Raw genomic sequence first — 576,716 nt, forward strand, 5'->3', positions numbered from 1 at the left:
TTGAAATAATAAAAGTTAACCCAGAAAAACGTAAATGAATTTAGTGTGAACCAACAAACAACACAGAAATGTTACACAATTAACAATTGTATCGTAAAATTAATTACGTTTACAAATCAATACAAATTACTGCAAAGTAATTACAATGGCAGTACACAAGAGAGTGGCAGTACAAAATCCATTGGCAGTACGATTACAACAGCAGTATTAATACAAAAGCAGTGGTGATGGCAAAATGTCAGTGTTAATAAACGTGGTCAAGCTTCCAAAATAGGCCTAGGGTGAATATCCAGGGTGGAAACGTGACCTTTACACAACCGCTGGTCTTGATGTAATGTGAGATGAAAGGGTCACCTTTTGAAATTGCAAACCTCGTCCAAACACAACAATGTTGTTGTTTTTTTGCAGGAAATGCGAAAAGGTTTCAGCAAACATTTTCTTGCGGAGATAAAGTATTAAGCTGCACTTTTTCTATATATTTGCTTTCGAGTGCATGCAAACTGTTGTTGGTATTGGCTAAACAAGGACGAACAGTAGTTTGAAATGAAACATCATAGTTTTCCTCATGAGAAACACTCCTGAATAAGTGCATAGTTAACACTGAATACATGCACCCGTCAGACACAGTTTTGAATATAAACTTGGGTAGTGACAAGCACGACCCTTGTCTGGATGGTAAAATAACAACGCCCCCTAATCGGTCTTTTCTTTCAGGAGCCATGGAAGGTTCAAACACGACTTGACCTCGTCTCGCCCATACAGACATTGCATTAATCGTGTCACGTATTTGCCCTGTATTGATAGTACGTTACATACTCGAACCGCTCTGATTTCGATAGTTCCTCGTTGACCCATTTAGTCGCCTTTATCGACAACCATAGTCGCCTTTTACGACAACCATCGTCGCCTTTTACGACAACCATAGTCGCCTCTTACGACAAGCATAGTCGCCTTTTACGACAAGCATAGTCGCCTTTTACGACAACCATCGTCGCCTCTTACGACAACCACAGTCGCCTTTTTCGACAAGCATAGTCCCCTCATACGACAACCATAGTCGCCTCTTACGACAACCATAGTCGCCTTTTATCCATTACACGTGTCCAGACACCTTCAGGGAATAGGGAGGGCACCCAAAATTAGGTAGTGTGAGATGATTACATCAAATCCATCACCTGTACTTCCTGGCTCACATACCATCAATACGTACGCATGCTGCATGGACATGAAGAGTGCGCGCGTGTGTGTGTGTGTGTGTGTGTGTGTGTGTGAATATTATCAGGTGAAACACATTACAATACAGTAAACTACGGTTATAACGAATTCAAAGGGACCACTGATATTAGTTAGTTCGATATAACCGTAGTTCGTTTTATGTATATATACAGCAACTAGCCGGGACCAAAAAATATGTTCGTTACATCCGTCGTGTTCGTTTTAAACGTAGTTTACTGTAGTCTTACCTGTTCCAACCTGACGGACAGAGTGTTTAGGAATCCTCATCGCAGGGAAACAATGAAACGATGGATGGAAATCTGTGGAATGACATCCCAGACCCGAACAAGTCATAGAGTTCAGCAAGACTTTCTATAGCTTGTGGCAGATGTCGGCCCATTTCACCCCTCATTGGGGAAGGATCGGGAGATCGAGCAGAGCAGGATAACAAATCCACTGCGTTTTCTGGAGTTGTGTTGAAAAGTCAAAACATGAGGTTCAGATTGTTTTATTTAGAAACCGGGTGACAAACTGGCTGAATGATATCGTCATGGTAACTGTGAATGTTCTGTTTTTCTTATGTATCACAATCAAATAAATCATCCGTGTACCTGTTACCCCTACCATACCATAACTCTACCTCCACCAAAGCTATCCACTTCAAGCAACGCTACCCGTGACGTCGGTAAACGTGAATACGTCCATCACGACGTTAAAAGCGTGGCTCGAATCCAGCGGTCCTGTCGAATGGCGGTGAATGCTCGGGTGTTACCGCTCCAATAGGTCGATTTCTGCTATGGTTTGTTTGTTGCCAGATTGTGTTTCTGTGCACGTTGGACCGCCTACGTGGTCTAGTGGTAGAGCATCTATGTTTTACACTACCCTGAACACTCAATGATCCTGAAACGAACCGAAAAAAAACCGTAAAGAGCGACCAACACCAGAGAATGTGTACAAGTTCGAAGGTAAATGATAAATTAAGAGAAAGTGTTACTGAGAACAGTAAGCATTTTTAGCATTTTGACCTCATTTCCTTCAACGCTGCTACGTTCAACGTTCGAAGTAACATGCAAACATCGTCAACGACAACTGAAGTTAAATGGCTGCCATGATACTCTGAACAGACTTTAATGTCATCTTGTAATCATTACCATTCGCATAAGGTTTAAGCTTTCGGGGGCATGTTGATTTTGAGAAGCAGATATTTTTAAACAAAAACTAAAAGACTCACAAAAAAATCAGAACCATGTGACCCAGACGTTGATGCCATTCTTGAAAGAAACATAGATGCCAGTTAATCTCCCTGTAGGTTGATGATTCAACGATCGCTTCCGGTGGGTCAGATTTCTCACTTGGTCGGTTGTGGTTGAACATGCATAAGTGAGTTTACGGCGCTTTCAACAGTATTTGCGACGTGCATGCACGCGTGAGTGTATGTGTGGCTGCTTGAACTAGTCCGCTCGAATGTCGGTTTTTTTAGTGCTAGCCCACTGAGATACCATGACACACTTTAACATTAATAGCCCACTCAGACACAGTATACACAGCGCCAGGCGGGGCAACAATTTTACCATCTTTTAACGCCTTTTGCTTCGCGGCGGCCGAGAATCGTACCCCGACCTTCCGCTCTCCGGGCAGACGGATTTTGTTTGTTTGTTGTTTTTTTGTTTTTTTTTCATAAGGCGTGTCAGTAACCCCAAGTAATGCAGGTTGTATACGTTTAACCACTTTGAAGAAACTCACGAGCACGATCAATCTGCTTATAAATAGATCTTAGTTCTAAGGATTTTTGTTTAGCGGTAGCGAGAACTATAGGATCTGATATCAATGAGATTCAAACACGGTATGGTGATGATTGACCAAGAATCATAAAAGGGGCGATCATGGGATTCGAACCCACGATCATGAGGGACGAATGAAGTAGTTAGTTAATATGTAGTGAGGCAATAATCAGTAGACACTAATTGATAACGCAAGTTTAAGCACGCATAACCTTCTTATTTACCTCGCCAGTGAACTGAGTTTAATCGCTGACCTCAAAGACAACAACAGAAAGGCGACAACTTTGAACATAGCTTCCAAATGTCTAACACCTGGTCAAATGCTGTTTTCATCTTGTTTGGGCTAACACATGTGGACAACAAGCAACTGTGTATGTGATATTATTAATGGGATTTATCATGTTTATTTCTCTAATTCCTTATTTTTTTACTTCGTGTACATAACGTACCTTCGTAAAGATACGGGTTATTATAGGTGTAGATACGGGTTACAGTGCATGTCTTGAGAGGCGACTGATGGGATCGGAGGGTCAGATTCGCCGACTTTGTTGATGCATGTCATCGTATGACAACTGTCTTTCGTGTTGAGCCACATGACCATGGGCACTGTGTATACTGTTGTTATATTTTCACACGATGATGGGGAGCAACAAGAAGAAAGAATTGGCGACGTAATTATCCAACATAGGTGGAAAATAAAATAACTTTGTCACTCGTGAGCTGTAAGCAACTTCGTGGTGTTGCATCGCTATTTATCATCCAAAACTGGCTCCCACAGGAGATATCGCTTGGATGAGATCAAGCGTTATCTACACTGTAGATATCGCTGCAATGAAATTACATCACAATGCTTTGCAGACCATTGTGACGTCACTGTTACCATGACGTCACAATCAAATGACATCACTAATGGCTCTGCTACTGAAGCTGTTAGCAGTACTTTTTTCACTAAAGACACTGCTAATTACTGTCTACAAATTGAAAAAGTTGGAAGAATGATGTTGGATGATAAATAAAATCTCGCCCTCGTGTCTTTTGATATCAAATATATCAACACTCGTTGATAAAAGTGGCAGAAATCCTCGGCAAGCCTCGGAATTTTTCCACTTTTATCAACTCGTGTTGATATATTTGATATCAAAAGACACTTGGGTGAGATTCTCTATATGTTGACGCTATAAGTTTGATTTGCTAGGCATTCTGTCACTTTCGTTTTCACTGACGCTATAAGTTTGATTTGCTAGGCATTCTGTCGCTTTCGTTTTCACTGACGCTATAAGTTTGATTTGTTAGGCATTCTGTCACTTTCGTTTTCACTGACGCTATAAGTTTGATTTGTTAGGCATTCTGTCACTTTCGTTTTCACTGACGCTATAAGTTTGATTTGCTAGGCATTCTGTCACTTTCGTTTTCACTGACGCTATAAGTTTGATTTGTTAGGCATTCTGTCACTTTCGTTTTCACTGACGCTATAAGTTTGATTTGCTAGGCATTCTGTCACTTTCGTTTTCACTGACGCTATAAGTTTGATTTGTTAGGCATTCTGTCACTTTCGTTTTCACTGACGCTATAGGTTTGATTTGCTAGGCATTCTGTCACTTTCGTTTTCACTGACGCTATAAGTTTGATTTGCTAGGCATTCTGTCACTTTCGTTTTCACTGACGCTATAAGTTTGATTTGCTAGGCATTCTGTCACTTTCGTTTTCACTGACGCTATAAGTTTGATTTGCTAGGCATTCTGTCACTTTCGTTTTCACTGACGCTATAGGTTTGATTTGTTAGGCATTCTGTCACTTTCGTTTTCACTGACGCTATAAGTTTGATTTGTTAGGCATTCTGTCACTTTCGTTTTCACTGACGCTATAGGTTTGATTTGTTAGGCATTCTGTCACTTTCGTTTTCACTGACGCTATAAGTTTGATTTGTTAGGCATTCTGTCACTTTCGTTTTCACTGTTTTGACTTGTAACACAAACTAATGATTTCACCTGGACATTGCTTATCATTAGGTGTCTATTAACGAAATATATACGGTACATGGTATCGGAATTGGCCTTCTCAAACTTATTACTGCAGCAGGCGCTTTGAATTATTTGAATTATAACAATTAATTTGAATTAAACTTCCAATTTAGTTCCAAACTCCGACTTTCTATTTTTTATGTAGATTGAATAAGCCAAATCGAAATTCAGAAACATGTATTCATTTCCTCAAATATTTGATTGTTTGTTTGTTTGTTTGTTGTTTTACGCCGCACTCAGCACTATTCCAGCTATATGACGGCGGTCTGTAAATAATCGAGTCTGGACCAGACAATCCAGTGATTGACATCATGAGCATCGCCCACGCATTTGGGGCCGATGACATGCATCAACAAGTCAGCGAGCCTGACCACCCGATCCCTTTTACGACAAGTATAGTCGCCTTTTACGGCAAGCATGGGTTGGTGAAGACCTATTCTTTTTTTTTTTTTGTAATACTTTTTTTATTCAGGGTTCAGGATACATTGTACATGATATAGTGCATATTGATACATTGGCTGTTTGCACATCATTTGTAATGTGAGATTGATATTACTAGCGATAATAAATGATTTAATACATAATAGTGAAGACCTATTCTATCCCGGATCTTCACGGGTCTCAAAAAAATGAAGCCAGTATGGCATTCTAAGCTGTGATGCGGTTTAAATTTGCTCACATCGGACTCACACATTAATAAGAATAATTATAACGCGAATCTGTATCGGAATTGGGGCGTAGCTAGGTGGTTCAGTCGTCAAAGACGCCGCAATTTACTGAGCAGAGTTGCGTCCCTTATGCGTGCCAGAAAATCATGATCGTCGATTCTAATACCGGCTGACCCGCTAATTTTGTCTTCTGGTTTGTCAGCCCCATATGAAGTTGACTTCACCAATGTACGTAGTAGGCGTCTTAATTACAACTGAATAACTAAAGGCTATCCTCCCACATCAAGCTGACACGCCATTATATGAGCGGCATGGTGTTCAAAGCTAAGTTAAACCCACCTCAATCACTCACTCAATGGAAAATATCATTTGGTCGGTTCATCCACCCCAGCAGTAGACCATATTCCTGCCTAACTTGCGATGTCTCTGAAAACAGTAACCCATTTAAATTAACCATTTCCGACACATTTTATCCTTAGGTCCATACCATGTACATTAAGTATCGATATGAGTCCAGCACACAGAGGTCTATTTCTAATTCATATGAACGCAATTTTCACAATGACTTCTAGACATTTTCCTAATTAATCAATTATGCATAATCAATTATGCATAATCAATCTGGAAATATTTTATTATTATTTTTTGAATGCTCATTGCACATTTACGATGAAGAATCATATTCTGGACCTTTTTAACAGAAACTTATGTGAATTTTTAAAAATTTGCGATAATTACATCGGATAAACAGGAAAGGCGGCAATAATATATTCGGTTACATAACATCATTTGGCGTTTCTGGGACTGAAGAAGAAATACGAATGGTCCGGATTTTAAGTTTCATAGGAGACTAGTTTCTAAGTAACTAATAACAAAATGAATGGCGAGACGAATGCGTCTGTTAACATACGCTCCGTGAGCAGCATACAAACTCAATAAGATGTCAAGTGTATGAAACAGTCGACTGATATCTACAACTGGGGTCATAATATTTTTTTAACGTTTGTTTATTTTACTTTTTTACGGAACATTTTAAAATTGTCTATAACAGTTCCACCCTTGGAACTTGGGAAACAGATCGCTTTTGAAAGTATACACAATACGCATTTAAATACGCAGAATATCATTGTATTATCTCCGAAATAAAAAGTTACACAATCAAGTACCAGTTTGTTACATATTCAGAACGGCAACAGTACTATCAATATGTTGCCTTACATATAGTATAAAACTCAAAGACCCGCCTTTTCACGAAATATCTCGTGGCCTATCACGTGACAATACGCGCCACACATCAAAGGTTTTTGTGTACATTGACATGGACAAAGAGTGCTATTTACATGCAAATTGACATCAACGGAGCCTCTGGCGATAATTGCATATATATCCAGAAGGTGGACTAAGCATGCTATCGATATTGAGGTGAGAGTTGCATATCAAGTAAGATTTGTTGTCATGTTACGGCTTTTTGTAACGTGGTCGTTTTTTGAATAGTTACGTCATCGGTGTCAAGCATAATGTAAACAAATACACGTGGTTTTTGATATCGCTATTCGATGTACGGACCGAATGTCAGTCTTCTGTAGAAAGTCTTTGAGATTTGTTGTGTCATTTTTGTGATCTTGGATCAGTTTTTAAACGTCGATTTCATTATGTATACCATGATTTATAGTTATTAGATTTCAATTCAATATTTTAAGAAAAAGTGAGTCGCGAGAGATTTGTTTTTCATAAAAAATAATTTCGACAAACTGTTCAAAGCATCGGCATAAACTAAACGTCGATAGGTGTGATTCACATAAACCTTAGTGACCACAGGAATTCAAAGCTGTACACAAATAAACATATTTTTTATTTGACTTTGTTTATTTATGTACATATGTATAATTCGTTTTTGGAGTGGATGTATATATATTGTATATAAGGAGTATTAGTATACCGGTATTTAATCATGAAGGATAAATGGGTACACATACAGTACAAATTTTCCTTCGCCTGTATATAGGGGCGGTCGGGTAGCCTAGTGGTTAAAGCGTTCGCCCGTCACGCCGAAGACCCGGGTTCGATTCCCGACATGGGTACAATGTGTGAAGCCCATTTCTGGTGTCCCGCGCCATGATATTGCTGGAATATTGCTAAAAGCGGCGTAAAACCACACTCACTCACTCACTCGCCTGTATATAGGAACTTGCATTGGGACAATAAATTTAAATCATAAGACGATATGTGTGGTGGTGAGGCCATCACTGTTGAAAATCTAACAATGAATTTATTTTCACTTTACATTTGTGTCTATCAGGAAGAATAACTTTAAAGACATCAGAAATACTTAAGATAATATCAAGTGTTGATGCAAGATCTTATGTCAGTCTCGACCTTGTGAGGATGGATATTTGTTCCTTTTCAGTCTTGTGAACTTATCCAGTCACTTTAAAAACAATATTTCAAAGTTTCCTTGGGCAATCACTTGAATATTTGCTATCACCAGTGGGCTGAGAAGGGAAATTATGATGCCATATCCTTTGTCTAAGTGATTTAATATTCATGTTAAGTTTATAATATCAATTTTAGTTCAGAATAATTATTTTTTACTGTACAGATTATCCTAGAAACACAGACACACACAATAATTAAGAGTTAAATATACGTAACTAAAACGTGACAATAGAATTACCAATATGGTCTACCTTGGTTATAATGCCAAACTGCTTATAACGCCACCACCAACCTTTCTCAGAACAGATGTACTTGTGTTTCTTTATATAGTCTACAGTAAAAAAGATTTGAGTTTCTCTAGCTCAGTTCAGAGCAGGTTATTATGATGAAAGGATATGTAAAGGCATATTTCTAAAGATGAACAAAATTTGTTCATCTTGTATCATTAATGTTGTTGAAAATGAGTATCATTTTATGCTTGTGTGTAAAATCGATCTTCAGATAAGAACAAATATATGAGAAAAAAGTTTACATCTTGTCCAAATATCAATTTCATGTCTTTGAATGGCATTTAGAAGTGATACACCTAAGAAATAGAATTTATGGATGTCAGCTTGTTTATTCTGAAGAACACAACGTTCACAAAGAGGAACACAAATATCAATTTGTTTAGCATACTCAAGTCTATGTGCGGCCATTCAGTAAAAAATTACAAAAATGAAATAAAGGACAATTGTATGCAATAATAGTCAAATGTTACTAATAAAGGTAAAAGTACAAAACAAACAGACGCCGGTTAAAAAATACAAAGTTGAAATAAAGGTAAAAAATACTCAATATAATAGTCGTAACATTTGACCATTATTGTGTACTTTTGTCCTTTATTTCAACTTTGTATTTTCTGACTGAATGGCCAATCTTACAAGTCAGCCTCAACATCATTACCAACTACTGCATTGTACATACATCATGCATTGTTAGGAGAAACCCTGTAAATATGTTAAACTGTGGTCCTGAGGCCTTGGAGTTTGCCACGAATAAACAAGTTGTAGTCTTCTCATGACTTTTGTAAACCATAATGATAAAGCATACCGATTTATACTGATATACAAGTAAAAACTATATATTGCATCACATTGCATATACATGATCAGTTTTAGCAGCCATGCTTATGGTCTATCTTCTAACAACTAATACTGGGGAACTAGACTTGCACAAGTCCCCAAGGCAATGATTATTAGTTTAAATCATAATTTCTATTTTATATAATTAATAAGAACAAGTTGTGCCCATAAGAAAGTGGAAACTACTGTCCGCTTTTCTTGATTTGTCAACCTCAGAGCCTGAATGACAAGTTACTTAAGTTTTTTTTGTGTGTGTTTTTTTTGTTAAACGCCTCACTCAGCAATATTCCAGCTATATGACGGTGGTCTGTAAATAATTGTATCTGGACCAGACAATCCAGTGATTGATGTCATTAGCATCGATCCACGCATTTGGGACCGATGACATTATCAACCAAGTCAGCGAGCCTGACCACCCGATCCCATTAGTCGCCTCTTACGACAAGCACAGTCACCTTTTATGGCAAGCATGGGTTGCTGAAGACCTATTCTTCCCCGGATCTTCACGGGTAAAGTTACCTAAGTGAGGTTATGACAAGTAAACTATTGTTTTGGGAACAAAATGAGGACAATTTTTCAATGTGTAGTGTTACATTGTCATGCCTGTTCTACAGAACATGTGGAATATAAGGTTTAAAAAATGATTTTGACTAAAACAATTTTCTCCAATATGCCTGTCATAGGAATATACCGGTAGTTTGAAATCTGAGATAGTTGTTTTCCTGTTACCATGGTTACCCTAATGGGTAATTTATTTAATACAGATAGGGTTAAAAATTCTATATTTAAAAAAAGGTTACCCCGGTATGTGTGCACAGGTCAAGCATAAGCTTTGATTATCGATGAAACTCTATTATTCTAAGCACAAGGTTTTAAATTTTTATTTTAAAAAGTTGACTTGACACAGAGCAAGTGTAAGCTGCCAGTTTCGATGCCAAATATCAATGAAACTATATCTATGCAACCAGGGTATTAACATTCTTGTGAAGTGTGCAATATATTACATGGCAACCACCATTATAGACTAACATTTAGTCTCTGAAATCTTATATTACACAATATCCTTCTTGACTCTAAAAATAAAAAAAAATCCCTATGCATGCTGATTTCAGAATAGAGCTAGCTTGAGCTGGCTAGACTTGCTTTTGTATGCATATCTAGATTATTATTTTTTCATAAAATAAATATATTCCACGGTCATGGTGCATGACTACCACCATTATGGTACCCTGTGAAGATCTGGGATTGGGTGGTCAGGCTCCGTGACTTGGTGATGCATGTCTTCGTATACCAATTGCCTTGATCTATGCTCATGATGTCAGTCACTGGATTGTCTGATCCAGAATCGATTATTTACAAACCGCCGCCATGTAACTGGAATATTGCTGAGAGTGGCGTTAGACAAGCAAAACAATTACAGTGGCTTGATGAAAGTCATTATTCTAAACTATTTGGGCACAGTACAAACAATTGGTACCAATTGAAAGACCCATGAAGATCCGGGGTAGAATAGGCCTTCAGCAACCCATGCTTGCGATAAAAGGCGACTATGCTTGTCGTAAAAGGTGACTAACAGGATCAGGTGGTCAGGTTCGCTGACTTGGTTGATGCATGTCATCGATCCCAATTGCGTGGATCGATGCTCATGATATTAATGACTGGATTGTCTGGTCCAGACTCGATTATTTACAGGAATATTGCTGAGTGTGGCGTTAAACAACAAACCAACCAACCAACCAATTGAAATGATTGAAAAAACTCTGTTATGCTAATTGACTGGCCGCAGACATTTTGGTGATCCAATACAGTTGAATTTCCATAATGTTGAAAATTTACCGTGCACAAGGAAAGTATGAAACACAGTTTTGGAGGCCTGATGTTTTAGCTCGCTGCATGTACCGCTTTGTCATTAAGCGCTTGCAACAAGATCTACTTTAGACATGATAGTGCTGAGCATGCTAAGATGTTGGCTGTGGCATTTGGTGTTATTTTTTGTTGTGGAAGGAATTGGTTTACACCCATGAGTAATTCGGCCTGCCTGCACATTGTGACAGCAGCCATATGGGTCTGTTTTGATTGTTACAGTTTTCACATACACTAGGATATATGGTTTGTATCTTAAAGGCACAATCTCAATGTTGTATTGGGAATTTATTATTTTGAAAGTCTATGATGCTGTTCCGACATTCTGATGTAGAAATGTTTTTTAAGTAGATTTTCTTTTGGGACTGCAACACATCCTACACGATATGGAGCAAGAACACACATGTGTCTCTCAAACTCATGGAGCCTCATAAATTAACTTGTTAAAGTCTAAAGATATGTAAATTGGTTGTTTAACCTATTCTGACTAATTTATTGTTGTTTTCTATGTGTTTTGAGTGCCCTTTTCGTTGACTCAGCACAGCTTTCACGGTAAATGGTAAAAACATTGATATATTAGATTGCTCTCACCACATATATGGAAATTACCAAACTCCTCGACTAACAGATCCTTAAGATCTGGGATAGAATAGGTCTTCAGCCACTGGTTGGGATCGTGTGGTCAGGCTTTCTGACTTGGTTGATGCATGTCATCGTATCCCAATTGCATGGATCGATGCTCATGATATTAATCACTGGATTATCTGGTCAAGATTCAAATATTTACAGACCGCCGTCATATAGCTGGAATATTGCTGAGTGCTGCGTTAAACAACAAAACAACAAACCAACCTCAACTAACATTAGTCTCTGAAATTAAAATATTTTAAAAATCTATGTTGGCTAAATTTTCTTCTCATATATGATATAAGGGAGCCCAGAGAATCTATTCATTTACTGACTAAAACTGAAGAAATCTAGTAAATAGTACTGTAGGCTTTTGTTTCTCAACAGGAGTATTGTGAAAGTGCTTGAGAATCTCAGGCGTTTTGGTTTCAGGGTCTGTGCAGATTATTCAACTCGCTTTTTCTCTTCATCATTTAAAATGTAGTTTTCCATTACAGAAAATGTTCATAAATTTTCTTTGGACAATAATCACTGATAATGATAGGTAAGCTTGATCCTTTGCAAGGATATATATTGTAGTATGTAATTTCTGTCCGGAGACGTGCATACTTTGCTGGTTCCTGCCCTTGATAAATACCGTTTCAGTGTTCCTGTTTACCCGTAATTACCAGTCTTTTACCGGTAATTACCAGTCTTTTACCGGTAATTACCAGTCTCTTACCAGTAATTACCAGTCTTTTATCTGTAATTACCAGTCTTTTACCGGTAATTACCAGTCTTTTATCTGTAATTACCAGTCTTTTATCTGTAAAATTAAGCTTGGACTGGTGATTCATGTGACTGCCAGTCCCCCGTGGACCGGCAAAGAAAGTACCTTATAAATCTTTGTTTTTGAACAAACCATTGGCTATATTCATACACATGTACAAGTATATGTTTCGAATGAAGTCAACTTGTCTGTTACCATCAGGGTTCCGCTTGTCTATTTTTAGTGTATGCAATTCACATTTCGCTTTGCTGCGAGGTGAGCTATATATTTGTAGCAACTTTGGCTTGAAATATTAACAAAAAAAGGAGAATAATGTGACTGAACTTTCTGTTAATGACATGTCGATTTAACAAAGTTACTTCAGAGATGACGCCATTGCATTGAACATGTTGTTAAAAGAATTAAAACCAGGTAATTTTCATACTTTTTTTATTTGCTAAAAGTTGGGGAGGACAATAATTAGGAGGGACTGGTAATGTTTAGAGTTGCCAGTCCTGGTGGACTGGTAGTTTCAAAAGTAAATGGGAACACTGCCTATTGTATCCAGCATTATAACGAAGAAGGGAACTCCCTTGACCCCCTTCCCAACTAAAATGCATCACTGATGTTAAATAATTTATCAGTGGCAAAGGATTATATAATTTCTGCAAATATGGAAAGATGGGGACCAACAAAGTTCATTCGGTCCCAACTTTTCATGTTTGATATCAGTGGTTATAGGTGTGCGATATAACTGGTATACCTTTATATTGCAATAAGGTCATCAGCCATACACATATCACAATACAACCTTTTCGTATCGATATATTTGGTAAAGTCACAGAAGAATGAATATATAATTATATAAATTATATCTTGAGGCATTTGGATGGCCTGGGTTCCTATCGAAGCCATGTAAACAGCACAAGCTTCACGCTGTTTACAGTTGCATTCCATATTGATGACGTGATAGGTAGTTTCGTTTATCCATACTGCCCATCTGGCAATCTGAAGTCTGGATTATCGAATGGAAAAGTACCATCGAACAGAACAAATATATATAATTTGGGCCCCAATACGTATTGCAATATGTTTGGCAATACAGCTTTCCGTATTGCGATATATTTGAATAAGATATATGTGCCAAAACGCCACCCCTATCGGTGGTGTCCGATGCAGTAACCAGTACAGTTCACATGGATAATAGTCCCACAATCCCCTTATCGAAATTCAGAGTAGCATTGTTTTCGTTAACTTACTTTGAACAAGGATTGATATAGACCTCAGATCCAATATGAAAAGGGCAAATGTTTTTGACATTAGAGTTCAAATTTTCTCGCATGTTCAATAGTTTCAGTAGCCAATTTTCTACGGGACAAGTGATTTGGTATCAACAAAATTATTATACTTGCGGAATCCTGGGCCAACTTGCACAAAGCGATCTTAGCGTTAAGACTATTGTAAGCCTATGTTATAGTATGGTAGTTACGATCATCTTAGCGCTAAGATCGCTTTGTGCAAGTGGGACCAGATGTTATGCATGAACTTACTTTAATAACAAATTTATGAAACAAGTAATTGCTCTCCAACAAGTCTGCTTTCGAATTGCTTTTGAAAACCACAAGATTAATGTTTTATACCAGAGCAGCTATTTATTGACATCCTTTTGATTCAGTCTCTTTATATTAGGACCAGTATTAAGGATTGGAAAAAAAATAATATGAAATTCAAATTCAACAATCTAGCACACTCTGTGTTACTTTACGCGTAATTTGAGCTTGTTGCCCAGTATATTTTAAAGGTTTAAGTGTTCCTCTTTCAAGTGAGATTCCGCTGTCAGACCTCGTTTGTTTCAACTATTTCCAGCAAGCTGTAAAGTTCAGTCTCATTATCTGATGTAAACTGCTGTTTGGCTCTTCAAACCAGACCCTGTCCCTGTTATACAGGCTGGTCCAGACCCCCACATCACCCAGCCGATCCCCCCCAGCTCCAAGGCGGCCCCTCCCCCTCCAGCTGCACGGCCGCTCCCCCCTTCTTCCCCAGCCACCAAATATTCTTGGCCTGGGAGATGAAAGGTTTATAGCAAAATTAAACTGTCTCACTTTCTTGGATGACTTCTGGGTTGGGATGTCCTCTGAGCATGTTGAGGCAAGGTTTGACATTATTCAGGAATATGTTGGGACGTTGATGGTAAGTTTCTTCACGAGCTTATTGTAAAGTTAGCAATGTATTTATATGCAAATGACTGTGTTATGATACATGGATGGATTGTAACATTTTTTGAGAGAGTTGAATTGATTGATGAAGAGGAAGAATTGATTATCTTTAGAATGTGGCTTGAATATGATTATGAAGTTTAATGAAATCCTGAAATGTTTTCGTGTAAATGGTCTTTCGTAGGCCTGAGACGACATGTTCCAGATTATGTGTAAGAGTTGTTTTTCAAGGACGTTTTGTGAGTCATCGTGATGAAGTTAGAATATGTCTTTCCAGTCTTGTTAAAAAAGTGTTGCTCTATTTGCATGCATGGAACTGTGGGTTTGTTGTGCTACTTGGAGTTTCTATTCAGTCCGGATTTGTCTTCTCTTAGGCAGGTCATAAATTTATTGTATTCTTCTTGTTTGTCATGGTTGTCCAAACATTAACGTTTTGGTGCTGCATAATGCAATTGTTGTTCATTAGCAATGATTTTTGCAGTAAAGGGTTGTAGTGTAAGAAGGCTCCATGTGGTAATCCGTGATCTCTTTGCTCATTTTCTCTCCCGTGGAGATTCCAGGTTAGAAAGAATAGTTCCCCGGGAACCTATGTAGGTCGTAATAGGGGTCTTAATCAATGTGTGAAATAAGTGACTGCCCGAGGCGGGTAACTCTTCTGTCGGGCTGCATTAAATTTTCCTCCACCTGATCGACTGTCTGGCAGATAATTTTAAGACTACTTATGTATTCAGTTTTCTCAAGTAACTGTTTGCGTTATTTCAACTGAATCAAGATGCACTTTGTCTCTTATTTTTCCGCGATTTTTCAATGTTTATAATGTCTGAATGTGGGCAGGTAACTTTGAAGAGAGGCAGGCAACATTTAGGGGTCACCTGCCCGACTGTCTTATTGGGTTTTAAAATTATCTCAGACACTGTGGTCTTAATGGATTGGGACTTGATGACTTGGTGACTTGCATGTCATTGTACCCAGATGGCGTGGCTCGTTACTCATATCAATCATCGTATTGTCTAGTCCAGACTTTGTTATTTACAGGGGCGGTCAGGTAGCCTAGTGGTTAAAGCATTCGCTCATCACACCGAAGACCTGGGTTTGATTCCCCACATTGGTACAAGCCCATTTCTGGTGTCCCTCGCCGTGATATTGCTGGAATATTGCTAAAAGCGGCATGAAACCACACTAACTCACTCACTCACTATTATCTACAGGTTGCTGTCATATAGCTGGAATATGAATGTGGCGATAAACAAGAAACAAAAAACAAACTTTTTTTTCTGTATTGTTTTTTACATCATTGAAAAAGAATCACAAATAGTCAGGCTGCCATTGTTGCAATGATTAGTCAAAGTCAGACTAGACACCACGTCGCTATATAAGTGCAATAATCTTGGACGCGACGTTAAACCCAATTTCACCTCACCTCAGATTAGACACTCATGCTGTCAAAGTTTGACATACTAACATGCTCAGTTATGAATGCAGTATTTGACTCATCAACACTTTGAAGGACAGTGATCCGTCGCTACAACGCTACCTTCGGAGTCCAAATAATTAATGAGAGTTATAGATGATCGGCGGTTTAACGAAGGTCGAGTTGTAGGTGGTAGATGACCAACAAAACAGTACATGCTCTGCCTACCTAACACGATCTGTACGTTTCAGGGTTTAAAAAAAGATTAGAATAGAAGTTATTTATGATTCATAGTGTAAAAAAAGATGTATCGAGTATTGATATACGCTTTAAAAAAAACACCACATCGTATGCCTTCAGGTGAATAAGCAGGTAGATCTATAACAAACTTGGTCAATAAAAGTATGAAATTTGATATAAAACATCACTAGACATGATGATTTACCATTTAAAATGTATTTCCTGCTCTCATAGGTATTCTTTTATATGCAGAGATTAAGATTACCATGTGTATTTTCTTGTAAACTTAGCCGGAAATAGCAATCAGCTGTTCACACGTTTCCTCCCAATCTACCGGTGATTCAGTTAAAACGTACCCAGTGATACCACTTTAAAGAAATTTGATGCAATGGTCAGAAGAAACTCTATCTGAAATTATTATTTTATCAGGATTAATATATTCCAATATCGTGTTATTTTAGTTGCAGCTTCCACCATATATACTTAAAATTATAAGAACCACAAGCGTAGCACTTTGGTACAGATTGTATGCAGGATATTTTTTGACGTATGGAATGATTTTGACCAGTCACCATAGGGACTTCCCTATGTATACATGTATTTCAATTGCGAAAACGTTATGTTGACATTTAATAGTCAAACTGCCTCAAATATGACTTTTAGTGAGTCATGGTAAGGCATTTATGATATGTGTATCCATTCTCTTGCAACTAAAGTTCGTTTCAAGGCATCAATAGTGATAATCTCACACTAATCTGACTGTAGTTGCTGTTAATAACGGTGAGTTGAGCGATCTACCGATCACTTCGCCATATGATTTCACCGAAATTATTGTAAACATTATTATAATTATTGAATGAAATTTTAATATAATTAAAAAAATATATTGCAACATTAGCATGATTAGTCCAGATAAATAATGAACATTTTTTTTTATTACCAGATATTATAATATTAGGATTAAATTGCATACGTGTTACGTGATCGCAGTGATCAGCTGATAATGTTTTCTGAGATGGGGGAAAACATTGTGTCATTGGAAAACTTGAGTTTATTGAAAATGTTAGTAAATTTTGGGAGCCATGCTTTACCGCGTGCTTTAACCGAGTTAGCGCTATATTGAAGGGCGCAATAACGAGGGAACACTGTACTGTAAGTAGATATATGATTCTCAAAAACTGTCACTGCATCTCTCTGAGGTTGGTCCTCGTTTGTTCATTTAAAAAGACAAAAAAAACCCTTTGTTATGTTTTCTACCTTTTCATTATTATCAGTATGGCTGATATTATTTGGAGTGATTAGGACTGGTAAGATATTCTCAAGACATGCAAGAGTGGACACAGATTTTTTTTTAAAACAGGGATGCATTTTGTAACGAAGTTAGCATAAAAGTGAGTTTGTTTGGCATATAATATATTTTTTAAACATAAAAAATTACCAGTATTCTGACATGTTCAGCTTCTATACAAATTTTAAATGTATAAATGTGCTGCAAAAACTGTGTGTGACCAACCCTGCACTTGCCCCAGATCTGCATATGATGTTCAGCCGTCTCTTGTATGTGCATCCAGTTGCTACATGAGAGTTGTCTCCCTTCCACTGCAACAGAGGAAAAGGCATCACAGGCAATTATGAAATGAAGAGTCCCTGGCTCTCCATGTAATTTAGAGGCCACAGGTGGCCCAGTCGTCTAAGGCACAGCGATTTGCTGTGCAGAGTTGCGTCCCTTGGGCACACCAGAAACCTATGATTGTGGGTTCGAATCCCGGTTCGATCCGATTATGTTTCTAGGTTTGTCAGCACCATACCTGTGCTCGTGGGTTTTACCGAAGTGGTAAACGTCTGACACCTGCATCACTTTGCTTTCTGATATTGGGGCGGTCGGGTAGCCTAGTGGTTAAAGCGTTCGCTCGTCACGCTGAAGACCCGGGTTCGATTCCCGACATGGGTACAATGTGTGAAGCCCATTTCCTGTGTCCCCTGCCGTGATATTGCTGGAATATTGCTAAAAGCGGCGTAAAACCACACTCACTCACTCACTTTCTGATGTGTTATGGCAGGACTACTGCTGGCTGCATGCTTTTCCTCACTTTCTGAAACAACCTTCTGTCCCAGTGTTGGTATATAGAGAACCTTATTTGAGTGCCTTTTGATAATAAATGTATCAACACGTGTCATAAAAAATTTTAAGACTCCAATGCTTCTGAGGAGTTTAAACTTTTATGTATGATTGTTTATATGTTTTATATCAAAACACACAAGGTTGAGATTCTATTTATCATCCAAACTCATTGTTCCAGCTTTTTCAGGTTGTAAGCAGTAATAACCAGTGTCGAGAGTGTAAAAGTGTGACAGCAAACCAGCTTCATGAATGATGATGTCATTTGATTGTGATGTCATGATAAGCCATGACGTCACAATGGTCTGCAAAGCATTGTGATGCAAATTCATTGTTGATACTGCTTGATCCCACCCAAGCGATATCTCCTGTGGGAGCCAGTTTTGGATGATAAGTATAACTGTCATCAGCGGCTTGGATGACATGGCGTAATCTGACCATGTTGACCTTGACTTATATCGGCCGACATGGTGCTTGTTGTTCGCTGATCATGTACATCCATGTGGTTTTGAATTTGCTTAACCTGGTACTATGTTGAATGACATAAAGAATCTCACCCGAGTGTCTTTTAATATCAAAGATATCAACATCATTCTTCCAACTTTTTCAATTTGTAGACAGTAGTCACGCCGAAGACCTGGGTTCGATTCCCGACATGGGTACAATGTGTGAAGCCCATTTCTGGTATCCCCCGCCGTGATATTGCTGGAATATTGCTAAAAGCGGCATAAACCAAACTCACTCACACTTGTAGACAGTAATTAGCAGTGTCTTCAGTGTAAAAAGTACTGCTAACAGCTTCAGTAGCAGAGCCATTAGTGATGTCATTTGATTGTGACGTCATGGTAACCAGCGACGTCACAATGGTCTGCAAAGCATTGTGATGTAAGTTCATTGCAGCGATATCTACAGTGTAGATATCGCTTGATCTCATCCTAGGGATATCTCCTGTGGGAGCCAGTTTTGGATGATAAACCTCTTTCAATGACCACATGACAGATGCACCTTTCACTGCATATATTTAGTTGGGTTTTCTTCTCCAACTTTAATTGCATAAAGGGTAACAACACTCCATCTCTGTCGTCTTGTCAGTGTCGTTTTGATTAGCCTGTGCAATTACCAGATGCCAATTAGGGTCAGAGACCCAACAAACCTGGCTTTGGAGCAACGAGGGAGGGCCTCGTTGACAGCGAGGGGGAATCCCCTTGAATCCTCAAATTTGAATGGATTGTGCTTACTATAACCTTTCACCTTGCAAAATCTGTCAGCATGTGATAATGTGTATGTACAATTATGTAGTTTAGTATACGGCAAATATGTGTACATATTATGTTTGCAACAATGAAGTTCAGTTCTTCTACCCTGAATTGCAATGACCCTTATTTTTCAGGCAAATTACATACAATGCAACAATTACTACTGCCTTCTTGTCGTGCATATTTCGTGGCATAAACCCTACACCTCTGTATTTGTCATCATTCACTTGATGCTCAGTTAAAGACTTTATTACAGGTATTATAAGTGCTAGAACCACTCAGATTACCTGACAAAGAGACCCATGAGGATGCGGGGTAGAAAAGGTCTTTAGCAACCCATGCTTGCCGTAAAAGGTGACTATGTTTGTCGTAAGAGGCAACTAATGGGCTCGGGTGGTCAGGCTCGCTGACTTGGTTGATGCATAAATCGATGCTCATGATGTCTATCACTGGATTGTCTGGTCCAGACACAATTATTTACAGACCGCCTTCATATAGCTGGAATATTGCTGAGTGCATCCTAAAACAACAAACAAACAAACAAAACAAACAAACCTGTCAAAGACTGCAAAATAAGGGTGTCAAAAGAGATATAGCAGTCAGACAAGACCTATATGTAGGTTTACTAGAGCAGACAGAATCCACCCATATCTGGGCGTGAAGTGCCGATGTAAAAACAACATACTTTGTTCAAAGGATTAGTTGATAATATGTTGACTGATTGCTGATTGTTATCTAATTCAAAGGGTTTTTTTTAAAGAACCGTGGTCATTATGAATATAGTTGTCACGTGTGCTGTCTCAGCTGACCAATGAGACGACACCTATGTGAAACATGTACCTGATACAAAGTTGAGAGAGGAACTTAGGTTATGATATCCCGAAACGCTTTATAGTTTAGAATATTAGAACATGGGTTCTGGCTAAACCAGTCGGCTGCCGGCTGACCGGGTGCCCATCCGTTCAGACATCGAGGTGAAGATAGCTCCATCATTAGACACCTTTACTGTGAACGTCTCGTCACTATATGGCTGAGATACTGCCGATGTGAAGTAAAACTTTAACTCACTCACTAGAGTGAATGTCATGTGACTTCATACAACACTGTGCCACCTGTGGTCATACCACTAGTGCTATGATTGTGGGTTCGAATCCTGGTTCGCCCCGACTATGTTTCTAGGTTTTCCAGCACCATACCCGTGCTAGTCACAGACAGACAGACAGACAGACAGACAGACAGACAGACAGGTTTATTCAGTATTATGGCCATAGGGCCTAAAATACAATTGATACTAACTCATAATATGATGTCACGTGCATATACAGAAATTACTTCTTCTTGAATCTGATAGAAAAAACATGCTTTATATAAGTAGCCACTGACCCACTAGTGGGTTTCACCGAAGTGGTAAACATTTGAGACCTGCAACACTTCAGGCTTTCTTCCCACATTAAGCTGACACGGCATGATATAACAGGAATACTGTTAAAAGAGGCGTTAAACCGAACTCACTCACTCACTCGTACTGCTAGTGTTAAGTTATGTTATGCCATACCTGTGGAATTAAAGGTTTCACAAACTTTATCAAATACATGGAGGAATAATAGAAAAATAAAAATCACTTTTTATCTTTTAAATAATCAAGAACTTCATTTATTACACCATGTACATTGTATTGTGCAATTGCCCTGTTTACTCAAGTACAAGACACAGTTATTTCCTGTTATCACATTATTGCATTCTGTTTGAAATTGGTGTAACAGTGACATTTGGAACTGAAAACAAGTTCCTTGTCTGTCTCCAAGAAAACATTAAGAAGGGAATCCAACTCAAGTCTTAAGATTTGGCAAGTCTAGATTGCCTCAGCTCCTGCTGAAATTAAGCATAGTTCTTGGCTTCATTTGGATTTTATTATATATTTTGTAGATATATATTTTTGAATAAGATAACTTTATTTCTTGGATGAAATGTTAGTCTAACAGGTACCGTATTTGCAATAATAAGTGCCCTGGGTGCTTATAGAATTGAAAGAGGGTTAATTTTGTCTTGAGAAGTGTGAATGGTAGTGAACAAATTTAGTTCAAATGTCGACAAAACTAAAACATTTTTGATAATACTTGGCAATTATAAAAAAAACTCTTTCATATACACAAGAAAAGATGGACTGTGATGTTAGTTTTCAGTTTCAGTGAGGGCGCTTATGAAGATAACTTTAAGATTGGTCTAGGAGTTTGTCATGGAGCGCATCTTGGAACAGGGTGCTTAATACGGAGAATGCATTATTCAGTTTGTCTGGCCACAGCAAGAAATGTCACTTTATAGCCACAAGTTGACCACAATACACTATCCCATAGAAGTGTGCCCTGTGCTGTATCAATAATGTACTTGTGTCTATCTATTCTACTAACTCTATTTAGGGTCCAGATCTGGTGGCAACATATGGCATCTCTTCACTTGATTTCCAGGTGTTTAATTGCTGTTACATCGTTCCAAATGCACCGAAACCTATCACAGATGGGGACTTCAATGTGAGACTGACGAAAATCATCCAGTGAGTGTATTTCTTACGAGAATAGAAATCTCACTTATATTTAACATGCAATCTACAGTTTTGATCAATTAATGATTGAAACAGACTCCCCTATTCATTTAACAGGACTCACAAAATAAGATGTGTTCCTTCATAATTGGTATGCATACAGGAGTCAGTGTTATACGAGTGTACAGCTGTGTCCTATAGCTGGCCCCAGTCACTGCAAGACCTTGCAGGCTTTACCCTCCCACCTGATCCACCTGTCTGAATACACGATTCACCTGACTAACTGTCTACCAATAGTACAGGTAACACAGGTATTTCGCAGGTATGCACAGCAGTTTCTGCAAATACGCTTCTAAGGTTACTGTTGACTATGAAATGATGCTTAGGACTTAAACCTTTCAGGAGTGGGGTGTTGTCAGTTAGATTAGATTCTCAGTCAGGCCGGCTAATTGGCCGCTGTGGTCAAATGGATGGACAGGTGGTCTGTCCCTGCTGGTGTTATGTGATAGTGGACATTCTAATAGGTAGTCACTGAGTTGGGAAGAACTAGTTTGCTCATAGGGACACAGTGCTGAGTGGTCAGTGTCTGTCCGAGATCTCTCTCAGATTTTTGTGGGAGAGTTTCATTTTGGTGATTAATGTGTTTTTGATTCCGTGGATTTACTTGTAGCTGTTTGGTGAGTTTCTGTGTTTGTGAGATGGCCTTTGGGCTGTTGTAAGTATGCATGTGTTTGTGTCATTCTCAGCCACGGACTTGTAGCAGCAGGAGGTGAATGGTAGCTTCCATTGATATGCCTCTACAGTCTAGGAATTGAATTCTAAATACATGTAGTTGTCAACATTGACAAAGTGTAGACCTAGGGCTGTAAGCATGGTGAGGATTGAATACATTGTCAGTGCATTGTGGTATAGTGTATGTATATCGTATTATGAGGACATATATCGATGACTATAAAAACAAGGACATGTTTCCTTCATTTGAAAAGAAATTGTAAATACAGTTTGGATTGTTTTTTTTGGGTTGGGACCATTCAGTTTTGCTGAATATTTTGGTCTTAATAACTTAATGTCACTAACAATCAAGCTGTGTGTACCCATGTTTTTTATTACAGGTCTGCCTATAGATCTTGAAAGAAATGTGCTGTATGTTTTAGCATTTTTACTTGAAACTGGGATATTATGAAGCGTATTGGATTTTATTAGCTTTGACTAACTTAGTTTCTCATTTTTGAAAAAGTGAAAGCAAAAAATTAAGTAAATAAATTAAAATATGCTTTTGTTTAATTTCTTTTGTTTGTACTTTGTATGGATACTTATATTTTCAAGACATATGACTTTTTTAATCATTATTAAATCAGAATGGGTGAATGTGTGTTTGTTGTTTAACGCTGCTCTCAGCATCGTTAACCTTGTTAACCAGACAATTCAGTGATTGACATCACAAGCCTTGATCCACACAATTGGGATCCGATGACATGCAACAACCAAATCAGCGAGCCTGACCACCCGATGGTGAAGGGGTAAATGATATTTTAAGTATTCAAGTTACCGTGGCGACATGTAAATGGTTGAGCCTGGACAAGGCAGATCAGTGGTTGATAGTATGACCAACAATCCATGCCACTGTTAATTGTCACAGACTATAACCACCCAATCCTCAGTTCAGACTCTGTGGATAGAGTGTCTGCCAAGGGACCGCCTTCGTGGTCTAGTGGATAGAGTATCTTTCTAGGGACCGCCTTCATGGTCCAGTGGATAGAGTATCTGTCTAGGGACCGCCTTCGTGGTCTAGTGGATAGAGTGTCTGTCTTGGGACCGCCTTCATGGTCTAGTGGATAGAGTATCTGTCTAGGGACCGCCTTTGTTGTTGAGTGGATAGAGTATCTGTCTAGGGACCGCCTTCATGGTCTAGTGGATAGAGTATCTGTCTAGGGACCGCTTTAGTGGTCTAGTGGATAGAGTATTTGTCTAGGGACCGCCTTCGTGGTCTAGTGGATAGAGTATCTGTCTAGGGACCGCCTTCGTGGTCTAGTGGATAGAGTATCTGTCTAGGGACCGCCTTCGTGGTCTAGTGGATAGAGTGTCTGCCAGGGGACCGCCTTCGTGGTCTAGTGCATAGAGTATCTGTTTAGGGACCGCCTTCGTGGTCTAGTGGATAGAGTATCTGTCTAGGGACCGCCTTTGTTGTTGAGTGGATAGAGCGTCTGCCAGGGGACCGCCTTCGTGGTCTAGTGGATAGAGTATCTGTCTAGGGACCGCTTTAGTGGTCTAGTGGATAGAGTATCTGTCTAGGGACCGCCTTCGTGGTGTAGTGGATAGAGTATCTGTCTAGGGACCGCCTTCGTGGTCTAGTGGATAGAGTATCTGTCTAGGGACCGCCTTCGTGGTCTAGTGGATAGAGTGTCTGCCAGGGGACCGCCTTCGTGGTCTAGTGGATAGAGTATCTGTCCAGGGACCGCCTTCGTGGTCTAGTGGATAGAGTGTCTGCCAGGGGACCGCCTTCGTGGTCTAGTTCATAGAGTATCTGTTTAAGGACTGCCTTCGTGGTCTAGTGGATAGAGTATCTGTCTAGGGACCGCCTTTGTTGTTGAGTGGATAGAGCGTCTGCCAGGGGACCGCCTTCGTGGTCTAGTGGATAGAGTATCTGTCTTGGGACTGCCTTCGTGGTCTAGTGGATAGAGTATCTGTCTAGGGATCGCCTTTGTGGTTGAGTGGACAGAGAATCAGCCTGGGGACTGACTTTGTTTTGCAGGGAAAGAACATCTGCCTGGAGAACAAATGGTTGGTGGCCGTGTCTTACCAAAAGACGTCAAGAGATAGTACTTGTTGTTACCCAGCCTGGCATTTGGCATTAAGGGGCTAAAACAAGGGCTGGTCTGCTGGGAGTCAGTTTACCTAGTCTGAGTGGGGTATCCATGTTAAACTGTGGCATGGTATCTCAGTTGGCTAGCACTATAAAGCTGACATTAGTCCATATTAGTACAAGCAGCCACAAACACATACATGCTATCGCCATATCAGCACAATAATCTTGGAAGCAAAGTTAAACCCATTGCAGTTCTGACATGACATGTAATCACGCGGGATGGTGTGAAACTGTATGAACAGTTCGTAAACACATCAACACCACACACAAAACTCAAATCTCCTAAGGGCAAAAGGGGCGGTCGAGTGGTTAAAGCGTTCGCTCGACATGCCAAAGACCCAGGTCCGATTCCTGACATGGGTACAATGTGCAAAGCCCATTTCTGGTGTCCTCCGCCATGATATTGCTGGAATATTGCTAAAAGCGGCATAAAACCATACTCACTCACCACCTAAGGGCAAAACTAGATGAAATGAATGATACTTAAGTGATGTTGAATTTTCTGAATAATTGTTGAATGAAAATGTATGACAAAAATCCACACATTCTACACATGTCTGTCCTTGTGATATCACACGTGATAGTCTCATTGGGCAGCCATTGTTTTCATGGGGAGACAGTTGATCAGGAATGCCTCCAAGCAAGCACCTGCGTGAAGGAAATATAATGTATTGCCTAGACATGCTCTGGTTACAAAGATAACGCCAGCCATTCATACAGCCCTAGCCTTGCTCCAAGGCTGTACTGAAAGAAAAGTCCATGGATGTGTAGTAATTCTCTCCTAATTGGCAAGTCTAGATATGTGGCAGGACTCCAGTCTCTTATTGGGACAACTTTTTCTTATTATTTACATTATCTAGAACTTATGATTTGAACTAATAATTATTACCTTAGAGACTTGTGCAAGTCTAATACAGCCCCATTTTTATCACGGTATGTCGTGTGTTCATTGTCATGAAAATTGATAGGTATTTTCATATGGAGGCTTTGTGGGGAGGTTCTCACAGTGTAATAACTGATGCGATTCTTAATGGGGCAGCACTCAAGCATGACCGATGATTATGATAACACGAGAGCTGAATAATAGGATGGGTTGTGTTTATGCTTCTTGCGAAGAGATCTCACCGATTTTGTTGCCACGATAGTGACTTTGCAAATCTGTGCAATGTAATTGAAAGTGATGCTCAAATGAAAACGTATCTTTTTGTCAACCCCTTGACATCTGACATCTTGTTCTCTGTGAGAGTAACTGTAATATACTTTCTCATCTTTGTGTAACTCGCGGAGAATGGAAAGATGTTCGTGCGGGTCGTGTGAACATATTTGTTTTTTAATGTCAGCCTAGACCAATTATTTTTTTACAGAATTTGTTGGCAAAGTTTCAGGAAAATAATTAAAAAGAAATCAAAGTGCTATTTGGGTTAATAAAAGGTACATTTCATTTCAGTTTATTATGACATAAGCTGAGTGTATACTATCATGGTTAAAGAAATCAAAATGCAATGTGAGTTGATGTGAGGTTAACTTCAAGTTAATTCAAAATTCAAGATGTGATATTATATTTCCTGAACTTTTAAGATGAAGGTCATAACAAACACCAATATGAGCATATTTTCAGCCAAACTCAGAATTTGAATAATTAATATTTGCTCTGCGAAATTGACATCTTTTTTTAGTTAATCTGTAAGATGTGTCAATATCAATTGTTATGTAGCCATGGTAATGCAATATATCGTAGGATGTGTCGAGTGTTTTGTTTCATGTTTGGAGCAGCCAATTTCTGATGAAATCGATCCATGTTATTGAGCCTGTGGTGTTCAAAATGTTGATATAGGTATGTCCACTCTGTGCATGAAATGTATACCGTCATGCCGTCATGTAGCTGGAATATTGCTGAGTGCGGCGTAAAACAACAAACCAAACCAAAACAAGGGCTGGCTATCGATATAGATTATAGAGATTGATAATCGCTAACTAAATATCGATCAATTATCCATAACTATTGGAGAAGTAACTTAAAGCAAATAAGTCCTGAGAGAAATCAACACAGTTCAAACCACTGGTGAGCAGTGACACATTTATGCATAGATTACTTTGATTACTTTGTGGACATTGAGATATAACAAAAACTGTTGCTTTCTGTCTTTGACAATTGGCATTATTGACAATAACAAGTCTGTTTTGGTAAATCTGAACTTTATTTCATCATAATAGTTATGTAAGTTATTATTGATGACAACAATTTGATATTGAGAATTGTTAATATTACTTCCTATCAACGATAATTCTGATCTTTTTAGCCAGATCTGGTACTGACCTGTTTCGTTGAAGCAGAGGACAGCTGTCTAGACTGAGTTGTCTCCCCTACATCTTAGTCTTTCCTCGGGTACTCCACCTTCTGCAGCTTACATACCTGGGGGGACTTACCTAGGGGGACATACCTGGGGGAACTTACCTGGGGGAACTTACCTGGTGGGATATCCTGGTGGGACTTACCTGGTGGGACTTACCTGGGAGGACTTACCTGGGAGGACTTACCTGGTGGGACTTACCTGGTGGGACTTACCTGGAGGGATTTACCTGGGGGAACTTACCTGGGGGGATTTACCTGGGGGACTTACCTGGGAGGACTTACCTGGGGGGATTTACCTGGGGAAACTTACCTGGGGGAACTTACCTGGGGGGATTTACCTGGGGGGAACTTACCTGGGGGGAACTTACCTGGGGGAACTTACCTGGGGGGACTTACCTGGGGGAACTTACCTGGGGGAACTTACCTGGGGGGATTTACCTGGGGAAACTTACCTGGGGAAACTTACCTGGGGGAACTTACCTGGGGGGATTTACCTGGGGGGAACTTACCTGGGGGGAACTTACCTGGGGGGATTTACCTGGGGGACTTACCTGGGGGGACTTACCTGGGGGACTTACCTGGGGGGACTTACCTGGGGTGACTGACGCACATGGCCTGCAAGGGATCAGGTGGCCACAATGGTAGCCCGTGATGAATTATGTTGAATAGGAAAGACCAGTGTCTGTGCTGTGACTGCCTGAAGTAACAGCCATACTTGAACATTATAAGTGCTACAATAATATAATATAAGTTCTAATACAACTTCTAGAAAAGGGACACAGTTCATTGAATGTGACCTCTAATTGTGCCGCTGTAAACTGATGAAGTTCTGTCAATCACTGGTTTGTCTGGTCCAAGATTTATGACTTACAAGCAATATGGCCACAACATAAAATTTTGTTCTCTCCCTCCCTCCATAAGTTAGTCCTGGTGACCTTAGCTATGATTGGGGTTATCTTGTGAGATCGGTAATTACTAACATCCTTAAGTATTGTCTCAGGTTCATTTAGAAGAGTAGCCAAGTATGTTCACAGACTGTCACAGACTGTCAAACACTACAAGATAGTTTACGATTTCCCAACTTCAAATCTTCACTGTTAACTCCTTATTTTCTATTTAAAGAAATGGGTTGATTCTTTATTTTTAAGACGACATGTATGTATTTCAGGTAACCACGGTGACAGTGTAATGGATACCTCGTCGCAGTGTTAGTGTGGATAGTGTAGTGTGGAGCATTGTGGGATACCGTGATGGATGCCGGTCATGGCAGCACCTCCAGCAGCCCGGAGGATGGAGAGGAGGAAGTTGCTGGCTTCATGCAGAAGATCAGGGAGGCAGCAGGTAGGTCCACCCGTCCTCACATGACCAACACCAAAACGGAATAAAAAAATGTTTGTGTACATATGGAAATACCGTGCCCAAATATGAGGTCTTATATTCCTCATGGGGTCCTCATAGATATCATATTCTGTTTTTGACATAATTCTTTACAGATGTTTATATTGAGGCAACAAGGATTATTTCCTAAAAAATATTGTTTATGGTTTGTTTATGAGCCGGTTTAAAAAATAAATTCTTGTCAATCATAAACCCTCCAAGCAGCAAATGCATATCATGAGATGGAATGTCTCAAATGCTGGTAGTGTTTGCTAGTTTGATTGCCGCAACAATATTAAACAGCTCAAGTTTAACTAATAAAGGAAAGAATGCACAAAAAATGGAATTATTTGATAAATTTATGAATGAAAAAGGTTGCTGCGAAGTTAATTTCAACTTGCATTTTTCTTTCTTGAAATGTGGAAAACAAGTATTTTGGAATCCAAGGTTTCAAATAAGCTAATATGTGCAAGGAACATGCAGTGTCTGTTAGAACAAATGACTGTCAATATATGTGTAGAATAATACTGTGAGAGAGAGCTCATCCCAGCTCGGTGTAGGGTTCGCACCGTCAGTTGATACGGTGGCAGTGATAGTGGAGACACATGTGGCTCTCATTACCAGGTCTAATTAGTGGAACAAAGGGAGAGTTAACGAGATATATTATCTCTGTTTCATAACCTGCAGAGGATGCCATGTACTAGACCTGCAGAGGATGCCATGTACTAGACTAACACTTAGTCTGTGAAAAGATTTCTTCATAGAAATTGTAATAGTATTGTTTTATAAGAGCCTTTCCTACTCTGCTGTTATTCAAGGAAACTAGACTTGGTTAAGTTTGATCTAGACTTGCCAAGGCTTTTAGAATTATTTTTTTTAAATTCCACTGTCATGGATCAGGACTAGCCATATACTTACAAAGTGGTATATAATGAGTGGCATAAAATGCTCTCTGTTTTCAAAATTAACTGGCAAGGGAGCTAGTCAACAAAACAAGTTACAATGAACATGGTGGCAGTGAAGTTAAGCAGCTTAGGTGGAGGAGAGTAGATGGATGGGTGCTCGTGTTCGGCAGCTTGACTCCTGAGAGTTTCTAGGGATTCGGTCTGCTCTTCACTGAGGAACATGTCACATGTGGTGTCTCCTTTGGCAAGTGAAATATGCCTCTGTGAACGCAGCTATGAATGGGTACTTGGTAGGATGAGATGATAATGTAACTTTTAACCTTTTTGCACCTCACAGGAAACTTGGGTTGTATTCTCCCAAGGGAGCTGAGAATGAAATGAGCGTGTAAACTGATTTGTTGACTGGGCTTTTGGTGGCGTAACACTTTCAGCATACCTTGATGGAGTGTGGAAATGCAATAATTATTGTTGTTATTGTTATTATTATGATGCTGCATAATACCTACATCACAAAGGACCTGTGAAGATCTGGGAAAGAATAGGTCTTCAGCAAATCCATGTTTGATGTAAAAGGCGACTATCCTTGTCTTAAGAGGTGACTAACGGGATCAGGTGGTCAGGTTCACTGACTTGTTGATATTGACGCATGTCATCATTTCCCAATTGCGTGGATCGATGCTCATGATGACAATCACTGGATTGTCTGGTCCAGACTCAATTATTTACAGACCACCGTCATATATCTGGAATATTGCTGAGTGGAGCTTTAAACAACAAATAAACAAACAATATATCACAAAGTGTTGACAGTGGGATCTGTAATTGGAATAATTGTTCCAATCGCCAGTTTTTGTCATCAATAATGAGGTGACTCTAATCTTGGATGCTAAGTGTTCCAAATGTAGTCACATTGGCAACCAGACTGATCGTCTGGGCTCATCTGTCTGTCTCCGTGTTTTACAGTTGGAGTGCTTGCTGAATCATACGATACGATCACTCTTGTACTTGTACACATTACCCCGAAACAGGCGTGATGTCTACATCAAGAGCTCCATGGGGTTGAATTGAAGACATGATCTACTTTACACATCATTAATCCCTGTTCCCAACTGACTCTGCACATACAGACTTAATCACCGCCTCTTCAACACACCCACGGTCCCTGTCAACTGGTCGCCACCTCAATTAAAGTGTCCATTGCTGCCCTGGCTCTCCAGTTGATTGCAGGTTGCTGCAATAAACTGATACTTCGTCCAGAGATGTGATGATACAGCTGATGCTGTAGCAGCAGGAGGGGGATAATACGATCATATCAGTCCCCAGGCCCATTGTTGGCCTTGGTGTATAACTCCCGATAACACCTCACAGTCGTTGTTTATGTAGTGCAATATTGCTCTGTTAACTTGAAGTCCACGATTCGTCTGTCTCTCACATTGTACTGATATTTGGATGACCTTGTGTTATCTATGTTCAAGACAAACAGTGCCATAATACAGATACCAGTTGGCCTGGAATGAAAAACTACATTTACATTTTCTTAAACAATACTTCATGCATTGTCAGAACACACTCCCTCATTTTGTACAGAGTTTAAGGTCCTTGCTCAATGCTTTTCAACTTAGTGCATAAATGTTTTGTCAGAAGCTACTGAAGTTACATGAATGAAAGTTTGCATGCTTAGCTATGATACTTATCAAGACTGAGATCTAAAATTGGTGCAAGAATTTATTTTTTTTTCAGGTTCAGCCCTTGATCCATCTTATTTTACTTACTGTCTGCAATGGAGACAGGTTTTCTGAGAAAATACTGAAGTTGCATGAATGAAAGTTTGCATGCTTAGCTAAGAGATACTTTTTCCAGACTGTTAAAAAATTGGTGCCAGAAATAATTGTTTACCAGAGTTTCGTTCCTTGCTACATGTTTTTAGATTATAGCCTGTACGATGGCACTATAACGTTACATCAGTTCAAACAATATATATCTGTGCTAGAGAGTATCACTGTAAGCCTCGAGGCAGATGAAAGCACAGTTTTGTCCTTGTACCTGTCTCTGTGTAAACAGTCTTACAGACCCTGATACAAATATATATCAAATACAGCCCACGCAAATCTATAATGTTTGGCAAGTCTAAATCACTGCAGTATCTGAAAATGAAGAGAGTTACTGGGCTTCTTTTTATTATATTTTTATTAAGATAACTGAACAACGTTTTTTTCTGTACGATATGTTCATTTCAGAGACTAGATGTTAGTCTACTGTCTCTATGTAAACAGTCTTGACTATAACAAAACCTCCTGGAGCCATACTGTTTATTGTTCAATGTGTTTGTTCACATGGATGACTTTTCATATTGATATCTCTTCCAAAATTCTGATAGCTCCTCTATCACATGACAAACCTGTTCACTGCTCGAGATAGTTTGTCTCTAGCCTTGCTCCAAGGCTGTACTAAATGAAAAATCCATGGATGTATTGTAATTCTATCCTCATAATGGATAAGTCTAGATAGGCATTCAGTTGATGATGTCATAGTTATAGGGACAACATGTTCTTGTTATTTATTCAATCTAGAAGTTATTATTGAAACTAATGATTATTGCCTTAGGGACTTGTGCAAGTCTAGCTGGTACCCATTGGCGCGGTCCACAGATCCTATGGGTGGTTACTGGGGCAGTAAAGCACCGACAATCTGTGTTTGTATGCTACTATCTTGGGAACTACTCAAGTAGGAGCAATTGCTGGCTTCAGCTTACTCCAGGACAATTAGAATATACCCCAGTTATTCTGTCAGCCAAGCTCGTAATGGCTCCTCATTGACATATGGGTGGGCAGCTTTAGGAATTTCTGACCAGGAATGACTGGTGTTTGTAAACACTGTGGCCGGCTGTTGGTGTCAGGGTTCAGGGAGTACATGTGGCCCTGAAAATGGAATAACTGAACGGCAAGCAGTAAATCTTGATTAAGAAAAATCCTTTTTACATTTTGCAGGCTATTAAAATGTGTGTTGTTTAGGAATTTTAGGCTCCATGATCGGGTGTAAAGTTTTATCTATGTATGGACGTTCTCCATAGAGACTTGTGTTGAACTGAGACATTTCATGTGTTATCAGGTTAACCATCAACTACTTGATTGGCCATCATAAAATTTGAGTTTGCAGACAAACAATTTATTTGTTTTGGCTGCAGATTGTGAGAAGCTTAGTGTCCCTTTCATGGAATATTTGCAATGCAGATCTTGAAGAAGATGTGTGTCACTGACGTTGAAGCTTTAATCGAGTACAATGACCACAAACCGCAAACTGACGTATAAAGATAAGGAATTTGTGTTAAGCACGAAAATGATCTTATAAGCACAAAATAGCTGTATGCCAGGGTTGAAAATGGAGGTTTAGAGCCATCATTTGTAATAAATCCACCTACTGCCACTTATCCAGATTTTTACTGCACCTCTGCACCAAATGTTCCTGGTACATTATTGTAGAATAATGAGCCTGTGTTTGTAATTTGTGGAATTTTATGAGTTTTGTCGAATGCTGCAAGTTTATTTTGAGAACTGAACTTCAAAGTTATAACCCTTTCTAATTGAAGGTAAAAGTCACCGACTGTATGGCGCCATACAGTCATATTCTGAAGATTTACGGAAATGAGATAAATGGGTTTGTATTGAGAAACAGTTGTTTTATTTCAAAATGGTTAGGAGGGTGGTCCTTGTTTCACAAAGTGGTCCTTTCGTTATTGTTGTTACATCTGTTTTAAGTCTGTGTTTGATTATGAGAGTAACCATAGTGCCTCCTTCAGTAGCTTGTCAGTAACCCAGTGTGGACAAGGCAAACCAGTGGTTGATAGCATGAGCCCTTTGTGTATAATGACACTCTATCGACAAGGTCACACAACATTATAGCCACCTGGTCCAGTTATAGTCAGCATGGGGTTCTGTGATTCTCCTCTGATCCGTGGAGTAGTGATTTTGTGTCATAATGGTGAGGGGAAACGGGGTTCGACCTGTCATTATTGATAATGACTTATAATGTGAATGTTGGCCCGGGTGGCCCAGTCGTCTAAGGTGCCACAACTTGCTGTGCAGAGTTGAGTCCCTTGGGCACGCCAGAAACCTATTATTGTTGGTTCGAATCCTGGTTCGCCCCGATTATGTTTCTAGGTTTGTCAGCACCATATTCGTGCGCGTGGGTTTCACCTAAGTGGTAAACATCTGAAACCTGCATCACTTTGGGCTTTCCTCCAACATTAAGCTGACAAGCCACGATAGAACTGGAATACTGTTAAAAGGGGCGTTAAACGCAACTCACTCACTCACTCACTCACTCACTCACTATGATGTAATCCATTGTTATACCTGTCCGAGTGTTGATAACCTCCGTGGTCTAGTGGATAGTGTCTCCCCCGGAGAGCTGAAGGTCGGTGGTTGAATCCCCAGCACATGTCAAACCACAAGACTTCAAAAGATGGTACTTGTTGTTACCCTACCTGGTGCTCGGCAGAAGGACTTGCCTTCTCGGAATGGGTTTCCGTGTTAACACTATGGTATGGTATTTCAGCCTACGAAAGTCATAACTAGTACAAGCAGACACATACAGACATGCATGTACATTGCTATGTTATAAGTGAATAATCTTGAATGCAGCATTAAAGCCCATTTCACCTCACCTCACCTCACCTCACCTCACCTCACCTCACCTCACCTCACCTCACCTCACCTCACCTCACCTATACACAGAGTAAGTGATACAAGAATATCTCAAGTCACCATCTCCAGTTCCTTGGCAGAGGTGGACAAATGATGCCTACATTATCAAATGAAGTGTTGAAAGTGCAAGTTAGCTGAACATTGTATTGATATTACAGTAATCATTGCTACATTCACAAAGTAGCAAAAACAAGGAAATGGAGCAAAACCAACAGTTTGGCAGCAGGCTTGTTATGCATGAGATGAAATACTTGACAGGTTTCGCAGGCGATGAGGTATGGTTTCAGCAGTCAATTGGCTTAGTGTGAGAATAGTTTGATGGACCTGACAGATTTTCTGATTTTGGAGTACTTCGTCCATTCTTCCCTGGAGGTATTGGGGCCCTGTATGGGTGTAAGCAGCTTGGAGGTTGTGGGACCCTGTATGGGTGTAAACATCATGGAGGCTGTGGCGCCCTGTATGGGTGTAAACAACTTGGAGGTATTGGGGCCCTGTATGGGTGTAAACATCATGGAGGTAGTGGGGCCCTGTATGGATGTAAACAACATGGAGGTGTGGGACCCTGTATGGGTGTAAACATCATGGAGGTAGTGGGGCCCTGTATGGGTGTAAACATCATGGATGTAGTGGGGCCCTGTATGGGTGTAAACAGCATGGAGGTAGTGGGGCCCTGTATGGATGTAAACAACATGGAAATGTGGGACCCTGTATGGGTGTAAACAACATGGAGGTAGTGGGGCCCTGTATGGATGTAAACAACATGGAGGTGTGGGACCCTGTATGGGTGTAAACAACATGGAGGTAGTGGGGCCCTGTATGGGTGTAATTAATATATCAATAAGCAGTCAGGTCCAGATCAGACAAACCAGTGCTTGATATTTATTGTACAGTGTCCCACGCCACCAGAGTACGATGATAAACAAATAACCAAGTCATCATCCATTAAGATGCCCTGTACGTGTTATAAGAAACTTGTACCCACGGTACTATCCGGACCCCTGGTTAGTCACGTGATACATCGTTAAATGACAAAAACTCACTATAGCTCAGTGGTTACACTACAAGTCACTAATGTTTGCATTTCTTTCTGACAGTGCACACATTCCTTTTGATCTGTATATATTTGAATAAAGATAAAGCTTCAGTCCCCGTCGACTTCAGTGCATGCCTGATCTGATCGTTTGATACGTTTGGCCAGGGCTGCTGTAAAACAATTTCCAATCAGATATTTTATTCCATCTCTTGAGACCTAGAGTGGGTCCGGGTAGGGTCGGGTGACAGGCAGCAATAGAAACTAACAGTTTTAGTCCACTAGTCCTTATAATGATAACATACAGCAAAACCCTTAAAAAGGGCAAATTTTTACCAGTCCTTATGATACCTTTACTATTGGGCAGTTTGGCAAGGACTATAGGACGAGTGCTAGTTTCTAAGAAGGTAATAGGAGTTGTAAATTTGGACGCGTCCCAGCCCTAGTCACTTTGTCCAATAGTCCCAAGACATGCTGAAATCTAGAAGGACAAATCCTTTACTCTCAAATCCAGTAACTCAATTTCCTCCATTAAGAGTACAGACGTAATGCCACTGGCTGGGTTGGACCAGAAGGAGACTGACTAATTCATCAATACATCTAATCAAGTTGTGATGTCAGTTTGGTCACGCTACAACACCACAGTATCACTGTGTAGGTAGCTGTGGGTGAGGCAAGTGCTTAAACTGTGCTTGTCGCTGCAAAGACCGAGTCTTGATTTCCCAAATGGGTTACAATGTGTTAGGCCAATCTTGATTTCCCTTGCTGTGGTATTGCCATTCTTGAGACTGGCATAAAACCTAACTCATGGTGGAGTGATTGAGTGAGTGAGTTGGTTTTACGCCGCTTTTAGCAATATTCCAGCAATATAATGGTAGGGGGACACCAGAAATGGGCTTCACACATTGCACCCATGTTAGGAATCGAACCCGGATCTTTGGAGCACCGAGCTAATGCTTTAACCACTAGGCTACCCGTCTGCCCCCACTCACAGTAGAAATATTTCACCCTGCTGCCAGGCCATCAACTTTTTACTTGTTATTTAGGAAAGGATTTGAGAGATGTATTTTTGTTTTTACAAGGATTGTTTGCTTGAAGAAAAAGGTTCTTGTTCCAGGAACATTTTTTTCCTTCAAATTTAAGTCTGTTTTAAAGGTTTAAACTAGACATTGTTCTTCAGTGAAAAAGCAAACATGGAATGAATGTTTTTGTTGTATTCTTGACTTGGTTTGGAAAATCAATAAAACAAAAATACAAGGATGACACAGAAAAAATCAAGTTGGTTGTGTAATTGAAAACTCAGAAGTTTTGGTTGCTTTTATAAGAACATACAAGGGGCCCTGTGGGGGTGCTATTATTCCTACCCTCAACAAGGAAGCCATTGATTTATGAGATGTAGACTGAAGGTGATAATTGACTGCAGATATGGAAGACATGTTACATCCGAGCTTGATCCAAGAAACAGATGAATCTGAGGAAATGATGATTGCTTATCCAGAGCATCTATAGTTTCCTCTACTTATGCTGTAGGTGCTACTCTTCATCCTGTGAACAATTGACGTCTGCTTCTTGTGACTATAGCCACTAGTCCAGAGTCCGAGTCTGGTCACATTTCTTCTGGTCTAGTATGATCAGCCTATACTAGACCCAAGTTTTCTAGTTTTGCTAGTGTTGATTTGTTTACCAAAAAGCTTATCCACTCTCTACACAGTCCCCATAGGGATTCTGGGATAGATGTGTTTTTTAACGCCACACTCAGCAATATACCAGCTATATGACGGCAGTCTGTAAATAATCCAGTCTAGAGCACTTAATCCAGTGATTGACATCATGAGCATCGATCCACGCAATTGGAATATGATGACATGCAACAACCAAGTCAACAATCCTGACCACCCGATCCCATTAGTTGCCTCTAACGACAAGCATAGTTGCCTCTAACGACAAGCATAGTCGCCTTTTACGGCAAGAATGGGTTGCTGAAGACCTATTCTACCCCAGATCTTCACAGTTCTTCTGGTGTAGAAATAGGGCCCAAACACCATGCTAGCTGCACTAATCAGTGTATCTTATTCACCCAATAAGTGCCCCCGGGCCAACTGTTTGTCGAATGTGTAAGTAGTTTTTATGACCACCCCTTACTTTGACCAAAAGTTAACATGAGAGACTTGAGTATTGTTACAGTTTTATACAGAAAACATCAGCACTGAAAGGGAATATAATCTGCTAGGAACTATATTAGTTTCATCGACATTTGAACTAAGTTTGTTTGCTAGTCACTGAAAACAAATGTAACTCACTGTGTATGTTTTGATAAGAACCCCACTTGGTGAATATTTGCCGCTCATTGTGGTGAATACGGCAAATAAGATCAGTGTAAAATAGGTTACACTCTATGACAAAACCCACCCTCTCACATGAAGCCACATTACACGTATCTGTTTTCAAGTATTGTTGTTTCTTTTGAGTTAAATAAACGAAGTGTTGAATTAACTGAAACAGGCTCCCAGCGACAGTTTTAGCACACCACATCTTCATCTTCACTAGACCCACCTGGATCTAGTCTCATTACTTGGTAAGCTTTGGAATTGGCATCTCTGCAGATGGCAGCTGGAATATTTGAGGGGGGGTGGGGGTAGGGGGACGGTATTCATTCACTCGCACCCTCACTCACTCACTCACACCTACCTTGCTGCTGTCTACACAGGGACGTGGTAAAGTGCAGGATGGTTTATGATGGTACTAATTGGCGAGCGTTACAGACAGCATGTGGTGAAGACAGCACTCACATATGGTAGTTTCTCAACATGGTTGATAATGAGTGTGTTTGGAAACACTGGTCTGACTTTCATCATAATTTAGTTCCATTTTTACACACACCTAAATATATCTGCTAAGCACATTATTTGGTCTGAATTATGACATGTTAAAGCAGACCTACCTATAAATGAACAGAAGGATTTACATGGTCGATCATGGGGTTTGCGTCTTTAGTTTCTAAATGCAGGTATTCAAAGAAATCAGAAAGAAGTAGTGATTGGAAAACAATTGTTGTCAGTTGTCGGTGAAATGATTGAGAATATGTCTGATATGAGAATGAACAGGATATTGGTGAGGAATGAGACTTCCGGAATATGAACTCCAATCTCATTAAAATCAGATCTTAGTTCTCGCTACCGCAAAACAAAGATCTGATGATATCCCATTACGGGTCACGTCAGACCAACCTTGCGCGAACTCTGACCGACCAATGAAATGACCAATCAGAAGGCAGCTTTCTCGTGCTTTACGGCACTAATTTCAAATTGGCGACTACGCTTCGAAACATATCTTGACAAATTCTCGATTACAAATTTGAAACCTAAACAAAAGAACATTCTGGAATGGCTAACAGATGGTCTAGATTGTATGGATTCAGTCGTTAAACCCGTAACTATTGTTCGGAATACCCAATGTTAAAGTTTTCGAGGTTGTATGATTAGAAATCACATTCCGATTGTCACTTTCATGATCTGGTAAGCGATTGGTCGGATGAAAGGTCGTTCTTACATGACCCCTAATGGGATGTCCTCAGATCTTTGTTTAGGGGTAGCGAGGACTAAGGTCTGATTTTAATGAGATTGTATAAACTCTGTCCAATTGCTAACTTTGTTGTTCAAAGCAGCACTCTGCTATATTCCAGCTGTATGATCTCAGCCTCTTAATGATCAAGTCTGGACCAGACAAAACAATGCTTGATATAATAAGCAACATTCTACACTGTCAGGGTTTGACACATTTCAAGCTTTGTTCATTTGTTGTTTAACACTGCACTCAGCAATATTCCAGCTATATGACGGTGGTTTGTAAAAAATCGAGTTTGGACCAGACAATCCAGTAATTGACTTCATGAGCATTGATCTAATTGGGTTGCGATGACATGCATCAACCAAGTCAGCGAGCCTGACCACCCGATCCCGTTTGTTGCCTCTTATAACAAGCATAGTTGCCTTTACAGCCAGCATGAGTTGCTGAAGACCTATTCTAACCCGGATCTTCATGGGTAACATTTCAAGCAAGTCGCAAGTTGCAAGTCTGACCACCCACACCACTTAGTTGCCTCATAGGTGTAATAAATAAAAAACACAGAACTTGAAATCAAGACACACACAGCTTTATGGTATTCCATCAGTTTATAACATATGACTTGTGCCAAGAAAACAGATAAGAATTGTTCAGTCTTGGCAGTATTTTGTCATTTAGAGATTCCCCTCCAGCACAGCCCTCACTTTGGGAAGAGAGATTTGAAAGACTTGTGCTTAGGCCAGGCATTTTATATTTTTTGGATTACGGACCCGGCGACTCTAATTGAAATCAGATTTCCATTTTTCCCTGCCGATAACCGCGTAGTCAGTTATTTCATTTGTTGTCATCACCTTTTAATAAAAACATATGAATTTACTGTTGTAAACTAGTAAAAAAATACATAATCGATCTTTGTTGATCTCGAAGCCGAACATGAATAGCCTCCCTTGACAATTGTCCGTGTTGTAAGTGGTAGAATTGTTATTGTTACAAGGGGCTTTATTGTCACAAATGGCGGTCTTTTGAGCACAGAATATGTTCATAAAGTATGCCAGAGGCATTCTGCATTAAAAAAATGCATCTGGCTTTTTTTGGCTCTTTTTCCCCCTCCTCCAACCCTGGACTTTGGCCTGAAAAATCCGTAATCCTAAAAATAAAAAAAGTCTGTGTCTAAAAAAAGGTATGGTCACAAGCAGTGTTTGAAATAATGTCTGTCCATAGGCCAGTGCCAGTTTCCAACACTGGTCACTTGTCCAATAGTCCCCAGACCTGCAGAAAGGACTTGTTCTTTACTCCCCCAATCTGTGTGAAGCCCATTTCTGGTGTCCCCCGCCGTGATATTGCTGGAATATTTCTAAAAGTGGCGTAAAACCATACTCACTCACTACTCCCCCAATCTTGTTACTCTATTTCCTCCATAAAGAGCCTGGTCGTTATTAATTTAAATGTACTTTTGGACATAAATGCTCAATGGAGTTGACCTGTGAACCAGCTTCATTACAGATGTGTCCTCTGTATCCTAGACTGAAATAAATAGTCCAAGAAATAAAGCTATTTATTCACAAATTTGTAGTTTGTAAAATATTACCACTGTTTCTCGCTGAAATCTTATTTCATCTACAAACTAAAAAGTGAAATCTAAATGGAGCCCAGGACAATGCTTAATTGAGCAAAGGCTATCTAGACTTGCCAAATCATTCTTGACTGGAGATGGATTCCGTTTTAACTTATTCCCAAGGGTCTGGGACACAGACTGTGTGAAGTTAAGGAAATCCTTAACATCAAGGAAATATGGTGTGTACTCTGGAACAAAGTTTTGTTTTACACAAGTCTATTACATTTTACAATCAGAGCTATTTCTCTTTAAAGGAAGTGTACCAATTGGCAATGTTTCCATCCCACCTGACCACGTGCACTGTGTGTCCCTCTCACCCATTCATCAATCCTCTATCAGGGTAAACTTTCCTCCTCCGCTTCAGGAGAGTTTGGAGCATCCCCCTGTATCTCTCTAGCAGATGTTGTTGGTAGTCTCGGGTTGCAGCAGCAGGCAAGATACCCTTCTCATCCTCTCCGCTGATACTACACCCAGTCAGAATGAGGGGAAGGCAGCAGCAACGTCTCAAACACCAACACTCTCATACACCAACACCGTGCACCGTAGGAGTAGCCAGAAGGGCCTCAGAGCATTGAATCAGGTCCATGTGTGAACCTGGTGTCTTAGACAGTGCTTGTGTTCCACTCAGCCTTGTGCTCTGGGGGTTGTTATCATAGATTACACAGTTCTCTCTCTCTCGGAGTGTACTTTTTGGCACCTGACGAGCAAGGTGCTTGCTGTGCCATGTTGGCCCAGATCTGAACGGGGTGGCCATAAGTTTTTGGATTCGCGTAAAATTCGTTGGAAATTGGTGTAACCTTTGGATATGGATACGGAAGAGGGTCCAGGTGGTGGTGATCTTCCGCTGGATAAACAGGAAGATGGGGAAGAATCGTTGAAAACATGGAGGGAAGGATCGCCATTACCCGTGGCCGACTTTGAAGAGATGGAGTTTGTTGAGGAAGGTGAGGTTGATGGAAGTTGACCAGGGGTTGTGATGATCGTGAGTGTGGCACTGACAGATTTAGTTGTCACATTACATGCTCACACCTGAATTTCATGGATGACAGTTATTTTTCCCTTTGTAACCTCTTCTTTATTTCTTGTTGTTTAAGATGTAATGTTCCCCAGACACATGTACATGTAACGTAAGACCAATGCCATGTTATCAAAGGGCATGGGAAATTCCTTTTTAGATATTTCTGTGTTGTCACCTTGAGGCTATTGGTGTATTCCAGTTGCATCTGTGAGTCGTAAACATGGGCATCAGGACTATGTGGTGGGAGTTGAAGTATTCCTTCTATTCATGTTGATTGTCTTAGGGATGATTTGAAGGGCTTTCAGCATGTTCAAGAAGATAAAGTGTCAGAACATTCCTGTATGAATTCGGTTAATTTTTCAGAACACGTATCTGTCCTGAGTCATAAAAAAGTACGTAGATCTTCTATTTGTGGAAATAAAATGATAAACATGTGTTTACATGCTGCCGTGGCATGGAAGGGGCACTGCTGTGAGATGTCGGGCAACAAACAAACACATATTTCTTTAAGCAAATTGGGTGAGTGACGGGTGCTGGAGGTGAGCAGGACAGGCTTACCCTTTGAGAGAACACCTGGTGTCATCACTGACATTCAGTGATCCTTCCTATAATTTTCACCACCACTTTGCCTTTGGAACGGAATCTGTTTCATTGGATAATCGAGACTGGTTATTCTCTGGCGTTGACGTTTTATGTTTATATTTATATTTACACATATATCTCAGATTTATGTTGAAAGGTCAGCATATGGATCTTGTACTTGATGAGAAATCATAACAAGTGCTATCTCTTTCATTGATATGATGGATGTTTTAGATTGAAGGAGGTTCATAGTTTGGGTCAGTGTTGCATCATCTCTTTGTATTGCATTATCACATCTGATGGATAATAGTTTCAGTGAAAAGATTTGGTTGCCTTGGCTACACATGAAAATGAGGATTTTTATATTACGTAGGACATCAGCAGGTGTGTATATGATATGGTACTCCTGCAATATGGTTGTACAGGTTTTATTACATAGGACATCAGCAGGTGTGTATATGATATGGTACTCCTGCAATATGGTTGTACAGGTTTTATTACATAGGACATCAGCAGGTGTCTATATGATATGGTACTCCTGCAATATGGTTGTACAGGTTTTATTACATAGGATATCAGCAGGTGTGTATATGATATGGTACTCGGCTATATGGTTGCACAGGCTATATTGCACAGGACATCAGCAGGTGTGTATATGATATCTTACTCTGCTATATGGTTGTACAGGTTCTATTGCATAGGACATCAGCAGGTGAGGTGAGGTGAAATGGGGTTGAACGTCACGTCCAAGATCATTGCACTTATATAGCGATGTGCATGCACGTGTATGTATGTGTGTGTGTGGCTGCATGTACTAGTCCGGACTGATGCCGATTTATAGTGCTAGCTCACTGAGATACCATGCCGCAGTTTAACATGAATACCCCACTCAGACACAGTATACTGACTCCGAGCCGACCAGTCCTTGTTTTAGCCCCTTAATGCCGAGCACCAGACAGGGTAACAACAAGTACCATCTTTTAACGTCTTTTGGTATGACTCGGCCGGGGATTGAACCCCGGACCTTCCGCTCTCCGGGCAGAGGCTCTACCATTAGACCACAGAGGCGGTCCAGGATATCAACTGAGGTGTATATGATATGGTACTCTGCTATATGGTTAACAGGCTATATTGCTCAGGACATCAGCAGGTGTGTATATGATAATATGGTATTCCCGCTTTACTACACAATGTAAACACCCGTTAAGACTGGAGATGCTGAGAAGTTGTGCTGCTTGAGCACAGGAATGTTGATTGCATTCTCACAGATAACCTAGCCTCACGACTGTTTCTGAGAACCTGCCAACTTAGAGGTAGAAAGAAATGTTCTTCCCATCATCTCAACTACAGGATTCTCTGGTGTGGGCCCTTAAAACATTTTGGACTGCATACGATAACATTTTTGAAAAGTGTTTCTCTTTGGCTGTGATAAATTATCTTTGGGAATACAAACCCTGCTTGCCTCTCTTCAGCATCTCGCCCTCATTTGGTCTTATTAGCCTTCATGGCCATGCTTCATCACTCTCTTTCTCAATAACCAACAAGATGGCTTGTCCTGGAAGGGCAATTTCCGTCTCTGAAATGACAATATTTTAAGATTTTTTTATTGAATTTAATACATGATAGAAGGTAGCCCAGGGAATCTCTAAAAGCTGAAGATGTGATAGAGTATTATCGTCTTGATTGGCATTTTTGGATGTTTTTGTTCTATTGGCTTCTGCTGTTCTGTCAAAATATGTCTGAAATCAACACCCTTATCATTTCAAGTGGCTGTTAGCTACATTTCAGATTGTAAAGAATTTGTGAGAAATACTTTTCTCTACTTTACATTATACACATAATGTAAAACTTGTATAATATTCTTGATCATATATTTAATATCTAAATATTATCCCTGCCAGTTGGGATGCTTTCAGCGACTATTCTGTGCTTTACTTTGTTGATTACTGAAATCAGTTCATTTAAGTCAGTAGTCCTCATAATCCTGTGGGGATTCCACTGAGTGAGTTGGGTTTAACGCCGCTTCTAACAGTATACCAGTTATATCGTGGCATGTCAGCTTAATGTGAGAGGAAAGCTCGAAGTGATGCAGGTCTCAGACGTTTACCACTTTGGTGAAACCCACAAGCACGGGTATGGTGCTGACAAACCTAGAAACATAATTCGGCGAACCGGAATTCGAACCCACAATCATAGGTTTCTGGCATGCCCAAGGGACGCAACTCTTCACAGCGAATCATGGCACCTTAGACGACTAGGCCACTATGCCCTCGTGGGGAGTCCAGGTTAGAACTGGTCCCAACCAAACTGTGCTGGTAGTAATAGGCGACTTACTCATCATGTGGTCAGGTTTGGTGACTTATTGTTTGATTGGCATCACTAAGAAATTGATGGATGACAAAGTAGACACAATTTGTGGATAACTTCCTCTTTAATTTCTGTAAAGGCGACCTTTCGGTATAGATCCTTATATCGTTGTCAATCAATAATATCACTCATAATAATATTAAGAAATAGTATCAATCATGGGATCATCTGGTCCAGATTCAGCTGGAATATTGCTGAATGCAGCAACAAAACAACAAAGAATGCTGCCAGAGGCGATTTGTGACTTACATTTATTTAGTTTGAAGACATCAGAGACTAACTTAATTAAGTCAGTTGTCCTCAGAAAGATTTATGTAGGAAAACCTTTCAAATTCTTGTAAAAGTTACTCACCAATGGTCTTGATAGAGGCCTAGTGACATTTTGTAATGCTGTTTCTAGTTCAAGGCTATTGATCAGTTTGATGGCATGATCATATTTATGTTTTGAGGAGAGTATATGACTGAAATCAACAAAATTTATGTTATGTCTGTTTTATTGTTTGCATTGATAATCGGTCACAAATAAAAATACCTCAGAAACAGGCAACATTCCACACATACCAGAGACACTATCAAAGCTTGAACTGACATCAACTTCCCATTTTCTTTGTCAATAATACGCATAGAGTCTTTACTAAGCATCCAGGACTAAGCAAACATCATCACATGAGATCCTGACAGATAAACATCTTTTTACCTTTTGTCCGCTTGACTTTGCCCAGGACCCAGCCCTGCCCCGCCCCGCCCATAATGATAAACATGTACAGCCTGAGCACACCCTGGGGTAAGGGGATCCAGGTACTGTTATCTGACCCTTGACTCCCTATCCTCTTCAGGGTCTGTCTGATTAGGGGCTTCCCTGACACTGTTATCAGGGTAAGGATTTGTGAAAGAAGGGCTAGACATAGTCCCTAAGACCTGTAATCAGTGTGGTCAATCCTTTAATTCTGGGGCTGTTATTTCAGTGATAAATGGGGTCACCTACTGACCTTTGTAAATCTTTAGTTTGGGTGGCTTAGTTGCAGTTTCGGCCCAGTTTAACAAAGTGATCTTAGCGCTAGGATTGTCATTACTCCCATGTTTCAAAGAGGCTAGGAGTTTTGTAGTAATGTAAAGATCTGTCTGTGAGAAGGGGACCTGGGAGATCTGAGAGCTACCCTGATCTAACCGAGCTCACATAGTAAACTAAGACCTACGTCAGTTGTAGAGCTGAGGTTCTTAATGTGCAAATACAGAGCTATAGATAAGCTTTTGGTTATTTGTGTATTTTGTCCCAGGGGGTTGTTTTTGATTGGGTATCCACAAGTTTAAGAAGGTATTCAATACTTTTTAACCCACCTGTTTCTTGACATTTGGGTATTCAACTTAAAAACTGTTTGGTAACAATGCCTGCAAATCATTTAAAACTAAGTGAACAGTAGTATACCCATCTGCAACTGTGTGCTGCTCCCACTCCCGGAAGCCATTCTTTGTTAATTTGTTTACTTCTTTAATCACCTATCAACAGCTAAGATACAACATGCACACTGACTCAGACACGATGTGCTTTTCAATTGGCATCTGACAGTATGTTTGTCGCAGAAGCTTTTCCGAATGTAGCTGTCAGTAAGTGAATTTGGCGATAGGCAGATACACAATCATTTTATCAAACAGTTGTAATATACGCAACTGTTTTATCTAATAGTTATAATATATGCATTATTTTTTTGTTAAATGGCGTATTTATAGATTTTGTTGCGTATTTGATTTGTCTGTGTATTTCAGTTTATTTTATGGGTGTTTTATACACAAATATGCAGCTCTGTAAATGTTTGCAGGTTTCAATAACTTTTTCATTTCAATGTATGAGTGAAGTCTTACAAACTCCTATAGCAATATCTGTAGTATGCAATATATCGTGGCCCAGAGCTACTCTGAAGAGTTGTGTCCCTTGGGCATGCCAGAAACGTATGATTTGGTGCGAATCCTGGTTCGCCCCAGTTATATTTCGAGGTTTGTCAGCTCCATATCTGTACTCCTGGATTTCACCAAAGTGGTAAACGTCTGAAACCTGCATCACTTTGAGCTTTCCTCCCACATTATGTTTACACGATGTGATATGACTGGAATAATGTTCAAACAGCGTTAAACAAGACTTACTCACTCAACAGCAGTAGCATCTAATAAGACAGAGACCACAGGAGTGAGATTCACAAATCTTGAACACATTTACCCTTCAAAGTACAAGAAAATCCTTGCAGCAGTTAAAGTTACGTGACAGCCATTAATCAGCTGACACACCCAATACCACACTCATGAAATGTTTTAATGCAGGTATATATCAGATCTGCAGAATATATTTACGAATTATGATCTAATGTAACGTATTTACCAAGATTAGTTGTGATAGGTAACCAGTATATGTAATTTCGACCCCTGAACCTATCAGCTTCAACCGGTTAGCCCACACAGATCCCTAAGGATTAGCTTCCCCTTATCATACACAATGAATTGGCTCTGTGTCCATTCTGATCTCCGTAATTTCCTCAGTTACCTAAAATCAATAGACCAGTATTGTCCCAGTCTGACCACTGTCATGGCTGTTAGCTACAGCATTGGTGATACTACCCTCACAACTTATCTATCATGTGGGTGGTTGGGTTACTAGCCTAGCGATTAAAGGGTTAGCTTGTCATTCTGAAGACCCAGGTTCAATTCCCAACGTCGTTAAAAATGTGTGAAGCCCATTTCTGGTATCCCCTGCCGTGATATTGCTGGAATATGGCTAAAAGCAACGTAACTCACTCACTCACTCACTCACTCACTTTCCATCATGTATGTTGATACAGAGCTCCAGATAAGCTGCGTATCTGCGTAAAATACGCATCAGAAATGCAGAAATATGCAGTAAAATCTAATCCAAGCGTATCAAATACGCAACGAACATTACAGATACGCTATAAAAATAAAACTTATGTGTATCATCAAAATATTGTGAAGTAACCCTGCATATTCGATTAGAAAATCAGCAGCTTATTTTGAAATTATAAACGGGCATTCCGTCAATCTTGCCAAACTCCATGATGACAGTTACATCATGATCATTTGCCATCACACTTTCTTGTGGAAGTATCGTGGTATTTTTGAGTCCTATAAAGCTCTCGAACCCACACGACACCAGTTTGCAGGGACTAGATGAATAGTGTTTTTAAATATTTAACTTAAATACCCACATGTGTAAAAACTAGTGGGTAACAGAAATTTGAATACCCAGATAGAATTACTGATACCCAATGATTTTAAAATGTATGGGTAAAATACCCACAGCACCAAAAGCTTATCTTGAGCTCTGTGATATATGCAGAAAATGTAGTCATTAGAATTGAATGGTTACACTTATTCATGATACTTCCCTCACAACTTATTATGTATGTTGAAATTTACTGAAACTGTATTTTTAGAATTTAATGTTTACAATTTGTGGTGACATTACATTCCTGGTTGAACTAATGACCGACATCTTTTAACACAATTTTGCGGAATATAAACACCCAAGACAGGCCCTGTTGGTATTTCCTGAGCAATCAGTAGTAGGGACTCTAAATATTTACTGTAGTGCTGTAATTGTTATTCTTCATGCTGAGCCAGCGTTTTTGTTTTGTGGATAAGATTCACCTGAAGGAGAATGAGACACGAAGAATATCAATGTTTGGGGAGAAAACAGCCTTATGTTGTGTTATCCTTTACGGACAAGACCAGGAATGATTTGGTAACAGGATTAGGAAAGGTAAATCAGCACTCTGTAGATGTGGCGGAGATGTGTTTATTCTGAATTGCTGGTTCTGAAATTTGTCTCTCTGATATTGCGTTATAAATCAATTTGCAAATGTAAGAGATCGTTTAACGGTTGTTTCTGCTAGTCACAACAGAAGCAGCTGTGATTATTCCTGAAGTGGGTGGAAATTGTTTTATGCTGATATTAGCAATATTCCAGCAGTATTGGGCAGACCACATTTGGGCTGTATGCTGTACCCATGCGGGGAATCAAACCTAAGCCTTCTGCATGACGAATGAATGCTTTGACTACAGGGCTCCCACAACATGATTTGATTTAATGATTTTTGTAAGTTTTTAGCAGTTTGTGATTTCTGAAAAAATGGTGGTTATAGTGTTTTTATGGTGGTTATAGTGAAGTATGCTGACAAGCTGAAAAGCAAATCAGTGTTAAGACATATCAGGTTATAATGTTATACTGGGATTACATTTTCTTAGTAAATTCCAGTAATTGTTTTGGTTGAATCCAATCCGGGATTCGAATCCCGACACCTAATCTCACACAAAGTCAGCGCTCTTTCCCACTTAGCCTGGTGACCGAGGCTGAATGAAAGTCCAACAACTAGTTACTTTGTCTACACCACATACTTTGTTTCTGCTGTCATGGTCAATTTATCCCTCTAAGAGGACAAGCAACTCGACACAAGATGACATCGATTAATGCAATACCGCTACACTGATTCTGTCTCACATGGAATGTACTATCCAGATACCAATATTCTTAGCCAGGACTGAAAGTCAAGGAGCTACTTCAGCCAAGAATGTAAAAACTTCATAGTCAACATTCGTCTTTCTGTAAACATTGTCTTCACTCTCAGTGATATGACATGTATGATAGATCGTGAAATGTTCTGTTTGATGATGAAATCCAGCTACATGCTGTTAGACAAGAATGTTAATCCGGTCACTCTGTGTCTTTCTGACTGACATGTTGTGGAACCTGTTTGGCAGACATGCTGACTGTCCATTGAGATAAGGCCTCCTTGGACTACCTGTGTTTCTGGTAACCTGACCGACTTAAACATCTCATTGGCGACCCTGTATTTTGTGTCACATCTGCAACTAGTCATCAAGTAAAACTTAAAAATTGTCAAAGTTACATCAAAGTTTTTTAACAGAGGCTGCCAGGGGCATGGGTTGCCAAGTCATCTGTGCAGAGTTTAAAATGTTGAGGGCTGCCAGGTGGTCGTGGATTGAAATCCCTGATTGTGTTTATCTGCATCTCCCTCCATTTCATCCCACATCCAGCTGACATGCTGTTGTATAACAGAAATACTGTTCAAAGCGGTGTTAAACCTCGTCTGTCTCCCTGACCTGAGATAATACGTTGAAAAAGAGTCCACTCAAGTCTAGAATTGTTCTGCGCTCCATTTGGATTTTGTGTGTGTTTATTTTGTGGATATAAATACAACTTAATTTCTGGGACTAACTGTCAGTCTGTTATCACAACTCTTCCACTTGCTATCTTATATAATCTTATATTACACAATATCCTTCTTGACTCTAAAAAACCAACAAATTCCCTATGCTGAATAGAGCTAGCTTGAACTGGCTAGACTTACTTTTGTATGCATTTCTAGATTATTTTTTTTTCATAAAATAAATATATTCCACGGTCATGGTGCAGGACTAACTTGCTAAGTCCAGCCCTGTATCTGTCCAGGGTAGGTTACCTGAAACAAGTATTAATTGTTTTGGCCTCAGACGACCATCAGGTGTGTACCCACTGGCAAGTAGAGCAGGATCTCTATGTTGTCATGGAGTCGTGGCCTGCAGTCGGGAAGATGCAAACAAGTGGTTGATACTGCGAACCTCCATACAGGTTACATCGGTGGCCACCAGGGGAGACCACCCCTCTGGCGGGACCTTTCTTATAGCCTGTGTAGCAGAGCCACAGCTGCCCTGGGGCCGTCCATCAGCGATTATCTGTGTCAGTTACCTAAAGTACAATAGAGACCCGTGAAGATCCGGTTTGGAATTGGTCTTCAGCAAACCATGCTTGTTGTAAGAGGCAGCTCATTGGATCAGGTGGTCGGGCTTACTGACTTGGTTGATGCATGTCATCGTATCCCGATAGATTGATGCTCATGATGTCAGTCACTGAAATGTCTGGTCCAGACTTTATTATTTTCGGACCACCGTCATATTGCTGGAATATTGCTGAGTGCGAAATTAAGCAACAAACAATCAAACAATAGAATAGCTCTTTCTGAATGGATCACAGCAACTGTTTCTAGATCCTGGATCTTGTCTATAAGTGGAGTGATCGAGTGAGTGAATATTCATTCATGTTCAGGTCAGCAGTATCCCTGTAGATAATTAGTTGGGTCATGTGACAAACTTTGTTTGTTTGTTTGTTGTTTTACCCCACACTCAGCAACATTCCAGCTATATGACGGCAGTCTGTAAATAATCAAGTCTGGATCAGACAATCCAGTCACTGACATCATGAGCATCGGTCTACGCAATTGGGATACGATGACAAGCATCAACCAAGTCAGCGAGTGTGACCACCCAGCTCCATTACTCTTATGACAAGCATGGGTTGCTGATGACCAATTCTAACCTGGATATTCACGGGGGGGGGGGGGGGGGGGGGGGCAATGACAAGCATGGGTTGCTGATGACCAATTCTAACCTGGATCTTCACGGGGGGGCAATGACAAGCATGGATAATACACTGGAATATTGCTGACTGACTCACAATGTTCACTCACTCACTCACTCACTCACTCACTCACTATGGGTCAACCGCTTCTTCAGGACACCTGGACAGATATATATATATATATCCCTCAGCCATGTTTGTCTTGTGGCAGACACGAGGAGGTCAGAGCCCACAAAGGGTGTAACTGTTCCAGCACCTCATAAAGATGTCATCTTCAATGCTATTAATTCTGTTCTACACTGAAATCACTTCTCATGAATAATCTTGCATGTTAGAGATGTACACTTCAAAGTTCTGAAGTAATGTTTACAGGGCTGTCGTGATATACTTGCAATATTGCCGACTGCCACATGGCTCCGCTTTTAAAATGGAAGTGGTGATGGCAGACAATGTATCACCTAGCCTAAGGAACAGACAGCCCTCTCCACCCCTCCACCTCCCCTCACCTCCTTCACAAAGTGTGGTAACTCTTATCATTCAACATGCTTATCAACTCATGGCCTACAATCGCTTTGTGTAAAGGGTCTCTGACCGTTTAGTTCTGTAAGTGTGAGTGAGTGAGTTGGTTTAACGCCGCTTTTAACAGCTGTCAAGTTATATCACAGCGAGTCAGCTTAATGGGGGAGGAAAGCCCGAGGTAATGCAGGTGTCAGACGTTTACCACTTCGGTGAAACCCACGAGCACGGGTATGGTATTGACAAACCTTGAAACATTATTGGGGCGAACCGGGATACGAACCCACAATCATATGTTTCTGGCATGCCCAAGGGACGCCACTCTGCACAGCGAATTGCGACACGTTGGATGACTGGAACTTCTGTGGAACCTTCGACTTTATAAGATGAACTGAAAATTAGTCATCATGACTAAAATGTTCAGATTAGTTTATATTACAAAATGTACCTTTTATGTGTTCCCTTATTTTTGCCCATCAGTATATTTGCATGCTACATTTCCAGTACATATTCAGCTATGCCAGGTAGGAAACCCGAGCATGGACTTCACCCACGCTACTGTCAAGTTCTCTACCATAGCACTTACTAACTGCTAACTTGCTTCATGGAGGCATGGCGCTATGTTATTCCTTCTCATTGTACCGATGAGGCCTGTTTCAGCCCTGTCAGTGCAGTTACATCACGATGCACGCCTCGGCCAATCTAACTTGAACTGTTTGTGAAAGAATTTCCCTCAAATTAAATGTTATTGTTTGAAAAAATGAACGGCGTATTGATTTTGTTTGGGACATGTTTTCATGGCAATAAATCGCAATGCCAATGCAGCCACCAACTCCGAACTCTGATTTGAATCAGGATACTGGAGGGAGTAGTATTCGATGATATGCTGCGAATGAGGCTGGTATTTTCTGAAGAAGCTTCAAGCATTTTGAGAGGTTTTTGCAGTGTGGATGTATCAAAATAGAAGTAAGCACCAATGAAAGCCTTGACGATTCTATCACGGTTTTGAACAGGAGAATATCATCAAATCAGTCATTTTCAAAAGCAACAACAGCTTATTGCCTTTATTATGTTGTTTATGCTTAGCCCATGCTTGCCGTAAAAGGTGACTATGCTTGTCGTAAAAGGCGACTATGCTTGTCGTAAAAGGCGACTATGCTTGTCATAAGAGGCGACTATGCTTGCCGTAAGAGGCGACTATGCTTGCCGTAAAAGGCGACTATGCTTGTCGTAAGAGGCGACTATGCTTGCCGTAAGAGGCGACTATGCTTGCCGTAAAAGGCGACTATGCTTGTCGTAAGAGGCGACTAAAGGGATTGGGTGGTCAGGCTTGCTGACTTGTTTGATGCATGTCTTCGATCCCAATTGCGTGGATCGATGCTCATGATGTCAATCACTGGACTGCCTGGTCTAGACTTGATTATTTACAGACCGCTGTCATATAGCTGGAATATTGCTGAGTGCGGCGCTAAACAACCAACAACCATCATGTTCAATTACTGTGATTATGAGCATTTCACAAGATCATATAAAGGAAATTTGTAGTGTTTTTCTTTTTTCCTTTTATCTTTATCCGTTTCTCAGCAATAGAGGAACAGTGCATTTAATGTAGTGTTTTCCTAAACTGAAATATTAATGTGGTCAATGTTATTCTTCTCTTCATCTGTCTGCCTTGTGGAGATCCCGAGTCCCCAGTAACCTGTACTGGTTATAAGAGGCGACTTAGATCGGGTTGTCAGACTCAGTGATTTTGTTGCATGTGCGTCATCACACCCTGACAATGGGGATCAGTAGCTGGATTGTCTGGTCCAGACTCCATTATTCACAGGCGACATCGTGCCACGTGAATATTGCTGAGTGTGTTAAACGACAAACAAGCATATGGTGACGTAGCTATAGTATCCGTATCACTGCTGGCCCCTATAAATGATTGTGATATTGACTTGTTGAGCCATGAGCTACGGGCTGTCCCGTAGTGTTTTCCTAATAGATCCCCGATTCGAGAAACTACTGCACTAACAACCAACCCTAATGTCCATGAATCATGATGCTATGAAAACTGCAACACTATACCATGGTGACAAACATGTTGGATATTCAATGCTTTTGATTATGATAAGTATTATATTATATGAATAAATGGCTTGTTGCCTTGTTCCCAATAATTATTACACTTACAAATAAAGCTGTTGTCAGTAAAAAACACAGGTGATGTACCCAACTTAAAACGAAGGAGTTGGGGTCACAAGCTCTGACATGAAATGGATATTTTTTGTGGAGGACGTACTTAATCTGGAACCAGATGATTACAAAATACATTCAATTGCATCACTTACAACCTGAAAACCCTGTTCAATGTTACCTTGAAGTGACTGACTTTGTTGTCCCGCCTTATTGAAGCTGACAGTGGCCCTGTTGAAGGCGTCCCCCTGGGATCTGGTCAATAAGAGATCAGTTGGTGGAAAATTACACTTTGTGTGGCTAACAGCCTCACTGTAGGGCATCATTTAGGAATCCTGCTTGGCAGTTTTTATAAAAAAAAGATCTGGAAACTATAAAGTAGGGGTGCTCTCAAAAGCTGTGAGGACATTTAAATGGACAGTTTTTGTCTAATTGAAATTTGAAGTTTGAATTAGAAAAGGAAACGGAAAAAGATAATAGATTGAAAATTAACTCTTGAATTAAAAAAGAATTAAGCCCAAAGTTGGAGTAATGTGATCTCTGTACTTTTTTATATTGATTCAACAAGGATGTTTTTTCTTTTACATCAGATTGTGCTTCTGAAACAGAAAGATTTCTAAGGCCTGTTGTGTCTGATGTTTTTAAACCTTCCAGGTTAAAAATCATATTTTCTGTATGTTACTTAAAATGGATGGTAAAGTGTAGGCTAGTGGTTCAAGTGTTGCTATGTCTTGCTGAAAACTTGGTTTGATTCCCCACATGGATGTGAACGAAGCTCATGGTCGTAAGAGGCAACTACTGAGAGTATATATTGGGTGGTTGGACAGGGACATGGTTGGTGTCATGTCATTGTAGCCCGACTGAATAGATTGTGGCTCATGATATCAATCACTGGTTTGCAGGCCCTGATGCTTTTACTCATATGGTTGGAACATTGCAGAAAATGGTGTTAAACAATGAAAAAAGCTTACTTCAGTTGAAATGGAATTTCCATAAAAATTATGAATTTCTAAACTTTAAGTTGTTGATCATCAGACAGACTTCGCAACCAAAAATAGTCTGACATTAAAAGTGACCAATTTTAGCCCAATGAATCATCTAATATTAGAGTATGAATATTCTTTGATTATCCCATGTGATATCTTAATTGAGAATCATCAATCATTCTTAAGTTGGGCTCTTATCTTAAACTGGGCTTATCATAAATGTATTCAATCTTCAACAAATTATTGAGGTCATTACGGACAGGTCGACCTTAGTGTAGCATTAATCGCAGGGACTAGGGTAAAGAGCCTTTGAAGAAAGTCCTTGATGTAATTAGTGATAAGAGAGTGGGTACTTGGTGGTTAGTGGCGGGAAATCCTTTGTTCTTCTGGCTTAACAAGGTTACAGTGTGAGTGAGTGAGTTGGGTTTACGCCTTTTTAAACTTTTCTTTGAACAGTGTTTCAGTTACATCACTGCGTGTCAGTGATAGTTCAAGGAAGAACCTCTGTTCATCTATCTTAACAAGGATACAGCAGAGAAGCTGTGAGTGAGTGAGTGAGTGAGTGAGTGAGCTGGGTTTCAGTTACTGAAAGTCACTGATGGTGTAAGACAAGGGCACTGGTGCGGTGCTGACACACCAATGATCATATCAGGCGAATAAAACATTTGATCTATCATCAGAGGATCCTTGCATGTGAGGGGACACAACTCTGTATTACGAAGAGTTTGGTTCCTCTGATAACACTTGTGCCCCAACAACAGGGCAGTAAAGACACTGTAACATGTCAGTGTAGGTGTGGTGCCACTTGTAGATAGTTGTGTCCTGTTTCAGCAGTGAGAAGATGTTCATTATATTATTATTGCATTATTAAAAATTCTTCAGGGATTGTTTAACACTAAAACTGAAAAAAAAGCTTGCTCCAGTTGTACCATAGCTTTTATCACCATCCAAGCACTGTCCATACTTTATGCCACTCATGTAAATTTCCTGCATTTTATGATTTAAAATCTGTCACCGAAAGAAATGAGGTTTCAGAAACAACGGAAGTAAAAAACAACCTGTCTTCCCTATTTTTGGATGGACTGAATGAATGAGTCCAGAAACTGTCAATAAATTAGGTAACAAAGGAAATAACATTGTCAAAAACTGTCAATGAACAGTGCCGACACAGAAGAAATCATGTCCTAATTGTCAATGAGGTCTCATATTCGCAGCTGCCCTTATGAATAGACTATTTCCGACCATATAGCCTCATTTCCCAGCTTGCACTGCTTGTATCCATATGTCAATCAGCCAGGCAGCCCACGTGGGCGAGGAATACCTGCAGGCGCTGACCTTGACACTCTACTTCACACTAGGTAGTAGAAACATCTCTTTAGGCCACACAATCTTTTTACTTGCTTAACGGATCGGCTGATGGAAAATTTTGTTGAAATGAAAAAAAATAAATTCAGATATATGCTCTTTTATATATCATGCTGATAAGCTGATTGCATTCTGCTCCAAAAAAATATTATTTTTAAACAAGGACCTACTGAATTTGACATATATTAAACATGGATATTAAAATAAAGTTAGTTGTTTTGCCTGAAATTGATAGGCTGTATAGATGCACAACACAGTGTTTCCACATGATTCGTCGACCGCCTCCGTGGTCAAGTGGTAGAGTGTCCACCCGGAGAGCGGAAGGTCCAGGGTTCGATCCCCGGCCGCGTCATACCATAAGACGTTAAAAGATGGTACTTGTTGTTACCCTGTCTGGCGCTCGGCATTAAGGGGCTAAAACAAGGACTGGTCGACTCGGAGTCAGTATACTGTGTCTGAGTGGGGTATTCATGTTAAATAGCGGCATGGTATCTCAGTGAGCTAGCACTATAAATCGGCATCAGTCCGGACTAGTACAAGCAGCCACACAAACACCTACATGTACATGCACGTCGCTATATAAGTGCAATAATCTTGGACGCGACGTTAAACCCAATTTCACCTCACCTCAACACATGATTCGTCAGGTGTGCGTGCATTGCTTAGAGCAACAGCTGTGTTGCATTCTCCCCTCCCACATTAAACCATTTATATTTTTTTAAAGTAGCCGACCTGTAGTGGAGCAGATAACAAAAATAGATTTCTTTTTTTCTTTTTTTTTCCTCACCTACCGACTGCATAAAATCTGTATGGCAAGAAAGCAAAAGTGTGGCCTTAGCCATGAATTGACATGCCGGGCTCTATAGCACTGGTAGTGACCGCCACTTCACACAGCTGTGCTGATATTCTGTGATCATGGCGTTACTGTAAAGAAAGACATTTCTGAACTTGAATTGTATCTGATGGTCAAGGAATGAGGAATGTACCGAAACATCCAAGCTGTTGTGATGTAGATTAAGTTGCTGAATGTGGGTGGGACTGTTTTTGATGACAGGTGCTATCAGCCATTGATCAACGCATCTTGGTTTGGCTGTATGTGATCAGGTCTTTCATTGTTCATGACTTAGTGGTCAGTTTCGGCTAGTGCTTTGGGACACTTGTGTAGCTCAGTGGTTAGAGTGTTTGCCTGTCGTGCCTTGGACACGAGTTCTGGTTTTAATGACTGAATGCTATCATCCATTGATCTATGTTTTAATCCAGCTACACCTTGTTCATGGTTTGGTATTCTTTTTGGTAAGGATTTTGTTGTGGTGAGGTAGCCTAGTGGTAAAGTGTTTACTTGTCTTGTCTTGGACCAGGGTTCGAATTTTGATGAGTGGTTGCTCTCAGCTTATGGTGTGCACATCCCAGATTATTAATTACATGGTTTTTCTGCATTTTATTTAATGCTGAACTAATTGTTCTCTGTTCACTGTAACATAATTGCAATATTTTTGTCACTTTGCCATACTTACGGTAAGCAAGATTTCTTTTAGCCTATTAAACTTAGCTTTTGGTAGCTCATATATATTCGGAGTAAAATGTGTGGAAAAAGTTTGGAGGTTTCAGCTGGTTAAAATGATTTTGGCACAGGCTGCATGAGGATATTAATAGACTCTTATGGTTTAAAGATTTAAGTGTAAATGTGTTAAACAGGGCTGACGATATCCTTCCTAAAGATTTAAGAACGGCAACAAGCTACACTGGTCTTTCTTGACGAGTGTTATTTGGTGCACACAGTTAAATGATTGCAAATGATTCCATGGTATTTGATTGGCTAACACAGCAAATTTCTTTTTCACTTGTTTCCATAAACCAAAAAGACAAAGTCCTACTGATTTCTGATAATATGAGGAGTAGGGTTTATGTTAAATTGTTGTGTTGAACGTTGTCACTGAATTCATATTGTCGTTTATAGTTGTTTTTGTGGTAATGAATAAGTAAGCAATATGTGAAGTTATTGTACTTGACATATTTATTGATAAGAATTGACTTCAATATTTTTTGCATAGTATGCACAGCAGATTATACATTAATACCTTCATAGGGGCGGTCGGGTAGCTCAGTGGTTAAAGCGTTCGCTTGTCACGCCGAAGACCCGGGTTTGATTCCCGACATGGGTACAATGTGTGAAGCCAATTTCTGTTGTCCCCCGCCGTGATATTGCTGGAATATTGCTAAAAGCGGCGTAAACCCACTCTCTCACTCACTCACTCACTCACTCACTCACTCACTCATACCTCCCAAAGCACAAAAATATTGAAGTCAATTTTTGAATAGTCTATATCATAATTATCCAGTTATCCACAAATATATATGGTAACAGGTTGTCTTTATCTTTATTTTTTTAAAATGGAGTGATATAGCGATAAGCATGTCCGTCCGTCCATCGGTCAGCCATTGGTTTTCTGTTTCTGGAGCAGAACTCCTAAACCATTGAATGTTTCTTGATGAAACTTGCTATAAGATAACAGTTTGTTCTTGTGTTCGTATATATGTGGCTGATGATACGGTCCCATGGTTACTATTGTCTTGTTGATCATTTACAACTCACGGCATGGTTTTTAGATTCTGTTACTGCAGGCTGTGAAATTCTGACAGTCAGGCTTTAACCAAAATGAAAGAACAAATTAGTTAACTGTATAGTTCAAACCTTTCTGAATCAATTTATGAAAATATTATGAGTTTAGCCATCCGATAATGACTGAATTTACTAACCTAATATAAATAATTGAATCAGCAGATTATTACTGGACTGAGAAGTCATACAGTCATTGAGTTATTAAACTGGACAATAATTGCTAGTGCTTCAGTATAATGTTGCTAATTCCATCCTGCTGGGTCACCTCTTTTGGTTATTTAAATCCAGAGCAAGCCTCTCTCAATGATTTGGGGGAACAGGTGCCCCAGTCAAAGTTTTGAATGTCTGAACTGCAACACTCCCATTGTGACATTGTGATATGACTTGAATACTGTTCTAAGCGACACACAACTCACTCACTCCTTACACGAGCTGTACTATGACACTCAGAGCTACAGATAAGCTGCATATTTGCATAAAATACCCCCCAAAATATTCAAAACTCAATTACTTTCAATTAACTTGCGTACAGAAATGCATGCATTCAATGAAAAACTCAAATTATAAAAACAGCATGCGTAAATACCCAATGAAGATTTTTCAGCATGCGTACAATGGAGCTAATTTCTGAAACACAATTACGAGCTAATTGACTATCCGAGTCAAGCCTTTAGTTAGAACCCTTATATACATCTAAAACATGATTTTTTAATTTTTTTTAAATCTCGAAATGTTACAAGATAGACACAATTTTATGGATAACAACTTCTTTAATACTGTGAAAAGTGATGTTTCAGTAAAGATCCAAGCAGGACTGAAAGAGGGACATAGTACAGAATATATCAATGTTAGCTCATTTTGGGGAAAAACCCAATAAAGTGATACATAGATGAGTGAAAAAATATTGGTTACCCAATGAAAAATGTAATACTGGTAACCCAATTGCAATAGAATCCTTCAAGTCAAAACTCAATTGCTCAAAAAGTTATCTGGAGCTCTTCAGTTCCTGGACTTTGAACCCCATCTGTATATCAGTCAAGAAGATAAATTCAAGTTGAAATTTAAATTCTAATGCAGATGCTTAAGGTCTGAAGCATAAACATGATAAAAGATAAATAGGGCATGTTACAAGTCAGTTATAAGTCAAATTTGGGGCTTTAGTCAGAAGTAATTATGTTTTTTGCTTAGTCAGTGCAAAATAACAGGGGGAATAGTGGACAAGCTGTCAAGGTCAATCTAACATGCTTACCGTATTCGAAGTAATAAGCGGCCAGGGAGCTCTCAAAATTAGAAATAGGTTGCTCTTATTAGAATATTATTTTGGTGAAAAAAAAACAGTTGGAAAGAGAATTTTGAGTTGAAAGATAAATTTCGTGGTTTATGCTGACAGCCTGAAATGTTTATATTCGACCGATGTATTTTTCCAGAATTAAATTGCCCATAATTAAAGGTAAAAAAATAAGTCTTGTGAACATTGATCAATCGGAAGGGGTGCTAAATGGGATTGTTCACTAGCCAATATATAAGCAAATATCGCTGTGGGCGCTTATTAGAGAGGCGCGCTTATTACGTCAAATACGGTAATCATCTCCATGTGAAGGTCGACCTTCAGTCTGCTCATAGGTAGACATGGGGATAGCTGATCTTGCTTTCATTTCCATTACTGTATTTCATTTTTTGCAAATTCCAAACACTGACCGGTTTTGTTGTGTTAGATCTAGTTATATGTAACGTTTATGAAACTTTAGTACAATTACAATGAACAGTACAGTTTTAATTTATGCTAAGCAATTTTTTATGGATACTTTACATTAAACTTTTACTTTAAAAATATGACTGTTTTTATGTGTACAATAGTTTCTTTTTAGTTGTTTTTCGATAAAAGTATACCACATCAAGGCCATAATAAGTTTAATCAACATCTGATTTTTGAACTGCTGTTTTAAGAATCTAAACAAATGGTAATTTCAGAGCTACAGATAAGCTGCGTATTTGCGTAAAATACCCCCCCAAAATATTCAAAACCCAATTACTTTCAATTAACTTGCATACAGAAACACATGCTTTAAATGAAAAACTCAAATTACAAAAACAGCATGCGTAAATACCCAATGAAGCTTTTTAAGCATGCGTACAATGGAGTTAATTTCTGAAACACAATTACGAGCTAACTCACTTTCCGAGTCAAGCCTTTAGTTAGAACCCTTATATACATCTAGAACATCATTTTATTTTTCTTGAAATCTCGAAATGTTAGCTCATTTAGGGAAAAACCCAATAGAGTGATGAATAGATGAGTGAAAAAATATTGGTTACCCAATGAAAAATGTAATAACCCAATTAAAATAGAAACCTTCGAGTAAAAACTCAATTGCTCAAATAGTTATCTGGAGCTCTGTTATTTTCGTGATGGAAGACAAACCAACCCTCCATTTGCCCTCAAGGTGTTGACTACGGTACAGCTAATCCACCTGTTATTGTATGCCCACTATTCCAAACTAACAATATAATCTGCCGTTGTTGAAAGATTAATCCCCGATAGCCTCTCAACCACTGCTTATCCCATATAGTCTGATGGTAACACAACCATGACATATCTTGTCAGATCTTGGGCATTAATCTGTTGGAGCGCTGTGTGAGGCTCTGAGACCTTGGTGTCGTACTGTTGGTTTACTATGCTCGCTGTCAATATTGTGATCCGATCTGGGAACAACCAACGGTCACCCGTGGCCTGCTGATGTGAATTCCCAAAGGCAAGATAGTGCAGGACCCTAGTCCCATGAAGTGATTGTAGCACTAGGACTATCCTAAGTCTGTGTTAAGGCAAAGATATGCCAGTCCTAGATCACTCTTTTGAATGAGGACCGTGTAAAGTGTGATCCGACCTGTGAATGACCGACGGTCATCTATGGCCAGCTTATGTGATTTCCCAAAAGGAAGATAGAGCAGGACCCTAGTCCCATGAAGTGATTGTAGCACTACGATTATCATAAATCTGGGTCAAAGCAAAATAGTGCCAATCGTAGGTCACTTTGTGGGATACGACCTGTAAAAAGTGACCTGCTCGTCTGAATTCTAAAATTGAAGATAGAGCAGAACCTGTCTCACAAAGTGAATGTAGAACTAAGACTAGTGTAAGTCCGGTTAATGCAAACTTACGCCAATTGTAGATCCCTTTGTGGGATGAGGGCCATGTTCACCTTCAGACACCCTGGCATCTGTAATCTACAGGCACTCCAAGGCCTTTTCATATGAATCCCTTTGTGGGAACATAGAGTCAAGTCCTGTCCTAAAGTGAAAGTAGGACTCCGTAACGGCTGGCTGTCTTCGTTGAAGCAAAGTTGAATAACTTTGTGGGATGAAGACCATGTCCACCTGTTTAAAGGCATTCCTGTGAAGATCTGGGGTAGAATAGGTCTTCAACAACCCATGCTTGCGGTAAAAGGTGATGCTGTTTGTCGTAAAAGGCGACTAACAGGATCAGGTGGTCAGAATCGCTGACTTGGTTGATGCATGCCATCGTATCCCAATTGCGTAGGTCAGTCACTGGATTGTCTGGTCCAGACTTGATTATTTGCAGGCCGCCGTCATATAGCTGGAATACTGCTGAGTGCGGAGTTAAAAACACAAAAACATTCCTGATTGGGGAAGACAAGACATGGATGATGTGGGCCCTTTCCACAATGCGATCTTAGCGTTTAGACAATCATAACTCCCATACTTTAACATAGACTTACGAGAATCACAGGTCTTAGATCATTCCCATACTTTAACATAGACTTACGAGAATCACAGGTCTTAGATCACTCCCATACTTTAACATAGACTTACGAGAATCACAGGTCTTAGATCACTTTGTGGAACAGGTCCTGTTCCATAAAGTAAATGAAGCACGGTCACTGTTACGGCTAAGTTACGACAGGCACAGATTGTTACGTGGAATGAGTACTTGGATCTAGTCAATAATGAGCTCAAGGCTGCTTGGATTGGAATCATCGCATCTACCTCTTTTGTCAGTCATATTTAAGACATGACACTAACAATTGATGTCAGGAAACATGTTCAAAGTAGCTGTAAAAGATGTTAAATTTGAATAACCATGATATCATACATGCAGAGGTTCATTTTAAATTGTTTATTGTAGTTGATAAATCATGTTAAACTTCATAATGCCTGTTTCTTGCATTCAGAGACCTGTGAATCCAGAAAATTTAACAACAAAACAAAAATGGATAAAGAAACGTAAACACAAGATTAAAAGTAATATATCACAAAAGCTTATGTATAAATTGCAACATCAAAGTGACGCTTGAAAAGACCTGTCGAAATATTATCAAAACGAAAATAGGCTGGGAAACTGTCAAAATTCAAACCCTTTATACATGTAAGAAAGCAGTTTAAACAAATCCCCTCGACCATAACCACTTAATTCATGCAGCTTTACTCAATAATCGCGACTTGTTTCGGTAGAGAGTAACCCGCTAACAAAATAACCCATGAAATCACTGGGAACCTAATCACAAGAGATCAGCACTTGAAGTACCACCTTTTACTGGTTGTATGTAAACGTTGACAATTTTGACTGTATATTGGCATTGCTGTTTGGATTGTCTAATTTGGCAAGTAATTCTTGTGGAAATATTGTGTTTGTTGTAATGTGTACAGTAGGTAAATGACTGGGCGGGCTTGACATGTTCACCCATGTGCGACTATATACCCCCACGAGACGCTGCCTTGAGCGCTTATATGCAAAACATTTAAGCATATTTCGAGGGAAAATCTGATAAGTTATTGAGGACTTATGTAGAGGCTGATGTTTGGCTCAATAATGTTTCTGTCAATAAAAATCTCTCTTTCCCTCCCCCTACCCTAAAAAAATAATTAAAATTGTTCAGTTCATGTTACTGCGGTAATTACTATGATGTTAACTGAGGCCATGAGTTACCTAATAAAGTGATAGAGGCTGAAATGTTTACTCTTCGTTATTTGCAGTGAATGCAATGTTAAAAATACTCTGAATTTTAGAAAATAATACCTAAAAAAAATCCTAATTTTGAACAAAATTGCAATTTCTTCCCCAATTCCTGGCCAAGGGCACTTAGTTTTGTAATCCTAGATAATCCCCTATACATATATTAATTTAAAATTCAAACCAAATCACAAGGCAGAATGCTTTCTCCAATAAAACCTATTTTCTGTCCTGCTTTGTTTAATTTGTTAATTATATAGTTTGGGATTATTTATTAGGAAGTTCAGAATTTTCAGTTATGTGGCCGGTTTTTAGAATCATTGAATTTTAAAATTAAATATTGACAGGTATTTGACATATCTGTATAATCTGTATTTAGTCCTAGGTGTCTTTACTATTTGTTCATTGGTGTATAGGTTCTAATGGTATCTACACATATATATGTATGTAATATATTTTAATTAAGTTTACCAATAAATAGATGGTGTTAAGTCTGAGAAGTCTCCAGCAGCAGGAGGGATGTCACAGCCTTCTGATGACTACCACAGCAAAATCTATCACACCATGATAAAGACTGCCTTTGTGGAAATAATGAAATTACACGGCACCAGATTGTCAATTGGCTGTTATGTCATTATACGTAACCAGTTACGTGGGTCAACACCAGGTTATTGCAAGGCTGCAGAAAATGTTTTGTTTCCGGGGAACCCTACTTCAGTTAGCTCTATGTCTCGTTACCTCGTTTAATTATGTTCAATTGGAATAGGAAGTGTGGCTGAGATGTGTTATTGACTTTTGAGATGGCCCCCACAAGCGACCTCGCTCAGTGGCTGAATGGTTTGTCAACAGCAAACAAGGGCTACTGGTCTGTCCGATAGTGTGACGGCCCACACTACGCTGGACACTGCAGTGGACAGGGGTGGACGATAACCTGACTGTACACCCTCGCTACTGACCACCTCAACCTACAGCATTGTCGCAACATCACCGTTGTAGGACGTTGTCAGTTGTACCCATTGTGGGCCGACTCTCATAGCATTGTTGTAGTGTTGTCATTGTACTGTTGTGAGAATTGGACTTGTGTTAGCGTACTTCTGTTTGGCTCCTTTTCCACGGGGTCTCGGTCCACGTTTTGGGTCGTCCCAAAGGAATGGATACACAAACCATAGAGCTGTAAGACAGCCCTGTCAACTGCAGGATTACCGTTTGATTGCTTTGTGTTTGGCAAAGAGTCTGTCCTATAGTTTTCCACGTTCAGCAGGAAGAGAGAGGAACATACCTGTGTCATGCTTCGAGGGGATATTTGTGTTTCACTGGAATACTTGTGAGAGAAAAAATGGATAAAACTACGCTTAAATTTCAGAAAGGAAAGGGTAAGTGTTGAAAGCGAATGGGTTAATTTCGGATGATGCGAAATCTCACCATGTTGATTTCAGCGTTTACGACTGGCATTGAAATTGATGACTGCATTGGTAGGGAGGCTAGAGTCTTTGATGTATTTTTTTTATATTCGCGAATGAGTTTTGCTGATAAAAGCAAACAGACTCAATTTGCAACAATTCATCGTCTTGTTCCGCGATGGCTCCCTTCCCTATTGTCTCCATACGTTCAGTGAATTTCAGTGCAACATTTAAACACGAAAGCCGCTCCGTTTCAGTATTGATTTTTACAGCAGTTAAACACCGCAATCAGCAGAAATTTAAATTACATCATTACAAGGGATTTTATTGATATTTACCAGGTGTTATGGACTGCAAGGCTAATCATGTCAAGTTTGTTGTATTATTGTATGAAGTGTACTGTCACGGATGTCAATTTCAGGGGTAGTGATTTCAACTCTTGCTCTGCAGGTGTGTTCTTGAACAAGGGCTTGTCTATTCTGGATCACTATTCCACTTCCTATAATACCTGTTCGTCTTTCACAGGAAATAATGTCCTCAGTAACATTGAAATCAAGCTTTAAGTCACCCACCCCCCAAAGTATGGTTTGAGGGCTGTTATGGTGCAGTCGATCTGAAACTCTTATGTTATGCTGTGTTTCAATGGTTGAACTAGAACGCTTTAAAATAGTTGTTTAAATTTGTTAGAAAGTTAAGATTGTATTACTTTTGTAACTTGGTTTTCCTGTTAAAGGTTTGCCGGAATCTTCTATTGGGAGATCTATAAATGTAATATTCTATTGTTTAAAAAATGAAATAATTTGAATGTTTTTTAAGTTTGATACTTTTTATGTTAATAGAAATCGGTTAATGCAGAATGAATCCTAAAATTTCCTTTGACTGTCTCCTCAAAATTATGATTTCAACAACAATAATTTGGAATGATCCTGTTTGTTGTAGATTTCTAACCTATTTGTTTGACTGTGCAATAGACAATGTAGAAGGGTGGAATATAACACAATAACGCCTGTAAGGGGTCATATGAGCTGCTTAACACAGTTGTGACGTTGTACATGTCAATGTCGGCAAGCTGCCTCCAGCTTCGATCAGTTAGTTTGTCTATTGTAATGCCACTGATTAATACATTGTTTTCGGAGTCTTGTCTTGCCGTGGATTTGGCAGAGATCTTGGTGATTTCATTACCAATGGAAATATAACAGCTGTGATAGACATTTACCTGAAACATTTACTAGGATGAATAACACATACGGAAGCCTGTCCAAAAGCCTATATTGCTGCTAGCCTTCGGGAAACATTTAACATTAGATGAACTGACTCAGCTTGCAAGCTGGTGTCAGTATTGTCTCTGTAACAGTTTGAAGAAATAAGAGCATTATTGCTACTTTAAATATCTGACACACATTACAGAAAAACAGACCTTTTACGAAGTGTGGATGATAGAAAAGAAAGATTTGTATGTTGTTTAACGCCACACTGAGCATATTCCAGGTACATGACAGTAAATAATGGAATCTGGACCAGACAGTCCAGTGTGGTTACAATGACATGCAATCAACCAAGTCACTGAGCCTGACCACACGATCCATCAGGTTGCTTCTTACAACTGTCACGGGTTCCTGGGGACCAATTCTAACACAGAATACCCAGGGAGAGAACAGAGAGCATACATTGAAAACAGACCTTCGGATACCTCAAGTGTTCAGATCATTCAGCTCACTGATTGGTTTGAATAGTTCTGCGTCATGACTGGGGAATGTGTATTTATTTATTTATTTATTTATTTATTTATTTATTTATTTATTTATTTATTTATTTATTTATTTATTTATTTATTTATTTATTTAAATCAAACTAAACCAAGTTTATTTATTTATTTATTTATTTATTTATTTAGATCAAACTAAACCAAGTTTATTCCACATCTGAAAAAAGCAGAAGAAAGGTTCTTTTGAAAATAAAAAAAATTACAATTATTTAATTTTTAAAGAAATGTTTTCCTAGACTGTTTTAGTCTAAGGTTGGGACAACAGTGTCTGTAGAAGAATTGAAACTACGGTGGGCAGCCCGAACTTGCACAATGTCTGTTGTACATCTGTGTTCAAGTAGGCGTTATGACAGTCGAAGGGCCACAATTGTTTGAACCAGGGCTCAGGGCAATAAGCGTCCCCTGGCTCTACATTCCCCTAACTGACCCAACGTTTGTACTGATAATTGGTCCCCCTAAGCACACCCATCAGGCGGAAGTTCTGAGACTGATAGTGTGTCAGTGTTGTAACATAGACTATGATGGACTGTATCATTAATAGTCAATCCCCATGGATTAGGACTTGTTTTGTTAAACCAACTATTTGCTGTACTGATTTGTTGAACCAGATTGACTGTATTTGTGTCCATCTCGAGTGGGTTGAGTTCCATTAGGAGCTATGAAGGTACTATGGGTAAATCTCCTGCCAAAGGACCCATGTTGTTACCATTGTTAGAGTGCGTTCCCAGCACATTGTTCAGAGGCGACTAAATTGGATCTACTTGTCAGACTCTGAGACATGTCAGCCGGAGAGATTACTCAGAATATTGGCCACTGTTATATTTGCCTGTTTTTTGTTTAAGGCCACAATCAGAAATATTTCAGCTGTTTGACGGAAGTCTACAAATAATCGAGTTTGTGCCAAACAATCCAGTGATTGACATCATGAACATTGATCTAAGCAGCTGGGATACAATGACATGCATCTCACTTCGGGGCACTGGTGGCCCAGTCGTCTAAGGCGCCGCGATTCGCTGTGCAGAGTTGCGTCCCTTGGGCACGCCAGAAACCTATGATTGTGGTTTCGAATCCCGGTTCTGCCTTGATTATGTTTCTAGGTTTGTCAGCACCATACCCGTGCTCGTGGGTTTCACCGAAGTGGTGAACGTCTGAGACCTGCATCACTTCGGGCTTTCTTCCCACATTAAGCTGACACGCCGAGATATAACTGGAATACTGTTAAAAGCGGCGTTAAACCCAACTTACTCACTCACTCACTGCATCTCACTTCACTTTATTCAGTACTTGTAGTCCACAGGCCTTTTTGTACAGACGAAATACAATTTGGGTGCAAACAGTGTAAGATATAATACATTTCTTTGCTTTTTTTATCATGACATGCATCAACCAAGCATGGGTTGCTGAAGACCAATTCTAACCCTGATCTTCAAGGGCTTGTCTGGCCCAGTCTCAATTATCATATTGTTTGAATATTGCTGCAGTCGAATACAGCAAACATGCTATCAGTAGAGACCAGTGCGACAGCTTTCTGCATTCAGTAGACTGACCGTCAACCAAGACCCAGCACTAGGTGAGGGACAACAGCTGCCAGTGGGATACTAACATACTCTCAACATGTCTCCCCTGAAGTCAAGTACAGGTATACATGCTCAGCGATTCATCAATCAGGGCCTCGTAAGTCTGTCAGGTGTCAGCGTCATCGAAGGCAAACTACTAATGTCTATCATTTGCTGCAGTTAGCCATTTGAAGTCAGGGCCAGACAATGCCTGCCCTCCTACATAAGACCAAGTAGCGATTCCCATTGTCCACTCCTGTTGTAAACTGGTGTTTACTGGGCCTGGCGGACTGTGACGTCCCTGGGGTGTACTTGACACTGCCCCTACTGGACATTACTGGACATTAACATGCAATCCAGGCATCCAACATCCAGGGGCTGCTACAGTTGCTGATAGATGCTGGGGATTCAGTTACAGTGCAGGGGATGTTAGACTTGCTTAAGTCTCTAAAGACATTATTTCATTAAACATTATCAGTGGAATTAAAAGAAAAATTAATATTTGAATCTAAAAAAAGATATATATTTTCTTCTATAAAAGGACTCAGACGTATTGTCGGACTGTTTAGACAATGTAGACCAGTTAGTGTTTTTCTTCTAAAAGTTTAATCGAAAGAATGGAAAAGAAAAGTTCAGACGGTGGCAACAGACCATGTTTTGGACAATTCAGACAGTGGCAACAGACCATGTTTTGGTCAGTTCAGACAGTGGCAACAGACCATGTTTTGGACAGTTCATATGGTGGCAACAGACCATGTTTTGGTCAGTTCAGACACTGACAACAGACCATGATTTGGTCAGTTCAGACAGTGGCAACAGACCATGATTTGGTCAGTTCAGACAGTGGCAACAGACCATGATTTGGTCAGTTCAGACAGTGGCAACAGACCATGTTTTGGACAGTTCAGACAGGGACAACAGACCATGTTTTGGACAGTTCAGACAGGGACAACAGACCATGTTTTGGGTACAAGTATCTTGGCACTAGACGACACAAGAGTTGGAAGGTGGTCCAAGTATTTCTTGGTTCGCTGAATTTTTTTATGAAAATTCATGGTCAGTAGATGTGGAAAGAAAGTAAAATCTAAAAAGATTTTTCAGGTAATTTTTGTGTTTTTCAGAAAATAATCTTACTGGAGTTATGATTGTCTTAGCGCTATCATGGCTTTGAGGAATATGCACTGGGCCTCGTTTCACAAAGTGATCGTAGCGCTAGGACAGTCGTAAGTATATGTTAAAGGATTGGAGTTATGATCACCTTTGGGCTACAACAGGTGTAATGTCTGTGTTAAGGTATGGGAGTTGCGATGACCTTACAACAGTCGCAAGTCTATGTTAAAGTAAGGGAGTTATGATCACCTTGATATGACAATTGTAAGTCTATTTTAAAGTATGGGAGTTACGATCACCTCAGGGCTACCATCACTTTGTAGAATTGATCGCTGGTCCTTGAGGTCTGCTGCTATATCATTTGACCATTAGGGTTATCACATGGCCCCTTGATAGCCGTGCTCAATTTCAACCACTGCCATATATCATTGGCTTGTCTTGAAACAGCAGTAATTGAGAAAATTGCATGTTGCTGAAGTTGCTGATATGCATCTTGCTGACCATGGAGATGCAATGGTGGCATGTTTATGGTGAAAATGACATGGTGTCACGATGAATGCCAGGCACACAATGTCAGATCACTTAAGTAAATTGCAGGTTGTCAGTTCCACTGTCAGGCACACAGTCACAGTCACAGTCACAGTCAGTCATTGCCTTATTCCAGCCTTGTATTCTTCAACTGTTTTCAGGAGATTTTGCAAATGGTTTCATCATGTAAAGATCATAGATTAGCTTACTAAATTAATACTCAGTCGCATAATCTGGAGATTGAAAGAGGCAGATACACTAACAGGTCTGTCAACCAGAGAATATTAAAAATATATAACTTCAACAAGGTAGAAGATGAAAAACACTTCCCTTTGTACTGTCCGAATTATAGTTACGACAGACAGTTACTTTTACAAACACTGGATTTATTAAACTGCCAAAATATTTTAGCAAGTATCTCGAACCCCTGTTCTGAAAAAGCATAATATGTCAAAGAATTATCGCATAACAAATTTGAAAAAGGTTGATGTACTCTTACCATTATTATGAAAATTGCTATTACTCTTAAGCAGGTTTAGATATTTCTATTAAAGAATTATTGTTTAAGAGCAAAAGAACTTCTTTTCATAAATTATGGTAAATAATGTGGGAAAAGACTTTTGCCATGTTTTTTAAATATTTATGTTCAAATAATGACATTAAAATATCTAGTTAAATATGTTGTTTTCAATGTGATGTTTAGGGAGACATATGTTTTAAATGTCAAGCCAATTATGTTCATGACAGCATGGACCATTAAAGGCCGGTCTGAAGCCAAAATACCAGAAACATTACAACATTACCCTTGACTTTTAGACATTATTACATTCAACAAGAAAACAAGGCAGGTTGTTAATATGCAACTGGCCAATTTCTTCCCTGGTTTTTGTTGTAACAAAACCTTGAATACGAAGGGTCAGATATTCAATGACTGTAATTTGTCAAACTGGTCGGTATTAAATCATGGAGCAAGTTTTATGAGTGGGGAAGGTTTTGTGTGATATGAATTATTTATAATGAGACCATGCCAGAGGCAAGCCATGAAGTAGAAGCCATAGAGGTCAAAGGTTGAAGGTCAGTGATTGTTGCTGGACATTGACCCAAGGGCATGTTCTTTCAACTTTGACCCCTCGTTTTCCTCTAAACATGAATATTCCCCTATAATTATAGTGTGGTTTGAGTTGTAATTCAGTGTCCTTGGTGCACTATTTATGGTTTCCTAAACCATAGCCAATCTTGGATCAACTGAAAGGCATTTGTTTGAGAACTTGTATAATTAAGAGCCTTCTAGACTAACAACTAGTCTCTGAAATGAACATATCGTACAGAAAAAACAGTTGTTCAGTTATCTTAATAAAAATATGATAAAAGGGAGCCCAGTGACTCTCTTAAAGTCTGTCTTACAGACCCTGATACAAATATATATCAAATACAGCCCATGCAAGTCTATAATGTTTGGCAAGTCTAGATTACTGCAGATGAAGAGAGTCACTGGGTCTCTTTTATCATTTTTTTTTAAAGATAACTGAACAACTGTTTTTTCTGTACAATATGTTCATTTCAGAGACTAGATGTTAGTCTAAAAACCTTATAGACTTGCATGGCCTGTATTTGATATATATTTGTATCAGGGTCTGTAAGACAGACTAAGAGCCTTCAAGAAAGTGACTTTGTGTGCCTCCCTTCTACATAGATATGTTTTTCATTTTTTAAACTTTTTATTATAACAAACTGTTACTTAATCTTATTTGCTTGTGAAGTGTCATTCTTTAAGGAATATCATTCTTTACAGTTTTCAAAAACATTTAAGGAGTCCTTGTCATACCATAATGTTAAAAATATTAAAGATTTAAGGGGTCTCTCAATTCAAATAGGGGCGGTCAGGTAGCCTAGTGGTTATAGCGTTCGCTCGTCAGCCGAAGACCCGGGTTCGATTCCCAACATGGGTACAATGTGTGAAGCCCATTTCTGGTGTCCCCCGCCGTGATATTGCTGGAATATTGCTAAAAGCGGCGTAAAACCAAACTCACTCACTCACTCACTCAATTCAAATATCATAGAAGACCTCAGGCCCCCCAGAACCCCCGAAAACCCCGTTAATTCTGAACACTGATGCAACAGATCCAGTGCCATGGCTCACCTTACGTACACTACTCAACATAAGTTAAGGACACCAGATTGTTTCATATCACTACAGTTACCTGTCATCTGTTCCTTAACTTCTTTTGAGTAGTATATTTGCTCAAGTTGTCACTGTTATCTCTACCAAAAGCTTTATAATTTTCATATCATTATCAATGACATTGACATTTTATGGCATGACAGTTATCATTAAGATTGTATCTTAGATTTCCAGACATGACAGTGTCCATGGTCTATTGATCTCTGATCTGTTGCACCAGAATGAACCTGCCGATTATTAGATTTTGGTTGTCATGGTTTTTGCTCTTTTTGAAATGACACATCATCACAGATAGGATCAGTTCAAGTCGGCTTTCAATGGATCTGTATCTTTGATCTGTATTTTTATCAGGAGTTATTTTCATTCATTATCTATTTGATGGAAGGTGATTAAGCAGTATTTTCATTGCTCTGATTGCCAGATGGATTGTATTTGTCCAGGATAACATTATTAAGCATGGATTTTCTATTAGGGATCATTAGGCCAGATCAGTTTTATATTTTGTTTAAGAAATTATCCTTGTCAATATGCATAAAAAACCCATATATAGTCAGGGTTGTATTTGAAGTTACTTAACAACAACAATGTCTTAAGTTAATTTCAATTCAACAGCATTTCATTTTATTATTTTCCCCAGCAAAATTAAGAGTAAAATTTTTAAAGTAATAAAATCAATGAAAGAAATAATTCAGACCTGAAAGTTGGAGAAACCCCAAGTGTATGACCATGTGCATATGCAAGTTAAACACTAAGTAGGACGGCAGTGCCACTATTTCCAATCATTCATTTCCAACAAGACATGGTTGTCCTAAACCCTATATCACTCCTAGATTCTCTCCCAGCTTAAAGGAACAAAACATCATCTCTCTCCCTCCCTAACACTCTGTCTGATTCACTGACCAGTGCACACTGACCAGCAGTTCCTGCAAGTCAGACCACTCCAAGCCCATAGACTTCTCACCATGGAAATAAGTCAATTAAGCTTCTCTTTTAGCTTGTCAGTCGGGCAGGGTCTTAGTGTCTTGTCCAATACCCTGGGGACTCTCGCTGCACTTCCAGCACCACTGGGCAGCCATTTATTACTTGTTCTGTTTGTAAATTCTTTGAGATTGGACTCCAAGTGTTTTGATGTTTTCATTTGCAAAATTCCAAGAACTGTGTTGATGGTGTCCATAGCTGGAGAGAATCTGATTTAATTAAGAACTGCCAAGCTTGGTTTTATTTGCTTTGTGTGGCCCATCCTTAGCTTGAAAATGACATGCCAGCCTAGAGACTAGAAGAATGTAATAACCTTGTCTAACATTCTGCCATGATGGATTGCAGTGATTTGTTGAAATTTGCAAATGCGATTAATGATTGAATATTTTGGAATGTTATTTGTCACAAAATTACATTCCTCGGTTTCATGGTTGGACTTCCATTGACGTAGTGGAATGGGCACCAGAATTAGAAATGTACTGTGCCAGACTAAATGACATTTAAGAAATTGTACAAAACATATTGAAGTTTCATGACACATTTATGCATGGAATATTCATGTTGATTTTAGACTAGTTGTTGAAGTAGAATGGTTTAAGTTTCTTTAATTTGTTCTTTTGGAAATACGATTATGATGATGGAATTTATTTAATTTAGCTTAATACTGTCCCTAACTCTGCTTGAAGCAAATTCAAATACTAAATAAGGAATAAATCATGACTTGACTGAGTATTTTTAGATGTAAATCTCTTACATTATATTGCTATTGAAGGAAATGGTGTGGGATAATCAGAGTGTTTAGCATGTTTGTTTGTTTGTTGTTTAACGCCGCGCCCAGCAATATTCCAGCTATGTGACGGCGGTCTGTAATTAATAGAGTCTGGACCAGCCGATCCAGTGATTGACATCATGAGCATCGATCCACGAAATCAACCAAGTCAGCAAGCCTGACCATCAGATCCCGTTAGTTGCCTCTTAAGTCAAGCATTGTCGCATTTTATGGCAAGCATGGGTTGCTGAAAACCTATTCTACCCTGGATCTTCACAGGTTGTTAGCATAATGACAAATAGTTTAGCATAATGACAAATATCGCACACTCTACTTGTGTTGATATATTTCATTTCAAAAGATATGAGGGAAAGATTATATGTTTTCTATCCATTATCATTCCCTAACTTTTTCAGTTTTTGAACTATAATAAGCAGTGTCTCATAGGTAAAGCTAACCATCTATAGTGGCAGAGAGATGAGGCATATCATTTGATTGTGATGTCATGGAAACGGTGATGTCACAATGGCCTGCAAATCATTGTGATGCAATTTCATTGCTGCATTATCTCCTACTAGGTGATATTGCTGGATCTCACCCAAGCGTTATCACTGGTGGAAGTTTGTTTAGGAAGATAAGACGTGATATGATGGATTGAGATGGCTACGTGAGCAGGACTCTCAACACGAGAAAACTGTAATGGGCTACATTCAATTGGGAGTCAAACATGTTAGAGACATGATAAGATAACTCTACTGTATTACAAATAGAGTAGTGCCATGGCTGTTTCACTTGTCCGAGGCATTGCAATACATTTGCCAGAGTTGCATCCCTTAGGCTTACCAGAATCCTGTGATAGTTTGTTTGAATCCTAGATTTGTCCTGATTATTATTCTTGCTCTGTACTATCCAGATGCTTGTGGTTTTCACCATAGACTTGAATGTCTACCATCTGCGTGACTTGCAGCTTTCTGCCAACATGAAGCTGACATGCTGTGGAGTAACTGAAAAAGTATTAAGGCTTATTGGAAAATGAGTGGGATTGTGTGCTGCAATATGACAGCTTGCAAAACAGGATTAAATGGCATTCAGAAATCTCCTTGACTATTCATTGCACATGAATATTTCTCTTGATAAGAATATTGTTTTTCTAAATTGGAACATCATGCCATCCGGCTTGGCAAAATGGATACTATATACAATAAGTCGGATCAAATATTTATCAGAGCAACTTTGATGTAGTTTTTTCCACATTCTTCTTACTTGGGGAGTTCAGTTATCACAGAAGCATGTGACTTCATCCTTCGGTAAGCACATGTTTATCTTCATCCTTATCACTCACTCACCCAGAACCACTCACGGGACCCCATCCACCCACTCTCTGACTCTGACATTCCCCATGCTTCATCAATCACCTCTGTCTGCAGCTGGAGCTTTTGTCCTCAAATACATTAACGAAAAAGATCAATGTTCAAACAAAACAAAAATCATTTCATCGAACAATCTCACCAAGTTCTATTCCCTTAACCCACGTTTTTGCTCCATTCTCGAATAAAATTTCTGATAATAAAACAAAGGCAGACTTGAGTTGCCATTAGAGATTAGACTCTCCGATCCGTTCAGTTAATTTACTGCTCTTTTTCTGATGGCCTTGGAACTGACAGTATTCCAAAGGGATCAGTAAGGAGTTTGGTGCCCTTCTGTGATCTTTAAAAAAAAGACTTCCAGGAATGTTAGCGGCAGTGGTTGGGCTCCTGAGACCTTTGAGAAGCTGTGTTGTTACCCAAGGGCTATAAAGACTAATAATATAAGTTGTAATTAAGTTAGGTAAGAACTTTGTTCTGCTTGAGTTATCGGTGTCTTTGGTTGATTCTATTAAGCTGTTTGTGTTGGGAAATGAAAGGCGCGCACAAATGACTTGAACGTATTCCTTGTACAATAGACAGCAAGGGGAAGGCTGTTGTATGTTTCTGTTGTGTCATGTTGATGGTAAGTGTTGGAGTTGTGTATCCAGTTAATGATTTTTGTCAATTCACGACAAGGGAAAGGTCATTGAAGATCATCCTCGTGTTGATGGTATGTATGTTATTTTTGTATTGAGTTCATTGTTTTTTGCCTTTAGCTCACCTGACAGGGAACAAAATTAACATAAGTCTGTTGTGTGTAATTTGTAAAATTCTGTGGACTGCTGCTTTTACCATTGGTAGATGGCAGCTTTGTAGCAGATTTCTCATTTCTAGCCCTGTCTTACTGCTGGTGACCTGTGAAGGTCCGGGGTAGAATAGGTCTTCAACAACCCATGCTTGCTGTAAAAGGCGACTATGCTTGTTGTAAGAGGCAACAAATGGGATCAGGTGGTCAGCCTCACTGACTTGGTTGATGCATGTCATCGTATCCCAATTGCGTGGATCGATGCTCATGATATCAATCACTGGATTGTCTGGCCCAGACTTGATAATTTACAGACCAGCGTCATATAGCTGGAATAATTCTGAGAGCGGTGCTAAACAACAAACCAACTTACTGCTGGTTTGATTTTTTTTGCATATTTGAAGAAAACAACATGTTTGATATGCTTTCCAGTGCCTACGGGATTTTATGATAGTGACAGCTTTTTAGCTTTGACAAAAGGGCTTAGTGTCTCCTACTTTGATGAAACAATGACATTTTATGATATCATGATGATGCGTTGAATGTGGCACATGGTACACGAGGGCATGTGTACTCAATCTGAGGAAATAAGTCATGAATTGTTGATAATGAAGTCAATATGTAATATTTTCCTTTTGTAGAATTATCAGCGATATTTTATATTTGATGTAGCACAATACATCAAAACAGAAAATTTTACATTATTTCAGTGATACACAACACAACATAATGCAAACAATTCCAGCATGACAATACCGTGAAAATCCTATTAAATTTATTCCAAGGTACCTTGTAACGGCCCTGATGTTTAGAAATATATAAATAGTGAATCCCTTGATTAAAACACCAACTCTGTGGACCCTCGTTAATTTTAACAAATGATGCATGGAAAAGGATGCTGACATAGAGTTGTAGACTTACATTTAGTCTCATAATTTTTTTATCCTTCTTGACTCTAAAAAAAAATAAAAATTCCCTATGCTGATTTCATATGGAGCTATCTAGAGCTGGCATTTCTAGATTTATTTATTTTTCTCATAAAATAAATATATTCCACGGTCATGGTGCAGGACTAATGGGGTTGCTGCCACCAGCTTGGAAAATAATTTCTGGAGAAACAATTATTTTCTTTTTCAAACCTTAACTACTACAATCTATGTCAACTCTCTGAAACATTGGTAGATCATGTTTTGCCGTGGTTGCCTGTTTCATCAGCCATCCCCAAAGCTGTCCTCGTTTAAGCAGGGAAGTGATTGTTCTGTTGTGTGCTAGAAGTGATAATGAATACAGAAGGTGAACGACATAATTAATGACTTTGATTTAGGTATGGGTTTTATGCAAGTGTGGGGCTGGCCTACTGTAGTGGCCATAACATGGCTATCAGTGAGGCACTGGCAGATTGAAGACCTTCAGAAACTGGGGGGAGTGTGTGTGCCATCTGATTAGGGGAAAGGCCCTGAGTTAGATGGTATTCTAAGCCAGGAAATTTCCTGGACTTTCTACTGGGTATTTTTATACCCCCGACCAAGGTTCCGTCCATCCAAAAAAATTGTCCGCACGATTTCTCTTAAACAATTCAGTGGATTCATCTCAAACCTAGTACATATAATCTGTGTCATATGGAGGCGTGCAGTCAAAAGAAAAAAAAATGTTTTTATTAATTTTCCTTTTTTTTAATGAATTTTTCAAACCCTAATCCTATCCATTATTTAATTTGAAACTACTGACACACTAGGCGGGTCGTGGTATTAGTGAGCCACGCTCTCTTTTGCCCTTGTTTATTGTAATCTTTCTCTCAGTCCTAAATTTGATCATTTTTGCTTTTGGACTTGATTGTTGGTTTAATTAATATATTGAGATAAGTTGATATTAATCAGAGCAATTATATACTGTAAATCTTGAAATTTATGTGTCTTCAAATTAATGAGACTGCTGACCCCTAGCCAAAATGCGACTCAATATCAATGCTCCTCCCCCACCCAACCCCACCCCACCCCATCCCAAGTCGAATGATACATATCCTTACCTTAATCCAAGAACTCTTAATCCCAGCAGTGATAACTTACCGGATGCCCATTGTGTAATATTTATTCTTTGAATGACATTGTTATATACTTGTTACAACTGCTGCTCAATAAACCGTGTTTGTGTTGATATATTAAGTTGGTATTTCCACTATCCAAAGTATGCAGTTAGGCCCTCTTATTGATGATAGTCATTTTGGAGACATAATTGCAAAGTTTCATTAATGCGAACAAAGACCACTCACTTTTTTTCACATTTAATTCACGCTCACGTTAATTTCAAGATTTACAGTATTTAGTAAGGCAAGTCATTTGGGTTTCATTAAAGTGGTAGACATCAGAAGCCTCCTTCACGTTTGACTTTCCTCCCACATCAAGCTGACATGCAGAGACACAAATAAAATATTTTTCAAACCAATTCACTCAATCACTGGAGAAGCGATATTGGTCAGTTCAGAAAGCACAGTGGTGGACCTTCCTAACCTGTGATGGATTTTGTTGTATAAATTCCTTGTAGTCTGTGAAGGGGCAGGCTCTATGTGTTGTTAAATCTATGTGAAATTGACATATCTATTCTCAGCATACACATCAATACTTATGCCATGAAGTGTGTTCGTGTCGAGTCTCACCTGCTGTCAGTGTCCCCAAATGCTGGTGACCAGGAGACTGTGACACACAGGGGATAGATAGCATACTGGGGATAGCATACTGGGGATAGGAGATGGGGATAGGCGACGGGGATAGGTGACAGGGATAGGATATGGAGCTATTAATAGGTTGTTGGTATTGGAGGTGAACAAGATAGAAAAGGCATGAGAGACTGACATTCTGTGAAATCTTTTATAACAATAAATTTCTGTTTTTGAAAGTGATTTCAAACTTCTAGTCCGATTTAACCTGTGGCTAAGCTTGGCTGTTTGTTCAATTGATAAGTTGAATGCCCACATTCCACAATCACATTGCAGAATTAAGGTGTGGGTCACAGGTTAGATTGTCTATGGTGCGACAGTTTACTGTGGCAAGTGACATCCCTTTGACATACAGTGTCTCAGGTTTTCACTTTTCATATATATATATATATATATATATATATATATATATATATATAAGTCATAGCAGGATCATGAGGAGTACATGGGGTTTTATTGGTCCCGGAGGCGAGTGGTAAAAAAACTAACGAGGGATGCATCCTCCTGCTCCTGATATAAAACCTAATGTGGGACCAATAAGACCCCATGTACCCAAAGTGACCCTGCTGCAACATTTATCTTACCAACACCTTTTAATATGACATTGTATAAAGAATTAAAACAGTTTCAAAGTTTATAGGAAACAGCTGTGCAATTGAGCCGAGGTTAGCTGACAAGTGCAATGTCACGTGACTGTCATTGACTTGTAAAAAGCAGGCAGTTTTTTTTACTTCGAAGCAGGGCATAAGGGATTTATTCTGCCTCTCAGAAACACATGTGCAGCCTGTCTTGCTCATGGTGGGGTATAAGGGATTTATTCTCCCGCTGACAAATTTATTTCCATCCAAGGTGGGATACATAGTATTTTATCAAGATCACATGGACCAATCAGATCTCATCATTCTGACATTGAGGTGTGATAATGGCCCTTGGTCTGCCCAATTACTGAACATCAGTGAGATTTGCCACCTACCTCTATCACAAAGCCCACCAAGAACAACATGTACTTACTTGATGTACACAATCTTGACCTTGTTGTACACATTAATTGCCTGATGTACACAGTATATGTACACTGTCGTCACCTTGTTATCTTCCATTTGGAAAAGGTGAACAACATTAATGTACTTTAACCAGCCATGAGATGCTATGTACATGCAGTTCCTGTGTTTGACCCAACAGACACTCAGGGCACTGAGAAGGTTGTGCTGATTGTGGGGGACAGATGCGTGAATAACATGTAGCATTATTTATCTGTAATGGGAAATGGGGTGTTTGATAGGTCAGTATGGTGGATGCCATTTATGTACTGTTTAGGCCTTGTTATCTTCCCTAGGACATGGCGTGTGCTCACTTTGAATACTACTTTGGCCATTAACAACCCATTCTATCTTTGACATATGCATGCTGTATACAACACCTGAGTCTGCCTTTTTGTAGCCCACTCTTAACTTATGATGACATATACATGCTATATATGCCTCCTTTCTCTTGATGTGGCGTACCCTATCTATGACATGTACATGTTGTATACACCACCTGTCCCTTGTTATGCCTCACTCTTACTGTGACATATACATGCTATATACAACACCTCTGCCTTGTTATGCCTCACTCGAACTGTGATATATACATGCTATGTACACCACCTGTCTTGTTATGCCTCACTCTAACTATGACATACACATGCTATATACACCACCTCTGCCTTGTCATGCCTCACTCTAACTGTGATATATACATGCTATGTACACCACCTCTGTCTTGTTATGCCTCACTCTAACTATGACATATACATGCTATATACACCACCTCTGCCTTGTTATGCCTCACTCTAACTGTGATATATACATACTATAATGCCACCTTTCTCTTGATGTGGCATACCCTATTTATGACATATACATGCTATGTACACCACCTCTCCCTTGTGCCTCAATCTAGCTATGACATATACATGCTAAATACACCACTCAGAGTGGTGAGGAGTTGACAAGGACATTATGGATAGTCCCCAGCAGTGACCACAGATGGTGCAGTATTGATCCCAATGGCTGTGTTTAATGAACGATGCATTATCAATATTAATTTTGACAGCCCAAATTGCGGAAGCTGTTGATTATGCAGCAGAGACACGGAGCTGATTGTCAATGATGTGTGTTTACATTAGATGACTATGTGATTTAATGGTGTGTTAAACGTGGTGGCTCTAAGGGCATTTCAACTATGGCAAAATTATACCAATAGTGAAACATGATTGTCATGCTATTATAAGTGAATTAGGAGATAAGCCTAGAAGCGTTCTTTCAATTTAGAGGTTTCAAACATAGATTTGATACCTGTAAATGTTCAAAACTGTTTGCATCATCAAATATGTTTTGTGATTATTAAAAATTGAAATTTTCTGCCAGTCAAGTATGTTTTTAATATTTTTTTCTTTTTGTGATCAGTAAAATCCTGCTTTAATGTAACTTTGTTACAGCTGGTGGAGCAATCAGAATAAAGGATTCTATATTGCAAGGATACAATGACAGGGGGATGAGTACCTTTTAATCTTCATCTTCCGAGAAATCAGTAAAACTGTTAGTACCTTAAGAGAGGTATGATGATTACGTACGGTCTTATATTAAGTATGAACATGTTCAGAGAGGATATACGTGTATGTTTCTTTAAATAAGGTACATTTTATAGAAAAGTAATAGCTGTATACAAAGCATGTTGACTGGAATTGCTAATTATCGTGTTCTGTTTTATTTTGTCTATCAAGACAATATACGGTTCATATCAGTACTGATGTTACTATTGAAGAACCTTTCATGGGACCTGTGAAAATCTGGGTAGAATAGGTCTTCAGCAACCCATGCTTGTCGTAAGAGGAATCGAATGGGATTGGGTGGTCAGGCTTGCTGACCTGGTTGATGCATGTCATTGTATCCCGATTGCGTGGATTGATGCACATGATGTCAATCACTGGATTGTCTGGGCCAGACTTGATTATTTACAGACCACCGTCATATAGCTGATTATTGCTGAATGCTGCGTTAAATAACAAACATACAAACAAACAAACCTTTCATGAATGTACTGTCACTGGATAAAGGACACATTGCCATGTTTTTTACATTTGGAGCTGTTGTTGCAGTTGTTAAAGGGAGACAAAACTCAGTCCAGTTGGCAGGCCGAAAAAGTTTGATTCAAGTCGTTAATTGATAAAACACGCTTGTAAGCAGCCGACCTGTGAAGATCCGGGGTAGAAATAGGTCTTCAACCACCCATGCTTGCCGTAAAAGGTGACTATGCTTGCCGTAAAAGTTGACTATGCTTGTCGTAAAAGGTGACAAATTGGATCAGGTGGTCAGGCTCACTGACATGGTTGTTGCATGTCATTGTATCCCAATTGTGTGGATCGATGCTTATGATGTTAATCACTGGATTGTCTGGTCCAGACTTGATTTTTTGCAGACCACCGTCATATAGCTGGAATATTGCTGAGTGCAGCGTTAAACAACAAACAAACAAACAAAAGTTGTTAAAGGGAGACTAAACTCAGTCCAGTTGGCAGTCCCACCCAGTTTGATTCAAGTCTTTCTAAACTATGTTGTGTAAACTCAGATTTTATGATGTAAATCAATCAATGAGCTAATGTTTAAGTACACTGGGACAGTATCTCAGTTTGTTACAAATCACTGATTACAATATCTAAACCAACACTGGAAATTGTCACTTTTGGAGTAGAGTCCCCTTTATCTAGGCTGCTGAAGTGGGACAGTGGGATACCCCCAGTTTAGCACATGGATTAGCATGGATGGTGCAAGACTTGAGTGGACTGGCACCAGACTGGTACATGCTGTCCACTAAAGAATCGATCTTCATGTTACTAAGGGGGCTGCCTAGTGGTCGTGATGTGTAGATGATTGATTGTTGTAATTATTGAGAATAATACTATTTGATGCAATGAAGTTTGATTGAGACGATCATCAACCATCAAATCTTAACCAATTCCTAATACGGGGTCTTGGAACTTGCTGTTCTTTGATCACAGTATTCACAGCAAAATCGTGATTTAATGTAGATTTGATACGTCAAACTGACCAATCATAATGTTTGTTTGTTGTTTAACACCCCTTCAACAATATTCCAGCTATATGAAAGGGGCCTGTGCATGATGAAATCTTGTCCTGACAAACCAGTGATTGACATCATGAACATCAACCATATCAGCGAGCCTGACCACCTGATTCCGTTATTCGCCTCTTATGACAAGCATGGGTTGCTAAAGACCAATTCCGACCCGGATCTTCATGGGGCACCAATCATTATGCAGACGTCTAAAATATCATGGTATTGCAGGGTTATAAAAATGACTCTGTATTTGCTCAAGTTGGTGGAGCTGTGAACTGCCTTGGGGTAAAAGTGGTTGTCTACAAGGAAGTGTTACTCATACTTCCTGAATTTTGTGATTTATATTATTTTCTTGGATTATGTTTGATTTGAACTCTGACTATTTTTTTCTTTATGCTGAATTTGCTTATCAGTCAACATGTTTGGGGAAACAATAATCAACTAGCCTCTTTCATATACCTGCCAGTAGTACCTAGCTATGGGAATCTAGAATATGGAAAGGGTATTGTCGCTTTTATTCATGTTCGACTTGGCAAACAAACTATATGCATTCTAGAAAAAACGCAAGGATGGTCTATATCCTGTTGTACAAACTCTTGGAAAAAACAGTCTCTCTATGAAAATTTTCTTAGTGCTAACATTCAACTGACAACTGAATAGCATGGCTGAAATGAAAAACAGACCAACTTGATTACCTCAGCACCTTGGCAGCACAGTTGGGAGAATCTCCGGATCTGACTCCTACTGAGGAACACAAGCTCTTGGAAAGGTTCCAGCACTCCTGGAGAATGTCTCAGGAGAGAAGATTTAAGATGGATGGTTGTTTGTTTAGAGTAACTGTGTCAAGAAATAAAGCTCCAATTAAAGGTACATGCAAGCAACACCAGATGAGGCCCCAACAAAATTACTTGTATTTACAGTAAAATGACTGGCCCATCATTGCACATGTAACTCTGAAATTAAACCCCGTCTGTAGCAAGTTATCAAAATAGTCGTTAGCACTAACAATGCTAACAATGATGATGATGATAGCTCGGTATCACAGTCATAAGAGCTTATGCTTACAATAATAAAGATGATGATGATGATAATGATGATGATGATGATGACTGCTCATCATCAACACTGTCATAAGAACTACTACTACTTAAGCTACTACTACTACTACTGCTACTAATACTACTACTGATGGTGATGATGATGATAATGACTGCTCATCATCAACACTGTCGTAAGAACTACAACTACTACTACTACTACTACTACTACTACTACTACTACTACTACTTCCAAGCATCTTTGTTTCTATGTGGTTCCTGGAATTTGTGGAATAGTTTGCTGTCCATGGTGTATAATACTTCCAAGGAATGGGTAACAACAGGATCGGGGTGAGTGACCTGTGTGTGTGTCAGTCCAATCACAAAGTCAGTAGGACATCAAGTGATGAGGCTTGCAAATGAAGACGATGGTTCTGATTACTGTGAATTCTTGGGTCAGCAAGCTGAGATATTTCTAAGAGGCCAGGTATCCATCTCAAATCTTCATGTATTTGTGGAAAAACAAACATAACATCTAGGTAAAGTTTTGGTTTGTTTGTATTTTTGGTTGTTTGTTGTTAAACAAATGCATTCAGCAATATATAAATAAAATCTGGACCAGACAATCCAGTGATTGACATCATGATCACCAATCTACACAATGAGTGTGTGAGTGAGTGAGTTGGGTTTTACGCTACTTTTTGTAATATTCATGCAATATCACAGCTGGGGACTCCAGAAATAGACTTCACACATTGTGCTCGTGTGGGGAATCGAAGCTGGGTCTTCGGAGTGACGAATGAACACTTTAACCACTAGGCTACCCCACTGTCCCTCTGTACAATTAGAATACGGTGACATGCTTCAAGCAAGTCAGTGAACCTTAGACCATCTGATCTCATTAGTCACCTCCTACAAGAAGCACTGGTTTCTGAAAACCCAAACCTAGATATTCACAATGTGATAGTGGTTATAGAAGACTTCAGAAAACTTAAGTGTTTTCAAGATTGACCACTTTTATTGTTTGAAACTTCTGTTACACTACTTGAACTGAATTCCTTACCCAGGAGAAGAAATGGGACTAGAAATATACATCTGCATTGATCGTTTTTGGTTACTTCGACAGTAACACACATGGTTTTGTCTGAAACGACTTTGATGATATGTTCTGTACCATTTGAAGAAATAGTTTTATAGCTTAAGGAGAATAAGAAGACATATACACGCTCATTCACTTCCATACAGAATTCACTCCTCTACTTTGAAAACGTAGTATAGTAAAGATAAAAAACTAAACCCTTAAACAAGTGTTCAGATGATGATTACACAGATTAGAAACTAGGTCCTGAAGATATAACCTGAAGCTATCTGTGTCATCTTGGCATGTATTTCAATGTTGACAATAGTTTGATTGTTTCTCAGGTGAGGTTTAGAGCTAGTATATACACTTGAGCTGATATTGTGTTTCTTGTGCCTGGGAGGGAATTAGTATGTACACACTTGTTGATTGAAGTTCTGTATGTGACATTTTGTGTCGCATTTCAATCCTGCAATTCAGTATTATCCACTTGCTGAACTTAACTTTGAGTAGTTTTTTTACATACATTTTGTTGATGTAACTACTTATTTTTTTAAGCACAACTGTTTACTAAATCCTCCAGTGGTCAGAAAGTGCTTAGATCTGAGAAGAGATTGTTGAGTTTCAAGTTACAAAATGACATCCATTAACAGGCTCAGTGCTGGTCCTTGTGAAGAGAGGGCTGGGGATTGCTTATTTTGAAGACATTTAACGGAGATCATATTACCAAACAAAAAACACTGTGTAACAAAGTATGTTTGGAAAATCTGTATGTTTATGGATTGCCCATGATCCATGAATGCGAGAGGCACCACAATTCACTTTGCAGAGTTCTGTCCCTTTGTTGTTTCTGGATCTTCTATTTATGTGTTGGAATCTCTGATGTGCCAGCATTAAACCCAACATGCAGTGGAAGTTGATACACATCCTGTAATTACTAGAATGTTTTCACCAATGTACACTGAAGAATGGAGTACAACAAGGATCTCTCCTTCCTCCCTCTCCATTAATGTTGCAACCATATAATATGTGTACATCTACACAAGTGAAAGGCTTTGTTGAATGATAATAATATTAATGATATAAATAATATTAATAATATTAATAATATTAATAATATTCCATTTGTATGATGCTGAACTCCATGCATAAGCATGTTCTAAGCACTTACACATTATTACCCTGTTCCGTGGTTCAGTGTGCACTCAACATTCATTCTCAGCTCCCTGGGTAGTATACAACCAAAGCTGCCTGTGAGGCACTAGAAGGTTAACAGCCACATTACCATCTCATCCTACCAGGTACCCATTCACTGCTGGGTGAACAGAGGCACATTTTGAACTTGCCCAAGGAGACACCACATGTGTTACATGTGCTTCAGTGTGGGGCAGGACTAAAGCCCTAGAAACTCTCAGGAGCCAAGCTGTTGAACGCAGTCACCCATCCAACAACTCTCCAAGACCGATGTTCTTAACTTCACCATAGTCAAATATCACAAAGGTGTCTTAATGAAAACCCTTAGGGAGCCCTTCATCTTTCAACATGATGATCCACATATTCATATATGTTCAGTGATAGTAAAAGCTATATTGACATGTCACAAGGACCAGGCGTATTTGCCTTTATCCAGACTACAGCATAACTTACTTTTAGCTTCAGCTTTGACTACTGAGGCCATTTACACATTTCATTTACTGCTTGATAATAAATTTGTATTTGCTTCCAACTTTCGCCACAACAAACAGAGGTTGGTATTATCCTATCATTGAGTTTTCGCTTACAATAAAGCCAGGTGCGTCTTAGATTAACTTGGTATCTGGGTCACCTGTGCACACTTACAAGGGGAATAGAATAATCTAAGACAGAATTTTGTGTCCGAACAGGAAGTTAGTTTCACATTTTGACACATTAAGGGCAGGCTAGTCGTGAAGGTATTCGCATACAGATGGAGGCTGTTTGGGTATTGCATTATGTGGGTTGTGGTTGGCTGTTATTGTGTAAGACAACCTTTGGGTGCATATGGCTTAGCTCAGTGCGACTTCCCCGAGCAGTATTGTTGCATTATGTTCTTGTAATCTACGTCCATTTTATTGTGTTGAATGAGTACATGACTAGGAGTTGTGCCTGTTGTTTAAAAAAACTCAATAAAGAGGTGCTGGATTATAGGTTTTTTTGTTGTTGTTGAAAGTAACGAAAAAATATGATTGATTTTTGTGAGGTTGTAGGTCATTGAAAGAGATTTATTTTTATTTGTTGACTTTTCAGATTTTTATAAGTTTATTTTGTGCATGGAATTCATTGATCTCTTTAGATTGTTCTTTCTGCTGCAATGGACAATGGGATCTGATCAGAAACCTTTTTTAAATTGCTGCCGTGTTAATCAGTAAAAAATGGTCACATATTTTCAACACTATTTACCACACCTCACATGCATTAATGATATGAAACGTCACTTCATTTAAAGTTTAAATTTTGAAATGAAGTTCTTCCAGGGAACAAGAATTCACGTTCTTAGAAGTTGAGTGAGTGAGTGAAAATGGTTTCACTCACCTTTAGCATTTTTTCAGCAAAATCCAAAGGGACACCTGAAATTTGCTTCACACATTGTACCCCTGTTTGGAATTAAACCTGGCCTGGGGACACCTTAACCACTGGGCCAGCCCACTGCCCATTATAGTTGAGCCTTTCCTTTGCAGAATTTAGAAACAATGAAAGTAAATATTGTGATTGACATACAACATCTTAAATTTTAATATTTTTGTTTGTATTTTTCTTAAATTCTTGTATTATGAAAGTTTATTTTCTTATAAACCTCAAATCAACACGACATGTATTATTGTCCTTTGAAAATTGACCCATGAAGATCCGGGGTAGAATAGGTCTTCAGCAACCCTTGCTTGCCGTAAAAGGCGACTATGCTTGTCGTAAAAGGCGACTAACAGGGTCGGCTGGTCAGACTCGCTGACTTGGTTGATGCAGGTCATCGATCCCAATTGTGTGCTCATGATCGAGGCTCATGATGTCAATCACTGGATTGTCTGGTCCAGACTCGATTATGTACAGACCACCGTCATATAGCTGGAATCTTGCTGAGTGCGGCGTTACACAACAAACCAACCAACCAACCAACCAACCAACCTTTGAAAATTGGCAAAATCCAAAAACTAGATCATGTCTACTCTGACCCTGACATCAAAGTCTCTGTTTATTTCCATCTGTTTACCACTATTTGTATTGCTATGACTATAGTATGAAGTTGTTTGTGTGAAGGACTTATGACATGCATATATAGTGAATGATTGCTTTGAGGAACAGGTTCTTTTGTGTGTAGCTGTAACTTTGACCTTGGATTCAAATTTGATTAATATAGAAATAATAACCATCATGGGCGCCATTGCTGGTTTCATACGTCCCCCTGGCTAGATTCAATGACCATGACCTGTTTGTAGATTACCTACGGGCATTTCTCATTGCCAGCTGTCTGTCAGTAGTTGACTGAAGGCAGTCAGGCATTTAAATACTTGATTGATCCCCTGTGTGAGTTGCTTGGGTGCAGTCAACCACGTTGTCCAGTGATGGCTGGTTAGATATCCAGCCATGGACACAGAAGCTGATCCACCAGTGTGTGAGACTTATTTGCAGATCTTTCAGTCAAAGCAAAATGCCTGTTGGGTATTTTGGGTTCAGTGTTTGATCTGAATGAAGTATGAACAATATTGTCACACTAAAGTGATACTTTCATATACACATGAACAGTACCCCGTGGGGATCCCTTATACTTAAGCTTGTCGTACAAGGAAACTTAATGCATTGGGTGGCTGGACTCAATGACTAGGTCTATCGCGCATCCTTGTCACCACGGCGTGGATCGTTGCTCATATTGTCAGTTACAGGTTTGTCTGGTTGGTTTTGGTTGGTTGGTTGGTTTGTTGTTTAACGCCGCACTCAGCAATATTCCAGCTGTATGACAGTGGTCTGTAAATAATCGAGCCTGGACCAGACAATCCAGTGATAAATATCATGAGAATCGATCCATGCAATTGGGATCGATGACATACATCAACCAAGTCAGCGAGCCTGACCGCCCAATCCTGTTAGTCGCCTTTAACAACAAGCATAGTCACCTTTTACGGCAAGCACGGGTTGCTGAAGACCTATTCTACCCCGGAACCTTCATGGGTCAGGTTTGTCTGGGCCTGATTTGATTATTTACAGGCCTGTAGCTGGAATCTTGCCAAGTGAGGCTTGAAACAAATAAATAAGTTAATACAAACAGTCTACATCATCCTTATCTGTAGGTTTTTTGTGCATATTTTAGCTTCGAATACGAAAAGAGTTGGTGTTATAAAATATGTGATCTGTTAGTGAAGGTTCTATCAGATGCAGACACCAAGTTTCACGAAGCAGTCTCAGCATTATGACTGTTGTAATGCTAACTTGGCTTTGTGAAAGCATCCCGAAAACTTGATATTTCTTGATATTCAAATGTAGATTCAATCTATAGAGCATCCATTTACAGTGTTCCCTCGCTGTTGTGCCCTTCAATATAGTGCTAATTCGGTTTTCACGGGGAAATGCATGGCACCAAATTTTATGAACATTTTTATTAAACTAAAGTTTTAGTAGTCGCTACTGGAAAATACTTTGTATCTGTGGGTGGGGTCTTCGGTTGTCACACACAGGACCATGTGATTCTGAACTGGCTACTACATGAGGTGGATCTGGTTCAAATCTCTTTTTATGGCAGAAGTTTTGCTTCAATTTGGAACCTTAATATTCATGACATCATTGCATGAATTTGCTGGGATGTGGACAAGCATAGTGGTCAATCCTATATTCTTCATGGTCCAGAGCATCCTGTGTGAAATGGAGATATATCTTGTATGGTGATCCTCATCTTTCCCAGGCAAGGGAGTTAACTCACTATAAAAGTCCAGTTTCCATCCTTTCCGAACTAGGATGGAATTATGGAGTTTTATTTTGGCTGAACTAATGAGTCTATGCATAGTCCAATCAAAATATATAGAACTAGAAAACCGGTTCATAAACTGCAGTGCAGAATACGGTCAATGCGGTGACAGTAAGCTTGGCGTTGACAGTTGTTTCCAAAGCTTTTCATGTTTTTATTCAAGGTGCTCACATGATTTGATGAACTTCGCAATGTAAGACTGGTTTCATTACAATAAAGATCTTGATTCTCAATCAGCGGTAGAAACTAGCTGTTTTAGTCCACTAGTCCTTACAATGATAACCTATAGCAAAACCTTTAATAATGGAAAATGTCTACTCGTCCTATTGGTACCTTAACTATTGGGCAGCTCTACTGACTGTGAGCTGACCAGTCCTTGTTTTATCCTCTTACCGCCCAGCACAAGGCAGGGTAACAACAAGTACCATCTGTTAACCCAAGGCTCGTTTTAAGGAATTTGATTTAACTTGCACCAGGCGCATGCTGACATGAAAATCAGGATGCACCAAACAAGACCAGCCTGCACCCTAGTTCCATAAATTTATCAAAGTTAAAACATAGGTCAGTCTGCTGCCAATGTCACATAGATCAATGATGAATGGCTTAAACCTTTTAGGAACATGTGCACATAAGTACCCACAATTTGATGACATCAATTAAAGCCTAAGAAAGCATGACAAATGACATGTAACACTAGGATTGGTCACATAGTATGGTAAAAAATCTTTACCGGTATCGGGCAGTTTCGGTCAGATCGATTATTTGTCGACAACGAAGTAAGGGTCAGTCTGACACAAATTTTATTATATTTACATGCACTTGGTGCATTTAGACATAAATATTAGTTTATATTTTTCAATAATAGGTTGCACTTGTGCATGTTTAATATAGCTCGAGCCCTGTAACATCTTGTGATAAGATTGACCCAAGGAACGAACTACTGACCATCTGGTATCTGAGTGGATGCTCTATTGACTACACGACGAAGTGGTCCAATTGGTATGGAACACAATTATTGAGGACTAGATGTCCTCGACAGTCACATCCCGCTGATACCTTACAAATGTAGTGCAGCAGTACTTACACACAATACCAGGCAATCTTTTAGTTATTTGTATCGTCTGGGAAAGTTGATATACCGTTGTCCATTTTTAAACTCTTGGGGTAATCTCCATGTAATCATTGTAATGGCCACCTTATAGCTTCATCTGCTGGTGGGTGTAATATGTTCAAGGTAAAGACACTTCTTATCAAGGCAGACCAGCACAACAGGTACTACCAACGTCTGTGTTTGTTTGAAATATAATGATCACAGATCAGGTTATTGTAGGAGGCAGTTATCGCTTGAAATATTGCCAGTCATTTTTAAAAATGCTCTGCCAATGGCTATACTAGAATTAGGTTAATGCTTCGTGATGATTTTATCAATGACAAAAACAACAGTTGGAATCTCGTCTTTGATAGCTCTTACAAAGCATGTGATCATAAAAGTTTCTTTAGCGAATTGTCTGAACCCCAAATCTAGCTTAATTTTTGGTAACAAAATATGTTTACTATTGAAAAATAATATCCTGGATACCAACACGAAAATCTCACTATATCTTCACTATTTTGAAAAGTGAACTGTAAAGTTTTGGCACAGGGAGCACATGAACTGAATTTAGTACTACAGTCATACTCTGTTTACTTGAGACTTGACCCGTGAAGATCCGGGGTAGAATAGGTCTTCAGCAACCCATGCTTGCCGTAAAAGGCGACTATGCTTGTCGTAACATGCAACTAACGGGATCGGGTTGTCAGGCTCACTGACTTGGTTGATGCATGTCATTGTAGCCCAATAGCGTTGATTGATGATCATGATGTCAATCACTGGATTGTCTGGTCCAGACTTGATTATTCACAAAGCACTGTCAAAAAGCTGGAATATTGCTGAAACACTTGAGACGCCAAAGACTTGATATATTGCTATAAGGATAAAGCTTTAGGTCTGGACAGAATCATCAGTGACACTGGTCTAATATTGTCAATTCTCTTGTCTCAATTCATGGATAACTTGATATTGTTTCATTGGTCCCCAGGATCTTGAGCTAACAAAGTTTCAAAGAATTTTTTTCTCCCTCATTTGGTTTGCGGTCAATGTTTCAATCTTCGAGGTGGAAGTCTTCTAAAGCGTGGTTGTGATTTCATGTGAAACGACACCGCCTTTTGACAATAGGACCGCAGAGCAGAGAAACCTCCGCTGTTATCTTCGAGGACATTCTTCCTTCAACAAAAGGTGCAAATCAGCAGAGATCACCTGACACTGGCGAGCACCCTGCTCTGATTATCAGATATGGTTGATCTTGGCCATGGGCTGTTACGCATGACATCTCCGGGCTGTCATTTCCTCGTAAATTTAATTCCCTTCAGATAGAATTTGAATGTTGAGGAAGGACCTGTTTGAGGTTGTGAGATGATGTGGAGGCAGGTGGAGAAGGTAGCCAGATGAAATAGATGCTTGAAATTGACAGTGATTAAATGATTGGATGCCTGATCACACAGGTGTCTTGCTTTTGGGAAAATGGGATATGGTTTCACAAGGAAATGTGTAATTGTGTAATTGGTGACAGATGTTGTAGTTTCACCTTTTGACATGGCCTTCATCTGTTTGATTGATTGATGGAATTGTGTCGGATCATATCGTGATGTTAATGATTCAGGTGGATCCAGATTTTAATGAAGATGGGCCACAATTAATGGCTGATTACATAGTTTAAGCATGGACCTATATAGGTCTGTGGTGTAGAAACAGGACTACTGTATTCAATGCAATAAGCGCCCAGGGCGCTGTCAAAATTAGAAATAGGGGGCTCTTATTAGAATAAAATTTTGGTGAAAAAAAGTCAGAGTTGAAAGATCGTAAATTTTGTGGTTTATGCTGACAGCCTGAAATGTTTATATACGACAGATATATTTCCAGTTTTTAATTGCCAATTATTAAGGGTGCATATAACACATGAGTGCGTATTATACACGAATAAATAAGTCTTGTGTACATTGATCAATTGCAAGGGGTACTAATTGGGATTGTTCACTAGCCAATATATTAGCTAATATTGCCGTGGGCGCTTATTAAGTTTAATACGGTATCTAAGTTTTTAGTTGTATTTGAGGCTGTTATGTGTCTAAAGGAATTTATACTGGTATCTGCACCGAGACATTAGGTGGTGAGGTAAAATGGGGTTTAACGTCGCGTCCAAGATTATTGGACTTATATAGCGTTGTGCATGCTTGTGTGTGTGTTTGTGTGTCTGCTTGTACTAGTCCGGACTGATGCTGATTTATAGTGCTAGCTCACTGAGATACCATGCCGCAGTTTAACATGAATACCCCACTCAGACACAGTATACTGACTCCGAGCCGACCAGTCCTTGTTTTAGCCCCTTAATGCCGAGCGCCAGGCAGGGTAACAACAAGTACCATCTTTTAACGTCTTTTGGTATGACGCGGGGAGGGATCGAACCCCAGACCTTCCGCTCTCCGGGCGGACGCTCTACCACTAGACCATGGAGGTAAGGTGACGGGAACAGCTACAACAATTTGTACACCTAAGCCTGTTACTGGACACGTATTTATTGTGTGTCTTACATTGAGAGTTTTATGGTGGCTGTTGGAGGAGGAGAATTATCTGTTCACATTCTTACAATACCTCCATCAGACAAACCAGATAAGACCACCTCGTGCCTCCTTCACCTACAGCCAGAGCTTGTTAACACACCTGTCTCAGTGCAGGTAGATCTGTTGTCTTATCATTACACAGGATATGGGTGCAGGTGTACTGCAAAGATACAATAACTGTGATAAATTGAGGGACGGTATTCACATATTTACCTAAACCTGCTCAGGGGTCGATAATTGGGGTCAATAATTGGGCTCAAAATCGGGCTGTGCATAAAATTTCTGGAAATTCTCAAATTGGAATAAAGAATGACTTTGTTCATGTTATTATTGTTAACTAATGTTATAACATCGCAGAGTAGTCCTGTATAACATTTGTAATAGGACCACTATAGTTGAAGAAGTAATAGTGCTTAGTTTTATGTTATTGATTGAATGCATACCTGTCAACTCTCACGCATCTCGCGTGTCTCATGCTTTTGTCACGCTCACACGCAAGGTTGAGAAATTCTCACGCATTCATATAAAATGAAGATAAAAATATTTTGAAATGCTTTTCTCTTTCGATTTATCACGGTTGAAAATCATTCAAAACCAGTTTTCACCAATTTTTTTTTGGGGGGTGGGGCTTTTCCTCCATGTGCCTGCCCCCCCAGGACTTAGACCTGGACCCAGCGAAGCTTACAGCCCTTGCACCCTGGCTTCTCACTTATTTAGACATCCAGGGGTTGACAGCTATGTGAATGCAATGTTCAGATTGATGATTCCAACAAATAAGATGATTTTTTTCCAAAAGTTATGTTTCAAGGGCACTTACTTTTGAATCATGGATTAAGTCCCAGGTATTGTGCCCAATCAGTCCGCCATTCTGTTCATTATCAACCTCACGCCTGTTGTTTATATCAGCACGCTAGTAACATGCTAAGGTTGCAGCAGGCCATTTGGTTTGCATATCTTGATTGGCATTTTACGATACAATAAAGACATGATTAGTTACAGGACATCGTTATCACGGAGTTGCTTATCTAAAATTCCAAACTCATTGCTCTTGGCAGGGAAATTAGGAATTAATTGAGAATTTGTTTAAAATTGGGTATTTTTTAAGTTCTTATCCTCTTGATTTCAGAGGTATTCCAACGCTGTATAATAACATTGCATTCAATGCAGTAACAACGTCAGGGCAAAGTCACTTGAACCATGTCATTGTCAAGTAGTTGTAACTTTAGTAATATGAATTAGGAAAACAACATTCAGTCACTTCAACCTGACCAAACCAATCAATAACTACTCGAGGAAAGCCAATGTTTAATGTTCTAACAAAAACTATCCTTTTACAGTATATTTAACATGACTTTTGTCCCTGTTATTTGTTCATTCAAACCCCTGTAGGCCAAACACTTAATTATTGTCAGTGTACTGTATATTGTGAACAGGCAGTATATCTGTCAGTCGTGACATAAATGTTGTCACTCCGGCAGGGTTTCAAAGTGTAGATCAAGTTCTTGTACAATTCATTGTTTGAGGTCAGAGCACATTTGTGTACATTTGTATTTTGGTCTGGGGATTTGGGATAGCCTTGCCCCGTTCTGCTTTACTGAAGGAAAATACCAATGTGATTCTGTTTAAGGTATATCTTGGTAATTAGCAAGCCAATATAGGCTGACTGTAAATGCACGCCAGGAACATTGACTGTCATTTATTGGTCCAAAGTATAAGTTGAGATTTTCAGAAAGGTCATTGCCAATTTTTTTTTCAATTTAGATAAGTTCATTTTTTTGAAAAAGTTTTCTTTGGAGACTTGTGCAAGTCAAGGTGTGGGTCAGATGATAAGGTTTCTAAGCACAGTTGGGGAGATATGGCGCAGGTTTCTGCTGTACATGTTGTTGATCAAGTGATTGAGAAAGCAGTACCATGATGTGATAATGAAGGTATTTTAACCGAAACAAGGTGTTAAAATATAAGTCGAACTGGGACAAGTCTCATTTTAAATCATTTGGTTTGTCAAAAGCGGTTTGATGAAAACATTATCGTTATGAATGTAATTACATTGTAAGTAAATATTACATTTCTTCCAAATTTCTTCCAAATTTCAAAACAATATTTTCCAATATATTCTTGAAACTATTACAAGTTACTTGTCTCCATGGTGACTGCTTCCATTGATTGTTTATGATAGAACTATTGTGGTCCTGGATTGTACATTTGACACAGATGGGCCTGACACTCATGGGCATAGACAGATCAGTGCCCCCATGGACGTGATGCTTCGAGTCTTATACACCTCAATAGTCGTGTGTTGGCACTGCTTTGGCGCTGATATCAAGTACCGACGACTATTTCCGCCCAAGAAGTTAAAAGTGACAGACTTTATGGCAATCTTCATCATGATGCTCAGTGTAAGGCAAATGTTCATACTGCCAGCGAGGACCTGAATTACTGCTGACATATGCTGTGATGCCATACTTACATTTTGGTCAGAATCTATAGAATCCTGTCCTGGATATGTGGGTGATTTGTGGAATTGAACTGCTGCATTGAACGTTAAAAGATAGCGAAGGTCTCCCAGTTCCTGACTGTAATCAATGAGGCTCAACTGGTGGTTGCAAGCGTAAATATCACATAAATTTGAGTGACTTTTTCAACCTAATTTTGTGTGTTTTCTTGTCCAAAATGGGATTAATCTAATGGAAGTTGTGTCGCTGACATTTGATGTTGACAAGAAAGGATGTGATACCCATGTAACCAGCTGTCACTTGAATGTGGGATGCAAACATTTTCCGGGCGATCATTTGTGTTGTAGGAAATGAGCTAAAACTTACAACTTGTGTAGTCCGTTGCTTGTGGGTCTTGTGGTTAGGGAAGAGAAATGGCCATGAAATCCCACCCTCAGTGGACATCAGTTGTTGTTACCTTGCATGCGATAGACTTTGTGCAGAACAACCTTTCTGGAACCGTTTCTGGAGTAGTGCATTGTGATGACCTCTGGGTAACTCAATGGATACCGTGACCTGCTTTGTGATTTCATGCAATGTTTACACTGTCTTTCTTCGTTGTGGAACTGTGGAAGTACTTCCGAGGGTGGAGAGCTCACGAAGGTGGGTGAAATGTGGTGTGATCAGGGGAGGGAAGGAGTGGGTAGAGGCGGGGTAGGGAATGTACACTATAGTCTGGTGTTGAATTATTCATATACAGTAAAACTATGGTTATAACAAACTCAATGGGACCACTAATTTTAGTTTGTTATACCCGCTGTTCGTTATAAGCACATAATCAGTATATACACACATCGAATGGCTGAGACAAAAAAAACCAGTTTGTTATAGCTGTCATTTCGCTATAAGCGTGTTCATTATAAACGTAGTTTGCTGTAGTTATGGTTTGGAGATTGGTAAACTCTTGATGTGTGCGTTGTTGAAGGAAGTGGATTGAGGTGGGACAGGGATTGGTTGTCTTCTTCTGGGTCTGGTGTTGAAGGAAGTGGATTGCAATGGGACAGATTGGTTGTCTTCTTCTGGGTCGTGTTGAAGGAAGAGGATTGAGGTGGGACAGATTGGTTGTCTTCTTCTGGGCTTGGTGTTGAAAGATGTGGGTTGCAATGGGACAGATTGGTTGTCTTCTTCTGGATGTGGTGTTGAAGGAAGTGGATTGAGGTGGGCAGATTGGTTGTCTTCTTCTAGGCTTGGTGTTGAAAGATGTGGGTTGCAATGGGACAGATTGGTTGTCTTCTTCTGGATGTGGTGTTGAAGGAAGTGGTTTGAGGTGGGCAGATTGGTTGTCTTCTTCTGGGCTTGGTGTTGAAAGATGTGGGTTGCAATGGGACAGATTGGTTGTCTTCTTCTGGATGTGGTGTTGAAGGAAGTGGTTTGAGGTGGGCAGATTGGTTGTCTTCTTCTAGGCTTGGTGTTGAAAGATGTGGGTTGCAATGGGACAGATTGGTTGTCTTCTTCTGGATGTGGTGTTGAAGGAAGTGGATTGAGGTGGGACAGATTGGTTGTCTTCTTCTGGGCTTGGTGTTGAAGGAAATGGTTTGCGTTGGGACAGGGATTGGTTGTCTTCTTCTGGGTCTGGTGTTGAAGGAAGTGGATTGAGGTGGGACAGATTGGTTGTCTTCTTCTGGGCTTGGTGTTGAAAGATGTGGGTTGCAATGGGACAGATTGGTTGTCTTCTTCTGGATGTGGTGTTGAAGGAAGTGGATTGAGGTGGGACAGATTGGTTGTCTTCTTCTGGGTCTGGTGTTGAAGGAAGTTGATGGAGGAGGGTAGAAATATGCATGATACAAAAGGTAGACACAGAAAGGATCTTGGAGAGAGCATTATTACAATCTGCTAGCCACAAGGTCTGGATATACATTGGTAGATGGTGGACAGTGATGGCTGCTCACACAGTGCTGACAGTGAGACCCCCGCCAACTCCATGCATGACCTGGCTGCATTGGAGTATACACATCACACCCCGATGAACTAGGCTTCTTGTAAGAGTCTCCCAAATGGATCAGATGCTCAGGTGACTTTAGCCATTGTGTTGACTGTGTGTCATCATACCCCATACTTTGTATCACAGGTTTAGCTGATCCAGACTCGGATGATACATACATGCCCCCATTACATTGCTCAAGTACTGCTGACTTGCAAAGAAACTGATTGATGTTCATGCAATCTCCATGGTTGATTGTTCTTGGGTTGGGAGGAATTCCAGTCTGAAATACTGATTACATCTAGTAAAACACTATTGAGATTCAAACCAGACGTGTCCATGAAAAGCTAACACTTGGCCCACTGAGCTTTCACTTCATTTCAGTTAAGTTCTGGTTATTTCCTCTTCAAACACAATCTTACACCGAGTTTACTTTGTGAATTGAACTGATCCCTGTGACTGAGTTAATAAAGATTTTTTCCACTGGAAATAAAGTAAGATGCATGAACATAGCCAATATAATAAACACTATCAACATCTCAACAATGGTGGTAAAACGCTTAAGGATCAATATATTTCCAAGATTCCATCAAATAAGATGAAATCTTCAACACATAAATGCTATCGATCCATATATTGCCCTCATGCAAGTTAGCCCAGATTCTATCCTCTGTTGACCTGTGCAGGGCCTTACCCTAATTGGCAGCCCTCGTTGCTATTACTCCATCGCTGTAGGCAGCATTGATTGAGTGCAGTGAGCAATCCTTTAAAGTACTTCCTACAGAAACTCTGATCTCTTTCTTCCGTAATGTCCCAGTTACCATGCGTATTTCCTACATGCAGTACCTGTGTACGGGAGGTTAATCATGTTTGTGTTTTGTCTGTTGTTGAACTAATGGTGGTTGAGGCAGATTGGTTACTGTTGGTTGTGTTTATCTATCCCTCGCATGCTATTTGGAAATAGACTCATTGTTGATATCCATGGCAGCCGTGGTGGAAAGTTTGTAAACAGGAACAGAGACGTGTTCCTAGTTTGCTGAAAGACTTTTCAGTGAAACTTTGTCAACCCGGATTGGACGGCACCTTCACAGAGAAGTAATCCAGATTAACATCTTTCTGGATTAGCAAATCATGAGAACATGTTGATGTCCCTTAAATTGAATGTAAACGTCCCCAAATGGAATATGTCCAGATTACAGGATTTCCAGACAAGTGAGGTATTTGTGGACAGGTTGAAGTCTGATCTATACTAGCACTTTGTGCCCGGTTTTCAGAAGTGTGACATATTTCTGTGTGTGGTAGATCTTTCCTGTACCCTGGAATGTCAACAATTGTGGCAGTCAGGTAGATTATTATGACCTCTACTTGTACATACCCAGGCCTCTGAAAATGGGTTACATCTTACCTTGACATGTTTACATTGTAATTAAGGCTGAAATGTCACTGTAGAGGTGCGTCTCTTGGACAAGCCTGAATCCTAGCTGTGGTCAGTTCGAATCCCAATTCGCCTTGGTTTGTCAGCACCAAACCCATGCTAGTGGGTTTCACCAAAAAGATAAACAGCTGAGACCTGCATCCATTCAGGCTTTCCTCTCACATTAAGCTGACATGTTATTCAAAATAGTGTTCTCTCACTCACTCACTCACTCACTCACTCACTCACTCACTCACTCACTCACTCACTCACTCACTCATGCTGAAATATATGAGGATGAGGTTATATTTGTGTAAAACATAAGCAACAAAACAAACACAATTCTAAGTCTAATGATAAGAGTGGTTGGGCTGACATCTTCGGTAGTCCAGTGCATTACATCTTCACTCAATTATGACCCTTCACCAACTTTTGCCCTGGTAAACAGGAAACCACATGAAATTAATAACCACAAGATTACAACAGGCACCATTTATTGAAAAAGTTGCATCTACGTAATATAATTGCTTACTTGATGGGATTCTCATTTTCTGCCATAGCTGTGGGCGGCTGACATATATCTGCTGGAAAACTCAGAAACAACATCCTGTTATCTTTCATATTTCACAGTGCATATTTTGTTGCACGACATGTTGGCAGAATCATACTGACAAGGATCCATATCGTAGATGATTGCTGGCATTAGGTTTTGATGGTCAGAGTGTGTTAGCCCAGGCCCTGTCATGATGTGTCATTGACAAGTCAAATGAAGACCGAATTACACCATTAGTGCCCAGTGTGAGATATAGGCATGTCATTTTACATATGTTGGTAGGGGCAGAAGGTTGGAGAAGGAGGAGAGGAATTAAATGAGTTTGGTTTAAGGATGCTTTTTCAGTTACATGACGGCATGGCAGCTTAATGATGGAGGAAATCCTAAAGTGATGCAGGTCTTAGGGCTGGAAATAGACTTCAGCAGTCAAACTGGCAATGCTGTTTCATTCCTTATGCTTCTTACTAGGACATAAAGGGGGGTCGGGTAGCCTAGTGGTTATGTGATGATGTGGTGGTCAGTTTTCCTCCAACACCTGATGATGTGGTGGTCAGTTTTCCTCCAACATCTGATGATGTGGTGGTCAGTTTTCCTCCAACACCTGATGATGTGGTGGTCAGTTTTCCTCCAGCATCTGATGATGTGGTGGTCAGTTTTCCTCCAACATCTGATGATGTGGTGGTCAGTTTTCCTCCAACACCTGATGATGTGGTGGTCAGTTTTCCTCCAACATCTGATGATGTGGTGGTCAGTTTTCCTCCAACACCTGATGATGTGGTGGTCAGTTTTCCTCCAACACCTGATGATGTGGTGGTCAGTTTTCCTCCAACACCTGATGATGTTGTGTGAGGGTGGTGTACATTCCTGTCTTCTCCAGCACTTGATGATGTGGTATTACCGGGATCTCTCCCAACCACTGATTGTGGTGTTGGGGATGTGTGTAGTCCGTTCTCTAGCATCTCATGATGTAGTGTAACTGATCTTGGACCGACAGTAATTGCTCACGTGCCACCTCTCATCACCTTTGTACATTCCACAAGGAACATAAACTCACACTCATACCATAAAGCCTCACCTCAGACCGTTGGTCGGTCCACTTGTCAGATCCTGAAAACACAGGACGCAGTTGCTTAATCTGCTCAACATTGTTCTTTAATTTCTTTTACTTTGTTGCTTATGTTGATAGTCTAGAATGGTATTGATGTTAACTGGAACTTGCCATCACTAGAATGGTATTGATGTTAACTGGAACTTGCCATCACTAGAATGGTATTGATGTTAACTGGAACTTGCCATCACTAAAATGGTATTGATGTTAACTGGAACTTGCCATCACTAGAATGGTATTGATATTAACTGGAGCTTGCCATCACTAAAATGGTATTGATGTTAACTGGAGCTTGCCATCACTAGAATGGTATTGATGTTAACTGGAAATTGCCATCACTAGAATGGTATTGATGTTAACTGGAAATTGCCATCACTAGAATGGTATTGCTGTTAACTGGAAATTGCCATCACTAGAATGGTATTGATGTTAACTGGAGCTTGCCATCACTAGAATGGTATTAATGTTAACTGGAACTTGCCATCAATGCATTATGGTCAGGTTGCGATACATCAATAATTTCAACACCTTTATTAACTATGACCTTGCTGCCTGTGACCTTCAACTCCGGAATAACCAGATTGTCCAGGTCCTGAATCCTTGGCAAGTGGGTAACTTGTTTGTTGTGTGACACCACACTCAGCAATATTCCAGCTATGTGATGATGGCCTGTAAATAATCTTGCCTGACCAGACAAACATGTGATTAATGTAAAGAGAAACGATCCACCACAGGGTTTGTGACAGCATGCAAGTCACCAAGCCTAATCCATTTAGTCACCTTGTAGACAAGCATAGGTTACTGGGGACCTGTCCCTATAGGTATATGACCTATGTACTGGAGGTGTAAACTCTCCAACATTCCGACAAGCCAGTCCGCCATGTTTGACTGACAGGCTAATCTGTTTGACTCCTGCTATCTGACTTCTAATGGGTAGAAACTAAACACTTAGTTGCTATTTAAAGGGATGCCAGAGAAAGTGTGCTATATATATGTTGATGGTGGTGTCTTTGAAGGGGTGTTCAGACATTAGGCTTTGACAAGTGCTCAAGTCAAATGTTCTACATTGAAGGCGTCAGCAAATATTGTTTTACTTGGATGTTGTTGATAAACAAATACAGTTGGTATTGCTTTAGTTGAGTCAGCAGTATGTGGACAATGTACAGAGTAAATAAGAGGCGCTGGAATTAACATTGTAGCCAGACACACAGCACTAACAGTCCACTGCAGTGATGACATTCGATACAGTTTTTGATGTCTGTGTCATGATATTTTTTGACACATTTGATATCGTGATAATCTAGTATGCTGTGAAACTGACTATCATTCTATTCAGACTGTTATTAAAATAATAATGAATGTATTTGAATCATGCTAAATTCCATACACTATGTATGGTCAAGGTGCTACACAAGTCATAGATATGTACAAATATACAGATGACGTTACCCAATATATTTTGTTTGTGATTTACCGTATTCAACGTAATAAGCGCCCAGGGTGCTCTCAAAATTATAAATAGGGGGTGCTTATAAGAATATTATTTTGAGTTAAAAGATCATAAATTTCGTGGTTTATGCTAACAGCCTGAAATGTTTACATACAAGAGATATATTTTTCAAGAATTTAACTGCCCATAATTAAGGGTGATATAACACACGAGTGCGTATTATACACGAACAAATAAGTCTAGTGTACATTGATCAATCGGAAGGGGCGCTGATCGGGATTGTTCACTTGCCAATATTTTAGCAAATATCGCCGTGGGCGCTTATTAGAGTGGGGTGCTTATTACGTCGAATATGGTAGTTATAGTGAGCAAATATTGCTAAACATCTTGTTTGCCTTTTGCTGATGAAAATATTTTGAAAATAAATTTTGTTTGTTGAGTAAATCTTTGACATGGGACTACATTGTCTGTGACATTCTTCCCAATGCATGATAAAGCATATGCGTTAGCACTTATATTTGAAGGAGATAAGGACATTACCTGTTTGCTTTGTTCAACAGAGTGTTTATCCTAGAGATATGACTCCTCTAATGTATTCAACATCAAAGCATTTCCAAATTTGTGGTGCCCTACTTTGAAGATTTTAGATATGAAGTTATGAGTGTCGGTTTTCTCATTGGAGAAGGGATAAAGATTTTATATACCATGCACTTGCCAATCAGAGTTACCATTCACCAATCAGAGGTTTCAAATTGGAATAAATTGCCTTTGACAAATCAAAATAATTCACTTGATATCCATATGTTTTTTTTTTGTTTTTTTTTGTTTAATGCTGCACTCAGCAGTGTTCCAGCTATTCTCAGTGATAACCAAGTCTAGACAAGACAAACCAGTGATTGATATTATGAGCAATGATCCATGCTGTTGGGGTTCTGATACGCTGCCAACCAAGTCACCTGACTTCATCAATTAAGGCACATTTTACAACTAGGGGACTTAGGTTGTTGGGGACCTATTTTGACCGGGATCAGCAATAGGCCATATTATGTTTAGATAACCACAAAGGTCCACAGCTAAGGACATTATTTCATTCTTGCCAATCTGCCAAGTTTAATTTGCACCAAATGTGCATGGCGTCATTATGGATATTCTCTCCTACAGATCCCAGAGCATATAAAAACATATTAATAGGCACCTCTGATTTTTTTCTGAATTTAAACAGAAGTTGAAATGCATACATGGGAGCATCTTCCCAATGCAAGGGAATTAACTGACTGTAAAAGTACAGTTTCTACCATTAGCGAACTAGGCTGGAATTACAGTGTTACAGTTTGGCAGGACTACCTACTCTATGCATAGTCCAATCAAAATTGTGCAACGAACTAGACATCCAGTTCATAAACAACATGGATTTCATCGTGCAGATTTCCGTTCAATGCAGCATTTTCAAAGCATGTGTACTGTCTATTGGGTGTCGACAGATATTTTCCAAATTTTTTCATGCCTTTGATCAAGGTGCTCAAATTATTGATGCACTTCACGAGGTAAAACCCATTTTATTACAACATAGATCTTGATTATCGATCAGATTGTCTTAACTGGGCGCCGCCATTTTGTTGGAAGCAAATGCAAGTGACATGAGAGGTGGAATCTGATTGGTCCATAGGAGAGACATAGAAGGGACATAAATCATAATAGCCACTGGTGGTGCTATGATTGAGCCCAGAAATTCCAGCCTAGTTCGGCAAGGGTGGAAACTGGACTCTTGTGATAAGTTAACACCCTTGCCTCAGGAAGATGGTGAGGAAGTGAACCTTGAATACCACCACAGTCAGCAATGTGCCAGCTAAATCAAGGTGTCTGTCAGTACACAGGGCAAACCAGTGACCGAAAGTAGCTAGTTTCAGCTGTGATGTGAGGCTAGATGGCTAGATTTGACTGCCTGTGTTATGATTTCCTGTCAGCTGGCTTCCCTTGTGTATGTTCAGGTGACAGATTTGGGGACAGAACCAGTGTATAAAGTTCCCCAAACTTTCAGTCAGACAACTGGACTGGCAATAACATTGCAAAGTTACGAGACCAGATAAAATGTTGCCATGTCAGAATTTTCTAGACAAACGAACAAAAGTAATAAGGGTAAACAAAGGGTAAACATAAGAATAGTACTGTTTATAGTTAGGCCCCAGAAAACAACAGGGGCAGTCGGGTAGCCTAGTGGTTAAAGCGTTGGCTCGTCACGCTGAAGACTCGGGTTCGATTTCCGACATGGGTACAATGTGTGAAGCCCATTTTTGGTGTCCCCCGCCGTGACATGGCTGGAATATTGCTAAAAGCGGCGTAAAACCATACTCACTCACTCAGAAAACAACAATAAATTGGTGGATTGTAAACTTTATAAAACTCCCGTCCATCTGTCAGCTAATAGACCATCTTGGACTGTCGCTCAGGTATTTTAAAAACTGATAGAACAGGTCATTTTTTCAAGACCACATGCTGATTATAATTCTGGCGGGATTAATGTGAGGTTATTTGAAATGAAATAATCTGAACATTTCTTGAAATATATTTTGATAAGTGATTCACCATTGATATGAATTGATCATTGTAAGAATTTAAATATTGAAAACCATAATTTCAAGATTTATGGTGTATTTTGATTTTCAGCTTGCAAAAGCATTGATTATTGGAGCGTTGAGTTAATGTGGTTTCTAAAGTTAAGGCTGATATGGAAAGTCCACAAGGAGATTGTCAGGTGCTGATTAGATTAGTGAGGGAAAAAAGTAATCAAGGGACAGACAGAGGTATTAAAGTCTCTGCAGGAGTCACCCTGATGTAATTGTCGGGATTGACACTTAATCCTCGCGTGTCATCAAGGTCATCAAGGTCACGCTGGTAGCTGGGTCTCCCCGCCCCTTCCCCATCATGGCTCCTCTTATTCTTGAGTTTTGAGCGTGTAGATTTCTATTTCCATTCATTATGAAACATTATCCAGGTGATATTTTTTGTGAAATTGCCTTGAAGCCTTAGCCTTGCTCCAAGGCTGTACTGAAATAAAAGTCCATGGATGTGTGGTAATTCTAGCCTCCCAGAAGGCAAGTCTAGATATGCAGACAGTTATAACTCCAGTGTCTTCTAGGGACAACATGTTGTTATCATTTATATAATCTAGAAATTATTATTTAAACTAATAATTATTGCCCCATAGACTTGTGCTGGATAATAGCTGACTGACCAGTTAAACAATATACGGTCGCTGGCACAGTTAAAATATTTTGTAGATATTGTAATTTCTCAGATGTTTCCAGCCATCTAAAGCTGTTGAGGTCGTTGTCGGCACAGGTACTACAGAAATGTATCCAGGTTACTTCCCTACAGAACAGGACTATATGAAGGCACATGCGACAAAATGTCTTGACTGCCACACTAAAACATGTTTCAAGCATTTAGTAAAAATAGAAATAGAATCGTCGTCCCGTACATATTGCTGTAGTATATGAGGTATTCTGTAGCACCTGAGCCAACAATGACCTAACAGCCCGACTCAGCCTGAGTATAGTTCCCTCGGCTGATTGTTGCTCAGGCTTGAGACGGGGTGGTCAGGTAGCCTTGTGGTTAAAGCATTTGCTTGTCACACCAAAGACCCGGGTTCGATTCCCAACATGGGTACAATGTGTGAAGCCCATTTCTGGTGTCCCCCGCCGTGATATTGCTGGAATATTGCTAAAAGCGGCATAAAACCATACTTACTCACTCACTCACTCAGGCTTGAGACAGTTCAGAAGCTATGTATGCCACACTTACAAGACCATCTTCCCAAGGCAAGACAGTTAACTGACTTTAAAAGTCCAGTTTCCACCATTTGCCCAACTAGGCTGGAATTCCTGGGCTCGATCATAGCGCCACCTGTGGCTATAACAAGTTATGTCCCTTCCATGCCTCTCCTATGGACCAATCAGATTCCACCTCTCGTATCACTTGTATTTGCTTCAAACAAAACGGCGGCATCCAGTCAAGATGATCTGATTGATAATCAAGATCTGTATTGTGAGAAAATGAGTCTTACATCAGGACATGCATCAAATCACATGAGCACCTTGATTAAAAACATGAAAAGATTTAGAAAATATCTGTTGACAATGAGTTGGCGGTCGACATGTTTTGCAAATCCTTCAATCGACCGAAATCTGCATGACAGTTTATGAACCGGATTACGATTTCATTGCACGATTTTGATTGAATTATGCACCGACTCGTTAGTCCAGCCAAATTGTAACTCCATAATACCAGCCTAGTTCGGCAAGGGTGGAAACTGGACTTTTATAGTCAGTTAACTCCCCTGCCTCGGGAAGATGTTACAAGACATGTCCCTGATGAATGTGAAGGTAGTTGAAAATTCTCAGTGACAGAAATAATACAAGTAGTCTGATGCTTCTGGGAACGTCATTACCACAAGTGGAGCCTTGCACACATGAGGACCTGCGGATTCTGCTCCCATTTCAGCGACAGAAACTAACTGTTTTAGTCCACTAGTCCTTACAATGATAACATACAGCAAAAAAATCATATCTTAGAAGTATACCTCAAAATAGACCTGCTCATGATGTTGTTATGAATGGCTAATGTCACTTAACATTTCAAGGCAGCCAGACTCTAATTTACATGCCCTGTGAAGTATTCCCAGATGTAGTCCTGCTCTTACATGTTGATGTAAGATGTACATGGGAGGGGGGCAGGGCAGCGGCGCACGGGTGGCCCAGTCGTCTAAGGCACCGTGATTTGCAATTCGCTGTGCAGAGTTGCGTCCCTTGGACACGCCAGAAACCTATGATTGTGGGTTTGATTATGTTTCAAGGTTTGTCAGCACCATACCCTTGCTTGTGGGTTTTACCGAAGTGATAAGCGTCTGAGACCTGCATCACTTCGGGCTTTCCTCCCACATTAAGCTGACACGCCGCGATATAACTGGAATACTGTTAAAAGCAGCGTTAAACACAACTCACTCACTCACTCACTCACTCACTAAAGTCACGATGCAGGGTGTTCCCACCACAGCAACTTCTATACAGATGTAGTGCTGAGTGTTTGCAGGGAATCAAGGGTGAAGGAGTGGTGACTGAAATAAGTGAAATAGCTTAAGATATCCTTACCTTACATCCAGCACTGACAGCTGTAAGGAGAGAACGTGCTGTTCCCTGCCGATCTGTCATCAACACTATTCTCATCTTATGGTAGCACTCCAGTACATGTGTGCGCTGTATTGACTTTTTAACAGTGTGTGACCTGGTTTGATCTTTTTGTGTCATTGGATCCTGAGTGCATGGATTGTTGATCATGCTATCGACCACTGGTTTGCATGGAACAAAGTCAATGATTTACAAGCTGTCTTGGTGTATCCTCATTTTAGTTAGGTCTTATGATAGGGCTAGGGTAGTGTGGACCTATTCTGCCCCTTAATTGCTACAGGGAGACAATCTTGGAGTACTGGGGACCTATTTTGTCCCTTAATTGCTACAGGGAGACAAACTTGGAGTACTGGGGACCTACCCGTCCCCTAAATTCTCACATGGCCTTCAGATTAAAGATGTCTCTGCCATGAAATAGATGCTCACTTACAAATCATCAGTTATGGTGGCAGTGTCGCCAATATTGTCAACAACTGGTCTGGATGGAGGCAGGGGAAGGTGGAGGGGATTTGGGCTTATCTTAAACTGGCAGAAATTGTTTCCAGTGTAGTTTATGGTGTTTGTCTATGTATAGATAGCATAAGAACCGTCACCGTATTTCAATTTATTCAGTTCTAATTGACACATGATGTTGGGGTTATTCAGAAGTGGGAGGTGCGAATGCTATTCTTGTAATCTGTACAGAGTTATCGAGGCTTGTAGCTGCCCATTCAGACTGGAATGCCATGATCTGTAACCTGGACTTTGATTTCAAGTTACGAGAGTATTTTCATTGTGTATCTTGTATTTTGCCTAGGTGTTTTGGATTTGACTAAGAAAGTTGATTTGTAATGTTGAAGTCTGAATGCCAGTATAGAATAGGTGCCCTATACCTAAGTTCATCACTGCTCTCTTGTGTAGAATAGGTCCCCACTACACAAGTTCATCACTGCTCTCCTGTGTAGAATAGGTCCCCTGTCCCAAAGTTCATATCACGATACTTGCATGTGCACTTATCTGTGGTCCGTAAGCCATCTTCTTCATAGACAGGATGGCCAAATACCTGGCACACAGACGATTTACAGTTGACAGTGTCAAGTATGGCGCAGTGGAGGAAAATATTTACGTTTTCCCAATTAACTTTCACTACTAATTAGTGTTTAGTATAAACATTTAAGGCAAGAATCAAAATCTTTTACTTTTAAAAAACCGCACTGATGCATCGGTGTAGCGTCCCACCACTAGTCATAACTGTAAAAAAGAAGATAGCAATGTTGAAACCTGCATAAAGGGTGCATCATATTCTCTCATCCAGACCCTCAGACAAAGATGTCCCAAAACATCAATGCAAACCTTTGATAGTTTAGCATGCCCAGGTTACTCCAGTGTTATCTGAACTGAAGCGATAATCTCTTATATATTACAGGACAGTTTTATGAATTAAGAATTTTAAAGTATTTTAATTTCCGAGGCTAAATGTTAGTCTATGTTGACTCCATACCTCTGACAATGGTGGACTTGACAACATGTTCCCTGTTAAAAGCCTGAAACATATACTGCTCGACACCTGATTGGGACATTCCCAGAATGCAACGATGCACCTGTGATATTGACAAGCCTTCATTTTAAACCATGTCCTGTTTGTTTCAGATGAGAGGGAGGATGTCCAAAGGAAAACCTTCACAAAATGGATAAACTCGCAGCTATCAAAAGTAAGTTGACACTTACTCATTAGACACAGTTTCTGTTTTTCAAGACAATTTGACATGTTGTCCAAAACATTTCGGAAATAATCTGGTAGAAATTACAATGTACTGTTAATGGTAGATGCAAAATTTGAACTATACATTAATTGGTGTACATGGAGTCACTAGGTATGGTATGTCAAGTTACATGTGGACTTACTTGTTTCAGGCCCATCGATCTGTGATAAGTGATCTGTTCGAGGATCTGAAAGATGGCACCATCCTCCTGTCTCTCCTGGAGGTGCTCAGCGGCAGGACACTGGTGAGATTTGGTTCTTGGGGGAATCAGTGAGCTGAGGGCGATGGTTGACTGTGTGATTAGGACGCAAGACACTGGTTCTTGGGGGGATTGGTTCAGTAGCTAAGGGCAATGGTTGACTGTGTGATTAGGAGGCAAGACACTGGTAAGACCTGGTTCCTGGGGGGGATCAGTTCAGTAGCTCAGGGCAATGGTTGACTGTGTGATTAGGATGCAAGACACTGGTAAGACCTGGTTCTTGTGGGATCAGTTCAGTAGCTTAGGGCAATGGTTGACTGTGTGATTAAGATGCAAGACACTGGTTCTTGGGGGGATTGGTTCAGTAGCTAAGGGCAATGGTTGACTGTGTGATTAGGATGCAAGACTCTGGTAAGACCTGGTTCTTGGGGGGGATCAGTTCAGTAGCTCAGGGCAATGGTTGACTGTGTGAATAGGATGCAAGACACTGGTAAGACCTGGTTCTTGTGGGATCAGTTCAGTAGCTCAGGGCAATGGTTGATTGTGTGATTAGGATGCAAGACTCTGGTAAGACATGGGCCCCGTTGCACAAAGTGATCTTAGCGCTATGTCGATCTTAACTCCCATTCTTTAACACTGACTTACGACAATCGTAGCGCTAAGATCACTTTGTGGAACGGGGCCCAGGTTCTTGGGGAGGGGGATCAGTAAGCCAGGGCAATGGTTGACTGTGTGATTAAGAGACAAGGATTAACTGCATGATTAGGGCACAAGGATTGTCTGCATTATTAGGGCACAAGGACAGACAAGGAGCTAGGAATGAGAAGATAGATGTGTTACCACTAATTGTGATGTACCTTATCCTCTGCTTTGTTTTGTACAGTTAGTATTTTTTTTGAATCAGTCAGTTACCAATACCTAGATTGAATACATGTGTTCCAAGATGCTTTCAGCGTTGTGACTGCGGATGTTGGGTGTGTTACAGAAGCGGGAGAAGGGTCGTCTGAGGGTTCACCACATCAACAATGTAAACCGGGCCTTGGAAGTGCTGGAGCATAATTATAATGTGAGTACTGCTTGGCAGATGATGTAAATATCGGGGTAACCGTGGGGAGGGGCAGATGCTTGTTCCACTCGGCTAAAAGGCTGGAGTTGTTTTCATCAAACCTGTTTCATGTGAGAACAGGTCACTTACTTACTTAACACAGTCAGAACTTCAACATCAATTTGAGAGGTGGGATGGTCTGGTCATCTAAGGTGCTGTTATCCACTGTGAAAAGCTACACCCTATAGATGTGCCAGAAATTTATAATTGTGGGTTTGATTCCCATAATTGTCCTTTCCTATTTTTGTTTGTCAGCAATATGCCTGTGTTCGTAGGTTTCACCTCTGTTGTAAAAGTCTAATTAGGAGTCCTGCATCACTTTGGACTCTCCCTCTATTTTGACATGAAAGAGTGAGTGAGTTAGTGAGTTGGGTTTAACGCCGCTTTCAACAGTATTCCAGTTATATCATGGCGTGTCAGCTTAATGTGGGAGGAAAGCCCGAAGTGATGCAGATCTCAGATGTTTACCACTTCGGTGAAACCCACGAGCACGGGTATGGTGCTGACAAACCTAGAAACATAATTGGGGCGAACCGGGATTCGACCCCACAATCATAGGTTTCTGGCGTGCCCAAAGGACGCAACTCTGCACAGCGAATCGCAGCGCCTTAGACGACTGGGCCACCCGTGCCCCCATGAAAGAGTAAATGAATTTGAAAGTAGTGAGTGAGAAAGGAAGGGAGGGACTAAAGAAATGGGCTATACATATTTCACTAAAGCGGAGATTCAAACCCAGATCTTCAGTGTGAGAAGCTGACACTTTGTCCACTAGGCTACTCAGCTGACATGTTCGCATTATAATAACTACTCTGTACTCTGTCCATCAACATCTAGAAGACACATGAACCCAAAGACACTGGTTACTTTATCTACGGGATCGTTTCTCCTCTAACAACAATCTAGCAAGAATGTAGATCTCCTGCCTTAAGTACTCTGCCTGGAGGCTCCGCTCCCTCCAGAGGTGTGGGCTTATGGCTTTGAAGGAGGAGCAGGGGGGTCCCTGGAGGAAGGGGGGTGGGCAGAGGAGATGAAGGGGAAGAGAATTATCTCCTGACCTTTGTTATTGAGCATGGAAAGGTCACAAGGTGCTAAGTAGCAGGATCTCTGGTGGAGGTTGTTCAAGGTGTGGAGGTTCTGGGTAGTGGCTGTTATAACAGCAGAAACCAACCAGTTTAAGTTACTGGTTCTATGGGGGGGGCAGGAGTGGCCCGGTCCTCTAAGGGGCCACAATTTGCGGTGCAGAGTTGCGTCCCTTTGGCATGCCAGAAGCCTATGATTGAGGGTTGGTATCGCGCTTCCCCCTATTATGTTTCTTGGTTTGCCAGCACCATACCTGCGATCGTGGGTTTCACGAAAGTGGTAAATGTCTGATACCTGCATTACTTCGGTCTTTTCTCACACATCAAGCTGACATGCTGGGATATGAATGGAATACTGTTCAAAGCAGCATAAACCCAATTCAATCACTGACTCACTCACCCACTCACTCACTCACTCACTCACCCACTCACCCACTCGCTCACTCACTCACTCACTCACTCACTCACTGACTCACTGACTGATCTACAATGTAGATATCGCTTGATCTCACCGAAACAATATCTCCTGTTGGAGCCAGTTTTGGATGATAAAGTATCAGGATACACTAAGTATCACTGCTCATCATGGAAGTCTGCTAGCCCGCTACTACATTGTCGTGAGGATAATCCACTGATGGTCCTACTCACTGACCTGTAGCATTTGACGGCTATAATTGTGAATCAGATCTCAATGCTTCAATTTGGCTACAAATTGTAACTGAATAAAAGTGATAGGAAAAATGACGTTCTGAGGCTGTTCATGCCATCACCCCCTGACCAGACTGGATGAATGACAGGCAGCTGGGATATGCAGTGATTGAAATAGTTTTAAAACCCAAATAGACAGTTGGGCAGGTGACCCATAAGTGTTGCCTGCCCATCTTCAAAGTTACCTGCCCACATTCAGACACTATAGATATTGAAAAATTGCAAATCATAAGAGACAAATTGTGTCTTGATTCAGTAGAAATAATGCAAACAATTACTTGAGAATCTACGAGGAGTTATGATTAAACTGAATGAGTAAGTGGTCTTAAATATATCTGCCAGACAGTCATTTCATGCAGCCCGAGGGGCGGTCGGGTAGCCTAGTGGTTAAAGCGTTCGCTCGTCACGCCAAGGACCCGGGTTCGATTCCCGACATGGGTACAATGTGTGAAGCCCATTTCTGGTGTCCCCTGCCGTGATATTGCTGGAATATTGCTAAAGGCAGCGTAAAACCATACTCACTCACTCACTCATGCAGCCCGACAGAAAAGTTACCAGGCACAGGCAGGCAGGCAAGCAGTTATTTCGGACACTGGTGATATGCCACTGGAAGATTGCTGGTTGTGGTGTAAAAATATTTCTAACTCACTCCCTTGCACAATCGAGCTGCACAGACCATCAATACACAGGATTATTCAGTAATAAGGAATAGGGATGTAAAGATCAGAACTCATCAGTTGCTGGAATTTCTTTTTAGTTTTTCATTAAAAGAGAATAAAAATGCGGAATTGGAGATTTCTGCAGCTCTACAGAAACGTGTCTTGTAGGAACTGTTATTTGTACCAACAGTCCTGCCACTCATCGATCAGACAGCCAGACTTTGTGACTACAAGTGCAGATTGTGAGATGCACCATATCAATTTGGTGTTATCAAAGTTTCTGGTCAAGGACAGATTTTTTCATTTATACGATTCACAGATTTTTGGCCCAAAAATTCAGATCTGTAGGTAAAAAATATATGTATAGAAAAAAATAATTTTCAAATATATTTTCCTTGCAATTTATCATTATGGTGTTTTCAAGTTTTTACAATAACTTTTCAACAAGTTTTAATGATGGTATTTTAAATAATCTATTTATTTTGGAGTTCTTGGTAAGAAAAAAGGTACGTGGATGAACAACCTTATTACTTGCTTGATAGCGTTCGGGTAGCCTAGTGGTTAAAGCGTTCGCTCGTCACGCTGAAGACCCGGGTTCGATTTCCGACTTGGGTACAATTTGTGAAGCCAATTTCTGGTGTCCCCTGCTGTGATATTGCTGAAATATTGCTAAAAGTGGCCTAAAACCATACTCACTCACTCACTCAGATGATAGCGATGTTAGAACCTACACCGAAACGTCTCTCCTAATGGTAATAAAGAAGTTGTTCATCCATTTATCTGGTCCTTACTTAGTTCTGGTCGCTTGAATTAAAAAAAAAATGTATATGATTTTTTAATATTTCAATTGAGTCAACAGATTTGAAAACCAATTTTAAAAAGGGTCTGGACCAAATATTGTGTAAAAGTATCAAGTCTATAACTGCAGGGAAAACAGAAAATGGATGTCTTTGTTTAGAGTTAAAACATTTGAGGACGGCCAGGTAGCCTAGTGGTTAAAGCGTTCGCTCGTCACGCCGAAGCCCTGGGTTCGATTCCTGACATGGGTACAATATGTGAAGCCCATTTCTGGTGTCCCTCATCATGATATTGCTGGAATCATGATAGCTAAAAGCGGCGTAAAACCATACTCACTTAGAGTAACATTCATGTTTTATGTTTGTCAGAAACTAGATGTTAGTGTAGGATTGCCTCTCAGCTTGCATCTCCTCTATATAGCTCTCTCAAAGCATGTCATAACGATCTGCTGTACCGTGGCATTGAGATGGTAATTAGACATGGCGGTGCTACAGGAAGCTCTTCAACATGGCGCTTATGGTCTGAACAGGGTTTTCTTTGATCTCTTTGCTTCAGAACGGACTTTTGACATTCAATTAGATGTTTTGGTATATTTCTGTAAATTCATACTTAGTTTTAAGTCCATCCTTTTTTGAAGCAATTAGTTTATATGCAAGCACAAACTAAGTACTGGCTACCTTATAATTGCTGCTGTTCAAGAAAAAAGCCTACCCCATGGTGACTTTAGTGTAGGGCCCCGTTTCACAAAGTGATCTTAGCGCTAAGTCGATCGTAACTCCCATTCTTTAACACTGACTTACGACAATCGTAGCGCTAAGATCGCTTTGTGGAACGGGGCCCAGGATATCTCCCCAGTACCCAATGGGTTGCCTTGCTGACTGGATTTCTTTGTCAGACCCGTGAAGATCCGGGGTAGAATAAGTCTTCAGCAACCCATGCTTGCCGTACCAGGCGACTATGCTTGTCATAAAAGGCGACTAACAGGATCAGGTGGTCGGGCTTGCTGACTTGGTTGATGCATGTCATCATATCCCATTTGCGTAGATCGATGCTCATGATGTCTATCACTGGATTGTCTGGTCCAGACTCAATTATATACAGAACGCCTTCATATAGCTGGAATATTGCCAAGTGTGGCGTTAAACATAGGCATGTCACTGTTCCCCATTTGTTTTGGTTGCCGCTCATGCATGGCCCAGGCTTATATTTTCAGAGCATTATTGTATTGCCTGTGTGATATAACAACATTTACTTTCTTAATGACAGAGAGTGAGTGAGTGAGTTGGTTTTACGCTGCTTTTAGCAATATTCTGGCGATATCATGGCAGGGGAACCAGAAATTGAATTCAAAACATTTTTTAATGAAGGGACCTTAATCCAACATCTGTTGGTCCCAAGGGCAGTGTTTTGTCTGTTGTTTAAGACCGCACTATCCAGTGATTGACAAGAGCAGTGGGGAAGCCTAGTGGTTAATGCTGTTTCGTCACATTCAGAAGTTCTGTTCTGTAAGGAGGTACAAATATCTGTAGCCTCAACTCTCAACTCCATGGAGATTCCATGACAGAACAAATCCCCAATACCTTTACCTTATCAACTGTCAGTGGGAATCAGTTGTTTTCAGTGTGTAACCTACTGATTGAGTGTCATTGTACTGGGGCTGGGACAGGTAACTCGGGTACTCGGGTCGGGAGGGTACTGAGTAGGACCGTGGGACCCTCAGCACTACTTGGTACTAAGGCTGGGACGGGTAACTCGGGTACTCGGGTCGTGTGGGTACTGAGTAGGACCGGGGTACCCACAGGACTAGGCGGACCCGTGGTTGGTCACGTGATTATATTGTTTAATGTCAAAAATGACCTAAAACTCTTTGGCTACACTATACGTGACAAATGTTCACATTTCTTTCCAACAATGCACACATTCCTTCTGACTTCTGATGTTTGCATGAAGATAAAACTTCAATCAACTTCAGTTTATGCATGACCAGATCATTTTATATCTGTATCTAAATACATTTTGACAGGAGTACGGTCAAACGTTTCCCAATCGGACATTTTGCATCCATCTCTTGAGACCTACAGTGGGTACCCGGGTAGGGTCGGGTAATAGTACCCGGGTAGTAAATTTGGACTAGTCCCAGCCCTACATGTACCCTAGTGGTGTAGATTATGGATGAATTGTTTGTCTTGTCCAAACCTGATCACAGACTGTGTGAGGCTGCCATAGTATATTTCAACAAGATGGCTGAGCAGCATGCAAACACTGACAGTCTCGCTCATTTCAAGGGGTTTCTGCAGTGTTGGTAAAATAACCTAAAACTGACTCATGTATTTTTATAACCACCGAATGGTTACAGAGTTCACATTAGTGTAAACCATTAGCAGTCATAAATCATGATATAGTAAGTATTATACATAAAATTCTGACTGGATTATGATATGTAGCTAAAGAAGTTAAGATCTTTAAGCTACCAATAAATTACTGTAGTGTCCTGTCAACATTTACTATTTATCCGTTAATCATGACAAATGTCAAAAACAAGTTGTGTGAAATTAAGTTTCCTCTGTGATAGCTACAGGAAGCAGCTCCTCATTATGATGGAAGCCCTCAATACAGTCTACCATTCTGGAGCAAGTTCAACAAAATAACATCCTCGTCTCCCCCAGTTCTTAGTCAGACCCTTACTACACACACTGCAGCAGGTTCGACAAAATAACATCATCTCCTCCAGGTCTTATAAGTTAAACCCTGACGACACATTCTGCAGCAGGTTTGACAAAATAATGTCCTAGCTCGTCTCCCCCAGTTCTTCAGTTAAACCCTGACGACACATTCTGCAGAAGGTTTGACAAAATATCATCCTCATCTCCCCCAGTCTTCAGTTAAACCCTGACGACACATTCTGCAGAAGGTTTGACAAAATATCATCCTCATCTCCCCCAGTTCTTCAGTTAAACCCTGACGACACATTCTGCAGAAGGTTTGACAAAATATCATCCTCATCTCCCCCAGTTCTTCAGTTAAAAGGGGGGGTCGGGTAGCCTAGTGGTTAAAGCGTTCGCTCGACACGCCGAAGACCCGGGTTCGATTCCCGACATGGGTACAATGTGTGAAGCCCATTTGTGGTGTCCCCCGCCGTGATATTGCTTGAATATTGCTAAAAGCGGCGTAAAACCAAACTCACTCACTCACTCACTCTTCAGTTAAACCCTGACGAAACATTCTGCAGCAGGTTTGACAAAATAACGTCCTCGTCTCCCCCAGTTCTTCAGTTTAACCCTGACTACACATTCTGCAGCAGGTTCAAAACAATAACATCCTCGTCTTCCCCAGGTCTTCAGTAAGACCCTGACTACATACGCTGCAGGTTTTCTCACCGAGAGGTGTGACAGCAGCATGTTTATGCAGGTTCTGACAGGCTAATGAAGTCATCTCCCTTGCCGAGACGTGGCTTGCCTTATCTCGCTACCTGTGGCTACAACTGTGATGGATTTTAGTGGGGATTTTGTTGGTAATTGCTCAGCACCTGTGTGATGACAACTGGTTCTGTGGAAACCGATGAGGAAGATGTAAACAGTGTTAATTTAGCCGTTATCCAGGCATCACATGCTTGTGGAATTATTTTAGTTTAGTAAAAAGGTTTTTGCGTCATCATGACGTCAGACTTTAAGGGACACAGTTTATGCTTGTGGATTAAGATACTGACATTATCTGCATTTTCAAGAAAGTAGCTGTCAATAGAAAAGGTAGTAAGGGTGATCTTGAGTCAATGTGATTATGTGAGTTTATTATGTTAGAGTGATCTCCCTTAATTGTTTACTATCTCCCATTGGCACTTGTTGGCACAGAACACCTATTTTGAGTGGCAATAATATGGCAATATATGAATTTAGAACATTTATCTTCAGGTAAGTCTTCTGAAGCTTTCAGCATACTTCTTTTGCACTTTGTAAATCTGAGTTATCTCTCTTGACTGTTGATTGACTGTTGACATACATACACAACACACTGCACAAGCCTTACATAAACAAAAGTTATTTATTGTCTTTAATGAATGAAATAACACTTTAATTTTTAGAAAGTTACCCAAAAAATTAAAAAATTAAGTCACTGTTTTTCTCCTATTGACCCACTTTGAAGTTTTCATTACAAGTGTTACAGTTTGTTTCAGAAACATTTTCATTTCAAAAAGTAATTAGAAGTCTTGAACCCAGGGATGAAAGGAGACTCTGTTTTTAATTTTTTATATATTTTAAACCAAACTATAACACTCAACTTTTGATAGGGACAGGTAGTATACAGGCGAAGTCTGGATGTGACGGATTGCTTGGATATGTTGTCAAACAAATAGTATTCAAATTTTACATGGAACTGAAGCAGTTTCATTTCGAGTTGATAAAATATAGATACACAGTTCAATAAGTTCTGTCACAGTATAAAATATCTCAGAATCCCTGTCAAATGTTGAATAGTATATAAAAAATATTACCTTTGTACACGGTTAGGTTCTGCAAGGTTGAGGGTAGTGTGTCATTTTAGGTTTGTTTTGATGTTGAAAAGTGCCATTTTAAATACATGGTACTGATATAAATTTACAATTCTGTAATGAAAATGTCTGATTGTAGGCATCAATTTCATTTAATTTCTAACACAATTATTTCTTCCTGTGTGTAGAGTTGGAGGTCTTTTTTCAGAAAAAGGAAGCAATTATTTTTTTACATTCTTCATAGCAGTGGAGAGTATAATGCCTGCTGCATGTAAGTGCTAATTATCAGAGTTTCATGCAACAGGATGTCAGTGGTATTCTGTTACCATGGAAGTAGTTGTGTGACCAATAGTGTTTTTGTAACTGCCTCTTCGATCACTGTCATTTGAGAAAGAAATGTGGCCATAAAATTGTGGCCATCAGCTTAAGATAGAGAACTGTTTTAAAGAAAGGGTTATCAGGCAACCTATGCTAGTTACCATCGCTACCGGTATCTATAAGCGCCATTGTTAGACACTTGAGACACATTCTGCTCTGAGATGCCCACTCGGTGGTTATGACCTTGTGAGATTCCTGGAAATACTCCAGTCAAGCTGACATCAATTGCATTGAACCGATGATCAGAAGCCATTTCCCGGCAAAAACGGCCATTTTCACTTCAACTAACCGAAGAAGCTCATTGCTTGAAATTCAAAACACACTTTAAGCCAATCAGACCTTAAATTGTTTGATTGGCCTGATAGTTGGAGCTTCTGAAGATAGCTGATTTATCGGTCCCTGATTCATTCGTTATGAATTCAGAACATGTGGGCCGGATATGTAGTTAGTTTCTTCAATTTTTGGTGAAAATATGTGTGCGTTATTACTAATGGATTGTTTGTGTTTAATTATTGTTTGTTGGTTGTTGTCACACTGTCAGGGCAGGGAAACGTCGCTCAAGTACACTTATTGAAAAAGAGTACCGTATTCATTGCAGGGGAAAGGGCCCCCTTAAACTATCGGGGTCAGAATTGGTCCCCCGTGTTGGGACTGAATGGCTCAGGTGGTCAGACATGGATTGATGGCTTTGATCATTGCTCATAATATCAATCACTGGATTGTCTGGTCCAGGCTTGATTACATACAGCCGTCTTCCTATTGATGTAATATTGTTGAGTGTGGTGTTTGTTAATGTTTGTTAGTTGTTTAACGCCACACTCAATATTCCAGCTATATGATGGTGGTCTGTAAATAATCGAGTCTACAATCCAATGACTGACATCATGAGCATTGATCTACACAATTGTGTACTTGTTTCTTTCTTTTTTTCTTGAAATTTCAAGATATATGCTTAGTTAAAATTTCAAGATATATGTTAAGTTGAAATTTCAAGGTAATGATCCTGAAATTTGAACGTAATAAGTTGAAATTTTAAGATTATGATTTGAAATTTATAGTATGATGGAATTTCAAGATGCTAATTTGAAATTTCAAGGAGCTGTGTTGAAATGTCAAGACACAAAGTTGAAATTTCAAGATATATGCTTCAAAGATAGTAGGTTCAAATTTTGAAATTATGACTTGAAATTTATACTATGCAGTTGCTAACTTGAAATTTCAAGAAGCTATGTTGAAATTTTAAAGATATACTAAGTTGAAATTTCAAGATAATGATCATGAAATTTCAAGATATTAAGTTGAAATTTCACTTATGTATCTTGAAATTTCAACTAAGTATCTTGAAGTTTCAGCTTAGTATCTTGAAGTTTCAAGAAAAAAAGAAAAAAACCATGTGGCCCTAACAGGCTTCCATATATTTGTTTTTCTACTCTACATGTTAGAGGCTCTGATTACAAGTGTTTTATTCAAAAGTACTTGCATCCTATGAATGTGCTTACAGCATCCCAACTCTATGTTTCATAATATACAGGTACTGGCATCAGTAGAGTGGGCTTGACATTTCTTTCGTCATCTGTTATCAGTCAATCAGGTAACAGTGGTCTGTTCGTGGGCATGGCCTAATTGCTGTCCAGGTTGCAAAAACATGAACGCAAAATAAGTTGTTTGGTTAGCATATCAAATGCCATGTAATCACTTGCAGTTTATTTGTGGAGCTGTAGTCGTTATGAAGGCGGGATTGTTAAAATAATATAAAAAAAAATTATTATGTTTCAGTGTGATGTTTTGGTACCTATACCAATACTTAATTCAGTCAAAATGTACTAATATATGTACTGATAACCGAAATGATATGTTGAAAGTATTAGAAAAAAGTTGAAATCCAAATGTGTTTCCCATTCTGTGAGACGAAACTGTGTCTGGGTACTGGAGGTCATTACAGAAGCTAACAAAAGCATGTTGCAACTCTCTGAACAGTGCCACCTGGTGGACTTGTAGGTCTGATGGTCGCTATTGATGCAGGAGTTTCATCAGCTGGTGACCATTGGCCAGCATCTGTCAATCTATATGGGCTGTTATATGGCTTCAGCGACCTTACTGAGTTCTTGACCCATATACGAAACCAGATGTAAATCTATATGAGGTGTTATATGGCTGCAGCGACCTTACTGAGTTCTTGACCCATATACGAAACCAGATGTAAATCTATATGAGGTGTTATATGGCTGCAGCGACCATACCAGTCCTGACCCATGTGTTGGTACCTTTAGTCAGATCATATGTATAGTAATGTTGTTCATGATACCCATTGACCGCCTCCGTGGTCTACTTGTAGAGCGTCCACCCGGAGAGCGGAAGGTCCGGGGTTCGATCCCCGACCACATCATACCAAAAGACGTTAAAAGATGGTACTTATTGTTACCCTGTCTGGCGCTCGGCATTTAGGGGCTAAAACAAGGACTGTTTGGCTCGGAGTCAGTATACTGTGTCTGAGTGGGGTATTCATGTTAAACTGCGGCATGGTATCTCAGTGAGCTAGCACTATAAATCGGCACCAGTCCGAGCTAGTACAAGCAGCCACATACACACATACATGTGTATGCACGTCGCTATTTTAGCGCAATAATCTTGGACGCGACGTTAAACCCAATTTCACCTCACCTCACGTCAAGCTGACTAGTGATATGACAGGAAAACTGTTCAAAGTGGAATTAAACCTGACACTCACTCACTCGCTCGCTCACTCACTCACTCTGCTGGTATGGGGATGAGTCTGTGAGGGTGTATCGCAGACAGGTGTGCTCCAGTGGGTCTCCAGTCTTGGGAAAGTGAACTATGTGATCTGTACTACAGCAGAAGTAGACTTGCACAAGTCTCTAAGGCAATAATCATCTGTTTAAATCATAAGTTCCAGATGATGTAAATAATAAGAACAAGTTGTCCCTATAAGAGACTGGAGTCCTTAGACTGTCACATATCTAGACTTGCCTATTAGGAGGATAGAATTACAACACATCCATGGACTTTTCTTTCAGTACAGCCTTGGAGCAAGGCTACAGCAGAGGGTGCAAGACTCTTGAATTATTGAGAGGAGAAAAAGGGGCAGAGCTGTCATTGTGTGTTCTTTATCAAATCTCCGTAGCCTCAACTTGCTTGAGAGGATGAATGGCTTGTGAATACTTCATCAAATGTATTGTGAAAGTTACACATTCAGAATTAGTGTGCTTGTTTGGTTGGTGTTGCACAAGCTTTGCGACAGTTTAGGGGCACATGTATGTTGTATTTTAATCTGATTCTTTCAAGTACTCAGTATGTCAATGGAACTGTTGTATTTATGAAAGGTTATAATGTTCTGTTGTGAATTCATATTGCTGTTGCTGTCAAGATTTAATAGCAGAAGTACTTTAAATTGATGGTAGTTTATGTTGTAGGCATGGCAACGGTAGCACAAATAAGTATAACATTTAATTAAAAAAAACAAAAACCTTAATATTCCAAGTAAAATGGTAGTCAAATACTGTATTCCAGTATTTTACTCATCAAGGTATGCATTTATGTAGGGAGGCACTTTCTCAGGTTGATTGTACACAATTGCTTATTTGGTTACATAATACATACTAGTTTGAACAACAACAAAAAGGAAAAAAGACACCTCCAACCTACACTATATTTTCAAAAACCATTGCATGTGAAGCCCATTTCTTGTATCCCCAACCGTGATATTGCTGGAATATTGCTAGAAATGGCGTAAAACCATACTCACTCACTCACTCACTCACTCACTCACTCACTCACTCACTCAAAAACCTTTTCTTGAGGATCAATTCTTATATATTGTTAAACCTAATAATTTTGTTTTTTAAAGTACAATATTATGATTGCTGGAATCAGTTTTAGCATGTGAGCAGTTAGTACACTACTTGTGAATTTTTTTGCCAATAGAATTTTTCTTTTGAGTAAACACTGTGCAACAGATGTGCCACAATGATTGAATGAATCGGAATATTGATAATGTTATCCATCCTCGAGCACGAAGGCAGGTGTATTTTCGGACAGGATATATATTCCGAGCTTTCCGCAGACGTTCATTTATCAGATTGTTGCCCACCTCCGAACAAAACACGCTTTCCCAAGATAGGAAGTGACAGAGTAGCACATCCCAAGACTCAGATATACCATATTCGATGTAATAAGCACCCGGGGCGCTCTCAAAATTAGAAATAGTGGGCTCTTATTAGAATATTATTTTGGTGGAAAAATAGTTGAAAGATAAATTTTGTAGTTTATGCTGACAGCCTGAAATGTTTATATACGAGAGATATATTGTTCCAGAATTTAATTGCCTATAATTATGGATGCATATAACACACGAGTGCGTATTATATGAGATAAATAAGTGTTGTGTACATTGATCAATCGGAAGGGGTGCTAATTGGGATTGTTCACTAGCTAATATATTAGCAAATATCGCAGTGGGCGCTTATTAGAGCGGGGCGCTTATTACGTCGAATACGTCAGAATATACTGTAAACACATGGCACAATTCCAGCCATGGCTGTAGGCACCTGATGCACTATATACATTACTTCACAGTACAGTGAGGCCCATGCATAAGTCAAACAGACGGCCATTTCCGACGAATGATTGAGTGGACTGAGATGTCTTTGCACATCAGAAATATATTTGTCACATTTTCACGATGATGATGGCCAGACAACTAGTTTCAACAGTGCTCGAGCTCCCTGGGGACGTTTTAATTTTGAAAAGTCTCCACATTTTGATAAACATGTCATAAAATGGTCAACTATTAATGAGAAAATATCTTAAACTTATTTGCATTTGTGTATTTATCCTTTGTTTACCATGGTTGTACACAGGAATTTATCTGGACATCTTGTATGCCCAAAGCAGATGACAATAAACAAAATTAATTTGAATTTTAAAATTCCCAATTCTTCTGAATTTACAAAAATATGAACACTATAAATGTCCTATTTTGAACAATGTCACAATTTTTTACGATTTTGCCTGTCATGGGCTCTTAGTATGGAATCCTGGACAAGTCCCTGGTATGGCTGCAAGTGCTGTCGATCATCAAAGCCCTATGGAGAACTAGTTGTGAGGTCACATTGATGTATATTGGTCCTGATACTCACTGATGCAGGTGCATTAGCATATCTATATTATTATGTAAAACAATATGTAAAGTGCATGCACTGAAAGACTCCCATTAGGCCAGTCTGCTCTGATTTTAGTATAATTATATGTAAAACAAAATTAATCTCTGAACTTGAAATCTATTACAGTATATGTATGGGAATGGGGATCTGTATGCAGCCAGGTCTGTTTCTTACTGTAAAGTTAAACTCTGATTAACTTTACATGATGGAGTGCTTCTTGAACATTAGAGGAGTAATTTGCATGGTGGTTGTCAGGGTAACACATAATTTAATGGTTTCACCCTTGCGCTGGGCTTTTTATGCGTGTTTTCAATTTTGTGATTCCTTCAGGTTTCGAGTGTTTATCTTTAGAAATATCGTTTGTGAATATTAATTTTGATAGTTTATGCTCCTTTTTGGGTGCTTTGTGTCTGAAAACTGGGGAATAAATACTTTTGAAAGTTTTGCAAAACAAGAAGTGATGAGCATCACACCAGATGCTGGTCCCCTTCCTGTGTTTTTGTGTTGTTTATTTCCAGATGGGCCTTCAGTTGTCTTGCCAGGCATGTGTATTTGGCCTGCTGTCTGGGGGGAGTTTTTCTTCAGCAACACACTGCCACATGTCACTTTCAAACCTTCAGTGTTTGCCTGTCTCCGAATTCCGGAGATATTACGTGAAGTTAAAAATTTGAAATGTGCCTCATCGTTTGAGTTGTTTTTTGTACAGATTCTTCACATATGTGTTAGTTTTTTATTAAATTGAGCAGAGGAACGAGATGTTTGAGGTATTTGGAATATTTTTTGTTTGAACTGTCAATGTTTATTTGTTGTCTGTTTCAGATAAAACTTGTAAATATCAGCAGCAATGACATAGTAGATGGCAATGCCAAGCTGACCCTGGGCCTGGTGTGGAGCATCATCCTCCATTGGCAGGTGAGTAGGCTTAGGACAGGTCTTAGCAACCCATGCTTGTCTCCCCCGTGAAGATCTGGGGTAGAATAGGTCTTCAACAACCCGTGCTTGTCTCCCCCGTCAAGATCTGGGTTAGGACAGGTCTTCAGCAACCCGTGCTTGTCTCCCCCTCGAAGATCTGGGGTAGAATAGGTCTTCAACAACCTGTGCTTGTCTCCCCCAACAAGATCTGGGTTAGGACAGGTCTTCAGCAACCCGTGCTTGTCTCCGCCGTGAAGATCTGGGGTAGAATAGGTCTTCAACAACCCGTGCTTGTCTCCCCCGTCAAGATCTGGGTTAGGACAGGTCTTCAGCAACCCGTGCTTGTCTCCCCCGTGAAGATCTGGGGTAGAATAGGTCTTCAGCAACCCGTGCCTATCTCCCCCGTGAAGATCTGGGTTAGGACAGGTCTTAGCAACCCATGCTTGTCTCCCCCGTGAAGATCTGGGGTAGAACAGGTCTTCAGCAACCTATGCTTGTCTCCCCCGTGAAGATCTGGGGTAGAATAGGTCTTCAGCAACCCATGCTTGTCTCCCCCGTGAATATCTGGGGTAGAATAGGTCTTCAACAACCCATGCTTGTCTCCCCTGTGAAGATCCAGGTTAGGACAGGTCTTCAGCAACCCATGCTTGTCTCCCCTGTGAAGATCCGGGTTAGGACAGGTCTTAGCAACCTATGCTTGTCTCCCCCGTGAAGATCCGGGTTAGGACAGGTCTTAGCAACCCATGCTTGTCTCCCCCGTGGAGATCTGGGGTAGAATAGGTCTTCAGCAACCCGTGCTTGTCTCCCCCTGTGAAGATCCGGGTTAGGACAGGTCTTAGCAACCCATGCTTGTCTCCCCCGTGGAGATCTGGGGTAGAATAGGTCTTCAACAACACATGCTTGTCTCCCCCGTGAAGACCTGGGGTAGAATAGGTCTTCAACAACCAATGCTTGTCTCCCCGTGAAGATCTGGGGTTAAATATGTTTATAAATATTTTTGAGGCCTGTATTAAAATGTTAACGATGGAAATTTGATTTTTTCAACAGAAGTTCTCCACATCAGCTCTTTTCTTTAGGACAAGAAGAGTTACTCCCCTTTGAACAGTGCTGACAAGTCTCACTTTAACCCCTCAGTGCATGTGTATGAATGAGATGTTTCCTTAACGTCTCGTTAATGGAGATTGTATTTTTGACTATAGAAGCTCTAGAATTACTGAATGTTTGATGGTATTGGACTCTGCAGAACACTTAATGTATGACTCTTAGCCACAGACCACTTTGATAAAAAGTTATGTTGTTACTTTTTCCAAATAGTACTGTCATTCAATGACTGCAACTACATTTAAAACTAACAACCTTGGGCAGTTATACTAGGAAAATGAATGAATTATATTTATATCAGCAAATGTATGTATTTTTTAACAGCATGTTTATCGATTAATGCTGTTAGCTCCTAGTATTCATGAAATGAGTGTTTTTTCTCCTAATTTAAACATAGACTTGATAGAGGCGTCAATCATCATTAAACATTTGCTGTCTTTCAGGAGTTCTTTCAGTATGGCATCATCCGTGTCAAAACTGAAAACGTCCTTAAAGTTTCCCAAATTCAGCTGGGGAAAATGATCTTCTGACATTTTGACTTGTCTTGAAAAATAGTGCTGTTTATTTATTCATACGCAGTGAAGGGGCTTATGTGAACTTGAGGGAATCAGATGATAATCAACAAGAAAGGCTGTCTAATCGGATTGAGGCTAACACTGAATGTTTGACAGTTTGACTCTATCATCAACACTGACTGTTTGACGCTATCAGCCACACTGAATGTTTGACCGTTTGATGTATCATTGACACTGAATGTTTGACCGTTTGATGTGTCATTGACACTGAATGTTTGACCGTTTGATGTATCATTGACACAGAATGTTTGACCGTTTGATGTATCATTGACACTGAATGTTTGAATCTATCATCAATATTGACTGTTTGACGCTATCAGCGACACTGAATGTTTGACCGTTTGATGTATCAACAACACTTTCTTTTAGACTCTATCATCAACACTGACTGTTTGACTCTTGATGGTCTTCAGGTGAAGGACGTCATGAAACACGTGATGGAGGACCTGCGTCAGACCAACCTGGAGAAGACTCTGCTGGCCTGGTGCAGACAGTGTACCAGTGGGTGCGTCACCCCACTCGTCTTTCTTATGTCATTCAGTGGGACAATCTTGAAAATCCTTATCTATCCCTATGATGAAAGCAACAATGTTTTTATTTATATGCACCACAGTGATGTTGATGTCCTGAAAATCCTAATCTGTCCCTGAAAAAAAGCCAGTATTTTTTCATATATATGCACCACAGAGATGTTGATGTCCTGAAAATCCTAATCTGTCCCTGAAAAAAACCCAGTATCTTTTCATATATATGCACCACAGAGATGTTGATGTCCTGAAAATCCTAATCTGTCCCTGAAAAAACCCCAGTATTTTTTCATTTATATGCACCACAGAGATGTTGATGTCCTGAAAATCCTAATCTGTCCCTGAAAAAAAAAAACCTGTATTTTTTCATATATATGCACCACAGAGATATTGATGTCCTGAAAATCCTAATCTGTCCCTGAAAAAAACCCAGTATCTTTGCACATATATGCACCACAGAGATATTCATGTCCTGAAAATCCTAATCTGTCCCTGAAAAAAAAACCCAGTATTTTTTCACATATATGCACCACAGAGATATTGATGTCCTGAAAATCCTAATCTGTCCCTGAAAAACCCCCAGTATCTTTGCACATATATGCACCACAGAGATATTGATGTCCTGAAAATCCTAATCTGTCCCTGAAAAAAAACCCCAGTATTTTTTCACATATATGCACCACAGAGATATTGATGTCCTGAAAATCCTAATCTGTCCCTGAAAAAAAAACCCATTATTTTTTCACATATATGCACTACAGAGATGTTGATGTTTTGTACAGGATGTGGATGTGTTGTGTTTCAGCTACAAGAACGTCAGCATCAACAACTTCACCTCCAGTTGGAGGACCGGCCTCGCCTTCAATGCCCTCATACACAGATTCAGGTAGGATAAATCAAGAAAGTGAAAGAACGGTTCCATTTTTAAAATGGAGTGGTCGAAAATAACGAAATCCTCCTTCAGACAATTAACCTACAACATACTGCATTTGGTTTTCAAAAGGGGTCAGGGTGGGGTGGGATCTAAACCCCTCTGGATCCGTGGTATCATGTGGTTTTCAAAAGGGCGGGGTCCGGAACCCCTGGACCTCCCTCTGGATCCACCCATGAAGTGTCCACTGAACACAGTTGTTTTAATGTTTCATGTCACTGTTAGTGTATTTTTGGAGCGGTCCACGGTGTGGTGTGTTACATGGTATTATCATTTGGTTTTCAAAAGGGCGGGATCCAGATCCCCTGGACCTCCCTCTGGATCCGCCCATGAATTGTCCATTGAACTCAGTTGTTCACTAGATTTGTGTCTGCGTTTGTTTCAGGCCTGAGTTGTTTAAGTACGATGACCTGCTGACCAATGGTAACCAAGCTAACTTGGAGCATGCATTTCGCACTGCTCAGGACCATCTCGCCATCGACAGCTTGTTGGACCCAGAAGGTGAGTTGGGCTACAGGGGAGAAATACACTCGTTTTAGAGAAAACACTAATTTTCATAAAAAATAATTTATTAACTCTGTAAGGATTCTGAGTAGGATAGGTCACCAGACACCTGATTATTGTAACAGCCGGCCAGACTCAGTTAGTTACCAGATGCTCTCATGTTGCTGAAATATTGCTGACTGCACCTTAAAACAACATTCACTCATTTACTGAGGACGACTGCGAGTCAGGTGTAGTATCATGTCAACTTTTGATGTGTAATGGTATCTGTCCTCAATCAATGTATAGTTAGCTCCAATAGAACAACCCTGCCAGTACACCCCATCAGTACACTCCATCAGTACACCCCATCAGTACACTCCATCAATACACCCTACCAGTACACCCCATCAGTTCACCCCATCAGTACACCCTGCCAGTACACCCCATCAATACACCCTACAAGTACACCATATCAGTACACCCAATCAGTGCACCCCATCAATACACCCCACCAGTGCACCCCATCAATACATCCTATAAGTACACCCTATCAGTACACCCCACCAGTACACCCCATCAGTACACCCTACAAGAAGACCCCATCAGTACATCCCACCAGTACACCCCATCAGTACACCCCACCAGTACACCCCACGAGTAGACCCCATCAGTACACCCCATCAATACACCCCATCAATACACCCCACCAGTACACCCCATCAATACACCCTACAAGTACACCCTATCATTACACCCCACCAGTACACCCCACCAGTACACCCCATCAGTACACCCCATCAGTACACCCCATCAGTACACCCCATCAGAACACCCCATCAATACACCCTATCAGTACACTCCATCAGTATACGCCACCAGTACACCCAACTGGTACATCCCATTAATACACCCTCCCAGTACACCCCATCAATACACCTCACCAGTAATACCCCCATCAGTTCGCTTCATCCATACACCTAAACAGTACACCCCACGAACCTGCAGTCACGACCTGATGTTTCAGATGTGGATGTGAGCCACCCTGACAAGAAGTCCATCATGACCTACCTGATGTGCTTCTTCCAAGTCCTCCCCCACTCCAACATCACCGTGGAGGAAGTTGTGTCACCATCCTCCTCCGTCGTCGTGGATGAGTTCGAGGCCACCCCGACCACGCCAGACATCGGGGACATGGTCACGGCAGAACCCATCCAACCCACCGCCGTCAAACAGTCCGAGGTAGGACACCCTGCCAGGGGGACTCTGGCTACTGAAACCTTCACACCGCTTCTGGGTGCCGTTGTTCAAAACAACCTTAGCGCTACGACTGTCGCAAGTCTATGTTAAGGCATGGGAGTTGCGATCACCTTAGCGCTAAGATCGCTTTGTGCAATGGCACGCTTTATTTTACATAGATTTACAGGAATCACAACACTCAGATAGCCTTTGGAAAGGGAACGTTATCATCAGTATCACTGGGACTGTCACTGGGATTTAGTTGCAGTTTTACCATTAATATGGATGGTAGTGTCCTGGTCGTTCGTTTCGATCAACACATATCAGGATTATTATTGATGGCTCTTCAATTATCATAGAGTTGTTCGGAACAGAATTCACCAGGATACAAGGTGTCACTTTAGATTAGACAGGGCTACAAGGTGTGGACACGAAACACGACAGGTTGCCACAAAATGAAGTGCTACCCTTATACTGCATGCATTGAAACAGAATTGAACCTGGGAAATCCCCTCAGAGAGGACAAACAAGTATCGGCATCAACCTCGTCATGTGACCTCGTCATGTGACCAAGCCTCTCCTGTTTTGTGACCTGCATGCTTTTTACTTACTTGCCCATCCGCCTTCATCACAACGTTCACGATTGTCTGTTTGTGTCGTGTCATATAGACAACTGTTATGTCACATGCAGCAACAATTTCACATTTTAGACCTGATTAGGTAAGTTACGCAAAGTGTCTATGCAATAATCACGACTATGGGCAACCAATTTTTGATCCAGCATTCAAAGTATGGGTTGCCCTTCCTTTCCTGCCAAACCAGCCTTGTGTTGAAGCAGTCGTAAAATCTGGCTATAGCCATGCTCAGTGCTCAGTCACAAAGGGCATCTTATGTGTTTAATGTGGTTTGTCACTCAGGTTGAAAGTGAAAACAATATTTGTGTTTCTGGTAATCTGACTTGCAACTGTGACATTTTATCACATCTGTAGCAATTTAAGTCCATTGTTTTTTTATTTAACATAGGCCTAGATTCTAAGGGAGCAGTCTTGTCAGATAAAGAAACTTGTGTTTTGTTGTGGTGCATACCCCTATAAATCTTACTTGTGCCAATGTTTGACATCCTCAAGGGTATTGTTAGAAAAAAACACTACAAAAATCTAGACTAGGGACTAGATTGTGGTTAGCTTGCACTTGTGATTTTAATAACTTGTTTGGTAAAATAGTGATTTTGCCAATCAAGGCCAGCATGAATTGATAGTTACAATGGATCTATATAAAATCTTAGCATTAAGTTTTACATCTTATTCAGTTGAGATGCGCTGGACATATCCTACACAAACAACATTTTGGTCTGCCCAATTCTTACATGTTACTGTAGTAAATTTGTCATTTGTCACAGATTATTATGGGTATATGAAAGAGCCGTGTGGTCCTTAAATGTTTTTTTAGAAGTACAGAAAAATATGTTCATAACCAATACGTTTATAACGAACTGACGGATATATCAAACTACGATTATAACGAACTACCATTTGTGGTCCCTTTGAGTTTGTTATAACTATAGTTTACTGTATTTTTTGGCCAGGCGTGATAACGTATGTTGATCAGGGAGTGAGATTTTGGGCCAGGACTGTTTTGGGTAAACAGTTACCATTGAATAAGCATTGTGACAGATCTTGGCAGTGTGATAGCATGATGGCCGGAGTGTGTGCTCGTCACGCTGATAACCTGGGTCAGATTCCTCAATGGTTACAACGTGTGAAGCCAATTTCTGGTGTCCCACACTGTCATATTGCTGGAATATTGCTAAAAGTGGCGTAAAACCATACTCACTCACTCATGACGATTCACAGGCTGCACATGGAGAAGCCAGGATGTAGGCAGTGTTACCCAGCAGTGTTACCCGGCAGTGTTACCCGGCAGTGTTACCCGGCAGTGTTACCCGGCAGTGTTATCTGGCAGTGTTATCTGGCAGTGTTACCCGGCAGTGTTACCCGGCAGTGTTACCCGGCAGTGTTACCCGGCAGTGTTACCCGGTAGTGTTACCCGGTAGTGTTATCCACCAGTGTTACCCGGCAGTGTTACCCGGCAGTGTTACCCGGTAGTGTTATCCGGAAGTGTTACCCGGCAGTGTTACCCGGCAGTGTTATCTGGCAGTGTTATCTTGTTAGGCCAAACAAATAATCCTTTATTTCCAGTAACCTTTATCCAAAGATTTTCCTCCCTTTGAATGTAAGATCAATTGTAAGCATCTAAAATGATGAGAAATGACACTGCTGTGCATATTTCAACTATCATGAACAATATGTACTTGTAAAAAAAAAAAATTGTTTTTGAATATATTCAGTTTATATTTTCAAAACTTCAGTGTGATTGAAACCAATAAAACAATTTGAGTATGATTTGTATTAGTTGGGGGACACCATTTGACTTTATGATACAGAATGACCCAGACATCCTATGGACTGTTGATGTGATATGGATATCGACACCATGACCAGTCACTAGGCTGTGTCAATCTATTTTGATGGCAGTATGGGACTGAAATCAGGTTAGGACATCCAGGTTCCATTGGTCTGCTAGACCTCTGCGGCCTGTTGGAGGTCACTCTGCCCTGTGCGTGTATCGCAGCTTGCAGATATGTCCACACACAGGAATAGCTGTGTTGTCGGCTTGGAGTCGGGATGACATGGCTAGAACATGTAATGATATCATTGACTGTCTCCTCCTCTCTGTCTTCAAGGTCACACTGGGATGGACCCACTCTGTGGTTTGGTGGACAGAGCGTCTATTGGAGAGCAGAGAGTCGGTGGTTTCATCACTGGCCGTGTCATACCCAAAAGTGTTGTTATCCTGCCTGGTTCTCGGCATTAAGGGGCTGAAACAAGGACTGGTTTGCTCGGAGTCAGTATACTGTGTCTGAGTGGGGTATTCATGTTAAACTGTGGCATGGTATCTCAGTGGGCTAGCACTATATGACCGGCATTAGTCTTTACAGCTGTGTTTATGAATGATAGTGTGTTAGTGTTAGCGTGTGCGTGTGTGTTAGTGTGTTAGATAATACTTTTCCAAATCCTTGCGATTCAAAGTATATGCATAGTAAATCACTCCTCTTTTATCCCTCTCTACAATGTTCTCAGCTGTGTGAAAGAGTCCAGGCTGCACCTGCCCTCAACCCTGTGTCATGCCACTCCTTGTGTCTCCAGGTCAGACTGTCCCACCCCCATCTACCCCACCCACCCTGCCTCACTCCCCATGTCCACAGATCAGACTGCCCCACCTACCCTGCCTCCCTCCCCCACATCCCCAGATCAGACTGCCCCACCCGCCCTGCCTCCCTCCACTTCCCCAGATCAGATGACTCACCCACCCTACCTCCCTCCCCAGGGTCCCCAGATCAGACTGCCCCACCCACCCTACCTCCCTCCCCAGCGTCCCCAGATCAGACTGCCGCACCCACCCTGCCTCCCTCCCCAGCGTCCTCAGATCAGACTGCCCCACCTACCCTGCCTCCTCCCCATGTCCCCAGATCAGACTGCCCCACCCCCAGTGCGCCTCACCTCTCCATTGTACCTTTATCCCCCACGTCCCCATATCCAACTGCCTTACCCACCCTGCTTCCATCCCCACGTCCCCAAATCAGACTGCCCCACCCAACCTGCCTCACTCCCCCACATCCCCAGATCAGACTGACCCACCCACCCTGCCTCCCTCCCCACGTCCCCAGATCAGACTGACCCACCCACCCTGCCTCCCTCCCCCACATCCCCAGATCAGACTGCCCCACCCACCCTGCCTCCCTCCCCAGCGTCCCCAGATTCGACTGCCTTACCCAACCTGCCTCCCTCCCCACGTCCCCAGATCAGACTGCCCCACCTACCTTGCCTCCCTCCCCATGTCCCCAGATCAGACTGCCCCACCCACCCTGCCTCCCTCCCCATGTCCCCAGATCAGACTGCCCTACCCACCCTGCCTCCCTCCCCACGTCCCCAGATCAGACTGCCCCACCCACCCTGCCTCCCTCCCCAGCGTCCCCAGATCAGAATGCCCCAACCACCCTGCCTCACTCCCCCACGTCCCCAGATCAGAATGCCCCACCCCCAGTGCGCCTCACCTCTCCATTGTACCTTTATCCCCCACGTCCCCAGATCAGAATGCCCCACCCCCAGTGCGCCTCACCTCTCCCTTGTACCTTCATCCCCCACGTCCCTAGATCAGGCAGCCCCACCCACACTGTGCCAGTCCCCCCCATGTCCCCAGGTCAGTGTGCCCCAGCACAGACATCCCCCTCCAGCAGCTGCAGTCTGGATGCCCCAAGAGGAATGATGTACTTCACAGCACTCCCCATCCATACAGTCATCAGAGTGGGCGGCTCCATATTATTGTCATCAATTCCTCTCTCAGAGGAATTTTAATTTCTCAATATCACAAAGAGCACTTTAGAAGCTCATAAGGGTGATCCTGCTTGTGGCTAGCAGGATGTTTGGATAAGTTAAGTGACATGGAAGTCAGGTATGCAGGAAATTGGAAATGCAGAATCATGCAGTGTGGTGAACATGTCATGTTGACCTTATCAGGTTTTTTTCAGGTTTTGACATAACTTGAACAGTATCCCTTACTGCCTCCGAAGCCATTATTGAACATGAAGGGATGCTAACAAAAAATTCAAAAAATAAAACATGTTTATTCACGGCAAACTTGTATTAAATATGACCACAGTAAACCACATGCTTGACATTTGATAGAGTGGGACAAATTGTATTGTTTCACCATCACTGGTCTCATGATAAGTCTCACAGTTGAGCTTTTATCAATGCGGATGAGAGCTCATGCAGGACTGCCCAGCCAAACACAACCAGTGAACACCTACAGGACCTGTGAAGATGGGGGTAGAATAGGTCTTCAGCAACCCATGCTTGTCGTAAGAGGAATCTAATGGGATTGGGTGGTCAGGCTTGCTGACCTGGTTGATGCATGTCATTGTATCCCGATTGCGTGGATCGATGCACATGATGTCAATCACTGGATTGTCTGGTCCAGACTTGATTATTTACAGACCACTGTCATATAGCGGATTATTGCTGAGTGCTGCGTTAAATAACAAACATACAAACAAACAAACCTTTCATGAATGTACTGTCACTGGATAAAGGACACATTGCCATGTTTTAACATTTGGAGCTGTTGTTGCAGTTGTTAAAGGGAGACAAAACTCACTCCAGTTGGCAGGCCGAAAAAGTTTGATTCAAGTCGTTAATTGATAAAACACGCTTGTAAGCAGCCGACCTGTGAAGATCCGGGGTAGAATGGGTCTTCAGCAACCCATGCTTGCTGTAACAGGTGACTATGCTTGTCATAAGAGGCGACTACAGGACTGGATGGTCAGGCTTGTGACTTGGTCGATGCATGTCATCGTATCCCAATTGTGTGGGTCGATGCTGCTGATGTAAATCACTGGATTGTCTGGTCCAAACTTGATTATTTACAGACTGCTGTCATACTGCTGGAATATTGCTGAGTGCGGCGTTAAACAGTAAACAAACAAACAAACAAACAAACACCTACAGACCAACAGGACTGCAGTGTTTCACTGTAGGATAATTCTTTCAAAAGACTTACTTCGTTCAACAGGGTTTTGACTGACACTTGTTTTATTAAGAGAAATATATCTGTTAGATTGACATGCATAATAACAGTCTTGCAGACAAAGCTGATGTGAAATGATTGACATTTGGTTTTAACTTAATATATCTTTAATAACCTTTTGCTCGATGTCCTAGCTATATCTTTCTGGAGGACATTTCTGTTACGATAGAACTTGCAGGAGTTAGATTTCCCCCAGCATAGACAAATAGGCCGGCGGAGGGATGTAATACGAGATATATCAGCCTGGGGAGTCCCAGGGCTAAAACATACTGATGTATATGTTGCTGATATTTGATTAGCTGTTTGTGAACTCTGACTTTTGTTGGATAACTCTTGCTTCATTCATCTTATGATCCTCACAGCTCCTGGTCGTCCCAGGAAACAGGTGTTGGGCAGTGTTTGCTGTTTTGTGATTATAAATAGAAAGATACTATCACCTAAAAAATAGCTTCATTCTTTTCTCATGAATAGATTACAGCTAGGCTACATGGAACAAACATTTGACAGTTCACGATGAATCTTAGATGAAGACACAGAGTCACCTTCAACAGACATGATGCTTTTTACAAAGAAAAAATGCAATCAGGGTAGTTTTTCAATTAATTTCTGAAGAGTGCAGCACAAAGCAGAGACTTGAGACCTGTAGGGATTAGAATAAGTCCCTGGAAAACCAGGCTATATTACATTAGACTTGCACAGGTCTCTGAGGCAATAATTATATGTTTTAATTATAATTTCTAGACTATGTAAATAATATGAACAAGTTGTCCCCTTTAGAGACTGGGGTCTTTGTACCGTCCACAACATCTCGACTTGCTCTTAGGAAGATAGAATTACTACACATCCATGGACTTATCTTTCAGTCCAGCCTTGGAGCAAGGCTAGTAGTACATATTGGAGGCAACTTAATGGGCAGGGATGGAAATTAGCACTAGCCCACTAGCCTGGACCAGTTTTGTTTTAAAGGTTGTGTTAAAGCTAATATACTGAATAGACTGAGTGGTCTGGCTCTGTGACTTTTTGATGCATGTCATCACGTCTGGGTGATTTTTATTGATGCTCATCATGTGGTCCAGACTGGATTATTCACATACCCCCATCGTATGGCTTTAGTTGTTTACCTTTAATTGTGAGACAGTAAAACAGGAACTACCGTATTCGACGTAATAAGTGCCCCGCTCTAATAAGCGCCCACGGCGATATTTGCTAATATATTGGCAAGTGAACTATTCCCATTAGCACCCCTTCCGATTGACCAATGTACACAAGACTTATTTATTCGCGTATAAAACGCACTCGTGTGTTACATGCACCCTTAATTATGGGCAATTAAATTCTGGAAAATATATCTGTCGTATATAAACAGTTCAGGCTCTGAGCATAATCCACAAAATTTATCTTTCAATTCTGTTTTTTTCTCCCAAAATAATATTCTAATAAGAGCCCCCTATTTCTAATTTTGAGAGCGCCCTGGGCCCTTATTACGTTGAATACGGTATGTAGAAAGCCCAAGGCATGGACTGATGTGTGTTGTTAGGTAAAAATATGTTGTAACATTGACTGTTCTCTCAATTTGCTGTGAGGAATACTAAATCGGATTAGGTTTGTAGATTCCTATCTAAATTACATCAGTGGCTATTATTGGAATATTGCGCTTATTTCAGTTGGATATCAAATGTCCCTTGTGAAATCATGTTTACGTCCATGATCTTAAATGAGGCTGAATTCAAATTGGTTTCACAAAGGACATACATTTGAAACTGATTGGAGTCCAATGTGGACTATCCATAATATGAGTAGGTGTCGTATTGTGAAGGTGAACCAAATTGAATTTTGATTACTCACATGATGTATAGACACAGATCATTTAAATTTTTAAATCTCACTGTGAGATGACAAGTCTTCAAAAAATGCAAGTTACCCCTAATTTTTCCTTTAAACATGGATGTGTTTAAAACTCACAATTGATTAGGATACTGAATTATATAATCCCTAATGAGATTTAGTCAAAAGAATTGTTCAGGCAAATTATTATTGTTATTATTATCATTATTATTATTGAATTTTACTTGTGTCTGTGGAATCAAATATCTATATTTTGACAAACTGTTTTAGTGTCAGGTAGTGTGAGATGACCAAGTCCGCATTAAATCATTTACATACAATCCTGCCTGTGTAAGTTTCAGATGTAAACAAATATCAATTAAAAGCTGTATTTATAATATACCTGGGAATAATCTGAAAATTAATATTTATGAAGGTAAGGAAATTGAACAGAGAGCAGATGAATACTGACATTAAGCTATGATTACAAGACAACTACGGGAAATCCAGTCTTTATATTACTGTTGCAGCTCTCTATTATGTTCATTGTCCTCCCAGACATTTTATAGTAATCCTGTCAATAGGTTGTTGTTGGTATCGCAAATTGACGGTGTACACACGCTGCCTCGAGTCAGCACATTATCTCCCAGCCAGCTCAGCGTCTATGCTCCACTGCAAACTCGTGTAATCTGTTCATCCCACCTCCCTGCCTACAGTCGTGTATGTGGAAAAACCTACCTGTTAACAACTCCCATTGTAAATTATATAACAGCATGATTAATGATCTAACCATGCTCACCCAGAAGATCTGATGGAAGTCAGTGTTCTGGAAACAGACAGTGAGTGGAGTTTGGAAGGCGGACGTGAGAGGGGTTGAACAGGCACGCGAGTCCGCTAGCCTTTGGAGTGAGTACGGCAGACTATTCAGGGTGGGCCAAGTGAGGGATCAGTACTCTACAGCCTGTCTTGACCCATATTAACTTGGTCAGATTGCACATGTTTCTATCTCCGAGTTAGCAGTGAAAGGTGCTATAATGACTGTGATGATATGGATTACACTGAAATAGGGGATTCGTATTGGATTGTATATTTCCCAGGTGGGTGATATGGACGTTGTTTGTTTACATATTTTCATGTGTGGTGTTTATTGCTTGTTATACTGTGGTGTTCGGTGATATGGTAATTAGCATGGAGTCATTCTAGCGAAGGGGAATACTCCAGAGGATTATAAAGAAAGAGAAAGTTATGCTAATGGTAGTTAAAGTAAGAGGGGCTGTTATGGGAAAAAGTCATACTGAAATTCACAACTTTCTTTAGTCCATGTCGTTACATAACATCTATTCTGATGCAATTATTGAGCTCTGTTTTCTGAAGCTTGTATCTTTGTCCAAATACTTAAAATTTGACCTGCTGCTCATTTATCACTGTGAGAAAGTATGAAAACGCTGACCTAAATGTTGGCAGGTGTTATTGATTATGCAGAAAGGTGCTGATAAAAAAGAGATAGAATAGAAGATCATTTAACGGGTAGCCAACTGTTCCCATGAAAGACGCAGCAAGGAGCTTCATGGGTGTGTAAACATCTATTATGGCCAGTAAATCATATTTGCTATCACATATTACAAATCTAAGGTATGCTTTTGGCAAGTTTTTTTTCACAAAGGTATATATGGTGGATAGATACGTGTTGTATTTCATCATATAACCATTTCCTTGGTTATAAAAATCATAACGATGTAAAGGACGATTAAGGAAATATTTCATGAAGAGCAACAGATATTTATGTTTATCAATATTAACAATGTCCTATTTTCTGTGCAAATAGTACACCAAGTGTGCAACTTATCATATTTGGACAGTGTGTAGTGTTAAGTGCTACTTCCCTCACAACTCATGGTGTTTGTTCATTTGTTTGAATGACAAGGTGGATATATTTGAACAACACTGTGCCATTGATAGTCCTTAATTCAGTGTTCAGTCCAAATGGCTGGCAGCTACAGTAGGTTGGTGTACAGTGTACTGTCCAATGTCGCTCCAAGCTCCTCGCAGCTATACGTCTGGGGAGAGTTCACGATAGTGTGCTCAGTGATGCACAGTTCTCATTAACTTCACCGACTTGATTGATGCCGTTAAGACAGTTATAACCCGGTTGCTCTGTGTGAACAGACCTTCAAGGTGTTTGTGACACATGTACCACTGAAAAGAATTTTAAAAACTCCCAGGTTATTTTTATGCTTTTTTTTCATTTAGAAATAGACCGACGTCTAGTCTCTGAAATGAACATATCTTACAGAAAACAACAGTTGTTAAATTATCTTTATAATAATATAATAAAAAGGAGCCCAGAGACCTTCATTTTCAGATACTGCAGTAATCTAGACTTGCCAAACATTATAGACTTGCATGGGCTGTATTGGATATATTTGTTTCAGGGTCTGTATGACAGACTAATGTTGAAAGGACTATGAAAGAATTGTGTGTTCTTTTACTTCTTTTGAGTAGAATACAAGTAGCACGGCTTATTTGTTAATCATTAGACTATATTACATATATGGCAGACCAAAATTGCGGAAAAAATATAACGATTAGAGGAGTCTTTTTATCATATCGCAGCATTAGTCTTGTCATTGATTTCAACAATGAATCTATTTTTAAGTTGGCCAATAAGTGAAGGTTAGTTACACTTATTCTGGAAAGCATCTTATTTTCTATGTTTCCCCAACCAAAAATACTTTGTGAACAAATTACAGAAAATCTATATGTTTTTGTAAAACAATCTGTAAACTGAAGTAAGTTTTAAGAATAAACATAACTGCTATAATTCTACTCGGGATCACTGCAGATAATGTAATCTGAATTAGATCAAATTTAGAATGAAACTTACAGTCCTCTCTGTACAGTCCACGTGTGTGTGTGGCTGTTTGTACTAGTCCGGACTTATGCTGGGTTTATAGTGCTTGCCTACTGAGAGACCATGCCGCAGTTTAACATGGATACCCACTCAGAGACATCATTCTGACTCCGAACCGACCAGGTTTTTTTTCATCTTTTGGTATGACTGGGGATCAAACCACCAGCCTTCTGCTCTCCTGGTAGATGCTCATTCACTTGACCACGTAGGGTGTTTAAGGCATATAGTGAATAGTATTTGTGACAGATCCAATATCCGAGGGATCACCATGAATAACAGACTACTGGTGTGACAATCTATTTGTGTGTGTTTTATCTGAAGTTAACTATACATACTCTGGTTAATGCATGCCAGTATGCCATGTTAGCCACTAGTCCAAAGCCCTAATCTAGTCAAATTTCTAGTCAAGTAGAATAAGCTGATACCAGTTCATAAATGCTTAGAGTAAAATCTACTGAAAATAATATCAAGATACAAGTTACAGGTTTAGAGTCCAGCTATATGAAGGCGGTCTGTAAATCGTGACTGGACCAGACAATCCAGTGATTGATGTGACGAGCATCTTTTTGCACAATTGAGATACGATGACATGCATCATCCAAGTCAGCGAACTTACAACAAACCACCCGATCCCGTTAGTTGCCTTTACGGCCAGTACAGATTCCTTGGGGCCAGTACAGATTCATGGGGGCCAGCACAGATTCCTGGAGGCCAGCACAGATTCCTGGGGGCCAGCACAGATTCATGGGGGCCAGTACAGATTCCTGGGGGCCAGCACAGATTCCTGGGGGCCAGCACAGATTCCCGGGGCCCAGCACAGATTCATGGGGTCCAGTACAGATTCATGGGGGCCAGCACAGATTCATGGGGGCCAGCACAGATTCCCGGGGGCCAGTACAGATTCATGGGGGCCAGCACAGATTCATGGGGGCTGGTACAAATTTCCTAGATTCTCCATTGTTTTAACATTACAAGGGTAGTACATCTCAATCCTTGCTAGTAAGGCTGTTGAGGTTAGTTGTAACCCTTCTTCAAGTTAGGAGTGGTAGATTCAAGAGTTTGTACAGGGTTTGTGTCAGTCTGACTAAATGATGATCGTCTTGATAGTTTTACTACAGCAGAAAGACCTCATTCACTATTAACTGTGCGTTCAGCTGCATTAAACACAAACAGATGAAAAAGAGCCCATATTGTTTGGTTGCTGTTTGAATGAATTGTTTGCGTTCAACACGTGACGTTTCGGAGAACGCCGGCAATGAAAAGAACATGAATGTGAGCTGGTTTACTACTTTTATTGATGCCGTATTTAAGTGGTTTGTAAAGAAATAGATTGAATTGACAGGTATTTGATGGAATAGACGTGTGGGTGGAAACATGGCCCTGTTGTGCTGACACTGATGAATGAAGCTGCTGTTTAGGGAGTGCTCGTCATGTGCAGCAACATGGCTGCACTCACGTCACCACTGCTGCTGTAATGTTCATGTCTCTCAATTGCTGGAGCATATTTTGGATATTTTTGTAACCTCACATATTAACTATTGTCATGAATGAAAAAATATGAATTCATTAAAAATTCAATCACATCATTCATTCATTCATTCATTCATTCATTCATTCATTCATTCATTCATTCATCCACCACATCCATCATTCATTCATTCACCTTTAATTATTCAATCACCTATCATTCATTCATTCATTCATTCATTCATTCACCCATTCTTTCATCCACCTTTAATTATTCAATCACCTACCATTCATTCATCCACCACATCCATCCTTCACTCATTCACCCATTCTTTCATTCCTTTCTTAATTGATTCACCCCTGACACTATCCGTTCTTCAGTTGCCCAGAAATGCAGAAGTAATCCCCCATCAGATAACAGTAAGCTAGCAGAAAATCCCCTTACACAGGTGCCACATGACGAGAAAAAACAGCTCATTGCATAATTACTTCTACCTGAGAAGACGTAATCCGTCCTGGAATGTGTAGGATGTTTGCCCTTAGGGAGCCCGAGTTTGTAGATGAGATTTCATGTCACTTCTCTGGTTAAACACCAATAAGTCTTCAGGTTGTGTTTTTACCTTGGGCACATTTTCTTGATTAAAAGTCAACAAGGTTTATGCTGCATTAGATGCAAAAACCTGTTGAGATATTTTCAGAAATGCGGAATGTTAGGCCCAGTGACAAATACATCAAGATATGCCTGGTGATAAGCGTGTAAGTGATTTCTCAAAATGTTTTGGTTTATTGCAAGATAAAAGATAAGGATGTAGAGGTATTTCAAGAGGTGGAGCATGGAGATGATTTGTTGATGATTGAGAGAAAGTATGGGGTTAGCGAGTGGGGGAGAAATGTTATATATTAAGATCGGAAGGAAGGAGGAAAAAGAATGAAAGAATAAAAAGATGTAACAAGGAATGGAGAATGCAAAATGCAGGGCCTGGGTTCGTTGGTTGGTTGGTTGTTTAACGCTTCACTCAGCAATATTCCAGCTATATGACGGCGGTTTGTAAATAATCAAGTCCGGACCAGACAATCCAGTGATTGGTATCATGAGCAGAAGAGGGGAGAGACTTGAGGAAAGAAGTCTGTTAACTGGAGATGTGAGATGTAAAGAAGAAGGAAGAATCAATTCATGGTTTTAATAAATGTCCAGAAGCTTTATATTTATTTAAGTTTCTTCTTGGGGATTTATGGATATGACTGAACAACTGTATGACATATATGCTGGTATAACACTTAGAACTATAGAGATGTATGATTTATGGAATATGTTGCACATAGAGACAATCAACTGTATGATATATGGAATATGTTGCACATAGAGATAATCTACGGTATGATATATGGAATGTGTTGCACATAGAGATAATCAACTGTATGATATATGGAATGTGTTGCACATAGAGATAATCAACTGTATGATATATGGAATATGTTGCACATAGAGATAATCTACTGTATGATATATGGAATGTGTTGCACATAGAGATAATCAACTGTATGATATATGGAATATGTTGCACATACAGATAATCTACTGTATGATATATGGAATATGTTGCACATAGAGATAATCTACTGTATGATATATGGAATGTGTTGCACATAGAGATAATCAACTGTATGATATATGGAATATGTTGCACATACAGATAATCTACTGTATGATATATGGAATATGTTGCACATAGAGATAATCTACTGTATGATATATGGTACACAGACATGACAGATATATGTGGGTACAACACAGCTATGATGCTATCAGTGCTGCACTGTGCTACACTGCGCTACTCCTGAGATACACTTTGTCCAGCTTGTACAGAGAGTGTCATCAGATTGGCCTGCGGTTCATACCTATTTGGGAAGGCTATTTCTGATTGCACACTTGGGGATAAAACCCATCCCCCTCACTCACTCTGTGGATGTGCAGGTACACTGGTGGCTATCTGACACCCAGAACACAGTCAGGGCATGAAACCCATCCCCCTCACTCACTCTGTGGATGTGCAGGTACACAGGTGTCTATCTGACACCCAGAACACAGTCAGGGCATGAAACCCATCCCCCTCACTCACTCTGTGGATGTGCAGGTACAGAGGTGTCTATCTGACACCCAGAACACAGTCCGGGCATGAAATCCATCCCCCTCACTCATTCTAGTGTGTAGATATGCAGGTACACAGGTAGCTATCTGACAGGTGTGTAGGCCGTCCACCCAGAACACAGTCGGACGACGCCAGCACAGATATCCGAAGTGTGTCAGATTACATGGGGGCAGATAAGACCTGTCAGAGTATCATATTAGGATTGTCTTGAGAGTGAGAGGTTCAGATTGATATGTGATGACTTTTTCTGATGGGTATCATGGGCGGATACAGCTTTTTTGAAAAGGGGGGTTGCACAATTAAGATCTATTTATTGTCTTTGGTTGTAATATATACAGAAATAAAGATTTTTTTTCGAAATAAAAAGGGGGGGTGCGCACCCCTGCACCCCCCCTCTGTATCCGCCCCTGGGTATGTTGTCAGGACATTTGAATAAAGTTTCTGTTTCCTTCATGGCTCATGTGACCTGAAGCCTATGATGACTTGACCTTAGTGTGTATGTAATTGGGTTATTTTTTGGCAGGAGGTGAATTATGATTTTGTATTTGTACATTGATAGAGATTGGTTGGTTGGTTGGTTGGTTTGTTGTTTAACGCCACGCTCAGCAATATTCCAGTTATATGACTGCGGTCTGTAAATAATCGAGTCTGGACCAGACAATCCAGTGATTGATATCATGAGCATCGATCCACGCAATTGGGATCGATGACATGCATCAACCAAGTCAGCGAGCCTGACCACCCGATCCCGTTAGTTGCCTTTTACGACAAGCATAGTCACCTTTTATGGCAAGCATGGGTTGCTGAAGACCTATTCTACCCCAGAATCTTCACGGGTCCATTCCAGAGAAGATGGAGAGCAGACAGGGTTTTCAGACCAGTATATTCTGTGACTGTCACATCATTCACTCGGCAAAGTTTACAAAATAGGAGTAGGTTTTTTTTATTCACTTTAAACCTGTGATGCCCCAATTAGAGGTCTCATTGGTTGGAAAGTTTAGTATCAATTATCAACTCAAAAGTATCACGATATGTCAATTAATAACAAAATTAGGGGTCCAGGCGGTCCGCTGTGCAGAGTTGTGTCTTTTGGGCACGCCAGAAACCTATCATCGTGAGTTCGTATCTCGGTTCGTCATGTTTGTGTTTTTAGGTTTGTAAGCACCATACCCATGCTCGTGGTTTTCACAAAAGTGGTAAACGTCTTGGACCTGCAACCCTTCTGGCTTTCCACCAACATTAAGGTGACACGCCCAGATACAACTGGAATACTGTTCAAAGTGGCGTTAAACTCAACTCACTCACTCACTCACTCACTCACTCACTGTTGAGAATTGATTTTTTTTCTGACTTCGTATTGTCATGAACACACAGTGCCATTTAGAAAGTGGTCAAATGTAACAAATGTTATATTTCATCAGCAGTGAATTTTTAATTTAGTATCGATATTCATCAATTTGTATCGATACAGTATCGACATAAAAAATGTTTCAGTGTGTCAGTATCCCAACCTACATGCCATCCCTGCCTCATTGTGTGTGAGGGTTTCCTGTGTTGGTTTCACTGACCCCCGTAATTCTTCCTCATCACCTAGTGCCAGTGGCTCCCACTGATGAATGTTCGGGTCAGGTAGTGGTGATGGCTACACTGGGTAGGTCCAGGCGATGACCAGGTGGTGGATACAAGCCATAATTACCTAGCTCCGTAACATATTAACCTACTGAACTTCCTATGTAGACATATATGGCTGATGTGAGGTACTGCCATGTTGAAGGTATGTCCCGTGAGGATGCCGTTCTTCTGACAGTTAACCTACTTGCTCACAGATTGTTGACTGTAGGAGACTATGGAGGAGAAACATTATGTCAGTCTCCGTGAGAGAGTAAATATTTAGGCAGGTAAGAAATTAGTGGCAGGATGGCAGGAGCTGGGTTGATGAAGCTGAAGCTTGTATCGAAACTGAGGAAATGTTTGTGAGCAGCCTAATCTGTGATGGAATGTAGTTCACATTCCTCGTCAAATGACTGATTCGAACAGTGTGAATAGTTTATATCAAGATAACAGCTGTAGGTAATTGTTTAGTTGTTGTTCGTGAAATATATTCATAGTGACAAATATCTGCAAGATTTTTGATAATCCTTGAAGATTATTTACTGAGGATGTATGCATTATCATCATCAAGCAGGTTAGAAGAACTAGTCATCTGTATCTCTGAACTCATCAACCAATAAGATTATAGCTTGGTTGAGAGGATATTTAATTAACATGTGTAAATAGCTTAACATTTTATGATATCTTTACATATTTTATGTAAAGTTAAGAGGATATATAATTACTAGTATGCACAGTATAAAATATCTTTTTTTTTTTGAAGAAAAACCTACAAAGTGTAACATTCTTGAATAATCAAAGGCTGTAGGAATAAATCACACTTTATCCAAAAGCAGTAAAGTGAAGTATATATTGTGTGAATATTGCTCAAACTTTCTGCATCGACACATCCCAACATCAGTTTTAGGTCAATTTGTCAAGGTCAGGGAACCGAAACCATTTTTCACTATCATTCTCTGAACAAGGTAGATGGTATGGATGTCACAGTATCGCCCCTTACACTGTACTGCTTTGTCTGTTTTTCAGATCCTGATACAAATATATCCGATACAGCCCATGCAAGTCTATAATGTTTGGCAAGTCTAGATTGTTGCAGTATCTGAAAGTAAAGGTCTCTGGGCTCCTTTTTATATTTTTATTAAGACAGTTTAACAACTGTTTCTTTTCTGTACGATATGTTCATTTCAGAGACTAGATGTTAGTCTACATACCGCCATTAATTGCCTCTCTATACTTTCACGACTCTGGGGATCTCTCTCCCTCTCCGTCTTGCTGTGGGAGAGTTCCACTGCACATGGAAGTGCTATACTGTAACCTGATACCTCGCACTGATAACTGCAGTGTTTTTTATCCTCCCCGACAGTTATTTTTGAATGTTGAGTTGTTGGAGCCTCGTCCCCCATCCAACTCATCGGCTGTCCCCATGTCCAATTCCTGTTTTCATGGACATGGGGTTTTCCCATCCTGCTGACGCAACACTCACTTGTATTGGATGTCTTTGAGAGTTGAAAACCGTCAATTGTTTTTGTTCTGGCGCCGCCTCCCTGAAGGAGAATTACATCGGAAGTGAGAGCTATATCGGATAGCTGGATGTGCCGGGAAGCTATTTTGGTGTGTGTGTTAATTTCTTCGTCAACCGAGGAGCCATGAGGGTGGAGTTTAATTGTGCTGTGTTTAAATTACCTTTCACAAATTTAGCAAACTCAGCGAATCTGTGATAAAGGTGAGAAGTATCCGAGAACTGGCAATGTTTACAAGTTTACCTAATTTCAGTAAGTCTATTTTTGTGTCAGATTCACAATTGTGTTTTGTTGGGGAATGTACAATTAATATGGTTTTGTATATTTGGTATTGATGTCTTGGTCATGTGTTTTGTTTACATGTGGAGTGAGTCGGAAAGCAAGTCTAGGTTGGATCTCAGAGTATGTTCAAGATATAAACATATGTTATGATAAATTGCAATGACATTTTGGTGGCATTCTTTTTTGTTTGGAATTAGTAGACTGACAACACACCATTGCTTCTACTGTCATCACTCAGGTTGAATATTTCGATTTACCTCAGTATGAACTGTAGGGCTGAGTGTGTTAGAGACGTTGAGATGTTGTTGTTGTTGGATGGTGTATATGCTGGTTATCACATGGCAATAGTCACCCACCACTTGTGTAGTAAGGTCATTGATTTGTCTGACTGTGTTGGAGCCAAAAGGGGACATTGCAATAACAGTGTCCCAAAGCTTGCGGACTGGGAACCTACTGCACATTTTACATCATAATCAATCATTGTGATTTGCTAGAATCTAGTTTCTGTGAGTTTAATTTCATTATTTTGCCGTAAGCTTTGTTCTGTGGTGCCTTTTGTCTCGATTTAAGGGAGTTTAGTATCACTTTGATGGATTGGGGGCGGGGGACTTTGGATATGGTGTGTGAAGGATAGTTGATGGTGTTAAGGGGTAAGGGGTTGGGGATATCAGATGGGGCTGGGGGGTACTGGATAGGGGTGAAGGATAGTAGATGGTGTTAAGGGGTAGGGGGTTGGGGATATCAGATGGGGTGGGGGGTATCAGATGGGGGTGGGGGTACTGGATAGGGGTGAAGGATATGGGTGAAGGATAGTAGATGGTGTTAAGGGGTAGGGGGCTGGGGGTATCAGATGGGGGTGGGGGGTACTGGATATGGATGAAGGATAGTAGATGGTGTTAAGGGGTAGGGGGATGGGGGTATCGGACTTTGGATACGGGTGGAGGACAAGGGTGAAGTATAGTGGGTGGTGCTAGGGGGTGGGGGATATTGGCTGGGGGAGGTTTCAGATAGGGGTGGGGAGTAGTGGTGAGGGATAGGGGGTGGGGGATATTGGCTGGGGGAGATGGCACAATGTCCTGAGATATATTTACATCTGTATCAAACACCTATCTAATAATCTAATCTATTTAAATAGTGTCAAGTTCCAGTTAGGCTGCTCACAATCTATTTTACATAATTACTCTGCCAGGTGTTGAGTTATTATAAGCTCTACATATATCATCATAGTCAATCAATGCCAAAACCAAAATAAATATTCTTTTCAAAACAATTGATCCCTTCCAAATATTATATTGTAAATGTTACGGGTGTTCAAAGCCTTAAGCACTGCAGACATCAGTTGAAAGGAGCCTAGTGGTTAAAGTGTTGATCACACTGGTCACGCAGGTTCGAATCTCCACATTGGTACCATGTGTCAAGCCGGTTCTTGGTACTGCATGACATGGCTGGAATCGTGGTAAAATTAGCTCAAATGGAATCGGAATATCATGAACTTTCGTTGTAGTTGTATTATGGAAAAGCTTTTAGTTATGATGTTCCTTTTTGAACAATGCAGTTTGAATTATCAACATTTGATTGTCAGAGAAACGAGTTCAATTCTAACAATGTCAGAATGGTTGATCTGAATCTCTCTATTGTGTTCGCCCTGACCTCTTTCACAGAGTCGTAATTTAACAGGATCATTCTTTGCCTCTTGCATCTTCTTAATTTCCTCGTTGACAAATTAAATGACAGTGTTTAGCAAAAGAAATCCGAACAATTGTGTACTTCAGATATAAAACACACACTTGGCTCACTTATCGCAGCCTAATAGCATCAGATTCTTTCTGACACGATACTGACCTTCACCTTTGGGACGACTAAATGAGTAAGGGTGAAAAGATTTTAGAATTACCGCGTAAGTATTTCTATCTGGCTTGAGGATGTGCAGTGCTGTCGAGGGAAGTTTCTGCGATGGCTCAATCTCACGAGGCCAATGTTCTCACTGTCTATAATTACTGATTTACACTTCCCTAATGATTTTTAATCACAGAGGCCATGAATGTGTAAACATTGATTTGTTTCTCTGTATTTATGTCAGCAAGTCCGGTAATTAGATTCTGATGAGACTATGTGTTGCCTGGGGTACTGGATTGCATTGCAAAATATACACGTGGTCGGTTCCAAATTCAATTTAGGACAGTTAATCTAAAGGTAACCTCGCTCTTCATTGAAAACATAGTAAGTTTATGTCCCAAATGAATCAAGTTTTATTCTGTTTGTTTTTTGTTTCATGACGGAATCAGCAATATTCCAACTATGTGACAGCGGTCTATAAATAACCAAGTCTCGACCAGACAATCCAGTGGTTTACGTCATGAGCACCCATCTGCAGAATTGTAAATTTTAAATATCAAGTTAGAAGCAGTCGTGAAATAAAACTCTACTGAACCAGTAATGAAACTACAAGGACCATATTGAATAAGGAAGTTTCGATAAGTGTACCCATGGGGCAGGTAAGAGGCGACTAACGGGATCGGCTCGCTGACTTGGTTGATGCATGTCATCGATCCCAATTGCGTGGATCGATGCTCATTTCAATCACTGGATTTTCTGGTCCAGACTTGATTATTTACAGACCGCCGTCATATAGCCATCGCTATATAAGTGCAATAATCTTGGACGTGACGTTAAACCCCATTTCACCTCACCTAACCTTATGAGGGTGTGCTGTGAGTGAGTGGGTGAGTGATTTGGGTTTAACGCCACTTTGAACAGTATTCCAGTTGTATCGTGGCATGTCAGCTTAATGTGGGAGGAAAGCCCAGAGTGATGCAGGTCTCAGACATTTACCACTTTGGGGAAACCCACGAGCATGGGTATGGTGCTGACAAACCTAGAAACATAATCGGGGCGAACCAGGATTCGAACCCACAATCATAGGTATTTGGCATGCCCAAGGGACGCAACTCTGCACAGCAAATCGCGGCGCCTTAAACGACTGGGCCACCCGTGCCCCCGGGTGCATTGTGGTGAAGCTACAAGCATGAATGGAATATTGTGAGACTATAAACCAATGTGATGCTGTCTGCAGGAGCTTTGATGGAACATGACCAGTCTGTCTTACAGACCCTGATACAAATATATCAAATACATCCCATGCAAGTCTATAATGTTTGGCAAGTCTAGATTTTTTCAGTATCTGAAAATGAAGAGTCTCTGGGCTCATTTTTATTAAATTTTTCTGAAGATAATTTAACGACTGTTTTTTTTCTCTGTACAATATGTTCATTTCAGAGACTAGATGTTAGTCTAGAACATGACATGGAACCCGGTGTGATGATCTTGCCTCCGGGCAAAGCAAGCTCTCCCTGTTAAAGTAGTTTTCCTTATTGCAAGCATGTGGCATCACTTGGAACCTGTGAATGGTGGGCTAAATTTGACTCAACTATCATAAAAATCTGCTATCTTTCCCTCACAGAGATTTCTCCATTCATTCATCAACACAGCTGTGCATATTCCAATCTTATTCCGCCGTCTGATGTCCTGACATTTGTTGGGGAACAGTTTCCAAACAGGATACCATCACTTAATGTTTAATAAAGGAAAATTTCATTGAACAACCGACATATATCATGTTGTGCTGTGAGGTTAGAAAATGAATTCCTATTTATGGTCGTATGTAACAATTACTATGAGTGAAGAAACATGTATACTGTACAAAAAAAGGTAGGGATCATGAATATTTTGGGGGGATTTTTTTGTGTAGTGAGGACTGATCGTCTTTAAGGTGTACAGTATATAAAAAATATTTCATGATCCCTGACTTTTTTGTGCAGTATATATTTGTAGGACATTAACAGATCTAGTTAATTAACTAATGTCAAAAAGAAATGGCAAACTACTACAAAATATTGTTGTGTGTTCACTACGGCTGATACGATTCACTCGCATATTCGGTGGATCAAACCGTATCCATTCATGAATTGAGTTCATTATTCGTTGCCACTAGAATCGAATATTTATGAACATTAAAATACCCATAAGTACGTATTATATGCATAGATTTCTTCAAAAGACAACACCCTTATGCTATTTAATTTGACAGAATTGTGGTCACTGGTCATTGTCGCATTTGAGCAGATACTAGAACCTGGATAAGTGCAGTATATAAATGTATAATATATTAATAATTGACAAACCATGTCAAATAATTTATGTTGTTATTGCTTTACTGAATATAAAAATACATCAGCTGCTGATTTGTTATTGTATTCGTGAATTAATATTCGTATTCGTTATCCTATATTCGTGATATGAATCGTATTCACCTCATAGTGTATTCGTTGCAGCCCTAGAGTTCACCATGCTTGGTTAGAAAAGCAATATATCCATGCCTTGTGATAAAATGTGCTGTGGGCAGTGTTTGAAATAATTTTAAAACCCAACAAGACAGTAGGGTAGGTAACCCATAAACGTTGCCTTCCCATCTTCAAAGCAACCTGTCAGCATTCAGTCATAAACATTGAAAAAAAGAGAGACAAATTGCGTCTTGATTCAGTTGAAATAACACGAACAATTACTTGAGAATTTATAAAGAGTTATGAGAAAATGTAGGTACATGTAGTCAAAATTATCTGCCAGACAGTCGGGCAGCTGGAGGAAAATTTCATGCGGCCCGACAGAAAAGTTACCACGGGCAGGGGGGCTGGCAGTTATTTTGAACATTGAGCTATATATACCGTATTTGACGTAATAAGTGCCCTGCTCTAATAAGCGCCCACGGCGATATTTGCTGATATATTGGCTAGTGAACAATCCCAATTAGCAACCCTTCTGATTGATGAATGTACACAAGACTTATTTATTCATATATAATACGCACTCGTGTGTTATATGCACCCTTAATTATGGGCATTTAAATTCTGGAAAAATATATCTGTCGTATATAAACATTTCAGGCTGTCGGCATAAACCAGGAAATTTATCTTTCAACTTTTTTTCACCAAAATAATATTCTAATAAGAGCCCTATATTTCTAGTTTTGAGAGCGCCCTGGGCGCTTATTACATCGAATACGGTAGTTGAAGTTGTTATATAGGTGTTGTGTCCTCAGTAAGTGTGTGATAGATATAAACATTGCCAGGTCTTGACAGATTGAGTAGTGTGTTGTACGGTAAATAGTTGACTTTACTATTGAACTCGTGGATTGAACAAGGACGGTGTGCCTAGTGGTTAAAGCGTTGGCTTGTCATGCCGAAGCTTGGACATTGTTACCATTTGAGGAATCAACACCAGGATCTTAATACGACAAGCCAACACTTTAACTATTATGCCACTCTGTTATCCCTTACTGAAGCTGACCCAGTGAAGATCCAAGCCTTTGGAAACCCATTCTTGTCAAAAGAGGAAAATTGGGTGGTCAGACTCGCTGATAATTGGTTGATGCATGTCATCGATCCCAATTGTGTGGATTGATGCTCATTATGTTAATCACTCCATTGCCTTGTCCAGACTCTATTATATACAGACTGGCATCATATAGCTGAAAAATTGCTGAGTGCGGCATTAAACAAAAAACACAAATAGAGCTGAAACAATGTGCCTTTAGACAAACGCTGTCTTCTCTGTTTTCTCTACCTCCACAAGCACGACCTCCTTAGACAAGGGCATTAATTCTGTCACTTTCACTACCATTGGTCTCACCGAAAAGGCATTCTCATTGTTACATGCGTTATTGTACAATAACATGATTGTGCTGTGACATTGCACTTGCCATGTCTCGGAATGTAAACGTGTGGAGGTTATGTTTGCCTGTACCCCCTCTGTTGATGCCTGTATAAAATCATTTAATGTTGCTGCAATGTATCTTAACTTTGTAGCAGCTCATTTACACAAGAATTTATTCTGTTTTGTTTCTGCATGACTAGAATAACAATTACAATTGTGTCATGTCCTTGAAACTATTTTCTCAACGGAATACAGCATTGAAAATATTATTGAAATTTAGGGAACCTGTCAAAACCCAATTGTGAGAAATTCAAGTATCAGAGGTCCCTAGCTTCAAATGCTGTAACAGAAAAATTCAATGAGCCCCTGACACACTCAAAAACATCAGAATAAGGCTTTGTTTTTGAAACAGATATCGTTCATAACATTTAGCATTAATATCCATGTCACCTAGTGCAGTACAAGGCTATTCAATCTGCAGTCTGTCCTGAATACAAAACCAGGTCAGTGCGACCTGACTGATAACTTGTGTTAAAGACCCACCAACCTTCTGATCACATCGACCCCTTGATCCCAGTGAGAGGATTGTAACAAGAAATGGAAAGTCAGTGCAAGAGCTCCTTTGTTTTTCCAACTCTTCAGTTAACGAGCTATGTTTTGTCATTGATGATCCAGCTCAAATTTGTCTTTAGTATCTCTACACGTTTGAAGGCATTTTCTGCTCAGATGTAAACTTGTGCCTTGTTAATGAGTTGCGGTCGTACGGAGAGTTATGGCGGAGGGATGTGGTAGAGGACAACGTAAGATGCTAATGATGATATATGGAGGCTGTTGATGCAAGGTTGCCATAGGACTGGGAGTCTGTTATTTCTGGGATTCCTTTGTGTTGCATCTTCACATTCTCGAAGGTAGAGCTGTATGGTATTGCCACATTTTGAAATACTGAGGAATGCATATCCCCCTAAAAATACCAGAATATTGCGTTTTTCAAAATCATGCATATTTTCATCTTGTTGGCAATGTTTAGTAAGTGACCAGTCAAAGTGAAATTTTGAAATTCAGAAATTAGCAACTGATTCCTGTGATTGGAAGAGCAAAACTATTCGCAACCAGGTTCCTGTACATTATGTGTCTTGTAGGTATGCATTATGAGAAAAGCAACATCCAACGAAATGGCGTAAGAGGCGACTAACGGGATCGGTTGGTCAGGCTTGCTGACATGGTTGATGCATGTCATCGATCCCAATTGCGTGGATTGATGCTCATGATGTCAATCACTGGATTGTCTGGTCCAGACTTAATTATTTACAGACCACTGTCATATAGCTTGAATATTGCTGAGTGCGGCGTTAAACAAGAAACAAACCAATCCTTATAGGCACTTTGTTTCATTATCGGTTGCAGAGTTTAGTATTTCATAACTATATTTCTAATTTAGTATTTATAATTAACAAATGATGTCTTGATTCCAGCAATTTCGTTCTGGTATTCTGATCATTGATGTTATTAATCAGTTGGATATATATTCTGTATTCTCAGAATTTCGCAGAAGGTTGTATATGAGGGAAGTGTAAACTGCCCCCGAGAATATGGAACGAATCGAAATATGTCAGGCAGCACACAATGCACCATTGATTGGCAGTTAAATCTTTGTTTGCTTCAAGTTTGCATTCCAAAAGTTCCATAATAGACATTAAGTGCTGGGAAATCAAATATGGCTAATCAGGAAATTTTAGTTTAATACGTCCCCTTGTTCGTTGTATGAGCAATTGGTGTGACAGGGACAGTCATCAATATCTGTCAATATAGCCTGTAGGGTATCTGATTAGATTAGACTTGATGCCAGTCAATGCGCAGTACAAGATCCTTGTAGACTTGCTGACTACACTCTCTGTTGTCTGATGTAGACTTGGAGATTTGATTGGATTGGATGCTGCCAGTTTGAATTCTTTTCAGGAAATTGATATCATTTAAAATTCTCAAAACTAATTTGAAACAAAGGCCACTTCTCTATCTGATGCAGACTTGCATCCCATCTGGATTATAATTAGGAAACTTTGTATCATTTACAATTCTTCAGGCAAAAAATCTTAGTTTTTTAATTACCGTCATTTTCTGTATGATCATCCTCTATGTCTCCAGGGTTATTCTTGTGTTTACCAAAATTTGAGCTTGAGGTTATAAAGGATGTGCATTGCTTAGACTTGCACAAGTCTCTAAGGCAATAATTATTTGTTTAAATTATAATTTCTAGATTATGTAAATAACAAGAACAAGTAGTCCCTGTAAGAGACTTGAGTGATGTAATGTCCGCATTTCTAGATTTGCCTTTTGGAGGATAGAATTACTACACATCAATGGTCTTTTCATTCAGTACAGCCTTGGAGCAAGGCTATGTATTGCTATGCAGTAGGTGTGTATGTACCAGCCTTTATATCATCAGACTTACTTTAAACACTAAAATGTAAATAAACAGCCTTGAAACAAAACATTTGTTACATTATTTAAAGGAAGACAACTTTTTCTATTTTGAAGCAAAATTAGTTCTCAAATCATTTCCAGGTTTTGAAGGATAAAATCATGAAACCTCTGTTACCTGTTAGAAGGGTTCTCAAGTAAGTCGAGTGGGTCCAGCTGTTTAACATGCTGTATTTTCCTGAGTTGCATTCCTTAGCTGTGCCAGGATTTGCTGTTCATTATTTTGAATTCAACCTGATTATTATCCATGTTCTGTCAACACCATACTCAGGGATTTGCCAAAGTGTTCAACCTTTGCTCTGGGATTTTCTCATGCTTTAAAGGGGTGCTATCCTCAGGCCAATAGCCTGCCCCAGCCAGTTTGACACAAGTCACTCAAACTCCACAGCTGCTGACCATGAGACCATATTATTTAGGCATTTAATATAAACTCAGATCAGTGGTTCCTTACTCTTAAAGTCTAAATTATTTACTTCATCTCATCTCATGTCTTTTTGGATTTTTGGCAGACATGTTGCCATTCATGTGGCTTCACATGTAGTAATTTCAGTTTTGCACAAGCTGCTACAGACAGTATATCCAATATGAGTGTCAGGAAACTCAATCCAGTCTATGCATCAGATGAGAGTCACCAGACCACTTTGTTTCTTTTTGACCCTGAATTATTCAGGCGTAGTTATCAATTATTGCAATTGTCAAAATTGAAATTTATTACATGTGACTTTCAGCAATTGGGTTTGCATGTGAGGTTCAAAGGGAGTATTGAGTTGTCCCGTGATGGGAGAAGAACGTCATGTGATAGGAACAGTTGAGTGAGTGGAACGCCACAGCACCACTTGGAGGATGACTTGATCTCTCAGAAGAGTTGCTTCTTCTTCTTTTTGATCTCTTGACCAGTTAACTAAAACAGTTTGTGTCTATTTTTAGCTTCATGAAAACTTAACTTTGTTAAAAAATGAAATTGCAATTTAAAATATATTTTTTTTATATTAATGGAATAACAGGGAAAAAATGTCAGCTATTGTATAAAGAGCATGACGTGTGTTATTAGATAACGATTTGCCGATGGCTTGATTGTTTTTGTTATTAATCATCTGAACGGTGTGAGACCATGAATTATGATATTGTGCTACATGTTTTGTTCTGTGTTCTGTCTGTGACAATGAGCACTGACAGGTGGCCAAGTTGAAGAGAGAGCCATCTTAATTCCTGTAATTCAGTTCGTAAACAATGAAGATGGTACTCCTCTGGCGCCATATCATTGAGGCATGTAATATGAACTCTGCTCAGTAAGTAGTTTCTATTCTTAAAATCTAATTTATTTGGTCAGTCTCATCTGGTGTCTTTTGGGATTTATTGTTGATATGTTCACTGTCATTTAGTTTGAAATGTCACATGAGAGTTTGGTTGTTCTTCTGCAGTAGGGTGGTCGGGTAGCCTAGTGGTTAAAGCGTTCGCTCGTCACGCCGAAATCCCGGCTTCGATTCCCGACATGGGTACAATGTGTAAAGCCAATTTCTGGTGTACCCCAGCATTATATTGCTGAGGTATTGCTAAAAGCGGTGTAAAATCAAACTCACTAAATCACTCTTCTGCTTTTAGCAATATTTTGTTGAGAAGTTCCAATATGAAATATCGCAAGAGGCCTCGTTCAGAGTGATATTTCAACCATTGAATATTGCTAAAAGCAGTGTAAAACTATACTCACTCACTCACTCACTACAAGGGAGATAACTCTTTACCTGTGATTATTAATCCATAGACATGTTGGTCTAGCAGATGTACAATCCAGATTAATATTGTTTTCCTGGATATTAAACTTTGTATTATTTCTATTATGCTTTTGAATTTGGAGGATGATGTAAGATTGCTATTTGTATTGCAGTCGGCGATGTCCATGAGCAGCTCTGAGAGTCGACACAGCACGATGAGTACCACGTCCTCTGACCTCCTGTCCTACCAGGACGCCCTGGAGAACGTCCTCACCTGGCTGCTGGAGGCTGAGGAGGTCATCGAGAAACAAGCCTCCATTGGACACCTCGTCTACAGTGTCAAGAAACAGTTCAATGAACATGAGGTACGTCCGCTTGCACATCTGACAGCAAGGGACAACTTGTCATGAATACGTGCTGTTGATGCAGTTATTTATCTTGACAATCTGATTGAGCAAAATGTTAAATTAAGCTAAATTAAGTCTCTTTTGTATTTATTTTTGTTGGTTTACAGATTATTCACAAATAAATTGAGTTTGGGAAAGGAGGGAATTTCTGGCAAATTGTGTTTAACTGGCACTTTGTGGGGAAATAATCCGATTTGCAGCTGGAAGTACAAACGAGAGTAAACTGCCTTGTGGCTTCAGAGCACATGGCAAGGAACATGGATCTGGCTGGAGCTTTTTCCCTTTACTCTCAATACTGCTTTGTCACTTAATCAGTAGTGAGTTTTGATACCAATGTCATATCCTTACTGCGTTGCAAGACTCTAAAATATTTTTAGTTGGTGGTGTTATAAATATTTTTTAAAATGATAATTTGATTTTGATTTTTTTCCATTTTCTCAGTAATTTGGGGTGGCGTATCTGTAAACCAAATACAAAAAACTCATTGACACAACCATCTCAAAGACCCTTGTGAAAACAGGGTACTGCCTGATAATAATGTGCAGCCCCACTCACAAACTCACAGCCAAATACCAGTAACCTTAATACCACCAATACAAATATTATATGCCATCCATATACCACCCAGCCATGTACCACCCACCTGTATACCATCCACCCATATACCACCCACCCATATATCATCCATCCATATACCACCCATCCATAAACCACCCACCCATATACCACCCACCCATATACCACCCATCCATATACCACCCATCCATAAACCACCCACCCATATAACACCCACCCATATACCACCCATCCATATACCACCCACCCATATACCACCCACCCATATACCACCTACCCATATACCACCGACCCATATATCATCCATCCATATACCACCCATCCATAAACCACCCACCCATATACCACCCATCTATATACCACCCACCCATATACCACCCACCCATATACCATCCATCCATATACCACCCACCCATATACCATCCACCCATATACCACTCACCATATACCACCCATACATATACCATCCATCCATATACCACCCATCCATAAACCACCCACCCATATACCACCCACCCATATACCACCCATCCATATACCACCCACCCATATACCATCCATCCATATACCACCCACCCATATACCATCCACCCATATACCACTCACCCATATACCACCCACCCATATACCATCCATCCACATACCACCCATCCATAAACCACCCACCCATATACCACCCACCCATATACCACCCACACATATACCACCCACCCATATACCATCCACCCATATACCACTCACCCATATTCCACACATACATATACCATCCATCCATATACCACCAACCCATATACCACCCACCCATATACCACCCATCTATATACCACCCATCCATATACCATCCATCCATATACCATCCATCCATATACCATCCATCCATATACCACCCACCTAAATTCCACTCATCCATATACCACTCACCCATATTCCACCCACCCATATATCACCCACCCATATGCCACCCATCCATATACCACCTACCCATATATCACCCACCTAAATATCACTCATCCATTTACCACCTACCCATATACCACCCACCCATATACCACCCACCCATATACCACCCACCCATATACCACTCCCCCAAATACAACCATCCAGATATCAGCCATCCGCCTCCAGGGGTCAGTGGACCGGGTGGCTCGGAGTCAGTACACTGTGTCTGAGTGGGGTATTCATGTTAAACTGCGGCATGGTATCTCAGTGGGCTAGCTCTATAAAATCGACATTAGCTGGACTTTATCAAGCAGACACGCAAATATCACACACACAAAATTCACCCATGCAAATATCAAGCACCCAAGTGCCACCCATGTATCCGAACCCAGGCGACCCGTGAAGATTCTGGGGTAGAGTAGGTCTTCAGCAACCCATGCTTGCCGTAAAAGGCCACTTTGCGTGTCATAAAAAGGAAACTAACGGGATCGGGTGGTCAGGCTCACTGACTTGGTTGATGCATGTCATCAATCCCAATTTGCGTGGATCGATGCTCATGATGTTAATCACTGGATTGTCTGGTCCAGACTCGATTATTAACAGACCACCATCATATAGGTGGAATATTTCTGGGTACCTCGTTTAACAACCAACCAACCAACGAACCCAGGCCCTGCTGTGATGCCAACTTGTCTGCTTGCAGGAGTTCATGCTGGAACTGACCAAGCACCAGGACAGTATTGGGAACGTCCTGAAGGAGGGAAATGACCTCATTGCAGAGGGCAAGGTCACTGAAGAGGAGGAGAATGAGATCCGTGTCCAGATGGGGCTGCTGAACAATCGGTGGGAAGACCTCCGCCTCAAGGCCCTTGACAGACAAAGCAGGTATGTATATCATATATTGCCCCTCGGGGAGCCCAATATAGAATAAGGCCGCATAGCAGCACCTATGCTTGTTTCAGCATCCCACTAACTAGGATTGGGTGTTTGACTTGGCAGAGTTTGATCATTCTTGTCTTGATCGTTGCTTGAGCTATCAACCACTGGTTTGACAGACTTGGGTTTTCTCATTACAGCATGCTGTGAATTTGCTGATCGGCATCTGACAATTTCGAAACTCAAACTCTTGATACAGACTAAGTTCAGTCTGAAGATGATTTGATGGCCACAACTGCTACTTTGTGTATGTCTTGTTTCCCTGGTGGCATGAACTGTGTACATCGACCTGTGAAGATTCCGGGGTAGGAAAGGTCTTCAGCAACCCATGCTTGCCGTAAAAGGTGACTATGCTTGTCGAAAAAGGCGACTAACGGGATCGGGTGGTCAGGCTCGCTGACTTGGTTGATGCATGTCATCGATCCCAATTGCGTGGGTTGATGCTCATGATATCAATCACTGGATTGTCTGGTCCAGACTCGATTATTTGAAGACCGCCGTCATATAGCTGGAATATTGCTGAGTGTGGCATTAAACAACCAACCAACCAGCCAACAACCACCTGTTTACATCACACAGTCACAATGGAAAATGACACTTGGTTTTGTGACCCTCTCACCCTGCTAAATAGGTCTGACTGAAAAACACTTTTCAAAAGCATTTTGTTATTATTTTTTTATGTATATGCACCTCAAATCATCGTCTGTCTGTCCATTGTAAAGATTTAATGGTGTGGATTAAAAAATAGAAACTCCTTGCCTACCCACCTTTGTTTATCTTGCTTGCACTGCACGAAACAAATACTTTCAATGCTGGACGAGTCTACTATGCTATAGCTTTGACATTGGGAGTGGTGAAGCCCCTTTTACTTATGTCTGATAGTTCATAGAAAGCAGATTATCAGCACCGAGTTCTTATTATAATCAGATTAGCCTTAGTCTGCAGGTGTGAAGATTAGGAAATAGATTACAGCATGTCAAAGTGTGAACTCAGGGATAATCTCTAGACTGGTTGCCGATACTGTCACGGAAGTGGTTGTGTCATCGTCAGAGTCTGTTCTCCGTGTTAGTGACAGTGACATATTGATCGGAAGGTATTTATTTATTTGCTTTTTATTGAAAAAGTGAGCTTAAAACATTATTTGATTCTCATTTTTGCACACAGAACATGAGCTTGACCTAAAATCATATTCTCAAAGATTAAACCTGCTGACACTCGGGACCAACACTATTATCCTGCAATCCAAATGTCAGTATATTCTCCAGCTCATAGTCTGAGATGTCTCTATAATTCAGCCATCTGCTTCCTAATTTCATGGTATATATAGTCTGAGATTGACAGTCACCCACCTGTTCCCATAGAACATTGGCATAAACTGCAGTCTGTTGAATAATCAGGGCCACCATCTTCAATAACAAAGTCATCAGTTTCTTGACAGCCTGCAGTATAGGGCTAGGTTTATCAGTTGATGGAGTTGCTATGTACATGCTTGGCCAGCCAGGTAACTACAAGGTCTGGGGGGCATCTGATGTAGCTGATAACACCCTCTCAGACGAGGAAGTTGGCGCAGGAAATGTACCACTGGACATTGTATTGTTATGCGTCAGATTGATCTGTCAGTTTGATATCAGTACGTTGTGCAGTGCCAGTACCCTAAAGATTTGAGAAATTATCACAGGTTAAATTTGTTTGTACATTGATATTATGAGCGATAAGATATGGGGGTTTAGGGGGGTTCTCTCCAGGTTACAGCATGCAACTTAATTTGTCTTGGCATCCAAGAACTCTTGAGTCCTATCAGTGTGCACAGCTGGTACAAGTAAACTAGACTGGGATTTTGACATAGAATGCATGACCATGCATGCTTATAAGCTTTGGGCTCAATGTTTTATTGATTTTCAGTGTAAAACTACAAAAAATGAAGAAAAATTGAATTTCAACCCTGAAATATTGGCATCCGTGTGCCAGATTAACATTTCATGGCATCCAGTGTACAACACTGCGGCATACAGAATACCACTTTACAGGGATCCGCATCCGGCTACCAAAAGGGGGGTGGCGCCCTCATAAAGGAAATGTGCCTGAAATATTGTTTTGGCAAAAAATGTAAATTAAAAACTAGACGATTTTAATGAAATACTGTTTTATTTGAAAGCTGGAGTAGAGCTGGGACAAGATGGGGAGGGTGCATGTGTTTGTAGATATCAAGACAGTCTCTGGATCACATCTATCTTCACAAACTACTTATCAAAACTGTGCAATGAGGTGGCCTAGTGGTTAAAGTGTCAGCTCGTCACATCAAACACCTGGGTTTGATTCCAGTATGGGTATAATTTGTGAAACATTTTTAGAGTACCCTTTTACGGGTATTTTGCTGGAATATTGCTAAAAGTGAAATATGATCCCACTCACTCACTCACTCACTCACTCACACACTCACACTCACACTCATTTAATTCAAAGACCCACAAAGTGTTCAAAGTTAAGCAGGAATGTCAGGGTGCTCTGTCATAACTTTTTAACACTTAAGATTTATGTGGTCCCTACATTCAAATTCTCCCAAAGAAAACCTCAGAGAACTCGGTGCCTCCCTTAAGTTCGGACATTGAAATATCCTCCCAATAGAAAATAACAAGTACGAAGCACTCTATTGAAATCAGGAACATCCTTCCTCCAAATTCATTTCCCCAATTTACTTTGGAGCCTTAGATGCTATTAATGATAGATAAATGTGTCAGAATATTTATATCATTTCTTATAATAGTCCTCTTCAAAACTCTTTAAAATATGATTTGTAATTTCAACAGATACACAGCTGTTAAAAGTGCTAAGGGCTGCATGGTATACGGGCCATATTTCCCTGCATGACGTGATGTACTTGGGTTGTATTCTCTCTGTAGCATCAGCAGGGGAAGAGCTCCTTCATCACTTACAAGCTTTAGGCATCTCCCCAATCTGTAAACTATTTCACTGCATGTAAAGATAAGGTTGATTTCTTGCACTTAACATGACATAAGAGTCAAGATTAGAGAACAGCTATCACCCCACCACTATATCATTGCTGATGCACCATTTGATATACTACTCAAAACAATTTAAGGAACACCCACAATTGGAAGGCTTAGAGTTGCAATACCCACCAGCCAAGATGGATTAACTGTAGTCATCTGAAAATATTGGGTGCTCTTTAACTATATTTGAGTAGTATATATGAGTTAATGCCATTTACGCCATGGTCAGCAATATTAACTTGATATATACGCAAGAAGTTAAGTTACACTAAGTTAATTTCATTTGACTGTAGTTAATTTGACATATTAGCTATAGTAATATGAAAAATCCATGTTTACTTAACCTTGAGTAGTGTATCATGATGGTTTGCAAATAATCAGTCGTGGGCCAGGTAGTGGTTGATAGAGGAAGCAATGATCTACCCTGTTGTGGTTCAACACGGTCACTCAGCTTACACATTGTGACCACCAAATCCACATTGTCTGGCTCTAATGACACAGATGATGTACTGGGGACATATTCCGTCCAGGATGCTGACATGGATGTGGGGGGCACGGGTGGCCCAGTCGTCTCAGGCGCCGCGATTCGCTGTGCAGAGTTGCGTCCCTTGGGCACGCCAGAAACCTATGATTGTGGGTTCGAATCCTAGTTCCCCCCGATTATGTTTTTAGGTTTGTCAACACCATACCCGTGCTCTTGGGTTTCATCGAAGTGGTAAACGTCTGAGACCTGCATCATTCCTCCCACATTAAGCTGACACACTATGATATAACAGTAACCCAGAAGGGGGGGACCCAGGTTAGAGTTCATCTCTAGCAACCTATGCTTTCTGAAGACAGCTGATAAACTGCATCAAGTCATCCAGATTGGTGACTTGGTTTTTAGGATGTCTTCATATCCAAATTGTGTGGATTGTTGCCCACAATAACAATCACTGGTTTGTCTGGTCCTGACTTAATTATTCATCGACCATGGTCATAATGCTCGAATATTGAGACAAAATAAGAAACTAAAACATTATGTGATCCTGTGAATTTTGTGATTTTTTTGTGTGATGATACCCTGATGACGTAGGATGTTGCTCATAATATCAACCATTGGTTTGCTTTGTCCTTACTCTATTATGTAAAAGCTTCATGATACAGATACATATTGCTGACTGTTGCAATCAGGCTGCTTCAAAGTAAGTTCCCATTTTGCTCATTAGAAGCTACTCCTATCTAGAATATACATGGAGAGGATTAAAGCAGGAATTTTATTATTGATAAGGTTGCACTCCTAAAAGGCATCGTAATGAGACATGCTGAGTATGTCCTTTAGGCACAACAGCTACTTATGATTGTCGGTTTCGGATTCCAGTTTGCCCTGGTTATGTTTCTAGATTTGTCAGCGCCAAACCCGTGCTGTGGGTGAAAATCTGCATCACTTCAAATTTTACTAATTCTACAAGTTGACACACCATGATGGAACTGACATACAGTTCAAGGCAGTGTTAAAACAAACTTACCGTATTCGACGTAATAAGCGCCCAGGGCGCTCTCAAAATTAGAAATAGGGAGCTCTTATGAGAATATTATTTTGGTGAAAAAACAGAGTTAAAGGATAAATTTCGTGGTTTATGCTGACAGCCTGAAATGTTTATATACGACAGATATATTTTTCCAGAATTTAATTGCCCATAATTAAGGGTGCATATAACACACGAGTGCGTACTATACGCGAATAAATATGTTTTGTGTACATTGATTAATCGGAAGGGGTGCTAATTGGGATTGTTTACTAGCCAATATGTTAGCAAATATCGCCGTGGGCGCTTATTACGTCGAATACGGTACTCATTATTTGATTGATAAATCCTGCCAGTACAGGATATGTTGTCCCTATAAATTGAATACTCCTTTCTTGTCTTTATTTGTAATTAGCTGGTTAGAAATAACAAATCACAGGAAGATAGTGTAGTTTTAATCCTTGTCTTTGTTTATGCCAAGTACTCTGTCAATATGCAGCACACTCAAACCCATCAGACTTCAAAGGATCAGTGGTGTTGCAGGGCCATTGATTTGTGATAAAAGTGTCTGTAATGCTCTGAATATTTGATGAAATCACACAAAAAACCCTTGTTTTTATTGCTGATAGTCATTAAATAATCATTGAAAATAATTCACTACAAGGACATCGCATTTGGGAAAGTGTGTCGTACGGGGTTTGATTAGTGGATTAGATCTGATGGTAGCCATAAAGATTTAAGTGTCAACATTTACAAATTTGAAGACGGTATGGTGGCCTCGTGTTAGCTCATTGAACTAAAGATCTTTGTACAAAATATTTGACACCTACTATAATGTATGACTACAGAATTAGTCGACCATCATGAAGCGTTTCTTGCTCCCTCAGGAGGAGGTCGGGTAGCCTCGTGGTTAAAGTGTTCGCTCGTTATGCCCGAAGACCCAGGTTTAATTCCCCACATGGACACAATGTGTGAAGCCCATTTCTGGTGTCCCCCTGCCACGATATTGCTGGAATATTGCTAAAAGCGGCGTAAAACCTCACTCACTCACTCACTTGCTCCCTCAAAGGGCACCCAAATAACCTATGATTGTCATCAGATCTAACTGACGTTGCACTCTGTGACCTGGCTGCTGACTGCATGTCATGTATTCCTGACTATGTACATGCCACCGGTATTTGACGACAGAGATATTTGACGGCAGATTCCAACATGCAGACATGCACTCACTCCAGTGAACATTAACTGTCGAGTTTGCTATTTCAACAACTGAATTTGTTTCTTACTGTATGTGACAGTGTCACAGTCATGTCAACCCAACAAACTGTTGCTTGCCACTCCATGAGGACACACATTAGAATAGGTCGCCAACAAACTGTTGGTTGTCACTCCATGAGGACACACATTAGAATAGGTTGCCAACAAACTGTTGGTTGTCACTCCATGAGGACACACATTAGAATAGGTCGCCAACAAACTGTTGCTTGCCACTCCATGAGGACACACATTAGAATAGGTCGCCAACAAACTGTTGGTTGCCACTCCATGAGGACACACATTAGAATAGGTCGCCAACAAACTGTTGCTTGCCACTCCATGAGGACACACATTAGAATAGGTCGCCAACAAACTGTTGGTTGCCACTCCATGAGGACACACATTAGAATAGGTCGCCAACAAACTGTTGGTTGTCACTCCATGAGGACACACATTAGAATGATTAGATATTTGACGGCAGATTCCAACATGCAGACATGCACTCACTCCAGTGAACATTAAATGTCGAGTTTGCTATTTCAACAACTGAATTTGTTTCTTACTGTATGTGACAGTGTCACAGTCATGTCAACCCAACAAACTGTTGCTTGTCATTCCATGAGGACACACATTAGAATAGGTCGCCAACAAACTGTTGGTTGTCACTCCATGAGGACACACATTGGTCGCCAACAAACTGTTGCTTGTCACTCCATGAGGACACACATTAGAATAGGTTGCCAACACCCATGAGGACGCGCATTAGAATAGGTCGCCAACAAACTGTTGGTTGCCACTCCATGAGGACACACATTAGAATAGGTTGCCGACAAACTGTTGGTTGTCACTCCATGAGGACACACATTGGTCGCCAACAAACTGTTCTTGTCACTCCATGAGGACCCACATAGGTCGCCAACAAACAGTTGCTTGTCACTCCATGAGGACACACATTGGTCGCCAACAAACTGTTGCTTGTCACTCCATGAGGACACACATTGGTCGCCAACAAACTGTTGCTTGCCGCTCCATGAGGACACTCATTAGAATAGGTTGCCAACACCCATGAGGACGCACATTAGAATAGGTTCGACAACAAACTGTTGCTTGCCACTCCATGAGGACACACATTAGAATAGGTTGCCGACAAACTGTTGGTTGTCACTCCATGAGGACACACATTGGTCGCCAACAAACTGTTGCTTGCCACTCCATGAGGACACACATAGGTCGCCAATAAGCTGTTGCTTGTCACTCCATGAGGACACACATTGGTCGCCAATAAGCTGTTGCTTGCCACTCCATGAGGACACTCATTAGAATAGGTTGCCAACACCCATGAGGACGCACATTAGAATAGGTCGACAACAAACTGTTGCTTGCCACTCCATGAGGACACACATTAGAATAGGTTGCCGACAAACTGTTGGTTGTCACTCCATGAGGACACACATTGGTCGCCAACAAACTGTTGCTTGCCACTCCATGAGGACACTCATTAGAATAGGTTGCCAACACCCATGAGGACGCACATTAGAATAGGTCGCCAACAAACTGTTGCTTGTCACTCCATGAGGACACACATTAGAATAGGTTGCCAACACTCATGAGGACGCGCAGTAGAATAGGTCGCCAACAAACTGTTGCTTGCCACTCCATGAGGACACACATTAGAATAGGTTGCCAACACCCATGAGGACGCACATTAGAATAGGTCGCCAACAAACTGTTGCTTGCCACTCCATGAGGACACACATTAGAATAGGTTGCCAACACCCATGAGGATGCACATTAGAATAGGTCGCCAACAAACTGTTGGTTGTCACTCCATGAGGACACACATTAGAATAGGTTGCCAACACCCATGAGGATGCACATTAGAATAGGTTGCCAACAAACTGTATTTGCCACTCCATGAGGATGCACATTAGATTAGGTCGCCAACAAACTGTTGTTGCCACTCCATGAGGACCCACACAGGTCAGATTGCTTTGTGTGGGAGGTGACCATATACCTGATCATCATTCTTCCGGTGTGGATTGTTACTCATGTTACCAGTTACAGTCTTGATTATTTACAGTCCAGTGTGATATAGATGGACTATTGCTGACCACAGCATTAAACACCATTCACTCTTCCATAGTTACTTCACTACGGTCTGATGATAAGAACAAAGTGTCCCTTACAATTCGTTTGAAAACTACTACCTGTCAGTGTCAGAAACTTAATGCACTCTCGTCTGTCAGGACAGGAGTTGAGAAAAGCATTAGATGTATTCTTCTCTGACATCTTCGATCCAAACGCTTTTATTCCTACAGCTCCAAAGAAAATTAGGTCTTTCGGTAAATGCTGCCAAAAAAATAACTTCTCCCAAGTATTAATGGGGACATTGAACTGGCAGCTGCTGGGTTGGCAATGCAACATTTATACCCTGCTGACAGATCAGTATTAGAAGTGGTTCTTGTCAGAGATCTGAGTGAACCAACAGGCATCCTACCCTGTACTGTGTTGTGGGACCCTCACCTGCTGGCGTGGCGGCATGGCGCCAACACCTTGCTGCCAGTATTTATAAGTGCTGCTAATGTTTGATATTTAGTGCATAAAATCTTATCAAGGCGTTGATGGTCTTGCACTCCTTTGAACAAGACAGAAGTTTATTTTTTGAATGATGATGAACTTCATGGTTGTCGTAAATGTGATAAGTGTTCTTTAGAACGAAAACGGATTATATTTTTTTATTTTTGATGAATTTGGTTTATGCTTTGAATTGAAATATTACATTCTTGTGTGCAAAAGACTTGAGTGAAATATATGTTGAATTATGGAATTCTTTGTTTCCATTGATGGGAGAGTTTTTGAATTTCGGATCATGGCATACAGTATATAACATCATTTAAGACATTTTGGCTATGTAAGGTAACAACCATTTGATATTCTTGGGAGGCCTGGGATTTTGTTGGTTTGTTGTTTAACGCCGGACTCAGCAATATTCCAGCTATATGAGGGCGGGCTGTAAATAAGTGAGTCTGGACCAGACAGTCCAGTGATTGATATCATGAGCATCAATTCACGCATTTGGGTTCGATGACATGCATCAACCAAGTCAGCAAGCCCTTTGGTGCGATTTTGTATGGAGATTAGATTTTTTTTCAGCTTCAACAGCTAAACCGGATATTTAATTTATTAAAACTATGAACTGGAATATATTTTTAGAAAAGGCCTTGCAACAATGTAATTTTTGTCGAAGGCAATTTCTTTTTATTGGCTCCGATCTCCGATTAAGTGTATTTGTTTACAATCAAGAGAAAAATCTAGTCAAGCAAATTAGCTTGTGGCAGTGATATAATGCTAAGTCGTCACAGCGCTTGAGTGTGGCATGGAAACACTTCAACACCAGATAGGGTGTACTCAGACAGAATCCATTCGCTGAAGGATCTTGTCTGACTATGCCTGTGTGGTGATGTGAAACATGGAGAGATCTCGGTGGCAGACGTCAATGAGATAGGGGGTTCAGATGTGTTTTGGATGTAGGTAAACATTCATCTTTGAAGTTACAATGTCTGTAATTACATCCTTGAGTTCCATCTCGGAATGATTGAAAATGATTGAAGAATAAACTGTCTGTTTCACATGTGGGTGGATACTAAATGATATATTTTATGGATGATTTTTCTTGTTGGAAGAAAATATATTTTGTTTGATGTATCTATAACACTGACGTTCCATTTTGCGGAGATACCGGGTATTTGTTTCTGCGCTGAACAGAAACCTGGTTATTTGCCTTGGGTAATATGAAACAGCAACATGTTTCTGATCAGATTGTGTAGAACAAGTAACATCATTGTTTCCTAGCTGACTTTTGGATGAGTGGACATTATAATTTCATAAAACTGTAATATACCCATCAGTATTCCACTTTCAACAAATATCAAAACCCAATGAAATTGTGTTGTCTCTGTTTATTTATGCTCCAAGTATCAATTATCAATACTACTCCATGTTACAGACTCCATATGTTACATTTGTCAGTACTAGTACTGTTGATGTTGTTTATTCTACCAGTACTAGTACTGTCCTCTGTAAGACTCCAGATGCTGTGTGTGCTCCCAGTACTAGTACTGTCCTCTGTAAGACTCCAGATGCTGTCTCTGCTCCCAGTACTAGTACTGTCCTCTGTAAGACTCCAGATGCTGTATGCTCCCAGTACTAGTACTGTCCTCTGTAAGACTCCAGATGCTGTGTGTGCTCCCAGTACTAGTACTGCCCTCTGTTAGACTCCAGGTGCTGTATGCTCCCAGTACTAGTACTGTCCTCTGTAAGACCCCAGATGCTGTATGCTCCCAGTACTAGTACTGCCCTCTGTAAGACTCCAGATGCTGTGTATGCTCCCAGTACTAGTACTGCCCTCTGTAAGACTCCAGATGCTATGTGTGCTCCTAGTACTAGTACTGCCCTCTGTAATACTCCAGATGCTGTATGCTCCCAGTACTAGTACTGTCCTCTGTAAGACTCCTTGTGCTGTGTGTGCTCACAGTATTAGTACTGCCCTCTGTAAGACTCCAGATGATGTATGCTCCCAGTACTAGTACTGTCCTCTGTAAGACTCCACATGCTGTGTGTGCTCCAAGTACTAGTACTGCCCTCTGTTAGACTCCAGGTGCTGTATGCTCCCAGTACTAGTACTGTCCTCTGTGTTACAGATTGCAGCAGGTGCTGATGGACCTGCAGCAGCAGCAGCTGGATGAGCTGGCCAGTTGGCTGGCCCAGATGGAGGAGCGCATCAACCAGCAGGAGCCGCTCGGCTCCGATCTCGACTCCATAAAGCGACAAGTCAGTGAACACAAAGTAAGACATCCATGATTGTTTATTCCAGCAATAAAGTTATATGAATTTTTATTGAGGATCCAGGAATCTCTGTCGAAGTTTGAGAGCTATGATAGCCTTAATATTAAGATCATTTTGTGAACGTGGCCCCTGTATGATGTGGATATCCTGTTGTAGGGGATCCAGGAATCTCTGTAGAAGTATGAGAGCTATGCTAGTCTCAGCATTAAGATCACTTTGTGCACATGGTCCCTGTATGATGTGGTTGTCCTGTTGTAGCAGATTCAGGAATCTCTGTAGAAGTTTGAGAGATATGCTAGTCTCAGCATTAAGATCACTTTGTGCACGTGGTCCCTGTATGTGGATGTCCTGCTGTAGTAGATCCAGGAATCTATGTAGAAGTTTGTGAGATATGCTAGTCTCAGCATTAAGATCACTTTGTGCACGTGGTCCCTGTATGTGGATGTCCTGCTGTAGTAGATCCAGGAATCTATGTAGAAGTTTGTGAGATATGCTAGTCTCAGCATTAAGATCACTTTATGCATGTGGTCCCTGTATGTTGTAGCGGATCCAGGAATCCCTGGAGAAGCAGCAGAAGAGGGTGGACAGTCTGCAGAACATGGTGGTGGTAGTGGATGACACAAACACAGAGAGTGGTGAGTAATTCCTTCTGGCAGACACACTGCCATTACTCTGGGACTGCCTTGCTCAGTTAGCACAGTGAAGACTGTCTCACTCAAGGTACTAAACACACAGTCTGCCTGGCACTTGTAGGGGGACTGTTCCTCTTGGTAATTGTGAAGGCTGACCATGGGCTTCTAGACTGGAATACGTACATCATAAAAAACTTTGCAGAGTTTGCAGACAAAGTACCGTATATTTAGGGTTGTATGCTGAGTTTTTAAGATCAAAATCTTAAGTGATGGAAGACGTCAGCCAATAACCTCTACCAGCATTCTTTGAAAATATTTTGGTCACCTGGCTACTTGTAGAAATCTGCCACTGAATATTTCAACTGTTTATTACATGTTTATATGTATTTTTGTCAAGTTCAGACTTGCTATCAGTGCTTGCCCTGGTTCTTCTTTTAATGTGCTTTAAGTGAGTTGTGTTTAACGCCATTGTGAACTGTATCACAGCATATGACAGCTTCGTGTGGGAGGAAAGCCCGAAGTGATGCAGGCCTTAGACCTTTACCATGTAGGTGAAACCCACGAGCATGGGTATGGGGCTGATAAATGTAGAAACAATCGGGGTGAACCTGGATTCAAGGCCATGACCAAAGGGGCTTAACTCTGCACAGCCAATTGAGGTGCATACATCGTTAGAAATTGGCAGTATAGTCCTGTAGCCCTTACCAAACTGCCCAATAGTTAATGTATCATAAGGACTAGTAGAAATTTGCCATTTTTAAGGGTTTTGCTACATGTTATCATTTATAAGGACCAGTGGACTAAATATGTTAGTTTCTACCTCTGCCATAGACAACAGGGCCTCCCATGCCTCCTTATAATTTCATTGAATTTATATCTTCTTGATGAGATCTGGGTCAGATCTATCTTCATTCAATTTTTGCAAATATTTCCATCTGCTGGAACAAGGTTAATTGACATAACAAGCATCAGATTGTTTCTGTTGAATATTTCAGTGTGTGAAGCCATGGAGAAACAGCTGGAGTCACTGGGAAAGAGATGGGCGACAATCGGACGATGGACAGAAAAGAAGTGGATGATATTGCAGGAGCTGCTCCTCAAGTGGCAGCACTTCAATGAGGAACAAAACCAATTTGCTGATTGGCTAGCAGACAAGGAACAAGTGTTAGGGAGGATGCGATTGGCTGATCTGAATGTTGCAGAAGAAGTGATAGCTCAAGTCAGACAGTTGAAGGTAGTTCTCTTAAATATGTGAAGTGGTTTATGTTTTGTAGTGTATGGATAGTTGCAAAATTACCAGGGGCCCATTCCACAAAGCCATCTTAGCACTACGACTGACGTAAGTCTATGTTAAAGTATGGGAGTTACGATCATCTTAGCGCTACGATCGCTTTGTGGAACGGGCCCCTGCACCTCAGTGTTGTTGGGATGTAATACAATATTCGCTCATTCACTATATCTACTACTCGATCAAGAGAAGTTAAAGAACACACAATTCTTTAATATTACTTTATTTAATCTGTCATGGCATTTTGAGTGGTATATATAATAAAGAAATAAACGATGAGTGGGAGTGTTGTTAATCGTACAATAAAACTCTGCAGGGAGAATGAACCATGAGGGGTGCAATCACACTTTGTTCTTCATTGTTCTTTGCGATTTATAGCATAGCTATCGTATGTTTGTACTTATAGTATTGGTATTCAAGGAGACATTAGGAAAAAAATGTCACTGTGTTATTACTGTATATTAGCATTAATGATATACATCAGAAACTTTCAGTCAGCAGACATAAAATGGTGGTGTCTGATATCTAAACGACTCGAATTTACTGCCAATTTGCCTGAGCTTTTATTGCATGCACTGGTGACACCCTCGTCTAAGGTGCAGTTCAAGTGCAGAGTTACCTCCCTTAGGCATGCCAGTAGCCTATGATGAATCCAAAATTCATCCTGGTTATGTTTTCTGGTTTCTCAGCACCATGGGTTCACCAGAGTATGGGGAGACTGCCTGTCTGCATCACCACATTAAGCTGACACACTCTGATATAACTGAAGTAAAATTCAAAGCAGCTTTAAACCAAGCTAGCTCACTCACTCACTCACTCACTCACTCACTCACTCACTCACTCACTCACTCATTCTTCATATTCCCAACAGTTCTGCAGCTGCAAATTGCTGACATGGGAGATTTTGTTTTGTAAACACCTGACTCTGTATTTTCCAGGCGATTGAGAAAGACATGGTGGAACAAGTCCAGAGGTTTGACGAGCTGAACGACTGTGGTCAGCAGATCGTCCAGCATGTAGACAATCAGGTGGCTGTGGATCGCATCAGCTCCCAGCTGGAGCAGTTCCAGGAACGGTGGGAGCGACTTGTCCAGCAGATGGAGTACCAGAGTAAAGAGGTGAGGAAGAGAGCAGACGCACATGGCAGCCATTTTGAATTAACGCTGAAATGAATTAGAATCATCATTGTCAGTTCTATGGTGATAAGTGAAGACTGCTATTCACATGTATTCATTGGTATGATGCTATGTAATCTTCAGAAAGTTTGTGCATTATGTTTGGAGTTTTTCAATGAAGGCCTTTCTGTAAGAGGAAAACTGCACCATATTAGATCTATATAGGTCTGAATGGATGAACCGAGACAAGCAAACTCTAAACACAGTAAAGGATAAAAGAAAAAAATTGTAGCAGTTTTGCTTGAAAATGCTTTTTTTGGCTCACATTTTTATCTTTGTATTGTTGTTTATTTGCAAATTTCCACAGTGTGTTTTTAACTCTCAAATTATTTTCAATTATTTCTGAGATACAATTGTCATTTATTAATTAATTTACCTGCATCCTGGAATATTGACCAAGAGAATCTATTAGACCAGAAACCCTTTAGGATACAGGGTAAAATAAGCCCCCAGCAACCTATAGTGGTCGTTAGAGGCAACTAAATGGATCAGGTGCTAAGGCAGGGTGGTTTAGTTGATGCATGTCATCGTGTCCCAATTGCACAGACCCATGCTCATGATGTCAATCACTGGATTGTCTGGGCCAGATTTCATTACTTACAGACTGACATCATATTGCTGGAATTTTGCTGTATGTGGTGTTTTACAACAAACAAACAAATATTAATCAAGAAATCAATTTGGCCTAATCTTTGTATTCCGAGAAGTTGTCAAAGATCAGATAGGAAACAGGCTAGTGACATTGTGTGCTGAGTTTGTTTATTTCTTGCCCAGATTGCAAACTCAGGGATAGAACTGGGAAAGATATCGGAGGAGATGATTTCGGAAGTTTCGGAAGAAGCAAGACTTCGATCCCCTTCAGCCTCGTCAGCTAAGAAGCGTCGAGTTGAGTCAGCCAATCAGGTGCAATTTGACCAGGATCTAATCACACTATATGATTGGTTTGACAAGACAGAAACAACGCTAGAGCTTCTCGTGTCAGAATCCAACAGTCCCCAAGAACAGTTCACCGAAGAGGAACAGTTGGTGCTCACACAGGTTGGTTGGAATGGCTCAGTAGATAGTACCACCCCCAACCCTGGTTTGATCCAAATTTGGCGCTGGAGGTAGGGCTGGGATGAGTCCAAATTTACTACCCGGGTATTCACCTCCCTATTACCCGACCCTACCTGGGTACCTACTGTAGATATCTAGAGATAGGTACAAACTGTCCGATTTGGAACAGTTTGACCGTAGCCCTGGCAAAATGTATTAAGATATATGTGTAAAACAATCTGGTCATGTATACACTGAAGTTTATTGATGAAGTTTTATCTTTATTCAGACATATAAAAGTCAGAAGTTATGGGTGCAGTGTCAGAAAGAAACGGGAACATTAGTGGCTTATAGTGTAACCACAGCATTCCAGATGATCTGTGTTGTTAAACAAGATATTACAGGTCCGGGTAATTCTGCTGGGACCCGGGTCCTACTCAGGACCCACTCGACCTGAGTACCCGAGTTACCCGTCCCAGCCCTAGCAGGAGGTTGATGTCGTTTACATCTGGATATGAGAGATTGATCCCATCTGTATTACACATGTATTAATATATGGGTGAGCAGCCAGGCTTAGTTTTTGCGGGTATGATTCTGTGGTGGCATTTATTGCAGGACATGGAGAGTGAAGTGAAAGCTCACACGGAGGACGTGTTCAACCTGCTGAGGTTGGGAAAAACAGTCACGACCGAACTTAAAATTGGTGAGTTAAGGAGAACAGTATAGAAATGACAGCATTTGGTGCCTGCTGGTGGACTAAACCGTGTTATGTTATTATATAGGTGTTTTTCTATTGGCCTTGTTATAGGTCCAAGGTCAGTCATACTGGCCCGAGGCAATGCCTTTAGGAGAATAATATAGAAATGACAGCATTTGTTGCCTGTTGGTGGACTAAACTGTGTTATGTTATTATATAGATGTTTTGTTGGCCTTGTTAAAGGTCCAAGGTCAGTCAAAGTGGCCCGAGGCAATGCCTTAAGTCCAAAATAGAAATTATAGCATTTGTTGGTGGACTAAATGACAGCATCTATTGACTGTAGGAGAAATAGTTGACAGCCGTTTGTAATTTGTAGAAAGAGCCAGAAATGTTTTCCCCCTTGAGTTGTCTCCCTTTAGCCAGTGACATTAACAATGTTAGTACTGAGTCATTGCAGGGTTCAGACATGGACCTGACTCTTACTCTCTAAGCTGTCCTGTTCCTAACAATGATCTTCCAGCCATGACGATTTTAAGTCTTTGTTGTAAAGAATGAGAGATAGGATAGTGTGGCGATGGCTTTGCGGAACAGGACACTGAATATCACATGACTGGCTTGTGTTTCAGCTGACGAGCCCAACGAGCATATCGTGAAGGCCACACAGCAAGTGGAGGAGAGATGGGACCACATCAACAGGAAGTTGTCGGAGACCCAGAACCGCGTGGATCTCAACATGGAGACCAAGAAGTTCTACAGCGAGCTGGCCACCCTACAGGACCTGATGGCCAGCTACGAGAAGTGGGTGACTACCGCGGAGAGGATCGCTGACGAGGCCATGGACATCAGTCAGCAGCTGGACCAGTGCAAGGTGAGCAGGCAGACCGACACTGTCACACTGAGCAGGCAGACCGACACTGTCACACTGAGCAGGCAGGCCAACACTGTCTTCAGCACTCCTGACCGAGGTCTCGACCCGGTCAGGCCACGTGCACATCAGGGGTTTGGTCTGTGGCTCCTTGTTGTCGCATACTGACCATGTCAGTACTTTTTTGTATATTAATAACAAATGTCACCCATTTAAGCAGACCTGTTAAATATTTTCTTTGGAAGTCAAGTTGATTGGTAGTGGCTGTATAGAAAACATTCTGGTTGTTCCAACCCTGATTGGAATGTCGCTCAAAGCACTGTAAACCAATTCTCACGTGCATAAATGCTTGTACCCAGTTGAGAAATCAAGCCCGGGTCGTAAGCATGACAAGCCAACACTAATCACTATACAACCACAGCAAAGCTGATCCTTGTGATTTTCCCGTGTTAGAAATGGTCTTCAGCAACCCATGCTTGTCGTAAGAGGTGACTAACATCGATGCTCATGGTTTCAATCACTGGATTGTCTGTCCCAGACTTTATTATTTACATACAGCTGTCATATAGCTTGAAAATAGATGAGTGTGGCATTAAAAAAACAAACAAATGAACTTTGAACTATTGAACTTTGTGTGTGTCCAGTTGAAGCTCAAGTCCATCAAATCCCACGAGGATCGAGTCAGCAGGTTGAGGAAACATGGCGAGAGTCTCATGCAACTCAAAACCAACAAGCAGATACAGGAAGACCTCAACGTCTTCAATTCAAAGTGGCAGACAACTTTCGATAAAATCGGTGAGACTTACGATTGTTACAAGCGTGTTTTTTCGTGACTTTCGCTGCAAGTGTGACAATGTGTGATATGTGGCGGCTTCCTGGTTACCATGTCCATCCTGCAATGTGCGTCACGTCACCACGTCACGTCACCATGTCACGTCACCACTGTCATGTATTTCACTAATGATGCTGATGCAACTGCTGGACACACATCTCATATTTCACATCACCAAATTTCCGCATCTCGACGAAACCAAATAAACTAGAGACCACAAAATGAATTACAATTTGAAAAACAACTGTAAATTTGTATGAAACTTGGGCGTATTAATTGCTCAAAGATGTTAGAGGCATTTGATTGTTTTGTTTGACTGACTTGTATAAGACGTGTTGCTGAGACAATCAAAGGCAAACATATCAATGAACTTGAGGTATGACATGAGTTTTTTATAACAAGAGCGGGCCGCACTGAATGTTATTGCTATGGTTTTCTGCATCAATTCAATGATGATCATCATTACCATCAGTAAGCATGAGTTTCGACATCAGGTCCTTGTCTGACATAGTCATTAATATTATTGCACGAGTTTTCTACATCAAGTTATTGGCTAATATATTAACAGACATAAAATTACATGTTTCGTCATTAAGGCATGACTTTTCAACTCCAAATCATAACCTCACATATCAACAGACATGAATGCATGATTTAAAAAAAATAATTCCCCGAATTGTTGACTGAAATATTATATGACAAAAGGGCGTGACTCATAATTACACATAGTGATGGACATAAATGCCTTTTCCAAGTGCTGACTAAAATATTTTATGATATTAGTATTTGATATAATAGTTGTAGTTTAATATTTAAGTCATCATTTATGCACAAGTTTTCAGCACCAAATCATTAGCTCACATAATGATCGATATGAATGCATGCTTTTTTAAAGTCTTGAACTAAAATATTAAATGGTGTTACCGCGAGTTTCCCACCAAGTGGGCAGTAAGATACAATTGTCTGCATCGAGTGCTATGTTCCAGATCCTGAGGAGTGTGAGTACTATGATAAATAATACATAAAAGTGTTGTAAACTCTCTTTTGATTTAAGTTATGTTACTTCCCAGTCAAATTTATTTGGACAATTTAATAATAAATATAGAAAATTATTTTGATACCCATTGCTTCTCAGTTGGAGCTGTTTTTGAGTTACGAAACACTTGTTCGTTGTTTTAAATGTCCCAAGCATGATAAGGCTTTGACCTCATGAATTGTGTAGATTGTGCATGATACTTGCATGGTTGTGTACTAAATAAATAATAATTCTTTAATAATTGATAATTATGACTGTTAGGATCATTAGCATGTATGTGTCATCCTGTGTTTCTTTCATCATCATCTGTGTCGTGGCGATGTTGTGTGTCAGTGTGTGCTCAGTGTACCATTATCCCCCTTGCTTGAGGTCCATCAGCAGATGGAGAGGGACTGGTAGAGCTCCATTATCAAGTTTCTTGTTGCAATGGCAATTACCCCTATGGGACTCTGGGGCATAAATGGGGAGATGGGATACCCTACCTGTCTTAGGTGCCACAATTCACTGTCCAGTTGCGTTCCTTGGGCACGCCAGAAACCTATGATTGTGGGTTCGAATCCCGGTTCGCCCCGATTATGTTTCTAGGTTTGTCAGCACCATACCCGTGCTCATAGGTTTCTCCAAAGTGGTTAACGTCTGAGACCTGCATCACTTCGGGCTTTCCTCCCACATTAAGCTGACACGCCATGATATGACTTGAATACTGTTCAAAGTGGTGTGAAACCCAACTCACTCACTCACTCTGGGACAGAGTGGGTCCTTAGACCCTTGTGTGCATGTCAGGAGTGTTTGGTCTCACTGAAGATGAGGTCTCAGTGTGGCCGAGGTGAGTGCATGTCATAGTACCCCAAAGACATTTGCCGATGCTCATGCTCTCAACCACTTGTTTGGAGGAGACAGACTTGGTTTCTAGGAGGGTAGGATATCTATATATTTATACAGAATAATGTAAGACAAGTATTTTCACTTCTTAAAGGATTACAGTCTTCATGAAATTATTCTTAATCTGATGTCAATGGGGACAATCTTGCATGAAAGTATACCGTGTGTTACGCTAACCATGACTTGTGCATTCTGTGTGATGACACAGTGACTTTAAGCCCTGGTATGTTAATGATATACAGGGCTGGGTGGTCACATTACTGCAGCTAATCCCTCCACACACACCATTGCTTATTAGGGGAGCGGCAGAGGTTGTTAGCGGAGGCAATGGAGCGAGCTCCGTCCAAGTCCTACATGGCAGCCATCGGTGCCCTCTCCAAGTGGGTGAGTGATATGGAGGCCATACTGCAGACTGAGAAGATCTCACTGGCAAGCCTGGAGACTATGGAGGAACAACAGCTGCAGTACCGGGTGTGTTTTTCACTTGAAGCTTCTCTGTTGATCCTGTTTTGTGATGTACAGTAGTTTTTTATCTGTTGGGAAGAATAAATTTAAACTATTGTTTAATATTTTTGGTCATTATTTTCTGATCATATTCCTTATTTTCAAACAACATAATGAATGTTAGCACATCAAGGGAGATAATTTATCGAGTTTTGGGGGAGTAGTCTCCCTTCATATTGAAAAGTTGTTTTTGACGAGATAAATTTTCTCCCACAATAGAAAACATTGTTTTGTGGAATATGGAAATGTAGAAAGATTATACATGGTTATTTCTTGAATGTGATGATTTATATAAAAGGTTTATTTTGATAATGTCAAGTCCTGAATTTAGTGTTGATGTGTTTAGGAGCTGCAAGATGACCTCCAAGACCACCAGTCCAGCCTGGACTATGTCAACAGGACTGGGCAGGAACTCATCGACAAGAAGTCCTCTGATGAGGATGTTGGGGATCTCCAGAATGACCTCAAGAACCTGAATGGCCGCTGGTCAGACGTGTCAGCCGCCATTACAGACAGACTGGCCAAACTGGACAGGACTATTGGCCAGATGAAACAGTATCAGGTACGCTGTCCTCAGTCTAGTCTTGTTCATTCTAGACTCTTTAAGATGTGGTCTCGGGCACACTTGGCTAACACAAAATGTGCCCTTCAGAGACATTGATGTCTTTGGGTATATGTAAACTTGCAGCTGTTTATTTCACTCAGTCTTTGAAATGGGATCCAACTTGCTGACAGCATGTCCATGTCAGTTGGTGGGAACATCTGTGTAATCCACTTGTGTATGATGACATGAGTAAATTGCAATTGATTCAAGTCCATAAACTGAAAATATTAGGCCACGCCTACTGCCAAACTACTGTTCCTTATTGGCTGATGATAGTGCACTGGCTTGTGTGAAAAGCGGTGTGCCAATCTCATTAAAATCAGATCTTAGTTCTCTCTGCCGCTTAACGACTCACCTTTCGCAAACTCTGACCAACCAATGGAATTACTGACAAGAAGTCGACATTAGCCAATCAGAAGGCAGCTTTCTCATGCTTTACGGCACTACGCTTCGAAACATATTTTGACAAATTCTCGATTACAAATTTGAGACCTGAAAAAAAGAACATTCTGGAATGGCCAACAGATGGTCTAGATGGTTTAGATTCAGTCGTTAAGCCCGTAACTATCGTTCGGAATACCCCGTTTTAAAGTTTTCGAGGCTGCATGATTAGAAATCACATTCCGACTGTCACTTTCATGATCTGGTAAGCGACGCTCTGATTGGTCGAATGAAAGGTCGTTCTGATGTGACCCCTAATGGGATGTCCTCAGATCTTTGTTTAGGGATAGCGAGAACTAAGGTCTGATTTTAATGAGATTGAGCAGTGTGCACTTTATGCATGAATCCTCTACATATCCACAAAGGAGAAAAATATTGAAGTCAATTCTTAAAACAAGAAGTCAGGCAAGGCACAGCTGGCAGTTGGCTTCCCAATGTCAGCCCAACCCACCGGCCCACCCCACTGGCCCACCCCACCGGCCCACCCACTTCATCAATATGTGGGTTGAATGTTGAGGACAGTTGAGGAAGTGGTGAATTACATTGCCTGCAAAAACATTGTGCTGTGACAAGCTTCAAATCATAACAAGAAGATATGTTAGGACAAATAGATGATTAAGTTTTAGTTTTATCCAAATTAGTTATTATTCATTGGGTCATTGTGCAAAGTTGCATCCCTTTGGCATGCCAGGATGCTATGATTCCAGATTCAACCTTAATTGATTCTTGGTTTGTCAGGACCACAACAGTGATTTTCAGCTTAACAAAAGTAGTATTAACCCTGCATGGACTTCCTGGACACATTTGGCTAACTGTTCAAAGCAGCATAACAACCAACTCAATTACTCGCTTGTTTACTGTTATGCATTATACAGCCACATCTTCATCTGTGTCTTCATGTTTCAGAATCAGCTGGTTGGGCTGACACGATGGATGGATGAGATGGATGTGTTTCTCCATGCCGAGGACCCAGTCAGTGGCGACATCCCCACCCTTGAGGCACAGCTCCACGAGAGTAACGTAAGTGGTATTCCTGTGTCGTAAAGGCTTCTAGCCAACTCTGGATAGCATGGTCAGATACACAGGATCAGCTACAGACCAGTATAGGTCAATGGGATCAATTCTAACCCAGAATCGCCAATAGGTAGTCTCAGGAATGAATTTCGGAGCAAGATGATACAGATAAGCCTGGAATTACCATACCATCCTCTGTACCATTCTCTGTATCATCCTCTGTACCATCCTCTGTACCATACCATCTTCTGTACCATCCTCTGTATCATCATCTGTACCCTACCATCTGTACCATCCTCTGTACCATACCATCCTCTGTACCATACCATCCTCTGTACCATACCATCTGTACCATACCATCCTCTGTATCATCGTCTGTACTATCCTCTGTACCATACCATCTGTACCCATGCTTACCGTAAAAGGCGACATGCTTGTCGTAAAAGGCGACTAACGGGATCAGATGGTCAGGCTCGCTGACTTTGTTGATGTATGTCATTGATCCCAATTGCGTGGATCGATGCTCATGATATCAATCACTGGATTGTCTGGTCCAGACTTGATTATTTACAGACCGCCGTCATATAGCTGGAATATTGCTGATTGCAGCGTTAATCAACAAACCAACTAACAACCAACCAACCATACCATCTGTACCATACCATCCTCTGTACCATCCTTTGTACCATGCCATCCTCTGTACCATACCATCCTCTGTACCATACCATCCTCTGTTCAATACCATTCTCCGTACCACACCATCCTACGTACCATACCATCCTCCGTACCACATACCATCCTCTGTACCATACCATCCTCTGTACCATACCATCCTCCGTACCATACCATCACCCCCTGCAACTAGGGACTGAAATAGCGACATGTCATTTACACAAATACCTAAAATTAAAAGTTGGACCAAAGAAATATGATGACGGATGATTCAAACATCAGGCAAAGTTTGAAATCTTGTGAACTTGTTTTCAGGGAGTCCTGGAGGACATTAAGACCCTGCGGCAGAACATCACCAACATCAGCAACTTGAGCAAGTCCCTGTCCACGGAGGGCGATGACACGTTCCAGGAGAGTCTCGGCAATGAGGTAGTGAGTCTGAACAGTAAGTGGGACCGGGTGGTTCAAATGGCCGAGGAACAAAACGAGCGCCTGAAGAAACTTCTGTGTGACAGTCAATGTGTGTACGACAAGATCGAGAACATCACCAAGTGGCTGGAGCCACTCAAGGTCGACCTGGCCAATAAGGATTACTCCGTGGAGAATGCAAATGATCTGCTTGTAAAGAACAAAAAATTCAAGGTTTGTTGAATTTCTGTCTTCTACATACGTTTTGTGTTGCAACATATTTCTTGCTAAGGAAATGTTTCATTCTAATTCGCGAAGGGTGGCCCAGGTTTATATTTTCTTGACATGCCAAATGGTTCTCAACATTGAAATAGTTGAAATGATGCCCAAAATATTGTGAAACAATACTCGCTTGCTCATATTTTTGTAAAACAATACTCATATTTTGAAAGTATAGAATGCTAATTATATTAGAAATTTCATTTCGAAAATCTGATAATTCACTGTGAAAGGAGACCGCCTCCGTGGTCTAGTGGTAGAGCATCCGCCCGGAGAGCGGAAGGTCTGGGGTTCGATCCCCGACAACGTCATACCAAAAGACCTTAAAAGAGGGTACTTGTTGTTACCCTGTCTTGCGCTCGGCATTAAGGGGCTAAAACAAGGACTGGTCGGCTCGGAGTCAGTATACTGTGTCTGCATGGGGTATTCATGTTAAACTGCGGAATGGTATCTCAGTGAGCTAGCACTATAAATTGGCATCAGTCCGGACTAGCACAAGCAGCCACACAAACACACACACGTACATGCACGTCGCTATATAAGTGCAATAATCTTGGGCGCGACGTTAAACCCCATTTCACCTCACCTCACTGTGAAAGATGATGAGAGTCATGTGCCGTGTCTAGATCTGTGTATTGTTTAGATTAATGAACATGAAATCAGTTGAGATTGTAAAAACACATCCTTCCAGAGCTTGAAGAAAGAAGTGAGTGGGAGAGAGTCTGATGTAGATGCACTTAACGAAGGAGCTAACGAGATGTTGAACAAAGCTCCGTCCGGCACGCTGCAGGAGCTGGCACGGTCATTGATGAAGATGAATGCGTTGTGGACAGACGTGTTCCAGAGGGTGGACAGATACTATTCTCTGTACGACAGCTCTGATGCTGAGTGGAAGGAGCTAAAAGGTAAATGTCGGGTTTAAAATTAACGTTCCACTTGTTCAAGACTTGTAAAATGGTGGAAAGACTTGTGATATTTCTTTGTAGGTCTTTCTTTGCAGATCATTTTTGTGGATTAGTGAAATAAAAATTAATTTCTAACCCTGAAATGTTGAGATAAAGTCAGAGCTAGAAGTTATTGGATGTACCCACCACGAATGGGGGGACCTGCCCAATGGTCTACCCTGCACTGCAGATCAAGTTGTGACCATTATTTGCAAGCATGTGAAGGTCATGAGTTTCAAGGGCACATATTGACCTTTATTCTCAAAGAGCTTCCATTTAGCATACTAAGGGCTGAATTACCATGATTGTTTGGCTTACTTTGAATGGCCTTGCTGTTTCAGACCTACTTGATTTGGAGAGGCGGTTTCTGCAGAACCTTGAAAGGAAAGTCCGTCGAACATCAGCAACCAGTTCAGATGCTGAAGAGATTTCAGAAGAACTAGATGTGAGTCATTTTGAAAAAGAATTTCCAAACAGCCTTTGTTTAATAGACATATTTCCTGGGTGTACAATGCATGTTAGCTTTGTTCTGAAGGGGAGGGAAAATACTGTCTCCAATTTTGTGAGAAAATGCTCAAGTTCATTATGTCACTTAAATTGAGAAAGTCGTAACAGAGACTAACTTTTACTCAGTCGTAGATGGTAACAGGAAAGACAAGATGCCAGACATGATATGGACTGTTTCGGGAGAAGGTGAATGAGAGTGTGTACAAGTGTGACTCTGATATTGTATTGCAGGATGTGGAGAACCTTCTCCGGGAACACAACGACAGTAACAGGAAGCGGGTGAATGAGTTGGCGGGAGAGTTGATCACCAACTCCATCATGGTGGACATTGTCAAGAAGGAGCTGGATGAGTACAACAGGAAGTACGACTCCCTGGAAGCAGAGGTGAGCGGATCACAGATGTCACATGCTGCCCGTAATCATTTCATTTCTGGAACTGTTGCTGTTGGTGCTTTCAGATGATCCCATTTTGCCATTTTCATGGAATCGAGTCTTTGATTCTGTTGATGGTTACGGTTGGTTCTTGGGGCTGAACTAAACAACTTATGGTGAACATGTTTAGGGATGATATATGTAAATTTTTTAGGCAAATTTATTGTTGAGTTGTATGGATCTTGAGCTAATATCTCTGTACACAGGCCAAAGAAAAGGTGAACCGTCTAGAGCGGTCAATCCACCAGGCACAGAATATCGAGCGTCAAATGCTGGAAATGTCACAATGGATGTCGGACATCACCCAGTATCTGCAGTCTCGTCTGGATGCCGACATGGTGGCTGGAGACGTTCCTCAGGAACATGAGGTCAGTATATTCAGATGAGGTCAACTGATACAGATGAGATCATGGTTCAGTTGGTACATAACAGAGCAGGGTCTCGTTCTACAAAGCATTTTAGTGATACGAATATCGTAAGCCTATGTTGAAATATGGGAGATACGATCATCTTAACGCTAAGAATACTAAGAAGAAGAGGGTCCAGGTCCTTATTCAGGGCTCCGGATGATTGTTTCAGCTGTTGATTATTTACTTCCAAGTTATCATTCATATTGAGTTTTGATAGCTGTCTTTGGGTAATCAACATAATTTGGGTAATTTTTAAGCCAACAATTAGACCATTTTTGAAAATGTTCCTGCTAACAAATTTGTTCAGATGACTTCTAATCTGCATTTGTTTGTGAACTGCCTTAATGTATTACATGCTGCATAAGCTCAAGACTGAGATACATATATATGTTACAATACATGAGATGCAGGACATAAAGATCTTTAAAACAAAATGAAGTATGCAAGTGGAAAAACTACATAGAGTAATTACTCACCGTGTTGTTGTATTATTGGGTTTGTTCATTTTTTCATGTGTAGTTGTAACCAAACGACCCAAAAGTACTTTTGCGTATCTGGAGAGCTGTTACACATATGTTATGCTGTATTCCAACAGTCTCTGAAGGAGGAGTTTCAGCAGCAGGAGGATCTCCTGCGTGAGCTGGAGAAGCATGTCCTAGAGTACCGCCAGCAGGGCAAGATGGAGGCCAGTGCCAGGCTGGAGCAGCAGACGCAGCTTCTCAAGGTCAGATTGGACATAGCTTCTGAAATCCAGATTTGACATAGCTACTGAAATTCAGATTTGACATAGCTACTCAAAGTCAGATTTACATGGCTACTCAAAGTCAGATTTAGACAGCTACTCAAAGTCGGATTTACACAGCTGCTCAAAGTCGGATTTACACAGCTTCTCAAAGTCAGATTTACATAGCTACTCAAAGTCAGATTTAGACAGCTACTCCAAATGAGATTTACATAGCTACTCAAAGTCAGATTTAGACAGCTACTCAAAGTCAGATTTACATAGCTACTCAAAGTCAGATTTACACAGCTGCTCAAAGTCAGATTTACTTAAATGCTCAAAGTCAGATTTACATAGCTACTCAAAGTCAGATTTACATAACTGCTCAAAGTCAGATTTACATAGCTACTCAAAGTCAGATTTACTTTATTTGTTTATTTATTTACATTATTTGTTCCTCACAGAAACACTTTGCTGAGGTGATGGTGAAGTTCCGCAAGTTCCAGCGCCCGGCAGACTTTGAGCCGAAGCTGAGTCACGTGAAGAGAGAATTGGACAACATCCAGGACAGAGCTCACCTCCTTGAAGTCCCGGGGGAGGACATCGAGATGCTGCAGTCCAGGCATGACACCTGCATGGTGAGATGGGCGGAGAGATTAATGTTTGGAGAGATTGATGGATTGAGAGATGGATGGTTGAAAGTGGAAATCAATGGAGATGGATAGAGGGATGGATTGAGAGATTGATGGATGGAGGGATGGATGGAGAGATTGATGGATTGAGAGATTGACAGGTGGATGGAAAGATTGAGAGGTTGAGGGAAAGATGGATGAGAGAGATAATAGAGATGGATAGAGGGAGAGGTGGATGGGTGGAGAGATTGATGGATGGATGGATGGATTAAGAGGTTGATGGATGGATGGAGAGATGGACAGATGGAGTGACGGACAGGTGGAGAGATTGAAGGATGGAAGGATGGATGGAGAGAGAGATGGATTGCGAGGTGGAGGGATGAGAGAGATAATCTATAGAGATGGATAGAGGGAGAGGTGAATGGGGGGAGAGAGGGATGGGTGGAGAGACGGACAGGTTGAGAGATTAAAGGATGGATGAGAGATTGATGGATGAATGGATTGAGAGATCGATGGATGGATGGGTGGAGAGATGGATGGGTGGAGAGATTGATGGATGGAGAGATTGATGGATGCATGGAGAGATGGGTGGATGGAGAGATATATGGGTAGAGATTGATGGATGGAGGGATGGATGGAGAGATTGATGATTAATGGAGAGACGGATGGGTGGAGGGAGAGATGGATAGGTGAAGATGGTGGACTTATCTGGCGAAATAGGCCAAATGAGAAATATAATGTTTCACACTGATTCATTTCCAGAAATTTTACAAGACAATGAGTGAGCTAAAGCCTGAGGTGGAGTATGTGATCAAGGCAGGTCGGCATGTGGTGGAGAAGAAACAGGTAGACTTCCCCGACAAGCTCAATAAGCAGCTGGATGCCATTAAACAACAATATAATGACCTGGGGGCACAGGTACTAGCTCAGTCACATAACACCTGCAGCAGCAGCAGCAACTTGCTGTAGCCTGGCTTTCCTCTAGCTTTCCCCCTGTCTCTGGCAGGATGGTAGCGTAGGCGTCCAGTTACTCCTGCATACAGTGGCGAAAGGAGATCAGAAGAATGATGCCTTCAAAATTACTTCAAATTTGAATTTTTATTTAAGGGAATTTGAGTTAATTGAATACTTTATTTCAAGATTTGTTGTTTTACTTTAAAGAAATATGCACTCAGTTGGTGATATTTATTTTGGTCTATTTTATGAAATATGTACATTGATCTTCGAGTACCAAACTTTTTCTTTAAAAAATCAATTTGTTGGTTCTGATACTGGTACTGTTTGCTCATTATTTCAAATTTAAATCATTCTTCTGTCAAAACTGACTTTCCTTGCTCTGTTGTGAAAAGAATGAGTTAATTAATCATTAGGCTATTTTCAGTTCAGTTTTTATTTACCTTAACTTTGTCATTTTTGTGTGATTTCATTGCATGAAATGTTTTCAAAATGCCATTTGTGTGAGATAACCAAGTGATTTACATTGCACTAGACACTGACAGATATCTAATACTGAAAACCAAATACAGACTATATTATTACGTGTATTAAACAGCTTCTCTGATATGCATCATGAGATATTATTGGTGACATGACTGACAAATATTTCATTACAGAGGTTCGGGTCGCCATGGTTACTTATGTTTAATTGAATATTAAATAGTGTTAATGCTGATATACCTATATACAGGCAGTAAGCCAGGCTACTCAAGACTACTAACCACATCGGCCTTGATACTTTATTGACTGACATTAACATGCACTAACAACTGCATGTCGATAACACTTGTCATTTTCGCCGTTACAAATGTAAGATAATCTAAAAAATATTCCAGCTCCAATCTTCATGCGACTGATCTGTAAAGTTAGGTGAAGGATCTTGTCAAAATGTCTGTGAAGTAAAATAAATGTGATTTGGTTAAGTGATGCTCCGAAAAATTGGAATAATCAGAGATTGATCCGAAGGTCCAAATGACCAAGCAATTGCAGACAATTTTCCATAATCAGACACACATGATTTTGCCCCCTCCCTCAACCCTGAGTTTCCTGAGCAGGTTAATTCACGACTTGCTACTTAGTGTAACAGTGAGTGAGTATGGTTTTACGCGCTTTTAGCAATATTCCAGCAATAGCACGGTGGGGGACACCGGAAATGGGCTTCACACATTGTACCCATGTCGGGAATCGAACCAGGGTCTTCGGCGTGATGAGCGAACGCTTTAACAACTAGGCTACCCAACCGCCCCAGTGAAACAGTGAGATAGAGTGAGACAGAGCGAGACCATTGTCATTTTTGAGAAATAAGGTGCTGAAGTAGGTATCTGTATAATTGTATAAGGTGTGATTTAGTTTTACTGAACTTAAACATTGAAAAACAGCAAAATGATGCTAACCGATTATTTTCGATCACTTGGATGATCCAATCTTCGGTCATGATTGTAATTAATGCCAGTTGGAAGCAGCTTTTCCGAAATGTTAAACTTCAATCCCTTAGAATCAAGATTATGGTGGCCCTGGCCAGCCTTTCAATCCACACTTCTCCAAAAAGAAATGCCTTATTTGACGTAATAAGTGCCCAGGGCGCTCTCAAAATTAGAAATAGGGGGCTATTATTAGAATATTATTTTGGTGGGAAAAAAACAAGAGTTGAAAGACCCTTAATTTCATGGTTTATGCTGATAGCCTGAAATGTTTATATATGACAGATATATTTTTCCAGAATTAAATTGCTAATTATTAAGAGACATATAACACATGAGTGCGTATTATACACGAATAAAAAAAGTCGTGTGCACATTGATCAATCGGAAGGGGTGCTAATTGGGATTGTTCACTAGCCAGTATATTGGCAAATATCTCCGTGGGTGCTTATTAGAGCGGGGCGCTTATTGCGTCAAATACGGTATATATGTTAATTGAGAAAATTAATTGGCTTGTAAAGATTCCCACCCGACCCTCCACACCCCACTAAATAAAGTTGGTGTTTTTAGTTTCATCAATAATTTGACAAGACCTTGACCTTGTTTTCATGCAGGACTCTTTTCACATAAAATCAGACTGTTGTGCTTGGATTCTGAACTGTCGTTTTTTAAATTCTGGATTTATATACTACCCAAAAGAAGTTAAGGAATGCCTGATTCTTTCATTTGACTTTAATCTGTCATGGTAAAGAACACCCAGTTCTGTCATATTCTGGCATGACAGATTATCTTTAGTAATATGAAAAAAACAGGTGTTCCTGAACTTCTTTTGAGTAGTATATATTGAACTTGAAATGTCATATGACATATTTCGATATTTTGACAATTATTTATATTGTATGACAATTATGGTTTATTTTTTATTATAACCAGTTTTCTTTTCCTGTCACCTCACAGCATGACTTTCTGAGTAGATTTGTTTTGATTCGAGCTGTATGTTTGCTGTTTAGTCATAATTGTAATTAGTCACTGAACAAACAATCAACACTGACACAGGCATGGAGAATAACATTTGATGTTACATTATATTTTTAAACAAGGTAATGATTGTTTTTGTAACTCTGTGCTTGCTTATTTCATCCTATGTGTTGAGCCAGTTTCGTCTTTTTATTCTACTTGCATGCTTTCAAAACATAAAATTTTATGTCCTGCTTTGGGGAATTTTTCAATGTTTCTAATAAGGATATATGTTTTTTAAACATTAAAACATATTTCTCTAATATTAATCTTTGAATATCTCAGTTCCTTTAACTTTTATCAGTCCTTGTAAATATTCATTAATATTCATACTCAATAATAAATTAAGTAATTTATAATAAATAATTCAATACTTACTAGTTCCTGTTTAAAAGCTTTCATGAATAGGAATAATTTGTATTGTGCTGACTTTTAAGAAAATTTCATCCATCAATACAATATTAACATTATGTTACTTTTTTTAATGACCCACAATTATGTTATGCCCATATTAGGTCACACAGGGAAAGACCAATCTTGAAAAAGCTCTGAAAGTGTCGAAGAAGCTACGAAAAGAAATGAGTGCAGTTAGCGAGTTTGTGTCAACGACGAATAATGACCTTGACCGAAGGGACTTAAACACAACCGTCTATAATGTGGAAGAGGAGGTCAACCATGTCAGGGTGAGTCAAAATCATGTGACGGTAACAAGATGGCCCCTGATCAAATCATCTCGCTCCGCGTGGCTTTATCACTGAAATTAATAAGACGTCATTTGACCATGTGTGAACAAAAATAAATTTTCTCCAAGGTAAAATTCATTTTAGTGTATTCTGAAGTCGAATTATCAGAAATACTTCTTAGGGTTTGAAAACCCATAACAAGAGGATACGTATCATAGTTTTAATTTGGACCCCCATAGCAAAAAAATATCTGCATTCACTCTTGTCTGTGTAGACTGTTAGACTGTTCTTCAGCACTGGTTTGTCTGGTCCAGACTCAATGACTACTGTTGTGTAAGATTGCAGTGTAATGATATCTACCCGTGCTTGTGTAAACAGTATGTTATCTTCACCAATCCCCAGCTGGCTGAAGACGACCTGTCCAAGAGACAGGCGCTGGTGCCCTCTATCAGGGAACTCATTCTCCAGCTCCAGGACCTGGCTGAAGAAGGGGAGGTAATCGAGGCAGCCGAGACTGTGTCTAAGATGGAGCTGTCGGTAGAGGAACTGTCCGCCAGGTTGTCAACACGGAAACAGAAGATGCAAGTGAGTTGATTGTCACAGTGTATATGACTCGTAACAATATGGATTTATACACATTAAGACCTCTGTAATAATGTAGCAATAAGAATAATACATTATAAATTATGTGGAAGCCTTGTCGTGTTGAGGGGCAATTTTCCAGCATTGTAATGACTCAGAATGACTCACAAAACACTGTTGTCAAATCTAGGGCTGGGACGAGTCCAAATTGACTACCCGGTTACCCACACCCCTATTACCCAACCCTACCCGGGTACCCGCTATTGGTGTCAAGAGATAGGTACAAAATGTCTGATTGGGAATAGTTTGAAAGTAGCCCTGGCAAAATGTATTTAGGTACACATTTATAGCGATGTGGTCATGCATACACTGAAGTTGACTGAAGTTTTAGCTTTGTTCAAACATATATAAGTCAGAAGGAACGTGTTCATAGTCTTGAAGAAATGTGAACATTAGAGACTTAAAATTGTGGTGTAACCACTATATTAAATATAGTGATTTTTGTTGTCATGGAACAATATATCACGTGACTAACCACAGGTCTGGGTAGTCCCGGGTCCTACTCAGTACCCACCCAACCCAAGTACCCGAGTTATCCATCCTAGCCCTAAATCTAAATCTAATCTTGAAGAGGGGATATCATCCAATGTGGTATTATTCAATTATGTTTCTCACATTGTTACATTCTCATCTCTTCATCATATATCGTTTATGATGTGGCTCGGGTGGTAATCTGATGAGTCATTTAGTTTACTGAGCACTGTTGTTCAAGTGTTCACTGTACAGAGTTGCTTCCCTTAGCAGTGCAAGGAGCCACTGATTGTAGGCTCCATCCCAGATTTTTCAGACAATAATCCTTGGTTTGTCGCCACCATACCCATGGTTGTGAGTTCCACCAGTGTGGTAAACATCCACAACCCACATTGTGTGCTTCCTCACACATGAACATGCCATGCCATAATATGACTGATATTCTATTCAAACCCAACTCACTAAATCCATCTTTCCCCCTTCCTGCTCCCAGGAAGAGAGCAGCAAGCTGGATGGTCAGTTCATCGACTTCCAGACGCAGATCCTCAAGGTCAAGGACTGGCTTGGTAGAGGGGAGGTTGTCCTGGCATCACACGACAAGCTGCCGGACCAGCAGAAGTCAACACTCACCCAGAGAGAGGCCATCAAGGTAAACATCCCATCTTTTTGTGACATTTTGGAAACTGTAGTACCATATTTTCTTGAGTATAATGCACACCCAAGTACAATTAATGCGCACCCCCATCTAGCAGATACAGTATTTTGAAAAAAAATAATTCGAATATTATGCGCAGAAAAAAATTACACTGCACCCCTACAGTGACCTCCGGTGAACAATCGGGGGATAAGAAACTTGATCAGTACAAATTTGAAATTTGAGATACAAAATCACCAGACTTTTTGTTCTGCTAGGCATTGTTTTATGTCCAGGGATTAAGATAACCTTGTGTATTTTCTTGTAAACTAAGCTAGAAACAGCTGTACACCTGTTTTCTTGGAATCTACTTCGGTTAAAACTTACCCAATGATATAACTTTAAAGGATCGGGAAAAATTATACTAAAAAAACTATAGTACTGGTTAGGGATGTTTATCGGGATCAGTCAGTCTCACTCCTTGGGGTCTTTGCTTCACTTGACTTCCAAAGTTATACAGATGTCACATCATAACACATGTTCTGAAAATTGAGACTATTATTGATGGGGATTTAATTGAAGAAAATCTGCCACTTTGAGTGCATTTCTTACCAAAATAAGAAGGCCTCTTCTTGCTGTCTACAATTTTATGTAGTGTATAATGATTTAAGCACCAATACTTTTTGCGTCCCTTCTCAATGTGTAGTCAGCACCATACCCGTGCTTGTGGGTTTCACCGAAGTGGTAAACGTCTGAGACCTGCATCACTTCGGGCTTTCCTCCCACATTAAGCTGACACGCCGTGATGTAACTGGAATACTATTAAAAGCGGCGTTAAATCCAACTCACTCACTCACTCACTCTCAATGTGTATGCATGCAGGATTTAATGTTCTGCATCCAGTGAAACTGAGTGAAGACAGAGTTGAGTTATGGAGTTGAGTTATGGAGTTGAGTTATGGAGTTGAAATCACTGACAGCCCAGGAGCTTCTACTGGGAGCCGTGTGAGAGATATTGTCTGCTTGGTGTTTGGTTAACAGTATGACTTAATGATGCTGACATTAAAACTGGCGTGAGTCGGCAGACTCTCGTTAATATGATGTATGTGATACCTGTGTCAGCGGAACCAGTAATTACCTGTCAGCAAGAATGTTTTACTGATGTTGGCAGTGCCTGACAATGTTTTACTGATGTTGGCAGTGCCTGACAATGTTTTACTGATGTTGGCAGTGCCTGACAATGTTTTACTGATGTTGGCAGTGCCTGACAATGTTTTACCGATGTTGACAGTGCCTGACAATGTTTTACCGATGTTGGCAGTGCCTGACAATGTTTTACTGATGTTGGCAGTGCCTGACAATGTTTTACTGATGTTGACAGTGCCTGACAATGTTTTACCAATGTTGACAGTGCTTGACAATGTTTTACCAATGTTGACAGTGCCTGACAATGTTTTACTGATGTTGGCAGTGCCTGACAATGTTTTACTGATGTTGGCAGTGCCTGACAATGTTTTACCAATGTTGACAGTGCCTGACAATGTTTTACCGATGTTGGCAGTGCCTGACAATGTTTTACTGATGTTGACAGTGCCTGACAATGTTTTACCGATGTTGACAGTGCTTGACAATGTTTTACCAATGTTGGCAGTGCCTGACAATGTTTTACTGATGTTGGCAGTGCCTGACAATGTTTTACTGATGTTGACAATGCCTGACAATCTTTTACTGATGTTGGCAGTGCCTGACAACCAAGATTAGATTGTAAAGCCTTGTAAATGACATACATTGTAAAAGATGACAGACGCCAGCCAGCCAGCAGAAATAGCACTGGGTCTGCTGTTATTTAGGGCTGGGAGTAGCCTGGTGCTTAACATGTACGCTTGTCATGCTGAAGGCCTGGGTTTGATTCCCCACTTGGGTGTGATAAGAGACATTGTCATGAAGATATAAAGCTCCAGCAGTCAGCATTCCTCACCAATTTTCTTTGACAGAATCTCTCAGGCAATGAAGCGAATCAGCAGAGTAGGCACCTGTAATTGTCTTTGACATTCCAAGTAATCAACAAGGATCACACCCTTTGCATCCCTGAATACAGTGGCTATAACTTTCTTCTCTTATCTTGAAGGCTTGAATTTCTTTGGTGCCGGAGAAGTGGAATGGTACCATTCCATGGATTGACGTTTTGACTCTGGATCATAGTGGTAGACCCATGTTTCATTACCTGTGACTAACCCTTTTTGAATTTGACGAAATCCTCCTCAATTAGCTCTAATAGTAATAGTTTCAATGGATCCATGGTTAAGACCTGTGTCTTCCTCAAGGTCAGCAATGGTAATATGTCTATCTGATAGCATAAGTTTTTCTTTCTATTTGAATGAATGGAAGTTGAGGGACATCCAGACCAAGGTTCATCATCAAGGCTTGTTCTCCCTGCCTTAAACATAGCTGCCCAGCGTTTAACAGTGAAATAGCTAGGGTACTTACCCCCATACACTTGTGACATGCGGTCATGAATTTCTTGTGGAGTACTTTTCTCTAAAAGTCCAAAACTCTTTGGGCTTTCCTCCCACATTAAGGTGACACGCCGTGATATAACTGGAATACTGTTAAAAGCGGCGTTAAACCCTACTTACTCACTGAAAGATAGTCAGACTTAGAACTTTTTGACCAGCTCTCATAACGCTGATTGTAGCATAAAACATCATTCATTTACTAGCTTTAAATAAAAAAATGGTAATCAGCTGACGTCAAATGAACTCAGACAACAAAAACGGTTAAGTTAAGAATGCTGGTTATTTCAAGAAACATGAATAATTTTTTTATAATATAATGTTGACATATTCTTGTCACTAGTTAAACACAGTATGCAAGGGAGTCTCCAGAGTTCTCCACCTTCAAGTAAATATTTCTTTGTTAACATCAAATACAAACACAGTTTAAGATTATTCCATCTGGTATGGACGTGTCAATTTCAAAAAGCCAGCAGTCAGTATTGATTCTTGTGGCCGGCCAGTCCACTGCAGCGCTGCACACACGCACACATGGGCTGCTGACATCGGCCACAGACGCTGCCCCTGGCATTGCGTCACTACAACCAAGGTGGACACTCGACAGGCGGGGCCATGGGCATTGTCTTGATTACTTTGTCGCAATCAGTTATCCATGTAGAAACTGTTTCCATGGCAACATCATTTTTGATTTTCAATAAAATTATACAGATATTGTATAAATGGTAAAGGCGCTTGATTTTGTCTTACGTTGATGGATGGTTCGATTAATCTGCGAATATTTGATGTGTTACTGTGGATCTTTTAAGGGTAGGTTGGGCTGTATTTTATTAATATTGAATTGATATTGCATATTTAGTTTAAATAGTTAAATATTTAATTCTGTATTGATTTGTTGGTTTTTCTGTATCCTAAACTTTGATTTTTCTTCGTAATTTGCTTTCTTGAAAAGAAAAAACAACTAAGATCTTGTCTTGTGAAATACAAACTTTTGCAAAGCAATTGTTTCATGGATAGATTACTTTTGTTTTTTGTGTTATCCTTTTTGTAAAATCTCTTCCTGATTTGATGATCAAAGGATAAAATGAAGATGTAGAAGTTTTATCTGACATATGAAGTATTGTAATTGTGAAGTTCAAACTTTGGCCATAGATTTGTATCATTCAAAGAATCGTTGTTATATCACATAATTTTCCAGCAGGTATCTTTGAATTCCATTTTACGGTAAATTGTCTTTTGATAACCTAAAAAACTATCCACCACAGAAAATCATTTAAGCCAGCACTGAAAAGTTTTCTTATTCCCAATTTTGAGCATCTTGAGCTGGTAATTTAGTTTCCCAACAAGCGGTCACATCTGTAATTAGCCCTTAAGTCTCGCATCATGTTCAACACCCATCCCCCCCATCTCGCCCCATCCTCCCCATATCGCCCCATCCTCCCCCATCTCACCCCATCCCCCCATCTCACCCCATCCTCCCCCATCTCGCCCCATCCTCCCCATATCGCCCCATCCTCCCCCATCTCACCCCATCCTCCCCATATCGCCCCATCCTCCCCATCTCGCCCCCTCCTCCCCATCCTCCCCCATCTCACCCCATCCTCCCCTTTTCGCCCCATCTTACTCCATTCTCCCCCCATCCCCCCCCATCCTCCCCCTCCTCCCCATCCTCCCCCATCTCACCCCATCCTCCCCCATCTCGCCCCCTCCTCCCCATCTTGTCCAATCCTCCCCCCCATCTCACCCCCTCCTCCCCATCCTTGCCCCCTCGTCCCCATCTTGCCCAATCCTCCCCCCATGTTGCCCCCCCCCCCCCTTCTCTTCCCCCCTCCTCCCCATCTTGCCCCTTCCTCCCCATTTCGCCCCCTCCTCCCCCATGTTGCCCCATCCTCCCCCATCCTCCCCATCCTCCCCTTCCTCCCCATCTCGCCCCCTCCTCCCCATCTCACCCCATCATACCACTGTGACAGTTCCACATTACCCAGTGTCAAGGCATTCCGTCTAAGGCAGCTGGCCACGGACATCGCAGCGCAAATCAATGGGTTGGCATCGGAGTGTACAAGGCGATTGAATTGTAGTTGCACGTACATGGCACAGCGATGTAAGTCCTGCGACAAGCCATTGACATGGAGGAGGGTTGTCTGGCAGTAATGACTAAAACCTGCTTCACTGGTGTCACACTTCATCAGGTCTGGTGTTAAATGGTCAGGGACTGAAATACAATACAACCGTATACAATAGGTTGAATTTCAAGGCAACGCTGGTGTCATTGGGCTCTGTGATGACAGTTTTGTTGTCACCATCGTAGATTCCCATAGGAAATACACAGGTAGGGTGAATATCTCGACTTTCAGCGGTGTTGACACTAATGTGGGGTTTTTATGAAATTATTTTTTGTTTATGTAGATTTTGTTGAGTTTGATGAATTGATGGTGGCATTTATTGGTTTGTATGTTATTTATCAGGTGTTATTATGTTGCTACGTTGTACAAAAATAGTTTTTATGATGACTTTGTGTTTAGATGTTTTATTATCAAAGAAATATTTGAGCATATTTTTCTGATTTTGTGCCAGCACAGCAAATTGGTTGTCATATTTACATTTTTTTCGGTCATTGAATGAATTTTGAGTGATTGGAGACTTCACAGAGACATACTGTTATAAAGAGAACTACAGTCATAGTATCATATACAGTATGCCAGTGATTTGTATCAGCAATGGGGACGGTTGGGTAGCCTTGTGATTAAGGCGTTTGCTCATGAGGCTGAAGACCCGGGTTCGATTCCCCACATGGGTACAATGTGTGAAGCCTATGTCTGGTGTCCCCCCCTGCCTGTGATCCAATTCACTCACTCACTGAATCAGCAATGTACAGCTTTATACTGTTAGGGGAATATTTCACTAACATTACTGATAGTCAATTTATATTGCGCTAGGAAAGCCCAAAGAGTCTACGGCCACCTTTTGTTGAGATTTGAGGAACTTGGCCCACTGGGCTACCCATGTCCATGCAGCATTTTGAGAAATATGTGAAATATATATCGAGAATTCCCCTGTTTATTGAACATTTGAGTGATAAATACCTTCCCCCCGACACCACTGTATAGTATAACACAATCCAGAATATACATTCATAAGATGTGACCAAACTCACTCACCCAGACAGCCACTCACTCACCCAGACAGCCACTCACTCACTCACCCAGCCACTCACTCACTCACTAACTCACTCACTCACCCAGACGGCCACTCACTCACCCAGACAGCCACTCACTCACTCACTCAGCCACTCACTCACTCACTCACTCACTCACTCACTCACTCACTCACTCACTCACTCACTCACTCACCCAGCCACTCACTCACTCACTCACTCACTCACTCACCCAGCCACTCACTCACTCACTCACTCACTCACCCAGCCACTCACTCACTAACTCACTCACTCACTCACTCACTCACTCACTCACTCACTCACTCACTCACTCACTCACTCACTCTACCATGAAATGTAATTGATCACAAATCAGGCCTTGATTGTCCACGATGGAATCGGAACACAGATATTGACAACTCTGGCTAATGTCAAGGATGAGTCAGTGGTGCTGTAGTAATACACCGAGGAGGTTGAATCATAGATGTCGGAGTGCTGTGGAGGTGTGTCACGTTGAGTTGTTGTTGATGGGGATGTGTCCCGCATGGTGTGGTGAGGGGACAGACCTACACCTGGCGGGACGAGGCAGGTAAAGCTCACACAGCAGAGACCATAAATATTGTTATTTTTGTTGTTTTATGCTGCATTCCATCTATATGATGGCTTCCTGTAAATATTCAAGACTGGATCAGTCAAACCAGTGATTGATATGAGGATCGTTCCGCGTTGACAGACCAGATCCATTGAGTCACTGTGTTATACCTCTAATAAGATTCTTGCAATTACATTGGTTAATCCGTACCACGTAACGAAAAGCTACATTTCAATGTAGACCCCCAAATCACATGACTGACTCTCTCGAAAATTGACTCATCACGTGATCAGTACAGACGTGTTGAATATTGACTCGTATGCTAGAATACAAGATGGCATCTGGTACAAACAGCTAAGTTTCTATAATGAAACAGAAGACAGTGTAAAGGCTTCATAAACTGAAAAAGGGATTTCGGTTTAACAAAAACGATTACCATTGATGATATATATGCGAAAACAAAGATCCAACTCCTGAGGTGGTCTGACCACCTCAGAGGTCAGGTCCCAGGGTCCTCAGGTGCTTGATTTCACATTTGACCTCGTCAAAAGGACTTCTTTGTATATTGTATGACAAGTGTAGGCTGCTTGGGTACTATTCTCTACTGGACTCCCCATTGTGTCGGCCCTGTGTTAAGGTACAGCTTGCATTGATAGTGACTGATGGGTGTCGGAACGATGATCATGTCTCACATGAAATCAACTGTATGCATGGGGGCACGGGTGGCCCAGTCGTCTAAGGCGCCGCGATTCCCTTTGGCACGCCAGAAACCTATGATTGTGGGTTCGAATCCAGGTTCGCCTCGATTATGTTTCTAGGTTTGTCAGCACCATACCCGTGCTCGTGGGTTTCACCAAAGTGGTAAACGTCTGAGACCTGCATCACTTCGGGCTTTCCTCCAACATTAAGCTGACACGCCGAGATATAACTGGAATACTGTTAAAAGCGGCTTTAAACCCAACTCACTCACTCAACTGTATGCATGCTCTGAAACCAAGGTATCGTTCCCCTAACGGCTACAACATGTGAAGTCTGTGCCTCGTGACCTCCCGTTCGAATCCCGGTTCGCCGTGATTATGTTTCTAGGTTCGTCAGCACAATACCCGTGGGTTTCATCGAAGTGGTAACAGTCTGAGACCTGCATCACTTCGGGCTTTCCTCCCACATAAAACTGACACGCTGTGATATAACTGGAATACTGTTAAAAGTGATGTTAAACCCAACTCACTCACTCACTTGGTGACCTCCCCTAAAGGATCTTGAAAGTGTTGAATGTGTCGTGACATGATATTCACTTGTTCTCGATTTCAAGTGCAGGATGGGTAGAAGTTGAGAGATCATTGAAAAGACCTCCAGTCTACGTATCTTTTCCGAATGAATTTATTTCATAAATTTTGAACCTTTGTGGACAGATAACTTGGAATCCCAAGTTGCGAGTAGGTATTCTTTATATTACCGTATTCGACGTAATAAGCGCCCTGCTCTAATAAGCGCCCACGGCAAGATTTGCTAATATATTGGCAAGTGAACAATCCCAATTAGCACCCCTTCCGACCCCTATTCGCATATAATACGCACTCGTGTGTTATATGCACCCTTTATTATTGGCAATTAAATTCTGGAAAAATATATCTGTCGAATATAAACTTTTAAGGCTGTCTATGCTAGCATAAACCACAAAATTTATCTTTCAACTCTGTTTTTTTCACCAAAATAATATTCTAATAAGAGCCCCTATTTCTAGTTTTGAAAGGGCCCTGGGCACTTATTACGTCGAATTTGGTAATTTTAGCCAGGACTACTCATGCTGCAAGATGTTCCCAGTTGTATTGGAACCAGGTCTGGCAAGCCAAGTACTGATGCCACTTCTGCTTTGAAAGTCAAATGTAATTTGATTGAATAGCTATTTTTAACATGGTGTCATTCAGCCTTGACTCAAAACAAAATTATGGTGGTCCAGGGTGTTTATTTCAATAGAATAAAATTTAAAACGCTGGATACCCAGTGATGTGAGGAAACTTGTAGACTCATTATGAAATATTTTATAATATCTTAGAATCATTACTGTCAATGAAATATGTATACTGACTTGATCTGTTTTCAAAGGGGGTCTTAATATTTGCTCAGCAGAAATCTTTTAGATTAAAACCTGCCACGAAAAGGTGATTCATAATATTTACAGCAATAATTGCAGCACATGCAGATGTGCCAAGTTTCTTGAAAGGATTCATAAAGATAAATAAACAAATAAATTCTGTTCCAGTTGTTAAAGCATAATTGTTTTGCAAAATGCTGATCAATTTTCCTCGTATTGGCAGCGGGAATGAACCGACTCACCTGTGTGTTACCTGGCAGACAGTCCAGGTGTTAACGAGACAGGTGGGATGTGGTAGATACATGATGGGCCTGCCACAGCATCAGGGATGATACACTAGATATGTCAGAGTGAAGGCTATGTTTAGATTGGGAGAGATTGGTGGGAAAAGATGTATATACGTGATGTGTTTGCGTCACTGCTTTATTTCGACTCCCCGCTGTTTGTGATGGGTTTCTATCAAGAAATAAAATGGGATTAAGTGTGGTGCTGTAGAATGTGCATGTAAGGGGAGAAAAAACATTCTTGGCTGTCGAAAGAATAGTATAAAGAAATAACAAGCTTTAAAGAAATGTTATCGTTTCTGAATAAGGTAATTTGATATATGCAAATTTGATATCTGAAGTCATTTTTTTGTTCAATTTGGAGATACAGCATAGTCCAAGTATTGTGTTTTCAATGTGTTTGTAAAGAATGTTTGCTGAGTTTGCACAAAAACAATGCCACCCAAGTTACAGGGATCAGGGGGTTTGATCTTTAAGCTGTGAGATAAATGAGGGCCAATTTTAAATTAGGATCAGACTTGGCTTGATTCACTGAACTTTGAAGGGGACCTTTGATTTTATTTCTGGTATCATTATCCCCCGTCCAACAAAGTTTTGGGGGGGGGAGGGATACAGAAACCATCGTCAAGTACATGCTGAACTGGTGCCTTTTGCTATTTAGAAATTTTAGAATTTTTTATTTTTTTACATTTCCATGGCAGCAAGATAGACTTTGGTTCCAAATTCTTCTTTTTTTTTTCACAATTTCCTGGACAAGTTCCACCTCGGTTAAAAAAAGGTTAGGGTTTATTTAGATTTAATTATGTCATAAATTCTGCAACAGGGCCGGGGGATATAGCCACATTAGTGGCAAACTCTTGTTTTCTCTTCAATCATTGGTTTGATGTTTGCTCACGATATATCTGGAGACCCAGAAGTTGGAACTTTGGAGAATCGAACCCGTGTCTTTGGCATGACGAGCGAACACTTAAACCACAAGGCTACCCCACCGCCTATAACTTTCTTATTAAGGTTTCTTGAGGTATCTGGGACGCACGGGTGGCCCAGTTGGTTAAGGTGCCACAAGTCGCTGTGCAGAGTTACATCCCTTGGGCACACCAGAAACCTATGATAATGGATTTAAATCCCATTTCACCCCGTCTGTAAGAATCGACTAACGGGATTGGATGGTAAGGCTAGCTGACTTGCTTGATGCCCGCTTCCTATCCCAATTGTGTGGATTGATGTTCAAGATGTCAATCACTGGATTGTCTGGTCCAGTCTCGATTACTTACAGACTGCCGCTAATAGCTGGAATATGTCTGAGTGCAGCGTTAAACAACAAACAAACACACAGATAAGACGTAACAGACTAACAAACAAACTAGTTCGTTGCACAAAAAGTCATCAATGTCTAGGACCTGCATGAGGTCGGGATGATGGGTTCAGTAGTTCAGTGTGCCACGTTTCCCTTCAGGCCCAGTGTATTGATCAGCTCGTTAATGATGTAAGGGAAAATATTAACCTTCCATCAACAACATAAATTGATTGACAATTGATCACTTGTTCAGACAGATTGACTAAGATATTTATTATCATTAGGCTTGTGTTAGGTTTGTTTTCACAATACCGAGCAAGCAGAAAAATACTCTACCTTGTAAAACCAATCACCCAGGAGTATGGATTAAATTTGTGTCGACTATGCTGTGTTATATCCAGAGATTTATCTTGGATCCCGAACTAAGTGCCTTGTTAGGCAAATCAGGGGGGGGGGGGGGGGGGGGGGGGGGATCACTATTTTCTTCAAAAAAGGGGGGGGGGGGGATCACTATTTTCTTCAAAAAAGGGAGATTTTTCCTGGTTATTTTCTTCTCAAATTCAGAGGTATTTCAACAAAGTAATTTAACGTTGCATTCAATGCAGTTATGCATTAGAGACTTTTCGTCTTTACTGTTCCTGTTACCACTGAAATACAAGACACCTCTACAAATCCAAGACAGATGCCATTTGTCGTAACTATAATAACAGGAATTGGGAATGTTTTTAGTTCCAATTTGGGAATTTTTACTGACATTTGTTTCAGACTAAGGGCTGAATATTGACCTTTGAGCATGTCTAGATCAATCCTTGATGTCTGTAAAAAGAAAGAAAATCACTGAAATCTAAATTAGCCTTCGACAAATAAGTTTGTCCACGACACAAATACCAGAGAAAACTAATCATGACTGTGACAAATATAAAATGTCAGTCTCCTTGTTTTGTTAGCTGTATTGATAGAAACATGTGAAAACTTGATAACTGATGTTCTGAAGTGGTCCTGCAAACTTTTTATGTGAACAGTGAGTATTTGGTAGCACTGGTCCTGTTCAAAAGTTTATGACACTATTTTTGTGAATCCTGTAAATTTATTACAGACCTTGTGTATTGTTGAAATTATTTGTGAGTGAGTGAGTGAGGTTCTACGCTGCTTTTAGCAATATTCGAGCAATATCACGGCGGGGGACACCACAAATGGGCTTCACACATTGTACCCATGTTGGGAATCGAACCCGGGTCTTCGACATGACGAGTGAACGCTTTAGCCACTAGGCTACCCAACTGCCCCTGTTGAAATAATTAAGCTTCTGTGCAGAGTTGCGTCCCTTGGGCACGCTAGAAACCTATGATTGTGGGTTCGAATCCCGGTTCGCCCCGATTATGTTTCTAGGTTTGTCATCACCATACCCGTGCTTGTGGGTTTCACCAAAGTGGTAAACCTCTGAGACCTGCATCACTTCGGGCTTTCCTCCCACATTAACTGGAATAATGTTAAAAGCGGCGTCAAATCCAACTCACTCACTCACCCCATTTAAATGCCTGTGACCTCAACAAATGTATCACTGAGAGTCCCCAAGGATCTCAAAAATAAATAAACACTGAACAAACGGATCATGACTATTTGTGGTGATATTTTATTGTATTGAAAACTGAGCCCACAATTTAATAAAAATATTCACCAAAATATTCATGGCAACTTTTTGGTTCAGTATAGATGAGAGTAAAATCCCTGTTCAGGGCTCCTCAATCAGGTCGAGCTGGGAGGGAATTAGGATATTATTCTAAGTATATCATATAATAGGTTATTACCCCAGATTTCCTCATTCACCTTCCTGGATGTGTCTGTTTGGTGATGTGGAATGTCATGTTGTGTCATTCAGGGCTTGCAGCTGGAGATGAATGATCAGCGGAGCCAGGTGGACGAGGTCCGAGACTCGGCCATCAGCCTGATGACCAAGAGTGACCGCTACAACAAGATGGTGGAACCGGAACTCACTCACCTCAATCAGCGATGGGAGGAGGTCTCGAACAAACTCAAGGTCAGCAGTGCATGGGGCTAGTTGGTGGGAGACTAGTATGCGTGGCGCTCAGGTCAGCACTGGGATTACTTTTAGGGAGACTAGTATATATGGTGCTCAGGTCAGCAGTTGGGCAAGTTTAGTTGTTGGGAGACTAGTATATGTGGTGCTCAGGTCAGCACCAGGGCTAGTTAGTGGGAGACTAGTATATATGGTGCTCAGGTTGGTGGGAGACTAGTCTAGGTGGTGCTCAGGTTGGTGGGAGACTAGTCTTGGTGGTACTCAGGTTGGTGGGAGACTAGTCTTGGTGATGCTCAGGTTGGTGGGAGACTAGTCTAGGTGGTGCTCAGATTGGTGGGAGACTAGTCTAGGTGGTACTTCTAGGTTGGTGGGAGACTAGTCTAGGTTGTACTCAGGTTGGTGGGAGACTAGTCTAGGTGGTACTCAGGTTGGTGGGAGACTAGTCTTGGTGGTGCTCAGGTTGGTCGGAGACTAGTCTAGGTGGTGCTCAGGTTGTTGGGAGACTAGTCTAGGTGGTGCTCAGATTGGTGGGAGACTAGTCTAGGTGGTACTTCTAGGTTGTTGGGAGACTAGTCTAGGTTGTACTCAGGTTGGTGGGAGACTAGTCTAGGTGGTACTTCTAGGTTGGTGGGAGACTAGTCTAGGTGGTACTCAGGTTGGTGGGAGACTAGTCGAGGTGGTGCTCAGGTTGGTGGGAGACTAGTCTAGGTGGTGCTCAGGTTGTTGGGAGACTAGTCTAGGTGGTGCTTAGGTTGGTGGCAGACTAGTTTAGGTGGTACTCATGTGGTGGGAGACTAGTCTAGGTGGTGCTCAGGTTGGTGGGAGACTAGTCTAGGTGGTACTCAGGTGGTGGGAGACTAGTCTAGGTGGTGCTCAGGTTGGTGGCAGACTAGTCTAGTTGGTGCTCAGGTTGGTGGGAGACTAGTCTAGGTGGTACTCAGGTCGGTGGGAGACTAGTCTAGGTGGTGCTCAGGTTGGTGGGAGACTAGTCTAGGTGGTGCTCAGGTTGGTGGGAGACTAGTCCAGGTGGTGCTCAGGTTGGTGGGAGACTAGTCTAGGTGGTACTCAGGTGGTGGGAGACTAGTCTAGGTGGTGCTCAGGTTGGTGGGAGACTAGTCCAGGTGGTGCTCAGGTTGGTGGGAGACTAGTCCAGGTGGTGCTCAGGTTGGTGGGAGACTAGTCTAGGTGGTACTCAGGTTGGTGGGAGACTAGTCTAGGTGGTGCTCAGGTTGGTGGGAGACTAGTCTAGGTGGTGCTCAGGTTGGTGGGAGACTAGTCTAGGTGGTGCTCAGGTTGGTGGGAGACTAGTCTAGGTGGTGCTCAGGTTGGTGGGAGACTAGTCTAGGTGGTGCTCGGGTTGGTGGGAGACTAGTCTAGGTGGTACTCGGGTTGGTGGGAGACTAGTCTAGGTGGTGCTCAGGTTGGTGGGAGACTAGTCCAGGTGGTGCTCAGGTTGGTGGGAGACTAGTCTAGGTGGTACTCAGGTTGTTGGGAGACTAGTCTAGGTGGTACTCAGGTTGGTGGGAGACTAGTCTAGGTGGTGCTCAGGTTGGTGGGAGACTAGTCTAGGTGGTACTCAGGTTGGTGGGAGACTAGTCTAGGTGGTGTTCAGGTTGGTGGGAGACTAGTCTAGGTGGTGCTCAGGTTGGTGGCAGACTAGTCTAGGTGGTGCTTAGGTTGGTGGGAGACTAGTCTAGGTGGTGCTCAGGTGGTGGGAGACTAGTCTAGGTTGTACTCAGGTTGGTGGGAGACTAGTCTAGGTGGTACTCAGGTTGGTGGGAGACTAGTCTACGTGGTACTCAGGTTGGTGAGAGACTAGTCTAGGTGGTACTCAGGTTGGTGGGAGACTAGTCTAGGTGGTACTCAGGTTGGTGGGAGACTAGTCTAGGTGGTGCTCAGGTTGGTGGGAGTCTAGTCTAGGTGTTGCTCAGGTTAGCAGTAGAGCTAGTTTATTTCTTTGGAGACTAGTACAGGGGATACTCACAGTGGGATTTGTAACCACTGCATGTGACATGTATTGGAGTTGTATTGTGAAAACCCAGAGTTGTATTGTCCTGTGTAACATGCAACATGTTGCAAGAAGTCAAATGGATTAGAACTCCTCCTCCTCCAGGTGACAAATCTCTTGCAATAATTAAGCCAATCAAAAATAGTTATTGCTGGTAACAGCGAAGTTACCTTTGTAGTTTGTGTTGGTAATCATGTTGGACAAGAAGAAAGTAGATCTTACAAGTGAGGAGACAACCAAAAATACAATCACCTTCTACAAATTGCTAGTACAGATTGCCTCATCCCAGCACCCAATGCTTTTCTCAAGACCCGACTAAAGTGAAGATTTGGTGGTTACAGTGTGTGACCTTGTTCACAGTGAGTTGATGTGACAACTATACGTGCATCACATTGATGTAAGGATACTGCTAAAAGTAGTTCCTGCTCGGTGACTTCATTTGCATATTTGTCAAATCATGATACCAAGTTTATCAGAATGGTTTATTACATTGGCAATACTTTCCATTTTAAGAGTGATGGTGTGTTGCTACTGGTGTTGTTCTATAGTTGCTTCCACTCAGAAGTATGTTGGAGCGGTCGGGTAGCCTAGTGGTTATTACATTTTCTAGTCACACCGAAGACCCAGGTTTGATTCCCGACATGGGTACAATGTGTGAAGCTCATTTCTGGTGTCTCTCACCCCTTGATATTGCTGGAATATTTCTAAAAACGGTGTAAAACACTCACCTCACCTCACCTCACCTCACCTCACCTCACCTCACCTCACCTCACCTCACCTCACCTCACCTCACCTCACCTCTCCTCTCCTCTCCTCTCCTCTCCTCTCCTCTCCTCACCTCACCTCACCTCACCTCACCTCACCTCACCTCACCTCACCTCACCTCACCTCGTAACCCATATCTCTGTCGTTGTCCAGGAGAAACAATCTACCAGCCATGTTGAGATCATCGAGATGGCCAAGACCTCCCCATTGATGTCCTCTAGAGGTCACAGTCTGGAGCGACAGATGTCGAAGGTGGAAGGAGAGGAGGCCTTCAACGCGCAGTGTGATCGTGTGGTGGCCACTCTGGCAGTGTTCGAGAGCAACATTTCCACCCACGGCGACCTACAGCAGAACGACATCTCTGACAACTTGGAGGCCAATGTTCAGGTAAGCTGTTGCTGATGAGACGTAGCGGTGGAACCTTACTGATCAAGGTCCCATTCCACAACATGGTCTTGGCACTATGACTGTCATAAACCTGTGCAGAAGTGTGTGAGATATGATTGTCTTTGAGCTCTGACTGTCTTAAATCTTTGCTGAAGTGTGTGAGATATGATCGTCTTTGAGCTCTGACTCTCTTAAATCTGTGCTGAAGTGTGCGAGATATGATCGTCTTTGAGCTCTGACTGTCTTAAACCTTTGCAGAATTGTGTGACATATATGGTTGTCTTTGAGCTCTGACTGTCTTAAATCTTTGCTGAAGTGTGTGAGATATGATCGTCTTTGAGCTCTGACTGTCTTAAATCTGTGCTGAAGTGTTCGAGATATGATCGTCTTTGAGCTCTGACTGTCTTAAACCTGTGCTGAAGTGTGAGAGATACGATCATCTTTGCGCTACGGCTGTCTTAAATCTGTGCAAAAGCTGGTTTGCCTGATCCAGACCCAAACTTGCAGATTAACTGCTGTAACTGTAACTCATGGTTTACCCAACAACCTAGGGATCATGGCATTGCTTGGTGAAGTGACACTGTACGCCAGTGTTCTTTGTACTGGGTCTGTATTTAGCCCTGTGTTCCCACTAGGATAAGCATCAGTACTCATGGTGTAGGTAATGATTTAAACATTTCATTGATGTCTTCTTCAGCTTGTTGATGAGGAGCTTCACAGCCTTGTTCGACCAGTGGAAGAGGTGATCGGTCAAGGGGAACAACTCTTGCAGGCTGCCGAGGCATGTCGAGACCAAGGCACACACAGTCGAGTTCACAAGAGACTGCAGGAATTGAAGGTAAATGGAGGAAAGATGCCAAATAATAAAGAATATAAATTTTATGGGGCCTTATGATTTTGACCAAAATATTATAATTGTTGTTATCAAAGACATTTTCATTGTGTGTCTGTCTGTCTGTATGTCTGTCTGCATTAGGAGTAGAATGACCATTTAGGTTTCCTGGATGCACTGATGTGAATTTGTACACAAACAATGTTTTTTTTTGTTTTTTTTATTACAACAAGACTAAATAATAGTATGCTTTAAAACATTAAACTCCAATATGCAACCATGATTGATGCCAAGTCCACTGCATCAATGTCTAGTAACAAGGGTTCTATGTCCTGTATTGTTTGTTCTGAAAAAGAACATTTATGAAATGTGCCCTGATTATAAGTTTCTTTTTCAAAAGTGTAAGTGGAACACAGTTCGCGAGGACAGCGAAACAAAGAAACGCCGTCTTGTCGTGATTGCCCCAGCATGGTATCAGTTCTCTCGGCAGAAGAAGGACCTGGAACTATGGCTGGACAACGCAGAACGAAGACTTTCCATGTCCAAGAGGGACGTCGACCTCAAGGTAGGGATCTTGTACCTCCTCTGCAGTGCATGTCCAAGTGGAGGTCAACCTCAAAGTGGGGATCTTGTACCTCTTCTGCAGTGCATGTCCAAGTGGAGGTCGACCTCAAAGTGGGCATATTATACCTCTTCTGCAGTACATGTCAAAGTGGAGGTCAACCTCAAAGTGGGGATCTTGTACCTCCTCTACAGTGCATGTCCAAGTGGAGGTCGACCTCAAAGTGGGGATCTTGTACCTCCTCTGCAGTTAATGTCCAAGTGGAGGTCGACCTCAAAGTGGGGATATTATACCTGTTCTGCAGTGCATGTCCAAGTGGAGGTCGACCTCAAAGTGGGGATATTATACCTGTTCTGCAGTGCATGTCCAGGTGGAGGTCGACCTCAAAGTGGGGATATTATACTTCTTCTGCAGTGCATGTCCAGGTGGAGGTCGACCTCAAAGTGGGGATAAAATACTTCTTCTGCAGTGCATGTCCAGGTGGAGGTCGACCTCAATGTGAGGATATTGTACCTCCAGCATCGTCCATGTGAAAGAGGACATCAACATCAAGATGAGGATCTTGTACCTCTTTATAGCTTGTCCCTTGGCATAATCTTCATGAAGACATCAGCCTCGATGTGGGGATCTGGTACCTCCCATATAGACTAAGAGGGTGTCGATCTGAATGTGGGGATGTGGTACCTTTTATATAGTCAAAGAGGATGTCAGCCTAAATGTTGGGATCTGGTACCTCCTATGTAGTCTAAGAGGATGTTGACCTCAAGGTGGAAATCTTGTTCCTTTTTCCTGTGTAGTCCATGTCTAAGATGGAATTTGATCACAAGGTCCCTGATACCTTGGAATTATATATGCCCCAGTATTTAGTGTGCAGAGTTGCATCCCTTACATGTGCCAGGATTCACTAATCACAAGTTCGAAACTAAGATTTGCACCAATCATCAGTGCTTGTGGGTTTGACCAAAGTGGTAAACAGCTATAATCTCTGGGTTTCCTCCCACACTGAGCTGACAGTTCTCGGGAGACAGATGTGGACTGCAGCGGCCGTCCCCCTGTGGCTGATCTTACTGTGTCCCAGTGCACATTGGTCATGAGATGCTGGAGCAGAAAGATCTTTCGTCTGTTTTTGATAATTTAATGCTAATTCAAAGAAAACTGAAGCAGAATATTCATGGCTTTGATCTTGGAGAAAAGAGGAGGAATATTTCCTGTAATTTATGGTACAAATATGTGCCCTCAATGAAATAATAGAAAGGCATGGGTGACTCAGCTAAGGCACAAGTCGCTGTGAATAAATGCTGTTGTTGTTGCAATTGATTCTGAGCAAGGAATTCGCTGGCCATTATGATTTGCATTTTAACAAGTAAAATTGATGGAGGGGGCACGGGTGGCCCAGTCATATAAGGCGCCGCAATTCGCTGTGCAGAGTTGCGTCCCTTGGGCACACCAGAAACCTTTGATTGTGGGTTGGAATCCTGGTTCGCCCTGATTATGTTTCTAGGTTTGTCAGCACCATACCCGTACTTGTTGGTTTCACCGAAGTAGTAAATGTCCGAGACCTGCATCACTTCGGGCTTTACTCCCACATTAAGCTGACACGCCCTGATATAACTGGAATGATAGTTCACATAAAACCAACATGCGTTGATACAACTGAAATTCTGCTCTAAGAGTTGTTAAACCCAAAGTTTAATCACTCAGTGTGATAATAGGATAATATCATGTGGCAGCCTTCATTTATTGTTGCCCATGGCTGGCTGTCCGAGATGTTTATGTGATCATGGGAATTTTGACAGTTATGTCATGGCCTCCAGAAACATGCAATGTAGTTTGTAAAATTACCCCCAAAATGTGTGAATTACTTCCACTGTAGCGATGTAACGGAGTCATCACACGAAAGGTTGGCAAATAAAATCATTACATGCTCTCTGCCACTCCCCATGCTTTGAGCTCAATAAAAACTTCCAGCAGATTTCGACTTCAAAGAACCATGGAGAAAATGAAGCATTTTATCCCGAAAGACATTTAGCCATCGGATGTGTCAGTTTCCCTGCTCCTGGCTTGAAAGGATGCAGGTACTCTCCAGTTCAACATCTCCCTCTACAGTGTCTATAACGAGATTTCAATCAGCACTTTGTTTAGGATAAAAAACATTTCCCCATTGATGACAACATCGTCCCTAAGTGGATTGCTTTATTTTGTTTAGGATTTGAGTACATGAAATAGAAAATGATCTTAGTTTAACCGTCAGTGGGGCAGGTGTGAAACTGAGTGTGTAGATCGTAAACGAGGTTGTGATGATTATAGCTTTCGGCCGAGGTACGAGTCTATGGTCGCGGGATTGGCTTACAACAGTGGAAGCTATATGCAGTCTGCCAAGGTAGAAATAGCAGATTTGTATGTAGAGGCGTATCTATATACAGTGAGAATGTCTTGACGCTCTTGTCAACAGAGGGAGACTGGCGGCATGTTACCACAACCTCCTGTGGAACTCTGTTTCTATATTCAGTTGTTATCCACCATTTTGGTTTTTGCTCAGTGTTTTTATCCCTTGGTAATCAGTGTTTGGAAGAAAATTACAAAAGTAAATTTGGGTTTTCCACTTCTTTTGTTTCAAGCAGGGAAATGTACTTTGTGAGATAGTTGAATTATTTACCTTTTTCAACTTTTCTTTTTGTTGTATGTAAATAATTGAACTGAAAATGTTTTTGATAATCATTCATTTTTTCAAGGATGGTGAATTTAACACCAAAATTTGTTTAGCACATGAAACATGCTCATCAAATATTTTTTCATTAAGAACTTGTTTATAAGATACTTCAAAATACATTATTCAGTAGCTATTAAGATTAACAACTATCTGACACAAAACACAATGACAGTTTAGAGTCTAAAATAGAATTCTCAATTATTTCCGGCGTATGTGATTTTCCCTTATGACTAAAGAGGTCATGGGTGGGCGAGTGGTCCAGGTCATGCTGCCGCCCCAGACGGAGTTGCAGGATTGGCAGATCATTAGCAGATCTATATTTTCTCAGCACCATGCCCTTGCTTTTTGTAAGCATCTAAACTCTGGATCACTTTCAGCCGACTGATATGAACTGAAATACTTTTCAAAGAAGTGTTAATCGATACTCACTCTTTCACTGAAAAACGTTTGAATAATCTGTAAGTCTTTTTAAAAAAAAATTACATCCAAGTTATAGATTATATCTTTGATCTCCATAACATATATAAAATGGCTAAGGAAACAAGTTACCGTATTCAACGTAATAAGCGCCCAGGGCGCTCCCAAAATTAGAAGTAGTGGTCTCTTATTAGAATATAATTTTGGAGAGAGAAAAACAGAGTTGAAAGATTGTAAATTTCTTGTTTTATGCTGACAGCCTGAAATGATTCAAAAGAAAAGTCTGTTGCGTATTATACACGACAGATATATTTTCCAGAAGTTAATTGCCCATAATTAAGGGTGCATATTACACACGAGTGCGTATTATATGCAAATAGATAAGTGTACATTGATCAATCGGAAGGGGTGCTAGTTGGGATTTTTCACTGGCCAATATATTAGAGCGGGGCGCTTATTACGTCGAATACGGTACTTATTTGTCTAGCATATTTTCATGATAAAACAAGCATGGCAGCTGGTGATTGGGGGTCCTGCTCATGGAATGGAACAACCTTTTCTCATTAGCAGGACCCATCAGTTTCATTTCTTTCAAAGGCAAGCAGTCAATGCATTAAGGAGTAATGCAGGATTAGTATATAAAATGTTTAGATTTTACTAGTTTTTACATAAATACAACTGTCCCTGATTCGCCATCAACCCTGCCGTCCCTGTGGGTTGTGTTTCCTGGCAATGTTTCAGACAGGAATTGTTTACTGTTGGGAGAAATAGGTGGGACAACTGTAATGATTTCCACGGTCAATATATTCCGTCTCGGGTTGTATTCCAGCACACCTGTGAGCAAGGGAAGTTATCAGCATGCCCCATTTGTCAATCAGCAAGATGGGAATACCCAGACTGACATCCACCAAGATCGGCCTGTGTTGGAGAACTCTCTCATAGTCTTTGTGTCAGTGTATAGCATTTTGGTAAAGTGTCAATCTCACACGCCTAGAACCAAGTTTGTGTCTCATCATGTAGTGTGTAAAGCATATTCTAGGTGTATCTTCCATGCATCGGGGAGCTCTCTTGTAGTCTGTGGGTTTTGTAAGGAGCTGTTTTTGTCCCAGTGGTTAAAGCGTTGATTCCACACACCTAGCACCAAGTTTGTGTCTCATCATGTAGTGTGTAAAGCATATTCTAGGTGTCTCTTCCATGCATCGGGGAGCTCTCTTGTAGTCTGTGGGTTTTGTAAGGAGCTGTTTTTGTCCCAGTGGTTAAAGCGTTGATTCAAAACGCCTAGCACCAAGTTTGTGTCTCATCATGGGTAGTCTGGAGAGCTGCATACTCTAGGTGTCTCTTCCATGTTATCACTTGAATGATGGTAAAACCATCCTCACTCCTCATCTCATAGTCAGTATGTTCTTGTAGGATGTTCGGGCGTTAGTTTTTGGTTAATGCTTTGATTTGTTAGGCTGAGGACCAGGTTCAATTCTCAACATTAGTACAATGTTGGAAGTCCATTCTACCACATTTGACGTAATAAGCGCCCAGGGCGCTCTCAAAATTAGAAATAGGGGGCTCTTATTAGAATATTATTTTGGTGGAAAAAAACAGTGTTGAAAGATAAATTTTGTGGTTTATGCTGACAGCCTGAAATGTTTATATACGACAGATGTATTTTTCCTAAATTTAATTGCCCATAATTAAGGGTGCATATTGCACACGAGTGCGTATCATACACGAATAAATAAGTCTTGTGTACATTGATCAATCGGAAGGGTGCTAATTGGGATTGTTCACTAGCCAATATATTAGCAAATATCGCCATGGGCGCTTATTAAAGTGGGGCGCTTATTAAATCGAATACAGTATTTGTTTTTCTGGCTGGAATAGAGCTAAAATTGGAGTAAATTCTACAGCTGATACACTGGAAATCATTGAATAAATATAAATAAGTGCCCCCTTACATACACATGCCTGTCCATACCTATGAACTATGGACTTAAATTTATTTACTTAATAAAAACTTAACATTTACTTAGAAAATAAAAAAGTCCAATCTGAAAATAAGGGCAAATATGTTGAAATTCAGTCGCAGAGCCAACATTCAGTCGGTAATAAGAGGGCTGGATCTTAGCATAAAGATGTCCATAACTCCCATACCATGGTATTAAGATCTCAATGTGGAGGGAGCACGTGTGGCCCAATCGTCTAAGGTGCGGCGATTCGCTGTGCAGAGTTGCCTGCCTTGGGCACACCAGAAAACCTATGATTGTGGGTTCAAATCCCAGTTCGCCCCGATTATGTTTCTAGGTTTGCTAGCACCATACCTGTGCTCGTTGGTTTCACCGAAGTGGTAAACGTCTTAGACCTGCATCACTTCGGGCTTTCCCCCCACATTAAGCTAACATGCCGCGATACAACTGGAATGCTGTTAAAATCGGCGTTAAACCCAACTCACTCACTCTCAATGTGGAATGGGCCGTGTACCAATATTCAAAATGTGTCATTCTAACAGATGTTATAATGAAATTAGAATAGGAGAAGCTCAATATTAGACCTGAACTTTTACAAAGACAAAGTTATTCTGATTATTCTTATTCTTAATTATCATTCATTCTAATCAGAAGACCTTGTGGAGATGTCATCATGCTTGTCAGATGTTGTATTTCTTCATGCTTACGTCTTCACACGCCAAGGATTGGTGCCAGTTCCTGTTCCCCTGTTTCAATCACCATGACACCCCCAGCCAGGTAGGGGCGTGTGTAATGAAGATATACTGCACATACTCCCACCATTGTTCGCCAAACCCATTTGTTAGGCACCGTTTCCACGGTAATCGGTAAAACATGAAATACTAAGAGGAATATTACAGTGGAGCTGGCTTGGTATGAGAATACTCCAAGTAGACTGACATTAATTGAGCACAAGCATCTGACGTTTGTGAACACATGTTGCGGAAAGTCAAAGAAGTCGATTAAAACGGAAGGAATGCTTTAAATGTTGGGAGGTTAGGATTTTCGGCATAGGATGTGGCATTTTCATGGTTGGGCTGACTTTTGGGTTTGCCACTCTCCAGGCTGGCCATACTGCAGGTAGACATTTGTCTCTGCAGGTGCGGACAGCTGGGCCAAGTGTTTGTCTATTCCTCCACTGCAGATACCGTTTCCCTTATGATATATTTTACATTAACATAGAGAGCCCCTTGGAGAATTTATTGTGGGAGTGCTTTGGACATGTGTGCTTCGACTTGTATTTAATTCAGTGTTTATTCAGATACATATTGCTTTAGTCTGTTAAATTATTTGCATTTGCAGATGTTTCGGAAAACTGAAATAGAATAATTGGGGAATAAAGATAAGAGGTCTGTTATGTTATTTGTAATGATTTGAGCACAGGAGTCACCATACTTGTGCTTTATGCCTGGTTTATAGTTGGCAGGCTTTCACGAAGGAGCACCATCAATAATGAACATGAAGGAGTAGGACTATTATTAATCATTTTTAAAGAGAAATCTTTTTAATACTTCATCTTGATGTATTTATCTATAACTAGCTTTTGAAGATTGTTAATTGATATGGAAAAGCTCAGATAAGAAAATATTTTTGTATATTTTAGAATCAGAATTTAAGGAGCCTGTCTTTAAGTGTCTATATTTTCGTAATTTTATGGATTATTTTTGACAACCAGAGATATTTTCTCCCCTCCCTCCGGAAGAAAGAAATGATAATCTCATCTAATATCTGCCGTTGTAGGAAACTTGTCTGCATAACTTTTAAGATAAATGGTAATTGGTTGTGATAAGCTTGATAAACAACTGTCAGTACTTGGCCAGGAATCCACCATTGATGGTAAACCTGGCTGACAGAAGCCTGTTAGCTCAATCTGCACGACCAATATTAGTTGTGAGGAAAACAGTGTTACATGCTATACTGTTGTCATTATTTAAAACAAACTGTCAGTTCCAGATTCTATTACTACTTGACACTACCTTCTTATCAGTTTAGTTGACAGAAGACTGTTTGTCATCTGTATATAGTGTTGCATAGTTGTGAGGAACACATTATGTGATGAGTTAGATGCTGTCTTGATGAATTTCAATTATATAGGCGTGCAGTAATTTTGACCAAAACACGCTGGAAGGCAACTAAATACATAATAAAGTTTTGAGTCAAAATATTAACAACTAACTTCATGTCATTGTTCATGTTCTGACAGTTAAATCCATTTTAACTGATTAGATGTATGTGGCGTTGCATAGTAGACATTGCTGACAGAACAATGCGTTATCAGAGCTCACCATCTGTGCTGACAATGATTATTTGTGTGGAAGATGCTATTGTCTTGATGGCATATAACACTCTCATTTGTTTGTGCTGAGGTTTTTAGATAACTGACATTTTATACCTTTTCTTGATATAAACAGCTTGAGGTTTCCATTTCTGGTGTATCAGCTAATAGTAGTTGACAAGAAGTATTATCTTGCACACCTTGGTTAATGTTCAGTAATGTCGGTAAGATTGGTTTCAATGGTGCCATGGTCTCATGTCTGAATTATGTTACCTGAAACTTGACATTTCAAAAGCAGAATAATTTCCATTTCCTGACACTGTTTCCAAAATCAGGATTGATTATTACTTGTGGATACTACTGTCTTGACGACAAGTCTTTTTTATGGCTACAAACAATACGAGTTGGGAGCAAGTGTGTTTTCGTTATATTTTACAAATGATCAATTATTAGTTATACCGTATTCGACGTAATAAGCGCCCTGGGCGCTCTCTAAATTAGAAATAGGGGGCTCTTATTAGAATATTATTTTGGTGAAAAAACAGAGTTAAAAGATAAATTTCGTGGTTTATGCTGACAGCCTGAAATGTTTATGTACAGATATATTTTTCCAGAATTCAATTCCCCATAATTAACGGTGCATATAACACACGAGTGCGTATTATACGCGAATAAATACGTCTTCTGTACATTGATCAATCGGAAGGGGTGCTATTTGGGATTGTTCAGTAGCCAGTATATTAGCAAATATCGCCGTGGGCGCTTATTAGAGCGAGGGGCTTATTACGTCGAATACGGTATTTATAAATATTTAATAGTAATATTTAATTTATATAAATAAATAATTAATTAATATTAAGTGGTATCACTTGCAGTTATGTTGTGAGATGAAGATAACATTAACCACAGCATTATAGATCTTTGTACTGTATAGATCTACCGTAAAGTGTCAAATGTTAGCAATTGTCTGCTGGGATTAAGGTTTAGAATATATAAAACAACAATAAACACTGGCTTTGCCGAAATTTGAAACAGAGTTCAACTTGTTTCTGTTACTGTCATGAAGACTGTTTCAAAATGATAACTTGAATTCATAAATCATTCACTTTCCTTCCTTCTTTTGACAACCTGTCCACTTGACACAATTTCTAATATCACCCAAGAACATATGTTAACTGCTGTAAACTTGGACAAGCTTCTTTAGAAAACAATATTTTCAAATATAAAAATCAAATAAATTCATCCATATTTCTCATGTCAAAACATCATACAATTTATTGTTTGATAGGCATTACTTAACCATGCTTGACAACAATATAAGGATCTACGTCGCTTTTCACAGTATTAAAGAAATTGTTATCCATAAAATTGTGTCTATCTTGTCATCATACAATTTATACAACAGCTTTGGCCAATGATGCTATTTTCGTAACAATTGTATATCAGTATCAGTGTTTATCTCCTTAATAACTTCTATGCCTGGCAATGAATTTAATCCATCGTGTATGGCTCCATTGTCTTGATAAGAAAACTCTCTATGTATAGCCCCGATAGTACTTATTTAGCAGTGCCAGTGGTGTTTTTCCCAGGTACCTGACTGACGAGGGAAAGGGCATGATGCCAGATGCTGGGATTCTGTGTCTGTGGATGTTCTTCTCCCCGATCTCCCAAACTGATTTCCGTCATGATTGTGTTTACGTCAATGGTGTAGGAAGTTCAAGCTCGCAGCAGGGGGCAGATTTAAACTTTAAAACAAACGGATGAGATAAAAACAAAGTGGCAGATGATCACTTGGGGCCTTCAAACTTGGTGATAACAAAGTCGAAGTTGGCAATGATAATGTCTCATCTTGTATGGATGGGAAAATTGGTGTTGAAGAATGTATAAATTCTGGACAATTTTCGCGTTTTGTTTTCAGAGGGAAGTTTCGATCCTTTCGATCACTTGCAGCTATTTTCTTACAGACAGCCAGACACTTGCAGCTGTTTTCTTACTTTAGACAGACAGGCATACACTTGCAGCTGTTTTCTTACAGACAGACAGACACTTGCAGCTGTTTACTTACAGACAGACACTTGCAGCTGTTTTCTTACAGATAGACACAGACACTTGCAGCTGTTTTCTTACAGATAGACAGACACTTGCAGCTGTTTTCTCACAGACAGACAGACAGACACTTGCAGCTGTTTACTTACAGACAGACACTTGCAGCTGTTTTCTTACAGATAGACAGAGACACTTACAGCTGTTTTCTTACAGACAGACAGACAGACACTTTATTCAGTGTGTAAGGCCATATGGCCCATAGTACAGTTCAGTTTTAACAAATATATTTACATTCTCTTATCAAAATGTTCTGTTACGTGTCAGCACGTACAAATTCTACTTAAGATATCTAACAAAGGATGCTCTTTAGTCATAAACAAAGTATTCGTGTTTTGGGAAACTTACCCTGCAATAGATCTTGGTAGGCAGGTGGGTGGGTGGGTGGATGAGCAGGCAAGCGGGGTGGGGCGGGGAGGGGCGGGGCAGGGAACTTATAGTTCTATGAAGAATTTTCTTCAAACACCATATAGCAACAGATGTGATATAAATTTATTGTGAGAAAAGTGGTTGGCTGGTTGGGGTAGCGGAATCCCAAGCAACAGCCTACCTACTTATTGAACTTCATGTAACCATGTCGCACAGCGTGAAACAGATATTTGTAATCATGGTGAGGGTAGCTACGCTGCTGGTTTGCCTGGTGGAGGCAACATGTATTGATGTCAGAGATAGCTGTGATACTGTGTGTGGTGGGAGCTCCGTTTCCTCACTCACATTATCAGAGGTCGACTAAAATACTGGCCCTTTAGCCTTGGGCCAGCACAAATAGCAGAGGGGCAGAGGGTGTGCTGTCATTGAAAGTCAGTGGCCAGATGAGCCCCGCCCCCCCCCCCACCCCCACCCCCACAGGAATCATCTGATAGTTGTTTTTTCTGTTTTGAGTAGTGAATGGCTAGGGAAACTTTTGGTGTGACAATGTTTGGTGTGACAGTTGCTTCAACCCTATAGATGCCCCTGCTTGATCAGGCTCTGTTAATAGTCGTAGAACAAGAGGACGCCGTCATCAGGGTTAGATGAACATAGGGTTTGTGAAATAAACTTATGTACAAGGTTAAACAAAAATAATTCTAAAATGTACTGTCATGTATTAAGTCTCTCAGTTTCCAAGCTGAGAAAGTTTGTAGTTTGTTGTTTAGCGCCGCACTCAGTAATATTCCAGCTATATGACGGCGGTCTGTAAATAATCGAGTCTGGACCAGACAATCCGGTGATTAATATCATGAGCATCGATCCACGCAATTGGGATCAATGACATGCATCAACCAAGTCAGCGGGCCTGACCCCCCGATCCCGTTAGTCGCCTTTTACGACAAGCATAGTCACCTTTTACGGCAAGCATGGGTTGCTGAAGACCGATTCTACCCGGGAATCTCACGGGTTGAGTATAGGCTGATAGAACTGAGAGGGGTGAACTGCTGTGTGTGGAGGTTGTCTATTGGAGAGATTGGTCCAACATTACGCCAGATTTTAAAAATATTTATTTTGGTTTATGGATTTTGACAGTGAAAACATTTGGTAAGTAGGTACATGATTTTTTTTAGCGTGTTAAAGCTGGATTTGGAATTGTTGATGCATGTCATTGATCCCAATTGCGTGGATCGATGATCATGATATCAATCACTGATTATTTACAGACCGCCGTCATATAGCTGGAATATTGCTGAGTGCAGCGTTAAGCAACAAAACAACCAAGCTCCATCAGTTGATGGGTGATCCCTAGAGGTGGCTGCTGTTTGCATGTGGCGCCGTGACATATGGCAACACGCAGCCAGTTGCTATCACTGGATGATCAGGCTCATTCCTCAACATAACACGCAGTCAGCCTGCTCTGACCATTACCCTGAATATTGTGACTGGCCAGCCTAGCTGTGATAAACAATAATATACATGGAGTCTGACAGGAGGGTGTGTATATTGATGTACCTGTTACTGGGTTGCTGGGGACTGTGGAAGCTTGGATGTACAGGCAGTGGATGGAGATAATCATATGTGGGACGGACTCACCTGATGACGATGGACGTGGTGGGGGTGGGGGGTGGGATAGGTGATGAGTGGGAGGAGAGGAGTATTATGCCCCCCTGATCAGAGGGAGAAGAGGTAGAATAGGACATGGTGCATGGGGGTAAGGGGACATGAGTGGTAGTTGTGTGGGGGGTTGGGGGAGAGAGAATCCTCAGGTTGAGGTTAGGGACTGGAGGGATAGGGTGGTAGTGAATGGTGGGGGCAAGAGGCGAAGTGGTAGTTGGCAGTACCACAGGGTAGGGGTGTCAGAGGAGGAAGTGGTAGTACCACAGGGTTGGAGGGATGGGGGGAGGTGGTAGTACCACAGGGTTGGGGGGATGGGGGGAGGTGGTAGTACCACAGGGTAGGGGGTCAGGGGGAGGTGGTAGTACCACAGGTTTGGGGAGTGGTAGTACCACAGAGTAGGGGGGTCGGGAGAGGTGGTAGTACCACAGGGTAGGGGTGTCAGAGGGGGAGGTGGTAGTACCACAGGATAGGGGGTTCAGAGGAGGAGGTGGTAGTACCACAGGGTAGGGGGGATGGGGGGAGGTGGTAGTACCACTGGGTAGGGGGGTCAGAGGGGGAGGTGGTAGTACCACAGGGCTGGGAGAATTAGGGGAGATGGGGTATGGTAGCACAACAGGGTTAGGGAGTCAGATGGGTAGAAACAGATGGCAGAGGGGGAGTGGTGTAGTAGATGGTGTGGTTGTAATGGGGGTTGGGTAGGAATGAAACAGGGTGAGGTTAACTTAGTTGAAGGGAATCAGAAGGCTACTTATGTATAGTGGAGTGGGATGCAGTAAACAACGTATGGGGCAGGCGTTGACAAACTGCCATGGTTCTGGGGTTTTGTTCCTCACTGCTGAGGTATGGGGTATGTTTTGTGTAGTTCCAGAACCTGCTGTTGGTGTTACATGCATGCGTTGGATGATACTGATGAATGTCATGTTACCCTGCATTTCGCACACAAAGTAAACACATTCAATACCCAAGAACTATAACAGGAGTTTATATTTCTCTCAAGCCATTTTCAAATTTTGTAGGAATAGTCAACATGTTGTCATGTTCATTTTAATGCATTGAAATCATTTTGATTAAGAGACTTTACAGAAAGTTTTGATTGATGTAAAGATAACAACAATGATGTTAATAATAATATAATAAGAAGAAGAAGAAGAAAAAGAAGAATTTTGATTGATGTAAGGATAACAGCAATGATAATAATAATAATAATAATAATAATAATAATAATAATAATAATATTGAAACAAGGATAATAATAAGAATATTGAAACTAGGATAATAAGAAGAATATTGAAAATACTAATTATGATGATAAAATATAATGTTTCGTAATAATGATAACTGAAAGAAGATAACTGATGATGATGACAATACAACAATGATAAGGATGATGATGGCAATGATGCTGCTGATACCGATGATGATGATGATGATGATGATGGTGATGATGATGATAGTTGTCATCATCATTACAGGGGAAAAAATGATACATTCCTAATTATTTCCGCTTTGTGACCTGCCTGTGCCCAAGTAGCTTGTCTGGAGAGTATTGCTCAGTATCATACATAAACATTTATCCCATGTACGTCCCAAATTGATATCTATTCCAGTACACTACACCCCAGAGCTAGCACTAAGTAGATCACAAACAAGGAACTGTTTGCTGCCGCTGCAACCAGTGTGATCAGATCTAGGAGTGTTTACATTATCCCGCCAGGGGCTTGTACATTGCTTGCCATCTCACAGAAACAATGGAGCATCAGAAACACTCGTCAAGGTTTTTCCCATTTTCTCTGCAGTTAATTTTGTTGAAGTGTTATCGTTTGGATCTGGAAAATGCTCTTACGGGGTACCGCAATAATCCCAATAGTATGAACATGCTGCATGCAACAAATATTTGTTATTATGAACGTATGACAGCTCCACGACACCAGAGACACCACCAGCAATAATGGATGATAATCAGGATATGTGATGGGTGCACGAGTCGCCAAGTTGTCTCAGGTGCTGCAACTCGCTGTGCAGAGTTGCTTACCTTGGGCATACAGGAAACCTATGATTGTGGGTTTGAACCCTGGTTCGATTCAAATTTGTTTCTCGGACTATAAATATAATGGAAAATGTTTATGTGAATTCCTGTTGGTATCAGCAAAATGATTACGCATGGTCAAGTATAGTCCAAGTTCTCTGAGCAGAATGATTATGGTAAGGTCAAGTATAGTTAAAATTCGCTAAGCAGAATGAATATGGTATAGTCAAGTATAGTCCAAGTTTTCTAAGCAGAATGATTATGGTAAGGTCAAGTATAGTTAAAGTTCGCTAAGCAGAATGAATATGGTATAGTCAAGTATAGTCCAAGTTCTCTGAGCAGAATGATTATGGTAAAGTCAAGTATAGTTAAAGTTCGCTAAGCAGAATGATTATGGTAAGGTCAAGTACAGTCCAAGTTCTCTAAGCAGAATGATTATGTTATGGTCAAGTATAGTCCAAGTTCTCTGAGCAGAATGATTATGGTAAGGTCAAGTATAGTCCAAGTTCTCTGAGCAGAATGATTATGGTAAGGTCAAGTATAGTCCAAGTTTTCTGAGCAGAATGATTATGGTAAGGTCAAGTACAGTCCAAGTTCTCTAAGCAGAATGATTATGGTAAGGTCAAGTATAGTCCAAGTTCTCTAAGCAGAATGATTATGGTAAGGTCAAGTATAGTCTAAGTTCTCTGAGCAGAATGATTATGGTAAGGTCAAGTACAGTCCAAGTTCTCTAAGCAGAATGATTATGGTAAGGTCAAGTATAGTCCAAGTTCTCTAAGCAGAATGATTATGGTAAGGTCAAGTACAGTGAAACTGGCTGTTAGGAAAGCCAGGAAACATGTGTTACGTCATGCTGGAGGTAAGTGGGTAATCTCACGTATGTTTGCTGTGTACTGTTCGATTCACATGGTGAAGTTCATTGCTACAAAATTGCCTGATGCTGTTTTATGGGTAAAGTTTGCAAATTGCAGAACAGAAATGGTTTATTTTGGGAGTTTGACAAAGTTTGCTGATAAGTTTCTGTGAGTTGGCTACATCTGCCGATGCATGATTGCAGGTAGTGTACAAACACTGACTTGGGTGTTGAATCACCGTGGTAATGACAGCGTGTCGACTCTTGTTTCTTGTAGGGAATTGTATCGTCAGCATTTGTTTGTGCTTGCCTTGTTCTCAGATGTTCTGATGGGTAATAGGGGTGGTCGGGTAGCCTAGTGGTTAAAGTGTTCGCTCGTCTCGCCGAAGACCCGGGTTCAATTCCTGACATGGGTACAATGTGTCAAGCCCATTTCTTGTGTCCCCCGCCGTGATATTGCTGGAATATTGCTAAAAAAGCGGCGTAAAACCATACTCACTCATTCTGATGGGTAATAACAGATGGCCAGTAGGCCATGCATGTCTCCCTGTGTCAACACCAGGCCTGGACTAATCTCCCAGGATCCCATGTTTGATGTATATGAATGATGATGATATGAATACTTACTGTAACAATGTGTAACCTGGCTGTAACCTGAATCGCTGCTTGTCAATCATTACGGAGACCCATGAAGATTCTGGGGTAGAATAGGTCTTTAGCAACCCATGCGTGCCGTTAAAGGCAACTATGCTTGTCGTAACAGGCGAGAAACTGGCTTGGCTGGTCAGGCTCACTGCCTTGGTTGATGCATTTCATCGATCCCAATTGCTTGGATTGATTCTTATGATATTAATCACTGGATTGTCTGGTCCAGACTCGATTATTTACAGACCACCGTCGTATAGCTGGAATATTGCTGAGTGCGGCGTTAAACAACAAACCAACCAACAACAAACCAACCATGCCTGACAGCTTCCTCCTGGCAATCCGAAGCAATGATTTCAACAAAGTAATGACCGCCTTCGTGGTCTAATGGTAGAGTGTCCGCATGGAGAGCGGAAGGTCCGGGGCTCGATCCCCAACCGCGTCATACCAAAAGACGTTAAAAGATGGTACTTGTTGTTACCCTGTCTGGCGCTCGGCATTAAGGGGCTAAAACAAAGACTGGTCGGCTCAGAGTCAGTATACTGTGTCTGAGTGGGGTATTCATGTTAAACTGCAGCATGGTATCTCAGTGAGCTAGCACTATAAATCGGCATCACTCCGGACTAGTACAAGAAGCCACACACACACATACACGTGTATGCACATCGCTATATAAGTGCAATAATCTTGGACGCGACGTTAAACCCCATTTCACCTCACTCAACAAAGTAACAAAAATACAGACCCCCTAGTCTGACACACTAGAACTATTAAACCTAGTTGATCAACTTGGAGATCTATTGTTTGGACAAGACCACAAAATTTGTAGTTATATTGATTATGAGTTTTTTCTCACTAATACAAGAACTCGACTCATGAATGTCAAGGAAGAAGTTTTATGTGTGGTTAATGGCACTGTTTTCCTTCAACTTCTCATAAATAAACTCTTACGAACTCTTCTCATAAATAAGGTGTCAGCATGGTAAAGTGCTGCTAATATAACAGTGTGTTCATAGGGCTTTGGACCTGCTCCACTTTGAAGCACATGTAGCGCTTGTGGGGTCTCCTTAGGCAAGTGGCTTTGTTGGAAATGTGCCTCTGTTTACCCAGCAGTGAATGGGTACCCAGTAGGATGAGATGGCAATGTGGCTGCTAATATAACCTTCTAGTGCCTAAACAGTCAGCTTGGGTTGTATACTCCCCAGGGAGCTGAGGACGAAACTCGAATGCACACTGATCCATTGACTGGGGTAATAATGTGGTGCTTTGAGGATGCCTTAGGGCTTGGATTGACGCATTATTAATGAGCACATTATTACGTTATTACCATCTGGAACTGACCCATGAAGATTCCTGGGTAGAATAGGTCTTCAGCAACCCATGCTTGCCATAAAAGGCGACTAACGGGATCGGGTGGTCAGGCTCGCTGACTTGGTTGATACATGTCATCGATCCCAATTGCGTGGATCGATGCTCATGATATTGTTCACTGGATTGTCTGGTCCAGACTCGATTATTTACAGACCGCCGTCATATAGCTGGAATATTGCTGAGTGCGGCGTTAACCAACCAACCAACCAAAACCATCTGGAACTTGATTGTTATATTTTTACACAAGCTTTGTCATGTGACACTGTTCTAATTTTTTGTAGAATGCAGCATCCATGTGAACCTTTTAGAAAACTTGTATATTTTTGGATCCTCGAGTGTTCCTGGTGCCCCTGCTGTTTTAGTGCTGAAATATTGCTCAAAGTGCCACAGGACCGACCCTATTTACTCAGTGTAAATCACTGTCAAACGTTCAGCTTTTATCGTAATCAGAAAACAAATTGAACAACCAAAAAACGCTTCCCTGAACTATGTGAGGTGAGGTGAAATGGGGTAAAATGATGCATGCAAGGTCATTGCACTTTTAACCAATGTGCATGCACGTGTGTTTGGCTGCTTGTACTAGTCCGGACTGATGCTGAGTAGTTTATAGTGCTAGCCCACCGAGATACCATGCTGCAGTTTAACATGGATACCCCACTCAGACACAGTATACTGAGTCCGGGTTGACCAGTCCTTGTTTTAGTCCCTTAATTGGGAGCACCGGGCAAGGAAACAACAAGTACCATTTTAAAATGTTTTTTAGTATAACATGGCTGGGGATTGTTTCAGTTTGTATTCTTGGCTTGGACTTCGTAACCATCAGTAATAAGTATCGTTTGGAGAAAGCATTATTCCAGCATACCGACACCTTGTACTCTTGTTTAGGGCTGAGTTCTTCAAGATAACATCATCTTGTCGTGGAATCAGGTCACAAGCCAGGCATCCCCTCAATGTGTCAGTGCTGTTGTCTCTGGCTGTTTGATAGTATCGGTGTTGATGGCGCTGCCACTGATGGTGTTGCCAGTGATGGTGTTACCACTGATGGTGCTGCCACTGACGGATAGGCTACCTCCACACAACAAATGAGGCAGCAGGTGAAGGTTTTCTACAATCAGATATGACTCCCACCTGCAGTTGGCCCCGTCACAGGTTGGTAGGTTCTAGGCAACAGGTGAAGGTGTTCTACAGTCAGATATGACTCTGCTTGCAGTCGGCCCCTGTCACAGGTTGGTGGGTTCTAGGCAACAGCTGAAGGTGTTCTGCAGTCAGATATGACTCCACTTGTAGTCAGCCCCTGTCACACAGGTAGTTGGGTTCTAGGCAACAGGTGAAGGTGTTCTACAGTCAGATATGACTCCCACCTCAAGTTAGCCCCTGTCACAGGTAGTTGGGTTCTAGGCAACAGGTGAAGGTGTTCTACAGTCAGATATGACTCCACCTGTAGTCGGCCCCTGTCACACAGGTAGTTGGGTTCTAGGCAACAGGTGAAGGTGTTCTACAGTCAGATATGACTCCCACCTCAAGTTAGCCCCTGTCACAGGTAGTTGGGTTCTAGGCAACAGGTGAAGGTGTTCTACAGTCAGATATGACTCCACCTGTAGTCGGCCCCTGTCACACAGGTAGTTGGGTTCTAGGCAACAGGTGAAGGTGTTCTACAGTCAGATATGACTCCCACCTCAAGTTAGCCCCTGTCACAGGTAGTTGGGTTCCAGGCAACAGGTGAAGGTGTTCTACAGTCAGATATGACTCCCATCTTTAGTCGGCCCCTGTCACAGGTAGTTGATTAAAAGAGGGAAGATGCTCCACACCCTGCTATCAAGGTCTAGACATTTTTTTAGCCTTGTGTGAAAGTGAGAAATTCATTGTGTAATTCTGATAACTATTTGCTGCTAGATTTGAAACAATCCTCAACATTGCAGTGTTAGTTTGCCAGTTTGCCTGAGCCAACATCCCTGCTGTTACTGCCAGCGTGTGCACGCTACTCGTTCACTGTCATATATCATACAGACTGTTTGTCGTAGGAATTTATTTCTTCTTAACAGATTTTTCAGTTGGGTTGTCACAAATTGGAGGTGAAGGGGAAACAGTTAGACTGCTTTCATCGAAAACCGAAAAATAAACATTCACAAGAGTGCTAGTCCTCAGTCAAAATATTTAACTGATTATTTTGCCAGAAGAGAATTATTTCTCTTTAAGGATCTTGAATCGCATACTGTTAAGAGGCAGTACAGGAAAACTTTTTTTTTAAATTAAAAAATAAGCATTTATTGCAAACATAAGAATGAAGTAGGGGTCTTATGAAGGCCGGGAGGCGGAAAGCTTGACTGTGTATATAACAGGATTTGTTTGTTAGATGTGTTTATTATAGGCATATTGCGGGGTGGTCGGGGAGCCTAGTGGTTAAAGCGTTCGCTCGTCACGCTGAAGACCCAGGTTCGATTCCCGACATGGGTACAATGTGTGAAGCCCATTGCTGGTGTCCCCCGCTGTGATATTGCTGGAATATTGCTAAAAGCGGCGTAAAAACCATACCCACTCACTCACTATAGGCATATTGCAGTCATAATATAGTAGGGAAATGAAGAAAATAAAGTTAACGTTTAATCTGAATTATAGTCATTGCATAAACCAGATAAACCTCCAGTAGGAAATATAGTAGAATTATACGTCTGATAAAATAGAGCCTCAGCCACTCTAAAGTCAAGTTGTTTTGTAGACCCGATAAACTTTACACTCATATTGTCGTCATTACATACTGTGTTCATGACTAAAACGTGCTGTGTTCGTGTCTAACTGCACACGAATTTGAGATAAATGTCGTTCAATTTCAACAAGAAAATTTCTGGAAAACAATGATCACTTTTACATTTGGTATACATTGTTTGTTTCCGGTGAGTAGTATTTTGAATGTCAGGGCCATATTGGAAGGCAGCAACAAATTGTTATTTGTTCTCTTGTAACACCCCACCTGCTCATCATCAATAGGTTTACATTTTAAGTACTTCAAGATCTACCTTTCTAAACATAGCCTCCAGCAAATGTTAAAGACTAGTGTTAAGAACTGGTTGAAAGATTATCGTTGATGATTTGATCATCCCAATCGGTTGATGGTTGAAAATCATTGGTTGGCATGAAATTTGGCTGTTTTTAATGTAACACAACTACCTTATTCGACATAATAAGTGCCCAAGGCGCTCTCAAAGTTAGAAATAGTTGAAAGATCATAAATTTCTTGGTTTATGCTGAAAGCCTGAAATGTTTATATACAATAGATATATTTTTTCCAGAATTTAATTTCCCATAATTATGAATGCATATAAAATACGTATTATACACAAATAAACAAGTCTTGTGTACATTGATCAATCGGAAGGGGTGCTAATTGGGATTGTTCACAAGCCAATATATTAGAAAATATCGCCGTGGGCGCTTATTAGAGCGGGGTGCTTATTACGTCGAATACAGTACTTACTTCAGGTCTTTTGGATTAACTTTTTGTCACTTTTTTCTACAAGTGCGAGGTGGCACGTAGTCCTGCACAGATCACAGTTCACATATCAGGTCAAGTAAAGCAAGTCAGTCACGGAGAATCCTTGAATGGAGGACTGCATCTGAGCAGCTTGGATCCTGAGAGTTTCTTGGATCCTGAGAGTTTCTTGGAGTTTCTAGGGCTTCGGTCCTGCCCCACACTGAAGCACATGTGACATACGTAACACATGTGGTGTCTCCTTGGGCAAGTTCAAAATGTGCCTCTGTTCACCCAGCAGTGAATGGGTACCCCTACCATGAGATGGCAATGTGGTTGTTACCTTCTAGTCCCTAACAAGCAGCTTGGGTTGTATACTCCCTAAGGAGCTGAGAATAATTGTTTTGTGAACACTGATCCAGTGACTGGGGTAATAACAGCACTTTGAGCATGCCCCTGAGTGGTGTGGAAATATGTACACTATAAATGGCCTGTTTTAGAGAATATACCTTGTCAGCATGCAATATTAATACTAACTCCGGGTTGACAGTGTGGGAAATATTTTGCCTTTTCACCTTTTTAATTTCAATTAATTTGTACACAACTACTGAAAAGTGTCAAGGTTTCATATTCAGTGTTATCAAGTGTGATAGAGTAGCCTTGAAAATGACTTGAACTAATTTATGAACCCGAGTATAATGTTGAAATATTTATCGCACTAAATATTGCCTTCTATGAAATGATCGAAGACACTTATGCTCAAACATGCTCACACCAGGTGAACGGTCCAGAGAACAAATAGTCAGTTTGTTGTGGCGGAAACTTTTCTCCATGACTGCATGGAGGGATTCAGGAGTCGGCCAACAAGCATGTGGCATCCATCATTACTGGGGAGTCGGAAGAATGCCACAATACGAGATGAAAGACGGTAGAAAAACTTGGGGCTTAGCAATTTCGGTTTTAGAATAACGTTTTTAATGTAATGAAGCCCTGGTAATCCTTGTTTGAGTTTATGATGTGTTTGCTTCTATAAGATAGAATCAGTTGGGAGAAATGTGTCTGAGTTTATTTTTCTAATTATATTTTTCAACAGACATGATTACAGACCATTAAAGATTGGGGAGAGCTAAATAGATACAATTTGTGACCAACCATGCGATAAGGGGCCTTATGGGTGAAAAATCACATTTTGATTTCTCATTATATTTTTAAACTACAGTATCTTCAGAACCCAGGAACACAATACACAAGCTTCAATTCTTTTTTATTAAAGAGATACTTGACATCAAACATTTGGAATAATTTTCTGCAAAATCCCATTTTCAGACTTGAAATAAATACCTGTTGTAAAATTGAGATATAGTGACTGGTTAATCTAAAGTTCACATCTGTGCAAATATGTTTTGAAATAATGCTTTTATTTTACTATGGACTAACAAGAGCAGAATAAGATATTTGTGTACAATCCGCTTTGATCTAGGTGGCGAATTTTATGGAAGTAAGTTGAGGTCAATCAAACGTCTGTCTTTATGACATCACAGCACAATTGTATCCGAGCTTCAAGAGGTTCATTTTCTCCAGGCAGGTGACATTTGTGGATAACAACTTCTTTATATTACAAAATTGTTGTTATTCGTAAATTTTGTCACTTTGTCATCTGTTAACTGTGTTTCATTTCTTTTCTTTTTTTAAATTGTTTGGAGTCAGTGGATTTTTAAACCAAGTTTTTGAAAATGTGCGGTCTGACATAGGTGTAATACTATGGATATTTTTATTGTGTCTAAACTTTTCATTTTTATGTTCAAATATAGCAATTACTAACTGGAAAAATTGTGAAACACTCTTGTGGCATTAAGACAAAGATGGAACACTGAAATGTGTCAGATGTTTGTATTCCCATAACTGTTTATTGCTAGAGCATGCATATATTTTTTTCTTTAAAAGATTTTTTTGGTTAAAATGCTAATATATAATATTTGGTACTGGAGCTGAGTGTAATTTCTTTTTTTAAATAATGCAATAATTTTTTTTTTTTTTAATCAGTTTGAATTTTTGGGGCAGAATTTTGGCAAAAAATAATTTGGGCTATTCTGACAACAAAAAACATTTCAAAATTTGTTTTGTCACTGACGTGCAGTGTCGAGAGGTGATGAGTTTCCGAGACATGGAGACATAAATCTCCGCTCTGTAGACTTCTTGTCCAACTGGAATCTTGTGAAGTTCCTGCAGGGAGACATGTTTTTTGCAAGAACAGCAAATTGTTGGCTGTGATTGGAAGAAAGGGTGGAGGAGAGTGTTTTGTTGTTGGTGGTTGGTGAACGTACCAGATTAATAGTAGTGATAATGTTCCATTAGAATGTATATAGTATGATTCTTATCAAAGAAACTAACATGAGATGGAGGTTGTATTGGATCATGAATAAAGGGAAACATGTAAGCGCAACTCGATGATGGCTATCCCTGCAGTCAACACACATCCCGAGCAGCTCATTCACTCAATGGTAATTAGTTGTACATAATGTTTAATTCTTGATGATGATGATGATGATGATGATGATGATGATGATGATGATGATAACTGTGCAATGATAATAAAAAATCATGTTTCAAAAAAACGATTTACTGATGATGATGACAATATGACAATGATGATGATGATGATGATGATGATGATGATGAAAGCCATGCAATGGTATCAAAAAATCATGCTTCATAATAGAGATAACTTATGATGATGATGATGATAACCATGATAATTGTTTCATGTTTTCATGAGGAAAACAAGGACGATGTTGATGATTTGAATATCCACTAGGCTTTTATAACAGTATATGAAACGATTTTGATTTTCAGAACAACACACCTTTTAACAAAATCAAAAATGTCGAAACTGATATATATCCCTATACTTCTCTGTGCACATGCACACCTGGCGGTACCTTCCAGGGGGGTACTGGGGAGGAGGGAGCTCCAACACAGGCAGGTACTTGCAGTATGTGCAGTTGGCTTCCTGACCCCCCAGCCGTGATGGAGAGAGTCTGTGGCAATTCTCAGGAGCAGTCACGTTCTCTCACTGGTCTCTCTGGCTTGTGAAGTGTAGCCAAACTGCCCCTCTTTGCCCACCATCATACACGTTAACACTTTGCTCTATGAGCCAAGTGCTTATTTTCCTGTGGCCACTTGTCGAAATCTGTCAGTCAGAGTAGGCAGGAGCCTGGCCGTTCCTCCTGTGTGAAAAACCAAATGTTATTTCTTTGAAACATACCTGGATTTCTTTACAAACTTACCTGGATTTCTTTACCAACTTACCTGGATTTCTTAACGAACTTACCTGGATGTCTTAATGATGTTGTTATGTCATGAAGGAGTTTACCTGTCGGAGCTGTAATTGTTGGTTGCATGACAGGGTTATATTCCTTGAGGTGTGACGTTTTGTTTTCATAGCTGTAGAGTCGGCTTTGAATAACCATCAAGAAACGGAATGAGACCTGAAGCTGCTTGATTAGGAATCAGGGACGTTTTAGACGTGTCGAGAGGTTTGTTATCTATAGCTGTACAGGTGTGTGGTGCAGATTCAGGAAGCATTGTTTCAGGACGTCCAACTATTTCATACATTCCAGCTGTGGCCTGATCCCCTTACGTCCAGCAACATTTGTTTTGCGTCTAGGCAAAGATCAAGATCACAAGGGCTTGATTTTGAAGAATTGCTTCTCATTGTCTTTTTTTCGTAACTTTTCCATTTTCACGGAAGAATTTTGGTAATTTTGGAACAAGAGTATCCCAGAGAAGATTTATGTGATTCTCAATCATTTTTGTTTTCGTTTGGTGGTGAATACGCTTTTCACCAAAATGCAAAGGCGCTGTTGGAATGCTGGGATGAGAAAATGAAACACATGGCAATAGACTTGTTAGGTAGGCACTACAGTGGTGAGAAACAAGCGGTCGTTCACATTGATACCTTCGCCATCACAGAGCCAACTACAGGCACAAATATGCTTGCTGAGTTTCCTCAAATGGAGCTTTGATTCTTGGAGGATTGTGTTCAAATTATGGAAAAAATAATATTTTGGAATCTTTAAATTGTGTTGCATTCCTAAGTTGCATTTCAAGGATCTCTTCAGGTATGCTTGCCTTGAAAATTCATAAGGAATTCGTAAGTTGGGAGGGACGTTGATTTTAATAATACATTTTCTAGTCTTTACAGTTGCTGCCAAAATTCTGGTTAATTGATAAGTATGAATCTTTTTGTTCCTGGATGTATGATATGTTCTTCATTATAGTTCCTAGGGAGATTATATTTCGCTTATCTGATAAGCAGAGTGAGTTTATGTTGCCGTCAATCCCATGAGGTACTCTTGCAAAAACTATCAGTCATATCAAGTGATTAATTAAATATCATCAGTTTTAAGAGAATCTTGTCGTTGATGTGTTTTGAGGATTTTGTTATCAAACACAGGCAGGTGGTTTCAGGTAATTTTGGAATATAAAAGGAGTTTATTTTTGGTGTGAATCATGAAAGTTTATTTCTTACAGATACCTTTGCTCAAAGATTAGACCAAAAAATGGAATATCAATGGTGGGACATAACATGCTTATTCTAGAAAGTTTTTGATCTTTGATCATAGAATGTTAAATTGTACAAGAACCACAGATTAATAAATATTTGAGGATTTGAAGTGGAAATATTGTAATATTGCAGTTATTTTTGGTAAATTAAGCAGGAACTGATCGACAACTTATATAATAAGGCTCTGAATAGTCCTCAGTCTTTCCTGTCTCTGACATTGTTTTTGGTTTGTAGCGCGGGTTTGGAAGCAAGGGTTGTATGTGTGCCATACCCACGTGTGGAAGTCATTGTACCAGACTAGTATCAGATTAGAGATAAGAGCACTGGAAAACTAAACCTTCGACCCATCACCTTCCGGGGTTCTTTTACAAGGTGAGAATATGTGGATGAAAAACGTCCACAAAAACAGAGTTCCCCGGAGAGGAAAAAAGTCAGTGATAAGTGTTCCCCATACAGCGTCATTTGAATGTTTTTAAGATAGTTATAATCTGTGAAGATTTCTCTGGAAGGATTGGTGTCAAGAAAACAGTGGAGTGTAACCAATGGTGCTTCGAGAAGAATTTTTTTTCATTGGAGTTTTTTTTGTTGATTTCTGATTGTCATTGATAAGGTGTTCCTTGTTTAAGTGGGTATTGTCTTGATGAAGATTTTGTGTGTGGAACAATTATGATGATTCTTGCTGGGATTTACGACCTGCTAGAGCACAAGCTATCAAAGGTATGAGGACAGGGGCCAGGAGTTGAGGGCTGTTTGTGGGGGAGTAGGGAAGTTTGATAACAGAATATCTTGCAGCAGACGTGAAGTCTGGATATTGCCGGAGGGTGCAGATATTATGGATCAAGACCTGTGCATGACATGAATTCTCTGTGATTTCAAGGTCAGTTTTGTGACCTTGATGCTTAACAAATTCAACAAGCCTGTTTTGAGTTGAGCGTGTACGTCCCTGACATTTTGTTGGTGTATATGGACATCTGTGACCTTTAGTTGGTGTATATGGACCTCGCGGATGTATCATTCACAGAGGTTAATGTTATTAAATCATTCCAAGCCAAATGAAGAAACTACTTGGATCACATATGGATAATTTGGGAGCAAAGAAAAAAACAAGTCATTGAATGAAAACGGAAAATTGTGATGTGTTGAAGTGAGAAATTGTTTGATTCCTGACAGTCGAAGAAGTGACATGGAAAATTGCATCACAATATAAAGCTTTGATGTGTGTATGAAATCAGTTGCACCATACTATGATTTTCGTCATTTATGAGAGGACAGTGAGAAAAAAAGAGGTTTCTCACTTGAAGTGACAGCCGTTTCTTCCAAACATTCTGGAAGTTCCATAGCTCTTAATGGTTGTTGCACATTCACGAGTTGCGGAGTTTTACCCAACAGCAAAGATGGCAGATGACATCATTGGTCTGATCACAGCTTTGACGGCGATGATGTCCTTGGCCTTTCTCTGCTTCATTGCTTGCATCCTGGCGTTCGGAATCTGGATGCTCAAAAACGTAATTCATTTTAATTCTTTTGTTTAACATTCGTTTAATAAAAACAAGATTAATTTCATCTCCCCACTCACATCATCCATTTTGCATATACAGTGAAACCATGATAGTCTGTACTTCGTTAGTGTCGATATCTTGCCTTCCAGAGCCCAATTTCACAAAGCGGTCCGAACACCGAGACTGTTGTAACTCTCTTACATAAACATTGACTTGCCTGTTGGGATTCATGGTTAGAATTTGGTTCCCAGCAACCTTTGCTGGTCGTAAGAGGCAACCAGGTGGTGAGGCTCCGTGACTAGTTTGATAGCGTGTCCTCGTACGCAGACATCATGGATCATTGCTCACAATATCAGTCACAGAATTGTCTGGTCCAGACTCTAATATTTACAGGCTGCCATCATATAGCTGAAATATCGCTGAGTGTGGCGTTAACAACAGTAACACTCAGTTCTGGTAATCCCAATGTTGCTGTCATTTTGTGGGACCGCCTCCATGGTCTAGTGGTAGAGCGTCCGCCCGGAGAGCGGAAGGTCCGGGGTTCGATTCCTGACCGCGTCATACCAAAAGATGTTAAAAGATGTTGTTACCTTGTCTGGCGCTCGGCATTAAGGGGCTAAAACAAGGACTGGTCGGCTCAGAGTCAGTATACTGTGTCTGAGTGGGGTATTCATGTTAAACTGCGGCATGGTATCTCAGTGGGCTAGCACTATAAATAGGCATCAGTCTAGTACAAGCAGCCACACCCTCACACGTACATGCACGTCGCTATATAAGTGCAATAATCTTGGACGCGACGTTAAACCCAATTTCACCTCACTTTGTGAAACTGGCTCCAAGTGGTTTGACCTTGCTGAGGCCAGAACCGACAAAGGGACATTACTCCGTACCTGTCATTCATAAAGCTGGAAATATGTTAATTTGTACAATGTCACTGGTCAATAGTAGCACCCAGATTAACAGGTTTTCACGGTATCACTCATACAGATCATTTGTCAGGTTATATGTTATATTGAGCAAAAAGCCAAGAAATAGTTTATTTATTCTAATATACTAAATAAGTAGGAAATAACGAGCAGGTGTATTGAGGCTATGCATGCAGTAACTCCTGCCGATGTCTGTGTATGTTACACATTGAATGTCAGTATCACTTGGTAGCTCTGTGTATTCAACGCTTGTAGTCTGCTATCTGCATATCACATCATTGATGTCTATTCTATGTATACCAGTAAGTCACAGGAAGATGTTCAAAGAATTACCTTCTTTTTTTTCTCAGATCAAATACTTCTTCTTTTTTCGTTTTTTGTTTTTTAGTAGGCATTTTATTGTTTCTTGTATAAAACTGAGTACAAATCTGTTCCAGGCTGTTACTATGGACTGGAATTAAAGTGTAGGTTTTACCAAATTTATGCATTCTTTGTGTGTCTCTTTGGCCTAACATTGTGTATTAAATGAAATGGAACCAGTGTTTTACTCACAATCAGTATGCATTTCTTCAGGTCTTGTATTACCTTTAGTTGATAATGGTGTCAGTATTTTGATATCAGTGTTCCCGTTTACCGGTAATTACCAGTTTTTTACCGGTAAAATTAGGCTTGGACCGGTTATTAATGTGACTGCCAGTCCCTGTGGACTGGCAAATAAAGTACCTTAGAAATCTTTGTTGTTGGACAAAAAATCAGTGATATACATATATTCAGATATAAGTACATTTTTCAAACAAAGTCAACTTGTTTGTTACCATCAAGGTTTCCCCTTGTCTATTTCTAGGTGAAATATCCATTTGTAGCGACTTTGTCTCGAAATATTAAAAAACAAAGAGAAAATTGTGACTGAAGTTTATGTGAATGACTATAGATCTAACTAAGTTACTTCAGAGATGTCATCTTTGCACTGAACATGAAGTTGAAAGAATTAAAACCAAATAATTTTCATTTCATATGTTTTTCATTTGTTGAAAGTTGGGACTGGCAAAAATTAGGGGGACTGGTACTTTTTAGAGTTGCCAGCCCACAAGGACTGACAGTTTCAAAAGCCAGCGGGAACACTGGATATATTCATTGTTTTGTCCTGTTTTGTCCAATAACGATGACACGTCGTCTTTTCCCCATTAACATTGAAGGTATTAGGTCTCCTTGTGGGTTTTCCCAGACTGACCATTCATCAGTCCCCATGCATCCTGATTGTGTTGGGAGCTTGAAATTGAGGATCAGGTGATGGAGTGTGTGTCATTGTAGCCAGGCCTGATGTCAATCACTGGTTTGCCTGGTCCAGATTGGATCATAGGATATAGCTGTTGTGTTGCTGATAGTATTAAATGGCATTCACTCACTAATCGTGTGTCAGCTTCCTCCTTCATCGTGCAGCCTCACCATTTTCTAACCTTGTTCAGCTTACAGTGATCCAGGCTGTGCAGCCCATGGCACCTACAGCTAGGCTCATGTACCTACCCATCCTTTATTAACAACTCCCTTGCACCCCTGACACTCCTGCCCCCACAGATCACCACCTCCATCTCAACCAGCACAAACACCACTCCCTTGCACCCCTGACACTCCTGCCCCCACAGATCACCACCTCCATCTCAACCAACACAAACACCGCTCCCTTGCACCCCTGACACTCCTGCCCCCACAGATCACCACCTCCATCTCAACCAACACAAACACCGCTCCCTTGCACCCCTGACACTCCTGTCCCCACAGATCACCACCTACATTCCCCTCTCAACCAACACAAACAACGCTCCCTTGCACCCCTGACACTCCTGCCCCCACAGATCACCACTCCCATTCCCCTCCCAACCAACACAAACACCACTCCCTTGCACCCCTGACACTCCTGCCCCCACAGATCACCACCCCCATTCCAACCAGGACAAACACCACTCCCTTGCACCCCTGACACTCCTTCACCCACATATCACCACCCCCACCCCCACCCCCACCAACACTAACACCACACCCTGAGTATCTGTCCTGGCACAGCTCCACCCCACAGGTCACATAACTCTCCCATCCCACCCCCCCCCCCCCCCCGTCCCCATAGCGTGTGACATTGCTGCCTCAACACCTGAATATTCCATGTCACCATCAACTATTCCCGAAATGCCACCCAATCAAAACACCTGCATCTTTAAACATCTTAAAGTAAGCAGTTCTTGAACAACAACCTGATCGTATTTACGAACAAATATTTCGTATTTTTCCACCCTGTTTCCTGTGCTTCACTAAGCTTTATTCCGATTGCGCTACATGTGCCCTGGTAGCTGTACTCCGGAAACCCGGGACGACCAGGTAGCCATCACTCTAGCTGCATGTGCATTCCGGGCATGAGTGCGCGTGAGGAGCGGCGAGCACGTCTTTGAGTCTCGACCTGGTTCCTATACATTTCCCTACAACATCTGACTTAGATTCTCGTCCCCTGCTGGGAGCGATGACTTGCCCGCAGTGAATGTGGACTTGCCATTCTTTTGACATTTGCTGAATTCTGGGTTCCAGAGCTCATACAACATCATGTACAATAATTTGATAAAACTGCAATAGATGCGAAATTGACAATTTTGTTCTTGTATTAAACTTCTGTTTTAGAGTGGCAGGCGTGTTTGTATGTGGGGTTTGTTGTCAGGAAAATATTAGTTTGGTCTGACATTTTGGAGGAGAAAATCGGTTGTGGTGTTTTGTTGCAGTGGGGATGTACAAGGTGTAACTTGGTGGAAATTGACGAGAGCACTTTGTATGTTAATGGAGTTATGTACGTCATTGGGGGTTGACTGACGCCAACAAATGGCCACTTTGTTTTGTGCAGTAGCGCAATGTTGGTGGTGCATTTCTTCTTGACAAGAAAACTATTATTAATACCAACTGTATACACAGAGTGATTTTTAAAAAAAAAAAAATTACGAGGTTCTGAGAATGCTGTTCATGCAAAAAACATGTCTTATGGAGAAAATGATGTTATTCAATTTTGAATTTCATTGAAATATTTAAAAATATAAATTTTATCACCTAGAAAGAATATGTGAAGAAACCTGTTGTACCATATTTGCTGATATTTTAGCATCACTATGCTAGGGGCAGTGTTTATGGTGTGTACTTTTGGTCTGTTCACAAGGCCACACTCATTAACTGTTTTGAAACAGTTTCCATGGAAACAGAGGATCTATTGCAATGAGAAATGCTTGATCAGTTTAGTTTATATATTTTTTTAAAAATGGTCTTTAAAACAACATGCCATAGTTTAGAAAGTGTGTCAAAATCAAACATTTGATCTTTGCATTTCAAATGTTCTTCCTCGGAACCTTTGGTTTCGGCCATGTGACTGCATGGTGCCAGTTATAGAACTGACCTGACAAGCACCTGTTACTGGATGAGATGGAGGACATTTGTGACCGGTGCGTAATGACTGATTGTCGCTATACAATACTTTGTACCATGATGCAAGTATCATGGTATCATAAGTCTATATTAAATGATACTAGCAGCCTATCAGTTATCGATACAAAATGATACAAATATATGCAAGGGTGCATGTGAAATTATATGACAGTTAAACATAAAATGCAATTTTCTGATGATATGTACAAGAGGTCTTAAGCATCATTTTCCTTTATGAATTATCAACTCAAGTGTCTGTTTTAGTGGTCTTCTGTTCAGTCCATCCACTATGCGTCCTCAAATGACCAGTGTAACACTTTCTCATATCACGTGTAGCTTATTGCGACCTTTAAACGTCAAGATTTGTGTGGTATGGGACAAAGGGTTTTGTTACACCTTAATTTCTAATGGGGAGCATCTTATCAGGGTGAATTTGGTAATATGGACTCTTATGCAAACTTTGTGTCAAAGAGAACATGAATACATTTTATCAGCGAGATATTCACCTGTTTTAAAGAAAAGTATGCACATAAATGTTCATTTTGGCAAGTGTCTTCACTATCTAATGCCTGATGATGTATTAACACATGACGATAAGTCTTTCTCATACATCAATGTCATATTTTGAACTAAAGCAATAAATTTATTTTTCCAAATATTTGATTTACCCATTTCATTCTATTATTATGAAGTCTGTTGAAAATTATGTGTCATAAATAGGTGATGAATCCCAATGTTGAAAGCAAGGAGATGCGTTTTTATGCAGCGGTAATGAGATTACCGCCAGTGTTTAGACGTCTGAAGTGGTTCAGTCTGATGACAGGAGTGCTCCACCAGCTATATAGATGTGGAATAATGCTGGTTTATACATGCAGATGTAATGGTGTATACACCCAGAAGGGCACTGGGTATAACTCATGGCGCCAATACCCCCCTGGCCTTTGTTACAGAAGAAGAGGGAGAGGGGGGGGGGGGTTGGGGGGAGGAGGGGGACAAGGCGATACATTGGACTTTGAAGGGGTCCATTCAAAGGAACATTCTTGTCAAACTGGATAAAGATTGCTTGATGTTTAATTGCACTCCGCAATCTTACAGCTGATGGTGACCTGGAGTCATGAATTATCTCAAAAGTACTTTCAGTCTATTTCTCTTATAAGGTGGCTTTGGTGGCCAAGTTGTGTAATGCAGTTATTCAATGTCAAGAGTTGTGTCCCTTTGGTATGCCAGGATCCTATGCTAGTGGGTTTGAATCCCGTACTAACCCTTATTATGATCCCATTTGGTTATGACTTTCTATTTTTGACACACCATAACTGCTTGTTGGTGTGAACCAGTTCGGACTTTCCTCCCACATTAAGCTGAAATGCTGTGAAATACTATTTATAAAAATACTGTTCAAAACAGCATTAAACTGATTCACTCACTCACTCACTCACTCACTCACTCACTGCATGTGATCAACCCAGTGGTTCATGGTGCTGCAATTCACTGTATAGAGTTGTGCCCTTTGGCTGCCTGGATAAGCTGATCATGTGTTTGAGTCCATGGTCTGTCTGCATTTGATATTGGAGGTAGGATAGTGGGGGTTTGGAAAGAAAAGACTGGTTTTGGTGTATACAGGAAGTCTGTATCTGCTGGTAGAGTTTCCCTCGTTCCTGGAAATGCTGGGCCAATAATGCTGAAACACCTGCACACGTGTACATAATCAGTGACCCGTGAAGATCCGGGGTAGAATAGGTCCTCAGCAACCTATGCTTACTGTAAGAGTGAGTGAGTGAGTGAGTTGGGTTTAACACCGCTTTTAACAGTATTCCAGTTATATCGCAGCGGCTTACTGTAAGAGATGATTATGCTTGTCGTAAGAGACGACTGACAGAATTGGGGGGTCAAGTTCGCTGACTTGGTTGATGCATGTCATTGTATCCCAGTTGTATGGATCGATGCTCATGATGTCAATCACTGGATTGTTTGTTCCAGACTCGATTATCTACAAACAGCTGTCATATAGCTGGAATATTGCCGCATGTGGCGTTAAACAAAATGTTAAAAACAAAAGCTTCAGCTCCTCCCAGTAAGAAACAAATCATATCTTGAAACAGCAAAATATTTTTTCTGGCCTGCCCCCACCTGAATATATAGTGGTCAGTCTCTGAATAACAACCCGCATCGCTTTTTGCTACCCTCCCTCATTGACCTGGCTTGTTGCACAGCTGAAATTCTGTTCAAGGCACCAGCAGAACAAAAGTTAGCACATAATCAGACAATAACCACCTCAACCATGAGAAGCAACATCACTGGAAAAAACGACAGAAAGTAAGACAACTAGCTCATTCAGTTACAGACGCTTGAAACAATTGTCTGCTTGAGTTGTTTTAAGTATGAAAAAATGGAGAAACGTTTTTTCGGTAAATGGAAATCCTATTATATCTCCTATCGTGTACCGCTCTCAAGCACTCTGACAGAGAAACTAACAGTGCATCCAATGCATCGCAGTAATGGCCACTAGTTTTTCAGATGAGTTGTTTAGGAATAGTAACGTATGTAAATTTTCGTAAAGAATGTGTGGGCTTGTATGACATTCATATGGTGTTCAGCTGAACTCAGTTGGAAAAATCATCTCAGGTTTTGTACATTGCTTCTTGACATTTGTGGAAATAACTCAGTCGTTTATGAAGCACACGTGGTGCTTCTGACAGCAGCATTTGGTAAACATACAAGAACAAATACATCAAAGACGATCGGTTTACCAATTTCCTATTAACTGGACTTAATCTTTGATGAAAATCCATCTCAGGGATGTCTGTCACTGGTTTTGAAGATTGCTACAGGTTTTGAATCAATCAGGTCTGCTGTGGTTGTGTAAAGTAAGGCGACTTCTTTAGTTGTGGATAAGCACAGAGTCATAAGATGAAACATATTTGAAACTGTCTGCAGTTTTCAGATTCCTTGACAGTGGATTTATGGAAGCGTCTTAGGGTTTAGAACAACCGTCTGTTAACAGACACATTTTCTCTGGGTAATCGTTATAGGCTTTGGCAATTGGTGGTCTTTGTAAGTTTAATTACCAGTGTTGAAATTAAGCATGAAAGTTAAGGGGTCGTTGTCTTAGCCGTGATGTTGAATGTCAGAGACTGACGGAGTCCAAAGATTCAGATACCAGAGGACCAAACCTCAAGGACCCCAGGCCCCCATAGTGTCAGACAGTGTCTGGTTACAGCAAAATATCACTTAGCTTTGGGTGCGGTTTGGTAGCCTAGTGTTAAAAGACTTCGCTCATCATGACAAAGACCCGGGTTCGATTCCTGACATGGGTACAATATATGAACCCATTTCTGGTGCCCCCTGTCGTGATATTGCTGGAATATTGCTAAAAGCGGCATAAAACCATACTCACTCACTTAGCTTTGTTTGTCTACGAGCTCCAGTTGTGTGATGAATATTAGTGTAGCAGTATAGTATTGCCCTTATGAAACATGTATGTTTCACTCAATGCAGTAATGGGTAGACCTAGACTGAAAATGGGCACCGCACCTTGGAGTTTTATAGGGGGCACGGGTGGCCCAGTCGTCTAAGGTGCCGCGATTCGCTGTGCAGAGTTGTGTCCCTTGGGCACGTCAGAAACCTATGATTGTGGGTTCGAATCCTGGTTCGCCCCATTTATATTCTAGGTTTGTCAGCACCATACCCGTGTTCGTAGGTTTCACCGAAGTGGTAAACGTCTGAGACCTGATTCACTACGGGCTTTCCGCCCACATTAAGCTGACACACTGGATATAACTGGAATACAGTTCAAGGTGGCGTTAAACCCAAGTCACTCACTCACTTGTAGTTTTATATTAGTTTAAATGTTACATCAATGGACATGTGGCAAAACGTCATTGCAAATACAGTGCAGAGTTGTATCCCTTGGACATACCAGGCTCCTTTGGTCATGAATCTTAAACCCAGATTTGCGCCATTATGATCTTTAATACAGCCAAGTGGTTGACGTGTTTACTTGTCACACCAGATGTCCCTGCTACGTCCAATGTGTGAAGCGTAAGTATGGTGCTACCTATAGAGTATTTTGGGAATATTGCACGACAGCCTAAACCACTCACTCACTGTTATTGATACGACTGTAAGCTCACAATTGACCTTGTCAGGATTTTAAGAAAATGATTCCCTACCTACACAGCTTCTTCTTGACTTTGCTCAACAGATGAGTATACAGATGACTATGTCAGATGCTTTAACATATGGTTCCAATCAGTTTCCTTTGCCTCATTTTGCCATTCCAGTTCAGAAACCCAAGTATAACATTTAACTTCAGGTAGGCCTTAAGATGGCCAATTTCAAAGATAAGATCACATATTTGTTGTCTACGAGTTGCACATTCACTGCTTTAGTCTGAAGATGTCTGATAACTATTTTATTACCTACAAATGAGATGGTAAATTTGCTGGCTGTGCAAGTTTTGAAGAACAATTTCAAATGTATCTGAATCATGAAGAAAGTTAAGAGTTTATCTGATGAAGCAGGGTATATATATGTATGAGTTCAGAGGACAGTTTTTGCCGACTTTTAAATAAGATTCACTTTTGCTTCATTTTTCTTGGTAGAGGAATGGTAATAAAAAAATTACGAAATTTTTTTTCCGGTAAGCTTATGATTACATTGGCATGAAATAATTAGCCTCTTTTGCCATGCTGCTTTGAATGAGATCCCCGTGGAGATTCTGTGGTAGGTCTCCATTAACTTGGGAAGGTTTTAAAAATCAATTAAAAGGGATCAGGTTGTCAAACTCTGTGACTTGGCAGATTGTGTCATTGTGGCATGATGCCTGGATTGATGCTCACACTGCCAGTCACTGGTTCGCCTCATCAGGACTTGATTATATACGGCTACGGTAATTAACTATCCCCCGCCATGAGGTGGAATGGGTGCCGTCCTTCCGTCCGTCCTTCACGTTTCGTTTCCGGAGCAGAACTAAAAAATCATGAAAGATAGGTTAACCACGCTTGGCACATAGAGGGGTATAGTGGTGAACTGGTGTCTTTTGGTAGTTTTGGGATTTTTAAATAACTTTTCAAGTTTCCATGGCAACAACTTTGACTTAAACCGAAAATGGTGGCAGGACTCTTTTCCAGAGCTTATCTTAAAAAATGAATATATTTCTTCATGAAACTTGGCTCATAGATAGGTCTAGTGGTAAACTGGTGCCTTTTGATAGTTTGGGATTTTTAAAAAAATTACTTTTCGATAGCAACGACTTTGACCTGGACAGAAAATTATGGTAATGCAGATTTTGAGAACCGTTCAGTATTTCTTGCCTTGCACACATCCGGACATGTCATATTAGCGGGGCTTATGAGTTTTTCAAGCTGGCTATTGATAGAATTTATTTTTGTGTAATAAATAAAACGCCCAGGGCGCTCTCAAAATTAGAAATAGTGGGTTCTTATTAGAATATTATTTTGGTAAAAATATATTTGGTGCATATAACACACAAGTGCGTATTATATGTGAATAAATAAGTCTTGTGTACATTGATCAATCAGAAGGGGTGCTAATTGGGATTGTTCACTAGCCAACATATTAGCAAATATCTCTGTGGGCACTTATTAGATACAGTAAATAATAGATAAATAAAAAATAAATAAAAGCAATTCTATCACTATTACGCCAACCAGTACATTATCAAAGTTGTCCAGCCAAATTGTGACTGGAAGTATGTACTGATTGATGATGTACTGATTGCTGATTGAGGGAATATTGCTTACTTGGTGAGAAGACATTTACCCCTTTGTTAAAACCCCTGAGCTTGGTACAGACAAACCGAGACTCATCATGAACAAATCTGGTGTTCGAACCCAGGATCAACAGCTCCAAACACTGCTGAGGATTGCACCAATGTTCCGCCAAAATTTGGCACTTTACACAACTGGAACCTCCTGTTAGCAGTGGGCATCTGTTGACCTTTACAGTTAATACAAGGTCACATGTACACACTGTGCAGGAAGAATGTTGTTTGGGGGATTGACAATAATAACAACTGTCCTCCAAATAAGAAACTACTTCATAAGCTGGCTAGATCATTGAACATGTACCAGATTCCTGCCAAGTTGTCTTTGAAGCTAAAACTTTAAAAGATACTCGGCATGTCAGAACAGACGTAGGCGAGCTGAAGCTCTTTGATACAGTGGGCTGTATCAGCTTGGTATTCTTTGTGCAGATAAGTGGGCTTTGTTCTCAAGTGGCAGAGAAAAATGGTTGTATCAATCACATTTCTGCCATGTTGGAGATCTGCATTCAAACTCCTGGTCTAAGTCTTGCCTGTGAAGGTAAGGCCAGAAGGTTTTTTCAGACTTGGCTGGCTACAAAAACTTGAAATTTTGTGAAAAGAAATAAAATCAAAGCAATGTTTTTTTAATTCTGGCAACCAAACATAAGTAAAATGTTAAATAAAATTGTTTTCTGTTGCTATCAATGTAAATAAATTATTTAGAATACTGTTATTAAAACCTGTTGAAAACTTAATCTTTATAACTTCAAAACACAACAGATTATGACATATTGCAACAGAACATGATTTTACGGAAGGGAGGCAACTCTAAACTTGCCCCACAGTATCCACACACAAGTCAGGCTGCCTACCAGCTCAACATTTTGATGAAATAAAAAAAAACATTTGAGATTGCAATTTTTACTTTTGTTTTTTCGACCAACTGACCTTAAGTTTTTAAAAGCCCAAAGATCCGTATGAGAAATATTCAAGAGATTGAGAAGTATCATGATTTGTGTCTGCAGGTTCATTAGTCACATTGTGGTATTCTAACATGAACACTTAAAGAAGTACAATACTCCCAAGGTCTAGTGCCCAGTGTAGGCTGAGAGATAGCAGTCCGTGCCCTGACTGAGATTTGCCTCTTTGTAATGCTGATCATTAACTATTATGGTTCTGTGCATTAGAAAATTTGAATGAACAAACATACAAGGTAGTTTTTGAATGACTGTAGTCAAATGTGAGAGGACTGTCAATTTGCCCGAGTCTCTGAATGTCGCATGTGGGTTTGGGGCAGTCGGGTAGCCTAGTGGTTAAAGCGTTTGCTCGTCACGCCGAAGACCCGGGTTTGATTCCTGACATGGGCCGGTAGAATGTGTGAAGCCCATTTCTGGTGTACCCCACTGTGATATTGCTGGAATATTGCTAAAAGCGGCATAAAACCATACTCACTCACTCACTCTCAAATGGGTTTGGTAGCTTGTTCTTTTTATGCTTAGTTGTCGGGTAAATGAAACATTTTCTTCATGACATGCAATCAAGTCAGTGTGTGTGACCACCCGATCAGTTTAGTCGCCTCTTGCCACATGCTGGGGCTCTGTGTTCTTACCTGGATCCACACAGGCAACTTGTTCTCAAAATGTAGACATTATACAAGCGGGACAAAAACACCAAACACAGATATGCATTCAGAACTGCAAGTTTTGAATGATTTCCTTTGTGTAAACTTTCAATAATTGTATATGCGTTCTATCAATGTGAGAAATATGGCATCCACCAAAAATAGTTTCAGAATTGGAAATATTTGCATTCAGTAACATTCCTAGATAAGATAGACTTTGAATGACACATTATTACTGTTGATAAGGGTATATTTAGGTAATTGTCAGACAGTAAATCTAATGATAGTCCCAGAAGGTACAACTGTGCGGAAACCATCAACCTGATGTGGCCCCCAGGCGGCTGCCCAGATAGCTTTTCCCCAACAGCTGACTCACACCAGTCTTGTCTGTGAACCTCAGAGGAGAGAGCACATATAATTGGGTGTTTATTAATCAGACACTTAGAAGGTCATCAAGGGTCAAAGCAAGGGGGATAACTCCCAGAGGAGGTTTCTGTAGAAATGCCAGCACAGTGTGACTTTGTAATTGAGGACAAAACTACAGTAATTGCATGTTTATACAGACCTCTGACAGAAATATAATGGATTATACTTATCGAAATGTCATAATTCTTTTCTGAAAGTGTGGCAGGCTTTTTATTGGGTTTCTGGGTTTATGTCAACACTAGAAAGACTATTTATTATTGGTATGCATGTCTGATCACTGTGTAACTGTTGGTTAATGTATGTTAAGTGCTTGCAATTGTATAATTCTCTAAACAGCACCTCCTGTATATTTTTCTTTGGCCTTACATTTCCGTGTTTGAAGTGTTATTTAAAAGTGTGAATTATTTACACCCAGTCACACTGTGGTAAACATGTCTGCAAATGCTTATGGAAAGGAACTCAATACCACAACTCATTTGAATGATACAGAACAGTTTTCAGCTAGTATCGGATGAGCCATCACCCCTAAGGTGTGTGTGGAGACTATAAAAAAAGCTTAATGTTCTTCTCCTCCGTCCACCTGACAGGCAATTTGTCATGCACATGTAACTCCTGATATGCTCAGTGCCTCCTGTAGCCTTAATCTTCACCCCTGAGTCCTGCATCCAAACTGGGCCGCCATCTGCGTATATCACACAGGGGGAACAACTCCGTCAATCAATGGAAGTTACCTTGACAATGCCCATTAGCTGTAACAGACATGAGATATGTGTGTAGGACTTGAACCAGAGCCCATCCATCTGAACCAGGCAGTATATACAAGTATATCACACAGGGGGAACAACTCCGTCAATCAGTGGAAATGAACTTGACAGTACCCATCAGTTACAATAGACAGGGAGATATTTGTGTAGGACTTCACCAAGCCCCTTTACCTTGCCGAGGCAATATACATGGAGTATTCAGGGGGGATAACTCTGTCAATCTGTGGTGAAATCCCATCAGCTACAAAAGACAGGGAGATATGTACTATTCTTCACCGACTTTGGCAGAGATTCAGTTTTCAGATCTATTGTTTTATGTTGTGAAGCTGTGGCAAACATTCTGTTATCTTGCTCTTTGTAGTTTGAAGCACATTTGGCTGGTTTTTCATCTAAGGTGCCGCAGTGCACTGAGCAGATTTTTATCTCTTGGGCAGGTTCAAATCCCAGATACACCCTGACAATGCTTTTAGATTTGTCAGAACCATACCAGTCCTCATTGGTTTCACAAAAAGAGTGAGAATGTGAGTGAAAATGGTTTTATGTCACTTTTAGCAATCTTCCACTAATATCGTGAGGTGAGATACCAAAAATGGGCTTCACACATTGTACCCATGTCGGGAATCGAACCTAGGCCTTAGATGTGATAAGCGAACACTTTAACCACTTGGCTACCTTCCGATCCTAAAAATTGGCCAACTCGTTGTTGAGAAATGATGGTACCTGCATATATGTTGCTTTCTCAGTGTCACAGTGTTACATCTTTTAATTGTGTTTCATTGTGGCCAGATTAGTCTTACTATGTATTGTCAAGATATAAACACCAGACCTACCAAAGAAAACCAGTAGAGAGCAACCAAACTATTGAATAAATCCCCATAGCGTTTTCATTGTTGTGATTAAGACCCCGGCACTCAGACTGCAACGACCCGTGAAGATTCCGGGGTAGAATAGGTCTTCAGCAACCCATGCTTGCTGTAAAAGGCGACTATGCTTGTCGTAAGAGGCGACTAACAGGATCGGGTGGTCAGGCTCACTGACTTGGTTGATGCATGTCATCGATCCCAATTGCGTGGATCAATGCTCATGATATTAATCACTGGATTGTCTGGTCCAGACTCGATTATTTACAGACCGCCGTCATATAGCTGGAATATTGCTGGGTGCGGCGTTAAACAACCAACAAACAAACCAACCAATAAGACTGTGAGTGGCTATTCCTGTTTAAGGTGTGTTCACATTACATAGTTTGGTTGTTGTCTCCTGGTTTTATTTGGTTGGCCTGAACATGGCACTAATAGGACAGATGTTCCCAGATGAAGTATTTTCAGTACTCTAGTTTTTAAATCTAACATTTTGTTCCAACAGGCTTTTGAAGATGAGATGCGACGGCGCCAGAAAGAGTTGGACTTCTTGCGACAACGTGCAGGGGAACTGGAGTCCAGTGGCGCCAAGGCCATTGTTGCCCCGGAGATGCACAAGCTGAACCAACGGTGGCAGGACATCAGTCAGCAGATTGCGCAGCCACGGCCACCCAGCATTACCAATGGTGATCTCACAAACGGGGACAGTCAAATCACACGGACGTCGTTTAACGTTGTGTCTACTAGTGTGACACGCACTACTTCCAATGTTCGCTCGCCGACACAGTACGTGCAGGATGTCCGAAGAACGCTCATGAGAATTTCGGAGATTAAGAAGCAGCTAAGCTTACCCCCGCTGGATGAAGGTCGGGGTTTCGAGGAGATCGGAGCACAGGAGGAACGGTTACAGGTGAGGTCACGTTACTCTTTCAAGGTCTAATCAGTGCAGAGTTGCGTCCCCTAGGTGCACCAGGATAATATGATCATAGGTTGAATCAACCTAATAATGATCCCTGGTTTGTTATCACCAATGTTATACCAATGCATGAGGGCTTCACCAAAATAGTAAAGACTTTCATCACTTTACAAATTTCTCTCGCATTAAGCTGACATGCTGTGATAGAACAAATTATGCGAAGAGGCTTAAGACATAACAGCTGCCGTCATATGGCTGGAATAACGGACTGTGGGCTTAAAAACAAATAAACAAATAAACAAACACTCATACTCCTTGATTTAGTAGTGTGAAAAAATTGTTACACTTATCCAGTCTGCTAATTTGTATGCATATGAAAATGTGTGCATGTTTTTTCAGTGTTTTATTGCTCTATCTAAGCCTAATGAAGGATAGTAGAGAACTTTCTTCCTTTGCTGTTTACAACCTTACTGATATATTTGTGTGGCGGTAAGTACACTTCAGCAGGTGGTGATGGGGATGTTTATGTTCCAGTAGCACCTTGTTAATATGTCTGTCATGTTGTTTGTGGAATATGAAGTATTACAGCACTTATTGTGTGTATGTTTGAGTAAATTGTTTTCACAACATTGCCATGTTGCCTACAGCTAGAACCGTTAAATAGAAGTGTTAAATAGAGATTGCTCAGAAATGTAAATCATAGCACATGTCAGGATGTCGGTTCTGAAAACATGGTGTGTGATAGCGTACGACTGTTTGATCTGGTTGGGAAGGGAAGACAAATATTGGCATATTACCATAGGGGAGGCTATCAGTGATAGTGTAGTCAGTAGATCTCAATGAGCATTTGAGTAATGTCTGCTGTACTTGTTGGCTAATTCATGCCAATTGTTTCATTCTTTTCATTGTATGTTAAGGTGCAAAAAGTTTTGTGATGTCATTTTATGTGATGCCATTCCATCAGTGGAGGAACTGAACTGATGCCTCCGATTGTAGTCGGGAATCTGTTTTTTTTTCCTTCATTTTCTAAGAGCCGCCTCCGTGGTCTAGAGGTAGAGCGTCCGCCCGGAGAGCGGAAGGTCCGGGGTTCGATCCCCGGCCGCGTCATACCAAAAGACGTTAAAAGATGGTACTTGTTGTTACCCTGTCTGGCGCTCGGCATTAAGGGGCTAAAACAAGGACTGGTCGGCTCAGAGTCAGTATACTGTGTCTGAGTGGGGTATTCATGTTAAACTGCGGCATGGTATCTCAGTGAGCTAGCACTATAAATCGGCATCAGTCCGGTCTAGTACAAGCAGCCACACACACACATATACACGTGCATGCACGTCGCTATATAAGTGCAATAATCTTGGACGCGACGTTAAACCCCATTTCACCTCACCTCATTTTCTAAGAAACAAGTACTGTGGGTAATATCAAGCCCATCTGTTGTGTCCCCTTCTGTGATGTTGCTGGAATATTGCTGAAAGGCAGCATCACTCACTCACTCACTTAGGACTCGTTCATGCACTCACTCACTCACTCATGCACTCACTCACTCACTCACTCACTAATGCACTCACTCAGCACTCACTCACTTAGGACTCGCTCACTCACTCACTCACTCAGCACTCACTCACTCACTTACTCAGCACTCACTCACTTACTCAGCGCTCACTCACTCACTCACTCACTCAGTTCAGTTTTGAACCCTGGCAACCAGTGCTTGTGTACGAGGCGAATTTATGAAAATTCTGAATTTGTGACTTGGTTAAGTATGTGTTATCGTACCCACCTGGTTTGGGATGTTACAAATAATATCAATCACTGGTTTGTCTGGTCCAGGCTTCATCATGTACAGGGTGTCATCATATTAAGGAATATTACTGAGTGTTGCATTTCACACACACACACACAAAAAAACAACCCCTTTATTTACATGCTTTTAACACTCAAATGGATGTTACATTTCTGTAGAATGATTAACTGATAAACCATGTTATCTCTGGATGAAGTATCCGTTCAGATGAGATTTAGACATTGCTGGTTACCTTTGGATCATAGGTGAAGCAGAAATTCAGGAAGCCTGTATCTCCTGGTAGAGTTTCTCTCGTTCCTGGAAATACTGGGCCAATAATGGAACACCTGCACACATGTACCTAATCAGTTCGACAAGTTTTTTTCTGAATGTGATATTCTATACAACCGCCTTTTATCAAGAAAGACATATTTAACACTGAAAACCAGACAGTGTTAGAGGTTGTTTGCAATGTGTGGATTTAATTGAGAAGACAGTTTCTTTATTTCTTAAAAAATTCAGCTGAATTACTTCCTGTACTTATTTTGCAAGAAGCTACATTTATTTTTTGTCCTTTAGATGTATGAAGATCTGAGAAATGTGAATGTGTCCTTGTGACTATAAAGTTTCTCTTTAGTGAGACCTGTGAAGATCCGGGGATGAAAAGGTCTTCAGCAACCCATTCTTGCTGTAAAAGGCGACTATGCTTGTCGTAAAAGGCGACTAACGGGATCGGGTGGTCAGGCTCGCTGACTTGGTTGATGAATGTCATTGTATCCCAATTGCGTGGATCGATGCTCATGATGTCAATCACTGGATTGTCTGGTCCAGACTTGATTATTAGGAGACCGCCATCATATAGCTGAAATATTGCCGAGCTTAGCTTAAAAAATAAACAAACAAAACAAACAAACAAATCTCTTCAGTGAATGTGTTTGAGATGTCGGTGCTTTGTACCTGCAGCCAGTCTGAGGTCAGAGTGTGACTTTAACAGATGAGTACCAAGGACTGTTTATCTATGGCAGTGCAAGACATGATCTGCCGGACTACCCGGCCCCCTCTCGTTAGTCCCGTGATATATTGTTTCATGACAATAATTCACTGTATATCTACATGGTAACATGACAATTTTAAGTCTCTAATGTTCGCATTTCTATGAACACATTCCTTGACTTATATATGTTTGAACAAAGCTTAAACTTTAGTCAACTTCAGTGTATGCATGACCACATCATTTTATACGTGTATCTAAATACAGTCTGCCAGGGCTACTGTCAAACCTTTCCCAATCAGACATTTTGTACCTATCTCTTGACACCAACAGCGGGTACCCGGGTAGGGTCGGGTAATAGTGGGGTGGGTACCCGGGTAGTAAATTTGGACTCGTCCCAGCCCTACCTGACATATGCCATGATATAAATAATAGAAGTCTTAAAATAAGATGCACTCACTAGTTTGACTTCATGTAGGCTACAATATAAATATAATATAAATCTATATAAGTCCTTGTATTATTTTTCCTGGGGACAATTATTCAGTATGGTCAGTTTAACAGGAAAACACAAAAATTAGTCTGTCCTGTTCAATTTATCACAGATCGACTCAAATTTCTGAAGACTGTGGCTGTTGATTTGTCTACCGCAAATGTAACACACTGCCATTTCAAAGACTGGAGCAAAGAAATCTCTTTGAAAGTCAGTTTGTTGGCAGCTATGTCAGGAGCTAAGTTTTCATTGTGTCTATGCTATCCATTTCACTGCGTATTTATCAGTCCAGGCCAGGAAAGCACAATGATAAAATATAATTTGTTTCTTTCATTTTATGTAAACACTGGCTTCATTATTTGTCGTGGCATTTTAAAATCCAGTCAAAATTATTCTGGTCAGTGATCAGCGTTAGCATCAACAAAGTAAGAAAGTGTTTTCTTGTTTTGAAACAGTGAAACCCTGTGAATTCTGAAACATCTTCCAGACAGTTACTATGGGGAAATCAAGCTTTTTGGAAGGAAGTATTAAATGGCTGTAAGTGTTTGTCTGGATATTTGTTAATCATGAAAGTTGTTAATCCGGCCAGTGTTGCTTTGAATGTCACTGTCCACATTTACTGGGTGACACTTTGTATGCGTGTTTCATGTGTTTTGACCAACTTTCTCAAAAACGTTAAAAGAAACATTGTTATTTGTCATTTGAGACAGGTAAATAATTGTTAAAGTTGTTACATGGAAGTATATAAATCGAAATAGCGTAGTCAACATAATAAGCGCCCCGCTCTAATAAGCAACCATGGTAACATTTGCTAACATATTGGCTAGTGAACAATCCCAATTAGCACCCCTTTTGATTGATCAATGTACAAATGACTTATTTATTCATGTATGATACAACCCTTAATTATGAGCAGTTAAATTCTGGAAAAATATATTGTCATATATAAACATTTCAGGCTGTCGGCATAAACCACGAAATTTATCTTCACCAAAGAGCCTCCTGTTTCTAATTTTGAGAGCGCCCTTGGCGCTTATTACGTAGACTACGATAAGTCATAATAAGAACTGGCAGGAAAGGATGTTTAGATGGGGGATTTACATATACTGCTCACTGCAAGTTAAAGAACACCCAAATGTTTTCATGTGCGCCATAACTATTGTCATATAAAAAGTATGAGCGTTCTTTCACTTATTTTTAGTAGTATATAGCAAGCATCTTGATAAATAAACAATAACGATTATTTCAAAATGATTTGTTCTTGTTTTTATGAAGAGCTTCTTGAAACACTAGGGGGCACGAGTGGCCCAGTCGTCTAAGGCGCCGCGATTCGCTGTGCAGAGTTGCGTCCCTTGGGCATGCCAGAAACCTAGCTATGATTGTGGGTTCGAATCCCGGTTCTCCCCAATTATGTTTCTAGGTTTGTCAGCACCATACCCGTGCTCGTGGGTTTCAGCAAAGTGGTAAACGTCTGAGACCTGCATCACTTCGGGCTTTCATCCCACATGAAGCTGACATGCCGTGATATAACTGGAATACTGTTAAAAGCGGCGTTAAACCCAACTCACTCACTCCTTGAAACACTACAAAGAATCAGACTATTAAGAATAGGGATGACAGTTTTGTGAATGGAGGACCACATGTTCAGCTCTGTATTGTAAGCCTCGGAATATCCTTGATGTGTGAAATGGAAAATAAGCCAGTGAAGTCTTGTTACAGAGATTATCTTCAGCTTGAAAATATGACTTATTTATGTTGGAAACTAGCCTTCTTGATGTGGTGAAACTGATGAAGTGACTGGTGTTGATATGTGTTCAGGGTAGTAGTATAATTGTATAGATCAGTCATCGAATAGGTGGTTAGGGAAACGCTAGCTCACTGAAAGTTGCTGATTTGCAAAGGTTTATCTTGGATATCTTCATGTATTGTCGGAGCTTCAGGGAGAAAAAGTTTTCTGCAGACATCTGAGAATCCCTACATCTGGAAATAATGTTTTTATTTGTCGTAATCTCAAAAGAAACATTTCGCAGAATAATAGATGAGCAGATAAGTGAGAAATATTTTTTGTCTGCATTTGTTCACAAATAAATAGGATATTTTTTTATTGTTTATTGAAGCGATACGTCAGTCTCTGTAGTGTATTTCAAGGCAGGTTTCTGACTGTGTAGATTCAGTGCTGGCACATTGTCATAATCAATTCTATCTTTATAAAATATTTGGCTCACAAGCATATGTTTCTGAGATAAGAAAATATAACATTTCTGATTTTCGTAACAGTTTATCTGAAGCAGTAGTTGGGCACTTGTCATAAGAAGTTGTGTTCCAAAATAAATACTTTGAACTTTTCGTGTTGCGAAAAAAAAGCAGTTTGCACTTGCATTCTTCCTGATAGGATTTGTTAGGACAACAGCACGCCTGTAATCAAGCATGGCATTCCAGGCACACATGGTACGGCGAAAATTGCATAAGAAAAAATACAAATTGATTCATGTGATGTAGGTGCAGTAGTTGTAGTTTGTTGTATTGCCGACAGTATATTTTATGTGGCCGTCAGATTGATGGTAATGACACTTGTGTGAATACATTTCTTGACAAAAATCTTTTTTTCTTCTCAATAACAGATTTGAAAATTGTGGCATTTGGCTTGGCAAAATGGATACCGCATCTATTCAGTATGATCCAGGGGTCAGGAAAATTTAAAATCCCAATCGGACATTTGCATTGAGGCCACGCCCCCTTCAAATAGTGTATTTTCGTACAACTTTTCACACACATGACAAGTTGTTACGTACAGTGTTCCCTCGTGCACAGCTGATTGCTATTTCCGGCTTAGTTGAAGACAAAATACACACGGTAATCTTAATCTCTGCATATAAAACATGCCTTTGAGAGCAGGAAATACATTTTAAATGGTAAAATCATCATGTCTAGTGATGTTTTATATCAAATTTCATACTTTTATTGACCATGTTTGTTATGCCTGTTTATTAACCTGAAGTTGTTGAAGGGATACGATAACGTTCATCAATTATTTGGACCCCTAAGGTAGCGTTGTTTGTTTTTTAAAATGCCCGGACAGAAAAATTTAAATGTCCGGTAAGCAATATTTTAAATCGGACATTTGAGATTCCCAATCGGACATGTCCGGCGCATATGACCGTTTCCGGACCCCTGGTATGATCAATATTTATCAAAACTGCTTCTATTTAGTTGTTTTCTCTCCACATTCTGCTAACTAGATTGGTTCAGTTATCCTTAAAGAACACAACTTCCATTGTATCATGGGGTCTTTGTATTCATTAGTAATTTGTAGCCTTGAATGATACAAACAATTTTTCAACTCGTCTGTCAGCCTAAGGGGAGGTTTTTGTGCTAAGATTTAGCAGGTCCAGAACCTGGGCTTTGGCTAGTCGGAACTACACTGTCTGAAACCCATTCTTGGGGTCCCTGCCTGGATCCACCATTGGTACCCAGCAATCGTGTTGTTGGTTGTAAGGGTTGTCTAAATTGAAGTGGGTGGTCCAGCTGGAATATTCACTCACTCACTCACTCACTCACTCACTCACTCTTGCACGAACCAGGATATACACATCAACACCAAATAAAAACATGCTGCTGTAAAGTCCATATACCGTATTCGACTTAATAAGCACCCAGGGCTCTCCCAAAATTAGAAATAGCGGGCTCTTATCAAAATATTAATTTGGTGAAAAAATCAGAGTTGAAAGATGAAATTCGTGGTTTATGCTGACAGTTTATATCCGACCGATGTATTTTTCCAGAATTTAATTGCCCAGAATTAAGGGTGCATAAATATGTCTTGTGTACATTGATCTATCGGAAGGGGTGCTAATTTGGATTATTCACTAGTCAATATATTAGCAAATATCGCTGTGGGCGCTTATTAGAGTGGGGCGCTTATTACGTTGAATATGGTAATATAACCACTTTCATAATCGGAGGTATTTATTCTGAGATTGACTATCACTCTAACCAGAAAGAATAATAAACGAGTTAGAAACAATCTACCTCCTACCCCTGAAGAGTTCCTACCATGACAACGTGTACCACTGAACCCAGATTTACCTCAGCCATAATATAAGCCACAGCGGGACTCTAATTGTTAATTACTAGTCATTGCTTTTAAATAGCATGAGTGACAGGCAGGGAGAAGAGAGTTGTGTATTGTTCGAGTGTGGTCGACTGGATGGCTGCCAAAGCCAACAGTTCAGGAGTTTTGTTCATGAGAAGGGATGATACGCTCCTCTTCTTCTTGGGTAACCTGAGGCCACACCAATGGCAGTGGGAAAATGTAAATATTTTTTCAACTGGTTTGGCAGTGGGGATCAAGTGCACGGAGTGTCAGTGGAAACCATTAATGAAAGTCGTTTCTGAACTGTGATGCCTGTGATTGAAGTTTGGGGGATACCGTATTCGATGTAATAAGCGCCCCGCTCTAGTAAGCATCCACCGCGATATTTGCTATTATATTGGCTAGTGAAAAAAACCAATTAGCACCCCTTCTGATTGATCAATGTACACAAGACTTATTAATTGCGTATAATACGCACTTGTGTGTTATATGCACCATTAATTATGGGCAATTAAATTCTGGAAGAATATATCTGTCGTATATAAACATTTCAGACTGTCAAAATAAACCACAAAATTTGTCTTTTAGTTCTGTTTTTTTTCCACCAAAATAATATTCTTATAAGAGCCCCCTATTTCTAATTTTGAGACCGCCCTGCGTGCTTATTATGTCGAATACGGTATGTGGGATAAAAATACGATTCGAAAGAAGTGACACGGCATGACTGATTAACTGTAGCAATATGAAAGAACCAGGTGTTCTGTGAACTTTGTATATTACGTAGGGCTGGGACGATACACCAACTGTGTGCTCTTATCTGTGGTTAGCCATCTTTTTCATAGACAGGATGGCCAAATACCTTGCTCACTGACACAGCTGGCAGTGTCAAGTATGGCACAGTGGAGGAAAATATTATTTTTTCACTACTAATTCTCACCACTAATTAGTGTTTGGGGTAACAGTTATAAAGCAAACATTGATATTTTTTACTTAGTGTGCGACTGTGATTGATACCTGTATCATGAAGTAAAAAATCGCGATCCACCGATGCATGGGTATAGCATCCCACTACTAATATTACGTAAGGGTGACTTAAAGGTAAAAGTGGGCTCTTCACTTCTGTGATTGAATTGTAATAGTAGCCAGCACTATTGCAATAGTATTACGATAGTAGTAAACTTTTTCCATTTTCCTTGTTGCTACTCAAAACAAAGGGAAGTAACTCTAATCTGAAGTTGTTGGAATATTTGCTAACCAACAGGTTTGAAATTTGCAGAGTTCTCATTTTGTGACCTTTGAAAGATGAAGGTTTGTTCATTGTTGTTCAACTCCACACTCTCAAATCTTGCTGAAGGTTTTGAGATGAGAAACTGCTTTTGAATGTAAAAAAATTCTATTTTCACAAAGTAAATTCAAAAAATTGTTTTGGAAATATCGAGGTAAAACTCAACTCAATCACTCATTTATATGCATATACTGGCTTTACACCTACCGTATACATATTAGTCAGGACTAGTACAAGCAGCTAAGACTGTCTTGCAGACCCAAGAGAATAAATAAAAATATGAATCAAAGTCAAGAAGGAATTGGCAAGTCTCGATTACCTCAGCTTGAGCACGCATTGCTCTGGGCTCATTTTGAAATACCGTATTCGACGTTATAGGCGCCCCACTCTAATAAGCGCCCACGTCGAGAATTGCTTATATATTGGCTATTGAACAATCCCAATTAGCACCGCTTCCGACCCCTATTCGCATATAATATGCACTTATTCTTTCCCCTATTCACGTATAATTAATACGCACTCGTGTGTTATATGCACCCTTTTTTATTGGCAATTAAATTCTGAAAAAATATATCTGTTGTACATAAACATTTCAGGCTGTCAGCATAAACCACGAAATTCATCTTTCAACTCCAAAATAATATTCTAATAAGAGCCCCGGGTTCTAATTTTGAGAGCGCCCTGGGCGCTTATGTCGAATACGGTATTTTTTTAGTTTGTAGGTATTTTTAAATATGAGAACTTTATTTTGTGTATTAAACGTCTACAAGCAGCCACATGCACGCACATGTTTGAATGTGGCTATATAAATGCAATAATGTTAACTCCAAATTCACCCACCTCACCCAGACATTTAACCATGTTTCCCTGCCATACTCATCGTCAGCTGAACACAATATGTCGGTGTCGTCCCTATTCCCAACATGACAGAGCCGATTCGAAATAAATGAGCGAAATATCAACATCAAAGCCAACCTAAAGAGCTATTTTTGATAAATAAAAGCAAAAACAAAAACAGTGTTTTGTTGTTAGGGAAGTGTGCAAGGTCCATGAGGTTTTTTGGAAAGAGTCATGCCAGTAGAGGCCTGTCAGTTGATCAGGTCTTACGTGGGTGCAGTCGCAAGTGTAATCCTGATAACACTCATTGAGAGATAGAGAGGAGAGAGGTGTCTTTGAACACAGCTCCAGACCCTATCTGCCCATGATGGCGGCAGCTACAAGAAACGAGAGCTCCAGTGGAGTAGGGAGCTTGCAGGGAAACAACGCACACTCACTGCTAGTTATGTTCAGAAATGGCTCTGGTAGCTGTGTCAAGTGAATGTGTGCATCCCTTTGATCTCTTGCTGTCTTGTTGAAATGGATGTAATTGAAGATTTATGAGTAAACTGTGACACTGTTTGGAGTTGTTTGTGAAAAAAGTTTGTGTCTGGTTAAGTTTGATTTGATTTTTATCAGATGTGTGTACAATTAAATTGTCTTGAATGAGGAATAGAAATAACTTGTTCAACCAACCAACCAACCCGTACACCCAACCACCAACCAACCAACCAACCAACCCGTACACCCAAACCCACCCACCCACCCAACAAACAACCAACCCACCCATCCACCCACCCACCCACCAACCAACCAACCAACCATCCAACCAACCAGTTGTAGTTTCAGTTCAAATGTATTCCTTGGAATGAGTTGCCTCAATAATCTTTGAGAATCGTTCCTCGTCAGACACTAAAATATACTGCCCTTCATCCTTCCTTCTATATCTAACTAAACCTCTTCGTTGAAATAAAGATGGATGTAAAAAAACAGCTAGCTTTAAGCTGTTATAAAATGTATACAAAAATAATATGAAACTGAATTCAGGTCATAGGTTACTCAATGTTGAAGGTAAGAAGATGGACACCTGTATGTGTATTTTGTAGCCTCATATGTTTGATGGTTGATTGCCACTTGTGTCAGCTGAAACCAACAGAGTCCATCAAGCTCAAATCAGAGGCTCATATCTTGACATTCACATGATGAATAGTGATTATACTCTTCCAGTTTGTTAACTTTTCTTTGTACCTTACATGTTTTTTAAGCAAACATGATTTGTTTTTGTGGTGGGAGAACACTTCTGCAGGTATGGGGGATGTGTGAAATGAGTTGACTATACTTTGAGATTGTATCAAATTTCTCAGCATTTAATGGTAAGCTAAAGATTGTTTGTATAAAAAAGTGCTCAGCTAGTACAGTGTATTTTTGAGGCATGGGTGTTGGATGCTGATTGGCAGAAATTTATGAGGTATTGGTTCATCTCGTACATGGCTGTTACAGGAAGTGTGATGGAAATTCAACATGGAGGTATTTAAGCATTTGGTAGTGTTGAAACAGAAGGTATTTTGAAAATGCAACTTGCAAGGGGCCCTGTGCTAAATGATGCCTGGGCAAACAATCAGGTCGATAGCATGAGCCACTATCTGGTCAAGATGGCACGCGAACTGGTAAATCATTTTGACGACCCAATCCCCATCAGTTGGCTCTTATGGCAGGCATGGGGCACTGGAACCTACTCCATGTACCCTGTCATCTCCGGGGGCACCTTCATAATGAAACTGATGCTAATCAAGAGGGGGTCACGGGTGGCCCAATCGTCTAAGGCGCCGCGATTCGCTGTCCAGAGTTGCGTCCTTTGGGTACGCCAGAAACCTATGACGGTTTGCCCCAATTATGTTTCTAGGTTTGTCAGCACCATACCCGTGCTAGTTGGTTTCTTCAAGGGGTATACATCAAGAGACCTGCATCACTTTGGGCTTTCCTCCCACATTCAGCTTACATGCCGTGATATAACTGGAATACTGTTAAAAGCGGCATAAAACCCAACTCACTCACTCACTAATCAAGAGAACATTGTTTGATATTTGACAAACAAGGAAACCAGGGCAAACAGGGATTCAAACCCACAATCATAGGTTTCTGGCATGCCCAAGGGACGCAACTCTGCATAGCGATTCGCAGCGCCTTAGACAACTGGGCCACCCGTGCCCTCGCACTGCGTAACATTAGACACAAGGGCTGCCCCTAAGAAATGAAATGATATCACCTGTGAGATATTGCTACAATGAGATTGCAACACGATGCTTTGCAGACCATTGTGATGTCATCAGTTACCATGACGTCACAATCAAATGATTTCACTAATATATCTGCCACTGAAGTTGGTTAGATGGTTATTACTGATCCTAACATTGTGTCATTGATACTTAGATATACAAAGGATTTTAAAAGTAACTCAGAAATGTATGGCTTCATAACTGTGTTGTCAGTATTGTAAGTGAAACAACTCCTATTGTATGTCAGGAGTCATAGACGATTCAGTGTTTCAATGTGCCACAACCCCCTGGGCAGTTTGGTAGAATTGGGAGGATTTTAGGTACCCTTCAATCATTATGCATAAGGCATGTCTTGATGGTCTTGGCTAAGTTCAGTGAAGGTTGAATGACAGTTAATATAGTTCCTATTTACCTGACCCATGAAGATCCAGGGTAGAATAGGTCTTCAGCAACCCATGCTTGCCGTAAAAGGTGACTATGCTTGTCGTAAGAGGCGACTAACGGGATCGGGTGGTCCGGCTTGCTGACTTTGTTGATGCATGTCATCGTATCCCAATTGTATCCCAATTATACTTAAAATTGTCTGCCAGACAGTTGGCATTAAGACAAATATTTCATGCAGCCCAACAGAAAAGTTACCAGCCACGGGCAGGTGGGCAGGCAGTGTCTGAGTACAAAGACATGCATCAACTATGTCATCAAGCCAGACCACCTGATCCAGATGGTCACCTCCTCCAACTAGCATTGTACCGATGTGTGAAATCGAACCCAGGTCTTTACATGCATGACGAGTGACTTCTGCACAATCGAGGCTGTCTAACCTCCTTCTCTCATGTTAGTAACTGTACCTACAGTCTAGGTTTATACCGTAGCAGTGGCGTAGTGGTTAAATCGTCTGCTCGTCCTGTTGAAGGCCCGTTTTCGATTCCCCATATGGGTACAATGTGTAAAGCCCATTCCTGGTATCCCCCATCGTTATATCGCTGGAATATTGCTAAAAGTGGCGTAAAAACATACTGACTCACTCACTCATTCAAAACCCACTCACTCACTCACCCACCCACTCACTCACTCACAACCCACCCACCCAGTCACTCACTCACTCACTCACTCACTCTCACAACCTACCCACCCACTCACTCACTCACTCACAACCCACCCACCCACCCACCCACCCACTCACTCACTCACTCACTCACTCACTCACTCACAACCCACCCACCCACTCACTCACTCACTCATTCACTCACTAGGTTTATACCATGTATTAATTGCCAAGGCAGCTTCCATGAAGTGATTCAGATACTCTCAGCTATAAATCTGTCCATCCTAAATATGTGTCCTTTGTTGAATGTTTTCAGAAACTGAAAGATGAGTTAGACAAGTGCCGAGGAACGGTCGATGAGTTGGAGTCACAGAAACAGGATGCATTGTACCAGTCAGCCAATGAAGACGAGGTGGCAAGGTTCCACGACGTTGCCGGACACCTTCACCGAGACTGGACAGCGGTCAACAGCGCCTACACCGAGACACTTGAGTGAGTAGAGGACTTTAGATTGAGAATCCTTATCATAGATCCTTATCATGTGAAATATATGTTCAGATTCTTGACATGTGGCGGGGTAGCCCAGTGGTTAAGGTTCTCGCTCATCATGCTCATCATACTTAAAGGCTACTTGACTATGAGGGGCATGGGTGGCCCAGTCGTCTAAGGCGCCGCGATTCGCTGTGCAGAGTTGCATCCCTTGGGCACGCCAGAAACCTATGATTGTGGGTTCAAATCCCGGTTCGCCCCAATTATGTTTCTAGGTTTGTCAGCACCATACCCGTGCTCGTGGGTTTCAGCGAAGTGATAAACGTCTAAGACCTGCATCACTTCGGGCTTTCCTCCCACATTAAGCTGACACGTCGGATATAACTGGAATAATGTTAAAAGCGGCGTTAAACCCAACTCACTCACTCACTCACTCACTCACAACTTGACTATGAGGACTACCATCATTGGATTCTTACTTGTCCTCGGCACAATTTTGTAGTCTCGGGCCTTCAGACCACTGTGAATTTCGAAGACTGGTCATCGGATTCAACCTGTGATGAGTAGGTTTTACAGCTGGTATATTACAGTCCTTACTACCCCTTATAGAGATTCCATCAAAAGAATAGTACCCATTAATCACACATTGTCATTTAGAAAGTGGTCAAATGTAACAAATGTTATATTTGGGATAACACTTTCTTTGTAAAGTACAGATTCTAGTACTTTTTTTGGGTTGAGTCCCGTCCGGGATTCGAACCCACACCTGCCAGGGTGAGGCAGCGCCCACTCAGCCACTGAAGTTTCCACAAGAGTCCGACAACTGGTCGTCTAGATCATGTTCTGAGTAGGTTAGATCGCTGACTTTGTATGCTGGGGTTTAACAACAAACAAACAAACAAACCTGGATTTCCTATTGCAATGCACAATCAAGAAGAGGCACTGATTAGGTCAGTCAAATTAATCAATGCAAGTTTAGGGATCAACAAAAAGACAATAGATTTAATGTAGACCGTTTTGATTTATTTATTAGTTCGCCTACCTGAGCAGACATTAACAGTTGTTGAATCTGGTGTTTTTTAGCAGTGTAAATTTAATCTGTTTTATTAAATGAATTTAGCAGTCAAACACATGTAGGAGAAGAACAAGGTAACAAAAGCTTGACAAAAGGAAACTAAACAACGGTTATTTGACATGACCAAAGGATCAATCAGTTCCGACCACGACACAAGAATTAATTATTTATGTGAGAGCACATAATCAAAGGGAGGTAACTCTTGTCATCCTCCAGCCTTTCAAAAATCAGCTGTTTATGAAATTTGTAATACCATGCTGTCCGTAAAGGCCTTTCACACTGAAAAAGAAAACATATTTCTAAGGATGCTGTGATTGATGAAGGTAGGTACATGAATGACCTCATGTCAGTTTTTCATCTCTGAATATCAACATCAGTGCATGCATAATGCACATCGGTTATCGTCGTATGATAGAACTGTGAGTGTTAGGAGGAACCGACCAATGTCTAGACTGTTTCTCTGTGTTAATGTAATTGAGTCTCAGGGTTGTAATTGATCGCCAGACAGCACACGACCATGATCAGCTGACAAGAAAAAGGCTGATCTATTTTCTACTCCTCATGGAAAGAGAGCTGTTATTTGACCCATATCCCATTAGGAAATTGCCTTCATTGGCTCTTGAATGGAAATTGACAATGCTGTGGTTTAACGTCCCATGGCCTAGTTCCCTATACTGATAGGGCACTGTATTGTGGGAAGCATGTTGGTGTAGAAATGGACATCTGTTGATGAATGTGTAATTAATGTAATAACACTGTTAATGTTTAGGACCGACCAGAACTCCTTGTGAGGATTTAGATGTTGTATTATCCAAGACAGACGAAAGATAATGCTAAACCTCAGACTAGATTGGGATCTCGCGGAAAATCAATATTTTTATCAACAATAACAAGACTTGGTGGTCAGTGTCTCAAACTGCTTTTATTATGGATTCTTGCTTTTGGAGTATTTCTCAACTGTTGAAACAGATCCACAATGTAGATGTGGCTACATGATGGCTGCAGATATTGGAGGGTGGGGTGGATGGTTCACCTCGTCCTGACTGATGGGTGTTGACTGGTTTGTCAATCTGAATGTTCCAACAGTCTTTGATGCTGTGGTGTTTATCATGAGGTAGTTCTTTTTCTCCACAGTGTTTCAGGGTGCACAGTGTGTATTGAATGGATACAATGGATGTCTAATCACTGGCTTGTTGTGATGTTTTCAGGGAGAATCGGTCTCCACTAGCCACCTTAATATTTGTTGCCACAAATGTGGATTGGATGCATAAAATGGGTGTTGAATCACTGCCTGGTTGTGGTGTTTTCAGGGAGTATTGGTCCCCACCAGCCATTATTTGATGGATATAATGGGTGTTGAGGTGTTTTCAGGGAGAATCGATCCCCACCAGCCATTATTTGATGGATACAATTGGGGTTGTGGTGTTTTCAGGGAGAATCGATCCCCACCAGCCATTATTTGATGGATACAATTGGGGTTGTGGTGTTTTCAGGGAGAATCGATCCCCACCAGCCATTATTTGATGGATACAATTGGGGTTGTGGTGTTTTCAGGGAGAATCGATCCCCACCAGCCATTATTTGATGGATACAATTGGGGTTGTGGTGTTTTCAGGGAGAATCGGTTCCCACCAGCCATTATTTGATGGATACAATGGGTGTTGTGGTGTTTTCAGGGAGAATCGGTTCCCAGCAGCCATTAGTTGATGCAACCAATGTGTATTGGATGGATACAATGGGTGACTAGTTACTTGGTACCTCAACTGTGGAATGTTACTCATGGCTTTAACAACAGATGTTTCTGTTTCCAGTGTGTCCACATTCCCTCATATCTGTAGGATGTAAAACAGCATCCGTTCCCTGACGTCATCATGTTTCAATTTCTGAACCACTCAATTAAATCATCATTGATGAAAGGGAAACTGGATACTGAAACCACATATTATGGGTAATACCTTGGACAGATGAATTGTAAGGATGTACAGTGTTTAGTGCACAAATGCAGTCAGACAAGATTACGAGGTCTGTGTGATAATTACTGGGACGCGGTACTTGGGTCTGGTGGGTATTGAGTTGGACCGGGGTACCCACAGGACTACCCGGACCCGTGGTTAGTCACGTGATATATTGTTGAATGACAAAACTTATTCAAAACTCTATGGTCACACTACAAGTCACTTATGTTGCCATTTCTTTCTGACTATGCACCCATTCCTTCTGGCTTTTATATGTTTAAGAAAGATAAAACTTCAGTGCATACATTTTGCCAGGAATACGGTCAAACTTTTCCCAAACGGACAGTTTGTACCTATCTCTTGAGGATCTGAATACGTTTTGCCAGGAATACGGTCAAACTTTTCCCAATCGGACAGTTTGTACCTATCTCTTGAGACCTACAGCGGGTACCGGGGTAGGGTTGGGTAATAGCGGTGTGGGTACCCGGGTAGTAAATTTTGACTCGTCCCAGCCCTAGTGATATCTGGCTATGAATCATCCGATATTGGAAGAATATTGGAGCATGCTTGAGAGGTAGTCTCCGTGTGTATATTATCAAGTAGATATTCAGCACTGATCCCACTGTTATGGCCGAGCGGGTAAAGTGTTCACATGTCATCCTGGGTTTGAATCCCCATGAGTACAATCTGTGAGCCCTTCTTGATGCCCACTGCCATATGAAGTCTTCAACATTGCTGGTACTCAGTCTCACAAATTACACCCAAAAAACATTCAGTGTTGTTGCGTCACTTTCTGTAATTAATCATGTGGGCGAAATTTGCCATGTCAAATTATGTGGGCCAATTAGTTTATTTCAAACGATTTGAGCCAACCTACAACTCTCATTATGCTCTTTTTTCAAAGTAGGCAAACTTTCACAATAAGGAAGTTTTTACTTTTGTGTTTTTGTCTTTTGATGTAGCCCCTGCATAGGACCAGACATATTTCCCTAGTTGATACGATCAGAGGTTTGCTGATCCATGTGGTCGATAGAGAAAATATAGGAAATTGGAGAGATTAACAGGCTGGCCCCAATGTGGAGGTCTAAGATGGCAGTTGGGTATATGGCAGACAAAGTGTCAGGATGGGATCTTTCTATAAAGCTGTCAGTCAAAGGTCAAATCATAAACGATGTCAGGTTTACTGAATGTTTGCCTTTGTTTATGTAATTATATATATATATTTTGTATATATATATATATATATATATACCGTATTCGACGTAGTAAGCGCCCTGCTCTAACAAGCGCCCACAGCGATATTGGCTAATATATTGGCAAGTGAACAATCCCAGTTTGCACCCCTTCCATTTTATCAATGTACACAAGACTTACTTAATTGTGTATAATATTGCACTCATGTGTTATATGCACCCTTAATTATAGGCAATTAAATTCTAGGAAATATATTTGTCGTGTATAATACGCACAGAATTTTTTATTGTATCATTCCAGGCTGTCAGCATAAACCACAATATTTACGATCTTCCAACTGTTTTTTTTTTCTCACCAAAATTATATTCTAATAAGAGCCCCTTGTTTCTAATTTTGAGAGTGCCTTGAGTGCTTATTACTTCAAACACGGTACAACTGAAAACAAGTTAAAGAACATCCACAATTGGAAGGCTATGTGTTGCAATACCCACCAGCCATGACAGATTGACTATAGTCTTATGAAAAACATCAGTTTTCTTTGACTTCTTTTGAGTAGTATATATCATCAAGCAGGGCATGTTATTGTATATAATGCCTGATGTTGTTATTTGTGATAACCCCACAGTGACGCAAGCTTTTGAATGAGTGAGGGAAGGGTGCCGTGATAGTCATCAATACTACCTCCATGTCACAGGAGGGGCGGTCAGGTAGCCTAGTGGTTAAAGCGTTCGCTCGTCACCACGAAGACCCGGGTTCGATTCCCGACATGGGTACAATGTGTGAAGCACATTTCTGGTGTCCCCCGCTGTGATATTGCTGGAATACTGCTAAAAGCGGCGTAAAACCATACTCACTCACTCACTCACTCAACTGTTAATAATCAGGCATCAATAGGGCACTGGTTGATGCATCCTCTACCATGCAGGATATCCCTATTCAATTATGTTAATATTCAGTTCCCAGTATCCACCATTTTGGAAGTGACGCCATTATCCATATCCGTTCAGAAGTTCTCTTGCACATGAGTATTTTATTGGAAGGGAATTTTTAGCATCACAGTTTGTATCAGAATCAAAACAAAACAATGTTGGAGGTTGTTATCCAGATATTATCCACTGGATTATCACATATGTGGCTCCCTTGGACTCCCATCACACCAGTCCCTTCTAGCCCATTATGAAAACAATTATCAAAATAACTCAACTTTAAAGACGGAGGCATTTTGAGCCAGAGTTGTCAGGCTTAAAACCTAATTACAGTCAGGTAGCCTTCCGACCCACTGATGTGACATTTGGAAGTCTGGGTTGAGACGGAGCTGCACACTTCAAACACTAGTAACAATTACTTCTCAGGGAGACTTCAATAACTTCTTAAAATAAAATGTTGTGATACAGGGATGTTTAACTGATACAGACAGTGCTTGAAGGCGACCACTGGTGAATAGCTCACCTGACTGGACGTCGAGTGAGTCATGGCCTGTTTGTTTTGTAATGTAATTGTGTATCTCTTCAACAACAGGTAATACGGTAAATTACAAGCATCATCTCCTGAGAAGCCATCGGACCAATGAAGCTTAAACTTTATGTACTTCTCTCCACCACTGACACACTCCATTGTCTTACAGAGGTTCAAATTTGATTTCCAATATGGCCACAAATGCAGCCATATTGAAAAATCTATTTGTATCCAGTACTCAGCCATTTCTTTTTCAGAATGTAATGAAAGTTATGTGTATAGATAGAAGTTGTTATGAAAGTTATGTGAATAGATAGAAGTGGTGATGAAAGTTATGTGAATAGATAGAAGTGGTGATGAAAGTTATGTGAATAGATAGAAGTGGTGATGAAAGTTATGTGAATAGATAGAAGTGGTAATGAAAGTTATGTGAATAGATAGAAGTGGTAATGAAAGTTATGTGAATAGATAGAAGTGGTAATGAAAGTTATGTGAATAGATAGAAGTGGTAATGAAAGTTTTGTGAACGGATAGAAGTGGTCATGAAAGTTATGTGAATAGATAGAAGTGGTAATGAAAGTTATGTGAATAGATAGAAGTGGTAATGAAAGTTATGTGAATAGATAGAAGTGGTAATGAAAGTTATGTGAATAGATAGAAGTGGTAATGAAAGTTATGTGAATAGATAAAAGTGGTGATGAAAGTTATGTGAATAGATAGAAGTGGTCATGAAAGTTATGTGAACAGATAGAAGTGGTAATGAAAGTTATGTGAATAGATAGAAGTGGTAATGAAAGTTATGTGAATAGATAGAAGTGGGTCTCAAAATAATATTCCATTGTTTATGATATTTTATATTTTGACAGTGATTTGACCTTTGTGTACTTACCATTTTGTTAATTCTTCAATATGCGTATTTGGCTCTGCAACCCCCTTCTCCTCTGAAATTTTTAGGCTGATGGAGCTGAACTTAATGTTTTTCTTTATGATAATGTCATATTTTGTTCAAGTGATAATGATTTTAGTGTTATGTTTTACATTTTACATATATCAATATACATATGATAAATATTTGAATATCAGTGCAGACACGAAATTTTCTTAGTTGTTGACATTTTTAACAGTTGACTACATGTCCAGGTGAGCTACAGTGTAACTGTGTATCTCCTGAAGTGGGAGGTAATGTGGTAGACATAATCTAGTGGCACTTTCACTGGCGCTGTGTGCAGTGTTTGGTTCTTGTTGTCATCGGTGACATGTGTTTAGCTTTGGCTTTGAGGTTTCCAAAGGTTTTACACCATTTTGCAGCAAATTGAATTTGGAGGCTTACAATTTGCTCGGTTCTCATTTTGGGTGTTGGCCAATTTCATTACTGAGGTGAAGAAAATGCCAGACGTGTTTTGAACCTTGTCGTCAACTGTCAATTTGTGTACAAAGCAAACAATGTTCTGGAAATATTTCCTAATAATATGGTTATTCTGTAAATTTTAGGTATTGCAGAAATATGTCATAAGTTTGTTTTATCGACACTTTGTTGTTAAGGAACTGTTTTAACTCTTTGATAAATATTAGGCTAGAGTGAGTGTTAAGCTTTTCAGTTTATCAATGATTTTAATAATTTATTTTGTTAGCAAATTTTTTTATTGTGTTTGTGTTTGCATTTGAGAGTGACATATCATTTCGTGTTTTGATGGTATTTTCACTCTGACTAATATTATCAACTAGGTGTATGTCATGGCATCTTCCTGAGTCAAGGGAGTTAACTGACTGTTTTAGTCCAGTTTCCACCCTTGCTTATCTAGGCTGGAATTCCTGGGCTAAATCGTCGCGGTACCATTGGCTATTAAGCAATATGTCCCTTTCATGTCCTTCCTATTGACCAATCAGATTCCACCTCTCATATAACTTTCATTTGCTTTAAACAAAACTGGCATGGCCCGGTTAAGATGATCTGATCGTTAATCAAAATCTACATTGTAGTAGAACAGGTCTTATTTCGAAAAGTGCATCTAATCACGTGAGCACCTTAAGTGAGTGAGTATTGTTTTAAGCTGCTTTTAGCAATATTCCAGCAATAACATGGCGGTGGACACCAGAAATGGGCTTCACACATTGTACCCTTGTGAGGCATTGAACCCAGGTCTTTGGTGTGACGAGCGAATGCTTCAACCACTCGGCTACCCGAACACATCATGAGCACCTTGATTAGAAAACATGAAAAGATTTGGAAAATATCTGTTGAAGCCAAGTTGGCGTCACACATGTTTTGCAAGTCCTGCAATCAAAATGGAACTCCATAATTCCAGCCTACTTCGGCAAGGGGGGAAATGGGTTGTAAGACTCGATTCCTTCCAGGGCAGAATAAATCCCCAGTTGCTTGTCATTTAAAGACTCGACTCTTGCACTGTAGACTAGATCTCCAGTACCTCAGCCTTGTCAGGTCTTAGACTCGACTCCTTCCAAGGCCGAATGCAGCTTTAGTACCTCCTGCTTGTCTTGTCATGCTAGGAACCACTAATAAACCTGGGCCAGATATGATTTGTTCCAAGCTGCTATGAAAGGGTAGCATATTCCTGACTGTGGCGTAAAACAACTTTCACGCCATCACTCCCAACCTCTCCGAATACCTATGTTGTCCACACCACGTTGCCATTAGCAGCTCAAGAAGACAAACAATGATCTCGTCCTGAGAAGAGGTCAAGTTGAAACATACTCGGGCGATCGGTGTGTGTGTCTGTAGGTTATTGAGATGAAAGAGGTCGAATTGACAGTGAAGTGTGTGCATACCTACTTGATGGTATCATGTTTGTTGAGGGAATTGACCATAAGTGCTGCCATTGTATTGTGCTTATGATTTCTGTTGTCATCTCATCAAGATTTCTGAAGATTCTCCCCTTTCCTGGATCTCGAGTTGTTTGCTTGAACATTGAGTTTAAGATTGGGAATTTCGACGGGTTTTCATGCTGACTCGTTTTCTTGATGAGATTCTCATATTCTGTTGATTACGATGGTTTGACATTTAATTCAGAATTTTATTTGGGTGAACATATTGCTGAACATTGATACTAAGACTGGGCTGTCTGGATTGGTTTTCATGCTGACTCGTTTTCTTATGAGATTCTCATATTCTGTTGATTTCAATGGTTTGACATTTAATTCAGAATTGTATTTGGGTGAACATATATCTGTAGGTTTAAGGGAGGTATGCTTCAGGATTGTTGTTGGTATGTTTTTGTTTTAATGCAAAACTTTAACTGTTGTGCATCCTGCATCGATGCAGCTGAGATTCAGTGACTAAAAGTCCAACTGTCAAAGATACAGCATCTTCTTACAGTTTGCTTATTCCAGTAAATAAAGGCATTGTGGGGTAGCCTTGTGGTTAAAGTGTTTGCTCATCTTACCTAAGGCCCAGGTTCAATTCTCCAGGTTATGTGTGGTGCCCATTTCTGGTGTTCCCTGATGTGATATTACTGGATTACTCAAAGTGGTGTAACACCTTACTCACTCAATACAGCTTAAGAGAATGTTTGTTGCTCTTCAACACTCTTGAGCCGACATCACTACACTGTAGGATGGTTGTATGATGTCCTAGCGTTATGATGACGACATCAATGGAAAGTTACTTCAGATTAGAAATTAAGGAAATTATGCACGAAAATATGTTTTTGTTTTAAATTTAGTGTATCCTGGTTGGAATGTATATGTGCTGATGCTTTCAACCATTGGTTTGACTGGCCAGGACTTGACCAGGCCTCTGATACAGATGAAGTACTGCCGATTGCAGCATAAAAAAACATTCACTCTCTTCTTAACACTTTGAATTCAGTGTGATGTGACTCTGGAACTGTGGACATACTCACTGAAAGGCTGGCATATCATTGTGTGCTGCAGCCCTGTGAAGATCCAGGTCCCAGCAACCCATGCTTGTTGTAAGAGGCGACTAACGGGATCGGGTGGTCAGGCTCGCTGACTTGGTTGATGCATGTCATCGTATCCCAATTGCGTAGATCGATGCTCATGATGTCAATCACTGGATTGTTTGGTCCAGACTCGATTATTTAGAGACCGCCATGACACAGCTGGAATATTGCTGAGTGCGGCGTTAAACAACAAACAAACAATCATGTGCGGGCATCTTATATTACCGATGGCATGCTGCATTCAGTATTCCTTGATATCACACCTCCTGTTCCTAGTTACGATGTGCAGCTTTAATTTACTAAACTATCCAACAGGTGGAACTGATTACATTTAGCCACTTTTACACTCCTTATCACCTGTATCCAAGTGTTCTATGGCAACAGTTTCCATGGATAAATATCCATTTTGTCTATTTCTAAGTCTTGCCAAATGGTTGTTTATCGGTTGAAGGAACAAAATTTGGTAACACACCAAAAATGCTGCACTTCTCTGAAGATAAGGTATAAATTCATAAATTATGTCTTTTAAAACTCTGGCATGCAGGATTAATGTTTTCTCAGAATTTTATTTGTCACGCTTCTGTTGCAAGGATCCAGATATTTAGGAACTTATACATTAGATCAGCATCTAAGATGCTTCATGACCCTTTGATGAGTGATCGACATTGACATGGGTGATATGACATGTATATCCCGGCACTGAGTTATGTCAATATCACACACCTGTGCTGATAGTGCTATCTACTTGACTTTGCACTGGGATGCCTGTGTGCATCCACGTCACTGTCTGATTAAGATGGACAGTGTTTCAGGGTGCTGTGGTGCACGCAGATCTATCTCTTGAGGATGTCCGTATGGCATCCATGTTGGGACGCCTGCACTGATGAAAAGACATTAGGATGACATTTCAAGAAGACATTGAAACTGATACCGTATCAGCTTGTCAGTTTGGACATTGGGAATGTTTCATTGCGAATGGGTATTTAAATTTTCAGTGAGTGATGTGGACGTTTATGTGATGAATGAAACGTGACAACAAGTGCGTAATTCCACATCAGGCATTTTCTTTGGTGTGGTTGGTAATTCTGTTGTTTGAGAGTTGGAGATACGGATTAAGTGCTGAGGAATTGATTGTCACGGATGAACGGCTAGTGTCAATGCTATGGCAACCTCCTTTGATGATTCGGTGCTGATTGTCGAGGAAGAAGATCGTAACGTGAGGAAGAATTGGAAGGAACAGAAGTCAAAAAGAAATTGAGAGAAATCCTCAGGTTGTAAATGTGCCTCTATTGTTAAATCTGTCAGTCTGGAGTAGCAAAGACACAAATAAGCCATAAAGTGTTACAGAATCCACAAAAAGGAATCCTTTTTCTATCGAATTGTCGTTCGGGATTTATGTAGAGAAATAAAGTCTGATTTGGGAGAGTTCCATTACCATAAACGACAACAAGGATTCGGATTGCTCTCCAGCACAATTGTTTTGAGAGTAGAGACTTATTTTGGAGTGGAAAGAATCAGTTTGAGAGTAAGGGATCATGTGTTCCTTCATTGAGTGGCAAAAATTGATGATTATGAAGATTTGTGGAGTTGGTGTGTTTATGTGTGATCTCCATGGGCTGTTTGAGATGCAGTGAGGCGTTGTATTGGACTCGGCAAAACGTTCCGACTTTGATGAATTATTGATCCCAATATCTACATGGTACAGAATCAATGCCAGCGAGTGCTGGGACTCTCATGAGGATGAATTGCCTCCCTGGATGCCAAGGGTATATAATGGCAGTATGGATATATTGACTCAGCCCAAATTGGGGTGCACTGTTTTCTGCAGACTGGGGGATCAGTGGGTCACTGAAGTGTTCGGGATGTGACATACATTCATCAATGCTTCTGATTCGGGTCCTGATGTGGTCCCAGGAACAGTACAACTTTCATCCACAGTTTTCTTGATGGTGAATTTTTGATATGACAAGTGATAAACGGATTGCAATAAACACGTGTCAAGTCAACACAAGCACTCATGTGACACAGATTTGTGAATGTTCCGGAGACACATTCCTGGTCCTGACACTGTTTCCGCGACCACAAAGGCACAGCACAGTTTTCAATTACAGTTTCCTCTATCATGATGAATTTATGACATGACAAGTGTGAAATACATCAGACATATATATCGGTTCGGAAGAGAAACCCATCGCAATCAACATACCTGTGAAATTAATGCCTGTAAATCCACTAATTACAGGTAATAGCCTGTTTATTGACACAAACAGGTGAGATAGATAATGGTGGTGTAAACTGACCAATGTCCACTGTGTCCTTGAGCGGGACCTGACATGTGGTCATTACAGGTAATTAACATACCTGGATCGTTAACATACCTGAGTGGATTATGTGTGATATACTCCTCTTGAAGGGTGATACGCTGTGTATACCACGGTGCCCAGGATTATTGTATTAATCAGGATATTGTACAACATTGTTCAAGGATCACATGGATTTGTGAAGGTTTATAGCAAGAATTAATCTCTTAGTGGGGTTAGAATAATACTTGTTAATTAATCACCACTCAAGGAGAATAGGAGCAAGGAGTTACTTCTTATGATGTAATGAAATACCTACAATTTGTAGCTGGATGACAGTGATTGATGCTGGAAAATTATAGACTTACTTCATGTCTTGATTGATTAATTTATCATGTTTATTTACATAATGACTTTTAGTGTAGAAATTCAAGCAATTGTGTCAATGTTTTGAATACTTGACAGATAGTTCAGCTTGAAAATTGCTCTTAGCCTTTGGTCAACCGTCCAGTCGGTGCGACATAGTGACCATTGTCGTCTGCTAATCCGTGTGTGTTTACTCGGTGGATGATGTCGCCCAGAGAAGAAAGGGTTGTGTGTTTGACTGAGTGACAGAAGATCTCGTAACGGATGAACATAGGTTGCAGCTGAAACTGACCAGTGTGTATCAGTTTTCTCTAATGGATGTCGGGGAGACGCCACATTCTGACGAAAGTTGATTGTGAAGAAAGGTGATTTGACCTGGAAACTAGGATTCTTCACTTCTTGTGTTGATTCAGCTTATACATTGTCTAGTGACATTTAGTAAAACCTTACTAGAAAGCTTTCTGATGGCCCTGGATCAAGATGGATGAAGACTCGGGGATATTAATTTTGTGGAAATATTTCAAAATGTCATCAATCTCCACAAGAAGGAATGAAGAGAATGTTTTGATCTGCATGTGATATTAATGCTGCATTTCTCAAATGGATTTGAAGCAAGCCTGGGAATAAGTACAACACATGTATAGCCTATCATTGAATTCACAAACAGGAGTCGAGGATGAGATTTTGTTGACCAAGGTCTGTTTTCTTGCCAAAGGATTTGTGGAGTCATCATTTTCTGTACCAGTGAATATTGATAACCAGATTCACATCACGCATGTTTGTAGATCAAGACCACGGATATCATCGGTAGGGATAGCCTGAGGACGGATATCATCAACATGCAGTCGCTATTGATTACTTATAGCTGATGCTAAATCAGAAGGCACTGCCTGCACATACCTCTCTTGACTGATTGAATTATCAACAACAATGGCCTTTAATATCTGTCTGACAGGCTAATTTGTTGATCTTTTGTAGACTATATTAGCATCATTCATAGCATTGTTGCATCATCAATTCTAATATCAACAACAGCTTACTGTAGATCTATATTGACAACGGTGGTACTTATTGCTATGTCCACATATGGATATTCTAAGTCCTCGTAATAATCGAGACCCTCGTACTTGATGGGTGGTAATCTCACGTGGTGTCATGTTACTAATCTTGACAAACATTTGAGATGGTAGATCGTCTTTGTAATTGACGAAGTTACCGGACAACGTGATGTCTGTGGTTCAGTGTTGCTCTAGGTACGGAATCTGAATTGTGGTGAATGTGGTGTGTATTTCTCGACGTACATGAATCCATTTGTGACGAATCCTCCTGTATATTCATTCCTCTATGTGCACAGGTGTGGTAGGGAAAGTGTTTTCAGCAAGGCGTACTACTGCCATGGAACTTATCATACAGGTAGAGTGATTTTGCTGGACCTCACGTGAAGAAACAGTTTTTCTATAAGGGTTATTTTGAAGATTGATACAATTTGATTTTCCTTATTTTGTACTTGGGTATTCATTTCAAAAGATAAATATTGTCTTTTCACGTGAATAACAATATGATTATTTATTAGCCTTTATGTGAGTGAACAATAGTTGGCTAAAATGTTGTAATTTTCCATTTTTGTTCAGTCTTTGGGTAGAATCTTGCCTCCATTAAAAGCCAAAGAGTGTTAGTTCAAAAGTAAATCTGCGCATATTGTTTACTAAATGAGGTCATTGGTTTCTACTTAGCATCCCGTGGTGCTGTTTAACCAGCATACAATGGACTTGCTGAATGACCTCACTCCACAATTAGCAGGGACTTCTCAATGCTCTGCTGGTCTAAGGATTTGCTGACAGATTGTTTGATAGGATTTGCTTTGATCCAGACTGGACAGTTAGCCAATGGTCAAGGAGGATTAGAAGGAAGGGCGGGGCTTGTGTCACTCAACGTTAACAGCTGTCAAGAAGTTTGGAAAAGTTTTGTCCACACGTTTAAGTGAACTTTTGTGGATATTGAGAGACAAGGCTGGATGAGTGTTGTGTTTGATGGAGATTTATCAGTTTTTGAAGATGTTCGGGATGATTTTGAGGAATTAGTACACATATCCCAGTGCCAAGAGGGTGACAACAGTGTCAAGCCATTCTCTGTGTTTGAAGTGATATTTCACATGAATCAGGAGATTCCCTAGGGTGAAGGAAACGTTTTTATTCTTATGATACGCACAGTTGATACGTTCCATGAAATACTCTACCATGGCGGAGATAGGCCGAGGATTCATTACCCTGCCTCATGATCCAGGACTTATAATGTGAGTATGTTCACAGGGAAACATTATATTTGTATCCATATGCTATATATCTCACAACCTACTTGTCAACTCTTGTGTGTGAATTATTCATAATGGTTATAATATTATTAATATTCATTGCATTTCGCTATGTAGGACTACTTAATGTGCTGAGTATTTTTATGCTGTTAGAATACATAAAAGCAATGGACTTCCTCACACCCAACTTTATACAGTTTTGTTTCATATTTGCTGATATTTGATTAATGTGGTATTACCGTATTCGATGTAATAAGCGCCCAGGGCAAAATAGGGGCTCTTATTATTATACAATTTTGGTGAAATAGTTGAAAGATCGTAAATTTCGTGGTTTAAGCTGACAGAATTTAATTGCCCGTAATTAAGGGTGCATATAACACAGGAGTTTGTATTATAAACGAATAAATAAGTCTTGCGTACATTGATCAATCGTAAGGGTGATAATTAGGATTGTTCACTAGCTAATATACTAGCAAATATCACCATGGGCGCTTATTAGAGCGGGGCACTTATTATGTTGAATACGGTAACTGGAATCCAATAAAATGCTTATATAAGATCATAGATAAACAAAGTATATGTAAGAAATGCAAATAATATGTAGACTTGCTTTATGCTAGACTTGGTTTAAGCTATCTTATGGAGTAAAAACGTTAATGTGGAATGTGTAAGTAAGCTTCAGCACAAATTAGATACGTCCCTCATAAGAACTGTGGGGGCAAGTAATGCATTAATCCATGCTACATGAGACATCTATGCTTGTTAAGTGGCCAGTTGTTGATGTATGAGTGATCACAGCAGTGAGGAATCGATCAAAAGAGGAGGCTGGGAGAATTCCAGATCCTCATAGCACAATATAGACTTGCTTCCTTCTCCCTGGACTTTGGAAGGTGGAGTATAAATCATGCATGGAATTATGACTACCGTATTCCCCAGGTCATTTGTATTCCGTGTGAGAATGACCATTTCTGGCCATGTTTGCCAGTTTGATTCAAGTTGTTCAGAAACCATTTTGTCTGGCAACTTGGATGTTTTGATGTATGTGACCACCTCCATGGTCTGGTGGATAGAGCGTCTCCCGGAGAGCAGAGCACCGGTGGTTCGATACCTAGCCACGTCATACCAACAGACACTTAATAATGGTACTTGTTGTTGCCATTCCGCACTTTGGGCCTAAAACAAGGACTGGTTGGCTTGGAGTCGGTACATGTGTTAAAACTGAGGCATGGTATCTCATTGGCCAAGACAATATAACTGGCATAAGTCCGTACAAGTACAAGCAGCCACATACAAATGCATGCAGCTCTCTACATATCAAAGCAATAATCTTGAAGGCAAGGTTAAACCCATTTTACCTCTACCTAAGCTGTGCCAGCATCCACTGGATACAGGCTTGAAGGGACAGCAGGGTAGCCTAGTGGTGAAAGTGTTCGCTTGTCACGCCCAAGGCCCGGGTTCGATTCCCCACATCGGTACAATGTGTGAGGCCCATTTCTGGTGTCCCCTGCCGTGATATTGCTGGAGTATTTGTAAAAGCAGTGTAAAATGCCTCTTACTTCCTCACTCATGAGGTCCTGTTGGAGTAATTACGGTTAATACGGTAATGATAATAGTATTGCATACCCACTGCTGCGTGGGAGATATGTGTATATCATGTTACACTATGTAATTGATAATGGCTGTAAATAATTGAGTGGTTCATTTCATGGTCAGGATTGTCGTTGGTAATTATTGTTAAGCGGAGAGCAAATTGGTTGTTGTTCGCCACACATGCATGTCACATCAGGTGCGATCGAGATGAGATAGGTATTCAGTTCCAAAATATCCAGTATTATCAGACCCTGTGGGGATTCTAATTTTGAACTGATCGCCAGCAACCTAGTATTGCTGGTCAGCAGTGCTGACCAAATGCATCAGGTGGTCAAGCTTGGTGATTGGTTGATGTGTGTCATTGTATACTGATGGCAAGGATTGTTGTTCACATCATCAATCACTGGATTGCCTGGTCCAGATTCAGTTATATACAGGCCATGGTTATATAGCTGGGATATTGCTGTGTGTGGCATAAAATAACAAACAAACAAGCAAACAAACAAACAAACAAAAGTATATTCCATAACTATGCAGGGAGTTCGGGTAGCCCAGTGGTTAAAGCGCTCTGTCGTCACGCCGAAGACCAGGGTTTGATTCCGGACATGGGTGCAATGTGTGAAGCCCATTTCTGGTGTCCCCCACCATGATATTGCTGGAATATTGCTAAAAGCAGTGTAAAACCACTCACTCACTCACTCACTCACTCACTCACTCACTCACCCACTCATCCACTCACCCACTCACCCACTCACTTGGGGCGGTCGGGTAGCCTAGTGGTTAAAGCGTTTGCTTGTCACGCCAAAGACCTGGGTTCGATTCCCGACATGGGTACAATGTGTGAAGCCCATTTCTGGTGTCCCCCGCTGTGATATTGCTGGAATATTGCTAAAAGCAGCGTAAAACCATACTCATTCACTCACTCACTCACTCACTCACTCACTCACTCACTCACTCACTCACTCACTCACTCACTCACTCTGCAAGCAATGTGTTCTTGAAGGTTAGGTCATGTAGGTTTTTTAAAATAATGTATCAGAGATGGCCCCTGGTTCGTACCTGCTGCCTGTCATTGCCGAGTAAGACGGGGACCTGGTGGTCCAGCAGTTTGGCTGATTGTGGGGCATCATGCCCCGATGATGTGTCAAACCATTTTCACTCACTCACTCTAGTCAAAACAGAGTAATCTCCCTCGCTGCGTGATCTGTCTGACCCAATGAGTCATGTCACCAAGTTCTACCTTGTCATCTGAAGGACCCTAATTGTGGTTGGAATCTTAGTATGACATATGTATGGTTATGTCAGAGCCTAATCTGACACATGTATAGTGATGTCAGGACAAGGTTGGGATTAGGGTGACTGACTTAGTGCACCAGCTGACCTCCTCACCTGTCAGTGTGATGGACAGATGACAAGCCAGCAGGATGAAATGTACGACAATGTATAACAGTGTACATTCAGTCTTGCAGTTGTAGGGCTAGCCTTGCTCCAAGGCTGTAACTTAAGAAATGTCCACGTATGTGAAGTAATTCTATCCTCTAAGTCGAGATATGTGGACAGTACTCTCCAGTCTTTTAAGGGACAACTTGTTCTTACTATTTACATAATCTGGAAATTATGATTTATTTTAATAATTATTGCCTTAGAGACTTGTGCAAGTTTATCATAGGGCAGCCTCCATGGACTATGTATGGTAATTTGTTTGTATCTAATGTTGCGTTGCTGTGTCCACTTCCAACGACATTTCATACATGGAAAAATTCATACACAATGAATCATTTGGTGTTTGTTTGTTTCGTTTGTATCAAGTTGTCTAACGCCCCAATCAGCAATATTCTAGCTATATGACGGCGGTCTTCATTGTTTTCATTGTTTGTGACCTTGCCCTTCTTCATGTGATATCATGTCAAGGTATTGTTGCAAATAATTGAAGATGACGTCATCCAAAATTAATTCATTTGTGACAGATGATCTCTTATCCCTTGTAGCTCTTAAGGGGCAGACGGTAGCCTAGTGGTTAAAGCTTTTGCTTGTCACACCGAAGGCCCGGGTTCGATTCCCCATATGGGTTCTATGTGTGAAGCCCATTTCTGGGGTCCTGTGATATTGCTGGAATATTGCTAAAAGCGGTGTAAAACCATACACTCCCTCACTCACTGGAGCTCTTAAGTTAATCTCTCGATACAATTGTTGTGTTTGGTTTGTTTACATATTGTGAGAGCCAATGCGCACGAGCTACTACGTCATACGCCACATGCCCCAGCATCGGGAGAGACGTCATGACCATGTATCTGTGGTCAGTTACGAATAAATCATCGTTCAGTTCAGATGTCTTGATGCTTGATGTTCCACCCAGTCTAGGTGCAGGTGTACCTGAGCATCATGCACAGTCTTACAAATACACTACAGTGGCGACCAGGATAAAAACTTCAAAGTACGGAAATATTACGTGCAAGGTCGAATTTTACACTAGGCCTTTGCTGATACGCATTGTTTTATTCAGCAGTGCGGGTTTTTGGCAAATGATAGTGGGACTGCTTGTGATCATCACAAATACACGACAACAATCATTTCTAATTGTTTGTTTGTTTGTTTGTTTGTTTAATGTCGCACTCAGCAATATATGACAGCTGTATGTAACTGAAGTACGTAACTTGATTTATACCGTATTCGACGTAATGAGCGCCCAGCTCTAATAAGAGCCCACGGCGAGATTTGCTAATATATTGGCTTGTGAACAATCCCAATTAGCACCCCTTCTGACCCCTATTCGCATATAATATGCACTCGTGTGTTATATGCACCCTTTATTATTGGTAATTAAATTCTGGGAAAATATATCTGTCGAATATAAACATTTCAGGCTGTCAGCATAAATCACGATATTTATCTTTCAACTCTGTTTTTTTTCACCAAAATAATATTCTAATAAGAGCCCCCTATTTCTAGTTTTTAGAGCGCCCTGGGCGCTTATTACGTCGAATACGGTACTTGCTGTTTAATAATGACACCTGGTCAACCAAACTCCTGTGATAACTAATTTGCAGTTCTATTAAGAGCAGAGGGTAGCCATGGTGTTCATTGATCAAATCGAAAACCCTAGCTCACTACAATGTATTAAAATTTGAAGCTTTATATTTGTGTCACTGTCATTATATGGCTGGACTAGTGCTTAAAAGGCTTCTGTTATCTCTCTCTCTCACTCAGAGGGGTATTTATCATGATCATCTAGGCCTCAAAAGTGCCTTTGAGTGATTGTGCCAGTTTTGCCAGCAACAGCACATCTTTTTCCCTTCAGACATTACAGACAGTGCAAGGGAGGTAACTCTGATTTCCCAATTGGTAAATGGCATCAAAGTCAGCAACAAGATGTCTGCTGCCAGTTTGTTCAACAGTTTGTAGTTGGGCATTGAGTTTTGTTGATGTCAGATCTGTCATGGTTTGGAGTTGGAACTAGAACTGAATGTTTTCACACAATGCACGAACTATAACTCACAGGTGTGTCATACAGTGTGACATAGTGTAAATATTGACGACACTGGTGGTACATGTGTATATGACCTGTTATCAACCGGTACGCATTACTACATGGTAACTTATGTTTTCATGTTCTTTACATTCCAAACGCTTATGTATTATTTGTTTAGGGCTTGTTTGTTGCAGAATATATTCACTGATTTCTGATGTTTTCGATTCCATACTTCACATGTTTTCATCCTAATATTCTTGGAGTGATCGTGTATTTCTTTGTGTTGTTTAACGTAAATGGTGGATGTTTCAGCCGGTGGAACAAGGCCATGGAACAATGGCGCCAGTTCCACACTGACATGAAGGAAATGGCAGTGTGGCTGGACACTGCTGAGACCAAACTGGCCGACGCCAAGCAGACGGACGATATCCAGGCCAGTGACAGGGTTTTCACTGTAAGCAATCATACCCATTTTCACTGATTTTTGTTAACATAGGTGATATTGTCACCGAGATATAACTGAAATACTGTCAGTATTGCAACTGTGTTAACTTCTATATTTTGGACCATGTGGCTTAAATTAAAAACACAACATCGTCTTATCTTGAGATTGAACTTTAATCCTTACATTTGTTGTGCTTGGTTATGGAACTGATGGTTTTTAATACCAGCGATGGTAAAGATTGCTTTAACAATAAAGAAAATACCTAGGATTTGTATGCAGTAAACAACGCTTATAACGAACTCAAGGGGACCGCTGATTTTTATTCGTTATAAACGTAGTTTGTTATAACCAAATGTACAACATATATACAGCAAATTGACAGGACCGAGAAATAGTTTATAATATCCGTCAGTTAGTTAAAAGCGTGTTCGTTATAAACGTAGTTTACTGTATAACTAAAACAGAAATCCAAATCAAACTTTAAGGTGATTGAAATAATGCCGCACAATGCAATTATTTTCATTCTCTTGTCCCACCTTGTGACAAAATTTAAATCTGTTAACAATTTTTTTTTTAAAAATTGGGCCTCAGATGCAGTGATATTACATGGCCTTGTATTGCAAGTGATCCTGCATAATGTGCTCTTGTTACCATTTGCAAATGTTACATACTATTTGTAATCAACTTTGGAAATTGTCAGGACATAATAAGGATTTGAGTTTGACCTTTCCTCATACACAAACTGCACACATCATTGCTGTACCTTCTGTGTGAGAGTGGGGACTTCGGGTAGCCTAGTGGTTAAAGCGTTCGCTTGTCACGCCGAAGACCCGGGTTCGAATCCCGACAGGGGTACAATGTGTGAAGCCCATTTCTGGTGTCCCCCCGCCGTGATATTGCTGGAATATTGCTAAAAGCGGCATAAAACCATACTCACTCACTCACTCACTCTGTGTGAGAGTAGAGGGTTTACTTGACAAAAAGACATGAAGGTTTTTTGAGGGGTTGATGACATTAGGGTCCATGTTATTTTAAAAAATTGGTTACAACCCCGTGAACTCACTAACCCCGATCCCTACCTCCTTGTGAGGATTGAGAATATTTCCTTGATGCTTGCATCGTCAAATGACACAACTATTTTCGTGTGTTTAGGAGCTGGAAAACAGTGTGCGTCTGCAGCAAGGCACAGTCAACAGTATGAACGCTGCAGGCAACGAGATCATCCGACTGTCAGCAGCACCTGATGCTGACCGACTCCGAGACAAGCTGGCTGCCATCAACCAGCGATGGAGGGTTATTTCCACCGATGTCACGGAGAGACATGATCGGTGGGTGGATCCATTGTAAATAGTACCTTGTTGAGGACAAAGTACCCAGCTATTGCTGGCCCCTGTGATGTAGATTGAACATCGTAAAGAAAAACAACAAAACCCTTTCCATCATCATAAGACATCTTCGTCCATTGTACAATTCAAAAAACAACATTCACACAGGTTAACTTGTCCATGACAAGTGAGGTGAGGTGAGGTGAGGTGAAATTGGGTTTAACGTCGCGTCCAAGATTATTGAACTTATATTGCGACGTGCATGCACGTGTGTGTGTGTGTGTCTGCTTGTACTAGTCCGGACTGATGCCGATTTATAGTGCTAGCCCACTGAGATACCATGCCGCAGTTTAACATGAATACCTCATGCAGACACAGTATACTGACTCCGAGCCGACCAGTCCTTGTTTTAGCCCCTTAGTACCGAGCGCCAGACAGGGTAACAAAAAGTACCATCTTTTAACGTCTTTTGGTATGATGAGGCCGGGGATCAAACACCGGACCTTCCGCTACACCACGGAGATGTGTGAAGCCCATTTCGGCATCAGTCCAGACTAGTAGAAACAGACACACATGCATGCATGCATAAACATTGCTTTATAAGTACAATAATACTTTGTTACAAAATGTTAAAAAATGTACAGTTACCGAGATTCAATTAATACAGCAGCAACTATCAGCATCTTGAGATGACTCACAATGACAGCTGACAGGCTGCTTGTGTGAACTGTTGGATCCGTATCTTACCCGTCTGTTTTTGCTTGACCAGAATTGACGAAGGGAGCGTGAAGACAAGCGAGTTCACTGATGACATGGATGAACTATTCTTCTGGATCGACGAGACGGAGAATATCCTGTCCTCCACAATCCGCCCTGACGAGGAGTATCTCGAGGACCTGCTCGAGAAGGTCAAGGTGAGATTTAACAGCTGAACTTTCAGCAGTGTTTTGTATGATTTCCTGAAGAATACACTTGCAATGTCTTTCTCACACCGTGTGGTGTTCATCTTTGTTCATGTAATGGACCAGGGGGCGGTCGGGTAGCCTAGTGTGGTTAAAGCGTTCGCTCGTCACGCCGAAGACCCGGGTTCCATTCCCGACATGGGTACAATGTGTGAAGCCCATTTCTGGTGTCCCCGCCATGATATTGCTGGAATATTGCTAAAAGCAGCATAAAACATACTCACTCACTCGCTCACTGTAATGTACCAGAGGTGTGTATCTCAACAGACCATCTCGCGAAATGTTTGGGTTAGGGTTATATGTTTGTTGGCACCATACCCATACTCGTGGGTTCCACCAAAGTGGTAAACATTTTAGGACCTGCGTCACTTCACAGGTTTTCCTCCCACGTTGAGATGACATGTCATGATTTGGTTTAAATGCTGTACAAAGTGGCATTAACCCCAACTCACTCACTCACTCACTCAGGCTGTTGCTTCTGTTGTCAGGATCGCGAAGACGACATCGGACCTCGACAACAGAGTCTGGATGCTGTCAACAGGAATGGGATCAAGATGTTGAAGACGGAATCTCTGTCCAACCAGGACGCCGAGAACATCCAGAAGGATCTGGAGAACCTTAACAGTCGATGGAAGAAGGTAGGTAACAGTGGCAACTGCCAAACTTGGCTGTCTTGGTTATAAAGTACCATGAAACTCACCCGTTCTTGGTTTGGGTTGTTTGTAAGGAAAAGCATGCATGAATCAGGGGAGGTAATTAGACCAAGAGTGGTTTTGAAAATGTTTTGACTATGTTGTTGGAATTCAGTTGAAGGCTGCATTGAAGGGGAACCTCAGACCTGGAAGTTTTCCCTTCAACATTTATGTTTGGACAGAATATTGATAGTATTTATTAGTAGTATCGGTTGGTCGCGATTTTTTGCTTTTTGATACAAGTATCAATCACAATCGCACTCAAAGTAAAAAGTATCGTTTCTTACTGTTAATGTATTCTTTAATAAATGTTACACCAAACACTAGTAATTCGTGAAAATAAGTTGTGAAAACATAAATATTTTCATCCATTGCACATACCTGACACTGCCAACAGTAAATCGTTAGTGTGCCAGGTATTTGGCCATCCTGTTTATGAAAACGTTTGCTTATGTGTCACAGATAAGAGCACATGCAAGTATTGTGATATGTATCAGTTTGTGAGAAAGGTATCGTCCCAGCCTTAGTATTTATGTATTTTAAAAACCAGTAATACATTTTGCCATTTTTCTTCTTTCGGGTGAGTCTTAAAGAACCTGACAAGCCTGTGTGTCAGTACTAAATAATAAGACGTACATTTGGGGAGAGTTGTCTCTTTACATTTATGAAACAAGAACTCTTTATATTTGGTGAAAAGAACCAGTCCTGCTGTCTATAGTCTACTTCAGAGAGATTTTATGAAGGCTTCAAGAACTATCCAATGATTTTATCGTGTCAAGCTAGTAAAGTGTAAATTTGTTTGTTAGAAGGGTATTGTATGAAAACTTGAGATCCATCATTTTATATATTACTTCTGCTTAGGGTTGTAATAGTAAACGCTTGTTAATTTGGTTCTTTGTCAACAAGTTCAGAGCTTTTAAATTACTATTATCCTATTAATAATATGTGAACAAATATGCATAAACAATTTCAAAACCCCAATAGTAGAACACACACTGTGTAATTAGTAAATGTATCCTTTCAGACGAACCAGCATTTCAAGTAGAAGTAGTTTTTTAAAATGACTGCTTATTGGTGTAAAAATATTCAAAGGAAGTAAAAATGTATTGATTACCCAAAGAAAACTATCACTTCCCAGTGTGAATAAGGACATGTACATTAATACTGAGTGGCTAACGCAATTATCAGAAGCCCTACAGGTTATATAGACTTTCATGATGTCTTTCTACTATCTAAATAAGAATACAACTTTATATTATTTTATAGTATGATAACAACTTCTAGTTTATTGCATTTAGCAACTTTTCTATGAAGAGTCTATGAAGGACTGGTCAGCTCGGAGTCAGTATACTGTGTCTGAGTAGGGTATTCATATTAAACTGCGGCATGGCATCTCAGTGGGCTAGCACTATAAATCGGCATCAGTCCGTACTAGTACAAGCAGCCACACAAACACACACATGTACATGCACGTCACTATATAAGTTTAATAATCTTGGACACGACCTTAAACCCAAATTTCACCACACCTCAGCCAATAACAAGATGTGATAGGTAACATGTAGCACACAGATAGTTGGATGAAGCGAGATGTGCAGTAAGAATAACAAAGATGGCACACAGTTAATGAAGCCAGATATACAGGTATGATTAAAAAGTTGGAACAGGCGGACTGGATACTAATTAAAAAAGAGTATTTGCTTGATTAGATCTTCATAGGCAGAGGGGATGTAGTAGCTTCACACTGTCGTCAAGCACAATGTTCTGAAGTGGAAGTTGCTGAGCCTGGTGTTTGTCCACAGGTAATCAAGGATGTTCCCGACAAGATCCAGGAGATCGAGACCTACCTGCGGCGCCTCCGACTGTACCAGGCAGAGACATGTCAGCTGCAGTCCTGGATGACGGAAACAAAGACGCTCCTGGAGACACAGTCCGGCCCCATCATGTCGGCTACATCAGCAGACGGCAACGACTCCGTCATAGTAGACCCTGAGGTAGGTCATACTCCAAAGTGCTTGGTCCAATTAGAATAGTTGGTTTGGTTGGTTTGTTGTTTTTCGACGCACTCAGCAATATTCCAGCTTTATGACTGCGGTCTGTAAATAATCGAGTCTGGACCAGACAACTTACTGACCCTTTAAAGAGAGAATCGTGATGTTGGTTATGGCTGACAAGGCATAGGCGTGGAATGTTTCATTTGAGCTAATGTTGTTTCTGTCGCTGAAAAGACATTGCAATTCTTTTTCATTTTCATCAAAATTCCTTGACAAGCACCTGTGATACTTTAATTTCAAATTAAACTTTTCAGTTTTAGTAAAAATCAGTTTACTCTTATATTTACTTTTTATTTGAGAAAATCAGAGTACTGTTATATTTAATTTTGAGCCAAGAAAATCATTCTCATATTTGAAGACACTTAACTGTTAACATCCCACGTAAGCGTTGAGAGTTGGTTATGAATTCTCGTTGCCAGACAACGAAGGCAGCGATACAGAATCGGCAGGTGAACGTGGACAACGTGAACCGCATGTACCGCCAGTACGTGGAGGAGTGTGTGGAGCAGGGCGGGGACATGCCCTCCAACATCCAGGCACAGATGAACAAACTCAACTCCGACTGGGAGGACGTCCGCAACCTCGCCGACAACCTCAAGACACGCCAGGAGGCAATGGTGGAAGAGATTTTCGCTCAAGGTTTGTTTGTTTGTTTGTTTGTTTGTTTGTTTGTTTGTTTGTTGTTTAATGCCTCCCTCAGCAATATTCTAGCTATATGACTGCGGTCTGTAAATAACCAAGTCTGGACCAGACAATCCAGTGATTGACATCATGAGCATCGATCCACGCAATTGGGATCAATGACATGCATCAACTAAGTCAGCGAGTCTGACCACCTGATCCCATTATTCACCTTTGATGACAAGCATAGTCGCCTTTTACGGCAAGCACAGGTTGCTGAAGACCTCTTCTACCCTGGATCTTCACGGGTCTCGCCCTGGATCTTCACGGGTCTCGCCCATGGTGAGGAGGTTAGGACAGATCATCTGGTTAGGTGTAATATCCAAGTGTGGGAAGTGTGTTTAGCCTTAAGGCTCTTCAAGCCACATTCCTGCTGTATCATGGGGGTTCACCCTGTCATGGATTCAGACTTCGTACCAATGTTGGGAATCAAAATTGAGTCTTCCTCATGATACCAAAAGATGTTAAAAGATGCAGGAGTGAGAATTTTTTGCGAATCCATGAATTTCTGCAAATTTTTGTGACTACAAATTTGTTATATAAGATGGCATCCCTCCAAATTATGAACCATACTCCATTGCAAATAAGTTTCATCTAAAAAAAAGATCAATTCTCATCCCTGAAGATGGTACTTGTTGTTACCCTGCCTGGCACTCAGCATTCAGGGGATAAAACAAGGACTGATCAGCTCGGCATCAGAATACTGGGATATCCACGTCACAATGGCTGCATGGTATCTCGGCGGGCTAGTACTGTAAGTGCAATAATCTTGAACGCGACGTTATGCCCCATTTTACCTCACCTAATTGCTATATGTTCTTTCATAACAAAATGTAACCTGGGTAATGTGGAAGTGTTCTCAATGACTGAAATTCTCCCACCTTCAGTGAAAGTGAGCCATGTTGAGAAGCAACAGTCCTCTGCTTGGCCTGACTTCGACAAGTCAGTAGGGGATCTACGAGACTGGCTGACAGTGCTAGAACGGATGTTAAAGACACAGAAGGTGACAGTTGGGGACATCAAGGACATCGAGCAGATTATCAGCAGAGAAAAGGTGGGCAATAAGGGCTGTATGTGCCATGTAATACTCAAGTTGTCATGGCAACACTGCATGTTGAATGCATGGTTAGAAGCACCTTGATCGCATCATGCATATATATCGGCTTTTTTAGGATCAGCATCGTCACCGTTCCTCTCATTCTGATGGGTGAATGATATATCATTATGTCTGTGTGCAGCTCATTCGATAGACTTATCAAGAAAATATCCCAGGAAATCAACTGTATTTTGCTTGAGGTTGGTTTGGGCCCCATTCAACAAAGCAATCTTATCACAAAGGCTATCCTTACTCCTGTACTTTAACACAGACTTACGATAGCCGTCATGCTGAGGTCGCTATGTTTAATGTCAAGTGCAGCATAATAGCACATGGAGTTACCTCCCTTGATATGTCAATTCGTGACAATGATCAGATACTAAAGGTTTGGTAATGGTGGAATATTTCCAACTAAAAGCATTTGCTTGCACATTTAGCTCATTCACTCTCTGAATGCCTTCCTTTGCTCCAACCTGTTTGCATGTTTTGAAATTACCTCCCCTTGCCTATCACTTTCTTCCTCTCGAACATAATGACAGCCGCCAACCCTTATATATATCTATACACACCTCATATATGTACATATATATGCACTACATTACGATTTCAGCCAATGAGCTCTGGAGCAAATAAATGTTCCACTCTAGGTATACCAAATTTAATAATGTCAAATCGGTCATTTGTTTGTCAGACTGTATTAGGGAGCTATTTGCTATCTTAATTTCTTTGGGGACTTCACATGATAGTAATGACTTCAAATTCCTTTCTGCTGACACAAGTGTGCTTTAAGCATGCTATCAAAGGAACACAGGGAACTGTCGTACATACATCGTCAGTGTATATTTATAATATTTATTGTATTCCAGTAACATCTCGATCAGGCACCATAGATGCAAGATTTGTACCTTAAAGGGCAACTAAAGTCAACATAGCGACTTTGCAGATTTAAATACTTTAGGGGATACTTAATCACAAATGCTTGACAAACATTATTTTTGAAGAACATAAATAATGTAAAACAGATGATAAAAAACGAGAGGTAAAAACGAAAACTTCCGCCAGTGAGGGGATTCCCCTTACTAGGGTTAAAATGTGGTGTTTGACGTATTGCCCAATTTAAATGTCATGATGATCGGCCGATGTCCAGTCTGCCTGATTCAGCCTCGGATTATTTAATACATTATGTCTTTTTTCCATCTGCTCCTCGATTTGACTACCGTGTCCACAACTTACGTCACCTTAGTAACAACACTGAATATGCATTGAGTTGTTTACTCGGGATGAATCCCTGACAGGCATTTAACAGGTGGGGAATAGGACCGAGGACAGCTGGTGGTTTATTACCCAAACAGGATGTTAGTAATATAACACTAGTACCGATTGTTAATTATTATTATAATTATTCACAATATCAAGATCAAAGGTTGTTTCACACATTCAACAATGCATACAATGTTGTTATTCTTTTGGGATTAACAGAAGTAGCAGAAACAGTATATGAATAACAACCAATGAAAACAGTTGTCAACACTGTGCTGGTATCTTTAGGCCACGCCCCCAAATAGGTTTGTTTTAAAAAGCTGATTTAGGAGCATGTGATTTCAGCACTTTCACGTGGACATATATACCGTATTCGACGTAATAAGTGCCCAGGGCGCTCTCAAAATTAGAAATAGGGGCCTCTTATTAGAATATAATTTTGGTGAGAAAAAAAAAAACAGTTGAAAGATCGTAAATTTTGTGATCTAAATCTAAATCTGATCTAAATTGGGAGATATTGAATAAAGAATATTCAGCTCATATTCTTGTTTTCTTACCGATGAAATCAATAATGAATGTTATGTGACTGAAATGCACTTTTCTGTACTAGGAATTCTTGGAACATGTGATCTGGAGCTCGTTGGATGAGATAAAAAATGATTTGGGAAATATTTTTACAGTGAATTATTTCTCATCGCATGGGATTCTGGGCAAATGAAAAAATACACACTGATAAGATTTCGAGGAATCTGTTTGAAAACATTTCTTTCTAGATTTTGAGATTGTGTATCCTTAGTAAAATGTACATAAGTTTTACAAAAGACATTCGCATTTTGGTTATGTTAAGTCCTGTTTTTGTTAAATTTATGTTGATTGTGTTAAAAAGTTTTGTTAATATTCTGTTTTGTTCAGATTTGAAAAATTCTGTATATTATTGAAGTTCTGTTGAATTTTAATTTTGTTCAGTTGTTAATGTAAAACCGAACTTAAACATGCTTCTTCACCTCTCTGCAGAGTCCTGTACAAAAATCAATAACATTCAACTGCTTTTTGCGATATTTGATATTTCAAAAATATGATAAACCGTCAAACTAGACATGACATACAAAGCATCATTCTCCTCTGAGCGTTTCTATTTTTATTAAACTCATTTTCTGCTGACGATGAGAAAAGTTTGAAGTGCCTTCCTTATCTCATTAATTTTAGTCTGTTCAGAATTTCTTTTTGTGATAATTTGAAATTTGATATTTGAAATTTTCAATATTCTCTTTGTAGAAAGAAATGAAACGAGTTGCCGAGTTTAGATGTCCCAGAATTCAAAGTTTTCTGGATAATCGCTTTATGCGTATGAGATGTGATAGGGGCGTACCTGCAGAGAGCTTAGCTAGCTACTAACTCCTAACTTGTGTTTGTTTACCGTTTCCAGAATACATGTTGGTTGAGCACGGACATTGACTCTGTGCATGGCCTCAGTGTTGTAGATATAGACGCACTACAGGTCATGGTCGTAGATATCAGTGCCCAATTGCTACATTTGAAGGTGTGTTGCCTCCCCTGATTGTCCTCCGTCCTGTCTTGTGCCATCACATACACCTGTCTCTCTCTCTCCCTGCCCTCTACAGTGTAGAACAATTTTGTTTGGGAAGTTTTAAAATACTGTATATTGTTTTATTTAATGCAAGATGTTCTTCATGTGAATTTAGGTGAAGTATGTTTTGGTTATATGTTTCTAGATTGGAATTCGAAGTTCAAGTGTAGCGGACAGATGTGTAATTGTAGAAGTACAGGTGTTTAGTGTAGGAGTACAGGTGTTAAGTGCAGCGGCACAGGTGTTCAGTGCAGCGGTACAGGTGTTAAGTGCAGCGGTACAGGTGTTAAGTGCAGCGGTACAGATGTTAAGTGCAGCAGTACAGATGTTAAGTGCAGCGGTACAGGTGTTAAGTGCAGCAGTACAGGTGTTAAGTGTAGCAGTACAGGTGTGTGAGAGAGACAGAGTGAGGATTGACTGAACTGAGCTAACCCGTGCACGATCACTAATCCGTGTAGCTTGCTGGCTTTAAGTCATGCTTGAGCGGGAACACTCTGCAATCTGAACTCGCAAGATCGAGGGGGGGAATTGTTTCATACATGTGACGTCTTCAGAAAGGTGGATTTGGTTGAAGTAATGCTGAATAATTTAATGTAATGACACTATTGTCACTTATTTTTCCACATTTGTGGGTTGTGTGTTTCGGGCACGCCTGGTTCTGTAACACTTCGTTGAACTTCCCACGCTGAATTTGAAAAAAACAAAAACAGAATAAATATCTCAAATGTATGAGAAACATGTTTTCTCTATTTCTCAGGTAAGGCTACCACATGCATTTCTCTCATCCTGCCAAGGGACTTAATGAAACATTCATGTGTAATTCCATGCATGAGTTGCTAGTCCGAGATCAAAAGAATTGAAAAAATCAAAAGAAATCAAATTAAGGGCAGAAGGGCAGGGAGCGTCTTCAAACAGCTGATGACGTCACATGTAGAAAAAATAATTTGTTATGTATGATATACTACTCAAAAGAAGTTCAGGACCACTCTATTCTTTCATATTACTGTAGATAATCTGTCATGCCTTGAAAGATTAACCATAGTTGTTTTTTTAATTATTGCTGAGATTAACTATAGTAATTTGAAAGAAGTGGGTGATCCTTAACTTCTTTTGAATGATATACAATAATTTGTTTTAGTGCATCATTTGGAAAGATATTTTTCATCAATCTTTATAATGATTCTGCGAAGTTCAAACCCTGCTTGATGCTGCATTCACTGTCCGGCAAGGACCGCTTGCTGCAAACAGTTCTAGCACTATAATTCTTATGAAACTTCTACCTCTATTACATATCTGCCATAAATACTGTATTTGGGCTTCAGTCACTTTTACAAAAATCTTCAGGTGTTTATGTCCTAGTGAAAGCACTGGGCTTGTAGTCAGGTGCTTCAAATGTTGCGAGGAAGTGGTCCTTGGCTTGTGTGAGGAACATTGGCCATTACAATCTTCATAATCATCATCAGTGACGTCAGTGTTGTGGGTTCTCTCCCTTTAACAGTGTGGTTGCACCTTTCTTTATTCTCTGCACATGACCATAATATTTCATTCGTGTTTTCATGAACAATGTTTTCACTCACCAGGATTGAAGGTCCTAGTGAGCTTATAGCATGGCACTTGTCCATCCAGCCATCAATTTCTTCTTCTCTTGATCGAAAAGCAGAAATTTCAGTGTGTTTTCTATTATTTGTAGTAATAAAATCATATTGAGAAATGACATTTTAAAAGAATTGAGAGGTCAAGGAATTAGCTTTTTGTTTGTTTGTTGTTTAACGCCGCAATTATCAATATTCAGGCTATATGACGGCGGTCTGTAAATAATCAAGTCTGGACCGGACAATCCAGTGATTGACATCATGCGCATCGACCCATGCAATTGGGACATGCATCATCCGATCCCGTTGGTCGCCTCATATGACAAGCATAGTCGCCTTTCAGGGCAAGCATGGGTTGCTGAATACTTTACTTGGAGATTATTCTATCCTACATCAACCCAACCACATTACACAGCCCCACTTGCCTTACTTGCTGACTAGAGATCTCCTTTGACATAACATTCCGCTTACTCTGAATATACTGGGTGAGCAACAGTACCTTGGCACTATTTGTAAGTACTATGATTATTGGTGCTACACATGATGTCGTTTGTGTGTTGAATGTGTGTTCTCGTGTTAAATACAGTGGATGTATGCATGAAAAATATATCATATTCATGTATGTACAAATATCCCAAATATTTTCAATGTAATTTCTTTATTAGCGTTTTAATTGGGTTTACTGTCTTAATATGATGGATAGAATATTATTAATGTTTTCTTATTATTTTTAATGTGATTTTGAATTTTGAATCAAAGTTAGTATATGATGACTATATCCAGAGAAATAAGGCTAAAACAATTCTAAATGATCTCAGTTTTGTATAAGAGCATCAACGATATATCACAGATAATTCTACATAGAGTAGGGGGCACAGGTGGCCAAGTCATCTAAGGCGCCGCGATTCACTCTGCAGAGCTGCGTCCCTTGGACACGCCAGAAACCTATGATTGTGGGTTCGAATCCTGGTTCGCCCCGATTATGTTTCTCGGTTTGTCAGCACCATACCCGTGCTCGTGGGTTTCACCGAAGTGGTAAACATCTGAGACCTTTCCTCTCGCATGCCGCAATATAACTGGAATACTGTTAAATGCAGCGTTAAACCAAACTCACTCATTCACATAGAGTAATTCTACCTGAGTAGTTCTAAGTAGAGTAAGTCTACAGACCTATACGGCATCATAACTACAATACAGAGAGTTGATCATTTATGAATACCATCAAACCCTTCCCAAACATTCAAAGCTGAGGGTGGCCAAGCCATCTAAGGCACTGTAATTCTCTGTGCAGAGTTGCATCCCTTGGGCACACCAGAAAATTATGATCATGGGTTCAAATCTCGGTTTCAAGGTTTGTCAGCACCATACCCACGCTTGTGGGTGTCACTTTAGTGGGAAATGTCAGACCTGCATCACTTCTGGCACATTACGGTGACATGCCTTGATATAACTGAAATACTGTTCTAAGGGGTGTTAAAACTCACTCACTCACTCACTCGTACATGCACGTCGCTATATAAGTGCAATAATCTTGGACGCAACGTTAAACCCCATTTCACCTCACCTCACCTCACCTCACCTCACCTCACCTTCAAGAAGAGACTGTGCTGGAGTAATTGATATTTTGGATGGTCAATTGCAAATCATTTAGGAACTTTAGGAGCAACTTGAACTATTACCATTTGTCTTGCGCCTCATGAACATATTTCTTCAACAAACACTCAATAAACTTCCCCTCTCTGTGACTTGAATTAAATAGCAGATTTGGATGAATTTATGTGAGTTAAGAAGAAGACCAAGCATTCCGTTGATTAGATTGTTCCACCAAAAAGCCATAATTTCTCTCCAACATTAGTTTTAAGAAAGTTAAACTGCCTTTTATTCAAGAATTGATAACTGAAAGGAGTTTTTTCTTCTCATTCTTTTTGGGAGAGTGAGTAAAACCAGAGATTAACTCCTTTGCTATGTGCATGTTACACAATATATTTTATTTAGTGTCTACTGAGCAATATTATCACTTAAGAGACGACATTAATTCTTTGTTGATACGGGGTGGCATTAAGAAAAAAAGTGTGAGTTGAAATGATGGTGTTAAATTTGGCAAGTATGTAACTTGAGTAGATCATGAAGTGTGTTTGTTTGTCATTGTATATATTGATTCTTTGCCTGCCCAGGATATTATCTGTCTAGATGTTCAGCTCACTTTTCATTCTGAATTCTCAACAGTGTTTCACTACCGGCACGTTACCTTTTGAAAATCTCTGCGTTTGCTCATTGTATTTGTGAGGAAGTCGAAATGTTTATGACAGCTTGCAGGCTATCTCTGATCAAGAGACCTTCGAAGATCCCGGGTAGAATAGGTCTTCAGCAACCCATACTTGCTGTAAAAGGCGACTATGCTTGTCGTAAATGGCGAATAACGGGATCGGGTGGTCAGGCTCGCTGACTTTGTTGATGCATGTCATCGATTCCAATTGCATGGATTGATGATCATGATTCAATCACTGGATTGTCTGGTCTAGACTCGATTATTTACAGACCGATGTCACATAGCTGGAATATTGCTGAGCACAGTGTTAAACAACCAGTCAACCAACCAAATCTGAACAAGAGTCTGTTTACTTATGGAAATGGACAGTGCTGAGTTTACTACAGAATTCTGGTGTTTGAAAGTGTGTGATCATTCTGTCAGAGCACAGAGCAAGGAGCTTGAAGGCATACATGACCCTGTGTGGAGTCTTGCAGATTCAGTCCTCAGCGCTGCGTCTTGTGTAAGAGCTGACTCAGATATGGTGTGTAGTTTCAGTGACCTGGCTGACTTTGTCATCATGTTCCGACCACATGGATTATTGTTCGTGCAGTCGACCACTGGTTTGCCGGCTTCAGACTATATATTGTCCGGCCACACTGGTTTAGCTGAATACTGTTGAACTGGTGCGTAAAACAACATTCACTCACTAGGTGACAGTTAAACCCAATTCACTGCAGTGTAGAGAGTTAAATATTTTTGAGAGAATTTGTTGTTTTTTACGTTTTGTTTTTTTTCGTTGTCTTGTAGAAGCGCCCTGTATGGTGTGTGAGCTTGTGTGTTGTGTGTTGCAGGCGATCCTGCAGGACATGGAGACCCGTAGGGCCCAGCTGGACAGTGTCCTGAGTACCGCTGACCAGCTGCAGAGGCAGACCAACAGCGAGAACGACCGCCAGATGCTCCGAGAGAGAGGTAGGTTCTGGTATAGAACGGGATCTGGTGGCCAGGCTTGCAGTTGTGACTTGGCATGGACAGGCTTGGGGGCAGGGCTGATTGGGTGGGCAGGCTCAGAGACATCGCTCTCACTCACTCACTCACTCACTCTAAGACACCTGACAGTTACAGGGTTACAGCATTAACACACATGACTGTTAAAGGGTTACAGCTTTAAGTCAGCTGACAGTTACAAGGTTACAGCATTAAGACACCTGACAGTTACAGGGTTACAGCATTAAGACACCTGACAGTTACAGGGTTACAGCATTAAGACACATGACAGTTACAGAGTTAAAGCATTAAGACACCTGACAGTTACAGGGTTACAGTATTAAGACACCTGACAGTTACAGGGTGACAGCATTAAGACGCCCAACAGTTACAGAGTTAAAGCATTAAGACACCTGACAGTTACAGGATTACAGCATTGAGACACCTGACAGTTACAGGATTACAGCATTGAGACACCTGACAGTTACAGGGTTACAGCATTGAGACACCTGACAGTTACAGGGTTACAGCATTGAGACACCTGACAGTTACAGGGTTACAGCATTAAGACACATGATAGTTGGAGGGTAAAAGTTTTAGCTTGGCAGTGACAGTGACAGTTAAAAGGTTACAGTAGTGTAAGCACCTGACAGTTAAAGGGTTACAGTTCCAGCATGGCATTAGAGGTAACGCACTGGTCCCCGGCACTGCTTTGTCTACACAAACGTTTTCCTACATTTAGAAACGGTTAAAGCTGTCAAGGATTTCTACACATAATTGGGGCTGGAGGGTGGAATTTTGAGTGCCTCTAAATTGAGGCCATTTTCGTTAAAATGATGCATTCAAAGATGCAGGAGTAGGGGGAAAAATGTGGTTTCACGATGCGAAAAATATTGCAACAGGAACTATGCAGTTTAGAGAATAATTGGTGCAGTCATTTTCCATAATCATTTGCTGGGATAGTGAGATAGAACTGGTGGCACATTTTAAAAATTGCTACAAATTGAGGTTCCTAAACCACGGAGGATATCGGGATGATTGCTTCTTGTCTGGTCTGAAGTAACTCTGTTCACAGATTAAGTGTGCATTTTCTCCTTGTAACATTTTCAGAAAATTTAATTTTTTGGTGATTTTTTGTCAGTATGATTAATAATATGTTCCACAGAAATAGGAATTGGCAAAACATTTAAGTTATTTTTCATTGACTTTTCTTTAGAATATATAAGAACTTTTTGCCACTCTACAAATCTTGCTACGATTTCGATATGAGCAATGAAGAAATTGAAGTGTTTTGCGTGTCAGTTTGTAACAGAACTCAAATCACGTCTGTAAGATTAAAAGACAAAAAATTAATAACATACATCAAGAAGAAATCTTCTGAAAAATATGCTTCAGTTCTTGTTCTGTTGGAGGGCAGTAGCATGGCCCAGCTGGTAAAGCGTTTGCTCATCACTTCAAGGTCAAGGGTTCTAATCCCCACATGGTGAATGTTACACCATGTTACAGTCTCAACCAGGGGTCCGGAAAATTTAAAATCCCAATCGGACATTTACATTTATGCCACGCCCCCTTCAAACAGCGTGTTTTAGTACGACTTTTTACACACAAATTACAAGTTGTTACGTATTCATAATATGATGAATTATGAATTGTTTCAATTTAAATTGTTTAATTCACCGGACAATTAATAACAAATAATATCATTTTAGATATATATGGAAAACATACGTTTGTTTCTGTTATAATAACGATCTGTCAACGTTGTGAACGGTCTAATTAATATTCATGAGTCTGCTCAAGTGTACGCGTTGTAACATTTGGATCGAGACTATTATCCCATATTTGGTTATCACGTGACCTCACGGGAAAAGTTGTTGTTTTTTAAACTAAAGATTATTTAAAAACAAGACAGATAATATAATCATAAATCCTAAACTATCGTTGATAGCAGTAGTTATTTGAATACTTTTTCATCTGTACTTAATTAGTGACCATAAAAAAATTTGATATCGATCGTCCGAGAAAGCAAAATGGCGGTCAATCAAGATTCAATATACGACTAGCTACTGAAAACAATAAAATCTGCAAATCCTCGTTGTATGTCAACCAAGTGAAAGTCGTTAGCCACGACTTACAAAATGATCATTCAGACTTTGAGGGTTTGGCAGATCCGCTCGACTGATCTGCATCGGTCGACTGGCTGTCGTCACGCTTTCGCTTCTTGACTGAGGTTACGTATCGTAGCATTGTGAGGATAATGAGGTACATCGATGATGCAAGGTATTTATGTACAGTTGTAAACACATTTTACTCAAATCAACAAGATGTTCTCAGTAATAAATCCTCGATTAATCAGTGTCAACTCAGTTTATTGCCTATTACAGTGATTGACCGATTGGACTATCATTCTAGGTACGATGTATTTACAGCAATCAAAACAAACAAAGCTTGTCAGTGTAGATAATCTTCATTGTGTTACAACTGCAGACAGAAATTGCTCAGTCCTAACTGTTGATCATGTCCGGTCAAAATTTAAGAATGTCCGGACAGAAAAATTTAAATGTCCGGTAAGCAATATTTTAGACCGGACATTTGAGATTCCCAATCGGACATGTCCGGCGCATATGACGGTTTCCGGACCCCTGGTCTCAACACAGAATCAGACACTTACTTTGACCAACCAATCCTCATTTGTGGGCCCTTACACCAAGTATGGGGTGCAGGGGACCTATTCCGCCCTGAAATCCTCATGGAAAGACAAGCATGGGATGCAAGGGACCTATTCTGCCCCGAAATCCTCATGGAAAGACAAGCATTGGATGCAAGGGACCTATTCCGCCCCGAAATCCTCATGGGGAGACAAGCATGGGATGCAAGGGACCTATTCTGCCCCGAAATCCTCATGGAAAGACAAGCATTGGATGCAAGGGACCTATTCCGCCCCGAAATCCTCATGGGGAGACAAGCATGGGATGCAAGGAACCTATTCCGCCCCGAAATCCTCATGGAAAGACAAGCATGGGATGCAAGGAACCTATTCCGCCCCGAAATCCTCATGGGGAGACAAGCATGGGATGCAAGGGACCTATTCTGCCCCAGAATCCTCATGGGGAGACAAGCATGGGATGCAAGGGACCTATTCTGCCCCAGAATCCTCATGGGGAGACAAGCATGGGATGCAAGGGACCTTTTTCTGCCCCAGAATCCTCATGGAAAGACAAGCATGGGATGCAAGGGACCTTTTTCTGCCCCAGAATCCTCATGGGGAGACAAGCATGGGATGCAAGGGACCTTTTTCTGCCCCAGAATCCTCATGGAAAGACAAGCATGGGATGCAAGGGACCTTTTTCTGCCCCAGAATCCTCATGGAAAGACAAGCATGGGATGCAGGGGACCCGTTCTCCCCCTAAATCCTCATGGGGAGACAAGAATTGGGTTCAGGGGACCCGTTCTGCCTCACCCTCATGGGTGTCATATATTAAAAAACTGACATTCAGCATTGTTCTCACACTGATGTCTGTGATATAACCACACTGCCAACCACACTGCTGTCCCTACAGCACCAGCAAAGGTCACATACATTCACTCAGCCCATACTCAAATTATTTTATGGAATGTCAAAACTATAACATGTCAGCATTACGGTTACCGCATTATCATCGATGACAAAAAACGTCCTGAATCTACAACCTTGCATCTCCTTTGTCAGCTAATCCCTGAAGAACATGTCATAATCTGTGATTATGTTCAATGCGTTAGATGGCTGTTATCACTGCTGGTTATCGTTGACCTTTGCTTTGAAATTAACACTGATCTGGATGTGTTGTTTGTTTAAAAAACATAGCTTGCCCCAGGATGCTAATTACTGGAAACTTTCTTCATGGACTTCAGATGTCAGCTCAAATAATGTCCTGTTTTTTTTAATGGTCAGCTTATAAGGTATTGAGTGAGCACAACAGTCTTTATCTTTGAAAGGTCAGTGATTTCATGTCAGGTGTCTTTGATGGAGTTTGTGTGGACCTCAGCAATGATAAAATTCTTTCAGCATTTGGGTGGATCTCAGTATCAAGATTTTATTGATGTCAGGGTTTCTTCTGTTAAGAATTCTCATTTAGGAATGGGTTTAGTTTTGTGAATTAGTGATGATGAGCTTTTCATTTTGTTTCATTTAGAAATGGGTTTAGTTTCGTGAATTAGCGATGTTGAGCATTGATGCATGTTGTGTCATTTAGAAATGGGTTTGTTTTGTGAATTAGTTTTGTTGAACGTGGATGGATATTTATCCACACAAACCTCAATAGGTATCGATTGGTTGCTGTTCAAGATGTTTCAATAAAATGGGTGCAGGGTTTCACAAAAGTAGGATTGTGATATTGTGCATTATCTTCACCTTGAAGACTTTCTCAAAATAATCCATGATGTCAGCTCAAATTGAGTTATTCCTTCTACAGAAGATGTCGTATAACCTACACAGAATAACCAGTTTTAGAAATCATTAACCTTGTGAGGTATTTAGGATGGTCTATTTAAGATGTTGATTTAGTTCAGTATAGTTTAAAGCTGACAGCTCCTGTGTAATGTGGTGATTACCTGTCTGGATAGCAAGCTGAACAGCTTGAGGATGCACCAGCGTTGGTGGTCGTTGTTAGTTGGGAGAGGGTTGGAAGATTGTCAGTGTGGGTCATTACCATTTAAAGTTTGTGTTATTTGTCTTACAACAGTGGTAGTGATGCGATCACTTTGTTGGCAGATATGTGTCAGGCACTTTGTGTGAACATATATCCACGTAGTATGAAATGAGAGCAAAGCATTATAGGCCAGTGGTTGAAGTTGGTTTTGGTTGGTTTGTTGTTTTACGCCGCACTCAACAATATTCCAGCTATATGACGGCGGTCTGTAAATAATCGAGTCTGGACCAGACAATCCAGTGATTAATATCATGAGCATCGATCCACGCAATTGGGATGGATGACATGCATCAACCAAGTCAGCGAGTCTGACCGTCTGATCCCGTTAGTCTCCTTTTACGTCAAGCATAGTCGGGTTTCTCATCACACCAAAGACTCAGTTTGATTCTTGACATTGTAATAATGTCTGAAGCATATTATTTTACCATCACTGTCATATGACTGAATAGGGCTTAGATGTGAAACTTGAAAAGCTGCCAAAGTTCAGACGCCATTTTCTTTTACTGTGGACCAAGGGACATAACTCTGTGGGGAGCTGTTTCCCTTGGCCATGCCAGTCCCATGCTCATGGGATCAGATCCAAGATTTGCTTCAGAAACTGAAAAGAAGGCTTTCCACTGTAATATTCCTTGTGAATACTGTTCAAAGCAGAGTTACATCCAAGTAGAATTGGTCCCCAGCAATCTATGCTGGTCGTAAGAGGCAACTTAATAGATTGGGTGGCCAGACTCAGTGACTTGCTTGATTGTGTGTCATTGTTCCCTGATGACGTGGATTGTTGTTCACAATATCAGTCACGGGTTTGTCTGGTTCAAACTTGATTATTAACTGGAATTGCTGAGTGCAACGCACGCACGCACGCACGCACGCACGCACGCACACACACTCAAAAGCCATTTTAGCCTTTTACAAAAATACTTGGTTGTGAAATAGTCCCCTCTGGAATTTCTCCAGTGACCATCCATCTACACCCAAGTCCTAATTACTCTGAGTCTGCTTTAAAGATTAAAAGGCAACACTTTCCAACCATGTGATTTTTACAGCTGTCACACTTGTTGACATATTATCTTGAAACAATGACAAGCTCTCAGTGAACCTGGTGACAAACTCCTCTTTTTGATGAAATGATGTACGATGATGGTGATAGCCCACAATGTAATGCCATGATTGGTGGTCTGCATCCGCGAAGCAACCAGATATTGATTATATTTTAAACTGACATGGCTTCCGTCAGTGGAAAAAAACAAATAAAGTTTAAAAAATGATGAATCTATGAATTGGAGAGGGAAATTACAAAGTAGACTTAAGATCAATTTGAAATATTTAAATCAATGCCATAATTATTTTGTTTGAAAAGTGCTTCATGATTATGACATGGCTTCTGTGAATGGAAAAAATAATCAACTTAAAAAAATTATGAATCTTTGAATTGGAGAGGAAAATTAGAAAATAATTTTAAAATCAATTTGAAAGATTTAAATCAATGCCAGAATTATTGTGTTTGAAATGTGCTTCATGATTATGATTTTGTTTAAAATTGTTCCATGTTATTTCTATATTTGACAGCTAAGAAACTCCGCGAGCACTGGGACGAGGCCTTCCGGAATGTCAATAGACGTAAGAACCTGCTCGATGATATGCTCCTGGAGTGCAGACAGTTTGACGAGCTGTATGCCGAGTTTGAACGATGGCTGTCACAGATCGAGGAGGAGCTGGATGCTCGTCCAATCAGACCCCAGTCTCCGAACGATGTTGACAGACTATTGAAGGAGCACAAGGTAGCAAAGTTTATGAATTTGTCTATTTTGTTTATATGTAGAAAGTAAATCCTTTATTTTAAATACAGCATAAAAATCTAATATTCTTTGATTCCACATTAAATAGTAATTGTTATCCACATTCCAAATTTGAAAACACAACAATAATTCAATTCATATAATCAGTGCCAATAAATCAATTTATATAAAAAAAACTAATTTTTGTATATTCCACATTTCAAACTTTTGCATGCATTCACATTTTGTATCAAAGAATTCTGTATTAATATTGCATGTCAAGTGTTGAAAATTTGAAGAAAAAAATCAATTCAATTTAAATAACATATTAAATGTAATATTGATTTGTTCTCAGTTTCCTTTGTTAACTGTTTACATTTATAACTGTTGACTACATTTCCAAGTGAGCTACAGTGCCGTGGCACTTTTTTTGGAATGATGTTCTAAATCTTTCAAATCCTCAGGTATTGGTTGTTTTCTGCAAGAACGAAAATTGCATACAAATCTTGTAAGCAATTGTGCAGCTTATTAATGATTGTCAGCGTAAAGATTTGATTGTCAGGAATGTCAGAAGGTGATAACGCTGTAGTAATAGTTTTCCTCTGCCTCCGACATGATGACAGTAGAAGCCGGTGTATCAATTATTCAGGGCCAGTTTCAAGATTACTGTTTCATGGCTTACAGAAGCTGCAGGAAGAGGTGAACCAGCGACAGGATACTGTCGACAATCTCAAACGATTGGCGGAAAAATTAATCGACGACTACAATCAAGATGACACAAGACAGGTTCGTCTTCAGTTGGAGAGACTGACCAATCGATGGTCTACACTCTTAAACAGGTAAATGTTATCTATTATTACAATATGAGCATAGTTTTTGCATATTTATGAGATTCATGTTTCATATTTGATGTTTTTTTACAAGTAGGCAAGTTATTATTGATGTTTTCTTTGTCATGCCCCCGAAGATACCACAACCTCAAAGTGAGTGAGTGAGTTGGGTTCAACACCACTTTGAAAGTATTCCCTGCCAAGGATCATGATACAGTCAAATTTGGGATTTAACCCAAACCAGCAGATCCTGGCACTGCTAAGGGAGACAACCCCTATTTCTGTTCATGTCAGACCTAGGTCAGTGAATGAGAAAGGTTCATGCTGTGTTTATCTCTCACACTTCTTTTGTTGAAATGTTGAAATGCAAAGTGAAAAGTACTCAAGTGTAGTTTTACCAATTTCAACTTAGGTCTCAGTCCGTGCTCCTTCCACAAGACTGAAGATCTTGTCAGAGCTAAGGTCACAGTCATGTCTTGAACTGTGGTAAACACTTTTAGGATCAAACGAATTAGTGAATGAATTGGCCTGTATAATGCCAAACAAATTTCCTGAGGGATGACAAAATGAAATGTGTGCAGAATGTTACTGACAGCAGCCCAAAACTCGCTGTCTCATGAAGTCCAACGTGGGAGTTGGTTCACCTGACTTTCCTCTTCATTACATTGTCCCAGGAATGATTGGCGTTGTCAAAAGTTTAATTTCAAGGTTGTCTGGTTACATTTGAATCCGTTCAAGACTAGGATTGTTTCATCAGGAAACTTCTTCAGAAGTTTGGAAAGTTATGACAATGGGTTATGATCTGTCAGAATTCTCTTTGTACTTTGTATACTTCTTTTGCGGGATGGGTTGATGGTCAAGAAATGTTGGATCTGTAGTTTCATTATTGTTCCAGAATGCATGGATGCATTCTGTTGTGGTGCCACCTCCTTCCTGCAATGCCATTGTCAGCAGACGGTTAATATATATATTGGTTAATCTTGGCAGATGGAAAGGTGCATGGATTAATCATGTCTCACTGTATGGTAATATATTGAATATTGCCTAGATGAGTAATTACAATCTTCTGGTTACATCCAACAAGTCTGCAGCTGATTTCGGACTAGTGGTTTATGTAAAATAACTAATTAAGGAAGAAAACAACTAGTTCCTCTGGATGTTCACTAGTCTCAGATGAACGGACGTGTCTAACCCCGATTTAATAGATGAACGGACGTGTCTAACCCCGATTTAATTGTAAATTCTGCTGAGGTTGTTGTTTCAATCACTTGTCATGGAGACCGCCTCCGTGGTCTAGTGGTAGAGCGTCCGCACGGAGAGCGGAAGGCCCGTGGTTCGACCCATGACCGTGTCATACCAAAAGACGTTAAAAGATTGTACTTGTTGTTACCCTGTCTGGCGCTCATCATTAAGGGGCTAAAACAAGGACTGGTCGGCTCGGAGTCAGTATACTGTGTTTGAGTGGGGTATTCATGTTAAACTGCGGCATGGTATGTCAGTGAGCTAGCACTATAAATCGGCATCAGTCCGGACTAGTACAAGCAGCCAAACACACACACACACGTACCTGCACGTCGCTATATAAGTGCAATAATCTTGGACGCAACGTTAAACCCCATTTCACCTCACCTTCTTTTAGAATTCGGCAATCCAGTGATTATTCCTGGTCAAAATAGGTCCTCAGTACATATGTCTGTTGAAAGAGTTGACTAATGAGAATTGGTAGAGATGTCATTGTATATCACAATATCAATGTATAGATACATTGTTAAATGTTGATACTGTATCGATACAAATTTAATAATATTGATCCTAAATTGATAATTTACTGCCAGAGCAACATTTAGATTTATTGAGATTACTATGGTTAAGATGGACAGTGAGAAGAATAATTGATTTTATTTTTAATCAGTATTACGATATATCGTGATACATTTGAGTCAATATATCTAGACTAAATTTTCCAATCAATGACACCTCTAAGGATTGGATGGTTACAACTTGAGACTGGGCTGATTGTAGAAGGATCAGCAACATGGTGTGGTGCTCTTGCTGTCAACCACTGGTCTGTCTGGCCCAACTTGGTTTCTTAGTCACAACATGCCTGGAGTATTGGTGCTAGAGTCACACCATTCCTGGAGTATTGGTGCTAGAGTCACACCATGGCTGGAGTATTGGTGCTAGAGTCACACCATGACTGGAGTATTGGTGCTAGAGTCACACCATGACTGGAGTATTGGTGCTAGAGTCTCACCATGGCTGGAGTATTGGTGCTAGAGTTACACCATGACTGGAGTATTGGTGCTAGAGTCACACCATGGCTGGAGTATTGGTGCTAGAGTCTCACCATGACTGGAGTATTGGTGCTAGAGTCACAACATGCCTGGAGTATTGGTGCTAGAGTCACACCATGACTGGAGCATTGATGCTAGAGCCACACCATGACTGGAGTATTGGTGCTAGAGTCATACCATGGCTAGAGTATTGGTGCTAGAGTCACACCATGGCTGGAGTATTGGTGCTAGAGTCACACCATGACTGGAGTATTGGTGCTAGAGTCACACCATGACTGGAGTATTGGTTCTAGAGTCTCACCATGGCTGGAGTATTGGTGCTAGAGTTACACCATGACTGGAGTATTGGTGCTAGAGTCACACCATGGCTGGAGTATTGGTGCTAGAGTCTCACCATGGCTAGAGTATTGATGCTAGAGTCACACCATTCCTGGAGTATTGGTGCTAGAGTCACACCATGACTGGAGCATTGATGCTAGAGCCACACCATGACTGGAGTATTGGTGCTAGAGTCATACCATGGCTGGAGTATTGGTGCTAGAGTCACACCATGACTGGAGTATTGGTGCTAGAGTCACACCATGGCTGGAGTATTGGTGCTAGAGTCTCACCATGGTTGGAGTATTGATGCTATAGTCTCACCATGGCTGGAGTATTGGTGCTAGAGTCTCACAATGGCTGGAGTATTGGTGCTAGAGTCTCACCATGGCTGGAGTATTGGTGCTAGAGTCTCACCATGGCTGGAGTATTGGTGCTAGAGTCTCACCATGGCTGGAGTATTGGTTCTAGAGTATTGGCTAGTGCAGTGTTACAATGCACTGACTCACCAGCTGTAAAGAGGCCACATATCCTTTCATTAAGGCGTGATGGAGTGGAAGGAGATGAATGAAGGGCAGCAGCACCACACAAGTCCATTATGGTTTAACATTATCTCTCACTGAATCCTAAATCAGATGAATTTCAAAACATCACATTTGTGAAGCAGGATGATCAGGTTTAAAAGGTTGCTGAGATTTTTTTCACAAACGTTGCGATGAAGGTGAGATATTATCCAGTTTGTTGAGTTCCCTGTGTTCAGTCTGTTGTGGCAAGTTGTCTTTGATAGGCTGTTTTTGTAGGATATTGAAGTTGAATGGATTTCACAGATTGCAGAGTTTGTTTCGCAGTTGTGTAGGCTCACTGACGGACACTTTCCAATCTATTCATTAATATTTCAACAGGTAAGGAGAAGGGTTGTGAGCGAGGCAACACAGGATGATTCTGGTCACTTGCATCAGTGGGATATGGGGAACTTGTTTTTTTAACTTAATTGTGCTTGTACAAGTTATTGTCAACAAAACCATCAAAATAAACATCATCAGTATCATCATCACACCAATGGTGGTGGTAGTGGTTAGAGCTGTGTATTGACCTGGATTTGGTATTGCAATATATTGCCATACTTTAACCTGTATTGCAATACGGATTGCAATATATTGCCAATTTACCTTTTCATGAGTTAATCAGAGTTATACCCTGTATTAATGCCAGATATCATCAGTCAGTGTCCCTTATTTGGGACGATGTCAAAATCATCTGCCATTTTGTATCCCAGCAACGATCAAGGGAGATAATACAGTCACATGGTAGCGCAAGCTCCATCCGAACACGTGACACCTTTGTTATACTCTTGGTACACAGAGCTCCCCGAACGGGCTGTCGCTGTGAGGAGCTTGATAGTCGCGATGTGTACACGCTAATGGATAAAAAGATCGTCGGAGGCAAGTTGTATCAGAAAGATACTATTTTCCATCTCCATATCGATTAGGAACACATAAATATACTTATTTATATTTGCCCTAATATATTGCTACATTTACAAATGTATCGCAATACGTATTGCTGAAGATTTGCACCACAATATACTGGTGTACCGGTAATACCGCACACCCTTGGTGGCGGTGGTGGTGGCAGTGGTGGAACAGATAGTCTTGCACTTATTAGGATTTTCATGGGCAGAACAGTTGAAAATTGTTAATGCCTTGGCATCATTATTTGTACAGAAATAGAAGCGGTAAGGTAGTTGTGGTTACAAACTATGGAGCACCCAGGTTTGATTCTGCAAATGGGCACAATGTGTGACACCCATTGACCCTGACCCTGACCCTGACCCTGACCCTGACCCTGACCCTACCCCTGCCCCTTGCCATGTTTTAACTGGGATATCAGTTGAGATTCGTAAAACCATACTCACTACGTGATATTACATAGTGTCAAACCAAATATAATCTTAGCAGATTTATTCCCCACTATTGATGTAGACAAGTCTCCGGCCAGTTTAATCCCCATTACCAACAGACATTAAATCAAAACATACTTGAAATATGGTTTAGAAATACCAACATGAATAAACACAATGTTTAGTAATAAACTTGATGTATACCCCATTATTTCCATACAACTATAGTTAATCTGGCATGACTGGTTGGAATTGCAACACACAGCCTTCCAATTGTGGATGTTCTTTAACTTGTTTTGAGTAGTATATTTCTTGAGAGAGTTAGTGAGTGAATATTGATTAACATGGCCTCAGCAGTTTTTCAGTTATTCATGGCGTTTCTTATAAGACACATTTATCTCAGTGATGAAGAGTACCGTATTTCCTCTATTAGATGCCTGGGCTTCTATTTATTTCGGACAAGCCTCTGACCTGGCGTCAATTAGAGGCCCGGCGTCTATTGGAGGTCCGGCTTCTATTAATACCCCCATTTCACTAAAAGGGATAATTTATTGTATCAATTGATCGACCTGGCGTCTATTTTTTTCACTGAACAATTGACCTGGCTTCTATTAGAGGCTGGCATCTAATAGAGGAAATATGGTATCTAGCATACTATGGTGGTCTTCATTCACCAGTGACATATGCATTCCAAACCACTAGCTACAACAAACACTTGCTGAGGCCACATCTTCCCTGGGCATGGAAACATTGTGCAATATTCTCCAGGGTCAGCTGTAATAACATGCCGACTCGGCGACATGCCACGCACGTGCGTAAGGTCAACACGACCCCACATGCATGTACATCCAAGCCAGGTAGGTTGAAGGTAGACTGTGTCCCAGACCCTAGAAAATAAATGAAAAAAGGAGTCCAACTCAAGACTAGAACGATTGGTCAAGTCTAGATTGCCTCAACTCCAGGAAATGAAAAAATAAAATTAAGAATTGTCCTTGCCTCCTTTTGGATTTTATTAAATTTTTATGTAAATATATTTATATATTTATATTTAAGATAATTTTATTTCTGGGACTAGATGTCAGTCTAGGTTCAAGGCAGCCCTGGCAGAAATGTCATATGTGGTGTTTGGTGTTCCAAGGCTGAACAGAGGGAGTATGTTTTCCTATGATGCTTATGGATCTACTCTACGGTATCTTAGATCTGTATACTTCTTGGTGAATTAGCTTCATGGGACCCTCGTTCTGTACTTTTCATTATTATAATGAGTGAACAGAATGGTCTGGGTAACATACCTTATCGCTTCTGCCTTTTGAAACAGGATTTCCTTGTAGCATGAGGGTTTTAGCATGTTTGAATACAGTGTATATCAGTATCAAACATGATGATACAACCTGACTTGCTCCAGTGTGTAGAGACGAACTCTGCGCTCCAAAGTTCCCGCACAAAATGGGAGGTGGAGTGTGTTTCGCGATGTGATGCTCATCCTGTCGTCATACAGCTAATTTGTGGGCTTTAGATATAGTGAGAGATCAGCCCAAGGTCGGATGCACAATTTGGCAGTGCACAGTGAGATAGAACATGCACATTGGAGATATGGGAGTGAGGAGTTGCCACTAGCAGACGTCAGTGGATGTAGGGTAGGTGTGTGGAGAAGAGGGTATATGGACTGTGTCAAAGGGAGGTGGTTTGGTCACTAGCAGACGTCAGTGGATGTGGGGTAGGTATGTGGAGTAGGTATGTGGGGTAGGTATGTGGGGTAGAGGATAGATGGACTGTGTTGGAGGGAGGTGGTGTGGCCACTAGCAGACGCCAGTGGATGTTGGGTAGGTGTGTGGGGTAGAGGGTAGATGGACTGTGTTGAAGGAAGGTGGTGTGGCCACTAGCAGACGTCAGTGGATGTAGGGTAGGTGTGTGGAGAAGAGGGTATATGGACTGTGTCAAAGGGAGGTGGTTTGGTCACTAGCAGACGTCAGTGGATGTGGGGTAGGTATGTGGAGTAGGTATGTGGGGTAGGTATGTGGGGTAGAGGATAGATGGACTGTGTTGGAGGGAGGTGGTGTGGCCACTAGCAGACGCCAGTGGATGTTGGGTAGGTGTGTGGGGTAGAGGGTAGATGGACTGTGTTGAAGGAAGGTGGTGTGGCCACTAGCAGACGTCAGTGGATGTAGGGTAGGTGTGTGGAGAAGAGGGTATATGGACTGTGTCAAAGGGAGGTGGTGTGGTCACTAGCAGACGTCAGTGGATGTGGGGTAGGTATGTGGAGTAGGTATGTGGGGTAGAGGATAGATGGACTGTGTAGGAGGGCGGTGGTGTGGTCACTAGCAGACGTCAGTGGATGTGGGGTAGGTATGTGGAGTAGGTATGTGGGGTAGAGGATAGATGGACTGTGTTGAAGGGAGGTGGTGTGGCCCCTAGCAGACATCAGTGAATGTGGTGTAGGTATGTTGAGAAGTGGGTAGATGGACTGTGTAGGAGGGCGGTGGTGTAGTCACTAGCAGACGTCAGTGGATGTGGTGTAGGTGTGTGGGGTAGAGGATAGATGGACTGTGTTGAAGGGAGGTGGTGTGGCCCCTAGCAGACATCAGTGAATGTGGTGTAGGTATGTTGAGAAGTGGGTAGATGGACTGTGTAGGAGGGCGGTGGTGTAGTCACTAGCAGACGTCAGTGGATGTGGTGTAGGTGTGTGGGGTAGAGGATAGATGGACTGTGTTGAAGGGAGGTGGTGTGGTCACTAGCAGACATCAGTGGATGTTGGGTAGGTGTGTGGGGTAGGTGTGTGGAGAAGAGGGTAGATGGACTGTGTTGGAGGGAGGTGGTGTGGTCACTAGCAGACATCAGTGAATGTGGTGTAGGTATGTTGAGAAGTGGGTAGATGGACTGTGTAGGAGGGCGGTGGTGTAGTCACTAGCAGACGTCAGTGGATGTGGTGTAGGTGTGTGGGGTAGAGGATAGATGGACTGTGTTGAAGGGAGGTGGTGTGGTCACTAGCAGACATCAGTGCATGTTGGGTAGGTGTGTGGGGTAGGTGTGTGGAGAAGAGGGTAGATGGACTGTGTTGGAGGGAGGTGGTGTGGCCCCTAGCAGACGTCAGTGGATGTGGTGTAGGTATGTGGAGAAGAGGGTAAATGGACTGTGTTGGAGGGAGGTGGTGTGGTCACTAGCAGACGTCAGTGGATGTGGGGTAGGTGTGTGGAGAAGAGGGTATATGGACTGTGTTGGAGGAAGGTGGTGTGGTCACTAGCAGACGTCAGTGGATGTGGAGTAGGTGTGTGGAGAAGAGGGTATATGGACTGTGTTGGAGGAAGGTGGTGTGGTCACTAGCAGACGTCAGTGGATGTGGAGTAGGTGTGTGGAGAAGAGGGTAAATGGACTGTGTTGGAGGGCGGTGGTGTGGCCCCTAGCAGACGTCAGTGGATGTGGTGTAGGTATGTGGAGAAGAGGGTAAATGGACTGTGTTGGAGGAAGGTGGTGTGGTCACTAGCAGACGTCAGTGGATGTGGGGTAGGTGTGTGGGGTAGAGGATAGATGGACTGTGTGGGAGGGAGGTGGTGTGGCCACTAGCAGACATCAGTGGATGTGGGGTAGGTATGTAACATCGTAAATATGTTGATAATATCACCTGGGTAAGAACCAATTTTGCATTCTATTCCTGAAAGGTGACAATAACATTGTATTAGGAGAATGCATACCACTTTGACCAAGCACTTTTATGATGAAACATGTTGTCACACCTCGATGATAGCAAGTTTCATGTCCAACCTCTCACATCTCGCCTTTCACATCTAGCCTGACTTGTTGTTCATGTGTGTTGTCCTGGAGTGACCAAAGCATATGCATACCGGAACCCTTTGGAAGAAACTGTGGAGGACTCCCCAGGGTTTGACATCCTATGTGCAGGAGTTAATTTGCATTAGATATTTATGTCTTGATATTGATCAAATTATGCATATGGATTAAACTTGACCTGTGGTATTCATTTCATGCTAGCGTTATTCCTAAATGTAAATATTAAGATGTAGTGTATGTTCGCCAGCAGCTGTCTTGGAGAGCAATGCCATTGTCCAAAGGGTGGTAACAGGATGGTTGTTGTTAAGGGAGACTTGGCTCGGACAAGTGTCACTCAATTCCCATAAATTCCATGAATATAAATAGATCTCAAATGATTGTCAAATGTGTTATTTTTTAATTATTCTATTGGAAAAGTGTAGAAATCAAATGGATACCACTTTGACCAAGCACTTTGACGATGAAACATGTCGTCATACCTCAGTGGTAGCAAGTCTCATGTCCAGCCTCCCAAATCGAGCCTAGCTTGTTGTTTATGTGTGGACACATCTGAGTGACCGAACACATCAGAGTGACCGAACACATCAGAGTGACCGAACACATCAGAGTGACCGAACACATCAGAGTGACCGAACACATCAGAGTGACCGAACACATGCCACCTTGCACCCACAGACAACAAGGTCACCTCCACGGCTGTCATGACAGGAAGCATGACAGCGGATATTGAGACAGACCCAGGGATTAGTTGTCTTGGAGCTATGTATTGCATCTTTGTGGGCACCTGAATGGAGTTCACAGAATTAAGTGCAGCAAATGATGTTCCTTGCAAGAAAATATCACTGCTCTCAGTATCGGCACTTGTTTGACTATGGATGCATTTTTCATCAGTTTCAAGACGGACGGTGATGGATGTGCATGTGAGAGGTGTTTTCTGTACAGTTCGTTTTACAAGCCAATTTCTTGTAATTGATGGATTGCAATGTTCGTTCTGAAAGTCATTGATTGTCAGCAAACATTTGTCATTAGTTATGTAAGCGAGAAAAAGATTTAATTTTGTTCAGCTAAAAAGGCACACATTGTATGGGAAAATGTTGAAATATAGTCAGAAGCTTAACGACATAACCAAATCCATTTCTCAGCATTTTCCTTTCTCAGTTTCAAAAGAAATATTGTTTGATTAAATATATACCTAATGATTGTCAAATGGGTTCATTATATAATTATTCTATGGGAAAAGTGTTTGGGAAAAAATAGTTTTTTAAATGTACATTATTTTAACTTATATATCGACATGCATACACATGTATGTTTGTGTATTGCTGCTATTTGTACTGGTCTGGACTAAGGCCGTTTTTTGTATTATAGAAACTTGGCCTAACCTTCCCAGGGAAGAACTAGGCATAAGCTTCCCAGGGAAGAACTAGGCCTAACCGTCCCGGGGAAGAACTGGGCCTAACCTTCCTGGGGAAGAACTTGGCCTAACCTTCCCGGGGAAGAACTGGGCTTAACCTTCCCAGGGAAGAACTGGGCCTAACCTTCCCAGGGAAGAACTGGGCCTAACCTTACCAGGGAAGAACTGGGCCTAACCTTCCCTAGGGAAGAACTTGGCCTAACCTTCCCGGGGAAGAACTGGGCCTAACCTTCCCTAGGGAAGAACTTGGCCCAACCTTCCCGGGGAAGAACTGGGCCTAACCTTACCAGGGAAGAGCTGGGCCTAACCTTCCCAGGGAAGAACTGGGCCTAGCCTTACCAGGGAAGAACTGGGTCTAACCTTCCCAGGGAAGAACTTGGCCCAACCTTCCCAGGGAAGAATTTTGCCCAACCTTCCCAGGGAAGAACTCCGCCTAACCTTCCCAGGGAAGAACTGGGCCTAACCTTCCCGGGGAAGAACTGGGCCTAACCTTCCCTAGGGAAGAACTTGGCCCAACCTTCCCAGGGAAGAATTTTGCCCAACCTTCCCAGGGAAGAACTCCGCCTAACCTTCCCAGGGGAAGAACTGGGCTTAACCTTCCCAGGGAAGAACTAGGCCTTACCTTCCTGGGTTATGGCTGGAATATTTCTGAGTGCTGTTTTAAACAACAAACAAACTGTATTGTTAGCCTTACCTCCATAGCCCTGTCACACAAAACCTTGCCTAACAATTAAATAATGTATGCTTGCTGAAAGTATTGAAAGTGTTATTGATGGTGAAAAGTGTACCAAAAACTCACTGGCCTGTCAATGTTGCATGATGATGATTGTAAATTCACTCATCAAATTGCCTGTTGTAATAAAATAAACATGACTCAATCGCTTGTTAGTGAATAGCGTTGATTACAAGTAGAATAAATTTGTCTTGCAATGCAGTGTTTTGCTCTAAACTGATATTAATTTAGTTGTGATGACACAAGGGGGGTAACTCTGGATGTTTAAAAGGTTTGTGGACTTGAATTGTTGCTGGTGGTATTGAAGAAGTTGTGTGACTTCTGGCAATCAAATATTGATAAGCATCCAACAATCCCAGGGTTGGACATTAACATAGCCACCATGAAATGAGAATTGACTTTAGAACCCTTGGAATAAACTGTGGAGGACTCCCCAGGGTTTGACATCCTATATGCAGGAGTTAATTTGCATTAAATATTCATGTCATGATATTAACTTATGCATATGGATTAAAATTAATGAATGTCTGATATTAGGATGTAGAGTATGTTGTCCGACCCCTGTCTTGGAGAACATTGCCATTGTCCAAAGTGTGGTAACAGGATGGTTGTTGTTAAGGGAGACTTGGCTCGGACAAGTGTCATTCAAATCCCATAAATTCCCTTTTTTTTGTACAGAAATGTTGTGTCAGTCCGACAGTCAATCTAACGGTTTGTGACTCTGAGGTGAAATGGGGTTTTACGTAGTGTTCAAGATTTTTTCACTTATATAGTGACAGGTATGTGTGTGTGTGTGTGGGTGTGTGTGTGTGTGTGTGTGTGTGTGTGTGTGTGTGTGTGTGTGTGTGGGACTACTTGTACTAGACTAATGCTGGTTTTATAGTACTAGCCCACTGAGATACCATGGATTTATTTGTATCCCACTTACACCCGACCCGTCCCATCAGGGTAACAAGTTCCATTGTTTAATGTCTTTTTGCTTGACGCAGTCAGGGTTCAAACCACTGACATTCAGCTCTCATGGCAAACACCCTATCCAGTAGAGGCGGTCTAATAACAAGGAAACAATTAATGTTCCAAGTCACTCAAAGACCTGGATTGGAAATAGGCACTATTTGGAGGAAAGCCCTCTTTTCTGAGGTATTGTTTATCTCAGGCTTCTGTTTGTACTGTTTGTCGCCTTTTACAGCAAGCATGGGTTGCTTAAGACCTATTCTACCCCTGAATCTTCACAGGTCTGTTAATATACGAATAATTTGAAACCTTGATTGTGTTTCAGACTGACCAATAACTGGAAGGCCCTCCAGGACAACCACAACTCCCTGCAGCAGTTCGACACGTCCATGGAGGAGTTCATCGCCTGGCTTCAGGGCATGGAACACAGCTTCGTCCGACTTGCGGACGAGACTGCGAAAGAGGAAGTTCGAGAAAATGAGGAACTTTGTAACGAATACTTGGAGCAGTTTAGGGTGAGTACTTCAACTTCTCTTGAGTTAGTTCTCTAACCTGATTGTTTAATGTAACCTTGACCAGAGTAACATTGTTGTGGGCACCCACTGACTGGAGGTAAACATTAACAGTGTGAAGGTCACATGGACCTGGAGGTCTTGAGATCACGTCAAGTCAAGGTCACGTCACCTGGAGGTCACATGGACCACGAGGTTTTGAGATTACGTCAAGTCAAGGTCACATCACCTGGAGGTCACATGGACCTGGGGGTCTTGAGATCACGTCAAGTCAAGGTCACGTCACCTGGAGGTCACATGGACCTGGAGGTTTTGAGATTACGTCAAGTCAAGGTCACATCACCTGGAGGTCACATGGACCTGAGGGTCTTGAGATCACGTCAAGTCAAGGTCACATCACCTTGAGGTCACATGGACCTGAGGGTCTTTAGGTCTTAACGTCATAAGGTCACGTCAACTGGAAGTCACATGGACCTGAGGGTGTTGAGAATCACATTGACTCGAGGTCACTTCAGCTAGAAGTCACATGGATCTGAGGATCTTGAGATCACATTGACTTGAGGTCACAGCTGGAGGTCACATGGACCTGAGGGTCTTGAGATCACATTGACTCTAGGTCACTTAAGCTAGAAGTCACATGGATCTGAGGATCTTGAGATCACATTGACTTGAGGTCACAGCTGGAGGTCACATGGACCTGAGGGTCTTGAGATCACATCGATTCGAGGTCACAGCTGGAGGTCACATGGACCTGAGGGTCTTGAGATCACATTAACTCGAGGTCACAGCTGGAGGTCACATGGACCTGAGGATCTTGAGATCACATTGACTCGAGGTCACATGGACTTGGAGGTCACATTAACTGAAGGTCACAACAACCTGAGGATGACATCAGCTCGCACATCAAGTGGAAGTCACATCGACTTTAGGGGCACATTTTCAGTTAGGGTTGAAGGATCACATTGGCAGTTTTAGTTTTGTACTGAGTGAATTACTATTTTATAAATGGAAAATCAATAATTCAGAAAGTCTGACATTCACAGATAATTATTACCTTGGTATTTCATGATCCTGCTGTGGAAAGACGGTCAATGTTTATTTATGTTCAGAGATAGAATACATTTGTCTTTTGTGAAAATGTCAATATCCATTCAAGGGTGCATCATGTAAAGCAGCATACAAGCATCAGCCTGTTATTTTGAAGACACATATAACATTGACATTTACGTAATACTGAAATAGTAAATCTTAGATGGAACTTGGTTCAAATGTCTTGTCTTGTATTGTATGGCTGTTCTTAGCACTGTTCCCAAGTCTCCATGGGATTTACATGTGTTAAAAGTTATACCATTTCACCAGTCTTCAGGGGGTGAGGGGTCCACAGAGACCTTTTCCAGATCATTGTGCCATGGGGACAATTCTGGCATTAACTTTGTTTGTGTATAAGGACAAACATTAAACTGCTAGTTTAACAATCGTCCTTAAAAGAGGTAAAACTTCTCGGCAAGCCTCAGACTTTTTCCACTTTTATCAACTCTTGTTGATACTTTGATATCAAACGACACTCTGGGGAGATTCTCTATTTGATAAACCAGTGACACAAATGAGAGGTAGGGGATGCTTCTTGTCACAGGACACCTAGCATGTTGAATACAGTATTTGGCCAATGCATGTGAAGTCTCAAAACAAATATTTGATAAGCTAAATTCAGTTGTCTTTGAAAGCTGAAATGACAATTCCAAGTTACTATGCAAACCTGTAATTCCTTTCACCAATATCAATCACTAATAGCTTTTAATTATCATTGGCATGTTGAATCAATGCGCTACATCAGGGAAGTTTGCCATGTTTTAGCCTGAAGCAGTGTTTTCTTGCTCAACATGCCTTCATTAAACAAAACCAATAATTCTGCAGTCGGTTGCAGTCTTTCACAATGAAGGCCTGGAATTAGTGGTATCACTCGATCATCAAAGTTCATCAAGTACAGTACGCTCGTAGGGTTTGAAAAACTGACATCCTGGTGTATATATCCCCATGGTGATAATCATGACTCTGATATATACACATATGTGTCATCCAATTCCCCGAGCATGGGAAATTAATTAGAATGAGTGTTTGAGCTGAATTAATTTCACGCCATTGCATGTGAAAATTAGCTGTATAACCATGCTGTTTCAGAGTAAAAAGCAATCAGAAGATATTATTGCGGCTTGTTTTTTTCAAACGTGATTAATTCATTTATTTGTTCTATTTACTCATTTTATTCACCCACCCAGTTATTGTGTATGAAAGGTAAACACATTAACAACAAGACTTGTCAGCTTCTGTTTCTTCAAAGGGATTGAGGGAAGGGTCGCCTTGTGGATAAAGCATTTGCTCATTGCTTCAAAGGCCCAGGTTCCATTCCCGATATGGTTGCTATGTGTGGAGACCATTTCTGGTGTCCCCTGCCATGTCATATTGCTAAATAGGGAGTAAAACCCAACTCACTCACTCACTCATAGGATTGTTTGAATCAAACATCTCGTGGCAAGAATCTATTTTGGAGATACTTTGTTTATCAATCACAATGTGACAAGAAGGGGCTGTGTTTTTTTGCATTGTCTTTTTGGCAATTAGTGATGTATATATTGTTTTATTGCTAAAGTGGATAGAATTATCAGTAAACCGCCCGCATGTTATCAGAAATGAGCGGGCCACTGTAACTTGATAATGCCCTCATATTGCTTGATGACGGGCCATTATCATGCCCGTTGTAAGGTGACGTCATAGGATAGGCATAGGTGACGTAACGTTTAATAATGACGTCATCTGGTTTGTTCTATGACGTTTCCATATTTGTAAAAGTGGGTCAGTGACATTTGTGTTGATTGCAGTAAATGTTTCAAAAACGGTGTTGTTTCTTTTTATTTGATAACAAATTCCATCCATCCCTCGGTCTTTTCAACTGCCCTCCTTCGTCGGGCAGTTAATGGAAGACCTCGGGCCTCTGCAAATGATAATGCCCTGAAAAATAGCGTTACCCTTATATTAGAGAAACAGAATTCGCAATTGCTTAGGTGAAACAAATTTGCCAATAATCTCCCATGAAAAATTTGTGACTACAGTAGGTGCGGCTATTACTGATGGCAGCCTGTCTTGTTGCTGGGATAAGGGTTGGTTTACTGCGATACAAGAAAATGCTCTACACTTGATCCTGAAGATGTGGTCTATATGAGTGCATGTGAAAGCTGGGAAGTCTGACCAATGCTGAGTGTGACCGGGTCTGGAGGCTGGGAATGTGGCATCCATGCTTTTTCAGATGCTGGGTGCCACTGAATCAGGGCATTGACCTGGGTAGTCTGGCTACACATGGAAACAAAAATATCCCAAAATTCCATGCAGGTCTCCATGTGTCGCAAGTGCAGGTTTCTTCAGTCTGAAAATGAAAAAAATCTCTGGGCACTTTGATCATTAAATTTTTATGAAAATATTTTCATTTCTGTTTGGATCACCATTGGATCAACTGTTTGTTGTTTAACGCCGCACTCAGCAATATTCCAGCTATATGACGGCTGTCTGTAAATAATCGAGTCTGGACCTAACAATCCAGTGGTTGACATCATGAGCATCGATCCACGCAAAAGGGATGCGATGACAAGCATCAACCAAGTCAGTATGCCTGACCACCCGATCCCGTTAGTCGCCTCTTTCGACAAGCATGGGTTGATCCACTGTGTCCATGTGCGAGTGAAGGAGGGAGTAGTGTTATTCCACTTTTAGCAGTATTCCAGCAATATCACTGCAGGCACCATGAACGTTCTCCACACACTATGCTCATGTAGGGAACATAACCCAGTCTTTGGCATTATCCGCTGTGCTATCTCTCAATCCCATCAATATTTTGGGGACAAGAAGACATTTCTTTTCCACTATTGCAGTGTGTACCAAATATTTGAGTCTGCTTGCCTGAATATGGCACTTTGTTAAAATCATTCAGCTCATTATTATCATCATCAGCAGCAGCAGCAGCAGCAGCAGCAGCAGCAGCTATGCTTGCTCAACCAAACCAAAGTTTATTAGCTTCAATGCTTCTTACCTGTGTATTAAATAACAGATTTCTATTAAATACTCTTTAGTTCATATGCCAGTATCCACAAACTTAAGATCTGTTTCCGAAGTTTAACTCTCCATTTAACTCCCTCAGGATATTCCATTGTCTATTGTGTTGCTTCAGGTACATCTATATTTCAAAATTTACAATTCACAGATGAAAAACATCACCTGTGAATCAAACCTTCTGGGCGGAAATGTACTGTATACATTGCATCTATAACCTTGAGCGATGTATTCACCATGTTTTCCAAGTAGGCCCAAATGCATGTTTAAAGTCTTGTAATGTCTGGTCTCCATGGCGATTCAGATACACAGCTACAGTTCATGGGTTGAGTCTGTTCCCTGGTGTGTCAGCATCAAAGTGAACTTATATGATGGGAGTTCCTCCAAGTCCATACATGTTGTATGTGTGTCCTCAGACTAACACTTAGTCATTGAAAACATTTCTTTATAATAATTTTTCTTTTTTTTCTTCGAAAGAACCTTTCCTCTTCTGCTGTGTGGAATCTAGCAAACTAGACTTGGTTACTTTGATCTAGACTTGCCTTGGCTTTTAGTGAAAAAGAAATACCTAAAAAATTTAAATTTGATAGTCATGGCATGGGACTTAGTGTGTCCTGTACAAAAGAACATATTGACCAGCTGTAGATGTGTGTCCACTGGGTAGATCTGCTCAATAACATGGGTACTTTACCTGCATCACAGTGACTCTTGATCTTTTTAGCATGGGCTCAGCAGCCCAGTGGTTGGGAGGGGATGCTCCTGTTTGTTTGTAGGTTTGTCAACACCATACCTCTGCTACATAAGAAGTGCATCACTTTTGGTCTCTCTCTCTCTCTCTCTCTCTCTCTCTCTCTCTCTCTCTCTCTCTCTCTCTCTCCTCTCTCTCCCTCTCTCTCTCTCTTTCTCCCTCTCTCTCTCTCTCTATCTCTCCCTCTCTCTCCCTCTCCTCTCTCTCTCCCTCTCCTCCCTCTCTCCCCCTCCCCCACCCTCTCTCTCCCTCTCCCTCTCTCCCTCTCCCTCTCTCCCTCTCCTCTCTCTCTCTGCCTGCCTCTACCTCTCCCTCTCTCTCTCCCTCTCCTCTCTTTCTCTCCCTCTCCCTCTCCTCCCTCTCTCCCCCTCCCCCACCCTCTCTTTCTCCCTCTCTCCCTCTCTCTCTCTCCCTCTCTCTCTCTCACTCTCTCTCTCGCTCGCCCTCTCCTCTCTCCCCCCTTCCCCATTCTCTCTCTCTCTCTCTCTCTCTCTCTCTCTCTCTCTCTCTCTCTCTCTCTTCCTCGACTCTTACTCTCACTCACTCACTCATCTGATTCTCTGATATTGGATGGCCTCTGTGGTGTAGTGGATAGAGTGTAATCCCGGAGACCGGAAGGTCTGTATCAAACTGTGGCATTGTGTCTCAGTGTCCTGCACTATAAAACAGGCACAAATCTGAAGCAGCCACACGCTCTATACGTGAAATAGTCTTCAACATGACGTTAAACCCCATTTCACCTCTCCTTAGACATAATCTACTACTTGCAATGTGAGATGGTTCAACAGACAATGATAATGACATGGAAATAAACATTAACTTCACGGAGTCCATTCCTTTGATGTTTTTATTCTTTAAGAGACATTGACTTGATTTCCAACGCGACATACGATTTAGAAATCACAGAATGTGCCCACTGATACCCACCTGTTCAGACCCTCAGTCTCTCGGGGAACAATTGAGCATCTCCAAACCCCTGTTCCATATGATCCTGTGATGTGTGTATAATACCAATAACCATATTTATATGTGGTAGACATCTAAGGCCGGTCACTAATATGCTGAGTTCAAAGTCCCAGGTATATTTGCACCACTCAAGGTGGTGGCTATTTCACGTTGATTGCTTGTACATTTCCCCACCAAATCCCAGCAGCTTGGTGTGAAGGTCTGTCAGATTGATGCCAAAGAATTATGAAATTGAGGTTGAGAGCAGGTGCTCTCTGAGATTGGGGATGCTGCTGACTGTGTTTCTGATGCTGATGAGAAGGAAATGAAGATGAAGCTATGTTTGGACTCCTTTTGACATTAATGGTTTAAAGATTGAATATTCATTTTCTAGGAATGGTCATTTCATGCCGTATGTTAATTTGTTAATCTTTATTTTTTATTTAATTAAATTAGTCAAAAAGAGCAGGCCTCTCTTTCACAAATGATCGTAGCTCTAAGATGATCGTAACTCCCATATGAGGAATTGGAGTTACGTTAACGGTTGTAGCGCTACAATCGCTTTGTGGAACGAGGCCCTGAAGAAAAAGTTTTATTGTACAGAACATCCTCATAAGACAGGGTAGAAGCATAGTAGATTATGACATATATTTCGCATAATAATACCGTATTCAATGTAATTAGCACCCAGGGCGCTCTCAAAATTAGAAATAGGGGGCTCTTATTAGAATATTATTTTGGTGGGAAAACAGAGTTGAAAGATAAATTTTGTGGTTTATGCTGACAGCCTGAAATGTTATATAGGACAGATATATTTTTCCAGAATTTAATTGCCCATAATTAAGGGTGCATATAACACACGAGTGCGCATTATACACAAATAAATATGTCTTGTGTACATTGATGAATCAGAGGGGTGCTAATTGGGATTGTTCACTAGTCAATATATGAGCAAATATCGCCGTGGGCGCTTATTAGAGCGGGGAGCTTATTACGTCAAATATGGTACATGATATATTGATACATATTCAAGAATGTTTTAAAGAACATATTGCATCACTGGAACAATACATTGTATATGAGAAAAAATACAGATGTCTTTACTTTTGTTGTTGGGAGGGGTTGGCCTGTCTTGTCATTTCACCAATTACTTGGAGGTAGGTGGCAGAGCTTATGCGTTACAGATTAGTGCTTGGGTTGCAAAACACAGACAAGGTTGTCTGTTTCACGATGTTGTTGACAATTGTTGAAAATTTTGAGTGACAGGCACTGTGTTTTTGTACCAGAAAAATTCCTGAATTCTTCTGAAGTTAATTGGCAGTGTGAGTTCTAGGTTAGGAACTAGCCAAGATATCTCCCAGATTGTAACCTGGGGCTGGAAAGTTGCTTCACATAACATGGTTGAAACTGCTAAAAAAAACATCTGTTATGTTTTGATTGACAGAGTAATATTTAGCAAATTTACAAAACAACGTTTGTTGAAGAGAAAAACTCTCCCCTTACAAAGATAACTTGCAGTTGATGCCAACCCCTGACTGTTCCTGTTGTTTCATGGGGGAAAGAAATAAGCTGGTGGATGAACAAATGTATCGACTTTGCTGGGGGGGTTACCGGAACTTTGGGCTGCTTTCTTTCCTAAGGGAAGCTTTGATGAAGACACGCGTGGAGTATGATATCAACATACCATCATTTCATAAACACACTACTGAATCTAGAGTATAAACAGTATGATGAATGTATCTTGGTGAGAGCATTGCTTTGGAGGATCGGGAATAACATTTTGGTTTGGGCTACTCTCTTGTCCTTCTTTGTGTTGAAATTGTGGGTAGATGTGTGTATGTCGTCATTTGAAAGATTCAAGTTTTGTTAATGATCACTGATTTGCAGGATTGTGTTTGAATCATACAGAAACTTACATTTCAATACCGGTTGTTGCATATGGGGCATTGAATCAGTTCAATACCTGTTGTTGCACATGGGGCATTGAATCATTTCAATACCTGTTGTTGCACATGGGGCATTGAATCATTTCAATACCTGTTGTTGCACATGGGGCATTGAATCATTTCAATACCTGTTGATGCACATGGGGCATTGAATCATTTCAATACCTGTTGTTGCACATTGGACATTGAATCATTTCAATACCTGTTGATGCACATGGGGCATTGAATCATTTCCATACCTGTTGATGCACATGGGGCATTGAATCATTTCAATACCTGTTGATGTCTTTGGACATTGAATCATTTCAATACCTGTTGTTGCACATTGGACATTGAATCATTTCAATACCTGTTGATGTCTTTGGACATTGAATCATTTCAATACCTGTTGATGCACACAGGACATTGAATCATTTCAATACCTGTTGTTGCACATTGGACATTGAATCATTTCAATACATGTCGATGCACATTGGACATTGAATCATTTCAATACATGTTGATGCACATGGGACATTGAATCATTTCAATACCTGTTGTTGCACATTGGATATTGAATCATTTGATGATTCTTCCCCAGGAGCTTGAATAGTGGAATTCTGGACCCGTGAAGATCTGGGGTAGAACAGGTCTTCAGTAACCCATGCTTGCTGCAAAAGGCAACTATGCTTGTCGTAAAAGGCAACTAACGGGATCGGGTGGTCAGGCTCGCTGACTTGGTTAAAGCATGTCATCGTATCCCAATTGCGTGGATCGATGCTCATGATGTCAATCTCTGGATTGTCTGGTTCAGACTCTATTATTTACAGACCGCCGTCATATAGCTGAAATATTGCTGAGTGCGGCGTAAATCAACAAACCAACCAACTGTCTTCTTTCAAAATCTTTTTAATAAAATCTGGAGTTTAAACTAATGGAATTCAGTTATGAAATGTCGAAATATTGGAAAGATTGTGTTTACACGTCCAGGGATGTGTTTCTGTGTGTGAAGCACTCACTCAGTTCACATCTTTGCATGTATCTGTTATAAGATGTGATCTTGCTGCGATTTATGACTCCATTCCCCAGAGTGCTGGAAACGAAAGCTTCACTACATGAAATGTACAAGAAAAAGTCAAATGGTTAAATAACGACATGTTAGTTTGTGAAGCAGTCCCTGGGTAAGCAACTTCAGGACTTCAGTGCCCGACTGCTAAACACGACTGACACACACAGCTGTCATCAAGGCAAAGGTGTTTGTTTACCTTCACTTTGGAAACTACTTTATGAAAGTATGCTCCAAGAAACTACCCATAGGGGAATAGGGAATGGATTTTTGACATTTTTTTTCAAAAGGGAATCCAGTGGTCAAACTTTTTGTGTTTTATCTGTGAAATTGATGTGTCCTGGGGCCTGTTAGACGAGGATCGTGGGATGATATGCATCAATCAGGATGTGAAATATACACAGCCTTCATAACGGATTGTTTTGCATGGAACTATTAATAATTGCTAGGCAACTGATGATAGATGAAACCTACATTTTTTCCAACAAGTTGAGTTTTAGACGGACTGTGAGTGTTTAGATGGAATGGAATACTAACTCTGTGACCATTGGTTGAAATGTGCGTTGCCGTCACGAGTGTCATTTCAGGAGGAGACATACAGGATTGACAGAACTGAAATAATGGTAGTGTGGTAGTTGGGTGAAATATTTTTTTCATTTTTTGGATTCATTTTTATTTTCATTTTTTTGTCTGGTAGAAAAGAACTATTTGAGATTGACAGGACCAGGGTACTTTCACCACTTGTGTTGGTGTATTTTTCAACGGTAGAAGACAACAGACATTGACCCTATAGAATCAAGAAAAAAACATATTTCATTTTACAAACCAATGCCATATTATACTGAGAATCTGCTGAATTCTATCTCCATTGTCTGATGACCATATTCATTGCTGAGAAACCTTTCAGATTATATGGATACTCTTCGGCCATATTGAATTTTGTATCCAGTTTTAACACAAACTGTTCAAAGTTATACCTATTGTGTATTTGTATGCAGCTTTTATTTCATCTTCATCAATTCAATGACAAACTGAAAAAGTTTCTTCCTTATAAAAAAAAGAAATCACCGTCATGATTTGATCAAGAATTAGGCCAAAGTGATTCACAGATACAGTTGACATGGAAACAAGACATTCTATTTGTTCAGGAAAAGAGCTTTTTTGTTGCTTAGAGACAAAAAAGGAACCTGACTGGAAGAGTTTAGCCAGGTACAGATGGTATCAGAGGGGATAGGAGGGCGTGTGTTGTGACGTTGGGATCCAGTCGGCTCTCTTCTGGGCTACTCCACTGATCCGGCTGCTTGTATTCTTATCTCGTCACAGACCATCTTAGATACAGAAGTTGGGTTTATTACACAAACCCAGTACCTGCTGTTCTTAGGACCTGCCAAGGCTGTATGTACATGGCATTCATGTCCAAGGTGTCGGAGTTGACTCAAGAAAAGTGATTTTGAAATACCGTTTTGTTTCATTTGGAAATTGTGAATTGGCAACTTTCACATTTGTTCAGACTTTTTATACAATGGAGTATATTTCAAGGTTTGAAAGTTAAGAGAATCAATATTGAAAGACCTGATTGGATTTGAGCTGGTTCAGGATGTAATCATGAGTGATTATTGAAATGTGTGAAGTTGATTTTCATGACGAAATTGACAAAAACATAAGATTATGAAGAAAGCGTTTTGGTGATTGGCGTTACAATTGATTAGAGTTCTGGAGAACACGTGTGGAGGGTGTTTGGAGGAATTACCGTTCAAGTGTTTCCTGGATGAAATTGGCAATAGACTCCGTGTACAGATGCAACATGGCGTTGCATGAAATGTGCGACCCTCATGGATGGGGATATTGGTGTTTCCATTACTGTAGCCCAACAAAAACACGTCTGTCATGAGCAACAATGACACACATTGTGTCTCCGCTTTCATAGTTCAAATGGGCACTGAAATTGACAAGTTCCGATTTCATACATTTGTCATGGTGGAGTTGATTACCCTGGGGATTAGCCAATGACATTTCCACGGTGTGGGGCTGTGTTGATATCCATGGGCTGTTTGCTAGCAGATGGAATGGCCAAAAAAAGTTAACATACTGTTACAAATATGTTATCAGTACGAATAGATGGGATTACAAAAATATAAACAAAATTTCATCAGCATTTATATAATATGTTTTCCTAGCAGTTTTCGTTTCAATTCTGATTGTGTTTTGTTAAGGGCATTTTGTTATCTTTGATCATTATTGTTCAAGGGATATTGGTATTATTTGATCAAGGTGTAGGTGTATGAAACCGCTCAAAATCTTGCATGTGATTACAATGAGATTGTACGTTTCATAGTGGTTCCCTTCTGGGGAATGGAGGTTTTATGGTGTGAAATATCACCTGGTATTGGTTGTCTTATAATTGGCGTACATTTCTCTGTTATGCACCATCAATCTGCACCTCGTTCATTTCAATTTGATGATGAAATTGACAGTTGTTGAGTAAGGTGGTCAGTGGTGACATATTGTCAGGTGATTGTCACATCGGCATCAATGGAGGACAGTTTTTCTTGAACAAATTTTACAAATTATTGGTATATTAACATCTACAGTTGGTTATCCTTACGTTGTGTTCAAGTCATTGGGTTGGCAACACTTTGTATAACTAGGTAGGAATAACATCTACAGTTGGTTATCCTTACATTGTGTTCAAGTCATTGGTATGTCAACACTTTGTATAAGTGGGTAAGAATAATGTCCACAGTTGGTTATCCTTACGTTGTGTTCAAGTCATTGGGTTGGCAACACTTTGTATAACTAGGTAAGAATAACATCCACAGTTTCTGTTTGTTACATTGTCATGTTTTGGGTTATATTCGATCATTTAGTGGATTTCAGGCAAACATTTTCAATATTTGTTTTGTTGTCTAACAGTAAAACATGCTCTTTGAGGAATGAGTTATAATCCCCCCTTCAGGTTTTGTGATTGACAGACGAGCCCGCCAGGTTCTCATCGGGGCCCTTAAGAAAATCTTCAGCAAATTGGTAACATCTGTCTGCTCATCATTCAAAATATGTTTGTGTCAGTCGAACGTGCATCTGTATATGTATGATGATGGCTGTCTGGAGATTGCCTTTGATATCTCGGTAATATTTGTGTATTATAATTGAAAGATGCAGGGTATATCTACCTGTGATGTATAGTGAGAGATACAAAGTATATCTACCTGGGGATGTATAGTAAAAGATACATGGTATATTAACTGTTGTTTTATATTGACAGATACATGGTATATTAACTATTGGTGTTTAGTGACAGATACAAAGTATATCTACCTTGGGATGTATAGTGAAAGATACATGGTATATTAACTATTGATGTATAGTGACAGATACAAAGTATACTACCTGTGGATGTATAGTGACAGATACATGGTATATTAACTATTGATGTTTAGTGACAGATACAAAGTATAACTACCTGTGGATGTATAGTGACAGATACATGGTATATTAACTATTGATGTTTAGTGACAGATACAAAGCATAACTACCTGTGGATGTATAGTGACAGATACATGGTATATTAACTATTGATGTATAGTGATAGATACAAAGTTTTTGCTACCTGTGGATGTATAGTGAAAGATACATGGTATATTAACTTTTGTTGTATAGTGACAGATACATGGTATATTAACTGTTGTTTTATATTGACAGATACGTGGTATATTAACTATTGATGTACAGTGACAGATACATGGTATATTAACTATTGATGTTTAGTGACAGATACAAAGTTTTTACTACCTGGGGATGTATATTGACAGATACATGGTATATCAACATATTCTGTTAAAGTTGTATTCAGCTCTGTGGCAGAGGACAGAAATACACAGAGCTGATGCGTCACGCTGCTGCCACCGTTCAGTTGAAACTGATGTGATATAAACAATCACCTGCTGATATATCTACCGTATCAGTATTTCGTTAGTGATGCATCTGGGTTAGGTGTAGTTGGATTCCCACGGATACTGATGGAGCTGAAATTGTGGTGTTCCGAATTGGAAGTGTACATGATAGTTTTATGATGATCCACATAGATTTGAACTTGCCAATTTGATAAGATCTACATGTCATTGACGGCCTCAAATCTTGTGAATGTCAAAAATAGCATCAGAATGTAAAAACTTGTCAATGACAACAGTCTTTACCGAACACAAGCGTTTTCAAGTCTTTTTGCGAGGTCTTGTAATTGATTGGAGATCTTCTTTGATCCACTGTATCTTTAAGCACGAACAATTTAGGAAGGGCACGCAACCGTAAGCCGAGCATGGTGTAGACTGAAACCTCAGCAGCCTTCACATTTAAGTATAGTTGTACAGCTAAGGCTGAAATAGACATGGATTGATGTGAAACTGAGCACAGTTGACATGAAATGGACACCAGACTGTGTTGTAGATAGCTTCAAGATGTTTCTCTGATCTGGAAACAATGATAGCCCAATGAGACAGAGTGTGTCATTTGTGTTATGTGCCGTGCCAGGAACTAGCGCCACTTGGTTATACATCATCAAGGGACACAAGATGGAGTTATGTCATTGCAGTGTTTATATACTGTATGGAGTGAAGTCGTCATAGTGAGGGATGTTCAATATTATTTTCAATATTAAGTGACACCTCTTATCAAAGATATTTGAAATGGAGCTTACTTGTCATTGCTGTCGTATATACTACATTGAGAGAGACTGAGACACAATCGGATGTACCATATGATAAAGGGGCACCTGTTACATGATGAGGAGAGATGCAGATATGAATTATCAGGAAGATTTGCTAGAACAAATCTACTGGACAGAAGTCCAGCTGCTTAAGGTAAGGAGTTTGGATTGTTTTGATACTGAAATTGTTTAGAAAGAAAGTGATTATAAATCATTGTTATAATTTTTTAACAAAATATGCCAGGGTGGGTCATTATTGAAATTGCTGATGGAAACATGTTGTGTTTATTGTCTGTCTAAGCGAGTTGTGAGTTGACAGATTATTGATGTGTCATTTTATTTTGTAATTGAAATGGAGTCATTATTTTGTTGGCAGAATGTCATTTCATGTCATCTGACAATCGGAGATTTTATTCATCATCCACTGTCTCTGATCTAAATAATCAAAATAAACAAAATGTGACAGCTGGCTGATGGCGAGTATATTAATTCATCTCTAAACCAATTTCCAGGCAAATGATAAGATAATAGATGTTTGTCTGTCCAATAATAGAGGCTTTTGGCAAGAAATAGATATGTGTGTGTTTAGTTGATTGTCTGAGGCTGTTGAAATTGGGCGTATTCATTCTCACAGTGTTCTTATTTGTTTTCTGACAAAATGTCTGTCAATTACTAATGTATTCGTGTTTTGTGATGGATTGTGGACACGTATGGTGTATTTGAATGTTGCAATTGAGTGTTTTGATAATCTTCATATCAATGCCGTTCTAGGAGGACATATTCTTTAAGTAGCATTTTGGAAGGTGAAGCATCAGCACAGACAGAGTTGACATGGATTTCAGCTTCTGTGTTCCTTCAGTTCAATGTTTGGGGCGGTCGGGTAGCCTAGTGGTTAAAGCGTTCGCTCGTCACGCCGAAGACCCGGTTTGATTCCCGACATGGGTACAATGAATGAAGCCCATTTATGGTGTCCAGTGCTGTGATATTGCTGGAATATTGCTAAAAGCGGCGTAAATTCAAACACACTCACTCAGTGCAATGTTTGAGTACAGATGCTAGTGTCATTATGAAGCAAGTTATTCCAATACTGTCAAACGCTGTTGTGTGGAACTTTGACCTGTCAAACTTAAGGTTGTCTCAATGTGAAAGGTGTTTTCCTTCATGTAGGTCCCTTCAACTTCAACACAGTTTTTGACTCTATATAAATTGTGCATGAATGAAGAGGTTGAAATTGAGAAGTCAACTCTGTATCTATGTTAGGTAGCCAAGTGGTCAATGTGTTTGCTTGTCAGACTGAAAACTGGGTTTGATTCCCCACATGTGTAAAACATTTATTGCCATTCTTGGTGCCACTGCTGAGATTGTTTCAACTCACTATAACCACCTCTGCTTGAAACAGCTGTTTTTACAGACACAACTATAGAAAAGTACTTCTTCTTCAGTTATTGTCGGAAGGCATATTGAAATAATTATATTTAAAAATACAGATTAATAAATGCAGACTTGCAGTAAGTTACTACAATATTAAAAGTATGTGGCAATACATTTTGAGCAAAACATTTGGATAGAAATCAACTAAGAGAGTGTTTTTCAAATTTTTTAGACCACAGGAAGCTGAAGTTTTAAGGACCACAGAGAGCCTGAAATAGGTGCCAACTGTGATGTCTTATTTTCTTGCAAGGCTTTCTTTAGGGGTGCTCGCTTCATTTTGGCTAACAAAGTTGTTGTGCTACTTGGCACTTTCTATACCTGTTGTAAATGCAAGTAAAGTCGTAAATGTACAGGTAACCAAGATCAACATTGAAAACACAGTATGTTTATCTCTTCATACACATTACCACCGTCAGGCCTGGGCTCTGAATTGTAAAAATTAATAGACTTGTGTTTTGATGTTAATTTGTCATACAACATAAGTTGCAGCAGGATCATGATGGGTACATGGGGTTTCGTGTGTCCCGAGTTGGGGTTTATTCCCCGAGCCTGAGGTGAGTGGTCTAAAACCGAATGAGGGATGCATGAAACCCCATGTACCCCTCGTGTTCCTGCTACAACGAATTTATCTTACCGACATGTTTTAATATGACATTAAAAAAGAATTCAAACAAATTCAAAATTGATAGAAAACAGCTGTTCGATTGAGCTGAGGTTAACTTGCACCTTGTCACGTGACTTCCATTGATTCGGAAAAAGCTTGCGGATTTTTGCTTTGAACTGGGGTATAAGGGATTTATTCTGTCTCAGAAATCCACGTGCAGCCTGATTTGCTCATGGCGGGGTATAAAACATTTTTTCGCCTGATGAGAATTTATTCCCCTCGAAGGGGGGTTACACAGTATTTTATCACAATCATGTGGACCAATCAGATCTCATCATTCTCACACGGAGGTATGATAGACATACCGTATATGGACATAGCTTATACGTGTTTAGTGCTTCAGCTTGGTTAGTGTAATCAGATTATTTTTTTCTCACTCTGATTTTCTTTTTGAAACTCACTGAAAACATTCTGGAGACAGTTGTCAATTGAAACAAACAGTTTCCATGGCAATGTCACGGAATATGAAAAACCTCCATAAAAAAACTTTGGATTGTATATGAAAAAATGCTGTAAAAAGATCTGTGGGTGTTTTTTCATGAGAGGGAATGCAAGAGTGTTGTTTGCAGCCAAGCCTGTTGATTTGAAACTCCAGACTTGGCAGCATGGTGTATATTATACTTACAGTGATTCTCCTGGAGGCCTGATTGTTTCATAGATACAACCATATGGTCATACAGTTGTCTCCCTTTCTCCACGGAGTACGAGAGGTAGAAGTGAGAGTAAACATGTTTATGGGGTTTTATGGCTTAATGGGATATTTTATTGATATCACTCTGATTATTGAAAGTACAAAGAACAACCTTCACTAACAGTGCCATGGTTTGAATAATTACCTGTCATTAATATCTAATGATATTATTAGACAGGTGTCATAAAATGATTGTCCTATACACTGAACATAATAAAGAATTCTAACACTTTTTAATAATCTGTTGGAATAATGTTGACACATCTGCATAATCTTTTTTCTCAAGTCATGTGTTTTTGTAAAAATATTCATTATTGACATTGAAATTCTTTTAGTAACTACTCAGGAGTGGAAATGTAAACCGTTACAGGATTATTGTTTTCCATTGATTACAAATACTGGACCAATTTATTTTTATGTTTTTTTTCCCCAACACTGGGTTATTCATCCACCTACTGCCTGAGAGCCGTGAAGTGTTGTCCATTTCACACCGATCATTGAACGAGAAGAAGAAATGCAGAGTAATCAATAATCAGTTGATCTATAATTAGAGCAACCCGCAAAAGAAACCATTGATCACCTTAGGTAAAATCTGACAATTTTCTGCCCCCAAGATTGGTATTACTTGAATATTTCATTTTGTTGATGTTGCTAATGTCTTCGCATAATGCTGATCCACAGTAAGCCCCTAAGATGACCCAGCTAATGACATGTTTTGAAATAAGCGACTGAGCGTTAATTTCGCCAAGTCACATGGCAAGCTTCATCAGCATTCAACCATGTAAAGGTTTAAATGAATGACGGATAACGACAAAGCCTGTATTAGAAATGAAAGTTACGTGTGGTATGGGAATAGTGTTTAGGCACTGAAGCCAATGTTTTACTAGCTAATAATGAAGGCGTCGGTAACACTCTGGCGATGAATATTTCATTGAAGTTATCACAGTGATACTAGCGCTAGTTTTGAAAGCTGCCCATTGTGCTGAACAAGGGGCATAGTCCTACTTGAGCACGCACAGTATGAGCATAGAATATGCTCGGAGCGATTGTAGAGGCTGTGGAAATCCCATATGGAGAAACTGTTCCATTGTGATGGTACTTGGTATGCTTTGATAAGTTCACACCCACTCTGTGATACCATCCAACTGAAATGAGAAATAGCAGGCAGGTTTTCTCGTTATGCTAGTCTGTTAATCTCGGATCAGTTAAAGTGGGTTTGTTCAGGAATGGAGTCAGTTTGAATGAGTCTCATGGGTTGGTGGCCGTATAAACTGACATTCACCTGCAGTAGCAACAGTTTTGGCTCGGCATTACGATGGATTGAGCCGTTCAGTCAATTCTGGTTGATTTTGGTTCACGGTCAAAAGCAGCTCGTCAATCAGGGAGTACATTTTGAGAAGCAGGAAACTCGAGAGATAGAGGCCAAGGTAGCTAACTGTGATTCTGGGGGGGAAATTGAGTTGGCTGTAATCGGGTTTCGCGTGTGGAGGGACATCAATATTTTAGCCCAGGTTGGTTCGTGTGTCGTCGCACTTTGCGTATTTGCCATCCTTTGACTGGCCAGCATGTAATCAGGCAGTGGATCAATATTGACCACTGTCTCCTCCCCACGTGCTGTATCGGACACTCTGTCAGCTGGACAGAGCGATGCCAACTGCACGTGAAATGTACATGGCTCCGACGTATCAGCAGTCCTTGGATGGCACCAGTGAGGGAAGGGCTGTGGAGAGGCGCTAGGGGTGCAGGAGTTGGCTGGGACAGCTAATGAATGGAGGCTTGTGTGTTTGGGGCTGTACTGATTGTCCTTTTGTTGTTAGGTGCGAAATGAAATTTAGTTGACATTCATTTTTCATGAAGACTTTATGGTTGGAAGTGCATATTTTGTAAAGGCATTGGTTGGATGTCTATGTGGTGACAGCCCTTGTGAAAAAAAACTGGTTGGATACGTTCATTCTAACAGTTCTGGTGAGAGTACTGGATCGACAAAATTGTTCTGAAAGTCCTTTTGAGAGCACTGGATCGACAAAATTGCTCTGATCGTCTTTGTGAAAGCACTGGTTGGCTAGATTAATACTGACAGTCCCTGAGAGAAAAAAATTCTGGATACAATTATGAAGACAGTCCTTGTGCAACCATTGTATGGATACATATATTCTGACAGTCCTTGTGACAGCAATGGATGATGCCGTTAAAGTCTTTATATCAGCATTCAATTGATATATGATATGTGCTGACCATCATTACAACAAGCTGTGAAGACAGGTTCACCTCACCTGTCTGACCCATATAGCTCACCTGCCTGACCCATATAGATCACCTGCCTACCCTAAAGACAACTCGGGATCTAAATTGGAAGTTTTCTTGGCTGAGGCTGATGGACTGAAGTCCTGGGAGACCTGTGGGCAACATAAACCTGCCAGTGTCGGCTGTTGGAGAACACACAGGCCTGTTGATGCGGAAGTTTGATAGTGATGGCATGAAACAACATTGAATTACCTACTTGTGCACTTTGCCAGGAAATGTTACAGCATTTACGTTCTCCAGCATAAAGCGGTGTCCCAGGAATGACTTGTGACAGGTGTTCTCATTGGCTGACTGAACAACGATGTTTTTCATGATGATTGAAATCTATGTCTGTCGATTTCACATCTACGGTTTCTTCACTGTGTGTTAGAAGCAATGATTAATTGAATTCCTATGCATTGCAGTTTACGTAGCAGCCACGTCCAAATAAGCTTCAATTAGAATTTCATTCAACTTGGATAACTTTAACTTTGATGTGTGAAAAATTCCTTTTGATGGATCTCGTCCTGTAATGGGTCATCATTCACGCTGTTTTCATCTTTTGTGAAACAGAAAAATAGGCATTAGGCTATGAAGGGTTCAGGATGTTTATGAGAGTTCATCCTCAAATTACATGAGTTTATTTTGGGAGGTTGTTGGGGCTCGATCAGTTTGAAATGGACAAGGTTGTGTTTTAAGAGTAAGGAGTACTGATCCGAAATGGAGCCTTTCCGACATGCCCATTTCAAAGTCCCCGCGCCGAACTGTCAGCGGATCACCACTCCCAAAGTTGTCAGCGTGTCGCCTCATAGACGAGTGCCATTTCAGGTAATGTGTCATATTTTAACAACGCTTATTCTATATCAAAATAATTTGGTAACCCATGTTGAAAGCATTTGCTTGTCATTGTGTCATAGGTTTGATTCCCCACATATTATTCCATATATCATAGGGGAGCCTAATGGTTAAAGCTACCCATGAAGATTCCGGGGTAGAATAGGTCTTCAACAACCCATGCTTGCCGTAAAAGGTGACTATGCTTGTCGTAAGAGGCCACTAACGGGATCAGTCGGTCAGGCTCGCTGACTCAGTTGATGCATGTCATCGTATCCCAATTGAGTTGTTCACTGCTCATGATATCAGTCAGTGGACTGTCTGGTCCAAGCACGATTTTTTACAGACCGCCATCATGTAGCTGGAATATTGCTGAGTGCGGTGTTAAACAACAAACAAACACAATGGTTCAAGCATCTGCTTATCAGGCTGAAGTCCTAGGTTTGATTCCTGCATGCAAATAAGGTAGCTCATCTGAAGTCTTAACTTGGTTGATTCCCATATGTTCGTTGCGACACTGGACGGCCACCGTGGTCGTTGGGATAGAGCAACTTGCTAAAGACCCATGTTTGAATTCCCACATAGGTACAATGTATGAAGCCATTCTTGATGACCTATTATGATATTGCTGAATCTCGATTTGAAATAGAAAAATCGATAATTTCTTATCCTGATTTTAAAACAACATCTTGGAATAATCACACAGTGGGATACTTGATGTTCTACAGAGCTACTGTATTTCTGTGAATAATTGATGTGCCCTTGTCCAAGATGGCTGAAATGTGGGCATAGTTGTATTTCTGCCCTGCTAGGCTTGTATCAAGTGTCATAAACATAGTATAACATGGACATGAATATAATGTTCTAATTATTACCGAAGAATGTCTACATACAGATACAAATTTTAGTGTTAACCTATAGGGACAGCAAGTCACAACAGCAGTGGAACCACAATTTGTCGAATGCATCAACATTCTTTAGCTTTGACATTGATTCTAGTGTGACGTCATTCGACCAGATGTCACAATAAGATTGGAATGACGTCAACAATTCTGTCCAGAAACAATACACTGTTGTCTCGTGACATGAAATGACCCTAGGGCACATGATTTTTATGAAGTCTGATATGTTTGCCCTCATGGTAAAAATAAACAGTATGTATAAGTTGTGTACAAATACAGCATTGTCTGCACTGCTATGGCTACCGAAGGGGCAGGGGTGCCCCCGTCATATAGGGCACCACGATTCGCTGTGTAGAGTTATATCCCTTAGGTGTGCCAGAAACTTGTGAAAATTTCATAGCTCCTTGGTTACAATGAAAATTAATGCACCTTTATCACTTCGATCCATAATGAAGCATGAAGAACAGATCTTTGATTGATTGTTGAATGGCAACAATTTGTTCCATGTTTTTGAAGTCACATTATTTGTGAAACAAACAATAATGTTTGAAATATACTACCAACCTAAGAGTCCAGAACTACCCTTGTACTTATTTGTTTTTGAGTATATTGTTTAAAGTTTGCAAAATTCAGGTGAGCTACAGTGCCCTGTAGCTGTTATTTTCATAATGTTCCCATATAAAAAATGACAATACCAAAAACAATGATGAAAGCAAGTGCTTTTAAGCTGACAAGCAGGCCAGTTGCACAGCCACCCTAAGTAGAGGAAAATAAGACGTCTTCATCAACAAGCCTTGGAGAAACAAGACAAAGTCCTACCTCAGGCTGCAGAAGGGATGAGAACGGTGGACGAAGGTGGAAGCTATTGATTATGAGGCCTCCTGTCACCTGTAAATCTTTGCTGATAATGACGACCCTGACACAGGTAGTCATCTTGATACCCCCGGCACAAAGTTGCCATGTGTGCACGACACACATTTCCGCCACCTACAACGTTGCTAATTTACACTAGTTATGTAGGAAATAATCTATTGGGTGGAGCGTCTTTGACGACATTCATGACGTTTTCTTTGTAGTGTGTGTTTAGATTTGACAAGGAGATATCGATAGGGTACTTTGGTAGTTTGTAGGTTTTTGACATTTTGCTTTCAAAACCAAACGGACATTAAGTTGTATGTGATGATTATTTTGTAAAAGAATATATCTATTGTGTTATGTTTCATGGATTGTCTCAGTTGATCGATGCCAAGGGGTAGGAGGCAACAAGAAATATTCTAAAGAACTGCGCAGAGGTTTCTAATTACGAAAACTGAAAATTTAAGATAAACAGTAACAGATGTTATATTATTCCCGTCCGGGATTCGAACCCAAACCGCCAGATTGAGGCACCTAATGGCCAGCACACAAAGTCAGCGATCTAACCCACTCAGCCACCAAGACTTTCACAAAAATGAAAGTCCGACAACTGGTAGTCTAGATCACAAACTTTGTGTACCCCTCTGACAAGTGTAAATTGGCAAGGCTCCAATGGCCGAAAGCTATGAGCTTGAAATAAAAGCGTTACAAAGACAAGCGAAAATATTGCAAATATGTCCTTTTAGTATGAATCTCTGTTATTCCTGAACAAGGAAGCAGCTGGTTATGCCTTTCTCATTCCCTCTCAGATTGATATCAGTGAATATCGTTTGTGTGAGTGAGTTGGGTTTTACGCCACTTTTAGCAATATTCCCGCAATGTCACGGTGGGGACACTAGAAATAGGCTTCACACATTGTACCCATGTGGGGAATCGAACCTGTGCCTTTCGGTGTAACAAGCAATCACTTTATCTGCTAGGCTACCCCACCTTCCCCAACACTACTTAACGTTATGTCAGCAATGAGTTGTCATTTTAAAATGTAGACATTTCCTGTTATAAGATGCTCGCCAACCCTTTATGTGTCTATATCTTTCAAGATATTGATTTTTCGATCCTTCAACTCACTTAGCAACTCTACCGGTAATTGTAGATATATGATCCCTGCCTACTCAGGGCAATTAACATATCTATTTTTGAACAATTGTTACCTTCGGTGTAAAGGAAGTAGACTCTGGCGGTTGTCGGTTGTACTGTAACCATGGCAACCAAGATGTGACAACGTGACAGTGATGTAAAAGCACAATATTGTTCAGCCATATTTCAGATTAAGTACCGAGAGTCAATCATGTCAAGGGGGTTATTTAGTGTTGTGAATCATACAATCAATGTTGACCCTGGTCAAGACGCTGGACCAATCTTTAGACAACTGACCACTCCTCTATCAACAACCAATTAGTGCTATAGATCGGTCCGCTGGCTTCCAAGCGAGTTTATTCAGTGGGGGAGAAGAAGAAAAGAATATGGTTTAAATCTCCATCATGAGAGCATGGACAAGTCAAGACTGGACTTGCTTGGGGTGATATAGAAGATAATGTACGGGCAGGTGAAAAGAGGAAGGAAATCTCTGAGAATCAGACAATCAATATGAGGAATCACAGTTCTGTATTATGTTAGTAGGCAGTAAAACCTTCAGGGTCCTTTTAGGTTTGAGTAATAGAGGCGAATTAATTGGGATGTTGTTTTTGTCAGTTTTCGAATGTGTTTTGCTCTTGACATATCGGAATTGATTTTAAGATATGTTCTTCAGTGTCAGGAGATATAAACAATAAATGTGCAGTTTGTTCAATGATTAAATTAAACATTAAATCATATGAAGTTTAGCTTTAAGAGTTCAGTTAGAGGGTACACATAAGAAACTGATTTGACAAGAAAGGACAATCTATGTAGACAAAAGGACTGATTTGACCGGAAAGGACAATCTATGTAGACAAAAGGAACTGATTTGACCGGAAAGGACAATCTATGTAGACATGATGAGGAACTGATTTGACAGGAAAGGACAATCAATAAAGACATAAGGAATTGATTTGACAAGAAAGGACAATCAATAAAGACATATGGAACTGAACTGAAAGAAAGGACAATCTATGTAGACATAAGGAAAGTAGGGACAAGAAAGGACAATCTATGTAGACATAAGGAACTGAAGGACACAAAAGGACAATCTACACTTAACAAGTACTGAGACCAAGATGATAATGCTCTTGAACTCATGCAGTGTGTCTTTTTTTCATTGTGTTTGCGAATGAGGACAATTTAGCCAAGTAGGCCAGTGTACCAAGGCTGTGGTAGAACAATAGCACCATTCGCAGTTAGTGCCAGTCTTTGGCTACATTATTGCAGTTTTATGTGAGCTATCTCAGTGGCACTGTCACACTTTTATTGATTTCGTTGAGGAATTCTTTAACTCTGGTGTCAACTGGCAGTTGAGAGATTCATAAAGTAGACTCCTCTGCGACAGGAGAGTATAAATCACCATCATGCGGGGACCATTTTCTGTGAAGTAATCAGGGAAAGATTGCGTAGACATTAATGGGAACGTGATGAAATATCATACTGCGTTATATTAACAGTTTCAGGTTATCAGCATTAATGACGTTAATGAATCAAAAATCTGCTATGAAGCAGAACTTGTCTTTCATCATACAGTATTAATATCTCCGAACCGTGCAGTAAATCTATTATGTTTTCAATTTGATTTTTTGTTCAGAGCCTCAGCCAGTGCGGTGCTAAGCACGTCCGCGGTCAGTGGTGTGATAAGTGTAAATCTGATTATAGTGCTGTTGCTAATGTAAGGCTGATTTTAGTGCTGTGGCGAACATAAGTTTGATAATAGTACTGTTGCTAATGTAAGTTTGATATTAGTGCTGTTGCTAACGTAAGTATGATATTAGTGCTGTGGCAAACATAAGTTTGATATTAGTGCTGTTGCTAAAGCAAGTTTGATATTAGTGCTGTGGCGAACATAAGTTTGATAATAGTACTGTTGCTAATGTAAGTTTGATATTAGTGCTGTTGCTAATGTAAGTTTGATATTAGTGCTGTTGCTAATGTAAGTTTGATTTTAGTGCTGTGGCAAACAGAAGTTTGATATTAGTGCTGTTGCTGACGTAAGTTTGATATTAGTGCTGTGATGAGCATAATAAGTCTGATTTTAGTGCTGTGATAAGCTTAAGTATGATTTTAGTGTTGTGATGAGGGCAAGTCTGATTTTAGTGCTGTGATCAGCTTTAGTATGATTTTAGTGCTGTGATGAGGGCAAGTCTGATTTTGGTGCTGTAACCATCAATGATATGTCTGTATTCTGTGACTGCACTAATGTTTCACATGCTGTAAAACCTTGTAACATTTATAACAAAACACTTTGTTTTAATGATCATATTTCAATTCAGTCTATTGACAAGCGTATTCTTCCCTCTCATTCTGTGTTGTCGGGTTTGGCCTTGAAAAATGTTGTTAGATAATCATTTAGTTCCAACAAGAAATGTCTCAGTCGGGGTTCAAGGGAGTCTGTGTCAAGAATAATGAACAGCACAATCTCTAATTGGTGAAAAAATCATCCATCTCTTTGACAGTGATAGATATTTCCTGTTTCAGGTGTTAATTTTTTAGAGGCTGTTAATGTCCAAGCTTAGTGTTGAGAGTTAACCCCCTTTGTGTTAAATGCCAGGTCAAAACTGCCATGATTTGAGATCTTGTTACTTTTCTCTTCCAATTCATCAAAGTCAAATTTCTTCCAAATTTGGATGAAAAATGTTGTTTTGTCATGAAATATTTCCAAAGAAACCTCAGCTGTGTCAAAGAATTTGACAAATAATCATTACCTCAAGAAATAGTTACGAATAAACATGAAATAATTTCTTACTTATATTTTCCTCTTCTAAATGCATTTTAGCTCCTGACCCTTCTGACAAGTATGGTGACCTTTTGTTCTGAGCTGTATTTAAGCCAAACAGGAAAAAAATTTCGCTAACAACTTAACAACTTTGATCAATTACTACCCACTTTCTTTTCCGTGTTTACCCATGGTTCCTCCAGAATCTCCACATCGCCCTAATCACCAAACTCTTCAAGGTAGGGTTCAAGAGAACCAAAATTTAATTGATGGATTTATTTGGGTGCCTTCTAGGGCATTGTCAGCTCAGGACATGGCATATAATTGTGAAATAGAAGGATAAAAACTCTTAAGATTGATTTGCTTCTGAAAAGGGACAAGAATAGCTCTCGAATCTGTCAGTCACTTGCAAAGGGGCCATTACTGTGGGCTTTGTACCTTCAAGCAGAAAAATCCTCATTATAGTTGAACCATGACAAACCTTCGATTGTGGAAAGGGAATTTCAAAATTTAAGACATCTTCAGCCAAATAAATTTAATTATCAGAAGTGCACTTTGGTCAATAATATTTAGTTGTTCATCACACTGAGTATTGGAGAAAGTTTGTTCTGTTAGGCGTGCAGAACACACCGCTGTGATGTAGAAGTATTGCAGATTCATTTTAATTGTCATCAATAATATCAAATTCTGTATAACGTGCTGCACTCATGTGTTGATATCTTGCACTAACAAGGCTTAAAATATTGATTGTCAAACTTTGGAGGATATAATCATTTATATCTGATATGAGGACAAATGTGATGTTTGGACATGTACAATTATTGGTTTGCTGGATATTAATGATATGACTTGTGGAAACTAATATGAAGTGCTGACATTGTACAGTTCAGCTTTCGTCATATCAGACAAAACCTGAAGACCGTAATATCTCCACATGTCATCGTGCCATGGCCTTGAAACACATCGTCAGAAGGTCATGGAGAAAGGGGGCCGAGGGATCTAAGCATTGCAATGTTGCCCAAAATTGTGATTCTTATTTTTTAAAAACATCAATACTTCTCTTCTACATAAATCAGAATACACCATTCATTGTAACTACTGTGTTTTTGCCACTTCCAAGATTAAGCTTAGTCCTAGAACTTGTACACTGTGACTTAGCACAATTCTTATGTTTAAAAGTAACTTTGATATGGAATTGTTAGATAGGCATTACTTAAAAGTTGACGGATGACAATTACAATTACTGTAAAGGCGACGTTTCAGTATAGATCCTTGCTTTACAACGGTATAAGTATCCATACCGAAATGTTGCCATTACAGTATAAAGAAGTTCTTATCCATAAATTGTGTCTACTTTGCTTGTAACTTTGATATTTCTAAGAATGTTTCCATGCTTTAGAACTCTAAGAATGTTTTTTGAAAACAGCCCAAAAACAGTACAACACCAAAGTTTCCCCAATTCGCATATGAGTTCTTCCTGTACAAAGCAATTTGATTTCGTGGATCGATGCGCATGATGTAAATCACTGGATTGTCTGGTCCAGACTTGATTTTTTACAGACTGCCGTCATATAGCTGTAATATTGCTGAGTGCAGCGTTAAACGACAGACAAACAAAGCAAGCAATTTGAAGGACAAATACAGTTATTCTAAAAGTATAGACCCTGAAAACACTTTAGTTTTGAAAGATGAAGTGACACTTGGTCTGGTGTCATCTGTCACCTCATCTCCATCATTGATCGGTAAAGTCCTGCAAGGATGATCACTGGCAGGTCCATCGTCTTGAAGCAACACAGGCCGACATGACAGGGGTGTCGGGCCAAGTCCTCGAGGCTGTTAACACTGGATATAGCCCCAAACCAAGGATAGGTTTGGCTTGCAAGTTAAACAGCTATGATTCAGTGTTTAGTGTCAAATGTCACGACCACTCACCCCAAATTGAAAGAATAACGGCTATTAGCGTTAAACAAGATACCTACACTGGTATTACAAAGCTACATGTCAGCTCAGTGTTAGCTGTGTTTCAGAAGGGACTGGTCACCAGCCATTTCTCTCCAAGTCTGATACCACTGGGGACCATGGATCGTAGCCCTGATCAATTATGGCAGAATGATAAACTCTCCTTGTCAGAAGGCATCCATTCCAGGTCCGACCATAATTGTGAGACTGGTATGTGCGCCTCCGACCAAGATGGGCTTAAATTGTGATATAAGGACGACACAGATTAACGTGCTATAGATCCTGCTGAGGCAGCCAGTTTGATTAACATGATTAGGTGGGTGTTAGACTATCGATGTTTAATGCTTTGGGTGCACGTTATTCTCTTCAGGGCATGTTCTGGACTGGGAGGCTCTGTATTTCATAACTGGTCAATTTCACAGGCTATATAATCCCAATGAGATGGTTGTGACCAGTACCAGTTGGTAGTGCCAATATAGTGTTACTTTACATGTACAATACTTGCTTTACACCCTATGATGCGGTCATAACTTGTAGGTTGCATGGTTTCAGGGTTGCATGGTTTAGTTTATAGATGTATGCAGGGGTTTATCTGTAGATCTAAACTAAGTGCCCCATCGTTGGCAAAATTGAAAAATTGTTATTTTGTTCAAAATTTGGATTTTTTAAAGTTGTTTTTTTTCTTATATTCAGAGTTATTTGAACACTGTATTTGAGGATTGCGGTCAATGCAAGAAAAAACAAAAGAAACCAATGCATTAAACTAAGCTTTAAGACCTCTTCCTATTTATTGGTCCTGTTATCAGTGAAATAGTTATCACAAAAATAGTTATATAATTGTGTAGTAACATGAATTGGAAATCTTACAATTTGGGAATTTAAAGGACATCTGTTAAACACAATATGACCGAATATTGGCCTCTGAGCGGGTCCAGGTAAATCCCTGATTATTTCCCAGTGTCGGATTTGAAAAAAAAATCTTTTAAGTTTTCCACCTGATGAAATTGGTTTCACTGTTGTTAATTTTGCGTTTGGTTACGTGATTCATGAACTGGGATGTGTTTAATGGTTTATCTCAGTGTCCTGTGATTTTAATAAAAATATTTATGTTATAACTTCATTGAAAATTATCTTTAAGATCACATTAAATTTGGTAAGTTTTGGTGGCCAGGAAATGCATCAGAAAACTTAAATATATGTAAATTAAATTAAATATATATGCGAGGATTTTTGTTTTAACGTCTTGGTAGTACTGTGTTTGTATGTTTGTGTTTTGTCAACTTGGAGTTTTCTTCATATTCCACAATAAGAAATACACAATGCCAGTTTTATTTAGTTTATGTGGGATCAGCTCCATGGTCTAGTAGATAGAGCATTTGCCAAGAGAGTGGAGGGTTAGTGCTTCGTTCTTCAGCCATGTCATATTCATAGACCTTAAATGATGGTACTGTTACCCTTACTATCTCTCGGCATAAGGACTAAAACAAGGACTGGTAGGCTCGGAGTCAGCATACTGTGCCTAAGTTGGGTATTCATGTTAAACTGCAGCATGGTATCTCAGTGGGTGAGAACAGCATCAGTCTGGACTTGTACAAGCAGCCTCACACACGTACATGCATGTCTCTATACAAGTGCAATAATCCTGACCGCGACATTCAACCCCAATCCCCTCAGCTCTTTGATTGGGCAAGTAATGACTAGGACTGATGACCTCTTCCTAGAAGGATTTTACTGCCTCTTTCTCCAGTCATCCCTCTTTGTCAGCCATGTCGTTTTGTCACTGACAATTTAATGACCATGGGAGAACCATTTCTTTGAGAGTTATGTTTTACAAAAAACTCCACCTGTTCAAAGTGGGCTTCAACCAATTTGGTAAAGTATTGACAAAAACACTGCTCATTTCCAGGAATATTTTTTTTGTACAGTGCAACCACCAGAAGAGTGGGAAGCAGAAATACAATTTATCTCGGCACAAATCCACAACAGTTGTTAAATTGCCATTTAATGCAATTTATGTCGACACTCATTCACATTGCATGTTAAAATTTCCCTTTGAAATGGACGTTGTCTTTGAGGAACAAGCAAAATTTATTTGTGTCTGCCATGTTGGTCTGTTCTCTTTTTGACACAAAGCATGCTACTGCTAGTCAGATTTCGCCCCAAATTGAAATTGACAAGCCGGATGAAATCAATCGTCAGGATGGTATCCGACGTGTTGCATGGCCGATCAGATATTAAACTGCTGGAAATCTTTTCGTCTTTTCATTACACTTGGTAAAAAGAGGCAAAAAGTTGATCTGAGTTGTTTTTGTGTGTGTGTGACACAGTTCTGTTTTATCCTACTATTGTCTGGACAACTGCTGAAATGTCAAATGGTTGTGTACTTCTCAGCTCGTGCTGAGGAAATCTCGGGTTATTTGAAAGAATATTATTTTCATATTTCTTGTATGACATGATTTCTAAATGCTTGGACAAATCCTACAATCCTGAGTGTATTATTAATCAATATGTTTGAAAACCTTCCTGAAATATCATTCACTGTCACGACATTGTCGCCATAAAACAGGCATCTAATAGAGGATCTCTAAACATTATACACAGTAATGGCTAAATATCCACAGCTTTTATTAAATCTGTAGACCATGAAGTATTAGGGCTGCAGTTTAACTAACTGATGCATTGTATCATGGCTTGTACAAATAGAAATGTCCTGTTGTTATCAATCAAAATTATTGAACACTGATGATTTTTCTTCAATCTCTAAACAGAATGATAGGATTGGAAGTTGACATTTTTCCGGATATTGATGAGAGCTGTAATTGAAACCAGGAGAAGAATCTACCCCCCTCCAAGGTTTAAGCAACTTGCCCTGCCCAACTTCCGCCCCCTCCATTGTCCCACAATGCAGCAGTCTACTTCTGCTCTTGTTAATTTCATTGGTTTCGTCATCCATTGTGAAGGAATCAGAAAGGCTGGTAGCACAATGCCATATCTGTTGCAGGAACCATGGCAGCTAGATGTTGATGCTTCAATCAAAATTTCAGTGATACCAGCAGTCATCTTTGCTTAAGCTGGGCGATCCGTTGCAGAAATATTGCTAATCAATGAAGCATTATGTGAAGCCTTCAATCGTGATAGGTCGTAAATTTCAAATGGTATGAAATTGATTACGTTTCTCATCAAGAGCTTCCTAGGAATTTCGGCAATTTTATTACTAAGTGGGAATGACAAATGTTGATAATCTGTTGCATTATGGCATTATATTCAGAGACAATTTGCCGTTGATCCGAGGAATTATGGACTTACTGACCTTTGGCCATGCCGTCAACTCATCGTTATGTCAGACTGTGGAATAATCAGTGTATCTTACAGCAGAATGATACCAGGATTCAACTCAGATGATATCGACCTCAGCCGATGTTTCTGTAGTTGCCATGATTATTGACCCTTTGACTAATATGTTACGGATGGTGTGCATACTTTGGCTTCACTGACTTCAAGACTTCACAGGACCCTTGAAAGCTGGGTCTCTGTCCCCCTTGTCATGAATCTTGACAGAACTATTTTCCACAAAACTGCTGTCAGTAGGTTTTGCTGAGAGGTGGTTGACTTCTGTAAACTTAACTGATAAAAGGCTGGAGGTGGGGTAACTTAGTGGTTAAAGCGTTCGCTCGTCACACCAAAGACCTGGGTTTGATTCCCCACACGGGTACAGTGTGTGAGGTCCTCTCTCTCTCTCTCTCTCTCTCTCTCTCTCTCTCTCTCTCTCTCTCTCTCTCTCTCTCTCTCTCTCTCTCTCTCTCTCTCTCTCTCTCTCGTGGTAAACGTCTTAGACCTGCCACATTAAGCTGACACGCCGTCATATAACTGGTATAATGTTAAAAGCGGCGTTAAACCCCACTCACTCACTCACTCACTCACTCACTCACTCACTCACTCACTCACTCATAACCCTCATGGTGTCTGCTGCTGAAATATTTCTGAAAGTTGCGCACAGAACCCAGGTCTCTCACACACGCTGATAAAAAGGCTGGTTGTTACATGGACATATCACCTCATCCATGTAAGTCTAGATAAATCAAACTGACTACAAGATTTGTGTGTTGTGTCCAGATTTCAGAAAATGGCCAGACCAAGCTGGCCTATGTTACAAATTGATCACCATTCTAGGAGTTACAATATGTCTGAGACCGTATTTACCAACTGACCACAAACCCAAGATACTGTGTTTTATTACCCCCAAATAGCCAGTTCAATATCTGACCACTATCAAGTGACCACTAGGCAGGGCGTTATGGTCCTATATCACTGGGCAGTGGTGAGTCCTGGGCAGTGATAGAGTGATCTGTCCAGTGTTAATGAGTTTTCACTGTAGGTGTAATTGCCGATGTGGCCAACATACTCTGTATCTCAAGTGCTCATACTTGCTAAGTGGTGTGTCAGAAATAAATAGCCTGTAATTGTATGGTGTTATCTCAGGAAGTAATAACTTTATGTCTGCTCCGTACGACGGGAAGAACTGAGAGAGCCGATTGTAACAGGTGTATTTCACATCTTGTAAAAGCTAAACTATGTGTAAAGAACAAATCACACACAAATCTCCTAACCTAAATATCATGTACATATATATACCTATTATAATTCCCGATTTGTCATGTGACTATAATTAATCTGCCATGTCAGGAACCCAATGTCATGACTGTAGTTAATCTGTCATGTCATGAACCGACTGGCATCATGGCTGTAGTTAATCTGTCCTGTCAGGAACCCACTGTCGTCATGACTGTAGTTAATGTCCTGTCAGGAATCCGATGTCGTCATGACTGTAGTTAATCTGTCCTGTCATGAACCCACTGTCGTCATAACTGTAGTTAATGTCCTGTCAGGAACCCACTGTCGTCATGACTGTAGTTAATCTGTCCTGTCATGAACCCACTGTCGTCATAACTGTAGTTAATGTCCTGTCAGGAACCCACTGTCGTCATGACTGTAGTTAATCTGTCCTGTCATGAACCCACTGTCGTCATAACTGTAGTTAATCTGTCTTGTCAGGAACCCACTGTCGTCATGACTGTAGTTAATGTCCTGTCAGGAATCCGATGTCGACATGACTGTAGTTAATCTGTCCTGTCAGGAACCGACTGTCATTACGACTGTAGTTAATGTCCTGTCAGGAATCCGATGTCGTCATGACTGTTGTTAATGTCCTGTCAGGAATCCGATGTCGTCATGACTGAAGTTAATGTCCTGTCAGGAACCCGATGTCATCATGACTGCCATGCTGCGACAGATTTACTGTCATCATGTGAAAAAAAAGGGGATTCTACAACTTCTTTTGTTTAGTATTAAAAAAAATATTACATTTCTCATTTTACAATTACCCCACCAGTATGTCCAGGTTGTAGCTTTGCTTGCTGATATTCAGACTAATTCTGAAAATAAGAAGCTATTTCATACCAATTATTTTAAAAACTCTCACATTTTATAAGTAAACCATAAAAAAAAATTAAATTGTTGAAAGAATTTCATTTAAGATATTTTTTTCTGCAGTGGAAAAGTATGTCATCAAAATTTGATAGCTGCTGTCTTACGTCATTGCCCATGTGAACTGGACGACAAAGCGTAATGAGATTTGTGTATTTCACTCGGCCTTTAATCTAATCCACTGAGACATCAGCCCCTGATCACATGACCTGAGCAATTAAACAAGTCAGATGGAAAATTTGCATGACATCATATCTGATAGAAGGAAATCGATATGGAGTGTCATGCTGGCTCATTGTAACAGGTCCCAAGACAGTTGTAAACCCACTCCTCCTGCTTCGCTATTAGCTTTTAAGGATAATCCTGAATTAGAATCCAGTTCCAATTTTCCAGGCCAGTTAAAGTTTTGACTTTAAAGAATATTTTTTTGAGTATTTTGGACACAATGATGGCTTTGCTCGTCGATTGTTTAAAGGTATTTCTATTGTGATTTGATCGAAGTTTGGATCATTTTTATGGAATTATCTCCCTTGAATCGTCTTTCATGCATATTCAAAGTACTGAATTGAGGCTGTCTGAAATTATTATTTGCCCCAGGTAACACATTTATTACTTATTACATAGATATTAGGGGATTGTACCTGATTTTTGGTAATATTTTCGGTAAAATTAATTATTTGGAAGAATCATATCAATTATTCAAACAGACTGATACAGAACAAATATCCTACTCGAAAGAAGCTAAAGAACACCTGATTCTTCATACGACTTTTGTTGATATGAAAGAATCTGGTGTTCTTTTAGTTCTTTTGAGTAGTATACCCCCAGCCCACCCCACCCCTTTTGAAAACCAAATGTTATATGCTGTAGGCAGTAAGATTATCCAGAGAGGGGATCTTGATATTTTGGACCCCTCCCTTTAAAAAATGTTGGAACCCCCCTTGTCATCGTACCCCAATGGCGTGGATAGTTGCTCATAATATCTATCACAGGATTGTTTGGTCCAGTCTTGATTATTTACAGACTACTGTCATAGATGGAATATTGTTGAGTGTTAAAAGAACAAACAAATGAAACACCAAAGTGGTGTATGCATAGATCATCTTCAAAGCTATAAAGTGTGGCATCATTTTAAATTTAAACATGCTGTACACTAAATGTGTTATTGTAGATTTACTACAGGGTGAAGGGTTAAAATACATGATAAAGCCATGGAAGTAAGACCGCCTCAATTACTTTTTGAAACATAACAAAAATAATGTTGTTCTGATGAGGTCAAAATCTTCTTACCATGCAACGATACATTCTGCTGGAGGTGTATGGAATACTGGCACATTATTAGCAGATCATAATACATTCATAAAAGCTGAAAATGTGATAGGAAGATGTTTTGGTTTGGTAAAAAGTCTGTGATAGATACTGGCACTCGATGTTGCACCTGTCTTCAGAACGGTTTAGCGGCAATGGTGGCGGCATACCTTGAAAGGTAATGAGATATATACTGTTACACTCCAGCAACACATTTGTGAACACACTCTACCGTGTTCAAATAAGGGGGTCCATGGTCCCTGGGGTGGCTGCTCAACCCTCCGAATCAAAGTGGACCCCTAAATGTTGAACGTCTAACATTATTGTCAGAAAGGCGTCTTGACTTTCATTTTAAATTTCAAGCACTGCATAGCAGATTATCTGCCATTCCTTAAATAGTTAATCATAAACTGACTTATTTACAGATCTGTGAATGATTTTTTATGTGTGATATTTTTGCTAACCGTGTCCTATCTTAAGTAATGAAAGATCTTGTAAGAGGTTCACATTTCTTGTCCTGGGATCGAGCCGTGATCATATTTAGTTGTGCTTAAAATAGATATTGTCATGATTTGAAGGTATTCATTATCTTGACTAGTCCCTGATTGATGGAATATTTTATTTGTACTTGCCATAAATCGTGAAGAAACATTATATGTATCATATTTTTGCTGCTTCGACTCGAATGTTAAATGGCAACAATGTTCTGATGTGTGCAATACAAGAACTTCATCAGCAGAGCCGACGGACAAATTACCTTAATCGTAGGACCATGTGATGGAAGAAAGCTGATATACCCCCCAATATAGGGCAGCCTCTAACTTTCAGCAAATTAACATATTTATAACATACTCTGACACATGTAGAGCAAGCAGAAGCACACTGATTGTGACACACCAAGTGAGTGAGTGAGTTGGGTTTAACGCCGCTTTTAACATTATTCCAGTTATATCGCGGCGTGTCAGCTTAATGTGGGAGGAAAGCCTGAAATGATGCAGGTCTCAGACGTTTACCACTTCCATGAAACCCACAAGCACGGGTATGGTGCTGACAAACCTAGAAACATAATCGTGGTGAACCGGGATTTGAACCCACAATCATAGGTTTCTGGCATGCCCAAGGGACGCAAGGGACACAGCGAATCGCCGTGCCTTAGACGACTGGGCCACCTGTGCCCCCCGACGCACCAAAGGAAAAGGGACCTTAGGGGTGCTAGGATACAATTGTGCTATGACGTCATAAAGACGTTTGATGTCATCTTACTTCAGTGAAGGTCGCCATGTGTGATGTCTTGTATCTCTGTAATATATATGAATTGAAGCTTGTGAATTGTATTTTGGTGTTCCGAAGATGCTGTAGTTTTAAAATATTATGTAAAGTCAAAATGTGATTTCACCCAAAAGGTCGCTTATCTCATGGTTGGTAACAATTGTTGAAAACTTCTGTGAGCTCCAGACTCAACCTTTGGGTTGTTATCTGTTAACTGACGTCACCGGAATCTTCCCTTACCAGAGTCACCAAGGTGTCTTCCCACTGATTGTACCCAGGTATGTTCAAAAGGGAGTGTACTAGCAAACTGAACACCAGAATTGGACTAGAAGATCCTCGGCTTGTACAGATCAAAATCCATTGATTCAAGTGACTCTTGAAGATCCGGGGTAGAATAGGTCTTCAGCAACCCATGCTTGCCATAAAAGGTGACTATGCGTGTCGTAAAGGGCGACTACCAGGATCGGGTGGTCAGGCTCGCTGACTTGGTTGATGCATGTCATCAATCCCAATTGCGTGGATCGATGCTCATGATATAGATCACTGGATTGTATGGTCCAGACTCGATTATTTACAGACCGCCATCATATGGCTGGAATATTGATGAGTTCGGCGTTAAACAAGCCAACCAACCATTGATTCAGGTATTCCAATGATAGGTTAGGATACATTAGATGCATGTGTCCTTCATAAAAATGGAGATCGCCATAAATAAGCTGTTCCTGTTTTGTGTCTTATGAGTAAGAAAATACTTTAAAAAGCTTGCCTCCATGATGAATCGGCCATGTTGCATCATGCGACTCAGTCCTGGAATGTAGGATTCACGGAAAGTGCACATCAGTCTTGTGCTAAATTCCTGCCAATTTTACCCAGACTTGTCATTCTGTAGTAAGTATATATACACGCTGTTATGTATCGTCAGACGTCATGACAGGGTCGTGGGGGTCGCCTTGTGGTTAAACCATCCGCTCGTGACACAGGCCAGGTGATTCCACACATGGGTACAATGTGTAAAGCTTGTTTCTTTTGTTCCCTGCTGTGATGTTGCTGGAATATTGCTGAAAGCGGAACAAAACCCAACTCACTCACTCACTTGAGCACCTTGCATTGTACATGTCAATAAATCTTAAGGAATTACAATTTGTAAGCAACTATATACACCATTCATTCTCTACCTGTGAGGACTTATAAATATGAACAGCATAATTTTGACAGGTTTCTTATCATTGGCAGAAGAAAATCAGGATTTTCTCTTTTAAATGAAGAAAAAGAACAAAATCAGACATTCTGGTTTTGATTAAGAACATTTTTTAAAAAGTGGTTCAATTATTCAAAATATATGTATTATTAAGGAAGTAAAAAAATCTTGTTTATCACAGACTGATGGCCTGAAAGTGGTGTCTGTTATTTATGACCAAAAAAAAAGAAGAAAATATCTACAAGTACTGCTGATTAATACAAAATTATTTAAATTTGTATTGAAAAATGTTTGTATATGTAACGCAAAAAAATGTTTTGAGAAAGTTTATTTTCCATTTCTTCCAAGTTAATCTGCGTCTATAGAGTTCCCAGCCATGATCAAACTCTGACCAATCACGGAGTTGTGACAACATGTTGTCAGCGCCAATATTGGCGCCAATATCGGTGCATCCTCTGCAACAATTGAACCAGAAAAAATTAAATAAGTCCAGTGTATTCCATCAACTCTCAAATCCATCCCACCTAGAAGAGAAGTATTAAGTTTAGGAAGAAAAATATGATGGCAGCTGTGTGATATTAGTGACAGTAGATTAAATTTGGTTTTCGCTAAGATTTTGTTTGAAAAAGACTTCTGGGATTGTCTCTATTCCATGTCTGCTATGGTTTTGTCTTTGGGTGGTGAACACTGCATGTCCATCCTATTTATTGGCAATTAAGATTGATATGTAATTTAATGTAGCATACTCAATCAGTTCAGGACACCCAGGATTTGTATAACATTTTCATTCCAGTCAGTATTTACCATATGTCCCTTCTCACCTGTGTAATATAAACATTTATTAATGCTGACGTGATGAATGATGTAATTAACTCAATTAGTAAATAATATTGATGGCAGAAATGATTGAAATTGACATTTATTTGACAAGTTGTTCGCTAGCTGACGAGGATGTCCTAATTAGGGCAATCAATTGGAATTAGTTTTTCCTTCGATGATGAAACGCACATGGTTTCGAATTTATGCAAATGAACTATGGGATATGCTAATGAAAATATGGTTATGAATATTCATGATTGTTGAGAGAGGTTCCATGGTGTATAATGTCAAACTGTTGGTGATAAGTGGGTATGAAATCCCAGTGATCGTGTTGACTGGCCTTTGATCTGACAGACTGTATTCATCCCAGTAAGTGCCGACAGCATTTCAGTAAGTTGGTATGAATTAGAAAGGCAACACTTGGCATGCTCCGTCTTTATTCTGTAGCCATATATTTCCAGAACAAAGCACATTTGTACATCAGTCAAGCAAACAATAAAGAGCACTGGTGGCCCAGTGGTTTAAGACAGCAGTCCTTTGTGCAGAGTTGCATCCATTAGCCATGCCAGGATCTGCTGATCATACGTTCAAATCCCTCATAGTCTTTGGTCTGTTTGCACCAACCAATATTTCTGAATTTCACCAAAGTGGGAAATGTCTTTGACTTACATCACTTTGTTCTTTCCGTTCATTTTAACTGACATATTGCGACAAAACCGAAATAATGTTCAAAGTGATGTTAAACACAACTTACTCAATCAATTTTTGTTTTTGTTAAGTTCTTTTGGAATGACTGGGGAATGTTTTGGCTAACAAGAATATGTTGCCTTGAAGCAAGTGCTTTATCATCTTAAATGACCTGGAGGAGCAAAAGGGCCCAACAATTGTAATAGGAGTCTAGGGATACAGACTGTTATTAGGTGAAATACGGTATGTATTTCAGATTATTGTGTTGCTGTTTCTAACCTGTCATCAGTGCAGGTGTGTGTAAAGATCTGTAAATGGAAGATCTCACTATAGTTGCATGGGGGATTGCTTAGATTGGGTAAAGCTGTTTTTAGGACAAATACGGTATATATTTCAGATAATGGAATCTCTTCCTGAGATTTCATCAGAACAGTTATAAAAAGACATCTGGTAAAAGGAAGAATGCAGATCCTAGACGACACAGTGTGACATAAACTCTCTGAAACAATCACATTCTGTACATTTTATTTCCTACTCCAACATAAGTAAAACCACTCTTCTCTGTCTAGTTCCAAACACTCAAGACAACTAGCCAATCATGCCATACAACTTGCAACATGTTGTAACAGTTTTAATTGTATTCCATTGTTCTAACTGTGTATCTTCAAGGAGAAGAAGATGTATACACTGTGTCGCTGTTGGGAAGTTGTCAGATAACAGCCTTCTGGCCCAGGGTTATATCGGATATATTCCCCATGGGGAGATTCCAGATATGGAGGTGTCCAAGGACTTCCTGTTTTCCTGGTTTATCTGTAAAACATAGTCCTCTGTAGATGAGGATTTTAATCAACTGGAATTGTTTGTGTAGGTCGTCAGTGTATGTCGGACGGTAAGGAAGCTCTTACAGTATTGATGCTGTGTTGCTGGTCTTCCGTTGTCGCCCAAAGGTATACTCTCACACGCTGCCAGTTTCTGTCTATGTGCGTGTTCAGTGTAATTAACTCAATTCTCAGACTAGGGAGCAGCAAATCAAATAAGGAAATTCTTCTGAGTCGTTTTGGAAGGTTTTATTTTACTATCTTATTCTGAATGGCCTCTACAGTTTGACTTTTAAGTGTAGCATGGTCAGAGAAGATTTTATGTAATTTAACGTCAAATTGATTTTAAATAGTTTCATCGTGTTGGATAAGAATTTCCTTTTTATATATGATCAAGATAATATGGGTATGAGTACAAGTTTGTTTTATGTTTTAACAGGGTCATTGTTGTCATCTATTTTTGGATGGAATTACATTTCTTTTGAAATTGCTTTATCATTCTTATTGACATAGAAAGACTGGTTGTATTTCAGAAATGATTTGCTACACGATGATCTCGTGTTATATTTTCTTGATATTTTATTCATGTGTTTCCTCAAAACATCAAAGGATGAGGATAAAATATCTCTCCGGTGATGATGATGGTTGCCATGTATATCAGGTTTAGATTAAACATTGTAGATTTGAAATCGATTCCTGGAAATTAATCAATAAAAATGGCAGAACAATATGAACACATGATGCTCCCATATCCAATATCTCCTATCTCTAATGTTATTTCCCCCTTCATTGAGGTGATACGAAATGGGAAATTAACATCTGTGATGATGAGTTTTTGTTTCAAATATGTCATTGTCAGTGTACCTTTCATCGATGCAATATCACAATGGGGCTGTTGTGAGTCTTGGGAGTGATATCAATGAAATACCATCCTATCAACAGGGCGACATTTGACAGATCCCATCCTGAAATCCCTCCTGTGAACAATGGACTCTCCTCTGCTGCTGGAGATGCAGTGTTTTGGCAGCAGGCTGGATCATACCACTATCATCTGGTGTACATTACTGAGTCCATGTTTAACAAAGTGAGGGCATTGGGAAAGATTGTGATAGAGCTGTGAGAAGGCATCAGTCCCGTCTGGTCGCTCCACACGCGCACTCACTAGCTCTCTCCCTCTAGCAGCCTGCAGCGCAATACGCGCTCGTAGTGCCTCCCCTTCTCTAGACTGTTTCAACTTTTGTTCATTTACTTTCCTCTGATACCATTCAGTTGTATGGATTCTCTGTTGTTTAGTTAAGCCTGTCTTTAGCCTGGCTGCCAATGTTTACGTTTGTAGCAAGATTCCTTCTTACATGTGTACACGGATTACCTTATCGAGTGCTCTATGACAGTGACCAGTGATTGACATGTTGTCAGTGTCGCTATAGACATGTCTCCGTGTGCGGCTCAACTGCCCATTTCGCTATCATTCCTCCAAGACACCTATCACACCTCCTAACCCCAACTCAAGTTATAATGGACTCAGGCAGTGGAACTTTCGCCTCGTGGAGATTATAGGCAGATTGTCAGAGGACTCTGTGCTCATTTTTCGTGGTCAGTATCGTGCTAGATGCCGGTGGAGGTGGACAGTGGTCGTGTGAGTGGTCAGCTAGCAAGGACTGTACATGACATCAGGACGGAGGAGGAACTCTGGCCGGGATATACACGCCGTTTATGATAGAGCTCAGTCTCAGTTTGAAGAGGTTACTTAATCGATTTGAACAGGTAAGATAGCTGTGAAATTGACCAGCATCAATATTTGATTCACTTACATGATCTGCCAGCTCCTTCTGGGCCACCCTGGTTTATATCTGATCTGTTAGATCTGTTTTGTTAGACCTGATCTGTTAGATCTGTTATAACTGAGGGAGGTGGGGTAGCCTAGTGGTTAAAGCTTTCGCTCGTCACGCTGAAGACCAGGGTTTAATTCCACACATGGGCACAATGTGAGAGCCCATTTCTGGTGTCCCCCAGAGTGATATTGCTGAAATATTGCTAAAAACGGGGTAAAACCATATTCACTCACTCACTGTTATAGCTTATCTCTTAAATTAGATGTGTTATATCCGATCTGTTATATTACATCTGTTATATTGGTTCTGTTAGATTAGACCTGTTTCTAGATGTCTGAAATTCATGGTCTCTCACACAAGTGTCATGTAACAACCTCCCCTTTCATCTGACATATTGATAGCTAACCTGGAAAATTCTCATATGTTCGTACCAGATATTATATCAGCTTCTCAACATTAACTTCCAAATAACGATTCTTTTTAACATCTAAAAACTGATTTTGATAATTTGAAAAATACAATTCCAGTAAAATTACTTGATCTTAGAATCATAGTCATATTTAAATGTTCAATGTAAAAGGATTTGATTGACTGTGCTCTGACTCTAATAAAGTATAAAGAGCTTTGAAGTCCCTCTTGTATTAAGATGCCACATTGAAGTAGGTCTCTTCTCAATGCTGGCATATTGAAATCATTTATCACAAGTTCTTAACCCTTTTGTTAGGTTCTTTTCATATTTGTAGCACGTGACCTCATTGGATGACATGGTCATGACCCCTTCCATCTTCGGCAGACAGGAAGCAAAACATGGGTTCAGTAATACCACCATAAAAAGAGTTGGTGATTAACCTTGACAACATTTTTGCACCCATGATGCAACATGTAAATGAAACTTTCTTTAATGTGTCTTTTAGAGCCTGCTTGTGCACGTCTTGCTGCTAAAAATAAGCAATTAACCCTTCTGCTGCCAAAATAGCAATAAATGTTAGAGTGTAAAACGGAAAATAACACAGTAACAAGTGGGAATTGAAAGGGTAAACTTTCAGAGTGATGATATCGTTGGAAGATCTGATTTTAATTACTTTCAATCTTTGTGCCTGCCAATTTAGTTCTCTGCTGACTTTCCCACATGAAACAAGCTGCAGAAAGTCAGAGTGTCGTAAATGGACGTGTAATTGATGGCGCTGAAATTAACATTTCAAAGATATTTTGATTAGTTACTTGTTATCTTCAATAATGCAACCACTTTTCTTTTCAAACACTTTTTCGTGATAAGTGACAATGAAAAATATTCACGATTTTTTTACCACATTTTTTCATGTTTGATTCCTTCTTTACAAAGATCTTTTGTAGCTGTAGTGACAATAAAAGAAATACTTTCTCTTTATAATGTAATTTTCAATTATTACAAAGGCAGAATTAAAGAAAATTCTTTGGCTCCATGTAATCCATGCTGGTGCATAACAGTAGTGATGGTATCGAGCTGAAGCCAGACGTTCTTGGTGCCATCTTCTTTTAGAGACCAACTTCTACTCAGTGTAACAGAGATGTAACAGAATACTGTCATTTTTTTCCTACATTCATGTCATTTCCATCTGGCAGCAATACATATAACACCACTTTTATTTTTATGATGTCAAATACCTGGCAGTGTCTGTGTACAAAATTAGACACACACAGCTTACTGACATTTGATATGTTCAAACTGCATCACTGAGAAATTAATATATTTCTGGGTTTACGATGAAGATGAAAGTTCTCGGCAACCTGGTGCTTCAAGTTTCAGCTTAAGAATAGACATATTTTTTAAAGATGAGGTTGAAATGACTCCTGGATGGCAATTGAGGATTGAAATGGCAGTTTTCCTGTGTCTGTTTTTGCCTTATTAGACATAATACCTCGTGGCTGCCCTGCATAAATGTCACAGCTATGGCCCATGCTATTATTGGATCTGGTTTGTTTTATTAAAAACTGTGATATACCTTACTATTTTACTGTCCTTTGTCGACAGATATTTTAAATCTAATACCTTGTTCCCATCGGTATATGGCTGAAATATTGCCGATGCGATGTAAAATTTAACTCACTCACTCACTATTATTGGCATGCAGTATATATTCAGCATTGAGGTGGCCAAGTGGTCAAAGCATTTGCCTGTCACACTGGAGACCTGGGTTTGAATTCATCAGGTACGTTGTCTGAGGCTGGTTCATTTTGTCCTCTGCTGTGGTATGAATGGAATATTGCTGAAAGCAATGTGAAACTTCAGACACTCATTCATCCAAAGAACAGTTCCAGAGCTGAGTCTCCAGACTTTGTAATAAAATTTATGGAGTGCTATGTCTACCTCTCTTTTTACTGCAGCCAAATGTGGTTCTTGGGGCAGTCGGGTAGCCTAGTGGTTAAAGCGTTCGCTCGTCACGCCGAAGACCCGGGTTCGATCCCCGACATGGGTACAATGTGTGAAGCCCATTTCTGTTGTCCCCTGCCTTGATATGGCTGGAATATTGCTAAAAGCGGCGTAAAACCATACTCACTCACTCTTGGTTCATGGTTTAGACTTCATGTCTTTTAGAACATGCCATGAACAACATTTTGATCACAGTTTGCCAAAACTCTTGGCCAGAGGATATTGGGATCAAGAAGGGCCTCCACATGTTAAAAATCAAACCCAGGCCTTAGGCATGATGAGGTAACACCTTCGGCCACCAGGCTTCCCCACTGACCACTTGACCACTGGTTTGTCTGTCCAGACGTTTACCACCAGCCTATATAAAGCTGTCCTTCACTTCGATGAGTGATGGAATATTGCAGAACACAGCTGCATCAATGTTTGAGGTATTTGAGGCAACAATCTTGTTGGTTTTTGACACCATTCCTCTAAGCATTTGGACATCTTAATCACATATTTTCAGGAGGGAATTATCTGTATTTTTCTGATCTTGATATGATAATTAACAGGTGTTGGTGCTTGGGCATACCTGCACATTACTTTCTTCCCACCGTGTGTCTTAACGAGCTGTTTATCTGTGTATGTGTGATGTACTTCAAGGCCAACTTACAACCCTCATACCTGTCTTCATCAATGAGAGACCGCCTCCGTGGTCTAGTGGTAGAGCGTCCGCCTGGAGAGCGGAAGGTCCGGGGCTCAATCCCCGGCCGCGTCATACCAATAGACGTTAAAAGATGGTACTTGTTTTTATCCTGTCTGGCGCTAGGCATTAAGGGGCTAAACTGGTCGGCTCGGAGTCAGTATACTGTGTCTGAGGGGGATATTCATGTTAAACTGCGGCATGGTATCTCAGTGAGCTAGCACTATAAATCGGCATCAGTCCGGACTAGTACAAGCAGCCACACAAACACACACACGTACATGCACGTCGCTATATAAGTGCAATAATCTTGGACGCGTCGTTAAACCCAATTTCACCTCACCACCTCAAAGCTGCAAGTAGTTGAGAGATAATGCTAAAGATATTTATCATTATAAACTGTCTTCCATCGGAGATATCGCTTGGATGAGATCAAGCAATACCTCCTCGGAGTTAACGCTGTTTAGAAGTCGTATCACAATGCTTGCAGACCTTTGTGACATCATTGGTTACCATGACATCATAATCAAATGACATCAGTATTCTCCCTGCCTCTGCAGCAAGTTAGCTGTTCTGTTCAGTCACAAGGCACTGCTTACTACTGTACAGACTGAAAAAAGTTGGAAGTATGATTTTCTATGATCAATAGAATCTAACCCTCATGTCTTTTGATATCAAATGTATCAACATGTGTTGATGAAAGTTAAATCTCAGTTAAAGCCACAGGGGCGGTCGGATAGCCTAGTGGTTAAAGCGTTCGCTCGTCACGCCGAAGACCCGGGTTCGAATCCCGACATGGGTACAATGTGTGAAGCCCATTTCTGGTGTCCCCCGCCGTGATATGGCTGGAATATTGCTAAAAGCGGCGTAAAACCAAACTCACTCACTCACTCACTTGACAAGCCACAGAGTTTTAAACTTTTGTCAACTTCTTTGGATGTAGCTTAGTAGGTGATGCATTTGCTCTTCAAGGGGAGGGGATCTGGGCTTGACTCTCTACAAGGTTTAATAAGTCATTGTGATCTAAAATATGAATCCTACATTTGCCTCAGACCTGACCAGGGCTGTCTTTGTTTTCGTGTTTGTGTTTGTCTTATCCTGTTATTCCTTGACAGCTTTGAGTGATCATTAAGTGTTTCGATAGCAGTTTCAGTTCTTGGATTTAACCTATGAATAAATTTTATTTCCCTGACATTTAGGAGATATGGCAGTGTTAATGTGTCAGTTTCCTAGCCAGCTAATGACGCCCCATCCATTATCTGGGACAATCGGGATGAATGGGGATTAATTATATCATGACGAGCACATGGTCCGAGTGTAGTTGGAATACTTGTAATTGATGCTATTTAAAGGGCCTTGCTGAGAGCGTGCCTGCTTCTTTGTAACTATTAATCATGTGATTATTATGTCAGTTCCTGTCTTTGGACATGTCGTCGTGCAGGTTGAATGTGTCAGTGGGTTTAATGTTCAAGAAGGATGTTGGCTGTTGTTGTTTCAACAGGTTTGGCAGGTTTAAATGTTTCAACAAGTTTCGATGATTCAACAAGTTTAAATGTTTCAACAAGTTTAAATGTTTCAATAAGTTTAAATGTTTCAACAAGTTTAAATGTTTCAACAAGTTTAAATGTTTCAATAAGTTTAAATGTTTCAACAAGTTTAAATGTTTCAATAAGTTTAAATGTTTCAACAAGTTTAAATGTTTCAATAAGTTTAAATGTTTCAACAAGTTTCAATATTTCAACAAGTTTCAATGTTTCTGAGGTGGAGCAGCTTTCAGTGTTTCAACAGTTGGTTTTTTATATGCTCATTTTTGTTTTAGATATGTTAACATTAATATCTGTGTTATGGGTCCTGTTTGGGATGACTAAACCATGATAGGAGAGGGTAGAATAAAACTCAGAGGAAATGTTTCAGGAAGGCTATCGGTGAGTCACACCCAGGGTCATCTTTTGAATGCTGACTCACATTGACTCACATTTTTTTAGGACTGAACAAAGAAGTGAGGATAATATTTTTTCGGACCCATATTTTATGAGGCTTACCCAGGGTCAGCATATTGTCTCCCATTTTTATGACACAGAGGAAAAAATTAAAATTATTTTTTTTGTGCTACATGTGGGGTCAGGTTTTCTATATTGACTCATACTGAGTCACATTGTCACACTTTTTGGTCCTATAGTTTAACAAGAGCAATCTGTTGAAAGTGTTATGTCAGCTATATGAAAAACCTGGGCCTGCACTTGTCTCACAAAATATTGGACAAAAAGCATATTTATGATTTGTAAACATGGAATGGTCTCAAGAGCACATATTGTTATTGTTATGGCCGTTGGAATGTGTTAATCAGGTCAGGACCTGGCGCTTGGTGTTCAAAGTTTGTGAATAATTCATGTTGAACACCTGACCGTGGAAGAGGCAGACCTTTATGTTTTGTGGCCAGCTGAGCGTGTGATTGACGAGTGTTGACTTCGTCTTCAAAGAGGCCGTCATTATAATTAGCCCAATTACAGTTTCAGTGGAGTGTTTGTCCTGTGTGTGAAAATGGTAAATATTTACAAAAAAATCAGAATAAGCTCAAAAAGACTTCATAAATCATAAAAAAATCAAGGCATGTTATTTCGAAACGGATTTAGTTTGATCTTTTTCAATTGACATTTCATGTTCGCATTTTCTGTTTCTATTTGTGTCGACATATGGTACAATGCAGGTTTATTAGACGTTCTTTGTGCAATGTAGCCACTTTGACCAAAGTAACAGTTCCATTAACGTCTTATCTCATTACTGGAAACACAGGGTAGAGCTCTTCCTTGTCGCTGTTAACAAGTATCCAGTGCCAAGTTCCACACCTGGCGTCCATTTTACTGGTCATTTTCCCCTTGAACATAACCAATCAAGAAGATGGACCTAGAGAACACACAGATAAAACTGTTGAAAGGTGGGGCCAGTGTGCAGGTCAGCCTCTCAGCAAATGTTATTTATCCTGAGATACAAGATTTGGCACTTGGACACAAATACGAGGACCGGAGGTGTTTGAAAGCCTCCAGTTGGCATTGTGCCGGCATTGGCCTGACCTGTAGTGTATTTTGTGTTTAACTCCGACCCAGATCCTTGTATGCTGTGAATGATAACTAGATTTAGATCTTGTGGTCCGTGGTGTGGTTTTCAGTGCGAGAGAGTTAATTGGTTTTTGTGTGTTTTCTTTGAATGCAAACCTTGGTTGGTATCTATATTTCATGAAGTCTTGTTTGCTGCTTTCAAAGGGTCTACTTTCATGTTGTGTGGAAAGTCCCAGTTTGCCATTCCTCTCAGCACGTAGAGTTGGTGGAGGGTGTTTCTTCTTCAAGAGGAAGATCAGTTACTGATGTGGTTCAGATATTTCATCAATATACACCCCAGGCATTAGAAATCCCTCATTCCTAGGCATGGTACTGCTAGGGGTAAATGCATTAACAGTGTTGAAAGTAGTCTGCATAACTAAAAGTTTTGTCGCGCTGAAACGAAATTTCATTTATCAATATTTTTTTTCGTTATCACTTTATTCCTTTCACAGCAGGCTGTAAATAATCAAGTGTGGGTCAGGAAAACCAGTGGTTGATAGCATGTTGATGACGATACAACAAAATTGTCACAAGAAAGTTGTTATCAAATGTATTTCTCAAAGCAGAAAGTGAGGATTTATTATAATTGGCAGTTTGTTATAATACAGATTATACAATAATACAAAAGTTTGTATTGTAAGTTTTGTATTGCTAATTGCATTAACACCAAAAGTCATACAGTATAATAATAGGATTAGACACACCCATACTGTGTGAACTGCTGTTAGGGTGGGATGCCTTCAACATACAATATGTGTATGCTCCAGAATCACAAGCGGTGGTTGTTATCAGCTGTGGTCAATTAAGCCAAGTTGAGAAACATTAGGAAGGTCAAGCCAAGGTGACACCTGACCAATTGCTGTAATCAGAGGGTCATTTGGGCAATAATGACCGCTGGACTGACTGACCGGTTCAAGGTTTGCCGGCATTTGGCAATATCGTTTTGAAGGCTGGTGTAGCCTTCATGGAGTTCCAGGATTGTCCTGGATTGACGCAGATGGCTCTCTGATGGAGTCTGGTCTTCATCTCAAGCTGACATTAATTTTGTCCCATTTTATATCAGCTTCATATTGAGCTAGACATTGGAACAGATGGAGAACAGATGAGGTTTATTACTGCACGGCACACTTTGTGGTTAGAGATACTACATGCTTTGTGGGTGAACGCTGAGCTTATTTGCAAGTAATGTAAACGGTAGTGGCATAGTTGCAGCGATAAACGTAAGATGTACCACTAACTTTAATAGGGATATTCTCAGTGTCAAGGTTGGGACCACCATAACAATGCTTGGTAAAATTACTCACTGTAACCTATGTTGATGTAATTAGGAAACGTTATGGATCGGATAGTCAGACTTCATGACATGGGTAATTGTGTGTCATGCCTTGATGGCATGGATCGATGGTCACAACATCAGTCACTGAATTCTCTGGTCAGACTCGTTTATCTATAGGCCGCCATGGTGTAGCTGGAATATTGCAATAGTGCAATGTTAAACAACAAACAAATAAACAAGTTTGGGGCTGAATTAGCCTGGTTTGCTTGGTGATGTCCAGTGAATAGTATTGACATTGCCAAAAACCTCATAATCAGCCTCACGCTGTGATATTGCTGGAATATTGCTAAAAGCAGCATAAAAACATATTCACTCACTCACTCACTTTTTTTTTTTTTTAAACGTCCCTATGCTGATTTCTGGAATAGAGCTAGCTAGAGCTGGCTAGACTTGATTTGTATGCGTTTCTGGATTGTTGGTTTTTTTTCATAAAATAAATATATTCCATACTCATGATCTAGGACTATCAATTACCAGTAGGTTATCAAGCCGGTATACACACTGAGATTAAAGTTTTGAATAACTATCCAGAATGTGTAATAAGTTGAGTGTGACTCATTTTTGCTTGCTCAACAGTATACTTCACCCATATAAAAAAGTCAATATCTTTCCCAAATTGATTCAGTTCTGAAATTCTAATAAGTCAGATATGAAATTGCACATTACTTGAAACCATTACATATTTTATTTCTGTCTGGTAAATGAATTGCAAGAAATGAAACAACCCAAAACTGATTCTGGATCATAAACCTACTACAGCCTTATAACATAGATGGTCCAGACTGTTTAAAGCCATCACGCTTGAGCTTCAGCATCTGTGGTGAAGCCACACATCCCTCCCGCTTAAGTCACAGAACCATATTTCTCCTGTTTATGATGTATAAATACCATATCTCCCGCCTGTCTGCCTGCTGCCTGGGTCCTGTACCTTTGTAATAATGGCTAATCACATCCCACTCCACTCATGTGCTTTGGGTTTCTTCCCCTTCACATGCTTTGAATGTTTCTCCTCATCTGCACACATATGTCTTCTTCATCGGCCTGGCTATCATGTGTCAGGGCTGTTGCTCTTGTTCCTGTGCCATTGATTTCTGTGTTGTCCGATCTATCATGTCTTCCATCAAACTGGAGACCATGCAGCAAGCGGTCCTCTGCCTCAATGCTTCCCCAACACCATCAGCTTTCAGTGTATAGCCTTTCTTCGTTCACATGCTTTCATCTTCTTTATTGTTGAAGTCTTAAGTTGTAATGATTGAGAAAATATATTTTCCTCCAACAAGATTTAAATGTCTTTTTCCTACACTTTACCAACCCAACCCCTGCCCACCCTTCTTCCATCCCACACCCTCTTTCACCACCCCACCCTTGCCACCACGCACCCTCTCCTACCCCACCCACCTCTCCCTCGCGTCCCCTCTCCAACCCGCTTCTCTGAGCCCTTACTGTGATGATTGTGTTGTGGAGGTGAGGTTAATCTGTCTTACAGACCCTTATACAAATATATATCAAATACAGCCCATGCAAGTCTATAATGTTTGACAGGTCTAGATTACTGCAGTATCTGAAAATGAAGAGAGTCACTGGGCTCCCTTTTATCATATTTTTATTAAGATAACTGAACAACTGTTTTTTCTATACGATATGTTCATTTCAGAGACTAGATGTTAGTCTAGGGTGAGGTGTGGTATGTCTGTGCTCCACCCCATCTCCAACCCCTGTCCCCTGAGCCCTTACGGTGATGTTTGTGTTGTGGGGTGAGGTATAGTGTGTCTTTCCTCGGTGCCTCTCCCAACCCCTTCCCCAACCCCTCCCCTGAGCCCTTACAGTGATGATTGTGTTGTGGGGTGAGGTATAGTGTGTCTTTCCTCGAAGCCTCTCCCAATCCCCTCCCCTGAGCTCTTACTGTGATGTTTGTGTTGTGGGGTGAGGTATAGTGTGTCTTTCCTCGAAGCCTCTCCCAATCCCCTCCCCTGAGCTCTTACTGTGATGTTTGTGTTGTGGGGTGAGGTATAGTGTGTCTTTCCTCGGTGCCTCTCCCAACCCCTCCCCTGAGCCCTTACAGTGATGATTGTGTTGGTAGGGTTGAGGTAGAGTATGTCTGGTCTAGTTCAAGCCGTGTCCCCAAGGGACCTGCAATGCTGACTGGATGTAATACACCGATACCTAGCTGCCACCCACGAACACGAGCAGCTCCCATAAAACATCGTCCTCCTGAAGCAAGGCCTACTGTATGTGCAAATTCTGAAAGAAAAATGGCCTTGTGTAATTCTTTGTCAGATAACCTGGATATGCTCCTAGCTAAATATAGGCGATCAATGTTTTGACTTTTTCAGGGTGTAGTCAGGTATTAGTAAAGGTTAAAGTGGACAAGGAAAGGAATATTTCCTTCAACAGAATCACTGATAAATGTTTCTTTGATCCATCAGGGTAATTCTGTTGAATTGATATTTCCTGAACTCCATCCATAACTCATCTGTGTCATAGCAATGGGCCATACATGTATCTCATGTTGAGGCTGTGTCAGTGAGTGAGTTAGTTAGGCTAAAAAAATATTAGTCTTGGTTCTCAGGCACCGCCCGCATCATCATAAAGGCTGCCGCCTGTTTGGATTTTGATTTCCATTTTCAGATAAACAAAAAATTCTGAAATATTTCGTGTTTCAAACACACAACCCTGGCATTGAAATGCTACGATACTTAAAAACAATGATATACAATATAACAGTTATTTCCCTTTACATGCGCGCTGCTTTACTGCGCATCTCATGTTATGGTCATGGCGGGAATAAGAGTTTGTTTGCTGGTTTTGCCATTTGCAAATTTGGTCAACGAATCATTAAACTTACGATGCATTTTTCATCTTCAGGTTGTGAAATAAAATCAAAGCTCATTGTATGCGTGTATTATGCACGCACTGGTAGTCCAATGGTAGTCAAATGCTGTATTCCAGTGTTTTACTCATCAAGGAATACATTTATGTAGGGAGGCCCTTTCCCAGCATGATTGTACACAATTGTTTTATTTGTTTACATACTAGTTTGAACAACAACTACAAAAAAAACTCTGCCCACCCGAACTATATTTTCAAAAGCCATTGCCTGAGAACCAATTCTTTTATTTTTTAAGGCTTAGTGAGCATTGTGTAATGCAGCATCAGAAATATTTGAGGTCTGTAAACCATTGAGTTTGGACCAAGCAGTTCACTGACTGAAATCATGCACACCAATCTACACTATTTGTGTATGATCAACACTCGTTGATAAAAGTGGCAAAACTCCTCAGATTCTCTATATTTACCTCAAATTGCTTGGAAACATAAATATTTAGGAGTGTGTTTTAAAGGAAAATCTAGCTGTAGACACATATTCCTAGCTTCTATTTTTAGTAGTGAACTTGGAATGCTAATTACAACACATTTACGATATTTGACTGACAAAATTCCTGGGGGTCATTAAACGAGTGGTAAGTAATGTATCATAGCCAGTGTATCATCTTGTATCGATACAGAAGAAAATGTATCATATCATATCGTAACTTACAATGAACCGGTGCCCTGATGTATCGTTTCCTTTCTATTAGGGGGGACGTAACCCAAATCCTGTCGTTTCAGCTTTGGTCCTATTCAGATATCTTGAAGTGTTACCAGATTTACAACCAAATAGTTCCATAATGACATAACCTTTCCAAGTTTCAGAGAATACTGTAGATACTGTTGATTATGACTATGACTACTTGGTAAAGAGAAATTTGTCTTGCTTGTGTTTTTTTTAGTAAATCTGTAAAATCTACATCTTTAAATGACGTCATAGTGATGTCAGAACACCAGGAATTTTTGTGTGCGATAGATAATTGCTACTGATCTCATTCTATGATAGGCACATGTTCCACGAAACTGTTTTCACAGCTGAGAAATCAACCGTTGCCTACACATATTTTTAGTAAACTTTATAAAGTTTATAAACATCAATTGCCGATAATTTTAGTGTTACAACACAAAACACTTTCTACGCTATCAATCAACAGTTTGATTTTGCCAAACCATCTGCCATGAAAGGCTGACACATTTAGCTGTTGTCTTCCGTGTAAAACAATCCTAAAGTTGTATAAATTGGCACAAGTCTTTTAGACATCCCAGGTCCTATAAAACACCACCAAGGCTTATTCTGTTCTCTTCAAAGGGTTTTTCTTTCACGATCCAACAAGTTTACAGCGACTGGGCTAAGTAGCCTCCATGTGCTAATAGCATTCCTGTGGTTTATGGTTGCATAGTTGTGGCTAAACCCTCAACAGTGACTGCTCCATTGGCGAAGACTGGATGGGACAACTGAAGTTACAAGCTTTGAAGCATATATTGGCAGCGATCAAACAGATTTAGTGTTAAATCCTTTGGAGAAAGACAATAAAAACGTTGACAGTTTCAAAGGCTAAAGAAACAGTTATGTTTTCAGACCCTCTCTTGTTTTTCTTTGAAAAAACGTTAAAAAAATGTTTAAAAAATGTGACATAACCTGATTTCTTTGAACAATGGTTCTTATGGCCCTTGTGAATTTGATAACATATCCATCCCGCTTGATGCCGCTGTGATGAAGATAGTACATGGAAATATGTTTCTGGTTTTAGAATGTGGGATCTGGGGCAGGAGGAATATCACTGGAGTATGTTTAAGGTCATCGGGATAATTAATATATTTTTGTAGGACTTGAGTTCCAATTGAAAAATGTCATTTGATATGTGATAATATTTGTTCTTGCACATATTTGATACAAGTAGAACTAAAATGAAATCATTATGTTTGACATTTTGGAATAAAGGCAAGATTATCAACATATTATTATTTTTTAAATAGCTCATTAGTAGTACACAATAGTTAGACAATGCATTTTTCTGAAGATGTTTGCATCTATGAAATAAATTGTTACATATAAAATTATCTATATATTGCATGTCATTGGGAGTTAATACTCTTACTTGATGCTCAGAAACCAGAAACACTGGCACAATTTATGTATGTATGCCAAAAATATTTCAAAATTTATAAATGCCTAAGTCATTGGCACTACAACCATGATGTATACAAGACCGAAAAAGGTGAAGTCAATTATTCATTTTTAACTCACCTGACTGAGCTGATACAAACTTTTGTTAAGTGTTGACTGTATGTGCAGGTGACCTACAGTGTGCTGGCACTATATATTATCAGAATGTTCTTGGAAATGATTGAATATCCTCGGCTTACAGGTTGGCTTTCATACGACTGGTAGCCTATTCTTTATGGATGCATAGAGAACATTAACGCCCAACTTTCAGTGGCTGTAATGAAGGCATCATGTTTCAGGTGGTTCCGAGCCAAAGCAGCCATTAAGAAATATCCTGACATTCAGACACAACTGTGTTCCCTAATCTGATTTAGCCATTATGGTTTTTTTACCTTGTGTACATCAATCTTGGCCAGTCATTGTTCTACCTTGTTTACTTCAATCTTGGCCAGTCATTGTTCTACCTTGTTTACTTCAATCTTGGCCAGTTATTGTCCTACCTTGTGTACTTCAATCTTGGCATGTTATTGTTCTACCTTGTGTACTTCAATCTTGGCCAGTTATTGTCCTACCTTGTGTACTTCAATCTTGGCATGTTATTGTTCTACATTGTGTACTTCAATCTTGGCCAGTCATTGTTCTACCTTGTGTACTTCAATCTTGGCCAGTCATTGTTCTACCTTGTGTACTTCAATCTTGGCCAGTTATTGTTCTACCTTGTGTACTTCAATCTTGGCATGTTATTGTCCTACCTTGTGTACTTCAATCTTGGCCAGTTATTGTCCTACCTTGTGTACTTCAATCTTGGCCAGTCATTGTTCTACCTTGTGTACTTCAATCTTGGCCAGTTATTGTTCTACCTTGTGTACTTCAATCTTGGCATGTTATTGTCCTACCTTGTGTACTTCAATCTTGGCCAGTTATTGTTCTACCTTGTGTACTTCAATCTTGGCCAGTTATTGTTCTACCTTGTGTACTTCAATCTTGGCATGTTATTGTCCTACCTTGTGTACTTCAATCTTGGCCAGTTATTGTCCTACCTTGTGTACTTCAATCTTGGCCAGTTATTGTCCTACCTTGTGTACTTCAATCTTGGCATGTTATTGTCCTACCTTGTGTACTTCAATCTTGGCCAGTTATTGTCCTACCTTGTGTACTTCAATCTTGGCCAGTTATTGACCTACCTTGTGTACTTCAATCTTGGCATGTTATTGTTCTACCTTGTGTACTTCAATCTTTGCATGTTATTGTTCTACCTTGTGTACTTCAATCTTGGCCAGTCATTGTTCTACCTTGTGTACTTCAATCTTGGCCAGTTATTGTTCTACCTTTTGTACTTCAATCTTGGCCAGTCATTGTTCTACCTTGTGTACTTCAATCTTGGCCAGTTATTATTCTACCAGTTTGTAAAGATAAAATTTGTTGACCTTGTTTGCATTTCTACTCTGGAAACATTTCAGGGTTTCAATATAATGTCAAATGCTACTTTTGAGCAATACACCCGAGACAATAAGCTCGCCAAGAGCTGGCACCAACGGATGCTTTGTCTGGCTGAAATCGTGGTTCCTTATATAATGTTCATCTAGTGTCGAGAAGGCCTGGCAGAAACTGCAGATGTGTACCTTTAATATATCATACTTCACTTGTGTATTACTCAGAAGCCCTTATGTTTCTACATAGTGGTCCTGGCTTGACACATATGATTGATTATTGTGTATCGAAATTGACATCCTTCAAGAGTGTTTTGGTCTTCTTTGTTATTGGAAGCATTATTGGAATTGAGAAGTTTGTGTGGCGGCTTTTTATATTAATCTTTGTATTTTTATTGTATTTACCAACTGCTGGAGTCATGTATTTTTTATGAGGGTTTTATGGTTCATGTCAAACATGGCAGGTGGTAGACGAGATTAATAACTAGACTGGTCGACTCATTTTCAGGAAAGAGACGATGAGGTATGATACCTGTTTACTGGAAAGTTTGTTTGTTTTGTTGTTTAAAGCAGCAGTGTTTCATCTATATGATTGCGGTCTGTAGATAATCAAGTCTGGGCCAGACAATTTCCAGTGATTGACATCATGAGCATCGATCGACACATTTGGGATATGATGACATGCATGAACTACGATCACCCGATCATATTAGTCACCTCTTCCGACAAGCATGGGTTTTCAAGACCAATTCTAACCCAGATCTTCACAGGGCTTACTGGAAAGTGTATGGATGCATAGTATTTCTATCCTTATAAAAGGCAAGTCTAGATAAGCGGACAGTATGCTTTAAGAATGCCAGTCTTTTGACCTTATTGCCTAAGAGACTTGTGCAAGTCTAATGCATTGAGTGTGACAGATTGAACAAAATTAAATGCACAGCAAACAGCTACAAATGTTCATGTGGAACATTTAAAAACATCTAGTCCTTGAAGCTGATTACTTGGTAGAGTGACAGTAAAGACGTACGGCGTGTTCTTAAAAAACAACAACTAAGTAATCTCTAGTTGTGCAGAAACCTGTATGGGGACAATCCGGGCTGGCACACTGTGATATAACTGAAGTAGTGTTCAAAGTTGAGGTAACCAAATTAACTCACTCATTATTGAACAGGCGACACGGAGTTTCACCCGGAGGCATTGCAATTCACTGCGATCCAAAAGCATGCCACATGTCTATTTTGATGGTTTGAACTCTACATTCACCCTGATTATGTTTCTAGGTTTGTCGGCACCATTACTAGACTAACATCTAGTCTCTTAAATGAACATATTTTACAGAAAAACAGTAAAGTTATTGTTATGAGATATAATAAGAAGGACCAAGAGACTTTCTTCATTTCACTGATACTGCAGTAATCTAGACTTGCCAAATATTATAGACTTACATGGGCTTTTTTGGATATATGTTTTCAGGGTCTGTGTGACAGACTACACCATTGTTCTACCTTGAACAGGAGACATGGAGCTTCATCAGAGCCATTGCAAAATATATCAAAAAAAGCCCATGCAAGTCTATAATATTTACCTGTGCTAGTGGGTTTCACCAAGCATGTGGTAAAAGTCATCACTTCGATCAGGCTTTACACTCACGTCAAGCTGACACATCATGATATGACTGTTCAAAGCAGAGTTTTGACCCAACTCACACATTCACACATTACTCAACAGACTGCCAAAACATGAAGCAGTCTGTTTAGTGTGGACCAGAAACAGTTCTGAAGGATTGTTTTCCAATCTTTACTTTCTCAACACCATTGACCTCTCGTTGACCTATACATTGGAGCCTGCACCTCTGGAATTCCTCACCACCTCCAGAACAAGGGGGAGGTGTGCCGGAGATATTCAGGAAGCATAGTCTGTGTATGAGATGCAGAGAACATGTTTATCCATGGTAGATAAATCATTAGCTCCATCTCTGGATGTTGTTGACTGTTTGGAATTAGTGTTTTCACGCTGCTTGTCACACAGTGTTATGGTGAATGATTTAATGATGATTACTGCAGCAGAAAATTGTATGTATGTGTTATTGATGAGGTGTGACAGGACAGGTTATTAATCGCCAAACTGACAAGAGTCATTCATCAGCTCAAAATTGTAGAAAGCAGATGAAATATGGTGCTTCTCCAGAGATGCTTCAGTCCTTGGTTCACATTCCCATTGAAAAAAAACAACAATTTGTGCTTCTCTCAAATGGTTTCATGTTTGTCCCGAAAACTTTCAAAAATCTCGTGCCCTTGAAGAACCCATGCTTGTCAAAGAAGGGATCAGGTGGTCAGGCTTGCTGACTTGGTTGATGCATGTCATCATATCCCGATTGCTTAAATTGATGCTTATGATGTCAGTCACTGAATGTATGGCCCAGACTTAATTATTTACAGACTGCTGTCATATAGCTGGAATATTACTTAATGCGGCGTTAAACAACAAACAAACCAACCTATAGTTCAAAGTGAGCACTACATCAATATTGGCTGACCCCTGCAGTCCCAGGTCAGCAATACCATCTATATCTCCCTACGCCACCAGGGGGATGTGATTTGGTCAGCTACAACTGTCATGTTCAGACCTTGCTCTTCTCCATCTAAACCACGACTCTAGGGGATTGATTTACTGCAAGGGCTCTTCCTGCAGCTTCACCCCACACTCTCCCCATGTCTGTTGTCTCTGAGTGAGGCATTAAACAACAAACAAAACAAAAGAAACAAATCCTGCCGGTCCTCGATGATTACATGCTGACCACTGAAGTACTAGAGCTTGTCCTTGCAGGTTTAGTACTAAGCTTGACCTGTAGGTTTAGTGCTTGACCTGAAGGTTCCATGTTGGTCCTCAAAGATTTCCTTCCTGGTCCTTAATGGTCTCATGTTTGTCCTGAAAGATCTTAGTCTTGTCAGGGCACAGGGGCCGAGTCGTCTAAGGCGCCGCGATCCGCTGTGCAGAGTTACAACACTTGGCGCACCAGAAACCTATGATTGTGGGTTTGAATCCCAGTTCCCCTCTATTATGTTTCTAGGTTTGTCAGCACCATACCCGTGCTTGTGGGTTTCACCAAAGTGGTAAACGTCTGAGACCTGCATCACTTCCAGCTTTCCTCCCACATCAAGATGACACGCCATGATATAACTGGAATACTGTTAAAAGTGGTGTTAAACCCAACTCACTAACTCGCTCACTTAGTCTTGTCCTCAAAGGTCTTATTTTGGGTAACACCAGATTAAATTAAGCTTTTCCTCAAAATTAACATTCCTGTACCAAAACAACAGTCATTTTCCTACCATGAGATTTGAGCTAATACCACAATTAGCCTGTAACTAACAGCTAATGTGTCATTATTTGTTCAGTCACAGAATCAATTTTACAAGACAGGTACTGTCGTTTGGTAAAAAAGATAGTAGGGTTTGGCAAGGCAGCCCTTTTAATTACTTAAACAATTGGTTCGTTGATCTGTCAATTGATCTGTCAGTCAATCAAAGTGTAAAGGCTCTGAAGCCGACCTTTCAATATCATTGCAAGGCTAGATCAAACATCTATCCAGGAAACATGATTCTTTTTGTAGATGCATAAGCAATGTTTACCAACTCCTCATGCAGCTTTAGAAGTTTGGTGTTCTGCCAGTGTCATCGATTGAAGCTCTTTGTTGGTGTCGCAGGACGTTTATGTGCAGATGCTAACACAATCCTTTTTTGACAAAAAGGTGTTGAGAAGCTAAACAAGAACTTCTTATGACATTCAACAAAGAAAGATAACTCTTTATACTGTCACGTCTGTGGTATTTGTTCATTGTGGATAACAGATTCTGTTTGATTGATTAGTATGAACTGATTTGTTGGTATTGTAACTTGCATCTTTTGGAGACCTGTTTCTTGTGCTGGAAATCTTTCACAATTGTCAATGAATTTTGTCTTGGTTTTCAAAGATCTCAGTGAAAGTGGTGGCAGAGTTGTTTCCCTTGGCCATACAAGGATATGCTTGTTGTTGGTTAGAATCCCTGATTATGTGGAATGGTTCTTGTTTTGTCAGCACCAGCATGATGTTTGTTGGTTTCCCCAAACTGGTAAACGTCTGTACTCTACAATCTGTGTCACTTTGGACATTCCTCTCAATCAAGCCACTGTCTAGCACTCTCTGGTGCTGCCTCAGCCTCGTATCTCATTTATTGTCGGAGCCATGGAAAACAAGGTAGACCCAGATGAACCTTATAATCACCAGAGTCGTTAGCAGCACCTTACGGTTCCCAAGGACATCGGAGTCGGTTTAGTGCATTGTCTGATGTCAGCTTTGACTGACACAATTACAGGCCAGGGAGAAAACAAGCCATACTCCCCTATCTGCCTGTCACAATTATCAGGTCTTTGATTCGTATGTTTCCTGTAATTGACTATTATTACACTTCTTATCAGTGTTTAGAGAAGTAATGAGCTTTTTGTTCTCCAAGATTTATGGTGTGTTTGATGTACATTGTCATTCTTGATTGGATGCATATGTAGGATGTATTTAGAAGTCGCTCATCTCAAAGCATCTCTGATAGAGTAGTTGTGGATGAGACATCCGAGTACTCATTTGTTCTGTCATTATTGGTTTATTCAATCATTCATTAATGCATTTTTCATTTCTTTCTTCACTCATATATTTTTTGGTATCTCAGTTAACAAACATCAGATCCCAACCATTGAAGCCAGAGCTGGCTGTCCATTTCACCCCTTTGTTCTTGTCTCCCCGAGGAAGAGTCACGTTTCACGACCTAGCCTTCTATGTCTCCATATCGGCTAGAGATAAAGGAATTCTTCTGATGAATCCTTGAATCTAAACTTGTGTTTGTCCATTTCAAGCGGGGCCCATTTGATTTGCGTCTCCATTGAGTCTTGGTGTGTCCAGAGTTCACTTGTCCAGTCTTCCTTATCACGCCCGGTATTGGGGAGATTAGGTCAGGCCGAGATACACCTTGTCCCTTTGCAGAGGTTAATTAAGTGAAGGTCTTATCAGTTTAATTAAGCCAGCTCAGGTATCACAGGGTATTCTTAACAAGTGTGTACTTGTGTTCGTCAGGTTGACAAAGTGCAATTTGTTTCTGTACAGAAATAATTCATGGCTATGTGATAAATTTGACTATTATTAATAAAAAATGAAGTGGTTTAATCAATATGTGTGTGTTATTTGCTTATTTAAATCATATGCTCATGACTGGCTACATTCAAACGGTCGGTCCACATCAACTCAGGTTATTGATATTGGGATTTCAAGGGGCAAGTAGGGGGTCTGTTTATATCTCTGGTCATCCAATACACATGGTGTATGGTAAATGTTATTTTATGCCATGGATGTTTTTTTTTGTTTCTATTCTGATTGGAACACAGATAATGGATGCTGTATTGTGACTGACAAACATGCATGCCATATTGTTAGACTGTTTACATTGATTTTTCGGTTTTGCCTGGTGATAATTTGAATGCGTCATTTTAAGTAAATCTGTAAACATCTTGAAATTACGTCTTTGTTATGTTAGAATAACATGAATATTGGTAAGAGATATTCGGTCTTGTCTTGAAATAGCCTTCATGCTCCTTTAGTTCCAGACAGAAGCAATGAAGGACAGAAAGTAGATCCTTGTCTCACTCAATGTGTAGTAATTAATCGACATTCATAATTCTGCCCGGAAGACTGATAGTTATTGAAGTGGTAGTGAAGCATCATTGTTGCTATGACAACAGGCAGTCTAGACATGGTCCTATGCCTGTCAGTGGGGTACCAAGTGCCCCTCCCCAACCCTTCTCGCTGTTGTCAATACATCACACTTGATGTTGGTTGTTGGCATGGACTCGCCATTACCACAGTTCGTCAGTTCCTCAGCAGCAGCAGCTACTGGTCCGAGGCAGTCTGTCCATGCCATACCAACACTGCCTTCCTGGTGCTGTGATGTTATTAATGTATCTCAGCAGCACAAGTAGATGAAGAGTGACCATTACTGACCACTCAAATCCATCAAGCGCACAGCAGGGCTGTACATACTTCCCCTGAGCGTCCTGTGAGGGGGACAGAGTGGTCTCCTTCCCTGGCTCTTTGCACCCTTTAATACTCAATTCCCTTCTTGCATTCTTTTTACTTTCTTTCTCTGCATTTTTCTCACCCTTTATTTATCCACCTGTTTTTTCTTCTTTTCTTTCATCCTTCCCTTCATCCTTTTTTTGTTCTTTTTTTTGTTATCTTTTTCATTTCTCCTCCTCCTCCTTCCTCCTCTCCCTCTCCCTCTCTCTCTCCCTCCCCCTCTCTCTCGCTCATATTAATTCAGTTTTAAGAAAGATATACTTATTACTTTGTGCAGAGATTATGAAATTGTAGTTCGCTCACTCGCTCACTCACTCACTCACTCACTCACTCACTCACTCGCTTATGTTGACTAAAGTGGCAGTTAAGTGACATTACAATTGGGCAACAATATATATATATATTCCTTACTTGTTCCTTATATCCGAATTTGTAGACAGTGCAACTGATAACCCATAATGTCTACAAGTAAGTATCAAGAAAACATTTCCAACACGGTCGTATGTTTGCAACAGCCACATATGACACAACCACTATATTCATAGCAGTCAAGCCGTCTTCCAAGGCACATTCAAATATCGAACAGTACCACATCTGTATTTGTCTGGGAGGTAAGGAGCTGTCCTCTTCCACTGGAGAGTTACACAGGGAGAGATAATCCTGTGACAGGATCAATAGAGCTGAGGGGATTACCCCATGTCAACTTACTGCTTGCTTACACACTGAAATCCTTGCATATTGGCTATTGTTGGTCCACTAGACACACTGCTGGAGTCTCAGACTTGAGTCACAGCTCACTTTGAATAATAGCTTGAGCAAATGTAACAGTTTCTTCAAGAGACGTTGGTGATGGAGAGGATTTTTTTTCAATCTTATTGAATCTACAAAATGAAATGAAAATCTGCCTATTTAATAGTTTCAAATTAAATTCTGGGCAAGAAGTTAGAGTGTGCTTAATGAAGAATGTTCTGCTTATTATACAAATTCTATTTTCTTTTTTCAACAAGGCACATGGCTGATTCTCAATGTTTGAAGTAAGATAACTTTGCTATGCTGGGTTTCACACCTTGTGGACTGACACCTTTTCCAGCAGATGGTTTGCTTTCCTGCTCACTCAAGAACTGATTGTGTCACTCACTCATGAACTTACTTCCTCACCTTCTCAAGCCCACCCACCCATGAGGATCGGGTCACACACTGTGATGTGGGTGATTGTGTGCGGTTGTACCCGATGGTGTCGGTTATTGCTTCTTCTGTCGGTTATTACTTCTGTCAGTTATTGCTTCTGTCAGTTATTGCTTCTGTCGGTTATTGCTTCTGTCGGTTATTGCTTCTGTCAGTGATTGCTTCTGTCGGTTATTGCTTCTTCTGTCGGTTATTGCTTCTTCTGTCGGTTATTACTTCTGTCAGTTATTGCTTCTGTCAGTTATTGCTTCTGTCAGTTATTGCTTCTGTCAGTTATTGCTTCTGTTGGTTATTGTTTCTCATGTTGGTTATTGTTTCTCATGTTGGTTATTGCTTCTGTCGGTTATTGCTTCTTCTGTCGGTTATTGCTTCTTCTGTCGGTTATTACTTCTGTCAGTGATTGCTTCTGTCGGTTATTGCTTCTTCTGTCGGTTATTGCTTCTTCTGTCGGTTATTACTTCTGTCGGTTATTACTTCTGTCAGTTATTGCTTCTGTCAGTTATTGCTTCTGTCAGTTATTGCTTCTGTTGGTTATTGTTTCTCATGTTGGTTATTGCTTCTGTCGGTTATTGCTTCTTCTGTCAACCACTGGTCTGCATGGCCCTTGGCTGATTATTTTTAGGATGCAATGATGCAGTTGCAGTGCTGAAAACAAAATTCACCCGCACATAGTGTATGCTCGTGATCAAATAAAATGGAAAGCTGCAGGACAATGCTGTCAAATTGCTTGAGCTACGTAAGCAAATTATTTTAAGGAAATATTTCCAGTAATCATATTGTGGTGCCATTCCATCCCATCAACCCAATTTAAGTGAATTTTCCGAACAGCTGAACCGAACAAATAGCACTCTCTCAAAGCCTGAAACACTTATTCCAAGAACAAAACTATTAAATCTCCGTCACCTTGGTGACTGTTTGGAGGATTTATGAAGTTGATATGTGACCGTAGAGAGGCGATAATAGACCACCATCTCCATCCCCACAGCACTACTAGTTCATGCACCACTTATTCTCACATGAAGACAGTGTTCAGATGGACACTGTGGACCCTGGGCCCTTCTGTCAGTGCTGCTGGAAATCTGATTACCAGGGGAAGCTTCTTGACTGCCTCGGTCAGGTCTGCCAGGCTTTCATTGTACTAGAGAAATCAGACAAAGTTTGGTAGATATCAATTGTTGTTGGTTATTGAGAATTATATGTTGATTGTAATAAGAGAATATCTGAAAAGTTTTAGGTGGATTGAAATTGTTGTTGGTTATTAAGAATTATGTTTGGTGGATGGTGTTTATACAGGACTACTTATTACTGTCACTGTTGATTTTGTAACAAGAATTCTTTAAGAAGAAGTTGTTAACATGAAGATACCAATCAATGGCTGCATTTACCAATAAGCCATTATTAACTTTTGGCTGTTATTTGTGCGATATTTCATCAAACATGACACTGTTATTTTATGTGTTGGAAAGTCTGGAACAATCAACATCTTTAGTAAATTCCAGTTGAACAAAACTCGTACTTCATAATGTAAATCCTGAGAAAACAGGTTGCTGATTGAGACCAATGACAATCTTTTTCTTTTAGGGTAGCCTAGTGGTTAAAACGTTCGCTCATCACGCTGAAGACCGGGTTCAATTCCCAACATGGGTACAATGTGTGAAGCCCATTTCTGGTGTCTCCACCGTGATATTGCTGGAATATTGCTAAAAATGGTGTAAAACCATACTCACCCACTTCAAGAATTAGTGTTTAGGATCGATGGCCTGGTTTTCACTACTCAACATTTCTACATAAGTCGCTGTTGTTCAGTCTGACACTGAAGTTCTTATTGAGATGAACACAAATTGGTTCAGTCTGGTACTATATAAAAATGGAGTTTATAGTAACAACAAGGAGTGTAAGCTGTGTACTAATGAAGAATTTGTGTTACCCTCCCTCCACGATTCCACACTGACTTTTTGAGCCGCCACTGCTGTCTCCACCAGCATTGCAGCCTGCCTGTCTGCATGCATCAAATTGCTGAGAGTATTGGAGGTTAATTTTTTTGGCAACATGAGGACTAATTCGATGTCCGTGTACCTCAGCTCCCATGCTGAGGAAGGTTTTTGTGATGGTTCGGCAGATAGGTGTCTGTTACCTACCATCTCCAATTTTTCTGAGACACGTTTGCTTGATTAGACCTGAACAGACAGCTGAGTGCTCTGTAGCAGTGTCCGTGGAGGGTTGCGGACGCAGGAAGTGATGCATCTCTCATGTGCAACTTTCTTGCAACTATACCCCTGATGAAGTGGATGACAGGAAAGTGGCAGATGTGAAAGTTCTTGAAAACTATTTTTGAAACTTAGTCTTTAATTGAGAATTAGAGCCCGTCTCTTAAGTTTTTTATGAAACAATTTTGTGGTGGTTTGACTAACTTTTGATTTGTGGTGACTTTGGGGAATTTATATTTACTGTAAATCTTGTATTTGTGATTATTACTTTTTCCAGAATTTTACATTTGTCATTTTTGCAAATGTTTGGAAGTACTGAAGTCATTTAAGACAGGATATTTGACAGATGATTCATAATGTTCAAAGCCTATATGATCTCGAACAGATTTCACATATAAGAGTTGACTATTCTGTGGCTGTGTTGGGCTAACCTTGTGGCTTCAAAGGGAGGCTTCATTATGAGCCAGACCTCAAAGGGGAACATACAATGTCCTGCTGTGTATCCTTAATCATTAGACTTTTTCAACTGCGGACACTTTATGTAAATGAAGCTGCCACATTGTAGCTGTCCTCTATGCAGACATAATGACTTTTATTTGATGTGTTTCTCTTCCATGGCTGATGGTGACTGTTTTGTTGTGCTTGTCATTCTTTGATCAGTGTTTTGACTACAAAACTGCCCCAAAATTTGTCTGTCGGGTTCGAAAAAGAGACCTTGTTAAAAATATGATGAAAGAATGTGAACTTCTCATGCAAGCGCAGGAAAGGAAGATTATTGACGTCCGATTCCACAGACTTGACTTCCAGGCTGTAGACCAACCTTGGAGGGCTTGTGGTTTTCAGATCTGTCAGAGACATTTTGTCCTTTTATTGATTGGAGATTTCTATTTTGGGTAAAATGCAAGAGAGTAATTTGATTATTCTTATCTAGAATTTGAAGTCATTGATTTAAATCAACTCCAACACTCATGCACATCAGAAATGTTCTCATCTTCATTGTCATCGTTAACATAATTGGCCTCGTCATCAGCAACAAGAAGAATCCTCATTGCTGATATCAGAGTCGTCATCATAGTCAACATCATCATCATCATCATCATCATCATCCATTATGTTCTTGGTTAGCATACCTGGTATGTCCTCCTCAACCTGGTGTCACGAGAGGCGATGGATCAGGTGGTCAGGTTCGGTTGATTGCCTGTCAACTCTCCCGATGACATGGATCGATGCTCACAGTATCAATCACTGGATTATCTGTCCCAGACATTATTATTTACAGGCCGACGTCATATATAGCTGAAATATTGCTGAGTGCGCAAAGATATTTTTGAAGTATGTAATGCAAATATTTCTGTGATATTCATTGGCCAAGAAGGGGTCCGATAATTTACGGTATTGACTTATTGATTTACTAAAAATAGAATGGGAATTACCAGGAATTTGTTTTCCCCAAACCCAACACAATGAAATGTCTCTTTTTGCTGGAACCTTCTAACATTATTGTAGCTTATTCAGTTTGATAGGTTAAATCTGTGTTTGTCTCATTAATATATAATAAAACAAGGATAAACTTTACATAAGGTCCACAAGAACAGGCCTTGACCTTGTCTATAATTGTATATTATCATCCACCACAGGAGATATGCTTGGGTGAGATATAATTGCATCACAATGCTATGGTGACCATTGTGATGTCATCGGTTACCATCACAATCAAATGACATCACTAATCTCTCTGACACTGAAGCTGGTTAGCTGGACCTTTTACACTCAAGACACTAGTTAATAATGTTTACAAGCTGGTATAACTGGAGCAATGAATTTTGAAGATAAACAGAAGTGTCTTTTGACATCAAATACATCAACACTCACCCATAAAAGTTTAAAACTTCTTCACAGGCTTCAGTCTTGGACTTTTATTGGCAAGTGTTGATATATTTGATATCAAAAGACACGAGGGTGAGAGTCTCTATGTCTTCCTTTTGTATTGTGAAAAATTGTTCGGTCACTCAACCCAAGTTCTAGTTTCAGAAGCACTGCTTCACAACACTTAAAACTACAGTTTTGGTCAATAGGTCTGATCTTTCATTAGTGAATTCTTCTTGGGATGGGGAACTTTATTCCTGGACTGGCCAATAAGTATTTTCAAGTGTGAGGTACACAGTGTATTGTGCTGTGAATGGCATATGTATGTTTGGCCGTGCTACTGGCGAGACTTGCCGATTGATTGGCTGCCGTGTTCCATGAAAGTGGGGAGAGAGAGCGAGCGCCGTGTGGTTAAATTAAGATCTCCTCACTTCAATAGAATTAAAAGATCAATTGCTTCCTGATTGGGTTGGCTTGACATTTCTAGGAAGATTGTTTAGAAAGGGTTTAAGTTTATTCACATCCATTGAGATTAATTCATTGTAGATCTCATAGTCTTCAAGTCTTGTTGAATAATTTAGATATTGATCTGAAATATATAATAGGATTTGAATTTAGAGTCTTTTGGGTGGAAACAGATTTTTATTTGAAGTCACTGATATGTCTTCAAAAGTCCTTTGTGAATTGTTTGAACTTTTGTTATAATTGACAAGTCTAATTGTGTTGAACTGTAGATAATCTTGAGATTAAGTCTCTCCCATCACTCACTCACTCACTCACTCACTCACTCTGTATAATCTCACTGTATAGCCATTATCATTTCTACCCCAGAACAAACATAAAAAACACTTATTAGGGATTGATAGATGGAATCTGTTTGGGCAGATAGTCAAGACTGATAATTCTCTGGTGTTGACATTTTATGTTTACTATTCCATGCAGACTGTTGAATCATGTTCTTCGTTCAATCCCATGATTATGACATATCGTTATCAAACCCGTATGAAAACCCTCCTCACCGCGTGTGGATCCGACAATTCTGCAAATGTACACCCTGTCTGACCCCTCGTACCAGCAGACATGTTTGATCTCCGTTCAATGTTGCACATTTCTTGTATGTTTGGATGGGCCTGCTCGGCAGACGTGCCCGGAGTAAAGACAACAACAGACAGTATATGACTTCCTATTGGCCTCATATGGCGAGGCCTGTGTTTGTTTTAATGTCCACAGCAAGATTCACCTCCACCTCCATCTGCTTGAAGGATGAGGGTAAGGAAGGACCAATGGGTCTGTACCATCAGAAACACCATGAGGAACTTGTTCATAAACACCAGCTTTCGCTTTAGATTTGATCAGGAACATGGAAAATCAATTGAGTGTGTTGAGACAGGTTTTGTGGAACTGTTTGTGAGCAGGTTTGAAAAAGGGGATTAGGCAACTATTCCAGGGCACTTCTGTGTTGAGCGACTCTTAGATAGTTGGTTCTTAAAGGGCAAAGGCCAGTGATTGCTTCATGCAGGGCTATTAGTAAATTGTTGGTTGCATGTGTAGTAGGAGCTCCAAGATTAGGCTCCGAAAGTCGTGGTTTATCAGCGTTGTGTAATGGTGCCTATTGTCATGCATAGGATTGGACTTGATGTCGGGGCTGTTGCTGCTGTCTGAAGTTGTTGACACTGTTGTAGTCGTGATGTTGTCGTCGTCACGAGGATTATTTTGAAGCTGATGATGTAGATGAGGATTGTCATTAGACGGGTGAGGGAATGTGTTGCTGCTGTGAGCTGTATTCCCCTTGTATCAAGGCAGCTTGTAAATGATCAAGCCTGGGGCAAACAGTCCAGTGGTTGACAGTATAAACACCAGCCCATGCCATGCCCATCACATGACACTCATTCCATCATCGTCACAGAATCACGTAGAACTGCCAATGGGTTGATAGGGAAATTGTCTAACCCTTGTCCCCATGGGGTGCTACACATACATGGAAATGATGGCGTTGTTTTTTGGGGGGGATGATTGTGGTGATAGCTACAGCTGTTTGAAATGATGATGATTATGATATTTATGATAAACAAAAACTTATTGCGTTCTTTACTTATGATCTTATGACAATGTGTGAAGCCCATTTCTGTTGTCCCCCGCCGTGATATTGCTGGAATATTGCTGAAAGGGCGTAATACCATACTCACTCACTATTACTTATAAGCTTGCTGAGATATTGCTGATTCAGCATTAAATTTCAATTTGACTGACTCTTTGAATGAGAGTGATTTTAATATATTTGAGATGATCATGATTATGGTGTTGATAGTGACAGATTCTCGTTTTCTAGGCAATGATGTTGATGAACACAAATATGGCTGTCGTGTATCTGCACCTTTCTCAACATGCTTCCCTTACAATAAAAGGCTACAAGGAACATCGCACAGTATTGAATGTCCCTTACAAATGACTATTGTTCAACACAGACACAGCAGTCGACACATCGCCACCTTAATATAAAGACCGGTTTAGCTGGGCAATCCGTAGGTTTCAATAAAACTGTCAGAACTCCTCTCCTCCCTCAGCAATGCTAAGAGAAGAATGTTATGTAATCACTCTCATAGCACTGTTCGTCAGTCCAACTCAATCTTGCAGCTAAATTGGTACTGATACCAGATATTCACACCAGATCCAGAAGTCAATTTCGTAATCTAAACACATGATTTCACTTCCATTGCTGCTTGAATATGACACGTTTGTTCTGGAACGTAAGGCGATTAGCAGAACAAACCATTTCATCTGTGGTGTTTAAACTAGAAATCCCTAGCTGTCCAAGTTACACCGCACTGCAAGGCAAACTGTTTGCCTCCATTTTGAGTGCTTGGTGCTATCGTTAGCACGACCCATCCACAACTCAGGGTGTCGGTTGACATGGAGAAATTGGCAGGCGAATTGTTATTAAGTATGATTTGTTGGCATGAGGAGGACCTTTACATTCTTTATTGGAAGCAATTCATCAAAGGGTATAGCAATGTTTTCAATCACAGTCTCTGATAGGTGCTAGTTTTCTGTTGACTAGTTCTTGTGTTTGGAGCTACATTTTTAAAGTCTGCTGCAAGTATTTTTATAGGCCATATGATTGAATAGGAGCTCTTTTTTTTCATCAGCTGTTTCACTTGATTATATTATATATTACCCTGACGGACTTTGGTTTAATTCCACCAATCTTACTGTTTAGCTGCAAGGGGTTGTCGGGTAGCCTAGTGGTTAAGGTGTTTGCCCATCACGTCAAGGACCCTGGTTTGATTCCCAACATGGGTACAACATGTGAAGCCCATTTCTTGGGTTCCCTGACGTGATATTGCTGGAATATTACTAAAGGCAGCTAACCTACCTCACTCACTCACTCACTCACTCACTCACTCAGCTGCAAAAGGGCATGTCCATAAATGGGTATATTATGGGTTTCAGAAAAATGACAAACTTTAGGCTTTTGATTAAATAATAAGTGTACATGTATTTACAAAAATAACTTACATAACGATTTGTTTATCTTTGAATTCATTTGCCACTAAATGTACTGATACTGATGGTATCAGTTTTAACCCATATTTGTTTATTTGGTTTGGCCTGGTACGATATATAAAAACTGTCACAAGAGTTGTTTGGTCTAAATCATGTCAGTGTAACACAATTTTCCAAGCGTTATGTTTTTTCTGACAATTATTGATCTTTCTTTAAAAATCACACTCTAAAGACTCCTAATGACTCATGCTGCAATTTTTATGATCGTTTCAACCATGGACAAAATCAATCATAAAAAGGCTTCTTGACTAGGGCATGCTTCATTTAAAGAGCTCAAGTCTCTCACTTCACCCAGCACGACACCAATGGAGTCGACAATGGCTAACAGTTGATTCCCTGACGTTCCATCGGTGCATGACAGCGCGCAGTCAGATAGCATGTTGTTAGCACGTGACTTTCATGTCTGGAGTCTTGCTAAATATTTGGAAACATGGCACCATATGGGTTTGTATTGACAGAGGGAATGGTTGAGCCATATTGAGGTCTTAGGTTGCATTCCTGCGGCAGATGGACCGGCAGATGCTTGATCCCGGAAGGACAGGAGACTGTTGCCAGAATGAAGATACACTTCCATATATGATAAGCTGTGTTTCTTTACTTCTGGGGGTTTCTGTGAATGAGGGAATGTATGGTTGGTATTGCCTGCAGTTGTTTGAATAGTGCTGTCAATGTTTATTTGTCTTGAAGGCCGGGCCGAAATATTTTGGATTAGTTTTAAGAAAGAGTATTTTGTTGTCCACATGACAAAAGATTGACTTGCAAATTCCAGTGATAAATTGCAGTTGTTTGTGGCTGCAGATTAGTAATATTGAGGTCATACAGATTTATAACTGATTTTACAGATTTTCAAGGCCATTATGACAAGAAATTAATAAGAATGACTGAAAAGATAAATATGAAAAAAGAGAAAATATTTTAAATTAATGGTTTAGGAATTCAGAATATGTTTTACATGCGTGTTGATTATTAAAGATTTTTCATTTTTATCCTACAAAATGTCAAATTTGTTGGGGTTGAATGCAAAGCCTATGTTGAGTGGGTACACCAATTCTGTTGTTTTTAAGTGTGAACATGTGTCATATCATCCAGAAACATGGTCATTGTCCAAATGGAATCCACTGTTTCAATGGTGATTTGTTTGCTTATATTCTTTGCCATAGCAGTGTAAAGCGATGTAGACTCACTCAATGAAATTTCCATTCTCCATTTTTCATTCTCACGAAAGCAGACGCAGTTGCTCCTGAAGTTATGGAACCATACCGTGAGCTGTTTGCAGAGAATTCTATTGATTATGGAAAGGGTTTTGTTGTTTTTCTTTATTTGATTGTTTTATGTGTGTTTCTCAGTGATTTTTATGGGAGGAAAGTTTTGTAATAGATTGAATTTGCCAAATTTTGTCCTAGGTTTGTCAGCACCATACCCGTGCTCGTGGGTTTCGCCAAAGTGGTAAACGTCTGAGACCTGCATCACTTCGGGCTTTCCTCCAACATTAAGCTGACATGCCATGATGTTACTGGAATACTCTTCAAAGAGGGATTAAACCCAACTCACTCACTCACTCACTGACTCATTCTCATTAAATCAGACGTAGTTGCGTCAATGGTTTTATTTGCTTCTCAGTGATTTTTATCGGAGGAATATTGCGAAGAAATTTGTGTATTAGATTGAAACACCTTCCTTCTCACAGATGCTACAAATAGAATGATGCCTTTCCAATGATGTTTTATTGTCATTATTTCTGCTTGTGGTGGTGGAAACAAAACTAGCAATCACTCAGTGTTCGTATAAACCTGTAATCAACATGGGCGTATGTCGCCATTAATGCCTGATGATGAGTCATCAATGCAAAACTAAAAAATAAATTACATGCTGTTTATAAACTAAACATTATGGCAAAGATATCATCTGTTTAGCTGGACTCCAAATAGCAGACAATTTTTTATCCTGCTGGTAATCTGATAGATATAGGGATGTTCACAACTGGAGTAGAAGGTGGATTTGATGATGGCGATAAGTCATGGTGCGTCGGAAATGAAATGGAAAAATTTGTCAGATGAAATATGTGTTGAAAATGTGATGAAGTACTATAATGGTGGTTATATAGATTTAGAAAATGACAAGTAATGAGTCGCCGGTCTAAGGTATTGATTAGAAATCAGCTTGAAATTGACATTTCCTCTCATTTGTCAAAATATTTCACATGGATTACCACATGACTCCAATCATGTGGCTATTTGTAATGTACCGATAGGCATGGCCAACATTACGGAGTTCTAGATAGATTTGTATTCTTCAATCTGTCAACTGACCCACATTACAACCCTAACACACTTCCGGAATTATATCTTCCATTTTCACATTTCAAGTATTCATAACAAGTTATGTTAAACTGCCAACTACTGGTTAATATCCCTGAAAAAAATGGTATAGTGCACAATTGGTAATCTACCTAAAAAACAAAAGTAATATTAAGAAAATGGGTCGGAAAGAAAAATCCATGACTTTCTGTGTGTACTTTGTGTTGAATGTGTCTACTAAATTTCCAGCTGTGTTTTCGATTACCATTGTTACCCAGAATGCAAGACGGTGGTTTGTATTGGTAACTAAATAGTGTTAGTCTACACGTCCAGCAAGTGTTCACTTCCAAAATACTGAATCTGCTAAAGGGGGGGATGCGCTATACTAAAGAAAATACGGTATTCATAACAAGTTATGTTTAACTAAACTACTGGTTAATATCCCTAAAAAAATGGTATAGTGGACAACTGGTTATCTACTTGAAAAACAAAAGTAATATTAAGAAAATGGGTCGGAAAGAAAAATCCATGACTTTCTGTGTGTAGAATGTGTCTACTATATTTCCAGCTGTGTTTTCGATTACCCTTGTTACCCAGAATGCAAGACGGTGGTATGTATCGGTGACTAAATAGTGTTAGTCTACGCATCCAGCAATTGTTCACTTCCAAAATACTGAATCCGCTAGAGGGGGATGCGCTATACTAAAGAAAATACAGTATTCATAACAAGTTATGTTAAACTAAACTACTGGTTAATATCCCTAAAAAATGGTATAGTGGACAACTGGTAATCTACTTAAAAAACAAAAGTAATATTAAGAAAATGGGTCGGAAAGAAAAATCCATGACTTTCTGTGTGTAGAATGTGTCTACTATATTTCCAGCTGTGTTTTCGATTACCCTTGTTACCCAGAATGCAAGGCGGTGGTATGTATCGGTGACTAAATAGTGTTAGTCTACGCGTCCAGCAATTGCTTCAAGTGGCCAGGGCCTTGCAATGGTGGTAAATCATCAGAAAACCTAATTAACACTGATCGGAAAGACCAAGATTGTCAGAAGGTAAAAGCAAGTTTCTCTTCTTAGGCATTGTGCCAAGATGGTGGAGAGTCTGGTTTCTTCGGATGGGAGTTTGGCATCCTTCCATCAGGAGATGTGGTTTTAATTCTTAAAGACACCTTCCGTTGTTTTCTCTCAAAAGGTAACCTGAAACGTTTGATCTGGAAACGGGTCATTACCTGGGCATGAAATAAGATTTGTCTGTGTGTGGTAGAACTGTTTCTGGTTTGCGGTCAGCTTGGCATGCTGGAAAGGGTTGGGTTTCCACGGTAATTAGCACGATCCTTCCCCCTGGTCTGTTGCGAGAAATGCGATACCATTAGAATGTTTCCCCCTTTGAAGTTACCATGTTTTCTAAACAACACCATCATGAGAGGATATTAAGGTAATTGGAAGTATGACAACATAATAAACATGGAGGTATAAACGGGTATTTCTGTTGCTGTTAGTTGATTTGAAATATCACATTATTTTGATATTGTTCAACAAAAACCTATAACACAGATAGAGCCATAGTTATGAATAATGACACATATTTCTAGTTTTCAAATTTAAATATGAAAATCTTTGTGTTCTTTACACTACCATAACGAGTTTTTGGAATCCAGAAATTTTGATTATCACTAATTATTATTGCCTAAGAGACTTGAGAAAGTCTAGATGGTACCTTGCCCGCATTAAGGGGATAAAGGGGGTCCAGATAGAAGTACAGGTAGATGTAAATGAGGTGAAGTTCAATGTTCATGAATTTTGTACTTACATAGTGACATACATGCATGTATACACATATGTGTGTGTGAGTATGCTTGTACAAGGCCGTACTAATGCCGTTTTTTTAGTGCTAACCAGTTGAGATACCATGCCACAGTTTGAAATGATTCCCTACATAGAAAATGTATCGACTCCAAGCTGACCAGTCCTTGTTTTATCCCCTTACTGTCAAATGCCAGGCAGGGTAACAAGCAGCATTATAATTGGCACTAGTCCTATAGTACATGCCAAACTGGCCAATAGTTAGGTGTCATAAAATCATGAAATTTGCCCTTTTTAAGGGTTTTGTTGTATGTTACATTTTAAGGACTAGTGGACTAAAATTGTTTGTTTCTAACACTGACAAGTACGATATTTTAACATCTTTTGCTATGATGCCACCAAGGGATCAAACTACTGACCATCTGCACTTGATTAGTGATCTGAAGACCTTCCTTAGTTAACAGCCAAATCCCTATCAACCCGCTGACTTTGTTGATACATGTCATTGATCCCAATTGGAAGGATCGATGCTCATGATGTCAATCCCTGGATTGTCTGGTCCAGACTCGATTATTTACAGACCGCCGTCATATAGCTGGAATATTGCTGAGTGTGGCATAAAACAACAAACTAAAACGCTTGCAACTATGATGGGTCTGTTTGTGGTGGACAGGAAACCTGCCGAAGATGAGGTCGGGGATTCTGCTTAGAGACGGTGGATCTGAGTCTTCTGACATCTCATCTTTCATTACAGAGAGACAAATATGAATACCCCGTCATCATTAAGGTTTCAATTTACATGTTTATTGGATGATAGATAGATCAGTTTGTGTTTGTGAAGAGCTCTGTTAGAGGCTGTCCTGTTATGCAAGTGTTGATAAGGCTGATGGTGACTTGATGGTCAGTGGAGATACTCAGACTAATCGGTGGTCAAGGTCCTTCAGATCAATGTCCATCGTTGATGAAGTAGGGAGGTGAAATGGGCTTTGATGTCACATTCAAGATTATTGCACTTGTTGCTGTTTGTACAAGTCCATTTTTATGCTGTTCTGATACGTCTCTGCCCACTGAGATACCATGCAGCAGTTACCATGGATACCCCAATCTGACACAGTATGCAAGGTACCTTCTAGACTTCCACAAGTCTCTAAGGCAATGATAATTAGTTTTTAATCATAATTTCGGGATAAGTAATAAGAACAAGTTGTCCCTACAAGAGACTGGCATCCTTAGATTATCTAGACTTGCCTGTTATGAGGATAGATATACTATACATCCATGAACCTCAAGGCGGATGCTCTATCCACCAGACCACTGAGGTGGTCCTTGTCAATGAGGTGTTAAGATGGCCTGAAGTGGAGGAGTACCAGTACTTGGACTCACTCTGAGATACCATGCAACAGTTAACATTGATACCCCACTCTGACACAGAATATAAGGTACCATCTAGACTTCCACAAGTCTCTAAGGCAATAATAATTAGTTAAGTGGAGGAGTACCAGTACTTGGACTCACTCTGAGATACCATGCAACAGTTAACATTGATACCCCACTCTGACACAGAATATAAGGTACCATCTAGACTTCCACAAGTCTCTAAGGCAATAATAATTAGTTAAGTGGAGGAGTACCAGTACTTGGACTCACTCTGAGATACCATGCAACAGTTAACATTGATACCCCACTCTGACACAGAATACAAGGTACCATCTAGACTTCCACAAGTCTCTAAGGCAATAATAATTAGTTAAGTGGAGGAGTACCAGTACTTGGACTCACTCTGAGATACCATGCAACAGTTAACATTGATACCCCACTCTGACACAGAATACAAGGTACCATCTAGACTTCCACAAGTCTCTAAGGCAATAATAATTAGTTAAGTGGAGGAGTACCAGTACTTGGACTCACTCTGAGATACCATGCAACAGTTAACATTGATACCCCACTCTGACACAGAATACAAGGTACCATCTAGACTTTCACAAGTCTCTAAGGCAATAATAATTAGTTAAGTAGAGGAGTACCAGTACTTGGACTCACTCTGAGATACCATGCAACAGTTGAAAATGGTGCCCCACTCTGACACAGAATATAAGGTACCATCTAGACTTCCACAAGTCTCTAAGGCAATAATAATTAGTTAAGTGGAGGAGTACCAGTACTTGGACTCACTCTGAGATACCATGCAACAGTTAACATTGATGCCCCACTCTGACACAGAATACAAGGTACCATCTAGACTTCCACAAGTCTCTAAGGCAATAATAATTAGTTAAGTGGAGGAGTACCAGTACTTGGACTCACTCCATTGTCATCTCCAGGCAGTCAAGGCAGGGGTTGTTGCCAGCTTCCACAATGTCCAGATCAAAGGGATTCATCACAGATAGTTGTTGGTTGTTGCCAAGCAACTGATGTTTAATGTATAAGGTGCCTAACAGGAATGGGTGGTCAGGCTCACTGACTTTGTTGATGCATGTCATCGGATCCCAACTGTGTAAGTCAATGCTCATGGCGTCAATCACTGGATTGTTTGGTCCAGATTTGATTATTTACAGACTGCTGTCATATAGCTAGAATTTTGCTGAGTGCGGCGCTAAACAACAAACAAACCTATAGGTCAAAGTGAGCAGTACATCATTATTGGCCACCCCCTGCAGTCCCAGGTCAGCAATACCATCTATATCTCCCTACGCCACCAGAGGGATGTTATTTGGTCAGCTATTACTGTCATGTTCAGACCTTGCTCTTCTCCATCTTACCCGCGACTCTACGGGACTTGATTTACTGCAAGGGCTCTTGCTGCAGCTTCACCCCACACTCTCCCCATGTCTGTCTGTAGTCTCCAGAAGACTGCGGACACAGCAGTCCCCTGCCGAGAGTGTGCCACGAGAATGTGCCACCACTGTGTTGCATGTCAAGGCAAGATTTATTGTCATTAAGCTAGACATCATGATGAAGGCTTGTGGTACGTCTTGGTTTACCGTAAAGGTCTGTTCATCATTGCTGTCTGGTGTCTGTGTCCACCAAGTCTAGACCTTCTAATAAATGCCCTGCTTTAAAATGGCACACTGTGGCGTTCTGATTATGTCTGCTACTTCTTAGTTGATGACTAGAATGTCAGTGTGGAATTTACACACCAGTTGAGTGATGCTGAAATCATCAATGTCTGATAGACAATCCTGGCTTACAGCACTCAATCAGAACACAAAATGGCTGATAATGAGACCATGTCTTTTTTTCGTAAGAACTCAAAATGGCTAATAAAGACACCAGGTTGTTTTTGTTTTAGCTATAGAATTGAATATTTCCCAACACGAAGCTACTCAGTTAGCGACTTGAGAACCATGCACGGGGTGATGGTTCCGGATATTGTTACTATCTTTTTTTTCTGATTGATATAGGCAATATGTAGACTCTGGCTCAGAATATCAAGATTCTTCATCTTCTGAGACTGTCCTGAAGAGTCTCTGGCCTTAATGCATATTATATTTTTTTTGAGAATTCAGATAAGGTCAACCGCCATATTGTATGGCTGATGCAGCATTAAGTTATACTCAATCAATGAATGAATCAATCAATCAGTCAACCAGCCAACCAACCAATCAATCAATCAGTAATGATGTAGACCTTCGACTGGAAATATCAAGATTATTTCTCTATTCCATGGGACTGTGTGTATTGGAAGTATTGGAAACTAATAAACAGATCAGTCGGATCTGTCAGAGGAAAAGATAAACTATAACACTATGTTAATACTCAGTCAGTATACATGGCTTGTGCAAATTGAAGCAGTTATAACCTATTTGAGGATGTGTAGTCTCTTCTTGGCCAGTAATGCCCAGCTTGTGACCAATCCCTTAACACACATGTCAGACTAGACTAACATTTAGTCTCTGAAATCTTATATTATACAATATCCTTCTTTACTCTAAAAATATAAAAAAATTCCCTATGCTGATTTCAGATTGTGGAATGGAGCTAGCTTGAGCTGGCTAGACTTGCTTTTGTATGCATTTCTAGATTATTTTTTTCCATAAAATAATAAGTTCCACGGTCATGGTGCAGGACTAAGGTCAGACCTTCACGATTATTTGACACAGAGAGTAGTCAAGATAGACCACTGTCATGTGTATACCACTCAAAAGAAGTTGAGGAACACTCTGTGTTGTCATATGACTATAATAAGTTACTGTTTCCTGGCATGACAAATAAACTATAGTCATGTGAAAAAATCAGGTGTTCTTTAACTTCTTTTGAGTAGTATATATCAAGTACATTACAAACAATTCTTAAAAACCCTTATTTCAGTGATCAAATTTTGAAATGTTACACGTTTTGATGCCCACACTCTGATGTCAGCAGAGTTAAATAATATGGAGTTCCTGGGGTCCATGGGTTTTATTGCGGTTGTTATTTTGATGTAGGAACCATTAAATCAGGCTTATGATTATGACACATTTATGTATTAAAATGCATAATTTCAAATACTGTGTTGGTATTAGCAATCACACTCACTGACTTACATGATATTCTTGATATGAAACCAAAAATTCAAACTCGATGTTCAGCCATGTCATTTAGCCAATTTAACATGTAGTCAAAAAGTAACACCAAAACATTATGTTTTGCAAGGAGAGTTGCACATGGACCCAGGAGCTTAGATTAAAGACAATCTTGAAATTGTTTTCTTCCAAAAAAGCAAAAATTGTACATGTAGTAAAAGTTTAAGCTATGTGAGTGGGTATATTCACTTAACATGTGTAGGTATAGTCACATAACGTGTGTGGGTATATTCACATAATGTGTGTGGGTATATTCACATAACATGTGTGGGTATATTCACATAACGTGTGGGTATATTCACATAATGTGTGTGGGTATATTCACATAACATGGGTGGGTATATTCACATAATGTGTGTGGGTATATTCACATAACGTGTGGGTATATTCACATAATGTGTGTGGGTATATTCACATAATGTGTGTGGGTATATTCACATAACATGTGTGAGTATATTCACATAACATGTGTGGGTATATTCACATAACATGTGGGTATATTCACATAACATGTGGGTATATTCACATAACACGTGTGGGTATATTCACATAACGTGTGGGTATATTCACATAACATGTGTGAGTATATTCACATAACATGTGTGAGTATATTCACATAACGTGTGGGTATATTCACATAACATGTGTGAGTATATTCACATAACATGTGGGTATATTCACATAACATGTGTGAGTATATTCACATAACATGTGTGGGTATATTCACATAACATGTGTGAGTATATTCACATAACATGTGTGAGTATATTCACATAACATGTGTGGGTATATTCACACAACAGGTGTGGGTATATTCACATAACTGATGCCAGCAGCTCCTGCTGCAGTTCCCTGCACTGTGGTGCCCCAGCAGAAATACAGAATCCTGTAGGTGAAGACTGCATGTGGGAGACCGACAGATGGCCTCTATCCTCACTCCACAGGACAATGTTGTGGACTAGCCGGCACTGAGATGCAGGGAGGAAGGAATGTCATCTATCTACAGTCTTCCAGACATCTTTTTGTGGAATGGACTCACTGTGGAACCAGCTTTCATCCTCTTTGTTTACAAGGGATAGAAATTGCAGAACTAATCTTATTAAGTCCTAGCTGGTTGGTTGGGTAGCCCAATGGTTCAAGTGTTAGCCTGTCTTCCTGAGGGTCAATTCTCTTCTTGGTAAAATGTGAATGTATTTTTTTGTTGGAGGTGATTTAAAACCTGCTCACTATGTTACTTTATGTGAATTGAGTGAGTAATCATGTGGATTTGGCACTGATTTATCACAGCGGTGTCAGTGAGGCTACCTTGCACTTCCAGACAGGGATTGTGGAAGCCCTGAATGAACTCCGTGCCCATACCTTCTGTATTCTGTTGTTTCTGTGTTGTGTGGCTCTAGGCATGTGTAATGCATAAAGGAAGAATGATTGATATAGGATATGATTGAGGAATATATCTATTATCACACTGTGAAGGAATGGCATGCTCCATTCTGGGAAGATAAATTGGTCCAATAGAATGGGTTTTTTTTACCGTGACACTCTCCTATAAAATAGATGAATACTTGTTTTATTTCTTCAAGGAACAGTTGGTCAGCTATGAAGTAATCCTCCCAGTGTGTTCAATAAAGACTGTGTAACACTTGTGATGCATTATTCAGAGGTGATCAGTTGCACTTTGGTGTGTCCTTTGACCTTGACCTTGTGTCTGGCGAGTTGACTGACCTCTACAGCCCCTTGACACAAGACATAGGTCACACCACAATTGTCTCCAAGTAGACGTGATTGATATTGAACTGTTATGAAGACACTGTAAGATTAAACGGATCGTCAGTGGTCACAGGAACCAATTTGGCGGCAATGTCAGCTGATTGGGTTTCATAATTATAGTCGGTGGAGGGGGATCAACCCTGATGGCAGTCACTTCGTGGTCTGTGATTAACTGTAGGACAAGTGGGAACGGTACCATAGATTTTGTTTCAACGTATGAAGTTTTAATTTATTTATGTGTGGCTTACTTTCAAATATTTTGTCTAGACACTTGGTGTCCCAGAGTGTGTGGACCGTGACCTTGAAGGACCTATGGTTATTTACAGTTGCCCTTGTTGTATCCTTGTAGACGGCCCTTGACACTGTCAACTCAGCTGTATAGTTGGTGCCCTAAAGAGCGTATCTTAATTTGCTACTTGGAGTTTCAGATTCTGTGTTTGACACTTGTCTGTCAGATACACTGTGTGAGGATTCAGAGTCAGATTAGATTCCCAAGTTGATTATTGGTGAGGATCTGGTAGATGCAACATGTGGTCACAGGTTCACTCACATGTTTGTCTTTGTATCTGTGTGACTGTGTGACTGTGACTGTACCTGTGTGACTGTGACTGTACCTTTAGGGCTGTGTACCTGTGTGACTGTGGCTGTACCTTTAGGGCTGTGTACCTGTGTGACTGTGGCTGTACCTTTAGGGCTGTGTACCTGTGTGACTGTGACTGTACCTTTAGGGCTGTGTACCTGTGTGACTGTGAATGTACCTTTAGGGCTGTGTACCTGTGTGACTGTGACTATACCTTTAGGGCTGTGTACCTGTGTGACTGTGACTGTACCTTTAGGGCTGTGTACCTGTGTGACTGTGACTGTACCTTTAGGGCTGTGTACCTGTGTGACTGTGGCTGTACCTTTAGGGCTGTGTACCTGTGTGACTGTGAATGTACCTTTAGGGCTGTGTACCTGTGTGACTGTGAATGTACCTTTAGGGCTGTGTACCTGTGTGACTGTGGCTGTACCTTTAGGGCTGTGTACCTGTGTGACTGTGTGACTGTACCTTTAGGGCTGTGTACCTGTGTGACTGTGAATGTACCTTTAGGGCTGTGTACCTGTGTGACTGTGACTATACCTTTAGGGCTGTGTACCTGTGTGACTGTGACTGTACCTTTAGGGCTGTGTACCTGTGTGACTGTGAATGTACCTTTAGGGCTGTGTACCTGTGTGACTGTGGCTGTACCTTTAGGGCTGTGTACCTGTGTGACTGTGTGACTGTACCTTTAGGGCTGTGTACCTGTGTGACTGTGAATGTACCTTTAGGGCTGTGTACCTGTGTGACTGTGACTATACCTTTAGGGCTGTGTACCTGTGTGACTGTGACTGTACCTTTAGGGCTGTGTACCTGTGTGACTGTGACTGTACCTTTAGGGCTGTGTACCTGTGTGACTGTGGCTGTACCTTTAGGGCTGTGTACCTGTGTGACTGTGAATGTACCTTTAGGGCTGTGTACCTGTGTGACTGTGAATGTACCTTTAGGGCTGTGTACCTGTGTGACTGTGGCTGTACCTTTAGGGCTGTGTACCTGTGTGACTGTGTGACTGTACCTTTAGGGCTGTGTACCTGTGTGACTGTGACTGTACCTTTAGGGCTGTGTACCTGTGTGACTGTGGCTGTACCTTTAGGGCTGTGTACTGTGTGACTGTGACTGTACCTTTAGGGCTGTGTACCTGTGTGACTGTGAATGTACCTTTAGGGCTGTGTACCTGTGTGACTGTGACTATACCTTTAGGGCTGTGTACCTGTGTGACTGTGACTGTACCTTTAGGGCTGTGTACCTGTGTGACTGTGACTGTACCTTTAGGGCTGTGTACCTGTGTGACTGTGACTGTACCTTTAGGGCTGTGTACCTGTGTGACTGTGAATGTACCTTTAGGGCTGTGTACCTGTGTGACTGTGAATGTACCTTTAGGGCTGTGTACCTTTGTGACTGTGGCTGTACCTTTAGGGCTGTGTACCTGTGTGACTGTGACTGTACCTTTAGGGCTGTGTACCTGTGTGACTGTGACTGTACCTTTAGGGCTGTGTACCTGTGTGACTGTGGCTGTACCTTTAGGGCTGTGTACCTGTGTGACTGTGAATGTACCTTTAGGGCTGTGTACCTGTGTGACTGTGAATGTACCTTTAGGGCTGTGTACCTGTGTGACTGTGGCTGTACCTTTAGGGCTGTGTACCTGTGTGACTGTGTGACTGTACCTTTAGGGCTGTGTACCTGTGTGACTGTGACTGTACCTTTAGGGCTGTGTACCTGTGTGACTGTGGCTGTACCTTTAGGGCTGTGTACCTGTGTGACTGTGACTGTACCTTTAGGGCTGTGTACCTGTGTGACTGTGAATGTACCTTTAGGGCTGTGTACCTGTGTGACTGTGACTATACCTTTAGGGCTGTGTACCTGTGTGACTGTGACTGTACCTTTAGGGCTGTGTACCTGTGTGACTGTACCTTTAGGGCTGTGTACCTGTGTGACTGTGACTGTACCTTTAGGGCTGTGTACCTGTGTGACTGTGACTGTACCTTTAGGGCTGTGTACCTGTGTGACTGTGGCTGTACCTTTAGGGCTGTGTACCTATGTGACCGTGTATAATGAGCAAGCACATGGCAGGTGTCAACATAATTTTGAAGTGAAATGGCAATAGCATTATATGATATGATCAAACACATATATTGTGTCAACCATTCAAATATTGTACACCAAGTGCGAGTTAGTACCAGAAATCAATGTATGTTCATGCTTGGACAAATTTTAGTTTTGTCAATAACATAAGTATTTGGTATTAAATATGAAACTTCAACTTGTTACTAATATATTTTATCACACATTCTAGTACATTAATGTTTGCAGAGTTTGTTAGTATAATTTTCCATGTCAATACAAACCGATTACAGTAAAATCACCCAAGTTAAGATTTTATTTTCAGCATGAAAGTTTAATACCTCCTCAAGACATGGGAGTTAGATGTGGCAAATTTGATCCTTCTGGACAGATTGTCTTGGAAATAAAAATGGGTGAACAATTTTTTAACGGATCTCAATTTCCTACATGTTCAACAAGTCAGAAAAAATCCTTTTTCAAGAGTTCTTTGTGAATTGAATTATGTCCACCTGGGGAAAGGTTTTGTGTCCTTTCTTGGATTGGAGTTTCATTTTTTAAATTGGCTGGATTTTCAATGTGTGAGGCAACATTTTTAACAGACAACCTTGAAATTCAATTGTGAAGTTCATGATGAAGATTTTCTTTACTTAAAGATAAAAATAAATGTTTGTGTTTATTGATTTTGAGAATAAATGGTTTAGCTCTGGAAAATCCAATATGTTTGAGGCAATAGTTTGGTGATATTACTGACATGTTTCCAGCTTTTTGGAGAAGAAGTGCTATTTGCTTGATGTCAAAACCTGTGTTTTCAATTTCCTTCATAAAAACAGCTTTTAACATTTATTCCCATTAGAATATGAAGTTAACTCCATATATTGATGAAAAATATGTGTAGGATGCTATATTTCTAAGTTAGTCCCATGATATTTGGTTATAAATTTATACTCAGAATGAAAAACATTTATTTTGCTTCTAGACAAGCCAAACAGAGAATCTGTTTTCAAGTTTTTCTTTGCATACTTTTAAAATTCCAAAACTGTTTTGTACGCAAGCTGAAGAACATTTATGTACCACTGATTTCTCCATGGAGGGGTATAAGCTACTTTAACATCTCTGAGTTGTCAAGGGAGTAACAGAGAAAATATCTGATGATAACCTCTTATTAGGAGTGAATACTTCAAGCATTTGGGACTAAGCTATAGCTATAATTGGTAAAGAATAGTCTCAATCGGCCAGACAGGCCCTGACAATAGTGTGTCGAGATGATCAATACGCTGACTCGGCAATCTTGGGCTGCACATCTTACAAACGAGGTGAGGGAGATGGCCGCTGAGTGCTCTGAGGAAATGAAAAATCGTTGCCTCATTATGGCACTACCTATAGCCGTTGCTAGGCTTTCTGCGATTGGATTTCATCTGCAGGGAATTTTAATTGCTATAGGAGAGGTGGCTAGATAAATACTTGGAATATTCTGTCATATGTTTCGGAAATTACTGCAGGGATGTTCTGTATTATCAAATTGAATTTATTTTGTTAAAAAAAGTTCTATCTACACGTTTCAATGTGGTATGTTTCTATAGCAACGATAAAAATGTGATGTTCGATGTTAAAGGATGTTGGGTGTTTGTTCAACATGTCACCTGACCTGTAGTTTTATAAATGTTCACCTCTTGAGTGATCGAGTGAATTGTTTGTGCGGAAGTCAGACATATTCATGTCATAATGTTGCAGCATGTTTGTAGTCAAGTCTGGACCAGGCAAACTTGTCATTGCCAGAATGAGGAAGGATCAGAACATGGTGATTGTCAGCCAAATAGGTCATTGTGTCCACTCAATCCACATTTAGTGGGCTCTTTTGACATGCATGTCACTTACTCTCTCGATCAAAACCCACTCACTCACTCACTCACTCACTCACTCACTCACTCACTCACTCGACCCAAGTCCCCAGCCACTTACTCAATCACTCATTCATAAACCCACGAACTGACTCACCCCAAACTCACTCACCCAAACACTATTCACTCACTCATTCACTCACTCACTTAAGATCCACCCATCCACCCACAAACCCAAAGCTCACTCACTCATTCAATCACCTACCCAGAAACTCACTCACTCACTCACTCACTCACTCACTCACTCACTCACCTACCCAGAAACTCACTCACTCACTCACTCAAACCCACCCACTAACTTGCTCACACAAAACCTACTCACTCACATAATATCTTTTATGTTCTGACTCTACCTTCAAACAGCTGGAAATATTTTATGTTCTCCTGATATTCGGTATCCATGGTACTGTGAAATGAAAGCAGATCCAATATTACTGCAGGCAGTTCACCTATATTTCTGACCACAATACATATTGTTCACTACCCAGCTTGTGTTCGGGCTCGAGCTGTAAGAGCTGAAGGACCCATCTAAGTCAACTGACGTCCTCCAAAAAACCTCCAAGATAATCGGTGACAAAAGTCTCGCTGAATTACAGGTCTTTCTCTCACAGAGTGGATCATCTTGCAGAAAGCTGTTCATTACAGGGAGCAACACATGGAGGATTGTATTGCTGTGGGCCTGAAGTCTGCAGCGCTCCATCACTTGCCTAGTTTTTTCTAGATACCTGCTGTTTCGCTGGAGTCCGTTTTGTTGGTAGCCTGATGCATTTCATGGTAATCTACCATGCCAACATGATAAAAGGGGAACCGTGTAATGGGGTTCGCCTTGACAGTTGTTGCTTTTTCCTACATTCTGAACATGGCGTTTATTTTGTATTGTATATTTCTGTTGACATGTACATGAATGAGATACTGTGATAAAAAGCATGCAATACGACTGTGGAACTATGCAATATCTCTCATTATTGCATGTTGAATATACATTGCTCGTGTCAGATCACTTAGTGTCAGATGCATACTTCTGGCAATGTTGAGATGGATTGCCATCAGTTTTATGTCTGTTCATGGTGCAGACAACTGTGGTAATGTTCAAAGAACATGTCTCAGTGGGGGCATAGGTGGCCCAGTCGTCTAAGGCGCCGCGAATCGCTGTGCAGAGTTGCGTCCCTTAGGCATGCCAGAAACCTATGATTGTGTTTCTAGGTTTGTTAGCACCATACCGTGCTCGTGGGTTTCACCGAGGTGGTAAACGTCTGAGACCTGCATCACTTCAGGCTTTCCTCCCACATTAAGCTGACATGCCGTGATATAACTGGAATACTGTTAAATGCAGTGATACACCCAACTCGCTCACATGTCTCAGTTTCGTACTGGCTGCTTTCAAAGAAACAAAAGGAGAATCCACAAAACTTTATGCTGAAATCCCTGGACTGATATGCTGACATTTACTGCCACTGCAAACAGAAATTGGAACATCCCATAAGAATACCATGACAGATAATGCCAATATTGTATTTTTCATACGACTTGGGAACAAATTATGATTGAAGGCAACCAACCTTCAAAGAATGTTTGGAATGCAACTTTAATTTCTGTTGTCATGTCTAATTAGATTATAACTCTTCAAGCAACTAGCAGGTTCTTCTATCAATGCTTATGAGAATACTTCGTGTTGACTCAAATAGTTGTACACCATAAGTCCTGTGTCGTTACGATGGTGCAGGCGAGTGAGAGTGGCCTGCTTTTGCAATACACTTCAATATCTACAATGTACTTATACATACTAATGTTTCTGATTATTGTTTCAGGACTTGCAAGCCGAAGTCGATGGCCACCAGGGGGCGTATGAGTCTCTGAACAGTGCAGGCAACCAACTGGCACGCGGGATGGGGACATCAGATGCCCAGAAACTGCACCGTCGCCTTGAGGAGATGAATCAGAGGTGGCTCAGCCTCATGACCAAGAGCATGGAGATCAGGTATGTGTCTCTATGGTGTGCAGGTTAGGTGTGGTATATTGTCTATATAGTGTGCAGGTCAGGTATGTAGTATACTCTATATAGCATGGAGGTCAGATCTGTAGAATATTCTATACAGCATGGAGGTCAGATCTGTAGAATATTCTATACAGCATGGAGGTCAGATCTGTAGAATATTCTATACAGCATGGAGGTCAGGTGTGTAAAATATTCTACATAGTGTGCAGGTCAGGTGTGTAGTATACTCTATATGTAGTGTGCAGGTCGGGTGTGTTACTAGTATACTCTTATACAGCATGGAGGTCAGGTTTGTAGAATATTCTATATAGTGTGCAGGTCAGCGTGTAGTATACTCTATATGTAGTGTGCAGGTCAGGTGTGTTACTAGTATACTCTATACAGCATGGAGGTCAGATGTGTAGAATATTCTATATAGTGTGCAGGTCAGGTGTGTAGTGTACTCTATATGTAGTGTGCAGGTCAGGTGTGTAGTATATCGGTGCTCTATATAGTGTGCAGGTCAGGTGTGTAGTATACTCTATACAGCATGGAGGTCAGGTGTGTAGTATACTCTATATAGCATGCAGGTCAGGTGTGGGATATTTTGTATATAGCAGGGAGGTGAGCTATAGGGATTAGTCTGTCAGTATGGAGGTAAGGTGTGCAATATTGTCAAGGGTTGAGTATATAACCAGCAACTATTGTTTGTTGTGCAGGGGTCGGCTGGAGAGCAATGCAGAGCAGTGGATGCACCTGTTGCGGACGCTGCAGAACCTCATCAACTGGATCCTGCAGCGGCAAGAGGAGCTCCAGCAACAGCAGCCCATCGGTGGAGACCTCATCAGCGTGCAGCGCCAGCACTCCGAAAACCAGGTGAGCTACAACAGGAACAGACTACCCACATCACCAAGGACTCTGCTTGTTCATGTCTTCCGTATCTGGAGTGAGTGAGTGAGTCGGGTTTTACCCCACTGGTAGCAATATTCCATCAATAGCAGAGCAGCGGACAGCTTCACACATTGTACTCATATTCGGAGTGGAACCCACGCCTTGAGAATGATGAGTGCACACATTTACCACTAGGCTACCTGACCGCCCCCTTTTGTTTGTGTATCTCACTGAATTTAGTCAGGCCTCACTTATTATCAAACTTGTTTTTAACTGATCTCTAGATGAACATGCCTGAATGCTTTATGGCAAGACATTAAGGAGAAAAAATCCAATTTGGAGAAAAGGTTTTTCATTAACTATGAGTTCAGGATACTGACCTGGAACTATATTAACGAGGTTGCTTTTCTTCAAAATGAAACTGAAAAAAGAGATCTCAATGTAAATGATATTTCTTTTGATTGGTAGGGTACATCCCTCTTAAATTAAGCACAGATTCATCCTTGAAACAGGATATCTTTTGTCTCCCAAGAGAAAAAAAATACAGATGTACATTGCCAGATATACTACTCAAAAGAAGTAAAAGAAATTCCAATTTTTTCATATTATAGTTAATCTACTGGTGGGTAGTGCAACACACAGCTTACAATTGTGGGTGTTCTTTAACTTGTTTTGAGTGGTATATGTTGCAAGGAAAGCAGATGAATAAGTTTTATCTGTGCAACAGTTTAGTGATCAAAACTTCAGTAACATATTCACCAATACTTTTCTTTAATTTGACTGATATTTCCCTTCTGTGATATGGTCAGAATATTGCTGAAAGCAGCATAAAACACGACTCGCTCACTCTTTCACTTTTCAATTACAAACATTCATTGATAAAGGTTAAAGCCTCTGTGAAGATCTGAGTTACAATTGGGCAAAAACCTATAGTTTTCAAAAGAGGAAGGAGGAGATCAGGTGGTCCGGCTCACTGACTTGGTTGATGCATGATATTATATCCCAACTGCAAAGGTCGATGCTCATGTCAGTCACTGGATTGTCTGATCCAAGCTTGATTATTTACAGACTGCCATGATATAGTTGGAATATTGCTGAGTGCGTCGTTAAACACCAAAACAAGCAAAGGTTAAACTAGAAGGCCAATTCAAATGAGAGTGCTGCAAGAATTATCTCCCTTGATGCACGAGGCTTTCACTATGAACCTACCAGCTAAGTCTGTATCTGCCTGTATTTACAGAGGCTCCATGATCAGCTGAACCTGAAGCGCCCCCTAGTGGAGCAGAGCCTGGAGGCAGGTCGCTTCTACCTGCGCGAAGAGGGTGACGACAAGAGGCTCAGTACAGACAGCGGGGACAGTAACGAAACAGGTGAGGGTCGGTCACGACAGCATCATCTCCTGTAGTTCTGGGCCTCATTTCACAAAGCAAAATAAGTGCTAAGACAATTTTAACTCCCATACTTTAACATAGGCTTAGGATAGTCGTAGCGCTAATATCGCTTTGTGGAACGGGCGCCTGTTGACAGGAACTAGATTGTGAATTCCTTAAGTGTAATCAATGGCATAGTTTAAATTCTAACCACTGTATAAACACTTAGACTGTTATTAGGTAAACCACATTTTATTCCAAATTTTTCAAATGGTATTATACATGAAATTAATGAGAATTCGTAAACAGCCTGAGAATATATTAAAGCATCTCCTCTCTAAAATATTATTTGTTGATTTGATATAACATCAGATTGAAATTCAAATAATATAACATTTATTCTGAACCAACAATTTTTCATCTGTTAATATTGGAGAAATGCTGTAATTAATCACAAGTTTATGTAATATAAGTGGTTTTATACATATTTTCATGATTTAGATTACAATGTAAAATTGACTTTGTAGGTGCACAAAACTTACTCTTCCTGTTACATAAAAGTTAAACATGATATTGTCAGTGAAATATATTTTGCTTGTTGCGTTCATAAAGCTTACTGATTTGACTTTGTATTATGGGGTGTGTGGGAATCAGTTTAAACCATCGGCCGGGCTCATGCCCAAGTCCTTGGTTTGATTCCCAACATGGGTAAAATCTGTGAGGTTCATTAGACTTCATAAAAATATTCTGTGGGGATGCTGGATTGGAATTCTGCCCCAGCTTCCTCGGGGGAGACATCATGGACCGGGGGTCAGGCTCTGTGACTTGGTTGATTGCATGTCATCGTACCCTGATTGGGGGGATCATTGCTCACAATATCGATCACTGGATTACCAGGCTCGATTGTGTACAGGCCATTGTCATACAGCTGGAATATTGCTGAGTGTGATGTTAAACGACAAACAATTTCATGAAGTCATACAAATTTATAAAACTCAATTCATTCACACACTCATGTCAATTATTTTAATCAAAATTGGCTTCAGTCTTAGATTACGGTAGTAGTGTGTCCAACATGCAGATATTTCATCCGGTATTACATCTCCTTTTCTGAACGGTATTATTCACCTTTGGATTTTTTTCAAGTGTTAATGTGTGTTTTGTCAGATGAGGGTTCTATGACGGATGTGTCAGCAGACATGGACGCTCGGCACCTCATCAAGAAGATCCGGCGACAAGTTCGACTGCTCAACAGAAAGTGGATCGAGATTAACCAGAGAAGCAATGAGTGGCAATCGAAGATCGATGAAGTTATTGAAGTGAGTCCACGTACCTGTGACTAACAAGACTGGGGATGACTGAATCTCACACAGGCAGACTTACATCAATTCCTTTCCATGTTATTTTAATACCAAAGAAAAGGAAATGACTGTAATTTAAGATTGTGATATACTTTAAAGGGGGACAACTCTGATGTGTCTGTTGATATTATGTATGAAGCTAAGAGATAGTTAGCTTGTGACAGTTTTGGAGCTGTGTGACTTCTGAAGATGACCCAAAATGAGATATGCCAACCTTTATGACATGGCAGAATCACTACGGTATTTTTATCAATGTGATAAAGTGAAGTTTATGAGTTTAAGCAAAAAACGTTTCCTCTGATTTATTGATTTTCACTACTAGATTGCAGTGCTTTAGAAAGCATGTTGGTTAAAAAAACAGACGGTATGTTGATATGACTTTATGGAAGACAGTTACGTCTACTGTATGTCACAAAGCTTTTATCCTCTAGTTCATAGTGTAACTCCTAACAGGCATTGTCACATAACTTTTGCTTTTCACGTTTCCAGATATTTGGGAGTTTGGGGGATGCAATATAAAAGATGAATTTTATCGAACAAATACAAACAATCATCCTAATGGTTAAATGGTCTTTTAAATGACTAGATTTTGACTCCAGTTATCACATATATTGATAATTGCCAATTGGGATGGCCAAGGGTGGATCCAGCATTTTTAAAAGGGAGGGGTCCAAGATATCAAAATCCTCTGTCAGTCAATTTAACTGCCTGCAACATACTTCATTTGAACTTCAAGGAGGGGTGTCAGACCCCCTGAACTCCCCTCTAGATCCTCCTATGTTACCATCTATGAAAACTTCTTTACAGAATATGCCCCTCTGTCAATCATTTACCCCCTCTGTCAATCATTTACCCCCTCTGTCAATCATTTACCTCCTCTGACAATCATTTACCCCCTCTGTCAACCATTTTGCCACCCCTGTCGCTGCTGGGTGCCAAGTTCCCAACTATTCAGCAAACAAGGTTCGAGGGGCCCATATTCACAATGTGAGGGTAGCAGTACCACTTTCATACCTCGTGTACTTCAAGACGTAAACAGTCGTAGCTACCATCATTTGTTGGTGAACCCTGGACCAGAGCCAGACAAATAGCTGTACACTTTATCAGCCTAAAGAGCTGTATCTACATCCTGAAAGTTGCCACCATTTTCTTTTCCCAAGTCACAACAAAGGCAGATGAGATAACGTGTCTAATGTTCGCCCTGACTGAAAAACCACATAGGTTGATTGAAGCAAGATAGACTCGGTGTCGACTTGTTTATTCTCCATGATGTGATAATGTAATGCACCTCTTCAAGAAGCCGTTGTTGAAATCTATCTGTTCACATTTGCCTTTAGTTCTTTCCTCTCTGCCTGTCAGATCTTGTTCCTGTTTTTATATTTTGTTGTTGAGAACAGTTCCTCAGTTAAATGTGCTCAAACTAGTTTCAAAACTATCAATGTGATGTATTGCTAGTTGTTGTACTGTCCATACTGAACAACAATGTTTGTTGTAAGTTGTTGTACTGGGGTAGAATAGGTCTTCAGCAACCTGTGCTTGCCATAAAAAGCAACTATGCTTGTCGTTAAAGGCGACTAACTGGATCGGGTGGTCAGGCACGCTGACTCAGTTTATGCATGTCATCGATCCCAAAATTTGTGGATCAATACTCTTGATGTCAATCACTGGATTGTCTGGCCCAGATTTGATTATTTACAGACCACTGTCATATAGCTGGAATATTGCTGAGTGCGTCGTTAAACAACAAAACAACAACAAGTAATAATGTTTAACTCTAGTCACGATATGGCCTAAATACTGCCAATGTGACTTTAAGTTTGAACTCACTCTGCGTGTGTCTGAATAACTGCTGATGTAGCATTACGTTTTTACCCCGCCTGTCAGATATGATGTTTATGGCAATGGAGACATGTCAATGATTTCCCCACTTCAGAAAATGGCGATGTTCCATGAAGCAATGGAGGATCTCAACGGCCACCTACTGCAGGCTGAACAGGAGAAAGCCAAGTGGGTGTCGGTCGGCGACATCATCATTGAAAACCTCCAGGACGAGATTGACGCAACTAAGGTAAGAAAATGACCTACTGTTTTCTTATACCACTCAGTGTTTTAGAAGGATGTTTTATTGTTTCATGGCTCACCAAACTGGTCATCAATAATGTAGCTTGTGACCTTCACTGTGAAGCGATCCGTGTGTTGCGTGTTGGAACCACCTCGATCATGATACCGGTTATGTTGGCTCTGGCCTGTGATCATGGGTTTGGAAGAAGAGACAACCAATGGCATCGGGTGGTCAGCCTCACTGACATGTTGATTGTATGTCGTCATATCCCACTTGGGTAGATCGATGCTTATGATGTAAATCACCAGATTGTCTGTTCCAAAGTCAATTATTTACTGACCGCTGTCATATGGCTGGAATAGTGTGGCATTATTCTACAAAAAAAACAAAAACATTGTGGTACATGCACAGCAAAAAAAAAATGCAGTTTCTGGTATCCTGATCTCTTCCGAATACCTCCGGACACTTACCCAAAACATCCGGGTATCCGGTGGGAGATACCTGGCCGGATACCAGATTGGACACCTGGAATCCGGCTGTCCGGCACGGGATACCTCACTGGATACCTCAATCTACATGTCTAAGACTGGCATCAATTTGGGATTCCCTCCGTGATAAAACTGAATTATTTTCCAATCTGTGTTTAAGAAATTATTACGCTAATAATAGTTACTATGATCTCATCATCTCTATCCAAAGTTGAGTTTTGTACATCCATAGTCAAATTTTAAAACAAAAATAACAAGCTGACAAGATTTTGACACACTATTGCTTGGCTTGCATCCACATTACTCAGACATTGTATAATACAGTCCACTTGGATTTTAGGAAGTCCGATCTTTTATGTATGAATTCCAAAGTTGACAGGACATCACATTGGTTGGAAGCTGTCAGCAGACATCTCTAACAGCTCCAGACAGGGGTAGTTCCTTGTGACAGTGTTAGGAGCTTTGGGTTTACAAATGCTGCCACATGCTTGATTGGCCAGCAACTTGTGAAAGCAGTTTCAGACTTGAATCAAAGAAGTTGGTATGAGTCGGTAGGACTTGTCACTCAAGTGACTTCATATTGTTATGGTTTCAAACTCTGATTTACTGTTCTGGAATTAAACATGTTCCTTTAATCTGAAGTTATTACATCTCTGGTTTATCAATGGATGCTAGGGGTGTCTCTGATTGGGTATCTTATTACTGATATATCGACTCAGAAGTATCACGATATATCAATTTATCAATTAATAATCACATTAATTATTCTGTAGGTGTACAGATAAAAAATAACCTATATACACCTGCAATTAATCAACTTAATGCTAAATATGAATAAGGCTGATCCATTAAACATTCGACCCGTGAAGATGAATAGGTCTTCAGCAACCCATGCTCGGCATAAAATGTGACTATGCTTGTCTTAAGAGGCGACTAATGGGATCGGGTGGTCAGACTCGCTGACTTGGCTGATGTATGTCATCGTATCTCAATTGCGTGGATTGATGCTCATGATCTTAATCAGTGGGTTGTCTGGTCCAGTCGCCGTCATATAGCTGGAATATGGCTGAGTGTGGCGTTAAACAACAAACCAACCAACCATTAAACATTCAAAATAGAATTTCTCATTTCATTGTCTATGTTTATCATGGTAATTTTAATGAGTATTTGTTTATGGCGCAGAGAATTATTAATTTTAGTATTGTTATTAATAAATTTTATATGATACAGTACTGATATTTCAAATTTACCAATATCACAAAACGCAATGAAATCCCTGATGGATGCTACACATGAGAAGACATAATTTGTCAGCAGCCAGAGCAATCCGTCTTGATGCCCATATTGTTGATAAATTTCTGCTGTTCTTATCACTCAAATGTTGGATTTATGAACCCCAAAGTCAAGAAGGTGAGAACGTATGTTATCATCCTAGCCATGTTACCAGTCACAAAATATTTTCATGATAAGACTTGATGAGATTTCTCTGTAGTTCTAGAATGTCCCTTGTAACAGAATATATTCGTTACTTGCCATAATGCCCAAAGGCCACACATTTGATATTTATAATTTCATGGGCTGGCCGCCCCTACTGAAAAGCAGTGATCTAAGAAATAAATTAAACATAATATTTATTTTTGTTATGTTTCCCACTAGTAACTGGTAATATAGTCCCTTTAATACAAAATAAAATGTTATATATAAATTCCATGTCTACATTAATATCAGTGATTCAAGAGGCCACCTGCAGTTTTAACTCCACGACAGAATGACTTTCATGTAAATAAATAAATAATTGACATTTATTTTTACGTTTATTTCAACCATCCTTGTGTGGAAAAGCTGGAACATATCTGTGAAACATAGAATTAAAAAAGTGTGGCCTTTGCTATCTGCTCCAAGCAGTAGTTTCCTTAATTAGGGGAGTGTAATTATTCATTATGGTGCTTTGCCTAATGTTATGAATATTCAGGGGGTGGCCCAGTCGTCTGAGGCGCCACATTTACTGTGCAGAGTTGCGTCCCTTTGGCACACGAGAAACTTATGATTGGGGTTCGAATCCCGGTTTGGCCTGATTATGTTCCTAGGTTTATCAGCACCATACCCGTGCTTGTGGGTTTCACCGAAGTGGTAAACATCTGAGACCTGGATCACTTTGGGCTTTCCTCCCACATCAAGATGACACGCCATGATATAACTGAAATACTGTTCAAAACTGCTTTAACCGGTTAGCCCAACTCACTCACTCACTCACTCACTCACTCACTCACTCACTCACTCACTCACTCACTCGTTCACTATGAATATTCAGATGAGTACTGGAGAGAAACAAGTCGTTTATCATGTTGTATCTGACATCACTGTTTGAAATGGAGTATGAAAGAGTGGGTGTCCTTGCTATAAACCCTTATGTTAAAAATTTAATGACTCCCTTGATTAATAAACTAAAGCAGAAAATCCCATGGACACCCAACGCCCTCATTTTTCTATCAATGTGTCGTGTGATCAATTTCACTAAACAACATTCCAATAAAGTTTTTGAGAAAATTTATTATTCAATTTTGGCACATTTCAGGCAGAAATTATTTACATCTCTTTGATTCTGCGTTTTATAGTAATATTGAGGCTGTGATTGTGGACTAACAAAATAATTCACTTAAAGTTTCATTAATTACAAAAAATAGAAATGATTCAATGTTGTAATGAATAAACATGATCACAGTAGCACAAATGTATTGATCAATACATGAGGTATTGATCCAGGCTGTAACAGCTGTATTCTACACCAGCTATGCACAAAGCTGTTCTCCACAACACCTGAATGCTGACCAACAGTTACAGCTGTTAACAATGTTGCCATTGACAAATGGATGCAACAGTCTGTAATGGCAGGAGTTAATTTGCCTCTTGATGTTTGTGTGTCAATATTGATGTGATTGTCAGCTTGTATACATATGAAATATAAACAAAGAAGTTTAAGAAAACTTCATTATCTTTATCTACACTACTGCCAAAAAACATTAAGAGATCATTATGAATAATTTGTACCAGGTAGATTAATTAATGTGGTTGTACAGCAATTGTACTGTACTTTTTCAACAATTCAACACACAGACACACCCCAAAGTGTATAATGAATTGCTTGATGCAGAGGCTTTAAGAAACAAACTTTTGTTATGTAAGAAATAAATGACGAGTGGGAGTTGTTTATCTTACAATAAAACACTTCAGGAAGAATAAACTATAAGGGGCACAGTTGTTTATTTCCGATATAGATATCAACATTATGTGCAGCCTCTTTAAGGATGTTGATAATATGTACAACCTTTAAAAATATTTACCCAAATTTTAACAATGGTAACTCCCTGAATATAATCCGACCTCAGAAATGTCGGACAAGTCCATCAAGAAATGACGTCATGATAGAACAATGTTTTATCATGAAATAAACCACTCTTCTTTGTTCTTTGCGATTTTCGCGATTTAAGCTATATTAAGTATTAATGTATATTTCATACTTATTGCAACATCATCCCAGTCATATCCAAGCTGGAATATTGCTGAGTGCGGCGTTAAACAACAATCAAACACACCTGTGTATACGTAGCAGGGCGTTGAGTCATCCCACAGATGACATCCTTACCTTGTCAGCTCCTTGAGGGGTTAAACTCTTTGGCCATGGACACAAACGTCCAACGTCGGATCAGAGGATTCGTGGTTTGAATCCCAGCATGGTACTGGAACATTTCATGGCCATTACATTGACACTCAATGTGGGGCTGACCAAGGAACAGGAGGAAATCTATGATAATTATGACAAATGGTCAGCCTTGTGTTGCAAGCTATGATCTAGTTGTGGATGCTGTTATTTTAGTTTGACTTGTTTGTTGCAGGCCTTCCAGCAGAAGGTGGCTCCCATTCAAGGGGAAGTTGACCACGTCAATGACGAAGCTAATGACCTTCAAGCGGCAGACGTCATCCTGTCCCACGTCAACGTCCGTAAACTTGAAGATTTCAACACAAGGTAAGCGATATGAATCTTTTCTTAAACATGAAGTTCATAAGTTGATAAGTCATTTAAAATGTTTATGGGAACTATTTCTGCATGTATTCAAGAGTTACCTCCCTTTAATAGGCTTTGGTACGTGTACTTTGATGTAAATAATCACAATATTGTGGTATTGGTTGTTTCTTTGGCCATGTGATATTTGCTATGTGCTTGAAAGCAATGGTATACATATTATTTGGAAAGGTATTTTGTGTAAAATGTCTGTATATTTTCAGGTGGAAGGCCTTACAAATAGCGATAGAAGATCGATTAAAGCAGTTACAAGAAGCTTATAGAGATTTTGGTCCAAACTCTCAACATTTTCTCTCAGGTATGTCAAATTTCTTTTTTAATCCCTTTATTAGAAGTATCATAAGTAAAAACATCTGTGGTTGCATATGTCTGAATTCACGACACTTGGCATTTTGGTGACGAGTCTTTAACCTTTATTTCCTTCAGTGTGTGGTTTTAATGGTTTTGTTTATGCAACCATTACTCTAAACCAATGACAACTAAACTCTCCATACATTGTTTTGGCCCATATCTTGTTGTTTGTAATCATTCTTGCAGATACTCTTCTCTGTTACATCAATGCCTAATTCCCGCAATTTGGCTTGTCATCACACTAAAAATATCTTCAGGTTTTCAACAGAAGTCCTCCTCACCATCAACTATACATAATTAGTTGTGCAAGCAATATTATCTTGCTTCTCTTGCCTCCTGTGCATGTACAAGACCGGAAAACCTCACTTTTTTCCTGTGTGTTCATTAGCACATTAGTAGATTATCATTTTTTGGGTGGTCGTTTACTTATCTTGTTTATGTAAACCATTAATCTCAACCAATAGCGGCTATACTTTCTGTACGTTGTGTAAGCTCATATCCTCTGCACAAGCCATTAGGGGCTGGTCACGTGACCCATTTGAAAACCATACCATGTTGTACAGATATATGGAAATCTCTTCAAAATGCATTCGACTGTATAACTAAAATACATCAAAACCACCAAAATAATGCCATTTAAGTTGTGAAAAAAACAGAAATCTCGATACAAAGAAAGACCAGGGGGAAAAAATGGGACAATGAGCAACAAAAAAAAAGAAAGAAAAAAGAAGTCCACATGCATACATTTAAGCCAGTCAGAGTGTGTGCAGAATGTTTTCCCAGTATGAATTGACCCGTGAAGATTCCGGAGTAGAATAGGTCTTCAGCAACCCATGCTTGTCGTAAAAGGCGACTAACGAGATCGGGTGGTCAGGCTCACTGACTTGGTTGATGCATGTCATCGATCCCAATTCCGTGGATCGATGCTCATGATATCAATCGCTGGATTGTCTGGTCCAGACTCGATTATTAACAGACCGCCGTCATATAGCTGGAATATTGCTGAGTGCGGCATTAAACAACAAACCAACCAACCAACCCAGTATGAAATAGCTTGCTGTCCTTACCAAGTGTTGAGCAGTATATATGTACGTGTGACATTACTGTGTGGTGTCTGAAGTACGTGTAAGTTCATAGTAAACACCGTGCAATGTGTTGGTAATTTGGACATCAGACTTCAAACATGTGTTGTATGTGCAGGAAGTGATGGAATAGATCAGCATTTATCTCACCCGAATCTCGTGTTGACCACCGACTAGATTGCCACTTGAAAGGGCTTGCAGCAATCACTTGTTTACTCACAACAATAAACAGAGCTGTTCTTGTCTAAGGGAGACGTAATGTTTATTTATGTGGGGAAAAGGTGTACAGGAAAAGATTTCACTGAAGCAGTCGTTTTGTAGAAAACAAATAAATTATTGCCTTTTGCAGTTATAGGACATCATGTTCGGAAATGTTGACCTCGTTTCAAGCAGCTGTCAAAAGTCTGGAGATGTTTTTCCAAGATTTAAAGATGATAAGAAATTTTATTTTAAAGGTTGTCAATTTGGATTGCCTTGTAATGTTAACTGTGACCTCATTGCTGCTGTTGTGGAGGGTTTGGGGGGGGGGGGGGGTTTGTTTGTGACAATGTTATATACAGAGCTCCAGATAACTTTTTGAGCAATTGAGTTTTTAATCAAAGGTTTCCATTTTAATTTGATCACCACTCTATTTGGCTTTCCCAAAATAAGTAAACATTTTGAGATATATAGAAAAAAAATAAATGTTTTAGATGTCGATAAGGGTTCTATATAAACTTGACTTAAAAAGTAAATTAGCTCGTAATTGTGTTTATGAAATTAGCTCTGTTGTGTGCATGCTGAAAAAGCTTCATTGGGTATTTACGCATGGTGTTTTTATACGTTTGAGTTTTTCATTTAATGCTTGCGTTTCTGTACACAAGTTAATTGAAAGCAATGGGGTTTTAAACATTTTTGTTGTTGGAATTTTACACAAATACGCAGTTTATCTGTAGCTCTGTATATATATATTTCATTTTCCTTTGAAATGAAATTAGGACATAATTATTTGGCATCTCTTTTGTTACACTGAACAAAGACAAAATATATTTTTAAATGACAAAGAAAGGGATTTTACTGCTCTGAGCTTGAGCCACAGCTTGAATGTTATGTTTGTGAGAAAGTGGGGCAGCGGACTACAGACAAGATGTGATATTCACTTGACTGCGGAATAAAACGAAAACAAACTTATTTTTATATCATTATCATCATCACTATCATCATGACGTGGGATGAGTACACTAATGAAATGACAAATTTAGATATATTTTTTTAACAGTGGGTGCTAAAATCGTAGCCCACCGACTCATTAGGTTTTGCACCATGTTTAGACTACCTTGTTATAGCACATTAAGAGTAGGCTTCGCACATTGTAACCTGATGATGGGGGAATCAAACCTGGGCATGTTGATCAAACGCTTTAACCACTTGCCCATAACTACCCCTGAACTGGGGGGAATTACGGACAGTGATGCTCGATGCAGACACTTTCTAGTAGACTTGCACAAGTCTCTAATGCAAATATTATTAGTTTAAATTATTATTTCTTGATTATGTAAATATTAAGAACAAATTGTCCCTATAAGAGACTGGTGTCCGCTGATCTAGACTTACCTGTTAGAAGGATAGAATTACTACACACCAATGGACTTACCATCAATACAGCCTTGGAGCAAGGCTAAAGTCTTTCTGTCTGAAACAGTATTTCCTGACATGCATGTCAATCATGTTATTTGTATTTGTGTACAAGGTTTCGTTTCAAAATGTTATGAAATTACCTGTGTCTAATGAGTTTGAGGACACCTTTAAGATAAGTACTGTTATGTCAATGTTTGGAACTGATAAACTGATAGCCCCATATATGAGGTCAAGCAGTCGCACATAGTTCCAGTCACCCTTTGAACTTCAATGGGAAAGTCTAAATGTTGGTTTTAACAGCTGGCGGACAAGTCCATTATTCAAAGAAAGGGGTGTCTTTAGAAAATTATTGATAACCAATATGACTGCCGTGTCCAAGTCAGTTCTATATCAATAGGAAAATCAACTGAAAGTTGTTTGTTTGTTTTCCTTTATTTCCTTGATCAGTGTTCAGGAGGAAAGTGAGCGTTAATGTGATAACATTGTTATCCGCTCCCCCAGTTTACACAGTGGGCAGAGATAAGTATGTCAATCAAGTCGTCAGTATCAGTGCTACATACGTGTGTAGATTTCAGCGCAATGCCTTCCGCCAGGGTCTGCTCAGACATGACTCCCACAGGTAAACGAAACCTTTCTCAACAATCTGTTGCCATGGCATTTGTAATCAGTTGTGATACAGCTAATTAGCTTGGACAGTTAGATTGTCAGTGTACAGGCTTCTAGTCGGGGTATATCTCACTCATGTTGTACTACATAACTGTTCAGTGAAGGATGCTGGGGCTGTCGGACTGTTTGGCCATGTATTGTACTAGGCTCTGCTTCCATCTACTGTCAGTGTGTTCTATACCAATGCAGCAACATCTACAACTGTCAGAAATTGAAGCAATCCTTGAGGTGATTTTATATAAGGACTTATTATGTAACAGTTTGAACTTTGGATTTCGGACAGGAGTCCCTTGGTGTTCATGCTTGCATATACTGTAGGTTAAGTGATAGAGGATGTGCAGCATCAACCAGCTCCAGCTCTTCAATAATTATACCCCCGTTTACGAAGTAAATCAGGGGTATATAGCGTTCCGTCCGTCCGAGCTTTTGTACGGCCCATAACTTTTTAACCATGCACTCTAGCTTCACCAAACTTGCTACACACATTAACCACTATGAATACTTGTGCCTTTTGCTAGTTTGAAGATTCTGATTTTTTTAATTTTTGCCGTTTCCATGGAAACATTAAGAAACGTAAACTTTTATGGTGGGTGTTTTGTACGGCCTATATCTTTTTAACTATGCACCCTAGCTTCACCAAACTTTCTACACACATTAACCACAATAAATGCTTGTGCCTTTTGCTAGTTTGAATATTCTGATTTTTTTTTATTTTTGCCGTTTCCATGGAAACATTAAGAAACATCAAGAATGTATGTTGTGCTAAGCATTGATTGTCCCACACTAGATTGAAATATATTTGCAAAAACATGTGTTCATTCAAACATAATGCTTCCTCATGGAGTTACAAAGGAAAGGGCAGTTCCTCTGACTTAAAGCAACAGGTATATTCATTAATTAACATACTATTTACTATTTGTTTTTGAACAGCGGGGATAACGGGGGTATGTGAGCTTTGCTCACTTCTTTCTGGTTGTTTTTCTCTTAGAAACAGCGTTTGGTTTTTGTTGTTTGGTCAGCAAATTACGTCATTCATGTTTATCAGTGTTTAAATAATGGTGAAAGGTAAATTTTGTTTACCTTCCCTGTCTTGAACCATCTCAGAAAATGTTTCCCATTTGACAAAAATTTCATCAAAATCTTTGATTTGAAAATTAGAAATTCCATCTCGTTCCCCATAGATGATTACACAATGTAGTTCCTTTAATGAGTGAGTGAGTTAAAGTTTAACACATTTAAATCTCAGCTGATTAGTGTACAAAATACTGATGAAATGGCTTGTGAGAACAACTCCCTCACTCATACACCATGTTATCGCGACAGTGCTTGACGGAGTGAATGTAGCATCATGTTGTAACAAGACGTTTGCACTTGACCAGTGGGTGACCCCGATTATTCCCCATCACTCCCTCGCCACCACACCCAATTGCTGAGACTTTGCCACCTCCCTCCTTACCTGTGGAGTTGTTTGTTTACCTGGATGCTTGTCTCTCAGGTTGATTGATATTTACGACCAGGTGACATGCCGCATGGTCAACACAGAGACAGTAAGGCTGACAGTGGAGGCTCTAGCTATCTGAAGGTGAATTAGGCTATGGTGATTACAGTCCTAGGAAGTACCATTGAAGTCCTTCAAAATCTCAAAACCTGTACAAAAGTACATTAATCAAGCATTTGATGACATCCTTCATTCATACAGACCAAAATTCAAACATTTAGAGAGAAAAATAAATCTTTGAAATGAAAATGGTTATATTGTGTTTAAACAACAAATCATGTTTCAGACAAAAGTGTTACGATGGCCTGTGTAGTGCTTAAGTTTTGTTATCGAAGTGGTGCCTTGTACTCTTAAAGATTCCGTTATGGTCAGTCCATATCTCTGTGATGGTTGTTTGCACCTATATGAATGTACAAGGTTGGTTTTAACGATAGTATGATAGGAGAGTAAATATGCAGGTACGTGTGTTGATGTGCATTACAGAGACTGTAGAAGCAGCTTCAGTTTGTATTTATCTACCTGAATGGATACTGACCATGACCCATGTTGTATGCTATCCACGAGCACTTTGTACATGGTCCTAATTTATTCATGTTTCTCAGGACAGATTGACCATTAAAATTGTCAGTACCCAGTGTCCTGTATTGTCCACTGTTGCCGTGTTGAGTCTCGTACAACTCAGTGTCATGCTGTCATGTAAACATGACTTGTATCACCTAGGCCACAGAATCACCAGTGTCCATGTCAGATAAACCAGTGTCTGGTCAGTGCACATGAATGTCCAATCCCTTGTCACACAGAATGATCCATGTGATGCTGTGTGCATCATACTGTGTCTGGCTGCCGGGCTGAAGGTCGTGTCACACATGGCTGAAGGTCGTGTCCACTTGGAAACAATTAATCACCTGTTTACTTCACCTGTATTGGATGATATGGGGTCAGAGAGTGCTCATTTGACCATGCATGGTCATTGAAATACTGACCAGGACTTTATTCAATAAGATCGTTGCTGTGCAGGATCGATGGTCAGGCAGTGAATGTTGACCGTTGGGGTGTACTTTGTGTGCAATGGTTAAGAAATGTAAGTTTGTTGTTTAGGACGTTCATGAAGTAATCTTTACATTGAGCAGCATATAATATGAAATATGTATCTTGTAATTGGTCAATTGGTTGCAATAGTTAATCAAAACTTTTGTTATATACTACTCAAAATAAGTTAAGGACCACCCGATTCTTTCATATCAATAGTTAATCTATCATGGCATGACAAATTTTACTGTGGTAGTATGAAAGAATTGGGTGGTTCTTAACTTCTTTTGAGTAGAATATTATTTACCATAAAAGACTCTTCTTCATCTGACTTCATAAGAAAATTGAAGAGGCTCATTTAACCCTTTCTGTGGCAAGGTGGAGGTTTAATCTTCTTTGGATAAATTTGAAAAGCATTGATTATAAGCAATCAGGACATTCAACATGTTGAAACTTTGGACTCTGATCAAACACTGCATGGTCCTTACGGCTTAATCACCTATAGGCTTTACCTGTGAAATGTACACCACTTTCCCAACATACCTGAGAGTGGCAGATGATTTACCTGTAGTTACCTGTAACTAACCTGTAATCAGCTGTTCAGTATTCCCTTCACAGCTTCAGCTGTACCTGTAGGGAATGTAGCTGATAAAACTTCACACTGTCATATTTGCTACTGGTATAAAATATTGAAACAGTATTCTGTGACTGAAAAAATCAATAATTGCATGGATGTGTATTATCTGGTGGAATTCTGCGAGTGTGAGCATCGTGTGGTTGCTGTAAGGTGTGCCGGACGGTAGTTACTGTGCACTATGGTCGTGGACTGGCGGTGAGTGAATGGTACTACTGATATGTTAAATATGGGGATGTGGGAGGGTTGGCAGTGTAAAACATATATTTCATTGTCTTTCCGGGTGAATACTGTGATTGCTTATATTGCATGAATTGTGATAGCCTATGTATACAATATATATCAGGTGTCTGGGGCATTGAATATACTGATAATGGTAGCTCAGCTGTGTAACGTGTGTATATTTCGTCTGCATGTTCATGTCATAGATTCATTGATCATGGTGATTACGCAGCTAGGCTACGTACAACACGTATATTTCATATGCATGTTCATATCATGGATTCAGGTGGTTTGCGATTGTGTAGCGTTCTTATGACAGTTATTCTGTTTACAACAAATGATTCATCTCCTGGTTCAGTTCATAGATTCAGGTGTCTCTGCTGTGATGGAGCGATTATGGGGACTGGTTCTTGTGTATATTTCTTTTACCTGCTTATTTCATGGAGTCAGGTGTGTTTGCTTTCAATTTCGTCATAGTTAGTTTACTTTTTGAGTTTTCTCTGAAGATGGGTGGAAAGGTGTTTAGAAGATGAAGAATATGTTTGAGGAGAGGAATCAATGTGTGTGTGTATGGGGTGTGTGTGTGTTGTTATTTGCGTATCTTGAAATACAGTGATATTAAGGAACTAATTTGTGTGAATTTGCCTTTACATTTTAATAAGAATTGGGAATATTGTTTTAGATTGTCGGGTTGTTTGTATTCAAAACATTCTTCTGTTAAACGGTTTCAGTTGCAGCCTCCCTGTTGTTTATTATGGCTTTTCAAGCCTCCGCTGTCGTATTTCAATGGGATATTGTTCAGTGTGCCAGGCAGAAGACCATTGGTTCTCTGCCTGGGATCAGTGAGTCATCAATGTCAGACCTGTGATCCAAAACATCAGGGAAGCATGTCCGTTTGGCTGAACGTGATGCACCAACTCACATGCAGGGACACTCGTGCATTGCATGTTGATTTTAGGCTTGTTAGTCACAGCAGATTTGAGACCAGTCATACCTGCGTGTTCATTTCATGGGGTTTCTCAAAGAATATCTGCAGATAAGGATCCATATATTGATTGTTTTAATTCTAGTCACATCTTGAAGCAACGTTGCCCAACACGTAAATCCACTCACCACGTGTGATAAGAATGTTATGTGCTACCAGCCACATGTGATAGAGTGTTACCGTTAACGTCTACATGCAGTGTTTTGGGTGACGTGTAGCGATGTACATGCATTTTAAGGTAATGTGGCTTTTAACATGCTTTATGCTATTTTTTTAATGTTTTTAAAATCATCATTTTACCTTTCTTAGATATCTGGTCTTTGTTTAGTAATTATTCATTGTACACAAAAAGTGTATTCCATTCATAATAACCATATTTATGATTTTGGAAATAATTTTTGTTTACTAATATTAAATATAATGAAAGTAGTCTCAATAAGTATCATCAGTTGTCAGATTATGAATGTTTGGTTTTGTGTATTAATTAACAGTATTTTATCATCAGCTCTTAATTTCATTGATGTAGATTGTGTAAACTGATCTTGCAACAGTTGTCAGGTAGGTAGTATGTGTCATGAAAATTTGTGATGCTGGAATATTGACAATATTTTTATATATTTTTTCCGATGAGATGCCAATATTCTATTTGTCATTTAAATAAGATGAATGTCTCCCTCCTTATAAACAGTTAAGTCAAGTCATATTGCTTCATATATCAATATCAGATGCTGGTCTAGATTAGTGAAAGCCTTGTTCTGAATGTACTCTATGTTATTTTATGTTAATTCTGATGAACAAGTATGGCAACATATGCGCCAGTTTGTTCCCAAAAATCAAATCAGACTCACTTATGAAATGTATCTATAACAACAGCTGGATATGAAAAAAATATGTTTTGTGAAAGTTATTGAAAATCAATAATATAGAATTTTTTTGTCCACTATAAAAAAAAAAAAATTGATTTTCTTGTTCATATGTCTGTCTCCCTGTCATCCACTCATCCATCACTGCAAACATCCATTTATCCATTTGTTCCATCCTATTTCTTCTCCAGCCTTATTTCTCCTGTTTTTCCACTGCAATTAGCTCTCAAGAGTTATGTCCCTTAGTCGTGACAGGATCCACTTGTGAGTTTGAATCCCAGATATGCCACCACTATAATCCTTGATCTGTCAGCATTATGTCCTGATCATGGTGTTTAGAGAGACCCAATGATCAAGGATAATAATTTCATATAATTAAGTCCCTTGGCGGTGCCAGGATCTGATACCTGTTGACCCTCCCTCACTGTAGTGATTATTTCATCCTTGTATGAATTTCTTAGTTTTCCCCACAATCCTGACTGTCATCCATTATTGCCTTTTGCTGATCATATTAAATCAATCCTCTAATTAATGAAAAGATCCTTGTCATTAATAATAATCAGTAAGTATCATCTGGAGATCATCACTGTAATCTAATCGGGATTGACATTCATTTGACATTAAGGGCAGGAGGCTCTCGCTCATGACCTGTCAATCACCTGTCAATGCCGATACACCAGCATTTCCATCAACTGGGTTGCTGATCAAACATTGTCTACCTACAGCTAATATCATTAGGGCTGCTCTTATCAAGTCTCGAGTAGCTGTTAAAGCTTCGAGTACTCTGTCCAGCCCTTATCAATGTGAGAGTGTTGTTGTCATCGATGGGTCGCCAACCTCACCCACCTTTCGGGACAGGTAGCCTGTGTTCGTGGAAAGGGTTATTTTGTTGCATGTCGGAGTAGACTCTTGAAGATTTCAGTGGAACGCAAGTACTTCGTCCATTGTTCAGCACTCTGGTAAAGTACATATTCCTGTTCGGAAACAGTCAATATTTGGCTGATTATTATCTGTTCATAATGTCGACTTTTCAATGACCGTGTCCTAGGTCCAGCTCTACAGGGGTACAGGAAGTGTGGCTACTTGTTATTTTAATGCTTGAATTAATGGTTCTTGTTAAGGTTAGAACTGTACAGAAAGTGTTTAATAACAGTGTTGTTAGCCCAGTGACTTCCAATGTCGGTTTTCAAAAGAAACTTGGATAGCTATTATGTGGATCTCTGCGGTTGATTTTGTGAGTGAGTGAGTACAGTTTTATTCCACTTTTAGCAATATTCCAGCAATATCACGCCGGGGGACACCAGAAATGGACTTCACACATTGTGGCCATGTCGGGAATCGAACCCGGGTCTTCGGCATGACGAGCGACCGCTTTAACCATTAGGCTACCCGACCGCCCCTGATTTTGTGACAATTCCTTGTATCAGATCATAAGAAAATTGTATGTGCTAAAATACATGTTGTATTGAGCTAGTCTCATCAAGGGCGGATCCAGCATTTTTAAAAGGGAGGGATCCAAAATATCAAAATCCTCTCAGATAATTATACTACTACAACATACTACATTTGGTTTTCAAAAGTGAAGATCTGGGGTAGAATAGGTCTTCAGCAACCCATGATTGTCATAACGGGATTGGGTGGTCAGACCTGCTGAACTGGTTGATGCATGTCATTGTATTCTAATTGCGTGGACTGATGCTCATGAAGTCAATCACTGGTTTGTCTGGTCCAGACTTGATTATTTACAGACTGCCGTCATATAGCTGGAATACTGCTAAGTGCAGTGTTAAACAACAAAGAAACAAACAAACTTCAGAAGGAGGGGGTCTGGACCCGCTGGATCCACCTCCTGGACCCCCCACCTGGATCCACCTATGGTCATGGATCATTAGATCATCACAGCACCACCCTATTCAGTATGCTCCCTAGCCTCTTCTTTTGTGGGGCGGTCGGGTAGCCTAGTGGTTAAAGCGTTCGCTCGTCACGCCGATGACCCGGGTTCGATTCCCGACATGGGTACAATGTGTGAAGCCCATTTCTGGTGTCCCCCGCCATGATATTGCTGGAATATTGCTAAAAGCACTCTTCTGATTTGGTTGTGTCCGACTTACAAGGAAAATGTCATGACTTTTCTGGAAAGGAATGGAGGATGTTTTAATCCTTTATTCCAGCTTGGCACTTTGTACACAAGTGTCTGCATAGTCCATGTTGGAGAGTGTGCGATATGTGACAGATACTCACTACATTCATGATGCTAAACATCCTGTTTTAATCCTTAGTCATAACGAACCATGTGAATACATGTTGGTTGGTTTGTTGTTTTACGCCGCACTCAGCAATATTCCAGCTAAATGATGGAGTTGTTTCAGTTTTCAGTGTGTCCTACATCTGGCGAAGACTTGCAGCGTGCAGGTTTTAGGAGCACGTGTGCATGTTTATGTTGGGATGCTCTCTCTGATTTAGGTTTGCTTTTGCTGTAAACATTCAAAACTTTAAACAATACGAAAGGTTAATCCTCTGGGAAACAAAAATGAAGGCTAAATAAAATGTGTGGTTTTGTGGTTTGTGAGACTTGTTTGGCATAAACATGCTGCAAACTGGGGCTGATGTCGACATCTGTAAAGACTTGTCTCGTGGTTGTAGTTGTTGAAATGCTGGTGTTGTCTGATGCTGTAAGTGGTCTTGCTAGGCTGAAGGAGAGAGTCCTGTTTTAAACAGTGGAATTCCTGATGGGAGTGGAGCAAGTAAGACCAGATGGTGAAACTGGGTCTTCTTTTTTCTGAACAACATTATCATGTGTAATGGAGGCAGCGGCTGGCCTAGGAAGCCTGCTTCTGGAGGCAAGCATCTTGTGGTTCAATCTCCATCATGTGTTTTTCACAGAGCCTGAAAGAATAATGTTTGTGTGGCTTGTTAAGAGGAGAATTTATTTCGAAAGCTGCTGTTTTGAATGGAATTAACTTTAATATAGAAAAGATATTTGTTAAACAAAAGGTTGAAGACAAGTATGTTTTGATGATGGAATTATAGACAGTCTTCATACAGACACAATAACCTCTTCTGTTAACACAATAACTTCTTCTGTTAACACAATAACTTAACTGATAAAAATGTGAATACTTTTCTCTTCTGAAGTAAATACTCTTTAAAGATGTAATGTGGTAAAATGCATTGTATTCAAGCCTTGGATGAAATGCCAGTAAAGGACAGCTTCCTTAGTTTGCTTATCTACAATGTTTGTTCTGATTAAATGAACGATAATTCCAAGTTTCAAGTGGCTTACCGGTGTTCTTAATACTATTCTACATTAATTTATATCCCATATTATTTTCAGAATAGAAATACAAAAATATGTATTGAAATGTCCTCTCATCTGTTATTTAGAATATTACTGTCAATGCTGTTCCTGAAGGATCCATCAATTATATTCCAGCTATTATTTTCAAATTATCATACAAGCTGTACTTCCAAGGTTTGTCTAGCCTTGCTCCAAGGCTGTACTGAAAGAAAGGTCCATGGATGTGTAGTAATTCTATCCTCCTAATAGGCAAGTCTAGATATGTGACAGTCTAAGGACTCCAGTCTCTTATAGGGAAAACTTGTTCTTATTATTTACATCATCTAGAAATTGTGATTTAAACTAACAATTTTCCCTAAGAGACTTGTGAAAGTCTAAGGTTTGTCCTGCATTATGTCAGTATGCATACTGATGTTTATTAAGATTCATGAAAATATTTTTGAACTCCTTTAGGACAGTTCCATGTCCCAGCACTGAGGTTTGAGCTGAAGTAGATCATGTAGGGGATCGGCCTGGTCATAAAAATCATAATTTGGTGCATAAATTAGGCCCCATATTGATTTTAACGTTGAGCATTAAGTGATTTATGTCAGGCAGCAGAAGGCCACCATGTTCCATTAGAAATCTAATAAACATGCTTGGTTAATAAGAGACAATGGACTATGGATATTTATTGTAGTTAAATAATTTCCCTCAGGTGGGGTAGCAGTGTTAGTAAATATCAAACAGTATTATTCTTTTGGATTAAAAAATTATAGCTATCCTTAATGATGATAAAAAAGATAATGTGAACATAATGTCTGCCAATGATTTTCATTTCGTTTTTATACCCCCGACCTTTTAGCTTGACCATGATGTGTTTTGTCTGTTGCAGTGTCTGTGGAGTCCCCCTTTGAGCGATCTGTGTCAGGGAATAAAGTGCCTTACTATATCAAGTGAGTATATCCCTGCCTGGTCCCCACTTTGTGGCTATATCAGAACTTCTTGGTACCCAGTATACAGCCAGATGGAATGTACGTGTAACCTGGCAAGTTGGCAAGATGATTGTGGTTCCCTAAGCATATTACCGGGTGGCGTGACCTTACTAGAACCCAGTTTGGAGCTAGATCGTGTTTGCTTCCTGGTACCCAGTATACAACAGGATTGCTTGGGCCTCTTCATATCCAATATTTAGCCAGAGATAGTGTACTGAATGCTACCCAGTCAGAGATACTATACTGACAGGTACCCAGTCAGAGATACTATACTGACAGGTACCCAGTCAGAGATACTATACTGACAGGTACCCAGTATACTGTTGGAGAGAGAGAGTGTAGCACCATAACATATATAATACCATTATGAAGCTGTGAGGTATTTTAAGTTATAACACAGACACTGAGAAATTGTATGTTATACCACTAAAAAAAATGGGAGATATTGTATGTTATATCACTAAGAAAATGAGATACTGAATGTTATACCACCATGACATTGTGAGATGTTGTATGTTATACCACTAAGGGACTGTGAGATATTGTATGTTATACCACTAAGGGATTGTGATATAGTGTATGTTATACCACTAAGGGACTGTGATGTAGTGTATGTTATACCACTAAGGGACTGTGATATGGTGTACGTAATACCACTGAGAGACTGATATATTGTATGTTATACCACTAAGGGATTGTGATATAGTGTATGTTATACCACTAAGGGACTGTGATGTAGTGTATGTTATACCACTAAGGGACTGTGATATGGTGTACGTAATACCACTGAGAGACTGATATATTGTATGTTATACCACTGAGGGATTGTGATATAGTGTATGTTATACCACTAAGGGACTGTGATGTAGTGTATGTTATACCACAATAAGACTGAGATATTGTATGTTATACCACAATAAGACTGAGATATTGTATGTTATACCACAATGAGACTGAGACATTGTATGTTATACCACAATAAGACTGAGATATTGTATGTTATACCACTATAAGACTGTGAGATATTGTATGTTACTCCCCTATAAGACTGTGAGATATTGTATGTTATACCACAATAAGACTGAGATATTGTATGTTATACCACAATGAGACTGGGATATTGTATGTTATACCACAATGAGACTGAGATATTGTATGTTATTCCACTTAAGACTGTGAGATATTGTATGTTATACCACAATGAGACTGAGATATTGTATGTTATACCACAATAAGACTGAGATATTGTATGTTATACCACAATAAGACTGAGATATTGTATGTTATACCACAATGAGACTGAGATATTGTATGTTATACCACAATAAGACTGAGATATTGTATGTTATACCACAAAAAGACTGAGATATTGTATGTTATACCACAATAAGACTGAGATATTGTATGTTATACCACAATGAGACTGAGATATTGTATATTATACCACAATGAGACTGAGATATTGTATGGAGTGCCATTAAGGGACTGTGTATGTTGTAACCAACCAGTGTCCTGACAGCTGTGAACATGTCATACATCTACTGTGAACATGACATACATCTACTGTGTAATGTAAGGCAATGTCACTTGTTTCTGGGACTTGCGTTTTCCACATGTCTGTGTAAACATGACATTTATATTGGACAAACTGCATGCACTTGAGAATCGCTTGAAGTAGGTGGCTTGAGGAAGGTCATCCACAGCTATTTGTCATGATAGTGTTGGCCATGTTTTACAAGTGAGTCACGTGCTGGATGTATGTGTGTTTAATACGTCCACTGTTTATCAATTATAATGTTGGCATTACACAGCACTCACCAGATGACTGTCTGCTATACTGCGTATGCTGTCATACATGAAAGTATGTCCATGGTGCATGTTGGAATTTGCAGCCAAGGAGGAAATTGGGAGTTTTGTCACATTTCAATATTGAAACTTTATCACCTGGAGTAATTTTAAAGGGACCTTGTGGGGATATCAAGTTGATATATTTATAAAAAGGACCATGTTGGTATAATAAGTGCATGAATACAGGCCATAATGGCAGTGGTAGAAACTAACAGTTTTAGTCCAGTAGTCCTTATATGATGATAACTTATAGCAGAACCCTTAAAAATGGGAAATTTCTACTAGTCCTTATGATACTTAAACTATTGGACAGTTTGGCAAGGACTACAGGACTAGTGCCAATTTCTAACGCTGACCATTCCTGTAAAGTCACTATACCAAGACGTAATGATTATGTTTTGTTTCAGTCACACCACAGAAACCACCCAGTGGGACCACCCCGAGATGTCCGCCTTAATGCTCGCACTCAGTAAGTTTTGTAGAACCGTGGGGGTCTGGGTTGGAGCAAATCCCAGCAAGCTATGCTGGTTGTTCGAGGCGACCATTTATGCTGGTCGTTCGAGGTGACCATTTATGCCGGTCGTACGAGGCGACCATTTATGCTGGTCGTTCGAGGCGACCATTTATGCCGGTCGTACGAGGCGACCATTTATGCTGGTCGTTCGAGGTGACCATTTATGCCGGTCGTTCGAGGCGACCATTTATGCTGGTCGTTCGAGGCGACCATTTATGCCGGTCGTAGGAGGCGACCATTTATGCCGGTCGTTCGAGGTGACCATTTATGCCGGTCGTTCGAGGCGACCATTTATGCTGGTCGTTCGAGGCGACCATTTATGCCGGTCGTTCGAGGCGACCATTTATGCTGGTTGTTCGAGGTGACCATTTATGCCGGTCGTTTGAGGCGACCATTTATGCTGGTCGTTCAAGGCGACCATTTATGCTGGTCGTTTGAGGCGACCATTTATGCTGGTCATTCAAGGCGACCATTTATGCTGGTCGTTCAAGGCGACTATATATGCTGGTCGTTTGAGGCAACCATTTAGATCAGGTGATCAGGCTTTGTGACTTGATTGCTTGTCATTGGTGCTCACAATATTGAACACTGGATTGTCTGAGAGTTATCCCACCTGGGCACGATCTCTTTGGGAGGGAGGGGGAGGGGGGGGAAGGGTGCACCATGGACTGGTGCCTGTGTCTAGTCTGGCTCTAGATCTAGACACAGTCATGTGTGAACCTCAAACATATGTATGTGTTATAAGGCTGAGCATTAACAGGTGGACTGATTTGCATCTTACAGTTTTAGTGTGCAGACAATGAAATAAAGGTTTTGGGGACTTAAAATAAACTAACTGGGCTTCTAATTGAACAAGCATGACCTCCCTTTTAGTAATAGCCATGCTTTTGCTATACCACTCTTTAACACTGGTTTTGTAACACAAGAATGGCCATGTAACACTGAACTCACACTTTCATTACACGACAAGTATATACATTCTTCATTTCAAATCCTGAACTAAAATAAAAATTTATATTCACAAACAGAATCTCTAGGCAGCAGTAATCTCTACTTATTTACTTACATTATTCCAATATTGTAACGTGTTTTTCGCACCTATGGTCTACTGTACTGTGAAGTAGTCCGATGTACTGGTGGGGATGAGGGTTGCCCTTGTATCAGTACTGTGTCAACTGTGAGAGTGTTGAGTGAGTCTGTCAGAAGGACAACAGGGTAGAGGTCAGTCCTACACGCAGTCTGTCTCCTAGACTAACATTTAGTCTCTGAAATCTTATATTACATAATATCCTTCTTGACTCTAAAAAAACCAAACAATTCCCTATGCTGATTTCAGAATAGAGCTAGCTTGAGCTGGCTAGACTTGCTTTTGTATGCATTTCTAGATTATTATTTTTTCATGAAATGAATATATTCCACGGTCATGGTGCAGGACTATCTTTCTCCCAACCCCTAGAGATTAAAGTGGGGGCGGTGAGGTAGCCTAGTGGTTTAAGCGTTTGCTCTTCATGCCGAAGACCCGGGTTCAATTCGCCACATGGGTATATTGTGTGAAGCCCATGTTAGGTGTCCCCTGCCATGATATTGCTGGAATATTGCTAAAAGCGGCGTAAATCCATACTCACTCACTAGAAAATAAACTGAAAAAAAGTCCCAACTCAAGTCTAGAATGATTTGGCAAGTCCAAATTGCCTCAGCTCTAGAAATTAAAGATTGTTCTGGGCTCCATTTGGATGTTATTTTGTAGATATATTTTGTGAATAAGACACATATTTCTAGGACTAAATGTCAGTCTACAGTAGACACAACCCTGGGCCCCACACACAACCCTGGGCCCCACACACAACCCTACTAGGGCCACACACACAACCCTACTAGGGCCACACATACAACCCTACTAGGGCCCCACACATAACCCTACTAGGGCCCCACATACAACCCTACTAGGGCCCCACATACAACCCTACTAGGGCCCCACACATAACCCTACTAGGGCCCCACACACAACCCTGGGCCCCACACACAACCCTACTAGGGCCCCACACACAACCCTACTAGGGCTCCACACACAACCCTACAAGGGCTCCACACACAACCCTACTAGGGCCCCACACATAACCCTACTAGGGCCCGACACACAACCCTACTAGGGCCCCACACACAACCCTGCTAGGGCTCCACACAACCCTACTAGGGCCCCAAACACAACCCTACGAGGGCTCAACACAACCCTACCAGGACTCCACACACAACCCTACTAGGGCCCCACCCAACCCGACTATCTGACAGGACTGGCAGTTTGTAAGTATTTTTCATGAGTGCTAATTTACACATCATTTCTGAGGTCTTAACAGCCGGAGCATATGTGTACCTGCTTCTTAATGTTGAAGGCGAACCACTTTGACAAAGTTGATTTATTGAGTAATGTACTTGACCTTTAGTTTGCTGCAGTGAGATTGGGCTTATAAAAGTGTTTGACAAGAAAATGCCGACATTGTTTGTTGGTGCTAAAGGTGAACTATCTACACGCATTGTCACTTTAAAAGTTGTTCTCCACTTGATTATGAAAATGTATGATATTGAAATAATTGTTTTGAATTTTGAATTGAGTATCTTGTTAACAGATGTCCTCAGTAACTACGATACTATAGGACCCGTGAAGATCCGGGGTAGAATAGGCGACTATGCTTGTCGTAAGAGACGACTAACGGGATCGGGTGGCTCGCTGACTTGGTTGATGCATGTCATCGATCCCAATTGCGTGGATCGATGCTCATGATATCAATCACTGGATTGTCTGGACTCAATTATTGACAGACTGCCATCATATAGCTGGAATATTGCTGAGTGGGGTGTCAAACAGCAAACCAACCAACGATACTATATTGTTGTAAGGGTTAGTTGGAGGTTATTTACCGAAACAATATTACAAAATTAACAAACATTCCGTCAATAATATGTTCAAAATAGGCATACCGTATTCAACGTAATAAGCACCCAGGGCACTCTCAAAATTAGAAATAGGGGGCGCTTATTAGAATATTATTTTGAGTTGAAAGATCGTAAATTTCATGGTTTATGCTAACAGCCTGAAATGTTTACATATGACAGATATATTTTTCAAGAATTTAATTGCACATAATTAAGGGTGATATAACACGAGTGCGTATTATACACAAATAAATAAGTTTTGTGTACATTGATCAATCAGAAGGGTTGCTGACTGGGATGGTTCACTAGCCAATTTATTAGCAAATATCACCGTGGGTGCTTATTACGTCGAATATGGGATCTTCAATAAGACACAGTGTTTTTCCCTTTTATTTAATTTTGACTGACTTCAGGGTAGTTGGTCGGTGAGACAGGATCGACTAGCCTTGCCGCATGTTTGTGGTGATATAGAAATTGCATCTTCTTTCAGATGAGCTGAACAATGTGAGGTTTGCCGCCTACCGCACAGCGATGAAGTTGCGGATGCTGCAGAAGAAGCTATGTAGTAAGTTGTAACATCTGTGTGTCTTGAACAATATCAGAGTGGCCATCTCCACATGACCCACATGGAGAATCTCACTCTAATATAACAACACGAGTTGATCAAAGTTTCAAACTCTGAGGCTTGCTGAAGAGTTTTGAACTTTTCAATGAGTATTGGATTTTTTTATTTTAGACTCAGATATGAGTTTCTATTTATCATCCAAGACATTCCCTACTTTTTTAGTTTGTAGACTGTTATAAGAAGTTGCCTTGGGTATGAAAAGAACTTGTACATTTAGAAAGAGACAGTACTCTTTAGCCATGAATGTTTGATCTGAAAATTTATTAATTCTGACAAATCTATTTTCACTGGAAAGAGGATCTCAATTAATGCTATACATTTCTCATATCATTTTTCAAAATGCATTGTTCGTAATCAGTTTTATTACAATATTGAAATTGCATTGTCAGATAATGCTTTGATCCTGGACTAACTGAGCAGACTTGGTGTGAATTAAATAATACATCTTAACAAAAGTTTGCTGTCTTAAGATGCAGGTGTTTTTAATGATGCAAGCACTGACATTCCAAGTTTGTCACTGATAATTCTGTATGGTGAACACTACTCTTGTTTTTCAGTGGATCTTGTGTCTATGAATACGGCAGCAGATTCCTTCGACCGTCACGGCCTCCGTGCACAAAATGACAAACTCATGGACGTCATTGAAATCATTAACTGTGTTACCTCCATGTTCGAGGTTGTGGCCACCGAACACCCTACTCTTGTCAATGTGCCCTTCTGTGTTGATATGGTGCTAAACTGGATTCTAGATGTCTACGACATGTAAGTAGACACCGCCTCCTGTTGGGATTCACAGCTAAGAGGTTCCCAGTGTAGGAAGATAAGGCTAAATAAAAATCAATAATCCAATTTCAGGTGACATTGTCGAGCAGATATGGGTTGCAGGACAGATTAACTAAAAGCTTTGATACACATTTCCCTGACAGAAAGACAAGTATGGAGAGGGTGGATGTGGTGACTTGGAGGGGATGTGGTGACATGGAGTGTGGATGTGGTGACTTAGAGTGTGGATGTGGTGACTTAGAGTGTGGATGTGGTGACTTAGAGTGTGGATGTGGTGACATGGAGTGTGGATGTGGTGACATGGAGTGTGGATGTGGTGACTTGGAGGGTGGATGTGGTGACTTGGAGTGTGGATGTGGTGACTTGGAGGGGATGTGGTGACTTGGAGTGTGGATGTGGTGACTTAGAGTGTGGATGTGGTGACTTGGAAGGGATGTGGTGACATGGAGTGTGGATGTGGTGACTTGGAGGGGATGTGGTGACATGGAGTGTGGATGTTGTGACTTGGTGTGTGGATGTGGTGACTTGGTGTGTGGATGTGGTGACTTGGAGTGTGGATGTGGTGACTTGGAGTGGATGTGGTGACTTGGAGTGGATGTGGTGACTTTGAGACTTTGAGTGTGGATGTGGTGACTTGGAGTGTGGATGTGGTGACTTGGAGGGCATGTGGTAGCTATGTGGTTGTCGGGTTGTGGTCAAGTAATGACCACTGTACACAAGGCAAATTGAGGTGTTATTGTACCAGTGGTGTGCATGGACACTCACTGTATCAGCCAATGGAGTGTCTGTTCCAGGTCAAGCTTGCAGCAGTCTCTACTTAAGTATCAAGTCAGACGCCAGAGTCTAGTAAAATATTGTAATATTTTGTTTGATATAATAATGCAGTTACTGATAGTCAATATATTTACATTAATATCTGCTGAAAATAATGCCTAGAAACAATTAAGAAGATGCAGACATTTTTGGCACAAACAGTGAAATGGCCAAAATATTACTGGCATAAAATCCATGTGTAACGCATGAGGATTCCAGGGTAGAAAAGTTCAGAGTGTTGGTTGTGACAAAGACTATTGAGTTGGTTATTGGTCCGACCAGGCTTGTGTGCCATCGCACCCATTAGGTACTGACAGCTGTTCGCACTATCAACCACTGGTTTGATTGGTCCAGACTTCAGTAGTTTACTACCGTATTATAGCTGTTATCTTGCTGACTCGCCAATATGCACTCATTTCCGTCATCTACACATAAGAGAGATGTTTCATGCTACAAGATCAGTGTTTATATTTCTGTTATGTTGTTTTGCAGGGCAAGGAGTGGCAAGGTGCGGGTGCTGTCTTTCAAAATAGGAATTATCATAATGTGCAAGGCGCAGCTAGAAGACAAGTATAGGTGTAAGTAGCTTACAATTTAACCAATTCAATACAGAATGCTAAGTTTGAACCTGAACCAATTGTCTCTTAATTTTGTGTCAAACATTGTTGGTTAAATTGGAATCTGTCCACAATTATAATCAGCTACGTATGGTGCTTAGATGAGCTGGTGGAGTATCCTATTTGTTAAAACATTCAATTTTTTGCGCTAAAAGCCTGTGTTTGATTCCCTACAAGGCTCAATGTGTGAACCTCTATCTGGTGTCCACTCACTCACTCACTCACTCACTCACTCACTCACTCACTCACTGTGTGAAACCTATATCTGGTGTCCCCCATCGTAGTATTGCTACGAGATTGCTAAGTGCAGTGTAAAACCCAACTCACTCACTCACAATGGTCTGGAAAATACTCTTCCTACCTGGTCTGTTTTGTCAAATCAGTCAATTTGAACCTTTGTGGTTTTGAATTTCACTCTTCTTTTTTCAATTCATTTTTTATTCATTCATTTATTTATTTGCTTTTGTATCGTGGAATTACAATTATTATGTTGATTTTATTTCTTTGCAGTCATTTTCCGCCTGATAGCGGACACAAACGGGTTTACGGATCAGCGGAAGTTGGGACTGCTCGTCCATGATTGTATTCAGATTCCTCGTCAGCTGGGGGAGGTCGCAGCGTTTGGAGGCAGCAACATCGAGCCCAGCGTACGAAGCTGTTTTGCTAAGGTAAGTCTGTGAGGTATCTGCAGGTGAACAATATCCTGCGTCATGTAGGTCAGGATCAGAGTGTTTACCTGTAGACAGATGTGTTTCTCATCGGTTTACATTGGGACAATATGTACATGTGCTGAGGTGTCAATCCAGCTGATGATCAACTAACATCACAGTTTTACTATTGGGTTACAGGGAACAGGAAGCTAACTCTTGCCGAGTTTAAATATCAGCCATAGTGGTTTCCTCTTGGGCAGGATTCAGCAAGTGCTGATATAGAAACTGTTTAAGTTTGGATCATAATTTCTGATCAAAATGCAGAGAGAATATGCCTGTGAATGACTTAACAATAAGCACAAAACATAATCAAGGGGGGACAACTTTTGCTTAATGTAAAATTGTCTCCCCTTATTCAAAAGGAATCATGGAGCTTAAGTCATAACTTGTTTCAGTGACAATACAATTGAAATTAGGCAGGATAACGTGTTAGCTGTTCAGTAACACCCAATATTACATAAGTTACCTCTTGTTAGGTCAACTGATGTTCGAACCTGTGTGGCTATTTCAGGCAAATGGGCGGCCTGAGATTCAAGCTTCTCACTTCCTCGACTGGTCCAAGATGGAGCCCCAGTCATTGGTGTGGCTGCCGGTCATGCACAGACTTGCAGCAGCTGAGACAGCCAAACATCAGGCCAAGTGCAATATTTGTAAAGAATTCCCTATAGTGGGGTTCAGGTGAGACACTTTCTTGTGGCGTACTGTTCTTTTATTGATGCAGGGGCAGTCGGGTAGCCAAGTGGTTAAAGCCTTCGCTAGTCACGCCGAAGACCTGGGTTCGATTCCCGACATGGGTACAATGTGTGAAGCCCATTTCTGGTGTCCCCCGCCATGATATTGCTGGAATATTGCTAAAAGCGGTGTAAAACCATAAACACTCACTCACTTATTGATGCCAGCTAGTTCTCAGTGTGTAACTCAAAGGTGTTATGGAGTACTCTGACAATATAAGTTAAGTCAGTTTGTGGCCCCCAAAAAACAGAGTAAAGATACCAATTTGAATAAACAAGAAGTGACACAAATGTCATTTTTGGACAGTATCATGTACATCTTTCAGCCAAGTAAATGCAACTTGTTCCATAATGTTCCTTTAAGTTTTTATTAATATATATATTACTTTTTTTTATTTGTAGTAGTTGTTTTGTTTTTGTTTTTGTTTTGGGGGTCACTTAAAATGTAATAAATAAAAATTGAAAGAGGCGATTTGTTTTAGCCAATAATGGTCAATTAATTGTTATGTTATATGGAGTGAGTGAGTTGGATTTATGCCGCTTTTAGCAATATTGCAGAAATATCACGGTCGGGGACACAAGAAATGGGCTTCACACTTTGTACCCATGTGGTTAATTAGGCATTCAACGTGACGTGCAAACGCTTTAAACTCTACCCCTGCTTTTTATCCCCCCGGCACATAATTTTTCAAATTTTTGTTTTTGTTAAATTTTTATGGAAAGAAGTTGGACATAGACTCCATTGGGGATGGGGTTGTTTTCTGGGTCAGAATTCGAAAAACATTCAGTATATTTGATCGAAACTTGAAAGATGTATCAGTCACATGCTGAAGTGGTGCCTTTTGCTATTTTGTAATTTTTATAATTTTTATTTTTGCTGTTTAGGATTGTTTCAAAATTTTATCTTGTGATTTAAGTTAAAATGTCTGTGTTTGTTTTTTTCAGGTATCGTTGTTTGCGGTGCTTTAACTTTGATGTCTGCCAAAACTGTTTCTTCTCTGGGAGGAAACATAAAAGTCATAAGCTGACACACCCTATGCAAGAATACTGTACTGCTGTGAGTATGGATAACCATTATCATTACGTTGATCATGATCATGGATTTATGTAGACCTGCCCAGAGGCCAATATTCAGCCCCAAGTCTGCAGTAAATATTTACAATTTGGAGTTAAAATTTTTCCACTACTTGTCACATATACTGAACAACAAAGTTCATAAATATTTTTTTGGATAATTTCTTGAAATTGTGCGTCTTCACTACAAAAAAAAATCCTCAAATATATTTGTGATCCCTTTTTTGTTCTTTTTAGTTTTGATCCCTAGAAACTTAGTGTCGTACGAGTCAACTAAAGTGGATCACATCATTCAACTCTGTGATGTGACTGATTCTTTGTCTTCATGCTCATACTATCAGTCACTGGTTTGCCTCAATATGACTGCTAGAGACGGCCATGATACAGATAGAATATTGCTGAATTTCGCTCACTTACTCACTCACTTCTACCATGTGAAGATCCAGGTTACAATTGGCCTTCAGCAACCCTTGCTGTCATAAGAGGGGACTTACAGGATCGGATGGTCAGGCTCACTGATGCTCATGATGTCAATCCCTGGATTGTCTGGTCTACAATGATTATTTACAGACAGCGGTCATATTGCTGGAATACTGCAAAGTGCGGCATTAAACAACAAACAAACAAAACTCTCTTTCTTTGGCCTAATCATTGACTCGGTAAAGTGAGTGAGTGAGGTTTTACTCCGCTTTTGACAATGGGTGGGAGGGGGGACATGTGAAATGGCCTTCACACATTGTAGGCATGTAGGGAATCAAATCCGGCTCTTCAGCGTTATGAGCAATGACCCAGTTAAAAATGTCAATAAAGTGAGTGAGTTGGGTTTAACGCTGAATTTAACATTATTCCAGTTGTATCATGGTGTGTCAGCTTAATGTGAGAGGAAAGCCGGAAGTGATGCAGGTCTCAGACGTTTAGCACTTCGGTGAAACCCACGGGCACGGGTATGGTGCTGACAAACCTAGAAACATAATCGGGGCAAACCGGGATTCAAACCCATAATCATAGGTTTCAGGCATGCCCAAGGGACGCAACTCTGCACAGCGAATCGCGTCGCCTTAGACGACTGGGCCACCTGTGTCCCCGTATCAATAAAGAGGCATGAGAGATGTAAATTAACTCAGGGTTCCACCATGAACAGGTGCTAAAACCAGTAATAGCTTTGCAGAATATTCATTAGAATCTTGAAGTTATGGATGTCTTCCTGAAGAACATAAACAGCTTTTGAATTTGTTTTCAGACTTCTATACTAAGAACATATATCACTATTTTTAAAATACACGGGATGCGGAAAAAGATCAAATTTAAAGTGTTTACATAAATTGAAGGCTGCCTTTGAATGTTCATCAAAGAAACCATGAAAATCCATTATATTACTTTCACAATCTTTTCTCATGTGAAACATGTTATTTCGAATAACAATTTGCCATTTCGCTGGGATGTAATTTATTTTTTTGTAATGAGGGATGAGTAATATGTATTTGAACTTAAAAGGACTCAATGAAAAATAACAGAATTTGATTGGTTAGAATTCTGCTCTTGCTTCCACGATATTTGTCAATTAATCTTGACATTTATTTTTCCTTATTTTTTTTCAAACCTGAATGATACATTGACAGTACTGTTGTATGTTGTAACCTTAAATTGTTTCAGACAACTTCAGGAGAAGATATGAGAGATTTCACCAAAGTTTTCAAGAACAAATTCAAGTCAAAACGTTATTTCAAGAAACATCCCCGCCTCGGTTACCTCCCTGTTCAAACTGTCTTGGAAGGGGACAACTTAGAAAGGTAGGTCCAGAAATATCTGCTACATTTTGGATTCTCCTTCCATTATTGATGAACTAATTGTCTCTCACAGTTGGATGCAGATTACCATATTGTCGCCGTTAAACAGGATGTTTCTTGTCTGCAAATTTAAGTTTGATAATCTGGTTAAAAGGAGGCTATAGGTGGATGCAGATTTGTCTGATTGTCTCTCACAGTTGGATGCAGATTACCATATTGTCGCTGATAAACAGTATGTTTCTTCTCTTCAAATTTAAGTTTCTGGTGAAGAAGATATAATTGATGTAAATTTAATGCTTGGGCGAGTTAAAATCTAATGTTTCAAAGACTTTGAAAAACAGAAAACACATTTAGGTTTGAGAATATAGGAAGGGACTGTAGGCACAGGAAAATTTGAGGCATGAGAAATTTAAAGCGATCTTAGTGCTAAGGGACTATAGGCTCAGGGAAATTTGAGGCATGAAAAAGTATAAAGTGATCTTAGCTCTATTGGATTATAGGCTTAGGGAAATTTGAGGCATGAGAAAGTTTAAAGCAACCTTTGCACTAAGATGATCGTAAATCCCATACTTAACATACTTACTGGAAAGTGTCAGTGTCGCATTAACAAGGCAATAGCCCATCACGGACACAAGACAGTGAGCTTATGGTTCATACACACACACCAAGTTTAGATGCTATTTGACTGACAACCAATTCTTGTTGTGCAAACAGAGCTTGTCACTTCTGAATGGCTAGCTCTTCACGAAATATATATCTGGCTGAACTGTATCTAACTATCCTTTCATATTTTCCTCCTGATAATGTCAGTATTAATAGTCTATTTGTATGGTGATCAGTGTAAACTCCATTTCATTCTCAACTCCCTGGGGAGTATGCAACCCAAGCTGCCTGTGAGGGGCAGGAATGATAGCCATCATCATCTCATCACTGCCAATTCACTGCTGGGTGAACAAAAGTATGTTTTGAACAAAGTCACTTGCCCAAGCTAGGAGACAACACATATGCTTTAGTGTAGCCCAAGCAAGGAGACACCACATATGCTTTAGTGTGGCCCAAGCACGGAGACACCACATATGCTTTAGTGTGGCCCAAGCAAGGAGACACCACATATGCTTTAGTGTGGCCCAAGCAAGGAGACACCACATATGCTTTAGTGTGGCCCTAGCACGGAGACACCACATATGCTTTAGTGTGGCCCAAGGTAGGAGACACCACATATGCTTTAGTGTGGCCCAAGGTAGGAGACACCACATATGCTTTAGTGTGGCCCAAGCAAGGAGACACCACATATGCTTTAGTGTGGCCCAAGCACGGAGACACCACATATGCTTTAGTGTGGCCCAAGCAAGGAGACACCACATATGCTTTAGTGTGGCCCAAGCAAGGAGACACCACATATGCTTTAGTGTGGCCCAAGCACGGAGACACCACATATGCTTTAGTGTGGCCCAAGGTAGGAGACACCACATATGCTTTAGTGTGGCCCAAGGTAGGAGACACCACATATGCTTTAGTGTGGCCCAAGCAAGGAGACACCACATATGCTTTAGTGTGGCCCAAGCAAGGAGACACCACATATGCTTTAGTGTGGCCCAAGCACGGAGACACCACATATGCTTTAGTGTGGCCCAAGCAAGGAGACACCACATATGCTTTAGTGTGGCCCAAGCAAGGAGACACCACATATGCTTTAGTGTGGCCCTAGCACGGAGACACCACATATGCTTTAGTGTGGCCCAAGGTAGGAGACACCACATATGCTTTAGTGTGGCCCAAGGTAGGAGACACCACATATGCTTTAGTGTGGCCCAAGCAAGGAGACACCACATATGCTTTAGTGTGGCCCAAGCACGGAGACACCACATATGCTTTAGTGTGGCCCAAGCTAGGAGACACCACATATGCTTTAGTGTGGCCCAAGGTAGGAGACACCACATATGCTTTAGTGTGGCCCTAGCACGGAGACACCACATATGCTTTAGTGTGGCCCAAGGTAGGAGACACCACATATGCTTTAGTGTGGCCCAAGGTAGGAGACACCACATATGCTTTAGTGTGGCCCAAGCAAGGAGACACCACATATGCTTTAGTGTGGCCCAAGCACGGAGACACCACATATGCTTTAGTGTGGCCCAAGCTAGGAGACACCACATATGCTTTAGTGTGGCCCAAGGTAGGAGACAACACATATGCTTTAGTGTGGCCCAAGCAAGGAGACACCACATATGCTTTAGTGTGGCCCAAGCAAGGAGACACCACATATGCTTTAGGGGGGCATGGGTGGCCCAGTCGTCTAAGGCGCCGCAATTCGCTGTGCAGAGTTTGTTGACTTTGTACCTCCATACATGTTATGCTGTTACATGTCTTGCAGAATTACCCTTATCAGATAAACATACTGGAGACTAGTCAAAACATCTTCAGTCTTCCCTTTAGAGTATGGTATTATTCAATGACATTTCCCCAAAATGAAGGATTGAATTATAACCAGGAAAGACCGCCTCCATGGTCTAGTGGTAGAGTGTCAACCTGGAGAACGGAAGGTCCAGGGTTTGATCCCCATACCAAAAGACGTTAAAAGATGGTACTTGTTGTTACCCTGTCTGGCGCTCGGCATTAAGGGGCTAAAACAAGGACTGGTCGGCTTGGAGTCAGTATACTGTGTCTGAGTGGGGTATTCATGTTAAACTGCGGCATGGTATCTCAATGAGCTAGCACTATAAATCGGCATCAGTCCGGACTAGTACAAGCAGCCACACAAACACACACGTACATGCACGTCGCTATATAAGTGCAATAATCTTGGACGCGACGTTAAACCCCATTTCTCCTCCCCTATAACCAGGAAACCTAAGACACAAAGGTCGTGACATGTCCGTTAGCACGCTAATATCATAAGATGCTTTTCTGTGCTGGCAATGTAATTAGGGAATTTAGATCCTGGTTACAGTGTCAAATTTCATTTGAAGTATTTTTGTCAGTTGAGAATCTTTTTTAGTCTTGCTGCATAAGTCCTCTTTGAAATTTTGTGAAATGTTGACAAATGCCATTACTGTCATTCAAGAAGCCCCTGCAAATCGAAGTGGCATCCCAATGACCTAGTTGTTTTAAAGGCTCATTTTCAATATACGTAAATAGATTATATTCCTCTGTAACTTGCCTCATTCTTTTCAAAAAACAAATTAGCTATATTTATGGAAGCGGAATATATCTCTACGGATCATCTGCCAGTCTCACCTAACCATGTTTGGAGGATCGTGTGTACTTTAAGTGACAGTTGAGTGATGGAGAATTGTAATTGCATCTTGGACACAGACACATTTCTCCTAAGTGAATCTGTTGTTGAGCCATATTCACATGGAATTAGTTTGTTTTTGGGAAATACACATGTAATTGAATTACAAATGGTCACATTCACATCATGTGACAAACTTTGATAGATTGTCGGAAATTTATGTCATGCTATTCAAGACTTCATTCCACGTATTCCTGCACTGAGATAAAGTACACTTTGATTTAACTTTGTTATCTCTGTAAAATTCAACAATAATAATTTACAAAGTTATTTCAACTTCCAAAATTCATCTTCTTCAATTTCAAAGTAACTTTTTTGGCAGAATTAAGGGTTATAAATGCGATTGAAATTATTATTTAAAAAAATATTCCTTGAGGTAGTTGTCACCAATATAGCATCCTTATTCAGCAGAAAATATAAGGCTTAGAAAAACAAACTTGTAAATATAATCAGAGGTTTTTTGAGTTTAAGATATTGATTTTCCAATAGATTTCCAATCTCAGGATGTAATTTGACAGATAAAATCTATTTCAGCTGTGAGATACCACAAATACTCTGGCACGTAACAGGGAAACAGTTTTTGTATTGTTGTTTATCATGAAGTTCCTCACGCGGTTGCTATTAATACTTGATAAACTAGGATATTAAACCTATTTCACAGATATATTTGTTCACCTATTATCCGGATGCTCATTACACAAGATGGACGTTTCTGACACATGCCAGTGAAATTGGTTCTTTAATTTTTGAAATAGATTAGGTTTCCTAACCACTGCTTATCATGTTGTCTTTCAATGATAGGTGACAGATAACAGGAGACTGTCATCCTTATTATCTTGTTGGAATCATTTTCAAGTTAGGTTTTCTAGATTTAAATTTCATAAAGTAAAAAAAAAATTTAGGTGCAAATGATGTTATTAAAAAGTGTCAAAAATTAAAAAAGTATGTATTATGTTGTGCTGAGGATTACAAATCGTGTTTTCCTTAAAAATATTACTGCTGATCATGGAGTGTTCGAGTGTATTGTTATCATGAATAGTTTAAAGCCAACTTCAAACAACTAGCTACACCTGTGTCGGCATGAAACAGGTGATTGCATGTACAGGTCCCTCGCGGATGTATGATGACAGTGGAATAGTTCGTGTTGACTGGGTGTTTAATCTGTGTGGCAGAAATTGTTCATGGCAAATAATACTCGGTTCGAACAATAGCGTGACATCACCAGAATTATTTTTGTCAAAAGAAAAATGTGTGTTTTGAATGCTGAGTTTCCAGGTAACAGGCAATGGCGTGACATCACCAGAATTATTTTTGTCAAAAGAAAGATGTGTGTTTTGAATGCTGAGTTTCCAGGTAACAGGCAGGGATGAAATTTCCTGCGGTTCTGTGGAATTCCGCAGATTCCGTTGCATCAAGGGTCATTTCTGTGATAGATACCATTACAACATACACAGAAATAGTCCCCCAGACACCTGGCTAAATTTAAGTGGGTTTTTTTGGTGTTTTTTTAAAAAAAATTCTCATTCCTTGATTGGAGTGTGTAGAGACAACTGATATCTGGCAGCCATTACTTTCATTTGCTTAAAATGCCCCAATGCACATGAACACTCTAGGGGCAGGCAAAAAACATAATTAGATCTGTCTGGTAATAAAAGGAAAGCCATCTGGAATTTTTGTGTTCATTAATTTACTTGACCATGTCCTGATGGTCCAAGGTATGTCAGCACCATGCACATGAATGAGTGAGTGAGAATGGTTTTACGCTTTTTTAGCAATATTCCAGCAATATCACGGCGGGGGACACCAGAAATGGGCTTCACACTTTGTACCCATGTCGGGAATTGAACCCGGGTATTCGGCATGACGAGCGAACGCTTTAACCACTAGGCTACCCGACCACCCCCCCATGCACATTAACATACCACGGTACAGTTGACTTGTGGATTTAAACTTTTAAATACTTTCGATGAGACTATCAGTGCAAATAGCAATAAACCAGAAGTTGTTATCCATAAAGTAGGTTTTTCTTACTTACTCACCAACTTCTAGAATGCCAATCAAACAAATGGTTTCAAAGAGACGTTCCGGCACAGATGTCTTAAGTACCTTAATCAATAAGTACTTGATAAGGGTACTAGCATCTGTACCGAATAAAGAAGTAAAACCCCGTAGACAGCTCTATCTTCACTGATACTATGGCTTCTAAGATGCCACTTAAAGACCCATATATATAGACATACTCTGGGTCTCACCAAAGTGGTAAGTCTGCCTCTCTGAGATGGCGCCGGAATGATGGAGCTCTCTGTTGTTTCCCCAATAAGTCATGGAGAATGGGAAGAGTTGACAACAACCTGTTTATTAGACTTTTGAAGGGGCATATATAATTCACATATATATAGCGTCATTGTTTTTGTTGCCTGGAGGGATTTGTTAATTAATCTTTTTAGAGCTTGTGGGGACTTAAAATATATTCTGGAAGCCTTGAACATAGAAAGACAATAGCAGCAATTTTTAATGTTATATAGACAACAAATTTAAATGTTAAGATTTTTGTTCATGTTTGCTACTGAAAATCACCCAAGTGAAGCCATCATGTAGAAAGACAATAGCGGTTAATTATTTTTTAGTTCAGAACACTTTTGGATATATAATCAGGAATATAAACCACAATTTTGTAACATTCAAAGCTCATGAGGTTGTTGACTGAGTCTATCAGCCTCCATGAAAGCCCTGGCAATTCCCTTTTGTGGGTGTATATTTGACATGAGCACTAGCCACACATGCTGAGTTCACTCTAACCAGGTTGGTGCGAGCGACGTGTTGACTATCCAGCTATGTCAGCCACAACGTACAACTCAACGCAGGAATGATCCGATGCACGCTGCCATCCATGCAAGATAACTAGTTTTGAATTCAAGTGAAGGTCACTTCATTCTCGGACTGTTTGCTTGGATATGTGTGTTGGAGGACACTGAAGTCAACATGGAGATTATATATTATGATTTGTATGTATAGTTTATATGTGACTAATATTTCTAGATATTTGATTACTTTTACAGTATGAATTATATAATGGAAATAGTCTTGTTGAATGATTGGAATTTGATAGCATCAGCATATTTTACATTTCCGTGTATTATTTGTATGATTAAATGATCTTACAAAATATTTCATACAATGATTTGCATTTTAACCATAACTTCATTTAGCTACCATTGATTCAGCTAAACTAACTTTTGTGTGTATAGAGTAAATGCAACTGGGTATGCCATTATCAGAAGTGCTTTGTTAATCACAGCTAAATGGTTTTATGGTATTATCCAAATATTCTCAACAGTTATAAAGTAATCTGATTCATTTATTTCATCATTTATGTCCCAGGGTAGCTTTGCAAATCACATTAATTGATAACGAAATAATTGTTTGAAGTGTATGGGTATTTTTACGTGCACAGCAAGCAGCTCCCATCAGACTCCGCATCATGGAACTGTGTTGTCAGCATTATTAAGTTATGCCAGTTAGTTTGTTAGTCATGAATTGTACCTGTACATTGTGTTCACTTATTGATCGCTGCCAGATTCAGCCTCGTAAATATCGGAATCTATTTCACATGGATATTCAGCTGGAATTAAGGCTATCGTTTCAAACATTCTGATATCCTGATAAAAGATTCTATCTTAAAGGCTGATTAAGGTTGTTTCGTCTTCATGTTGGTTTTCGCGAATCAAATGTAAAGGAAAGCAAAACAATATCAAACCTGTTCACAAATCTTTAACTAACCATGACATTAAAACAAATCAATTTCAGACGCATCACATCTATTTCAGAAAGTCACCAATTTACAATTTATACTATTCATACAATTTGAATTCCTTCAAACAAATTTGTGACAAATATTTATTTAGATCATACTATTTAAAAACATTGTAGATATGCACTTGTTTGACACAGTGGATGGTTTCTTAAAAATACAGTTTAGATGCTTTCCTCAAACATTTTCAAATGAATGAAGTCATACACTAATTTTAAATAATCAACTTCATCAGCTGTTTTTTCCAAGGATGCATTTTTCATTCAGACTTTTTGTGTTGATTCAAGTATATTTCCTGAATATAATTGGTAGTTCAGTTGATATTTGAAAATAAACCTGCAAACCCAATTAGACCAGCATTGTCTCCCCCACCCTTCAGTCATCCATAACACATTAATGCTTCCATATTGTAGTATTCGTCAACATGGAGATGGACTAGGCTTTGTGACAATGCTTGGTCTTTGTAGTCGTTCCTTTTGATAGTTGATAGTTTTGAAGTTTGCAGTATTAGGATAATCATTACAGTATTGTTGAGACCGATCGATTTGTGTTTGCGTTAAGCACGATGGAAATTAACAGGTGATTTATTGCCCACAAGCTGATATCAATCCTGCGAGTGATTGCAAACATTGTTGTATTGTCCTACCCGTGTGGATAATCACGCTACGTACACATTAAACCCAAAACAACATGGACACCAGGGCAGCTTATATCTCAAAGGAAAGTTATTGCCAAGAGCATAAATCCAACAGCTGCCAATCAAACATTAGTTGAAACTTTGCATTAAGCCTGAATAGCTGTTGTTTCCATAGCACAAAGGGACGGCGCAGAGTTATGTCCCTTGAGCATGCCAGATCATATCATCACAATGTTCAAATCCAAGATTCAGCATAGAACAGATTATCCCTGCACAGAACAATTTATTCATTAAACTATAGACATTTTAATTTTTTGTACAGTTAATATTTTCTGTTGAATATTTAAGTCATGGGACAGAAATAGCTCCTCGTTAATGTGATTTAAAGGAAAATTCAATCTTTTGGATACATTTCATTCCGACAAATGGCAGACAATTAGATTGTATGGGTATAACGTGAGACTATTCAGTGGTCTGTGTGTGGTCTCTGATGCAACCTATCATGTTCCATTTAATTGATTTTAAACATTCTGATAAAAAGTAGCTTTGTGATACAGAGATGTAATTTCCCCACTGTGTGCTGCTTGCAAGACAACTTTTGTGTTGTGGAGTGACAGACGATCATTGCCAAATGCTAGCAGGCTGAGCGTGATTATCGTTGCTCACAGATCAGATCAGACCAGACCTGATTTGGAAGCTGATACATCACAGCAGAGGATGGCTGTTGACTGTGTTCAGTAGGGAAGCGTAGGGGTAGCCTAGTGGTTAATGCATTTACTCATCGCTACAAAGACCTGGGTTTAGTTCCCAACACAGGTTATAAAACTAGGTGTTGTTATCCCCTGTGGCTAGATTGTATCATGGTGTGTGGACTTCCACCCACTGACTGTGTTACGTCACAGACAGGTGTGGTTATTGATTGTCACTCCAATACTCAGCCATTTTACCTTGGCACTGGTACTGGTATTTGGACGATTTGAATTTTCACTTTTCTGGCACGGTACATGTTGTATGTGTGCTACATACAGCAGTTAGTAGAGTGCTTATGCTTGCTAGGGGGCCTGGGTCATTATTAACCTCTAAGCAAAATTTTGGTCAATTGACCTCTGAGTAAAATTTTGGTCACCTTGGCCCTATGTTTCTCAGCAATGTTTGGGTCAACATGGCCACATGTTTCTGAGCAATGTGTGGGTCACCACGGCCCTACGTTTTTGAGCAATATGTGGGTCACCATGGCCTTATGTTTCTGAGCAATGTGTGGGTCACCTTGGCCCTATGTTTTTGAGCAATATGTGGGTCACCATGGCCTTATGTTTCTGAGCAATATGTGGGTCACCATGGCCTTATGTTTCTGAGCAATATGTGGATCACCATGGACCTATGTTTCTTAGCAATATGTGGGTAACCATGGCCCTATGTTTCTGAGCAGTATGTGGGTCACCATGGCCTTATGTTTCTGAGCAATGTGTGGGTCACCTTGGCCCTATGTTTTTGAGCAATATGTGGGTCACCATGGCTCTATGTTTCTGAGCAATGTGTTGGTCACCATGGACCTATGTTTCTGAGCAATGTGTTGGTCACCATGGCTCTATGTTTCTGAGCAATGTGTGGGTCACCATGGACCTATGTTTCTGAGCAATGTGTTGGTCACCATGGACCTATGTTTCTGAGCAATGTGTTGGTCACCATGGCCCTATGTTTCTGAGCAATGTGTGTGTAACCATGGCCCTATGTTTCTGAGCAATGTGTGTGTAACCATGGCCCTATGTTTCTGAGCAATGTGTGGGTCACCTTGGCCCTATGTTTCTGAGCAGTGTGTGGGTCACCTTGGCTCTATGTTTCTGAGCAGTGTGTGTGTCACCATGGCCCTATGTTTCTGAGCAATGTGTGGGTCACCATGGCCCTATGTTTCTGAGCAATGTGTGGGTCACCTTGGCCCTATGTTTCTGAGCAATGTGTGGGTCACCATGGCCCTATGTTTCTGAGCAATGTGTGGGGATTTTGTATCATGTCTCGAGGTTGCTGATAATATCAATCAGTGGTCTGTCTGGTAAAGACTTCATCATTTACAGGCGGCAGGCATATAGCTCAAATATTATATTATTGCTGAATATGACATTAAACAAGAAACAAATATTATAAAGCAATCTTAGTTTTTGTTTATATGAAGCAGCTACATTGACTGCATCAAATAATATTTCTTTGCCATGTTCCAGCATGTTCGCTTTATTATTTCCATGAGTTAAACATATATTTGTAATGATTGTGTTTTAGTTTGTTTTTCTAATTTCGTAATCAATCATGAAAGAACATGCAAACAAATAATATATGTGTTTGTCGACTTTTGACAGCATGTGGTCAATATGTTAACAACAAAACTCATATGTACTTATGTATACCTTTAGGCAATGAGGGGGGCATGGGTGGCTCAGGTGTCTAAGGTGTCTAAGGTGTCACCATTCACTGTGCAGTGTTGCGCCCCTTGGGCATGCCAGAAACCTATGATTGTGTGGTCAGCACCATACCCATGCTCGTGGGTTTCATCGAAGTGGTAAACGTCTGAGACCTGCATCACTTCGGGCTTTCCTCCCACATTAAGCTGACACGCTGTGATATAACTGGAATACTGTTAAAAGCGGTGTTAAACCCAACTCACTCACTCACTAGACAATGAGTCCGAAATATTCATTACACCTAACAGCTCGGTACTAAGGTAGGATGAATGTTTCAAGTTTCCATGGCAACGGGATGACAAATGTCACTGTCTGTGAAGTAGCCAAACAATCACCTTCTACTTTGCAAACTCCCCATATTAATATACCAGATCAGAGCAACCATAACAGTACAAGACCTCAAGTGATAGTCAGAAGGGATGATCCCACTGTAAGTCCTACCCATTGCACTGTCAACAGTTGACACAAGGGCTCGCTATTCCTACCACTTTGAAAGTCTTGTTCCAAGAGGTTGTCTAATAGCATGTCATTGACGACTTTCTGACGCGCACACTATCTGCTTGACAGGCTGATGTGGCACATCAAACAGGTTTATTGTGTATTTTCTGCTCTCGCTTTTAACAAATTGATGCTTGGCCAAGCTTTTCAACTTGGATTACTTCCTATGTTATTGTATTGACCTGTTTCTGATGGTAGTGATGGTCCACATGCCCACAGGAGACGTTATATAAATATTCACAACGAAGCAGGGAAGCTCTATCCTCTAGAGCGAAAGTGTATATGTCATACGTGATATATGTCTGTTTTTGATGGTTAATAGATTATCCTTGTGGAATGCGTGTTAACTATCAATATTTAATGAGGAATGGTCTGCAGAGAGGCTGCAGCTTGTTAGCGCTGTCGTGTTTCTGTGGAAATGTAGTTTATTTCAGCTTAAAAAGTGATTTTTTTATATTGATTAAACAAGAAGGGTGTTTAGTTCACAGGAATATCCCTGTCCTCCCGTACATGCAAAACTGACCTGTGAAGATCCGGGTTAGAATACTGGTCTTCAGCAACCCATGCTTGCTGTGAGAAGTGACTATGCTTGTCATAAGAGGCAACAAATGGGATCGGGTGGTCAGGCTCGCCGACTTTGTTGGAGCATGTCATCGTATCCCAATTGCGTGGATTGATGCTCATGATGTCAATCACAGGATTGTCTTGACCAGATTCAATTATTTACAGACCGCTGTCATATAGCTGAAATATTGCTGAGTGCGGTGTTAAACAACAAACAAACAAAAATCATCCAAAACTACCACCATGCATGATGAATTTGCTGTTTTGCTTTGCCTTGTATTACCCATCGTCCCGAAGCAAAAGAGTTATCTGACTATAACAGTCCAGTTTCCACCCTTGCCGAACTTAAGGCTGGTATTATGGAGTTAGATTTTGGCTGCACTATCAAGTCTCTGCATAGTCCAATCAAAATCACACAACGAAATCGAAATTCGGTTCGTAAACTGTCATGCAGATCAATTGCAGGCCAACTCGTTGTCAACAGATATTTTCTAAATCTTTTCATGTTTTTAATGCAGGTGCTCACGTGATTTGATGCACTTTGCGATGTAAGACTCGTTTTCTCACAATATAGATCTTGATTATCGATCAGATCGTCTTGACTGGGGGCCGCCATTTTGTTTGAAGCAAATGCAAGTGATACGAGAATTGGAATCTTGACTGGTCAATAGGAGAGGCATAGAAGGGACATAACTTGTAATGGCCACTGGTGGCGCTACGATCGAACCCAGGAATTCAAGCATAGTTCAGCAAGGGTGGAAACTGGACTTTTAAAGTCCGTTAACTCCCTTGCCTCTGGAAGATGTGTATTACTCCCTGTCTTGGTTATTAATAAGTGATTGTTATGGAGTTTATGTATAAAGTTTTTATGTGAAGTTATCCAGCTTCAGAAACAATACCTGGGATCCTTTAGCATGTAATAGCATATTATGCATGTATGAGTTATTAACCAAGGCATTATGTTATTGATCTGTGATGCACAAGTCATCAAGGGTATAATCCGTGGCTCCATGCAGAGTTTTGTAAAGGAAGGTTCTTGAAATAAATCCTCTCAACTATCAAGTCATTACTCCCTGAAAATATCATAAATAAACATTTAAAAAATTTGTTAATTCGCAAATATCAAAGGAAGTAAATTGTGCTGGTTTGCGTAGGGCAGGTGACATTGTCAGTGTGAACTAAACTAGCTGGAGAAAACTTGTGACAACTTTCTCGGCTTATTACATAAGCGCATGCACACACATGCACATGCATGTGCACACAATATAAAAACTCTTCGATTGAACAGTTAGTGGGTCATTTTTTATGTTTCATACATGACTTGCTATGAATGATGAAGTGAGGGACGGTTTCAGTGTCTATTCGTATTCCAGATTTTAAGCTCTGAAATTTATTAATTCAAATGGCAAATCATAAAGTGGTTTTACGTGTATGAAACTTGAAAAATAAATAGAAGAAAACATTAGAGTCACATGATACTGATGTAAAAATTAGATTGAACAAAAAAGGCCTATCGATCAGGGAAACTATTTCTATCAGACTTGGAATGTCGATATTCTCCAGAAGACCCCCTTCAGAAAACAATTTTCATCTTACATGAACCATTTCAGGAGTGCTTGACAGACCAGATCTTTTTACATAAGCTCCAATTTTATTTTGTCAGCAATTGGGATTTCATATTGTATGTGGGCCATCTGAAGATTGCGATTCCTTGATTGGCTTAGCATAACGAGTGCGCAGCACAGCTACTTTAACTTCATTTGGGTATTGATTGAACGAGGTTGGACAGGGTTTTTCCGACCGAGCCTGTCGGTGCACAGCCTGCTGTTGAAGTGATGGCTTTCGGCAGATTCGCAGTCCGCTTGTTGATATTACCTAACTGCATCCAGTAGCTGTGACCAGCCATGACAATATCTGGAATGTTGGAATCGGTCAGTTGTCCAGTGTGTTGATATTGGAACAAGGGCGGCTGACATCTGTGATAGAGCCGAGGAAATATCAGACAGTGTTACATTCTGCAGCCTCCTGGTGTTTTCGTAATCAGCTGTCGGGTGTATCGACTGGCCTTGTCCAAGGCACATGTAATAACACATCGGGCCAGACGAGTGATTGGGGCAGGGCTTGGTGGTGTGGTTCTCGAGCTTCACTCTATAGCCGCCAAGATGGACATGGTTGCATCATGCTTCAGATGGCAAGTCTTAATTCAGTCGATCAGTCCATTATCTTGTGATGTTTTGAATGACAGCAAGGATTTGTACCAATTGCTGTCCTAATCTGTCAGGCTTCCGGTATTTGCCTTACTCGTGGGTTGCCTCCTTTTGTCGACTTTGTTATTTGCATTTGATGGCAAGATACTGTTCATGTTGTGTGAGACACTAAAGTACCAGACTCCCTAGCAAGTCACTGGAGTGCTAGCTGAACGCGCATACGTCTCTGACATGGGAAATTTGAAGGGGTAAGCATGGCATTCTAGTTTTCATTTGTCAATTTTTTATATATATTTTTTGTTTTGGTCACAATTCATTTTTGTATCAGAAATGTGTTATTTGAAAGGCCATTACTGTCTACAAACTGATGATAAATAAAATCTGACCCTCGTGTCTTTTGATATCAAATATATCAACACTCGTTGACACGAGGGTCATTATGACATCTATGGTCAACTTTTATCATTACAGATATTTTTCATAAACAGAAAACATTACTGTGTGAAAAACATTAACCTAAATTTGTTTCTCTTTTGCCATCTTGACAAAATGTCCTAAATTGTGATGAACACCAGTTCACCTTAGAATCTGTATCCAAGAAAAAACAGCATCTGTCAAATCATCTGTTAACAAATGATGAAGTGCCTTATTAAATTATTAAATTGTCTTAAAAAGATTTACTATTGGACTTGGAATGTTGAAAGAAAAACATTTATGTATCAGTTCTTTGAACTCTTTCAATGATTTTCACACCTGTCTTACTTTTTCTCCAAATTGAAAGAGCGGCATTTCCGGTGGTTTGGGCTTTTACACCCAATGGAATCTGTTTCGGCAGATAATCGAAACTGGTTATTCTCTGGCGTTGATGTTGAAGGATTATCCTACTGCTTCTGGGGGCACGGGTTGCCCAGTCGTCTAAGGCGCTGTGATTCGCTGTGCAGAGTTGCCCCTTGGGCGTGGCAGAAACCTATGATTGTGGGTTCGAATCCTGGTTCATCCAGATTATGTTTCTAGGTTTGTCAGCACCATACCCGTGCTTGTGGGTTTCACCGAAGTGGTAAAGGTCTGAGACCTGCATCACTTCGGGCTTTCCTCCCACATTAAGCTGACATGCCGTGATATGACTGGAATACTGTTAAAAGCGGTGTTAAAACACAACTCCACTCAACTTAATTTCAATTAATCTGAACACAACTACTGAAAAGTGTCAAGGTTTCATATTCAGTGTTATCAAGTGTGACAGAGTAGCCTTGAAAATGACTTGAACTTATTTATGAACCCGAGTAAAATATTGAAATATTTATCGCACTAAATATTGCCTTCTATGAAATGATCGAAGACACTTATGCTCAAACATGCTCACACCAGATGAACGGTCCAGAGAACAAATAGTCAGTCAAGCTGACACGCCGTGATATGACTGGAATACTGTTAAAGCGGCATTAAACCCAACTCACTCACTCATACTGCTTCCTAGAGTCCAATAATGTTTTCACCTGCCCGGAGCCTATCTCAACATACTCTCCGTAATGGCAATGGGTGTACTGAGTAGAGACTGAGTTAGGTCCCGGCCACATTGGACTTGTAGCGAGCTGTTCACATCCTGTCATTAACACAGATCAACAGGCCTACGCAGTGATAAAACCACAATTTTCACCGCTACTATCATATTTGTTTCATTCAATATCCCTACTCACCATCAGCAAAATGCTTCTGAATTTTACATGCAGAGGCTTTTGGGATATTCAGTGGTGAGGTAAGACATATTTGTGGTCCTGACTCAAACTTTATTGGCAGGAATATTGAACCTTTATCAGTTTTTCTTAAAAATAATTCCTTTGGCTTGGCTGTAGTGGTGGCACTGTGTAATTATCGAGACTGCTAATGGTTCATATCCCCCACAAATAGTTCTTTGGCATTAACAATTTGGAAATTGTGATTACATAATCAACATTCTGACAAGTTTATTTGTCAAAAAGCTCTAAGATTTCTTCTCTGATTGGGAATTCTTGCTGTGAAGAATAAGGTCTGACTGTCTTGGATGCCGTCAGGGAACAGTTGGATAAAACAAGTCTTAAAGTAATCTTGTAATCTGTCCACAAAGACTTGATAACTCTGAAATCCTTCATTCAAAATCAGACAAATTGGTCTACAATCTTTGAATGATGTAACTAGGAGCCTGTAACTGTTTGGAGATTCGACATATTTTGAATTGGGGTAATTCTGTGGTAGATTTCCTCAGGGAAGGACTTGGAGACTTGGATCGTGTGATAGTTATGAATAATATTATTTGGAAATGTGTTTGCATTTCACTAGTCTGTTAAAATCAATCGTCCCATGGTGATTTGTTTGTATTGTCTGTCTTGCCGAGGAAGAACTGTTGCTTATGTCATCATGGTTAAAGTCTACAAGACTGAGGTGGGGGCAACATGATTAGATAGACGACAAGTTTCACTTCCGCGTCGATGAGGAGTCGAAGTTTATTTAGTGATGGCGTCTCGTAGTTTGATGCTTTGACAGTCTTGCCGTACTACTGGTTTGCTGTTTGTTTGTTCAGTGAAAGTACAGGCCAGGTTAAACATAAACAAACTTAAATTTGCAGATGAAGAAAGTGTTGTTTTGATAAGAATGTTAAAACAGTCGTACTTTATAGTTAGAATATTTTGTAAGTTTCAATCCCTGTGAACATCAGGGTCTTCAGCAACCCATGCTTGTTGTAAGAGGTGACTAAGAGGATGAGGTGGTCAGGCTCTCTGACTTGCTTAATGCATGTTATTGTATCCCAATTGCGTTCATCTATGTTCATGATGTCAGTCACTGGATTACGTCAGACTGGATAATGTGCAGACTGCCGTCATATTGCTGGAATATTGCTGAATGTGGCGTTAAACAACAAACGAACAAACATGGAGGCTATAACCTTTATATCTCCCTTGGATATTATTTCTCTAACTTTTTAGGCAGTTTTTTCCATCTTTTGATAATCATGTCAATCAATTTCATGCAATGTTTTTATTTCCAAGTAGATTTTTCAATATTGACACCTTTTCCTATAATGCAGCGCAATGCCAAAATTGAATTTCACTTTTTATGGAATCGTGCTGGGTTTTTTATCCAATGAGATTGTGCTGTTACCATGGTAACATATTTGATTGTTTATTTCAGTCCTTCTCCCTCCCCCCAGCATAGTATTTCACAAGATATGCACTCTCGGCTGGAGCTCTATGCAAACAGGTGAGCAGGTCGTGGAAGGATATTATGGGATTAGTATTCTTGTGGCATGCGAGGTAGCACATGGGAATAGGGGAGTTTATTCCTCTTGCAGTGCGAGATGGAAACAGGCCACTGTCCCAGGTTACGTTAATGGAGGTAGCTTTGTGGTAGGTCACTGTGAACTTAACTGTTTTCATTGAGGAATGTAGTTTTATTTTGCATGTAAAATGAAAAGTGGTGAATTTGTCTGCAAATTGCGCGGAATTGATAATCAATGAAACCGGGAGTGCCATGATTGTGCCTGATCGTCAGTCTGTGAGGAACAGGGAATAGGAACTGTTAAGCTTTCACAGAAAAACAAAAAAATACCAACCTGTTCTTAAAATATGACTGAAAAGATGATTTGAAGATATTCCGAAACATTTTGAATTAATCGATCTTTCATGAAAGAACTAAAACAAATGTAGGTTCCTTCAAAATTCTACAGGGGCGGTCGGGTAGCCTAGTGGTTAAAGCATTCGCTCGTCACGGCGAAGACCTGGGTTCAATTCCCGACATGGGTACAATGTGTGAAGCCCATTTCTGGTGTCCCCCACCGTGATATTGCTGGAATATTGCTAAAAACGGCGTAAAACCATATTCACTCACTCACTCAAAATTCTACGGGGGCGGTCGGGTAGCCTAGTGGTTAAAGCATTCGCTCATCACGCCGAAGACCTGGGTTCAATTCCCGACATGGGTACAATGTGTGAAGCCCATTTCTGGTGTCCCCCACCGTGATATTGCTGGAATATTGCTAAAAACGGCGTAAAACCATATTCACTCACTCACTCAAAATTCTACCGGGGCGGTCGGGTAGCCTAGTGGTTAAAGCATTCGCTCGTCACGGCGAAGACCCGGGTTCGATTCCTGACATGGGTACAATGTGTGAAGCCCATTTCTGGTGTCCCCCGCTGTGATATTGCTGGAATATTGCTAAAAACAGCGTAAAACCATATTCACTCACTCACTCAAAATTCAACCATTTTTAATATCCAGATAAGATATTCTAAAGATAAATATGTAATTGAATATATGTATACATGTTTGTCAGTGTGTATGGCCAGGCGGTGCTTGTCTCCCAGTGAGTCACCTGTGAGTGTGTGTGTGTATGAGATATTACCAGCTCACTGACGTTGCGGGTTTCTCTTCAGATTGGCAGAGGTGGAACAGAGACAAGCATCCTCCACTCCCGAGTCGTAAGTTGCTCGCTTATTTCGTACCATTCCCTAACATTACCTGTGTCCGGGTTGCCATTACCACATCTATCACATGTCATAGATCAAATACAGCTCTGCTTAATGAGAAGATGGTGGTTTATTATTCATGTATTGCTTATTTTATACCATTCCCTAACATCAGCTGTAACCTTTAGGTTGCATGTACCTTGTCTATTATATGCTTTATATTAAATACAGCTCTGCTTAATGAGAAGATGGTGGTTTATTATTGCTTATTTCATACCATTCCCTAACATCAGATGTTCTAACCTTTAGGTTGCATGTACCTTGTCTATTATATGCTTTATATTAAATACTGCTCTGTTGTTATGTTGGTTTTTATTGTTTTTTGCTAGTTTTCCTTTACGGTTGGGCTGTTTATGTCTGGATACAAGAATAAGGGTTTATCTTTCAGGTCTACAGGACCTGTTCCTCCTCATGGCAATATTAATGCTGGATCTCAGCTGTGCCTGTAGGATTTACGATAGGCTTATAACTTAAGCTTTTCTTAAATTATCATCATAAAGCAGGATTAAGTGCCAGTTTTGGTCGTATAGGTTTAATGTTCATCTCGCTGCCAGACGCTGCAGCCATTATCTTGTCCTGTAATGTCCTCCTCCCAGAACTGATTGTGGGTTATCTATGTACGACTCGTAATATCATCACAGGACGTAGCAGGCCATTGATTTTAGTAGCAGGCTTTAGTATATGTCGCGGAAAAATTCCCTTTTTGTGGGGTAGGATTAGCTGTAGGTTATTTTATAATATTCTATTTAGGAAATATCAATTTGATAATTGTTTTTTGATATTGAGGTATATTGGCTGGGGAAGACTGGGATGTGTTGCCATGGTTATTTTCTGAGAATTAGTTGTTTTTCCTTGTCTTTTAAGGCCTTGTAATCTGAATTTGCATGCTGGTCAAATGATTATGAGATTATCTCGCTTGGTAAATGGTGCTGTTGTATTGAGGGCTATGTTATATACCGTATTCGACGTAATAAGCGCCCCTCTCTAATAAGCTATTGCCCATAGCAATATTTGCTAACATATTGGCTAGTGAACAATCCCAATTAGCACCCCTTCCGATTGATCAATGTACACAAGACTTATTTATTCGTGTATAATACACACTCGTGTGTTATATGCACCCTTAATTATGGGCAATTAAATTATGAGAAAATATATATGTCGTGAATAAACATTTCAGGCTGTCAGCATATACTACGAAAAGAACAATCTTTCAACTCTGTTTTTTTTTCATCAAAATAATATTCTAATAAGAGCCCTCTATTTCTAATTTTTAGATCTCCCTTGGCACTTATTACGTTGAATACGGTAGATGTGATTGGTGTTATGCAAGACTGTCAGTTCAGTTTGAAAAGTACTGAAAACATTGTAACACACTGCCATTTAAGTTGGCCATCGGAGTCCTGGCTAGATACTGTCTAGGTTAGCTGTGCTTATTTCAGTACTGTAGTATGGGATGATTATAAGTGAAGGGCACTCGTATAAATGTAATATTGCCTCCACACTCATGCAAAGCTGTCGCTAGGTAACCAGACTTGATCCTACACAACTAACTTATGATCCCTACTCAATGTTTCATTCCGGCCGTAAGTGATCCCAGTTGTTCTGGCTTCGACCTGTTATCTCCACACAACATAAACATATGAATGGATTACTGACTTGTGTAGGTATTCCATCAATAAAGGTGTTGTCTGTTGTGAGGTGTTCACTGATTCCTGTTATTTGTTGTACAGAGAGGACGAGCACCACCTGATTGCCCAGTACTGCCAGAGTCTGAACGGGGACACAACCACACATGCTGTGAGTACCTAAAGAATATACTCTGGGACAAGTCCAAATTAACTACCTGGGTACCCACCCTGCTATTACCTGACCCGACCCAGGTACCCGTTGTAGGTCTCAAGAGATAGCTACAAAGTGTCCGATTGGGTATAGTTTGACCGTAGCCCTGGCAAAATGTATTTAGATACGCGTGTAAAACGAACTGGTCATGCATACACTGAAGTTGACTGCATGAAGTTTTATCTTTTTTTCAAACATATAAAAGTCAGAAGGAATGCGTGCATAGTCAGAAAGAAATGGGAACATTAGTGTAGTGTGACCACTGAGTTTTAGATAAGTTTTGTCATTAAACGATATATCTCGTGACTAAGCACAGGTCCGGGTAGTCCTGTGGGTACCTGGGTCCTGCTCAGTACCCACCCAACCTGAATATCCGAGTTACCTGTCCTAGCCCTAATACTCAGTATACTTCGAAATCCATGCTAGTACACCAGCCTGAGACTGCTTAACTCTGCTGAGGACTAGTAGAAATCCAAAGATGGTAGTCCTCATTGACTAGGCTGTGATTCTGACCCATTTGTCTCTTCTTCAAGCAGGACTAGCTACAATCTCTGAGGACTGGTGAAATAAGGTTTAAACTAGTCCTTTAGACTACTCTTACAAAATCTTAATTCCTAAATCTGTATACAACTCAGCTTTTAGAGATATACAGCTCATAAAATCTATGCATGATAGATTTTTGTTTTTTTATAAAATAAATTGTTCCAGAAAATACAATAATTTGGACTAAAATACATATAATAGTAATAAATGTGTTGTGCTTCTCACAAATATTATTTGGCTCCTGTGTCTTGAATCAGTGTCAGGATAAATATACTGGTTGTACAAAAAATGCAAAGGCTCATCCTAAAAGAATATCAAATAGTGGGTCCATAGTCCAGCTGATAGTGTAACTTCCATGTAAGCAGCATACGGTTTAATATTGTAATTCTAAAAATAAGATTCACATATTTTTTGGTCGCCTCATACAATAAACATGGGAATTTTTTTCCACTTAGTTCTTGTGTAGTGTCTGCTGAATGATCGGCTTTGTATTTGTGTGTTGAAGAGGATGCAAGATACAGTGTCTTTGAACCTTTTAGCCATGTAGATTTGCCTTTACCTCAGTTTGTTGATGTAAGAGAATCTGGTATTTATATATCTCATTTAGCTGAGGCAATTTACAGATATTCTCAGAGACATCATGAAGAAACTATCATGACATTTGCTCTAGGATAGTTTGAACATATAGAGAGGTAGTATGACAGTGTATGAGCCCTTAATGAAAGGTTTGTTGATAGAATTACACATCACATGGAGGTTAATTTTGGAAAATAACGTCAGGAATAAGTGACCTTTGCAATAGGGACTGAAGACTGTTATTGATGAGACATCGAGATGGTATCCTGTAAACTGTGGATGATGCAGCTTGAGATAGGTGTGTGTAGACAGGTGTGGTTGATGGGTTCCTGCAGATACATTCATAGATGGGATCAGTGGGGTATCAAGATGATGGAGTATCAGTGTTGTACACAGATGGGGGTGGAGATGAGAACTGCAGTGTGACACCTGGGTGGCAAGGGGGTGATGGAAGGGGTGTGTAGGGGTATGGGTGTGTGGGGGTGAGGGTATAGGTGTGGGGGATTGGGGTGTGGGGTGAGGGTATGGATGTGTGGGGGTGGTTATGGGTGTGTGGTGGTCGGGTTGTGGGTGGGGGTATGGGTGTGTGATGGTCTGGCTATGGGTGTGTGGGGGTGGGGGTTGGGTGAGGGTGTGTGAGGGTATGGGTGTGTGGGGTGGGGGTATGGGTGTGTGGTGGTCGGGTTGTGGGTGTGTGAGGGTAAGGGGGTGGGTGTATGGGTGTGTGATGGTCGGGTAATGGGTGGGGGTATGGGTGTGTGGGGGTTGGGTGAGGGTGTGTAGGGGTGTGGGTATGTTGGGTTGGGGTATGGGTGTGTGGTGGTCGGGTTGTGGGTAGGCGTATGGGTGGGGTAGGGGTGTGTGGGGGTATGGGTGTGTTGGGTTGGGGTATGGATGGGGGTGGATGGAGATGAGGTCAGTGAAAGCTGCAGTGTGACACAGCTGATGAGTGGGGGAAGGGGGAGATGAGATTGGTTAGAGTTGTGTAGTCTGTGTCATCCACAGCTGGGTAATATTGCATGGAAAGGGGTAGGGGTAGTGGTAAGTCTGGGGATAGTTGATGGAGATGAGGTCGGGGAGAGCTGTATCGTTACACCGCTGATGTGGGAAGGGGGGAATATGACATCAGTGGATATCAGTGATGTGCACAGGTGGTAAGACTGGAGAGACGTGTGTGTGGTTGGAGGGGGAATGGGGCCAGTAAGAGCTGCAGTGTTAGAGCTGCTGAGCTGCGATTGGTACGATAAGGGAGTTATCAGCATGAGCAGGTCAGCAACAGGTGGGAGATGTCAGAGAACATTTAACTGGGGTGATTAAAACTTGAGGAAAGTTGCAGCTGCCAGTTATCTAAATTTTATCAAATATTTTGAGACATTTGTGTACTGAGTACTGCGGCCATAGATGACAAGCTCCTGTATTCTTACAAGTGTCTCCATTGCCTTGTAGCATATTGTCAATACTATGACATTATTACGTTTTCATGTTTTTGGAAACATGGACTGAATCCAGTCTACATGAAACAGGTGTTATCTGTCAAGGTGTACTTGATGATGTACGCTAAAAGTTAAGGGAAACGTTAAGTAGCGTTTTTAATGGTTGTTGATAGTGCCAGCTTATCGAACGCAGCTGAGCCGATCTGCCTAGGTTTTACAACATGCACTGGATACGTGTACTCTCCCTGCTCGTCTGCAGGAAACTTGATGGCTAATTTAGGCCAAGGTTTCACTAAAAGATGGATTTATCACAACCGAATCTGGATATGATTAATGATGGCATACAGAGCTAGCAGTCCAGCTGGGAGTGACCTCCCTTGATTACTTCAGTTTGCTCAAGTTAACCATCTTTGTTCATGCTGCATTCTATCAGTAAACTGTTATTTATTTGATTTCAGAGTATGATGACTTTGATAATTTCTTGATGATATGTTTGAACTGTGCAATTTCATACAGTTTGTACAAGTGTGAACAATTAATTGTAGTGGTAGTTGTAGTCAGTGAGTGAGTGAGTGAGGGAATTGGGATCAATGCCACTTTTAACACTATTCCAGCTATATCATGGCGTGTCAGCTTAGTATGGGAGGAAAGCAGGTGATGCAGATCTCAGATGTTGGTGCTTACAAACCTAGAACCACTCAGGGCAAACCAAAGGACGCAACTTTGCAGAGCGTTGGATGTGGGGGGAACTTGGGCCAAGAATTGGACTATCAGTTCAACATTTTGAGTAACCTTGCCTCTTGCCTCAGTTCCCCCATTCATTGACTATCATGTTATCATTATTGCCGACAAGTGGTGGCCATATTTGTACAGTGAGTCCACTGTGGTGTTAGGGGTGTACAGGTTGGTGTTTATGTTACAGTTGAAGAGCCCAATGCAGATCATGATGGCAGTGGATTCAGACCAGAAGTCGGAGCTGGAAACATTAATCAAAGATCTAGAAGAGGAGAACAGGTAGGCACATCGATATCATGTTGATCTGTATGAGTATTGATTGTTACACAATATTAGTTGCGTTCTCGGATAATATGGACCCACAGCCATGCTTGTAAAATACAATGGGGATTCAGTGGTCAAAATGGCTGCGCTGGGATGGTTCTTAGAGAATAAGATAATGGATGGAAAAGAATCGAATAACAAATCTTTTTAAGGACGTTTCTAGGGAGGATGACTTGTGATTGAGGGACCCTGGTTGGCTGTTGTAATTACCCATACCTGATCATCATCAATATGTGATACTGCAAGTAGCCACATTGTCAGAACAATGCTTGGTGACCTGGGCTTAGTATTTAACACTGCATTTGAGATTTATCCTGATGTGTGACAGTATGTTTAACTCAGCAATTTCAATGGCAAATGTGAAGACAATTTGTTATGTTATAGTTTATTCATGTTGATTCTCCTTTCTTAAATTTCCTGTATTTCCTATTGCATGACATGGAATACTGTTTCTCTCACAGAACACTACAGGTTGAATATGACCGTCTGCGCCAAGCCAACAACGCTCATGAGGGCAGCATGGCCCGGTCAGAAGATGGAGACAGCAACACAAGTAGGGACGAGGAGATGATTGCAGAGGCAAAGTTGTTACGGCAACACAAAGGTCGTCTGGAGGCACGGATGAGGATACTAGAAGACCACAACCATCAACTAGAGGCACAGCTACACCGTCTACGACAACTTCTCGACCAGGTCAGTTATCTCCCCTTGATTTCTAGTTTGATACTCTTACATAACCCTTCAAGAAGACAAGGGAGTGTGATCAGTTTTATACAATATTTTAACTGGGATTGATCCTCTATTCAGAGCCAAGTAGTTGAGTTTATGTTTCTGCCATTGTTGATAAGTAGTAAAGGTGAACTTTGGCCAAATGAATGTTGTTGTGATGAACAACATGATTATCTCCCCTTGTTGGTATGCTCTGTGTTATAGTACTTACACATTCACTTGAGGTATCACAAGGAAACACAAGCAATCGGCTGAACACAACACGCCATATAAAGCCCTAAAGTAGCAAGAGCGGATTCGGCATTTAAAAAAGGGAGGGGTCCAAAATATCAAAATCTTTTCTGTCATTTTACTGCCTACAACATACTGCACTTGTTTTTGTTTTTAATATTTTTTTAATGTTTTTGTATTTTATTTTGGGGGGGGGGGGGCGGGTCAGGGGTGGGGAGTAACTATTCAAGTCAATTATTTACTACTCGAACATGCTGGTTGAGTTTATTAATTATATACCCCTGTTTGGAATACTTTATATTTCATACTAATAACGTATGTTATTAAGCAATCAGTTGGTTGCATCATGGAATAATAGGATTATCCCCTGTTATTTTCTCTATGCACACCAGCAATAAAACAGCATCATTAACTAAGAGTGGAGGCCTAATTGAGAATAACTTGTTTCCACAGCCTCCAGGAGAGCCCCGCACACCGCTGTCACTCAATTCATCGTCACGGACAACCCCAATGACCACACCCTCCTCTTCTATCAGCTCTCTGCCTGGGGGGCCCCCTCGGTACAGGTTCAACCCCCAGCTAGAGTCCACGCCCAGGATCATCAATGGCAACGGATATGCAGCTGGTAATATATACTGTATATACTGAAAAAAGAAAGTTAGGGATCACGAATAGTTAGTTGATATTATTTTTGTAGTTAAAGCCTGAGCACGCAATTTCATTAAAAAAACAACCCAAACATACTCATGTCCTTATTTTATTCTGTATATTATGGGCTTATAATTGACCTGGAAGGGATTGGATTTTAAGGTGTGGTCAGCTCAGACCTATTGGCACTTCCAGCAAATTTAATTCAAGTCACTCTACATTGGTAAATTATTCACATTTTTGAAGATGACTTATCTCAGCTACGGTAAGTTATCAAAAAGAAATAAATTTATAAGACATACAGTTGCTTCATAGACTTATTGTAAACATTGATCTGTTGAGAATTGGATATTTGGTCTACAAGAGTTGTCCCCCTTGGGTTTTTCTCATCACATGTGGTCAACTTGTCTTTTTGTCAGGTACAAGTCGAGAGGAGGAGCTTTGTGATTTCTCAGGGGAACCAAATGCATCTTTTAACACAGACAGGTCAAAAGGTAAGACGCCAAAACAGACTATTCTATTATTGGTACTAAAGACCACCCGATTATTGTCATATGACTATAGTTAATCCGTCATGGCCTTGTTATAGCCATATGAAAACATTGAGTGTTCTTTAACTTTTTACTTTTTTTACAGTAGATTTTAGTTTGTTATAACTGTAGTTCATATAAGCATATATACAATATCTATACAGCAAATGGCCGAGACCAAAAATTAAGTTCATAATATCCGTCAGTTCATTATGAGCATGTTCGTAATAAACATATTTTACTGTAGCATATATATGGATTAAACTGATATTCCTCTTAGACTTTGCCTTTTTAAGATTTGTTTCATAATCATAGGTTAGATTATCAAGCAAAAGAGAGAAAGGAATATAATAAATGGTAGAAATATATTATGTTTTTATCAAAAACGTTGTTCAAAGTGACGCAAGACATATGGATTTCATTTTCTTTATCCATGTTTCAAGGCTACTTCTTGCTTTTTCATCAGTGAAGAAGTTGAAATCCACACATCTTGGGGTTTTCAGGTTTCATGTTGTACTGTTGTGGGTCAGTGTTTGAAAAACATGATCTTTTTTTTAAAAATACTGGATAGATTAATTTTTTCTGGAATTTGTCTAGGTTATCAGTCTGTTTGTAGAGACCTAATATAGGTGAAATATTGCTTTCTGTCCTCAAAACCCATTCACAGTCAATTTTTTAGTGGTTGTTGATTAAGTTGAGCCGTTGATTATCTCCCCTTCTGTTGCAGGTGCCAACAACGTGGGTAACCTCTTCCATATGGCAGGGCAGGTCGGGAAGGCTGTCGGCTCCCTAGTTACAGTGATGACTGATGAAGACGAAATTGCCATTGATGAGTCCAAACACGGACCCACCCCAGCGGCAAAAAGTGCATTCTCATAGCAACATTTGCATTTTCATAGCAACATCATCATGATCATAACATCATTTTGAAAAGAACAATTGTACAGAAACGAAAAGTGGTTGTGACGTTTGTATCCAGTGGTCACAATGCAACATAAACTGTTAGTCCGGAGTCCTGCAGATGGAGCTACAGTACTGACCGTGGTCAAACGTTGTGTATTGTGCCCTTAGCTGAAAACCCTACAGTCAACTGTTTTGTGTTGAATTGAGTTATAACGACCTTACGTTTTTATGTGATTTTAGTGGTTTTATCAACCAGATGTTACATCCGGCGTACATTATCACCAGATTCCTACAAACTTGTACCTCTGTTCTAATTATTTATCTTTTGTTACCAGCATTTTGTTATGAAGTGGTATAAATATTTACCCTGTTCAAATTATTATGCATTTAGTTCTGCCTTCTCAGTGTACCGGGATATATACAGATTATACCATCTTTTAAATGTACTGATATTTTTACTATTCTAGAATGAATTAACATCATATTTAAACATTTCGGTCTGTCGTCGGAAACTGTAAGATATCATATCAGTTTCTCTCAGTGGTAATTTAATGTTTCACAGAAAAACATTTCTGCCATATTTTTTCTATTTCATTTCCCACTCAAAACAATGACAGTTCTGACACTAGTCGCTGCACATTATGAAATATGTGACTGAACATACATCAAATAATTATATTTTGTCTGTTCAGTTTATATCTGAGGGATTATTTTGATATTATTTTATTAGACCCAGCACATGGTTAACAAAATAATTTTAATCACAAAAACAGAAAAGCACCGATTATACAATTCCAATTTCTGTGTTCTGTCAGATAACTTTAATGTTATCAGAGAAGCCTTGAGGTTGCACAAATAATAGCCCACAGGTGCCTGTAAACATTACATTTTTTGGCACAGAAAAGGCAGCAAGTTTCTCTCCAATCACATAAAAAGTACAAAGAATATATAACTTTTCACTTTACTACAAATGTCAAGGGTTGCCACAGAAACTTGTACTTCTTTTGTTGGATTTTGAAAAATTGTCTTTTCATCAGTGATATAGCAATATCAGGAACTACTGCATAATTACCAATATTCGGGGAGCTATATCACCAAAAGAAGTCATGCATAAATTATATTCCTCAGTTACAAAGTACTTTTTCTGACACTTTTCAGATATTTAACAAATTTATCAATAATTGAGTGTTAATACTGCAAGAAATTATGAAATTCATAAACTTCCCTCGTTGAGGAACTGTGACTCGGGGGAAGTTATGAGATGTGTTACATCCACAACTGGCAAAATCTGATGTTTGTTTCCCAATTGTCTTCCATTACTGATGCACAGTCTGCATGTTGTGATCAACGTACAGAGTCCATCAACATGTCACTTTTTAATATGTAAATAATAAACAATTTCATCATGTTAGGGTGATTCTGCAGTCATATTTCTCAAAAGGAAATCGGTTTAACAGTGCCAAACAAGTTATTTTATGAAAGTGACCAGCTACTTTTCACTACTGTTTTATTACTCAGTATACACTAAGGTGACTTTTCTAATGCTGGGTTTCAACATGGTGACTACCCTGGGCCCCCAGAGCCCCTTCACTGAATGTTAATCTGGGTGATGCTGAACACTGTCTGATTGACCATACAATGTGACCTATTGATTATGTGAATTATAGATAATTGTATCAGCAATAAATGTAATATATTGTATTTAAACCTTCTACCTTGTTGTGTTGTGCTTCTGGACGGTCGGGTAGCCTAGTGGTTACAGCGTTCGCTCGTCACGCCGAAAACCTGGGTTTGATTCCCTACATGGGTACATTGTGTGAAGCCCATTTCTGCTGTCCCCCGCCATGAAATTGCTGGAATATTGCTCGAAAGTGCCGTAACTCACTCACTCACTCACTTGTCGAGGTTTGTCAGCACCATACCTGTGTTCATGGGTTTCATCCCGATCGAGACATGTGTCACTTCGGGCTTTCCTTCCACGTTAAGCTGATATGCCATGATATATACCGTATTCGACGTAATAAGCACCTAGGGCGCTCTCAAAATTAGAAATAGGTGGCTCTTATTAGAATATAATTTTGGTAAGAGAAAAAAACAGAGTTGAAAGATTGTAAATTTTGTGGTTTATGCTGACAGCCTGAAATGATGCAAAAGAAAAGTATTATGCGTATTATACACGACAGATATATTTTCCAGAATTTAAATGCCCATACTTAAGGGTGCATATAACACACGAGTGCGTATTATACACAAATAAATAAGTCTTGTGTACATTGATCAATAGGAGGGGTGCTAATTGGGATTGGTCACTATAGCCAGTATATTAGACTATATCGCCCTGGGCGCTTATTAGAGCGGGGCGCTTATTACGTCGAATATGGTAGCTGAAATACGGTTCAAAGAGATGTAAACCTAATTCATTCTCTCTTGACTGTGATAGGGTAGCCTTTGGATTAATGCAATTGCTTTTGCAGAAGACAAGGATTTGATTCCCCACATGGGTACAATATGTGAAGCCCATTTTCTGGTGTTTCCCGGCCCTGCCGTGCTATTGCTGGAATATTGCTAAAAGCGGCCTAAAACCATACTCACTCTTAACCTACAGCTGGTAATTAATGTTATACTGTCAGTGTGGATGCTACTGATCCAAGTGAAATTGTCTAGGAAACAATCTCAGGAATGGAGTACAGTCATTTGTGATGGCACATGGTCCTGTGTACAGCACACAAGGCACATATCAGGTGAAGCTAAACAACTTTGGTCGTGGAGAGTAGTTGGAAGGGCGACCATGCATGTTCGGCGGCTTGGCTCCTGAGAGTGTCTAGGGCTTCGGTCTGCCCCACACTGAAGCACATGCAGCACATGTGGTGTCTCCTTGAGCAAGTGACTTTGTTCGAAATGTGCTTCTGTTCACCCAGCAGTGAATGGGTACCCGGTAGGATGAGATGGTTACGTGACGGATAACCTTCTAACACCTAGCTTGCTTGGGTTGTATACTCCCCAGGGAGCTGAGAAGGAACAAAATGTGTGTACACTGATCTATTGACTGCAGTAATAATGGTCTTAGCACTTAGTGCATGCTTCAACGGATGCTTCAACATTTCTAACCCTGGTCCCTACGGGGGGTCAGTATCAACCAGATCCTGTATACCCGGGTAGTCACATCTATCAACCAGTCATGAAGGGCTGGGACCTTTTCTTACCTTGGTCCCAACTGCGGTCAATACTCACTGAGAAGAGCTATAAGAATGATTCACACACCAGAACAAATGAGGAATAAAGACACGCAGCAATTCATAAATTATATATTTTACATTTATTATCATAATCAACAAAACTAATATACAAATATATTACATAATTTACAATGACCCTAACAAACCATGAGACATACTGATATATACTTACACACAGAAACCAACAAAAAAATAATATGTAATGGAATATCAAGAATCCTTGATCTGTATTTATGGCATACATTGTAAGACAAAAATAAAAATAGTCTTGGTTCTCAGGCACCGCCCGCATCATCTTAAAGTCCACCATACGTTTCGGTTTTATTTCCATTTTCAAAAAAGAAATCTTAAAATATTTCGCATTTCCAACACATGTGAAATGCTCCAATAATTAAGAAGAACAACAGGATTTTGCTGAAATTATTGTTAACAAAATTTGGTTACATACTAGCTTGAACAACCCCCCAAAAAACAGTCGCACTATATTTTCAAAAGCCATTGCTTGAGAACCTATTCTTTAATTTTTTTAAGCCTAAGACTACAATGTTTACACTTGAAAGTTTGTACATATGTACACAACATCTGCTTGAGATTGTGACTCAGGTGTTAAGATAAGAGGCAGCCATTATCTTGCTTCTGACCCCCCTTATAACACCTGTCAGGTGGGCGATGACCCGCTCCATATTGGTGAGGTAGACGTTACCCCGGAGTGACAGAGTTGACATCTGAAACAAGCACTTGATATCAACTTGTGTTGCAAAGTGTCCATGACATAAGATGTTTAAGATTACCCATACATGTACGTGGTCTGACCGACAACCTGGCCCTGGGTCTAGTGGATAGAGTGTCTGTCAAGAGGGAGCGGAGGGTCGGGGGTTTGATCTCCTGGCATACCAAAAGACATTAAAAGATGGTATTTGTTTTTACCTTGCCTGACGCTCAGCATAAAGGAGCTGACTGGTCAGCTCAGAGTCAGTATACTGCGACTGAGTGGGGTATTCATGTTAAACTGCAGCATGGTATCTCAGTGGGCAATGACTATTAAATTGGCATTAGTCCGGACTAGTACAAACAGACCCCCACACATGTGCATGCCCGTCACTATATGAGTGCAATAATCTTGTGACGTTAAACCCTACCTCACCTCACCTCACCTCACCCTCACAAGAATGATTCCACAGGCTATACATGTAAACATAACAGTTAACGAGGTAGAAGTGTTCAGAAAATACAAGACCTGATGGGAGTATTTTTAGCAATATTCCAGCAATATCACGGCGGGGGACACCAGAAATAGGCTTCACACATTGTACCCATGTCGGGAATCGAACCCGGGTCTTCGGCATGACGAGCAAACGCTTTAACCACTAGGCTACCCCACCACCCCACAAGACCTGATGACTGCATTGCGATTATTAACTACAAATTCTTTGCACTTTGACTCACTCAAATAACGGCTCCTCAATTAAGGAAACGATGAATGCCCTTACCTGCACTCTCAAGTACGTGGCCTTGGCCCGCAGTGATGCCACCTGAGGGTTGTTGGGGCTTCGCTTCGTCTGGTGCAACTCTGGTGTGATAAAACAACAGTGCAGTGTCACAGCAAGACAATTGAATCCATGCAAGTTGGAAACTTTGCTAAGGCTAAAAAAAATAATCATCTTGGTTGTCAGGCACCGCCCACATCATCATAAAGTCTGTCACACATTTTGCTTTTATTTCCATTTCCCTCCCCCAGATTAAAATCCTAATACATGTACTTAAAAATAATCTGATCCAATGTACCATGCAGTTACTTCCCTTTACATGCACACTGCTTTACTGCACATCTCGTGTGTTGGTCATTCGGCAATAGGAGTTTGAATGCTTGTTATGTAGGGAGGTCCTTTCCCAGGTTGATGGACAATTGTTTATTTGGTTTCATACTAGTTTGAACACCGCCCACCCACTCTCTATTTTTTTAAGTCACTGATTGAGAACAAATTCTGTTATTTTTTTAAGCCTAACCACGGACGTACATACAATATTCTATATACGTCTTTGGCCTAACAATGTAGGGCTTCTTAAGTATGTTTGAAATCACCTCTTATTATTCTCTAAGGCGCCTAAAATTTGCATATTTGAAAGAAATTAATAAATTTCTGTACTATTCCTTTTTGTTGTTTAATGCTCCGTTCAGCAATATTCCAGCAATATGATGGTCTGAAAATAGTCTGAAGGAGGCAATCCAGTGATTGACATCATGAGCATTGTTCAACACAACTTAGATATATTGACATCAACCAAGTCAGCAAATCTGACCACCCGATCCCTTTAGTCGCTTCTAACGACAAGCATGGGTTGCAGGAGACCAGTATCTGGACAAGGGTGATGTGTTTGAGGAATCACCTGTTCCTGAAAAGAACATCAAACACTGTGTGATCTGTCTACCTGTGTCCAGCTCATCCATCGTACTCCGCCAGATGCAGTCTTCCTGCTGCCCCAGGTCCAGTTCTGACCGGATACCACCCATAGAGGTCACCAAAAGGTCATGCTGCATCTAAAACACAAACACAAGATATGGCTGTTCTGTCTGTTTCAGAATCTGGTTGCTTGAATATAAAGTTAAATGGATGGAACTAGAATCATGAAAATCTTCTGTTTTATGAAACATCTACACTTGTCTCAAAATTTTGTTTATTCCTTTCATTTTCTAACATGTTAGCTTCACCTACAAAATTGTTTTTAGTACAGCAAAATAGTAAGTGAGTGAGTATGGTTTTACGCCGCTTTTAGCAATATTCCAGTAATATCACGGCGGGGACACCAGAAATGGGCTTCACACATTGAACCCCGGGTCTTTGGCCTGAGGAGCGAATGCTTTAACTGCTAGGCAACCTGAGCACCCCTACAGCAAAATATATTGAACCTATTTCAAAATATGGTACACCAACCCAACACCAACACCCCAACACCAAACATGTACTTTAAAAAATATAAAATATAAATAAAAATATTTCCAGACAATGTTTTCGTCACCCTTGTATAAAAACCTCTATCACATTTTTTGGACAATTATTTTCATTTTTTGTGTGTGTGTGAACTTTGTTTACCGTATACAATGTAATAAGCGCCCAGGGCGCTCTCAAAATTAGTAACAGGGGGCTCTTATTAGAATATTATTTTGGTGAAAAAAAAACAGAGTTGAGAGATAAATTTCATGGTTATGCTGACAGCCTGAAATGTTTATGTACGACAGATATATTTTTCCAGAATTTTATTGCCCATAATTAAGGGTGCATATAGCACACGAGTGCGTATATACGCGAATAAATTAGTCTTGTGTACATTGATCAATCGAAAGGGGTGCTAATTGGGATTGTTCACCAGCCAATATATCAGCAAATGTCACCGTGGTCGCTCATTAGAGCGGGGCGCTTATTATGTCAAATACGGTATTTAAGAATAGTTGAGGCATCATTTACATGTCATATATATATATATATGTTGAATATGTTGTATTCCTAAAGCATAATACTATTGTATTACTTTTATCAAACAATGTTCCAATTTTACTTTTGTTGTATTCCGTTTTGTCATCATAATAAAATGGACACTGATCCAGTCAAAAGTACGCCATTATGGTCGTGATCATTCTCTTAACCATTGGTCCGTGTCACGACTTAATAATTTACTGGCAACATGATATGGATGGGATGCTGTGGCATAAACATTCAGCTACCCATGGTCTACACCGTTCTCATGTTCTCAGTACAATACTATTTGTGGATCACACGAACGTCTCACCTGAAGGATCTGAAGAATGGTCCGTGCCTCCTGCAAGCTCATCTTCCTGGAATCTCTGGTTCCTGCTGTGACAGATCTCAGTGTGGCAGTCATGGGCTTTTCCTTTGTCAGCTTCACTTTGATTGCAGGCGTTGTGTGGTCTGACTTCCTAGAGGTGCCTTGAGAAGAAACATGGCTTGCATTGAGTGCAGTAGGATTGACCTTCTGTGTCAAATGGACACGGATGGCAGAAGCTGAAGGATCAGATTTCTTCAGAGTGTCACGAGAAGTCTTGTGGCTTGCTTTAGTTTCCACCATCATGACCTCTTTCTCTGTTGGCCTTTCCAGTACCTGGTTTCCAGAAGTTGTAGGCTTGTCTCTTGAGGATGAAGTAAAGCTTGTATTGGTGACAGTTGTCATACCCTTCTTATTCTTCACCAGTTTCGCCAGACTTGGAGCTGACACAGGCTTCTTCAGCACTGTACTGGAGCATGAAGTTAGGCTTGCAATGGTGGCATTTCTTTTCCTTGTTGGTCTGACAGATCTTGCAGATGTTGTGGAAGACGTCATTCCTCTATTGACACCTTCATCATTTGCAGCTTTGGAAATGTTGGGCTTCCATGTCTTGTCTACAACAGATGTGTCAGAGGTAGCGACTGGATGTGGCAGGCAGTTCTGCGAAGGCGGAATCTGTTTCTTGGCATCATTGTTGCAGTGGCCACTTTCTCGAATTATGTGTAGATCCATGTCCCAAAGATTATTCTGCATGGACTCCAGCAGTTGTCTCCCTTCATAGCTGAGGCGTTTAGACTGCAAGAACAGAAATTACATGCTGGCACATTGGTCAAAAAGCAAAGATTTGTAAATCAAGACATTGCGAAAAACAATTTGATAACTTTGATAAAAGTCAGTCAATATCAAGTTCAGCCATTCTCTTCTCGTCTTCACCCAACATAAGCTATAAGAAGACAAAACCTGATTGTATATTTACCATCCATGCAAATACTTAGCCAAAATGTGATCCCTTTGAAATTATATATAGTCCACAACATACAACAAACAAGCAATAAAACAAAACCTACCTGGTTCCGGTATGTGGTCACTTTTGTCTTGATACTGTTCAACCTGGCGTCTTGTCTCACCTTAGGTAGGGCTGCAATTTCTGAAGAGAGAAAATGGAATGAGATGTCACATCTTAAAACATTCATCCATGAGTAAGAACCAAATAAAATGGAACTTTTAAATGAATACAATATTACAAGAGCAAGCTTACCAGTGTGCAATATCTTTATCTGCTTGTTGAATGAAATTCGTTTTTCACGTATCTCCACCAAAATCTTCTTAAACTGGGAAAACTCAAAACCAAATCTGTCTCTCTCCTCCTGAATAGAATATGTTCAGGACACTTTAGTCATGACAACACACCCATTAGGGCCTATAGATATAACAGATGAAGATTCTGGCAATACATCCATACATAAATGTGTCCTATATCAAAGCCTATAGTTTCTAAGAGACTTTGATAATCAGCCTAGTAAGCACTCTTGCCATGGGAAGATGCTGGCACTATGGCTGCTCATGTTCTGTAACACTATCATATTCATAACATTGATAGATGAATTCCCATCATCATTTGGTCCACTATGCGCTTATATTGAGGTATGCAAGGAAATTTGAAGGTCCAATGGACAAAGATTATATTTTGCTAGAAATGCATGTTTACATTGACAGTCAACACAAAGATACTATAGCATGATGTTTAAATTCTGGTATTACCGAGTTTCTTGGTCAGTGAGGCAAAATTAAATATGATATGTCATGACCAGAGAAAAATCAGTCTCTATTATGTGCTGAAATATACTACTCATAAGTTTTGTTTTGTTTGTAACCTCACTCAGCAATATTCCAGCTATATGACGACGGTCTGGAAATTTTCTAATCTGCACCAGACAATCCAGTGTTTGACATTATGAGCATCGATCTACGGAATTGAGATATGATGACATGTATCATTCAAAACAGTGAGCATGACCACCCGATCCCGTTAGTCGCCTCTTACAACAAGGATATGGGTTGCTGAAGACCAGGACTTCAGTGTCTACTCAAAACAAGGGACGGTCAGGTAGCCCAGTGGTTAAAGCATTCGCTCGTCACGCCGAAGACCCAGGTTCGATTCCCGACATGGGTACAGTGTGTGAAGCCTATTTCTGGTTTCCCCCGCCGTGATATTGTTGGAATATTGCTAAAAGCAGCGAAAATGAAACTCACTCACTCTACTCAAAACAAGTTAAAGAACACCCAATATTTTCTGTCATGACCGATTACAGATAGTGAAAAAATCAGGTCTTCCTAAACTTATTTTGAATAGTATAGATTCCATTGTGTGTAAAAAGAAAATAATGGTGAATAGATCACTGAAAATCAGTGATGACCCCGTGTTCATAAAAACAGTAAGCATGTTCTGCACTGAAGGAACATAACAAAAAGGCATATTTACAAACGCAGCATTTTCAATTTACATTTACTTAAGCAAATTATATGGAAAAAAACAAGGAAAAATTAAAATGGCTCACAAATGAAAGAATACTTACAAGCTGTGTACGAAGATCAGTCTGTGGTGTCTGGAGAAGGCTATTCTTCATTTTGGAATCCACCTTGATAGAATGGACTGTTTTCAGTGGTCCAGCCAAAGTCTGACGAATACAAGAATAATATTCTGACAACTGATGGAAATATCACTTTATGTGATTTTATTCATCTTCAAAGGACTTATAAGTTACTTTTCAAGTTCCTAATTTATCTAAGGCTCAGCCTGTAAAAACTAAAAAATCGGCTCTGTTTTTTTTCCCTCATTAGAAACTTCACTTTCCAATCAAAATGAAGTTATCGACATAACATATTAATAAACAACAGACTGACTTGTAAGCCTCCATTAAAATCTGCAACCCACACAGTTGGGAAAATGAGATTTTTTGAGGAAATACGGTAACTACCTCAGCTGGTTGTTTCTGGACTTTGACATCAGGGTTACAAGTGATGTCTCCTTTGGTGCCGAGAGTGACAGCGGGCATTTCTTGTCTAGGAGTTTGTGGACTGTCAGGGTGAGACAGGCGGCGTTGTTCAGGCGTGTTGGCAACCTTGGTATCCCCAAAGTTATGTTTGCTGCGTCTGATGATGTCAAGGTCCATCTCCCAGAGCTCTTTCTCCATTGACGCCAACAGTTGTCTCCCTTGGTAGCTGATGCTTTTCGACTGCAAGTGAGTGAGTTGAGTGAGTTGAATTTTAAGTCACATCGGCAATATTGCAGCCATATCGTGACTATCAATAGTTAAACATAATACATATATTGAAATTTGTATAAAAACCTGTCAACGAAGGACAGTAAAATTACTAGATTCATCACAGAAAAAGATATAAAACTAGTATTGAATTATAAAAGAGAATAGCACTATACATAACGATACAAGATAAAAACAGGCTATAGTTCGCCAGCAGCTGAAGGTAGACCACCATGCTAGGGTCCATGGGGACTTACATTACTTTTGCTACCTGCATGGACCCCAGCCGGATTTACATCATCCCTTCAGCTGTTGGCAATTATGACAAATTTAGCCAAAGTTAAACGAACAGATATACTACTGTTAAAAACGTGGTAGAAATATATATACTTTGAAAGACGTGGTCTTACGTACCCTCTCAGGGGGACAATAATTTTACACTACTTCAACCCCCCTCGAAGATACAGCCACTAACAATCTCAGGTATCAAATTTATTTTACCAATTATAAAAACTATACTATATACAACACATATCAATCAAAATTTAAGCAACAATTCAATTTCTTTTAAAAAGTCAATAATTAAATGAACACTGATATTAAAAAGATCCTTTAAGGATGAAACTTTGAAATATTTATCCCTTGTGATGGAAAAATCAACACAATCAAGCAGGACATGCTTGACGGTGATTCTTTCATCACAAGGGACACAAAATGGAGGATCCTCACCTTTTAAAAGATATTCGTGTGTATACCTGCTATGGCCAATACGACATCGTCGCATAATGACCTCTTCAAATCTGGACTGACAGCCCAAGTAGGCGTAACCAATATTTGGTTTAATTTCATGTAATTTATTGATACCTACTTGGGAGTCCCACTTCTTTTGCATAAGATCACAAATATAAGATCTGATTACAGGTTTATAATCAGTGTATGGGATAAGAAGTGGTGTCACAGATTTGTTGAGTGCTGCTTTTGCTGCAGCATCAGCCATTGAGTTGCCTTTGATGCCCACATGACTGGGCAACCAACAAAATACGATGTCGTATTGGCCAGTAGCAAGTTCATTAAATAATTCAATAATTTTGATTAAAAGTGGATGTTGACAGGATACGTTATGGATAGCCTGCAGGCAAGAAAGAGAATCGGAAAATATGATAAATTTCTTATATTTTGACTGATTACTGATATATTGTAAAGCTGTTAAAATGGCATTGGCCTCTGCTGTGAAAATAGAACTAGTATCGGGTAATCTGCAGGAGATAGTCCTGGATCCAATGACAGTGGCGCTAGCAACAGCGCCACTATCTTTGGATCCATCAGTAAATATAGATTTGTAAGTATTATATGTGTTTCTTAATTCATTGTATTTTTGTTGATAAATAAGTGGATTTGTTTCCGATTTCTTTAATTTAGTTAATGTCAGATCCACCTCTGGCTTTACTAACTGCCAAGGTGGAGAAGACAAAAGCTGCGTGGGGGCTATATCGTCAAGATTAATTTGAGCAGCTGAAATATCAGATTGAAGTCTTATTCCAAGTGGGGGGAGAACCGATGATTTTTTATTATAGAGATTTTCATAAAGGGGGTGAAAAACACAGTCATATGCTGGATTCGAGGTATTAGAGCGTAATTTAGTGACATATTGTAAGGATAATTTAATTCGGCGTTGTTTGAGGGAAGGTTCATCAGCCTCAACGTACAAACTGTCAATAGGAGAAGTTCGGAAAGATCCAAGACATAGTCTCAGACCTTGATGGTGAATAGAGTCCAAAAGTTTAAGATTACTTTTGCAGGCTCCACCATAGATGATGGAACCATAATCCAGTTTAGAGCGAATAAGTGCTCTGTACAGTTGAAGGAGGGTTTTCTGATCCCCTCCCCACTTGGAATTTGAAACGACTTTCAGAAGGTCAAGAGCCTTCAGGCACTTATTTTTCAATGATTTGATGTGTGGTAAAAAGGTTAAATGGTGATCAAAAATAATACCCAGGAATTTAGCCTCTTTGACAACTTTAATTGGAGTGCTATCTAAAACTAAATCAGGGTCCTTATGAGGTTTATATTTTCTACAAAAATGTATACAATTTGTTTTGGATTTTGAAAATTTAAAACCATTTTCCAACGACCATTTATTTATCTTATTTAGACACAGTTGTAATTGTCTTTCTATAGAACGCATGTTTTTACCACGACATGATATGTTAAAATCATCCACAAAAAGTGATCCATCAATTGAATCGTTTAAAACTTTGGAGAGACTACTTATTTTTATGCTGAACAATGTAACAGATAAAATACTGCCTTGTGGGACACCCTGATCCTGATTATAATGATCAGACAGGGTTGAACCCACACGGACTTGAAATTGTCTGTTTGATAAAAAGTTGGATATAAATTGAGGCAAACGGCCTCGCAACCCAAAGTCATGTAAATCTTTTAAAATGCCATGTTTCCATGTAGTGTCATATGCTTTTTCTAGATCGAAAAAGATAGACACTGCATGTTGATTGTTTATAACGGCATTCTTAACAAATGATTCCAATCGAACCAAATGGTCAATGGTACTGCGATTTTTACGGAAACCACATTGAATGTTTGTTATTAAATCATTTGATTCCAAGTACCATGTTAATCTATTATTGACCATGCGTTCCATGGTTTTGCAAACGCAGCTAGTCAAGGAAATGGGTCGATAATTGGAAGGATCAGTATGATCACGTCCTGGTTTAGGTATGGGAACAATTATAGCCTCACGCCATGAAGAAGGAAATTCTCCTGACGTCCAGATTTTATCAAATATTATCAAAAGGGTTTCTAAACAGGATTGTGGTAAATGTTTCAAGAGTTGATAATGGATATTATCAGACCCTGTAGCAGTATCATGAGCTTGTACAAGGGCAGTATGGAGCTCATGAATGGAAAAGACTTCATTATAATCTTCCCCGTTATCTGAATTAAAATTTATAGTTTTCTTTTCCTGCTGCTTTTGGTATTTTTGAAATTTAGGAACATAGTTAGCCGAGGAAGAATGCTTTGCAAGAGTTTCACCAAGTTTATTTGCAATATCGGATGTATCAGTTAACAATTGATCCCCATCTTTAAGATGATGTATGCTTGATTTAGTACCCTTACCTTTGATTTTCCGAATCATATTCCATACCTTGGACATAGGCTTCCGTGAATTTATCTTAGATACATAATTTTGCCAAGATTGGCGTTTGTTTTGTTTGAAAGTGCGTCGTGTTTTAGCATTTATAATTTTGAATTTATTTAGATTATGTACCATTGGATGGCGACGGAAATACTTTTCAGCCTTTTTCCGTGCTTTCCTAGCTTGTTTACATTCAGTGTTAAACCATGGTTTACGTATGTGAGGATTTGTGGAGGACTTCGGAATACATTCATCAGCTATTCTATTTAGTTCATCAGAGAAAAGTTGGATTGGGTCCGGAACATCAAGAAAAACTTCAGGTTTGAGTTCGTTTGTACAAAGAATTTCATATAAATTCCAGTTGGCTTTAGTAAAATTCCATCGTGATGATGGAGGAACATCAGAAGGAGTTACAGATTTTAAAATGGTTGGAAAATGGTCACTTCCACAGAGGTCATCGTGTACGGACCATTCAAATTCATTTAGTAAGTTAGAATCAACAACTGATAAATCCAGACAAGAGTAAGTACCAGTTGCGGGATGTAGATATGTGGCAGAACCATCATTAAAAATGCATAAATCATTATTTAAGAAAAAGTCTTCAAGTAATTTTCCCTTGGTATTGCTGTCAGTACTACCCCAAAGTGGGTTATGGCCATTCAAATCTCCCATGAGAACACAGGGCTTAGGGAGCTGGTCATAAAGTGCCTGAAGATCGGACTGTCGCAGAGAATGTGATGGTGGAATGTATAAAGAACACAATGTAAATACAACATTCAAAGTGACACGGACTGCAACAGCCTGAAGAGGAGTATTGAGAGGAACAGGACTATGAATGACGCCCTGCCTCACCATAACAGAAGATCCTCCAGTAGCTTTATCACCCGGAGGAGAAAAGCAATGGTAGGAGTCATACTGTCTTAAATTAAAATTATCCGTTGATTTGAGGAAAGTTTCTTGAAGACAAAATGCTGATGGTTTTAAATCTTGAATTAATAGATGAAGGTCATTAAAATTATTCCGAAGTCCTCTACAGTTCCATTGTATTAAGTTAGTAGAACAGCTCATGGAGGTTCAATTGGAGATAGAGATCGAGGGGAAGGTCCTCTCCGTGGAAGTGGCGGAGATGGAAGGACTTCCATATCTAGAGGTTCAAAGCTGTTATGAACCTCTACAGGGATTGTCAACGGGGAGGGCACCTCTATGTGTTTGAGAGCCCTGAGTTCTTTTTTCTTTAATTGTTTCCTTTCTCTGTTTGTCAGATGTTTAGTTTTGTTAACCGTCTGTACTGTCTCGAGTTCAGGTTGAAGGGTAGGCACTGTCTGAGGCACAGTCTGAGTCACAATCCGAGGCACAGTCTGAGTCACAATCTGAGGCACAGTCCGAGGTACAGTCTCCTGCTCAGGCTGAATCTCAGTCTGCGATGCAGATGTGGAAGAATTGTTGCTGTCAACAGAAGTTGAAGGCATGAGTGTCTGATTTTCTGAAACCCAGCAGATGTCAGTCTGACATGCACTGTCTACTTTGCGGGTAGACTTGGAAACTGCTGCAGAGTAGGAGTATGAGGAAGGAGGTGTATGAGTTTGAGTTGGCAGTAACTTAATGGCATCGGAAAAAGAAATGTTATTGGTATATTTTATTTTGAGAATCTGTGATTGTTTCTGATAGATTGGACAGGATTTAGAAGAGGAGAAGTGCTCACCGTGGCAGTTCGCACAACTGATGTCTTCTGTGCAGTCGGTGTTGTCATGATATTTACTACAACGGAAGCACACAGGTGATTTGTCACAAGACCTGGCCCCATGCCCAAACTTCTGACACTTGTAACAGCGGAGTGGATTAGGTATATAAACATCCACTCCAATGTTGAAGTAACCGGCTTTGAGTGAAGAAGGTACTTTAGGAAGTGCAAATGTAAGAAGATAGGTGTTAGTGTGCACAACTCTGTCATGATCTTTCCTGGTGAATCTTTTCACACAGGTGACTCCTTGAGATTGAAGTTCTACAGCAATTTCCTCTTCGGACATGTCAGAAAGGCATCTGGCACGATCACGAATTATACCTCTACATGAGTTCAGAGACTTGTGAGCAGCCACAGCAACTTCAGTGGGTCCAAAATGTTGAGCCTTAAGTAGATTAATAGACTGTTGTCGTGTTGAACATTCAACAAGCAGGGATCCGTTCCGGAGACGAGTTACATTCTTCACGTCTCCACAAATGCCGTCGAGAGCTTTTGACACAACAAAAGGGTTGATTTTAAGTGGCACTCCATCAACTCCATCGACCACCAGGAAGCGGGGCCAGGAGTCAACATTTGATTGTGATGTACTTTCATCATCTGAGGATGAAATAGAGTCTAAATGTCTTCTCTTATTTTTTGAACGAGAACCAGTGTTTTGATGGGTAGCCATGATATAGAAAGGTGATTCAACATCCCTGCTCCCCACCCACCATGGAGTGTCAACAAGAACGATGCTGTAGCGGAAGCCGACTACAAACACCAGGGTTACAGTGATGCTATACTCCAGCAAGAAGGACACAGGTAGCTATGTATGTCAAACAGAATAATAGTCAGGCTGGTTCGGCCCATGACAATTATCTCAAGACAAATAGAACCCGGAGGTCAATTATGCCAGATTGGCCCATGAGCCACCGCCTTCTGGCGTAAGACTCTAGGCAATTATTTCAATCAAAAATTGATAATTCACACAAGTTATGTACGGCTCAGACCAAATTATACATCAAAATACAACACAGGTGTGCATAGACAATATTACGCACAGGGCCTGGCATGACCAGCCGATTGATAAGACCGGGCCCATCTTACCACCCGTCTAGGCGAAGTAAGGGTCGAAGTAGTGTGTTGGGCAAAGGAACACAGTTCCAGGAACCAGTGCCCTCAACTACCAGACTCCCGTCCTCCGCCGACACAGGGACGCAACCCACGGCAAACAGGTTGCCCATTTTAGTCGCCTCATACGACCAGCAATGGGAGGCTGTGGAAATATTCTGCCCAGGTTCCACACGGGGGAAGAGCTATTAGCGCTACCCAGCACTCACCACAAGGAGGTTGCTCTTCACGAGTGCCTTCGACTGCAAGGAAAAGGCCGGCGATTGATGACGCTCTAGTTACTTTCAGAACTATTATCTATCTCCGCAGATCTCAATGAATGATGCGTCAATTCAACATAATTTATCTATGAATCACGACGTATAGTAACATCGGCGTCTGGAACGTTGTTCTGCGTCATCGGGTACCGTGGAACACTATCGGCCAGGTCGCCAACCGACTCTTATTTTACAAGATATATGACAAATGCATCGCGACCTGTCTGCCTCCGATTCTCAATTTATCTGTTTTTCTAAATAGGATATACTATGACCTTTTTAAAATGAAATAACGTTCGTGGACAGCTTCTTTAGCATTATCAGAATCATAGGCATAACAGTGACAGCTTTTGCCTTACATTTTACATTGCTTATGGACAATTATACAAAGAAATGCCGCTGTCATATTGTTATATAAATTTATATACCAGGCTAGGATTATTTTTTTGTATCACCCACCGATGCAAATAAAACTTTAAAACGATTAACAAAATCCTGTACATTGCATTTCATTTTTATTAATACTTTTTGTCAATCTACCGACCAATTTTCTCACTATCAACATTCTTAAACAAAGAAAAATGAAGGGAAAAAATCTGGCCATACCTTGGTTCGAAGCTTTTGAAGCCTGGACTCGATTCCTTTCAAGCGCTTTTCCTGTTGAGAGCCACCTAGACCTGCAAGTTCTGTGCAAGTGAAAAATTATATAGTAATTAAACTATTATTAAACAGTAATATATATCATGTATGTTTGTATACTAGTATTTAAGAATTGACTTCTATATATTTTTACGTTTATGGGGAAATAAAGGTAAAAACATGTACACTACTGCAAACTGTAAATCCTCGCTTTGTAATCACACTATAACATACATGTGCCAGACGAATGGGAGCATGGGGATCGTGATTTTCCTCTTTAAGAAAATCAAATGTGTATTGCATTTGTATTGCTTCATTTTCTTTGTGTTATTTTAAGCAGGCTCATTCGTAAAGCAAGAATGTAAATACAAAGACAATCAGAAAGCTACGGTCCGTCCTGTGAATGCGCTCACCGGATCTGCAGGCTTTCATGTGCTTGTTCATGGCAACACGTTCTTCACGGACTTCTGTCAAATACTTCTCCAGGCTGCCAAACTGGAAGGCGAATTTGTCTCTCTCTTCCTGATAACAAAAGACATATGTCGGTTATAGGGCCCTATGATATACATGTCAGCAATACATTAGTTTGATACGTTTAGTTCTAAATAAATTTTGATTCAAGAAAATAAGTAGACACTTATCCATCCTTGTTGTAGCCGTTCATTTGAATTGAGGTTGCAGTTGTTTCCAGCTACATTGAGAAAATACATACATATCCGAGTCGGGGTCTGACAAATGGTTGATTGAACGAACAATGATCGAGGTTGTCGGACTACAATTACACTCGATTCATCAGATCACACACATAGCCTCAAATAACCCGCGCATCTGCGTGAAATGGGCCAATAAACTCACCACTAACCAATTAATTATGAATGCGTACAAATACAAGTTAAAATTTTGTAAACACCCCAAAACTGCACCAACAATGTGCATAATTAGCCGCACATTATTATTCGTTGATTGTATGCAGGCACCACATGCATAAACTGCAGTGAATAATGCACAAAAATGCTTTGACATGTATCGCTATTTTTTGTCAACTTATGCAACACATTTTGGGGAACACGTGGACAGATACAAATTAAAAGTCTTATGAAAAAGAGTTTCAAGACTAATTATTTTCTAAAATATGTCTCATATACATTGGTTCAAAATACACAATAGGCTGGACCAATGGCAGTAAAACATATTGAATTCCCATAGAAAAATATAATAAACCCAATGAGAATGATTACTCAATGACTCAACTCTGATGTGGGGCAATGGTAACTGTCCGATGCTCTATTTAGTCGGTTCTTACAAGCATGATCACGTGGAACTTATTGGGCAACAACACGAAACATATTTGTCTTACCTTCAACGTTCGCACTATCCCAGCCTCTGGGGAGCTAATCATGGTTCCTAACCTGAGAACAGAGACAATTCACACACAGTTGTACTCAATGTAATGTTTTCTATTCTTTCGTGAAATATGCTTTCAAAAGTGTTTGAATTTACCTTACCTTGTGCCTTGCTGGTATAGATGAAATATAGATGATCACTTTGACTTTAATTTTCAAGATTTCGGTAAATTCCAGTGAAAAAGTATCCCGTTTTTCAGAACCTCGACCGTCTTACTATGGCAGCAGGACAATGACGTGACGTCATAGACGTATATGCGTGACGTAGTGCACAATGGAGACGTCATAATCAAATACGTCACAGAACAAATATGTTGCCGACTCTACATACTAGACGACAATAATGTAATCTGTGTGGTTTTACTTTCATTTCATAATTTGGTTTCTTCACTAACTTACTAAAGCCACATATGTTATGTTTTCAAATGATGACTAATTCCCCGTTCATTGCATACCAAAGAGCAATCTTCACGTGAAGTAAAATGCCATTATGAACATTTCCGGAAGCTCTTTTGAGTTATATAAGTTTTTCTTTGTTTTTGTTTGTATGCCGTTTAGCGCCACATACATCACTATTCCAGACGGCGGTCTGTAAATAATGGAGTCTGGACATGACAATCCAGTGATTGATATCATGACATCCAAATATGTAAACTTATTTTATCAACACACTACCAGTCCGCTAGTACAGTCGCACCTACCTTGCGATGACGGATATCTGTTGCACGACGTTATATATTCTGAATCTGTAGATGGTAGAAATTTTGCTTCCGCACTGTACGATCACCAGGGTGGGAATGCAGTTGTCACAATGTTTTACGTCATAATATATATTTCTTTATGACGTCACAATAAGCCAGTCAGTTACACCGGGTTTATTCTAGACACAGGGGCGAGAAATACAGTTGCCCAGCTTTCAAAGTTTGCACTCATACATTGTTGATTTAAACCAAGCGTATGTTGGGTGCGTTGATAATGTTCGATAGAGAATTGTTTCTTTTCGTCAATACTCCGTGTAGTCTGTCTTACAGACTCTGATACAAATATATATCAAATACCCCATGCAAGTCTATAATGTTTGGCAAGTCTAGATTACTGCAGTATCAGGAAATGAAGTCACTGGACTCCCTTTTATTGTATTTTTATTAAGATAACTGAACAACTGTTTTTTCTGTACGATATGTTCATTTCAGAGACTAGATGTTAGTCTAAACTCCGTGTTAACACAGTCAAACAAACATTTGCAGGTCCATGCACACTAACACTAACCATATGAAAACAGGCATTGTCTTTGTAGTGTATAAGCTAACATTACATACAAGTCGCGAACAGATACAGTACTACTCCTCGAATAAGTGAAACTATGAATCTAATTTGATAAGAAAAATACATGTTCATGCACACATACTGGGGAAACTGTTCTACCTTGACCCGAAATTTAGAATTGGTACGGTTACCAACTCTCATTTATTCAACCTTTGTTGCCTTTTCTAACATGATGGGTATGTGCAAAATTACTTTGATTATTCAATTGTTTTTTTTTTTGCCTCGTAAAAAACCCAACCTAAGTCAAAGGGGTGGGGGCTAAATGCAGATAGGTGTGTCCTCGGCACGACGATAAATGTATTAAAGCGATGAAAATGAGATATTTTTTATGAACTTATGGAATTGTGTAATGTTGTATATTCATGCCTATAGGCTAGTTGCCGGGGTGTATTCAAATTCTGATCACCACGGGGGCATTTGTGTTAACTGGTAAGGTGAGCGCTTTTAGCCGCTATTAGTCATTTAGGTAAACAGGAGCTGTATTATTAAAAGGCAAAAGTTCGGGGTTAATTTTTCATCCATAGTATTCTTTTCTCAAAGTTAATATTTCATACAAGAAGGACCGGTTGTGGAATTCCTAAAACTTATTTTTCCCAATTCTCATAAATTATTCTGAAATGAATATTCCGGTTTAAACTCCGATTTAAATATGATTCTTCAATCGGAAAGTAATAAATACCCCGATCAACTGTCTATCACCGACCTGGAATCCGTCTTTTTTTCATTGTTTTGAACCCTGTGGTATGTGTGGGCAAAATGTGCTCAAGGATGCAATACCTGTCGGGGTCAAGGGTGGCCAAGTCATCTACGGCGCAGCAAAACGCTGTGTAAAGTTGCGTCCCTTGGGCACGTAAGAAACCTATGATTGTGGGTTCGAATCCCGGTTCGTCTCGATTAAGTTTTTTTTCAGGTTTGTCAGCACCAAACCTGCTCGTGAGTTCCACCGAATGGGTAATTTCTAAGACCTGCATCACTTCGGCCTTTCCTCCCACATCATGCTGACACGCTGTGATATAGTGGAATAAAAACCAACTCACTCACTTATACAATGTGTGTCGTCAGAGTCACGACCGATGAGGATTGGGGGCCAATAATGTGTGACTAGCGTCATGGTCTGCTTTGCCTGGTTCAGTCTAGATTATTTACAGGCCGCCCCGATATGTCTGGAATTGTTTTGATTGTTATTCACTCATGCAGATTAAAAACGAATTTTGATTTTTTTCCTCCCGAAAAAACTTGACGTGAGTGCAAGGAGAGAATCGATAAGTTAACCACCTCTGATTTAGTTCATTTTGTATTCATGTTGAGAATGCCTGAGTGAGTTGGGTTTAACGCCGCTTTTAACATTATTCCGGTTATATCACAGCGCGTCAGCTTAATGTGGGAGGAAAGCCCGAAGTGATGCAGGTCTCAGACGTTTACCAGTTCAGTGAAACCCACGAGCACGGGTATGGTGGTGACAAACCTAGAAACATAAACGGGTCGAACCGGGATTCGAACCCACAATCATAGGTTTCTGGCGTGCCCAGAGAATGCTTGAAAAAAAGTCCTAAATATACACAAATACAAACGTTAAGCACCACTGGAAATAATTGATACTGAAATATCCCCTTTTCGTGATGCATAGGTCAAAAACGGTGTTCCGCCGAAATGATAGGACAGTACAATATCAACTGTGACGTCACACTGCAGCACGACATGCACGTGCAGCATGCAACCCGTGCATTTCTAAAATGCAGTATCTGTACACCCAATTGTGGGTATTTAACGTCACGTCTTGCATTTAAGAAGCATTATCTGCAAACATGGTACGAAGAAGGTTATCGGAGGCGCAAAGAAGGCGTATTATTGGTATTCATTCGACAGGCATGACATACACAAGTATAGGACGTCAACCAGGGTATCATTATACCATAATCAGCAGACTGGTAGAAAACACGGGCAAACCACCTGTATATTTTACAATATGACCGGTCCTACGAGGGTTGGCATTGAAACCCTAATACCATAACCTAGGAAAAAAGAATGTGGTTTGCAAGAAGACCCCATTGACAATAACAAAACATAAAAACATTATCCTGTTTTGACATTTTGATCATGATTTTAACAAAAACTCAGCGGCACTGGATTTATGCGCAAACAGTAGCCACAATAAGTATGCAGGTGCAGTCAGGAACACAATTCCACATCATGATTCATGATGAACAAATCATCAATAGCTGGTAGACCAGATGATAGCTTCCAGCCTTCGTCTCATCCTCCCGTAAGTCGTCTGATCTGCTGACTGGGCATCTGCAGCCATTCCCGATGAAGAGCTGCCTCCAATTCGGCCCGAGCCTCTACCAGAGGGTCCAGTGCCTGTACCCAACGCCCCAAGATGTCGACGTCCCAAATATGCTCCATCAGGTTCAGGTCGGGACTCATGGCAATCTCATTAAAATCAGATCTTAGTTGAGTTAGTTCTCGCTATCGCTAATCAATGCTTTGTTTAGCGGCAGCGAGAATTTAGATATGATTTTAATGATATGATTTTAATGATATCACGGCAGGCCACGGCAGAGTCGCTACAGTGTCTCTCTGGAGAAAAGCTGTTACTGCTGGGGAACCATGTGGCCTAGCATTGTCATCCCTGTACACAGGTTGGGTTGGTGGTTGTGGAAATGCGGCAAATTATTGCAGGACGTTTTGGATGTAGCGATCACCATAGAGGTTGCATTGGATGGTGATACGATCCAGCTTACAATCGTTTGACAGGCAACCCCAAACAACTACCAAACCTCCACCAAACGGGGTCGTAGGTCTCATGTTCCTGGGTGTGTAGGCCATATGTTTGTGCCTCCAAACCCTCTATCGGCCATCAGTGACATGGAGCAGAACCTGCTCTCATCGGATCAATGGACTCTTCGTCAATTCCTCAGATTCCAAGCTCTCCGGGCCAAACACCATGACCGGCAAGGAAGGGACACTTGGTTACCCTTCTGGGCTTCATTCCAACCGAGTTTCTCCATGGAGACACATTTTCTGAAAAGTCATGTTAGAGGACTGACAAGGGCATGGTTGCATGGTTTTCATATTTCGTCGTATTTTTGTGATTATTCGATCCACTGACAGATTGCTATAAATCATTCACAAAACGACCCCGGGGAGGCTACTCGGGTGATATATCTGTGTTGGGAGAGATTGTTTCAGTTGTTATGTGAAGTGCCTTCATACGTTCCGTACATTCCATATGGAATAAAGTCATGAAATTCAAAAAAAAAGTTTGATCATTTTACGAGACGTGTTTTATAATTATACCTCTATGTCAGAATGCTGAGGTCTGATTGGTTCACGTGATCTTGATAAAATACTATGTATTCCGCCTTTTAGGGACATGAATTCCTCAGCGGGAGACTAAATCCCTTATACCCTGCCTCGAAGCAAAACGCCTCGAATGATTTTAATGCAAGAAATTTTTAAAAAAAATTAAGAAATGTACAGCTTTTCTTATGATGACAACTATTATTATAGGAATTGTACAGATGATAGAGTATTAGACAGAACAAATCACAACTAAATGGGTATGGGGCACATGGGCGGATACAGAGGGGGGTGCGGGCATTTTGGGACCGTTTACGTTAAATTGAATTAGTTACAAATATTGGTAATTTATTTATAATAATTTCTAAATAATAACTACTAATAAGTTATTACTTTGTCCTAAATCCCATTGGGAGGGATGGCATAATTTACTGATCTAAAACAGCCTTTCAATCTTCGTTGACGGTCAATATTAACAACGTGCATCGTGTCAACAAAGGGACATCACTCTCACAACTTGAAAAACTGTCTAGTACTAAAATGCAAAAGAGCGTAAGATACCGATTTTCAAGTTAGACACTAATTATCATGTTATTATATGTTCATAATAATAATTTACTGCATAGATGATGAATTGAGTTTTTCTTATTTTAAAAATAAATGTGCCATTTTTAGGCTTAAAATTTTTATTTTTTTTAAACTAAAGCTACAGATTTGGGATTTTGAACTGGTATTAGATATGGGGCTAGGTGGAAGGGAAAATAATATGGTTCCCAGACTGTGAGATAGAATACGGATACATATCCCTTCGTTCGTGTACCAGTTATCAAATGTATCAGTCCTGGGTGCTACCAGGCGACACTTTCCTGTCAAAATGTGCTGCAGGACCCCTGAAGATCCGGGGTAGAATAGGTCTTCATAACCCATGCTTGCCGTAAAAGGTGACTATGCTTGTCGTAATAGGCGACTAACGGGATCGGGTTGTCAGGCCTGCTGACTTGGTTGATGCATGTCATCGTATCCAAATTGTGTGGATTGATGCTCATGATGTCAACCACTGGATTGTCTGATCCAGACTTGATTATTTAGACCACCATAATGTAGCAGGATTATTCTTGAGTGCACCGATAACAACAAACAAACATCCCACCTTATATGGACTCCACCAAGTTCCAACAAGACCTCCATACAGTACAGCGATATAAAGCACTGGACCATTCTCATCAATATTTTTATATTATCATTAATGCCGTCTTGTTACAAAAACAAAAACAAATTATCAAGGGGTGACTCATCCTGTTTATTTTGATCCTAAGATGGAAGATGTATCTACTCAACTTGTGTAAAATGCATTGCTCTGACATTTATTACATTCATTTTACAACTACACAGAAGTACATGTATACACATACATCCACAACTAAACCACAGGTGTAGGTTAGGAAACAAGTTAACACAACATCTTAACACAAATACTTAACATTAAAGGCATTGGCCTCCCAATAAAATTTGTAGGTCTCTATTCTCTAACGCCATCTCAACTGTTAATGTGTTATGTATTGGTGTGATGTAGTGAGTGTGTGAGTTGGGTTTAACGCCACTTTTAACAGTATTCCAGTTATATCACGGCGTGTCAGCTTAATGTGGGAGGAAAGCCCGAAGTGATGCAGGTCTCAGACGTTTACCCCTTCGATGAAACCCACGAGCACGGGTTGATGCTGACAAACCTAGAAACATCATCAGGTCCAAACGGGATTCGAACCCACAATCATAGGTTTCTGGCAGGCCAAAGGGACGCAACTCTGCACAGCAAATTGCGACGCCTAAGACGACTGGGGCACCCGTTCCCCCTGGTGTGATGTAAGACACAACCAATCTGTTGTATCGCTGGTTGAGTAAGTGAAGAAGTAAGTTAGTTTGGTTTGATGCCGCTTCAAACAGTATTCTGGTTACATGTATATCACAGGATGTCAGCTTAATGTGGAAGTGAAGGCCAGAGAGACACAGATTTTACCACTTTGGTGAAGATAATCAGTGCAACCGGGATTGGGACCCACAATCATAGATTTCGGGCATGCACAAGGGATGCAATGCTTTCAGCAACATTCCAGCAATGTCACGGTTGAGAAAGCAACAACGTACACATAGTACCCAGGTGGTGAAATAACCTTGGTATGGGCAAGATGAGTGCGTGCCTTTAACCGCAAGGCTACACATGTTCACAAAGCGTTGACCCGTGAAGTTTCGTGGAAGAATAGGTCTTCAGCAACCCATACTTGACCATGACCCTGATCCTGTTGGTCGCCTCTTACGACAAGCACAGTAGCCTTTCAAGGCAAGCATGGATTGCTGAAGACCTATACTACCTCGGATCTTCACGGGTTAAGCGTCTAACGGATCAAGGTGGTCAGACTCGCTAACTTGGTTGAATTTGATACGTCATCGATCCCAATTGCGTGGATTGATGCTCATCATGTCAATCACTGGATTGTCTGGTCCAGAGTTGAATATTTTACACACCGCCATCATATGGCAGGAATATTGCTGAGTGCGGCGTTAAACAACAAACAAAAAAAACAAATCACAAAACCTCAGTGTCTTGGCCTGATGAGATATGCTACTGAAAGACCTTCTTGTTCTTAACAGGCATCTGTGGTTGTATAATCCCAAGGGAGCTGAGAATGTAATTTGAGTGCACACTGATCGACCGACTTGGGTCATAATGTCACATGACTTCAACATGTTGAGCACAGTATTTGAAATAATTTAAAACCCAACAAGACAGAAGGGCAGGTGACCCATAAATGTTGCCTGCCATTCTTCAAAGCTACCTGCCTGCATTCAAACATTATAACTAATGAAAAATAGTGAAAAATTTTAGACAAATCGCATACTTGATTCAGCTGAAATAATGCCAACAATTACTACAGGATCTATGAAGAGTTATGGTAAACTTAATTTGTAAGTAGTCTTAAAATTATCTGTCAGAGAGTTGGGCAGGTGGAGGAAAATTTCATGCAGCCCGACATAAAAGTTATTAGCCATGGGCAGGGGGGCAGGCACTTATTGGGCACTAGTTGAGCATGCCTTGCTTTACAAGTAACCAATCATTAAACAACTGAACATCACTAAATGACATGTGATGACAAAATCTTAACTTTTCTTAGAAAGTAGCACATCAACACATACAAATCAGGAAGCAGGGTTCTATGCGACGCAGAATCATGCGTCTAGTTAGCACATATATATACATAGAATGGATGCACAAAAAAAACATGCTGCGTCCCAAGGGACACACAATAATATTCATTCTATCAAATTCTTGACAAGAAATACAATTAACTTCAAAAGATCACTCTTTTCAATATTTTTAAAACTTAAATCCAATTAATTTAATTTCATCAATTCAATTGATATAAAAAAGACATGATAAACGAAGTAAATAAATAAATAAGCATGCAAACATCCAACAAGAAACAAATGTAGATAATTCCCCTTGTTCTTGTAAAGTGAGTGAGTACATGGGGTCTAGCACCTGCATATGAGCACTACCTCAGCTACCTGTGTTCATTTTTGCCACCATTTTCAGGCAGGTGTGTGATGATACAGGCCTTTCAATGCACCAGTAAGACATTAAAAACTCAAATTTGTTAACAGATCATCGGACCCTAAAAAATTACAAGTGGAAGAAATAATTATCTGAAAAATTCTATTTTTATAATTTCCAGACAGTTTATATTTTCAAGAGAATTAAGCATAAAATATGTTAAACTAGAAGATTGATGTGACCAGCTTCATTAATTCTGAATATATATGGCTACATACTCATGTGACATGAAGACCCCCAAAAATAGTTTTCATACTTTTTTTCCACCTACCAACCATTGTCAAAAAACGATCAAATACACATTTCATGAAATAAAGTACATATTGATACTGTTTTGCAGAACTATTTGTCAACTTATTATTTGTTAGGAAGTGAAGTGAACAACATAAACAAGATGTTGAATACAAACAATGTACCAAAAAAGCTAATAAAATCACAAACAAAAACAAAAACTAATTGATAAGAATCCTGGTGAACATAGTGAAGATCCAGGTTAGACTTGGTCCTAAGCAACCCACGCTTGTTGTAAGAGATGTCTGAAGTTTTGTTTGTTTGTTTGTTGTTTAATGCTGCACTCTGCAGTATTACAGCTTTATGACGGTGGTCTGTAAATAATCGAGTCTGGATCATACAATACAGTGATCGATATAATGAGCATTGATCTACGCAATTGGGATACGATGATAACCAAGTCAGCGAGCCTGACCACCCGATCCCTTTAGTCGCCTCTTATGACAAGCAAGGTTACCTTTTACGGCAAGCATGGGTTGCTATACTACCCCAGATCTTCACGGGTTAAGCGTCTAAAGGATCAAGGTGGTCAGACTCACTGAATTGGTTGATGCATCGTATCCCAATTCCATAGATTGAAGCTCATGATGTCTATCACTGGACTTGTTTATTTACAGACAGTCATCATATAGCTGAAATATTTCTGAGTGCAGCGTTAAACAACAAACAAACAAACATCATCATTATCATGTAACAAGTCATTAGAAAAGGGGGACACAGTTCAGTTATATGTCATACTTACAACTGTGCCCTGATATGGTTGTAAGAAACTTTAACAAAAAATAGTGGATGTGCTACAATCAACACAACGAACAAACAAACTCCAGCTCATTCTCAAACTCATTTCTATGTAATTGTGTAATGTGACGAGAATAAAACAATAAGTTTTTCCACTTGCAGTCTAGGGACAAGCTGGTTAGCCTAACCCTAACTGTCAGATGACTGCTCCGACTTAATCGTGGTGATGTCGACTATACTTTGCATATTATGAGTCTGTACATGCAGCTCAAACATTTTGTTGTCTGAGAAGACCTCTTCACACTCCTCACACTGCACTAGCTCCCCTGTATGGAGCCTGAAATGCATGCTAAGGTCAAGGTGACGGACATTCTTCTGGCACAGGGAACACGAGTAGCTTTCAAGCATGTCCGAGTCAGAGAACTCATCAGCTGGAGTGGAATAATATTTGTAAAGATTTTCAGTATGGCCTTTGAGATGGTTTGAGAGATGATTCTGTCTGGTAAATATCTTCTTACAAAAATGACAGGAAAAAGTCTTCGCACATTTTGATTTTTTATGTCTTATCAATGTGCTCTGGTATGTGAATAGTTCTCCGCACAGATCACAGCTGAACATCTTCGAACCTGAATGAGCAGCTTGATGCTGATTTAAAGTGAATTTCCGTGAGAAGGTTTTGTTGCAAATACTGCAAGAAAAATTGGGAACTCCCGTATGAACTTGATGGTGTGCTTTGAGATCAGTCTTCCGCTTGAACCGTTTTCCACACAACTTACAGGAGTGCAATAAAAAACCTAAATGTAAACGTAAATGCACTGTCAAGTTATTCTTCTGGGTGAAACCTTTGTCACATATTTTACAAGAATACATCTTTTCCCCTGTGTGAATGGTCCTGTGTCTTCTCAGAGTGCCCATCTTACGGAAAGATTTACTACAGAACTCACACTCAAAGGCCTTTACATCCTTGTGAATAAGCATATGTTGTTGTAAGCTACTTTTGTAGTTGAACTTGTCATCACACACATCACATTTGAAGAGATCCTCCCCTGTGTGGATTTTTCCATGTGCCTCCAGACCGCCTTGGTGCTTAAATTCCTTTCCACATGCCTCACAAGAAAATATTTGGCAGTTTGTGTGAATTGTCAAGTGTCGAGTGTAATTATATTTCCGACTGAAAGTACGCTTGCAAACCCCACAGTTGTACGATTCCGTCGTCATTGGTACCTAAACTTCAAACAATATTCCTTCGCTATATTCCAAGATTTATATGTAATTATTAAATGTCATCTATATAAGATACTCAAGTCTTGAGCAAGTAGGGAGTTGTCAAATTGTACCTCCACAATCCCCCAAATTTCGTAATTATTAAGGCATGATACAGCTGTTGTTGCACCTATGTCAAGTTCTTCCAGCATTCCAAGGAATTCCGAGGAATCTGAAAGTCAAATAAAATCATTTACATATAACATGGTTATCATAGTTATGTTGCTATGAGATTATTATAATAATCATCAATGATTGATTGTCTACCCCTTTACACATGAAATGATCAATTTTTAATGTCCATAACTAATGGTGGACAAAAATGCTATCGCATATCAAATTCTTATTCATAACACTTAGGCTTTCCTTTGATTTATATTTGCATCCCTTGGAGTTGCCAGAAACATATGGCTGTGGGTTCGAATCCTTGTTCGCCCCGATAACGTTTCTCGGCTTGTTAAAAGAAGGATTAATTGACATACAATTTCTGGAAAATAGCACAAAATAGGCAACGAGGCTCTGTAATTATGGTAATGTGCTTGTAGCTCACCTGAATTAATTCTTGAATATCAAAGATGAGAAAGGTTTTATACAAGAAAATGCAAAAGTAACAAAAGTTTTGATACAACTTGACCATAAATCGTCAGTGTGTGTACATCTAAATTAAATACTGATATGTGAATAACTGACAGAATAGATGGCCCTAATTATGTCAAAGGTTCAAGCTGCCTAATAACACAACTTTAGGACAATCTATCATGTCTAAGAAAATGTGTCTTAATTCCTAATGAACATGTTCTGTTTGTTTGTTTGTTGTTTAACGCCACACTCAGCAATATTCCAGCTATATGACCAGGGTCTGTAAATAATCGAGTCTGGACCAGACAATCGAGTGATTGATATCAAGAGCATCGATCACCACACAATTGGAATCGATGAAATGCATCAACCATGCCTGACCACCCGATCCCATTAGTTGCCTCTTACGACAAGCATGGGTTATTGAAGATCTATTCTACCCCGGATCTTCACGGGTCGAACATGTTCCGTACTTGTGAACAAAATTGCTGATAACCAAGAATGTATATATGTATGTGTTGTGTTATTTGTTGCTATATATATAGTTTAATAAAACATATGTGAGATAAATAATTTCTGAGTGCAAATTTTCACAATTTGTGGAATGGTGACTTCTTCAGCGTGTTGTGCAAATGCAAAGCGACAGGATTTGGAAAAGTAAAGTTTGCTTCAATGCTGGTGCGTCAAAGAACCTAGGAACAAAATTTTTAAATCCCATTCTTTATCTTTAATGGTGTTGAGTTTGTGGACTATCAATGATAATAAATCAATCTTATTTAGCTTAGAAAATGAATAATTGAATGAGTGGATTTTTTCTTCATCAGTCAGCAATATAGCAGATATATCACAACAGACTCTTTAGTTTTTGTTTGTTTGTTGTTTAACGCCGCACTCAGCAATATTCCAGCAATATGACGGCGGTCTGTAAATAATCGAGCCAGGACCAGACAATCCAGTGACTGATATCATGAGCATCGTTCCACGCAATTAGGATACGATGATATGTATCAACCAAGTCAGCGAGTCTGACCACCCGATCCCGTTAGTCGCCTCTTACGACAAGCATAGTCGCCTTTTACGGCAAGCATGGGTTGCTGAAGACCTATTCTACCCGGATCTTCACGGGTCGACTCTTTAGTAATATCGAGTCTGATCCGAGCAGACCAGTGGTTGATATCATGAGCAACTTTTCACGGTGCATGGGAATTGTGATCCACAAAAACGCAGAGTAGCCCAACCAGTGTAAACACGAATTCGAAACGTTTGTTCGCCCTTCCATTATCGTATGTTGTTATTAGAAATCGAAAAAAGTACCCACGTAAATCGCATCAGTGACCAACTTTACTATCGATACAAAATGTTCAAAACAATTGACCTACGTATACCATACTATGAATAACTTTTCACGTTTCGGAAGTTAGATCGAAAACAGGACAATCGTGACTGTAGCTAATCATTCACACGGTAAATACAGATGATAACGGTTGTGTTTTGTTGTTGATCAACGATTTAGGAACACACCTGGCATGTTATGATTTTGTCGGGTGCCCGTGGGAGTCACAACAGATTAATCATAAAGCAAATTCACTGAACACATTTCTAGACATACTTCTAGTTCCTTACTTTCCATGCGCGGGCATAACGGTATAAAGCTTCCTGCAGCGATGTACCGTTACCAACATGTCTAGACTGGTTCCCGGGTCCTCCGCCCGCTGCTCTTGCTCTGCTTTGCAAGACTGTCGCAGGAACGAACGGGAACCAGTCTACCAACAAGTCGTGCTAATGGACTCTGAAGGTAGCATGCGCTGATGTGGAGCTTAGGTTACGGCTGAAACGGCACCAAGTGAAAACGGTCCCAAAAGAATGACAGAAACGGACCAATGTTTACACAATTAAAGGGGAAGTGTACACGCAAAAATCACTTTCTTACTTATTTTAAACAAAACTCAATTTTAGAATTAGTTAGTATCAGTGTTTGAAAATATACCCTCATTTTTCTCAAATTGAAAGTAGGAAGCTCACGGTAAGTGTGAAAATGTCATGCCGTTATGAGGCCTTCGGTTTCCGAGCTGAACAGGCCTGAGTTATCCCCCTTAGATTATGACGTAATTGGTGCCAATTTAACTGGTTTCCCAGTCTTGTCACAACGCAAAAGATATCAAGTACCAGTTTATGGTGATACAACATGGCATCCGATATATTGCCTGATCCGAAGAAGTTCCCTTGACCCACAAGATTACACATTACCAGATTACGAGAGCATATGCTTTGAGTAACACGAAAATGGGGTACGTCCCAGTACGTTTCTAAAGTCGGTTGCCGCGTGGAAACGTACTGGGGAAAAAAAGATTCTCTTTGATTTTTCCCCCATCCGAATTCAAAATATCTGCCATATTTTATGGATAAGTAACTAAATTCCGTATGTCACACCAGCACCAGCCGAGCAAAACCGTCCCCATTTGAAAGTGAAACGATAGATCGCTCCATATTGATGTGTTTAAGTGTTTGAAACCAGTTACTTCAGTTCACCTATAATCTATTTAATAGATAATTGGTTTTTGGTTTGTTCTGACAACCATTCATAGAAAATGCATTGCAACTTTGCAGGGAAACTATTTATCATCAATTATGAGGCCAGATTTTTAAAAACAATGTTTACAAACTTAAGAAAATATGAAAGGATTAATATATAATTAATTATTAAAAACAGTGGGTTGTTTAACTGGGTGGACCAGAGATATGTAAAATGTTTACAAAAAGCTCATTTACTGTCACTATCAATATATATAGAATTATAAGAATTATTTAAGAAACTATAATTAAAACTTATTGAAAATTAATATAAAATATTTGAAATTGTAAATTTTTGTTTGGAAATTTAGACCTCCTGATCTGACGTTTTCGACAAAACATCTGTAACAACCACCCCCTAAAACTTCGTCCGAACTGACTGGAAATAATCGCATGCAGATCAACCGCATAACCTGTGTTCAGTGTGTTCTAAATGTTAACACACCTTATATCATGTGGTAACAATCCAATTTCAAAACAAAATACAGTATGCAGGCCTAATGCGATGAGTTGTTTACACCAGTGGACCAGTAAGAGATGAACCAGAGCTCAAATTTCATATGAAATTATGCCCTGACATCTTTGATTAAATTCTTTGCTTTATGAATGTAATGTTGTGACTCTAAAGAGTGGAAACAGATGTATATGTCCAAAAGGAATTACCTTAGAACCCCACAATCAAGGAATGGGTAAATCATATAACAGTTTTGGCTATTATTGAATTATTAACATGGTATAAAAATTATGCATATATCATATCTTCGGTCGGGTAGCCTAGTGGTTAAAGCGTTCGCTCGTCACGGCGAAGACCCGGGCTCGATTCCCGACATGGGTACAATGTGTGAAGCCCATTTCTGGTGTCCCCCGCCGTGATATTGCTGGACTATTGCTAAAAGCGGCGTAAAACAATACTCACTCACTCACTCTTCTGTAGGCTTCCTTCCAGATTGCATGACAAAAATATATATTTAAACGGTATTATATGACATGTAGAGTTATTCCTATAATTCAACCTCCGAACACATTTAATGTCTTTGTTGTCAAAACTGCTGATGGCTAGATGGAAGTTCCAAGATTCAGATTGCGAGTGTTGCCAGAAACTGTCTCAAGTGCGCCAAGATCAACACCATAAGTCCGGGTTTGAGTCTGTGTTAGAGGACTTGCTGTTAAACGAAATTTATGACCACCCGAATCCAAAAACCGGACTTAGTACAGACAGGTTTGCCTTTTGTGAACGACGATAGGAATCTTAAGTGCAACTGAAAATGAAAAAAGACTAAACTTGACAAGTTGACATTTATTTATACAAAATTTATACAGTAAAGAGAAACACGAGACTACTTACACTTTCAACAATGGCATCAGAATGTAAACAAACTCATTTTGCTACAACTTTTAGACATTCCGAAAGACGGTATAAAGATCTATTATTTCGTAGAATTTTGTAACGTTGTGTGAAGAAATAAGAATGTTGTGACGTTTTTATACGTTTTTGTAACCGCGACGTCCGCACTGAGCGGTATGCAGGCTGACTGACGTCCAGGCATCATGAGGGTCAATGACACAGACGGTTCTGAATTCGAACTGTCTACAACAAAAGGGGATCAAAGGTAGCATAGAGCGTTACCTTTACTGCGTGAATGCGAAACATCAAAATTTATCATCCAAAACTGTCTCCCAAAGTAGATATCGCGCGGGTGAAAGTGTTGACACAAAACAGCTGATTCTTGATCGGCGACAATCCCCCCCCCCCCCCTTGAAACATGTCTTTGGGTAATAAATAGAATAACCCCCTCGGTACGAGTGATAACAGAAAATATGTCACTCGTGAAATTAATGTTTTAAGTTCCTCGCTAAAGTAACATTAATTTCACCTCGTGGGTTATTCTATAAGTATTTCATTTCTCCATAGAGACGGCGGGGTAGCCCAGTGGTTTAAACGTTTGCTCGTCACGGTGAAGACCCGGGTTCGATTCCGCATATGGGCACAACGTGTGAAGCCCATTTCTGGTGTGACCCCTGAAGATCAGGGGAAGAATAGATCTCCAGCAACCCATGCTTGCCGTAAAAGGCGACTATGCTTGTCGTAAGAAGCGACTAACGGGATCGGTTGGTCAGACTCGCTGACTTGGTTGATGCATGTCATCGATCCCAATTGCGTGGATCGATGCTCGTGGATCTGATATTATTCACTGGATTAGTCCAAACTCGATTATTTACAGACCGCCTTCATATAGCTGGAATATTGCTGAGTGCGGCGTTAAACAACAAACAAACCAACCAACCAACCAACCATTTCTGGTGTTCCCCGACGCGATATTGCTGGAATATTGCTAAAAGCAGCGTAGAACCATACTCACTCCTCCATAAACGTCAAATATGATCATGTCATAGAATGTTGTCTGTAAGTTCTTACCTGAAAGGTACAGGCGGCCAAACCTGTCATGGAGTATTTCACCATACGAAATGTTTGTGTTCAGTTTTCCTTTAATTGCGTCTATCATTTTCTTGTTCGTTTCATGATTGTGCAAATGTAGTAGCAACCGCAGGACGAACATGTAGTTTCCGGGCGACATCGCATCTAGGAAGTAGCTGTTGCGGGTCATTTCCCTGTGTAATTGTTCTTCTACTTGCGAATGGATTGTGCCTTTCATTTCGGGAACAAACGTTATACGCCTTAGCAGTTCCTCCTCCTCTTGGTATTTCCTTCATGAAATCTATCAAACAAACAGAACGTTACCTTTGAGGGTGGCAAGTCAGTGTCTGAGTCCAGAGTATTGACTGGAGCTACTGTTAACCATTCTTTCATATAAGGAATACTCTTAGAAAATATCCCTTAGCTGGCAGTTGCTTCGGCCAAGCGTCCCTCGTTGGGAGAGAACATGTTCTTCCGCCGCTTGTTTCCATGGCGTGGCATCATAGAGGCTCGTCACTTATGATGACTGGCGGTTGTCTTGACATAGATCGATGTGGTCTGTCACGCTCTCTGTTTGTTTGTTTGTTGTTTAACGCCGCACTCAGCAATATTCCAGCTATGTGACGGCGGTCTGTATATAATCGAGTATGGACCAGACAATCCAATGATTGACGCCATGAGCATCGATCCACGCAATTGGGATAATATGATTGCTATCTCTTGTTGTCATCCATGTTTCCTGGTATGACCATGCACCGTTGTATTTGTTTTCAATTACTTGAAGCTCAGTTAATGAATTTATTACAGGTATTATTAATGGTAGCACCACTCAGACTACCTGACAAAGGATCCCATTTGGCATTTCTTATGTCTGGTGTAAGTATTTAATCTAAATCCATGTTTGAAGTGGGTAAAATGTGTTTTATGTAATATACACAAGGCAGCGAAGAAAGAGGAATGATCAGTTGATTTACTTTTTTGTAAATCAATGTGTTTTATGTAATACGCACGAGGCAGCGCAGAAAGAGGAATGATCAGTTGATTTACTTTTTTGTAAATCAACTGATCATTCCTCTCCAACGAAGGATCAACAGAAAATACGTTGATTGATTAAACATCCGTTATCTTGCACAGTGGATTTGTCCCAAAGTAAGTGTTTACACGTGTAGGTTTACTAAATCAGACGGAATACACTCATATCATGGCGTGAAGTGCCGATGTAAAAACAACACACTTTGTTCAAAGGATTAACCGATACATACGTTGATTGATTGCTCATTGTTATTTAACTCAAAGTATTTTTTTAAGAACATTATGAAAATATATGTCACGTATGGTATCTCAGTTGAACAATGAGACTTGATACTTATGTGAAACACCTGAAACAAACTTAGTGATCAGTTGAGAAACCGACACGGGTTCTAACATCCAGAAAAGCTATATATATATTTTAAAATATTTGATTGTTACAGAGCCACGTGCCATTGAATATGTTTATTTGTACTGCTACAGACGCATGGGATATTGTTCCTTTATGTGGATATTCACGGAACAAGGTAGCTGCCTAAGTTTATACACATAACTTTGGTAGGTTGTAATTATGATATTTGCATTTTGTTTTCATTCATTTGCTGTTGCATTGAATAGAATCATCGTTTTCGTTGGGAAGTTCTTCGATGCGCGACAGATGTTGTTTTCACAACCCTTTTCGTTTGTAGGCGTGTATGTTACAGTCAATGTGTAATATGTGATTCACTCAGGCAATTTATAAAATGTCTAAACATTTCAGTAATTTACAAATTGACTGAAACATCTGTCCATTTATTTAACAGATTGACTAACAATTATTACGAGGTTAAAAGGGCTTCACAATAGACTAATTATGCTAGGATTAGAAGCCAAAACTATAGAAATGTACTGTTGTTTTCTTTTAATCCTATCATTTTCAGTCAATGGGTGATGAAATTATAACATAAAAATGTCTGAAATTCGTTATCATAATACATGTAACATAAATGGACAGATTTTTAAGTCAATTTGTAAAATAATTGAATATCATTTGATAAATTGCCTAAGTGAAAATTTTACACATTTTTACAAATATACACACGACAAAATAAGCAATGCTCAGATGAAATATTTACTTTGTGTTGCAAGTCATAGAGCGTAAACGATAATCGCACAATCGCAAGCAAGTGGCTTTTCAAAATTTCGCAACCATTACCGATGCTACCCACAAAGATACCTACATTTTCTTATTATTTTCAAAACTAAACTGTATTTAATTTTGGTGATCAATGTGATTATACGCAATTATACTTTAAATAAAAGCAACAACTGCGCTTACGAATGGCAGCTGGGAAAACCGTCATATAGCTTAATATACGTCCAACGCTGGCAGCACCCGGAGGAAAAAACCTGGATCATACTTTCCCTGAACTGTCAAACCTCAAATTGACACTTTCAGACTCTTATTTATCCTTACGTTTGCATACACCATTACTCTTACTATACGTACAAGACCGCCTCCGTGGTCTAGTGGTAGAGCGTCGGCCCGGAGAGCGGAAGGTCCAGGGTTCGATTCCCGACCGCGTCATACCAAAAGACGATAAAAGAGGGTACTTGTTGTTACCCTGTTAGGGGCTAAAACAAGGACTGGTCGGCAGTATACTGTGTCTGAGTGGGGTATTCATGTTAAACTGCGGCATGGTATCTCAATGAGCTAGCACTATAAATAGGCATCAGTCCGGACTAGTACAAGCAGCTACACAAACACACACACGTACATGCACGTCGCTATATAAGTACAATAATCTTGGACGCGACGTTCAACCCCATTTCACCTCACCTAACCTACTATACGTACATATGAGTGAATAACACGAATGTAAATGAACGCCTGCATTACTGAGGCTAAGTTTCATTTTATAAGAACTTAAATTGAAAACAGAATAATGTTTTTAATTTCTTCAGTTTATTAGCAATATCAAATTATATACTTATACAATTCATATCCAAACATGACGACGTGGAAGCATTTTGCGTCGACAATGGGTGCCAGAATGTATGGTGGTCGGTTCGAATCCCGAATTCGCTCCCATTGTTTCCAAGTTTGCCAGCTGCATACTTGTAGGTAGCAACAGAATGGTAAATGGCTATGACCTGCATCACTTCTGGCTTTCCTCCCACATCGAGCTGACACGCTTTCACATAACTGAAATACTGTTCGAAGCGGCGTTAAACCCGCCTCACTCACTCACTTGAAGCTTACTGTATGTATTGTTAACCATTATTTACAATAGATGTCACACGTAACAATGCCATTTCTGTGTAAGGATTAATAAGGGTACCCCCAACCTAAATATGTACAATGCATCCTATTTCGTGTTGCGCTATGGTTGGAATATGCCTTACATATATGTAAACATGATGATCATCATTATAATCTATAATGTACCGGGGGTGGGGGGGGGGGGGGGGGGTGGGGGGGGGGGGGGGGGGTGGGGGGGGGGGGGTGGGTGGGGGGGGGGGGGGGGTATTAGGGGTTCGAACAGGTCCTCAGCAACCTGTGTCAGTCGTAAAGGCGACTAAAGGATCAAGTGGTCAAACTCGGTGACTTGGTTGATTTTCGTGTCATCGTACCTTGACGGCGTGGATGGTTATATACAATTTCAATTACAGAACTAACTGGTCCAAACTGGGTGATTTATAGGCTACCGTTATTTAGCTGAAATATTGTTATGTGTAGTGTTAATCACACAATCGAACAAATAAACCATAATTTGTAAATTAGGACTCCATGTTTGCCTGGCCTGAGGCTGAGATTTCTTCCTTGTATACGGTCTTTGACGGTTCTGTCCTGTTATCGGCAATAGGACCAATCAGGGACAACAACACCGGCATAAGAAGCACTGCATGTGACATCCCAAACAGTATAACCAACACCATTATGCGGAAGAAGGACTGGAACACATAGGACTGTGAGGCCACCAATGTACATATACCTATAAATGTTGACAAGCCGCCATTGAATATGGGACCAGCAGCGTGTGTAATGGCGTTCCTTGCACGGTCATTCCGTGTTTTTCCTTCACTTAGCATGTAGGCAGAACACACATGGACGGTGAAGTCCACAGAGAAACCAACACTCATCACCAAGTGAATCATTGTGATGGCACTGAGGCTCAAATCCCAGATAGCCATGAAGCCAAAGATCCCGAGAAGGATCATGAGGATGTTGAAGAGGACGGCGAGGACAATGACGGGGTGTGGGAGGAGGATGGCAGTGACGACCACCATGACAGCTACAGCAACACCAACGGTCCTCAGCACCGTTGGCAGAACTGACACAAACTGCTCAAAGTAGATGAATAAGGGATGGTAGGCAAATGTTTGCAGCGGACAGGACTTGGCTATCTGCCTCATTGACAGCATCAGATTAGCCTGGTCCATTGAATCAGGGACGTTTCTTGAAACCACGTGGCACCGGGCTGCCGTTATGGTTTCATTAGGACCAAACACTACATCATTTCTTAAATCAGACCTGTCATTTAAGAAACTTTTCAAATTCTCAACAAAGGCTGAGTTTGAAGTTATGTTGAATTGTTTAGAAGAAGCATAGTCCAAAAGCCAACATGCTTGAGTGTCATTATTCATAGTCGAAGACTGTCCTATATTATGGAAGAGTTCCCTTACCTGCTTGAGTGTGGTCTCGTTTTTGTAATCAATATCTGCCTGGGTAAACACAAACTGGACAGGTAGCCTGACCCCAAAGTAGTTATAGCTGGATAAGCTATAGCTGTAGTAATAGGAAGATGGAGGGACAAGCAGGTTCAGGAATAAGCCCTGCTTTAAACCTGTTACACCCCAGATTGAGACGGATACGTAGACCACAAACAACACAAGCGTTATGGCCTTGCCAGGGATGGTGAGAAGAAAGTTTGTGAGGCACAATGATGGGAATTTCTCAAAGATTGAATCACGTCTTTCACGGGGCGGCTTGCCACCACAGCAGCATATAATCAGGAATGGCCTCCCTTGTTCCCGAAGAGCCTCCCGACTTGAGATCTTGTGGCACGTGCAGCAATGGCGGGATGCTTCCACACGTCGTCCTTGAAGGGACATGCACCCGGCAAAAAACGTCGTTTGAAAAAGGAAACATAACAGTATGGCCGCACCTGAAATAAGACATAGGATACAGTACATGTCAAAAATATAAAATATAAATCTGAACATGTTTATTTCTAACCTTATTTGAACATTCTACGTAAAGTTCAATTACGAAGACCCGGGTTCGATTCCCGACATGGGTACAATGCGTGAAGCCCATTTCTGGTGCTTTCATGAAACTCATTATATCTATTGGGAATTATTGTTTATTTGCGTCGTTTACATCGCCTCTTAGCACGCACCTGTGAAGATGCAGAAATTTCTGATACCGAGGAAGTCGGAGGAAGCTCCGATCATGAAGGCGAGGAAGTCTGTCAGGGAGGTGATGGTGATGCCGACCCCAGCCTTGCTGAAGGTGTGTCCAACACGTGTTGGGATGTCCCACTCGTCGCCGTGGATGTTAGTCTCCGCCCACGCCGACATCATTAGGAACATGTCGTCCACTCCTACAGCTGTAAGTGTAGCACAATAGTAGCTAAAACTGCAATTCAATCATTAATTGGAAATGATGAAATCAATGCATTAGATAAATATTGCCAGCTAAATCTTAAAGACGTAAAGATCCGGGTTAGTCTTCAGCAACCCATGCTTGTCTTAAGAGGCGACTATGCTTGTCGTAAGAGGCGTCTAACGGATAGGGTGGTCAGGCTCGCTGACTTGGTTGATGCATCGTATCATGCTCATGATATCAATTACCGGATTGTCTGGTCCAGACTATCATTTACAGACCACCGTCACATAGCTGGAATATTGCTGAGTGCGATACAAAGCTTTAACATTAGCCTCAAAGGTGGAGAGCTGGATATAGGGCTAAGTAACAAATATCAATATTTTATGTCATGTTTTGTGTTCTTAACGAAATACCCCGGGTGGATTCCTGTGCTAGTCGTAAGAATAGACTCAATTGATGGGGTGATCGGGCTCGGTGACTCCTTGGAGCGTTTCTCACAATACCAATCAGTGGCTTGTCTGGACTAGACTTGATTATTCACAGACCGCTGTTATAGAGCAGGAATATTGCCGAGTACGGCGTTAAACAATACCCCAAAACCTAGCTTGAACATTACTATACCTACCTAGAACCATGATGGGCATGATTCCGACCACGTTCACCCACTTGACACCACAGAGACATACCAAACCAATGCCTGCCAGGATGCCGAATCCCGCAGCTAGGATTCCAGCTCTGGCAAGATGGTTCCTGGAGCCAACACAGTCCCCACTAGCCACGAGACTGGCGTATGTGATCAGCATCGAAAAGGACAGAGAGAACCAGTATACGTCACCATCCGTGTTCTGGTTGAGTTCATCGCCTAGAGACTGGGACGTCGCGAAATGAACCCGTGGCCCCTTAAAGAAAGAGGATTCGTTCTTCATGTGTGCAACAAATGTGTCTTCCCACGTGAGCGTTGACGCCAACATCGTGTCATTGTCCTGCCGCAGATGGAAGGTGAGTTTCATCACTGACGCTGACTGGAGAACCTCGCCTGAGACATTCACACCTGCCACAAAGAAGGATATGTCAACGTCGTTCCATATCGGGTAGGTGACGTTACCTTGCTCTAGAGAGGACAGGAAGTCATCTTGTAAGAGGAAGCCACCACTGATGACACACGCGTCTGATGCGCGCGCGCACACATCTGAGTAGTAGAGTATCCTGCCTTGAAAACCCACTTTAAACTGTTTAATCGTGTCTACCAAGTTCCTCATCTCGTCAGTGCTGGTATTGGAGAAGATGTTTCCTTCTGTGATGGCGATGACCTCCCCGTATCTGTCCTCGGCGTTCAGACTGTGGGTGTTATAGTTCGTTCCTGTCCGGTCTGGGAAAATGGCCTTCATTGTTTCTCTGTCCTGAGCCGCCTGGCTGTTCATGGGGGTGTACAGGCGCTCCACCTCCGTCTCCGTCTCCATGCGTAGAAGACCCAGAGCCAAGAGACCTGTTGACACCAGTGCAGCGACGATGAATACGACGGGATGACGTCCAACAAGGTGGCCGTAGCGAAAGAACACTCTCCCATACAACCTCTGGGCCGACTTGTAAAACGTTATAAACTGCATAGTGGCGTCTTCAACGGTGAAATCTAAATACATTAAAATATGGCATTGTCAATCATTATGTTTTGATAAGATTTCAAACCTTTTACACAACTATTGATAAAACCTTATTCCTGGTAAAAACCGATCGTACACACAGCCAACGAAAACAACAATACCCCAAATATTCCACAACTAGCAACAAGAATATGGTATCACAAACAAATGTGCTGCATTTGTATAATCGCACCTATGTTTACATGAATACAGATCACGTTAATATTTTATTTGTTTGTATTTGTTTAACGCCGCACTCCGCAATATTCTAGCTATATGATGGCGGTCGGTGAATGGCCACCCGATCCTGTCAGTCGCCTCTTACTCATGTTAATAAACAATCTGACATCAATTTATTATGAAACTAGAAATTAACTGTACATCAATCAACTATCCTGAAATTAAATGACAAATTCACAAATTGATGAATCAATACCTATTTTATGTTGTAATAAACCGTGCCTGTATTTACTTATGTACACATTGTGAATTAAATATATGTCGTGTATATTATTGCTTTTATATGCCCGAAAGATATATAGCTATGAATGTACAATCACTATATTATGCTCAAAAAATGCTCGCGTGCCTATCTCCCATATCAAAGATCCAAATCAATCTCGAATTGCAATTCTTTCCTTAAAATTGCTTAATATTTTACAGCCGTTTTACTCACCGTGCGAGAAATCTCAGATGTTGGAATCATTTGTTCCGAGGCGGGCCGGCTCAAACGTCATGCCTACACCACGTGCAAGTATATCTCACTTCCTGGTCTCAGATGTCAAGTATAATTATTCATATGAAACTGTCAATATATGGCTGCAGCTATTGTTATGTTGATTACTAGTATACGTAATGGTTCGTGCAGCATGCTGTAAAAACAGTCAACTAACTGCCAGCAATAAAAAAAATTCAGTTGTTCACGTCTCCTGGGAACATGTATCAGTTAACATTCTCTGACAAATGTTTTGTTCTTGATAATTTGTTCATTCATATGTGCGGCTTGAACTACTTATTCCGATAATCAATAAACTTGTAGGTCTGATCAATAAGTCAGCTACAATATTTACAATACCAAGTTTAAACTTGGCCATGGTGTCCATATATATTATGACTATTTTAAAATTTATATCTGCACAACCATCGAAAGTTGTTTCAAATCATGTTCCGATATGTCCAATTGACTAATACCAGTTGTATATAAGTTACGCAAATTCAATTTGACAGAAGAAAACCCTTATGGTTGACGTGACCGTAATTCAATTTTAACATATAGTTTTTGCTTTTAACAACCTCAGTAAATGCACTATCGTGTCACTGGATTATCCGCTCCATGACATGTTAGTCAGTTTTGTTTGCACGCCGCCTTTGCATGACAGCAGTATCATTGTTCGGCGTCAGGCAAACATTTACTTTTTTATGCCAGTTTATGCGAGTGGCGTGTTCTACGGTTAGAGCAAGGCATACCTGCCTTCTTTGTGAGCACCTGGTGCATCACTGACTTTTAGTGGTCAATTCAAATAATTTCTACAGCTATTTTGCCTTTCCGCCCGGTGGAATGTTTTGGTAGATACTCGAGGCTGGCTGTTCTCTGGGGGTGACTTTTTAGTTTATGTTATAGTTGAAATCTGTAGTTTGTTCGGCTTCTTACTCTACATAATTTGCCTCAGAAGTTTGGTTCTCTTTATTTCATTTCTATCATGGTATTTTTACTTCATACATGTAATTCAAAGACACTATTTGTAGAATATAGAGACGTTAAGTACTATGCAACACCTATATACTTGGGTCACTGCATGAACAGACTGATTAAATATTCTGGTATAGATATTTATCTATAATATATATTCATAAAAAATAAAAATAAATAAACATTAATAATAATGATAATGATGATAATAACAACAACAATAATAATTAAAAAAATAAATAATAATAATAATAATAACCTATACGTACTTAGGGATGCAAATTAGGGACAAACTCCAGAATGCCCATATCTAGGAAAAACTTCTGACAGAGTTCAAATGTAGACTTAGGAAAATCTGGATTTTAGAGCTGAACGCTCGCACTAAAGTCAAAACCACAAATACATGTTGTACCCGTCATTTCATATTCTTTTGGTGTTGTTGATTGGACGAAACAAGAAAATCAGGGTATTGACATCCTCACACGAAGAATCATGGCAGACAACAGATCCCACCACCCTCGCTCTTCTCTCAATCGCTTATATTTACCAATCATTGTGGGATGACGTGGTTTGATTAACGTTAGGGCTCTTCATGATAGAATTGTTTTGTGCACTCTTGTAAAGCATGTCAAGACTCATGATGAAAACAACGCATTCCACAGTTTTCTAAAACGAGCCCAGGATGTGGGACATAATCTCAATGTCGGTGTTGACCTTGTTGATGGTCTGTACTGATGAACGGTACAGAAATGAGTGTCAACCAAGCGAAGTCGGCCCAGACTCAGTTCTTCAAGGAGAGGCTTTCTGAACGACCACTACATCGAGTTTATGTGCAGTGTGTTGAGAAGATCAGCAATCCTGCAGAGTCCATCGCTTGGATCAAGTCGCCTGGCCTGAAAAGTGAAACTGAAGGCTTTCTGGTTGCTGCTCAGGACCAGTCCCTTCCCACTCGAAACCGCCAATGTGTGATTTTGCATCAAAATGTAATATGAAATGTAGCTTAGCTTGTAGCTTGTAATGAATTAAATGAGACTGTCCAACACATTGTCAGTGGATGCCCAGCTTTGGCACAAACACAATATCCTAAACAACATGATGGTGTAGCTCGATCCTTTTATTACCGTCCTCGCCATGCTTGTGGTTTTGACCCAGAGGTCCACCCATGGTACGACCCGGAATATGTAGAGGGCGTCATGGAAAATGATAAATACAAAATTCTTTGGAATAGGCCCATTTACAGCCTTAGACGTATCCAGGCCAACAAACCTGATCTTGTCCTTTTTGATAAATCCAATGAAATCATTTATATCATTGAATTTTCTGTCCCCTTTGACATTAATGTGATTGACAAGATTGAGGAAAAACATGGCAAATATGCGGACTTCGCTTTCGAAATGTCACGCTTGAATCCCAAGTACGAAGTTGTCCGACTCCCCACTGTTCTCGGTGCCTAAGGTTTGGTACCTCCCAATCTGTTGACTGACATTGGGAGATTGCTACCAGGAATACAGCCCTTCTGACAATCTGGGTAATTCAGAAGGCTGCAGTGTTGGGAAGTCTTCACATTCTCCGAAAAAGTTCTGGGTGGGTTTGACTAGGCAGCGCTTCCTGGGAGAAGTCCCATTCGCTGTCTGGGCTGCGTGTAGATAATAATAATAATAATAATAATAATAATAATAATAATAATTTATAATTTCTCTCAATGATTTCTTTGTTTGTTGTTTAACGCCACAACCAAGGACTTTCCAACTGTATGACGGTGGTCTGTAAATAATTGAGTCTGAACCAGACACACCTGTGACTGACACCATGAACATCGGTCTACGAAACTGGGACACGATGACATGAATCAATCAGGTCAGCGAGCCTGACCACCCAATCCAGTAAGTCGTATCCTACGACAAGAATGGTTTGCTGAATATCAATTCTAACCCGGATCTCCATGGCGGATCTCTGGCAGCTGTCGTCTTGTAAAAGCAGGTCACCCGGCTCGTACAGATCTTCCTTGTAGTCTCTAAAACAACCAATGGCATTTGTCGAATCAATCACTGCACCAAGGAAGTTCTACGTTGTGGAATTTTCATTCATGTTAATGTCACTGGGGTGGATTATGTTCAAGACTAGTGAACCACACGAAGGCCACATCTTTGTCAAGAAATACCAATACCTTGTAGATAAAGGCTTTTCCTAGAAAGGTACCATCATCGAACCCAGGAGATAGTATCAGCGATAACATATTGTACACGGTCACCTCCCACTGAACAACAGTGTCTCTATTAAAATTTTTTTTTTATATTTTATAAACGATGTTTACAGGAACCAACGTGGTTCTTGTAACGATAACAAGTACGTAAAGAACATTCTCAAAGGTTACGTTATTCAGTTACTTATGACGACGGATATGTGCGTAGCATTATGATGATGTACGTATGCTTGCAGAATAGGATAAATACTTAATTTCAGGTTTCACTCAACATCGCACAAATTTACTATCAGCTCAACGCCTGATGATCATATGTAGGACACTTAATAACATATGGTTTCTTTAGATGATATGTAGGACACTTAATGTCATATGGTTTCTTCAGATGATATGTAGGACACTTAATGACAGATGGTTTCTTCAGATGATATGTAGGACACTTAATGGCATGCAGTTTCTTCAGATGATATTTAGGACACTTAATATCATATGGTTTCTTCAGATGATATCTAGGACACTTAATATCATAGGGTTTCTTCAGATGATCATAGGTAGGACAGTGAATGACATATGGTTTTATCGGATTATCCTATGTAGGACACTTAATGACACATGGTTTCTTCTGATGATGTTTATAGCGCTTAATGAGATATGGTCTCCTTGAGATGATCATATATAGGCCATTTAATGATAAGGTGTCTTCAGATGATCATATGTAGGACACTTAATGACATATGGTTTCTTCAGATGATATATAGGTCAATTCATGTCATATGGTTTCTTCAGATGATATGTAGGACACTTAATGACAGATGGTTTCTTCAGATGATATGTAGGACACTTAATGGCATGCAGTTTCTTCAGATGATATTTAGGACACTTAATATCATATGGTTTCTTCAGATGATATGTAGGACACTTAATATCATATGGTTTCTTCAGATGATCATATGTAGGACAGTGAATGACATATGGTTTTATCGGATTATCCTATGTAGGACACTTAATGACACATGGTTTCTTCTGATGATGTTTATAGCGCTTAATGAGATATGGTTTCCTTGAGATGATCATATATAGGCCATTTAATGATAAGGTGTCTTCACATGATCATATGTAGGACACTTAATGACATATGGTTTCTTCAGATGATATATAGGTCACTTAATGTCATATGGTTTCTTCAGATGATCATATGTAGGACACTTAATGACATATGGTTTCTTCAGATGATCATATGTAGGACACTGAATGACATGTGGTTTCTTCAGATGATATGTAGGGCACTAAATGTCATATGGTTTCCTTCAGATGATCATATGTAGGACACTTAATGCCATGTGGTTTTATCGGATAATCATATGTAGGACACTTAATGACATGTGGTTTTATCGGATGATCATATGTAGGACACTTAATGCCATGTGGTTTTAACGGATGATCATATGTAGGACACTTAATGACATGTGGTTTCTTCAGATGATATGTAGGTCACTTAATGTCATATTGTTTCTTCAGATGATCATATGTAGGACACTGAATGACATATGGTTTCTTCAGATGATATGTAGGGCACTTAATATCATAAGGTTTCTTTAGATGATATGTAGGACACTTAATGACATATGGTTTCTTCAGATGATCATATATAGGACATTTAATGACAAGGTGTCTTCGGATTATTTGTGTGGGTCATTTAATGACGTATGGTTTTTACATATCATGATATATAGGGCACTTAATGGTAGATGGCTTCGTCAGCTTATCCTATGCAGAACTTAATGACATACGGTCTCTTTAGATAATCATATGTGGGGCGCTTATTGACAAACTGGTATCAGTCTTCACCATCTCCTGTTTTACTCCATCTTTCAGTGCCTCAACGCATCTACAGCTAATCCCACCTTCCCGAACAAGTCAATCTCTCCTGCAGTCATTAAATGGTAGAGTCAATCAGATGTAACATTGGCCCCAAACTAATCTAATGTTGCGTCTATAAAAAAATACCCAATACCCTTACATCGTTGTGTAAATCCATTCAAGAATAATGTACAGTATCGACACTATTTTTGAAAATCCATTCAGCACCAAATCCGAATGGCAACAGGATATCTGTATTACACTTTACCAAGTGTAGTGCTGAACATTTTCTAGGCAATATAACATTCCATACGATAATCGAGGGAAACGGTTAAAAGTCATGCTAAGCGTTTTGTCCAATATTAAATAAATCTAAGGTGAGAAAAACAACACATCGAGAGGCTTCCACATTAACCATGCACCCACGCTGACGGAGAACTCTGCCCTACTTTAAGATAAACATTGCCATACCTGATGCTGTACTCTTTAAAATGCTTCATACTTTTGAAATCCCCATACCTCCAACCCGTATGTAATTATCATTTTGTCATATATTTGTACATCGAAAAGCCACCAAAAATTTGCTGATACTTTGTTTTATCTTCAATACAATGTTGTCACTTTTCATGTTTACACAACCACTCCGAAATACAACTATCATGGTAGGCTTAAATATATATACTCAGTTTCCATAACTCTAAATACTAGTGGGGGCACGGGTGGCCCAGTCGTCTATGGCGCCGCGATTCGCTGTGCAGAGTTGCGTCCCTTGGGCATGCCAGAAACCTATGATTGTGGGTTCGAATCCCGGTTCGCCCCGATTATGTTTCTAGGTTTGTCAGCACCATACCCGTGCTCGTGGGTTACACCGAAGTGGTAAACGTCTAAAACCTGCATCACTTCGGGCTTTCCTCCCACATTAAGCTGACACGCCGCGATATGACTGGAATAATGTTAAAAGCGGCGTTAAACCCAACTCACTCACTCCCTCACTCAAATACTTGTCATACATATACATGTGTTTGCAGACCAAACACAGTATTTGAACAGTATAACGCCATCTGCAAACAGTCAATTTCATTCATAAATGGTTCGTTCGCAAAGAACAATGACGAAAAAAGTCAATGAAACATTGTGCTCTCATCACATCACTTCTGAAGATTCAAATTTGGGCTCGCAACTTGATGACGTCATATATTGGGCAACGTTACTTTTGAGAGGGAAGTGTCTAGTAAGTTGTTCCCCATAGATGTATCTGGGCTACGTAGATAAACGCAGTGGCCGAGCAATCGCATCAAAAGGTAGGAGAGATATGACAATCGGTATAGAAGAAAAGGTACAAATAATCGACGTGAGGGTTGTGAGAATATGGGGGAAATACCAAACCTGATACACCTAATCGTAAAATGGACATGTCCGACATTTTCGAGGTCGGATTCTGTTCAGGGTGTCATCATTATTAAAATATGGGTAAATATTTTTAAAGCTTGTACAGCTTATCAACATCCTTATATAGTCTTTACATAATGTTGATATCACAAATATGAAATAAACGACTCGTGGGGAAATTACGAAATTGAACTAAGCCACAGACAGGTAAGACATGACTCAAAGTTTAAGTTCTTCCTTCAAAATGCGTATAAACCTTTGAAGAGTCTGTATACAGGATAACCACGATGGACAGAATAAATCCCTTTACACTTACTGTTTGATATACAATTTTTGTGAGCGGCGAGCGCTACCAGTAGGTCAGGACAGTCATGTTTACCCTTTTCGCGAACACCCGGTGTCACCACTGTTTTGCAGTGACCCATTCATATAATGTTCATCGGTATTGTGCTTTTAACGCCCCGCTGGTCACGCCGAAGACCCGGGTTCGATTCCCGACATGGGTACAATGTGTGAAGCCCATTCCTGGTGTCCCCCGCCGTGCTGGATATTGCTGGAATATTGCTAAAAGCGGCGTAAAACCATACTCTCTCACTCACTTTTTACGCCCAGTGGAATCTGTTTCGACTGATTATCGGGACTGATTATTCTCTTGCGTCATTACCTCATGTACACGTTATTATGCAATCCATATAAATAACCACTCACTATGTGGTCATCCGATACAACACTGCCGGTTTGTTGACTGTTATTTGCGTGCATAGCTTTAATTGCATGCTCTGCGGCAGAGATAATGCGATTACATTGGTGGTTAATCAACTGTCGAATAAAGTCACGTTCGGCCTCCTACAAAGATGTTTTTATATTGAACCTTCTTCCTGGTACGTCCTTAACCACTAAGACTTATCATCCCATTGGTCTATATCGGTTTTTCTCCTTTGCTCGGAAAACCTCAAAATAGAATAGAATCGAAGAGTTTTCTACATCAAGAAGCAAAGGTTTTTCGTAGTAATTTGTATTTTATTTGAACCTTTTTTCATATTTTATTTGGGACACGGGTGGCCGAGTCGTCTAAGGTCTCGCAATTAGCTGTTCCTATCCCTACCAGGAACCTATTGTCGTGGGTTCGAATCCCGGTTCGCCACAATTATGTTTCTAGGTTTGTCAGCACCATACCCGTGCTCGTGGGTTTCACTAAAGTTGTAAAACGTCCGTTACCTGCATCACTTCGGGCTTTCCTCCCACATTAATCTGACACGCCGTTATATAACTGTAATACTGATCAAAGCTGCCTTAAAACCAACTCACTCACTCATATGTTATTATCGTAAGTAACATAGTAATCACCTAGAGGGCCCATCATGCGTGGACACCTGCGTCACGCTTCTGCCCTCTGTCTTGTTCGTGGAGACAGAAATGTACGAATCAACTCTCAGGTGTTAAGGGTGTTAAAAGTTTCTGTTTTGTGCAGCGTATGTACGAATCATGGCATATGGCTGACGTCCTCTTTCCTATATTGCGATGATCCTGTTCTCTGAACAACATGATTTGGCAATTTGGAGTTGGACCATTCTATTTGAGTGAACTATAAAATATTTGCTTAAATCCAGCATATTATTGGAAATACATCAGCATATTATTTCATATAAATCCTGCAGTTTTACTCTCCAAATAATAGGATTTATAAAATGAGTATAATCGGAGATAAATCCTACAAATACAAGAGATATGTCTTACAGTCCTACGGGATATATCCTGCATGTTATAGGATATACATCCTGCATGTGGTCAGAGTAAAATGTTATTTGAGTTCAACTTGTATGTTATAGGTTAAATATCCTTGGTGTGATCAGAGACATCGGAGATTGATTCTGCATGTTATGGAGATATATTCTGCATGTTATGAAGATACATTCTGTGTCATATGGAGATATATTCTGCATGTTATGAAGATAAATTTTGCATGTTATGGAGATATATTCTGCTTCATATGGAAATATATTCTGCATGTAGTGGAGATACATTCTGCATGTTGTGGTGATATATTCTGCATGTTATTGAGATATTGAATTTTGCATGTTATAGAGATATATTCTGTGTCATACGGATATATATTCTGCATGTTATGGATATATATTCTGCATTTATGGAGATATATTATGCGGCATATGGAGATATATTCTGCATGTTATGAAGATAAATTTTGCATGTTATGGAGATATATTCTGCGTCATATGGAGATATATTCTGCATGTTATGAAGATAAATGTTGCATGTAATGGAGATACATTCTGCATGTTGTGGTGATATATTCTGCATGTTATTGAGATATTCAATTTTGCATGTTATAGAGATATATTCTGTGGCATATGGATTTATATTCTGCATGTTATGGATATATATTCTGGATGTTATGAAAATATATTCTGCATGTTATGGAGATATATTCTGCATTTTATGGAGATATATTCTGCGTCATATGGAGATATATTCTGCATGTTATGAAGATAAATTTTGCATGTTGTGGAGATATATTCTGCGTCATATGGAAATATATTCTGCATGTAATGGATATACATTCTGCATGTTGTGGTGATATATTCTGCATATTATTGAGATACATTCTGCATGTTATTGAGATACATTCTGCATGTTGTGGAGATATTTTCTGCATGTTATGGAGATTTATCATCCAAAACTGGCTCCCACAGGAGATATTGCTTGGATGAGATCAAGCGATATCTACACTGTAGATACATTCTGCATGTTGTGGAGATATATTCTGCATGTTATGGAGATACGTTCTGAATGTTATGGAGATATATTCTGCATGTTGTGGAGATATTTTCTGCATGTTATGGAGATTTATCATCCAAAACTGGCTCCCACAGGAGATATTGCTTGGATGAGATCAAGCGATATCTACACTGTAGATACATTCTGCATGTTGTGGAGATATATTCTGCATGTTATGGAGATACGTTCTGAATGTTATGGAGATATATTCTGCATGTTATGGAGATACATTCTGAATGTTATGGAGATATATTCTGCATGTTATGAAGATAAATTCTGTGTCATATGAAGATATATTCTTCAAATATATTCTAAATGTGAAAACGAGTAATTTTCCAACCTAATTCATGAATAGGAAATGACAAAATGACCATGAATAGCTGAATGAATAAGAACAACTGAGCAGATTGAAAGAGTTTTTATTAATTGAAGATGTGTTACAAAAACATGAAAACCTGGTAAACAATCTTGACTTAATAATAAGATTAACCACTAGACCTTTTCACAAAACAGAGGCAACCAATTCACTGTCACAGAGTGAGTGAGTGAGTTGGGTTTAACGCCGCTATGTACAGTATTCCATTTATTACACAGCATGTCAGCTTAACGTGGGAGGAAAGCCCGAAGTGATGCAGATCTCACGCGTTTATCACTTCGTCGACTCCCACGAGCACAGGCATGATGCTGAGAAACCTAGACGCATAATCGTGGCGAACCGGGATTCGAACCCACAATAACAGGTTACATGCCCAAGGGACGTATCTCTGCACAGCTAATTGCGGCGCCTTAGACGACTGGGCCACCTGTGCCAATTGATGAATTGAACTGTTACTGTTATTATTAATATGTACATAACATCAACATCTTAAAATATGTTCGTAACACAGTGTCTTATATTCTTATTATCTCACCATAAAATGTTCTTTATGTATAACTCTGATAAAATGATATCAATAACGTGATCAGTAAATACTCTTCGTGTAAAAGAACACAGGAACATGAAATTAATTTTTTTGTAAATGATTATAATAAAGGATATTTATGCAAGTACATCGATCTCTTCTTAAATGGGATAAATGACAGGAAACGTATACGAAACAATGGAAACATTCAACTGAAGAAGCCTAAATGATATTTGCTTCTAAAAAAAGCACTACCACGAGTTTCATTCCACAGCATAGTACCTCTGCCACAGGAGGTCAGCGCCATGTGACGATTCGTCACATCTTACACAGTCCATTCAAGATATTGCATATGTTTTTAATCTGTTACATTTTTGACACGTCTACATATCTAGATAAACATGTGTCATAGAATGGTTAACTTTCATAGATAAAATATCCTAAATCCTATTTCCATTTGCATAGTTATCCCATGTTTACATTGGTTCTACGGCTCCACGTGTTGTCATCGAAGCCCTACGGAGAGCTAGCGATAAGGTCACTTTGATGTGTAAATATGTATTGTCATGCAACTCACTGCCGCAGTTGTAGTAGCATATCTATGTAATTATTTAAAACAGTTTGTAAAGTGCCCCCAAATACCTGCATGAGTCCGTTCAATTATGTGATCTGAAAAAGCACTTTTGTTTACAAACAAGAAAAAAGTCCAGTCACGTGATAAACAAATTAGCCTGTGGCAGTGGTGTTACGCTAAGTCTCCACTGCGCCGGAATGTGCTGAAACAGCTGACATGTGCTGAAGAAAAGTATTAGTTTCGTATGACAATTGTTCATATAAACGCAAACGACCAGACTCTGGTATTCATGTATTCTTATATTGACTTGAATTTATAGATACATTTTAGGATGAAACGATGGGTTTTACTATCACTATCTTATGATAAGGGTGAACATGCTCGAGACAGGTTCTTCACTGACCACTTATATCCATTTACAGTTGAGTGGCAAGATGAAAAAAATGACATAAGCTCTATATTAATGTAAAGTGTAGGTAGTTCCACATGGACACATAACGATGATGGTTTGGAAGATGGATGGAGGTGCCGACTAAATGGTGGCTTTATAAAGACAAAGCATGCCTACTGTATGATGGTTTTACTCATCGATATGGAGTGTCAAATATAGGATGGTTTTACTCAGAGGTATGGGTATGCCTACTGTAGGATGGCTTTACACACAGGTATGGATATATGTACTGTAGGACGGTTTTACACAGATATATGGATATCCCTACTGTATGATTGTTTTCCACAAAGATATGGATATGCTTACTATAGGATGGTTTTACACAGAGCGATGGAGTGCCTACTGTATGATGGTTTTACACAGGGGTATGGATATGCCTACTGTATGATTGTTTTACACATAGATATGGATATGCCTACTATAGGATGGTTTTACACAGAGCGATGGAGTGCCTACTGTAGGATGGTTTTACACAGGGGTATGGATATGCCTACTGTATGATGGTTTTACACAGGGGTATGGATATGCCTACTGTAGGATTGTTTTACACAGGGGTATGGATATGCCTACTGTATGATGGTTTTACACAGGGGTATGGATATGCCTACTGTAGGATGGCTTTCCACAAAGATATGGATATGCCTACTGTAGGATGGTTTTACACAGATATATGGATATCCCTACTGTATGATTGTTTTACACATAGATATGGATATGCCTACTGTAGGATGGTTTTACACAGAGGTATAGATATGCCTACTGTATGATTGTTTTACACATAGATATGGATATGCCTACTATAGGATGGTTTTACACAGAGCGATGGAGTGCCTACTGTAGGATGGTTTTACACAGGGGTATGGATATGCCTACTGTAGGATAGTTTAACACATAGATATGGATATATCTACTGTAGGATGGTTTTACACAGAGGTTTGGATATGCCTACTGTAGGATGGTTTTACACAGATATATGGGTATGCCTACTGTAGAATGGCTTTACACAGGGGTATTGGTATGCCTACTGTCGGATGGTTTAGACAGGGGTATGGATATGCCTATTGTAGGATGGTTTTACACAGATATATGGATATCCCTACTGTAGGATGGTTTTACACATAGATTTGGATATGCCTACTGTAGGATGGTTTTACACATCATGATGATATGCCTACTGTAGGATGGTTTTACTCAGAGGTATGCTTATGCCTATTGTAAGATGGTTTTACGCAGGGGGTGGATATGCCTACTGTAGGATGGGTTTACACAGGAGTATGGATATGCCTACTGTAGGATGGTTTTACACAGAGGTATGGATATGCCTACAGTAGGATGGTTTTACACAGAGTTATTATATGCCTACTGTAGGATGGCTTTACACAGAGATATGGATATCCCTAGTATAGGATGGCTTTACACATATATATGGATATGCCTACTGTAGGATGTGGAGATATATCCTGCATGTTATTGGAGATACATTCCGCATGTTATTGGAGATAAATTCTGCATGTTGTGGAGATATATTCTGCGTCATATGAAGATATTTCCTGCATGTTATCGGAGACCGATTCTGCATGTTATGGAGATATGTTCTGCATTTTATGGAGATACATTCTGCATCTTGTGGAGATATTGTCTGCATGTTGTGGAGATATATTCTGCGTCATATGGAAATATATTCTGCATGTTATTCAGATACATTCTGCATGTCATTGAGATATATTCTGCATGTTATTGAGATACATTCTGCATGTTGTGGATATATTTTCTGCCTGTTATGGAGATACATTCTGCATGTTATGGAGATATAGTCTATGTCATATGAAGATATATTCTTCAAATATATTCTTAATGTGATAACGCGTAATTTTCCAACCTAATTCATGAATAGGAAATGACAAAATGACCATGAATAGCTAAATGAATAAGAACAACTGAGCAGATTGAAAGAGTTTTTATTAATTGAAGATGTGTTACAAAAACATGAAAACCTGGTAAACAATCTTGACTTAATAATAAGATTAACCACTAGACCTTTTCACAAAACAGAGGCAACCAATTCACTGTCACAGAGTGAGTGAGTGAGTGAGTGAGTTGGGTTTAACGCCGCTTTGTACAGTATTCTTTTTATAACACAGAATGTCAGCTTAACGTGGGAGGAAAGCCCGAAGTGATGCAGATCTCACGCGTTTATCACTTCGGTGAAACCCACGAGCACAGGCATGATGCTGAGAAACCTAGAAGCATAATCGTGGCGAACCGGGATTCGAACCCACAATAATAGGTTGCATGCCCAGGGGACGCATCTCTGCACAGCTAATTGCGGCGCCTTAGACGACTGGGCCACCTGTGCCAATTGATGAATTGAACTGTTACTGTTATTATTAATATGTACATAACATCAACATCTTAAAATATGTTCGTAACACAGTGTCTTATATTCTTATTATCTCACCATAAAATGTTCTTTATGTATAACTCTGATAAAATGATATCAATAACGTAATCAGTAAATACTCTTCGTGTAAAAGAACACAGGAACATGAAATTAATTTTCTTGTAAATGATTATAATAAAGGATATTTATACAAGTACACCGATCTCTTCTTAAACGGGATAAATGAAAATAAACTTATACGAAACAATGGAAACATTCAACTGAAGAAGCCTAAATGATATTTGCTTCTAAAAAAAGCACTACCAAGAGTTCCATTCCACAGCATAGTACCTCTGCCACGTGACGATTCGTCACATCTTACACAGTCCATTCAAGATATTGCATATGTTTTTCATCTGTTACATTTTTGAAACGACTACATATCTAGATAAACGTGTCATAGAATGGTTAACCCATTTGCATAGTTATCCCATGTTTACATTGGTTCTACGGCTCCACGTGCTGTCATCGAAGCCCTACGGAGAGCTAGCGATAAGGTCACATTGATGTGTAAATATGTATTGTCATGCAACTCACTGCCGCAGTTGTAGTAGCATATCTATATAATTATTTAAAACAGTTTGTAAAGTGCCCCCAAATAAATGCAGGAGTCCGTTCAATTATGATTTCTGAAAAAGCGCTTTTGTTTACAAACAAGAAAAAAGTCCAGTCACGTGATAAACGAATTAGCCTGTGGCAGTGGTGTTACGCTAAGTCTCCACTGCGCCGGAATGTGCTGAAACAGGCACAGAATATATTTGAAGAATATATCTTCATATGACATAGAATATATCTCCATAACATGCAGACTATATCTCCACAAGATGCAGAATGTATCTCCATAAAATGCAGAACATATCTCCATAACATGCAGAATCGGTCTCCGATAACATGCAGGAAATATCTTCATATGACGCAGAATATATCTCCACAACATGCAGAATTTATCTCCAATAACATGCGGAATGTATCTCCAATAACATGCAGGATATATCTCCACATCCTACAGTAGGCATATCCATATATATGTGTAAAACCATCCTACAGTAGGGATATCCATACCTCTGTGTAAAACCATCCTACAGTAGGCATATCCATATCTATGTGTAAAGCCATCCTACTGTAGGCATATCCATCCCTCTGTGTAAAGCCATCCTATACTAGGGATATCCATATCTCTGTGTAAAACCATCCTACAGTAGGCATATCCATATCTATGTGTAAAGCCATCCTACTGTAGGCATATCCATACCCCTGTGTAAAGCCATCCTATAATAGGGATATCCATATCTCTGTGTAAAGCCATCCTACAGTAGGCATATAATAACTCTGTGTAAAACCATCCTACTGTAGGCATATCCATACCTCTGTGTAAAACCATCCTACAGTAGGCATATCCATACTCCTGTGTAAACCCATCCTACAGTAGGCATATCCACCCCCCTGCGTAAAACCATCTTACAATAGGCATAAGCATACCTCTGAGTAAAACCATCCTACAGTAGGCATATCATCATGATGTGTAAAACCATCCTACAGTAGGCATATCCAGATCTATGTGTAAAACCATCCTACAGTAGGGATATCCATATATCTGTGTAAAACCATCCTACAATAGGCAATTTCATACCCCTTTGTAAAACCATCCTACAGTAGGCATATCCATACCCCTGTCTAAACCATCCGATAGTAGGCATACCCATACCCCTGTGTAAAGCCATCCTACAGTAGGCATACCCATATATCTGTGTAAAACCATCCTACAGTAGGCATATCCAAACCTCTGTGTAAAACCATCCTACAGTAGGTATATCCATATCTATGTGTTAAACTATCCTACAGTAGGCATATCCATACCCCTGTGTAAAACCATCCTACAGTAGGCACTCCATCGCTCTGTGTAAAACCATCCTATAGTAGGCATATCCATATCTTTGTGGAAAACAATCATACAGTAGGCATATCTATACCTCTGTGTAAAACCATCCTACAGTAGGCATATCCATATCTTTGTGGAAAGCCATCCTACAGTAGGCATATCCATACCTCTGAGTAAAACAATGCTACAGTAGGCACGCCATCCCTCTGTGTAAAGCCATCCTACAGTAGGGATATCCATACCTCTGGGTAAAACCATCCTATATTTGACACTCCATATCGATGAGTAAAACCATCATACAGTAGGCATGCTTTGTCTTTATAAAGCCACCATTTAGTCGGCACCTCCATCCATCTGCCAAACCATCATCGTTATGTGTCCATGTGGAACTTCCTACATTTTACATTAATATAGAGCTTATGTCATTTTTTTCATCTTGCCACTCAACTGTAAATGGATATAAATGGTCAGTGAAGAACCTGTCTCGAGCATGTAGCATTGTTCACCCTTATCATAAGATAGTGATAGTAAAACCCATCGTTTCATCAGTAAATACTCTTCGTGTAAAAGAGCACAGGAACATGAAATTAATTTTCTTGTTAATGATTATAATAAAGGATATTTATACAAGTACACCGATCTCTTCTTAAATGGGATAAATGAAAATAAACGTATACGAAACAATGGAAACATTCAACTGAAGAAGCCTAAATGATATTTGCTTCTAAAAAAAGCACTACCAAGAGTTCCATTCCACAGCATAGTACCTCTGCCACGTGACGATTCGTCACATCTTACACAGTCCATTCAAGATATTGCATATGTTTTTCATCTGTTACATTTTTGAAACGACTACATATCTAGATAAACGTGTCATAGAATGGTTAACCCATTTGCATAGTTATCCCACGTTTACATTGGTTCTACGGCTCCACGTGCTGTCATCGAAGCCCTACGGAGAGCTAGCGATAAGGTCACATTGATGTGTAAATATGTATTGTCATGCAACTCACTGCCGCAGTTGTAGTAGCATATCTATATAATTATTTAAAACAGTTTGTAAAGTGCCCCCAAATAAATGCAGGAGTCCGTTCAATTATGATTTCTGAAAAAGCGCTTTTGTTTACAAACAAGAAAAAAGTCCAGTCACGTGATAAACGAATTAGCCTGTGGCAGTGGTGTTACGCTAAGTCTCCACTGCGCCGGAATGTGCTGAAACAGCTGACATGTGCTGAAGAAAAGTATTAGTTTCGTATGACAATTGTTCATATAAACGCAAACGACCAGACTGGTTTTCATGTATTCTTATATTGACTTGAATTTATAGATACATTTTAGGATGAAACGATGGGTTTTACTATCACTATCTTATGATAAGGGTGAACAATGCTACATGCTCGAGACAGGTTCTTCACTGACCACTTATATCCATTTACAGTTGAGTGGCAAGATGAAAAAAATGACATAAGCTCTATATTAATGTAAAATGTAGGAAGTTCCACATGGACACATAACGATGATGGTTTGGAAGATGGATGGAGGTGCCGACTAAATGGTGGCTTTATAAAGACAAAGCATGCCTACTGTATGATGGTTTTACTCATCGATATGGAGTGTCAAATATAGGATATTTTTAACACAGAGGGACGGAGTGACTACTGTAGGATGGCTTTACACAGAGGGATGGAGTGCCTACTGAAGGATGGCTTTACACAGAGGGATGAAGTGCCTACTGTAGGATAGTTTTTACACAGAGGTATGGACATCCTTACTGTAGGATGGTTTTACACAGAGGAATGGAGTGCCTACTGTATGATGGTTTTACACAGAGGTATGGACATCCTTACTGTAGGATGGTTTTACACAGAGGTATGGGTATGCCTACTGTATGATGGTTTTACACAAAGAGATGATATGCCTACAGTAGGATGGTTTTACTCAGAGGTATGGATATACCTACTGTAGGATGGTTTTACACAGAGGTATGGATATGCCTACTGTAAGATGTTTTTTTCTGTAGAGTGCCTACTGTAGGATGGTTTACACAGGGGTATTGGTATTCCTACTGTAGGATGGTTTTACTGTAGATTGCCTACTGTAGGATGGTTTACACAGGGGCATGGATATGCCTACTGTAGGATGGCTTTACACAGAGAGATGGAGTACCTATTGTACGATGGTTTTACACAGAGGGATGTGTGCCTACTGTAGGCGATAATGGAGATACATATAATGCTAGACCGATGACCATAGATACTTAACAACATAATTACCATGCTGGTTACACATTAAAGGGGCGATGATTTTATACATATTGTTTCCATGCAAACAAAAGCAAAACAAAACCTGTCCATATTCATAAGGACATATCTGATAAAAGCAAAGTTGATTGTACGATTCCGTCCATATCATGAACATGTGTTTATGAATCACCATCAAATAGAGATGATACCATAAGGGTTGACAAATAGATGCATATGTCTTTTACAGCAGGGAGCACACATTGGACACTTTCGCTTTCCTCTCCACTTGCTGCTTCAGATGTTGAAGTGTCCATTCGGGATGATTTGCTACATAAGAAACGAGGCGCAGGAATGTTTGCATGATCCATTTACCTCGAGGAAGAGGGAACATGTCAGACCTCAAATGCAGCTCAATGTATTTTGAATTGTCCTTTCTGTTGTATACAAATACATATGTTTCTGCAGCAGGGGCAAATGTCAGATTGCTTTCACCCTCCTTGTCAGTGAAATCCTCCTTCAGTGTTTGATCTTCGTACATAAACTGATTAGTGTGCATATTTTTGGAATTTTCCGCGGAAAGCAAGGCTTTGATGTTTTTATAGAGGAAGAGGCCATTCTTCTTACATTCTCTAAGTCTTTTCTTGTTCTCATTCAGGAACATTTCCACTGTGGTTGATCCCAGATCTGAAGTGTCTGCAATGACAGGGATGTAGTTTGTACATCTACCTACACATCTTACCAGTGAGGGAACATACTGGCGCAAATCTACAGGGATTAGGATTGATGATGAATTCGTATTCCCTATAAACGCTACCATCAGTTGATACACACTAATCATGAAGTCAAATGGTGTTGAATTCCGTGATGTTGTAAATCGGAGCAAACTATCATTAGTTGCATCATCCATTCTTCTCCCAATGAGTATGCTATTGCCATATTCTCCACTGTAGGCATTGGGGCTTATAGAAAGTGTGGTATATGGTATCACATGCAGGGTTGACTTCCAGAATGTCTCGAGGTTTTCGTACAGTGGAGCCAATACACGTTGTATCTCTTTAGCAATATTTCTGTCAGGGCTTGTTTGAACATCTGACAGTAATTGTCCATGCAAAAGAGCATCTCCAAACCTTCGAAATTCTTCTTCCAGTAGCATCACCCCTTTGAAGTCAAATGCAACACGGTGAAAAAGAAGAACAAGCTCTGAAGTATCAGACAGGAAAATAAATTTTAGTGGTCCTGTCTTTTCCAAGTCCAGGAGATCGTGAGCTTTGCTCACTATTTCAGCGGCAGCTTCTCCTGTGACTATTTGTAAGATGTCGGGAGATTTGGATTCTTCTCTTTTGACATCACCATTCAGAAAAGCAAATGTTGTTCTTGCTATATGGTGTCTGGAGAGACACTCGGTAGCTACGTCATCCATCTGGGATTTATCCAAAACATCTGGGAGAGACAGTAGACGTGTATGAATGAATCCAGACTTGTTCAGACTTTGCTGTTCCTCTTCTAGGACATTCCTTTCAATAGAGTCCTGGATATCAGTTTGACTGATAACATTTTCGTGCTCCTCTGTGTATACTTCTGTATCTGTGACATTGAAAAGACTTTCATTAATCATACTTGCTAAGACAGACACCGGTTTTACCAGAATATCACCGGCTGTAATCTCTACACGTGTATCAGCATGAATTTGTCCAGCAACTTCCATGGCATACATTGAGTCTAGTCCTTGTTGAACTAAGGGAACCTCATCTTCAAAAGAAATTTCTTCAAGCAAAGCCTTTTTACACACTAGTGTCCTTAGATAGCTTTGTAAGCGAGTCACCCTGTTCTCCGTTCCTAATGCACTTAATTCTGCCAAATCCAACTGTTGTTCACAAGGACTGTCCTCCGGTTGATTGAAAAAGGATTCCAAATAGTCATGTAGTCGGAGCATTACAATCTTCTCTTTGTCTCGCATTAGTTGCTTAGCCATCCCCTTTCGGTCAACGTTTATTACAAACATCTGCACTTTATTCAGCATCAGTGTTTGCTCTAGGCAGCTGCTTATGTCTTGTTTCTCAATCACAAGCAATCCTTTCTCTCGTAAACGCTCCCGTACATACTTTGTACTATGCTCTAGAATTCCCGTGTCTAGTGGACCCCAGTTGATACTCTGACCATTCAACTCAAACCTTCTCCGCAAATGTGCAAGTCCATCCAAGAAGCCATTTCCCGCACCATAATTAGATTGACCAGCATTTCCAATTCCAGATACTACAGATGAATGCATGACAAAGAAATCCAAGCATAGGTGTGCAGTGAGGAGATGCATATTCCACACCCCAGTTACTTTTGGAGAGACCACTTTGCGAACCTTTTCTTCTGTCATATCTATTAGAGGGCAGTCATCAATGATGGCTGCACCATAGAAAATACCACGTAGTGGATATTCTGAGAATTTGGCTGTAAATGTTGCCAAAGCAGATTCCAAAGCCTTGAAATCTGACACATCTGTTTGGATGAATGTCACCACACAACTGAATTTTTCTCTTAGAAATTGTACTTGCTCTTGTTTCTCAGGATCAGGCGCACTCCTGGAGAGAATAACTATGCACCCAGCTCCCCCTTTTGCAAGGTATGAGACGCACTCCCATCCAAGTCCCGTACGCCCGCCAACAACAATGTAGGAACCACGTCTGTGGAAAGGATTGTTGATTTGTGTTCTCATGACCTTCATGTCCAGTCCATCTTCTTCTGACAAATCTAGGCATGTTGTCTGCACGAGCTCTGCTATGCTGAGAGGTGTGCATTCATCTTGTGGGGAAAATTCCCTTGTGTGGGACACGAAGAGGTCTGGGATTTTCCTGTGATGTTTCTCAATCCAAGCAATGAGTTTAGGCACATTTTCAAGCATTGCAGAAGGCGAAAATATGTCAAATGGACGCACGATGTACACCGTTGGACTGGATTTACCCGAACGGAGGAATTGGAGTGTTCTTTCTTTGTTTATTGTTTCAAATGTGATTACAGTCTCAAGTTGAGACCATTTTGAAACAAGGTTTGTGAGAATGTCAGTAGATATCGCCACAGTTGTGATTAAGGACCGGTGGGAGCAATTTTCGTCTGTAGCCATTTCTTCTGGCGTGATGAGGGCTACAGATTTGGTGCCATTACACTGTAACATGTCAGAAAGAACCTTGGAAAGAGCTTCAGTTGCCGAGGAGAACAGGATTGCTACATGTTTCAGTTTTACCACATGGCTCAAATTCCACAGGCAGTAGAGCTTGATCAATAGGCCAGGCTGGTAACACTGAAACTTAGCAATATTGATGGTGCACCGCTTGGGGAGCCTAACAGTCAGTTTTATAGGTGATGGAAAGAGAGCCGCGATTTGAGGTTGCACAGATCCATTCCTAGATGCAACCCTGCCAACAAACTCAAAACACAAGAACGGGTACATACGAATGTCTCTGAAATGTTGATTATTAGCTGTGATGCTGTGTAAGCATTGTTTATGAAGTACAGCTGAAACAACCGAGATATCCATGGCATCTTTTTCAACATAATGCTGTGTGTCAGTATCTTGGACAAATGATGGTTCAACCATTTTACTGTCAATCGCTGAACACAGAAGGGCATCAGCTGGGTCATGAATACTGCTGGTTCTGTAGTTTGGAGCTTCTTCAGAAATGACTTGCATTGATGATGTGTAAATGCTGTCGTTTTGAAGCCGTATTTCTGGGTATTTTGTTGGAGGAATTGCATGAAGTCTTGCCAGAAAGTGTTTCATATTTTTCATTAATTCCCCTCTTGTACCCACAACAACCTCCACCAGTTGAATGATCAGTGTTTTGTGTTCTCGTATGATGCATCTTACTGTTGCTGTGATTGCATCATTCAGACATGCTGTAGCAGCTGCTGCATCAATTGCAGACCTGGCTTCTGTTGCTTCTGAAATGATTATCAAAGGTGTCTCTGCACGTTTGTTTGTAAGATAGAGAACTATCAAACGTAGTAAAAGGAAGCGCTTAATAAGTTCTTCTTGAATAGTGTATCCATTGTCTGTTGAAACCTCAATTGTCCGAAATAGGAGGCACACTCTTGATACTCCTTCTATAGCTGATTCCAGCTCATTCTTTATCCAATCAGTTGTCAGCACATCCATGCTGAAAACGACCTGAGTGTTATCATTTTCACACACTCTGGTATCTGTGAATACAGCAATTTTTGTGTTCAGGGGTTCTTCTTTGAAAGTCTGGTCCAGTCTTTTCCAGGTTGGTACAATGACGTCATAGGTGTCGGTACCTATTATCTTGATCTTGAACACTCCTACTTCAGCAAGAACTCTTCCATTCTCAGAAAGAAGCTTCATGTGAAATGAGTGGTAACGTTCATTTGAGTGCAATCTTTGGGTGTAGGTGAACATTTCTGTCTCTAAAGCTTGATTCAGGTGTACATCCTTTAACTGAACAGGAAAAAACTGTTTATCTATTTCAGTGGATGTTGCTGCGGCTGCTTGAAGCATTCCATCAAGGATAGCTGGATGAAGAAAGGTGTGATCCATTTCTTTTCTAAGCATCTGAGGGATTTTCATTTTGACTAGTGCTTCCTCGTGCCCAGTACATGCATAGTCAATTGTGGCAAAGTTGTCACCGTAGCTGAATCCAAGATGTGAAAGGTTTTGATATATATCTTCCCTGCTGATATTTTCTGAGCATCTTTTCAAAATACGCGCAATGTCAACCCTCTCGTCTGTGGGTTGCTCTTTTCTGTGATCTATCTTTCCTTGTGCGTGAACAATATCATTTCCTCTCACTTGGAAGTGTGTACAGCTGTCACTCGGTGTAACGTCTACAGACATATTAGCTGGGAAACCCTTCTTCAAAATAAATGGATTTTGAAACACAACTGATACTGTTGATGCGTAGGGATTCGAAAGCTTCAGCAAACTAGTGATTCCAAATCCAGTCTCTGCATAGGTTGCTCCTGGAATAATGATAACATCCTTGATTTTATGCTCATAGATGGAACCAAAGGATGATGGATCTATGTGCATCTTCAGTCTGTTGTCTCTGGCCACTTGTGTCATGAAAAGATGATGCATGGCGACAGATGCTCCTTGAGAACTATCCTCTGTTTCATTGGGGAATGCCATGACATGTTTGTGTTCGAAAGCGTGTGTTGGTTCAGGGGTTGTAAATCTGCTCATTTCACAAAGTTCAGACCAACATATGTTGCAATTCCACGCATACAGTTCACCCAGGGATTTCAAAAGGTTTTCATATTTCGAATTTGGTGTCATTGATGGCACTGTGTCTGCAGTCTGAGAAGAGCCTTGTAAGATATCTTCAATGTGTGCTTTCAGAACTGGGCGTGGTCCAATCTCTATGAAGACATTGTGGGCATTTTCTTTCATGGCAGCCATTATACCATCCCCGAATTTGACTGGTTCTCTGACATTCTTTGCCCAGTATGTTGCTGCTCGTATATCCTCCTCTGTGTAGTTTGAATCAACGGTTGAAATGAATGGAACTGTAGGATGTTGCGTTTCCAGATTTTGTAAAACAGCATCAATTTCCTCCTTGTAAGGATCCATGTGATGGCTATGAAAGGCAGTTGTCACTTGCAGGTCTATAAGTTTCATGTCTCCGTCGATTTCTGATAGCTCAACTTTAAGCTGATCAACTGCAGACGCATCACCACTTACTGTGCATGCTTTGGGGCTGTAGTAGAGACCAACAGAGATTTTGCCATCATACTTCTCACAGTGATTTTCCACTTCTTTGGTGTCCATATTCTTCACAAGAAGCATTTTGCCACCGGCAGCCCTGGACAGGATCTTTGTCCTCTTGTAGATGACCCTCACTGCTTCATCCAGGGACAGGATTCCAGCAACGTGTGCTGCAGCTACCTCCCCCACTGACTGACCTACAACAGCTGCAGGCTTCACCCCCCACGATTCCCAGAGGTGAGCCAGTGACACCTGACAGGCAAAGATGGCAATTGGACCAAGGACTGGATCTGAGACATCATCTTCTTTCAGTCTTTGAGTGAGAGACCACCCAACAAAGCGTTTCAAAGACACGCCAATAGATTCCATGGTTCCCCGGAACCCTTTGTTTTGTTCCATCAGATCTAGACACATCCCCTTCCAGGCGGTGCCCATACCACAAAAGACGAAGACCGGTCGCAACTGTCCCTTCTTTGGTTCCGCTCTGCTCTCTGTCTTTATGAAGTCTGTTAGTTGAACTACAAGACTCGACATGTCACTTACAACAAACAGCTTTCTACATTTGAAATGTTCTCGTCTCACACATGATGTGTATGACAAGGCATGAATGTCATAGTCATGATTTTCAATGGAAAGAAACTGTCCAATGCTCTTTGTCAGAGTCTGGTGGTTAGAACCAGAAAAGCATATAACTATAGGTTTAGTACACGGATATGTGCTGTTAATTTGTCTGTTTGAAATGCTTTTAACTAAGGCATGACTATTAGCACCCCCAAACCCAAACGAATTTAGACATGCTACCTTCTGACCAGGTAACCATGGGACTGTTTTTGTTGGTACATCAAACTGAAACTTGTCAAAGTCAATCTCTTCATTGGGCATGTCGAAGTGCAGGGATGGCACGATGGTGCTGTGTTTCATCATCAGCAGGACCTTGATGAGTCCAGCCACTCCGGCTGCTGCCTCTAGATGGCCGATGTTGGTCTTCACAGAACCAATATATCGTCTCTTTGATTGTTGTTGTTGCAGAAAGAAATGCCCAAAAGCTTTGACTTCAACTGGATCACCGATTTTTGTGCCTGTTCCTTTTCAAGAAAAGAGAAAAAGTAAGTATGATGGTTTTATGGATAAATGAGGAATACTGTCATAAAATGCGAAGTGATAAACTCAAAAATGAAATAATTTACCATGTGCCTCTATGTAGTCAATGGAAGCTGAGTCGATGCCATGTTTGGTATATACATCTTGTATCAATTGTGCCTGTTGCTCGCCAGATGGTGCTGTGAGAGGTCTGGCTACATGCCCATCTTGATTCAAACCAGTTACTAACGTTCCCCAAATGTTGTCACCATCTTCCAACGCCTGAAACATAACCACATCAATGAATTAAACTATTTTCCAATTCTGATATTCTAAATAAATATGGAAATGAAATAAATGTATGTTTGTGTGGCATTTACAAGTCGGGAATTCGACATGTAACTGATGATTAGTGAGAATGGACATCGCTACGTTTCGGTGTAGATTCTAATATAATATCATCATCCATATTTTCCGCTATCTGTTAAGACGTTACAAACACACGCAAAGGCAGGTAGACAGACTGATAGACAGACACACTTTACCTACCTCACCTTGTATATTGCATGTTAATTATTACAATTAATTATGTCGACACATTCTGTCATGTGTCACATTTCTTATTGGTATAACAAAACCACATGACTGGGACAAAGTAAATGTTCTTCTCAATGGTTCACCTGCTTAACCGGCTTGATAATGACTATGCCGCATCCTTCCCCTCTTGTGTAGCCATCTGCATTGGCCGAGAATGCATGACATTGTCCTGTTGGGGATAACATCTGAGCTTTGCTGAGAGGTACAAACACTCCTCCAGACAGAAGTAGATTTACTCCTCCACATATCGCCATGGAGCAATCACCTGTGAAAGACAAGCTGTGAATTGGGTTATGAAGGTCGAGGAGTGTACACGGACGTCCACCTCGTTATTAAGACTAATTTGACAATGAGATATATCTTGAGACCGCCGTCAAACCCAATATGACTATTTGATAGCACGTCAAACGTTATGACGTTACGCTCTCGGTAGTGGAGAATCAGATGGATTTTTACACGTCAACAGGCCAGTCTGGAAAACTACAAATGTTCCATGGCTTTTCATACAGACGATGTTTAGACAAGTGTAAACTCTATCTTTCACCTTCTTTCATAGCTAGCCCAGCTTGATGTATGGCCACGAGGGATGACGAACATGCTGTGTCTATGGTCATGGATGGTCCTCTGAGATCGAAGGCATAGGACACCCTGTTGGATACAATGCTGCTGCCTGTGCCAGTCACGGTGAAGTTGTCAACAAGATGTGGGTGTTTGTTGGCCAGCTGGGTGAAGTCATTGTTCATGCAGCCGAGGAAGACACCCACTTTCTGTCCCGCTATTTGTTGTCTGGTGATGCCAGCGTCCTCCAGCGCCATGTACGTGCACTCCAACACCTGGCGCTGCTGGGGGTCCATCTGGGCAGCTTCATGCTCATTCATCCCAAACATTTTGAAATCAAAATGAGCATAACTGCAAAGAGAATAATACATATCTTTCCTAGTATTGTTTTAAATAATGCATTTCAAAGAGTTATATTTGATTTATCTCATGGGAATGAATAGAAATACAGTTGAATGTCTTCATGCTAACAATATGCTTGCTTATAAACATATTTATCAAAGTTAAACATGCTTCCACTGTCTCGTTTCATACTGATCAGTGAGTAAATAGAAACATACTTCTTAATGAAACCTGCTCTAGGGGCATATGACTTGCCGGGGGTGCGTGGGTCTTTGTCATAGTATGCATCGTTATTCCATCGTTCATCAGTGATTTCAACGACATGGTTTTCGCCATTCACAAGGACCTGCCAGAATTCTCTGAGGCAGGAGGCACCAGGGAAACGACAACCAATGCCAATGATGGCAATTTCATCACCAGTGGTTTCCAGGTTGGTGTCTCTACTGCCTTTCCTCGACATCTCCCTTGTGAAGAATGGCTGGATTCAGTCCCGAACACTTTGCTAAAAAACATAAACACAAAGAAAAATTGTACAGATCAGTTATGACAACTGCAAATACTTTGTTCTAAACTGGTAGAGGGTGTCCAAGGAATCAGCTGCTACTAAGGAATTGACCATTTTATATTCGAGGGGTGGGAAGGTGCGGCTGAGAGTTTGTCTCGTGATTAGATAATGTTTTAGCTGCAGCTACAAAACCAGATATTTGTTATATTTAAAGCTATGAACCTTAATTTCTTTTTTTTCCCCACCCTCATGCCCAGAAACACTATCTGCTTAACCATATATTTAACCCCTTCGTCACGCTCCTTGTCCCCTGTAACAGGAACCAGCACAAGCAATGCTTGTAACATAAGTTGCATGTCGCTTGAACTGTGTATTCAGGGCTATGACACGACCCATTCCACAGATATTAGACTCACGGCGCTTATTGTTACATGTACTCCGTACAACGCTTTAGTAACCCATTCACGTGTACTACCCTTTAAATGTGCAAGCAAATCTCAAAGTCTTGTGCCACTCACATATATTTCTGGTTGAATACTATAGGCAGGCAGATATAAAGACAGAATTATATGTGGTGAATGAACAGGCGAGTGACAGTAAAGATACCAAGGACGGATATATGGTGATAGTATAGCCGAGTAGCAGAAAGATATCAAGAACGGATATATGTTGACTGTACAGCCGAGTAGCAGAAAGATATCAAGGACGGATATATGGTGACTTTACAGGCGAGTGGCAGTAAAGATATCAAGGACGGATATATGATGACTGTACAGGCGAGTGGCAGAAAGATATCAAGGACGGATATATGGTGACTGTTCAGTCGAGTGGCAGTAAAGATATCAAGGACGGATATATCGTGACTGTATAGTCGAGTGGCAGTAAATATATCAAGTACGGATATATGGTAACTGTACAATCGAGTGGCAGAAAAGATATCAAGGACGGATATATGGTGACTGTACAGGCGAGTGGCAGAAAGATATCAAGGACGGATATATGGTGACTGTACAGTCGAGTGGCAGTAAAGATATCAAGAACGGATATATGGTGACTGTACAGTCGAGTGGCAGTAAAGATATCAAGAACAGATAAATGTTGACTGTACAGTCGAGTGGCAGAAAGATATCAAGGACGGATATATAGTAACTGTACAGGGGAGTGGCAGTAAAGATATCACGGACGGATATATGATGACTGTACAATTGAGGGGCAGTAAAGATATCAAGGACGGATGTTTGGTGACTGTACAGGCGAGTGGCAGGAAATATATCAAGAACGGATATATGTTGACTGTACAGTCGAGTGGCAGGAAATATATCAAGAACGGATATATGGTGACTGTACAGGCGAGTGGCAGTAAAGATATCAAGAACGGATATATGTTGACTGTACAGTCGAGTAGCAGAAATATATCAAGGACGGATATATGGTGACTGTACAGGCGAGTAGCAGAAAGTTATCAAGAACGGATATATGGTGACTGTTCAGTCGAGTGGCAGTAAATATATCAAGGACGGATATATGGTGACTGTATAGTCGAGTGGCAGTAAATATATCAAGGACGGATATATGGTAACTGTACAATCGAGTGGCAGAAAGATATCAAGGACGGATATATGGTGACTGTACAGTCGAGTGGCAGTAAAGATATCAAGAACGGATATATGATAACTGTACAATTGAGGGGCAGTAAAGATATCAAGGACGGATGTTTGGTGACTGTACAGGCGAGTGGCAGGAAATATATCAAGAACGGATATATGTTGACTGTACAGTCGAGTGGCAGGAAATATATCAAGAACGGATATATGGTGACTGTACAGGCGAGTGGCAGTAAAGATATCAAGAACGGATATATGTTGACTGTACAGTCGAGTAGCAGAAATATATCAAAGACGGATATATGGTGACTGTACAGGCGAGTAGCAGAAAGTTATCAAGAACGGATATATGGTGACTGTTCAGTCGAGTGGCAGTAAATATATCAAGGACGGATATATGGTGACTGTATAGTCGAGTGGCAGTAAATATATCAAGGACGGATATATGGTAACTGTACAATCGAGTGGCAGAAAAGATATCAAGGACGGATATATGGTGACTGGACAGGCGAGTGGCAGTAAAGATATCAAGAACGGATATATGGTGACTGTACAGTCGAGTGGCAGTAAAGATATCAAGAACGGATAAATGTTGACTGTACAGTCGAGTGGCAGAAAGATATCAAGGACGGATATATGGTAACTGTACAGGGGAGTGGCAGTAAAGATATCAAGGACGGATATATGGTGACTGTACAGTCGAGTAGCAGAAATATATCAAGGACGGATATATGGTGACTGTACAGTCGAGTAGAAGCAAAGTTATCAAGGACGGATATATGTTGACTGTACAGGCGAGTGGCAGAAAGTTATCAAGGACGGATATATGGTGACTGTACAGGCGAGTAGCAGAAAGTTATCAAGGACGGATATATGGTGACTGTAAAGTCGAGTGGCAGTAACGATATCAAGGACGGATATTTGGTGACTGTACAGGCGAGTGGCAGTAAAGATATCAAGGACGGATATATGGTGACTGTACAGGCGAGTGGCAGTAAATATATCAAGGACGGATATATGGTAACTGTACAATCGAGTGGCAGAAAAGATATCAAGGACGGATATTTGGTGACTGTACAATCGAGTGGCAGAAAAGTTATCAAGGACGGATATATGGTGACTGTTCAGTCGAGTGGCAGTAAAGATATCAAGGACGGATATATGGTGACTGTATAGTCGAGTGGCAGTAAATATATCAAGGACGGATATTTGGTGACTGTACAGGCGAGTGGCAGGAAATATATCAAGGACGGACATTTGGTGACTGTACATCGAGTGGCAGGAAATATATCAAGAACGGATATATGTTGACTGTACAGTCGAGTGGCAGGAAATATATCAAGAAAGGATATATGGTGTATGTACAGGCGAGTGGCAGTAAATATATCAAGAACGGATATATGGTGACTGGACAGGCGAGTGGCAGTAAAGATATCAAGAACGGATATATGTTGACTGTACAGTCGAGTGGCAGGAAATATATCAAGGACGGATATATGGTGACTGTACAGTCGAGTGGCAGAAAGATATCAAGGACGGATATATGGTGACTGTATAGTCGAGTGGCAGTAAAGATATCAAGAAAGGATATATGGTGACTGTACAGTCGAGTGGCAGGAAATATATCAAGAAAGGATATATGGTGACTGTACAGACGAGTGGCAGAAAGATATCAAGGACGGATATATGGTGACTGTACAGTCGAGTGGTAGTAAAGATATCAAGGACGGATATATGATGACTGTACAATCGAGTGGCAGGAAATATATCAAGAACGGATATATGGCGACTGTACAGTCGAGTGGTAGTAAAGATATCAAGGACGGATATATGGTGACTGCACAGGCGAATGGCAGAAAGATATCAAGGACGGATATATGGTGACTGTACAGTCGAGTGGCAGTAAAGATATCAAGAACGGATATATGTTGACTGTACAGTCGAATGGCAGGAAATATATCAAGAACGGATATATGGCGACTGTACAGTCGAGTGGTAGTAAAGATATCAAGGACGGATATATGGTGACTGTACAGGCGAGTGGCAGAAAGATATCAAGGACGGATATATGGTGACTGTACAGTCGAGTGGCAGTAAACATATCAAGGACGGATATATGGTGACTGTACAGTCGATTGGAAGCAAAGATATCAAGAAGAGAAATACATGTCGTCCTCGCCACTTGAAATATAATCTCGAATGTGGCGGTGATTTATGAACGAAGCTCGCAACATTTGGCTCAAAGGTGAAAAGATCGGAGAAAGTCACCAGGTGCTTGCGAAAAGGGTAAGGATGTCTTGCCCTAGTAAAACACTCAAGATTCAAGTGAGTAAGTGAGCGCGTTGGGTTTAACGCCGCTTTTAACAGTATTCAAGTTAAATCGCGTCGTGTCAGCTTAATGTGTGAGGGAAGCCCGAAGTGATGCATGTATCAGACGTTTACCACTTTGGTGAAACGAGTACGGGTATGGCGCTGACAAACCTAGAAACATAATCGGGGCGAACCGGGATTCGAACATACAATCATAGGTTTCTGGCGTGCGCAAGGGGCGCAACTCTGCAGCGCGAATCGCGGCGCCCAAGACGACCCTAGATTCAAGATAAATGTTCAAGTCTGATATATGTCAATTTGACAATACTGCTTATTTGTTTTGTTTATTTCAAAGTCAAGTTGCAGTAAATACAAAATCAAATTTGTTCATGTCCAACATGTTAATTATATTTTATTATTTATATTCATAATTATTTATATCATGAATAATAAACGGACACAAAACTAATGTTCTACTTTTTGTATTGAGAACATTTGAAGAAGGTTTTTGTATATAAATATATGGATCTGTTCTTGTCGAAATTTGAAAGTGACAATCTAACTTTCGTTCACAAAGGGAGGTAAATAAGAAATGTTAAGTTTCCCTGTCAATCATCTAACACGTTACCAGTCGACGTGAACAAATGGTTAACTTTAACATTTGTAGGTGTGCTTTGAAATGGATTTGTTCATATATATGTGGCTGAGGAGCGACATTGCTAAACGTGTCAAATTTATTCCCGACCGCAGTTCTATGACCTTCGGCTGTCATATTCAGTATCTCCAAAGGCTATAAATACTTTACAGTTGTTCTATGGCATAAATAATCTCAATGAACAACATTGCAAAAGGTCTTTTTCAGTAGCTCAAAAGTCTATACCTTACATTGATTTATAGTATGAGTATCGTTACGTGTCGATTCCCAAATTAAAACAATATGTTAACCCAGATATCTGTACGTAAAAGAACTTAGTATAAAACCAACAAACAATAGAGTGATATAAATCAACAAATGTGTTACAAAATTCACTAAGTTTACAAATCAATACAAATTACTGCACAACACATACAATGGCAGTGCATATTAGAGTGGTAGTATAATATTCAATAACAGTATGCAATACGACGACAGTGGTCAGCATCAAATACAAAAATACAGTGGTGATAGCAAACGTCAGTGATAATACTATATATCCACCCAGTAGTCAATGACAGTGGTCAAGTTTCCGAGAGGGAATTAGGGATGATGAGCGATCATCACATGAAAGCTGGTTCCAAAGCGATGAAATACGTGAGGGATACGTAAATACGCTATTGTCCCCTTATATACAACCTAACAAGCCACTTGACATTTCTATACCGTGCCCTCACCACATAGAACTTTACAGAAAGTTTGGTAACATACTATCACCGTCCGCGGTATAACGTACCGGAAGTTTACACACCACCCTAGCATCTACATATAGTAACTTCCTGACGATTGGTAACTGCCCAAACAATGCAGTGAGTGTCTCCCTATCGAATGGCAACAGAAACAATGCAACTCAGTTACAATCATTGTTAAACGATAAAATACACTGCCATATAACAATGGCCTCAAGTTTTTAAATCTTAAGTAAAGAATACTGATTTTTAACTAAGACAAAATTGTTATGGATGAGCAACTTCTTTATAACAATTGGGCGACGTTTCGGTGTAGATTCTAACACCGCTATCAAGCAAAGCAAATGTAATAAAGAAGTTGCTCATCCATAACAATTTTGTCTTAGTTACCATTCCAACTTCTAAATGCCACTCAAAGAAGTTACTAATTATCATTTCATACTTCTTTAATATAAAACTTGTAAAGGAACGCTTGATGTTTGAAAAAAAGAAGCAACGATTCTAAGTATTCATTTGGAAATGGGTCATTGAAGCAAACATAAAAAAATAGTGTTATGAAAGTATATGCCAATATCACACTAATGAGTAAATTCCAATCTATTAACATTTACAGCGAAAAGAATGGATTAAAAACCACAGTGAATTTTGGAAAATTTTCAAAATATATTATTTATTTGGTAACATATCACTGAATAGAAGCTATATCGTGGTATACAACAGTATAATCATATAACTACATAGAAGTTACATCAAAGTATACAACAGTGTTATCTGAAAAACTGATGTTGTGTGTCACCTGTGACTACGTTAAAGGTTTCATTACACCCGAAGAGCCGTCGAGCGGCGAAATATCTTGTGTACATAAAGGAGTGTTGACACACATACATATCTAGACTCTGTTTTTTAAGTTTATTGCTCATACACCTAAAGAGATAACTTTTTAACATAAAAAGTAAAGGAACACCGAAACAATATACATATGACATTATTCTTCAATACCGTTCATCATGTAGATAACAGTTGGTTCAGAATGCAGAACACCCTTACCTGTCAAATGACGATGTCCATGTCTTGCGATGCAAAAGTGAATATCAGCTGATTTATATAGACGGGGTAACTACGCGACAAGTACACGTGGCCTCCTTGATTCCTCTCAACACTTCCCGGTGTGAAACTATTGGCTACAATTTGCATACGCCTTATACCCATATAAGTATCTCAGACATTAACAGTTGTCTTCTGGCATGTATACTTGTTTTGTAACGGAATTTTATTGGGTATGAAACATATCACTGGAATAAACATCAAGTTTAGAGAACGTTGACAATAACCTAACGGAATCCCACTGGCCTATTTTAAGAGTAACTTTTTCTATGATATAATTTTGCACAATCTGAAAGACTTTTAATCTAACTGTCCAAATGAACACGAGGTTTTACGCGTTAGACGCTTATATGTAAAGCACAGTGTATTAGTCCCGTGAGATACAATGCGGTACAGGTGCAACCTGGCCGATGTTTGTGCCATATATCCAAATTCCACATATGTTTTCAATGAGGAAATCCAGCAATTAACAATTTGTTTTCTCATTAAATTTCAGACTACAGTTGCTTTCATTTTTGACAAATTGTCTAGAAACTTTGAAGAATTAAACAGATTTGTCACAGTGTACTATTAGTCCAATGAGGTGTGTCGTAAGTGCTCTGACTACCTTCTCGAAGTTTACATGTAAGCGCTGTTAACAGGAAAAACTGTGAACGTTATTGAACGTTGATATTGCTTTGAAACCTTTAGCCAATCCAGAAACATACTCCACTAAATCAGTCAAAGAGCGCATGCTCTTGAATTTGAAATTTGCACACGGTAATTGATGCCTTAAATTTAAGTAACATTCTCAGACAAAAATCAGTTTCCAAAATGTGCCATAATATTCAAATTAGCACCAACTATTTCATTTTCCTATACCAACATCATTTCGCGCAGCTTGTTCAATAATAGGAACGTGTTGCAGAACGTGGACTTGGCAGCACTACTTGTGACTGCCAAGACCCATCATCCTGCTACCAATTGTAGGTCATATAGGTGACTTCTCTATTATTGACAACAATCTTCCCTACGTGAAAAGTTTGAAGTTATTCCCACTGAAAAGGGCACAGATATCATAATCATTATTCGTTGGCATTACTACGTTAATTGTTTGATCAAAGGACTTCGTATAAATGACATATCAAATAATGACACATGTAAGGCCATTATATTACCTCAGGAGGAAATCTGCCCAAACCATTCATCAGTAATATCAACATTTGCCTTGGCTCTAAAACCTGAAGACCTGTTCATTCCTCTTTTGTGCTGGATTCCAAAGTTCATGAAATCTGTAAAAAGAGGCATGTATTGCTGGGTCCAGCAAATGCACCACCAAATCCCTGTCTCAAGGATAAACCATGATCCTCAATACAATCAAGGAAGCGTTTTCTATATATTCACAGAAAGTATTTGAGACAAGTGGAATTAATACCATGTGGATTCTCAAAAACTCAAAGGATTTGCTTGCTCTTTTATAATCTAAAGAACATCCCAGGCTCAATTCTGTTTTTTATAACTTTGTGAACCACTATCCAACATGACAACATGGAAAAACCTCATTCCTTGATCCATGGGGATTTTGATACAAAACGTGGTGCCCATAGATACTCTTACATGTCATCTTCAGGTCAATTTGTAAAAATTGAAAGCATCTGCCATCTAAAGTCTAATGAGAAATCAATACGTGACATGCTGGACTTCTCATTGATAACATCCAGATTTGGGTGCAAGGCAAGAGCTAGGCATGTCCATGGATACTAATTGCGCTCCCCTGATCTGTTTCTTTATGCATATGAATCAGATTATCTGCTTGGATGGGCAAAGTCAAAACAAGGTAATTTGGCCAAGAAATTTAACTTCAGCTTCAGGTATATCGACGATCTGATATCGTTCAATAACCATCAAATGGCCAATTCCCTTCCACCGATTGATCCACCTGAACTAGGAAAAAGAGGCCAGTGAGACCATTTCCTCATTTTCATTTTGAGAGCAATGTTCCTGCATCTCCAGCTCTTGCTGTCTACATTTCAAACTTTTGTGATATAATCGAGCGTGCTCTTTCTACAAAGATTGCAAAGAGAGTCATACAATTCTTGCTCAGAAGTTGTTTGATCAAGGTAACAACATTCAAGGCCTCGGTTAAGCTTTCAATTTTTAATGTCTTATTTAGGACATTTCCAAATTTCACGCATCAGTGACACAAATGATGTCCGATGCAATTCCCTATTCTGACTCCCGTGTTTTTTTCAGGCGAAAAATTGACTAACCTTTGCATGTATTTTTTATGGTGCCATCGTTGGGGCAGATTACGCCCCAGATTTTCGCGAACACCTGGTATCATCACTATTTGATAATGATTCATAACCACATGCTCGTGATATAGTCTGACTCGCACAATCTTCTCTCCTTTTGGCAGATATTTCATATGAATATGGAAAGGGTTTCGTCGCTTATATTTATTTGTATCACTTCAAAGAAGTAATGAACAACTTTTAGTTGGACTGAAGAAAGATTGGAGAATATGCCTAAGGTGGTACCATTAATTGCGTTGCTTAACTATGTCTCACGTTTTGCAGTCATACGTCTGAGACCTTTTCTTGCATGGTTCTTCTACACCATGTACCTCGCATACTCGGCCGCTCTGGAGAAATAGGTGGTCTTCTAACGTTACACAATGCGGTCATATTTCTTATTTTGGCAATACGCGATGACACCAAAACGTACCAGGAAGATCGTAACCAGTGTGTCATGCATTGCCTGCTATCAGATAAGTGATCGAACATTTTGGTTCCAAGAACAGCATAATAATAATAGGCCTCAGTTAGGCTTTAAAATGTTTATGGTATACAAATGGAGACAATTCCCAATTTGTCGCATCCAAAACTATGTCCGATGTTAATACTTATTTTGACTTGTACGATATGGACACATGACTTCCCTGTGGCCCGTGAAGATCCGGGGTAGAATAGGTCTTCAGCTACCCCATGCTTGCTGTAAAAGGCGATTAATGGGATCGGGTGGTCAGGCTCGCTGACTTGGTTGATACATGTCATCGATCCCAATTGTGTGGATCGATGCTCATGATATAATTCACTGGATTGTCTGGTCCAGACTCGATTATTTACAGGCCGCCGTCATATAGCTGGTCTAATGCTGAGTGCGGCGTTAAACAACAATACAAAACAAAAAATCTCCGATATATAGGACATTTCTTTAACCAACATTTTTCAAAATTTCAATATATTATATAGCATGATTGGGTATTCCTATCATAACATTATTTTCTCTTTGAGCTGGCACATGTTATACTATAACTTTATTTTGTGACATTATTAAATCCATAAATTAACAACAAACCAACCAACCTTTGCAAGTGAAACAGTCCAATTTAAGAGCTAGATGAACATACTATTAATACACATTTTAAATAAAAGGTGTAGTTCAAAATAGTAAAGGATGTAGAGCATCTTATGACAATTGCGTGTGCCTAAAGCTGGAAATTGTGGCAACATGGAGAAGTGAGAACGTGACTCAAAGTACCGTATAACGTGACTCTAAAATGTCCCTAAGATCTTATAAACATGTAGATAATTCCAATATAGTTCCTGCAAACAATACTTTGTACACAATAATGGGTACACTGGTACTGATATACATTCTGTGTGATAATTGGAAACTATAGCTCATGTATTTTGTTACAGTCCCACAACAGGTAATCTTTAAAAGTACCATTAAGTTGATTTAAGTTGAATAAAAAATTACAAAATTACACATTTGTTGTAGGGACGCACCATTGGATATTCTAGAGAATGGGGGTGAGTCCTTTGATGTTTGTTAGAGACACACAGGATGTCATCTGTTACTACTTCAACACACACAACGTTGTCTGTGAAAGTAGGATTCCAACTGTATAATTTGTTTTACAAAATCTTTCTTTCAGGACATCCATCATGTGCAACAAATGTTATTTGTTTGGGTAAAATATGAGGGCAATTATTTGTTCCTAGTTTTTATATGGAACGAATTAATTTTCAATAATGTGAAATGGGAAAGACCTTCGAAACCTTCTCATTACAGTTGAAAAACATACGTTTTAATTCTAGACTATTTCACAAACTCCATGTTTTAATTATATCAAACAATAAATACTGACAAATACAGGTAGCACAACAAAATTCTTCAGCGTCTGGTTTATATGCCACATGATTAAATACAATGAACACCGATGTAAAATATTCTTTTACAAAATACATATAACATCATTGAGCATATATGAATACAATGACATGATATGTATTAATGCCATACACAGCAACTGAAATAAAAGGAAATTTGAAAAAAAAAATGAAAAAAAAAGAAAGAAAAAACCCCTCAACATTGCTAGAGTCGGCCCACCATTATATTGGTTCATATTTTATCGTTCAAAAGTATAATTTGGGTTCGTGTGAGCAGTACGTGAGATGTATAACCCATTGTTGCAATCTGTGTTGCAATCTGTGACCCATAGCACAAATATGTTGCGATACCAATGTGCTTGTCATACGTAAGAAAAGTCTCCGCTGCTTTCCTGGAAGTTATGTAAATGCGTCACACAAATGAAATGTACATGAACGTCCCAGCAGCACCCAAGGCTCGCAATGTCCCAGACATCACAAGGTCACAACGTGGCTTGCCAGTTGTCTTCCTGGTTGCAACCATTTCGTGGAAATGTGGTGACACAAACCATTACAGATCATGTAGCACGTTTAGGGTTCCAGGTGTAGACTTACATACGACTTACATATTGATTTCTTTGTCATCATACTGAAAGAGAAATGTTTTTTTATTCGCCCATTAGCTTGTTCGTGGAAAATGATTACGGCGTGATTTAAATCATGTTTTTATTTATTTCTTAGAAATTATTTACATAACCATTATGAACGTACCCCATAATCGTGCAAAAAACGGTCTATGGAGTGTCACCATCCTATGGTCTGGACACCAATTTAAGTCAAATGGATCACTTGGAAGAATACTGAACGGAATATGTCACTTAGTGCCAACAGTAATAAGAAGCCAAGTATTTGTGAAGGATGACATACGACCCCTGATTTCAATGTCGCCCGACAAAGACAATTTGTCTCGCCCTTATCAACCGTAGACGGGAAAGAAAAACAATGTTTGTTATACATCAGAACAGACAATTGCGTACGGTTAGAAATCAGTGTCGTGAGATATTTAGACACAAGGAGGTTTCACTGTAAAAGCTATATAGTTTTTCTCTCAGTGGTACTGATAAGGCATTCTGGTCTCATATCAGATACTTAAATTACAGCACAACTTTTACGAAAATTCTCATAATTAGTAACGATTGGATAATTTATGTCCTACACATTCAAGATACATGTACAACCTTCAATGATGAATTTGTTAAGTTTTCCAAGCACTATATTACATCAGTTCAAAACATGTTGTAACGTTTGTAATAATGTTGGCTACAATGGTGTACTGAATAGTGATATTACTCTGTAGGAAGTTATAAATGTCATACAAGAACTAAAACTGGTCAATGTTGTCATTCCATCTGCATGTCTCTGTAAATTGATTAACTGTATTTTTAAAGCTGCTACTTTTCCAGAGCAAGGGTCAAGGAGTTTTATATTTGCTTTACACAAAAGTTTACATGATGTAAACAACTAAATAGGAATTTCTCTGATGTATGAATGTGGAAAGATATTTCACCATGCTGTTGAGGGTGAATATCAATATTTAATTATATTAGTCATGTGTCCTATATTCTTAAGTATACACCCCTCCACGTTAACAAGGACTATTTAATACAAATTTTGAAATCTTGTTGTCCAGGTATTGTTATTAATTACAGTAACCATATCAAGGATACATTAGCTGTGCAATCCTTGTTCTACTGAGTGCCATATACCGTATTCGACGTAATCAGCGCCCAGGGCGCTCTCAAAATTAGAAATAGGGGGCTCTTATTAGAATATAATGTTGGCGAAAGAGTCGAAAGATGGTAAATTTTATGGTTCCTGCTGACATCCTGAAATGATACAAAAGAAAAGTCTGTGCGTATTATACACGACTGATATATTTTTCCAGAATTTAATTGCCCATAATTAAGGATGCATATAACACACGAGTGCGTATTATACACGAATAAATGTACACGAATTGTGTACATTGATCAGTCAGAAGGGTGCTAATTGGGATTGTTCATTAGCCAATATGTTGGTAAATATCGCCATGGGCGCTTATTACGTCGAATACGGTAATTGTAGCACCATGAATGTTTGTGGCTCATTCACACAGATGGTATTATATGTTTATTTGTACACTTTGTACATGGGCCCTAGGCCTAATACTGAATAAAAGTTGATTGATTGAATCGGAACCTTTTTATATACATTTTACATAATAAACACAATCCTATGGTGTGGTGTATGTTCATAGCTCATGAATGGTCTTCCTGAAACAATTCACATTTAACCGGCCGATGAGTGTTTTTTGTGCTTACATTTGGAATCCAGGGGGCAGTTATGAATATTCTGGTAATGGTAAACAATACTGTGAAGTGTTTTTGAGAATGATCATCTTGTTGTACATAATTTTCTTCTGCAAATCGGGGCGGTCGGTGAGTGTAGTGGTTAAAGCGTTCGCTCGTCACGCCGAAGACCCGGGTTCGATGTACATGGGTACAATGCGTGAAGCCCATTTCTGGTGTCCCCCGCCATGATATTGCTGGCATATTGCTAAAAGCGGCGTAAGACCATACTCACTCACTCTTCTGCAAATCCTCCTGAAGCTGTTCCCTTCTCCCTGTAACTTTTTATGTCTCCCTGTCATATCTTCCTTCTCCCTGTAACCCCACATTTTCCTTCTCTTCTTTCTTCCTGTAACTTCAGACTCTTCTTCCTCCCTGAAAACTCCCAGTCTTCTTTCTCCCCGTAACACCAGAGTCTTCTTTCTCCCCGTCACTTCTTCCTTCTCCCTGAAATCTCTTCCTTCTGTCAAAGTAATTTGGCTAAGAACTTTGACTTGGGCTTCAGGTATATAGATCATCTGATATCATTCAATATTCATGAAAATAGCCAATTCTTTCCACTAACTTGCCCACCTGAACCAGAAATAAAGGCGATTAGATCATATTTATACATTACAAAACATACAATAAAATGTCTAAATGTCTTCAAAAGTCTTTCTCTCTCCATCCTATACAACGCAAGTCCTTATCTACGGTGGCCCATAAGGGACATGGAGTCTGTTTTTCCATATTTTGATATTTCACTTACTTTTATCGTAACCTTTTGCAAATTAAAACGATTTGTCTTACAAATATGTGATAAATCATGTATAAAAACAACCGAAACATGGAAAATGTACTTTCAAGTAGCTATTGAGTCGCTGAAATGTGATATTTTACCAGTAATGTCCCCTCTAAGCCTCTCCCATGGAACAATCAGATTCCACCTCTCGTATCACTTGCATTTGCTTCACACAAAATGGTGGAGCCCAGTCAGGACGATCTGATCGATAATCAAGATTTATATTGTGATAAAACAGGTCTCACAACGCGAAATGCATCAAATCATGTGAGCACCTTGATTAAAAACAGGTAAATATCTGCTGACAACGAGTTGGCGGTGCACATGCTTTGCAAATCCTGCAATCGAACGAAATCTGCACGACAGTTTACGAACTGGATTTTGAATTCGGTGCGAGATTTTTATTGGACTATGCATAGACTCGTTAGTCCAGCCAAATTGTAACTCCATAATACCAGCCGAGTTCGGCAAGGGTGGAAACTGGACTTTTATAGTCAGTTAACTCTCTTGCCTCGGGAAGATGGCCATATTTAAAGTACCTCACCTTATTATCTTCTCTCATGTTCTTTAACACCGTACGCTGTTTTATAGTGAGGTCGCTCGAAATTTCAACAGTTCATTTTTGAGGTTATTCCTCCTACCCAAGGCCCAGACCTTGCCCAGACCTTGTACTCATGCTCATGGGTCGAGGTTTCCTTCTCGGTCCTGTGGTGCTTGGTCCTAGTCTATGAGCAGCTGCGATGGAATCAATATTAATGGGCTTGTCCCCCGGATCCGAGTTGTTGTTCAGTCTTCCCAAATAATAACCCAAATAATATCATATTGTTCTTTCGGCTTTACTGCTCTTGCTTGTCTGTCTCCATCTCCATCTCAAACTTGTCTAATCTATCTTGCAGCTTTCTCCGTGCATAATGATCTCCCTCCGGTGACCTTTCTTCAACTTACTCCAATCTCTTCGTCACATCGTCGATATTGACTCTCATAACATCTAGCTGAGTTTCAGGCCCGCTGAGTCCGACTTAAGTTCAGTTAGGGAATCATTCACTTTACTGGTATCCGACATAAAGGCCTTTAATCTCCTTAGACAAGTTAGAAATGTCGCCCTTTTCAAATCTAATTTCTGTTAAAAATTCGTGTTGCAAGTTTTGTGATTCCTGATCCCTTCCTGTAGGTCCAGGATTTACCTATGTCACCGCTTAGGATGAGAAAGATACTGTTTACAAAAAGCCCGAGGTCAGTGTTTACCTTTTCAACACGTCCACCGATCCGCCCGGGAAGTCCGTGGAACATGCCTTCACTCGATACGTCGTACACATTGCCAGAAGTTACACCATTGTTGTAGCTCGTTTGATACACTTTTGCCGCCACCACAGATAAACTTAGTAGAATCAACATAGTACTCAATAGTCTGTATCTAAATTCAAGTTCAACTGACCATGTTGTGTTTAGGGTGTATTCACCAATATGGCTGCGTCCTCGCTTCACACAAGGTTGACGCCAAATTCATTTCAAATGTCCATTTTGTGACCGGTCGGTGCTTTGATGTCTAAGGTGGCTTCTCTTTCAGTATGGAGCGTGTGATTCGTAAATTTTAGTAGTCTCAAACTCCCACCATTGCCAATCAAGAGATCTAACTCCAACCTGTAATGAAATTCAAATATTTTTCCTGTCTCTAAGGATGTTCAGCTGATGACAAGACAATGTATTATGTGAAGGAATACAATGTTTGCATTTTTATTCCCATTTATGGATCTAATAATGTCGCAAAATAAAGTTATAGTATAACATGTGTCAGCTCAAAGAGAAAATAATGTTATGATAGGAATAGCCATCCATCCTATATAATATATTGAAATTTTGGTATTATGTTAAAGAAATGTCCTATATAACGGAGATTTTTAGTTTTGTTTTGTTGTTTCACGCCACACTCAGTAATATACCAGCTATATGACGGCAGTCTGTAAATAATCGAGCCTGGACCAGGCAATCCAGTGATTGATATCATAAGCATCGATCCACGCAATTGGGATATAAGGGAGACCGCCTCCGTGGTCTAGCAGTAGAGCGTCCGCTCGTCCCCTGCCGCGTCATACCAAAAGACGGTAAACAATGGCACTTGTCCGTACCCTGTCTGGCGCTCGGCATTAAGGGCTAAAACAAGGACTGGTCGGCTCGGAATCAGTATACTGTGTCTGAGTGGGATTTTCATGTTAAACTGCGGAATGGTATCTCAGTGTGCTAGCACTATAAATCGGCATTAGTCCGGACAAGTACAAGCAGACGCACGCACGCACGCACGCACGCACGCACGCACACACACACACGTGCATGCCGGTCGATGTACAAGTGCAATAGTGAGTGAGGTGACATTTAACGTCGCATCTGCTTTATCGCAGCCATATCTGGGACGCGACGTTAAATCCCATTTCACCTCACCTCACCTCACCTCTGAGTAATTAGATATATGCCCCATGTTATATACACAAAGAAAAATGTTAAGCACCACTCTATTTCCGAACCATGACAAATGGCAAAAGTCATGGCATGGGATGACTGACCACAGGAGCTGGGCGATACCAATGTCATCGGATAGAACAAATATTTGACAACCAGAAAACAAAAACATCATGGTTACACAGGTTCTGTTTTTGACCTCAGACAATACGGAGCTGCAGGATTAAGTAAACGAGTTATGTTTGATGTTTCATGTGAAAATGTTCCTTTAAGTCTCTACTTGACATGACATTTGAAACAGATCAGTAGCGGGTATAACCGCGACGTGCTCGGATGACGCTTTCCACCCTACGTCTCATGCCTCCAGTCATTCAGCCGTCTTTGAATCTCGTCCCACAGGTGCTCAATGACATTAAAATCGGGACTGAGGGCAGGCCACTGCATGGTTCTGATGCCATTCTCGCACTCGTGGTTGTGGCGACGTACCAAATGAGGTATGGCGTCAGGTCTCAAGACTTGATCAATGTACCGAGCTGCTGTGACACCATTGCCTCTACCTGGACCGATGTTCTGGAAGACCACATTGCCGACCCTCTGTGCAAGACCAATTCCACCCCACACCATGATGATCGGACCACCCTACGAGTATCTCTTAACAACACAAGCATCCGATTAACGTTCCCCTCGGCGTCGCCAGACTCTGTCTGCCATATGCTTTTGAGAGACAGTAACGACTCTCGTCTGAGAGGAGGACTCTTCTCCACTGCTGGTGTTGCCAATGCTGGTGCTGTGTTGCCCACTGAAGACGATCCCGGCGATGACGTGATGTCAGAATGGGTCCTCGGTGTGGCCTGTGTCAGTGGAGGTGTCTGCTCGTCAATCGTCGACGCACGGTGTCCGCACTAATGTGTTGCTGGTGTGTCCCCAGGCCTGTCGAGCAGTTTCCGCAGCAGTAACAAGCGATCTTGAAGATGCTGTCACACAATCTGACAATCCTGACGTCGGGTGGTGACCCTTGGTCTTCCACTACGTGGTCGGTCATCTGTAGTGTTGGTGGTCTGGTACCGTTGCTGGAGCCTGTATATGGTCCTTATGTGAACTTGAAATGCATTGGCTACATGCCGGGCGGTTTGTCCAGCTTGCACTCGTCCAAGGGTTTGGTGTCGCTTATTCCTTGTCAATCTTGGCATGTGGTAGCAATTCAATAACGAATGAATGTTATCCGATCTGGGTGGATTTTTATAGGGCAAGAAATAGGGGAAAGTATGTGCATTTCAATTTGCACATAACTCACGTGCATCGGGTTAGCATGGTCGTTGCCGTGATGCGTTTGGCCGATCGGTTTTGTTGTCATCTGCTTTGTTTTTTTATCATCAAATTTCATTTTTCCGGACATGGTAATGTTAAATTTTAGAAACTTTGACAAAAAATACCCATATATTTAAATGACAACTTTTCATGCAATGTTTCTTAGAGTTACGTTTCTTTTGCGGTTCAGTATATAAACCAGAACATCATTCCACAGGGGGAAACATAAACAGCCAACCCATAAACATTATATTTCAGGCTTTGCGTGATGGTGACAACATTTGGGGAACTATTGTGACGGGTTTGATTCAGATGGCCGCCAGGTTACGCCCATCACCCTAAGGGAAAGAACAGCAGGAACTGCTCAATGACATCTACACACGACACGGGATCGTACCGACTCAAGGAGACTATATTGAAGCTCATGGTAGGTTCGCGACATTGCTTAAAAGTAACACCTGCACTGAAAAACGAACTCATATTACTTGCCGTGTCTGAGGTATATCCTGATGTTAAATATCACCTTGATGTCTTACAACATTGTCTGCACTAACCGTGAAGTATACATTGCCACAATAGGACTCTTTGTATTGTATTGATATCAGTATGTCTTAAACAAATAACTCAATGGCATCTTTATAATAGTTCTTCATTTTATTAAAAGTACCATCTACAATGTACAAATACAAAACGAAAATGTTATGATCGTGATGTGTTTTGAAAGTAAGGCTTCACTACTCGTTGTTTTCATCAGTATGTCTTTTAACTAATAATTGAAAGATATTTAAGCATTGTTTATTGTTAAAACCCTAATGAAATGTTATGTGCATTTATAAGTTGACCCTTATTAAAAAAAGGCCAATATACATATTTTATTTAGTCGGAATCTATGTAGGAAGCCCATTTGTATTAAGTATTTGAACCAAACAATTCTGTGCACAATGTCCAATTGACATCACCAAATGCCTAATCTAAGTGTTTATCACGACCAACTCTTTAAACACATTTGTTTGAAGGGGCCATAACACAATCTGTTATTATTATGTGTTTCAGATAAAAAAAACACTGTCAATTGTAGAATAATACACAGCATTATTTTGTCATGTGAAGGGGAATACAGTGTTTCCATGGCACAGACGAATGATGCTGAAGTAGTTGCTCATCTCTTCAGGCACAGGGACGAGACTGGGAACCCCCCCAGAAGCTACAGCTCTAGGGGACCTTCTTTGAGACGTTTCCTCAGCAACGTCACATTGGTTCTGTGAAGACCACCATCGGCCATCTGGAGGCAGCAGCCTGAGTGGCTGGACTCATCAAAGTTCTGCTGATGATGAAACAGTATCGTGCCAATCCCTACACTTTGACAAGCCCAATGCAGAGATTGACTTTGATAGGTTTCAGTCTTGTTGTGTCTGTTGAAAACATAGACTGGAAAGGGGAGAAGAAAATTGCATGCATCAATTCCTTTGGGTTTGGTGGTAGCAACAGTCATGCTGTTCTGACATCTTATGCAGTGGAACGTTCGGGCGATTGTAACGAAACAGATGAAATTTTACCAGTTTGCTTTTCAGGCTCTGATTATGATACATAACACAAATCAATTTCACTCTTCTTCAAACAACATGGGGAGTTACAAAGTTTCAAAGCCATAGAATACACGTCATGTGTGTATAGGGAGCACTTTGATTTCAGAAAAGTGTTCCTTACAGGCTCCTATTTGTATTTTGTGGAATTGGTACAGCATGGGTTGGAATGCCCAAAGATCACCTGAAATGCAGCAAATGCTTTTCAGCAAAGATGCAGGAAATATATATATATATATATATATATATATATATATATATATATATATATATATATATATATATATCTCGCTTTGTAGACTGGTCTTTAATGGAGAGACTGCATGATGATTATGATGTGGAAGATCGTTTGTTCAGCCCAATCGCCATCTTTGCTTGTCAGGTGTTTCTTGCCCATCTCTGGGAATCCTGGGGGTGAAGCCTGCAGCTGTTGTAGGTCAGTCAGTCGGGGAGGTGACTGCAGCACACGTTGCTGGAATCCTGTTCCCGGATGAAGCTGTGAGGGCCATCTATCACAGAACTCGGATCCTTCCATGTGGGATGATGGTGCTTGTCCGGAATGTTGTCACTGAACAAGTAAAGACAGCCTATGAGAAGTATCAGGGTCAGGAACACAAGGTGCAAGGAACAATTATTCTTCCAGGTGCCGTGGAAGCCGAGGCTGCACTTTCCATTGCAAACGGATAGCTTTAAATGAACACAATGTAGTGAACATAGCAGTGTCTTTTAAAATGCTGTTGAACGTAAATCGGGGACACATAACAAACATTGAAATTAAGGATATCCCCAAATGTGTGATGGCAGTTGCAATTAGGAAAAGTACTACAGCTTACGCAGAAGCAGTGATTAGACAAACTCTGGATGAGGTCACATCAGACAGACTTGATGTGCTATCAATTAAAGAACGATTAACAGCTGTTAATTGCTACCCACAACTAGTCATGCCAAAGACCTGTGTCCAAACATCATTTGTGATGGAAATGAAGTACCTAACAAGTATGAAACTGGATACATGCTGAGACTTTATTGCATTTGATGATTATGTGATCAAGTTATGAAAGGCGCTGCAATACTGTACACACACCAGACGAAGAAGTATGCTGAGGCAATGAAGGCTCTTTTGTTGGCCACACAAACACAGACAGTTGTATTGTTGACACCCAATGAAATACCATCTCACCATGGAAGCCCAGTGGTCATATCTACAATACAGATAACTGCAGAGCTAGCACAAATGATTGTTCAGAAATGGCATTGTCAAGAGCTTATTGTCGGCTTCAAAAATATGATGAAAACCTCCATTTTAAAGCTGGTGAAATGTGACAGATTACACGTGAAAGTATCCATTGTGAGGTCTTTGGAAATTCTTTCATTCAATGAAATGGAGACACATATTCCAAAGTTGTACAGCTGGATTAAGGACAACAGCAGAAATGTGGATGAAATATTGCTGTGTTTCAAAACCTTGTGTGACTCTCCAGTGTCGCAGCCTCTACCAATTGACCTTACCGAACTACTCAAACCAAAGGAATGGAATATTTACAGCGATGCAAGTCTCCATACAGAACAAGTGGGTATACCAGAGGATATGCTGTTTGATAAGACTGGAATGTATCTTGTTGTTGGAGGTTTGACTGGATTGGGATGGGAATGCGTCTTGTATTTGGCTAGCAAAGGAGCAGGATTTGTTGCAATTCTCAGTAGACGTAATCCTACCGATGACAAAAAAGACATTGAACAGATATCCAAGGACTATGGATGTAGTGTGAAATCAGTGCAAGCTGATGTTCAGGATATCAGTGCTCTGAAATCAGCATTGTCGGAGTTGAAGACTAGTTTCCCTATGTTCTCATTGAAAGGGGTGTTCTTTGGGGCTGCTGTGTTTGAGGATGGACTAGTTCCGGACATGACAAGAGAGAAGTTCCACACAGCTTCTTCTCCCAAGGTTGCTGGATCCTGGAACCTGCATCTCCTGACAGAGCATCTCCCATTGCACTACTTTGTGCTGTTTTCGTCTGTAACATCGGTCTTTGGAAACGCTGGACAATCAAACTACTACTATGTCCCCCGCCATGATATTGCTGGCATATTGCTAAAAGCGGCGTAAGACCATACTCACTCACTCTTCTGCAAATCCTCCTGAAGCTGTTCCCTTCTCCCTGTAACTTTTTATGTCTCCCTGTCATATCTTCCTTCTCCCTGTAACCCCACATTTTCCTTCTCTTCTTTCTTCCTGTAACTTCAGACTCTTCTTCCTCCCTGAAAACTCCCAGTCTTCTTTCTCCCCGTAACACCAGAGTCTTCTTTCTCCCCGTCACTTCTTCCTTCTCCCTGAAATCTCTTCCTTCTGTCAAAGTAATTTGGCTAAGAACTTTGACTTGGGCTTCAGGTATATAGATCATCTGATATCATTCAATATTCATGAAAATAGCCAATTCTTTCCACTAACTTGCCCACCTGAACCAGAAATAAAGGCGATTAGATCATATTTATACATTACAAAACATACAATAAAATGTCTAAATGTCTTCAAAAGTCTTTCTCTCTCCATCCTATACAACGCAAGTCCTTATCTACGGTGGCCCATAAGGGACATGGAGTCTGTTTTTCCATATTTTGATATTTCACTTACTTTTATCGTAACCTTTTGCAAATTAAAACGATTTGTCTTACAAATATGTGATAAATCATGTATAAAAACAACCGAAACATGGAAAATGTACTTTCAAGTAGCTATTGAGTCGCTGAAATGTGATATTTTACCAGTAATGTCCCCTCTAAGCCTCTCCCATGGAACAATCAGATTCCACCTCTCGTATCACTTGCATTTGCTTCACACAAAATGGTGGAGCCCAGTCAGGACGATCTGATCGATAATCAAGATTTATATTGTGATAAAACAGGTCTCACAACGCGAAATGCATCAAATCATGTGAGCACCTTGATTAAAAACAGGTAAATATCTGCTGACAACGAGTTGGCGGTGCACATGCTTTGCAAATCCTGCAATCGAACGAAATCTGCACGACAGTTTACGAACTGGATTTTGAATTCGGTGCGAGATTTTTATTGGACTATGCATAGACTCGTTAGTCCAGCCAAATTGTAACTCCATAATACCAGCCGAGTTCGGCAAGGGTGGAAACTGGACTTTTATAGTCAGTTAACTCTCTTGCCTCGGGAAGATGGCCATATTTAAAGTACCTCACCTTATTATCTTTTCTCATGTTCTTTAACACCGTACGCTGTTTTATAGTGAGGTCGCTCGAAATTTCAACAGTTCATTTTTGAGGTTATTCCTCCTACCCAAGGCCCAGACCTTGCCCAGACCTTGTACTCATGCTCATGGGTCGAGGTTTCCTTCTCGGTCCTGTGGTGCTTGGTCCTAGTCTATGAGCAGCTGCGATGGAATCAATATTAATGGGCTTGTCCCCCGGATCCGAGTTGTTGTTCAGTCTTCCCAAATAATAACCCAAATAATATCATATTGTTCTTTCGGCTTTACTGCTCTTGCTTGTCTGTCTCCATCTCCATCTCAAACTTGTCTAATCTATCTTGCAGCTTTCTCCGTGCATAATGATCTCCCTCCGGTGACCTTTCTTCAACTTACTCCAATCTCTTCGTCACATCGTCGATATTGACTCTCATAACATCTAGCTGAGTTTCAGGCCCGCTGAGTCCGACTTAAGTTCAGTTAGGGAATCATTCACTTTACTGGTATCCGACATAAAGGCCTTTAATCTCCTTAGACAAGTTAGAAATGTCGCCCTTTTCAAATCTAATTTCTGTTAAAAATTCGTGTTGCAAGTTTTGTGATTCCTGATCCCTTCCTGTAGGTCCAGGATTTACCTATGTCACCGCTTAGGATGAGAAAGATACTGTTTACAAAAAGCCCGAGGTCAGTGTTTACCTTTTCAACACGTCCACCGATCCGCCCGGGAAGTCCGTGGAACATGCCTTCACTCGATACGTCGTACACATTGCCAGAAGTTACACCATTGTTGTAGCTCGTTTGATACACTTTTGCCGCCACCACAGATAAACTTAGTAGAATCAACATAGTACTCAATAGTCTGTATCTAAATTCAAGTTCAACTGACCATGTTGTGTTTAGGGTGTATTCACCAATATGGCTGCGTCCTCGCTTCACACAAGGTTGACGCCAAATTCATTTCAAATGTCCATTTTGTGACCGGTCGGTGCTTTGATGTCTAAGGTGGCTTCTCTTTCAGTATGGAGCGTGTGATTCGTAAATTTTAGTAGTCTCAAACTCCCACCATTGCCAATCAAGAGATCTAACTCCAACCTGTAATGAAATTCAAATATTTTTCCTGTCTCTAAGGATGTTCAGCTGATGACAAGACAATGTATTATGTGAAGGAATACAATGTTTGCATTTTTATTCCCATTTATGGATCTAATAATGTCGCAAAATAAAGTTATAGTATAACATGTGTCAGCTCAAAGAGAAAATAATGTTATGATAGGAATAGCCATCCATCCTATATAATATATTGAAATTTTGGTATTATGTTAAAGAAATGTCCTATATAACGGAGATTTTTAGTTTTGTTTTGTTGTTTCACGCCACACTCAGTAATATACCAGCTATATGACGGCAGTCTGTAAATAATCGAGCCTGGACCAGGCAATCCAGTGATTGATATCATAAGCATCGATCCACGCAATTGGGATATAAGGGAGACCGCCTCCGTGGTCTAGCAGTAGAGCGTCCGCTCGTCCCCTGCCGCGTCATACCAAAAGACGGTAAACAATGGCACTTGTCCGTACCCTGTCTGGCGCTCGGCATTAAGGGCTAAAACAAGGACTGGTCGGCTCGGAATCAGTATACTGTGTCTGAGTGGGATTTTCATGTTAAACTGCGGAATGGTATCTCAGTGTGCTAGCACTATAAATCGGCATTAGTCCGGACAAGTACAAGCAGACGCACGCACGCACGCACGCACGCACGCACGCACACACACACACGTGCATGCCGGTCGATGTACAAGTGCAATAGTGAGTGAGGTGACATTTAACGTCGCATCTGCTTTATCGCAGCCATATCTGGGACGCGACGTTAAATCCCATTTCACCTCACCTCACCTCACCTCTGAGTAATTAGATATATGCCCCATGTTATATACACAAAGAAAAATGTTAAGCACCACTCTATTTCCGAACCATGACAAATGGCAAAAGTCATGGCATGGGATGACTGACCACAGGAGCTGGGCGATACCAATGTCATCGGATAGAACAAATATTTGACAACCAGAAAACAAAAACATCATGGTTACACAGGTTCTGTTTTTGACCTCAGACAATACGGAGCTGCAGGATTAAGTAAACGAGTTATGTTTGATGTTTCATGTGAAAATGTTCCTTTAAGTCTCTACTTGACATGACATTTGAAACAGATCAGTAGCGGGTATAACCGCGACGTGCTCGGATGACGCTTTCCACCCTACGTCTCATGCCTCCAGTCATTCAGCCGTCTTTGAATCTCGTCCCACAGGTGCTCAATGACATTAAAATCGGGACTGAGGGCAGGCCACTGCATGGTTCTGATGCCATTCTCGCACTCGTGGTTGTGGCGACGTACCAAATGAGGTATGGCGTCAGGTCTCAAGACTTGATCAATGTACCGAGCTGCTGTGACACCATTGCCTCTACCTGGACCGATGTTCTGGAAGACCACATTGCCGACCCTCTGTGCAAGACCAATTCCACCCCACACCATGATGATCGGACCACCCTACGAGTATCTCTTAACAACACAAGCATCCGATTAACGTTCCCCTCGGCGTCGCCAGACTCTGTCTGCCATATGCTTTTGAGAGACAGTAACGACTCTCGTCTGAGAGGAGGACTCTTCTCCACTGCTGGTGTTGCCAATGCTGGTGCTGTGTTGCCCACTGAAGACGATCCCGGCGATGACGTGATGTCAGAATGGGTCCTCGGTGTGGCCTGTGTCAGTGGAGGTGTCTGCTCGTCAATCGTCGACGCACGGTGTCCGCACTAATGTGTTGCTGGTGTGTCCCCAGGCCTGTCGAGCAGTTTCCGCAGCAGTAACAAGCGATCTTGAAGATGCTGTCACACAATCTGACAATCCTGACGTCGGGTGGTGACCCTTGGTCTTCCACTACGTGGTCGGTCATCTGTAGTGTTGGTGGTCTGGTACCGTTGCTGGAGCCTGTATATGGTCCTTATGTGAACTTGAAATGCATTGGCTACATGCCGGGCGGTTTGTCCAGCTTGCACTCGTCCAAGGGTTTGGTGTCGCTTATTCCTTGTCAATCTTGGCATGTGGTAGCAATTCAATAACGAATGAATGTTATCCGATCTGGGTGGATTTTTATAGGGCAAGAAATAGGGGAAAGTATGTGCATTTCAATTTGCACATAACTCACGTGCATCGGGTTAGCATGGTCGTTGCCGTGATGCGTTTGGCCGATCGGTTTTGTTGTCATCTGCTTTGTTTTTTTATCATCAAATTTCATTTTTCCGGACATGGTAATGTTAAATTTTAGAAACTTTGACAAAAAATACCCATATATTTAAATGACAACTTTTCATGCAATGTTTCTTAGAGTTACGTTTCTTTTGCGGTTCAGTATATAAACCAGAACATCATTCCACAGGGGGAAACATAAACAGCCAACCCATAAACATTATATTTCAGGCTTTGCGTGATGGTGACAACATTTGGGGAACTATTGTGACGGGTTTGATTCAGATGGCCGCCAGGTTACGCCCATCACCCTAAGGGAAAGAACAGCAGGAACTGCTCAATGACATCTACACACGACACGGGATCGTACCGACTCAAGGAGACTATATTGAAGCTCATGGTAGGTTCGCGACATTGCTTAAAAGTAACACCTGCACTGAAAAACGAACTCATATTACTTGCCGTGTCTGAGGTATATCCTGATGTTAAATATCACCTTGATGTCTTACAACATTGTCTGCACTAACCGTGAAGTATACATTGCCACAATAGGACTCTTTGTATTGTATTGATATCAGTATGTCTTAAACAAATAACTCAATGGCATCTTTATAATAGTTCTTCATTTTATTAAAAGTACCATCTACAATGTACAAATACAAAACGAAAATGTTATGATCGTGATGTGTTTTGAAAGTAAGGCTTCACTACTCGTTGTTTTCATCAGTATGTCTTTTAACTAATAATTGAAAGATATTTAAGCATTGTTTATTGTTAAAACCCTAATGAAATGTTATGTGCATTTATAAGTTGACCCTTATTAAAAAAAGGCCAATATACATATTTTATTTAGTCGGAATCTATGTAGGAAGCCCATTTGTATTAAGTATTTGAACCAAACAATTCTGTGCACAATGTCCAATTGACATCACCAAATGCCTAATCTAAGTGTTTATCACGACCAACTCTTTAAACACATTTGTTTGAAGGGGCCATAACACAATCTGTTATTATTATGTGTTTCAGATAAAAAAAACACTGTCAATTGTAGAATAATACACAGCATTATTTTGTCATGTGAAGGGGAATACAGTGTTTCCATGGCACAGACGAATGATGCTGAAGTAGTTGCTCATCTCTTCAGGCACAGGGACGAGACTGGGAACCCCCCCAGAAGCTACAGCTCTAGGGGACCTTCTTTGAGACGTTTCCTCAGCAACGTCACATTGGTTCTGTGAAGACCACCATCGGCCATCTGGAGGCAGCAGCCTGAGTGGCTGGACTCATCAAAGTTCTGCTGATGATGAAACAGTATCGTGCCAATCCCTACACTTTGACAAGCCCAATGCAGAGATTGACTTTGATAGGTTTCAGTCTTGTTGTGTCTGTTGAAAACATAGACTGGAAAGGGGAGAAGAAAATTGCATGCATCAATTCCTTTGGGTTTGGTGGTAGCAACAGTCATGCTGTTCTGACATCTTATGCAGTGGAACGTTCGGGCGATTGTAACGAAACAGATGAAATTTTACCAGTTTGCTTTTCAGGCTCTGATTATGATACATAACACAAATCAATTTCACTCTTCTTCAAACAACATGGGGAGTTACAAAGTTTCAAAGCCATAGAATACACGTCATGTGTGTATAGGGAGCACTTTGATTTCAGAAAAGTGTTCCTTACAGGCTCCTATTTGTATTTTGTGGAATTGGTACAGCATGGGTTGGAATGCCCAAAGATCACCTGAAATGCAGCAAATGCTTTTCAGCAAAGATGCAGGAAATATATATATATATATATATATATATATATATATATATATATATATATATATATATATATATATATATATATATATATATATATCTCGCTTTGTAGACTGGTCTTTAATGGAGAGACTGCATGATGATTATGATGTGGAAGATCGTTTGTTCAGCCCAATCGCCATCTTTGCTTGTCAGGTGTTTCTTGCCCATCTCTGGGAATCCTGGGGGTGAAGCCTGCAGCTGTTGTAGGTCAGTCAGTCGGGGAGGTGACTGCAGCACACGTTGCTGGAATCCTGTTCCCGGATGAAGCTGTGAGGGCCATCTATCACAGAACTCGGATCCTTCCATGTGGGATGATGGTGCTTGTCCGGAATGTTGTCACTGAACAAGTAAAGACAGCCTATGAGAAGTATCAGGGTCAGGAACACAAGGTGCAAGGAACAATTATTCTTCCAGGTGCCGTGGAAGCCGAGGCTGCACTTTCCATTGCAAACGGATAGCTTTAAATGAACACAATGTAGTGAACATAGCAGTGTCTTTTAAAATGCTGTTGAACGTAAATCGGGGACACATAACAAACATTGAAATTAAGGATATCCCCAAATGTGTGATGGCAGTTGCAATCAGGAAAAGTACTACAGCTTACGCAGAAGCAGTGATTAGACAAACTCTGGATGAGGTCACATCAGACAGACTTGATGTGCTATCAATTAAAGAACGATTAACAGCTGTTAATTGCTACCCACAACTAGTCATGCCAAAGACCTGTGTCCAAACATCATTTGTGATGGAAATGAAGTACCTAACAAGTATGAAACTGGATACATGCTGAGACTTTATTGCATTTGATGATTATGTGATCAAGTTATGAAAGGCGCTGCAATACTGTACACACACCAGACGAAGAAGTATGCTGAGGCAATGAAGGCTCTTTTGTTGGCCACACAAACACAGACAGTTGTATTGTTGACACCCAATGAAATACCATCTCACCATGGAAGCCCAGTGGTCATATCTACAATACAGATAACTGCAGAGCTAGCACAAATGATTGTTCAGAAATGGCATTGTCAAGAGCTTATTGTCGGCTTCAAAAATATGATGAAAACCTCCATTTTAAAGCTGGTGAAATGTGACAGATTACACGTGAAAGTATCCATTGTGAGGTCTTTGGAAATTCTTTCATTCAATGAAATGGAGACACATATTCCAAAGTTGTACAGCTGGATTAAGGACAACAGCAGAAATGTGGATGAAATATTGCTGTGTTTCAAAACCTTGTGTGACTCTCCAGTGTCGCAGCCTCTACCAATTGACCTTACCGAACTACTCAAACCAAAGGAATGGAATATTTACAGCGATGCAAGTCTCCATACAGAACAAGTGGGTATACCAGAGGATATGCTGTTTGATAAGACTGGAATGTATCTTGTTGTTGGAGGTTTGACTGGATTGGGATGGGAATGCGTCTTGTATTTGGTTAGCAAAGGAGCAGGATTTGTTGCAATTCTCAGTAGACGTAATCCTACCGATGACAAAAAAGACATTGAACAGATATCCAAGGACTATGGATGTAGTGTGAAATCAGTGCAAGCTGATGTTCAGGATATCAGTGCTCTGAAATCAGCATTGTCGGAGTTGAAGACTAGTTTCCCTATGTTCTCATTGAAAGGGGTGTTCTTTGGGGCTGCTGTGTTTGAGGATGGACTAGTTCCGGACATGACAAGAGAGAAGTTCCACACAGCTTCTTCTCCCAAGGTTGCTGGATCCTGGAACCTGCATCTCCTGACAGAGCATCTCCCATTGCACTACTTTGTGCTGTTTTCGTCTGTAACATCGGTCTTTGGAAACGCTGGACAATCAAACTACAGGGAATGGTTTTATGGATGGCCTTGCGCATGTGCGGAATATAAATGGTCAGTGTGGACAAACTGTTAACTGGGGCCCTCTGCGAAAGGGAATGCTACAAGAGAAGAACATAAAGATTCTTGAGTCATATGGATATAAAATCATACAGAAAAAGAACATACCAGAATGTCTAAAACATGTTCTTATGTTGAACAAACCACAGTTTGTGATGTGTGGACTTCATATGACAAAGTTTGAGGAGACTCTTCAAAGAGAAAACAACCCGGATGTTGCGTCTCGTTTTTGGCTGCTTCTTTCTCCATCTACAACTTCTTCTGTGCGACCAGCTTCCCATACAACTTTGAATCTGAACGAAATGAGCAAAATCTTAAAATGTTAAAACTCGTAGAGTATGTGAAAGCTATGTTATTGAAGCAGCCATGCTGGACAGTACTTTTGTTTTTGAACAGGGAACCAGAGAACAGGGAGTTAATTTGATGAATTACATTACAAATCACGACGCAAATCATGAACGACATACATGTTCAGTTATCGCCAACAACACTGAACGTCGAAAATGCGACGGTGACCCAGATATCAAAGTATATTTATGACGAATGGAGGAAATATGTCCAACAGGAATAAAAACAAGAGATGTCCTTTCATTTCCAGTCAGCATGCATCCAGTCATGCCATCAAGTAACTACCCGATCCTTCATACAGTATTGACATCAAATAGCCACCTGGCATAGCATGCAGTCATATAATATCGTAGCTACCAACCACAGCATACACTCATGACGTCAAATTGATGACTCACACTGCATGCATTCATGCCATCACGTAGTTACCTCACACAACTGACAGTCATGTAATCAAGTAGATACTTGACATAGCATACAGTCATGCCATCTAGTAGTTACCTGTCACAAACAGACCAAACACACTTGCAATGAACTACTCAAACAATGTATTACATTGACTGGTTCACTTTATTATGGCACATAGTTGAAAGTTAGTCAGGCCTAGAACCTTTTGACCAGCCCTTGTATATAGGCAAATCACATCTTATTTTTATGAAACATTCTTTCACAAATCTATCTGTACATATCAACTGGAGTCTTATAATGTATTGTGATGACCATCACGAAGAATGTTTAAATATTAATGTATCCTCAATGTAAAATGTGTAAGTTATGACAGCATGTAAAAATTCCTAACTATTTCCCTGTTGTATTTTTGATGGTTATATGACAGTGTAAGTTTTGCAGGTATACACCAGTATATTTCTGCCAACCTCGTTTTCACGTAATTCAATGTTTCGATATTCGTTTTGGTAAGAAATCTATCAGAGGATCATAGCATGCTGTTATAGAACTTCATAACATACTGTTATCTCGTAGAATAATCATATGTCAATGCCATCATGTTATGTATATTGTTTAGGATATGTCAGTACCTCATAAGCATCGATGTCTGTCAAAACGATCTTTTTCAAGAGTTTTCTATTGACCGTAACTTTTGAAGAATTTATCGTTCTAAGCATAGTTACGCTAATTAACCATAAGATACAGATTAATCATACCTTCGTTCTTCACCAAACAGATGAAAATCCCTTAGCAGCTCGATATTTACTCATATTTGTGTGAATTTGTGATCAGGGCTGAGCAACGTGTTTTGCTGACGCCCGCCATTTTCAACTTTGTAACAACTGGTTTAGGTCGCAATGCAGTTACTGAATTTGGCTAAAGCTAAGCAATTTGAGTTATAAAACCATTTAATCGAATGAATAACGTACAGAGGAACCCAGAATCGTATTTGATGATATCTGAAGACGTGTATTAAAGTTGATGTTAATTCTGAACTGTGTGAGTGAGTGAGTGAGTGAGTTGGGTTCAACGCCGCTTTTAACACTATTCCAGTCATATCGCGGCGTGTCAGCTTAATGTGGGAGGAAAGCCCGAAGTGATGCAGGTCTCAGACATTTACCACTTCGGTGAAACCAACGAGCACGGGCATGGTGCAATATATCTGTAACCAGTCAACAAGCATATAAAAGAATTCTTATTTTCAAATTGCTCACGAGTCGACCATTTGACATGACAGCGAAGAAGATGGAACGCAATCACAAGAATTATTACTCCAGAGTGGAAAGAACTACTTCTACTTCTACCTCAGTAGTAATAGCTACATGAACCTACGCGGATGGTAATGTGTACCTACGTGGATAGTAACGTGTACCTATGTGGATAGTAACGTGTACCTACATGGATAGTAACGTGTACCTATGTGGATAGTAACGTGTACCTATGTGGATAGTAACGTGTACCTACGTGGATAGTAACATGTACCTACGTGGATAGTAACGTGTACCTATGTGGATAGTAACGTGTACCTACGTGGATAGTAACGTGTACCTACGTGGATAGTAATGTGTACCTATGTGGATAGTAACGTGTACCTACGTGGATAGTAACGTGTACCTACGCGGATAGCAACGTGTGCATACCGGTGAAGATCCGGCGTAGAATAGGTCTTCTGCAACCCAATGCATGCTTGCCGTCAAAGGCGACTTTGCTTGTCGTAAGAGGCGACTAACGAGATTAGGCTCGTCTTACTTGGTTGAAACATGTCAACGTATTCTAACTGCGTGGGTTGATGGTCATGATGTCAATTACAGGATTGTCTGGTCAAGACTTGATTATTTACAGAGTATTGCTGAGTGCAGTGTTAAAGAACAAACAAACAAACAAACAAGCAATGTGTACCTACGTATATAGTAACGTGAACGCTGTGATAAAATAGACATATCATGTGTAAATAATAGTAAGACTAATACGCAGTGTCAAACGCTATGGCTATGTGTTCTGATGTTCTGACAGCCTCTAAAGTAGACTCTGCCGTGTGCCAAATACTCTCCGGTGAGGTACTGCAAGAATGGCTGCATCGCATGTACAAAATGGAATGTACCATAACAATAACAAGATACAATGCGAACGCAGTGTTGTATTTACTTATGTTGAGATGTATCTACAAAGATCGCAACTTCACATACATCACAAGGTCACAACGTGGCTCACATTGCCTGCTGTCTTCCTGATGCAAATCATTTCGAGGAATTGTGCGTTCATACTGGGTAATGTCGTGACACAAACCACTACAAAATAAATTAGAAAAATCATGCAGAAAAATCTGGTACGCGATAGACATAAATAGCCTTCGTATTGATTTCTTTGGTGTCACATTTAAAGGAAAAACCGGTTTTGATTCGTCCACTGACTGCCTTGTTCTTGGAAATTGATTACATCGAAAATCATAAAAAAGTTATATGGAATAACATCATTGATTATGTGACTGTTGATTGTGGTATGCTGGCATGACACCAGTGAGGTTATACCTGGAATAGTTGCCGACTTTCTGACAGGCCAAAGATAGGTCACCTGTAAATCTTATTGGCTCTCTAAACACCCAGCCACATGGATCATATGACAAGAAGACGGCAAGGATCACCCACGCACAAAATATCTCGAGAATGTGTCGCTTATCACCAACGGAAATTAGAAGCCAAAACGTGACCTAAGGGTGACGGGGTTTCGATTTTATCACTCGAATTTATAGATTTCTCGCGTTCCCTGATTACGCAACTCTGCACAGCGTATTGTGGCGCCGTAGACGACTGGGTCACTCGTGCCCTTCACTGACAAAGAAATACATTGCCATGTCTCTCATTAATCTTTTCCCGCTGCCAAAATGTGTTAACAGATGTTTATAGGCTTTCATAAAAATGGGCCTGCTCAGTTTGTAATCACATTCTTTTGAACACTGAAATGCAGATTTTGCTGGTATAAAATATAAGTACCCTATGTTGGTTTCGAAAGGATTTTATCGGACTTGTGTTGAATCGTCAATTATACAATAACCGTATGCATATCTCGATTTTGATTAGTTATCTGTTAATTTGCAATTTTATCCTTTGTGAAAATAGACCGCCTCCGTGGTCCAGTGGTAGAACGTCCGCCCGGACAGCGGGAGGTCCGGGGTTCGACCCCGGCCGCGTGATACCAAAAGACTTTAAAATATGGTACTTGTTGTTACTCTGTATGGCGCCCGGCATTAAGGGGCTAAAACAAGGACTGGTCGGCTCGGAGTCAGTATACTGTGTCTGAGTGGGGTATTCATGTTAAACTGCGGCAAGGTACATGTATCTCAGTGAGCTAGCACTATAAATCGGCATTAGTCCGGACTAGTACAAGCAGCCATACACACACGTGCATGCACGTCGCTATATAAATGCAATAATCTTGGACGCGACGTTAAACCCAATTTCACCTCACCTCACCTTTGTGATGATAAAGAGCTATTGCTTTCGTTTATCACTGCGGTCTGTTAGTGACTAAATCTGGGGCAGACAAACCAGTTATTATACAGTACGATAACATGCATGGACCTAAATCACCCAACCTGACCACTTGATTCATTGAGTCGCCTCTTACCACATACATAGGTAACAGGGACATATTTTAATATTCGTTAAACCATTTCTCTTATCAGCACAGTGTAACCTCGGACTCTGCATCAAAACAATAAAGAGCGAACAATGTCATTGATGATTCTTACTTACCAGGAAAAGTATAAAATTATTGACAGCATTAAATTATTGGCTATGTTTGGGATAATCAGTGTATTGGTAGTATTTAATTATTTTTATCAGAATTAATGGTAAGAGCAAAATGTATTTATCAGCAAGAATGGCATGCATCTTTGTCACATGGTGCAAAAACATTCAATTACTTTATGTAAAAATCTATAGCGTTTCAAGAGTATTATATTAAGTATATTTCTATCCACAAATTTCATGTAGCTTTAGCTAAGTTTAGACGTAGTTCTCACGAACTAAAAATTGAGACTGGCAGATATGCAAATGTTCCCAGAAGCGAAAGGTTCTGCAATGTTTGTAAAAAAAGGTTTTGTTGAGGATGAGTATCATTTCTTATTTGTATGCAAGGTGTATGCCCAATAGCGTGAACAGTATATTCCAAGAAACTTCTATGTATTTCCCGCATTACATAAAAGCCAACGTCTTGATATCATAAGAAATTTGGATATGTTTATTAATAAGTCTATGTAATTAAGGACAATTGTAATTACAACAATGGCTGCTATACAGCTGCCGTAACACGGGCCGATGACCTACGTAACCTTGCTGACTAAACAACAACAACAAGATTAATGCAGGCTTACGAGTGATCAAAAAGTTCATGTGCTTGATAAGAGAACTTAAGAGGAAAAGGCAGGGATACTCGTCGCCTCTCACGCAAGGCACATGACAAGGAAATCGGCCTAATTATCATATTACTGGCGATAAAGTCATGTGTGGCGGCAAAGGTCCCAGTGTTTGTCATTAATTCCTCAAGATTATGTTACCCCACCACTGCTTTTATTGTACAAGTAGTACGCAGGTATCTAAAATTGCATTGATATATATGGAATGACCCCCCCCCCCCCCCCCCCCCCCCAACACACACACACTCACACTCACACATGTTGCTGGAATATTGTCAAAAGCGGCGTAAAACCATACTCACTCACTCACTTACTATATCTACGCCAAGCCAACCCATGTATTCCCATGCGCGCACGCACGCACGCATGCACGCACGCACGCACGCACGCACGCACGCACACACACACAGAGTATAATTTGATATCGTTCTCTAATGATCAAATAGCCGATTCCCTCTCACTCACTCACCTGAACTAGAAATGAAAGAGACCAATGAAACTCATCTGTTTCATATTTAAATCAATGGATACAAATTCAAAGAGACAAAAGCTATTCACAAGTCTGTATGACAAGAGGGGTGTCTTCAACCTTCCCTACATGTCGAGCAATATGCAACCTTTGTTGTCTACATTTCACAGCTTTTGAGGTTCAATCGGGTCTTCTCTTTCTACGAATTTATCAAAGAACGTCATACGACTCATCCTCAAAAGTTGTTTGATCAAGGTTTAAGCTTTCGAGTTTTTTTTTAAGTTTAAAACATCTTATGGTAGATATATGAAGAACATTTCCAAATTTGACCGATGCTATTCCCTATTTTGCGTGAAGATGAAGAATTGGCGTGCATTTGCATGTGTTTGTCACGGGCGTTACCGTTGGGAAAGGATACACTCACTTTCTCACTTTCTCACTTTCTCACTCTCTCACTTTCTCACCCTCACAAAGACCTAGTGCCATCACTATAGTGATTCATAAACATATGCTTATGAATTAGTCGGAAAATGGTTTTTTGTTTTGACTAGAGACTTCCTATGATTATGGAAATTGTTTTGTTTTGTGGATGTTTGTATGAATCGATGAAGTGTCAAGAATATAACAAAGATAACAGACTGGTTTATTCATATATCACAGTAGGGAAGGCAATACATCACAAAGAAAGTCATCCACATAGCATTAAATAATCAATGGTCCCAGTGTTGTAGTTATACAGACACCAGATCAATAATTGGTGGTAGTGTATGACAGTTTGGCAGGTACTTTTTTACAATGTCCATCTCTGGCAGATGAACAAAAAACCTTCTTCCTGTTACACATGTTACCAAACTGTGAACCGTTTTCATGATGATTATATGGTTTATGTACATGGACAGATGTACTACGGAATCAACATAGAGAAATAAAATGGGCACACTAACAGTTAAACACACATAAGTAGATGACCAAACTATCTGAATGAATATTGGGACAGTAGAAACCTAATTGGTATAAATGTCATATTATTTGCAAATCACAGCACACCAACAGTAACATATTTCAGAACAGAGAGTATGTACTCTTTCTCAGTATTGCTGAGGTTAATACGTACATGCTATTTCTTTCTCAAATACTAGTATTGTGGATTTACATCTCATTGGATTTGACAGAAATATTCTAGTTTAGGTATCTGTGTGTTGAGAGGGAGGACAATGAATATTTAGGTGTATGTCTTTTATTTTTGTGTATGTGTTTAATTTTGTAAAATTCTCAATTCTGAAACGAACACATGTAATAATGGTGCTTATTACCAGTGGTCTTTGTTACATGTCGTCTATAGGAGGTGAGCTTGCAAGACTTATGACAGAGTTGGTTATATGCCTGTTAGATCGGAATATGGCCCAGATGACACGACGACACACATCTTGAGTCAAGGTTAGGAACTCGAATCTCAACGAGGGTAATCTGGGGGAGGTGACGGTGGACGTGAGCTTGCAGGACCTATGATAGATTTGGTTATATGCCTCTTAGATCGGAATATGGCCCAGATGACACAACGACACACATCTTGCGTCAAGGTTAGGAACTCGAATCTTAACGAGGGTAATCTGGGGGAGGTGACGGTGGACGTGAGCTTGCAGGACTTATGATAGAGTTGGTGACATGCCTGTTAGATCGGAATATGGCCCAGATTACACAACGACACACATCTTGCGTCAAGGTTAGGAACTCGAATCTCAACGAGGGTAATCTGGGGGAGGTGACGGTGGACGTGAGCTTGCAGGACTTACGAAAGTTTTGGTTACAGGGCCAAGGATGGACAATATAACAGGGAGGAGGAACACAGCATGCAGCATGCCGAACAGGATCACTGTGAACATGATCTTGAAGAAGGAGTTGAAGATGTAGGACTTTGAGAACACCAGCACAAGAATGCCCAGAAAGGATGACATTCCACCGTTTAATATGGGACCAGCTGCATGGACAATGGAAGATTCGGTTTTCTCTCTCCTGTTTCTTCCTTCTCCAATCATATAGGCAGAGCACACGTGCACACTGAAGTCCACCGAGAAGCCGACAGACATGATGAGATGGATCATTGTCACTGAGCTCAGACTGAGTCCCCAGATATAAAGGAACCCGAAGATGCCAACGAGGATAGAAACGATGTTCAGGACGACAAGGAAAACCAGAAGAGGATGAGGAAGGAAGATGCAGGTGACCACAGTCATGACGACCAGTGCCACGCCCACAGTTTGTAGTGTATTGGGAAGGATAGCAACATACTGCTCAAAGAAGATATAGGCTGGGTGGAAGGTGTAGACAGAGAGAGGTGAGTTGTCAGCCAGAGCTCGCATTCGAACCATAACATCAGCTTGAGCGTTGGATTCTTTAATATTTGTTGATAAAAGATAACATCGGGAAGCTTTGATGTCAGTATCAGTTGAGTCAAATACAACATCGTTATCAAATAATGTGGTTGTTGTAAAAAATGTTTTCAATCCCGATACAAAAGCTGTGGTGCTGCTGTTATCATAAACAGTTGTTGCTTTATAAGAATCGAACCAGCAAATCAACGAATTCTCATCTACTCCAGAGTCTGTTTTTGAACTATTGATCAGAGACTCGATATTATCTACAGTATTCTTGTCTGTGTAATTTGTGGTTGGACCAAATACAAACGGGACAGGGAAAACACTTGAGAAGTGTGCATCATATATCTCACTATAGGAATGATAGTATGAATCTGTGGAGACCAGGTTCTTCAGAATCAAACCTTGTTTGAAGTTCAATGTTCCCCATATTGACACTCCGAGGTAGGCCAAGAATAGGACAATCACAATTACCTTCCCCCACACACTCAGTAACATTCGTGGCAGGTACTTTCGTGGCAGTGTCTCAAAGAATCGTTCATCCTGACCCCTCTCTGTTGGTGGTGAGCCTCCACAGCAGTACACTCTGCAAGTGGAGGCGCCATCTTTCCTGAATTCGTCTCTGGATTGGGTTTTGAGGCAGGTCATGCAGTGTCTGTTACTGTCAACCCGACGGCCATGTATGGCAAGGCAGGGGGAGAAGAGGAGGCACTGGTACAGGTAGCAGAAGATGACGGCCACTCCTGTGAACGAGAAGAATATATAAATCAACAACAGGTTAGTTTTCAGGGTGACACGAATGGACTACAAGGGAGAAGAGAACCTGCGCTTTTGGTGAGATTGCTAAAATGCTGCCCAGAGAATTTACGAATTTGTGAAATTATGAAATGAACAGAAAGCTACAAAACCATTTTGATAACGATAAGAAAGACGATATTAAAAGAAGAATGCATGGTACGATTCCGACGATACACCATCAACCTGAACACAAAGAATGTACAACACACACTGGAGGGGAGAAAATAACCTGCTCAGAAAGGTCCATTAATCTGAACATACTCTATGAAAACCACTAACCTGTATAGAGACTGATGGTAATTGGCATCTTAATTGAAGCCAGGTAGGTGTAACTGGTTTGGGGCTAAAATACATCATACTAACCTGTGTATACACAGAAGTTCCTCACACTGAGAAACACAGAAGACACGCCAGTTAAGAAGGCCAGAAGATCAGTGAGGGACGTGATGGTGATACCGATACCCGCTGAGGCAAAGGTCATTCCCATCCTACTGGCGACGGACTTGTCTCGGTGAGGGTAGGTCTCCGCCCAGCTTGACATCAACAGGAACATGTCGTCCACACCGATACCTTCATCAACAAGAGGATGTGAGTAATGATTTGTTTCACAGCATGGGAGATCCAAAGTGCGACTATATCACTGGTGTGGCACGGATACTTAAATAAAATATATCTGACCATTAACCTCTTGTCTGTATTCTGTAACTCTATTATCAAACTATTTCAACGTACCTATGATCAGAAATGGTGTTACACCGACGATATTGACAAACTTTACACCACAAAGGCTGACAAGTCCAAACGATGACATGATGCCAAATCCAGCTGCCATAACGCCTGCCCATGATGCCCACGTCCTCGATGACACCACATCACCTCCGGCGACGACAGTGGCATACGTGATCATCAACGTGAAGGTTATAGAGAAGAACACGATGTCTCCGTTTGTGTTTTTGTTCAACTCTGTGTCTAGTGAATGGGAGGCAGCATAGTTTATCCTTGTAGATGTTGTGTTTAAACTTGCTGCTCTCTTCAGGAACGCTTCTTCCCACGCTCTTGCTTTTGCCTTGTTAACCGTTGAGTCCATTCGTAAATTAAACGTGACACTCAGGTACTTTGCTGATACCACTGTTCCACCTGAATGATTAACTTGTCCAAGAAATGCTGATATGTCTATGTTATTCCAGTTTGGGTAGGTGATTCCACCAGCCAGATAAGCATTATATACAGCATCTGTTGTGAGAAACTCTCCTGAAGCAAAACAACTCCCGTTTTGTCGAGCACAAATATCATCATACTTGAACACCTTCCCATCATATGTAATACTGATATCTTTTATTGTGCTTATATGGTTCCGTATTTCTTGCATGGATGCATTGGACAGTACATTTACACCTGTCGAGCTGCTCACTACAAGTCGGCCATACATGTCAAGTGCCGTAAGTGCATATCCGCGGTAGTTGCTCCCTGTGGCGTCTGGGAACGTGGCCTGGTACTGAACTCTGTCTTGTGATGCTCTGCTGTTAATGGGCGTGTACAGTGTCTCTGTGTCAGTCTCGTTGGACAATGTTATCATACCACAGCTGAGACAAAGGGTTACTGAAAGTGAGGCTATAATCAGTACAACTGGGTAGGTTCCAATGAAAACACCGATCTTTCTGAAAATCCTCTGGAAGAAGCCAGACACAGCCTCGAAGCATCTATTCAGGCAGCCCATCCTGGACTATTCATTTGCCGTTACATCTGAAAAAGATTAAATGAAATAATGTTAGAAAAGGGTACCGAACACGTATAGTGGTGACGATATCCTGTTCATACATGTTGAGTGAAATGGGGTCGAGTGAAAGATTAGTGCACTTAACGATGGGCATGTGTCAGCTTGTTCTAGTGTTCTAGAGGAATACCAGTTTTATAGTGCTGGCCCACTTAGATACCATGGCGCAGTTTAACATAGATAACCCACTCCGACACATTATACTGAGACTAAACCCAACATTCCTTGTTTTGTCCCTTTATTGTCGAACGCCAGGCAGGGTAATAACAAGTATCCATTATAAACGTCTTTTTGTATGACTCCGGACCTTCCGCTTTGCATATGTAATTATATTTGTTGTTTAATTCATGCTTGTTGGTTAACATTTTGTTAATAAAAGCGTGCGGAATACATATTTCTGGACGGTTTTTCATGTGGTCTAGTAAGGTGATATTGCTTTTGTAAATTTTATGTAAGTCTATTTTGGGTATTAAAATCGTTTCAACCATTAATTGCAAATAACCAATCACACGGTATTGTTCATAGATTTATTGTTTCATTAGTATCAGTCAGTCTGACATTCGAAGAGTTAGAAACTGAACCTGTTAAAATACCTGAATACTCTATTTATTTTGTTGATTTGTTTTGTCCGTATGGCACACACGCACACACGCACACATGCATCAGAATACCGTTTTACATTAGGATTCTTGATAAACGGAATAACAACCCGGGGTCCATCTTCAAATACTTGCCGTTATAAGAATCAACAAAACAATATGAATATATTATCTGTGAAACGAAATTTTCTGCCGTGTACATTCTATTCCTCTGTGGTACCATCTTCGAAGAGCGAGTGAGTGAGTTTGCTTTTAGCAATATTCCAGCAATATCACGGCGGGGGACACCAGAAATGGGCTTCACATATTGTACCCATGTCGGGAATCGAACCCGGGTCTTTGGCGTGACGAGCGAACGCTGTAACCACTAGGCTACCCGACCGCCCCTGAACAGCACCAAGAGATGAACAAATATTATTTGTGAATGTCAATGATATAAGCAGGTACTTTACACTGGAGCATTTATATTAATTCATCCTGGGAACAGTATATTTAACGACCATGGTAACTCCGTGAAAGCAAAAGATATGACGTCCACACAAAATGAAACCCAAACTTAGAAAACCCTTTTCCTAGTATCTATTTCACATATTCCCTTGTATCCTGGATTGTATTAACATATGCGGGGTATGGCAGGAGTACTGCTGGGCGACGTCAGGTTACCACAAACAAACACCTACTTTATATGCATATTGTGTGAGTGGCGGGTGTTACCTGTTGGCAGGACATGCTTACCCTTTTCGCGAAGCCCTGGTGTCATCACTGATTTTCAATGATCCATTCATATACTTTTCACAGCTACTTTGTCTTTTACGTCTGTTCGTGAAATGATCGCTTGGCAGATAATCGATACTGATTATTTTCTGGCGTTGAGTGGTTTATATATTTATATGTATTTTCTGTCAGATCTAAATATGTCATTATCATCGCCATCGAAGTGCAACTGCTTCCTTGTTTCTTGTCCTCGACAACCAAACAGAATTTATTACCTTAATTGTCAAACTAACCAGGAATAAAGATCATATTTCACAATATTCACATATTATTAACTTAAAAATATTATTTATTACATTTAAAAATGATATACTTGTAGATATAGGCATAAATTCACATATATGCAAAATATCTAATATTATTATTTTTAGTTTTAAGTATCTTTAAACTGGCAAAATATAATGGAAACCTCGGGCCTTAATGATACATGTCCTTGATATGTAATAGATACAGTAGCTTTTTTTTCAAGCTGAAATACATATTACCGTATTCGACGTAATAAGCGCCCCGCTCTAATACGCGCCCACGGCGATATTTGCTAATATATTGGCTAGTGATCAATCCCAATTAGCACTCCTTCAGATTGATCAACGTACACAAGACTTATTTATTCGCGTATAATACGCACTCTTGTGTTATATGCTTTCTTAATTATGGGCAATTAAATTCTGGAAAAATGTATCTGTCGCAAATAAACATTTCAGTGTATCAGCATTAACCACGAAATTTATCTTTCAACTCTCTTTTTTCCACCAAAATAATATTCTAATAAGAGCCCCCTATTTCTATTTTTGAGAGCGCCCTGGGCGCTTATTACGTCGAATGCGGTAATAAGATTGATGCTAACTGTTGGAACATATTTGTTCTGGGGTTTTAAGCAAACGCAGTC

General features: G+C 40.3%; 6 protein-coding genes and 3 pseudogenes across 12 annotated transcripts; 3 read left to right on the forward strand and 6 right to left on the reverse strand.

Annotated features, from left to right (window-relative positions):
* The first annotated feature begins 14,636 nt into the window (after nt 1–14,636).
* Nucleotides 14,637–467,196, forward strand: LOC139473657 (dystrophin-like). Of its 6 annotated transcripts, XM_071256342.1 has the most exons (75): nt 14,637–14,673; nt 28,652–28,824; nt 109,468–109,529; nt 109,732–109,824; nt 110,765–110,845; nt 124,992–125,084; nt 127,174–127,265; nt 128,093–128,173; nt 128,604–128,719; nt 129,729–129,943; nt 157,424–157,615; nt 159,876–160,057; nt 170,585–170,729; nt 171,274–171,364; nt 172,357–172,595; nt 173,588–173,767; nt 174,599–174,862; nt 175,475–175,562; nt 176,183–176,424; nt 177,066–177,216; nt 179,470–179,642; nt 180,022–180,237; nt 181,627–181,740; nt 182,722–183,048; nt 183,785–183,998; nt 184,379–184,482; nt 184,776–184,928; nt 185,183–185,344; nt 185,982–186,110; nt 186,572–186,745; nt 187,502–187,657; nt 190,689–190,856; nt 191,259–191,441; nt 192,463–192,618; nt 204,414–204,572; nt 207,499–207,732; nt 208,430–208,570; nt 208,965–209,129; nt 249,400–249,804; nt 262,906–263,081; nt 283,026–283,167; nt 284,311–284,486; nt 285,253–285,397; nt 285,934–286,083; nt 287,940–288,131; nt 288,611–288,830; nt 289,760–289,926; nt 297,511–297,628; nt 303,898–304,109; nt 304,791–304,945; nt 316,661–316,850; nt 402,955–403,124; nt 403,841–403,997; nt 405,253–405,382; nt 406,550–406,701; nt 408,677–408,811; nt 413,187–413,317; nt 413,578–413,672; nt 426,494–426,554; nt 428,849–428,910; nt 432,377–432,451; nt 433,069–433,273; nt 434,600–434,685; nt 435,235–435,392; nt 435,946–436,112; nt 437,111–437,222; nt 438,893–439,029; nt 455,657–455,725; nt 456,898–456,942; nt 458,724–458,790; nt 462,307–462,398; nt 462,905–463,136; nt 463,857–464,028; nt 464,471–464,545; nt 465,309–467,196. In XM_071256342.1, the coding sequence occupies exons 2-75, from the start codon at nt 28,734–28,736 to the stop codon at nt 465,458–465,460; spliced, it is 11,211 nt and encodes a 3,736-aa protein (XP_071112443.1). In that variant the 5' UTR covers nt 14,637–14,673; nt 28,652–28,733; the 3' UTR covers nt 465,461–467,196. The 6 variants fall into 6 exon arrangements, with proteins under 6 accessions (XP_071112443.1, XP_071112442.1, XP_071112444.1 ...); XM_071256341.1 differs by lacking the exons at nt 14,637–14,673; nt 28,652–28,824 and adding an exon at nt 41,095–41,621; XM_071256343.1 differs by lacking the exons at nt 14,637–14,673; nt 28,652–28,824 and adding an exon at nt 41,095–41,621 and having other exon boundaries at nt 187,502–187,585.
* A 2,123-nt stretch (nt 467,197–469,319) lies between these two features.
* On the reverse strand, nt 469,320–475,694 carry LOC139473645 (uncharacterized). The gene is made up of 8 exons (XM_071256325.1): nt 475,479–475,694; nt 475,077–475,178; nt 473,759–473,867; nt 473,568–473,647; nt 472,507–473,295; nt 471,151–471,259; nt 470,211–470,290; nt 469,320–469,445 (listed from the first exon to the last, which is right to left on the reverse strand). The coding sequence occupies exons 1-8, from the start codon at nt 475,692–475,694 to the stop codon at nt 469,320–469,322; spliced, it is 1,611 nt and encodes a 536-aa protein (XP_071112426.1).
* A 17,567-nt stretch (nt 475,695–493,261) lies between these two features.
* On the reverse strand, nt 493,262–496,845 carry LOC139474920 (zinc finger protein 888-like). Of its 2 annotated transcripts, none has more exons than XM_071258115.1 (2): nt 496,784–496,845; nt 493,262–494,767 (listed from the first exon to the last, which is right to left on the reverse strand). In XM_071258115.1, the coding sequence occupies exon 2, from the start codon at nt 494,548–494,550 to the stop codon at nt 493,522–493,524; it is 1,029 nt and encodes a 342-aa protein (XP_071114216.1). In that variant the 5' UTR covers nt 494,551–494,767; nt 496,784–496,845; the 3' UTR covers nt 493,262–493,521. The 2 variants fall into 2 exon arrangements, with proteins under 2 accessions (XP_071114216.1, XP_071114214.1); XM_071258113.1 differs by having other exon boundaries at nt 496,696–496,788.
* Nucleotides 496,786–500,706, reverse strand: LOC139475236 (uncharacterized; annotated as a pseudogene).
* A 3,244-nt stretch (nt 500,707–503,950) lies between these two features.
* Nucleotides 503,951–507,388, reverse strand: LOC139475237 (patched domain-containing protein 3-like). The gene is made up of 3 exons (XM_071258478.1): nt 506,407–507,388; nt 505,573–505,782; nt 503,951–505,338 (listed from the first exon to the last, which is right to left on the reverse strand). Exons 1-3 carry the CDS (start codon nt 507,386–507,388, stop codon nt 503,951–503,953), a joined length of 2,580 nt encoding a protein of 859 aa, XP_071114579.1.
* An 18,701-nt stretch (nt 507,389–526,089) lies between these two features.
* LOC139475238 (mycocerosic acid synthase-like) lies at nt 526,090–534,595 on the reverse strand. Its single transcript, XM_071258480.1, has 5 exons — nt 534,354–534,595; nt 533,780–534,144; nt 533,319–533,500; nt 532,746–532,920; nt 526,090–532,643 (listed from the first exon to the last, which is right to left on the reverse strand). Exons 1-5 carry the CDS (start codon nt 534,593–534,595, stop codon nt 526,090–526,092), a joined length of 7,518 nt encoding a protein of 2,505 aa, XP_071114581.1.
* Nucleotides 534,596–551,510: 16,915 nt separating this feature from the next.
* Nucleotides 551,511–554,377, forward strand: LOC139475239 (uncharacterized; annotated as a pseudogene).
* Nucleotides 554,378–562,517: 8,140 nt separating this feature from the next.
* LOC139475240 (phthioceranic/hydroxyphthioceranic acid synthase-like) lies at nt 562,518–564,400 on the forward strand (annotated as a pseudogene).
* Nucleotides 564,401–571,221: 6,821 nt separating this feature from the next.
* LOC139474905 (patched domain-containing protein 3-like) lies at nt 571,222–574,397 on the reverse strand. Its single transcript, XM_071258096.1, has 3 exons — nt 573,413–574,397; nt 573,044–573,250; nt 571,222–572,625 (listed from the first exon to the last, which is right to left on the reverse strand). Exons 1-3 carry the CDS (start codon nt 574,395–574,397, stop codon nt 571,247–571,249), a joined length of 2,571 nt encoding a protein of 856 aa, XP_071114197.1. The 3' UTR covers nt 571,222–571,246.
* Nucleotides 574,398–576,716: the final 2,319 nt, after the last annotated feature.

This window comes from Haliotis cracherodii, unplaced genomic scaffold (genome assembly GCF_022045235.1).
Source record: "Haliotis cracherodii isolate W230 unplaced genomic scaffold, xgHalCrac1.p SCAF_3, whole genome shotgun sequence".
Taxonomy (NCBI): Eukaryota; Metazoa; Mollusca; class Gastropoda; order Lepetellida; family Haliotidae; genus Haliotis; species Haliotis cracherodii.

Coding starts and splice junctions, on each gene's coding strand:
- LOC139474920 (XM_071258115.1), bottom strand. CDS start 494,550: ATGACGACGGAATCGTACAACTGTGGGGTTTGCAAGCGTACTTTCAGT.
- LOC139475238 (XM_071258480.1), bottom strand. CDS start 534,595: ATGTCGAGGAAAGGCAGTAGAGACACCAACCTGGAAACCACTGGTGAT. Junction 533,501..533,779: donor TGGGCTAGCTATGAAAGAAG/GTGAAAGATAGA, acceptor TGTCTTTCACAG/GTGATTGCTCCATGGCGATA. Junction 532,921..533,318: donor TTATCAAGCCGGTTAAGCAG/GTGAACCATTGA, acceptor GTTATGTTTCAG/GCGTTGGAAGATGGTGACAA.
- LOC139474905 (XM_071258096.1), bottom strand. CDS start 574,397: ATGGGCTGCCTGAATAGATGCTTCGAGGCTGTGTCTGGCTTCTTCCAG. Junction 573,251..573,412: donor AACACCATTTCTGATCATAG/GTACGTTGAAAT, acceptor TTGTTGATGAAG/GTATCGGTGTGGACGACATG. Junction 572,626..573,043: donor GAACTTCTGTGTATACACAG/GTTAGTATGATG, acceptor TCTCGTTCACAG/GAGTGGCCGTCATCTTCTGC.
- LOC139473657 (XM_071256341.1), top strand. CDS start 41,483: ATGGATACGGAAGAGGGTCCAGGTGGTGGTGATCTTCCGCTGGATAAA. Junction 316,851..402,954: donor AATACTTGGAGCAGTTTAGG/GTGAGTACTTCA, acceptor TTATTGTTTCAG/GACTTGCAAGCCGAAGTCGA. Junction 433,274..434,599: donor ATTCTAGATGTCTACGACAT/GTAAGTAGACAC, acceptor GTTGTTTTGCAG/GGCAAGGAGTGGCAAGGTGC.
- LOC139473645 (XM_071256325.1), bottom strand. CDS start 475,694: ATGGAGAAAGAGCTCTGGGAGATGGACCTTGACATCATCAGACGCAGC. Junction 471,260..472,506: donor CCATTCTTCAGATCCTTCAG/GTGAGACGTTCG, acceptor TTTGTGTTTTAG/ATGCAGCATGACCTTTTGGT. Junction 470,291..471,150: donor GATGGATGAGCTGGACACAG/GTAGACAGATCA, acceptor TTATCACACCAG/AGTTGCACCAGACGAAGCGA.
- LOC139475237 (XM_071258478.1), bottom strand. CDS start 507,388: ATGCAGTTTATAACGTTTTACAAGTCGGCCCAGAGGTTGTATGGGAGA. Junction 505,783..506,406: donor CATGCCCATCATGGTTCTAG/GTAGGTATAGTA, acceptor CTACACTTACAG/CTGTAGGAGTGGACGACATG. Junction 505,339..505,572: donor AAATTTCTGCATCTTCACAG/GTGCGTGCTAAG, acceptor GTCTTATTTCAG/GTGCGGCCATACTGTTATGT.